Here is a 576,716-nt window from a genome sequence, read left to right on the forward strand (position 1 = left end):
GCGTGTGAATAGTAGTAGTTGTTGTTCTGGTCTTTTCCCAACTACAAACCACCACAGAAACACGCCATAGTGAATAGATCACTCCACATGGAGGATTTGCAATTGCTGATAACAGGTAATTGGGAAAAGGTCAGAAATAATATGATAATAATAAGAAGGAGAAGAAGTTTACAGACATGATCCAAAAAAGATGGGCACGATTTTACGGACACATCAAACGAATGGACGGAAACGGTTAACCTAACAGATCTTTCAGTTGTTTGATTCAAAACCTAAAGCCACGATGCCTTGGTTTAGAAACACCAAGGAAGAACTTCAAGTGCTACAGATCAAACCGAAAGACACCTTTGACAGATGTCTTTTCCGAAAAAAGATAATGACGAACGGGCTAAACCGAGACCAATAACCAAAAGGAAGACCTGGTGTCCTTTGGACATAGGAACGCAAGAAGGCCCACTCAGAAAGAAAGAATGAAGGAATTCTGGGGTCAAAGGAAAGCAAAGTTCACTGCTAAATGTAACAAGACTTAACGCGGTCATCGATGGCCTCAGAGAATAAATAATAATAATACTTGTTCTAAAAAAATGATTGCTGCCCAACCAGGAGAGTCATGAGGTTATCGTGCCTCTCGTACGAGACAGCTCATCAGTTGGTCTCACAAAGCTGAGTGAACTACAATTCAGTCCTCAATCCAGGATAACAATCCCGGGACAAGCCGGGAATCGAATACAGTACCTCTGAGTGAGAGGCAAACACGCTATCCCTGCACCACAGGAATAATAATAATAATAATAATAATAATAATAATAATAATAATAATAATTCTCCTATTCCTAGCCAGCGTTTGGTCTGGATCAACTCATAAGCCCGTACGCTGCTGTGGATGCCAATGGATGTCAGTTCACGATCACAAGCTGATCCAAGTACTACGGTCCATGGCCGTAAATCTAGCATTGTCAAGATTGAGTCTGTGGTTCCTCAAGACATCTATGACTTATTTGGCCCAGATTTCCTTTGGTGCCGTTCGCTAAACTGTCCACTGAGTGGATCTGTTTCACCACAGGATCCTCTAGTCGGGTAACAATATTCGGCATAAATGCCCAAACCAGCGGAGTCGTCTTGTCTGGATAAGCCCCTCGATTGTTGGTTGCTGTTCACATCTCCTGTACTTCGAATGGTCTCATTTCCAATAAAGCCCCGAAGCGAGATTAGCATAATTTGGTGCAGACATCACGTTTGGAACGAGTTTGAACAAATCAGATTTAAGTATGGCCCATGTTTCTGAACCGCAGAGTAGAATAGGAAGGATTAAGGTGAGAAAAGTGGTGAATCTTTAACTCGTTAGAGATTTCGGTTATTTTCCACAGACTACATTTTAGAGAAGCAAATGCTGTGGCTGCTTGACCGATCTCAGCTGAGGGCACAATTCTCCTTTCATGAATCAGTAAACCTAGATATTTTAATTCTTGAACCTGTTCTGTCTGAATACCTTCGAGTTGGACAATAGCTTGTGATCCATCGGATGCCATTACTTTGGTGTTGTCAAAGTTTTTTATTTTTATGTGCAATGCGGTTGATACCGAAGAATGCTCATGGCCTCAGTATCGTTGTTCACCACAATGTCACTGTCATCTGCAAACATCACGTCTGTCAGAAAGCAGTACTCAGCAAACTGAACTCCATCTCTACCCTCAAAGATTTCTCACAGGATATCTTTTAAACTACAATATAAAATAGCAATTGGCGGATGAGCAACAAAACACGCTGCTCACTTCTATAACTAATATTGTTGTACCGTAGCAAAGCAATTATCTTCATTTTATTTCCACAACTTGCCTAGTGCAGTTGAAATTAGTGTCATATACAAACTTTATTGAACCTGTCAGGTTAGTACTTTGTGTTATTGTCGGAATCATCTTAAGTGAGATGTTGTTGCTAACTGGAGACATTATTTTGGCGGTATTTACGTTGCCCTCTAGGAGGCCAGCCGTACTCCTTCAGGGTACGAAATAAAAACGTTTGCAGTTTTTTTTTCTTTATCAACAATCCTTCTTTAAACATTTTTAAAACTCCGCGCTTGATTGCTTGGAGTAGAAATTTCCATTCCCACTTCGGTTCTGCGCGTGTAGAGCATCAATGTCCGTCAAGATATCCTCCGAGATGGACCATATGATGTAGTCTGGTACGATGGACGCTAAGAAACCGGGCTTGAAACAAGTTTACCGTCTTGACTCCGAACAAAAGGAATGAAAATTGTGCTAAGACTGTTTTCTTGTAGGCCTATTCCAGAAGTTGTGATGGAGGATTTTTTAAGTTCATGAACCAAGTTGTGGTAAGTTATGAGATTTACCGATGGCATGGGCATTTGTTCTTTTGCTCATGAATAGTCCAAGACAGAGCCTTATAATATATTATTTCTGCACTTATTTATTTTTTCATTTCAATTTGTATTGAACTGAATGGAGTTCGCTCCCTTGCAATTCTTGTTTACTTGTCCTGTGTCTTAAGTTTCACCCAAACTTCCATGTCGGTTCTGTCGTTTTCTATGATTAAAATTTAGCTCGTTGCAATCGGATTTTAATCACAGCGTAAACAAGGTAGTGATCTGATCCGTAATCAGTACCACGCAATGAACGTACATTTTTAACCGAAGATTTCAACTTGAACCTGACAGTGATCATCGCCGTCTCCTTGCCAGCTGGATTTCAGAACATCGGTCAGTGATTCAGGGGATGCAGAAGTAATTCTTTCCTACAATGAACCTATTTATATAGGCGGAGGCGTAGTCCATCGTCATTTAATTCACCATGACCAAAATGACCCATCGTACTTTCCCTCCCACTTCTGTTCGCGCCAATGTGCGCATTGTAATCACCGACCAATAGGACCACGTAAGTCTGTGGAGTGGAATCAACTGCGTGTTGGAGTTGGTTGTAGAAATCACCTTGACTAGGTTTGAACTTATATCAGTTGGTGCATAAATGGAGGAGAGATGGGCTCTGATGGTACCACTGCCAGACGTTCTGATATGCGCAGGAATACGACAATACTGCCCTGGATTCCTGATACTGACGCATCGGCTGCCCTAGATGTGGTAGCATGATTCATAACATTTGAATCCATTTCAATTTCCCATGCCTTTTTGTACAATCCATCGGCGGGGGATAATCCTCTTCTTTAATCCGGGATTTGGATCGGCAACGGTGGCTACTGGATTACTCAATCCACACAGCGCTCAACAAAAATGGAGTTATTATTATTATTATTATTAATAATAATAATAATAATAATAATAATAATAATAATAATAATAATACACCGCGGGAGTTGGCTACGCGATTCGAAGCGTGTAGCTGCTAGCTTATATGAAGGAGATATTAATGGGTTCAAACCCCACTGTCGGTAGCCCTGTGGATGGTTTTCCGTGGTTTCCCATTTTCACACCTGGCCTGGACCACGGTTGATTACTTTTCAATCCTAGCCCTGTCCTATCCCATCGTTGCCATAAGACCTGTCTACGTCGTAGCGACGTACAATACATAGCAATGAACAACTTACACCATACAACCTCACATCGGAAGTTATATTTCTACAAACCTAAACCTTCCAAAGGTAATTTCTGACAGTTCATAGAGAGACAGATAGATCCTTACTGCATAGTTATACTACACTAGCTATTTTAACCGTCGTTGCCGGAATAGATTTTATAGAATTGCTGCAATACTGCCATCTAATGGAAATGCGTTTCAGCAGAAAGGAAAAAGTACACCTCATCCAACAGTAGTCAGTCAGTGTAATATTACTGTTGAGCAGTTGCTTAGGACAACATAGGTCATCGCAATTTGTCTTCTATGGACTCGGAGATATTACAGCATCTGAGACGTTGGGAGTCTTTTATTCATCCCCTCCGCTTACCTTTCTGTTCTCCCTCATTTCGAGTGACGGTTATTTTACGGTTTCTTTCTCGTATCGATAGTCATCATAACATTATCTTCCTCATCTAACCACGCGAAATTGCAATTATTGTAAGTTACGTCGTTACTATGATGACTGAGTGACATTTTCATGTCAGTGATGCTCGCCAGTGGTGGACTTCGAACAACGTCGATCTAAATTCATGAATATTTCCTTTAACATAGCCTGTACAGTAAACAAAAAAAGTATCTGGTATAAAAGATGGAAAATTGGATTTTATACCTTTTATATTGTGTACACTTTTGAGATAGATCTCATATTTACGGAGATACTTGGACATTTGAGAGAAATTGAGTATTAGTGAATAACTCAGTTACTATACTCCATATGGTAAAAATACCTTTTAAAAACGATCGTAAATTTGTGAGCTATTCTGTGTCATTCGGCAACCTTAAGATGTTCGGTTAGATAATTGAACACACAAGTAAATGTGTAGTTTCTCGATACAGTTAATATTAATGGAAGAATTTGGCATTTCTTACTTTGGCGCTTTAATGTTACTACGTAAGTGTTAATCGGTTAACCCTGAAGTTACAGTAAATACCGAAATCCGAGTGATTCTGTTAATCTGTTTTACCATAGTGTTGTAACAAAGAAACAAACAAATAGACAGAGAGCCAAAAATTAAACTTACTTTTGACTTTCGTATACCTAATCCAAGGTAACGACGAAGTAAGAGGTAATAATATAAAGCGTTCAGATAAAATTATTATTTTATTCATATAGTTGGTATCACTGGACTATTCACCTACACACAGCACATCAGACTATCAACCATCACTGAAACACACATTAGTGAATACTCCGTAAATACCCTTCACATAGGGTTGACGTCAGGAAGAGCAACCGACTGTAAGACTGCGCCAAATTCACACAGATGCTGATCCCAAGAAAACTGGAAAGTAGATCAAGAAGAAAATGAAGAAGAATTTGGTATCAGCGGATTCTAGCGAGCTAATGTTCCTTTTTAAGACTAGAAGTTACGTTCAGAATTAACTAGTTCCTCTGTCCTTTTAACTATGCTGGAGAGAATTGAAAACTTGGAAGAGCGTGACAGTAACGAGATAGCTTTCTACCTTGTTGAAAGCCTTAATACACGACAATGAGAGACAATCTTCTGGCGTTACAGTTGCTCAGATTGGTGGAACAAAAATAATCCCCCTTGCCTCCTCAGCTCCATTATATATAGAGATCTATTTTCTATACGGGAACAAACTTTCAACAAAGAAATGCATGACCGTAAAAAATCTTTTTAAAGAGCTAGTCCCTGGCAACCGACCTGCGGTAGGAAATGGGACTCGGTCTTTAAGTCCCTAAGAAGATTTGCTTTGATGAACTTGAGCAAGAGAAAATGAAACCGTGCTGTTTTGAAGTAGGAGTCTTATACGTTAAGGAATCGTAAATAATGAACAATGTTACTCCGTGAACAACCTAAATCAAAGAAAACACAGAGAATAAATAAATGGAGATGTTTTTAACAAATCAAAATCCCTAAAGGAACAGTAAATATCCACTGTTAGATTAGTTCGGCCTCTAAATCTATTGATTAAGAAATGAGCAATTTTAACAAATTAAATAAACTGATTTTGAAGGATGAGCTGAATGCCCAATTGTTGGAAGATCTAGAGTAAAATTTACTACACGGAAGAGATTCTTACTAATCACCCCTAAACAGACTATGCAAAAACGTCGAATTAATTCAAGGGTAACAACATAGTAAAATTAATTGTAAATAATGATGAATTATTATTATTAGTAGTAGTAGTAGTAGTAGTAGTAGCAGTAGTAGTAGTAGCGAAGTAAAGCCATCTGCATGGAGGCCATGAAAGTCTCTGGAGGAGTGGAATTTAAAGACTTTCACGATCCGTAATTTTATGGGTGGATTGGTTAGCTTAAGAGCCTCCGTGGCTCTGACGGCAGCACGCCAACCTCTCACCGCTAGATTCCGTGGTTCAAATCGTGGTCACCCCATGTGAGATTTGTGTTGGATAAAGCGGAGGTGGGACAGGTTTTTCTCCGTGTATTCCGGGTTTCTCTGCCATCATTCGCCTCAGCAGCACTCTCCAATATCATTGCATGTGTCAGTCATTAACCATTGCCCCAAAGAAGTGCGATAGGCTTCGACAGCTGGCACATTTCTTATCCTCGCCGCTAGATGGAAGCTGACCAGGTCGAATTACTGGAAACAGGTTGTTAACTTTCATTCTTCAGTGGTTAACTCTTGTTTTTAACTTTTCTCTAGTAGATACTTGTGGATGGCTCAGCCACCACTACCACAAACACCGCCCCTGGACGAGGCCTGATACGGTAAGTGACGTCACAGCGCGGTGCGGGCTGCTAGCTAAGAGCACGCTCTTAACCTCACATGACCTTACGCTAGCTACGCGTTCAATCCCGAGTTCAACTCGAGGCCTAAGGGCGATAACCTTACAGACAAAAATTCGATGCTAAAATGTGCAAGCTTACCCTAACAGCCAACGTGATTATGGCTAAGAGGGAAAGCTTAACCTAACAAGCATGACGTGTCGAGATTTAACCTCGCAGATCCCGGGTTCGACCCTAAGCTTAACCTTACAAGGACTTAGCTTTCAAGACTCAAGTTTGATACCCAAGAATATAAGCTTAACCTAGCTGCCAGCGTGATTATGGACAATAGTGCTAGCTTAATCTAACAGTCACGCATCTGACGCCAGGCTTAACCTTAAAAGGGCGTTATAGTCTCAAGTTCGAGATTCGATCCCAGGCTTAACCTAAGTAGACAAGATGAGGCATGATCCACGGTAACTTTAGGGGCTTTTATACTGAGATTGGTGGAAGCCAAACTTGAAACAAGATAGTGGCTACATATGGGACTAGGGGGATGTTGTAAGGTTTAATACATGTGCTTTATTCATAGGGGCGTAATACTAGGAAGCATCTTTAAGGCTCGAAGCTAACCGACTGCGGAGTCCAGTACGCTAGCGTATAAACTGATGCGTAACGTGCTATCATTTTCAGTGTTTGGAACACTGAATTTTTCAATATAAAATTTAGTGCTTATAGATTTGAACTCTAGAGTTTTATAGTAGTTTACAAATATTGTTGACATGCCTTAGAGAACAGGAAAAAATATTTTCCCTAAACATTGAATACTCAACCCGGGGCTCTTCCCTTCGGAGGGCTGAGTATCATGCTAAGTAAATAACTGCGCATTTGAAAGCTTGCGTTTAATTCGAAATGATCAACCGTCGAGCTACAAGAAATTTAAAAAATCACCACCCGACTAGGAATCGAACCCGAGGCTCCTCTACATGGGCAGCAAACAAGCATAACTGTACGTTAAAATCTTGGGCATTTAATTGAAACACCTGGCTTTAGTGCTACAAGAAATTAAAATAACACTGACCGAATTGGGATTCCAAACTGGACTTATTTGGACACAAAACTGAAGTGCTATTGTTTAATTCAAAAGACTTAAAGATTAACTGCGGGAATTTAAAAACCCACCCCGACTAGGATTCGAACCTGGAGCTCGCTTGGACTCAAAACTGAAGTGCTATTCAAATATCCAACTCCGGAAATTGAGAAACATCTAACTCTCAGCAAAGAAAAAATCACTGGTTCGGGGTTTCGAACCAGGAGCTCACTTGGACTCAGAAATATCGAGCTTAAGTGTATAAGAGGAAAAAAATCGATGGCGAACTTTTCTTTCACTGAAGACTAAGTGTGAACTTTTAGTTCAAAGTAAATTAACTGAATACAGAGTGAGAATGCTGCTAAAGTGAAGTCGTGACTGTGTGTGCATTTCAGCACGAGCAAGTTGATTAGTCTTGGAAGTATTTGCTGCGACATGAAATACTAAGTTAATTGTTTAATCATTTAGCCTAGTATGCACATATCAGCAAACAAATTGACTTCACGAGCAAACTGATCGGACTTGGAAGTAACTTATTTCCTAAGACAGGAAAAACAAAGTTCATTGTTTCTACAAGTTCGCGAATTATCATGCACAATCACGCACCCTAATAATAATGTTGAGGATCCAAACTATCTTCGTACTGAATACTCAACATGCATACGCAATGATAAAATATCAGGTGCCGGAATTTAGTCCCGCAGGAGTTCGCGTATTATTAGAATTACCCAATAAACAATAAAGTCCCCGACGCAATCGGGATGCCCTTCCCTACACCCTGGCTAAAAGTGCAGGCATAATCTACTGACTACGCGTTAACCTAACTTAACCTCCCCGGACATGTAGCTGAATTTGTGACAAGATGGTGGCTATAATGCTTAATAAGTATGCTTTATTATTATTATTATTATTATTATTATTATTATTATTATTATTATTATTATTATTATTATTGTACCAGGAGTAAATATTCCCCGGCTATTTGAACTGTGCGCCTTCTACACTATGACCATCTCTGACAATAATTAAGATCTCTTACAACTTTGTAAAATTTGTTTCTCCTATTGTTAGATATCTCTGGCTTCTATTTTCTAGCGATATCTGGTGGGCTAAGCCCTAGTAAATCTAGTGAAAAATTTAGTTTGTTATAGTTGGTAAACCTTTTTCTTGTTATTGATTTTTCGCTGAAGTTGTCAACACAACACCTGGTTCCTCCTCTAATGTAACCTGCCTATCACATGCCGGTAATGAAGTTTTCTGACCAATCAGAACCCACGTTAGCGTAAGAAAATTTAGCCTGTCAGCACCCTGGATTATAATATACCGTAGTCTAGAACTTTCCCTGGGGATCGATTTAATCCGAGTGCATTAGGGCCGTCTTGTCTGATATTCCTCCGGTGATTTTGTGCGCGACTTGACAGAGGTTTGAGCGGGCAGGAGGCATGCGGTGGCGGGCTTGAAGAAGATCCAGGGCTAACAGGTAATGACAAAATAAACCTAAATATGCGATTGTGCCGGCGTGTGTTCTGAGAGGAAGGATATCAGCGGTTTTCTTTATAATATGTAAGCTTTTCATTTTTCGCTGTAATGTAGGACCTTTTGCGCAGTCTTCGGGCTCAATTTATATTCCCTACTGGGAAAATAATTTAATGTAAGGGAGCACGAATTGTTACCCTCGGAACTCACCCCTTCTACTTTTGAGCTGGGTGACGAAAGTTCTTCAACCTCTAAATTTGGAAATTAGTCTCGGCCTTTAAGTGTTCCCTTTTAGTTATCCTTTTTAACATGGGATTTTCCTCTGCATCACTGGGCCTTAAGCCCACTTAGGTTCGTGTCGTTTCCGGAATATTTTTTTTAAGGAGTGCTGGTGTTTCGCCTCCTTGCCTTCTGCTAACGGCCTGTATTTGTTGTAATCTGTAAATGCATTATGGTTTTGCGGGCTAACCGTGTTTACAGTTAGGTTCCTTGTGGAACAGTACTCCAACTGTTTGTGAAATTTTGTAAATGTTAGTCCATCATGGAGCAAACTGTTCATGAACACCATGAAGTCGTGTCACCCAATTGATTACCAGTGTAATGGTAAATGTAGCAAGCGACATATCGCTTTATTTAGGGTAGCCTCTATGTAATTGGCGTTCAGACTCTATAATGTTATACATGTTAGGAGCATTATGCTCTTCCATATGTAGGTTAATAACTGGGAATTTCTTCCCATTAAACTTGCACCTGATGAGGGACTTCTACGTCCGCTGTATTGTTGGAGCTGAAGAACTCTTTGTTATATGTTACTATTATCAAGTAATTTTTCAAATCCTATGTTTTTCTGGTTCTTGTTAATTCATTAAACTAATCTTATTATTATTATTATTATTATTATTATTATTATTATTATTATTATTATTATTATATAAGTGGCTTTACGCCGCAGTGACACAGATAGCTCTTATGGCAACGATGGAATAGCAGTGGAAAGGAAGCGGCCGTGGCCTTAATTAAGGTACAGCCCCAGCTTTTGCCTGGTGTGAAAATGGGAAACCATGGAAAAATATCTTCAGGGCTGCCGACAGTAGGGTTCGAACCCACTATCTCCCGAATGCAAGCTCACAGCTGCGCGCCCCTAATTACACCGCTAACTCGCTCGGTATTAAAGTAACATTTGATTCGATTTCTATACGGTTGGATGATAGCGCTCTTGAAGAGCAGGCATGAAACTGACTTAGCCTATTCCATTTGAAAATACTAAGTGATTTTTTTAAAGTAGTTGTCAATTACTAATCGACCGACCTCAATTTAGTCGGCTAGTCATTGGCCTTCTATTCCCAAGATACTAGTCTCCGTCCGGGCCGAGGTCGTTGTCACTTCAGGGTGTCGTTTGCTTCTGGATATTTCTAGAATGCCCGTGGGTCAAAAACCTGACATTCCAGTGCCTGTTGAGATCGCTAGCAATTACAACTGACGTTGAAATTAACAAAATTATGAATTAAATATCCGGTCTAGAAAGCCAAGAATAACGGCGGAGAGAATTCGTCGTACTGATAGCAGGTCACCTCGTAATCCGCAGCTTAGGGCTGACCAGCGGTCGCTTGATAGGCCATGCCCCTCGATTAAATATATATTGTTAATTTTAGAAACTCTTGTACCATAGTGAACTCTGTTAAATGGCTGCTAACATTGTTATGTAGTTTTTCGTGAAATCCGAACCACATGGATGTGAAATTTTTATTTCAAAAATTCTACGTGCATTGGCAAGGATTCGAACCGTGGCATTCTTGTTGAGAATCCAGTTACAACACCACCCGGTTATCACGTTCCCGATTTAGTCTCTTTCTTAAAAGGATCATGTTAATAGTTTTATTCTCTACCTGTTTGTCTCCTTTTGAATGATTTTAGAAGACTTGGTCCAACTTCGACAGAATTGAGTAGTGATTACTTCGTACACGGATGTGATTTCGGACAATACCAGCACTGCCAATGTATTACGATAGGTTCATAATAGAATTCGAGTTCTATGACGAGACAGCGCACGAACTATTGTTTAATGATAGTGATCTTACACACAAAGAAAAGAAAAGTTATCTCCGTACAGGGCCGGAAAGACGCTGGGGGAGTAGTAATTCTCCTTCATCCATCACCTCACTTCAAACCACTTCACATCTTCTGGATAGAGAGTTAAGTTTTATTACAATTTACTTTACGTCGCAGCGACACTGATATGTCTTATGGCGACAATGGGATAGGAAAGGGCTGAGAGTTGGAAGGAAGCGGTCGTGGTCTTAATCAAGGTAAACCTCCGAAACATATGTCCGTTATGAAAATGGAAAACCACAGAAGACCAACTTCAGGGCTGCCGACAGTGGGGCTTCGAATCCAATATCTCTCTAAGAGGTCCGCTCCACCAGCGAATGGAAGATTTAATTATTGGAGGAATGGAACGTAAAGAAAGGCTTTCACTATTGGCTATATAACCTCGGGATTAAGTGGAATAGCGTAGTGAGCTCTATGCTCGGGTGCCTATAACCGAGGAATTAACTTTGTACCCACTTTTAGTGCAAGCTGGAGGAAATTCAAGACCAAGTACCTCTCCAAAAAATAAGTATATTTTCTAAATTTTTCGGCTTCCTGACTGGGAATCAAATACATGTCCTTCTGGGTGAACCGAGCACCCCCCTGCCTTCACCGCCTCGACAAGTCAACCCCTGGTGATTTTACTCATGTAGAACTTTTATAGTTTAATTACGAATGTGACAAACCTTAAAGTAGAAAGTATCGTACTGTTATATTATAAACAATTCGTACCGGTACATCACAGTCACAAAAAAGTCATCCTTGATATCATACAGGTGAATAAATCAATCTTTATTTGGGGCTTAAATATTTGCGTTTCAGAATGTTTTGTTAGAACGGTTGAGTTCGCAGACTCTTGCAACAAGCAGTTTTCAGGCTCATATTACTGTACAGGAACGAAAGGTGAGACAACAAACAATTAATTACTCATAAGCTGCAGATAACTGGCATGATAATGGTTAGAATGACTGCTTGTACGACAGGTAGAAACAATGGTCGCTCTGATCACTTCCGCTGTAAGCAGGGTATACAGATTTCACACAAACACAGTGTACAAGACTAGCGGCATAAGTTATATCTAGCCCCTAAAATAAGCATACAAATGAAACAGGACACCGGTAGGATCTGAAACCTCAGCTTTTGCAGTAGATGCTCTGCAGACTGAGATACGACGATCTATTTCTGCTCTTTTGCCTAGGATCTTAGCTACAGGTCTAGCACCACTGCCAACCCAACTGTAGAATAGCACAATAATATTTAGGAATGCCAGTAGACTGATGAAGAATAGTTACCTTGAATATTTAGTTTCCATGTCTTTGCTGGCGAGACCTAGTGTTTACAGTGCACTATGCCTCCTGGTATGGACCAGAGCAATTCTATTACTTTCATCGATCTGACTCAGTCTTACTTATCCTTTGGCTTTGACTATATGAAAGTGGCCGAGGTATGAGCGATCCTAGTAATGCCATTCCTTATGCAGCCAGTCTCTGCGTGAAATGAAACGGCGTATGGCTTTTAGTGCCGGGAGTGCCCGAGAATATGTTCAACTCGCCAGGTGCAGGTCTTTTGATTTGACACCCATAGGCAACCTGCGCGTCGTGATGAGGATGAAATGATGATGAAAACGACACATACACCGAGCCCCCGTGCCAGCGAAATCAACCAATGATGGTTAAAATTCCAGACCCTGCCGGGAATCGAACCAGGGATCCCTGTGACCAAAGGCCAGCACGCTAACCATTTAGCCACGGAGCCGGACAGTCTCTGCCATGAATGGTGTGAAAATGTTGCTCATAGGGTCGGTTGGTGCATGCATGCCAGTGGTCTTGACAGACTGATACGTAATGGCAACTTCTGGCTCAGAGAGGAAAGCAACTGGAAACTAGCTCACTCCTCATTTCCCTAATACGCCTCTTCAGTAATGCCTAGGCCATCTATGACGGCTAACGGTGGAGCTGTTGAGCATCCAACCAACCTTCGGGCCGAGGACTGAACATACACAAATTAGGCTTTCAGCAATTAGGTGGTGCCAATTACATATACAGTATAATATGCTAAAACGATGCTATTTACAGAGTTAAAAATTACCAGCTAGACATCAGTAGGAACCGGACCTACAGTATGCAACTTTTTCAGCTGGTGCACTACAAATTGAGCTACATTATCCTAGACTCAGTCGGTTACGATCTTAGAGAGCGGTAGTCACCTGCCGTGGGCTATTCTGATTGAATATTTCGTTTTCACGGCCGAATATGCATCAAATTAGACTTTCGGCTATTAACTGGTGCCGAATAAGTGTATAGTAAGTTGTGTCAAAAGGGAAATATATAGCCTAAAAAGTAAAAATGGTTAAACGTACACCGGTAGGATCTGTAACCCTGCAGACCGAAGTGCGGCAATTTATTTCTGATCTGTTGTCTAGGATCTTAGCTACTGCTAACACAACTGTAAAATGTGCTAACAATACATGGCAAAGGGATGTCAAGAACAGAACAAACGTGGTCAACCTGTGGGACCCAAACCTAAGGATAAGCTGGCAGTAGCACCAGACCGGGAGTTAAGATCCCAATCAACAGAACAAAAATTACAAGGCAACTGTAGCTCAGTCGTTAAAGATTCTGTCGCAAAAGCCAAAGGTATGTACTTCCTAGTACGCGAAACAACCTAACTTAAATCACGGCTGTAATGACGATGACGACTATTCTTGAGATCACGCCGACAAAGGTCCAAAATAGAGAGTTGATTTTTATGTGCTAGAAAGGTGAACATTACCTTTTATGTGTTAAAATATAAAATTATTTCATAAAATATCTGCTTTAAATATCACGTAACAACTCGCGTTCAAGACGTAAATAAGTATCAAGCATTGTTTTAAAATATGCTACCGATATTGAATGTGCTTCTTAAGGCAAATGGATGTCTCTGTATGGGAAAGTGCAGTATGGTGTATTCATATTTGATGTGCCAGAGTAGAAATTACGGTAATTACAGAAAAAGGTCATGTTTTCTTTAAATATGGCCCCAAAAACTCTCATATTTAAAAAGTTTGTACCAGATCGTACTCATCAATCAGACACTGGAATATCAGTTGCTAGAAGTAATCTCCGAATTGCAGTGAACAACAAAGGTCATCTCCAAATTGTGCATCACAAATGCATGCCGATTATCACTAAAGAATGCCTTATACTGCCAAAATGATCGCTTTACATTACAGAACATCCGACGTGCATAGTTAAAAAGAGGAATATCATCAAAACTAACGCCATCAATTTCACCAACATGAGCAGCCTACAATACTTTAGCAACTTCGCACATTTTAACCCCTCTGTTTTTTCAGAACAAATTTTCATATTTGTCCTTTAACAGTCTCTGGACCTAAGAGGCCTAAAGTGAATCTATATATTTTCAACAGCACACACCTCCCTCACTGTTTCGGTCAACAGGTTAGTAGAGTTTTCAATTATGTCTATAGTTTTACACAAGAAATTAAATTTGACTGTTATAAACACCAAATCACATTTCAAAGAGCTATCTTCCGATAATTCTTGAGGAATCTCAATTGACGATGCGCCGTTTTTAACGTAGATTTACGTTCCTCGACAACCGGTACACGGAAAGAAAAATTCCAAGACACTTTTAGTGTTTGGGTAGTACCCATATATAGCTATCATTGCTTTACGTCGCACCGACACAGATAGGTCTTATGGCGACGATGGGATAGATAAAGGCCTAGGATTTGGAAGGAAGCGGCCGTGGCCTTAATTAAGGCACAGCCCCAGCATTTTCCTGGTGTTAAAATGGGAGACCACGGAAAAACACCTTCAGGGCTGCCAACAGTGGGGTTCGAACCCACCATCTTCCGATTATTGAATACCGGTCGCACTTAAGCGACTACAGCTATCGAGCTCGGTGAATATATAGCCAAGAGTTTTTAACTTACAATTATGTTTAATGTCTCAATTGACCGATAAAATATAAGCTAGTTGTTGCAAAAAAAAAAAAAAGAATCTGAAAAGTAGCTTTTATGAAATAGCTCTTCAAAGTAAGGCAAATTTTTTGCTAAATATGTGACGTCACAAAGATACTCTGTTATAAGATGGCACTGTGTTGACTCTCGAACTCAGTTGGAGGTTAGTTCTCGTTGTGAATACAACGTGGTCAGTTGTATGGGACAATAAATTTAATAATGGAAAGGAAAGATTGACATCACATGCATACTCCGCTATAAGCAAAGCCCGATACGGATATACAAAATATTATCCGCATTCGCACTTCCTTCATCCACATCCGCGAATGCTTATACGCGGATACTGTAAATATACAACTACAGTATATTACACCCAAGGTATTGAAACGGATAGATTTGTAAACATAATACAATAGGCCTGATACCTGGCACCAGACCGTGTACAGTCACAGGTTTATGAGGGATTTTCTCTTGCAACAACTTCCGAGGTATTAACCTTTGTTCGTTTCTTTCATTAATTGCGGGCAGGAGCCAGTTAAGCTAAGCTCAGATTTGCGGCTTTAGGGAATCAAGACTCCTTATATATCACCATTCTCCCATACCAGTGTCAAGAGTCGCCTAACCGCAAACATAGACAAGAGCATACCTGAGGGAAAATTAAAAAAAACTTCATTATTTAGAACTTATCAGCAAAATTATCCGCACTGCCATACAGGTTAGCTGACGTTGTGAATACATTGCGATCAGTTGTATAGAATAACAAATTTAATAAGTCTACGAAACCGTCAAAATCCTGCGATCGTTACAATAGTGACAGCCGACCGCCAACTTTTTATCAAGTGCATTCACAACGGATGCGAAACTTTCGAAATTTGCTTCACGTGTTCCCACATTTCTTCTTCCAACTCAGTTTCAACTTGTCTTTCTATTCTTCCGTAAATAATGCGCGTTAAAATTTTGCAGGAATGAGATACTAAACTAAGGGAGCGGTAGTTTTCACACTTGTCAGCACCCCTCAGCATAGCAATAGGTTGAGGAGAAAGCGCAAGACCTGTGGTTTTCTCTTTAAACAGATCGATTCTTGAGGGTGCTTTTACGAAGACTTTTTTTTCCATTAGACACTAATTTATCCACCTTACGATACTGTTCCCGTACAGCTTCAAATAACCTGTGCACAGCATGAACTACGCAAGTTACGCGTATCTTTTCGGAAAGCTTACAGAAAGGCTTTTAGGCGCTTTTTTTTTTCATGCGAGCTGTACTATCACGAATAGAAGCAATACATTGTTGTATTTTACACCTATTAGCCAAACTAAGTGCATGACTGCATTAAACAACCTAACTATAGTGAAATACATAGTTGAAATAAATAACCGAAATAAATTAATAAAAGTAATTGAAATAAATAAAAATAATTAAATCGAAATGTCCGTAGTATGGACTCCAGAGCTCACCAGAATGGATCCCTCAAATTTGAATAAAGCATGATAATTCTCTCTCTCCCAGGGCGTGAACATAAAGCTGCATCCTGGTACATCTGCTTCAGGACTTGCCTAACCTTCTGAAAACGACTAAATAGGTAGGAACTGCACCTAGGTTCATCGACAACTCCACTGAATCTAAAGTAATTAACTATATCCTGAACAATATCCGTGCATGAGCACCTCATCAACTCAACAAAATATACATATAATACACACACAAAATACTGCTGGAAGACTCCATATTTACAACAACAAAAACAACAACAACAAAACAGTGGGAAACCAAAAGTGAGGACCAAGCTACCATTTTCAGTCAGTCCGTTGAACATTAATTACAAATCACATATATGTACATATATACCCTTCAATGTCTCTGTGTTTAATTTAATATTTTAATATAAAAAAATAATTCGTGTGTTCATAAACCTGTATTGTATTATACGAAGACGATACCGTACATAAAGGGGCTTTTCAGCCTCAGTGGCATGTAAATCATCAATAAATTCAAATTAAATTCAAATTCAACACAACTTGCATATTCTCATAATTGGCACTAGTTATATCACACAGATAGTGTATCTATATAATACCGGTACTGTGTTCCCTGATTCTAACACTTGGTTTAAAGATACATTCACTCGAACAACACACGCTTATTGTTCCAGAACATAAATTATGGAAAGTCTGAAATACAGCACCCCATTGTGTTTGAGTCATCAGTCCATAGATCGGTTTGATACAGCCCACCATGTCACCCTACCCTGTGTCAAACTTTTCATTTCTACATAACTACTAAATCCTACATCTGCTCTAATCTGCTCGTCATATTCGTATATTTGTCTACCCCTACCGTTCTTACCACCTTAACTTCCCTCAAGAAACAACTGTACACGTCAGGGTGTCTTAAGATGTGCCCTATCAATCTATCTCCTATTCCAATCAAATTTAGCCAAATCTATCTCCTCTCACCAAATCGATTCAGTATCTCTTCATTCGTGATTCGATCTACCTATCTCACTTTCAGCATTCTTCTGTAACACCCCATTTCGAAAGCTTCTATTCTCTTTCTTTCTGAGCTACATATCGTCCATGTTTCACTTCCATACAATGCCACGCTCCAGACGAAAGTCCTCAAAAACACCTTTCTAATTACCTATATCAATGTTCGAGGTGAACAAATTTCTTTTCTTAAGAAAGGCCTTCCTTGCTTATGCTAGACTGCGTTTTATGTCCTTACTTCTACCTTAATTGAACCGATTATTTCAGAAACCAGTCAAGCGCCAAGTCTGTCATTTTTGGGAAAATGAAAAAAACTCTCTAGCATCAGAAAAAATGTTATGGTAGGGGTTTTAATATTTTAGCTTGAAAGTATTATATCTCTTAATACTTTCTATGTAAGGAAAAATATTTTGTGCTTATTAACTTTGCTGTAAAAAAAATCCGAAAAATTCTCCACTTAACTGGTTTCTGAAATAAACGAGTGTTGCAAACATATTTTTATGGGATAATTCTTGAATTTTGAAAGGATTTTATCATAAACCCCATATTTGTGGAAATAGAAAATATTTTAATAGGTTTAGACTGCATTGCTGATATAAAAGTATGAAATCAGTAGTGCCTGCTCATCATGACAGGAGGTAAACAATCCTCATAAACAAACTCCACAGCACATTCTGTCTCTGTAGTAGGCCATTGTAAAATGCTGTCATAAAAGTGTTCATATTCCATCAGGTAAGGTTTTAAGGCATTTCGGTCACGTGTCTTCTTAATATTGATGGGCATCTAAAACAAAAAATAACAAAGAATAATATAGAGCTCAGACCAGGTACTTCCTTGTCTCAGTAATAAATATAATCTTCTCCTTTTATCCTTGCATACCGAATAATATTACGCATGTGAGTTTGTTTGTATACCACTCCTCGTTTCCTTTTAGATACGGGTTCGTCTTCTGAACTTTCAGACATATCACTACGATTATAAAAAAACACTGCACTAAACAAAAACATTGTTTGAATCATGTTGACAAAACTACGAACATGCGATTCCAGAAACACAACAATGACAACATAAACAGCTGAACAGTTGGCTATTCTGGATTCAGAACAGCAGCGCCAACCGGCAAGGTGCGGCATATCACAAAATATACCAGCAGTTTACTGCAGAAACCAGCCAAGCGGTGTCACTTAACTAGTTTCTGAACTAAATACGAAATTCAGCGTAATGCCTGACCATTATAGGAGCATGTTTCTTGACTGGTTTCAGCACCAAAATGTGCGTACACCCTCTTAGTAACATATTCTGACATTAACTCATTTTTTCACTTTTTGGCACTTGACTGTTTTCTGAAATAATCGATTCATTTAGTTACCGTATTAACCAAGTAACAATATTCATCCACTTCCTTTAAGACTTCATTTCCTAATCTAATATTTCCTGTATCACCTGACTTTATTCAACCGCAATCCATTACTTTTGTTCTGGACTTATTTATTTTCATCTTGTATTCCTTCCCCAAGACTCTGTCCATACCATTCAGGAATTTCTCCAGATCGTTTGCACAGTCACATAAAATAACAATATCATCGGCAAATCTCAGGGTTTTGATTCCTCTCGATGCACTTTGATTCCCTTTCCAAATTCCTCTTTGATTTCCTTTACCGCCTGTTCTATGTAAACATTGAAAAGGAGAGGGGACAAACTGCAGCCTTGCCTCACTCCTTTCTGGATTGCTGCCACTGTTTCAAAGTCCTTGATTCTTATCACTGCAGACTGATTTTTTTTATAAAATGTAGATAATTCTCCTTTTTCGGTATCTGGTCCCGATCACCTTCAGAATCTCAAACAACTTGGTCCAATCAACATTATCGAATGCCTTTTCTAAATCTACAAAGCCATGTATGTGGGCTTGTCTTTCTTAATTCGATCCTCTAAGATCAGACATAAATTCAGGATTGCTTCACGTGTTCCCACATTTCTTCTGAAGCCAATTTATCTTCTTCCACTCAGTTTCAACTTGTCTTTCTATTCTTCTGTAAATAATGCGCGTTAAAATTTTGCAGGAATGAGATACTAAACTAATGGTGAGGCAGTTTTCACACTTGTCAGCACCGGCTTTCTTTGGAATAGGTATAAGAACATCCTGCCGAAAATCGGATGGCACTTCTCCTGTATCATACATCTTACACACTAAATGGAATAACCTCTCCATGCAGGTTTCTCCTAAGGCAGCCAGTAGTTCTGAGGATATGTCATCAATTCCCCGTGCCTTGTTCCTCTTAGGTCTCTAAAGGCTCTATCGAATTCTGACCTCAAAATTGGGTCTCCCATGTCATCAGCATTAACAGTCTCTTCTTGTTCCGGAACCCTATCATCTACTTCTTTACATTGATACTACAGCTGTTGGATATGTTTCTGCCATCTTTCTGACTTGTCTTCCTTCCCTAGAAGTGGTTTTCCATCTGCTTCTAATATTCATACATCTAGTTTTCCTTTCTTCAAAGGTTTCCTTGATTTTTCTGTATGCAGTATCCCCTTTTCCTAGGACCATACAACCTTCAAAACCCTTGCACTTCTCTTTCAGCCATTCTTCCTTAGCTGTCCTGCAGTTTCTATCTACTTCATTATTTATTCGCCTGTAATCTTTCTGCCCTCCTCATTTTTTGCATTCTTGTACTTTCGTCGTTCGTCAATCAAGTCTAGTACCTCTTGAGTTATCCAATGTTTCTTAGTTGATCTTTCCTTTCTTCCTAACTTGTCTTCAGCAGCCTTACTGATCTCATTCTTAATGACTGTCCATTCTTCCTCTACTGTGTCTCCTTCATCCTTTTCATTTAGTCCTTGTGTTACATGTTCCTTGAAACAATCCCTCACACCCTTTTCTTTCAACTTGTCTAGATCCCATCTCCTTGCATTCCTTTCTTTCTTTAATTTCTTCAATTTCAGATGGCATTCCATGACCAACAGGTTGTGGTCAGAGTCCACATCTGCTCCTGGGAAAGTCTTGAAATCCAACACTTCGTTTCTGAATCTCTGCCTAATCATAATTAAGTCTATTTGATACCTTACTGTGTCTCCGGGTCTCGTCCATGTATACAGCCATCGTTTGTGGTGTTTGTAGTGTCATCAAGGACTAAATTTTGATCGGTGCAGAATTCAACCAGCCGGCTTCCTCTTTCATTCCTTTGTCCCAATCCGAATTCTTCTACTATGTTACCTTCTCTTCCTTGGCCTACCACTGCATTCCAGTCTCCCATCACAACTAAATTCTCGTCATCTTTTACATATTGTATTAAATCTTCTATCTCTTCGTATATTACTCCGATTTCTTCATCATCCGCTGAACCAGTAGGCATATAGACCTGCACTATTGTGTCTTGGCTTGATGTCTATCTTGACAACAATAATCCTTTCACTATGCTGTTCGTAGTAGCCTATTGTCTTATTCATTATCAAACCAACTCCTGCATTTCCCCTGTTTAATTTTGAGTTGATAGTTCTGCAGTCGCCTGACCAAAAGTCCCGCTCTTCCTGCCAACGTACTTCATTTATACCACCTACTTCTAACTTTAGTCTATCCATCTCCATTTTCAGATTCTATAACCTACCACAACGATTCAAACTTCTGACTTCCGATTCGCAGAATATCAGTATCCATCTTCCTGATGATTGCCCCCTCTCGTGTAGTCCCCACTCGGAGATCCGAATGGGTGACTATTTTACCTCCGGAACATTTTACCTGGGAGGAAGCCATCATCAGTACATCATTCATACACAGAGAGGTGCATGTCTAAGAGAGTTAGTTACGGCTGTAGTATCCCGTTGCTTTCAGCCGTGTAGCAGTATCAACATAGCTAAGCCATGTTAAGTAATATTACAAGACCATATCGGTCTATCATCTAGACTGCCGCCTTTGCAACTTCCGAAAGGCTGCTACCCCACTTTCGATGAACCATTCGTTAGTCTGGTCTCTCGACAGATATCCATCCGATATGGTTGCACCTACGGCTCAGCTACCTGCTTCAGTGGGACACGCAAGCCTCCTCACCGCGGTAAGGTCATATGATTCACAGGGGAGGCAGCACCCCATAGCTCTCACCAACATATAAGTTACCAAGCCGCCACAAGTGATAAAATACCAAGTGTCTAAGCACTCCATAGTTTGTAGGTCAGTACTGCACTTCACATTCCACACAATTTCACGTCAACCACGTTCCACAAATGTTTTAAGGAAAGTCATGTTTCACCAAAGTTTGAAGTCAAGTCCTCTCCGCCGTTTTCTCACATGCCTAAATAGACCAAAGCTTCCCCCTACTCTCACATGATACGTCTAGATTGGCCCGGCCATCCAGTCACGAGTGAAAGATCCTCTTGCCATACCAAGACCACGCCCCGAAACTCTTCCGGGTCCCAAGACAATAACAACAAGGCCACCTCATCGGACTCTGCGATGTTCCACAAGACTCACAGGAAGTTTCCGAGTTGTTTTCCCATCCGCTTGTACAAAACAAGTTACTCGTATCACATATGGAGACCTTTCAGCTTAAAAGATTAAGAACAAAATATACAAATGAAATAATCTCTTACTTCTGAAAACAGTGCGAGGGTGTGATATATTTACTATCACAATAGTGACATGGTTTGCAGCAGTCATTTCTTTACACTCTTGCCTATAAGGATGTTCACAAGCAGTTATGTCATATTCAACATAACAATTACAACATTTCCTACTTTTCTGCCACTTGAATCAGCGGTTTCGTCAAAGTTCACCCACAGTTTTCCGCCACCATATACTACCCATACTTTCTAAAGTTTCTTCGTAATATTTTGGAAGAGTGTTTTTCCTTAATATGCATCGTCTGAAGGCTCATGTATAAGTAACGTATTTTGTTAAGTAATTTGTCAGTCCCGGATTATTTATATTGCCAAGAGGAATATCGGTGCAAACAAATGCTTTACATGCATCTAAATAATAGTGGGAGTATTTGAATGGGCCTAGATTTGAAGAAGCTGGTTCATCTGTTTGTAATTGTCGCGACCGCACACGCGAAACAGCAGCAATGTGCTTATGTCCAGAAAAATGCTGGGTTGTTTGAGAACGTTGATCTGCGCTTACTATTTTACGACACGATTGGCAAAATAATATTTTTCCACCGGTGATCTTGTACTCGACTTCCCTTTCGGCATTATTTTTCAAGTTAAGACACACGTATTTACAGTGAATCAGTGCTTCAATTTAAAAAAATAGCACCAGACACTGAAGAAAATATTTCTTAGAAATTCAGACCAAATCGCACGACCACGGTAATGATATGTGGACCCGAACCACTAACCTTGCCCTTTAGGAGTGACACAATTCCACCACCTTCTGTTGGAGAATATCATTCCAGTGCGCAGTTTAATCTACCGTATTCCCCGTTACCTTATCTCTCGTTGACATTCTATAAACAAAGACCGAGCGGGATGACTAGTACGAGCGACCTAGAATGCTAGCTATTCATGGAGGGAAAAAATTGTGCAGCAAATCAAATCACTATCTGAAGGTAACGACGAGCTTTACAGATTTCTAGCTTCCCACGAGTGACACTTCCACTTCCAGTTTTGAAATTTGGGGCTGAGCATAAGAACGCAAGTGTAAACATTTCTTTCACCCCGTGGAGGAGAATCTTTTCCAAAGCGATGACCTACAGTTTTCATGGGCTTAGCCGTTTCCTGAAAGTCATCATTTTCACACACACACACACACACACACACACACCCTGCATACAATATGGCGGACTCAATTTGCCAGATGAGGTAGAAAATTGAAATTTGGCAAAATTTTAGTAGTATTACTTGTTTTACGTCGCACCGATACAGATAGGTCTTATGGCAACGACGAATAGGAAAGTGCTAGGAGTGCGAAGGAAGCGGCCGTGGCCTTAATTAAGTACAGCCCCAGCATTTTCCTGGTATGAAAATGGGAAACCACGGAAAGCCATCCTCAGGGCTGCCGACAGTGGGGTTCGAACCCACTATCTTCCGAACACAAACTCACAGCTGCGCGACCCTAACCACACTGTGACAAAATTATAAGTTTCAGTCTGTAACCGAGGGAAAAATTCCAAGTTGTTCAAATGTGTACGGTAACTTTTTTGGCACCGAAAGATATCGAAATCTGGAGGCAATTTTAATGACGATGCATACCTACGTTTCGGAGTAATTGGTGCGTAAACGGTAAGTCGTATCACAATACAGGTAGCACAATGCTCAATTTGGAGCGATCTACTACTTTGGTCCTATGACTTTTTGTCGTATCTCAATCCCTTATAGGTTGGATAGAGCTGCATTTACTTATTTTAGTTCAAGTTTGTCATTTTACACGTATTCTTTATAGTTTGCAAGGAGGCCTGCCATTGTAATCAAAACTCCCACCCTCGATTGTGACTGGCTGTTGACAATTGTGGCTATCATTATAATTAAAACTCCCCAAATCGATTGTACTGGCATTAGGAAATCGGGCCTGTCATTATAATGAACTCTCTCCAACTCGATTTGAATGGCAGTAGGCAAGTGAGCCTTCCGTTATAGTAGAAACTTGATTGTGAATGGCAGCAGAAAACGTGGCCTGCCATTATCATCAATATATATTGAAGAATACCGTCACGAAGTACGAGTGCACTTGCTAGCCATAAAATATGAAAAAGAGCATCATTTTACAATACAGAAGCATTTATTTTATTTCGTAAGAAATATTGACGATTTATGTGCTTATTATGGATTTTCTTAAAATATGCATTTACATAAACTTTTGTGAAAATATGTGTTTTTATGTGTAATAAGGTAAGGTTTCTACGCTTGGTGATGCACGATAGGAATAATAAACTTGTAAATTGTCTTAGAAAATACGCCAAAAAAATTGATCACATAAAAGTCCGCTCCCTAGACCTCACTTTTTTACCGAGCTCGATAGCTGCAGACGCTTAAGTGCGACCAGTATCCAGTATTCGGGAGATAGTAGGTTCGAACCCCACTGTCGGCAGCCCTGAAGGTGGTTTTCCGTGGTTTCCCATTTTCACACCAGGAAAATGCTGGGGCTGTAGTTAATTAAGGCCATGGCCGCTTCCTTCGCACTCCTAGCCCTTCCTTGTCCCATCGTCGCCATAAGACCTATCTGTGTCGGTGCGAAGTAAAGCAAATAGACCTCACTTTATCCCTGATCAATCATTGCTACCACTAACACCATTACTTCTAAATAATTCTAGATAACCGTCATCTCGAGTTAGTTTATCTACTTTCCACCAGGATGTTCTTGTTAGGTGTGAAAATTCAACTTCGTATTTACTCCTGTTTCAAAATCAACAAAACCATTGTTTCAAAATTACTATACCTTTAATAGACTATCACAGATGCCGTAATTTAAAACAGAGTAACTAAAAGAGAACCATCCAGAAAGTACGTCATAGAGGAGAGTTAATAAAATAACTCTCGCAGACAAGAATGTGTATTAATTAGTATATATTCCAGCTACATGTTTGTAACATTGATTATTGTTACATCGTTACTAAACTAAAACATCATGAACGTGGCGAACGATTAAAATATTGATATGTTCGTCGTCAACCGGTCAATACGTGATAAGTTTTCAAGTAAATATTTGGTGGGTGATCAAAGTAAACAAACGTAAAAGTCGTAAATGTACTCGTTCGGTAGTAGTGAACATATGAAGGCAATTATGGAAATAGTTGGCTATGATTGAAGAAACTGAAAATAATAATGATGTTATTTTGAACTTAATAATAGTGTATTTGCTATACCTTCCACGGTTTTCGGAGAGGCCGAGGTACCGGAATCTAGTCCATCACGCATTCTTTTACGTGCCAGTGGCTGACGTATGTTAGCACCTTCAAATACCACCAAGTTGGAGTCAGAAGGCCAGCGCCTCAACCACCTAAGCCATTCAGCCCGGCGAGCCTCAAATTAAAGACAAGAATTCAGTTACACGCCCCGTACCACATAGCCAATTCGCTCGGCAGTTACAAAATAACTAGCAAAATCATGATTTTACAGTATGTTTAGAAATGGATTTTATATCAAGTAGATTTTAATCATTTGTAATTACGGATGAACTGAGCGAGTTGACTGTGCGGTTAGGGGCGCGCAGCTTTGAGCTTATGGCGAGTTTGAACCCCACTGTCGGAAACCCTGTCGCGGTTTCCAATTTTCAGCCAGGCAAATGCTGGAGCTGTGCTTCAATTAAGACCACGGCCGCTTCCTTCCCTATCCTAGCCCTTTCCTGTCCCAGCGTCGCCATAAGACCCATCTGTGTCGGTGAAACGTAAAGCAACTTGTCAGATATATATAGATGAAATTTCAAGTTATCCAGCTTAAACTCATAAACAATAATAATATAATTAACTAATAACGCTGGCGTGGGCTGAGTGAATTATAGGGCAATCTGACTTTTCGGAAGAAGGTTCATTTCTAAATTTCGGACTTCTTGACAAGGAATCGTATCTATATCCTTCCAGGTGGACCGATCATATCCTTACGGCCTTGCTAGGTAGTCCCCTATTATTATTGTAACATGCAAAATGTCCTCCCTGAACTTGAGCAACACCTCTTGCTCCTATCCTACGCACCATCCATCCCTACCATTCCGATCAAGAATATACTGTGATATATTTCATTTTCGGGGTTGGTACCCTTGCCTATGACTCTTACTGACTCTTGTCATCCTTCCTGGTCAGATATCTACACTCATGCTCATAAAAAACCTTGAAAGACTAAAGATAGCAAGTTCATATTCACAGGATATGTTCAATATTATGCTCTGCAGAAACGATTAACATTTCAGTCACCTAAGTTCAGCACGTGTCCTTTTGCCTCCATGGGCACTGATAACTTTTTCCATGCGTGATGTCATCGACGCGTATAAGGCGCGAATGGCGTCCATCTATGCGGCATTCACCTGGTTCCACAGTTCATCTTTGGTGGTTGGCAATGGGTCACAGCGCCGTTACCCGTCGTTTTACCATATCCCATACATTTTCGATTGGCGACAAGTCCAATGATCGGGCGGGTCAGGGCAACAGTCTGACATCCTGTGACAACAAAAAGGCACGTGTTCGTGCAGCAACATGTGGTCTCTTAATGTCTTGTTGAAATATGGCGTACCGAGCTCGATAGCTGCAGTCGCTTAAGTGCGGCCAGTATCCAGTATTCGGGAGATCGTGGGTTCGAACCCCACTGTCGGCAGCCCTGAAGATGGTTTTCCGTGGTTTCCCATTTTCACACCAGGCAAATGCTGGGGCTGTACCTTAATTAAGGCCACGGCCGCTTTCTTCCCACTTCTAGCCCCTTCCTGCCCCATCGTCACCATATCAGTGTCGCTGCGACGTAAAGCAAATAAAAACAATATAAGGCGTCTGGGGTGTCGTGCAGAAAGGGTATGACTACGGGTCGCAGGATGTCATTCACGTAGGTCAAACTGGTCACAGTGCCCTGGACACGCACCAACTGTGATTTCTGGTTGTACCCAACAGCATCTCATACAATAAGGCCCAGAGTTGGCGTTGTATGCCTTGTGCGAATGCAGTAAATGTGATGCCTCTCCCCTTGTCTGCGGAGAACCAAAATGCGGACATCATTTTCAAACAAACAGAGCCTGGATTTGTCTGAAAACACTACCTGCTGCCATTCTTGTCCCCAGTGACGTCTTTCCGTACACCATTGCAGTCAAGCATGTCTATGCACATTAGTCAAAGATAGGCGGAGAAGTGGGCGACGCGCCGGTAACCCAGACCGTAATAAACAGCGACGGACTGTCACTCCTGATAGTGTACGATGTGTTACACTGTTCCACTGATGCGCCAGAGCCGAGGAGGACGCAGATCTGTCCTCCAATGCCATTCGGATGAGGTGTCGATATTCTCGGGGGATGGTCTAGGTGGTGTGACCAGACCCATGTGGTCGTGTTATAGTACGGCCTTCTGTGAACCATTCTGTACACATCCGTTGCACTGCTGACACGCTTCGTCCCACACAAGCAGCAATTTCCCGGATGGATGAATCACGTTCTCCCATGTCAATAATGCGTCCTCGTTCAAACTCACTCATTTGACGGTACGGTTCTCGCGTACATCTGCGAGGCATCCTGCACGTCTGCTCAAGTCACAGTGATCCATTGCCTTCGGTTTATAGTGACAACGAGAGCCGCAGGCACATTTTACCAGTTGGTGGTGGTGCGCCGAGATATCAATGTGGACCTTGAACCTGAGAACCGATATGGTTCAAATGCTAATCATCCCTTCAGAACATACTAATGCGCCTATCCTGTGAATATGAACTTCTTATCTCTAGTCTTTCAAGATGTTCCGGTTTTTATTAGCATGAGTGTATAAATGAGCCGTCCATTTCCTGTATGAGTGTCTTTCTGCATGTGTGATTGGGCTTGTAAACTTGGCATATGGCTCTTCAACGGTGCTTGACTAACAAAATGAAAAGTAGAATAGTACCACCTCCTGGTTGAGGGACATAATTTAAAACTTCAAATTGCTATATAGAAATGGTGTACCTGTTAGGTACAGACCTTCTGTTTTGTCATTAAATTATGCAGGGAAGTTCGGAGTTTTAGTGGACTAATAGGGCAAGTGTTAGTTAGCCTTATTTAATATTGTCATGTGGGGCTAACTTAGAGGGCGTGATTAGCTCAGTGGCTTAGCTTCCCACACGGAAGGTCGAGGTTCAAATCCCGGTCGATCCTGGGTCGAGATTTTCAAATCAAGAATCACATAGTGTCAGGAAGGGCATCCGGCCTTAAACCTCCATCCAAAACCAAAATCAGCCTGGGGGATGCAGTGACCCTGAAAATAAATGGGACAAACTGAAGAAAAACATGTGGGGCTAACTTAAACATCAGACCTAGATCGTAAATGTCACAAAGATGTTCGAGTGTGTTAACCTCGGTATCCTCTTTATTTTTCACTTAGTGTGACTAGATATTTTCAAAATGTGTTGACTATTTAGGCTTCTAGCTGTACTCTCTTAGTCGCAGCGTAGTTTGGGCTGTTTCAATTGGGCAATTGTGCCCCAGTAGGATGTTTTCTGATGTAATTCATTTTTGGGATTTCCAGTGAACTTTAAAACGTTGTCTAAAGAGCTAAAGCAAACTTTTAAAGGTTCCACCTTGTATATATATTACTGTAGTTGTTGATATCTTATTTTTTCCCCTTTATTATGTAGCGGATCCAACCAGCCTTAGGGCTGAAGACTGAACATACATACATTATGTAGCGGATGGATCAGTGTTGTTTTCCATTCCTTGGGGAATTTCCGTTTCCCAGATTGCCCTGAAGATTCGGTAAACAATATCTAAAATTTCCGGGTCTGCTCATTTCAACATTTCGGCCGTTATCGAGTTGTCTCCACTTGCGTTGTTGTTTTTAAGGTTTTTAAGGGTTTCTTTGATGTCTTCCTTAGTTCGTCATCGTCTCGGTTGTCTGGCCTATCCTAAATTGGTAGTTTGGAAGTTGGGGAAGAACAGTTTAAGAGACTGTGGAAGTATCTATCTAACATTTCGCCGTTTTCTTGATTGTTCAGTCTGATTTTACCCTGTTAATGTCTAAAGCTCAAACTTGACGCTTGGTATCCTTTGAGTTTGTTTTTCAAAGACTGATGGAAATCTCTGGAATTGTTCATGACAAAGTTTGTTTGGATTCTTTCCAACTGAGCAGTTCCAGGTGATCGTTTAGTCCTTCAGAATATCCTGGATGTTTCTTTCCTCTGTTGCTTGAATTGTTCCATGTGCATTTCCTTCTCTACTTCCCGGATCTTTTCCTGAGGGCTTCCCCACAGACTCCATTCCACCATATTTCTGTTTTCTTCTTAGTCTCCCCGAGTGTTTTATTTTCAGTTGAAATGATTCCTGTGCATAGTCCTTGCTAGTTGCCTTTCTAATGGTGCGGATTTCTTCCCTGAAGTTGCTAATAATATCTCGAGTGATGTTCATTTGGTTGGTGTTGTATGGAATCATTGTGGGTGAGTCTCTCTTTTGGCCTAATCGAAGAACGCGGATTTTTACTTTGGAGAGATAGTGGTCTAATCACTTTGATGTTCAACACCTTTCATGAGTTTTTCTTGTTATCGCTTATGTGATCCAATATGAATTTCCCTAGTTCGAAATTTTTGGATACCCATGCCTTCGCCTTACTCGAGAGTTACTTGAAGTGTGCTGACATTAGTTTTAACTGAAACACGTTGCAGAGTCCAATTGGCTTTTCCCCGCTCCTATTCGTCCTCCTATGTGCCTACGTTAACTCTGTACATTCTTTCCCTCCCTATCTGCGCCTTGAAATCCCTTAGTCAAATTTTTACGTTGTTCTTAGGTATCTGCGTTATTCTGGTCTCTAAAAGACCCCAGAAGTCATCCACTTTCTCTGGTTTCTTCTTGTTTTCGTTGATCGGGACGTAGCGGTTGATAAGAGTATTCTTATTCTTGCATTTAAATATTAGTAGAGATAAAATTTCAAATTTTGAAGTTAATTCCGTGATAATGTTCGCTATCTTCTTGTTTATGTAGAAGGAGGCTCTGAGCAGAGGCATGTTGGTTGTTCTTATCCCCGGCTTCCCTTTGAATACATCGTACTGGTTGGTGCCCATGATGTTTTCATCCACGAATCTGGTCTCTTGTACAGCTAGGATTTGGATTTGGTTTCTGGTAAGTGAGTTGACATGTATTATCCCAATGAAATAGTTCTTCTTGAATTTGAGTTTGGAAGGTGTTTCAAGATACTCCGACTCATCTTTTTCACAGATAATGGGACTCCCCAGAATTCTTAGGTCCCGGTGCATTGCATAGAGCGATGGTGGGTTTCTCTTCCGAACTACCATCTCGAGTAGTGCTTTCTTTCAGCTGTTTTTTCATTCTGCGAATGAAGTTGTGAGATTATTATTATTATTATTATTATTATTATTATTATTATTATTATTATTATTATTATTCTGTGACGGAGAATTGTAAGTATTCTGCTGCGCAGTATATTCTGACTAGGTAACAATGAAATGATTTACATGGCTTCGAGCCAATATCGAGTGCGCTCGGTGAATGCGACTACAACCACATTAACTCTACTGGACTTCAAACCAAAAGCAATTATTCTGCTTAATTACATGTGTGTTTGTCAGGAGAGAATGGTACGAAATCCACGTTAGGCGATAACATGTGAAACTTTATCTAGTACTGTAGTTTCGTAATAGTTAACTGTCCTCATATTGGCTCTTTTGTGTCGTTGAATTGAGGATCAGTGGAATAATAATGGCATGTCCCGACCCGAGGTCAAAATCGAATTATTGCTAAAAACGTGTGCCTCTAACAACTGTAGCGTATTCTGGAAAGTAAAACTGTGAAGGGATATGTAGGTTCGATGCTATGATTACTTCTGTGTTTGATTTAACATCCGTCGGTGAAGCGCTTCGATAGAAACAACATCATGTCGCACATTCCAGCCTGCTCATTACAACCGCTAAGATGAAATAACAAGCAAACAGTGCTACAGCTGCAAAAATAGTGCTAGAAAAGGTAAAATAGACTTGCCAGAAAATGGAGATGAGATATCCAAATGGCAGTCACACACATCAAGGCGACCACTGTTCAAATCCTGGCCAGACTACGTGAGATTTTGAAAATGTAAAATCGGAGGTCCCATAGCTATGATCACGATATCAACAATGGCGTAAATCCATAAGCAATCTTTCTTTCTTTCTTTCTTTCTTTCTTTCTTTCTTTCTTTCTTTCTTTCTTTCTTTCTTTCTTTCCTTCTTTCTTTCTTTCTTTCTTTCACTCTCTCAGATTCCTGAATCTCCTAGAGATGCACTGGCTTCGTTTGAGCTGGTTGTATATTAGTTTATTCTTATTAATGGCTAGTTGTTGTGTACCCATCTTTTCCAAATTATCACATATAGCTGATTTGACGTAACTAAATATATGTATGTATGTATGTATGTATGTATGTATGTATGTATGTATGTATGTATGTATGTATGTATGTATGTATGTATGTATGTATGTATGTATGTATGTATGTATGTATGTATGTATGTATGTATGTATGTATGTATGTATGTATGTATGTATGTATGTATGTATGTATGTATGTATGTATGTATGTATGTATGTATGTATGTATGTATGTATGTATGTATGTATGTATGTATGTATGTATGTATGTATGTATGTATGTATGTATGTATGTATGTATGTATGTATGTATGTATGTATGTATGTATGTATGTATGTATGTATGTATGTATGTATGTATGTATGTATGTATGTATGTATGTATGTATGTATGTATGTATGTATGTATGTATGTATGTATGTATGTATGTATGTATGTATGTATGTATGTATGTATGTATGTATGTATGTATGTATGTATGTATGTATGTATGTATGTATGTATGTATGTATGTATGTATGTATGTACATGTCATGTGTGCATTCTACGGAAGAAATGATCCGTCTATATAAATATAAAAATGTACCAAAGCTGGCCAACTTCTGAATCTTTGAAGGCATTCATTTCATGGATCTTTCGCCAATAAAACAAGTTTTACTACACGTATAATTATTGTCAACCCCCTTTGACATAAATATTATTGCCAAGTGGGAGTAAGATAGGGCGTGCTGTTTTTTTTACTAACCCTCTCAAAAAGAACTTCCATTTAAATAACTGCCTCTCATGGATTCGTTTATCATGTCTTCTATTATAATAATATTCTATATTAATGTAACAGTGTGACCGAGCATCTTCCTTTGGTTAGGGGAGGTAGAATAACACCCACGAAAACCCCTTATTGTCGTAAGAGGCGACTAAAATGGGCCCCAGGGGCTCTGAACTTGGAGCGTGGGTTGACGACCACTGGGCCCTTAGGTGGGTCTTGGTATTGCTTCCACTTACGTGTGCCATGCTCCTCACTTTCATCTATCCTATCCAAACTCCCTTTGATCAACTCCTGTCCTTTTCCGACCCCGACGGTATTAGAGCATTCGAGGCCTAGGGAGTCTTTCATGTCCGCACTCTTCGTGACCCTTTTCTTTCTTTGGTCAATATCTTCATTTTTAGAAGTGTCGGATACCTTCTACATATTATTTCTCACTGACTAGTGTTAAATACAGGATGGTTGCCTAGTTGTACTTCCTCTTAAAACAATAATCACCACCACCTGTGACCGAGCAGAGAGGCTGCATATATTAACGCGCTACGGCTATGGAGCCAAGCTTTGCATTTGGGAGATGACTGGTTTCGAACCTCTCCATCGGCTGTTCTGAGACTGATTTTCTATGGTTTCTAATTTTCAATTCCAGGCAAATTCTGGGACAGTTCCTAGTCAGAGGCCAAAGGTTATTTCTTCCACCTCCTTATCCAATTTCATTCACCATCATTAATTTCATCTTCATTACGTCCTCAACTGAGGTTGGCATCAGGAAGGGCAATCGGCCGTAAAAACATGCCACATAATTTCACCTGAACGCATTCTCGACTCCGTATCAGGAAATGGGACTAAGGGATAGCCAGTTGGTGGTATCCGTCACTGGGAGAGAAGTGTTTATTCATTCATGCATGCATGAATTCAATAACGAGGGATCTCTTCGCAATTACTGCTTATCCGTGACTGGGAGTGGAAAGTCTTTTCTTTTCATGCATGCATGAATTCTGTACATTCAGTCATTAATTCATTCATTCAGAAGGGAATACTCTCTCCGTAACTGCTGGGGTTCCGTAGCTATAAGCCGCGAGCTTTAGATTCATTCATTCATTCATTCATTCATTCATTCATTCATTCATTGACTCATTCACGCATTCATTCATCGACTTTTTCATTCATTCATTCATTCATTCATTCGTTCATTCAGAAGGGAATATTCTGCCCGTAACTGCTGGGGTTCCGTAGCTATAGGCCGAGAGCTTTCAATTCATTCATTTAATTATTCATTCATTCATTTATTCACTCATTCATTCATTGACTCATTCATGCATTCATTCACCGACTCATTCATTTAGAAATGCTCTGTCCCCAGTTGGCGGTTATCCGTGACTGGGAGAGAAGTGTTTATTCATTCATGCATGCATGAATATAATTCAGTCAGGTAATCATTCATTTATTTATTCATTCATTCATTCATTCATTCATTTATTCACTTCATGCATAGTGTCTGTTGAATGTGGAGGAGAACTTTGTACAGACTTATGAGAAATAAATTGCTGATTAAGGGATAGAAATATATACATTGTAATGGTGTTAGAGAGCTGCAAAATGTATGTGAAGTTCAACGTTGGTTTCATGTTTTGAAGAGTGCAGGTTTCGATTTCGGCCGAGCCGAACTAAATGCACATCCCCTGGGTGGAGAATAGAAGGCATCATAGGCCGATTCACACATCTCCGGGACGTAACGGTGCTTTCCGGTTTCCGTGTCCGTCCTTTCTAACATGAATTTTTCACGTCTGTTCTCAGATTGCAGTTCCACGCAGAAAACTCTGTAATTTAGTGTTCCATGACAAACTGTCAAAGGTACAATATTGTATGAAGAGGAGGAAGAAACGAAGAAACTGTGGGTTCAACTTACATGAAAACACTCAAAATTAAAAGGAGAATTTGAAAAGCTTGATGGAGGACGAAACGAAATAAGCAGAAATATATTCAGTGTGCTGCTAAAGAAATGGAACGTTCAGTTGCAAAGGAGGACACTTTCTGGAGACCTGCGGTTGAGGAGTATGTACAAAAAGTGCTATTTCCACTTCAAAAAATATTAGTATTTCGTCCACATGCATTGCAGTAGTCGAATACTATCAAATGCCATGAGCAATCCAAACCAGAAATACATAATTCCTTAAATGTTGTACCATACCCGATCATGGGTATGTTCCATGTGCTTTTTATTATGTTTCGTTGCGTTTTACCACAAGTTTCTTAGGTGAGGTGGGGGATGGAAATCAGGAATTTTTTGGATAATATTGAAGTAGTCGCCTTGTTACTGAACTGAATTCTACCCAATTCTGCTAAATGCACAAAGATGACCACATCACTGGAAGAAAAGAGAGAAGTGAGAAGAGAGAAATCACGTCCGTGAAAATAAGAAAATAGCATTGGCGAGCGAATACGTTTCACCGGCACGGATCACGGAGAAGCACTGAACGTCACGGCGAATGCCGTCATCGAAAGTGTTGGAACTCATCACTTCGTTTACAAGGAGACGATATTTTATTTTGTCGGAAGATGCCATCCCCTCACGGATGGTGCCTTCACGACCCGGAGATATGAGAATCGACCTTAACATCCCCTGTCGTAAAAGGCAACTAATAAATAGGAAATTCCCTCTCTCCTCATGGTCATCCTGTTGGGAACATCCTCGGGAACACAGTTACGTCTGACATTATTTTCACTTACCTCTGTCAGCCTTCTTAAGTTACTGTGATATTTCCTATCCGACTTAGTCAATTCTTGTTCTCTGGAAGTTCTGGACTTATATGAAGCTGGTATGTGACGTACAGAAAGGTAAACAGAATGTCAGGTCAGACGCTCAGGGGGTTCAAGGGCGTAATTTCAAAGTATAGTGTCTTCTTATTGTTCTTCTTTTTCAAGTGTCATATCCGATCCCCCAGACGTTGGCGATCACCCTGCAGAGAGCACCCCTTGATTTAGTTAACTCGAAGAGTTGTTCGGTGTTGTTGATGCAAGTCCAGTCTTTGACATTTTGGAGCCATGACATCGGTGGTCTGCCAGCTCCTCGCTTGCCTTCTATCTTTCCTTGTAATATGAGGTGTAGAAACCCCTACATTCTACCTCGTAGAACATGGCCTAAATAAGCTGTTTTCTCTGGCTTTGATGATGTTTGCCAGCTCACGAACAGCTGTAGCTCTATTTAACGCTTCATTATTTGTTACAAAATCTGTCTAGGGTATTCTGAGCCCTCTCTTATGTAACTACATTTCAAAGACCTCTGATCTGTTCATGGAGGAATCTTTGACAGTCCAGGTCTCTACTCCATACAGCAGTGTTGACGATACGTAACATCTCAACAGCTTTTGTCTGAGTTTGAGGTTTAGATTACCATCACAATAGAACGATCTCATCTTCTGGAAAGATGATCTGGAAATGTCAACACGGCGTCTGATTTCTTTTTCAGTGTCAAGATTGTCTTTTATGGTGCTCTCAAGGTATGTGAACTGACTCACTCGATCAATGTTCTGATTATTTAATGAAATAGAAACACCTTCATGGTTGCTTCTGCTAAATGCTAAACGCCATGAACTTGGTTATGTGGTATTGTTCTTTAAACCATATCTTAATCCACTGAGATGAATTCTACTGAATAGTCCTTGAAGACCTAAAATGGTGTCGCATATAATTAAGGTGTCTCTGCATATCTAATCTTGTTTATGACGACTCTATTTACTTCCACACTATGCTCAGTATGATGCAAGGCTTCTTTGAAGATGTGATCGGCATAGAAGAATAGGAGCGGTGAAAGTATGCCACCTTGGCGTACTCCTCTTTTCCACAAAAAAGGTCTCCATATCGGCGTACCATCAGTCACCATTGAACGGCATTTAGAACTGTCATCCAACTGGCAGATTCCCTATCAGTTGTTCACCTAATATTTTCCTAAATGATTTTAGAGAAGTTAAAAATTTATCAAACATCTCCCTTAATAAATTATTCGAGACACAAATTCCTCTTCCTAAAATGAATATTTGCCCCTGTTTGTCCTCTTGAATTCCAACTTGATCTTCATTTTGTGATCCTTCCTACGTTAATATCAATTATTCAATCAATTTCCACAGTTCTCTATTTAGGGCTGTCGCCCGAGTGGCAGATTGCAAATCAGTTGTTTACCTTCTCTTTTCATAAATGACTTCAAAGAAGTTGGAAGTATATCGAATATCCCCGTTGGTAAATTATTCCAATCCGTAATTATTTTCCCTATAAATGAAAAAATCCCCGAACTGTCCTCCTGAATTCCAACTTTTATCCTCATGTTAAGAATTGTCTTACTTAAAAAAAAAGTCCAATCAAGCATATTCGTCCCATAATGCCATCCCACGCAATCTCTCTACTGACAGCTCGGAACTACCGATTAGTACAGCAGCTCGTCTCCTCACTCCCAAGTCTTCCCAGCCCGAAGTTTGCAAAATGTTCGTGAAAGTAAATCTGCATCCTCGTTCCTAGACGGTGCAGCCCTTTTCAGGCGCACTCCCATTTGAGGTTGACTACATATACATATCAGCCCTCCTGCCAATTTTAGAATCCTTCCAGAAGAGTGGATGAAGTGTGCGTAGGGCAGAAAAGACGAATTGTGAATGTCATCCACCTTACCCGACGATCGCTCAGGCTGAATATTCTCAACTCTCACATCCAGTTCATTTCTAAGGAATACAGAAAGAGGAAATAAAAGAGTGTTGTGGACAACCGCGCATGCCCATGTTTATCAGCTTATCATTTTGTCCCGTCCAGTGAGGGGCTGTCTGTTCTAGTCAAATGTCTGGCCTCGCTAGGTCAATAGCTTCATTCTCATCTCTTCCTATGAGAAATTGTCTGTCCTAGTCCAAAGTCGCCCCTTCTAGGTCAATAACTTCATTCTCATCTCTTCTAGCGAGAGGTTGTCTATCCTAGTACACAGTCTGACCTCTCTACGTCAACAGCGTCACTTCATTCTCGTCTCTTCTAGCGAGAGGTTGTCTATCCTAGTACACAGTCTGACCTCTCTACGTCAACAGCTTCACTTCATTCTCGTCTCTTCTAGCGAGAGGTTGTCTATCCTAGTACACAGTCTGACCTTTCTACGTCAATAGCTTCAATTCATTCTCGTCTCTTCTAGCGAGAGGTTGTCTATCCTAGTACACAGTCTGACCTCTCTACGTCAACAGCTTCACTTCATTCTCGTCTCTTCTCGTGAATTCACCGTTCATAATTACTTTGACGTTTATCACCTCTTTTGATTTCTTCCTTGTTATCGCTAAGTGATCTAATTGGAATTCCGCTAGTTCGGGATTCGGAGGTATCCATGTCTTTTATTTTTTCAGGAGTTTCTTAAAGTGTGTGGACATTAGTTTCAATGAAAAGCTTTGCAGACTCCAATGAGCATGTACGACGACTCTGTGCTTTCGCTCCTTCCCAATCTATGCGCTGAAGTCTCCCAGCAGAATGTTCACGTTGCTCTTGGGTATCCGGGTGATTACAGTTTCTAGAAGATCCTAGAAGTCATCGACTTTCTGTGGGTTCTTCTTGTCTTCGTTGATCGGGGCGTGACAGTTGATGAGAGTGTACCCATTATTCTTGCATTTAATAGTTAGTAAAGACGATCTTTCAGATGTTGATGTGAAGTCCGTGACATTCTTTACTATCTTCTCGTTTGGGTCGTATGTAGAAGCTGGTTCCCAGCAGAGGCATGTTGGTTGTCGTTATAATCGCCGTCTTTCCTTTGAATATTCTGTAGTGTTCGATATATATGATGTTTTTTCCAGGAAGCTGGCCTCTTTTTCAGCTAGGAGCTGGATTAAGATTCTGTCCAAAAGCTTTTCTAGCTCTTTTTTTTTTTTTTTTTTTTTTGCTTTCCGACTCTGGTGAGTTGACGTTTACTGTTCCGATGAAACAATTCTTGAATTTGAGTTTGGAAGGTGTTTCTAGACGCTCCGACTGGTTTCATCCAGATTTTTGGACTCCCCAGAACCCTAGGTACCGTTGCATTGCATACTGCAATGGTGGATTTCTTTCCCGAGCTGCCACCTGGGGTAGTGCTTTCTTTCAGCGACATTTCCATCTTGCGAATGAAGTTTTGATTTGTGTGGAAAGGAATTAGCTTCCAACGTAAGATCGGATTGTTAGTCCGAAATGATTATTTTTTCGTGGTTTAATGCACGAGGTTCTTCTACTCTCATTGCCGTTGGGAGTTAGAATTACTCTTCCGCCTTTGAGGCCGTTGACCGGGCATTTTATACCTACTACCAGGATTTAAATAGGCCGACCCTAACCTGTGGTACAGACGCCTTCGACAGCCGCCCCTAATATGGGAAACAGACGCTATCTGTTGAATGTATGTTTGGTCTGCGAGAGCTATTTTATTTCGCTCAAGTCCGCCAGCAAACCGGTTAGGACCCCCGTATCCACCACCTGGGACACGCCAGTGGGAGTATCACCTCTCCTGCTACAACAGCGTAGTAGGTTCGTGGATTATTATTATTATTATTATTATTATTATTATTATTATTATTATTATTATTATTATTATTATTATTTCATAAAAAACGACTAACTTTACGAGATCAGGTTTTGCATTTGAGTGCGTATGAGTAAGCACTAAATAATGATTGAATACCAATATTTCTATTTATATATAAAGACTAGCAAATGTACCCGTGCTTTGCTACGGTATTATACCTTATATACGGAGTTCTACGTAAGTTACTGCACACGCTGTGAGTTAGATTATATTCAATTGCATGAAACCTGCAGAAAGGAGTAATTTTCTCCGCCATTTGAAGAGTAAGCGAAATTATGCTCACAACAAAAGTTGTTTAAAATGAAGGGACGTTTAACATGTAGTCTACGGATTTTACAGAAAATCAATAGTATAAGAGAAAATGGAAGCAATCTGTTGTGGTTTCCCTAAAAAATAATTCTATTCAGTGATTCTTAAATCATATGCAATTCTAAACCGTTCCGTGGATGAGTATACTCTATATATGTAGTTTGGTCGAGATCTATCCAGCCGTTTCGCCGTGATGTTGAAACTGACGGACAGACGCGAAAGCTAAAATCCACTGATACGGTCTTGAGTTGGCCAAAATCGAATAAATATCTGAAAAATTGGCAAAACAAACGAAATTACAGAGAAAGCACCATCTAGAACTGTATTTACATAGATACAATGCTTTCCTATAATGCGTATTTTGTTCACTGTCAATAGGTGGTTATTGAAGTGTTTATCATGTACTTGTTCACAAACTTTTACTTCTAACAGTATATCAGCAATACCAGAGCACTTTCGTAAAAGTGATTCGGAATTGCTAATGGCAGTGCTATTATCCTCGGAGGAACTCCCTATAATATTATCGAGTTAAGCTGCTAAAAAATGTTTTATGGATCAATACAATGTTTGAGCATTGGTTACAAATGGATGACCGGAATGGTAACCGTTCTGTTGGGTGTTAGATTCTCTGTTTAATGATACACACATTATGGGCCGGAATTTTCAGTCAAAAGTCAATATGAATAAAATTACGAAATGTTTACATTTTGTCCCCATATAACTTTGTCCCTAAGAGTTGCATGGCAACCGTTGTGGCACAGTACAATCATCTTGGTCTTAGAGAAATATTTCTCCCACATGGGAGGACCGAATTGATATTTAGACGGGCAAATCGCCAATTTTTAAAACTTTGATGTAAATTTTAATTTTATAAACTTTACTTGTATTCGCTGTAACGTACTTCATATTTGTTAGCCTCTCTACTTGTGAAAAAAAGCGAGACCCAGAATCTATTTTAGATCAGTCAACGTGTTCACTCACTATGCCACTACGAAACGCACTTCTTATTCTTCTTTTACCGCTTTTCCCACACCTATGGGGTCGCGGGTGAGAACTTGTTACAATGTGGATTTGGCCCTGTTTTACGGCCGGATCCCCTTCCTGACGCCAACTCTATATGGAGGGATGTAATCACTATTGCGTTTTTCTGTGCTGGTTAGCAGTGTAGTGTGTTATCTGAATACGAAGAGGAAAGTGTTGGTACAAACACCCAGTCCTCGAGCCAGAAGAATTAATCAGCCGCAATTAAAATCCCCGACCCGGCCGGGAATCGAACTCGGGACCCTCTGAACCGAAGGTCTCAACACTAAGAAATGTTCTGAGCACGCATAATCCAGAGCTCAAAAACGAAGCCTCTAAGGCGAGAGGTTGTATAATCGCGCAAAATTTATTACTGTGACATTTATCTGAGGTCTTGAGAGTGCCTGTGATACACAGGCTGATTTTCGTTACGCCAGCTTTCGGTTCATGCTGCGGAGTGAGAGGTTGGCACCTTAAAATATGAATTTGAATTCAGCGGTCTTAATATCTTTGCCATCCAAATAATAACAGGTAGGCTGTGCAAGTAAAAAGTGCACAAGGAGATGAAGTAACCAGGAGTGCTTCTTCTTTCCGACTGGAAAGGGTATGTATAAGGAGAAGAGTGGGTAGACATGGGAGATACTGCATGGCAGAGACTAATGTGAGGGAAAGCGGAGGAGAGAGGCAGAAATTGAGACAGTGTGGTGAAAGAGAAAGATGGAGCGCTTTTTATGAGGAAAGAAAGCTCTCGTGATTTATGTTACTATTTCTTATATACAAAAATAATATTTCCGGTTGGTTTATATCTCGGAAGTGCTAAGCTAGAAAGTGAAGCTTCAAGCACATTTATAAAAGCGTTACTATTAGCCAAGTAGACAGCGAGAAGTGAAGTGAAATATTATGGCCTTTCTTTTTCACGAACTTTTTTTCCTTTCTCAGTAATAGTTATGTCGTTTTCACATGTGACTTTCAAAGCATTCTTCTTTCGTATCGATCATGTGAGGAAGCCGGTTACGAGACCAACACCCAAATTAAGTAGTTAGACCGCCGTAAACCATCCAAACGAATGAAATGGAATGGCGTATGGCTTTTAGTGCCGGGAGTGTCCGAGGACATGTTCGGCTCGCCAGGTGCAGGTCTTTTGATTTGACTCCCGTAGGCGACCTGCGCGTCATGATGAAGATGAAATGATGATGAAAACGACACATACACCCAGCCCCTGTGCCGGAGAAATTAACCAATGATGGTTAAAATTCCCGACCCTGCCGGGAATCGAACCCGGGACCCCTGTGACCAAAGGCCAGCACGCTAACCATTTAGCCATGGAGCCGGACATCCAAACGAATGATCACCCAACAGACCAACCATCCCAGTAATGCAGGCCTACTTCACTTAGCTTACTTAAGATAGGGCATGAATAGGGAAGCAACAAACTGCCGCTCATATTAGCCATCCCTCTGTGGGTGGGGGCGGTGGAAAGTAGGCAATAAAAGAGGTAACCCCAGGATATCTCAAATTAGGAGCGTGGGTCGGTGGCGCATGCTCTCTAGATGAGCTAGATGGTTCCGTTTACTTGTGTCAGGCCTCTCATTTTCATCTTATCAGACCTCTTTTGCTCAACTATTGTTCTCTTCTGTCAAGCTCCATGGCTAAATGGTTTGCGTGCTAGCCTATGGTCACAGGGTTCCGGGTTCGATTCCCGGCAGGGTCGGGATTGTTAACCTTAATTGGTTAATTTCGCGGGCACTGGGGCTGGGTGTATGTATCGTCTTCATCATCATTTCATCCTCATCACGGCGCGCAGATCGCCTATGGGAGTCAAATTAAAAGACCTGACCTGGCGAGCCGAACTTGGCCTCGGACACTCCCGGCACTGAAAGCCATACGCCATTTCATTTTGTTCTCTTCTGACCCTCATGGTATAAGCAGAGTGATTAGGAGAATAGTGTCATCACTCTTTAAGCTTACGCGCGCCACCACTGCATGCGCCAGTGTAGGCTACAACAGCCAGCAGCGGCTAATCATCTCATTGCCAGCTGTTCTTGTATTTAACCAAATGCAATACTATATTAGGATAAAGTTGGGGCAAACGGACACACTAAGCAGATTATTCAAAATAACTGTAAAAATATTCCAATTTCAAATTTTGATTTTGTGTCATTAATACGTTTTCACCTTAAGTTCAAGTAATAAAAGTTGCATTTTTCGTCAAATTTTATATTCTACTCATAAAAAATGAAATAAATGAATGAATGGTGCACTAATGTCCGTTTGCCCCAACTATTGGGGCAAGTGGACACTTCATACGGGGTAAATGGACACTTGACTTCTTAATCATTCTCATCATTACAGCAACCCTGGCAAACAAAGTATGGGTCATTTCCATTCAGAACACAAACAACATGAAACCAAGAAGAACAATTTAGACACTGCACCCAATTTTCCCCATGTCTGTACAGTTTTGTATACACATTGCACTCACCATTTTTTATGGCTAATCACACTTTTTTCACTGCCATCTTCTTGGTTGGCCTGACCTTTTTCACTTTTAGCTGAGTGATAAAAGTAGGATCGGCCAAGATTTGTGATGTTCCCGTCTTCCTTTTGTTCTTGGTAGATCCTGAAGTCGATGGCACAGAGCTCAAGTCCTCGAAACTACTCCCATTCACTTTGTCTTTGGTATTTTCTATCGCTGGCTGTGCCTGCAATTCCTCCACTTGATTATTTTCTGATTCAGTTGACACTTGAGGGCGTGTTGTTTGATCTTCTCGATGTAGTACTCTGGAACTCTTGGGGTCTTCATGTATTGTTGCGTGAGCAAACACATGCTGAGGTAGGCGATTCGGATTAAATGGATGAATCCCACAAGCATTGACGCGATTTACAGCATTTCCGACTGTAGCCTCACGGTTCCATGCCTCAGCAAAAACTGCCTCAAATGCCACTTTATTAATTCCTTTTTCTGGGTTTCTTCTGACGTACATCCTGCAGCCGTCAATGTAAAATGTCTTCAGAGGAGCGAAGAAAGATACATCAAGTGGCTGTAGTATGTACTGTGTGGGGGCAAACGTAACAGATGCACACTGTTTTTACAGCCTTCTGTAGAGTAGGAGGATACGAACGATGTGAGCCATGGCCATCCAAAATGAAAATGACAGGGCCAGGAGGCTTCACATTAATAAAATGGTCAAAGAACTGTTCCCGTTTCATGTAGCCACTCTCTGAAAGGACTACTTGTGTTCCAGAAGGCATGCCTAGTTCATAATTGTCATTATATCGGACTCCTTTCATGACAACCAAAGGAGGAACGTACTGACCTGTTGCAGAAACACACGCCATTACACTCATTGTTTCACCTTTTTTCACAATTAGTTTGGCTAACCATGTCTTTCTTGCCTCGCATAGATATCACTTTTTTGGGCTTGTAACTCAGCTGTAAACCCGTCTCATCATAGTTGTAGACATTTGAAGGTTTTTCCCACAAGTTCAGTTCTGTAAAACACAGAAACGTTTCCCTTCGTCATTTCTTTGGCACGAACATGCGAAAGACCCTCAGAAATTAGTAGACTAAGATTCTTATGCCGACTAAGACAGTCCCGAATCCAGTCAACGCCTGCCATTTGTGTTTCATTATTAAACTGGTGTTTTAACCCATTTGAAAATGTGTGACGATATGCCAAGCTGCGTAGCTCCTTGTATGTTAACCCGTATCCAATAGAGTCTAGTTTCAAAAGATATTCTACCAAATCCAATTCTGTGTCTAGAGAATAAGTTGTATGCTACCGAATTTAGGAATGTGCACATTACTAATCACCCGCCTTCTTAATGAATTGGACGGAATAGAAAAGGTTGCAGCCGCTGTTGCCAGCGGCATGCCGTCTTCCTTAAAAGCCTTCACAGCTAACAGCATATTCTCTTCCGTCCAAGAACATCAATCTTTGGTCCTTTGAGCGATTACGCGCCATTCTGTAATTAAATACAGCATTCATTAACAATAATTAACTTTTACTTTCATTAATACTCAATTAAAGGTATTTTAAGGCCACCATAATTCTATTAGTAAGAAAAATGAATGTAACCGTTTGCCCCCACGAACAAGTGTCCGTCTGCCCCCCATGAGCATTACTGGATTTAGTGTGCCTGAAAATCAACAGATGGCACTACCGTAGCATTCTTGCAACCTGAATCGTGGAGGAGAGAGCGGGCTGCTACCACGCCTTGGTTATAATTTCCCTGAATTCATTGAAATACAAATATTTCTTAAATCTTAGACAATCTTTTCAACAAAGACGTTATCTGAACACCATATATTTCGTACCTGTGTAACTCCAGAAGCCAAATGGAGATTTTAAATAGCAGATTTCAACAGATACTTTTCACAAACACTTGTTTACACAACACTACAGCAGTCTGACTCACAGGAAGCAGTATTGCCAACTTCAGCCAGATGATACCACATATTTTCTTACGAAGTGTCCGTCTTCCCCCATGTCCGTTTGCCCCTATCTTACCCTATACTTGAAACGTTCAAATGCCGAGTTCACAAAATTTCAGAACAAGAAGGCATAATCATTATTTTCCATCACCCCTGTTTTTACTGAAAGCTTCGAAAAAGGAACTGGAAGAAAATAGTTCAAGATATTCTGCCTCAAAATACATTTTATGTTCTTAAGAAGTGTACATTATGAAAATAGATTCTGTTTTAGCAGTATTGGTGTCCAGGATAACCAAAAGTCGGACATGACGTGGTTTAATGAGCTGAATCTGGTGTTTCAGTTGTGGCCTACTACACAAATGTTAAGTCCGGAGAACAAACTTCTCCTTGAGATTGTAAGGTAGAGGTAGATCTGATGGCACAAAACCTTAGTTGCGCACAAAATGAGTTTCGTATGCGGGCGAGTTCACGTCCTGCAACGTGAGTGAGTGGGGAGGAACGTTCACTTCGTTAGTTGATACGGAAGTGTTCACGTCGGCTCCTCCTAATTGTAACTTTATTGCGGGTTAAGATTTCGAGTGAGCAGCACAGCAGTAGTTACCCCCTCCACTGCCTCCCTGTCCCTTCTTTCCCCTCCAAGTTCATCGCTCGGCGTAGGTTTGTGTCATCAAGTACAGTTTCTGCATTTTATGTTTCGACTTGACGTTTGAGTGCTGCAAACTGGTGGAGAAAATGCGAGTTAACGATTGGCAAATAGCAGACAGCCATTAGTTATGTGCAGAGGAGTTCCTTTACCCAGTGTTGCCTGGCTGTCGTCCACTATTGTTTACAGTCACCACGAGCTACCAGCTCTGTTTTTTTTTGGCGGTCTTTGTGCTTTTATTTCACAGTGTTTTTATTATTAGTTATGATATAGCGTGTGTAGTACATTTTAGTGTAGCGTAATATATATTAGGCTCTATTTAAATGCGTAATACGTAGCTTTAGATTCGTATTTATTTCATTGACTTTAGGCTATCTTTAGGGCCCTTCGCGTGCAATTATTTTATCATGTCGATACCCGATGCTAACAGTGCAATTCCCATGCAAAAGTAGGCTTTCGGTCACGGTACTCTTCTCAGGAGCCAATCTTGTGAAATGTTGGGCAATGTGGGTGAATATTTTGAGAGGTAACGAGGCGTCCCTCTAACCTGCTCTCGGAAGTCGTGGACCATGTAAGTGCGGAGGACTGGAAAAAAAATTGTTAACCATAGCAAAAACGTAATTAATGACGCTTGGGAGAAAGAGGGTTTTGTGGAACGATGCGTAAAAAATGTTATCATTTCATTAAACTCAAGTAGGAACGAAGAGGAAGAGGCGCACGGGTATATAAGTGGTGTATTCCCTTTATTAGAGGATTTATTCCGCGCTTGGACTTCAAGGATACGAGTATCAACTCGCGAGAGTTGCTAATGGTGAGGGGATATTTCACCGATATATCATTTACTTATTTGTTTCTATCTCACATTATTACCCAGAGTGCAATGTTTTCACGTTTAGAATTCACCTTTTCATTAACTGAATGTTTTTTTTTAATATTGTACCTTATAATTCTTGTCTTACGTGCACAATTTTACTCAACAGCTGTATCATTCCTGTTTTAATAACGTGCATCTTATTCTCTATGTATTTCATTTCTTAATAACTGTTTTTTTTTTTTTTTTTGTCTCACATTCTCAGTGGAAGTGTGTTTTTATTCGCGATAGCTATATTATTTCGGATTGTATAACATTAACTTTAGTCTGAACGCCGAAACGGTTTAGTGTAGTTCTGTTCGAGCATTTTATTATGCATCAGCTGATCATTCTCGTTAATAACTTGTCGCCACCGCTCCGACTTCCGGTGAATTGTCAAGTCGAATCTGAAAGTGCTCCGTACCACTACCGGATCATAACTGATTCATTCCCGCAGCTTCGGTCATGTTTCCAGGTTGAGTTGTATTTGTATTGTTTACTACTTCTTGCTAACCAATAACAAACACTTACCTTTAGCTGGCTCAGTAACGGAGCTAGTTAGATATTCGCTTCCTCTGCCCATTGTTACGGGATGGAATTAAAGCATAGGTAGTCAGCATTTAAAGATATATAAATCTCATGGAGATAGGTATATTGCCATGTTGAAGAGCCCCTTTCATGGTAAAGCCTCAGCGCTTCTTCCCTATTTATATTTTCAACAGTTAAAATTATCTGAACAGATACCGTTCGGTACCTCTACTGGTTGAACCTTCTGCTACATTTTGTTCAGAAACATCAACATTTGCATTTTTTAAAGTAACTTTGTGCCGGTAACGACCGCAATTGTCCAAGTTTTTAAGCAAACATATTACAAACTTTATACTTTTATTTCCATTCTTAATTTATTTAGGTAAAACGTTTGATGTGACTGTAACTGAATCATTCTCTTTGAATGAAACAACAGTAGGTTTTCGTCGTCTGTCTTTTAACGTTTCTAGCGAGTAATCAGTGAAATTGACCGGGTTTCCTGTTTATAATAATGACAGCATGGGCGCAATTTTCTTGAATATAAAAACCAATATAACGTCAGCAACATTAAACTGTTTACAGAAACTTCCAGTTATAACATATGCTAGATGACTGTCAGTAATTTCAGTTTATGAAATAATCTGATATGATATTAAACAATTGAACATCAACATCTTTAGAATTCCATGGGGGGGCAAGTGCCCCCCCTTGCCACCCCTTGCGGGCGCCCATGAATGACAGTGAAAGTAAGGGAGGAATAATAATAATAATAATAATAATACCCGTGTGGGGACTTACCGGTTACCTCCATCGGGCGCGTCCCATTCGAATTGGGGAAGCTCGCTGGCTCTGCCGCCAGCAGAGTCAGAGGGTAGTAGGGAAATAAAATACCACAGTGAAAAAAACTGGTCCCTTGCCAGGGTTACGGCGAAGACTGGTAAATGACCAGAAGCCAGAAAACATCTTGAGGCAACCTCTAGGGCTAACAACCCTAGTTGTAAAAGGATGGGTACCCGTCCAAAGCAAAGTCAAGTCAAAAAGCATGTTGGCACAACATTTCAAGAAACATACCCCAGGGGGTAAATCTTCGGATAAATCCCTCGTCGTGAACGCCACGGCGCACGAGTCTCATTCGGATTCTGGGGGAGACTCGACGTCATGCAAGAGACGAGTCGGAGCGTCTCGGTATACCCCGAAGAGTCAAAAACTCAGGCCAAAATCTAAAAACTTTCTAGTAACTTTCAACATAAATTCACTTACACAAACTGGCAAGCTGTAAACCCTCACCAAAGCTCTTCACGAAAATCAGATATCCATAATGGCCCTACAGGAAACAAGGTACCCAGATGAAGAGATTTTTGAATCCGAAGGCTACCGATTTTTCAAGAGCAAAGCGCAAAGAGGAATCCTCAATGGAGCTGTGATGCTTGGAACCGCGTTTGCTGTTAGAACCAAGATCCTTAAATCGGTTGCAAATTTCGAACCTGTGAATGACAGATTGTCTATACTCACAATTAAATGCGCGAACAAAACCTACGCCCTAGTTAACGCACATGCTCCTACAAACGATAAGAACAAGTCTGATCCAGACGAAGTTGATAATTTCTGGGACCTACTGCATGAAAAATTAAACAAAATCCCCAAACACCATGTCAAGCTTCTTTTGGGTGACTTCAATCCCCAACTAGGTCGTGAACAGAAGTACAAGAAAGTTATAGGAAATTACCCTGCTCACAAAAGAACCAATCCCAACGGCAAAAGACTGGTGTCAATTTGCGAAAATCACAACCTGCAGGTCATGTCGACCCACTTTCGCCATCTACCCAGAAAGCAAATGACTTGGCGTTCTCCCGTCCAAGCTCCCGGAGAGTCCCAAATTGATCATGTTGCAATCTCCAGGAGTAACAGCCCTGAGATTATGAATGTCATGGTAAAGAAAGGCATCAATGTGGCCTCAGATCATTATATGTCTCTTATCAAATTCAAACCAATTCCCGCAAACACAAGGAAGACAACCAAACAGATCACACGCTTCGACAATGATAAACTTCGGTAAAGGGTCGAGGAGTTCCAGGAGAAGGCTAGACCAAATGATACTGACTTTAACAACGCCAAAAGTCTCCTTGTTGAGGCCGCCAAAGACGTTGCAGAAATCAAGAGAAGCAAAAAGCATGCCTGGTGGAATGGTACCTGCGAATCAGTCCTCCAAGAAAGGCTCAATGCGTGGAAACAGTACTACTCTACGAAATCAGAAAATGATTGGGAACCTACAAAACCCAACGTGCCCAAGCAGCCAGGGTGTTCAGAACTGAGAAACGTAAATACGAAAAATCTCTCATTGAAAAGATAGAACAAAACTTTAGGAAGAATGAAAGTACTACAGAGCCTTCAAACGCAAACTCACTGGCTATAAACCACCATCTCTATGCTTTGAGCGAAAGGACGGCACACTGGCGACGTCAAATGAAGAAAATTGCAGCATTCTGACAGATTACTTCAAGAATTTACTTAATTGCTCTAAACCGCAAAGCACCATTGAGACCAAGGAACCCTTACTCAGGTATCCAGATTCCAGACCACCCGACAGAGATGAAATCAAGCGCCACATTGCCCGTCTCAAAAAATAACAAAGCGCCGGGGGAAGACTCAGTAGTAGCAGAACTATGGAAATATGCCCCAGAGGAATCACTTGATATCTTGCAAAAGCAAACAGAAGAAATTTGGAACAAGGAGACCCTACCCGAAGATTGGAAAATAGCTTTGATCCATCCATTACACAAAAAAGGCAGCATGAAGAACATCAACAACTACAGAGGAATATCTTTGCTACCCGTGACTGACAAAATTCTATCACTTGCCATCCTGGAGCGTTTGGAAGCACAAGTCGAACATCAAATAGGTGAATACCAAGGAGGGTTCAGAAAAGGTCGCTCAACAGCTGAACAGATTCAAAATCTCAAAACGATCATCAGATATTGTACACTAAGGTCCAAGCAGTATGTGTCTGTCTTTGTGGACTTCAAGAAAGCGTACGACTCCATTGACCGGCAAGTCCTGCTAAACATCTTAAATGAATTTGGAGTTCATTTGAAACTGCTGGCATTAATTAGAGCCACCCTGACCGATACAAAATCCAAGGTGAAGTTCCACGGATGTCTCTCGCATTCCTTTGACATCAAAACAGGAGTCCGACAAGGTGATGGGCTATCCCCGATACTCTTCAACTGTGTTCTTGAAAAGGTCATCAGAACCTGGCGGGTGAGATACAGGAAAGCAACTACAGTCCATTGAGATTAGGAACCAAATCCAAGGGGATAGCAACAGACTGCTTAGCATTTGCCGATGATATTGCTGTTCTCTCAAACGACATAGAAACCGCTAGAGCTCAAGTTGAAATTTTAAAGGAAATCGCCGAACAAACTGGTTTGCAGAAATCGTTTGAGAAAACAGAAGTAATGACTAACATCAAAGAGGCTCCACCAAAACTCCATACAAAATACGGGGACATCACCCGAGTAGACAAATTGAAATACCTGGGTGAGATCATCATGAAAAATGGACTGGACAAAGAAGCACTTCAGGAGCGAGTACGCAAACTGGAAATAGCCTACCAAACATCCCGCACAATCTACAACAAAAAATGCCTTTCCCAAAACACCAAGATACGTCACTATGAAACAGTTCTGAAGCCAGTAGTTCTATATGCAGCCGAAACCCTGTCTCTAAATGCCAACAAAGAACTCCTTGAAGAACTGAAGAAAAGAGAACGCAAAATTGTGAGAGGAATCTTGGGATCAAAGTACAGACATGGAATCCATCAAAAGAGATCCAACAAGGAAGTCTACAGCAAAATAGAGAAAATTACCAACACAATCAGAAAAAGACGGGCACGATTTTACGGTCATCTGAAAAGAATGGACGGAAGAAAGTTAACTAAAGAAATCTTTTTTATTCAAACCCCAAAACCACAATTGCCTGGTTTAGAAATACCAAAGAAGACCTGCAAATGCTACATATCTCAGCTGAAGACGCCTTTAACAGAGATCTCTTCCGCAAGAAAATGTTGACGAACGGGCTAAACCGAGACGAGCAACCGAAGAGAAGACACGGTGCCTCTTGGACAGAGGAGCGTAAGCAGGCCCACTCACAAAGAATGAGGGAAATTTGGTCTCTAAAGAAGGCCAAGGTCAGTGTCAAATGCAACAAGACTTAACTTGGTCCTTGATGGCCCCAGTGAATTATATAATAATAATAATATAATAATAATAATAATAATAATAATAATAATAATAATAATAATAATAATAATAATAATAATAATAATAATAATAATTTCGTGTGGCTATTTCTAGCTGAATGCAGCGCTTGTAAGGCAGACCCTCCGATGAAGTGGGCGGCATTTGCCATGTGTAGGTAACTGCGTGTTATTGTGGTGGAGGATAGTGTTATGTGTGAGTTGCAGGGATGTTGGGGACAGCACAAACACCCAGCCCCCAAGCCATTGGAATTAACCAATGAAGGTTAAATTCCCCCGCCCAGCAAGGAATCGAACCCGGGACCCTCTGACCATTCAGCCAGACGAGTAAGGGAGGTGTTATAGTGTTAGTTTTTGTTATATTTCACTATTTCTGGATTGTGAATTTGAATAGATATTACCGAACTGTAAGTGCACATTTAATGAAGCGCTTCAAAAGAAATGTCCTTTTCTTTTAACGAAGAAAGGAGATGAAGTGTACGGTAAATTTTGTGACACTGATCTGTAAATGGGACATAGAGAAACTAGTGCTCTTACAACAAAGTTAACGAACGTCTCTCGAAATAATCAGTGCAGAGAAGAAGAATTAAACTTAGCAGCAAAGGAAGGCATATTCCGTTGCCATGCTATTAAACACAATCACAGCTTCAGATCCCAATCCCAATATTGTACATCAAAAGATGGTTTTCCGTGGTTTCCCATTTTAACACCAGGCAAATGCTGAGATTGTTCTTTAATAAGGCAACGGCCACTTCCCTCCCGTTCCTAGCTCTTTCCTATCCCATCGTCGCCATAAGGTCTGTCTGTGTCAGTGCGACATAGAGCAAACTTTTAACAAGAAAATTGTAGCCTGCATCAAAACATGTAAGTAAATTGTTTGAAACAATATATTTTCTTCTCCATCCACAAAATTGTTACAGATGTCTTTTCTTCAGTTCAAAGTACGGGAGCTACTCGGTAAAACTGAAGGCAGCAGTTTAATCAAATACGGCAAATTTCAAACAACACGTCGATACTTTTAATCATATGTTAAAATACTACTGGGAAGGTCAGTACTCAGAAATTAAATACTGTCACTGGGTACAGATCTGGAAAAAGATATGTAAATGGAATGATTCTGAAAAATATTTCCAAATAATTAGAAATGTTATTAACACTAAGGAAACTTCCATAGATTGTGACCTTTTCGATAACTATAAATGTGTGAAACAATATGTAACAAGTGAGAAGATTCAGGAATGATAGAAAAAATCAGTGTCTGTGATAAATGGTTTGAAGTGTTTAATCATTTTCTATGTCAGAATATTTCATTTCATAATTCGTCAACACTTTTGAATTCATACTTGCAGTTCCTGGAAGTGATGCACCTGTCGAATGATTTTTTTTTTCTGTAATGTATGTCATGATGAGTGTAGAAAAAGCTAGCGTGAAATTAAAAATAATGAAGGGAGTTCTGACATTTAAAGGGATTTTCAGAGAGTCGTGTATAGAAATGTATGAGAAATCGAAGAAAAAAACTTTTTTTAAGAAATCCATTAATCCCCAAACTACAGTTTGTTCCAGCAATCGAATCAGACACTGAGCAGTATGAACTCTCAGCCAGGTCCGTCTTCAACTTCATCTGCGTAATCGTGCTGGTGAATACAAACGGTAAGTCATTAATTTATTTCTGTTAATTGTATTCTATTTGCACCAGTGTGTAATAATTACAGATTCATTTAATAATAATAATTTCCCCCACATGCCGCAACAGCCCTGAAAAGCCTTGGCCTACTAAGCGACCACTGTTCAGCCAGAAGGCCTCCAGATTACAAGTTGTCGTGTAGTCGGCACGACAAATCCTCTCGACCATTATTCTTGGCTTTCTAGACCGAGAATAATAATAATAATCATCAACAACATCATCATGAATCATGTTCCGGTATGAACTTCCAAATTATGCCCACCTTATGTAGAAAAGTAACGAATAAGTAAGAGGAATAGGGTTTGGAGATGATGGACAAACTGTTGATTTAAAAAGTAACGAATCATATGAGGCTGCAAGGGATCACTGTTCATATCAATAAAAAAGTCCACTATTTATGATATCCAGATGCGTATCACAGCACTGTGGTGACAGCTCACGAGTGTACTATGTGATAAAAGGATGCCGGAATAACTCAAAGCGAACACTTATAATCCTGAAGAGCGTCAACGGAGGAGATGTAGCAAAACAGAGGACATTGTATGATGAGACAGGCGCAATGAAATACGAATATGTTCACAGGTAAGTCTAGTAATAATAATAATAATAATAATAATAATAATAATAATAATAATAATAATAATAATACAGGTTTTAAGTCCTACTAATTAGGCTTACGAATTTCGGAGATGCTAGAGTGCTTGATTTTCTCCCACAGGAGTTCGTTTACGTGCTGGTAAATATACCTACACGAGACTGGAGTATTTGAACACCTTCAAAGTCCACTGGATTGAGGCGGGATCGAAACCGTCAACTTGGTTATTGTCTGAGCACCTAGTCGCGGTTTCACAAGTACTAATGTAATATGATTACTGCTACTGCTACTAATAGTACTACTTCTACTACTACTGCTAATAATAATAATAATTGTACCGGTTAGTACACCTATACGCCGCACATTTGAATCTTCCCCCTTAAATTACTCCTCTACTGCTGAAACTCTGAACTTTAAAACTGAATTAATTCAACCGTTTATCTGAAGATGTCACTGTGTTAATTCCGAATTGTTTTTGTTTACTAATTATCAAGAAGTGTGGACATTCTCTCACAGATGTCTCTAACAAAAACTATGACCATGCACCCTGGTGCGAAGTGAAGGAAGTTTTGTTGAAGAAATTTTGTATTTATAAGTTTTGGTCTTTACTAAATTTTGTTCTTTCATTTGTGGGTTGGCAATATTAAGCTTTCTTTCCGCCTGTTTTGAGCTTAGCCAATCAGTAATTTCTGTAATTAATTTTCCACCTATCAGAGGTTTCTTCTTCGAATTTCCATGTGTAACTCTTAGCTACCCAATAAAGTTGAGTGGGTGTGTCTTTATTATTCATGAAAGGTCTCGAATCTTCCACGAGGGTTAAAAAACTGCTGATTTTCTCGGCTCTTCGCCACTTTAACAACATCTAGCTTAGTGTGGATATGTAGCAGGGGGCGGGAAGCGCCTCTTTCTTCAGGCAGCAGTTCTTCAACAAGGTAATGGCCGTTTAACATATTTCTTTTTTCCTTGCTAGCTCAGCAGTTTAACCCGCGGGACAGGTTCGAAACCTTTAATATGTAACCTTTAAACTTAAAACATGTAAATCTTTTTCCATCTTTGTAAAACTTCATATGTCTTTAAATGTAAATCGGGGGATAGAGAGTGCTTTACCCTCTCGAGCTCCCCTTCATTTCGACTTGAGGTGACTATGTTTTCGAAACTGATTTTCTAATCTTTCCTAATGTGTTAAAATTTTCTTATACAAGTCACCTATATAGTGTGGGAATAGCCCCTGTGTATCGGCTTAACACCACTTAGGTTTTAACAAGCTTTCATGTAGGAGTGCAAGTACTCGCCTCCATTCAATTTTGTATTTTGGGCCATTAACTTAACCCGTTTTGTTTTCCTTCCTGCGAAGGCCCCGTAGATTGGGTACTAGATACCCCTGTTTCTTGATAGGTATGCCTTGAGGGCAGTTGATAGTAATGTTGGTTGCTGCCTTTGATAGGCTTCAAAGATTGAGAGCGGTCAGCTCTTTCTGGTATTTTGAAAGGTGCCTCTAGGAGGCTTGATATTACTAGGCGGGAGCAAGTGCTACATGTTATGAGGGGTTTTCTGCCCTTTGGTAATATGTTGGTTGTGAGCTGTGAGCTCAAGGATTGTGAAATCGGGGCTCGTAGCCCAGAATTTGTAAAGACCCCTTAACTTGTGCTTTCGTTTGTAAAGTTGTATTGTACCTGATTTTTCTTTGTTATTTCACCTAGTGAAAATTGTTAAATCTTGTTATCTGTTGAAAATATAACTTTTATTTAAATTTTAAATTCATCTTTCGGACTTGTAGTTAGACCCATTCCAGCCCGCACCTTCTTTCACCTCTGCTGATCCACCAAAACACGGTAACAACAACAACAACAACAACAACAACAACAACAACAACAATAATAATAATAATAATAAATAATAATAATAATAATAATAATAATAACTGCCCCTTAGTCCCATTTCTTGATACGGGATCGTGGATGAGGTGAGGTGAAATTATATGGCATGTTTTACGGCCAGATGCCCTTCCTGATGCCAACTTCAGTTGAAGAGCTAATGAAGGTGAAATCAATTATGGTAAAATGTAACTGGGTAAGGAAGTGGAAGGAATCTACTGTCGCCTCTGAATGTGAACTGTTTCGACATTTTACTGGAAGTGAAAACCATTCTCAGGACAACCAGCTGTAGGATTCGAACCCATTCGTCCCGACTACAGAGCTAAGCTCCAACGAGTGGCCACTCCGCTCGTTAAGTAATAATATGGTACGTTGAGTATTCAGCGCGAATGCTGAATTGATCTTCAACAGATCTACCATCAGCTGTTATAGATGGCCTAGGCTTCACTGAAGAGGCGTTCTAGAAAAATCAGGAATTATGTATTTTCCCATTGCTTTCCTTTCCGAGCCAGAAGTTGCTATTACATATTAGTCCGTCAAGCCACTGAAATGCACGCACCAACCTATCCTGTGCGACATTTTCACACCATCATAATAGGGACTGGCTGCATAAGGAATGGCATTACTAGCGTAGTTCATACCTCAGTCACTTTCATGTCGTCAAAGCCAAGGATGAGACTGTGACAGATCAATGAAAGTAACAAAATTGTTTTAGCCCATACCAGAAGACAAAGTACACTGTGAAAACATTAGGTCTCGGGGCAAATGCACCAGTTTTTTTCGTGTGGCAATTTCTAGCTGGCTGCAGCCCTTGTAAGGTGTAGGTAACTGCATGTTATTGTGGTGGGGGATAGTGTTATGTGTGGTGTGTGAGTTGCAGGGATGTTGGGGACAGCACAAACCCCAGCCCCCAAGCCATTGGAATTAACCAATGAAGGTTAAAATCCCCGACCCGGCCCCGAATCGAACCCGGGACCCTCTGAACCCAAGGGTAATACGCTGACCACTCAGCCAACGAGTCGGACAATGCACCAGCAATAATAACTAATAACTAATAACTAATAATCGTATAGTCTGAGCTACTATCAGAGGCGTAGCCAATGGGGGTTACTTGGGGTTAACCTCCTTCCCAATGGATTTTTTACGAAATAAACAATAAACCAGTGAAAGTCAACTCAATGTGTTGGCTCTTTTGAACATTCACCGACAGATCACTTGAATCTATTTTCTAAGAAGCCTCGAAAGTTGGATTTTAGATTGTAATCTGAACACACCATTCGCCGTAAAACTATTCACCTTGAATATATTTTTCTTATTCTGTATTTTAATATAAGATTTTGTAGTGTACTGGTACTGCAATCAGGATATCATATAGTGGACTTGAAGGAGTGTCCTTATAATGTCAAGTCTTACATGCGCGTACCACACACGTACAAACACCTTCATTATGTTCTATCATCATTTGTAACTATAACCCCCTCCCCCTGTCAGTCGATCCTAGCTAGGCTACTGGCTATGCCAATTGCTGAGCTTTACTTAATTTTGTCGGGAATACACCAACGTGTCACCAGAGATCTGTTACTTGCCGACATCGAAGGAAATTAAGTGCCATATGGAGATTTTCCCGCTTAACAAAAATCCGACGGCCTCAATTGTGTTTGATTCTGTGACACTCGACCACTGCTCCACAGTCCGGCTCCATGGCTAAATGGTTAGCGTGCTGGCCTTTGGCCACAGGGGTCCCGGGTTCGATTCCCGGCAGGGTCGGGAATTTTAACCATAATTGGTCAATTTCTCTGGCACGGGGGCTGGGTGTATGTGTTGTCTTCATCATCATTTCATCCTCATCACGAGTCGCAGATAGCCTACGGGCGTCAAATCAAAAGACCTGCACCTGACGAGTCGAACATGTCCTCGGACACTCCCGGCACTAAAAGCCATACGCCATTTCATATTACTGTTCCACAGAGGGACCTTCACAGGTACTTTCAGTCTGAATTATGAAAGGAATCAACGAGAGATACAATAGAAATGCATGTTATTAGATAGGATTCTCACTCAAATGAACACGGCATCGAAGACCAGAATAGTACCTACTCCCTAAAATAAATTAATCATGAATCAATGAAGAAAAACTCGCCTAAATAAGAGGGTTAGAAGAGATCGAATTAACGGTACAGTACTTATTTTAGTGCATTCCCCTTAATTATTCCTCCAAAATTCCTTCGTTTTGTACCAAATATCATTAAGAAACTGTATTAATTATTAATTAGCCTTCTGACCTTCACTTCGTTTGCTTAATGGAATTCAATTTATTTGTCGGACTCGGAACTTGTCGAGACGTATGCCTTATTACATATAAATAAGTTTGAAAAATGTTAGGTAGCAGAAAACTTTCTTCGGAAGACGTGTCTTTCTAACAAATGGAAATATCATTTTATAGGATGATAAAGAGAGAGAGAAATGATGGGCTGTACGGATTTTGTCCAGCTGGTCGCTCTCTTTGGGGCTTGAAAAATCTCTGCAGAGGAGAGAAGTGTTTTATATATTTTTTGTGTCCCTCCACCCCACTCCCTAGCGCGTGTCATCGTTCACACATTCTTTCAAACAGATATTTTACTCCTTTTCTTTCAGATCCAAGCTGTGTCCAGAAAAATTGAGAGATAAAACAGTTGAAAGACTGAAACGGAAGGCGAGAGCGTAAGGAGGTTAAGTTTAACTTGAGCGTGTAATTTCAAACTTTAAAGGCTCTAGAAACTTGAAGATGTAGGCCTACATAAACAATTAATCATCTTCAGTTCGATCTCATTCTTTCATGGTGGTAAGAATCAGAAAATAGTGTACAGTACAGTCAATGAATACTATATTTCAAAGTTAATAATAATGTTGTTTGTTTTTACGTCTCACTAATTACTTTTACGGTTTTCGGAGACGCCGAGGTGCCGAAATGTAGTCCAGTAGGAGGTCTTTTACGTGCTAGTAAATCTACCGACACGAAGCTGACGTATTTGAGCACTTTCAAATACCACTGGACTGATCCAGGATCGAACCTGCCAAGTAGGGGTCAGAAGGCCAGCGCCTCAACCGTCTGAGCCACTCAGCCCGACATTTCAAAGTTATCCAATTATGATGGTATTGTTCGCCAGGGGCTCATAACTTGTGATGTGTGTAGAAGTCATTGGATTTCAGCTCAGTTTGACGTTATTCCTAATTCCTTGGACCACACTCCTCTCTTTCACCTTTATTGTTCAACTTCCGTTCGTCAACTCTTTCTTTGGGATCCCGATGGCATTTAGCTAAGCGGTCACTAGATAGAATCATATGCATCGAACGGATTGGAAGCAAAATTGAACAAATGTCATGAAATCAGGTGCACTGCCCTTCATTCAATCACACTGCACGCATCGCCTCACGTCAAATACGATATAGATGTTAGATACGTATTAATAATGCTGTTATGCTGTTAAAGAAATAAGATTGTATTATATTTATAACCGAAAAGAATAAAAAATAAAAAGGAAAAGATACTTCAAAAATAAAAATAATAAAAATTAAAGAAAAAGTGAAGGAAAAATTAAAAAAGTAGTAATACTTTTCATACATTTTACTATCAATGGTGGAAAATACCAAGTTTGTTTTCTCACCCACATACAGGCGATCATTATAGACTATCTATTTGGCTTAATAACTCAAGGAAGTAATGATAAGTTAAATTCTAATTCCTTACTAAGCTGTCAAGAAGTAAGTTCATTTCTTGTTCACCTATTGGTCCGTATAGCTATCATTTATATGTTACTCTACTCATATTTACCAGAATTGATATTCAGCAAAAACAATAGTATATCTGGTATATATTAATGCATATACCTGCCACTCTTTTTACTATCTGTGGTTGAAAATACCTATTTTGTTTTCTTATCCATTACAGACGATAGCGAGGGCCATTTGGTTTAATAACTCAGAGGAGACATTTCCTATTAAGCTATCAGATAGCATGTTCATTACAACAATTGTAAAACAATGTAGGCCTATATATCTCAACACTAGTTAGCCAGGACGCCCACAACCCAACCTCCCACTCCTATCACCTCTATTTACCCTCTCCCACATCTAGCACATCACCTTTAACCCCCACAACTCTCTTGGTCAGAGAGTAGGTGTTCCCTACTAGGTGGCCCGCCTCCCCGTTCAGGGGAGGAATGAAAACTTCAGTAGTAGTAGTCGATCAAAAGATGAATGAAGAAAAAGACCTAAATAAGGATGATGGAGGATCATGAGACGTGAGAATTCACCATCCTAGTGAGTATAATACAGTATTTTTACTGTAATAAAGTATCTGTGGTTAAGATGGGGTCGCGGAGCAAGAAGGGATGTGTGTTAATTTGTCTATATGTTGCTGCTATCTGGTGGTCCTACTCCTTGACTGAATGGTCAGCGTTGAGGCCTCAATTCTCGGTCAGGTCGGGGATTTTAATCGCATCTGATTAATTCTTCTAACTCAGGGGCTGAGTGTTCGGTTTGTCCCAATATACTTCTTTTTATATTCATATCAACACGCCACACTACCAACCACCACAGGAACGCGCAATAGTGAATAAATTCCTCCACATAGGGTTGGCGTCAGGAAGGGCATCCCAAGACTAAATCCCAATGTGTGACACAGTCCACACCCGCGACCCCACCCGGATGTAGGAAAAGCGGTAGAAGAAGACGGAGAAGTTGCTGCTATCTATCCGGAAATTATCAGATCTTGAAGAGCAGTTCAAGGTGCTCACTGCCTACAATTTCAGCCAACTTGTAGCTTTTATTGACGTAAGAAGGCCATTTTGTTATACTCACTGTTGTGACCTCTTTGGAAGCCATTTATTTTAAGTTTAAACTTAATGAATAAATATGACCTGTAAGTTTTTCAAGTCTATCAAGACAATAATATTGAGAAAACCCTGAAAAATACATACAAAATAAAACAAATATTTATTTTATTATTATTCCTCTATTCTTAGATATTTTCTCTTATTAATAAAATGTTTTCTTATTTTATCAAAGTTACGAGATTGAGATTATTTATTGAACAGTTTTGCTGTGATGTAGCAATATGATTAACTTCGTTATCCTGGGTTCGATGATAATATTGACGTGTGGCCTGCGGAGAAGCCTAGTGCAGGTCATTTTAGTTCACGTCTTATAGGCGACCTGCGCGTCTGTGAGAAAGGGGTCGTACCTCCGATGTATTCTAATGCTAAAGACGACACACACATCCAGCCCCTGAGCCATCGGTATCAACCAATGAAGGTTAAAATCTTCGGCCAGGCCAGGAATCGAACCCGGAACCTCTTAGACCGAAAGCCTGCACGCTAACCAGTTATCCATGGAGCCGGACCTGGGATCGATGAAAATGCCCGACCACTAACTCATCCGATAGATCGCAAGGGTCTATCCCTAGGCGTTCGGGTATCGCTTTGGGTGATAGAGTGCACGTTCCAGCGCACATAAATAATTCAGGCCTAATAAATAAATTCGAATAGCAAAGCATATTTTACGTTATAAAGGTAAGATGGGTCACTAACAGATAATCATAACAGAACTGATGTTGATGTACTTGGAAGAATTTATCATTCTTTTTCCACCTTTATTACTTAATTCTGATGGAAGTTAATGACAAACTCGAATATGAATATGAATCAGTTGGAAAGAAATAACAACAAACATTAAAATAACTTAATAGGAAAGAATTCCAATACTAATAAACAAAGATAGGTCACAACATTGCACAGTCTCAACCCCTATTGTCAAGGTCTATATACACAGGTCAGGGCACGCCTATAGAGCCGCCATATTGGGACTAACTCTGGGCGTTCCCCACAGTATTTCCGTGTTGGATACAGGCCGAGTTTCGGATTTAAAAATGGATTTAAGAACAAAATAAATGTTAAAATTTTCTTTTGCCTTTGATTACATGTGATTAATAGTTTTACCATAACCTGCGAATTGTGAAATAAGTTAATGCTAATTTATATAGGCCTATTTGTCATCTATAAGCACTCAGTTTTTATATATTGTGAGCAGTTGCAATGGCATTAAGAACATACTATATGACAAAATTATATGCACAAGACATCATCGACATCTCGAAGACGGCCTGAGATATTCCCTGCAAAACTCTTCTTGGTTTTTTCTCGGCCGGGTGGCTAAACATCTCTACTTCTGCTACCTCGCCGACGTAGCAAAGCACATAGGCTAACACCTCGTTGGAAGTTAGCCTCCCCAACACCATGGATAGCTGTGTGATCTTTGACGTTGATCCTTCTCTCCAAGATCACGTCATCCTAACACAACCCCAACGGATAGGCGTCGCAGATGACAGCGTCTCCAAAATTCTGCAAGACAACGTTCCCACACGTCGTGTTCTTGTTCAACTCTACAGTCCAGGCCACCTTCAACGCATCCTCGCCAACGTAGTCTACTTCAACCGCCCGCACCACCGCGTGGAACCAATTCTTCCGTATGTTGACGACGCAGCAACCACATCACCACCACAGCCATCTCTACGACCGTTATTGTTCCCTATCTCCCCTCCTCCCATCACCGCTACCACCATCACAACCACCATCACCACTGCCGTTACAACGACCACCACAACATCCACCCATCTTTCTTCCTATGTTCCAATTACAACTGTTGTCACCTGCCATCCTTCCCCACTCATGAGTTCTTCCCTCCATCTCTCCCCCATTTCTGAACAACCCCCGCATCAATACATACCAGCTGAATCATCAGGGTCTACAAACACAGCACCGCCTTCATCATCTCCACCAGCCGATGAACCAGCAGCCTCCGCACCACCATCGCTGACGCAGCCTTCTTCAACTCATCACACCATGTCCAGCTGTGTGGTCCGCGGTGTGGATCCTGCCCTTTCATAATGGACCATTCTCAGTCACCTCCAAGCTGAAGGCGTCCCAGTTCGTCGCGTCTTCCCAATTAAGAACGCATCCGGCCCAACCTATAAGGTTCATATACAGGTCCCGAGCGCCGCAGATGCCCAACACCTAATTAACAACGGAGTTTTACCTACAACCATCGCCATAAAGTGGAGCCTTCTATCTCCCCACCCCAACCTGTTCGCCATCCCATCAACAATTCTCACCGTCGCACCCGGCCAGCCACTTCTTTTTAACCTCATCAATTCGTCAGTCCACCCCTCCTCCCACCTCTTTACATCCCCTACCCACCTTCGATGCTTGAAATCCTACGATCCTTAACATCTTCCATCCTCAACATCACAACGTCGCTGCACCTCCTAACCCCCCATTTTCATCCTGGTACCCTGCTCTAAAACTGCAGTCAAGAGAACCCCATCTCCCCCCTCATTCAATCTGTCAAATCACTTATCCACCTTTTTAATTTATCGCTTCACCCAGTTATCTTCACCTCTCTTGGCCCGAGAGGGAGCGTAACTCTCTAAGGGGCCCACCCCCGCCCTTCAAGCGGGGAATGAAAACTTACAAAAAAATTATCATCAATTTTTCAGCCAGTAGGCCTAATGTAGGGTACCAAAGCGTAAACAAAGTACTAAAAATTATCAAAGAAGTGTGAACGGTTAAAAAATAGTTACATATAGGCTAAGGCCTAATACAACATTAGGCCTATTATAAATATTAAAGCCAGCAATTTAGGCTACATTTCTAGTAAAAGGAATAAACGCGTATTTTAGAGAACTGCCTTCGTAGTGTAACGGTTTATGTAATTAACTACCATCCTTGGGGTCCAGGTTCGATTCCCGGTACTGCGGAAATTTAACAATGGTATGTGGTCGAAATGGTACATGCAGCTTACATCTATTGCGGGTGTGCCTGAAGAAAAAAAGAGTCGCACCGTCACGGGATGACGACACGAGTTTACTGTTATAATGTAATACATTTTATTACAATTCGCTTTACGTCGCACTGACACAGATAGGTCTTATAGCGGCGATGGGAGAACAAAGAGCTAGGAGTGGGAAGGAAACGACCGTGGCCTTAATTAAGGTACATCCCCAGCTTTGCCTGGTGTTAAAAGGGGGAAACCACGGAAAACCATCCTCAGGGCTGTCGACAGTGTGCTTCGAACCCATGGCCGCTTCCTTCCCACTCCTAGCCCTTTTCTTTCCCCATAAGAACTACGGTGCGACGTAAAGCAAATTAAAAATTAAAGTTTTCACAACCCCTTCCAATGAAAAGTTGTATCCACCCACGGAAATGATTTTGTGGGTACGCCACTGCATCAACTCACCATTTAAGATACAAGGTAAGCCCGAAGAACGGTTGGATACTCAAAATACACCACCACAAATTATGCGGTTATGGTTCAAAAGTACTAAAGAAAGGTAAGGAACGGATCTAGAGTTTTAGGTAGAATCCGAATCAATAGAACGTGACTTTCCATTTTTAAAATGTCTCATGCATCGACTGCGATTCAAGCCTCGGCCGTCTTGATGAGAAGATAGAACCATTGGAACTGAGTTATCAAGGCCGCTAACTACAAAATAGTTACCCGCACTTTTGATGGTATCATTTGAGGTTCCAATCAGTCCCCGGGCATTTGACAAAAGTATACAGGCCTACCTATAGAACTTAGGCATGCATCCGCGATGTGTCTTGCTACTGTTAGAATATATAACGTTTTCATAACTTACCGAGGATGTACAGTACATAGTTTTGGCTTCTTAGTGACAAAACGCTCCATCTTCAAAAAAGTTACTTATATGGCACAAAATGAGGAACTAACGTGCAGCTCACAATCCTGCCACAGTCTTTCCAACGCTGAACATCTCTCAACCACGGTACAACCCGAAGATCCCTAGGACATTGTTTTTTCCTGAAACCGATGTGCAAAAGCTGACACGATGTAGTAAGCTTGCAACTGTTTCTGGTCGTGGCCGCTGTTATCTCGGTGGTCACGTTCCGGTCCCCTACTGAGTAATCCCTTGCTAATTGCCCTTTTCCTCATCTCTTGACGTTTGTCAACACACGGTTACATTCCTAATGCTGAGGCCTCTACCGGGAAATATCCCCGCGCATCACAATTCTTTTTCCTTTCATTCAAGCAGTACTTAATATGGAGAATTATGTATGGCCGTACTGAACCTTGCTAGTAGATTCGTTTTCGCTATGTTAATTTAACATTTCGGCGTAAGTTTTAAGTTGTTCGTACCGTACGTAAAACAACGGCTGATCCTCGCTCTAGTTTTGGGAAACATTTGGAGAAGGGGCGACCCGCTTGCCCCCACCCCCTCACCCCGCCCCTGGCTACGCCAGTGGCCTTTACCTTCCACCCGTCCTAGGGCCTTCATGGCCTGTACCGAGATGACTTTACTTTGCTATTTGTGCTAAAAAGGACTTGAAGTGTGTTTAATTAGATAAAAACTAGCACACACCAATAACACGTCTGTATTCATTCACTGCCCAGTAAGGCAATATCATCTGCAAATTTGAGATTCTTAAATACCCATTGATTACGATGTCACACTGTAGTTAATCAAATCTTTCCAAGAATGCTTCAGGGTATATATTAAATAATAAAGAACACAGTATATCTTGCCGCACTTCTTTTTGAACGTTCAACTCCTTTGATAGTACGTTTTCAAACTGCCCTCTGATCCGGGTAAATTTTGAAGATTTTTGAATATATCCGTCATTAATGCCACTAGATTTTATGACCTCCGTAAGCTATCTATGTTTAACTCTATGAAAGCTTTCACAAAGCAAGCAGCACATCATATCCTTACACCACTGAACCAGAACTTGTAAATTGACTAGGGCTTACCTTGTGCCGAAACCACTTCTCTACCGAGCTCGATAGCTGCAGTCGCTTAAGTGCGGCTAGTATCCAATATTCGGGAGATAGTAGGTTCGAACCCCACTGTCGGCAGCCCTGAAGATGGTTTTCCGTGGTTTCCCATTTTTACACCAGGCAAATGCTGGGGCTGTACCTTAATTAAGGCCACGGCCGCTTCCTTCCCACTCCCAGCCCTTCCCTGTCCCATCGTCGCCGTAAGACCTATCTGTGTCGGTGCGACATAAAGCAACTAGCTAGATAAAAACCACTTCTGAATCTGAATGGTGTACCTCCCGCTAGCTCTTCCAACTTACCGTTAATTCACCTGAGAATTATCTTCAGGAACAATTGTAACTATGTTGAATTGGAATTTGATACTGACGAGTTACGTAATTTGAAGCACGGCCAGAACCTATGAACTACTTTACTCACAGGGGCTATTCTTCAGGAATAGCACTTCCCTGCTCAGTGAGAAAAGCAGGGATTAATTACTTTATTCGTCATATTAATCCACCGGCACTCGCACGGAATCTTTTATCCCACAAGTTTAATGTATTTTTCATTTATTGTATTTCTTTTCATGTTGTTTATACATTGAGGAATTAATTAATATTCAACACTAATACACTTTATTTAACCTTTATTGGTTAATTCCTTTCGCTCGGCGATTAGGTCTTTGCTGTGTTCAACATTACATTTCATCCTAGGTAGGCCCCACCCTAATAGGTGCGCTTGTCTCCTATGGGTGTCAACTCTGAAAACTTACACTAAACAGTAGTAGTAGTAGTAGTAGTAGTAGTAGTAGTAGTAGTAGTAGTAGTAGTAGTAGTAGAATTACCCATTCTTCGCACGATTTTTGACGTAGAAGAACCTTGCTTGGGCCGGTGAGGGTTACAAAAACTGCAAGTTTTTAAATCGAAATAATTTCTAGACAACACGTGCGACGACAGTGTTCAATGTCTCACTTTAAATAGGAAGGACCATAAACCTAATATCAAGAGTCTGACCTCGGTATGGCGTCATTCAATAGCGCCGCCATCTTGAGGTACGGGTACTAAAATCGCCATGCCACGTGCGGCTAACAATTAGCGTAGCTCTGGAGTGCGGCGTGGTAGGTGTCATTTGATACATCTCTACGTGTTCTACAAGGACGCGGCAGAAACTCAAATAGTGAACACTTGAGAAAATTGTGGTGCGAAGTAGTGCAAAAATGTCATTCTTTCGCAAAATGTCACGACATATGGACAATAAATGGCTTCAGAATGATCAAAAAAGCATTTAAGAAGATAGAATGACATGTTCCATAAAGTCCAAAATTCACCAATGCTGAACGTCGAGAGGCTTATCGAGAGTGGCTCAAATTCAAGGTGGCCGAGCGCCGTGAGGCATGTTTCGCGCTACTGGAGCATGAGCTGAGCATATCTACTGCCCCAGAGGTGGGAAATCGGCATTGTCTTAATGATTTGTAAATCTGTTTATAATTCGTGTTGTACTGTCCCGAGCATCGACAGAGTAGGCCTACCAAGTATAAAAATCATGCCTCGAAAATATGTCATGGATTAAGATTTTATGGATGAAAGAACACTGGAGAATCACCCTACACCGTACAACCAATTCAAGCCTCTTGGCAGATGTACACATAATTCAATGTCACTTCCAATTTTACATATTTGAAAAAGATACTAAATTTGAAGACGTGTAGGAGATAGTTTGGTTAACTAGGACTTTAATCCTTCATATTTTCAATACTGGTTTATTGGGAATAGTTTAGCTCAAAAATATCGTATAAAATAACCAAATGACAGCTGAAATATAATTTTTAAAATTATTTTTTTATCTGGTAGTCGAGTTTTGATTTTATCTTTCATTCAGCCTATGACGATAACGACACGTTTATGTTTGTGAGGAAACACAGAAAGAACAGCATAGTTCACTCACTCATCTAAGCACTTCCTGCACACAAGAGCTGAATGTTGAGGATAGAGTTTTCTTCTACATCGTATACAACTTTTCCTCACTGATCTGTCCTACTTCAACCACGTAAATAGAAATACCACTGGCGTACCTTTGGCATGCTCTGGAAGCTGAACTCTCTATTATAAACAAAATACCTTAGGTGGCACGCATTTCTACTTCATCCGCAGGCCTTGGATCTCTCCCACGCCCAAATATATACTTTATCTCAACAATATATATTAGTGGAGGTCGTAACAGTTTTCACAACATTCTCATCTAGAAACAGTTCTGAACATTCCATCTCAGTTCGCACCACCCTAGCTTCGCCTTTGGGCCTGGCAAGTGAAGAATAATCCTAAGAACTCTAATACGAAAATTCTGCTGTGCATTTTACTTCATCTACTTAAATTTATCCTGCCCATGGTAAAATCTACGATCTGCTGAACACTGTTTCAAGCCAGCCCTTTTTCTTTAGGATTAAAAGTATGCTTCCTATAATGTTAATGCAAGACAAGAAACCTGTCACATACACACCGTGCGATTTGGCTCTGCGGTTTGTGCCGCGTACCGTTAGCTGTAAGCTTGCATTCGTGAGATGGTTTTTCGTTGTTACTCATTTTCACACCAGGGAAATGCTAGGGCTGTACCTTAACTAAGGCCACAGCCGCTATCTCATCCCAATCATATCCGTTTCCCATCCTTGTATTACCGAAAATGTACGATGTGTAAGTGCGACGTTAAAATCACTATATAAAACAAAATCACAGCTTGGTTCGTTTGCGGTTTTCAGATACAAACGCCACTTAATGTGTTCAGTTTGGGACAACGAAAATGTGTTAACAAAAACCAAATTAAAAAAACGTGTTTAACCTATCAGTATTGACCAAAAATTAAGTAAATAGGCAATGGAAAGTAAAACCTTCTGTATAAATGACGTCTGTCTTATCAAACAGCATTACGTCTAAACTTTCGGGCGGAATTTCATAAAATTTTGCACAAACCTTCTCAGAGGATCTCTCACATGACTATGCTTTAATTCGAAACAGACCTAAAATTGCAAGATGATTTCCAAAAAATCGCGCAACATCTTACTCCCAGACCAGGTACCACAATTACAGGGGAACAGCAATGCCATTTGTTGATTGATATTGTTACGAATAAAATACCGTTTTATTGATCTAATTTAGGATGGCCCAATCAATGCAAAATTATAGTCAACAATGAATGACAACAGTTCACTAATTAGAGAAATAGTACTCACAACATGTCTCCATCTACCTTGTATTGACATAAAATGGGCGATCCTTTCGATATCTTGATTGACAACTCTTACCTTTCACTTGACATGCACCACCGTTACTTCACACAGCAGCTACATGCATACAGGTTCAGACACTAGTCTGTTGTTGACTATCACGCAGCATAACGACTGTACACTTAGCTGGATTCCAGACAAGGCCGATAGCACACAATACATTCACGTGACTGCCCCACACACTGAACTACTCAACACGAATCACTTGACAATACACAGAACCAATTCAGCTACTCTCCAACAACACTACAGCACACTCAACGACAGTAACTGATCCACCACTTCACCACGACGGCACTCTCGTAACACTCATTGCTCTGTTCCATCAACATTACACTGCCAATCTGTTCGTAGCGAGCCTGCTTTATATGAGTGGTAATAAAGCTCTAGAATCTTCAGGGTGCGTTCGGAGCGAGACCATTCTAGTTTCGCCTTCCAGAAAATCCATGGAGACATCAGACGAAAAGTACAAGTAGAGGCCGGCTGGGAAATCTCTGCCTGACATGCTTATTCCACCCAAGAAATACCGAAAGTGGACGGTTACATGATCAGATAACATTGTCCCTCTTCGGGAACTGATCATCCCGATCAGTTATCTTCTCCAGCTGTTCCTTGGTAAGGCGCCAATCAGTCCAAACATACCATCATCATCTTGGCCTCCATCATATCCCTTAGGCTCTCCTCACCCTTCCCCCGTCTTCTGGAGCTTGGGAACAAGCCCCTCTTCCTTACGGGGTTATACAGCCACACTTGTCGTTCTCATGTTATTCCAGTAGGGTCTGCTCCATGCTTTAATTCAGTCGCTTTCGATGCTCAATCTCGTCCAGATAGCAACATGTACATCCTCCAGTTTCCTTTTCAGAGCCAGCAGTACTGTTTAGGCAGGGCAGGATGATCCTCAGATCAGCCAAACGCTAAATCCACCGGGAGGCGCAGCTCCCTTCCTAACACCATCCTTGCTGATATGCATTCCGTGGCCTCATGCACTGTAGGTCAGTATACAAAGGGAAACATGGGAAGATGACAATCCCAGTCCCTCTGCATTTCCATTCAGGGGTCACAGCAACTCCGCGGTGGCCTTAAAATATTTCAGTGACGACATCATCCTGGTTCTAGTGTATGTTGAGGTAACTTACGCCTTGTTGACCTTTCATGTGTCAGGAAATCCTTTTCAAGGGGGAACATCACACTGTTTATAACAATCATTTCTGAAAATTATTTCAGTTGGTGAGTGCAACTGCCGTCATGTAAGATTGTCTCCTTAACCCCCTTCATTCTCTTTGGAAGATCCTTATCAGAATGTACAGCTGCATCCAGTGGCTCAGTGTATAGCCTACATTCATTACGTCTTTGTCATCCTCTTTCATCACATGTAATACTGCCTCTAAGAAGAGGCTGTCATAGAGGGAAACAAATTACTAATCCACTTATTTTGTATTATACATGTAGTTTATAACCATTAAGGCGCTGAAGTCTAAATGGTCTGACACCGCGGTTAGCCGGTTCGAGTCCCGTTGGTCGAAACAAATTTCACAATCAGAATGTTGGCTGGCAGGGCAGGAGATGTGGTGGTATACAATTTCTAATCACTACATTACGTGACAAAATCTTAATTAAATTCCAAACATCTCCACAGTGCTCATATGGAGTGAGGGCATATGACGCTGTTGAAGGTGATTTGTCCGTCGGATGGAGACGTTAAGTCTTGAGCAGACCCCTTGGTGCTATTTGACAGAAGTAGTATGTGTGCTGGCACCGGGTTTCACCCTCTCCCTTCCTACTAATATATTTCACGTCATTCGTTTCATCTCATTACCTCCTTAACTTTTGACGTCAGGAAGGGCATCCGGTCATAAAAACCTGCCAAGACAAATTCATCACACCTCATACCCGACCCCGTAGAGATACAGGACAAGGGATGGACAAACAAATGTGCAGCTTGAGAATATCTATAAGAATTTTACGTCTTTTTCAATTGGTATTATAGGTTTGCTCATTTGGAACAGATGTTTCCACAGTGCTCGCAAGCTTCAGCGAACACAACGAGCCATGGAGCGACAGATGCTAGGGATCAACCTTAGGGATAAGATCCGTTCAGAGGACATCAGGAGAAGAACTACTGTAACAGACATCCTAGAGAGAGTAGCAAGACTAAAATGGCAATGGGTAGGACACGTAGCTCGACAAGACTACAACAGGTGGACCTTTAGGATTGTTCACTGGAGACCATGGGGACACAAGAGAGGCATTGGAAGACCCCAGAAGAGATGGCTCGACGACATAAAGCTGTTGGCTGGAACACGCTGGTTCCAAGTGGCTCAAGACCGAAGACGATGGAAGCACATGGAAGAGGCCTATATCCAGCAGTGGATTGAAATAGGCTAGAAAAGAAGGAGAAGGAGAAGAAGTAGTAGTTTCAGGTTCCCTATGGGAATCAACATCTATGTTATCTGATGGCCAACCAGGCATCAATTTTTGGTAATGAGACAAAGTCTCTCATAGTTAGGGTTGCCATACGTCCCGGAAAACCAGATTGTCCCGGATTAGAGTGGTATAAATAATGTCCTGTCCGGCTGACTAAAAGTCCCAGATTTTTTAAAAGTAATCCCTTTACTCCTAAAGGAAATACAATTTAAACACCCGTCCAATCTCTTAAAACTTCGAGTAAATTGAATGGTCGAGACTCAAGAAATATCCATTAAATTTTACCTTATCGATCTTATCCATGAAGTAGTCAAAGTAAACTATCAAATTATCGCTTCTTTCTACGTACTTCCGGTGTTACAGATTGTTTTCAATTAGAATACTGGAAAGAATCTTGTTCTATTCTATGTTCGAAGAAGAAGAATCTGTAGGAATCGATTAAATTCAGTGTGATATTCTGACTGAGTGAATATTTAACATTTTTAAACATAATGTCCCGTCCGGCTGACTAAAAGTCCCGGATTTTTAAAAAGTAAACGTTTGCTTTTCATTCAGTACGGCACCATCACTCATACAACTCCACCACGTGTACGAGCAAGTTATTCCCAACTATGTTCAAAAATTGCAAAAACATTTTCCAGTGCAAAGACAAAAACTGAAGCAGTAGGTAGTAAATAATGTAATTTCGCCTTTAATACAAGCGGAAGTGAAAGAAAATATTTCTAAGTGTGATTTTATTAGCATTACAATATTCTTTCAAATGGCTACATGAGCATAGGAACTGTAAATTGAATGAGAGCATTTTGTTTGATGAGGTCATGAAATTAAAGTCTTTTCTGAAAGAAAATAAATCAAATGAAGAATTCAGTGGTTTCTTAGCTAGCAAGAAGTGGGAAAACGAAATTTAAAGATGAATACGCCAAAGATTTTCCTTCAATAAAACGAGATAGAAGTGAATATGAGGTGGAATGTAAACTATGCAAGTAAGTTTCTTTTATTTTTTTTATATAAGAAATAGAACGAATGATTGGTGAAAGAATTTCGATTGCGGTTTACCATTCACCTGAAGTCAGTCTTGGTAATTTAAAAATATTTTTCTTTACAGTTGCTATTTTTCGATTGCACATGGGGGGAAAAGTGACATCAGAGATCACGTAGGTACAGTGAAGCACAGGAATTCCGTAAGTTCTGCGTCCTCCAGTAAGCAACTGACGAATTATTTCAGGAACAATAAGTCAGAAGAAAAGTAGCTGCTGCAGAGGCAACGTTTGCTTTTCATTCATTACGGCACCATCACTCATACAACTCCATCACGTGTATGAACAAGTTATTCCCAACTATGTTCAACAATTCGAAAATTGCAAAAACATTTTCCAGTGCAAAGACAAAAACTGAAGCAGTAGGTAGTAAATAATGTAATTTCGATTTTAATACAAGCAGAAGTGAAAGAAAATATTTCCAAGTGTGATTTTGTTAGCATTATTTCAGATGCTAGCAATCATAAGCACCATAAGATTTTCCTGTAATTGTGCAATATTTTGTCAAAGAGGAAGGTATCCAGTCGAAACTATTAGATCTTGTTGAGTGTTGCAATGAAAATTCTGACACAATTTCTGAATTAATTCATAATGTTATAGGACACAATAACACCAGTGAGAAAATTAGTGCATATGGGGGCGATAATACAAATACAAATTTTGGGGGTCTGGCTAGGAAAGGTGAAAACAATCTTTTCACAAAATTGAAGTCTAAATTAAGTAGACCAATTGTAGGGGTTGGGTGTCCAGCCCATATTTTACATAATGCCCTACAAGTTGGTGCTGACTGTCCCTCTGTAGATGTTCAGGCTTTAATAGTGAAAGTGTACAACTACTTTTCTATAATATACTGTTAGAGTTTCATCACTCATGCAGTTTTGTGAATTTCTTAATGTTACATATCAAGACCTCCAAAGACATATAAAAACAAGACGGTTAAGTTTATTTCCGGCAATTGAAAGATTTTTACGTATGTTTCAGCCATTGAAATTTTATTTCATGTCACAAGACAGATGTCCAGTTCTCCTGAAGTCTTTTTTTCTCAAATGAAGTTGGTGATGCTTATTTCTGGTTTCTCATGGCACAGATGAATCTGTATCGGAAGTCCAGTGCCAGTATTGAAACGAAAGAGATTTTAATAAATGAGGTTAGGGTGGTACTACAGGAAGTATTGACACTTTAACAGAAAGACAGAATGCAGGTTTTGTTAGTTCAAAAGTGAAGGATTTTCTACCTGACCTACCAAAAGCACAATGTCAGATGTTACAAGATGAATGTATGTCATTTTATGAAACAACTATTGAATATCTGTTGAAATGGAGTGAGTCTCTGTCACAATTGCAACATTTTGATTGGTTGCTTCTACAGATGACAATTACATGGGATGAGGTAGAATATTCTTTCAAATGGCTACATGAGCATAGTAACTGTAAATTGAATGAGAGCATTTTGTTTGATGAGGTCATGAAATTAAAGTCTTTTCTGAAAGAAAATAAATCACATGAAGAATTCAGTGGTTTCTTAGCTAGCAAAAAGTGGGTACTGTTCTTTAAAATCTGTATGTCAGAAGAGCAATGCTCCGAATTGCTGAAAATAGTCCAGTTTTACTTCTCTCTTCCTGCACACAATGCTAATGTAGAGAGAGTGTTCTCACTAATGAATGCTAACTCGACTGAAGAAAGAAATAGGTTACGTTTGTTATCAATTAGAGCCATTCTTGACATACAATATAATATGACAAATGCAAGTTGTTCTGAATTCTATACATTAATCACCAGTGTCAAAATGTTGAAATACCTTGACTCTGTACAGTCATCACAAAAGTACAACTGCCATAATAAAACATAACTTGTAATATATTGTATTTGTATATTGTATCTGTATTGTATATATTGTAATATATTGTATTTGAACTTATTTGCTAATATGTATTTGTCCCGGTTTTGTGGCAGACAATTATGGCAACCCTACTCATAGTGCATTGGCATTGCCGGTGGCTCCAAGTAGCCTACGCAGTGGTCTCCACGGTATGCACTAACCATGAGTCTTGGTGGGTGTGCGATGTACCAGCTGATGAGCACAACTTTGGCACACGGGGGCAAAGCGCTGGCAGCCAGGAGCGAGTTGGCTGGAAGATTTATAATGTCCAACCAATAATGGACCATTTGTATTAGGTTTGCTCGTTCGGGACAGGTGTTTCAGGTTTCCTATGGGAGTCAACATCTATATTATCTTTGATAATAAGCCAGAGAAATATGTTCATCTTCTACATGAGAGTCAAGGTAAGTTTCATAACAGATTTAAAAAGACCTTGAGGGTATTCGACAGAAGCTGCAACTGTTCAGTGTACCATTTCAGGTAGAGCCACAGGATGCATCACACAACTTACAGCTAGAAATCATAAATCTTCTGTGATGTAAGGCTATAAGAACAATACAAAGAACACGTGCTTCTTGATTTTTAACTAACAATTGGACCCATCTCATTTCTCGAAAGTCTGAATGTTCATGGGAGAAATAATAGCAATGTTTGGAAGCACTACGTGTGTGATCAGTTTTCAAAATAATTATATTAATAATAATAATGTTATTGATTTTACATCCCATTAACTACTTTTGCAGTTTTCCGAGACACTGAGGTACCAGAATTTAGTCCCACAGCAGTTCTTTAACATGTCAGTAAATCTACAGACATGAGGTTGACTTATTTGTATGTTGGGTATTCAGCCCGAAGGCTGGTTGGATCCTCAACAGGTTCACCATTAGCTGTCATAGATGGCCTAGGTGTCACCGAAGAAGCGTACTAGGGAAATGAAGAGTGAGGTAGTTTCCCGTTGCTTTCCTCACTGAACCAGAAGTTGCTATTGTACATCAGTCTGCCAAGTCCACTGAAATGCATGCACCAACTGACCCTATGAGCAACATTTTCACACCATTCATACCAGGGACTGGCTGCATAAGGAATTGCATTAATAGCGTCACTCATACCTCAGCCACTTTCATATTGTCAAAGCCAAGACTGAGACAGGTCAATGAAAGTAACAATTTTATTCTAGCCCATACCAGAAGACATAGTGCACTGTAAACACTACATCTTGCCAGCAAAAGCCTTGTTGAGCACCTTCAAATATCACCAGACTGAACCAGAATCGAACCTACCATGTTGGTCTCAAAAAGCCCGCGCTCTACAGACCAAGCTCAACCCAGCGTGCAGATCTTTTTTTCTCACAAACTTAACCAAGACTAGGTTCAGAGCCTGATTATCAAACTCTCAGCTATGATCAGTTATTATGAGACTTGCCTGCAATAAGTGTGCCCAGCCAAACAGTAGGTGAATAATTGCTAAAAACAAGTTGTTGTAAGTCGTACATATCATGTAGCATGTGAAATCATACAGCTACATAGGCCATGGCATGAGAATTGACACACCAATTAATTTTGTATTTGTGTACTTTTGTTTCAACATGGTTGCCTGAAGAGATGCTATACGAGGTGTGTTCAAAAAAAGACCGAACTGTGGCTAGAAAAACTTTATTATGTAGCTTACATCATTTCACAGACTGTCCCCTTCAAAATAGTCCCCTGCACTATCAACAGCGTGTTGCCAACGTTTCTTGCACTTTTGAAATGCTTCCTGGAATGCACTTTCTTTGATGGCGCGAAGTTGCCTCGTCGCATTCTCCTTGATCTCTTCAATGTCTTGGAAACGATGTCCTTTCAAGGTGGTTTTCAATTTGGAGAATAAGAAAAAGTCTGCTGGAGCCAAGTCGACCGAGAGAGAGGCATGTGCTGGCGCATTGTCATGGTGCAACATCCCGGATTTGTTTTCCCACAGTTCAGGCCTCTTCCTGCGCACACCATCTCTCAAATGCGTTAAAATATTCTGGTACAGTTCTTTGTTCACTGTCTGGCCTCGGGGTACAAACTCGTGATGGACAATGCCTTTCCAATCAAAAAACACAATCAGCATCACCTTGATGTTTGAACGACTCATTCGTGCTTTTTTCGGTCGAGGAGAACCTTTCCCCACCCACTGTGATGATTGCCTTTTGGTTTCGACATCGTAACCGTACACCCACGTCTCATCTCCAGTGTTTCCACAAACATTTTCCCAACTTTGAAGCAGAACTTCATGCACACGCGTTGTTCCTCAAGCTGTTTCATTATAGAATTCGACGAACATGTGACACACGCAATCACTTCAGAGGCTCTAACTCAACTGATAATGCAGGCAACTGAATGCGGAAAGCAGCGGTCTGTTGTCAGAAGTTGCCGCTAGGCGCCGCCACAGTCACAACTCGCTCAATGTTGCGGTTTGCGCGCAATTTACAAAGTTCGGTCTTTTTTTGAACACACCTCGTATTTACCATAGCCTATTATTTTGTTTGTGTGTGTTTTTAACATGATGTTTTGCTACATAAGCGTAGTATTAGGCATTATTCTGCTTCATAATTGTTCATAGGAGTTTTGACCATGTTAAGCACCGCCTCCCCCCCAAGACTTTTGTTCTTCACTGCTTATGGCAACCTTTACAGTAATTATTTAGATTCCTGCTACATGGTGATTATGAAGCATGTTGCATTTCGTGCATTTTATGTAAACACTGTGTTGAACACATTTAATAATGTGTGTCCTTATATGAAATAACTAGCAATTATCCGCGGCTTCGCTCGCGTGGACTTCGCAATTTGATCAAAGTAATCGTTCCTCGGCATTGTACTAAGACATTATCTCAAAATTCTTCAAGTATAAAAACTCACCCAAAATCTGAGTGTCATTTACCCCAGAAATCTTTGTATACCATGTTAGTCTAAAAAATAAATACATGTTTATTTATTTTTAAAGGAGATTGCAAATACCCATTTCCCCATCTACACATCTTCAGTTTTTGAGATATGCATTAATTATCCCGATAAAAAGAATTCAACCGCTTGGTCAGTGCTTTTCCCACCCCCATCTAAGTGTATTTTCCGAAAACAAAAATACATGTTTCTCTATTTTTAGAAGATATTCCAAATGTCAATTTTCACGTCTGTTACATCTTCAGTTAAAAAATAATTCAACTACTTTTCACCCCCTCCCCCCATTAAGTGCCTTCTCCAAAAACAAAAAGGTACCTACATGGTCCTGTATTTTTAAAGGACTTTCCAAATACCAAGTTTTCTGTCTCTAACATGTTAAGTTTTTGACATATATTGTAGATATACCGGTACTCATTTTAAAAATTCACCTGCTTTTCAAATTCTTTTCGGCCCCTTAACTGGATTTTCCGAAAACAAAAAATACGTGTTTCATTATTTTTAAAGGAGATTCCAAATACCAGTTTTCATGTCTGTACGTCTGTAACACCTTCAGCTTTTGAGATAAATATATACTCATAAGAATAATTCAACTTCTTCTTCTTTTACTTGACTCCTTTCCACCCCTATCCCAACTTAAGTGGACTTTCCAAAAAAAAAAATATATATATATACCTGTTTCTTTATTTTGAAAGGAAATTCAAAATATCAACTTTCACGTCTGTAACAGCTTCAGTTTTTAAAGTATCCTCATAAACATATTTCAACTCTTTATTTACTTATTTTCAACCTCGCAACCCTTACGTCGATTTTAATTTTCACATCTGTAACATCTTCAGTTTTTGGGATATAAGTATCCTCATAAAAGTAATTCAACTCCTTCCCCCCCCCCCCTTCCTATCCGTTAAGTTGATTCCCCCCCCAACGTGCGTGTTTCTTTATTTTTTAAAGGAGATTCCAAATACCAATTTCACTTCTTTAATATCTTTAGTTTTTGAGATATAAGTACCCTCATGAAAAAATCAACTCCTTTTTCTCTCCACCTCCGCCCATTAAGATGGTTTCCCCACCACCCAAAAAATGCGCGTTTCTTTATTTTTAAAGAAGATTCCAAATACCAATTTCCACGTCTGTAACCTTTAGTTTTGAGATATAAGTTTCTCCAGAAAAAGAATTCAATATTTTTACTTCCTTTCACACTCCCCACTCAAGTGAATTTTCTATAAACAAACAGTACCCGTTTCTTTAAAAAGAGCTTCCAAATACCAATTATCACAACTGTAACATCTTCAGTTCTTGAGATATATGTATCCTCGTAAAAGGAATTCATCTCAGTTTTCATCCCCCACCCGCTATCAAGTTGATTCCCCACACCCCAAAAGCATGTCCCTTTATTTTTAAAGGAGATTCCTAATACCAGTTTTCACGTGTGATGTGGATTGCCATAACGGGGTATATATACGATTTTTCACGATTTCACGCTAAGCTTTTAACATTCAAAGACCGAACATTACTGCCTACTGGCCATGGGTACGTACTGCAAGGCGCAAGTACAGCTTGCACGACCATAGGTCAGTAATGTCTTTGACGTTGAGCCAGAGGTACTCCTGAAGCCTGTGGTAATGTGAGGGGAGGGCCCACGTAAAATAAACGGTGGTTGGTACGCGTGGATGTTGACGGGGTGGAAGGAGTACCTTTAGTTGTAGGGCTGTTTTGTCTTATGTAAAAAAAAAAAAAAAAAAAAAAAAAAAAAAAAAAAAAAAAGGCATCACTGGTATATGTCTTTAAATGACTGTACAGTTGAAGGTGTGCCGTAAAACTACCTCTGTCCACAATCTGTATCCATTTATACAGGTGAAATGTGATCACCTCAAGATATGGCAGAGTACATCATTCATTCAGAGGATACCGTATTTCACGGCATAATCGTCGCCACCGCGTAATCGTCGCATCCTTTATTTTCAATACAAAAATCGGACTTTAAACCTTTAATTACATAATCGTCGCAGTCCAAATTTTGTTCACTAATCTGGTTAAAAGGTAAATGGAACTGCAACGTAAGTTGCACATGAATGCGCAATTTAAATACGTGTATGGTTTATGGGCAATTTGGCAACACAGTCACGTTTGCGACATGTTGCACAATGTATAAATAAATAATACCGGTATATGTACGACGCATGGCTTACCGGTAGACTATCGGCAGTTTGACAACGTGGTCGCGAGAGAGTGTACTATTTATTCACCACCTACATATTATGCTTACCGGTAGGCTATCGGCAGTTTGACAACGTGGTCGCGAGACAGTGTACTATTTATTCACCATCTACATATTATGAGTTCCCATTTGAAATACGTAAGGCTGTAAGTTATCGCTTATCGGCAACGTCGCCAGGAAATACCGGCTAGGTAGGTTGAATGGACCTCGAACCAGCCCTCAGATACAGGTAAAATTCCCTGACCCGGCCGTGAATTGAACCCGAGGCCTCCGTGTAAGAGGCAAGCACGCTACCCCTACACCATGGGGCCGGCTCCTGTGTTATTGCACACGAAGTGAAATCCAAGACGATAACGCAGATTTCCACGGAATTATTCAGCTGAATTATTTACGATGTCTCGGTTGTCATCGCTAGACTCTTATCTTACTACTACGTCATACGTGTCCGGGCATGGGATGAAAACTTTTATCCAAGCAGTCAAGATAATTATTATCCAATGCTATTAAAGTTTTATTTTATAAACTCGTCAGTAATGTAATGTAAAATCATCAATAACTGGGAAGAAATATTAACCTAATTACCGTATGTTTAAAAGAAATTGAAAAAAATGAATGTTTGTTACTGACGTCTCGGAATACAGTCAACTATATATACAGTAGATCTACACGCGCTAGCTAGAGCTCCGGTTTGCGAGCTTTGCGCAAGCGCAGTAGTGTGTCGCAACCAACGAGCTAAACTGATAAATTGTTGCATGCTTCCTTGCTGCCTAACAGTATTGGCTGCTCTGGAATGGACAGATCACAGATGCATTTATTTGTTTCAGATTTACGTGATTACTGTAGACATGTGTGCGTGAGAATTTAAGTTTTTAATTTGTGTTTTGGGTGTTTGCAGAAATAATTTGTTTTAATAGTGAACAATTACGGAAAGTCATTTATATCGCAAAACATTAACGTGTGAAGCATTTATAAGCGATTATGGGTAAATATAGAAACTATTCTGCGGGCTTCAAGCTAAGCGTAATTGCCTTCACAGAACAGCACGGGAACAGAGCTGCAGAAAGAAAATTTTCTGTGAGTGAAAAGTTGGTGCGTGATTGGCGGAAAGTAAAAAACAAGCTAAAAAGCACAAACCCTTCTAGACGCGCGTTTAGAGGTCCTAAAACAGGGAAGTTTCCTATAATTGACGAAGAAGTGTTTAGGTACGTCAGTGAAATACGTAACAATGGCTGCAGTGTATCATATGAAATGTTACAAATTAAAGGACAGGAGGTAGCGCGCAAACACAACATACCGGTAACTCAGTTTAAGGCGACTCATGGGTGGATTAAGGGGTTCATGAGACGACACAATCTGTCAGTGCGAAGGAGAACAACACTAAGCCAAAAGTTGCCTGCTGATTACACGGACAAGATTATAAATTTTCACCGATTTGTCATACGTCTGCGCAAGGAAATTTCGTACTTGCTTTCTCAAATCGGTAATGCCAATCAGACTCCAATCTTTTTTGATATGCCTCGCAACAGCACTATTGCGCTAAAAGGATCACGGAGTGTATTAATGAAAACCAGCGGTAGTGAGAAGTTGCGATGCACGGCAATGCTAGCCATTACAGCTGACGGGAGAAAGTTGCCGCCTTACATCATTTTCAAGAGGAAAACGATGCCTAAGAATATACAGTTTCCCCGTGGAATTCATGTACGAGTGCAACCAAAGGGTTGGATGGACGTAGAACTCATGCTGGACTGGGTTAAAACTGTGTGGAATAGAAGACCTGGTGCACTACTAAAACAACCAGCTCTGCTTGTTTTAGATAGTTTCCGAGGTCACCTCGTGAATGAAGTGAAGCAAATTCTCACTACAAATAAGACACGACAGACAGTCATTCCTGGTGGCCTAACATCTGCTTTGCAGCCACTAGACGTATGTGTTAATAAACCCAAGACCACTTACGTCGATTTTACAACGAGTGGATGATGAGCGGCGATCAGCAATTGACGCCCGCCGGAAATATCAGGCGTCCACCCTTGGACTTGTTATGCTCGTGGGTGAAGAAGAGTTGGGATCTTATACCACCTGAACTAGTCTCCAAGAGCTTCAAAAGGACTGGGATTTCGAATGCACTAGACGGTTCCGAAGATGACGCAATGTGGCAGGGAGACGAAGAATCTGATACTGGTATTAACAGAGGCGAGGACGGCGCATCAGATAGTGAAACCTGCGATAGCGACACCTAAGATTTGGAATAAATTGCGTACCGGTAAGTCCGCATTTCACAACAAAGCGATAATTTTTTGCAAGTGTAATATTTTAACTTTAATACTCAAATTAATGACAAATTAACTTAATACGTTCATTTTTATTTTCAGGTTGGAAAAACGTTCGCCGAATTGTTGCGAAAAATTATGAATTTTGTTTTAGACTATTTTAATTATTTTGATGTATAAATGCGAGTATTACGTGCATCTTAAATTTGTATCAAATACAATTTAGTTATAAATACATTTTTTGAGTAATACAATTTTTTTCGAAAATTTTGGTATAAAAAGTGCTACGATTATGCCGTGAAATACGGTAGTTTATATTTTCTCGTGACTGGTTAAATTTCGGCAAGGCTGTTCCCACGTAGTTTTGTAGCGAAGAGGTTATCATTTCTCTACGTGCACTTGAAATACGCTTTCATGATACATATACGGTTAGGGTTAGATTAGGTCAAATACAGTAGACACAATATGCGACACTGAGCGAGATATCGAGGGACAGCTATTGGAACTCTCTCTAGCGAGTAGACCTGAAAACTACTGATTCTGTCATAAGAGCAGTGTATTTTTGAGTGAAGTTTTTGGTGTTATTTATGCGCTTTCAGTGAGTTGACATAATTAAATAGTAGCGTGTGTCATTCCTTGATATATCCTCTCAACATGAGGGAAAAGGTATGTGCTGTGTTTGGCTGCAGTAATTATGAAGTAGAGAAGAATGCGCGATCGTTCTTCAGGTTCCCTCGCGACAAGAAAATGTAATAGACTATTGTGTTTGCATATATATTCTTCCAGTGACACGTTCACATTCTGCATTTCTATGGGGTATGGTGAGAATAGAGAGCATTACTCTAGAATTTTGGTTATACTTAAGAAGGCCATCGGCTCCACGAATTCTTGATATTTGTGCTCAACTGGAATCACTTGCAGCATCTTGATTTGCAACTAAAGTGTCATCTACCTAAAGAGCTGTGAACTGCCTCTGAAGCTCATTCATCACCTCATCTGTAGTTTCATTCTCCTCCTTGCATGATAGGAAACTTTTCCAAGAAAACGAAGTTATAACACAAAAACTCTTAACACTTCATTAAAATATGTCATAACCTTAAAAGGCCAAAACATTCAAAGAAGGCCAACTTCGTGAACAAACACCACTCATGTGGTCAAGGAATATAGGTTAAATCACAACAAGCAAACGGAGCGGAACAAAGAATTTGGGGAGCAGAACCTGTCGACACCTAAGATTCACACGGAAGAACTGTTATCCCGGCTTTAAATTCACTTCCAATAATGACACAAACATCACACAGTTAAAGATACCAATCATATCAAAGAATGAGTTATCGACTATTGTGGACTTGCCTTCGACTCACGCAAACAATCAATTGTACGGAAGTGGAGTGATTATTGAATGTTAACATTTCAAATTTTTGTCCGTGTAGTCGTAAAATGACATTGTCCATCCGTAAAACTGTAAAATGCTGCAATTTCCGTACATTTCACGGATAAACCATAAAAGTTGGCAGGTATAGCCATCATGTCGGGAAAAATCTTATCCAGTGTTTTGATATCTCTGCTGGATAGTTTTTATTTGTGTATTCAGTAGTACGTTTTCTCGCTCAACACATTCTTTTTCCCTGTCCCCTGCAGAAACGTCGTAACGAGGTTCTACTGTATTTTAATACAATAAACCCAGTCTACAAATGCTGAAGAGTGAATGTTCATTACAAAGGGCTCTTCTGAGAGTGTGTCAAGCCAAAAACATCATTTGTACAACTTTTCAAGTCAGATCTTGCCCAAATTAAAACATTTTGTAAAACAACATGTATAATGTAATGAAAACATTGTGAAATTTACAAATGTCGATTAACCAGGCAATAAAGGCTTAGATAAGAAAGCTAACAAGAATATCAATATTTAGGATACATATACTGTAGAAAGCAATGACTTATGAGGGACAGGGGCATAACAAATGTGATACATAAAATGTAAAACATATTCATGCATTATATTGTCAATTTATATAAACTAAGGGATTATTCATTATTGTGAGATATTGTAAGCCTACAAAAAAATATAGAATGTGTGCATGCAGGTATGGAGACGGAAATATACATATTTTAATACAGAAAATAATTCAATTAATTAGTAAATGACATACACTGATGTTTCATGTTATATCTCTCAAGGATGGTTTGTGCTAGTCATATGAATGCAAGTACAACCATATGATTCTCAGGATCTTAAACAAAATGGCAGTGGAATAATTGTCATTTCAACAACTGGAGTTCATTTTGAAATGGTATTTTCACCCTGAAAGTGTGAGCAAACTAAGACTATGACAACTGGAATTTGCAAAAGGAACATCAATATAACCAACTGCAAGTATTTGTGACAAATTTGAGGTTAGTAATACAGTGAGTAATTCTTACAAGCAAAGATCACAAAAGATTTGTACAGATAAAAGCTCTGCTTTCTCAGCAATGATGTTAACACAATTTTCATGTACGACTCAAGTTAGCAGATCAAGTATACAAAGCATTCTTAAGAACATAAAGTGGGATCAAAATTGTCATTTACCAAAAATGAAGACAACCAGGCCAAAAAATTCAATTTTATAAGTGGATTCAAAAGGGGCAAAAGATAAATTTGAGGGGAAAGTGGTTTGGTCTGATGAATTTCAACTCAGAGGAGCATATCCATTTTACTAACTATTTATGTGCCGTCTGGGACCTGCTTTACAAAAGCAAAGCAAGTTTGTAGTTTTAAGTGACTGTTGATGCCATGATCATAGCCATGATACCTCCAGTTTTACAAGGAATCTGTTATTTGCTTTATGTCCTACTAACTACTTTTACGGTTTTCAGAGAAACTGAACTGCCAGAATTTAGTCCTGCAGGAATTCTTTTATGTGCCAGTAAATCTACCAACATGGGGCTAACGTATTTGAGCACTTGCAAATACTTGTAAACTGATCCTTAAGGACATAAATTTTCATTTTTTTAAATCCCACATGCATTGACCAGGATTTGGGTGGCTGCCTGGATGAAAAGCCAGTGATGATGCTTTTTGGCTATCACACTTCTCTTAAGCAGTTTTATTTTTAACATGAAAGTGAAGTACAGGGATCTACCTTGATGAAACTATGCCACATTAATACATGTCAGAGAGCCAGTGTTGAGTATCCCATCACGCTTACATGGGAAACAAACCTCTAGACTTAAGCTTACGAAAGAGCGTAATGGATGTGGTGTATAAGAGAAAACTCTCTATGCTTAGCAGCACTAAAGGAAGAAACTGAAGTGTCTTGTGCAACCAACACAATGGACACCTAGGTTGATGTGTCTTGAACAGTAGTTAAATGGACTGAACAGGCAGACGTGTAGTAATAGTAGTAGTAACAACATATTACAGCCATCCATTGGTGTGTTCATCACTTATGTATGAAAATTTTAAACATTATTTTGTACATTGAAGTATGAGTACCCTGGCCCATTTGTGTTAAAAGCAAGATGGTTCAAAAGAACCACTACTTTAAACAGCCAAAATGGTATCAGAAATGGAAATTAAGAAATTATTCTTCCTTGGCATTTCATTTATAATAGAAACAAGGTATTACATGTACATGAGAAAGGATATGTACAGGAGTAACTGAAGAATAAGTAACAGCCAAACAACATTTGGCTTAACGTCCCTGTGTACTGGAATTATATATTCCATATTTTGATCTTTTCGGTTATAAAAAGTTGAAGTTTTATAACTGTAATTCCTTTTACAAGGTAATATGGCCAAAACATTCTGAAAATGAATATTTTTTCAATAGCACTAATCACCCTTCAGTGAAGATCCAGAATGACAAGAAAAATTAAGAACACCATTGTAAAAGCATACACTCTCCCCATTAAAATACACATCCATTTTATAAAATTAAAAAAAAAAAAAAGGAAATTATTCACAAAACCAGTAAGCATCATAAATGCATCAACAAAGAAAACTACTAACAATTAATGCATTGCAGAAAAAAGACTTTTATTATGTTCTAGACAGCTGTGTAGTTATTTTATTTACTTTAGTGCTGTATGGAGCATAAATTCACAACTTTCTCTCCCTTTTTTTGGTTTCTTTTTTTGTTAATCACTGCATACTATTATGCATACATAATATAAAATTTTTAAGATAGTATTTCTTTCATTATTTCCATTTACACCAAATTTTATTACTCATTGGTCTTGTCGCATCTTGCTCATGGACTATAGTATGAATGAAGATGGGCAATGAAGACAAAAATAAATACATCATTTTAAAAGGATGGTACTTCGATTTTCATTTGGCAGTGCAAAAGCAACCAATGATACCAATATTATCTTTCGCAAGTATCATACACACAGTAATACCAAACATTTTTGTACACGTTTGGAAAATTATATTACTAATCTACATACACTGTATACTACAATTAAAAATGAATTACTGGAGAGATTCTTGCAAAAGATATATTAATCATTTGTGCCTTTTTTTTTTTTTTAATATCTCAACAGAAAATTGGAAGGTACTGATACAATTAAATACAATCACTGGCTACATTAATGTGCTACACTGAGATTGAAACAAATTAACCAAAGGATTGATACAAATTAATTTATCTTTGTCAAATGTTGTCTTTTACAGCACTGTTCTCTCTTTTCTTTTTCTTCTTTTTTTTTTTTTTACATGCAGCAATCGATTGCAGTTATTACAACTTAGAACAAAGAATATCCTCCATTTTCTGTTTTCTGACACTATTCTCTTTATTTTTTTACATTTTACTATTTTTTTGCTATTTTCTTTTTTAAAATAAAAACTCTATAAAGTTCTCTGTTGCTCAGCTGAAATAAGACTTTGACGGGGCATTAAAGATGATATTTAAAAAAAAAATTGTAAGATGACTGGTTCAGAAAAGTGAGTGGCACAGACACAAACACACACTTTTACAAAATTCACTGGCCCCTATTCTTCATTCATCACGATGAGCTGCTATTATCTCCATTGTCATGATAACTATTCCCATTCATGACGAAAGAAGTTCCAAGACCATAGAGGTGACCACAGTATTTCGCATCGTCAATGTTGTCCTCGAAAAACATCTACAAGAAAAGAGACACGAACTGTTATATAAGAGACTGGGGGTTCTGAAGGTAAGTTACAGGACCATAAGCACCTCTTAAGTAACATAAATTAATAAGAGTACAACTTCAACATAACACTGAGATAATGATTCCTGGATGATGCACATTAAATGCTTGTTTAAATTAAGGAAATGGGTTTTGTGATATGGCCCTCTTGAGTTGTTATGCCACATTCCACTCTTTTCAAGTTCAATATTCAGATAATTCAAGTCAAATTTGCACTATATGAACTGAAGATTTATCAGATCACTTACTGTAGCTTCCATAAGAATATAACTAAACATTATAATCTCTTTGTCTCTTACTACCCCCACAGGCATGAGACAAGCTTTGTCAATCAGCATGCTTCGGTGTCTCAGTCATTATAAACTAACATAATTAGCAAAACAATTTAAATCTGTGATGAATTAAAACATGACTTTTTCTTTTAATAACTAGTAAAATTAAGAACATACACTGTAATGATAAATATATCCATTAATGCTTGAAAATGTGAAGTATCAAGCATGTTAAATACCGGTAATGTGAAAATTAAACTACCAATGATAAAATAATGTCTAGTTTAATAAAACTATCAGTAATTCTGCAAAAATAATTATCTATAGAGCTTCTTCTAAATTTGCCTTGGAAAAGGTTAAGGTGTACCTCGCAAGCAACGCGCAGTTTCTTCGGTACTGTGGGAATCATGAAAAATGGGCGACCAGTAGCCAACATCATGAAGGTGGGTATAATGAACCTTATGACCCTGACAGGAAAGGCAGAAGTGGTGGATTTTATGGAGAACAAGCATATAGAAATGATGGGGTTGAGTAAAGTTAAACGGAAGGGGAAAGAAAAGAAGGGAATGAAGAAAGGATATACTACTGGAGTGGTGGCTGAGAGACAAAAAATGGAGTGGGCCTGATAATTTCAAAATAGCTGGAGGATGTGGAAGTGATTATATTGGGAGACTTAAAATCCACAGATGGGAAATAAAAGACAAGGAAAGGAAGAAGTAACCAGACCATATGGATATGGGAAAAGGAATGGAGATAAACTAGTCGCATTTTGTGAGAGGAATGGAATGATTGTGGGCAACATAGTTTCAGAAGAAAAACAGCAAGAAAATTACAAGATATGATTGGGGTGACAAAAACAAAATCAGTAATTGATTACTTTCTGAGAGAAAGGACAAATCGCAGACAGTTGATGGATGTAACAGCTTTACCAGGGGAAGTATTCAATGGAGATCATAGAGTTGTGATAGCAAAAATGAGAGTGGGGGAAAATGGAAACATTAAAGGAGATAAGAGATAATAAAATAAAAGTGTGGAAATTAAAAGATAATGTACAGGAAGAATTTCTGGAGAGACACACAACAAATTCCAGTTACTGATGTAGAAAATGTGGAAGATGAATGGTCCAATTTCAAAAGGGCATTTGTAAGTTGGGCAGAGAGTGCCTGTGGCAGAACAATGAGGAAAGTGAAAGAAACAGAGACTCCATGGTGAAATGAGAAGGCGAGAGAAGCAGTGGAAGGAAAGAAGAAAGTATGGCAAGAATGCTACAGAGATAAAAGAAGAAAGCAAAAGCAAGTATCCTAATAAGAGGAAATGTAAAAAATAGTAAGAAAAGCTGGGAAGAATATACACAATAGATGGAAATGGATGGAGTTGGCAGTAAAAGAATTATAATAAGAGGAAGGTGGAGAGTTGATAACACATCCAGAAGAAATTAAGAGAAGATGGATGGAGTATTTTAATAAACTGTTGAATGTGAGAAATTGTGCACAGGAGAAGGTAGTAATACGGTGTGATGACTCAACAGCAGATGATGATATAACAATTTTAAAGGTGGAATTAGCAGTCCATAAAATGAAAATGGGGAAGGCACCAGGGATGGATGAAAATACAGTAGTGTGGAAATGATAAAGGCTGCTGGACTTGTTGGACTACAATGGGTGTACAGACTGTGAAAATGCATATGGAACCAAAAATGTGTGCCTGAAGACTGGGGAAAGGGAATATTACTAACCAGTCTTGAGGAAGTGGGGGACAAAAATGTGTGTGAAAGCTACAGAGGAATCACACTCTTATCACAAGTGGCAAAAATACTGGAAAAGATATTAGAACAGAGAATGAGCAGAAAGGTAGGAGAGTTACAAGAGGAAAATTATGGCTTTAGAAGTGGAAGTACAAGAACAACTAGATGCACTGAACGAGAAAATTGAAAAGTATGGTATGAAAATAAGTGCAAAGAAAAGCAAGACAATGGTGAATATCATGAGGAGAAAGACAAGGGAAAATCATTGTCAAAATTCAATCAATCACTACTGATCTGCATTCAGGGCAGTCGCCCAGGTGGCAGGTTCCCTATCTGTTGTTTTCCTAGCCTTTTCTTAAATGATTGCAAAGAAATTGGAAATTTTTGAACATCTCCCTTGACAAGTTATTCCAATTCCTAACTCCCCTTTCTATAAACAAATATTTGCCCCAATTTTTCCTCTTGAATTCCAACTTTATCTTCATATTGTGATCTTTCCTACTTTTCATTAATTTTCCTAATTTTCACTCAAAAACAAGGCCATCCCATGAACAGTACTGACAATAATGGTAGTTAAAGTCTTATTTGGTGCTAAGTTCGAATACAAATTTGGAATGGTTTTTCCACATTATTTTACAATGTAAAATACACGCACAGTAAATTACAATTATATGTATTCTGCATTCATTCTCAACATTTGTACATAAATTTTAAACTGTCTTCAATACCAATGTGTTCACTAGTGTAACATTTTTAAATTAAGTTTGATATTTTGTTAATGATAAGATCTTGTAAATGTTTTTTAATGTATTCACTCAGGTAGCATATTTTTATAATTTTCAACCAGATGTCTGGTAGAATTTTGAGGTACAGTATTTGATATGACTGATGATGCCCCACAGAAGGGGCGAAACATGTCTCAACGATTTTTAACAATGTTTAACTAATACGTTAACATCTTGTACTGTATTGAATAGGTTGAGTTAAAATAAATTTCTTATATTATTATAAATTACATACCACTTAGTCGAGCAGCTCGTTCCTTTCTCTCAAGTCTTCCCAGCCCAAAATTTGCAACATTTTCGTAACGCTACTATTTTGTCAGAAATCACCCAGAACAAGTCGAGATGCTTTTCTTTGGATTTTTTCCAGTTCTTGAATCAAGTAATCCTGGGTGAGGGTTCCATACACTGGAACCATACTCTAGTTGGGGTCTTACCAGAGACTTATATGCCCTCTCCTTTCCATCCTTACAACCACCCCTAAATACCCTCAATAACCATGTGCAGAGATCTGTACCCTTTATTTACAATCCCATTTATGTGATTACCCCAATGAAGATCTTTCATATATTTAGACCTAGGTACTTACAATGATCCTCAAAGGGAACTTTCACCCCATCAACGCAGTAATTAAAACTAAGAGGACTCTTCCTATTTGTGAAACTCACAACCAGACTTTTAACCCAGTTTATCATCATACCATTGCGTACTGTCCATCTCACAACATTATCGAGGTCATTTTGCAGTTGCTCACAATCTTGTAACTTATTTATTACTCTGTACAGAATAACATCATCTGCAAGGAGCCAAATCTCTGATTCCACTTCTTTACACATATCACTGATATATATATCACAAAACATAAAAGTCCAATAATACTGCCTTGAGAAATTCCCCTCTTAATTATTACAGGGACAGATAAAGCTTCGCCTACTCCAATTCTCTGAGTTCTATTTTCTAGAAACTTAGCCACCCATTCAGTCACTCTTTTGTCAAGTCCAATTGCACTCATTTTTGCCAGTAGTCTCCAATGATCTACCCTATCAAATGCCTTAGATAGGTCAATTTCAATACAGTCCATTTGACCTAAATCCAGGATATCTGCTATATCTTGCTGGAATCCTACAAGTTGAGCTTCAGAGGAATGACCTTTCCTAAACCCAAACTGCCTTCTATCAAGCCAGTTTAATTTTGCAAATATGCCTAATATAATCAGAAAGAATGCTTTTCCAAAGCTTACATGCAATGCATGTCGAACTGACTGGTCTGTAATTTTCAGGTAGATGTCTATCACCCTTTCTTTTATACACAGGGGCTACTGTAGCAACTCTCCATTCATTTGGTATAGCTCCTTCATGCAAACAATAATCAAATACTTCAGATATGGTGCTATATCCCAACCCACTGTCTTTAGTACATCCCCTGAAACCTTATCAAATTCCAGCTGCTTTTCTAGTTTTCAACTTTTGTAGCTTACTGTAAATGTCATTATTGTCATAGCTAAATTTTAATACTTCTTTAGCATTAGTCACCTCCTCTATCTGGACATTATCCTTGTAACCAACAATTTTTACATACTGCTGAATGAATACGGCTGCCTTTTGAAGATCCTCGCATACACGCTCCCCTTGTTCATTAATGATTCCTGGAATACCCTTCTTGGAACCTGTTTCTGCCTTAAAGTACCTATACATACTCTTCCATTTTTTACTAAAATTTGTATGACCGCCAATTATGCTTGCCATCATGTTATCCTTAGCTGACTTCTTTGCTAGATTCAATTTCCTAGTTACAGTAGTTCCTTCAATTTTCCCCTACTTCCACAGCCATTTCTAACTATTTCTTAACCTGCACCTCCTTTTTAGTCTCTTTACTTCTCTGTTATAATATATTGGATCTTTACCATTCCTTACCACCTTTAAAGATACAAACCCATTTTCACATTCCTCAACAATTGCTTTAAACCCATCCCAGAGTCTGTTTACATTTTTATTTATCGTTTTCCACCAATCATAGTTACTTTTTAACAACTCCCTCATGCCTGTTTTATCAGCCATATGGTACTACCTAATAGTCCTAACTTCAATATCTCCCTTTCTTTCACATTTATTTTAACTACCACAAAAACAGCTTCGTGATCACTAATACCATCTGTTACTTCGGTTTCTCTACAGAGCTGAAATATATATATATATATATACCGTATTTACTCGCGTATTAGACCCCTTTTTTCCCCACTTTTACAGCAAAAATAATGAAGGGGGGTCCAATATGCGATAACGTCAAAATTTTGTGCAGCGAACACATGACTTCTAGGTTATAAAGAGCTATAAATTGTAAACATTCTATACTATTATTTAACAAACTTTAAATGTATTTAAGTTATACTGGCTATTTTCATCGGAAGGCAGTATTTCTAAACATAAAAAGACAAAAAATGGTGAACACGACTTTTAGGCCTACGGTACATATAAAAGTCCGTTTTAGTTACTCATATCACGTCATTCGTTAAATCTCATTAATTTCTCTGGTGAGGTTGACGTCAGGAAGGGCATACGGCCGTAAAAACTCCCTACGAAGATTCGTCTCACTTCATACTCGATCCCATAGAAGAAAGGGATAAGGGTATCGTGTTATCATATAATTAAATATTGATGCAAAAGAACTTGATGGCCAGTCATTTGTCTCTGTCAGTTCAGCAGAAGGCCTACCACACAGTAAACTTGATCACTGCTTTCATTTGAATTATCGCCTTGCGCCGCCAACTTCCCTGCCTTGCTACCGGCGTGTCGGCATTCTAAGTAACGTCATCTTCACTGCTATCTCTCGTCAGTCGCGTCAGCCATGCTTCATTGTTCATTCTCTTTGAGCCATGCACTGCAATCAAGAGCACACGAGGTCCCGTCTTTTTGAACCTTTCAAAAATAATTTCGTTCCCGACTATAGAGTCTAAACAGTGTAAATCTATTCCCAGATGGTCTCTGATATTCGCAGTTGGTGTATATGCAGCAGAAGCCACTCCTTCCGAATAAAGTCGTGCTGTAGAAGGCATGCCAAACCATCAGCTGATAACTAGCGTATGTTATGAATTGTACTTCCGAATGTAATACATAGTAAGTGGAAACATTCTTTTGATAACTGCGGCTGTTGAAACACAGACCCTTATTTTTAAGTATTTTTCATGCTTGTTCTCTACATTTATCACATCAGCATTTGCGTAAACAGCTGTCCATGAGATAAGACAGACCACACTGTTTAGGTTAGGTATCGTATATTATCGCCCTGATAGTGCCAAAAGTTCGATGAAAAAAAAATAACAGGAAAATATGCCGTATTTATGGATATCTACAGGTGTGGCGGTAATGCGTTTTATTATCATAATGTTTAATTTTGTACGTTCGTTGTCTCTTTTTTTATTAACGTATACCCGGGCATGTTTTGTTTGGCGTCTCCGAAAATCGTTTAAAGTACGTGGGGACATAAAATTATTATTATTATTTGTTAGGTACATTGGCGAGTAAAACAATCGTTTTAGTTGAATAGCTTTTATCACGTTTTAAACTTACTTCTCTCCAAATATTTACCTATATTGGCCCGAGTTACGAGATGTTAAACGACCACTTTGTTAATGATCTCGCCTGCTGTATAAATAGCAACAACCGCGAATATTTCTCAACTAAAGTAAACTCGTTTCCTCATCCCGAGGTGGTACAGCTCTTTTTAGACACACCCCCAGTGGAGGGGAGTTACATGTACCGCTTTTACCGCATATCAACCTTCCTGCCATTCGTGAATCTCTGGCAGTACAGTACCGGGAATCGAAGTCAGACCCCGGAAAACAGGAACTTCTTGTGCTAACTATTACGCTGGCGGACATTATTAACTACAAAACACAGACATATAGCATGACTGATGCATGCTCGCAATGTGCGGGTCGGACACGAAGCTAGGCCTATTCACCTATCTGTGCGACGTCATCAGAGCTGCAGTAGACCTACGCTAAAGAGGTGGACATTTCTTAACTACGAAACACAGATGTAACGCATGGATTTGACGCGTTTTTCATTGCGTAGGTCGTACGGACGAAACTATTCACAAATTTGTGCAATGTCATCAGTGCTGCAATAAGACTTGTATCCGCTTTGAAGCGGAATCGTCATCGTTCTCTGACGAATTACGTTGGGGGTCTTATAGGCGACATTTTTTTTTTTCATTTTCTTCGTCTCGAAAAGCCAGGGGGGGTCTAATACGCGAGGGGGTCTAATACACGAGTAAATACGGTATATATATATATATATTTTTAGTGTCTTATGATGTGCCATATATATTTTAATGTGTTTATGTACTCATGTCCATGCTCAATCAATAGGTTTTAGTTTTTTCTAACCATCACTACTTTTAATCAGAGCTATTTTAACGCAACATACTGCAATATATTTTACTTCCATTTTTTATCAGACATCCGGATGCTCTTAAGTAACTTCTTTGTAATTTATCCCATGACTGTAAATTTGTGTGCTAGCTGATGATGGCCAAGATAGGTCGAAACCGGTACTAGTGTAATAATTCATCCACAATAAATGTATTGATCGGTGGAACATTTTCCTTATCTATTACATTGAATCCAATCAATACGGAATACGAAACTTATAAATAATAAAGGTCACTAATATGTTGCTGCTAATTGCCTGAGCTGTGCACGCTATCCCTAACATATGTGAGACCCCATATTTGTGAACACACTATACGAGTTTGTGTCCAACTTAATTACTGGTGCAACTGTTCGTGTCATTTGCCAATGCTGGCAGTGTGTATGTGTTTGTTTGCATGTGTGGGCGCGTGAAAGGAGAGTAAGGATGACGTATCGATCAGTTTATTAAATATTTTAATCTTTTTCTGGACCTCATGCTTGTCGTGGGTACGGCTATTCTTGTTTTGCCTTGGTGTCTGTCCTGGCCGTTTGTTGACTTGGAGGTCGCCATGTTGTTTGTTTTCATCGGGCTATGCGTTTGCCTGTGCTTCTCTTTGATTTTTGAATTTTAATTCTTTGGTCCAGAGATGCTGCTCTCTGTGCTAAGATGTGATCTTGCGTGTTTGTTTATGTTTCTCAGGGGTTTTAATGTTAACTATTCTTTTTTTTTTCTGCTCCTCACTGCGGGGGAATTATGATGCGTAGTAATTGTTGAGATGATGTGAAATAATAATAGACGCGTGGGCTTGGAATTTCATTATGCTCGCTGAAAGAATGATTGAATTAATCTGTGTGGATTGTAATTGCATCAGAGTATTATGCAGCGAGACTGCGGTTGAAATGGTGAGTGCGTTATATTAATAATTTCAGCCTGGTGTCTTAAAAAGAAAAGATATGTGGTCGCACATCAATGATATGACTTCCAGTTGGATGAGTATTGAACGTGTATATATTATCTCCTTTTGATTGCTGGCTTCATTTCCTATTTGTTCTTTTTTGATTTTTATTATTATTTTCTATAAACCCTCATTTGAATTTAATTTGTATTTTTCGGTTAGTAGTCTTAGTGTTTATCCTATACTGCGTTGAAATGAGGGGCATTTCCAGTTCAGGGCTGTGTCATTAGCCTTTCCTAGTCGCGGTCCACGCCTTGATTCTCCCGTTGTGCGTATCATAATATGTCTGATATTATCTAGGAGGGGTTCGGTTCAGAGCTCATCTGGTTTTACCAGCACCACATCCAGAATATTCTTCCCTCTAGTTGGTTCCATCACTTTCTGAATCAGATGCCCTCCCCATATTAACTTATTTGCCATTTGTTGGTCATGCTTTCTGTTGTTCGCATTACCTTTCCAATTGACATTTGGTAAATTGAGATCACCCACTACAATCACATTCCTTTACTTATCGTTTCCCACATAGCTAATTATCTTATCAAATAATTCTGAATCAGCGTCTGCGCTACCCTTTCCCGGTCTGTACACTCCACAGACATCAAGTTGCCTATTATCTTTAGAGATGAGCCTTACCCCTAGAATCTCATGTTTGTCACCTTTAACTTTTTCGTAGCTTACAAATTCTTCTTTCACCAGAATTAATTCTACCATTCCCATCCTATCTCTACGATACACACTCCAGTTCTGAGAGAAAATTTCTGCATCCATTATATCATTTCTTAGCCATGATTCAACTCCTATTACAATATCTGGTGAGTATATATTTATTAAATTACTTAATTCTATTCCTTTCTTTACAATACTTCTACAGTTGAGCACTAACATTTTTATGTCATCCCTACTTGAGTTCCAGTTCCCTGCTCCCTTATCACCGCTCCCTAGGCAACTCCGTTTCCCTGAATGTACCTGCCTATAACCTTTCTAAACCCTTGGTGGTCAAAGCCTTGAAAGTTTTGACAGTTTCAAATACCTAGGGAGTGAATTAATGCAGAATACAAAGCTGGAGATCGAGATTAGCAAAATGGTGCAACAGGGCAATGCAGTCTACCAGAGTGTAAGTAACCTTGTTGGAATAAGGAAGTACCGAGGAAGTGTAGAGAGATAATGTACAAAATGTATTATGCACTGATATTGACTTATGTGGCTGAGATCTGGACAATGGTAAGTAACAAGGAGAGTAGAATTCAAGAATTCAAGCCAACAAAAGGAAATACCTAAGATGTATGAAAGGAAAGACAAGGAAAGGCAGATTGAGAAACAAAGATGTGAGAAAGGTCGGAATGGAAAACCTAAATGAAAGCAATGACAGGAGTAAACTAGGATGGTTCGCACACGTAAAGAGGATGGACGAGAAAAGAATATTAAAACAGATAATGGAGATAACGTCTGAGGGGAAGAGAGTACGAGGGAGACCTAAAACAAGGCAGACCGATTCAACAAAGAGGAGTACAAGAGGAAGAAACCTGGACTAAGACAGAATGATGGAAGAGGAATGGTGGAAGGAGAGAGGAAGGTGAAGAAGTGCCATAACTGACCCGACCCAGAGGGAGCTGGAGTTGGGGAAAGGATAAGGATGATGATGATGATGATGATGAAAGCTAAAGTAATTCCATTTAAAACACACAGATCTATAAATAACAAGACCTAAAATGGGAATATTTGCTTCAAAGTTCTTCAAAGACCAAATAATAGAGAATTCAAACTGACAAACTTTTTGAAACCCTCAGGTGACCTTGTAAGGAAACATCACATAGTTTTTACTAATTCCCTCTAGTGCCATAAAATATAAGAAATTACTATATTTACCTCACGCATCTTGAAAAAAGCCATTCCTGTGAGAAGGGAATCACTACCGGCCTGGTGTTGGGGTCCAATTCTTTCGAGTTCCAGTTGGTCTGCTACTTCCTGAAGTCCACCCTTTAGGTTCTTACAGCTCTTCATAAGATACTGTTAAATCCATAAAACATGAGATTAAACAAAGAAATATACAAATATATGATATAATAAGCACTGATTTGTGATCGATAGCTAACATTTTTATAACGATGCTATACACAAGTAGAAAGTATGTGACTTAATAATGTCATCTATAATAATAAAAGGAAGTGTGTGTGTCTGTGCGATGCCCAGTCACATCTACAGCATGCAGAGTTCTGAAATTTTTAATACAGATGGTAGGTGGATGGAAGTGGGTCCAAATGCACCTCAAAGCTGGATTGTTCATTTTTGAGGTCACTGGTGAATTATGAATGAAAACCAGTGGAAAAGGTGTGTTGGGATATGACACACCAATGTGCTGTCACCAGTATTAAATGTATAGATTCACTGTTGCTAGGCAACGTACCTCATCATCATCATCATCATCCTAAACCATCTCCAGTTTCCCGGGTGTGGTATATGAGCCTCCTCCATCTCATCCTGTCCTGTACCATTCTTCCTCCACCAACTTGTTCCAATCATGACCTCTCAGCAGTACATCGTTCTTAACTAAAACTATCCATTTCCTTCGTGGCCTTCCCACGGGTCGTCTTCCTTCTACTTTTCTGTCAAATTCCTTCCTTGCAGTTCTGTTTACTGGCATCCTCTTCATGTGACCAAACCACTTCAGTCTTGATATCTGAATCTTATTGAGGAGAGAATCATCTATTCCTACTTCTTCTCTAATTTTCTCGTTCCTAATCTTGTCTTTCCTGGTTTTCTGGATCATAGTGCGTAGGTATTTCAGCTGCCTGAAGTTTGGAATTATCTCTATTGGTCAGTGTTGTGGTTTCGAGATTGTATGTCAGAATTGGTGTATAATAGGACTTGTACAATGTCATTTTTGTTTTCATGGGTATTTGCTCATCCCACAACAGGTGTCTTACCTGGTGGTAAAATTGTGTTGCCTTACTGATTCGACTGTTCACCTCATGTTTTGCTAGGTTGTCATTTGATATAACGCTACCCAAGTATTTGAAAACTGGAATGCTGTCCAGTTGGGTTTCATTTAACATGACTATTGGCTCTGCTCTTTCCCCATACACTTTCATCACTACCGTTTTGGTCTTGCTGATGTTTAAACCATATTTCTTAAACTCCTCTTCCAGCTTTGCATTCTCTCTTCCAATTCCTCTTCTGAGTCACTCCAGATCGCAACATCATCTGCAAATGTGAAGGCTTTGATATCTCCATGTTCTTTCCTTTTAATAGATTTCATTACTACATCCATTACAATAATAAATAGAAGTAGTGACAATGGGCTGTCCTGCTGCACTCCTCTCTTTGTTTCAAACCAGTCCGAAAAACGTACCTAAGATATGCAATACAAGTCAAGGAGCCATTTTAACCAAATGAACTCGGATGATGAGGCATGCTTGCTTGCGAGCCACAAAGCCTACAACTCGGATGATGAGGTGGGCTTGCACATTGTCAATGTTCAGGTATCTTCCTATAGTTCACCCAGTTTGTAACAGATAGCTCTTGCATTAAGATTTCCGTGTACTAGGTGGTTGAGGTGAGGGTATGTCGAAGTTTCTCCTTGTTTGTCCTTCACATCACGTGCATAATATGACTCAAAAATATTAAAAATTCATTTCAAGCCAGTAGCCAATATGGCAACTAGCAGCACGCGTGTTTCTGAACACGAGGAGTTAGTGAAGTTAGTTAATAGTGTTTTAGATAGTGATAAGGGGGATAGTGTAAGTGAATAGTGTGTTAAATAGTGATTCGGAGGATAGAAAATGAAGATCTTCAGGAATTAGAACATGACCATTTGTATGAGGAAATGTCGAGTGTAAATGAGACAGAAAATGTAAATATGACTAGTGACTCAGAGAATGATGATGAATGTAACTTTCATGCCAGAACTCCACAACCTAAATGTGCGAAATAGGTTGATTGGGTGTGGATAAGTCATTCACCCCTTCAATACAAACAGTGGTGTTTCTGAGATTTTATTCCAGAAATGCAGCCACAGTTACATCAGAGCTCTCCGTCTTTTTACACTATATGGACCCTTTATTTTCTCTAATTGCTACACAGACAAATAATTATGCTCAGAAGCAACTTATAGATAAGAATAGGAAAAGGCAAAACAATAACATGAAATTGTTTAACACAATGGAGAACGAAATAAAGGCGTACTTTGCTTTGTGTATCCTGATGTCCCAAGTTTGGAAACCATGTTTCCAGTTGTACTGGAGTAGAGATAGGTGCACTGAAACTCCTATCTTTTCAGAAACAAAGAGCAGGGAAAGATTTCTTCTCATTTCTCATTTCCTCCACTTCATTGATGATGTTTGAGGTGATGTTAGTGACAAACCAAGAAAAACCAGGCCTATAATTTTGCACTTCTCAGATACATTTTCTTTCGTAGGTTATGATTTTCATTTCCGTGTTGATGTACAACTAATATGATAGAGTTTGAGGGATGTTCCACCATTCAACACATTGTAAAATATATTAAATTTATTGGGCGAAGACTGGTTTCGACTCCCTTAAAGTCGTCATCAGTTCTTGTTGAATATCAAATCAAGGGGAATCTGATAACTGTAGGGTTGCCTACATACAGCTCGATTGGTTGACATAAGACATCATAATAAAAAAAATCATAATAAAAAATGATATACATAATGGCGATTGCCTGAAAACACATCAATGGGTTGCAAAACATACACCTTGAATTGTAATGTACACATGCTAAGCAATACTTGGAACTCAAAAAGTTCTTAGTTCTTGCTTCAACTGTCGTGTGTTCAATGAACACGGAACACTGGAAACATATGCACTGGTTGGAAATATACACAAATCAATATGAAACACATGGCGCTTTAAGAAAGTTCTTGGACTTGATAATCTTGTTTCTATCTAATTAAACTGGATGAAATATATATACATTGAAATGAAATGCACAAAGATATAAACTACTTGGTACTTAAAAGTTTCTTGGTTTAGGTTTAAGAACTGATGATGACTCCAAAGGAGTCAAAACCGGTCTTTGCCCAATAAATTTAATATATTTTACAATGTGTTGAATGGTGGAACATCCCTCAAACTCTACCATACATTTTCTTTGTTGTTTGAACTGTCAAAAAACATTGCCTTTGTCAAATCCCTCATGAAATTTCATGGTAGGCTGCCATACGTGCAATGTAATCGCAGTAAGAGGGCCAGATTTGGGATAAAGATACATAAAATTTGCGATGCAAATACATGGTACTGCAACAACTTTCGCATATATACAAGAAAAGACATGACTGACCCTTCTTTGACCGCGAGCACCAACGTATGAACCCTTGTTCAACAAGGGTCACACCCTGTACCTTGACAACTGGTACATGTCTCCAGACCTTTGTAAAAGGGTTAATGAAAAGCAAAGAAATACTGTATAAAAACATGCCACCTGATATTTCATCCAAAGTACTGCAAAGAGGTGAATATCAAGCATGGTCATCCAAAAACAAGTCAGCTAGATTTTTCCGCCACCAGTGAAGTGAATTGAGATTTTCCGACTCATCGCGTACTCCTAGGAAACAGATTAGTAAAAGGGCATAGTTTTTGCCTTGGGTCTCTCCACTATTCGACCCCCTCCCCCTCCAAAAAAAAAAAAGACTAAGTGTGTTCACGGATCATGGCTGTCTGCGGCCTGGTCATTCCAGCTCTGGAACTTTGGACTGTTAGATCGGCAAGCGTAGTACTGTTCGTTACAGTGAGAAAATGTGTGATTTTTAATTTGATCAAGTATTTTATGTGAAATTATTGCTTTTACTCGCACTGTTCCTACTGACATCATTGTAATAACCTATGTTCATTTCAGTTGGGTAAACCACTAAGAAAGTCTTTCTGAAGATGTAAAAAGGCAGATGGAGAGTGAGTGCCTGCCATTATAATGCAATTCCCCAACCTGATTGTGACTGATGGTATGCAAGCAGGCATACCATTACAATGAAAATTCCCTAACACAGTCTTCATATGAGAAAAGACGTTTGGTGATTTCTCCGTCGGGTTTCCAGGGTAACGTTAAGAGCTATGCAATTTAATACAGTCTAGCTCACAACGTGTACTCTACCTAACCTACAATTCTGTATAAAATGTAGAATTCTGTAGTGAAGCACGGGTACACAAAAAATACAATGAACCTCTCACAACCATAACTTTTGTACTTTTTAAAAGAAAAATAAGTTTCTATCAGCAAAGTTGTCATCGTGTATTCACCATGGTGACATATACAGAGCATAACTATCAGCATGATGTCTAACTGCATACATCCTCGCTTCTGTGGCCCTCCACAGATACAGTTGAGAGACTTAAGCTGGTACCAGTTATGGATTACAAGAACAATGCAGGAATGTCCATCATACTTGAACAGTTCAGTGAAAAACACTATCTTTCACTGAAATGAATGAATCAATTTGTTCCATTCTGGGATTTATCTGTATCAATAAGCATAAGATAGCGCAGACCACCTGGTGGCATGGTCATTAATGTGTGTAGTCTACATGGTCAGACACCGAGGTTAGCCAGATCGAGTCCTGTTCGTTGAAATATTTTTACCATCAGAATTGGCTGGCAGGGTAGGGGAGGTGGTGTTATAGAATTTCTAATCACTAGAATGCTTGCCAAAAGCCTGGATTAAATTCCAAACTCCGCAGTGCTTATACAGAGCGACGGCACATGACACCGTTGATGGCAATTCTTTTTGGACAGTTGTATGTAGCTTTCTCAAGAGTACGCAGATCCATAGACACCAAAATACAACTCCAAGCTACAACTGCACTCAATATGATTTGTAAGGAAATACTACTACACCAGTTTTGATTCCATTTGAATGGTGCATAAAACCTGGAAAGTGTATCTTTTATAAGATATATTAATTGTCCATTTAGAATTTCCATTTACTTTATATAATAACTAGCAGTTACCTGCGTTTTAACACAACACATTCTGACATTATTTACGGTATGTCAAGAACATGAAATGATATGGGAGGGTCAAATGAACCCCGGTTTGTAATATCCTCTTTACCCAAAACTTATGATAGAGGAAGAAGATCCATATTAGTTTTAGACATATGTTAAGTTAGACAGAATAGGACTGACAAGGTGTTAAAACACCATTAATTTGTTACCCACAGTTATGTTTTGTTCAGATTTTTAAAATTAGGTATTATCCTGGCATGTTAGTCTTAAGAAATTATTAACGTTTGTAAACTATACTATATATGGTTAAAAAGGTCCCAAACCTTGACCTAAAGGTTGTCTACAGGCTGAAGATGCCCAAATAATGGGTGAAACATGTACCTGACCTGATAAGTCTACATAAATTCATGTAGATTCAAACCACATTAAAAGTGAAAAGTGTTGAATAGGTGGTTTTATTATATTATCCTTGAGATTCTATGCCTAGCGCCATCTTCAATACGGAACAATAATGAGAGTTGTTACTTGTAATGTTGAATCAATCAGTCAGTCAGGACATATTATTTTATATACAGTGAAACCTCATTAATGTGTTCCTCATTAACAAGTTTTCCCGCTTAGCATGTCATAAATTCAAAGTCCCGATTCTCATCGTATTAAATCTACATAAAAATACCTCACTTCTAGCGTCACAAATTTTCGCTATTAATGCTTACTACAATCACATTTTTCCTAGATCTGAAAATGTTACTGTATTCGTCATTCCTTCTGAAAGACGTGATTTCCAACTCGGGTAAGAGCCGCCCGCACAGTTGCATGATTAAGGGAAAAAGCCTTCCTGAACTTCAAAGGATCAGTTGCACTTTCGGGGAGCAAGCCGTTAGTCTCAGGAATGTTCAGTTTTGCTTGCTGGTTAGCAGCAAGATTGCTGAAATAGCAGAGTGAGCCTGGTTGTGCTTGTATTTTGCATTCCACTGAGAAGGCAGACATGCATTTTGCGTTGAGTGGTACAGTAAAGTGTAGCTAATATTTGTCACGTAATATGGTAGCCTATATCTGGATGAGGAACATAATCGTGTGAAATTGACTAGCATGGTGCATATATTGATAGCCTAGTTATGGACACGGAAAAGGTGAAATTCCTTATTTACTTGTATGTATGTTCAGTCTTCAGCCCTAAGGCTGGTTGGATCCTCCACAGCTCCGCCATCAGCTGTCATAGATGGCCTAGGCATCACTGAAGAGGCATACTAGGGAAATGAGGAGTGAGGTAGTTTCCCGTTGCTCTCCTCACCGAGCCAGAAGTTGCTATTACATTCAGTCTGCCAAGCCCACTGAAATGCATGCACCAACCGACCCTATGAGCAACATTTTCACACCATTCATAGCAGGGACTGGCTGCAGAAGGAATGGCATTACCAGCATCACTCATACCTTAGTCACTTTCATATTGTCAAAGCCAAGGATAAGACAGAAACAGATCAATGAAAGTAACAAAATTACTCTAGCCTATACCAGAAGACATAGTGCACTGTAAACACCCGAGGACAAAATTAAAATCTGTCAGAAAGTGGACTGGCATACGCGCTCACAGAGCGCGAATGTTGAAACTCGCATGTTTAAGTTTCGACTCAATCACTCAAGTCTGTTGAAGTTTTGTTTGATTCAAAATGGCGGTCAAAGTCATTCCTTGCAGCTGCACATGGCCGAATGTAACCTCTAATTCACTGTCTAAGAGTGTGACCAGAAAATAATGTTTAATCCCACCGCTCTGAAATAAAAGGCTTCCCCTAACGTGTTTTAGAAAGAGTGTGATCCGCAATAATACTTCAATATTTATATTGGCCCCTGTGCACATGTTTTCATATTTGTTGTCAGTTGTTTTTCACACCTTTCAGTGTACTGGTACTTGTTATTTTATAATCACCAGCAGAAAAGGTTTTCATATTTGTTCCCTCGTTTTTTTCACACCTTTTAATACTTTCCACTCATCTTTAGAAATACAAAATGCCCTTATGTCGGAAAAATCATATCTAGTATTTCCATAAACCTGGTGGATAGTTTTTATTCGTATATTCATTAGTATGTTTTCTTGCTTAACATGTTCTTTTTCCTTGTCCCCTGCAGAAATGTCTTAACGAGGTTTCACAGATTTTGACTGTCGGATTCAGGCTTATGTACTAGTTAAGATTCACAATAATAAACAAGGTATGGTAATACATTTATTAGTCAAGGTGCCATTTTAAGTCCATAGCATAGAAAGCCATTTTCAGTCCCTGACATGAGGAGCCATATTCAGTCCATGATATCCAGAAGTATTTGCTTGTGTGTATGTGTGTGATGCCCAGCAAAATCTATGGCACACAGAGATCTGAAATTTTTAACCTACGTGGGCACAGCATTTCACTGATCATGCATGGCTGTGTCAAAAAATAAATCTTGCTCCAAGAAATTAAGCTGCCAACGTCATCAACAAGCAACTTTTAAAGGAATTACCCAGTGCTCTAAAAATTTACAAGTCTAATGACATGACATGTAATATAGATGATGATGCTATAAACTACACGACAGAGCTTTCGAACAATTTGGAGTCACCTGAAGTACCTTTGAACATCTTGGAGTGGACAATTGTGGCACCAATTATCCTTTTCACGAAAATGAATCCTCATTCCCTCTGCAACAACTCTCAGTCAAGAAACTGATGCCGAATATTACTGAACCACTGTCGTGACCGGATATGCCATGGGCAAAGTAGTATTCATTGTTCGGATTCAAATCATCCCATCAGATATACCACTTTTTAAATGTCTGCAGTTCACCATTTGAGTTTTGCTATGTGCATCGACAAGGCACAAGGACAACCCCTTAAAGTTGTAGAACTTGATCTTCAGAAAGGGTCCTTCTCCTATGGTCAAATGTACATGGGTTGCTGAAGAGTTGGCAAGGCAAACACACTATACATCTTAGCTCCAAATGGAAGGACACTTAATATAGTTTATCTAGAAACACCATCAGAAAAAAATACACTGGTGGAATTTTTTTTTTTGCTAGTGGCTTTACGTCGCACCGACACAGATAGATCTTATGGCGATGATGGGATAGGAAAGGGCTAGGAGTGGGAAGGAAGCATCCATGGCCTTAATTAAGGTACAGCCCCAGTATTTGCCTGGTGTAAAAATGGGAAACTACGGACAACCATCATCAGGGCTGCCAACAGTGGGATTCAAACCCACTATCTCCTGGATGCAAGCTCACAGCTGCGAAGGAGTTGTGCTAGATTAACGAATGTTGGTAGGCATATTTATACATCTGAAAGATGATGTTTATTCAAATTTCCCACAAATTGCATTAGTGTAGCGCTAGTAGCAGCCCCATGACATTGCACATCAGGTTTGCTTTAAATACGGGCTGCACTGTGTGAGAGTGACTGTGAGTGGGTCAAGAACGCCTTTACAACAACAAAGAAGCCGGTATCAACAGCTCACTGCGGTTTGCTTTAAATACGGGCTGCACTGTGTGAGAGCGTTAGTTACCTGTGAGATTGGACGGAGTGACTGTGACTGGGTCAAGAATGCCTTTACAACGACAAAGAGGCCAGTATCAACAGCTCACTGCAGTTGAACAAGACCATATAATACGGCTACGTGAAGGTGGAGTTTCCTTCTGCGCTATTGTAGAACGACTTGGCAGGAATGTCTCCACTGTGCATGTGTGCTGGCAGCAGTGTTCATGAAAAGGTACACTCGCAAGAAGATCAGGCTCCGGATGTCTCTGTGGTACCACCGAGAGGGAGGACTGCCGTATATGGCTGTGGCGCAGCGGACTACGTCTGCAGCAGCAATTTGAGTGGCAGTTGGCACCACAGTGATGCAATGAACTGTTCAAAATCAGTTACCTGAAGGACAGCTCTGAGTCAGATGCCTGCGGCGTGCATTCCACTTACGCCAAACCACCACTGTCTGCGACTTCAGAGGTGTCAAGCGAGAGCTCATTGGGGGATGGAGTGGAGGTCTGTTGTGTTTTCCGATGAAAGCCAGTTCTGCTTTGGTGCCAGTGATGGCCGTGTGTTGGTTTGAAGGAGGCCTACATTATACTTGTCTGCGGCATCGACACACTGGACCTACACCGGGAGTTTTGGGGAGCAATACCTATGACAGCAGGAGCACTCTTGTGGTTATCCCATGCACCCTGACTCCAGATGTGTACGTACGTCTGGTGCTGCCATTCATGAACATCATTCCGGGGGCGTTTCCCAACAGGATAAAACATGCCCCCATGTTGCTTTTGCGACCCAACCTGCTCTACAGAGTGTTGACATGTTGCCTTGTCCTGCTTGATCCCCCAATCTGTACCCAATCGAGCATGTATGGGACATCAACTCCAGTGTCATCCACAACCGTCATTAACTGTCCGTGTATTAACCGACCAAGTGCAACAGGCATGGAACTCCATCCCACAAGCTGACATCCGGCACATGTACGACACAAAGCATGCACGTTTGCATGCCTGCATTGAACAGTCAGGCGAATACACCGGTTATTAATGGACCAGCATGGCACATTTGCAATGGCTTTTCTCGTGCAGATATTAACCTGTAGTCTTGTACCTTGAATCAATTAAATATGTTACCTCAACAAATACATTGCCAAAATTTCCGTATTCTACATTCCTTATTTTATGAAGTTTGGATATTTTTTTCTGCCAGTGTATAATATGGTCTTTTATATTGTTTTAACCCAATAAGCAGTACTGCCGTCTTTTTATGGCAGTGTCGCGTGTGGCCCACGGCAGTACTGCTGTCTATTTACATTCTCAAAGTTTGCTCCTGAACAATACTGCCGTCTATTCAAGTTTCATGTTGAATGTTTGAAATTGTTGCCTGACATCGTACTGGCGGGTTTTTAGAACAAAGTTGGGGGATGTTTGACATGTTCAGCAAACTTTATTCCGTGATTTATCATATCTCGTATGTTCTGTGACGAAGTTCTGTCGCAGCATCCATAGTTATGTAACCTAACTTCTTACACGATTATGCTACAAATTGCTTCACCTGGGAACTGTTTTCTACTGTTGTTTCCTGTGAGTGCATTGCATGAATATTCTTTGACAACACGCACTATTTTTCTTTTCCCTCACCTCTGGTTTCCGTAGAAACAAACACGCTTTGGTAGTAAACAAATACACGTGGTAATAGCGGGAACGAATCGAGGATGTGAGCTTGCTCCAGGAGATGTAAGTAATATTTTCACTAACGAGGAGTCTGAAGATGAAATTTATATTTATGATAGTGATTGTATTGTGTCCAACGAGAGTGAAATTGGTTATTCCTCGAAAGACGACAACACAGAAATTGAGGACGAAGTGCAGTGCTCTGCTGTAGCAAAGAAGGCTAAGCTGTCAGCTGTTCAAACCGAAGGAAGAAAGTGGAGTTCTGTAGGCAGGTTTCTTCTTATGCTTTCCGCTCATTTTGATTCATCAAATGAAGGGGTTAGTGACAATCTTCATTTCAATGATAATGGCAATAATTCAAGATTTGAAGTGTTGATTTTCAAAGAAGTTGTTGATCATAATATTATGAACTTAATAGTGTCAGAAATGAACAAACACTACTTATTTGTTATGGAAAATACGGACGTAAAGGAAAGGTCAAAGTTACATAAGTGGCCAGGCATAACCGTACTCTCTCCTTATCTTTTCCTGGCAACTGTTTTGCTGATGGGTCATGTGAAGAAAAAAATGGAAACTACTGGTTAACAAATAAATTGTTCAAAACTCTGATGTTCGGTAGAGTGACCTCTCTCGACAATTTCTCCCTGCTTCTAAGGCTGCTTCACTTTTCTGACAACAATCTACAACACCCAGATGACAGACTTTACAAAATTAGGCCTATAAAAAACTATTTCAGAGAGAAATTCTGATCTATATTCTATCCTTTCCAAAATATCTGTATTCGTGAGTTGCTTGGAAAGGTCACCTAAAATGGAAACAGTACATTCCATCAGAGCGACACAGGTTTGGTATATATATGTTTATATTCTGCGACTGTGAAACTGGGTGTATCCTTGATTTTATTGTTTATACTGGAAAGGATATGGACATTGAACACGAGAAACTCAAATGTCTGCATCAGTACCATACCCTAAAGATATTTTGATAGGTTAAACTGTTGTAAAATCAAGTCGGTGTGTTGTAAAGGTTACAAAATAGATCACAGATAGAAAGTAGACCCAATTATACTTTTGTCAATTTTACTATTCCTTTCTTCTTCTTTTTTTGATCGCATAGGATCACTTTAGTCAGTCCATCGTTCAGGTCTCTTTGAAGGGATTGTTCGGGCTTTGCGGTCCTCCCAGTACTTCTTCAGACGCTCCAATCTTCGTGCCCTTTCCTCAGTTGAAAATATGCATGTTGTTGGCTTGTTTCACGTAAGGGTAAAGCGGAGGTTTGTATTCTTTTTGTATTCAATTTTAACTTATTTGTGGTGTCTTCTGTTGTAAGGCCTATTTCCTTCAGATCCTCTCTTACTTCTCTGATCCATTTACATCCTGTTGGTGGTATTTTTTGAGACACCGGGCGAGTTGGCCTTGCGCGTAGAGGCGCGCGGCTGTGAGCTTGCATCCAGGAGATAGTAGGTTCAAATCCCACTATCGGCAGCCCTGAAGGTGGTTTTCCGTGGTTTCCCATTTTCACACCAGGCAAATGTACCTTAATTAAGGCCACGGCCGCTTCCTTCCAACTCCTAGGCCTTTCCTATCCCATCGTCGCCATAAGACCTATCTGTGTCGGTGCGACGTAAAGCCCCTAGCAAAAAAAAATTGAGACAAGATTGCGTTGTACTAGTTGTTTCAGAAGTCTCATATCCTGCATCCTCATGATATGTCCAAAGAATCCCAGTCTCCTCTTACGCATAGTATCTGTAATGGGTTCTACCTCTTTGTACACTACTTTGTTAGGTATTATCCGCCACTGTCAATCTTTCTGCTATTTTTTGCTGATGCAGGTTCTTCCAATCCTTTCAATTTTCTAAAGTCTTTGATTCTTTATTCAGGTGAAAAAGTGTTTCTGCTGCATATGTAGCTTCTGGTTTTATAACTGTGTTGTAGTGTTTTATTTTTGCATTTATTGATATTTCTTTTTGTAGATATCCCATGTTAATTTTTGTGCTTTAGCTAATCTATTTGTTCTCGTTTGGATTGAGATTTTTTCATTTAGGTTATGTGTTATTACTGTACTTCTCCAAGATATTTCAATTGAGTTACTATTTTGATTTTATTACCATTTATGGTAACTTCTTTTAGTTGTGTAGGTTTTTGGGGCATAATTTCTGTTTTTTCAAATGATATTTTGAGGCCAATTTTATTTGCAATGTTTTGAAGTTCTGATATCTGGGTTTTTGCTTCTTTTATGTCCACTACTAGTAATGCTAAATCGTCAGCGAAACCCAGGCAATTTGTTTTGATTTTTTGGCCAATCTTTATTTTTGGGAGACATTTCCTAAACCATTCCCTCATTACTATTTTTGGAGCACTATTTAATAGTGGTGTGAGCCCATCTCCCTGCCGTAGTCCAGTTTTAATTTCAAATATCTCTGATGTTTCACCCCTAAACTTCACTTTTGATTTGGTGTTAGTGAGAGTCAATTTTATCATGTTTATTAATTTGGCATGTAGTCCAAGGTGTCCTAAAATTTTAAACAGAGATTCTCTATGGATGCAATCATAAGCTTTCTTGAAATCTACAAATGTTATCACCATATCTCTGTTTTGTCTTCTGTTATAGCCACATTATCAACTTAGGACTCATGATCTGATCAGGACAGCTCCTCCAGGGTCTGAAACCTCCTTGATATTCTCCTAGTTCTTTCTCATTATGTTGAGAAAAATATTTTCTATGCCACTGATTTCAATTAAACTGAAGGTATCAGTTATGTACCTAAGTGTAAATTATGTAAATTTATTAACAGAGAAAAGTTAGAATCACAATAACTTAAAATTACAAATTCAAAATTTACAAGAAAAAACCCCACTCCTGGTGGCCTGTGAATGTCACCAAAACTCACTGATCAAAAGGTTCTTATTATTTGTACCTTCCACCACCCCGGTATCTTAAGCTTTGAAAGTAACAATATAATTTAAAATAAAATAATGTAATTCATGCAATTTATCTAAAAAATTGTGTGTTAATAAATAAGATTTTTATTTTGCTTTTAAATAAACAGCTTAGAAATGTCTAATGGTTGATTTAATAACAGCAGGCGAAGCAGCCATGGGTACAAGCTAGTCTTAAATAACTGGGACAGAGTAATTAAATCAAGTATAATACCAGAACATGCTTTACAACAAAATTCATTAACAATGAACGATGCATAAGTCTATAAATATAATGTACTCTCTTTTAATGTAATTATAGGTCTTTGAATGTGGCTATTTAGGGCATTTTTAGCTAAGTTTCTTTGTTTAAAATCTTTTTATAGTACGAATGAAGAATAGTTTTACAAATTAAAAATCTACAACAATTACTTTATTCCGTATGCAATTTTGTATAAGCACAACTCCACAATTCCTATGACTGACACAACAAGATAATCAGGTGCGGATGTCTTTCTGATGTGACAAACAGTAAATCATTGCAGCTTCTTGTTTCACTCACCTTCACATCATACACTGTAGGGAAGTAAAGCCTCAAGAGTTCAAAGAAATCACTTTCTTCTTGAGGTAAATTCTGATCCGTCAAGAGTTTCAGAAGGTACCCGAAGTCGTAACCACTAGAAAAATAAGAATAAAAAAGATGTAAAAATATGGAGGGAAAAACCTCATCACTATAAGTGGTTAGTTTGCTCTGAAAGTAGATCCTCTAAACAAATTAAATCAAGTTTAATACAGTAGAGTCTCGATTATCCGACCTAAACGGGACCTGGAGTACGTCGGATCACCGAAAATGTCGGATAATACAGAATAACTTTGAAAATGAACTAAAACAAACAGGAAGACTATACTGTATTACGTACTATGTTTTGCGGGACTCTATTTATTGTCTTATTAATTCAGTTGTACAGTAGATGCAGTACTCTTTTCTTACTACGCCTGTAGCCAGGTGCAGACGTCTTGGCTTGGGCTGCAAGAGTTTTGATGTCAGCATCTTGAAATTCAGCCCAGTCTCATCACAATTAAAAATCTGATCACCGGTTAATCCTTCAGCAATAATTATTTCTTGAAATTGTCTTTTAAATTTCACAACCTCATCGGATTTAGCTGGCAGTTCTTCTCCACAGATATTAAGCTGCCCAATGCCGTACCGTTTTTCCCACCGATCAAGCCACCCAGCAATAGCAGTAAAATCAGGGTCCCTTTATTAAACTCCTACTGGATATACACCGCCATTTCTTGCAGAATGGGACCAGATATTGACAAGCCCTTTTCCTGGTTTTTAGTGAACCAAAGAAATAGTGCTTCACTTACTTTTATGTACTCACATTTTTCATTGTTTTTTTTCTAATTTTCAGTGCATCACTTGTTGCTCTGGTAGAGCACCACTTTTCAATTTATTCCCTCGTATGTTTCCAGCCTCCCACTGTAACATGTCCAACACCATAATCTGAAGCCATTTTTTTGGAGAGTTTCCCCTTTGTCCAGTCTCTTTAACCCACTCTACTTGTCTTCCACAGAAACACTTTCTTACGTTTACTCGCCATACTCAGAGAGGATATGATAACATCCGCACCCAACCAATACTACATTGCAAAATCCTACCGCATGACTGCTAGTGCTTGTCCCACAGTCGCACCCTCCACACCCCGTGTCCCAGAATTGCATCCACCTAAAGATCAAATTAAGCCTACCAGTGTCGGATAACACGGAGTGTCGGATAAGCGAAGGTCGGTTGAGCGAGACTCTACTGTATCTGTTACAATAATAGATGCATTCTCCTATCACATATGCAGTATGCAAATCAGAACCAGAAATGCAGTAGTTTCACTCTATCCTCAAACCAACAGCACTGACCAGATTCTAGGACACTCTTGAAAAGTTTACTCAATACATTCAGTAAAAGTAGTCATTCTGTTGTGGCCATTCTATGGTAAACGTTAGGACATAAGCAGTAATTAAATAGAATGAATAAACAGGCTATAGTAAAAGCTGCTAATTTTCATTTGGCTTTCAAATCCTAGTTTGGCAAACGCAGGCAACAGCTAAGTTGCCTAAGTGATCATCACAGGCATGATAATCCTTGATATATAATAAAAGTTAGTATTCAAGATATATTTTGGATCATGGCACAATTTACTTTGAGAGGACTATATCGATTGGATCCATCAGATGCAATCTACAACAATAGAAGTAAAATTCATTGCGCTCTCAGTAAGAAAAGGTAATTTGGGGGAGCGGTGGGGGGGAAATGCCTTTAGAAAGTGAAGTGGCACTGTTTATACTTTTTTCTACGGGCTCATATATTGTGAGATGTGTGAGACATTCATGAGACTCAATTTTTGATACTACTTCAACAAAATTACACTGAAACTTCTCCTGCCATTTGTCCAGACCACCTTCCCTTGGTTAATTCTTGCTTTAGGTTATGGAATGTGTGTTGCAAATGAATTAGAAGAGATTACCATGGAGATGCTATATAATGTAATGCTACAAGTGTAATATCGCTTGACTACAATTTTTTTTTACAACTTGCTATATGTCGCACGGACACAAATAGGTCTAATGGCAACGATGGGATAGGAAAGGCCTACCGAGCTGGATAGCTGCTGTCGCTTACATGCGGCCGGTATTCACTATTCGGGAGATAGTGGGTTCGAACCCCACTGTCAGCAGCCCTGAAGACGGTTTTCCGTAGTTTCCCATTTTCACACCAGGCAAATGCTGGGGCAGTACCTTAATTAAGACCACAGCCGCTTCCTTCCCATTCCTAGCCCTTTCCTGTCCCATCGTCGCAATAATTCCTGTGTCGGTGCGACGTAAGCAACCTGCGTTCAAGGAAAGGCCTAAGAGTGAGAAGGAATTGGCCGTGGCCTTAATTAAGATACAGCCCCAGCATTCACCTGGTGTGAAAATGGGAACCACGGAAAACCATCTTGAGGGCTGCCGACAGTGGGGCTCGAACCCACTATCTCCCGGATAGTGCGCGCCCCTAAGTGGATGGGCAACTCGCCCGGTTAACTACTACAGGTCTGAAGGGATGACTGCTAGAATTTTTCTCCTAAAGGGAACACTTTATTATGCATATAAACAAGTTCTCTAATATTAGAGCATTTGTTAGCACCTGCTTTCTTAGGTATAGAAATGACATTCTTTTTAATAATGGAAAACATATCTCCAGTCTCATGTATCTTATATACCATAGCACCATTACTTTAGAACCAAATATATGTAAAACCTTGACACAAAATATTTAATGAAACAAGAAGACAAATTGAAGCCCAATAGGGAGAAGATGAGGTTAGCCACCAAAGAAATTTAGAAACACATAAAGTAAGTTCTGACAGTAAATGCGACCTCAAATAAAGACTGAGCAATCCCACACACATCTGATCTGTAGATCTTGAAAAGGCACAAACTCCTCATATTTTGAAGGCAACTTGAATCCAATACAGAGAAGAAACATCTATACTATAATAAAACTGCAGTGATAAGAACTGAGGGATATGAAAAAAAAAAACATCCAGAAAGGAGTGAATTAGGGCTGCAGTTTGCTCCCCCTCCTTTTTAATGTTTACACACTACAGGTGGTAAAGAAAAAGTAAAATCCGGAAAAGAAATTACCACCAAACGAGAGGAAATCAAAACACATAGTTTTTAAAAAAATATATATTATTTGCTACTGGATTCACGTTGCACCGACACGGATAGGTCTTATGGTGACGATGGGACAGGAAAGGGCTAGAACTGGAAAGGAAGCGGCTGTGGCCTTAATTAAGGTACAGCTCCAGCATTTGCCTGGTGTGAAAATGGGAAACCACGGAAAACCATCTTCAGGGCTGCCGAAAGTGGGGTTCAAACCCACTATCTCCCGAATACTGGATATTAGCCGCACTTAAGTGACTCGAGCTCGGTAGACAATATATTTTAACAGAGCCTGTAGAGGATCTTCAGAAATAGCTGAATGTTATGAGCACAATCTTGGAGAAAGTACATGAAAATAAGCAATTCTATTAATTTCAGTATTAACAGAATGCAGCTGAATGAAGTCAGGTGATGTAGGAAATACCAAATTAGAGAATGAAGTCTTGAAACTAGATGAATACTGCTATTTAAATACTAGCCAAGCAAAGGTCTTTGTTAAGATGATGATGATGATGATGATGATGATGATGATGATGATGATGATGATGATGATGATAAATGTTATTGGTTTAACATCCCACTAAATAACTATGTTGACAATTCACTAGTAAGCTAAAAGCATAAAATGGTTCAACCTTTCAATATTATTAAAATAAGAAATGTAAGTTTATATTCCTATTTAATTAAAATTGGTACTGGTTTTGACCAGTATCTTTGGTCATCATCCTAAAATTATACAGTGCCTCAAGGACTGCAGCTGAACTCTTCAAGAATTTACTGCGTGCTATATTTAGTGGTGGTGGTGGTGATTTTTGTTTTAAAAGGAAGTACAACGAGGTAATCATCCTCTCTGAACAAATAAGTGGAAGAGAATTTTAAAATATAAAAACGAAATTATTTATTCAACAAAGTAATTTGGAAACGCAGTACAAAATAAAACAAAAAGCAATTATAGAATTAGGCCGAAAGGATTACTAACGTATCAAAAGGGGACGTACGTTCCCTGAGTAACAGCACACTTGTAATTTATATACCCTTGATAAGTCCACTGTCGCACATAAAGCGGATGACGAGATCAGCAGTAGTCGAGTCATCGGTTAATATGTGTTCGTGTGTGTCCTGCAGGCCGAGGCTCCGTCTTACGCCAGAGAGATCGGCGCACTCTGTGAGGATATGGGCCACGGTGAAGTCGGCACCACAAGAACACACTGAGGGGTCTTCCCTCTTTAGGAGATAAGAGTGCGTGGATCGTAAATGACCTATCCTCAGCCTGCATAGTACTATGGCCTCTCTCCGTGAAGGTCGGAAAGAGGACCGCCACATGGATAGTTGTCTTCTTAATTGCTCTCAGCTTGTTGGGAGTTCGGATATCTAGCCACTCCGATTCCCAGGATGCCAAGATGGTTCGACGTAGCTGAGAACAAATATCCTTAGCAGGTACACTGACTGGTCTTGGAGGTAAAAGTACAGCTTCCTTTGCAGCTTCATCCGCAAGTTCGTTTCCACGTGAAAGTGATTCTGGTGCCAGCATCCCATAACCTGGCTAGAAGGTCATGTATCTGCTGCACCAGTGGGTGTTGCGAGAAACAGGTTTCAATAGACTGCAGAGAGCTTAACGAATCGGTACACAACAGAAAGTGGCTTCTTTCGTCACGTAGTGCAAACTGCAGAGCCTCTAAGATGGCGTAAAGCTCCGCAGTATACTCACTACATACACTAGGAAGTGAGATCTTCGTGCTCATATTATTGGTAATGACAGAGCAACCAATATTATCTCCAATTTTAGAACCATGCGTGAAGATATGCTTCGCGGCTGGATATTGGTGAACGAAGTCTCGGAAATACCTCCGATGAATGGAGGAATCTTTGTTCACCTTGGGTCCACAGAGTAGATCTAGACGTATATCCGGTCGCGGAATTAACAACGGAGGTACCTCACTGAAAATTAATTCAAGACAACCACCGATATCGATATTCAGATCACAAAACAAGCTATCAATTCGAAACCCAACCGGCCAGGTGTCTTTCAGCCGGTTTTGGTACCTCTGGTGGTATTGGGTACTAAAGATGCATTGATAGCCTGGATGTAGCAGCATTTCACCAATTTTGGCAGCGTATGTGAGCAGCAACTGCTGCCTCCTTATCCGTGAAGGTGGAACTCCCGCTTCAGCGAGTAGGCTGGGAATGGGGCTAGCACGAAAAGCTTCCATTGCCAGCTTAACTCCACTATGGTGAATACTGTCTAAAAGGGTCAGCGTAGAATTTGATGCTGAGCCATAGGCTGCACTTTCATAGTCAATTCGGGAGAGGACCGTTGCAATGTAAAATCGTAGCAGCACCGCACGGTCAGCCCCCCAGGAAGTGCCACTGAGAAACTTAAGCATGTTAGGTCTCTTCATGCAGGCAACCTTCAACTGACGAATGTGGGGCTGCCACGTTAGTCTCTTATCAAAATGGAGACCCAGGAATCTGCAGGTGTCTACCACTGGTAAGACACTGTTTCGCAAGTGGAGCTCTGGTTCAGGGTGTACAACCCGACGTTGACAGAAGTATACAACTGAGGTTTTCACCGCTGAAAATCTAAAACCATGTTGCAGGGTCCATCTGTCGATTCGGTTAATAGCTTGCTGTAGCTGTCTCTCTGCAAACGCCACCCTTCCAGAGCTGTAATGCAGAGCTAAGTCGTCTACATACAGCAATGGAACAACCGCAGGCCCAGCAGCGGCAACTATGCCGTTGATGGCGATTGCGAACAGCGTGACACTCAGTACAGATCCCCGAGGCACTCCATTTTCCTGAACGTAATATTGAGAAAATGCATTCCCTACTCGGACTTGAAAGAGCCAGAGGGACATGAAGTTCTCAATAAACATTGGCAAATTTCCCCAATCCCCACTGGTGTAGAGTGGAGAGAATTCCATATTGCCAGGTAGTATCGTGAGCTTTCTCCAGGTCAAAAAATAAAACGACTAGGTGTTCCTTCCGGAGAAAGGCCTCCTGAATGGTGCTCTCCAGTCTCACCAGATGATCAGTGGCAGACCGATCAGAGCGAAACCCACCCTGGCAGTTAGACAAGAGCCCTTCCGTTTCTATGGCCCACAAAAGACCCCGGTTAACCATCCTTTCAAATAGATTACCAACGCCATTCGTAAGGCATATTGGCCTATAACTATCCAGAAGTTCTGGATCTTTACCTGGCTTGGGAACTGGTATCACAATTCCCTCACGCCATTGAGATGGAAACACTCCCTCACTCCATATTCTGTTGAATAGGGTGAGGATATACTTGAGACATCTGTCACGCAAATGCTTAAGCATTTCATTATGGATTTTGTCCAGTCCAGGAGCCGTATCTCTGCACAGCGCGAGTGCACTCTGCAACTCCCACTCCGTGAAGGGCACACTGTACGGATGCGAAGCAATAGAGGTGAAAGGGAGATGGTGTGCCTCTGCTTCACGCTTAACTGGTAGAAATGCAGGGTCATATCTCCCAGAGCTGGACGTATCTGCAAAATGAGACGCGATGTGGTCTGCAATGACCGAAGGAATCGTAACAATGTCTCCATCAATGGAGATACCGGGGACTGAGGGCACATTCTGTACACCGACAATACGGCGAAATTTTGTCCACATTGTGATGACGGAGTATGTGCCGTCATGAAAGACACATACTTTACCCAGGTAGCTTTCTTACTTTCAAGAATTAAAAAAAAACGGGCTTTCGCATGCAGATGCTTAAATGTGATATGATTGGCCATCGTTGGATTCCGATGATAGTGCTTAAAAGCCTGTCGGTGATCACGTATGGCTGCTGCAATTTCGTCCGTCCACCATGGGATCTGTTTCCAGCGATGAATACTGGACGAGGATGAAATTGTTCTCTCCACAGCAGTCAAAATTCCAGTAGTGGAAGAAACGTGATCGTCAACAGACTCCAACATATCTTCAGCCATCACTGTGCATTTAGAAAATTCTGGCCAATTTGCCCGCCGAAGTAACCAGCACTTGGGTACTTCGGACTGTCTTTGATTCAAGAGACATAGAATTATCGGGAAGTGGTCACTATCACAGAGGTCGTCGTGTACTTGCCACCAAAGCAGGGGAACTAGTGCACAGCTGAACAAAGTGACATCCAGGTGTGAGAGTGTGCCAAGTGCGCTGCTGAAATGTGTCAGTTCCCCTGTATTAAGCATGCATAGATCAAACAGGTTGATCAGTCGCTCGAGCAACCTCCCCTTAGCACAGGAAGACAGAGAACCCCATAGTGCGTTTCGGGTGTTCATGTCTCCCAGCATGAGGAAAGGAGGAGACAACTGAGCGATCAAATCTTGTACTGCAGGCATTTCAAGATCTTAGTCTGGTGGGAAGTACACGTTGCACACCGTTGTCATAACTGGTAAGGAGTGCGAAATGCAACTGCATCTTCGCTGAAGATGTCGAAGCAAACTAGGGTACAAACACCCCCAGCTGCCACGCAATCCACAGCTACTCTGTCTTTGGAATAACGACGATATCCTCTCATAGTCATGTCGTGCCAGGTCTCAAACGAGATTCCTGTAGGCAGACTATGGAGGCCGCATAGACGGATATCAACTGACATAACTCAGCTAAGCAACAGTGATAACTACTGCAGTTCCATTGCAATAGTGCCATTGTGTGGATAGGTAAAGCTTCGAATTCAAAGCAATTTCTTGCCCTTCGTTCGGTTCATTACCTGCCAGGTTCTGCCGTCTTTGTCGATATCTTTTTTGTCATCATCACCATCCACGACAATGAGCGGTTCAGTCGTCATTGTCTCCTCTGGGCATTCCGCGGACGGTGATCTCATGGATCGGGAAGAGTGGGCCTTCTTCCTGGAAGAACTAAGTTCTCCAGAAAGTGATCGAACAAGAGGGCGTTGGGGCCTCTCATTCTTGCCCAATGTTTCTATCTTTTTTGGAGGAAAACCGGCAGATGGCTTCCCCCCCGCCCTGTTGGGGGAGGACTTCCCAGCCGAACGTTCCTGGGAAGGGTCCTTCCCAGGAAACGTCAACAGTAATGCTCTTACATGTGATAATACATGTTATAAATATAATTCTTGATCCGTATTGATGATACTTGAATGGAATAATATCAATAAGTTAATTTATTGCATTTACCACCTAATGAATACAAAATGTCATACTTTAGTTGGTTTACTTTAGCATATTAACTAAAATGGTACATGTTTCACCTTGAATTCAGGCATCATCAGCCATTATCTTAACTTAAAAATAGAAACAGGCATCTGATTTATATATACATGAAATAAAATTAAAAAACCTTGGAGAGACTAAAATTACAATTAACATATAGTAAAAGAATTAAAGTTAAGTTGGTTATAAAGATATTACAATGAGTCAGTAAAATTACAATTGGTGAAAGTAATGGTGATATGACATTAGAAGGTTTCTATTATAATTAAAAAGAAAGAACAAAGCAACAGTTTGTCATAAACGAGTGATAGGATTGCTAAAAATTATGTTGGCCGACCAGTGGTTACAACGAAAATGACAATGATGGTCGTATTTAATAAAAATTTAACATAAAATAATAGTGAAATACGGTCATGCGACCGTCAATACTTGTTGCTAGAGATAAATCGAAAGTCAATGGCATATGGTGATATGGTTCAGTTTAATAAAAATAAAATACGAAGTTGAATAACGATGTTTAAACAGGGCCTTTATGGACCATCTCAATTTGTTGCAAATACTGCAATGTTCTTAAGAATGTGTGGATGATTGACATTAGAGTCGATACAGAAGTGTTACAGTGGAATCTGTAAAAGGAAACAAAAAACGTGGTGTTAATTGAGTGAAAAATCGTAATTAAGTGTTAAAGTGAAGATTGTGTACACTTACCATTAGACTAAGAGAGGGTAGTTTGTTACGTTATTACGTTATTAACTGAACATTATTGTCAACTGTCTGCTTCTTACTGCGAGTGTTGTAACAGTATGTTTGAGTTGGAGGTGGAACTATTTGCGAAGGTGTGGCTATGGGCTTGTTTGTAGTGCTTGGAGGGGAGTTGCTATTGGCGGAAGAGAGAGGGGGAAGTGTGCTGCTGCGGGTGTTGTAACGGTGAGATGCCGTTGGAGGGAGCGAAAATACAGTGGGTGTGGCTAAGGGTCTATTGGTAGCATTTGAATTAGAGGTAATGGCAGTGAGGGGAAGAGGGGGGATTGTGTTAGTTGTAGAGGAGGTAGGGGGGCTTATTGATTTGAGGTTGAAAACTTTTAGGAATATATTGGTGAGGGGAATTGAATCTTGTAATAGACATAAAGTCTGTTCGTACAAGGGGCTTTTTTTTATCAATGATATCGTTTAAGTTCTTATCTTTGTTGAAATGTTGGTCTAGGAAAATGAATAAATTTTCATACTCAGTCATAAGTTTACTTTTGTTGACTCTTTTAAGGATATGAAGGTCTTGTTCTATAGTGGTAAATTTGTGTCCCATGTCCCTCATGTGGTTGGCCATTGCTGAAAATTTGTTATGTCTTTGTGCATTATAATGTTCGGCGTATCTAGTGGAGAAGCTGCGGCCAGTTTGGCCAACATAGGAAAAATTACATGTGGAGCATTTTAGTCTGTATATTCCTGATCCAGAGTGACTATTGTCTGTGATGTTAATAGAGTTATGATTAAAGAATAGATTACGATTAGTGTTTTTTGTTGTATAGGCTATTTTTACATCGTGCTTCATTAGTGAATTGGATATCGGATAAATACCATAGTTATTGAATGTAAATTTAGCGTATTTTGGTTTAACGGGTTTCAATGGGGTTAAATTTGTAGCTAATTTTAATTTGGTTTTATTGATGATTTTATCAATTATATCTGTATGAAATCCATAGAATTTAGCTATTTCTTTAATGAATTGTAATTCTTTCTTTAAATTACTGGGGGACATAGGGATTTTTAATGCCCTATATATTAGACTGTGATAAGTGACTTTTTTATGTGAGTTGGGATGTAAAAAATCATTTTTTATGGTTGTTGGAGAAAAGGTGGGTTTTCTGTATATTTGGAAGTCGAACTTGTTTGATAATCGTGTGATTTTGATGTCTAAGAAATTTAAAGAGCTATTGATTTCATCTTCTTTAGTGAATTTAATGTTATTGTCCAAATTGTTGAGGAAGGATAATTTGTTGTCACTGTTATTGATTTGTTTATCTATGACCGCTATGGTATCATTGACATAACGATGCCAAAGACAGAGTCCGTTGATGTTATTGATAATCTTGCTGTGTTCGAGGTTATCCAAGTATATATCAGCTAATATTCCAGATAACGGGTCTCCCATCGCCAAACCTTCCTGTTTGTAAATTTTCTTAATGAAGGTGAAGTAATTATTGTTTAAAACGAAACTAAGTAATTTTAACCACTCATCAATTTCGCTTTTACTCAATTTGCTATGTTTTGATAGATTGTTCCTTATGATATTAATAGTATTATTGATAGGGATATTTGTTGGTGATATCGAAAGAGCATAAAACGTGGTTTTGTTGTAGATTGAATTTATTTAGGGAATTGCAAAGTTCGATCGAGTTTTTTATGGGGTTGGAGTTGTTGAATTTGAAATGTTTTTTCAGGAATTTGTGTAGGAATTGAGAAGTTTTACAGGTAGGACTATTCATACTATTAATTATAGGTCGAATGGGGACTTCCTTTTTATGAATTTTGGGTAATGATCTTACTGTAGGTAACTTTGGGTTCATTATGGTTAATTTCTGATAATCGTGATCATTTAAAATAAAAGTAGAATTTTTGAGAAGGTTCTTTAAGTCGCGCTGTATTTTGTTTGTTGGATCTTTATTAATTATAGTATAGGTTTTGTCTGATAGAAAGGTTTCTGTTTTATCTATGTAATTTTGTTTATTCATTATTACTATGGTGTTGCCTTCATCTGCTTTGGTTATTACTACATTACTATTATGGATTTTAGATTTCAGATTTAGGATTTGTTTTGAGATGTTGTAGTTGTTGTTGGATGTTATCTCATTAAACAATGTTGGGAGTCTCTTTTTTATTTCATAACGTACGTCATTTTGCTTCTCAATCGGAATTTGTTTATCAATATTAGTTTCGGTTTCAGCGATGGTAGTAATTATGTTGTCTGCTTTTTTGTGATTAGGCCAATTATATTTAATACCCTTATCCAATAGATTCATCTCTTGTTTGGAGAAGGCAGTATTAGAAAGATTGATAGTAGTGGAAATGTTAGTCAAATGGGAAGGGGGCACTTTGTTAGTTGTGTTATGGTCGGAAGTTTTGTGTTTGTTTTCTTGTAAACAAGATAATTTATGGTTTAGGGTTTTCTGTTTCCTGTCTAATATGTAAGATAGTTTACGGTCAGTGTGCCTTAAAAATGAATTCCATTCAAGTGGAGATAGTTTTTGAGAGATGGTCAAATGTGTCCTGTATAACTGTAAATTCAATAGAGATTTCTTCCTGTATAATAGCTTGATTTCATTTTTTAACCATATGCTGTTTACTTTCTTTTGAGTGACATTAGATTTTGAATGGGGATGAACTTTTCGTTGCAAAGATTTGAGAAACTTAGGAACCAACTCTAATTTCAAGCAATCTTTAAGAAACTTAATATCTCTAGAAATCTTGCCTATTTTAATTCTTAGGTTCAAATACTTATTAGGTTTTATCACTGCCTGGTTGGCATTAATATTACATGTGATAAATATCATTCTTGATCCGTATTGATGATACTTGAATGGAATAATATCAATAATTTATTGAATTTACCACCTAATCAATACAAAATGTCATACTTTAGTTGGTTTACTTTAGCATATTAACTAAAATTGTACATGTTTCACCTTGAATTCAGGCATCATCAGCCATTATCTTAACTTAAAAATAGAAACAGGCATCTGATTTATATATACATGAAATAAAATTTAAAAACCTTGGAGAGACTAAAATTACAATTAACATATAGTAAAAGAATTAAAGTTAAGTTGGTTATAAAGATATTACAAGGAATCAGTAAAATTACAATTGGTGAAAGTAATGGCGCTTCACGTATTGAATCTCCAGTTTCTTTAGTTATTACATTTTGTTGCTGGCTTTGACTTTTCGATGCATTTTCAGTACTGGTATTCTGTACAAAACTCTGTGGAGTGATCCGCACATTTGCGACCTTTTCAGAGAAAGAGATGGATAACTCTAGAGCAGCCATGGACTTGAACTTCCTCCGGGCGTCTGGATAAGATAGCTTATCCAGCGTTTTTATCTCCTGGATCTTCTTCTCCTGCTTGAATGTGGGGCACTCCTTGGTGGTGTGCAGTCAACCCCAGCATGCTGGCACTTCCCTTACATTTTGCAGGTCATTATAAGTTGATTGTGAATTTTGCAGGTCGTCGAACCTGTACATCGCAATGAGGTGTGGCCAAACTTTTGACAGTTATAGCACTTCATTGGTGCCAGAATACATGGACGAACAGTCAGACAATACGTTGCCATTTTTATCCGTTCAGGTGCGGTCTCGGTGTCGAAGGTAAGGATGAAAGCACCCATATCAAGTAGCTTATCACTCACACGCCTCTTCACGTCGGTTACACCCCGACATGCTAGGTACCGGATCATCGTATCATCGGAAGACTTAACCAAATCCCTGTGGAATATAACTCTCTTGCAGGAGTTAAGGGTTTGGTGCTTCTCGATTTTCACCTCTACTTTTCCGAATAACTTGGCTTTAAGTAGCCGTCTAGACTGTTCAGCCGTAGATTCTTGATAAGTACGGATCCATCATGGAGCTTGAGCATCTCATCGACTTCACCAGCAACAATTTCTTCGATGGAATTGTTGATCATGAAAGGACATTCATCAAGAAAACTCTTACCATCGACCCTAGAAACAACCAGGAATTGAGGAAGACATTCCGCTGAAACTGGAGTATACTGCTTGTGTTTCTTGCCAATCATAGATGCAGCTTTTTGAAGGGTACCACCCTTTGAAAGAGTTGAAAGAGTTGAAAGAGAAAAGAGACGTTCTGTTTTTTGGTCCCACGAGTATTCCATAAATATGAAGTCGACCTTCGGCAGAGCCAAGGAGTTGAACCAAAGCCAAAGGTATATACTCCAGAGGGTGCCCGGTATCTGTAGGGGATCGCTAAGAACTACTCTCCCAGTAGTCATGCATCACCTCGCCATGACCCGAAACTTGTGAGTGGGGGAGAATAAAACCTCTGTACTAACCTATTCTACCCGAGGCAGAGAGGGTGGCTAGACAGGAAGAGGAATGAAATTTAAGAAGGTGAGAATAGAAGGGTGGAAATAGTGATGAAGAATAAAGAGCACAGACACCTCTCAGGCAACTCGGGGAACACCTTGTTAGTCTGGCTCTACACCGAGGCCAATCCAGCATGGGTAACTCTGAGCTGGCACAGCCCTCGGGATCAAAAAGCACACAAACCCCCACACAGATTTCAAGGTCATGGTGACCCTAGAGGGGGGATAATTTAGAGACTAACAGAATAATAAATAAAATCAATGGACTCCATCTGTGGCTAAGATTTGTAGACAACACGTTTGCCATCATTGGTAAACAACAAAACAATAGTGAAAATGTATTAACGTTCCTTAATGAACTTGATAGCAATATCAAATTCACAAAAGATGAAATCAATGGTTCTCTGAATTTCTTGAACTTAAATATAACAAGAGTAAATAAAAATTTGTATTTCAAATATACAGTAGAGGAAACCTTCTTTTGCTCCCTTGACTGTAAAAAAATGAGTCTTTGCACCCACAATCTCATAAGCGGGCAACCTTTTTTAGTTTAGTTTACAGGGCATTGAATATTCCGCTCTCAATTGATAATCTGAAAAAAAATTAAATTAAAGAGTTAAATTCAATGGCTATAAGCCAGATCCAATAATAAAATTATTAATAAGATCAAAATGAAAACTGCAACAAAGTTAACTTCAGAAAAACCTAAAAAAAAAAAAACTAGATTTGCTGCTTTTACATATATCATATCACCAACCCATACCTGCCAACTTTCGAAAAGAGGAATCCGGAAGATCCTTAAGCGGAATACTTTCAACAACATGTGCATGCGTAACAGTCTTGAGACATAATGAAAACGGACGGCAAGGGAGGGGGGGAATTATAAACAATACTAATACAAGTCAAATACAGTAGAACCTCGATGCATTGTTCCCGGAACTGTCATTTTCCCATATTCATCATTGAATTTATTCGGTCCAAAATTGTTCCATATAAACCAATGTTAAATTTCCCCGCATCCATCGGTCTCAAACTATCGTTTTATCGCATCGATTGCTGAAAAATTATTTGTCCTCGGTCACAACTTTCCCGCAATGATCGATCGTATGTAAGAAAAATATACGCTATATAAACTTATATATATTTAAATTAGAGGGACTGCTCAATACTCTTAGCATATAATAGCGGCAACCTGTTGCGAGAATGTACGAGCGATTCGGAGTTGCTAGTCTTGAACAAGGATCTTGTAAGCTGGAGTGCTGTGCGCAGGTTATTCATGCGCAAGCTCACTACGAGCCTCATGATGCCACCGCTTCTCCTTGACCCACTAACCGACAACTAGCAGTATTCTTATTTACAAGAATTAAAACGTACACAGCGTAAAATTCTAATTTTCCACCATTTTCTGTGTTGGTATAGGCTGGCTAGGGCTGCCATCTTCGTTGTAAAAAAGATAAAATCGCGCAGTACGCCAGATTCGTTTTAATTACTCACAGGGTGATTAATCGCGTCACCTTGTGGAGGGTGTGGGATGCTAGAGGCCTGTTGACCGCTTTGTTGCCCTTTGCCCAATAGTCTTGTTACAAGCCGGACCTAACCAAGCCAGACCAATAATATTTTCTCATAGCCTAGTCTTGTAACTAGTTCCTAAGTTAGCAACTTCGCTCAAGTCGCTGTGACATCATTTGAGATGCGCCGCGTTGAATTTCTAACCTCTGTCACATCGTTTGAGCTGAGGGAGCCGCGCCGTGTTGGGTATCTAACCTACTGTTTGTAAAGGGTCTATGGAATCTTTTCCTAAATACAGGTTATCGCCGTAATATCCATGTATATATTTAATTTGCAATAAAAGAACTGAACTTAAAGAAAAGGGAAACGAAACAGCGTAAAAGTCACGCTTTTTATTTTCACCTGTTAGGCCTATATCATGGTTGTAATATTTTGATAACGTTATGTATAGTATGTGCTAAATGGCTAGCACGTGTTGGCCTTTGGTTCAAGGGGTCTCGATTGGGTCGAGGATTTTAACTTTCCTTGGTTAATTCCAACGGTTCGGGGCTGTCTGTCTGCCGAATGAAACATCAGAATTCATCTTAGGTAGGGCCGCATTTTAATATGCGCGTAGATCGTCTATCGCGACAACTCGAAAGACATGCACCCGGCTCCAGAGGCCACGCAACATTGTTGTTCTTATAGTAATAGTAGTAATAATAATAATGACAATAATAATAATAATAATAATAATAATAATAATAATAATAATAATAATAATAATAATAATAATAATAATAATATATTTACATAACAAAAATGTCCCAATACAGGAACAATATTTTATAATTTTGCTTTCCACCTATTTTTATGTTGCCCGCATTTATAGTTTCCCCACATCCGTCGTCATTTTCACCCTGCCCCCTGAAAAACGACGCATTGAGGTTTTACTGCATATGTTATGATCAACCCTGAAATTAAATACACGAAGTTACATCTTGATGAGTGCTCATCTGTTTTCACTTTACACTGGGAACACTTTCCGTGATCGCATAAAACAAAGGAATTAAGCAGAATATGCCTCACGAGAAGACTGATAATATCGTTTTTTTAGTAACTCATTACAAACACCACTAAAAATTCTAAATCACTTAGAAATTCGTCACACAATTCCACGAGTTTCAGAACTACCGCCAATGTTACACACGTACACAAACAAAGCCTTTCAGCTGCTACAAAGCATGACACAGTTACTAAAGTTGTTTTATAAAAATTAATAGCCTGTTACTTTTCACGAATTTTATTTCTTCAAAATTGCCACCTGCTACTTGTGTGGGAACATCTGATTGAATGAAGTAGCAGTTGCGGTCGAACAGGTGAAAAAAGCACAGTGATAATAGATAATGTGATTATCGATACATTTACTGGTCGAATTTCGAACAATGCATCTCATATTTCCAGCTACAATCGAAAGTCAAACAAATCTGATTTGACCGCAGAAAGTGAAACCAAGCAAAATCCGTACAATAACGTTGTTCGTCCGTACAAACTTAAAACACACTCAAAATCCATACATTTTACGGAAAAACCAGAATACTTGGCAGGTATGCCAACCCTATGAAGAAGCACGATGTCAAAATCGCATTTGCTGGGGCTGTACCTTAATTAAGGCCACGGCTGCTTCCTTCCCACTCCTAGCCCTTTCCTGTCCCATCGTTACCAAAAGACCTATCTGTGTCGGTGCGCCGTAAAGCAAATAGCACAAAAAAAAAAAAAAACCATCGCATTTAGCATTCGTAACACAAATCGAAATATATTTTTCAATTTCAACACCGTAAATTCAACCTATAACAAATTTTCAAATTCCGGAATTTATAGGCTCAAGTGAGCCCAATGTAATTTTTCATACATTGGGCGAACTGGACGTAGTTTCCAAACTAGATATCTTAAGCATTACAAAGCTTCTAAACACAATAAGTATTCCGCAATGAACAATCATATGAAAGAGACGGGGCACAATTTTACCACGATTGATAAAGATCTTCAAATCAAAAATTCCTTAGTAAGCTAAGAACAAACTGATGACCAAATCTGAAAATACTTATATTTTTTTGGACCAGCACTTCAATAATAATCAAAATTGAAACGACGTATTGGCAATAAAATGTCGTAACAGATTTATGTCACCTTATCTCTCCGTGATTGCCTTTCGCTGATATTCTATTAACAAAACCCGAGAAGGCTGACTCATAAAGAGTTGGAATGACATCATGCAAGGGAACATCTTGTGCAGCAAATCAAATCGCTGTCTAAATGTAACGACGTAGCCAGTGACCAGGAAGTTTTAGAACTTATGGATGGGAGTCCATAAATAGCCGAAACATTCAGATACATTATGTTAAATACACTGTTAAAAACAATACCGTAATCTTAAAATGAAAATATGAGCATTATTTTATAACACAGAAGCATTTTCAATTTTATTGATCAACAAATATTGCCGATTTATGTGCTTATTATAGATTTTCTTAAAATATGTATTTACATTTTAAAAATGTGAAAATATGTGTTTTTATGTCAAATAAGATTCAGTTTTTACACTTGGGGATGCACAATAGGAATAATGAACTTCGTAACTGGCATTAAAACTTGCACAAGAAAAATATGTAATTACATAAAAATCTGCTCCCTAATAATATTGTAAATAATGGTCATTAATTCTCCAAAGTGGTGGAGTTATGCTAATTCTAAATTAAGTCATAAAAACTTTAATAAGATAGTTGTTTTGTTGACTTTACATGTGACAGGAATAAATAGGAATAAAAAGTTTTTTACAATGTTAAAAATTATGTAAAGGTTGATTCTATGATTAATGATCAAAATCATAAAAATAGCCTTAATATTTACAATAGTATTTTCCATTGATTACAAATATTGTGTACACCATTAGTTATATGATGTGTGGATTAATTAAAATTTTTCAACATATGAAAATCTCAACCCAGTAATAATTAAGAATGAGAGTCGGGTACATAGTGTTTCGTACCTAGTAGAATAGCTGGTTGAGCGGGGCGAGTATACGTGTTATGAACTGCCTAGTGGCACTTTCTCCAAATGAATCAATTTCTTATATGTTGATGCTATTCTTTTTATTGTATTTAATTTCAGGGTTGATCACAACATATGCAGTAAAACATTGCCCCACCATTAGGTAGTGGAATTTCATTACCCCTAAGACTAAGGTTAGCTGTTCGGGTCCATATATCATTCCCGTGGTCGTGTGATTTTGTATAGATTTATAAGAAATATTTCCTTCAGTGTCCGCTGCTATTCTTTTTATTGAAACAGTGATTCACCGTAAATGCGTGTGTCGTAACCTGCAAAATAATGCCAAAATGTTCAGTAATCGAACAACTTCCTAATTTACTCACTTCTTTTAATATAAATACCAATAATTTCATGGAAAGATTTAATTACAAACTCGCCAACAACACTCCTACGGTAACAGTATCTGCTTCACTGCCACCTCACCGTGCTACATCCCCTCCACAGACCACTAGTGATCTCAAGGTTTTGTCCTCCCCTCCTCCCCTGACTCACTCCCTGCCACTACAGGCACACTCCTACAATACGAGAAGTAGTAACAAAGCGACTGCTAAACCTTCTCATGCAGCCAACGCTGCTAGTCGTCGTCCTACCATTCTATCTTAAGATATTTGCTACAATTAGTTTAATACTTCAAGTTACAGTAACACACTAATTTTCCTTTATATTTCAGACTTCAACACGCGTTATATTGCAGTTCATATTACATACGATTTCTTGTTGAACTCCTGCTTATTGACTTCATCAGAAGATATAGTACAAGTTTACGACATACAATTACAACAAATCCACAAAAGATTTGATTTTTATTGAAACAGTGATTCACCGTAAATGCGTGTGTCGTAACCTGCAAAATAATGCCAAAAGAGAAGTCGAGTACAAGATCGCGTCTTCAACAATATGTAGTGGAATTTAAAAGCATTTTCATTACCGATGGAAAAGTATTATTTTGCCAACCGTGTGGTAAAACAGTACGTGCAGATCAACGTTCTCAAGTAACCCAGCATTTGTCTGGAAATAAGCATACTGCGGCTGCTTCGCGTGTGCATTCGCGACAATTACTAATAGCTGAACCAGCTACTTCAAATGCAGGCCCATCTAAATATTCCCAGTATTATTTAGATGTGTGCAGAGCATTTGTTTGCGCCGACATTCCTCTTGGTAAAATAAATAATCCGGGACTGAGAAATTTCCTAACAAAGTACATTAATTTTGAGCCTCCAGACGAATCCACATTAAGGAAAAACTATCTCCCAAAATGTTACGAAGAAACTTTACACAGAATTCGGGCAGTATGTCATAGCGAAAAACTGTGGGTGAGCATTGATGAAACCAGTGATTCAAGTGGCAGAAAAGTAGGAAATGTTGTAGTTGATGTGTTGAAGAATGATAAAACTGCTTGCGAACATTCTCATTTGCTAGCGTGTAAAGAAATGCTTGCTGCAAACCATGTCACTGTAGCTAGGTTATTCAATGAAGCCATGCACTTACTTTGGCCAAAAGGTATAAAATACGACCATGTACTGCTTTTCCTTACTGACAGTGCAGCTTACATGAAAAAAGCAGCCGAAGGCCTTTCTGTGAGCGTTCCGAAAATGGTACACGTAACTTGCGTTGTTCATGCTCTACACAGGTTATGTGAAACTGTGCGGGCTCAGTATCCTCAAATGGATAAATTAGTGTCTAATGACAAAAAAGTCTTCGTAAAAGCACCCTCAAGAATCGATCTCTTTAAAGAGAAAAACCTAGATCTTGCGCTTCCTCCTCTGCCTATTGTTACGCGGTGGGGTACTTGGCTTAGCGCTGTGGTATACTACGCAGACAATTTAGAAAGTTTTGCTTCCGTTGTGAACGTGCTAGATAAAAACGACGCATCATCAATTGAGATTCTTCAAGAGATACTAAAAGACAGCTCTTTGAAAAATGATTTGGTGTTTATATCTGCCAATCTAAGCTTCTTGTGTAAAACTACAGACATACTTGAAAAATCCACTAACCTGTTGTCCGAAACAGTGAAGAAAGTGCGCGCTGTTGAAAATAAATTAGATTCACTCCCGGCTTTGCAGGTACAGGGACTGTTAAAGGTCAAATATCAAAATTTGTTCAGGAAAAACAAAGGATTTCAAACCATGTGCCAAATTTCTAATGTATTAGAGCAGGGCTGTCCAACGTTCGTTTCTACGCGAGCACATTCACATGATAACTAAGGGTATGCGGGCGCCAGGTACGATTCCACTAATTCGACTACTGTTATCGGTACTACAACGACTATATAATAATAAATCTAGAATTAAAGATTTTATGAAAATATATTTACTCACATAATTAATGTGAAATCTGGCACTGCATGCTCGCTGCAAATTAAGGTAAGTCGGGTGTGTAACTGGAACAGGCTGCTCTTAACGCGTCATCCAGGTGTGAGTCTGTCAGGTAGGATCGGTATTTGTTTTTTGTTATGTTCATAGTCGAAAACGGGACTTCACAAAGATAGGTTGAACCAAAACAAGATTGCATCTTCAGAGCAACACTGCGGGTAATGGGATATTTTTTACCGTCCACCAGAGTCCAGAAATTGCCACATATTGCATAGGAGGATTTCAAAGAAAGGTCTGACTGAAGGCTTAAAATTTCCATTTCTAATTCTTCAGGATTATAATTTTCGAATATTTCACACACCCTCCCTCCAAACTCACAAACGTCAACAGAAGCGAAGGGATTATTGACAAACAGGATCACTGGTTCAAACATTGAAAACTACCAAATTCGGACCCAGGAGTTTCAATATGTTTAGCAAGAGATGAAAAATCACGCTTGCCGCCATTTACTGTATCTGCCATAGTTTTCAAATTTGGAAAATGTGAAAGGGAATTTCTATTTAAACGGACAATCCATACCTTAAGTTTCTTTTCAAATGCATTGAAAATACTTATCATACCTGAAATATTATGATCTTGTCCTTGCAATTAGAGATTTAATTCATTTAATTTTGAGGTGATATCTGCCAAGAATGCTAATTCGATTAGCCAAGATATATCATCAAGTTCATGATAATATTTCCCAGGAGGTGATTTCATAAAGTCTCGTATCTCATCCAACAGGCAGCAAAACTGTTCGAGTATTTTCCCCTACTAAGCCACCTTACGTCTGCATGAAGAATGACGTCACCATACTCCGAATATGACATACTTAAAATATTTCTGAACAATCGATGACGAGTAGATTACGATCTTATATCTGCATGAAGAATGACGTCACCATATTCCGAATATGACATACTTAAAATATTTCTGAACAATCGATGACGAGTAGATTACGATCTTATATAATTCACTACATGAGTTACTATTTTCATGACATGATCGAAACTTAAAACCTTTGCGCATAAAGCTTCTTGGTAAATAATACAATGATAAGAAAGAAATTTTGGAAACGATTCATCCTTAGCGCAAAGAGAAAGAAATCCATTATTTCTACCAGTCACAGAAGGTGCCCCATCTTTTATTATAGCGACAAGCTTTGATAATGGTAAGTTTGTGATAGTACATATATCACACCCCCGAATTATATGTAGAAGTTAGAGATATTATTGTCAGTATTCGATTTGTATTATTATTATTATTATTTCATTTGTATATTTTGCCATTTATATTGGTAAGCTGGAAGATATCCACATATGTAGGTATGAGTAATTTGTTTTGCACGAGTGGGAAAACATTGCTGTAATAACTCTGGTAATTTGAATGAGTCATCTGGCTACCCCAGTGTCTGTTGTGATGTACTTGTGTCAGGAAATTCCATTACTCATGTATATATCCCAGCCTGATGAGATAAGCTTGTTGTTGTACCAGGAAAGTTTGGTGATTCATGAAAACTCCCCAGAGTTTGTTATTGTCTTGGGAGGAAGAAGTAGTTCAGGGCTTGGTCTTGATTTGAGATCACTCATGATTGGCTGGCAAGCACCAATCCAGACGTCTCATCTGAAAGGAGGGGGATGTTGATGTCTATAAAGGTTGGTCATACGGCGGCAACCAGATGATTGTATTAGGACATTGTAAGAGAGATTGTATGAGACATTGTAAGGGTGATTGTGAAGGTGATTGTAAAGGAACGAGAAGGAAGATAACTACAACTACAACTGACGGACTGTACGGGAAGGAAGTGGTGCTGAGACACGGTACTGGATTGACATGGCTGCAATGGACTGGACTTCAAACGTTCGTGGAGCGTAGTCGTGTTATGTTTGTGGAGAGTGCTTGCGCATTAAGTATTGCAGCACTTGTGGCGGCCTAGCATTATATGTTGGTGAAAGCTATCTCAGACTTTCCATAAATTTATATGTTGAGGATCGACAGACGTGTGTATATATCTTTACAAGTGTTAAAATATGTGAACACAGTAGTACAAGGTACAGTATCTGTGTGAAGTGATAACTGCCGATTATGAGAATCGGTAAGTCGAATTGATATAGAGACAGTGAAGGGTATTTATCTTCATACATGTACATTGTTCATCGGACTATCTGCAAATGGTAGCTTAGTTCTCACTTTCGTTTTCCCACGATTTTCATTATTATTGTTGTTGTTGTTGTAAATATGGAGTCTTCCAGCAATATTTTATGTGTGTATTATATGTATAATGTTGTATGTTGATGAGGTGCTCATGCACGGAATTTGTTCAGAATATAGTTAGCTATTTTAGAATCAGTGTTATTGATAAACCTAGGTGCAGTTCCTACCTAATTAGTCGTTTTCAGGAGGTTAGGTAAGGCCTGCAGCAGATGTACCAGTACGCAGCATTATGTACACGCCCTGGGATAGAAAGTTTACCATGCTCTTATCTAAATTCGAGGGATCCATTCTGGTGAACTCTGGCGCCCATACTACGGACATTTCGGTTAATTATGCTTATTAATTTTATTACGTTTTTGAGTAATTTTATTTATATATTTTTATTCATGATTTTATTTATTTATCAGTAGTCATCAAATTATTACAATTGGCTTCCCAACGTGTGGCTGAATGATTGGTACATCTGTTAGGCTTATAAGCGTAGGTGCACTTGTCAGGTGTGGTTGGAATTCTGCAAACTATGTCAGTGAAGTATTTTATATGTACGTGATATGTATGTTGGAGTATGAAGAAATGTTGTAGCGAGTCGAGTATTATAAAGTTGAGAAGTAGAGAGGTTTTGAAAGTTGCTGGTACTAAGAATCAGGATAAGAGAAGTCAAAAGAATTCCACCACATTGAGTTTATCTAATTTAAGTGAGAGTAGCAAAATGGCTGATAGTAGGAAAGATCAATTTGCAACGATCGGTGAGGAATCCAGTAACCCGTCTCAAACTCAGAATGTAGGGGTTGTTAAGGAAACAGTTCAAGGGGAGGTTTTAACTTTTAGTATGATTAAATCACTTTTTAATGAATTGTCCAGTAAGAGTGATGAATTATCCAGTAAAATCGATAATAATAATTTTGAATTGTCCAGTAAAATCGATAATAATAAGGTTGAATTGTCTAGCAAGATTGATAGTCAGAGTAAAGAGTTGAAGAGTGAATTGAGTTTTTTAAGTAATGAAATATACAGTATTAATAGTGAATTAAATTCAGTTAGTACGGAATTGTCCAGTAAGATTGAGAATCAAAGTAAGGAGTTAAATTTAGTGAGTGTTGAATTGTCTAGTAAAATTGATAGTTTAAGTAGTGCTGTGAATGGTAGAATAGATGAATTGAACCAGAAGTTTGACCATCAAAGCAGGGAAATTCAGGAAGTCAGTAATAAGGTAGAAGCTCAAAGCTTGGAATTGACTGAGAAAATTGAATGCCGATTTAATGTAGTTAGGAAAGAATTTGTTGAAAACAGCAAGGAATGTGATAAGAGAATAAAAATAGTGGAAGATAAAGTAGAAGAAATAGATAGAATTAAATCCAATCAGAACGTTTTAGCGAAGCGTATAGATGAGAAGAATGAGAAATTGGAGAAAGACCTTAAGTCGGTAAAAGATGACCTCAAGTCAGTAGAAGGAAATGCCAGAATGGTAGTGGAAGAAGGAATTAAATCATGTCATGTGAAATTAAGGCAGGAGATCAGTCAAATCCAATTAGGTAGCAGCATATGTAATAGGTACGTATCTTGTACGAAGGACTCTGAATTACCCAAGTTTAATGGTCGGCAGTTTAATCCGATGGAATTCTTGAAAACGGTGGAGAAACGGTTTTCCAAGAATCTTGACGATGGTTTGATCGAGTGGAGTATGGTTGATGAGATGTTGGATATTGCATTTGTTGGAGAAGCGAGATCCTGGTTTCAAGTTTATAGACAGGGTATTTCGAGTTTGGAGGAATTTAGGGAGAAATTTAGTTCTAAATTTTGGAGTGAAGCTATTCAGGGAAGGGAAAGAGATCGCGTGCTATTTGGCAAGTATAAACCTCAGGAAGGTGTATCTATGACGGAGTATTTCTTAGCGCATGTTCTGATCAGCCAGAATATTGAAGGTCTAGCATCGGAGAGAGATACAGTCCGCCAGATGTTGAGGCATTTTCCTGAGAAGGTCGGATTAGCTGCATGTATGCAGAATATTGTTACGATTAAAGAATTAGAGCAGCTGTTAGAGAGGTTTGATGCTTTGGAAGGGCAGGGGAGGAATAGGCAAAGTGAAGGTAGGAATTACGGGGATAATGGGAGACAAGGTAATCAGCTAGGAGGAGATAGGAATAATCAGAATTTCAGTCATTCTAGGCAAGGGAATCAGGGTGGTAATTCCGGAAGGGGAAACAGACAGTCTAATCAGGGAGTTAATCACCAGGAATATTTTAGCAGAAGTCCTAATCAAGGGGAATCAGAAAGTAGGGGGCGTACGGATCAAAGACCTCCAGATCAAGTGCAGAGACATGATAATAGTGAACAGTCCATGTCAAATAATTTAAACCGGAATCGGACTTCTTAGTTGGGTCAGATAGGCAGTCCGATACCGAAATTCCTATTCACGCGATGAAACAGGTAAGTTACGAGGTAGACGTGAAAGAGGAATTATTGAATGACCATGTGTTTTGTGATCAGGGAGATTTTGTGTATAGGGGGCGTGATGAAAGTAAGAAAGATGTGTCGGATGTCTTACTTTGTGCTAGTGGTGATGGTAATAGCGGTACTGCGATCGATAATCTTGTAGAAGTTTCTGAAATTGAAAGTGAAGTTTTTTGTGAAGTTGATGAAGGTTGTTTAGTAAGTGAAGAGTGTTTACGGAGTATACATCATGAGGATGTTTTTGTTGATTTAAGTGTAAGTGAGGAGAGTAAAGTTAGGACCATTATGTGTGAAAATGGTGACTTTGAGATTAATGAAACTTCTGATAAGAGAGTCGAAAGTAGCGGTGTTGTTGGCATGAAAGTGGTGCAAGTAGGAGCTGATATGGAAGGTGGTGAAGATGGATTAATTGTTGGGTCATTAAGTAGTAATGACAGCAATTTCGAAGTGTATTATGGTAAGAATTACAATAATAGAGTGAGCGTGTGTGAGAATGGAAGTGTGCGTGAGATGAAAGAAAGTCTTTCCAAGCGGGTGTGTAATGTTTTATTTAATGCTGAGAGTTGTGAGAGTGATTTGAATGACGTGCTGTATGATAGCGATGTGGAATGTGTGAAAAAGTATGTGATCTGTTTACTTGTATTTATTATGGTTTTGTGGAAAAGGAAACATTGTAAGATTCCCGAATATTTCAGAAAGAGGGATTTCTTGGGTATGAATGTTCCGAATGAAAGTTTGTACGATTTTTGTGTGACTGGATGGGATGAATGTTTGTGTGTGAGATAGATTGTATTCGAGATTTGTTCGGATTTTATTACGGTACGCATTCCTCGCTTATCGATGCCAATGTTAAGTTTATGTATAGTTTTTTCATTTATATCAGGGTCCGTATACTGTGGACAGTAGAATAGGCAAGTGTGCTTATAGGCTCCTAACCGCTGAAAATAAGGTTCTTGGGACATTTAATATCTATAGCCTTCGCAGATATAAGAGATAGGATCTGCACCTTGGATGTATATGTTATCAATGTTAATGTATGTGTACAGTAGCAAGAAGGGATTGTGTTCAATGCTATATGAAACAATCAGAGTTGTGTGTATATAGCCATATTATTATTATTATTATTGTTTGGACAAATTGTATTTCGTGTGTGCGAATACAATGCAGTAGACGCAATGTATATATCATTATTACAGTAAATTATGTGTTCAGTTATGCCATTATAAGGTTATGTATGAAGTTCTGTTTTATGGTGAATCATAATATGTGATATCATCGATTCACCAAGGGGGCGTTATGTGATAGTACATATATCACACCCCCGAATTATATGTAGAAGTTAGAGATATTATTGTCAGTATTCGATTTGTATTATTATTATTATTATTTCATTTGTATATTTTGCCATTTATATTGGTAAGCTGGAAGATATCCACATATGTAGGTATGAGTAATTTGTTTTGCACGAGTGGGAAAACATTGCTGTAATAACTCTGGTAATTTGAATGAGTCATCTGGCTACCCCAGTGTCTGTTGTGATGTACTTGTGTCAGGAAATTCCATTACTCATGTATATATCCCAGCCTGATGAGATAAGCTTGTTGTTGTACCAGGAAAGTTTGGTGATTCATGAAAACTCCCCAGAGTTTGTTATTGTCTTGGGAGGAAGAAGTAGTTCAGGGCTTGGTCTTGATTTGAGATCACTCATGATTGGCTGGCAAGCACCAATCCAGACGTCTCATCTGAAAGGAGGGGGATGTTGATGTCTATAAAGGTTGGTCATACGGCGGCAACCAGATGATTGTATTAGGACATTGTAAGAGAGATTGTATGAGACATTGTAAGGGTGATTGTGAAGGTGATTGTAAAGGAACGAGAAGGAAGATAACTACAACTACAACTGACGGACTGTACGGGAAGGAAGTGGTGCTGAGACACGGTACTGGATTGACATGGCTGCAATGGACTGGACTTCAAACGTTCGTGGAGCGTAGTCGTGTTATGTTTGTGGAGAGTGCTTGCGCATTAAGTATTGCAGCACTTGTGGCGGCCTAGCATTATATGTTGGTGAAAGCTATCTCAGACTTTCCATAAATTTATATGTTGAGGATCGACAGACGTGTGTATATATCTTTACAAGTGTTAAAATATGTGAACACAGTAGTACAAGGTACAGTATCTGTGTGAAGTGATAACTGCCGATTATGAGAATCGGTAAGTCGAATTGATATAGAGACAGTGAAGGGTATTTATCTTCATACATGTACATTGTTCATCGGACTATCTGCAAATGGTAGCTTAGTTCTCACTTTCGTTTTCCCACGATTTTCATTATTATTGTTGTTGTTGTTGTAAATATGGAGTCTTCCAGCAATATTTTATGTGTGTATTATATGTATAATGTTGTATGTTGATGAGGTGCTCATGCACGGAATTTGTTCAGAATATAGTTAGCTATTTTAGAATCAGTGTTATTGATAAACCTAGGTGCAGTTCCTACCTAATTAGTCGTTTTCAGGAGGTTAGGTAAGGCCTGCAGCAGATGTACCAGTACGCAGCATTATGTACACGCCCTGGGATAGAAAGTTTACCATGCTCTTATCTAAATTCGAGGGATCCATTCTGGTGAACTCTGGCGCCCATACTACGGACATTTCGGTTAATTATGCTTATTAATTTTATTACGTTTTTGAGTAATTTTATTTATATATTTTTATTCATGATTTTATTTATTTATCAGTAGTCATCAACTTATTACAAGTTACTCTCTTTGGTGAATTTAACGAAAGCATTAAATATGTCTTCTCCCCTAGTACGTCCATGAAGTGGCAATAGCTTGACAAATTCATCCTTTGCTGTAAAATCATTAAAAACCATTTTAGCAAATACACACAACTCAGCAGTGTCAGACATATCAGCACTTTCATCAAACTGGAGTGAAAAATGATCACACGATTTCAAATCCTGATTTAATTGAGATTCCATATTATTAGAAATCCGTTCAACCGCCTAGCAACAGTTTGGTGAGAAAACTGAAGTCCTTTGATTGAAGATATCAATTCAGATTTATCTTTGTGAGATTCGAACAGAGATTCAGCGGCATTTAGCATAGCTTCTTTCACTACTTCCTCATCACTGAAAGCTTTTTTCCTTTTAGCTAGGGCGTAACAAACTTTGAGAGAAGCTATTGTCACGTTACGCGTTTGCTGAACTGGCTTCTTAAACGCACATTGTTGCAATGCTAATTTAGATTTTAGGTAAATCACTTTTTTCTTAGTTCAGAATTAACAGGAAATTCACTGTCAATTTTTTTTGTGATTAGGCAATAAATGTCACTGTACATTACTTCTTTTAGGAACAGACACGATAGCATTACACAATAAACATATAGACTTTCCTTTGTTTTCAATAAAGCAACACTGGTCCTCTCATTCACTGTTAAAGTTATAATTTCTTTGCCTTTTAGCCATGTTAAGAAGAGTTATGTTTAATGAAATATAACTGATTATAAACTGAATAATTTAAAGTTTAAATAGTAATGAAGAAAGCACACAAAACATGTTGAATGTACAACTTATCACAACACAAGGCACTCAAAACGTATTCCATAAGCCCTGCATAAACTCACAAGTAATATTGAATGTTCGCCTGAAAACTAGGAACTGGGAACATTCCAACTGCAAGACTTTCATAAATCGTTTGTTCATTGTTTACGGCACAGCTTTGTTGGGTTTAAAGTTATTTTGTGGGCAAATTGGGTGTCCCATTGTTGTCCTGGTGAAACTCTGTCATGGTAGGCAATTTATGGCATTGCAATCAAGTGAATCATAAGGAAGCGGTTCTATTTGGCGGAATAAATATGCGGCTATATTTGGCTCCGTGAGTAGAGAGGGCCTTATACCTGGCGCTAGCCCCCTCCCCCCCCCACAGTGAGATGTTTGTGGAGGATTTCCCTTTGTCGCAACTAACATGTCGAATAGCTCTCTTTCTGAACTTTTCTTCTATCTCTTCACTAATTGCGGACACGAGTCAGTTAGGCCTAGATCACGTTTATGGCTTACTCAAAGCTCTTTGTGTATTTGGAGGTACGGATATAACAAATTTCCTGACTTTGAGGATGGTATTTTTAAGAGAAAAGTAAGAATATTTATTGAAATGCAAAAGTATTGTTTTCAAATATTAAGTAAAATTTAATTTGGAATTAACTGCGAAGGGCGCCATAAAAGGGCAGCTCGGGCGCCATGGAACCCGCGGGCGCCGCGTTGGACAGGGCTGTATTAGAGGGTGCTCATGTTGGCGAAATTGATGGCGTTATTGTTGGTGACATTCCTCTCTTTAACTATGCTTGTCTGACTTTCTGTGATGTGGAGCGATCGTTTTCGCAGTATAAGGCGTTCTTTAGAGATAATCGGCATGCATTTGTGATGGAAAATTTGGAGATGACCTTTGTTGTTCACTGCAATTCTGAGACTACTTCTAGCAACTAATATTCCAGCGTGTGATGGGTGAGTACGAACTGGTACTATTTTTTCAAAGATAGGTTCCTTTTGCCATATTTAAACAAAACATTACCTTTAAAAAAATAACCATTCATAATATCTACTCTGGCATATCAAAAATTAATATACCATACAGCACGTTTCCATACACAGACACCATTTTGCCTTAAGGAGCACGTTTGTTAGCACCATATTCTAATACAAAACATTATACTTATTTACTTCTTGAGCACAAGTAGTTATGTGATATTTAAAGGAAAATAATTTCAATTTTTTATCACATATTTTAAAAGTTTTTCAGCACATAAAAAATAAATATTTTTCACATTTTTAGCACATAAAAATCCGCTCCCTAATTATTATAAGCTAGGAGATTTTAAGGGATATTCTTATATATAACATCTCATTCAGGGCCCTGACCTAACTTAGAGTATTTAATGGCTGAAGATGCTTGGCATGTCAAGCGAAACATGTCCCATATCAAATGCTATGTAATAATTGCATCCTAATTATAAGGATTGTATTGTATTGAATAGGTGGATATTAATAAACTATTTTGTAACTTTTTAATTTACGAAGCTTCAATACGGTCACAATAATGAGATTCATTACTTGATGTTAGTTACCGGATTTATAAAGAAGCGGATCTAAAAATGCACTGGACCGAAGATCCCGTGTATTCAATGCCTGTATTTTCCAAGACTATGTCCAGGAACAGATTCAAAAGTATCATGATGTTTTTACATTTTAGCAACAGCAGTAACTATGTAAAGAGTGCAGAACGACTCTATAAAATCAGGCCAATATTAGAAAAACTTTCGAATCAGTTTTCAGTGGTTTACAGTCCCAACCGACAGATTGCTTTAGATGAGGGCATGCTTGCTTGGAGAGGCCGGTTGAGTTTTCGAGTTTACAATCCATCTAAAATAACTAGGTATGGCATTATGGTTAGGATGGTGTATGAATAAAAAACTGGGTATATTTGCAAACTGTCTATTTATGACGCAAGTGGAATGGCCATAAATAGTACTGTCCTCGAACTTCTCAGTCCATATTTAGGCCTAGGGTATTCTGTTTACATGGATAATCATTACAACAATGTTGCTCTTCCAAAAATCCTACGTGAACAGAATACTACCGTTTGTGGGACAATCAGGCAAAACAGGGGAGTACCTAAGTATCTTAAGGACCAACTAAATTCCTTGAAACGAAGGGAAATGACATTCAAATGTTATGGGAAAATTCTTCTTGTCTCTTGGATGGATAAGAAAATAATCACAATGATTTCATCCATGCATTTTGCTGAAATGGTTGAAGTGACTTCAAAGTTCAGCATAAAAACAATGAAGCCAGTACCCATTGCAGATTACAATTAGCACATACATGGGACAGACTCAGCTGACCAGTACCTTGCTCTACATCCCTTCACGAGAAAAACTTGTAAATGGCCAAAGGTTTCCCTCTCTTTACTACAGTGCACCCTCTACAATTTGTTCTGTCTCTTCCAGAAGTCCAATACCCAGACAAAAATCACCTATCTACAGTTCTTAATCTGTTTACCTCACCATGGTCGGTTTTTCCCTCAGACTCAGTGCCTCAAGGGCAGTGTCCTGGATTGTGAGACATTGGGCCGCGGGATAAAACTGGGGAAGATGCCCAGTACCTTGCCCAGGCGGCCACATCTGCTATGCTGAACAGGAGTCTTGGTGGGGGATGGAAAGATTGGAAGGGATAGACAAGGAAGAGGGAAGGAAGGGGCCGTGGCCTTAAGTTACCAACCCGGCATTTGCCTGGAGGAGAAGTGGGAAACCACGGAAAACCAATTGCAGGATGGCTGAGGTGGAAATCAAACCCACCTCTACTCAGTTGACCTCCCGAGGCTGAGTGGACCCTGTTCCAGCCCTTGTACCACTTTTCAAATTTCGTGGCAGAGCCGGGAATCGAAACTGGGCCTCCGGGGTTGGCAGCTAATCACACTAACCACTACGCCACAGAGGCGGACCAGTTTCCAGATACTATCTTGTAGGTCATAATCCTCCTGCCAATGTCCCAGTCTCATACCCGACCCGAGTCAGAACAGCCTCTCCAGCTCTCTTCGACATGTCATCACTAGCATCCACCCCACTGCATTCCATTCACCAGGAGTGCCCACGAGGAGCACCAGCTAAACATCCCCCATCACACTGGATGGAAAAGTGAATGAATATGTTCTGCTCAAGTTTCCACCACTGAAAAATGCCCCTTCCCCGACAAGAAGATGTAGAGTTTGCCTCAAGAAGAAAAAAGTATGCGACACAAGGAGTATTTGAATCATCTGTCCAAATCCAGTTAAAAGGTATATCTTCATTCACACACACATCATCTTCCTCACTACCTGTACTTTCATCAAAATCAACAACTCTAGATTCCTCAACATTCACTTCACTATCACTATCACTCAATATTTCATTCACCCAATCTGCAAACTCCTCACATTTCATGAACATTTGAGGCGTATAGTTTCAAACACGACCAAGTCCATCTTTTTCACGTTCTGATGTTTTGACTTCCATGGATTCCTCTTTACAAGATGAATAGAACGGGAACGAAAGTGGGTCTCAAATCCGGCCAGGTCACATTTAAAATTGCAGCAAAGAATGAGGTCCATATCAAAGTCGGCCAAGTCCCTGTTAACCCGCACGGGTCAATAATCCTGCGCTATCCAGTCACGTGTTTTCTTCCGGTAAAATGGCGGCCTGACATTTGTTCGAGTCACATGTGGTGGTTTTGTTTGCGTGTATTTTAATAAATATTTTATAAATAATAAATATATACATAATTAATTGGTCATTTTTAATAGTATTCATATTTGCTGTGCAATAAAATGGAGGAATTTAATAAGCGCCATACCAGAAAGCGGCAACATGATCTTTCCACCTTGAAGCGCACGAGGGAAAGACAGCTGAGATGAGTATAATCAACAACGTGTTGTTAGTGGTGATTCAATCAAGGCTCGGTGATGTGTTTCGAAGGCGCGATGGTATTGAATAGGTATAATATGAAGAATATACATTGAAGTAGCTACATGAATCCATATATTTGCAAAATATACACTATTTAAATGTTAATTAGCCTCTACAATGTTGGGTAATTTTACACAAACGAAAATGAAAAATGAAAACTTACAACCTGTTTTCCAGTCATTGACCGGGTCAGGGATGTGATGAATGAAGCAGATATAGGCTATTAGTACGATGGGGTCGCCACTCCCAAAGTGATATATTAATGACTGATAAATGCTATGAAATGAGAATGGAGAGTGTTGCTGGATTGAAATATGACAGGGAAAACCGGAGTACCCGGAGAAAAACCTGTCCCGCCTCCGCTTTGTCCAGCACAAATCTCACATGGAGTGACCGGGATTTGAACCACGGTATCCAGCGGTGAGAGGCCGACGCGCTGCCGTCTGAGCCACGGAGGCTACAATTTTACACAAACATAATGTTTAAAATAATAATCTTTAAAGATTTTTCACTAAATCTTATATCATTTTTAATCATATTTGTTCTAAATAAAGTCAAGATGAACACAGTTGGAAAATAGGCCTAATCTAGATTTATTTTTTCTTTAGGTATTAGGCCAAATTTTCTAATCTAAGTTTCAAAGATGGCCAAGTCCTCTTACGTAAGTTTCAAAATCGGCCAAGTCCCACAGTTAGTTTCAAACATGGTCAAGTCCAAATTTTAAATACATTTTTCAATTCATGTAGTATATTTAGACTGTAAAAATTGTATGGTAATGAATCAGAAGCCTCTGCTAAGCAACATAAAGATTAAAGTGTCGGAATATATATGAATTAATACCCTAAACGAGTTTTTTGCTTCTCCTGAAAAAAACAGCTCAACGGACTTGGCCATGTTTGAAACTATACGCCTCATTTCATCTTGATTATGCCTGGGTGCTGCCATTGCCATGATGTAAACATAAACAAGACCGCTGCTACCTTTTCAAAAATATGTTCGCAGAAACTAAATGGAACACAATTGATTTCAAACAATGAACATACAAAGACTTCAATTTACTCATAGGAAACAACATAACAGTGCTACCTGTTTACAGAAATAAGAAATATGACGTTCAAAATGCTGGATGGGTGCTGCCCGTCTTTCGACATAATGACAGTGAGAAGTTGTGAACGGGCAGTGCCCGTCTTTTGACTCCAATCGGTCAATGATTAAATCTAATTATATAAAACAAGTCGGTAGAGAGAAGAAAGGAGTGCAGAATTTGAAAATATCAACAGGATAAGTCAATAAAGAGCAGTTTGATATACCCATCTGTGCAAACAAGTTAGTAGTATTATTGAAAGGAGGATAACAGGAAATTTTATCTGCCAAAATATTTAGGAGTCATTTGCAAGAAATATGCTAGTATTCATTACCACTAAATATGACTCTGACTTACTGCAACTATAACATCCCCTTGTCGCATCGATCTTGCAGCAATGTCACAATTCAAATGCAGTCGGTAACAGAAATGGGTACCCTTGCCATGTTTACCTGCATACTGTATGTGCTGTTTATACAACACCCACCTTATAATTTCCAACAATGACAAATCATACCTGTGGAATGAGAGCCACTTGATGTTGTCCATGAGTACAATTCCAGAAGTCATAAGAAGTTCAGCAAAATCCAGAGGATCAATACCATCTTCTTCATGTTTCTTGAATTGGATACCAGAATTCTGCAAGAGGTCTATGCTATCCTGAGCATACATATCCTCCCTGAACAAAAGATATATTGGATAAATACACAAACTCTACTCTAAACAAAATAACATTAAAATACCAATAAACAGAAAAACTGACAGCTATTACGAAGCTACAACCATTTTCTCTTCAATAGAAGAAATACATGAAATTTAATTTGCTTGTTTGGTTTCATATTTTAGTCTTATACAGCTTTTCTTAATCAAAGCCTAAAATAATATCAACAATGACTGAACCTTACTTCTCTTGTTATCTTGGATTGAAACACTTTTGAGGAAAGTTGCACACTGATCATAAATTGTAGGATGGTTTGGGAAGTCAAAAAAAGGATTAAAGAAGATTAGAACAAACCACTCAATAATGGATATCACTGGATAAATCTATATATATAAAATAAGTGTTTTGTCTGTACTTTGTCAGAATTTGAAAAGAATGGTATTTATCGGTCATGTCCATAGTAACAAGGAAATGCACTTTTTACTTTTCCATAATGTCTGTCTGTAAGTATGTATGTACACGCATCACGGGAAAACAGCTAAAGAGAATTTAATGAAAATCGGTATGTGAAGTCGGAGGATGAGCCACTACAATCTAGGCTATAAATCATTTTACTCATGCTGAGTGAAATGGTAGTTTAGGGGAAGGCCTAAAATTGAATTCTCAAATATTTATATTATTAGTGGACCTATCGATAAATACTACATAACTAAAGTTATATAGAATTAAATTTACGATAATTTATGTCATACATTGTTACCGTACCGGCTTTGATAACACAGATATTCATGAATTTGCATTTTTGTTGCCAAGTCCTTATCAACGCCGAGTCACGAGAAAATGGGTTGACAGAATTTAATGAAAGTCAGTATATAGAGTCGGGGAATAAGAAACTACAGTCTAAGTTATAAACAATTTTATTCGCCCTGTATGAAATTGGAGTTTGGGGGAAGGCACCTAAAATTTAATTTTTAAATACCTATGTTATTGGTCCAAGATTACCTGATTCAAGAACTGGAAAAAATCCAAAGAAAAGCAGCTTGATTTGTTCTGGGTGATTTCCGACAAAAGAGTAGCGCTACAAAAATATTGCAAAGTTTAGGCTGGGAAGAATTGGGAGAAAGAAGACGAGCTGCTCGACTAAGAGGTATATGTATTAAGTAACACTAGAATGTTTATATTGTTCTCCCATCTATTCAATGCAATACAATCTTAAAAGTTAGGACTTTGTCCTTATCAAAATATTAACATAAAATTAATACACTGGATGGTTTTACCTATCAATAGTAGGCATCATCAGCAATTTTTTACCTTATTGGGAATGACTTATGAATACTGATAAAAACTATATCTTGTAAAATGGATTGGAGATCGTTAAACAACTAATACAAAATAAAATGTGGTATACTATTACTTAACAATATTGTGTTAATATTTGAGTCTAAAAACATGACAATCATTTAAAGATTACAACAATAATATTAAAAGATATTATAATAAAGATAAAAATCAGAAAGCTCATTCCATTCAATTGTCAAAGGGCTTGTTGTTAAAAACTTGAGGAAAGTTGAGCATTGGTAGTGGTCGTTGGTTCTTGAAGTTAATAAGTATTGATTTCCATTTATATGCTTATAAATTTTGAAGAATTTTCATATGGCCTGGTTCTTTTTAAGATGATAATATTAGTTGGAATGCTGGTGCCGTAGGCTATACTGAAGTTTGTGTAGACGTCATTAGGCCATCTTCCTTGAAGTAATATTTGTGGGAAGAGTTTGTGATAGGTGTAGCTTTTATAGTTGAAAGTGTTGAGGTGAGCGTACTAGTCGAAAGGGAATGAATGTTGTTGTCAATCGGTAAGTGTGTGATAAATTTTATCATATGTAATAAGTGGTATATTCCGAGCTGTCAGCAGAGAGATGGCGTGGAATGACATTAGTAGATAAATAAGTTTGAGTGGCGTCTTTAAAAGTAGGAAAGATCACAATATGAAGATAAAGTTGGAATTCAAAAGGACAAATTGGGGCAAATATTTATTTATAGGAAGGGGAGTTAAGGATTGGAATAACTTACCAAGGGAGATGTTCAATAAATTTCCATTCTTTGAAATCATTTAAGGAAAGGCTAGGAAAACAACAGATAGGGAATCTGCCACCTGGGTGACTGCCCTGAATGCAGATCAGTAGTGATTGATTGAATTTTGACAACGATTTTCCCTTGTCTTTCTCCTCATGATATTCACCATTGTCTTGCTTTTCTTTGCACTTATTATCATACCATACCATTGATTGATATAGAGAATGCAATTTCCGACCATTTATCATTTATTCAATTTTATCGTACCGACAATGATAAGAGTTGAAAGAAAACTAAATAAGAAGGCCTACAATATTGAAAGCGCATAACACTGATCAAAAATAACATTACATTGTCCATTGTTTGTGGTAATGTTCTTTGTCTCTTATGCTGCCGCTCAACTCCGATAGATGGGATTGGTGCTGCGTACCGAGTATAACAGCCCGATTGAAAATTTGCGGGAAATAGCTGGGGAGTTAGAAAACTTTCTTCTTTAGCATGTCATTCCTCTGGTTCATACATTTTCTGATAACGTACTGCTGGTACATAACTCACTGGTTCATCATAGTATTCCAGCTATTTGATCCCTACTCTGACGTGCTGTTTTGAATGAGCAATGTGCACTCTTAAGGCAGAGGCTCACTTATTAGTAGTAGTATGACCTGGTCTAGAATTACAATTTAGGCATATTCCAAATTATAGCACCACAATTCACTAAACAACTCAAAATTCAACCCTGAAAAGAGCCGTTTCTTAAAGAGAGCTTCTTCCTCTTCACTTTTATTAAATTCTACATTCATTTTATTCAAAATTAGCAGCGAAGAGGGGGTTTCTCCTCTGGCTTGGAGGAAAAAATTGCCTCCAAGTCAGATTTTTCTGCCACCAGTGTAGTGAATTGAATTTACTCCTAGGAAACAGATTAGTAAAAGGGCACAGTTTTGCCCTGAGACTCTCCACTATTCCTGTTAGATCGGCAAGCGTAGTACTGTTAGTTAAAAGTGAGAAAATGTGTGGTTTTTCATTTGATCGAGTATTTTATATGAAATCATTGCTTTTACTCGCGCCATTCCAACAGACGTCATTGTAATGAGCTATGTTCATTTCAGTTGGGAAAACCACTAAGACAGTCTTTCTGAGGATGTAAAAAGGCAGGTGGAGAGCGAGTGTCTGCCATTATAATGCAATTCCCCAACTTGATTGTGACTGATGGTATGCAAGCGGGCCTACCATTACAATGAAAATTCCCTAACGCAGTCTTCATATGAGAAAAGACGTTTGGTGATTTCTCCGTCGCGTTTCGAGGGTAACGTTAAGAGCTATGCAATTTAACACAGTCTTGCTCCCAACATGTGCTCTACCTAACCTACAATTCTGTATAAAATGTAAATTCCATAGCGAAGCACGGTTAAATCAGCTAGTCCTGCTATAATAGCAAATACTTTTCACATTAATAAAAGTTATGGAAATATACTGTATGTATCATGTAAGATATCAACAGATGAATTGGGTAATATATACCTGTTAATCCATCAATAGTAGAGGTGCCAACTATTACGGATTGTCCATAATTATTACGGATTTCACCTCATGATTATGGAATTACGGTGAAAAAGATATTATTACGGAAACGCTGACATTATCACAAAAAAATAATTTTTTTCAGAAAAAATGAAAAGAAGGAAAAATGTCCAATCCTTTCGAGCCTTTCTCCTAAATTGTCCTCGCTTCAATGCTTGTGAGTTGGCAACGATACTTATACGATCGTGACTTCCTTTTGCTACCAATAGGCGTTGTAAAATTCATTGTGAATGAAGGAGCTCAGGCGCTGCTCTTCTCCACTATAAATCCGTCAGTAATGCTGTATTTGCTGTGTTAAGTGTACCTAACAGTTGACAGAAAGATTGGGAAAGAAGTCAGGCCTACATTAAGCACATCTGCACTGCAATCGCTTATGGTTCAGAAGACGAAAATGTCATCACAGAGGGAAGGATGCTTCAAGGAAAACTACGCGGAAAAGCAGCTGCTGCATGAGAAACAAGCTACAAGAAATGTTTTATCACAGAACTCGCAGGTTGTGGGCAAGTATTATTGTGTAATATGATATACTTTCAAAACTACAAATCTTAGCAACTCACCAATTGCTATTATAGCATAAATTACAAATCCTCATAAAATTAAAATATAACCGACCAAAAAATCAGACAAGGTGTTAATATAACAGTGGGGTTCCACCTACTGCTGGATCAAGAAATGATGTACAATAAAACCTTGTTAATACACTCTTGCTGTGCCTGTACTTTGTGGTCACTGCATATGAGTGCATGAAAGAAATTTGACCCTTTACCCAAAGAAACTCTCCACCACTTAAAAGAACATATCTTTACGAAGTTTGTGTAAACTTTAGTCTTGAATTCTGTGCAGTACAACAGTGCACAGTGGAATAAGTTATGAAAGTGTGAAATGGCAAAATGGAAATTGTTTTCTATAAGTGAAAATTCTATGCAAAATCAAGAGAATTTTGCAGGACCCATAGGAATTCCTTCAAGTGATCTAAGAACAATAATAAAAATTAGAAATGACTTTACTGATGCAGCAAAGTGAGATGCAGAAAGTACGAGTACGAAGATTTTGGTAACATTTTTACTGAATGGATTCATCAATTCCATGACGTATTAGTTCCATTAAGTGGTCCAATCATTCAAGAAAAAACACAAGAAATGGCAGGCAAACTGGTTCCAATGGTTGGCATGGTAGATTCGTGTAGATCGGTGGTGAGTCAGAGTCAGTCAGTGACAATGATGCAGTAATGTAAATGACTGGCAAAGTGAAGTTCTTCCTACTGCCCAATGTCTTTAATGAGGATGAATGGGGCTTATTCCCTAAAATAAGTTAATGCCCGACAAGTCATATGACCAAGGGTTATGAATTTCATGTTGTTGGTCCGTACTGAACTGAGAATAATATATGAATAGTAACACAGTAAGGTTTCCACCTATTCAGTACTAATATGTATTTACAATGTTATAAATTACATGGGACTAGTTTCGACCCGCCTAGGGGTCATCATCAGCCATATTAAAGCATACATAAGTATTTTGTCGACTCCTAAAAACATGTTATTTTTAACTGTAATAATCGTATGGATTTTATAATTTATAAAGTAAAGTTTGGTAATGAGATGAGAAATGTTAGTATGGTACAGGTGAGTAGTAAATAATAATATATATACAAACAAGTTTGGAACAAAGTACTAGTGGGGTGCTTAGAGTTGTAAAATATAACCTCGTGGATGTCAGTAGTCCTCGTACTAAAGAAACAATGTAAAATAACACATATAAACATATATACAAGTATGTACAAAGTCTGGAGAGTAAAGAGTGATGCTCTTTTAATGTCGAGTTGGCTTGACACTGATCACTTAAGCGGAGAAATTAGGTATTTGGTGTATTAAAGCTGTGTTGGTCAGTTGCGTTGTTGATTGTTGGACGTGATGTTGTTTTTGAATTTCTGGTTGAGAAGAAGGTGGAAACTGCGCGTGGATATATTGATACTCAGTTCTTAGCGGAAACCAAATTGGACCTGTTTAAATGGAGAAAGTCAGTAAAAACAAAAAATGGAGATAGGAAAAGGTTAACATAAAGTGAAAGGACGCTTACCTCGCGCTGCGGTGTGTGTAGTGTAGCTGATGGTGTGCGATTGGTGGCGGGGAGAGAAGTGTGGGCAGAGAGGAGGGCAGGCGCGTGCGGGTTAGGAGGGGGTTAGGAAGAGTGGGGGTGGCTTGGGGTGAGGTGGGGGTGGGGAGCTTTTAAGGCGGGGCTGAAGGATGCGGGAAAAAGGGTAATTGTCTCGGAAAAGTACCTTTGATTAGATTTAGGATTGAGTTTTGGTTGGCTGCATTATTGTTTCTGAGGAAAGTGATGAATAGATCGAAGAGTATGTTGGGTTTCTCTGAGATTTCATTGAGATTGTGACTGGCGTTGAAATATTGGTCTAGGTGTATGTGGTAATTTTCCATTATGTTGAGTAAAGGGCCCTTGTTTGCTAATTCGAGGATGTCCATGTCCTGTTCGATATTGGTGAAATTATGGTTATAATCATGCATGTGTTGGCCGATGGCTGAAAACCTGTTGTATTTTATTGCATTAGTGTGTTCGTGGTATCTGGTATTGAAGTTTCTACCGGTTTGTCCGATGTAGGATTTTTGACAGGTGTTGCATTTGATCCTGTAAACTCTTGGCGCCAAGATTCAGTGCACCCCCAGTCCCACAAACGAGCCACATACAACAACCTAGTTCACCGAGCCTTCAGCATACCTATGTCCAAGAAAGATCTAAAGAACGAACTTAACACAATTCGCGGAATTGCAAAATACAACGGCTTCAGCAATCATTTTATAGAAAGGATAATCAATAAACACAAACATCGCCCTAAAACTACCCTCAAAAAAGAAGTGACTAAACCTCTAACATTTTCCACCTTCACGTTCAACAATGATATCTACAAGTTAACCAATATCTTCAAGAAACAAGGCGTTAAAATAGCCTTCAAAACCAACAATAAGAACACGAACGTCTTACACAATACTTCACACATCAACAAGACCAGCAGTTTTGTAAAATCAGGAGTTTACAGGATCAAATGCAACACCTGTCAAAAATCCTACATCGGACAAACCGGTAGAAACTTCAATACCAGATACCACGAACACACTAATGCAATAAAATACAACAGGTTTTCAGCCATCGGCCAACACATGCATGATTATAACCATAATTTCACCAATATCGAACAGGACATGGACATCCTCGAATTAGCAAACAAGGGCCCTTTACTCAACATAATGGAAAATTACCACATACACCTAGACCAATATTTCAACGCCAGTCACAATCTCAATGAAATCTCAGAGAAACCCAACATACTCTTCGATCTATTCATCACTTTCCTCAGAAACAATAATGCAGCCAACCAAAACTCAATCCTAAATCTAATCAAAGGTACTTTTCCGAGACAATTACCCTTTTTCCCGCATCCTTCAGCCCCGCCTTAAAAGCTCCCCACCCCCACCTCACCCCAAGCCACCCCCACTCTTCCTAACCCCCTCCTAACCCGCACGCGCCTGCCCTCCTCTCTGCCCACACTTCTCTCCCCGCCACCAATCGCACACCATCAGCTACACTACACACACCGCAGCGCGAGGTAAGCGTCCTTTCACTTTATGTTAACCTTTTCCTATCTCCATTTTTTGTTTTTACTGACTTTCTCCATTTAAACAGGTCCAATTTGGTTTCCGCTAAGAACTGAGTATCAATATATCCACGCGCAGTTTCCACCTTCTTCTCAACCAGAAATTCAAAAACAACATCACGTCCAACAATCAACAACGCAACTGACCAACACAGCTTTAATACACCAAATACCTAATTTCTCCGCTTAAGTGATCAGTGTCAAGCCAACTCGACATTAAAAGAGCATCACTCTTTACTCTCCAGACTTTGTACATACTTGTATATATGTTTATATGTGTTATTTTACATTGTTTCTTTAGTACGAGGACTACTGACATCCACGAGGTTATATTTTACAACTCTAAGCACCCCACTAGTACTTTGTTCCAAACTTGTTTGTATATATATTATTATTTACTACTCACCTGTACCATACTAACATTTCTCATCTCATTACCAAACTTTACTTTATAAATTATAAAATCCATACGATTATTACAGTTAAAAATAACATGTTTTTAGGAGTCGACAAAATACTTATGTATGCTTTAATATGGCTGATGATGACCCCTAGGCGGGTCGAAACTAGTCCCATGTAATTTATAACATTGTAAATACATATTAGTACTGAATAGGTGGAAACCTTACTGTGTTACTATTCATATATTAAGTCATATGACTTCAAAGGGGAGAAAAGTCACTATGGCAAATTAAGCAAAGAAAGGGTCACTGTTCTTGTTGCTGCAAATGCAGATGGATCTGGGAAACTGCCGCTTTTCTCCTTCCTCTTGGCATTTTTCCAAATTTCTTGCGGTCAGCACTTTATGTACATTTGGATCAGTTTTACGGTCAAATGCCCTTCCTGACACTACGTATGTATTCACTATTGTGTGTTTCTGTTGTGATATGTAGTGTGGCATGCTGTATGTAGATGAAGAGAAGTGTATTAAAGAATAACACAAATACTCAGTCTCCGACCCACAGGAATTAACCAAGATTCAGTGCACCCCCAGTCCCACAAACGAGCCACATACAACAACCTAGTTCACCGAGCCTTCAGCATACCTATGTCCAAGAAAGATCTAAAGAACGAACTTAACACAATTCGCGGAATTGCAAAATACAACGGCTTCAGCAATCATTTTATAGAAAGGATAATCAATAAACACAAACATCGCCCTAAAACTACCCTCAAAAAAGAAGTGACTAAACCTCTAACATTTTCCACCTTCACGTTCAACAATGATATCTACAAGTTAACCAATATCTTCAAGAAACAAGGCGTTAAAATAGCCTTCAAAACCAACAATAAGAACACGAACGTCTTACACAATACTTCACACATCAACAAGACCAGCAGTTTTGTAAAATCAGGAGTTTACAGGATCAAATGCAACACCTGTCAAAAATCCTACATCGGACAAACCGGTAGAAACTTCAATACCAGATACCACGAACACACTAATGCAATAAAATACAACAGGTTTTCAGCCATCGGCCAACACATGCATGATTATAACCATAATTTCACCAATATCGAACAGGACATGGACATCCTCGAATTAGCAAACAAGGGCCCTTTACTCAACATAATGGAAAATTACCACATACACCTAGACCAATATTTCAACGCCAGTCACAATCTCAATGAAATCTCAGAGAAACCCAACATACTCTTCGATCTATTCATCACTTTCCTCAGAAACAATAATGCAGCCAACCAAAACTCAATCCTAAATCTAATCAAAGGTACTTTTCCGAGACAATTACCCTTTTTCCCGCATCCTTCAGCCCCGCCTTAAAAGCTCCCCACCCCCACCTCACCCCAAGCCACCCCCACTCTTCCTAACCCCCTCCTAACCCGCACGCGCCTGCCCTCCTCTCTGCCCACACTTCTCTCCCCGCCACCAATCGCACACCATCAGCTACACTACACACACCGCAGCGCGAGGTAAGCGTCCTTTCACTTTATGTTAACCTTTTCCTATCTCCATTTTTTGTTTTTACTGACTTTCTCCATTTAAACAGGTCCAATTTGGTTTCCGCTAAGAACTGAGTATCAATATATCCACGCGCAGTTTCCACCTTCTTCTCAACCAGAAATTCAAAAACAACATCACGTCCAACAATCAACAACGCAACTGACCAACACAGCTTTAATACACCAAATACCTAATTTCTCCGCTTAAGTGATCAGTGTCAAGCCAACTCGACATTAAAAGAGCATCACTCTTTACTCTCCAGACTTTGTACATACTTGTATATATGTTTATATGTGTTATTTTACATTGTTTCTTTAGTACGAGGACTACTGACATCCACGAGGTTATATTTTACAACTCTAAGCACCCCACTAGTACTTTGTTCCAAACTTGTTTGTATATATATTATTATTTACTACTCACCTGTACCATACTAACATTTCTCATCTCATTACCAAACTTTACTTTATAAATTATAAAATCCATACGATTATTACAGTTAAAAATAACATGTTTTTAGGAGTCGACAAAATACTTATGTATGCTTTAATATGGCTGATGATGACCCCTAGGCGGGTCGAAACTAGTCCCATGTAATTTATAACATTGTAAATACATATTAGTACTGAATAGGTGGAAACCTTACTGTGTTACTATTCATATATTAAGTCATATGACTTCAAAGGGGAGAAAAGTCACTATGGCAAATTAAGCAAAGAAAGGGTCACTGTTCTTGTTGCTGCAAATGCAGATGGATCTGGGAAACTGCCGCTTTTCTCCTTCCTCTTGGCATTTTTCCAAATTTCTTGCGGTCAGCACTTTATGTACATTTGGATCAGTTTTACGGTCAAATGCCCTTCCTGACACTACGTATGTATTCACTATTGTGTGTTTCTGTTGTGATATGTAGTGTGGCATGCTGTATGTAGATGAAGAGAAGTGTATTAAAGAATAACACAAATACTCAGTCTCCGACCCACAGGAATTAACCATAAGCAGTTAAAATGCCCAGTCCAGCCAGGAATCAAACCCTCGACCCCTCTGAAACAATGGCCAATACACTAACCATTTAGCCAAGGAGGAAATTGCCACCATTAATGGTGTGGAAGTCAGTTAGACCCTGATGTTTTAAAAGCAAGTGCCTGGACGACTAATGACTTGTTTGTCACCTGGATAAAAGACTTGGATAAAAAAATGAAAACGGTGCAAAATTCTGCTTTTCATTGATACTGTTCAGCTCATCCTAAAAATGTGAATTACAAAAATGCAGAACTCGCATTGCTCCCTCCCAGCACAAACAGCAAGCTTTAACCAATTGATTATGGTGCTGAAGCATTTTTATCAAAAGCGTGTTGTTCTGAGATCTGCAAAGCATTGAGATGGGGAGAAAAATCAAAATCTCCTTACTGAATGCTGTGTATTCCATCTCTGGTGCACAGGGAGATACTGACACTCAGATGATCAACTGCTGCTTCAGGAGACCAGGATCTTTAAAGGCAAGATCCTTGATCTTATTAGATTAAGCTGTTATTGACCTCTCTCTCTCTCTAACAGGATGTTAATATATTGTTAAATTTGTTACAATCATGGCAAAACACTGTGTGAAATGAATGCTCCTTTCATAGTGGATGAGACAAGGATTGGAAGGCTGTTAACTTCAGGGATTGTGTATCAGTTAATAATGATCTAATGAGGTCATAACTCACAGTCGATGAAATAACCGTGCATCATGCTGCTGCTACTGCCAAAGATGAAGATGACGAGGAAACTAAATCTGCAGAGCAAAATGTCCCCACACAAAACAAACCCCTCCAGAGCAGTAAATCTGCTTCGAAAATACATCAGCGTTGCTCTTAGCAGTGTATCAAGTGATGCTATTAGTTACCTAAACCATACAGAAAATATTAAAGTAAATTTCCTATGAAAATTGCCTTTCCCCTCTCATAAAATATTTTCCATCTACTGCGCTGCCCTACGTGTTACGTGTTTAGGACATGGTCTCTTGAGGAGTTCCAGCCAGTTAATAATATGCTGTACTTTTCGGACAATAAGATGCACTTTTATAACTAGGAAATACAGTCTGAATCTTTCCTGCATCTTATGGTCGGAAGGTCAATAGATGCTTGTCACTGACTATACAGAAATACACTTGTAATACTACAATGAACTTGGACAAGCTACCTAACTGTAAATAGCAGTAGGGTAGTAATCAGCAAAGAAGGTAGGAGAGAAAGTAATGTTTTGTTGTCTAAGCTATGTTGTTGGATCACAAACATGAACAATGCCACCTGTTAAGAGATATTCGTATAGTGTAGCATTTAGAAATTAAATGAAATCATAATTTACAAAAGAACACGGGAACAGGACAGCGAAAAGACACTCTATGGAAAATATTATTCGGGAATGGCGATAACAATAGAATCAGCTATTAGGTCTAGGGAAAAGTAAAGGTTCTCTTTGCATTCATGTGCCAAAATGGAGGCCTGACTTAAAAGTAGAGGTGACGCAGTGTGTGACAATCACAAAAAACTAAAATGATCATAGACAAGCTGAACCCAACACATATTTCTAGGCAACACTGACTGCATACGAAATTCCAGCTGAATATGAAACAAAAATAGTGGACTTCCAAAATTTTGTACAAATTAATCCAGCTCATACACCAAAAATGAAATAAAATGTTCCAATATAGTATGAATAGTTGAAAAAAGTCGCTGTTTTGGTAGAATAGCTGAGATATTAAGTGTTAAACTGTACATTTGTTTAGGAGAACTCTCTCTTCTACCAGGCTTTACAGTTATTAATGATATCAAACTGCAATTCTAGGGACCATTAATGTTTAAACATTTTAGTATCCAGCCTTGAAGGCTGTTACTTAGTTAACTTACAACCTTAAACCATACTACTGAACTAAAATGTAATCCTAAAGTTGAGAAGCCATTGAATATAACTTTTGTTGAATACAATGAATTTCTGTGCAGTGAGACAGAATATAATTTTAGTTCAGTACATGTGAATAAAAATGCTAAAAGTGTTCAATCATAAGTAGTAAAATAATGATAAAAAATAATTACTATGATGATGATGATGAATTAGTAATTTATTTCAGTCAATGACTGAATAATTAATCATTTTGGGAAGAATCCAAGGAAAGGTGGATGGCCCCTAATGATAAATAAAGGCAGGAATAGTATACAAGATTTTGTAATGTATAATATTATTTATTATGAGGAAATTCTGATTAGTTAACTTGAAACCTTTGAAATAGATTAAGGAAGAAGAACTAATCAACTTTAAAAAAATACACGAAAGTGGCCCAGAAAATAACGCACCACAACTTTTTTTCTTAGCCCCACAATGGTACGAATGCAAAACTTTAGATACGAAGAATACTTTGAAGTTTCCAGAGTGTGTGCACAAAGTTTCCGTTTCTTCCGACAGATAGAGTACTTGCGGGAATGGTTCAACATGGCATCTGTAAGTGATGTATGTTACAAGCAGTATGTCATCACTGAATTTCTCACTGCGGAGCAAGAAACTGTTGGAAACATTCACAAACATTTATGTGCAGTTTATGGAGCATAAGCAGTCGATAGAAGTACGGTTAGTCGCTGGGCACAGAAGGTGAGGCTATCTGAAAGCAGTTCAGCAGAGCTCCAAGACTTGCAGCAGTCGGGGAGGCCACTCGCGGCTGTCGCACCTGACAAGACGCAGTGTGCCAATGTGCTCATTCGCAAGAACCAACACAGAACGACTCAGCAGTTGGCGCAAGAGCCGTCAATTAGCAATAGCAATGACCTAGCTCCCTCTGACTTGAACTTGTTTGGGCCATTGAAGAATGCCATTCATGGGATACAGTTTTAAGATGATGAAGAGGTGATTCCCACAGTGAAGAAATGGCTTTGTGAACAGAACAAGGAGTGGTACCAACAGGGCATACAATCTCTTGTGTCTCGCCGAAGGAAGGCCATAGAATGGGAAGGAGATTACGTGGAAAAATAGGGAGTGTAGAAGAAACACCATTTTTTCTTTGTGTAAGTTTCATTGTGTTCAATAACTAATTGTTGAAGAAGAAAAAAAAAGTGGTGCATTAGTTTCTGGGCTACCCTCGTAGAAGAACAAATTACTCATCTTATGCGATTAATGGAAGAGTACGCTATTAATTTATGCAGGGAACTTTCATTTAAACCTTCTAATAAGCCAACTGAAATAGAAAAAAAAAAAAGTTCCAATGAAAGTATATATTTTAATAACAAATTATAATAATATCAAAGGAGCAACATTTTGTCATGGTATTAGGATATTTTTTTTAAACTAATACTACTGTTCCAGAAAATTAAAAGGGGCAGCTCCCATTTTTTTAATAAAAGCAGAACAGATAAGGACACAAGAAGGCAAATGTGAAAATAATATTATTGCTAAAGGTAATGCTTGAACAAAACACTATTTCACAGCATTATATAAGGCCAGAATTCAGACAGGACGAAGCTAAACACTAAAATAATTGATTCATCAGGCCAATACAATCAAAGTAACAAATCTGCCACCCCCTACTCATCAACATCCCTTATCCAAATGTAGCCAAGATGGGGCAAATATGGTTCTTTTCCACATTACTTTTCTGCCACACTTTGTCATTCATGATGTGCCAGTCCAGGTAGCCATACTGCCCTCAAAAATTACAAATTATTTCATTTGAGAGTCAATAGCTTCCTAGCTGCCCAGTGTTGGTTCCACGTAGGTAACCTTTCTCAGGGAAGCTGAGACCATCTGTATTGTATGGTGATCCTTTCACATTGATGTCCATAGGGAGTTCCAATGCCTGATATATGAACACGTGAGCCTTCATTTGACCATTGTTGACAACAACGCTGTATTGCAGATCCATGATAGACAACATATGGATCAACGGTTCTCAGAGATAATTCACCCTTATACAGAGCAATTATCCAAGCCCTCTTACATACCTAATTTGAAAGGTAACAAAGCAACTGACAAAGTCTTAGAAGTTTACTAAGCATTCCCTGGTCAGACGTAAGTGTCAAATGAAGAACTTTGGGAATGACTGCAACAATTACTGATCGACTAGAAAATCAAGAGAAGGAAATGGCAGCAGAACTGACATACTCTTGGGAAGATCTGACAACAACATTGCCAAACAAGCTCTTCAATGGAATCCACACAAAAAGACAAGAGACATACCTAAGAGGATGTAGAGGAGATGGGTGGAAGAGGGGAGTCAACAAGTGGGTCATTGTTGGACAGTTAAATTGTATGGAGCAGCACAGAACCATGTGGCAAAACCTGGTTTTGGCCTATGATTCTCTTCAGAAGTTCTAGGAAATAAGTCACATCAAGGTCTTGTATTTGGGACAAATATTTCAAGTTCCCTATGGAAATCAACATCTATATCATAGCTGATAGTTGACAACACTGTGCTCTTCACTGTTGCCTGCTTAGTGGCCATGATCATTAAGGAGTCAAGTTTACATGGCCTGCACCGTGGTTAGCCAGTTCAAGTACCGTTGATGAAAAAAAAAGTCAACCATCAAAATGTTGGCCGGCACGGTAAGAGAGTTGGGGGTATACAATACTAAATTCCTCCATTGCGTGTCAAGAGCTTGGATCAAATTTCAAACCTTTCCGCAGTGTTCATGTAGAGTGAGGGCATTTGACGCTGTTGATGGTGATTTGTCCATCAAATGGCGATATTATGCCTTAAGCAGACCCACTGGTGGAACTCGACAGGAGTAGGCTATGTGCTAACACCAGATATATATATCACACACATGCATGTGCACGCGTGGTTGAAAATGTCCTTGAACACTCTCAGAACTAAAAGCCATATTACAAATACTATAAATAACAAATCATCTCTGTCATCAAAACACATCTAATGGGATTACTGCACTCCATAGGTTACATGCCAAATGAGCTGCAGTGAGCACTGGATACTGGAAGTGGTAGGTCTGCACCCAATTAATCTGGGAGTACCATATGAATAATAATTGGCCTTAAACAAGTATTGATTACATAACTTTATGGAACCAACTGATAACTTTCAAAAACAACACAAACAACAAATTCGTTCTTGGTGTTGCATTTCCACGCAGAGTAGTCTATTCAACTGCCTGAGTAGGTTTGTAGCAGACTTTGTGTGCCAAGTTTCCATCTTGGTTCCTAATGACAAGAGCATTCAGAAATGAAAGACATGTGATAGATTTCTATAACATAGCAAACTATTTATGTTGGGATATATGGAAGTAGAATCGAAACAGCAACCCCGCTTGTAGTATTACACAATGTTGCTATCGTGATCGAAGCCATGGCATCTCCAGTTGACATTTTGTCTTATGGCTAAGGGTCATCAGAAAATTTACATTACGGAAGTCAGTGTCACAAAATGTGTGACGGAAGTGTAATCCTAGCAAGTATGCAGCCTGTGATGTAAGATATGGATGGATGGCCAGACAATGTTACCTAGCAACTGAGAAGGCTGTGTCTTATAGGTGGTGGTCATCTGAAATTAGCAGCCATTGATGGATGGCCATGACCAAGAGTCATATTTATGAACATTTGATTTTTGCAAAGGGAAAAGTCGTCGTTGTCTTCTTCTTCTTCTTCTTCTTCTTCTTCTTCTTCTTCTTCTTGCATAGAAAGCAAACTAAAAGTATGTGACTTTTCATCCAATAAATCTCACAATGATTTGTCTGGGATTCAAACCATAACTACATTGGTGACAAGCCAGTGATGATGCCGCTCAGCTAACAGACCTCTTGAACAAAAATCCTTTAAAGTTAGCTCCTTAACTACGTTTCGACTCTCACTTTGTAGTTCATAAATTGCTGATCAATATTAGTAGTCACAAACTGCTACAGAAGAGGAAGAGAATCATTTACTGAAAACACATTTTTGTCCTGGGGACATTTTAAGAAGGCAAAATTTAGTAAGCAATTCAGATCTTTATATTTATACCCTCAAGGTTGGAATTGGGGGACAGCATACACAGTACACATATACAGCATCCCGTGACTGTTGTAAGGAGTGATTAAAAAACACAACTTGGTAGCATGTAGTGGCAATCAAGGGGAAATGAAAAAGTCTGGCATTACTTCCATACACAACTGCCATGCTCCTCAGTCTCATTTTTTCTATCTAACCTCCTTTAGTTTCCTTAGTTTTATTGTGACCAACAGTATTAGATTTACAAGGCCTAAAGAGTCAGCAAGGCTTTATGGCCCTTCCTTTTCCTTCTTCCTTTACACCTTACCTTCTCATTAAAGTTACTGAGGACGATTATCTCATACTTCGACTTGAAAATCACGATCACATGATCATTATAGGCTTTATTTAATTCTAGGTATTATCAACCAACCAATCACAAATAGTCATAGTACTTCACGAATAAGTTTCTAAGGGAAAGTGACGTACAAGGGAAAATCAAGAAGTTACACTTCCAAGTTATGGCCATTTATGAAACCATCTACACATAGGCAAAATGTCTATGACAAGGTACAATGTAAGTTCACTCTTCCACATAGTCCCTAAGATACTGTAAACATTTCTCGGAATGGGCAACCTACTTTTCGATTCCAGATGCATAGAAATCACCTCTAGCGCTATGTAAGCACCTGGAGATAGCTGCTTTCACCTCCGATCATTTCGGAATCGTTGTCCACCGAGATACTTTTTCAGCTTACCGAACACATTATAATCACATGGCGCTAAGTCAGGACTGTATAGATGGTGTTGCCATACCTTCCATTTGAATTGTTGCAGCAGTTCGGACGTTTGATGAACCATGGGAGGTGTTGCGTTATTGCGCAACAAAGCCACACCGGCGCTCAATTTTTCCTGCCGCTTTTCTTTAATTACCTTACACAACTGGTTCAACGTTTGACAATATAAAGCCGAGTTGACTGTCATGCCTTTCGGCATAAATTCCACGTGCACCACACCCTCCATGTCAAAGAACACTGTCGCCATTACCTTTCCTGCTGAAGGTTGGACCTTGGTCTTCTTTCATGGTGGTGATGTGGTGTGCATCCATTCCATCGATGTTCTCTTTGTTTCAGGTGTGAAGTGGTGGATCCACGTTTCATCCCCTGTGATGATTCGCCGTAGAAACTCGTTGCCTTTCATAGAATATCGTTGTAAAAATGCCAGTGACGACTGGAAACTTCATCCCTTAGGAACATTGGTGAGTAGACGTGGGACCCATCTTTGACGCAGTTTACGAAATCCAAGGTACTGGTGAACAATGGAGAACACAGTCATACAAAATGTTTAGCATGCTGGCAATTTCCTGCAGTGTTATGTGCCAATTCTCTCTAATGATCCCATCCACACGGTCAACATTGGCAACGGTACTGGATGTTGCGGGCTTGCCTTCGCGATATTCGTATGTGAAATACGTGCGTCAGCATCAAATTGCTTACACCACTTTACAATACCTGGGTGAGAAATTGCACGCTCACCATATATAGCAATGATTTCACGATGAATGCCCGTGCAATTGAGCCGCTTAGCCCATAGAAATATGATCTTGGCATGCACCTCCTATTTGTAATGAACATCTAGTTGACACGCCATTGAGCCTGGCCCACTCTGCACACAAAACACGATGATATACCACACCAACCTTCCAATCGGATATGTCAGCAGTTACTGTAGCTTTCTCCGCAGTGGCCACGGTCATGACACACAGCGTTTTAATACCAATATAATTGGCCTATTATTGGACATTATAAATTTTCCAGCTAACTCATTCCTGGTTGCCAGCGTTTCGCCCCAGTGTGCTAAGTTGGGCTCATCAGACTCCCTATGGTATTCAACACCTATAACACAGCGTGCTCCAACACCTATAACAAAGCGTGCTCTCGCGGACAGCTAGTGTGACTTACTTTTTGATTCGCCCTCGTACAAATGAAGAAGGGTCACTTTTAACCAGTTTGCTGCTGCAATCAAGTTTATTCGATCCACACTAAGTACTGCAGTCAAGTTTTTAAAATTGCGCAATGCAATCTCAATCTTGCTGACAAATAAATTCTGTTTACTTGAAACGCGCTTGGATGCTGCTGTTATCTGTTGGCTATATTTCCAACTCCTTGTTTCTTTCTACATGAATAGGCAGTGTGGTGGAATAAATATTTATCTTCTGTTACCTGGAAAAAACAGCAACACACTGTGTGCATTTCAATGTGTGACTGTAGTGTGTGCTCCAAGGAAATTCTTTTATCTTTGGAAATTACACTGGATGTAAATTTTGATAGTGCTGAAACTGATACAGGAGATTTTTGGAAAATTTTGGAAAGTGTCAGTAGTCATGAAGTGCCATGATGAAATGAGAGAAATAGTTGGAAAGTAAACATACCTTACTCACAGTCTAACAGCAAGTTTTTGCTTGGAGCTGAACCCATATATGTTGAATACTAATTTGATTCCAAGGCCTCAGAACTCAAGTACTTTGAACTTTTGGTGTAGAATATGTCTATCATTTCAGAACCATACTTGGGACAGAGAATGTTACAAATACATGAAAAGTTTTAAAATCGAAGTCATTTCTAGAAAATATGTGACAGCAGTCTTCCAATATCTCATGTAAAGAGGAATGCCCAATATACCCAGGAACAAGAGTTAGACCCCAGTATGACATCATGTGATACAATAGCACCACCATCTTATAGCAGCTGACTGTCGGACTGGCCCTGACATCGTGTTTTACTCCAGCTGGTCGTATGTCGGGCTGAACACGGTGCCAGTTTTTTATAATCTTATAATCAAGTTTCTGCACTCTAACACTGTTAGAAATAACATCTTCAAGGAGTAGAGGATATTTTATCGATGTATGCCAGTACATTAGGTTGAATTTCAAAAGGAAATAATACAAATTGTAAGCATTCTTTTCATGTCTGTATCAATGCTTATGTTACTGCACAAAGCTAGGAAATGAGGAACAAGACATGGGGTCTTCCACTAGGATCATATATCTAAAACACAAGTTAAGCTAAACATGGATTTTATAAAAAAGTCCTTGTGAATATCTTTATATATAAAATAACTAGTCCTGACTGACTGATTGATTCATCATCGCCGAGCCAAAACTACTGGACATAAAGAAATGAAATTTTTGGAATACATTCATATTACAATGTAGGTGCTCACTAAGAAAGGATTATTGGATATTCTGTCGCTAAGGGGGTGAAAAGGAGGGGTGAATTTTAAAAACAGTGTATCTATATCTCAAAAACTGACCAGTTTAAAGACATGAACATTGGTACTTGGAATCTCCTGTAAAAATTAAGAAACACATATTTTTTTGTTTTTAGAAAATCCTGTTAAGGAGGCTGCAAAAAGGTGAAAAAGGGGTTGAATACCTTTTAAGTGGATACTTATATCTCAAAAGCTGAAGATGTTTACTGGTATTTGGAATCTCCTTTAAAAATAAAGAAACACAGTTTTGTTTTAGGAAAATCAAAATTTGAAGATATTAAAGATGTGAACAAGAGTGACAAAGGGGTGAATTCTTAAAATGAGTATATCTCAAAAACGTTACACGTTACAGAAGTGAAAATTGGTATTTGGAATCTCATGTAAAAGTAAAGGAACACACACAATTTGTTTTCTGAAAATCCACTTAAGGGGAAGTGTTGAAAGGGGTAAATTTTTTAAATGAGCATATATACAGCAGATATCAAAAACTTGAACAAATTACAGACATAAAAATTGGTATTAAAAATAAAAGTAACAGGTATTTGTTTGTTTTCGGGAAGAAAAAAAAACGCTTCACTGGGGGTGGGGTAGGGGGTAAAAAGGTCTGAAAAAGGGGTTGAACTTTTTTTTATGTGGATACTTGTATCTCAAAAACTGAAGATCTTACAGACATGAAAATTGGTATTTGGGATCTCATTTAAAAAATAAAGAAACACATATGTTTTTTGTTTGGAAAATCTACTTAAGGGGTGGTGAACAGCTGCACATACCTTTACTTCTGGAAAAACACTTGAAAGGGGGAGGGGGAGAGGTAAAAAGGACTAAAATAGGGGTTGAATTTTTTTTTTTTTTTTTTTTTTAACGATACTGGTATCTCAAAATTTGAAGATATTAAAGATGTGAAAATTGGTATTTAGAATCTCCTTTAAAAATAAAGAAACATATTTTTTTGTTTTCGTAAAATCCACTTAAGGGGGGGGGGGGGCAAAAAGGAATGAAAAGGGGTTGAATTCTTTTTATGAGGATACAAATAAGAAGTGGATTTAAAACAATACACCCCTAAGGGGTTTTGACTGGGGGATGAGGAATGATGACAAAAATATACGTTTATAAGAAACTGTTTGAATTACGAAGTTAAAATGTCAAGTAACAGAAGGTTTGAAACAAATTTAACCCCTCAGAGAGTTAAAGGGGGGTTAAGGTCGAAAGCAAATCTATTAATTCCTTCCTCCAAGGTGGTTTAACATACAAAGACAAGACAAAATTCCAAATAAGAGTATATACTTTAAATCCTAGGTGTGAAGTACGAAATTTTTTTTTACGTTCCATCGCTAAAGTGCCAAATGAGGGTTAGCTCCGTAAACTAAATTATTCATCCCTCCACAACTGTCTGGCATACAAAGTTGTAATTTTACGAAAAGGGTCTTCTTTTATGTCCTAGGTATAAAATACCGTATATACTTCAAAACATTTCTCCCCTCAGAGGTTTAGATGATAGTTGATTCCCAAAAACAAAAATATCCATTCTTCTAAAACCGTACAGGCACGAACATACCAGATGTTAAATCAGATATGGTTTAAAACATTCAAATTCTTCCGTACAGGGTTCAAGTGAGTGGTAGATTATAAAATAATAATTCCCCAAAACCGTTTGACATCGTACAAATTGAGGACGTATTTTACAGGCTTAGCCGACAGTGGACTCTCCATAATGTAAAACTTCGAATAATAACTTTCATATTAAAGCCGTAGCGAAGCACGGGTATCTTGCTAGTTCACTAATATATAGCTAATTATGAAGAAACCACATGTTCTCAAGGTTACTAATCCCTTTTCATTGAGGTGCAAATAATCCCTCAATATAATGTTAAAATGTCTTACTTTAAGCTTATTAACATCAATAAGGTTATGACTAATCATAGAATACTTCCTCTGTCAACTCAATTTTACACATACATAACATACAAAGGTGTTTTCAAATATGCTCGTAAGAATGTGTAGTCCACTTATGCACACAGAACAAACCTTGTGCGTTAATACTTTCAAATAATTTCTCATTATTCATCTTTCTTTTTGTAGATAGATGATACAGCTTTCTTCACATATTCTACGGTTACAATGTTATAATTTACCTTACAATTTCTGCTGAACTGTTTAGATATTACACGTTTTAATATGTGACTACAATCAAACCTCAAAAATATAGATCTACAGGGATGTGACAGATGTCGAATATGATGTGGGCCTATCTGCTTCTTTTCTACACAGGAATGAAGCCTGCAAGATTCAGGAGACAGTTCTCTTCAAAAACTTGTAAGCCTCGAGTGATAATTTAGCTAGTTGATTTCCTGTCATGCTGTGTGTTAGGTAACTTGTCTTCAATATCGATAAGCATCTCTTTCTGTATCAGTCATGCCAAGAAGCACATCCAAATTCCTGCCAAAGATTAACTTGGATTTTATTGTCATCTCATCCGTGGTCAGAAAACCAGCCTTTTCATTTCTCTGCTGTAAGAATTGATTTTCTTCAATCAGATGAGCTCATGTATATAAGAAGTAATTCCTGTCTCTTCACTGGAATCCGATGTAAGTTCTTAAGGATTTCTGGTGAGGATGGTGCAAAATGCCCAGAGAATCCGCGAGCCTGTACAATGTAGACGATTTATTGGATAAAAATATGGCGATCTTTGTGGTATTATCTCTGAATACACTCTTTTGTTAGCAAAAAAGCTTGGATCTGCTCAGTCAAGAACTTTGCTTTTCAGTTAGTTACCTTTCTTTTAAAATAGTGATGTTAGTTTTTCAACTAACTATATGTGCTTTTTGTTTCCTATAGTTTCTGGTTTCCTCTTCCTTCAGTCTCATGCCTACTTTAGTGCTATATAGTTTCTTTCACCAAAGAAAACATTGTGTATCGATGATTCACCAAAAATTACAGGCATAATATAGACTGTAGTCGTGGTCGGTTCCCTAAGAAGTTCAATTTTCTTACAGGGTTTAGCATCTGTAGCCTTCCTCTTATATATGGGTTTCTTAAATGTGTATGTCTGCACTTTCGAAAATCTTCTAATACAGGTGGATTGACATCAGGAAGTAGAATTATTGTTGCCATGTTGACGCTACAGCCTGAATGTGTGGGTTCACCGAGCAAGATGTCTGTGCAGATCGGGTCACACAGCTGTGAGCTTGTATTCAGGAGATGGTGGGTTCAAACTCCAGTGATGGCAACTCTAGAGATGATTATTTGTGGCTGCCCATTTTTGCACCTCAAGTAAAGCCATGGTCGCTTCCTTCCCAGTCCTAGCCCTGTCCTGTACGAACATAGTCCTTTTTTCTTCTAGTTGCTTTACGTCGCACCGACACAGATAGGTCTAATGGCGATGATGGGACAGGGAAGGCCTAGAAATGGGAAGGAATCGGCCGTGGCCTTAATTAAGGTACAGCTCCAGCATTCGCCTGGTGTCAAAATGGGAAACCACGGAAAACCATCTTCAGGGCTGCCGACAGTGGGGTTCAAACCTACTATCTCCCGGATACGAGCTCACAGCTGCATGCTCCTAACCGCACGGCCAGCTCGCCCGGTCATCATAGTCTTATTGAACTGTCTGAGTCAGAGCGATATAAAATGAATAGCAGAATACCACTTGGATTCCACTAGAGATGGGAGTTACATATCGTAACATGACACTGTATCCTAATCCATAACAGTAAGCTGTTCCAGAAATATTACGTTCCTCCAGAGACCCTAATACTAAAGTAACTGTCTCAGCGAGACTAAGGGAAGGGTATGGAGTTCCTGATTGGCTAACGGGTATTAGGGAGCATAGCAGCACGCTTTAAGCCTGCATTCCTGCGCAGGCGCGAGCGATATATTTGTACCAGTTTAGTGGCAGTACTGACATTCCTATCCTGTTACTTGCTGGTCGGTTACAGATATTCTTTAGTTTTTCTAAGTGCTTTGTATTAGGCTTATTGGTGGTAATACATCAGTAGCTTAGTTCCTCGGAACAGTTAAGCGTGGTCTTCCCACCTTGCATCTCGAGTTTCACTCCGTGTTCTGCACAATGAGCGAGTGGATGTATTACATCCGATATGATTCATGTGGACAAAAACTCAATTACAGGAAAACGGTTCCCTAGAAATGCGTGGAAATAAGGTACCCAATAATAATAATAATAATAATAATAATAATAATAATAATAATAATAATAATAATAATAATAATAATAATAATAATAATTTTAAATTAAAAATTCTACCGGTTAATATAGTTCTGATAATGTACACGGTACTCAAATATTAGGTCCTGAAAAGCTACCGCGAGTTCCATCACGTGAATCTGTCCGTCCTGAAATTTTGTCATCGACTGCAACCTGTGAGGCAGTGCAACAAAACCTACTATCATAATTTTTAACAGAACTAAAGAGGTGTGATCTATATATACAGAGAGAGAGAGAAAAAAAAAAAAAGAATACGCTGGGCAGTCACATACACAGTTGTTTCCCAAATATCCACAACCTTCTGTATATGACGAAAGACTATTTTGGAGCCTTTTATAATGTATTAACAGAGCGAGTTGGCTACATGGTTTGTGTTACGTAGCTATTAGCTTGTATTCAGGAGATGGTGGATTCAAACCCCACTGCCGGCAGTCCTCAAGATAGTTTTTGGTGGTTTCCCATTTCCACATCAAGCAAATGCTGGAAATGTTCTTCAGTTAAGGCCACAGTTGCTTCCGTGCTAGTCCTGTCCTATCCTATCCCATCGTCACCGTAAGATCAGTCTGTGTCGGTGGAACGTAAAAAAACAAATAACAAAAAAGTACTGGATTAAACTCTGCTTACGTCTTGCCTGGTAGGGCTATTTCCTCATGACCCATTCCGGCGGCATCTGAAGTGTATATGACACTCGTTCATTAACATATTTTTTAAAGTCTGGTCCTAATGTCTGTTTAACTACAAATCCTTGGACATCTACGAATGCACATAGCAGCCACGGTGCTTTTTATAAGTTACATGCAGGTTTCGAGGTATTGGTTCTCGGAATGTAAATGGGTCATTGCAAACATTTTTCTAGGAATAGTTAAGAATGTGAGTGACAAGCTGGTGAAAGGGACAGTGGGAGAAAAGGAAGCGAGATGAAGATACAGTATTGCTATTTATAAGTACTTACTAAGGTGCGGTTAGGGGCTACAAGAGACAACAGGTATAAGGAATGTTCCTTCCAAAAGTTGACCTGCAACTTGTATTATGTTACTTTTATATCCTAATACTCCAATCCAATACTACAGTGTAATGGATACACAGGAACATGATACTGGAAAGTAACCATTTGTCCCATCCCTAGATTACACACAGATCCCAGTCTGTTACCTTGATAAAAAATTCCCAAATGCCAGTTGTTCATCGTATTTCAGGAATGTATGAAATGAAACACAACATCCCTTGGCAGCTTTTGATTTGCTGTAAGGAACACAACAGTACACCATTTTTAATTTTCACACTGCATAATGATGCGTCATTAATTTTATTCCCTAATGTACTAATCACCCTCAATAGCCCCTGAAAACTCACAAATCACAAAGAAATACTTCTTGACATGTTCCTGAAAGTGTATACCAACTTCCCTTACAATTCTATGTTTTAAAAGCATATACCTAGCTGCAGAAAGTTGTATTACACAGGCAGAGTGCAAACCAGTTTCACGGTCAATGAGGCCCTCTATTTCTCAGCTTCAGTAATAATGTTAGCTACGGTTTGTACACACAGTAAACAACATGGCATCCCCTAGTGGTTCAAGTTGGAAACTTAGGTATGTTATATCAAGTGATTCAGATATCACTGATGCAGTTGACAATAGAGATAGTGATTTTTTTAATTCACCTGACAATTTGGAGTTCATTGACAGTGATGAAGAAAGTGTGGGGTGATAACAGTTCTGATGTAATCAGTATCACTACTAGTGGGTGGCAAAAAGTTAGCCCTAATGATCCCAGACCCCGCATGACATTCATTTATGGGGAATAATTCTGGTCCCCAAACCAATCGCAGGAGTGACAGTTCTGCAAGTGAGTACAGATACATTTTTAGACAGAATTATGGTTCACAATATCATAGTGGAGATGAATACTTATGCAAACAGAAAGATTAATTAATTAATGTTATTTGCTTTACGTCCCACTAACTACTTTTACGGTCTTCGGAGACGCTGAGGTGCCGGAATTTAGTCCCGCAGGAGTTCTTTTATGTGCCAGTAAATCTACCGACACGAGGCTGTCGTATTTGAGAACCTTCAAATACCACCGGACTGAGCCACGATCGAACCTGCCAAGTTGGGGATAGAAGGCCAGCGCCTTAACAGTCTGAGCCACTCAGCCTGGCAAACAGAAAGATACAAAGCAGGCCACAGTTTCCACGTTCCATTTGGAGAGAGGAGAAAGATGTATCAATAAGAGAATAATGTGTTTTATTGTAATGGTCTTCAATAAAGGTCTAATTTCTCTCCCAAATTTCAAAGACTATTTGAGTCAAAAATGGGTCCATCACATTATATCTCTTTGTGACATTTTTTCTAGGAAAAGATTTATACAAATTTTCTAGATGCTACACACACCACACGTTACTGGACCGTTGAGAAGTGGTGGTGATTATTGTTTTAAGAGGAAGTACAACTAGGCAACGAAGATCTAGAACTGCCTACATTATACAGATGATAAGTTCAAAACACATTTTATTCTTGGGGAAGTACTGCCTGTTGACGGAAGTATGGTGAGTTTCAAAGAATTTCTTTCAAAATTTATAACTCACAGAATGGGGTCAAAAAATTCATGTTTTGGTGATTCTGCTGTGGATTATATTTACTAATTTTTTCCCTCATTATGGTAAAGACACCCGACATTAATCCAATGCCCACCACAATAGTGTAGGCCCATATGCCTACTAGTTCAGCAGATGAAGAAATCAAACAAATATGTGAAGAGAGAGAAGATTTAATAATACAGTATGTAAAAGGTGACAAGAATCTGTGATGGGAGACTAGAACGCAGTGGCCGTGCGGTTAGGAGCGTGCAGCTGTGAGCTCGCATCCGGGAGATAGTGGGTTCGAACCCCACTATCGGCAGCCCTGAAGATGGTTTTCCGTGGTTTCCCATTTTCACACCAGGCAAATGCTGGGGCTGTACCTTAATTAAGGCCACGGCCGCTTCCTTCCAATTCATGACCCTTCCCTATCCCATCGTTGCCATAAGACCTATCTGTGTCGGTGCGACGTAAAGCCCCTAGCAAAAAAAAAAAGTACAAGAATTTACAAATTGAGGAGGGCAGAAAAGTATAAAGGCATTTAAAGAATGAAGTGGATAGAAAGTGCACGACAGCTATGGAAGAATGGCTGAAAAAGAAGTGCAAGGATGTTGAAGGTTATATGGTCCTAGGAAAGGTAGATGCTGCATACAGGAAAATCAAGGAAACCTTTGAAGAAAGGAAAACTAGGTGTATGAATATTATTATTATTATTATTAAAGCGTCTTTATTGTGGCGAAGTTAGGGCTCCCGGCCCTTTCTTACACTTAACCACTTCATGTATATACAATGTATATTTTACATAAAATTTAAACATATGAAATCTTTACAACCTAAAGTATAACTAAAGCAACTTAAGTATCACTAACTAAACTAAGGTGAGTAAAGTATAACTAAATTATATACAGGAACACATTGCAATAAACAACCATATTCACTCTCATTCATGCATCCCATTCACACTCAAGAAAGACTGGAAGTGCTTAAAAGATGACGCTGGCAAAGGATTTTAAATTTTGTCTTAGATTTAGCTTCCCTGATGTCATTGGGGAGTTCATTCCACCAGCTCGTGGCGGTGATAGTGAACGATCTATTGTAGGTTGCGGTTCGATGCACAGGAATTTCTAGCGTACAGCCTGACCGGGTATTGAACAGGTGCAGGGAACTAAGGTAGCGAAATCTGGTGGATAGGTAAGGAGGAGTGTTTTCAGAAAGCACTTGATACACCAAAGTAGTTGCGTGGAGTCTACGTCTGTCATTCAGTCGTAACCAAGATACCTGTGTATAGAATGGGGATACATGGGCATATGGTTGTATGTAGAATGCATACCTGATGCATGCATTTTGGGCACGTTGCAGTCTCATGCTTTGCTCGTTATTGATATCAATAAAAACTGTATCACAGTATTCGAGAATTGGAAACAAGAGTGATTGAATGAGCTTTATTTTCAAGGACCGAGGAAATATATTTTTAAACCGCTTCAGAGGATGCAGGCTTTGATATACCTTTTGGCACACTTTCATCACATGTTGCGACCAGTTCAATGTTTCGCTTATAGCCACACCAAGATTCATAACTGTTTCACAAAATGGAATAATGGTATTGTTTAGTGCTACAGGAGGAATTTCGTATTGTTTTAAGACGTGTAAGTTTTTTGAAGTACCAATGATTATTGCTTGCGTTTTAAGAGGATTAATTTTGAGATTGTTACTCAATGCAAAATTACTTATGAGACTTAAATCAGCATTAACTTTTTCTACAGCACTCTGAATTTTATCAGTTCTTGAGTGGTAGTAGATCTGCAGATCATCAGCATAAAGATGATACTTGCAATGTGTAATCGATTTGGCAACATCGTGTAAGTAAATTGCAAACAGCAATGGTCCAAGTACAGACCCTTGGGGGACACCGAGGGGCTTGTTAAGCCACTCAGATCTGCTATTATTTACTTTGACACACTGACGGCGATTTTTGAGGTACGAACTGAAAAAGTTTATTGCCGTCTTGCTGAAATTTAATGAATCCAATTTTGAAAGTAGCAGTTGAGGAACAACAGTATCAAAAGCACTAGAAAAATCAAGTAGAACCAGTACAGTCACTTGTCGAGTGTCCATTGCCTGTCGGATATCATCAGTTACTTTCAGTAGGGCAGTCGTTGTGCTGTGTCCTTTCTTGAAACCAGATTGGTAAGGGTCAAGCAGTGAGAAGTTAGTCAAGTAAGTGAGGACTTGTTCGTGTACCAAGCGTTCTAGTACTTTGGAAAGGGGTGGGAGAATGGATATAGGGCGATAATCTGATGGTAAACTAGGAGAATTCTTCTTAGGAATAGGAATGACGATACCGTGCTTCCACACAGTTGGGAATACTCCCTGTACAAGGCAATGATTAAATATATGCGTCAGAATAGGTAATATGGCACCAATAATATTTTTTATGAAAGATAATGGTATGTCGTCATTACCGGGAGCATCAGACTTGAGGGAGTAAATTACACGCTTCACATCGTTCGCCCCAACTTTTTTGAAAGTGAATTTTACTTGATTTACTCGGGAATCAGCATTTATGGCGTTAATATCATCATTAGTTAGGTCATCAACTGGTTGATTATTATTATTATTATTATTATTATTATTATTATTATTATTATTATTATTATTATTATTATCATTATTAGGATAGTTAGCATCATAGTCATTATTGTCAGTAACATCATTATTAGTGTATGCTGCTTTCGTAAAATGAGAATTTAGATCATCAAGTGGTATACTGGGTGTCTGCATGGTCAGGCTGCGACCTATACCCATCTGATGCAAATGTTTCCATATTAGTGCTGAATTTCGTCTGTTTGTTATCTCTTGAATATATTTATACTTGCTGTTACGAATTAATTTCTTAACTTGATTTCGGAGAATACGGTAATTTTCGAAATCACTAGTGCTTTCAGTTCGCCTAAATCGCCTATACCAAGCATCACGATTTGCCGGAAAACTACTTCTATAGGGAAAGAAAACAAGGCAGAAATATGGCAGGAACTTTTCCAAAAATTAAATCAAGGTAAAGATGTAGATGATATGGTTCTGGAACAAGAAGAAGCAGGCGATGCTGATGATATAAGAGACCCAACTCTGAGGTCAGAATTCAACAGAGCTTTAAGGGACCTAAATAGGAACAAGGTAACTGGAATCGATGACATTCGCTCTGAATTACTGACTGTGTAAGGAGAAACTAGCACGGTAAGGTTATTCCACTTATTGTGTAAGATATAAGATACAGGAGAATTGCCATTCAATTTTTGGTAGAATGTTGTTATATCTATTCCCAAGAAAGCCGGTGCTGACAAGTATGAAAACTACCGTGCCATTATTTTAGTATCACATACATACATACATACATACATACATACATACATACATACACACATACATACATACATTATATACATACATACACAATAATTATAGACCGTTATGCCTTTCAGCGTTCAGTTTGCAAGCCTCTGTGAATTTACTAAACATCACCACAATCCTCTATTTGCAACTAGTGCTGTGGCCTCATTTAGTTCTATACCTCTTATCTATAAATCGTTAGAAACCGAGTCTAACCTTCGTCTTCTTGGTCTCCCTCTACTTCTCTTACCCTCCATAACAGAGTCCATTATTCTCATAGGTAACCTATCCTCCTCCATTCGCCCCACATGACCCCACCACCGAAGCCGGTTTATGAGTACAGCTTCATCCATCAAGCTCATTCCTAAATTAGCCTTTATCTCCTCATTCCGAGTACCCTCCAGCCATTGTTCCCACCTGTTTGTACCAGCAATCATTCTCGCTAATTTCATGTCTGTTACTTCTAACTTATGAATAAGATATCGTGAGTCCACCCAGCTTTCGTTCCCGTAAAGCAAAGTTGGTCTGAAAACAGACCGATGTTAAGATAATTTCGTCTGGGAGCTGACTTCCTTCTTAGAGAATACTGTTGTTCGCAACTGCGAGCTTTACTACACCTTGATTCAATTTCACTTACTATATTATCAGCCTAAATACTAAATACTTGAAATCATCTACCTGTTCTAGCTTTGCATCACCAATCTGACATTCAATTCTGTTGAATTTCTTATCTATTGACATCAATTTAGTCTTCGAAAGGCTAATTTTCATACCATATTCATTGCACCTATATTCAAGTTCTAAGATATTAAACTGCAGGCTTTCAGCACAATCTACCATTAAGACCAAGTCGTCAGCATAGGCCAGACTGCTTACTACATTTCCACCTAACTAAATCCCTCCCTGCCATTTTATACCTTTCAGCAGATGATCCATGTAAACTATGAACAGCAAATGTGAAAGATTACAGCCTTGTCTAACCCTTGTAAGTACCCTGAACCAAGAACTCATTCTACCATCAATTCTCACTGAAGCCCAATTGTCAACATAAATGCCTTTGATTGATTTTAATAATCTACCTTTAATTCCATAGTCCGCCAGTATGGCGAACATCTTTTCCCTCGGTACCCTGTCATATCCTTTCTCTAGATGCCATGCCTGCAAAATTTTAACCCATATAATCTACAGAAAAATGGAAAAACGAACTGAAACTGAGTTGGGAGAAGATCGATCTGGCTTCAAAAGAAATGTAGGAACACTTCTTTCTTACATAGAATGTCACAATATAAGGACATTAAATGGCAGCAGAATGATCAAATATGCATTTAAGAGGATGGAACAGCTTGTTGTCAGAATTCCAAAAAGTCCAAAATCATCAGAGATGAGCACTAAAAGGCTTATGAGGAGTGCATCAAAGTTAGGGAAGCCGATTGTTGTGAGGCAAGTTCTGTGCTACTGGAAAACAAGCCAAACACATCTACAGCCTCAATAGTGGAAAATGATTTGCAACCAATGGATGTGGACAATGATAACCCAGGTGAAGATGAAGAAGCTTTGGTGCACCCACTGAAGCTCAAACGACTCCGCGTGGTTCAAATACAAATCGCCATAAATATTTATGTCAATTTCTTTCCATACATATGTTACTTCTCATGGGCAAGGCGATTTTAGTTTAACCATTAGCAGTAATTAGGGAATGATTGGTTAAGAATAAAGAAAATGTCAAAAATAAAATTTGTAACCCCTACTGACTAAGTATTACCTTTCAAAAATAACTATCACATGCATATTAAGACATCAAAACTTTAAGCCAATAGCCTGTCACAGGCCTTGTTCAAATTTTTTGTTTAACCCTTTAAGCTGGTATGTTGGAAATGTTCCGACATTACAATTTTCTATTGTGCTCGTATGTCGGAAATGTTCCGATAATGTTTGCACCAAAAATAACATGTTTCAACAGAAGAATTTAAGCAGCTAGTGATTCTCCCGGGAAACATATATCAAGCTTTGTGTTTACAGCTGGAAGGTTCAAAATGCCAAACAAAGTGGGCTGAGCAGTATTGACATTAGCGCAATTAATGATTTGAACTCGAGTGAAGAAGACAACTGTCTTTCAGAACTTGATTAGGGAAGTGAGTATCAGGGTACTTTACCCAGAGAATCTGGAAGAAGGTTCCAGTTCATCAAAAGAAGATGAAACCTCTGACTCGGTAACTTACAAGCCTACCAATGCTGATTTTATGAAGTTCCCATATAATGAAAATGTGTACAAGTGAATACACACAAGGACATATGTAAATCCTGCATGTTCATCGTTTGTGTAGGCATGTTAAGTCTTTTATTCCAGCTTGAGTTTTGCAAAATAAATTGTTTTAGACTTAAGAACATAAAGCAGTATAGTCATAAGTTTCCATGAAAATAAATATGAGTAGTACATGCATGTGACAAGCTGAACAAATCTGAGTGCTAGGAGTTAATATAAGAAAATTGTACTGAATGTTGCATATGAAACCAACATATTTTATACATGGACAATTGAGGGCAAGCCAAAAAGCCAGCACTAAGAGTGCATAGCCACTTGAGAATCCAGCAGTGAAAAGATTTAATAATTAGTACACTTCTTGATAAAAAGCTGAATGAAATATTGTACAGAAGAAACAGCATAAATCTTTGTAAACCTCATCCCATACTATGATTTTCCCTAATAGAATACTTCTTGTCTAACTCATCAATAAACATTTTGACTGTTTAGGATCAGATAAGCATAACCAAAAAAATAAAAAACACTGATTTGAGATATTGCCATTTACAGTTGTCTGCAAGCAAATAAAAACATTTTTTCACATCAACATTTTTTTAAATAATATCACAGTATAAAAATACGCACGCGTGTATGTTTTTGTTTTGTTCATTTGTAAAAAATTTTCAGTAGGATGAAATAAGTTATTCCTGAAATTGCTACATGTAGAAACGTCTCCTTGACTAAATTATTACATGTAGTTTCACTTCCCCAATTCTAAACTAACAGCTAACTTATGATGCGGGCTGGTTAATTGGGTCTCTAATGAATTCTAAAAAGAGAACAACTCAGATTATAGTGGCCAATTGTTTTAATTACCCTGGAAAAGTCTACATAATTGAAAAAAAGAAAATGCAAACAGTTAATTTCATGTTTCCTTCTAGAAATTCTTCTAAGCCTTCACTGCCAAGTTCTATCTCATGAATTCTTTTAAGTCCAAGTGGTGCCTTCTTGGAAAAATACACTTATGGCACAAATCTAGCAGGTACTTCTTTTCTGTTTCACTAATGCACTGAAAACCACAGTTTAGCTCTTGTCTAGGGTTATTTGAATGTTAATGACAAGCTGTGCCTCTTGTTGCTAAAATATGAAATCTGCATGATGTTTGTTGTTTAAAGGGTCCTAAACATCTAGGTCATCGGCCCCTAATGGTACATGATGAAGCGCAATGATATGATTATCAAAATTCTAAAATCCATCCACTGACTATAATTCAAAAAGATGACAGTGAGAAATGAAAAATGGTTATGAACTTTAAACAATCGGTGAACCTGATCCAGAATGCCCCACCTTCCATTAAAATAACTTAAAACAATGATTTAAACTGAACAAGGGACTGCTTTCAAAGCAAAATCATATTTTGATGCTTGTTGCCCAAAGGGGGTTCAAAATCCATGTCACCAGCCCCTCATCATAACAGTACGAATAACTGGTAAAGTGGACTCGTGGTGTTCCTCACATGGTGGTAATAATCCGAGGCAATGTAGACCCGTGGTATGTCTCACATAATAATACTACTCACTACTCCGAGGTAACACAAATCCATGGTGATCCTCATATAATGGTACTATTATTTTTTTATTTTTTTTACAAGTTGTTTTACATCGCACCGACACAGAAAGGTCTTAAGAAGACGGTGGGACAGGAAAGGGCTAGGAGTGGGAAGGAAGCTGCCGTGGCCTTAATTCAGGTACAGCCCCAGCATTTCCCTGGCGTGAAAATGGGAAACCATGGCAATCCATTTTCAGGGCTGCCTACAGTGGGGTTCGAACCCATTATCTCCCGAATATTGTATAATGGCCGCACTTAAGCAACTGCAGCTATTGAGTTTGGTAATTGTGTTACTCATAAGCAATGCAGGCGCATGGTGTTCCTCACATAGTGGTACAAATCACAGGCGCCGGCTAGACCGTTGGTGTTTCTCAAGTAGTGGTACTAATCACAGTCTACGTTATACTCACGGTGTTCCTCACATACCGGTACTTAACCTAGGCGATGTAGACCCACGGTGTAACATTATGGAACCACCCACAGGCAACACAGTCTCATAGTGTTTCTAACGTAATCGAACTACTCACAGGCAATGAAGACCTATGGTGTTCCGCACATAGTGGTAGTAATTTAATTTTTTACAATTTGTTTTACATCGCATTGACACAGATAGACCTTGCGGCGACGATGGGATAGGAAAGGCCTAGGTGTGGGAAGGAAGTGGCTGTGGCCTTAATTATGGTACAGCTCCAGCATTTGCCTGGTGTGAAAATGGGTAATCACAGAAACCATCTTCAGGGCTGCCGACAGTGGGGTTCGAACCCACTATCTCCCGGATGCAAGCTCACAGCTGTGCACCCCTAACCGCACACCCAACTCGCCCAGTAGTGGTACTAATCACAGGTAACATAGACCTGTGGTATTTCTCATATAGTGCTACTACTCATAGGTAACACAATTTAGTGCAGCGCATGGCATGTTCTCCTGCATGGACGTTAGTCTGTGCAGCCGCGCGCCCTATCCCCCACCTTTGTGGCATTCACATGGTAGTACTAATCACAGGCAACGTCCAGACCCATGGTGTTCCTCACATAATGGTAATAATTGCAAGTAATGTCAATCCAAGGTGTTCCTCACGTAATGGTACTATATGACAGGCAGTGGATACCGTGGGTGTATTCTTCATCTGCATCCCCCACCCACAGAGGGTATGAAATTATGGTTCATCATAGGAATACTCCAAAAATCAACGTCAATATTGCTGTGCATTTGTAAGTTATTCGGCATCAGTTTACATGCTCATTTTAAACCACATTCTATCTAGAATTAGAAAGATGTAATAGCACTTACGACAAAGCAATTCATCCTACTATAACAGCAAGCAGCAGCAATCATTTGTCCAATACAAACTTCCTCAAGAAACTTCTGCAGTTCTTATTATGTTAAGAAAGTGACAAGTAGTGTCTAGGGCAATTTGTAGAGAACACTTTTGTTTAAACTCAATCTTAAAGAAAAAAAGTACACCATGTAAATAAACCTCTGTGTATTAGCTAGTGGTAGGTCGTGCTTGTATACAGGGAGATTTCCAGTCTATCAATTTTTGTGACAGTCAGTGTACCAAATATGCTCTAGTTTTGTTTAGAATTATGCTTCCATGACCTGGAATAATAGACATAATATATTAGTTTTCTGGGTATATGCCAAGGAAAGATACTAACTATGTGAAAAGTTTAACTTCCACAAAGATCTTGCTTTATTTCCTCAGAAGAAAACCACAGATGTTCTAACAATATCAAACTGTTTTTATTAAATATCACCATAATACAGTGATGGTTCACTAAATGGATCATGTCACTCACATGCTTAATACACATCTTCCACGGCAAATACATCATTCTCAATTGAAGAATGGACAACACAAACCAGGGAGAACAGTAGAAACGATACAAGGACTTTCCAAGTAGAAATGATACACGGTCATACCAAAATCTAATATGAAGAAGTACCAAATGGACGGATGTAGTGTCTGATCAGCTGATATGGTGATGTGTATTGCCTATGACAGGTTTTAAGTGCCAGCATTGTGACAAGAGCATTTGGTTCTCCTCAGTAATGTGAGAGCCCGTAAACAACAACCTTGATTAAATTTCATTTTAATGTAGTGAGACATATACAAGGAAAGGAAAGTTAAAAAAATACTCAACAGAGAAGTCAGAAGATTCAGCGAGTGGCAGCGAGTGAATCATGACGACGATGATGATACCAAGCCAATCCTAGTCTTAATTCAGGCAACACAAAATTTACCAATATAAATTAGAAAATCAGATATCTGGAGGATAGAAGTTACCCATCCATTCTTGAAAGTAATGGCCATGGTGATATAAATGCATACTAGAAACAGATGGACTTAAGCCATTGTCTTTGATATCTTCAATACTACCTGCCCTGTGCATTGCCTGTTAAGAAATATGTGTAAACGTACGTTACCTCCAGCCTGAATTTAAATCAAAAGGTTCCTGAAACCCCTCAGATAACACTGCATCCTGTAAAATGGTAACTGTTGAGTTCTAAGCAACGGAACAAGAAAGCTTATCTTTTCATAAGACTAAATAATGAGATTATGTCACATGATCTACATAATTACGTGTACTACACACCCACATATACACAAATTTTCATTTAAATTTCATTTTAATGTAGTGACACGTATACAAGGAAGGGAAAGTAAAACATATTACTCAACAGAGAAGTCAGAAGATTCAGGTAAATCTAGAGAGGAAAACAAAAAATGAGTCATCGTCAGCTGCTCCTCATTTCCAAGTATACAAATTCTCTGGCTTACAATCCACTAGCATTCAATGCTGTTAATGCTGTTGGGGTTTGTGATGACGATGATGATGATGATGATGATGCTTGTTGTTTAAAGGGCCCTAACATGTAGGTCATTGGCCCCTAATGGTACAAAATGAAATGACAAATTAAAAGTCCAAAATCCTCCACTGACCAGAATTCAAAACGTGAGGACGAGGAATGAATGGATGGATATGAATTTAAAACAATCAGTGGATCCGACCCGCAATGTCTCACATTCACAGAAACTGACGTGAAACAATAGTATTACTGACCAAGGGACTGCGTCTTTAGCATAATACTGAATCGATGATGCTTTTGGTCTAAAGGGGTCATCGGCCCCTCATAATGGTGCTTATCGCTAGAAAAGTAGAACCATGGTATTTGTCATGTTGCGGTACTAATCAAAAGTAGCGTAGACTCGCGGCATTCCATACAGTATGGAACTACTCACAGGTAATGAAATTCGCACGTGGAATACAGACCTATGATGTTTCGCACATTGCGGCGCCATTTACAGGCAACGCAAACCTATGGTGTTCATCACAAATGTGTACTAACCACAGGGACCCGCACTATCCCGTGGTGTTCCTCATATAGTGGGTACTAATCATAGGCAAGCCAGAACCATGGTGTCGCTCCTAAAGTGGTACTAATCACAGGTACTGTAGAAGCTGGTAACGCACTCTGTTGCTACTAATCACAAACCTGTTTGGTCCCTAACATAGTGGTACTATGCACAAGTAAAAATGACCCATGGTGTTCCCCGCGTGGTGGTAATAATCACAAGTAGTTTCATGGTTCTAACACAACCATCCCTTGGTCGCCCCTTTTAGTCGCCTCTTACGACAGGCAGAGGATACCGTGTGTGTATTCTTCATCTGCGTCCCCCACCCACAAGGGGGTTAGAGTTTGTACGTCTGACTATTGAACAAACCAATTCTACACAGATTGCATTGATGGATGGAGGAAGACGAGGCTGCATCGGACAGATTATGCATAACTGTCATTCAACTAATTCATGCCTGCAACACTCTTATTCAAAGAGTTCAACAGAGGTAGAGGGGGTTTGGCACAAAAGCAAGTGATCCTTAGCAAGTGTGTCCTAGGTTTGGTGGTGTTGGTGTTGGTGTCAGCGGCTGTGGTTGTTTTAAGGGGAAGTACAACTGGGCAACCATCCTCTAAGGCCAATGATACAGGGTTCTACACTGCTCATACATGCTTTCACAAGAACTGTAGGACTGGAGACATGGTTCTCCCATTTGATATTTACGACTGAACAAAGTTTCTCCTCATGAAAATGTTCAGTTTCTTGATGTCATGGCACTACAGGGTCCAGGTTACACATCCATAGAGTAATTGTGTGATGATGACTGCTTTATACACCATGAATATGGTATGAATTGTTAGGTCTTTATTTCTAAAGACCTGCTTGGATAGCCAGCTAAATGCCAAACAAGCAGCATAGTGTTTGTTTTCCACATCCTCTTTAAGGTGCACCGTTTAAGCAAAATGCTCCCAAGGTATGAAAAATGATCCAACTGTTCCAGAATGAAGTCTGAGATAGAGACATCGAACTCTGCAAGGCTAGTCTTGGGGCAGATCGGGCAAGGACCTTGGATTTTCATGCATTGATGGTGAGGTCAAACCGATCACAAGCACTCTTGAAACCCTTGACTGACAGCTGCAGGTTCTCAGGGGTAATAATAGGTGATGCAGTATCATCAGCATACTTCAATTCAGTTATTCTGGTCACATAAGTTAAGCGATGTGAACAATGTTTTGTCAAGTTGAAGAAACTTCCATCAAGGTGATACCTTAAATCAATGCCAGTCATGTTGGTATATGATGAAACAAAGCATAGCAGCTACATACAGAGCAAAGACTGTTGAGGCAAGTACACATCCATACTTCAATCCCTGTGTGATAGGAAAAGCATCAGAAATGTGTTTCTGATGGAGAACCTAACTAGACATACCATCATGAAGTACTCAAACCAGGCCAACAAAGCGTCTAAACACTGCCCGCATAACAGGCCTCAGGACAGAGGTCATTTCCAGACCATAAAACATTAAGTAGAGAGGTTGCTGCTGTTCTCTGCATTTTTCTTGGAGTTGCTCTGCACAGACAATCATGTCAATTGTGCCTCATGAGGCATGGAAACTACACTGAGACGTGGGGAAAAACCTCCTCAAAGAAAACCTGGAGATGGCTAAGTAGAATCCTTGCAAGAAGTTTCTGCTAACTGACAGTAGGGATATACTGCAATAGTTGCCACATACAATGCAATCACCCTTCTTGAATATGGTAATGATAGCAGCATTCTTCAGGTCACCAGGTACTTGCTGAGTTTCTCAGATTAAAAGGATTAATGTAAAGAATGTTGTCTTTAAGGATAAGCCTTTCCCTTGAATCAGCTCCATTGCTATTCATGTAACTGTTGTAATGAAATGAAAAAGTATGTCAAATTGTATCTGAATATGCATGTTGAACTAATCTTATTGCTGCTCTCACTCCTGCCTGCAATGTCCTTTTTAAATATCCCTTTCCATGCTTCCTCTCCCCTCACTGGTCCAATTGAGACTGCCTAGGAGAACATCATTAAGATAAGTCCAAACACTTCAATTATTAGCAAGGCATACACAGAATTTTAACATAAATGTTTACACACTTGTTGATTACATTCATCAATAATAAGAATAATAAAAGTATGACTGGTGGAATCTGATTATGTTCTTTCAAGAACAAAACATCTCATTCTGCTTTTAATTAAATGTTTTAATTTTTCAGGTATTTTTTAATTTTATTTATCTTGCATTAGTTTTGACAAGCTCAAAAACCTCCAGTTACAAGATCATCAAAGATCATGAAGTAGAAGAGAATGCATTAAAAATAGATTTTTAACAGAGAAAACAGTACAAAGCATGCAACATATCTATGCATTTGTACTAGTATCAACAGTAATGTTGTCAAAGTCATGTATTTAAACTGAGAAAAAGAGTCAATAAATGTATTTCAAGAGTAAAACTGAAACAAATTTATCATAATTTACATATTCCTTTCTCTATGTTCTATTATTACAACGGTCAACCTCTGCAGACCGATTCTATCTACTGGACCAGATTACAGCTTACAATTAAGTGAATTACATAATTAATGATTAGAAAGAGATTTTTAAAGACATATTGTTATGTGCCAGCCCTCAGTTTAGCCCCCTTCGGTATTTCCTGGAAGCAACTAGTGAGTCAGTTAGCAGCTCCAAGCCAAATGGCATAGTGACAGCCTCTCTCTTCTATTGTTCCCTTTGTCTGGATTCCCCGTGTGCCTTCTGGAACAAGAAATGAGAATGTTCCATCTCTGGCCAAGCCCCGAATATTCTGGTACTCCATCACCAGGATGTAAAAAGAAGGCTAGCCGCGAAGTCAGTAATTGAGCAATTGGAGTGGGATGGCAGTAGTGCTGGCTGTCGCCTGTGTCCCACTGGAGTCAAGAGTATAATCATGTACTGAGCGGAGTACTGCATGTGTACCAACGTGGAGTCAGTGTGTAGAACAATTGGCGTGAGAAGAATTGGAGCAGTGTTAATTGCCATTGTTTTGAGGACTATTGTAGTGGTCATTAGGACTGCGCGTACTAGTTATGTGACCGCTGGTTTTACTTGTCAGTGTTGAGTAGTTAGTTCACTGTGTAGAGCAGGCACGTGAAATGACCGTGTTGACTGTGTGAGTGGCGGACTTCTCTGGAGTCGTCAAGCGTTGTGGTGGTCAGCAGCCCTGTGTTCAACCTTATCTGTGTGCAGCTGTTGTGTGTGAAGCGACTGAGTATGAGGTGTGTTCAAAAAAAGACCGAACTGTGGCTAGAAAAACTTTATTATGTAGCTTACATCATTTCACAGACTGACCCCTTCAAAATAGTCCCCTGCACTATCAACAGCGTGTTGCCAACGTTTCTTCCACTTTTGGAATGCTTCCTGGAATGCACTTTCTTTGATGGCGCGAAGTTGCCTCGTCACATTCTCCTTGATCTCTTCAATGTCTTGGAAACGATGTCCTTTCAAGGTGGTTTTCAATTTGGGGAATAAGAAAAAGTCTGCTGGAGCCAAGTCGGGAGAATAGGGCGGATGGGGCACAACAGGAATTTGGTGTTTTGCCAGATAACTGCGGACCGAGAGAGAGGCATGTGCTGGCGCATTGTCATGGTGCAACATCCAGGATTTGTCTTCCCACAGTTCAGGCCTCTTCCTGCGCACAGCATCTCTCAAATGCGTTAAAACATTCTGGTACAGTTCTCTCGACATGGCGGTCGTCTGTTGATGTGGAAGGTCGCCCAGGCCTAGGGTCTTCAGTGACAGACGTTCTACCGTCTTTGAAACGTTTAAACCACTCGTAGCATTGTGTACGACTCATGCATTCCTCCCCGTATGCTAGCTTCAACATTTCAAATGTTTCCACAAACGTTTTCCCAACTTTGAAGCAGAACTTCACGCACACGCGTTGTTCCTCAAGCTGTTTCATTAAAGAATTCGACGAACATGTGACACACGCAATCACTTCAGAGGCTCTAACTCAACTGATAATGCAGGCAATGGAATGCGGAAAGCAGCGGTCTGTTGTCAGAAGTTGCCGCTAGGCGCCGCCACAGTCGCAACTCGCTCAATGTTGCGGTTTGCGCGCAATTTACAAAGTTCGGTCTTTTTTTGAACACACTTCGTATGCTGAATGAAAGTGAAAGGTGAAGCCTGTCAACAAAGATTATAGCCTGTTCAATGTAAAGACTGTCCAGCTGGAGTACCGCTGAGAGAGACTAATACACAGACAGGTAGTGGTGGTGGTGAGTTTTGTTTCAAGAGGAAGTACGAGGTAATCATCCTCTCTGAACAAATTAGTGGAAAAGAAATTTAAAATATAAAACAACATTATTTATTCAACAAAGGAATTTGGAAACGCAGTACAAAATAAAACAAAAATTTATTGAATTAGGCCAAAAAATTACTAACGAATCAAAAGGGAACCTGCATTCCCTGAGTAACAGTACACTTGTAATTTATATAGGCCCTACCCTTGATTAGTCCACTGTCACACATAAAGCAGATGACGAGATCAGCAGCAGTCGCGTCATCAGCTAGTATGCGTACGAGTGTTTCCTGCAGGCTGAGGCTCCGTCTTAGGCCAGAGAGATCGGCGCACTCTGTGAGGATGTGGGTCACGGTGAAATCGGCACCACACAAACACACTGGGGAGTCTTCCCTCTTTAGGAGATGAGATAAGAGTGCGTAGATCGTAAATGACCTATCCTCAGCCTACACAATACTATGGCCTCTCTCCGTGAAGGCCGGAAAGAGGACCGCCACGCGGGATTTGTCTTCTTAATTGATCTCAGCTTGTTGGGAGTTTGGATAGCTAGCCATTCCTATTCCCAGGAAGCCAACATGGTTCGACGTAGCCGAGAAGAAATATCTTTAGCAGGTACACTGACAGGTCTTGGAGGTGAAACTACCGCTTCCTTTGCAGCTTCATCCGCAAGTTCATTTCCCGCAATCCCAACTTGGCTTGGAAGCCACGCGAATGTGATTCTGGTGCCAGCATCACTTCACCTGGCTAGGTCATGAATCTGCTGTACCAGTGCGTGTTGCGAGAAACAGGTTTCAATAGACTGCAGAGAGCTTAACGAATTGGTACAGATAAGAAAGTGGCTTCTTTCGTCACCCAGTGCAAACTGCAGAGCTTCTAGGATGGCATCAAGCTCTGCAGTATACATGCTACATACACTAGGAAGCGAGATCTTCGTGCTCATATAATCGGTGATGAAAGAGCAACCAACATTAACTCCGATTTTAGAACCATCCGCGAAGATATGTCTCGCTGCCGGATATTGGTGAACGAAGTCCTCGAAATATCTCCAATAAACGGAGGAATCCGTGTTCAGATTGGGTCCACGGAGTAGATCTAGACGTATATCCGGTCGCGGAACCAACCACAGAAGTACCTCGCTAAAAGTTTGTTCAAGACAACCACCAATATCAATATTCAAATCACGACACAGGCTATCAAGTTACAAGTAACTAATCTCATATTTGTTCCGTATTGAAGATAACAATAAGTAAGATTCTATTATTCTACTAGAATCTTACTTACAGGCTATCAATATGAAACCCAACCGGCTGTGTGACAATTAGTGGACTGCGGTTATTCATGGCTGAATACAGTTGTTAATGTACATATAATAGAACTTATTTAGCCCTGACAAAATCCTAAACTTATTACAGCAAATTATTTTGTTTACACGTCTTTCATTTATACGATTTTGATGCTTATATGATCACATCTTCACTCTCCGACGGCAAAATGCATTGTTTATACGTTTACAATGGTTTCCATCTTTAAAATCACAATAAATATTCTAAGCACAAACTTATGACTCGCACAGTTCTTTTCTTGGAAATCATCCCTCGACACACACAATAGGTGGTGGTGGTGGTGATTATTGTTTTAAGAGTAAGTACAAATAAGCAACAGTAATCAGAGGGTAAACATGCAAAGGATCCGACACTTCGAAAATGAAATTATCGGCCAAAAAAGACAAGGGCCATGAAAGGCGTGAAAATGAAAGACTCCTTAGGCCTCGAGTGCTCTAATACCTTCGGGGTCGGAAAAGAACAAGAGTTGACCAAGGGAGGTTGGATAGGATAGATGAAAGTGAGGAGCCTGGCACAAGTGGAAGCAATGCCAGGGCTCAGCTGAAGGCCCTGTGGTCGCCAACCCATGCTTCCAAGTTAAGAGCCCCTGGGGCCTCTGATAGTCGCCTCTTACAACAGGCAGGGAATACCGTGGGTGGTGTTCTACCACCCCCACCCACAGGGGGATAGCGAAGTGATCTTGACGCTAATTTTGAGCAAAAGTTCCAAAATACCACACCGAACTTGCTTTAGTCCTTTGTGTTCTGTGCTTATGATTAGCATCGTGAGTGATGAACATGGGCAAAAGGAAGAGGAAATCCATTACAATTGCTGAAAAATTACGTATTTTGAATGTAGTAAAGAAAAGAGGCAACATGAAACGAGTTGAAGTTGGTATGAAATTGGGGACTGCTTCATCTACCTTAAATACGATTGTCGTTAAGGCAGCAATAATTGAAGAAAGTTTGCATGTTAGGTGTTATGACAAATAAGCACACCCCACCTTCAGGGTGTAAAATACAAACATCTGGAAGATTATTATATTGGTTCAGACAACAGAAGGCAGAGGCATTCCAATCAGCGGACATAGTACAGAACATTTTAGTACTTCATCGGGTTGAGACTGTGCAAGATTGGAAAGAAAATCACTTGAAGGAACTGACAACTCGACTTGCTCCTACAGATATTTTCAACATGGCCTCATTTCTTATTTAATGCATGGTCGTACAATGGCATTCAAAGGGGAAAACGGACATGAAGGAGTTGCCTCCACTAACAATTGGGAAATTTTCAAAACCGTGTTTTTTTTTAATTTTTTTATGTTCCTACGCTCCGCACAATATACACCAACAACAAGAAATCCTGGGTCACTATAAAATTTTTGAAGACTGGCTTTGAAGCGTGGACATGGAAGCAATGGAATGCAAAATGCAAATGGAAGCAAAAGGTCGTAGGTCCTAAATGTTCGTAAACTGATGTGCAGCACATTACTTCTTATTTGAGGAAAGTGACTGTGGAATTTTTCCCAGCAAATTGTATGAGCTACCTGCAGCCACTCAATCTTGGAATAATACACAACATCAAATTGCATTATCACAAGATGCTGATGCAACATGCAATCAGATGTGTTACTGCCGGAAAAAAGCATGAAATGAAGATCAATATCACAATTAAGATTTCTCATATTTATTTCCTCTTTTTGAATTTTTATTCATGTTTATGTGAAATATTTTTCCTATGACTTGTTGCGGTACCATATATTAAAAGAAATTATTGATTATCTGAGTTATTATAATAATCGTTCGTCTTCAAACAAATTAAAAACAATAAATTATTTTCTACTATTTTATTTTCCTCTGGTAGGCAATGTGTTACATCGTAATGTCATGGCACCACGTTTCCAAACCTTACAGTTCAAAACTGTTTTTGAAAAGCTGGATTTGGGGATAGTTGTGATGATGGTAATAATAATAATGTTATTTGACTTTACATCCCACTATCTACTTTTATGGTTTTTGAAAACGCCGAGGTGCCGGAAATTATTCTCGCAGTTCTTCTACTGATACAAGGCTGATGCATTTGAACACCTTCAAATACCACCAGAATGAACCAGGATCAAACCTGCCAAGCTGGGGGCGAAAGGCCAGCGCCTCAACTGTCTGAGCCACTCAACCCAGCAGTGTAATGATGGTCATTCATCAATGATAATGGCTCTGTTCCTAATGATGACAGTGAATGGAGGAAATTAGAAGAGGAGGCATCATTTGAGGATTACATAAATGGTGATGCTAACCTCGTCACTGCAGAAGCCATGACTACCTCCAAGATAGTTGAAGATGCTAGTTGCTTTAAGTCACACCGACACGGATAGGTCTTATGGCGACGATGGGACAGGGAAGAGCTAGGAGTTGGAAGGAAGCAGCCGTGGCCTTAATTAAGGTACAGCCCCAGCATTTGCCTGGTGTGAAAATGGGAAACCACGGAAAACCATCTTCAGGGCTGCCGACAGTGGGGTTCAAACCTACTATCTTCCGATACTGGATACTGGTCGCACTTAAGCGACTGCAGCTATCGAGCTCGGTCTTTGAAGATGCACAATGGGATATGAGCAAGTAGTGTAATAGTGACGATGATGAGAGCGATGATACCAGGGAGCTGCAACATACTTCAGTGGACTTTAATGATCCTGTCAATACTATATGGACTATCAAACATTTTGTGACGCACCATAATGTTTCTGAGGAAATAACCCAATTGTACAGGTTAGAGAATTCTATTCATGTCAGGGCCATGGCCAACAAAAAACAAGCCACGACAATGGACTACTGTATTTCGTAAAGCGACTCTTTCCCCATTTCTTTGTATTTTTTTCTATCTGGGAGCATTTCTTGTGTGTTTGTATTGTTTCGTATTGCCTTATATATATATTGCCATACGTATAACTCAACTTCATATTTTCAGTATTTCATTTAAGCATGTTTCATACACATAATACTTTTTCCTTTGGTCTCCTGGAAAACGTATAAACAAAGTTTCACTGTATATGTGTGTGTACTAATTGGGCCACCCTGAATTAAATATGATGATGATGATGATGATGATGATGATGATGATGATAATCATTATCATAATAATAATAATAATAATAATAATAATAATAATAATAATAATAATAATAATAATAATAATAATAATAATAGCCACGAAGGGACTCTCAGACTTGGAAAAGAAAGAAAGGAGGTTCCTTAGAAAGATTCTTGGACCCATAAAATCATCAGACAAATTTACGTTTCGCATGAGACCAAACCGAGAACTATACCAACAACTTGAAAACATCACCACCACAATGAAAAAGAGGAGTTTGACGTTCTACGGACATATTAAAAGGATGGGATCGGAGAGACTCGCCAACAGGATCCTCACCTTCCAGGAGAACAGGAAGACACAAGTCCCATGGGTAAAAGAAGTCCACCGAGATTTAGAAAAATGTGGGATCACGGCAGAAGATGTAACAAACAGAAAAGTCTTCAGGCAGAGAGTTGCGGAGGTGAAGGACCTAACTGATGAGAAAACGAGGAAGAATAGAATATTCTCGGCAGAAGAACGAGCACAGGCAAGCCAACGGATGAAGGAATACTGGTGAAAGAGGAAGGAGAAAGAACTTGAGAAAGCAATGAAGTTGCGTAATCGTAGCCCATAGATGGCTGAAACGAAAAGAAAAGGAATAATAATAATAATAATAATAATAATAATAATAATAATAATAATAATAATAATAATAATAAACAGGCAGTGTTTTATTTGTAACAATATGAATATCCAACCCTTGGTCCATTTTGTTATGGGGTATGAAGCAAGATAAACCTTCATAGTGAGTTTTTACAACCAGATGCCCTTCCTGACGCCAACCTCATCAGAGGAGTTAATGAGATGAAATGAATGACGTTATATAATACAGTAGGACGGGAGAGGGTGAAACATGATGCTGGCACATAGCCAACTATCATCGAATAGCACAGAGGGATCTCCTCAAGGTTAACCCTCTTGGTGCCAGGCCAGGGTGTTCACAGTACGCTAAGAGTGCCAGACAGATTTAGAGGATTTTGCAGGTTCTCACTCTCTGGGCTATATAGTTCACAAATATTATCACTATGGCTTGAAATTTTTAATATATGTTAACAAGAAGATACTCTTACTGCTGAACTTAATTATAACACTAAAATGCTCTTGGGTATTTTGAAAAAAAAAAAAAAAAAAAAAAATTCCAAACAATTATACACACAAATTAAAAATCAGAAACAAAACAGAAAATATCAGATAATTCACTGATATATATTGATGAATTCTTTGAAAATCTCCTATTTCAGATGAATAAACATGTAAACTTTCACATTTTTATCTTGAGTAGTTTAAGAGTTATTTACAATATTGTTACACACGACACACAGAAAAAAATATTTACAAAAGGACATGCTTCCTCGTTTGCATGTTCTCTCCCACTAACAACCACAGTTTGCGATGCACAACCCATGGAGTCCTGTACTACAGTTTTGACATGCTGTACGAGATCTTCGGACAGGGCCGCAATCTTATCTACTGCAAACCACACAAAAATTTTCCTTTCGTCCAGGCAGTTTTCGGATTCTTTTCGGTAGAAGGCACAGATACTGATGGTGCGGCTTGACAGGAATTTCCATTTTTCTTCATCAACCACTCTTTTTCAATATCTTTGATTATAGAGGATGTGAACTTAAGACGAGACATCTTGTTACTGGTAGTGTTTTCCCTGAAATGAAATGGCGTATGGCTTTTAGTGCCGGGAGTGTCCGAGGACATGTTCCGCTCGCCAGGTGCAGGTCTTTTGATTAGACTCCCGTAGGCGACCTGCGCGTCGTAATGAGGATGAAATGATGATGAAGACAACACATACGCCCAGCCCCCGTGCCAGCGAAATTAACCAATGATGGTTAAAATTCCCGACACTGCCGGGAATCGAACCCGGGACCCCTGTGACCAAAGGCTAGCACGCTAACAATTTAGCCATGGAGCCGGACAGTGTTTTCCCTATATAACAAATATGCATTCAGGACTATCCATGCAAATATACAAAAAGTAACTTTTTTTTTCCAGTGTTTGAGTGTTCGTCTTTCATCATATCTGATATGTCCACACCCCCATAAAATCATTGTAGTTATGGAGAATGAGTGGTTTAACTTTTTCGTTTTCTTGTCGGTGTCTTGTGATCATTTTTGTTTTATTTGCAGCAACGGCATCAATTGACAACAATAAAACTGGTTTTGTTTCAGATTGCTTTTCCCTGAACCCACTAATCAAAACCTCGTTGCTTCTGTAGTATTTGGCCTCTCCAACTCCGCATTTTTCCCACTAAAGCACTTGGAATGTCTTTCCTGTTCTTACAAAGTGTGCTTGTTATGTAGGTCGACTTTTCGAAAAGATAACGCGCCACTGGTATATTTGTAAAGTATATAGATAGTATCCTTACATCATATAGTTGCCCAAAGTTAGTGATTTTGTCACGACAACATGTCGAAGGCCGTATTTCTTTATATCATCCTTGTCTTCCCTTCTTTTCACTCGTCATTAACAGTAAAAACCTAAACAGTAATGGATTACTGAATCGCACAGCATCCAAAACTTGATTCCCTATTTATGGTGTTTTTTATTAGGCAAATACTGAGTTAGTGCTGAGTGACTTTTGCTGCCAATCAAAGATTGATCTACACTAAGTTGTTGGTGTGGAGTGTAATGGTATCGGAAAACACGATTGGCATGTTCAACAGAGAGATCGAACCTGGCACATGGGGTGTAGTCAGGGTGACCAGGTGGTGAAAGATTATCATTGTTCACAAGATGAAAGAATCTAAAGATTACATGGAATCTGTTTCTTGAGAACATATTTCCAAACCATGGAATATAACAGGAGTTTTTGACCCAATAAGGAAATACACTCGGCCTTCTAGTTGTACCTATTTCCAACAAAACAGCAATGAAAGCCTTCATTTCAGTCAATGTAACGAGGCGCCACTGTGCTCTGGCATGTGGTGACAAGACATGACTTCTCAAAAACTAATTAGCATATCTGTTTGTCTCTGTAGTTATGGGGTTCCATAATTGAGGCGTGAAAAACAAATAAAAATACGCTCTACGCTGAGGCCAGGAGTCTCATAATAACCAGGTGAGGGCTGGTATTTTGCAACTTGACCTACCTGAATTTCACGGAAAACAGAAAATTGTTGCTGTTGGATGTTGTTACAGCCGTCGTCAATATCTGTACTGTTACTCAGATGGTCATTACCACTTTCACTACCACTATCACTGTTTACAGAAAAATCACCAATATCATTCCCAATAACACTTTCAAATTCCTCTTCCTCACTTGTTAGAGGAATGAATTCCTCATTCGAGTCTTCATCCTCTTCTTCACTTATTAAGGTTTACAGCCAGTTCATCATCGTCAACAAAATAATTTCTTCCGCTAGTCGCCATTTTACTCACGCGTCATGGAGATCATACGTTGTAGATGAACATGGACTTCAGAAATTCACTGTATGATAACGAATGAATTTACAAACTATCTAGCGGCATAGTTAAAAAGACCATTCTGCATTGACTGGACATATAAGATGTTGCCATCTGACGGCCCAAGCTGTATTAACCCCTATAGAAAAGCGTGCTATCCAAACAAGGATATATCGTGGTTGTCACTTTACGCGTATATACGAAACAATGCTGTATCATCGCCTGGCTCTCTACGAGTTATGCATCACCATCCGACAGATGAATCACCAATAACAGCGTCATATGCCTTCACTCCATATAAATACTGTAGGGAGGTTTGGAATTAAAACCCAAGCTTGGCACGCATTCTAAAGATTAGAAATTTGATACTGTCACCTCTCCTATCCTCTTACCCTTGGCAGCCAACATGCTATTGCTAAAAAAAATTTTGCCCACCGGAACTTGAACCAGGTAACCACGGTGTCAAACCATATCGACTTGACACCTTAATGAACAAGGCCACCAGGCAGATTCGTAACAGTATGTTTTACATTAAAAATATATTTTTAAATGCTAATTAAGTACATCAAAATAGTAGAAGCTCAGGGAAAACGCACATCAGCCTTAAAAAAAAAGAGAATATATACTATTCTAAATTGAAAACTTACTAAACTAAATGGTATTAGATTTTTTAATGAAAGATTTGCAGTATTTGAATACTGGACCCCATTAGCTTTAAACATACTCCTACCGTCTTACTAATAAACTTTTATAAAAGGTTTATACACCCTTTAATTGAAATTTGTTACTAATAAACCGTGTATAAGCATCCTGTGTATACATCTGTTATAGTTATTCATTGAATTGCTTATACAGATCAGGACCCTTGTATAAGCATTGTATAGGAGCGAGTAGCGGAAAAAGAAACGAGTGAGCAGTATATTTTCATGGTATTTACTGTCTGTAGTAATATAATCGTGGTGAAATATTCGACTTATCCATTAAACATTGAACACACATTGAAAGAATGATAACGATGATCTTCACGATATTTTAAACATAGAAGACATACCGGTACACCAGTTAGAGGTTATGGAGGCTAGACATGACAACAAATAACTATAAAAGAAATTATGGTTGGGCGTATTTCTGTGATAATGTGTTAGTGCTTAATAGACTTTTGAAATTGCAAGTTTATTATACATTATCTGCCTCTACAAATCTTTCTCATATTTGAGGATAAAAAGGGACATAGTCCTTGACTTAAAAAATTGTATAACTTGAAAACTGTACGTAATATGATTTCCATACTTTGCAGTTGAATACGCAGATATATGCTGTATAAATGCCTAATAGAAACTTTTTTGATCAAACCTTTCTTTTAGCTACAAAATAGTTTTACCTTTCTCCTGAAAATATCCCTTTGACAGTCGCATGGCAGCCTTGCGCACCACTTGTATTATAACATCGACCATATAAAGTTCATATCAACCTGGCTGCATAAATGCCTATTAACTGAGGGTATCGGCTTGACAGCTTGGTTTTACATCATTTTATATTATTCTTAATTTCATCCTACTTGAATTTTACAAGGGAGTATTGGATCACCAAGGACACAGTGCCGTCACATCGCAAAAGTGCTCAGTGCACAACATTTTATTCATATAGACATCATCCTACTGTGTTTATATTGAAAAGAAAATATGGAATTTAATTCCATGCCACTATACATCAATTTTTTAGTATGTTATATTGTACTAGTCATAGTTTTAGCTTTCTTAAAGGGGGGCCCCATTTTCATTACCGGTAGGTCTTACTGTAATACACGAATTTTAACAAACTTAGTTGAAGAAGGGAATGTGTATAGGTATTCTCGAAACATGTACTAAATATACCGGTAATGTAAATGTGAAATGTAAATATTAAAAAATTTTAACACATAGTATTGACTATTACTGTGATTAAGTCAATACGGACCCAATACTGGCCATTATGGTCAAGATTATGAATAATCACTTTGTGTTGCCACAGCCTTTTCGATATGCCGCGCTACTGCGCGACTTTCCGGAAAGTTTTGCTCATGACTGCAGAAGCGATCATAAAGGCGGTGAACGTGCGAAATACGTCTGTGAACTGCAGGAAGAGATTCCTACGACTTGGAACGAGTGTATACATGCTGATACAGTAATACAATGCGTTTACCACGTTTATTAGTAAGAAAAATTTAAAACGCTTATACAGGGTTTATTCACTGTATAACTATACAAGTGTATAAACAACTGTATAAGGACTTTTTATTAGTAAGACGGCTAATGTTGAAGTTTCCACTAGAAGGATATGTCAAAACACAGTATCTGAAAATGTATTTCTGCTATCAATTTTACATGCTTTGGTGAAGTTAACACATTGGAACAAAGCATCTGGATGTTGTTTCATTACAAAAAGTGATGTTCTGGAAGTAACAGTCACCAAAAGTGAATTCCAGTGATTCCAGTTAAGTTGATGGATGGATTTCTGAGAGGTTCACAGAAGTACAATTATAAATGACTGCTTGAGATTTAATATAAAAATTTAATAAAAATTTCAGGAAGTTAACATTAAACCAGAAACTTCTAAAATCTTGAAAACAGAAGCTGAACCAGAAAGTTTCCGAGTACAAGCATTATTTTTATGCAGTGCAGGGTATAAATAATTGTGATCTGACAGTAAGTATTGATCAATTGAACACTGAAGATAAGTGAAATTTCAAAGATGAACAATAAAGCATTGACTTGTGTTCACAAGGGAACTGTGAGGATTCAATGTGATCATTTTTATATTTCTGTAAAAAGTATGCCTGCGCAAACAGCTCCGAAAAAAGTTGTCAGAATTTAAAGGATCATGAAATGATTGTAAAACTAAGCACCGATGACCCAATAGCTTACGAGATGAAGTGTCAAAAGATAGTCTCTTGGCTTGTGGAGCTTGCTGGATTTCATCTTCACACCTGCCATCTGTCCAAAGCTGCAACGTAGAGCAAAACCATCTACATAAGAATGGAATAACTGACGATGTAATAGTGGCAACTATGCTACTGAAGGCAATGGTGAACAGGGTCACACTCCATTCTTGTGCACTGACGGATATAGAAATTTAAGCATACTAGTGTCAGACTGAAATATCGTTTAGTACAAAGATACATTACATAAGAGTAGCACTAATGGATGGATTGAAGATAATTATTTCCACTTACCAAGATTCTGGATATTGTAACTGTTGGACAGATTTCCAAAATGTGGCAAATATTAGCCAATCTTAAGAAGTAGTATGTAGTACATTTACCATGAGACTGTCAACAGGAGGAATGCAGTCCTTGCACACCATTGCCATTACAGGCAGAGGTATGAACTCCAACAGCTTCTAAGTACTATGTATCTATCATGACAAGCAGGTTATTCAAGAGGCAAAGGAAAGGAGTATACATTACAAGTACATTACAAGTGTACATTACAAGTATCACGTATTGCAAGGAATCATCCACCCTGTGGTGATTTTTGGTTCAGCACATACTAATTTGAAATTGTTTGAATTATAAACTGTGACTGAATGTGCTGTAGTGCTGTTAGTTACATCAGTAATGTATAAAACTGCTGTTGATAAAAAGAGCATGAGTGAAGACAATACACAGGTGACAAAATAGTATAAATGTAAAAAATAAGGAATGTTGTGAAAAGCCACACAGAAATATCTTATATGTCCCAACCTAATTAAGCAGAGCTGCAAAACACTTCAATATTTTCCATGTCCTAATTTTTTATTTTAATTCTTACATTGTAATTACCTGTCAGCATTGCAAAATCTTTGTCTTGACCCTGAATCATTTAGATGCCCAGAAAATTTGCCAATCCCATCCTAGTATATTCCTTTATACGGAGAATGCACAGAGATGATACTAACCTTAACCTCTTATAACTAGATGAATAGTTTCTTAGCGCCAACCAGCCAGTGGATATTTACTCAGAGCAACAGGCATTTGTGCTACTGTGCACGGTAGCTTGTGGCAGATGTAACTAACCGACAGAGGATGTAATAAGAATTAGTTATTTAAATTACTTTTAAATAATTAATTTTAATATAATTTTTAAAATGAGAAGTGGCAATGTGATTTCATTATAATATGAATAATATTTACTATTATCATCACTGTTTAAAATAAAAACGTCAAAGAGTTATCTGAAATATGTACAAACATCAAGCTCGTATGATAACAGACGGATATGACAGAGAAGGAAATATCTATAAACAAGTGGGGCAGTTTATCTAGTTCAGCTCAAAGATCTTTATCCATCTTGGTAAACCATTCCAGATTCTCCACTGCATCACTATAACTACTGTATCTTCTAATAACCAGTTCACTATTTCATTTTCAGTGATAGAATTCAGTCTCTTTCCAATCCATGTTGATGGTTCTCTGAATAGTTTCTCAGCATCCACTCATATAAAATAGGATGCATGTAAGCACAGACAAGACTATATATACAAGAAACAGCCAACTTCACTAATAATGAAATAATGCAGACACGCACAAAGCTGCAGGATCACCTGGCAAGTTTGCATCATACAGAACATGTGGCTGGCATATTGGTGCATACTATTCACTTGACATGAGTCAGAGAATCTATGAAAAGTAGAGCAATATTCAAACTAAATATAAACAGGAAAGAGTTTCAAAAACATACCCACTGATGGCAGAAGTTAGTAAAAACACCAGACGCCTATCAATAACTAACACAACTTACAAATGCATTTTGAATTTCAAAAACGCCTGAAGGCATCAAACTCAATACGTGTGCAAGTACTGCTGATTAGGCATCAAGTCCAGTAAAGAGGTTAATTCTTGCAGTTCATAAAACTACACGTTTCATTTGTTCATTCACAAGTCTGACAGATATTTTGCATTCTATAGCCTTCATGGCCAACAGTTTCAATCCACTGTCTGTCCTACCACTTCTAACACCTTTTGGAATATTTTCACAATATGGGTTCTAAAGTGTGTGAATGATTAGCAATTGCTGAAAGATATGTATGGAGGTGTAGCCTATTTTGTGTTCAAGTGGATAGGAGTACCCACTCCTGTAGTCCTGTAACTATCAATGTTTAAAGCTGATGACAGTGGAGGCTATTTGTTTTATGGGGCAAAAGAATGGGGATACCAGCCTCTTTAAGCATGTCAAGGTCAAGCATGTTAAGGTCAAATAAGTATCAAATTAAACTTTTATTACTAAATCTGGAAGGACAAAGCCAAACAGGTAGCAAACTGAAATTTTCATTACTAAATTTGGATTTTAAAAAATACTGAAAGAAGAAAATACATCATACGGAATTTAGGTTTCTCAAGTAACTATAGTGACGTGAGAATTTAAATATCTTTTACAAGCCCAATCTCATTCATACAGTGAATACAGTAATCACATTATTGGCCAATATGAGATAGAGCATTTCCAGTAACTGTTTGTCTAACGTCACTGGTATACACAAAGTCAAAAGGCGGGTCACAGTAAAATCAGCTTCCGAGATACATAATGAGGAGGGAGGAAGGAAGAAGGTTCTTCTCTCCATATGAGACACAAATGTACGGACACGACCTATCCTTGACATGAAGACAGCAACGATGTCAACTTCACCATAGTTGTCCTTTTAATTGTCCTCAGCTTGTTAGCAGTTCGGTTAGCTAACCACTAAAATTCCAAGACTGTCAGGATTGCCTGGCATACCAGAGAGCAAATATCCCTAACAGGCAGAGGTGCCAACCTTTGAAATGGGTTACCATTAATCCCATTTTAACTCGCGCACGCACACACCCCTGTCAAAACGTTTACGAGTCAATCCAAAGCACCCCGTCTGCCCTTTCCTACAGCAATCTATTCTAAACTATATCATATTACACAATAAAATTTGCTCATTACCTGTTAGTTCTGTGATAAAGAATTATTTGTAGCTTGTTTTGATTCCAGCAGCTGCTTTTTAGTGTAGGTTTTCTTGAAACATACTTCCCCCAGAGATGACATTTTCGTCTTCAGAACCGTAAGCAATTCCAGTGTAGATGTACTTAATGTAGGCCTGAATTCTGTCTGATTTTTCCTAACAACACTGAAAAGTCATTCTGTGGGAGAGTTACTGTGAGTACACTTAATACTGCAAATACAACAATACTTGAGGTTTTATACTTAATTTGTCCACTTTCATTTTTAAGCTCTGCAATGTTGCCCCAATTCACATCAGGTCCATGTATAAAATATTCAGGGAAATTATGATACTGGTAAACTGCAAATTCCTCTTCAAGTTTGTCATGTTCACTTTCCTTGACCAAATTGGGAATCTTCAAACAAAATATTCAAGAGATTAATAGGAAACCTTCAATCTGAGAGAGATGTCTAAAACTTTGGCATGATGAAGAAATTCATCATCAAGGGAAAATTTCCTGATAATGTAACTGTTTTTTTTTTTTGCTAGGGGCTTTACGTCGCACCGACACAGATAGGTCTTATGGCGACGACAATGTAACTGTAAGCTGCCATATAAAACTCTCTCTTACAGAATTATAAAACATCTCTTCATCACAGTCATTATCTTTCAAGTATGCCCTAGCTTTTGCTCCAATTACCAAGTCCTCACTGGCTTTCTGGTATTTCCTCCTCACACTCAAAAGGGAGGTAGATTCTGACTGAACAGAACATGGCTGAACAAATCTGACCAATAGGTCAGTTAAAAGACCAGTAAGTTTTCTCCTAAGAAGATGTATGGCTGGAGCATTTTGTTGCAGAAATATATTCACTGAGTTAAAAGCAGGAAGTGTACTCTGAAGAAAGTAACAAAATAGTTATGTGTGTGGGTCTTGTATGAAAAGAACTCTATTAATAGACTGAAGAAGCGAGAGCCAACGGGTACTGACATATTTCAAAATTTTGTGACCCTCTGTGCCACAAACAGCCTGATATACGTGTTTTGCCTTTTAGAACTCTTATCATCATCATCATCATCATCATCATCATCTTCCTTTGAAGTATTGGGCCATGTGTCCCGTTACGGTCTTGCATTTTTATTTTTTCCTTTTTGTGCGCAGATGTGTACGAGATGACATGAACAACCCAGAGCATAAACTGAAGAATGCCTGTTCTTCACAAACTTGATAACACCTTTATTTGCCCCATCACTGTGTATGCATTGTCAGATGAAAAAGAAATGCAATTTTCCCATGGAATGGCTAAGAAGACAATTCCTTCACCTATATTGCCAGTACTCTCTAACAATGAAAATAGAATAGTTGATATTTGGCCTCTCTGAGCATTAAAGAAAGAGACAACTATAGGATAAAGTTGAACTGCATTTGAATCCGTACTACCATCAACAGCCAAAGAAAAAGGCGTTATTTGCAAAAGTTCTTATTTCCTTTTTTGCCTCAGATGCCATGTACTGAACAAAAGCACAGGTTTTGGTTCTTGCACAACTATATTTCTGAGATATTTTAGAGTCGGGAAACACTGATCTAAATAAATTTCCAGTGTGGTCTGAAAACTGATAACCGAACATTATGCTCCAAAAGAAATTATGTGAACAGCAATCCGACATTTGTCACCGCAGTTTCATTACTTTTTATGAAGAACGATGAAACAAACTGGTTTTGTAATTTTGATTCACTATATGAGTGATGTGTCTTTGGTTCTATGTGTCTTCTGCAATCATCTCGTCCACCGTGAGCCACACAGAAATCACACGAACACAAACTGCAGAACACGTGGTTTTCACTAACACGTGAAGCAAGTACGCATGGCCATTCCTTTGTGTAACCGTCTCGATATTTCAGTAACACTGCTTTCTTCTTAGAAGAAGATGCATTTGACAAATGCTCCACTTCACTTTACAAAACCACTTCTTTTCGAACCAACGACTAGGATAATTAGAATTGAAACGCGCTAAATATAAGACTCGTTCTACACAAATAACAGAGAGAGAGACGAATGTGCGCACTGGAGAACAGCAAAGCAAGAAGTAGCTAGGCGTAGAGCCTACTTCACGGCCGACTTAATGCATCATTCCAGCTACGAGAGCAGCATATATCTATGTAGCTGGCCGTGATTTCACAATGCTCGCAGAAAACAAAAGGAAGTGACGACCAAATAACTGCCAAATATGATTAGCTGCCAACTTACAAACACTGAAACGAGGAGGGTTGACCAGTAATGCTCTAAGGGATTGAACATTTTTTACTTCTTTCCTTTTTCTCCGTAGAAATTTTTTATCGTGACAATGTTGCTTTTCCGTAATAATTTCCCCTTAGACCGTAATGCCGTAATCGCGAAGTGAAATCCATAATCATTACGGACAATCCGTAGTAGTTGGCACCTCTGCTTATATTCATAGACGTGATAGTGATACCATTTTGACTTATTTTCATACTGTACTTTGTTATCAAAACTGTATCCATTCCATTCAACATCTCTTCCAAATCATCTGCTGATTCAGATGATCACATACATATAAACTTTTTTAAACCAGAAAGACAATATATTTTTACTTGTAAGTGCAATCTCTCTCACTTATGATTTCCACACTGAATCATCAGAACACAGAGAACTTAAGCTGAAAGGTACTGGTGAAGTACATTGTTCAGTTTGTTTTAACATACATACTGTGTTGTAGTGACAGTGTCTTATGTTAAAACACGATGGCAGCTCCATGGAATACTGAAAGGAGGAGGGGATGATGACTATGAGTCACGTTTTAGGAAAGATGATCTTAAATGTGGCTTCTTTCCCTTTATCTTGTAAAACATCACCAACACTTCAGGGACTTCTTATGTACTAGGTTGTATTATTCTGGCAAGTAAGGTAATAAAGATTAAATTCATAATCTGATGAAACTTAAAAGGATGGTGCAGTCCTATGATGAACTGATAATTGGTGATGGTGTCATATCTGGCTGATAATTGCTAAATGAAGAAGGCCATCTCATTTCCCAACATTAAGTAGACATGATGATGAACAGAGAATGCATAAAAACACAATTTATAAACAACAAATTATAACATAGGTGCTGAAGTATAATAATAATAAAAAAAGACATGATGACTCTGCAGATTTCACAGAACATACAAAAGAGGATGTTACTGTACATTAATAAATGTATGATAATAATATTAAACATCTCCTGTATCTCACAGTACAAATAAAAACTTTACTGTATGGGTTTCTGGATAGTTTCACATAATATTTAATGTAGATGAGAAAAGGCCCCTTCAAAGAGAGTAAACAGTTCAGGAAAAACTCTGTTTATGTCATGAAATAATGAAAAATGGAGTAAATCATTTCAAATTCCAATAATGTAAGTTCAAATGTATTTTTCCTTCTTTTAAAAGCTTGGAACATACATATCACATGCACAGGCTGATAATCATTCTTGTGAACAAGTAATGGAAAGGAGCAAAGAAGTCACAAATCAAGTGACCGTTTGAGTCCTGTGTATAGAATTATTAAGAATGGCAACTTTTCCTCTGACAAAATTTGGTTCAATAAATACAAAGCTAAACAGTTTTACTCTTAAAAGACAAAACAGAAAACCAAACAAGCACAAATATAAAAAGTTAAGGTAAAAACACAAGGCATTAAAACCAAGGAGGTAACATTTGGTACATTTTATTGGTTTTGATAAGCAAAACATGCCAAATACTTACGACAGATTGAATTTAAAATTAAACTGCCAGGTTGTGTACGCTCCCCCGGGGGTCTTCCCATTCTCGTCAAGGAAGGTGAGGCCCAACTGGATTATTCTAAGAAGATCCACGTTACAACGAAGAAGTTGGTACTGGTAATCCGCCGTGCTACGGAACTCCCCAATCGGTCGTGCAACTACACCAGGAAACTCTGTATCCTACATATAAGGAAAATGGCACATCAAATTCATATCTTCCAATGATTGACTGATAATTGAATTCTAGGGTACATAAGAAACATATTTAGAAAAATGTACACAAGAACATTATGGCCTTTAAAAGATTGGAATGAAGAGAATCATTGTTTGTTATGTGGAGAAGCAATGGAAGAAGCACCTCTGTTGAGAGTATGTTGGGAGACACTTACTTATGGTTAAATAGCCGGGTAGCTAATTCAAAGCAAAAATACAGGGTCTTTATTTATGCTCGACAAGGACTTTCTCGCTCGACCTTAGCCACCGATGGCAGGCCGCTACCGGCCGCTGGTGCGCGTGATTTCCAGCACTTCCTACAGTTGATGAGAGCTGAGCTCCGAGATAGTAGAGTGTTCAATGAAGCTACTGCGTACTGTATGTCATATTGTATGGTGTTTTATTGTGATTGTGTATAGTGCTGTAATGTATGTGAAATATTCGTTACGCGAACGTGTATATCTGCACAATACTTGCATGCATTAAGTGCAGAAAATCGTGCACTAGGACAAGACAAAAGTTTCGAGCAAAATTTCCAGGGAGACCCATTCCTATCAATCGGACAATAAAACAACTGGCCAAGAGATTCAAACATACAGGTTCAGTAAACAATAAAAATAGACGTAAAGGTCGTTATCTCCTTACTGAAGCGTGTTTGGTACGAGGATCATAAGTAAAAATCTGTGGCCCCCTTGTGGCCCAGATTTAACAGCATGTGATTTTTATTTGTGGGGAATGTTAAAAAATGTAGTTTATGGGAACAACCCAACCCTCACACACTAAACTTAAAGACAATATAAGAGTTGCAATTGAATCCATCAGTGCTGAAGAACTTCGTAGAGTAACCGAAAACTTCATTACGAGATGCCGATTATGTTTGGCAGCGCATGTGGAACATTTTCAGCATAAACTGTAAAAATGGTGAGTAAAATGCATGATAATGATTTTGAGCATAAACTGTAAACATGGTGAGAAAAATGGAATGATAATGATTTTGAGCACTGTATTCTTCCGTTCATACGCATGCGCAGTAGCCGGCAACTGAACCGTCGCTTGCGGTCAAGGTCGAGCGAGAAAGTCCTTGCCAAGCATAAATAAAGACCCTGTAGAAACAGAAAACTGTGAAATTATTAAACAAGGAGCGGACTGCAGCAGGAAGGACAGTAATTTTTTGCATTTAAAAAATGTGAAAAAGAAACTAAGAGAAAATAAATAAAAACTCATTTAACTAATGAAGTATAGGATAGATGTCTGTCCTAGAATACATCACACTATTTAACATCTAGGGGAAAAAAGGTGAAAATTTGGAAAAAAGGTATAAAACTTATTAGCATTAAATTCTGTATAATGTTTAAAATACTAATAGACTAAATAATTGTAATAAGAAAAATCAAATGCATATGAATGAGTATGAGCTCGGAAGAGTGTATAGTGAGGTTAAGAATTACTGGTTCTTGTTACTCTTAATACCTACAGCATAAATCAGGTCATCAGCCCAGAGGCTGGTTGGATCCTCAAATAGCACCACCAAATGCTATGCAGTTATAGGGAAAAACCAATGGCAGAGCCCAAATGAGGCGTACTAGGCAAGATGAGAAGTGAGGTAGTTTGCCACTGCTTTCCTCATTGGGCCAGAATGTGCCACTGCAGCACAACTGACCCTATGAGCAACACCTTTCATAACACTCAGACACTATTTGTGCTCCCAGTGTCATTACTCAGCACCACCCATACCCCAGCAGCTTCCATATTGTCACAGCCATGGATGAGACTGGGACGTCAGTGGAAGCTACACTTTGTAATGTATCTTTGCTCTGGCCTGTGCCAAGAGATGGATTCAAAAGTACTGCATCCATCAAGGAATGGCAATAGGCGGGTTTGGAATGTAAATGTGTAAATTTAAAATTATCCGTATGTCTGTAAATTTTCAAGAGAGTTTATGTAAACATACATGTGTGGGGAAGGAGGCACTTCAGCATACGTGGGGCTTGCCCTTTTTCCATCTATCAGCCCTGGATTGTACATGTACAATTCAAAGAAAATAATAATATATCAAAAACAATTTGGATTGCAATAAATTAATACTATCTCTTCAGTTTCAAGTGATCCAGAACTAGGGGATTTAACATCTATTTCACATCTAGGACAAAAAAAAGTGAAAATCTGGAAAAAGGGTATAAAACTTATTAGCATTAATTTCTGTATAATGTTTAAAATGGTAATAGACAAAATAATTGTAATAAGAAAAATCAAATGCATATGCATGTAAAAAAAACGAAGAAAGAACTCCAAAGCTTCCAAACTACAGCAAGTCTCTCTTCTATACTTTTAATGATCATGGAAGGAAGTAAATATAGGGCATTTATAAAATAGTGAAAACATACAAGATGTTATGAGATTATCACCCAGTTATTTCTAAGGTCGCTGGAGCCACCTAGGCTCATTTTTTGTTTTGGCTGATGGTTTAAGACCAGGTGCCCTTCCTGATGTCACATAATTCTTGAGATTGAAACCTCATACTTCCAGGTGGGAAGCCAGCAGCTAAGCCACTAAGCTAATCAATGCCTGCTCTCCACCAACAACATTAATCTATTGGGCCGATGACCTTCGATGTTAGGCCCCTTTAAACAACAAGCATCATCACCAACATTAATCTATTAGTATAAGAATTTAAAATGTTGTCTCCATGCCAGAGAAAACAAAACTGCAACTGAAATACAACTACTTAACAGTAACTTGTTAAGAGTCTGCTAAAATGAGTGCATACTCTAAAAATACAGAATTCTTTTCTTCCCCTGAATAACTTTAAAGCCATATTTCAATGTGTACATAATAAAGCTCTTTCCTTAAAGTTATCATAATAGAAAAATAGACGGTCCATCAAAATAAATTTAAAATATCACAAAGATAGCTCAATTCACCCTTACTGTTATTGCAGTACTAAGATTCATCAGTATACAATACAATGGTTATACTGAATTTAATGAGTAGCAATTGCTTTAAAATCAGAATCCAACAATATATAGCATAACCAAACATGCACCATTGCAATCTACAGTTTCTATAATATGCTGAGGTATTACACCACCAGTGGCTTAAATTGTGTGAGCACATACAGTATCTACAAAATGGTTGACAATAATGTTAAGGAGCAAATTCCCGCTGCTGAAATTCACTGCAGACTCAGCATCCATATGGAGATGTAGGAGATGTATACATGAGCACTAGCAGTGTTAGGAGAAGGAGAGAAACATTTCAAAAATGGGAACACAACCATCCAAGAGCAGCCTTGTACTGGTCATCCTCAAACTGCCTCTGTTGAAAGCAATATGGAAAGAGTTGACATCATCATTAAATAAGATAAAATTGCAGAAAAACTAGCAGTAGGACACAGTGCAGGAAATTACTGTAAGCTTAAGCTGTCAAAACGTTTTTAACCTCAGGGTCCATGCTGATAGATGGAAGACCAAAATATTCAGAGAAAAACCATCATTCAGGACCTCCTTCAATGATACTGAAATAGAGATTCTTTTAGTGTGTGGTAACTGGTGATGAAAGCTGGTCTCACTGTTATGAACCAAAAACAAAATGGCTTGGCATGAAAAGGACACATCAGAATTTGGAGACCAAAGAAAAAGTAAAAAGACCGTAAAGGCCGTCTGTTGGGAAAGTTATGGACACCATATTTCGAGAAGCAGAGGAGTTGATTTTCTGCTTCTCGCTGATACATCCAAACCTTGACAAGCTGAGTCATTCGTCACGTGATAAATGCCCTTGAAAAAATATCATATGATAATACTTGTCCTAAATCCAGCCAATTCACCAGAGAGGAAAATGGAATAATAGGATGGGAAATTCCACTGCACCCAGCCTACAGCCCTACTATGGCAGTCATGTGTTTGATTTTGTGTAGTAACAGATCCAAGGTCAATGCTACAGGATGACATGACATACACCAAAAGGCAATGAATCAGGGCTTGCAGTCTGCTGAGTTTTGCTGCAAGGGTATTTTGACGCTTGCACAATGGTGGGGAAAAATGTGTATAAAGTAATGGAAAGTCTGTGGATTAAGATAGTTTATATGGGTTTTCAATAACAATAAATCCTAGTTCATTAAAAATGCTTGCTTATTAGTTCCAGTACCATCCTCATACTTAAAGATAATAGGCAACTTGATATATTTGGAGTGTACAGATCGGGAAAGGGTAGCACTGATGCGGATTCGGAATTATTTGATAGGATAGTAAGCTATGTGGGAAACGACATGGAAAGAAATGTGATTGTAGCGGGAGATCTGAATTTGCCAGATGTAAATTGGGAAGGAAATGCGAACGACAGGAAGCATGACCAACAAATGGCAAATAAGTTAATATGGGAAGGACAGCTGATTCAGAAAGTGATGGAACCAACCAGAGGGAAAAATATCCTGGATGTGGTGCTGATAAAACCAGATGAGCTCTATAGGGAAACTGAAGTAATAGATGGTATTAGTGATCATGAAGCTGTTTTTGTGGTAGTTAAAAATAAATGCGATAGAAAGGAAGGTCTTAAAAGTAGGACTGTTAGGCAGTACCATATGGTTGATAAAGCAGGTATGAGGCAGTTTCTAAAAAGTAACTATGATCGGTGGAAAACGGTAAATAAAAATGTAAACAGACTCTGGGATGGGTTTAAAGAAATTGTTGAGGAATGCGAAAACAGGTTTGTACCTTTAAGGGTGGTAAGGAATGGTAAAGACCCACCTTATTCTTCTTCTTCTTCTTCTTATTTTATGACCACATAGGATCACTTTAGTCAGTCCGTCGTTCAGGTCTCTTTGAAGGGATTGTTCGGGCTTTGCGGTCCTCCCAGTACTTCTTATTATAATAGAGAAATAAAGAGACTAAGAAGGAGGTGCAGACTGGAAAGAAATAGAGTTAGAAATGGCTGTGGAAGTAAGGAGAAATTGAAGGAACTTAGTAGAAAATTGAATCTAGCAAAGAAGGCAGCTAAGGATAACATGATGGCAAGCATAATTGGCAGTCATACAAATTTTAGTGAAAAATGGAAGGGTATGTATAGGTATTTTAGGGCAGAAACAGGTTCCAAAAAGGACATTCCAGGAATAATTAATGAACAAGGGGAGTGTGTATGTGAGGATCTTCAAAAGGCAGAAGTATTCAGTCAGCAGTATGTAAAGATTGTTGGTTACAAGGATAATGTCGAGATAGAGGAAGAAACTAAGGCCAAAGAAGTAATAAAATTTACATATGATAACAATGACATTTACAATAAGATACAAAAGTTGAAAACTAGAAAAGCGGCTGGAATTGATCAGATTTCTGGGGATATACTAAAGACAATGGGTTGGAATGTAGTACCATATCTGAAGTACTTATTTGATTATTGTTTGGTCGAAGGAGCTATACCAGATGAATGGAGAGTTGCTATAGTAGCCCCTGTGTATAAAGGAAAGGGTGATAGACATAAAGCTGAAAATTACAGGCCAGTAAGTTTGACATGCATTGTATGTAAGCTTTGGGAAGGCATTCTTTCTGATTATATTAGACATGTTTGTGAAATTAATAACTGGTTCGATAGAAGGCAATTCGGTTTTAGGAAAGGTTATTCCACTGAAGCTCAACTTGTAGGATTCCAGCAAGATATAGCAGATATCTTGGATTCTGGAGGTCAAATGGACTGTATCGCGATTGACATGTCTAAAGCATTTGATAGGGTGGATCATGGGAGACTACTGGCAAAAATGAGTGCAATTGGACTAGACAAAAGAGTGACTGAATGGGTTGCTATATTTCTAGAAAATAGGTCTCAGAGAGTTAGAGTAGGTGAAGCTTTGTCTGACCCTGTAATAGTTGAGAGGGGAGTTCCTCAGGGCAGTGTTATCGGACCTTTATGTTTTCTTATATATATAAATGATGAGTAAAGGAGTGGAATCGGAGGTAAGGCTTTTTGCGGATGATGTTATTCTCTATAGAGTGATAAATAAGTTACAAGATTGTGAGCAACTGCAACGTGACCTCGAAAGTGTTGTGAGATGGACAGCAGGCAATGGTATGTTGATAAACGGGGCTAAAAGTCAGGTTGTGAGTTTCACAAATAGGAAAAGTCCTCTGAGTTTTAATTACTGTGTTGATGGGGTGAAAGTTCCTTTTGGGGATCATTGTAAGTATCTAGGTGTTAATATAAGGAAAGATCTTCACTGGGGTAATCACATAAATGGGATTGTAAATAAAGGGTACCGATCTCTACACATGGTTATGAGGGTGTTTAGGGGTTGTAGTAAGGATGTAAAGGAGAGTGCATATAAGTCTCTGGTAAGACCCCAACTAGAGTATGGTTCCAGTGTATGGGACCCTCACCAGGATTACCTGATTCAAGAACTGGAAAAAATCCAAAGAAAAGCAGCTCGATTTGTTCTGGGTGATTTCCGACAAAAGAGTAGCGTTACAAAAATGTTGCAATGTTTGGGTTGGGAAGAATTGAGAGAAAGAAGAAGAGCTGCTAGACTAAGTGGTATGTTCCGAGCTGTCAGCGGAGAGATGGCGTGGAATGACATTAGTAGACGAATAAGTTTGAATGGCGTTTATAACAGTAGGAAAGATCACGATATGAAGATAAAGTTGGAATTCAAGAGGACAAACTGAGGCAAATATTCATTTATAGGAAGGGGAGTTAGGGATTGGAATAACTTACCAAGGGAGATGTTCAATAAATTTCCAATTTCTTTGAAATCATTTAGGAAAAAGCTAGGAAAGCAACAGATAGGGAATCTGCCACCTGGGCGACTGCCCTAAATACAGATCAGTATTGATTGATATTGATTGTCATTGCCCCCCCCAAAAAATTAGCAATTATTTAATGTTCTAGTAACTGAAAAGTTTGTCATGTCTGGAAAAAAAATCCCCAGAAACCGACTAAGTGGGGACTGCACATACAAGGTGAGTTCCATAAATAATGCGACCAAATTCATAAAAAATCATTTATTGAATATATTCGTACAAATAATCAAAAATCTTCAAAATAGCATCCTCTTGCGTCGATACACTTCTGGAGGCGGTGTTTCCATGCCTGGAAGGCCTTTTCCGGAATGTCCTTTAGAGCCAATGAAACATGCGCCTGGATTCTTTCAATCGTGTCCCAATGTTTTCCTTTTATGACTCCTTTTAACCGAGGAAACAAAAAGTCAGCGGGAGCCAGGTCAGGACTGTAGGGAGGCTGGGGAACCAATGGGGTCTTGGTCCTGGCCAGGAAGTCGTTGACAATGAAGGCGCTGTGACTCGGCGCGTTGTCGTGATGAACTTTCCACGTGTCCTTGATGTCGCTTCGGCAGCGCGAGACCCCCTTTTAAGTCACAATGCGGAAAACGGTTGTTTTTGCCATGTTTAGAGTTTGTGCTATCAATTGAAGGCTCAGCCGCCTGTCAGAATTCAAACAATCGCGCACATGCGTCACATTTTCGTCGACTCGTGAGGTTGATGGCCGTCCACTGCGAGGTTCGTCGGTGATCTCCTCTCAGCCCTCCATGAACGACTTGTGCCATCGGAAAATTTGTGATTTGGACAAGCAATCAGTCCCAAAGGCCTGCTGAAGTAATGGAAACGTTTCGGTGGCGGACTTCCCAAGTTTAACGCGAAATTTGATAGCGTACTGTTGCTCTACAGAACGATCCATTGTGCCGTGTTACATGAACTCAAAACGGGCTTGACGGAAACGCACATCCTAAATCTCCGGCAGCTCGCTGCCGAATGAGACAAAGAGCGTTTGAAGTTAACACCCCCCTCCACCTAGCCCAGCAGGTTAGAACACCCTGCGGTGTACACTTGCGTCAGAAAAAAACTGGTCACATTACTTACGGAACGCACGTTGTACGTAGGTCGCGAACAGGAGACAACATTGAAAATCTGAGATATGCATTCGGAAACATACGGTATGTACTTGGGTATGATGCCACTAGATGGTGTATGTAAACAACAGTGTGGGTCTAAGCATGCCCCCAAGTTCAGTGTGTGAGTGAGAGCATCACAAAATGGAAGTCAACAAGCAGGAGCAACGATCGTATATTAAAATAGCACTTCTCCATCGCAGAAATGCACGCCAATGCCATGCAGAGCTGGAGGAAGCATTAGGTGTGCATGCCATGCCCTAAAGAACAGAGGTGAGGTGGGCGGAGACGTTCAAACGGGGTATAGATTATCAACTGCCAATTTGACTCGCCCAGGCCGTCCAGTGTAAATGGACAAAGATGTACCACTGACAACGCACAGTGGAAACCTTGGGTGATTATTTCGAAGGTCTGTAATCAGTGGAGACCGGTACTTCGTACGTAGTCTAGTGTATTTGCTGTCTATGCCATAATAGAACAACGTTTACCAATGGCCTGTGCTCTGTCACCTTCCTACGAGAATCTCCTGAAGTCAGAATTTGTCTTCAAGCACTATGCATAAGTACATGCCCTATATTTCCAACTTCATATCTTAGATTTTCCGTGTTTTCTCCTGTTCGCGACAAAAAAAATAGTTGCCATGACTTTTGACTCAACCCTTGCAATTGAAACAGCAAATTCAAAGACAGCATTTGTATGTTCATTCATTCATCTGAATCACCCGTTTACAACAAGAATTGTTCTTCATTTATGCCAACAGATGCTTCAGAATATCAATGGTACTGCTGGCTTTCACATCTGCACCAATCGATTCTATAATCACATGGGCCTTCAATACTTGATCACTCATCAATTTCTTCACAAGCATTTTCTCTATAGAAATGGTACTAAGACTGCTGAGTCTTTCATTGTTCATTGTATTATGCAAGGTTGTTTTTATCCTCTTCAGAGTGCTCATACTCCTTTCAGAGGAAGCCGTGGTCACAGGAAATGTTAATATTCAACTAATTAATTATGACACTTCCACATACACTGGTTCGAGATCACTGAAAACAATATAACGTAAAAGTTTTGGGGGAGACATATGTTTTTCTATATCGGAATAAATGTTAATAAATTAAATTTTCCAATCTTTCCCTGTTAAAAACGGGGTAAATGTTCATATAAGTGTTCAGTTTAATAGCAGGGAAGCTCTCTTTGTAAACTATGAAGTAAGTTGGATCCAACAACTCAAACTGGATGCTTTCAAAATCGCCAAACCATATTTCCAGTTGCATAATTAAGGTGTCAAGAACTTCATAAGTTAATATTTTGAGTGTTTGCAACGTCCTGTCATCTACATTTATCTCACTATTTATTTTGCAATATTTTTCAACGCAAAAGGATACTGTATTTTCTGATTGCATGTCCTTTTGCAGTGGTTTTTCTAATTTCAGTATTGCACAGTATTATATCAGCTGTGCTTTTATGTTGCAGTAGGGCAAAGAGATGGTCTGTATAAATAAAAATTTCTCTATAGAGTCAGAGCAAATAAATGAATTGGGCCTTCTTGAGTATGGTAAGCAACCCAACAGCTGAAGCGTACGACTCACTGTCCTATCCCTCATCATTCTCCGCAATGTCTTCAAAAACCTGCCTTAAATCATCATATTGTGAAAATATTTTCTGGACTGCTCTGGAATGAAAGCTCCAACAGGTGGTGTATCCTTGTCTGAATCCTTTGGATTCCAGAAGATAAGCTCTTTTTGAGGAACTACTAAAAAATGAATGAAACACCGTCAGATTATGAATAAAGACCTGACTGATTTTATTGTTTTGGAGCAATGAAGAAGAACGGGGTTTAACTTGTGGGCATAACAGTGTAGAAATATTGCCCTTAGGCAAACTTGTTTAATGTAATGCTGAACACCCCCGTGCCTTCCTGCCATTGTGGAGCACCCGTCGTATGTTTGACATGCGACTTTATCACTCCCCACTTTTGCAGAATATAGACAATTCTGATAAGCCTGATGCAGTCTTATCAAAACATTATAAAAGCTTATGAATCTTTCTGGGGGAGCCTGTTTTGAGGAGAACTGAAATATTATACTAACTTGAGATCTGTTTCATGCATCTAAATTCTCATCTGCCTGAATACCAATGAAATCACAAGAATCTAACTGTTTTGATTGTCTCCTGAATTATGGCGGTTACAGGCTCAATTCATTCATTCTGTATTTCGCTTGATGTGCCTTTAAAGCTCGATGTGTATTGGAAAAGATTCCCATTTGAAAGAAGATATAACAACTCTAGATAATTGCCCCTGGTGATCCAAGTCTTCCCCTTCAAAATGACCTTGAAATCCAAACTCCTGTTTCCAAAGAAAACACTCAATGTCAACAAATATCTCAACAATAAGCTAATTTTGTTTCACGGCTTTGTTATGTTTAACAGATTGAATTCTTGCACCTTCAGATAAAGAATGTTCTATCCTCCCATGCCCCAGTAAACGAAATCTCTCTTCCTTATGAATATATTTATTTGAATTTTGATGCTTCTCTGCTTTTCTAAGAAAGTTTTTTATAACAATTACCCCACTTAAAGTCCATTCCTTTTCACCACCACACAAAACACAAGTATAACAAAAAAGCTTCTTGCTTTCGGAACAGGCTGTTAACCACTAATATCGTGTATACCAAAAAAATGTAAATTTCTTCGCTGCTTTACCGTCATAATACTTAACATCCAAATTAGGCGTTTTGTTTTTGGCTTCACACTTCTCTTCGTTAAGTCCAAGATGAGAATGATTTACATTTTAAAGAGTTCAAAAGACCCTTTAAGTTCCCAAAGGGGCCTACTTCACACATTATTTCAACACCATTTTCAATCGGATGATGTCAGTCTTGTTTTACACAACTAACAGTCTATGTCCGAATTGTCACAAATAAAGCCAATAATGTACTGATTGCCTACTAACTCAAAAGAATAACACACAATTAACAATACCGTGCTTCATTGTCACCTTCGCGTGCAGAGTTTCTACAGTCTCAAATAGCAGAAGCAGCATGCCTCTCTGGGGTCTAGACCTTGCGGAGAGAGGAGCGCAAGCGGTAACCTATTTTTCCTCCACCACCCTGCGCCAATCCCCAAGCTGACGGAAGGGAAACAAAACAAAAAGTCCTGGGTGAGACAAGTTACAGACTGCCTCCCTGTCGGAACAAGTAGTCTACTGTCACCATCTAGAGGGGTGATCAGCGAAGCACATCATCTGCTGTCATCATGTAGCACACATCAAAAAGAGATAATTGTTCATTTAACACAATAACAACAGCAGATAAATTTGTTACGATATTTATGTTTAATCCTATCTCTTGAGGTAGGCATTGCCTCAAATGACTCCAAGTAGTTTCGCCACTGCACTGATCATATGGAAGGAGTGGACATATACGACCACTATACGTCAACATATAATTTTGGGAGGAAATCTTACAAATGGTGGCATAAATATTTCTTCTGGTTGCTGGATGTCTGTGTGGTGAACAGCTTCTTATCACTCAACAAAAAGGATTTTCAAGTACCTTTGGGACAAAAAGGCAACAACTAGCTGGATTCAAGAAGTAAAGAAAGATTTAGAAAGAAACTATGGACAGAGAGATTTTTAGAAAGAGGGTAGTAAGTATGGAAAGATTCCACTGAAGATTGAACAAGAAACATGGTGCGAAGTGGTCCGAGGACAGAAAGAAACAGCATAGTGAAAGGATGAAAGCATACTGGAAGGAACGGAAGAGAAAACAACAAAGTATGAAGAACTGAATTGAAATTGGCACGTGGTCCTTAGCAAGCCTCATCGGAAAGAAGAAGAAGAAGAAGGTGCATTTCTTTACATTTTAAGCTCATATGAATATAATAATCAAGAATTTAGTATTAGTTACACAAGTATTGAATTAGCACAATGAAAATTACAAAATACATTATTAAAAACATCACTGAGGAAGAGTCTGGTCACAATTTAGAACCCACACCGTTTCAACGCAATACAACAATGTTTGTTTGTTTGAATTGTATTACTTGTTATAAACAAAATACCAAATTTTCAACAAGTATGGTCACTCTGTAAACAGCAAAAATGCACGATTACAAACAGAACTTCGGAACAGTTCAGTCTGCATTTTGAGACTACACTCTGTATTTTGTAGTTAACATGAGTGAAATGCCTTAAAGCAAAGAACATGCCAGCCAACATTACACTGTAAGCACTGTTTCCTGGCCACTTTACCACACTGTGCGCACCACAGTTTCTTTGCCGTTGTTTCAAGGCAGTGGGATATTCCAACAAAACGCACTTCTGGCAACACATGTAAAAATACTTTCAAAGTCTTCCGACACTAGAACACACAAGATGGAATATTTGCCCTAATAGTGTATCGTATGAAGCCAAGCAAGAGTCAAGATTTTCTTCTTTGCACTCTCGGGTCAAACCGTGAAGTTACCATGCACTGTTCATGAAGACGTTCCAGAAGGAACACAATTAAAGGCCAGCAGCATTCCTAGTTTTTTTATGTGGATGTGTAACAGAATACATTTTGATCCAATTGGTTGGGTTGCCAGTCATAAGAATAACTTGAAGATGTATATGGCACTGGACTAGCTGCTTCTTCATCAATATTACTCAATTTTCACTTGATACACCACACCATACATGGATTATACCATTTTCAGTCAGTTTTGTACACACAAGACTGCCAGAGAGACTGTTTATATTTCCCACACAATTCACCACTATGTAAAATACACTAACATTTAAGGACGTCTTCCGATTACTCCCGAATACTAATGATCTGCTTGACAGACAAATGGAGAAAAATAAATGAAAACTCCAAATCAGCACTGAGGTAATCCCATTCACGCCCACTATTAATATACGTCAACGTGGAATTTTTGTGCTCTGCTAAAGAAAAGAAACTATAAATACACCACAAATTAATTCAAAATGTGTTAAAGGCATATTAAATTATTACATTTAACACAACAGTTTGATTTTACTAATAGAAGTGACAATATTTTATGTCCAGTCATTTGATAAGGCGTGAAACTGAGTGCCTCATGCTTTCATGTTGTGCAGTAAGTGTCAAACAGTGAATTGTAAACTATGCACCTCAAAAATGTTCTTCCTGTTTACCAATTTAAGATGAACAACATTCAACGTACACATCAAAAAATATTAACAGTGGGCGATGTGGGTTCAGGGTCAGTGCCAGAATTTGTCCAGTGTGAAAAATGTGAAACCATGGAAAATCATCTTAAGGGCTGCTGACAAAGGGATTCAAACACACCATCTCCTAAATGCAAGCACACAGCTATGCGACATGAGCTGCATAGCCAACGTGCTAGGTGCTAAACCATTACAGTGAAATATTCTAACTGGGACAATGTGTAGTATGACCATAATTTTTTTCAGTTTATACCCACAATGTGTTCAGCAGACCTCAGGCAAATGGGAGTGACAAATATCCCACTACCACTTGACAGAGAACAAACTGGAATTTGACAGGGGCTATCAATAGCAACAGCGCTTATGGAAGAAAGACACTAAACCAAGCAGAGTAACCAAAGAGAATGTGTCTAGACATCTTAAGAGTTAATGATGTTTGGGTAACAACGAAAAGGTAAGAGATTACAAGGTGTTCCTAACAGCTGTTAAAAGGGCAAGGCTAGAGCGTGGAGTGAGATAGTTCATTAGCACACAATACAGTTTCCGATAGGGATATAAATGAACTAATGATCTGAACGGACTTGGTGATTACAGGAATTAAGAGAAAAATCGCCTTGGCGTACTCACCACGTGAAAGAGTAGATGAAGATTAAGTAAACCAGTCCTGTCTTGTGAAGCACTGAGTGATGTAGAAAGCAGAGTCAACAGTGAGCATACTTTAGTGTTCAACCATGCCTACTGGCATGTTTATTAATCTGACATTTTTTGTATGTAAATGACCTCATTCAGCCTCAGTGCGAACAACTGATGTGTTTGTATCAACGCACCAGAGAGAGCAGCACTGTCTGCCATTAACATGGAAGATCATTGCTTTACGAAATTAGGAGTTTTATCTCTTTGAAGAGAATCTTTGCTTTGTTCTGGAGAGATGAACTAACAATAGAGGCCACGCAAATGGGAGCAGCTTTCCTGTGTTTCAAATGGCTGTTTAACATATTTAAACTTACCCTATTCTTTTTTTTTTTTTTTTTTTTTGCTAGGGGCTTTACGTCGCACCGACACAGATAGGTCTTATGGCGACGATTTACCCTATTCTAGCTTACTTCTTATTGATTTCATTTTTCATATGCCAGGTACGTTGATTCTTGTTTTATATTGGTTCTACCTTTATCGCCGGGATATTCATTTGATTTAATTATAACTGATTGATACGAGTCTTCCGGCCCACAGCATGAATGGAATGTGTGTCTGTTGTTATTATTATGATTATGCGATGCTGGTAACTGGGTCTCGGGCCGATTTTGATGTGCACTGCGTCGTATGGTATTTTGCCATCCAATGTGTGTAAGCACGCAGTGTCGACTCGAAGCTTTATTCTGGTCGTACGGAGCGCGAGACATGATGGGTTGTGAGCACGGAATATTTATCCGATCCAGTTATTGAATTGTTTGGGCCGTGCACGCTGTTAGCTGTTTGATGCGAGACCCGTTGTTGTGACCAGGTGAGTTGTGCTATGTGGATTGGTGTTGATCTAATAAAATGAAGCTGCCACTCATATTTCTTGCCCATGCCGGCACATGTGTGAATGTGTGAGTGCGTGTCCGTGAGTCAGGGGAATGCGAAGATGACGTATCGGTCAGTTGTATTTTCACTTTTAATCTTGGTTGTGTGTTTTGTGTTTTATCTCGATACTGCATTATTTATTTTTGCCATGTCTTGATCTTGGCCGATGGCTCACCCATGAGGCCGCCATATTTGTTTACTTTATTCTTTGGGTTGTGCGCATGCCCATTAGCGTCTTTGGGATTTTAATCTTTGAGCCTTGGTACAGAGATGTTGGCCTCTGTGGGATGTTATTATCTAACGTTTTGGTTCTTCTTGCTACCTTTATTCTCCTTGATGCGTGGAGGCTTTGGTAAGATGATGCTATTGTTGTGTGAATAATGGCGTGTAAACACGCGAGTACTATGAATTAAAAAGGGATCTCGTGAAAGAATCGACCTTATTGTGCCGTGTAAATTGTGATTTTCTCCCGATGTGGGTATATCTTATCGTGTCTTATTATACTGGTAAGGGAGGGGTGTGGTTCAGTGTTAATGGGTGATATCAATGCAAGAATTAGAAATGGAACTGAAGGGTATCAGAAGGAAATGGGTAAATGTGGAGAATGGTAAGAGGAGTGGGATGCATTTACTGGACATCTGTGCTAGTATGGGAGTAGCAATAGCTAACCCATTCTTCAAGTAATAGCCTATTCACTGCTACACCTAGGAGGCCAAGGGTACCAGATCCATAATACACTAAAAACTGACTTTGAATTAAGGAAATCTAGGATGGATCTAGGGATTCTTCGATGATATAGACCACCATCTGGTTTGCAGTGAACTAAGTATAATTTCTTTACAACTGCACTAATGCTACACATTGAAAAACACACCGACAGGAGGCATAACAATATATACAGTAGTACTGACTGGGTTCATCAATTTAATGTAAATAATAGGAATGTATGTCACTATTCTTTATCTGATAAGTAATTATAAAGTAAAACAAATATTATGAACTAATAATACTGTAAACACCAATTTAACTTTATTTTACTGAAAACATGTAGTTACATAATCTGCAGCCATAAATCTTTCAAGATGATGTTTCAACATGAATTTTGGATGGAGTGTGCAAATCATATTGCAGCAGTTATATTTCTGAAATGCCTCAAATTGTTAGGAAACAAACAATACGTTAATTTCTGTTCAGCTTTATGTAGCAACTGACATTTCAAATTGAACTCAACTGTTGATTCATTAGATTTTAAATTAAATGAACTTTAGCTAGAGAAGGGAATATGCATAGCCATTACAAATGACAGAGCCAAAACTCTAACAGGGCAAGCAAGTGGCTTAATTGAAAACTCTTCTTTTTTGCTAATGCTTTTAATGACACTAACATGTCTACAGTAAGGTTTTCAGTGGTGCAAGATGGGAAAGGTCCAGGATTGGGAAGGTAGCGACTGTGGCCCTAATTAACGTACACCCAAGCATTTGCCTTGTGTGAAAACGGGAAATCACGGAAAACCAACTTCAGGGCTGCCGACGGTGAGATTCAAACCCACTGTCTCCCGAATGCAAGCTCAAAGCTATGCGAACCGCATAACCAGCTTGCTTGGTAATTGAAAATTTAAAATTGGTTTTGTTAAATGCAAAATGGATTCACTATTTCCTACACTAGCAGACACATACAATGCAAAATAAATTTATCCCAGTCTTTAATAATGCTAAAAAAATTGTAGGATGCTATTCATAAACCTTCATTAGACATACCTTAGACTGTACTAAAATTAAATCATACTTAGTTGGAACTAAATACAGACCAAGAAAATGCAATTCATAGACCTGTGTACTACGACAGTCTTTAGATCATCCTTGCACACTGTTGGCAAGAACTGCAGTACAAATGTGAGAATGCCTTAAAAAAAATATTTTAGCATATCTGAGACATCTGCAACAACTCATGTTTATTTTGTATTGACAAAACACTGATACTGGATGGCAATAAAAAGAAAGACATCTGAATCTTCCCTTCCATCGACCAAAACAATGTTCCACAATGTTGTGTGTCTTCCTATGTTTTGTACTGTAGTGTGATCCTGATATATTAAAAGATTCCTTAGTGGTAAATCCACACAATCCCCCAAAAAGATGAAGTGGGCAAATTCTCTACTTTCAAATCTTTAATCCTACTCTTGTTAAATAGTCGAGAATCGTGAGCACTCGACTCTAATGGGCTACAATATCTAACATTCGGCAATCAGCAGCACATTGATCTTAGCGGATAGCTAGCCATTCCGATTCCCAGGACGCCAAGATGGTTCGCCGTAGCTGAGAACAAATATCTTTAGCAGGTACACTAACAGGTCTTGGAGGTAAAAGTACCGCTTCCTTTGCAGCTTGTACAGGACTATATTCAAAAGGTATAATCCAGAGCTATCCTTTCACGTACCTAAGAAGCCAGTATTACAGTGCTGCTGATAAAGCTCCGCTAGAGAATGAATGGAAAGGTAGTAAGGAATGTAAATTAGCCTCCATGAAAATGGAAAAAAAAGACAAATGCAGAGAGATAGAAGATAAATGCATTCCACAGAGGGCAATAACATTTGATCTACAGCTGATATTGTCAGTATCAATTGCAGGTGATGCTCAAATTTATTACAGAAGAAAACTATCAGTGTTTAATTTTACTAAATACGATTATTGCAAATCACAAGGAGGTGATGGACACTGCTACATATCAGACGAGACAAATGGTGGTAAAGGTTCATCAGAAATAGGGACTTGTCTTCTGGACTACCGTTCTAATTTTTCTGAAAGTGTCACACATGTTTTGAGTTTTTCTGACACATGCGGTTGACAAAACCGAAATCAGTTCACTTTTGTAGTTTTACTTTACGTTGTCAACAAGTGTCGACATTTACGGGTGTTTGACATGGAATTCATGGAAAGTGGGCACTCCTACCTAGAAGCAGGTTCAATGCGTGCAACAATAGTACGTACAGGGAAGCACAAAAGTATATACATGGCCCGTAAGAACCCTTCGTCTTACAATGTGAAGCATTTGACATATTCCGACTTCAAAGATTTGCAAAAACTTGCACCTGTAATAATGCTTAACACGAAAACAAACAATGAGAGTGAAAGGGTAAATTGGCTTAAGACCAAGTGGCTGAGGTTTTAGAAGTATCTTCCATTCACTATTCAAGTACGATCTTAACCACCCCATATGTTAGAAAACTAATGTCACACGTAAAAAGGAGAAACGAAAAACGGATTACGTGGGACACCATCAATTTCTTCCCAAAATATTCAAAGAGATTAAGCGTGTCGGAAGTAACGAAGAATGATTTACTCTATTTACTCAACAATGGAGTCATCCCTTATGAATACAGGCACTTCATTGAAGACATCCCTACTGCTAAGAAGTCAAGAGATTTTGTACCCTGGGCGAGTAGTGATGAGGAAGAGGAGAACTGTGACTAATGATGAGGAAGAATAGCACCGTTTTGAAAGATTTGAGACATATTTATAACTGTGAACAGTGATTATTGAACTTTATTTAATTATGTACTTATTATTCATACCTTGTGATGTTATTAACCCCCGGTATTTTCAACCGCACGCATTCTTCTTTTGTTACTCTGTCTACAATTGTTACAGGACAGATTTCTCCCTCCACCATATCTACCCCGCAACCTTCCTCTAATGTTTATATCCAGGTAGCGCTCCCTAATTGCTCTTCTGTTGTCGCTGTGGATGTTCATGTGAGTGTGCGGTGCTTTCGACCGACGGCGACTACTGCCGTTTGTTGAATTTGGTTCTAACCCTGGACACCAACTATTCGTATACATGAACTGCTTGACTGTTTACTTGTGTTGTGAGTGAAAATGAATTCCGGAGAAGTTGACAGGATAAACAAATTGATTGATGGTGTGGAAAGGAAACAGAAAGACGAAGACTTTATGTGCTACCTGCTCTCTGTGCATATGCTGGGAGCACACTGTCTTCACCTGTCAAGCCTGCAGTATGGGAGCAGCAGTATTATTTTAAAGCACTATTTAAATGTAAATAAATAATATTTGTATTTTTAATGATGAAAATATAGCAACATAACAAAAATAAATAACAAACTGAAATACAAGAACGGAATGGAATTCTTGCGCAGTCTTTTCCACCGTACACGACGACTGACGTTACACTGCCTCGTGCGACGTCCCGAGTTAAGAAAATAAAATCATTTAATAATAAATAATGAAAAAAGTATGTTGAAATCAATTCCTTTGAAAAATACATTGTGCCTTGAAGTCCTCTTCCACATTGTTTGTGCCAAATGTTGTATGTCCCAACCGTCCATTAAAATATAGCGAATAATTCCTTTACTGATGCACAAAAATATGATACAGTTGTTGAAATACAACTGCAAAGAAGTAATCTACAGATCAGTAACACTGGCTACAGCCATATTATTTGTCGTAAGTAACTGCAACTTCATAATCTTTCAATTTGAGTTTTCTAAGAATCATGATTTTTAGACATACAATGTTTGTGCACTCAGTCATCAAGTGCCATCGATATTAAGTTATCAACAACAGACATTGACAATGCTGTAACAGCATGAACAGTTTATCATATTTAAGTTGTTAATTTTGTTACCTGAATATTCAAAGACAACAATCCCCATCTGTTAAATTTCTGCATCTTCTCCTAACAGATTGTTAATCAGAATGTATGTCCCATGCATGGCTCTGATGTCCCATGCATGGCTCCAGTGATGCAGAATTAATTTAAAATTATGATTTACAGAATAAGTTACACATGTTATACCAGTATAGGCTATTAATACACACAATAAACTGATACAACTCAGGGAACTTAACATTATCGTGGAGCTTTCTCATTTTAAGTAACCTTCCTTTATTAGGAAACTTAACTGTACATACAGAGACAAAAGTCTAGAGATTGCAACTGAGGCACCATAAAGAATTTGGCTGACTGTGGGCTAAATCCGTGCAAATCTATGTTATCTTTTTGGATTCTCTTCATGTGTAATACATAATAATGCAGGCAATAAGGATTCTGTTCTCTACAGAAACAGGCAGTCTTATTGGAAATAGGCACAGATCAATACCATCATACTTCAAGAAGATAATCGGTCATATTACATACATCTTATCTCTCATATTTCAAGTTCTAATGCAACTTCACATAGGAACGCCACGTTAATGAAGACAGTCCTTTGATAAAGTACATCTGAACCAAGACCAAAGATAGTCTGGACTAAGGATGGATAATCCTTGGACTAACGGGGGAAAAAAGAACGTTATGAATAAGAAAAACATTTGTCTGCTCTTGATCCATACTTGGCACCACCTTAGTTCAGACTAGTCACGACTATGAATGAAATGAAAATCCACTGCCTGTTTCCAGTCATTCGACCAGGTTAGGAATGGAATGAATGAAGCCCCCATCTAGCGGCGAGGATAGGAATTGTGCCGGGTGCCGAAGCCTGTCGCACTCCTCTGGGGCAATGATTAATGAATGACAGATGAAATGATATTGGAAAGTCTTGCTGGAATTAATTATGACAGGGAAAACCGGAGTAACTGCAGAAAAACCTGCCCCCCCTCCGCTTTGTCCAGCACAAATCTCACATGGAGCGACTGGGATTTGAACCACAGAACCTAGCGGTGAGAGGCCAATACACTGCCGCCTGAGCGTCACGACTATGAATAGCACCCATAAATTTTGTTAGATGCTTGCTGTTACAGTGCTGCTTATTCTAACCCATTTCTAGTCATTTTCAATACTGATTATTGTTGATACTCTAAATCATTCTAAAGAAACAAGTTCAATAAAGTTTTATATTTAAAGGAACAGTATTTGTATGAACTAAACCATTATAAGTAGGCTAAAAAAATAATATTAACTTTTTAAAAACTACTATTCTCCTCGGTATGCATCCATAATATGTGAGTGAGTGAGCGTGCGGACTTCTAATATGTTTGTTTACGGAACAAAATTCTATGTTACATTCTCCCGCATAGACATGTTCCGTGGACAACAATCGTCTTTAATGCCATTTTCCTCAATAATATAGATATTTGTTTGCGCATACAACTCATTTCTTCACTTGGCACTCTGTCATATGCCTTCTCTAGATCTACAAAACATAAACATAACTATCTACTCCTCTCATAGCAATTTTCAGTTACCTGGTGCATACTAAAAAATCTGATCCTGACAGCACCTCTGCAGTCTGAAACCACACTGGCTTTCATCCAATGTACTCTAAACCACTGATAGCCTTCTAAAATGCCAGTGCGCACCTTGCCTCATATACGAATCAAGGAAATATCAAGGAAATACCTCAATAGTTGTTTCAATCCTTCCTGTTCCCTCGCTTATAAATAAAGTAAGTGGAATTACTGTTTTTGTCCAATCACTATCGTAACCTTATTACTCTACGAAGCCATTTCATCCCTACCTTCCAACCACATTTCACCATTTAGGTCTAATTTCATCTATTCCTGCCGTTTTATGACAATGGAGTTTATTTACCATCCTTTCAAGAGTAAGTTCACCAACATCACTGTCCTCCTTCCCATGAGCTGGGTTATATACAACACCAGAAAGATTTCCTTTTATGGAGAGAAGATTTTCAAAATGTTCCTTCCACCTGTCCAGTGATTCCCTGGGGTCTACTATCAGTTCACCTAGTTTACCCAAAATACTATTGATTTCATTTTTCCCTCCATGTCTTAGATTCTTTATTACAGTCCAGAAAGGCTTCCCTGCTGCTTGACCTAGCTTTTCCAGGTTATTACCAAAATCTTCCCACGACTTCTTAGATTCAACAATTATTTGTTATGTTCTGTTTCTTTCATCTACGTGCAATTCCCCATCTGTATCAGTCCTCGTTTGGAGCCATTTCTGATACTCCTTCCTTTTATGTTTACAAGATGCCATTCATCATTTCACCAAGATGCTCAATTTTTCCCATCTTTACACACAGCTGTTCCTAGGCATTCCCTTGCTCTTTCTACTACATCATATGCCACCCATTCTCATTCTATATCCTGAACCTGCTTACCGTCCACTTGTTTGGAGCATTTTGCTATGCATACCCATGCATTTCTGTCTAATTTCCTCATCCTGGAGTATTTCTACCGTTATTCATCTGCAGACAGATTTGAATTTATTCTATGCCTAGAGATACTTACCGGTAGTTCACTACAGATCAGATAGCGATCCGTATCATTAAAACATCCCTGGAATACCCACACATTCCTAAAAGATTTCCTGAATTCAAAGTCGGTTATGATATAGTCTATTATGGACCTGGTGCTCGTACCCTCCCATGTGTAGCGGTGAATAATCTTATGCTTCAAGAATGTACTGTGTTCGTAACTGCTAATCCCATACTAGCACACAAGACCAGCTTCTGTATCTTCTCCATATTTACCCATCACCTTTTCATATCCTTCAGTTCTATTTCCACCGAACTCGATAGCTGCAGTCGCTTAAGTGGGGCCAGTATCCAGTAATCGAGAGATAGTGGGTTCAAACCCCACTGTCGGCAGCCCTGAAGATGGTTTTCCGGGGTTTCCCATTTTCACACCAGGCACAGTGAATATACAGACACAATAATTGTTCTAATTACTCCAACAGCCAAATCTACCCATATCAAAAAAACCAAACCCCATGGCACTACAGCCCTTGAAAGGCCTTGGCCTACCAAGCGATCGCTGCCCAGCCTGAAGGCCTGCAGATTACGAGGTGTCGTGTGGTCAACACAACAAATCCTCTCGGCCATTTTCTTGGCTTTCGAGAGCGGAGCCGCTACCTCACCGTCAGATAGTTCCTCAATTCTAATCACATAGGCTGAGTGGACCTTGAACCAGCCCTCAGGTCCAGGTAAAAATCCTTGACCTGGCCGGGAATCGAACCCGGGGCCTCCGGGTAAGAGGCAAGCACGCTACCCCTACATCACGGGGGCAGCAATCTACCCATAACATTCATTCATTTACATGCCTAACTGAAACTATGTTGCGTGCAAGAGTATTCCTGATGAACAGTCCTACCCCTCTGCTCTTGCCTATTTAACACCTGTTAAGAATACATTGACTTAGCAAATGTCATGGGATAGTCACCTAATAGCGTGTGGGGCCTCCTCTGGCCCTGCGAACTGCAGAGAGACGACGTGGAAGTGAGTCAACAAGTCCCTGGTAGTCCTCTAGACGCAGATGACACCAAATCGTTTGCAGAGCGGCCACCAATGCTGGTCTGTTCGTGGGTGCAAGATCCATGGCACGGAGCCTGCGTTCAATGACATCCCAGATATGCTCGATAGGGTTCATATCGGGGCTCCTGGGTGACCATGGCAGTCATTGGACCTCCGCTGCATGTTCCTGGAACCATTCCCGGGCAACGTGGGAGCGATGTGGCGGTGCGTTATCATCTTGAAACACCGCAGAACCATCTGGGCACTGGAAGGCCAAAAATGGGTGGAGATGGTCTCCGAGTAGCTCAACATACTGCATAAGATTCAAAGTCTCTTCCAGAACAACTAGGGGGCCCATTCCATACCAGGAAAATGCACCCCAGACCATAACAGAGACACCAGCGCCCTGGACCACACCTTCAAGGCAGGCAGGATCCATCGCTTCATGTGGTCTGTGCCATACACGGTGCCTCCCATCGGCGGGGTGCAGTTGAAATCATGATTCGTCCGACCATATCATGTTATGCCATTGTTCCAGTGTCCATCCCTGGTGACTGACGACAAATGCGCGTCGTTGTGCCCGATGACGTTGGGTTAACAGTGGCACCTACGTGCGGAGCCGGCTCCCATACCCCATAGAACCCATGTTCCTATGGATTGTCCACTGGGAGACGTGTCTAGCACAGCCTGTATTGAATTGAGCCATGATTTGTTGCACGGTTGCCCGTCTGTCACTATTGACAATCCGTGTCAGATGTCGCCGGTCACGGTCATCGAAGGTGGCTGGACGGCCGGTCGTTAGTCTGTTGTGGACGGTGACACCCGCATTCAACCATTCACAATACACCCTGGACACGGTTCATCGTGTGAAGCCAAATTCCCGCACCACTTCCGAAATCGCACTTCCCATCCGTCGGGCACAGACCACCATACCCCGTTTGAACGGTGTCAACTCACGACGACGTTCCATGTTACACCTGTCACATGCACAGCCACTGCTCACAAGGTCTCCTATACAACTGCCGCTGGCACAGGGGGTGTGTGGTGCGCAGACAACACACCTGCGCATCAGTTATCTGCTATCCCATGACATTTGCTCAGTCAGTCTACTTTAAATCCCCTATCTCTTCCTCGTTATATCTCTTTATCCGAATATCATTAACTCCTAACAATATCCAGCCAGTTCCACCTTCTTTCTTCCCCACTGATATTAATAGCTCCCCATCAAATTTCATTTTGTTCGCCAAGTTGTTTCCAATTCGCCTGTCGAATGGAAGTGGAACTCTGTTACTCCCATAGGTCCGAGATTGCTTAAAATGTTATAAGCTTGCTCGGTGAAAATTCTGTGAAGCTAGATGCTACCGTACTTGCACATAGACCCAGTGAGAATCTCTCCTCTAATGGATTAGGGGCCACTTTTGTATGCAGTAATGGGAAAATTGCAAGAAAAATGTATTTGGGCCGGATTACAGTTACTTGAGAATTATTTTACTCAATTACAATTACGAATTGCTTCTTAAACGAGTAATCAGTAAAATTACAATTACTTCACAGAATGCCAGTCTCAAGGTAGTCACTTTCTTTTGCATGAGTCTGCACTGATAAAATAGCAAGATGCTACCATAATTACACTTAGTCCCAGTGAGAATCTCTAACGGGTTAGGGACAACAGTGAATTATACAGTCCTAGCCATCTGAACACAAGGAGTGCCATGACTCGGAGTATGCCTGAGATGCCCACTCCCATTCCATAGTAACTGGTATCCCGACTCAGGACCACTTACTAGGCCACTCAGCCATTGCCAATAGTTCACAAATCAGGATGCGACTAAAGTAACCCACACTATGAACCATGTTCTATTCAAAATTTTAAAAAAGGAAGAAACAGAACCCTGGGAGTACCTAGTCCTTAATTATAGTGAGGGACTCTCAAGACCTAAAGAACATAACTGGATCACAGTGATTTGGAGACCTTGTTTGTTTCAAAAAAATTCTCCATTTTAAACTGGAACTAAATATAATGCAACACGATCGTGCCGTGAAAGACAGGTTCTGCACATCTCCAAATCTGAGCATTTTATAAGAATTTCTCTCATGAGAGACAATGTTTAAATCTGTCGCTCATAAGTATGTTCAGTAATATGTATGCAGTGATGGGCAAAGTGCAAGAAAAACGTATTTGGACTACAATTACAAATTGCTTTTTCAATGAGTAATCAGTAAAATTACAATTACTTCACAGAATGCCAGTCTTGAGGTAATCACTTTTTTTGCATGGGTCTGGAATGATACAACAGTTTGCACGGAAAAAGGAATTACTTCATTTTGTGGGTTTTTTAAGCAGGCACATCAAGTAGCTATCATCATTAGACAACATGATACCTTGGAACAATCGAAAAGATTTCTCGTCAGTTTTAGTTTAGTAGGTTACTTTTTAGCGCTTCAGATATTCCAAACCTTTCCACAGCATTCATATGGAGTGAGGGCACATGACGCTGTTGATAGTGATTTGTCTATCGGATGGGGATGTTACGCCTTGAGCAGACTCCGTGGTGCTATTAGACAGGAATAGGTTACGTGCCAGTACCAGGTTTCACCCTCTCCCTTCCTACTATCATTATATCACTTCGTTCACTTCATCCTGTGTCAGGAAGGGAATCAAGTCACAAAAACTCGCAACGAAGATTCACCTCACTTCACACCCGACCCCACAGAGAAACAGGAAAAGGGTTTGATGCACATACACACTCTTTCAGCATTTCACATAATTTGCCACTTGCTTTAAAAAAATAATTGGTTCTTCAAATTCTCATCGCTAAACCTCAATGTATTTGGGGGAGTAGTTTATCCTTACTTTTACTGAAAAGACACTTTACAGGTACACTTAATGAAATACCTGTGTTTAATTTTAAGAATATCCTCACTCACAGCTGTGATGGATATTGTAAGATAATATGATGTCACTGGAATCAACAGAGAGGTTAAGACAAAGTGCCTCATGCAGTGCTGGTAAAGCTACTGGTTCTGCAATAGTATAACTGAACAAGTTATCTTCACCATCACTTATTTTTTCCCCGTCTCTGCTTCCGTGCGTTATCGATTACTGAAATGTAGTGATTACAATTTTATTTCAAGAAGTAAATTAAGAGTAAAAATTACATTTTGTAAAAACTAATGATTACAATTAAAAATTAAACAATTTGTTACAAGTACTGCAATTTGATTACTCAATTACATCCCAACTACGCATGTATGTATATAAATTATATTTTCTTCATAAACGATAACAAAGCCCTAACTCACAGTACATCTTACCAAGTCTAACCTAAAAGTAGTATTATGCTCAATATGTTAACATTCTGATCCCCAATATTGAAAATGAAAATCCACAGCCTGTTTCCAGTCATTCGACCGAATCAGGAATGAAATGAATGAAACCCCATCTAGTTAACCCCTATGCACCCATAAGCGGACTGGTACGCGCTTGAGCGGCTGGGCCAGGACTCCACAAGCAGACTGGTATGCCGAGATGCAAGGTCGGATTTTGGAGATATTTGTGACATCTGTTGGCTTTTTTCGGAAACATTTCTCATTGAAATCTGTTCTTGGTGTCTCAAAGTGTCACCAGAGTGCTTTGGTATGCTTCTTTGGCAAAGAGAATTGATTAAAATATCGATCGAGAAATCTGCATTCTATTGTTGACAAGATGGCTGAGAAGGAAGTTGCCTGCTCGCGCGAAATGCTCAGTAATTCACAATTAAGTATTTATTTTCCACCTAGTCGATACAATGATTGCTTAAGGCAATTTTTAATGGTCAAAAGTGGTACATGTTTCGTATATTATCGTATATTATCAACATTATCAACATTATCAACAGGTAAGACCTGTACATTCATCTAGACCAACTTGTAAAGAAAAATGATAACCTTAATGAGGCTGTAGAATATAAGAATCCATTATATTATCAAATTCTAGTATATTTGAAAATGCTTGAGAAGGATCACGAAAAAAGAATTGGAATTTCTCCTCCTACAGATAGCCCTACAACTTATTCCTCCTCAGTTGAAGCTATAGGTGACAGCAAGGAAGTTCTTGACACACCTATATCCCCCGCTCCTCCACCTCCTCAGGTGCAAGAGCAAGGAAGAACGCATCATCAATATTACACCCGGCGCAAAACTGTGAAAGAATGACAGGAGTTACTGTTCCAAAGGAAAGCAGGCTTAATAAGATTTGACAACTAGGAATTAGTTATATCTTCATCTACATTAATAATAAGAGCCGCACTGTGATATCAGGATTTCTTCATTTCGATAATTACTTATAAATTGTATAATTTTTAATTTATAAATTGATCTTTTTTCATGAATTATTAAGAAAAGAATATTTATTAGGACAATTTCTCTATGGAATATTGTACAAGTGTTTCCTTGACGACTGCTTTCTATTGTAGAAATAATTTATATATTTTCTCTTGAGTTATTTGTTTGTTTTAATCTTGTCAATCTTATGTTAATTTTAAGGACACTTCCTCTAAAGCATTACTTTGTCAATTTTATACATTTTTCATCTAAACAGTGTTATGTGGCTGAAGATGTTGATAATATACGAAACATGTACCACTTTTGACCATTAAAAATTGCCTTAAGCAATCATTGTATCGACTAGGTGGAAAATAAATACTTAATTGTGAATCTATTGAAGTGCGATACGGACCATGAAGCTGATTTTATGTAATGCTCAGTAATAGCGAAATTCAAAGCATATTTGATGTTTTAGGCTCTGATTTCAGCACTGTTAGTAAGGAAGAAGTTATTAGTGATCCTGGGCATGAATGAACACGAAATATACCACCAGAGATCTTTCGCGTAGTAATATCTACGATGTGGAATGCCGAATGAACTTTCTCCTGCCCCTCAAGATCCGATTGCGACTGCCGGGTTTGAACCTACGATCTTGGTACCTGGATGTGAACACATTACCACTGATCCTCAGACTAAATCTTAATAATAATAATAATAATAATAATAATAATAATAATAATAATAATAATAATAATAATAATAATAATAATAATAATAATAATAATAATAATAATAATAATATAATAAAAATCTTCCAGGCTATTATGCCGTGGTCCACTCCTCTCGCTTCTCCCAGACGTTTCAACTACTGCTGCGGTAGTCGTCTTTGTGGTGTCGTGTAGATACGCTCTCCTGTATCCCGCTGGCATTAAGGTAGTATTATGCTCAATATGTTAACACTCTGATCCCCAATATTGAAAATGAAAATCCACAGCCTGTTTCCAGTCATTCGACCGAATCAGGAATGAAATGAATGAGGCCCCCATCTAGTTAACCCCTATGCACCCGTAAGCGGACTGGTACGCGCTCGAGCGGCTGGGCCAGGACTCCACAAGCTGGTGTGGAGACTGCAAAACTTGTGGGGATTATTCATACTTTCACTGTCTTCTCATCAAAGGTGCTGGGGAGCCATCAATTTTAATTTCCTCCAAGCATCTGGATAGGACAGCTTATCCAGGGTGGTGGTGACTCATTATCAATCATCATACATCACCAGCATTCCACAATATGACTGCATAAAATGCTTAAAATTTCAATAAAGTAGCAGGGAACCTTCATGCTCAATACCAGATACCAGTATGAACCTGCCTGCTAGAAACATTATGAAGTTCATTGTCATAATTATTATTCTATGTGAAATGATTAGGAGGTTGATTGGTTCGATCCCCTAAATGGGGGCAGCCACCTTTTGTATTTTTCTCTCTCAAATCATGAAAACCTGAGTCTAATCATCACTGTCTTGGTCTCTGTCCGTTTTTCTTACCTTCCGTAGTAGAATCCATTAGTCTACTAGGTAACATATCCTTGTCCATTCTTATGCAACACCGCCAATGAAGCCAGTATTGCCTAGTATGAAAATCAGAAACTATCTTCAGGGATGCCAATGGTGGGGTTCGAATCCGCAAATACCAAGCCAAAAGACCCTTATCGCATAGTCAACTCAATTGGTATGGAATACACTGCAACTGTGATCTTCAGCCAATCCAGCATTATCTATCACCCAGTCAGAGCTTAGATCAATAATTTTTAAAAAATGTTATGAGCGCCCCTTTTTTTAAGGCTACATGTGACAGATGTCAGTGTCTTTCAGATATATTTTAAAAATCATTCCAGGATAGAGAAGGAAATAAAGAACAATGATACATAATTAAGATTAATGAATGAAGAAAGGCAGAATACAGGCAATTTAGTAGGCCCTACAGCTAGCAAAACTAAGGGAGTAGGAGAGAGGAGGGAATGTGTGGGATGTGGTATACAGGTAAATTAGCAATTCTAATATCATCTCTTACTGGACTTTTGTCTCATCTGACTGATGACATCTTTTCTTCAGTCTTACACTAAAACATGCACGTCATTTGCATCTTTGCCAAAATAAGACAACGTTTACCTTTCCTATGCTGAAACTATGAAACCAGATTCTAGATTCTTCACTGTTTTGAATGTTGGTATGACCACCATGCTCAGCTTCTGAAGGCATTGGTGGGATATTTCCATACAATTTTGATGGGTTTTGTATGATTCTGGTCAACATTCCAGTTTATTACTGATGATAATCTTAACTCTGACAGCATGCCCTATACAATGTTGTACAATGATAACAATTACGCTGTCCACTCAACATGACGATGATGTATACTATAAAAATAAAAGCAGAAAATGATAGATCATTGCATATATTGTACCAATACATTAAAAAGAACACAGAAAATAAGTGTTGAAACAATATATCCTAAAATAGTTACATTACCACTGTTTTTGCTAAACATAACCTCTTGAACTTATACGGTAGCTCTCTCTTAATCTCACTCAAAGCCTGTAGTATGTTGTTCAAGAAAGATCTATATCATACAACTGTTTCATATAAGTCGTTAGAGCTACAGGAGTTCATTTCATAGTGTGAAATCTCAGATAGTGTACTGCTAACATTCCAGATTTCAAGTAGATTAGGTAATGATCCTGACAAGGGTTGAATCCAAAATCTCTTCTATAGCCAGTGTGCAAAGCATAAGGCCATCTAGCTTGAATGAACATGCTTAAGCCAATTAGAGAACATCACCATGAATTTCGCAAGTTAATGTGCAATACAATATTTGGTGGTGGTGGTGGTGGTGGTGGTGGTGGTGGTGGTGGTGGTGATTATTTTAAGAGGAAGTATAACTGGGCAACCATTCTCTATTAACACATTGCGGACCGGGTGCCCTTCACCCCATGCACAGCCCTGTTCCCGGCCACTTTCTAACTACCTCCAAACTGGAGTGCATGCATTCAAATAAACTGCCAAAACTTCACTAGCCTTTGAAGGACTACTGTGTTTTATTCTGGAGGCATTCCTGATTAGTAGTTGAAATGCAGTTAGGTAAGTATTTGCTGAAATCTATTTCGGCTCATAGTTTTCCGAAATATATGGTTTTCTATTAGGGGATCGGTTGGCCAGTAATCTTTCAGATATGGTTTCTTAACCTGCCCTATCAATATACACAAAACAATTTTTTAATTTCCCTCCTAGGGACATTAGTCCACTTTGGGTTTTACGGGATACGTTATGAGAATGTGAATTCTGCTCATAGTATAAGTTTATCTGCTCAGCTACATAATGAAAAAGTCCTCTCAAACATAAGTACTGATACTTGTCCTACGTTTCCAGGTTCATTAGGCCATACCTTCATATCAGGAGCATGTTCAAAATCCTCTAGCCTTGGTTTACTGTTGTCCATAACCTAGTTGTCAGAAAACACTATATTATTTACAATATTTAGAATATTTACACCCATAACACAATTATGAGACTCGTCCTGCGCCACGCAAGTTCCACACCTTGAAGATAAGGATATCTACTCGTCATCACTTGAAACATTTCCGTTAGAATGTATTTCATCATCGAACTCTAAATATTCAGCATCACTTCGACATTCTGAGCCTGTATCAGCACATAATACGCGAATAATTTCATCCCTGTCTAAACATGTGCGATCCCTGAGCGCTGCCATCTTGCATGGCTCTTCAAACTTTGTAAACATGTTGTCAGGAAATGCAAGGAAAAGCTATAATATGAAGAATAATCGAAAAAAAATGCGACTATCGATTGTGTAGAACCATACATAAGAGTTCTAGCACCCTTGACCTCCAAATAGTTCCGGTATATATCAAAAGATAGCACTAAACTTCAGTCTCCTGCTAACACGAGATAACTCGGGACCGGTCCGCAACGTTCGGCCAGGCATGCACGAGTTTTCTCGGGACCGGTCCGCAATGTGTTAACATTAATCAGAGGGGAAAAATGGAAGGGGTCCAACACTACAAAACCTGAAAGTATCGGCTAAAGAAAGACAGGGGCAAAGAAGGGCGTGAAAATTAAAGAACCCCTAGGCCCTGACACCTAAAGCCATCAAGGCCAGAGAAGAACAAAAGTTGACCGAGGGAGGTCAGATAGGATAGATGAAAGTGAGGAGCCTGGCACAAGTAAGTGGAAGCAATGCCAGGACTCAGGTAAGGGCCCCGTAGTTACCAACCCAAGCTCACACGTTAAGAGCCTCTTGGGCTCCTTTTAGTGTCCTTTTACAACAGGCACGGGTTACTGTAGGTGTTATTCTACTGTTCCCACACACAGGGGGAAATACTTTTGGTCTGGCTCCTTCGCTGAATGGTCAGCACAATGGCCTTCAGTTCAGAGGACCCCAGGTTCAATTCATGACTGGGCCAAGGTTTTTAATAGTGTATGGTCAATTACTCTGGTTTGGGAACTGGCTGTATGTGTTCATCTTAATACACTTTTCATTTACATAAAACACACCACACTACCCACCACCAGAAACACGTAATAGTAAATAAAATCCTCCACGTAGGATTGAGATCAGGAAGGCCATCCAGCTGTCACACTGGGCGAAATCTACACCAATCGCTGACCCCAATGAATTAGGAAATGGCCAGAAGAAGAAGATGAAGAGTGTGTAATAGAAAGAAGTACAGAGAGAGGGAGAGAAAATATTTTTAATGTGGACTTGACTATCAACTGATACCTGATTACCCTCATTCTTAATATATATTCAGATTTTTTTCTGAATTACAGAATCAAATGTTTCCCATTCAAACCGAATGGCATGAAGCACTAGAGAAATGTCTTGTGTAACATTCATGTAATATATTCACAAAAGTTACAGTTTCTCTCTGTCTATAGGTTCCTAATGTATGACTTTAGACCAATGTTCCTATATACTGATGAGAAAATAACAGGGTTATCAATAAAGACCATTTGAACCACTCTAAAGTATGGACCAACTGATGATTTTCTTACCATAGCAACATAGTGGTATTTCAGCACCACCTGCCGGATAACTTTAAATTCATCCTCCAGATTATGCTTCCATACATCTCGAATGCCACATTCTTCGTTGTTTGGAATGTTGGTATGGCCACCATGCGAGCTACTGCTGTTCGCTACATTAATGAAATGATGGGGGGGAAAAAAAAAAGTGACATATAATAACTCTGACAAACATACACTAATAAACTAATCATGTAAATTACATATGCATATTACATAAAAAATATTTGTAAAATAATATCATACACCATAAAAATATCCATATTATTTCACTGAAAATTCACAGAAAATAAGATGTTTTAGATGAAAGAGAGAGTAGTTCTTTATTTCATAATTTCAAAGAACCATCTTTCCTAAACACCTTGGGAGTATGAGGTTATAATGATGGAATTATTTTGCATAACTATCATTACAAAATTATCAATCCCGAAGCAATGCATACCTTACCCCAAATATAAAACATATCAGGAAGTAACACTTTTCAGCTTCATGTCAACTTTATGAAACTCTGTTTATAGTTACAAAAATAACAGGAAAAAAATAAATAATTTTATCTGTCATAACATTATGAGAGCTCCTGAATTTATCTAGAGAGATTCTGGAGCTTGAATTGTATTTATTTTAACTTTTTCAGAATAACTGCAATATTAGTGGTGATAATACACAGGTATTCCATAACCTACAAAGAGATAAAGCTTTCAGCATGGAAATATACTGTTTTATTTTTGCATTTTTGATCTTTGAATTGCAGTCCCTCAATATGTTGGCCTTTTCTTTTTCTTTTTGTCCTTTTTGTTTTACGTTGCAATGGCACAGATAAGTCTTATGGCGATGACGGGACAGGCAAGGCCTAGGAATGGGAAGGAAGCGGCCATGGCCTTAATTAAGGTACAGTCCCAGCATTTGCCTGGTGTGAAAATGGGAAACAATGGAAAACCATCTTCAGGGCTGCCGACAGTTGGCTTTGTCAGAATAATATGGTTACATCATGTTGTTTGGGGCAGCTGTGGTCAAATAATATTGAAAATGATTCAGAGGGCAATTCTCATAAATTTATATAAAAATAAGTGCATGTATGTGCAAAAATAAATGACAGTGATACCACAAAAATAAATAGTATACTTGTTCTGACAGACAGCAGTTGAGCAGATGATTTAAGCTCCTGATATTCTTATACTAGATTGGTCACTAGAACCATGAGATAAAAATTGGTCATTTTCTCAGGAATTTCAACTGGAACCTTGGATTAAAAAGGTGAAACATAAGAATGAGAAAGAAGAATAGTTTAAACAGATACAAATAAGTAAAAAGCCAAAACAATGAGAGGGGAAGAAAATGAAGTACATACAATTTTTAGTATTTCCAGCAAAAAGATGACAGAGAACATTAATATTTACTTTAATATACTTTAATATGATGGTGTCTTATATATAAAATAAGATAATATGGAAGGAGTGAAATTATACACACGCAAGGTTTGCATGAAATAAAGTCGATTAATGTCTCATTAGAAAGGTAAAATTGATGAAGATGAAACAGGAGAAGTAATACTTCCAAAATTTGATGACACTGGAAGATCAGAACAGATATATGATTTGAGCGGATGATTATCATCTTGTATTTCCTCTTAAAATTATCACCGACAGGAATAAGATATCAAGCATTGATGCAACAAAATTGCTAAGAAGCATTGGGAAGAAGGTCTATCATCTTGTATTTCTCCTTAACATAAACATCAATAGGAATAAGACATCAGGCACTGATCCAACAGAGTTGCCAAGTCCAATACAGTACATAAGGGTGTATCAGATTGGTAAACTTGTATTCTTATTCTTAGAGGGATACAATCATTATAACATTAAAGAAAGAGAGCTGACAGATGTGAAAATAGAATACAATCAATAGACCAATTATATCATCATCATCATCATCATCCTCTTCTGATGCCGGTATGTCTGAAGAACAAACATCTTAGGGTCCACCTATTCAATAACATTAGTTTGTATAGTGTCCTATATAACTGGGACTAGTTTTGACCCCATATATATTGGGTCATCTTCAGCCACGATCTAAATGGAAGACATTCTCACGTATAACCTATTGGGTCGTGACTGAAAATGGTCCAATATATCTGGGGTCAAAATTAGTCCCAGTTATATAGGACACTATACAAACTAATGGTATTGAATAGGTGGACCCTTCACTACCCTTTGAAAGTGATCGACAGTCAACAAAGACTATAATGAAATTCATAACTTATGCCTACTCTTTTGTCGGAAATCACCCAGAACAAAAACTCACTTTTCTTGGATTTTTTCAAGTTCTTGAATCAAGTAATCCTGGTGAGAGTCCCATACATTGGAACCATACTATAGTTAGTGTCTTAACAGAGAATGATATGCCCTCTCCTTACATCCTTACAGCAGCCCCTAAATACCTTTCCCTATAACCCGGTGCAGAGATCTGTACCCTTCAACTGCAATCCAATTTATGCGATTACCCCCATTGAAGATCTTTCCGAACATTAACACCTAGGTACTTACAGTGATTGCCATAAGGAACTCTCCACCCCCCAATCAATGCAGTAATTAAAACCGAGAAGACTTTTCCTATTAGAGGAACTCACAACCTGACTTTTAACCCCGTTTATCATCTCACAACATTGTCGAGTTCTTTTTGCAGTTGCTCACAATCATATTTATTACTATATACAATATGACATCATCTGCAAATAGCCTTATCTCTGATTCCAGTTCTTTTGTGACAGTAAGACAGTCATTGCTGGATGCAATTAGCATGCATTACAAAAGCATTGAAGGGAACGAAACATGTTCCAATTTATAATATGAACTGAGGATTCATCAATACGGGAGAAATGAAACTAATATCATATGAGAAATATGTTTCATCACAATGCTGTTGGAGCTCCACTTAGAAGGACGCGTTTTTTGCAGTTCAAGTGCTCTCACTGCTTCAAATTGCTAATCTTCTGCAACTGACGAGGTAAGCTTGTTAACTCCATTTTAATACACTGTGTATTCATATCTTTGGCAGAATTATAGGTTACACTTAAATAATTGCTTAAAATAGCAGAGATTTTTTTAAAAAAAATTATTTCAAAGAACCCATTCTTCAGAACCAGAAAAATTGCCTGGTATGAGGTGCTTGTCTGGCAACATTATGCAAGAAATTGACTACAAATTCATTTAACACTATTGAAAAATCACCCCATATCTGACAGCAGTTCTCTTATCCCCCCTTCCAAGCATTTATGATTATTAAAAAAGTAATCGAAAGTTTACAAAGCTGTAAAAATTAGCTGGTAAAGAATTATGTATGCCACCAGCAACAGTTGTTTTCCAAGAGACTGTTTAGCATAAGTAGTAGTAGGTAATAAGTAGATGCCAACAAAGTTAGAATGCTTGGATTTTTTAACAAAACTTACAATGCTATTAAGTTACTGCTTCATCATTCATCTGACTTTTTAAACGGTGTCAAATACTCTTTTAACATTTGGTTTTTGGAAAGATGCTTAACTAACTACAGTGAAACCTGTTCAAGACAGAAGTTGTCGGGTTCCAACATTTTTTCCGATTTGGATAGGTTTCTGTATTATTCAGGTAAATGAAATACAGTATTAAATGTGACATTGTTTGTTATACACTGTTTTTATCTGAAAAGTCTTAAAAGTGAAAGGCATACTATATATTGTGTGAAAACTTTCACACTAGGCAACTGTACCTATGTTACAAAGAGCCTCAAATGTCTTAACCATCAGTGAATCTTGATGTAATTACAATTCATGGCACAAATTTTGCAAATACTTAAAACACTAAAAGTTTAATAACCACATTAAATTAAAAATGAACACTCTAAGGCTACTACAAAATTATTTGTCAATACACACAAATATATTTCTTGCTGCTGGAGCTCCAAAAGTCAATTATCTTCACCTGCTTGGTGTTGCGCTAGACTGAACTTTTCTCGACGGATTCTTTAACCCGGTATAAATATTCATATAGTTCAAGCAAACCCCTGACATGTGCGAGAGCTTCAATAAGGTTCACGATTTCTGGGGAGTCATCATCAACTTCTGTCTCCTCTTCCTCGTTACGTTCATCATCACTTTGCCCCGTATTTTCCTTGAGTCTCTCACTAATGATTTCTGTCACTAAATCAGCAGTTTGATACGGCGACACATCACAATTGTTGTTGATGTATTGTGCAGCATCCATGTCAAAGTTTCCAGATGAACACATGGATGATATGGCCTGCATACTGTCTTCCACTTCGTCCAAGAGTTCGTTATCTCCAGTCCAGGGAAGAAAATTAGCCTTCCTGAAGCATTTTGTAACAGTTTCTTGCTTTATTTTCTGTACTGCCATGTGGATCCAGTTTGCAGCAACAAGCCTTTCGTACCTCATGTTTTCAAAGCAAGACTAATTTCCTTGATTAAATCACTGGTTTAAGTACCTCTGAAGAAAACAGCGCTCAATTTATGTGTCAGCGAAGCATACCATATGGTGTTAAATATACTGTGCATTGTAATGGTTGAAATAGACCTCTTGCTTCATTTACCATTTCGATTCACTTAAGACATATATCCTCACTAAGCACATCAAAAGTTAACAACAGAAGGTTAGTACTCAAATACATTCCCCATAACAGTAGAAAAACAAGCTTTGAACACAAGTAAATTATGGTTTATAAACAGAGAGGCCAGACAAGTTATCTTACAAGAGAGTTTAAACACACACAGGACTACGTAACGGAAAGGAACAAATATGTGTTAAATCAAAAGGGACACGTAATAGAACGAACACAATGGCAGATCAGTGTGGGAAGAGGAAGCTACAGAAAGAGGAGACAAGGGCAAACATGAAAACACATAAGGACAAGGACAATCTCCACATCGTCATACAATCCCAGTTTATCTCCATTCATCTCTTCTCAACCCCTGATAAGCTCATTATTTTTTTTTTTTTTTTTTCTGTTAGAAAGAAGCCGAATTTTCCAGCTCATTACTGCTTCTCAGCTTCATCAGAGGGCGGCGTCAACACTCACTGAGGGGCTACCTTGATAGTTCTTCAATCTTGATGTGGGAAGTGTAGGATAAGGAAAAAGCCAGATAAATACATGGGAAGGGAAGAAACATACGATAGAGATTAATACAGGTAAACGATTAGGAACATAGGACAAACACAAAAGAAGAAAAGGATAACAACAGGATAATGTAAGTACTGGAAAGGAACAAACATGTGTCAAATCAAGTCAGAGAGAACGAACCAGAAAAGTAACACATAATAAAACAAATACAATGGCAGAGGGGAGCAGCTGAAAAGAGCTGAAAGCTTTAAATACCTGGGAAGTGTAATTGAAGAAAATGGAGTGAACTGGATGGAAATCAACGGAAGAGGAAGGTAAGCAAATGGATTCTTTAAGAGTGTGGAAGGATTGATATGGAACAGGGATGTACCACAGAGATGTAAAGGAATTATCTAGAGGACATACTTTGTACCAATTTCGATATCTTTCTTCTTCTTCTTCTCCTCCTCCTCCTCTCGGTGCCTATCTGTTTCGGATGTTGGCGATCATGACGGCTATTTTTGTCTTATTTGTGGCAGCGCGGAACAGTTCGGTGATGACATATTGCACCAGCCTCTAAGATCAGAAACATGGGTGATGAAGGAGAGGGACAAAAGCAGAATACAAGCAGTGGAAATGAAGTTTCAAAGGTGTCGAGTAGGTTTAACAAGAATGGACAGAGTAAGAAATGAGAGAGTTCAGCAAATGGTAAATGAGGTACCCCAACAGGAAAAGATAGAAAAATCAAGGCTGCAGTGGTATGGACATGTTAAGAGAATGGTAGAAGAGAAGATACCAAGAAAGATGGAGTTGAAGGGAAGGAGACCTAGGGGAAGACCCCAGGGACAGATGGCTCAAAGGTGTAAAGAAGAGCATTGAGGCAAGAGGAGGGAACTGGATGACAGTGAGAGAAGAGAAGGGGTGGATGGACAGAATACGATGGAAAGGCTCATGTTCCAAGCAGACCCAGCCTGTGGTTGGAAATTGCTTCAGAAGACGATGATGATGATGACAATGGCAGGTCAGTGTGGAAAGAGACAGCAACAGAAAGAAAGAAGAAACAATGACAAACATAAAAACTCCTGAAAACGTATGGCTCTCCTACAATGACCTGCCATTGTGTTAGTTCTTCTTCTGTATTTACCTGGCTTTCTTATCATCCTACACTTCCAACATCAGGACCAAAGATCTGTTAAAGTAGCCCCTCACAGAGTGTTGATGCCTACCCTTCTGATGAAGCTGGGAAGCAGTAACGAGTTTGTTGGGGCCTGAGAAGAGAAGGCTGTAGTACAACTGGGATTGATGAGGAGTGAGCCTTATCTGCTCAAAAATGAAAGTGTATGAAAATGAAGAGATTGTCATTGTCCTTTTTTCATTTTGATCCTTGTCTTCTCTTTTTGTTACTCCCTCTTGCCACTGTATTTGTTCTATTATGTGTTCCTTTTCTTCTTCCTTCTCTCCATGTATGACTTGATAAGAAGTAAGTAATTTCACTGATATGAAACTACTTTGTTTGATATTACACAATCATATCCATTGCTAATATACCATAAATATGGACAGACTTGACACAGAAGTACCACACAAGAAAAACTGCATCAACTCAATCACTGTCCCATGGAAAGTGGACAAGGAAATTTACAACTACACTGTTGCTGTAGGTCAAAGTTATTGTCATGCACACAACCTATCAAAGCATCACCCAAGCTAGGAGCAATGCAATAAGCTGGAGAAGCAGACTTACAGGGCATGGGGGAAGATGTCATTCCAGCCACGAAGTAAGTGACTAAAGCTGAGCACAACGTTTGGGAAAATACCTACGGAAGACACTGAAGATGTGAACAGTCTATAATGTTAGTGAGCCTTACTCAAAACTTAATCACTCAGTGCAAGAATAACTTTCTACCTTCTAATAACTTCTTACTTCATAAAAATTTGTTGAACTTAAGTTGAAGTTATATTTATTTAAAGAATTTATCATGCTGAATAAGGAAAACGGAGAAACAGAGCACAACTTACTAAGGCAAAGATACAAAAGACACGCAGAGAGTGCATTAAAACACAAAAAAAATATTTCAACATTATGTCTTGCCTCTCTACAGCATCACCTTGTATTGAAATTTTCTCCCTTTGATTGATACAGACTTTAAAATCTCTCTTGTCTGTGTCATAGTGAACAAACAATGTACATGTTCATGTGCCTGTCTTTGAAAGTACAGTATCTATTCTTTCTGTATCTGGACTCATTGCCTGTATTCTACCTTTTATTTTGTTAAAACTAACTTGGTATTATATATTTTTAAGTTCATACAGTATTATTACCATTTTTTCCATCAAATATTTTATGCATGTACTGAACTTGACTTATAATATCAATTCTCTCACTCACACAGTCTCAAAAGTTTGAACATGCAAATCAATAATGTAGAATGGATTTCAATTTACATAAATTGTTCAAACCATAAATAACTTAAGAACAAGATTTACAGACAACGAAGTTATGAAAATTTCAGGAAAAACAACAATTCACACTTGAAAAGATTACAATTTATAAATTTCATTGTGTGGTTCCGTATTGGCATTAACTTCAACTTTGTTTTTAAGAGATGATTTCCACCTTCCCATACTTTTTAAGATGGAAATTATCTCTTAAAACAAACTTAAAAAGATTACGAAGTATGGTAGTATGGTACACGCATAGCATTCATTTAACAAGTTTGCTACTCGAAGGAGCATTTTACATAGCCCTTTTCTCCTACCAACAAACATACACTGACTGCACCATCTGAGTCTTGTGTTTCTCCTCCACTCTATCCAGGGCAGTTAACAACCTGTCAAGAAAAGTTTAGATCATGTTTTCCCAACATTTTTCTTATTCCACATTACACTTAATTTAAAACCATATATTTTCAGGGTACTTGTTTAAAGACTGTTATATCAGACCAATAATAGACAGTAATTATTGAAGCCCTGATTTAATTACCATAAAAAAATTCAATTTACTACCTCACTAATAGTGGAAATCATCATGTCAAAAACTGAGGTGACAAAATCAAGTAAAAGCAATCACAAACATTCCTCATGCATTGGCCAAGGTTCAAACTACACTACTGGCAGCTTGAAGAGAGCGACAATGACACTCGCCCTTGAAAAATAAAATGTTTTGTAATCTTCATTTCTATAGCAAATCCCTCAAGACTGCTGAAGCAGAACGTAATTGTAGATACTTCATTAGAGGCAATAGAGTAATAATTGGTCATGATGATGATGATGATACTTGTTGTTTAAAGGGGCCTAACATCTAAGGTCATCGGCCCCAATAATTGGCCAAAGCTAGAGAAGATTTACAGCTGGATTGTGCCTGATACCCATCTACACAAAGTGAACTTCCTGACTGAATGGCTTGCAAACAAATGGGACATGCCATACAAGCTCCTTTGTGCTATATCGAATATTATCATAATTTTGTAAATATAATTATTTTAAGGTTTTTATTTTGTGTTTCATTTACAGTATAATACACTTGAATACATTATTTCTGATATCTTGTGTCTTGAGTGCCAAAATTTGATAATTTTATGTATGTGTTTAGCTCAGGATGAATTTCAGTACCCAATATTAGTATTTTTTTTACTCAAGAATGTTGGCTCAAAATATAAAAAATTTTATGCATGTGTTCAGCTCAAAATGAATATTGCAGTGCTCAATAACTTGTCCTTTTTACTCAAGAATTATACAAATTTTATTTATAAAATTTTACCATTCAATGATTTCTAAGTATTACAAAATTCATTGGTCCACTATATTCATAGGAACTTTGAATTTGAAGAGGTATATTATGCAAATTTTAAATGTTATTTACTATCAGAGAGTTAACAAAAGAGAAACAAGATTATGGTTGATTTAAGAGAAATCCAGTTGTGGCTACCATGAGGACCAAATCTTACACTGTGTCACTTTAACTTGTGAATACATATTAAAGACAAAAGTGTTAAATAGCCACCCCACACATTAGAAGCTGGCACAACATTAAAGGGCTATCACACCGATGAGCTCAAACACACATTCAAGAATGTGTTTAAATGCTGTGAGCTTTGTTAGGAAGAATAAGACTGCTCCATCCTGTATCATCTGCAGGCTACGTTTTACCACTTACTTACAGTATCATAGCATGGAAATATATATACAGTCGAACCTGCCCTAACGGACACCCTTATTCAGCGGACACCTCCCTATACGGACAATTTTCCTCGGAACCGATTTTATTTTACATAAGACAAGTGTTAAATTAGCCTCATTTAAGCGGACACCTCGAAATCCGGACAGCGGACATCGCCATTTGTCCCGTCCACTTGACTTAAGCGGACACTTTACACGTTGCAGGACAATTTATTACGCCGGACCACGTGTCATCCTTTTTTTTTAAACCATTCTTCAGACATAAGGATATCCCTTTTGAATGTTTGTACTATTTTGAGTGCGAGGGAAGAGAGTGTACATCGGAATACAGTTCCACCTAGTGGTGTATAGGCCTATTCCGAGAATTCTAATTGCCCAGAAATGCTGCCAGACTGTTGACTCACAGGTTACCTGGGGATTTTCATCCCTTCTTGCATCATTCTATTCATAACTCGGATTGTCGCTGATAAGGTCGAGCTCAGGTTGTCAACTTGAGAAGGAAACGACAGTACAGGCGCTAATTAGTGAGACAGAAATACCGTAGCATTTGAGTTGTCTGTTAAACATGAGTAACAAGGGATGATCATGTTTAGATCTCGAGGCAAGAAGAAATGTGATTATGAAAAGTGACAAGGGACTTTCAGTGTGAAAGCTCGCCGAAAAATTCAACTGCGGGAAAACTAAAAATAAACGCTATTGTGAAGAATAGAACTGAAATTTTAAAGGAGTGGGTGGAAAATAGAACACTATGGAACCATTTAACAGACTTTATTCCGTTTTCAAGAATACCGCAGTTAAGAAAACATGTGCTAAATTAAATTAAATGTTTGTAAATGATGTAATGATAAATGATAAAGCGTATGGCTTTTAGTGCCGGGAGTGTCCGAGGACAAGTTCGGCTCGCCAGATGCAGGTCTTTTTATTTGACTCCCGTAGGCGACCTGCGCGTCGTGATGAGGATGAAATAATGATGAAGACGATACATACACCCAGCCCCCGTGTCAGAGAAATTAACCAATTAAGGTTAAAATTCCCGAGCCCACCAGGAATCGAACCCGGGTCTCCTGTAACCAAAGGCCAGCACGCTAACCATTTAGCCATGGAGCCGGACTGTAAATGATGTAAACTCACTTATAACTCTCTATGTAATACTAACACAGAAATGACTTAGAATAATAAATATAAAGATATGTATGCTTATGTATGTATGTATGCTTATATTTAAGGTGGATGTCCTCTGCCGTTAAAATGTTCGATTATTTTTACAACTTGTTTTAGCGGACACCTCTCGTAACGGACATTTTTCCTCCAATGGTGTCCGCAGAAGGGAGGTTCGACTGTATATAAAGAAACTTGTCCTGACCGACTGATTCATCATCGCCGAGCCAAAACTACTGGACATAAAGAAATTAAATTTTGGGGATACATTCGTATTAACTTGTAAGTGCTCACTAAGAGAGAATTTTTGGATATTCCATCGTTAAGGGGGTGAAATTTTAAAATGAGTGTATCTATATCTCAAAACTTTAAAAATTTGCAGATGTAAAACTAGGTATTTAGAATCTTCTTTAAAAATAAGGAAACACGTATTTTTTTGTTTTCGGAAAATCCCAATAGGAGGGGTGAAAAAGGGTGAAAAAGGGGTTGAATATCTTTAATGAGGATACTTATATCTCAGAAACTGAAGACATTAGAGACATAAAAATTGGTATTTATTTGGGATTTCCTTTAAAAATAAAGAAACATGTATTTTTTTGTTTTTGGAAAATCCAATTAATGGGAGGTGAAAAGGGGGGGAGGTGAATTTTTAAAATGAGTGTATCTGTATCTCAAAACTTTGAAAGTTTACAGATGTAAAAATTATATTTAGAATCTCCTTTAAAAATAAAGAAACAGGTATTTTTTGTTTTCGGAAAATCCCAGTAGGAGGGGTGAAAAAGGGGTTCAATGCCTTTAATGAGGATACTTATATCTCAGAAACTGAACATATTACAAACCTGAAAATTGGTATCTGGGATCTCCTTTAAAAATGATGATATTTTATTTTTTGGAAAATCCAATTAGTGGGGTTAAACAAGAGTATACAGTATATCTCATAAACGTAAAATATTACAGACGTAAAAATTGGTACTTGGAATCTTCTGTAAAAGTAAAGAACCATAGGTGATTTATTTCTGGAAAATCCACTTAAGGGGAACTAAAAAGGGGGTGAAATTTTAAAATGAGAATTTCTACAGTATATCTCAAAAACTTAACATGTTACAGAAATTAAAAATGGGGTTGAATTTTTTTAATTAGGATGCTGATATCTCAAAAACTGAAGATGTTACAGATGTGAAATTTGGTATTTGGAATCTGCTTTAAAAGCCAAGAAACGTATTCTTGGAAAATCCAATGAAAGGGAAGGGGGGGGAGGTGAAAGAATGGAAACATTAATTGAATTAATTGTATGAGGATACTTACATCTAATAAAAACTAAAGTTGCTACAGACGTGAATATTGGCATTTGGATCTCCTTAAAAAACAAAGAAAAACGCGTTTTGGTGCGGGGGGGGGGGGGGGCGAAATCATTTTGGGGGCGGGAGTGAGAAGGAGTTGAATTTCTTTTATGAGGTCACGTATCTCAAAAATTTGAAGATGCTAGAGTCGTTATAATTGGTATTTAGTAGATCCTTTAATATTAAAGAAACAAGAGTTTAATGCCGAAAAATTCACTTTGAGGGTGGGGGATTGTGAAAAGAAGTGGAAAAAGTGAATTATTTACTGAAGGTAACAGACGTGAACATTGGTATTCGGAATCTCCTTTAAACATAAAAAAACACGCTTTACTTTTTTGGTTGGGGGGGAGGGATAAATCACCTTACCAGCGGTGGGGTGAAAAAGGAGTTGAGACCAACTGATTTTATTGTTCATAATGTACTTAATAGGAGCCTCTGTGGCTCAGGCGGCAGCACACCGGCCTCTTGCCGCTGGAAACAGGCTGTGGATTTTCAATGTACTTATTCTGCTCACAAACCGAATATTTTTAATCATCCGTGGGTTCGTTTTCAAGAGCCATCTTTTGCTTAGGAGAACGTTCCTAGATTACAGTAGATTCTCCTGGCATATAAATAACAATTTAAACACATTTGAAATAAACAATAGGAATGATACTGATGGTGCAATTGTTCACCTCTATAATAAGGTCAATAATGCATGGAAGTATATCATTCGTATCGCCAGAAATCCTGTGCAATTGCATATGCGCGACAATGGTTGGCAATGGCAGCCGATGTACGGTAATTTACTGCCAAGTAGCGGTCTTGCATCTTGCTGTGGGGTCCTGAACAATAATAATAATAATAATAATAATAATAATAATAATAATAATAATAATAATAATAATAACAATAATATTGTTCTGGACTGTCCTCAAAATATGCGGACCGCGCTGCAAACAGGTCCTGGCCGGGTAATGACTACGAATACAGTCCGGCCACGGGTTTAGTACCGCCAAGGCACCCAAGACGACAATACGCCGGATCTCCTCAAGGATTTGATCCATATTAAAAATGCTTATCGGAAAAGATGGCAAAGATTTAGGGACCCAACTGACCGGGTGGAAAACTTGGACCTAGGCTGGGAAGTACGAAATCGATTGCTGGAAAGAAAGATTGAAAAATGGGAGGAACTTTGCTTTATCTCTCAGAGAAAGAGTCAGATCGCGAATTTGGCGGATTCGCTCAGAAAATGAGTCAGATCGCTAATTTCGGCGGATTATATACAAAACGTTAAGCATTCAGTTATAAATTTCAGTATAATACCATAGCGAAGCACGGGTATCTTGCTAGTAATTTATATCACAACAGCTGCTTGCTGCAGTGACGTAAAGGAAAGCTCACTAGAGAAGTCCCAGTGGTTGGCAAACTTGCTGTAGATTATAATATCAACCTGTGGAATTACATATTGTTGTCCATAGACTGGATTGATGCAGCTCTCCATGCTGCCCTATCCTATGTTAACATTTTTGCATAACTGCTACATCTACTCTAATCTGTTTGTCATATTCATACCTTGGTCAACTCCTGCTGCTTTTAATGCCTATACTTCCATCAAAAACTAACTGAATAAGTCCTGGGTGTCTCACGGTGTGTCCTACTAATCTATCTCTTCTTCTGGTCAAATTTTGCAAAATCGTTCTCCTCTCACCAATTTGATTCAGTATCCTTCGTTCGTGATTCAATCTGCCCATTTCACCTTCAGCATTCTTCTGTAACACCACATTTCAAAAGTTTCTGTTCTCTTTCTTTCTGAGCTAGTTATCATGCATGTTTTACTTCCATACCATGCCATGCTCAAGACAAAAGTCTTTAAAAATGTCTTTCTAATTCCTGTATCAATGTTCGAAGTGAGCAAATTTCTTTTCTTAACAAAGGCCTTCCTCGCTTGTACTGGTCTGCATTTTCTGCCCTCCTTAATTCTGCCATCATTAGTTATTCTACTACCCTATTAACAATATTTATCTACTTATTTTACTTCATTTCCTAATCCAACATTTTCTGTATCACATGATTTCATTTGATTGCACTCAATTACAGTAGAGTCTCGTCAATCCAAACTAATTGGGACCGGAGACTGTTCGGATTATGAAATTTTTGGATTAACCGGAAAATATTTTCTAATGATAATGTTTTTACGTCCCGCTAACTACTTTTACGGTTACCGGAGACGCCTAGGTGCCAGGATTTTCTCCCGCAATATTCTTTTACGTGCCAGTAAATCTACTTACACGAGGCTTACGTATATGACCACCTTCAAATACCACCGGACTGAGTCAGGATCGAACCTGCGAAATTGGAGTCAGAAGGCCAGTGCCTCAACTGTCTGAGGAAAATAGTTTCTACAATACAGTACAGTACATACTGTAATTTGAAATGTCCATTCTTTAGCAGTTACATTAACAAAATAGTGTATACAATTACAGTAGGGCACTTAAGAACCCGTAGAGGAAAAAAACGACAATGAAAATGACATTAGGGAGTGGATGGAAGCTGACTGTCATCAATTACAAACAGACCAAGTAATTGTAGCTATGGTGGAGAAAGAATCTGGAGTTGATGAGGAACAGACTGACGACGAAGAAGACCACAATGAACAACTAGTGTCACATTCAGATGCCACGGCCGTCTTAGAACTTGCCGTACGCTATGTCGAGCAACACTCCGCTGCTACGCCCACTGATGTGATGTTTATGAGACACTGGTTTAACACTGCATCAATCCAATCACTACGGCAAAAGAAACTAACAGACTTTGTAAAGATAAACAACCAGTGATTGATGGTTTATGATGTGTAATTATTTTTACGTTAAGTTATTCTACTAAAATATGACTAATATAATGCAAATAAATATCATTCTATGATATGTTCTTTCATTTAAACACGGAGAATTAAAAAAAAATTAATGTTTCAGTTCGGATTAACAGAACTTTCAGATTAACGGGACTCTAGTGTAATTAATTTATTTTTATCTTGTACTCCTTCTCCAAGATGGTGTCCATACCATTCAGGAATTTCTCCAGATTTCCTGCTGTCTCAGATATGAGGGGGGATCAAATATAAATGGGATTTTATTTTTTATTTAAATTCATCTATTGAAAAACACAAGGCAATTACAATTTATTTTTCCACATAGTTACCTGCATTGGAAATGCATTTGTCCCAGCGTATGGGCAGCTTTTCGATGCCCTTATCGTAAAAAGAACAGGGTCGTGTCACCAGCGAGTTGCGCAAGAAGTCGTCCACACTCTTGGCATCTTCAAATCGTTGCCCTCCTAGAGCTTCTTTAAAGCCGCCCAAACAAATAGAAATCGCAGGGTGATAAGTCCGGACTGTAAGGAGGATGATCAAGTGTAGTCCAGTGCATTTCCTGTGGCTTGGAGACAGTTAGAGCTGCAGTATGGGGTCGTGCATTGTTGTGAAGGATGATGACTTGTCGAATCGGGTGGTCTCATCTTTTGCGGCGATATGCAACCCTCGCCTTTTGCAACAGCTCGCAGTAGTAAGCAGCATTGATTGTGCATCGCTCATGCAAAACATCAAACAGCAATGATGTCTTTAACCGCACGAATGTTTTCGTCTTTAATGCTGGTCCGAAGACGGCGATCGTGTTACTGATTCCCTCTCCTTGGATTGTGATTGCCTTTCCAAATTCCTCTTCGATTACCTTTAATGCCTGTTTTAACATCGAAAAGCAGAGGGGCAAATTGCAGCCTTGTCCCACTCCTTTCTGGATTGCTGCTTCTCTTTCGAAGTCCTCGATTCCTATCACTGCAGGCTGATTTTTATGCAGATTATAGATAATACTTCTTTCCCGGTATCTGACTCCGATCACTTTCAACATCTCAAATAGCTTGGTCCAATCAATATTATGGAATGCCTTTTCTAGATCTATGAATGCCATGTACGTGGGCTTGTCCTTAAATCGATCCTCTAAAATCAGACGTAAAGTCGCTACATTTCTTCTGAAGCCAAACTGATGTTCTCCCAACTGAGTTTCAACATGTCTTTCCATTCTTCTATAAATAACACATGTTAAAATTTTGGAGGCAATAACGGAGCGGTAGTTTCCATACTTTACATGTTACAAACTTCATATTTGGTCCGTATTGAAAATGTACATCAATTTAAGATTATTAAAATTTTATTAGTCAACCTATTCATTTGTACTGAATAGGTTGACTAATAAAATTTTAATAATCTTAAATTGAGTTTCCATACTTGTCAATAGGAATATGTATAACAACATTTTGCCAAAAAATCGGATGGCACTTCTCCTGTATCATACTTCTTGCACACTAAATGGAATATTCTCCCCATGTTGGTTTAAGGTGGTCAGTAATTCAGAGGGGATGTCATCATCAATTCCAGGGGCCTTGTTCTTATTTAGATCTCTCAAAGCTCTGTTGAATTCTGACCTCAAAATTTGGTCTCTCATTTCTATCAGCATCAACAGCCTCTTCCTGTTCCAGAACCTTATCATCTAATTCGTTCCCTCGATGCAACTGTTTAATATGTTCCTGCCATCTTTCTGCCTTGCCTTCTTTCCCTAGAAGTGGTGTTCCATCAAGTTTTCCTTTCCCCAACGGTTTCCTTGATTTTCCCGTATGCAGCATCAACATTTCCTAAAATGATACAACTTTAAACATCCTTATGCTTCTCTTTCAGCCATTCTTCCTTAGATGACCTGCACTTTGTATCTACTTCATTCTTTAACTGCCTGTTTTCCTTTCTGCCCTCCTCATTTTTTGCATTTATTTGCACAGTTCATTAATCAGGTTTAATATCTCCCGAGTTATCCATCTGCAATCTTTCTGCCTTGACTTCTCTCCTTAAAAGTGGTGTTCCATCTGAGCTCTTAATATTCATACATCAAGTTTTCCTTTCCCCAATGGTTTCCTTGATTTTCCTGTATGCAGCATCAACATTTCCCACAATGATACAACTTTCAACATCCTTATACAGGGAGAATAATTTAAGAGTTCAGACTTCTGCTCGTATGCTGTGGGAATTCCCAAGCGAGCACCATAAGGCTTGTGTCAACACTGGCGAGATAAGAAGTGTTCACTGCCAGCGCGCAGCTGTTTAGCACTCTGTCCCTCAGTTTGCTAGAACTATTGGATTTTTAAGATGTATTGTGAGGTTATGAGGTCCACTCAGCCTACGTGATTAGAATTGAGGAGCTATCTGATGGTGAGACAGCTGCCCCGGTCTAGAAAGCCAAGAACAACGGCCGAGAGGATTCGTCGTGCTGACCACACGACACCTCGTAATCTGCAGGCCTTCAGGCTGAGCAGCAGTTGCTTGGTAGGCCAAGACCCTTCAAGGGCTGTAGTGCCATGGGGTTTGGGAGGTTATTATCACGATGGTTAAATACACTACAGAGCAAAGAATATTTTTGGTCGAGTGTTATTTGCAGAAGAAGAAGAAACAAGTTAAAAGGTGCCTTCAAAAATTCCGTAGACAATTGCCCGCTGCGACAGTGCCACCAAAACGTTACGTGCATCAGCTCGTTTACAAGTGGTGTAGTACTGGTTCTATAATCAATAAGAAAAAGAAGCAAAGGAGAATAGCTCTCACACAGGAGAGGTTAGAAGATATACAGGCAAGACTCCTGGTCAGTCCACATAAGTCGCTTCGGAGAGTAGCTCAGGAAAGTGGAATTTCAACTTCTTCAGCACGTAATGCAACAAAATTGTTAAATTTACGATCTTATCGGACTCATTCAGTCCGTAACATACTACCTACAGATTTCAATGCAAGAATACAATTTTACAATTGGATAATGAATAGTGTCCACGACGGTACTGTGGATCCGAACTTTCTTTTATGAGCGACGAAGCCTGGTTTCATTTGAGTGGATATGTCAATTCACAGAACAATAGAATCTGGGATACAGACAACCCGCACATTTTACAGCTGAGACCTCTGCACGATGTGAAGGTGGGTGTGTGGTGCGCTATCAGTGCCCGACGAATTATCGTTCCGATATTTTTTCAGGACACGATTACTTCTGACCATTATATTCACAACATTCTGGAACCATGTTTTGCTGAACTGACTGAAGAAGAGAAAAGGTACGGCTATTTCCAACAGGACAGTGCAACGGCCCATACGGTGCGTAGCTCTATGCGACGGTTACGGAAAGTGATCGATGATGATCAGATCTTCAGTAAAGGCTTATGGCCCCCTCGTTCACCTAATTTAAGCACATGTGATTTTTATCTATGGGGAAATCTTAAAGGAAAAGTTTACAGGAATAATCCTCGAACTGCAGAAGAATTAAAAATTGAAATTAGGAACATTGTGCGTTCTATCGGTGTCCATGAACTACAAAGTGTGTTTCGAAATCTCATTACAAGATGTGAAGCTTGCATTGCAGCTGAAAGATATCACTTTCAGCATCATCTTTAAATACTTGCGAGTTCAGTTTAATTTCCCAGTTGATTTATTTATTTGTTTATTCGTTTATTTATTTGTTCAGAGCATCTATGTAGCCAGCGAGTTCAGTTTTATTTAGTTTCTACAGGCGTAATCATGCCGCTTTTTTGAGCCGACTATGCCTACTTGTCATTGCGGGCACTGCGCTCACTGTCTCCGCTTCCCAGCGCGCCTAATCCTCGGCACTCCGCTCTGAACCTTTAAATTATTCACCCTGTACTTCTCTTTCAACCATTCTTCCTTAGCTGACCTGCACTTTCTATCTACTTCATTCTTTAAATGCCTATATTCCTTTCTGCCCTCCTCATTTTTTGCATTCTTTTTTCACAGTTCATTAATCAGGTCTAATATCTCGCAAGTTATTCACTGATTCTTACTTGTTTTTATCTTTTTTCTTTAGCTTCCTTCAGCAATCCTACTGATCTCATTCTTCACAATTGTTTGCTCTTGATCTATAGTGTTTCCTTCAGCATTATTTAGTCCTTGTGCAACATGTTCCTTGAAACTATCCTTCACACTCTTTTCTATCAACTTATCTAGATCCCATCTTCATGCATTCTTCTTTTTCTTCAATTTCTTCAACTTCAGATGACATTTTATGAACACTAAGTTGTGGTCAGAGTCCACGTCTACTCCTGGGAATGTCTTGCAATCCAACACCTAGTTGCTGAATCTCTGTCTAATCGTAAGTCTATTTGATACCTTATAGCACCGCGAAGTGCTGCGTGAAATGAAATTAAAAACTTGTGTGTCCAATGCCCAAGTATGGCCCACTGACTCATTTCTTGTGTTTTACATTTGCCTATATCCCAACTCTCAGGTTTGAGTTTCCATGGAAATGTTCACCGATCCTTTATCCATGATGCAGTTGTTCTGTGTTGCCATTTATCAAACAGTAGTAGAATTCTTAGAAGAAAAAAAAAAAATACAAAACTCAGCATTGCTCGAAAAGATGAACCCCTTACCCCATATAGTCAGTAGTTGCGGGGTATTACCACAGTTCTTGTTTATTTTGGCTTGTTCTTGTACATCAACAGCAAATAGATTTCATTCTGATTAACCAAAGGTACAGAAATCAAATGAGTCATATGCGCGAACAAACGTCTATGTTACATTCCCTATATATTGAGAAAAACGGCAATAAAGATAATTGTTGATCGCGGGACATGGCTACGCGAGAGAATGTAACATAGACTTATGTTCCGTAAACCAACAGGTTATAAGTGCACGCGCTCACTCATTCGTACATAATGTATGCATGCAGAGGAGAATAGTGTTATTTTAAAGTTTTAGCCTAATTATAATGATTTGGTGCGTACATCTTTCCACTCACTAGGGTCACGTTTCCTTTTCCTGCATTTGTTTTTCGTCAACTTGTGTATACTGCTTGGCTACAACAGTACATTACGATCACTACTATCGTCTGATTGCATGATTATGGTTTCGATGAGTAACTAAATAAACTCAATAATATAAGAATTAACAAACCAGAACAATCTCCGGATTAGAATATGTTCATTACATTGCATTCAATTCGTGACATTGTCGAGCGCTCGCGCGGGAAACGATGTAACATAGACTTTTGTTCCATTATTTTTCAAGTGCATTTCTCTTGACAATTTCCGGAATACTATAGCCATCTGTTGAGATATGCTCAAACTACCTACAAATACATATCCAGGACACATCATAGATGTTTGTTCCGTGAATATCTCAAATGCCACAAAAATGTAACATAGACGTTTGTTCGCGCATCCGACTCAAATCATCCTGGTGCAGATGATAATACAGATCACAATATATATATATATAATAACATGTCCTGACTGACAGATTCATCATCGCCGAGCCAAAACTACTCGACATAAAGAAATGAAATTTTGGGGATACATGTATATTAGAGTGTAGGTGCTCACTAAGGGAGGATGTTTGGATATTCCGTCGCTAAGTAGGTAAGAGGTAGGGGGGGGGGGGGGGTGTGAATTGTTAAAATGAGTATTTGGAATCTCCTTTAAAAATAAGGAAACACGTATTTTTTGCTTTTGAAAAATTCCATTAAGAGGGGTGAAAAATGTGAAAAAGGGGTTGAATAACTTTTATGAGGATACTCATTTCTCAAGAACAGAATATGTTAGGCATGAAAATCGGTATTTGGAATCTCCTTTAAAAATAAAGAAATATGAATTTTTTTGTTTTTGGAAAATCCAATTAATAGGGGGAGAACAGGAGTGACAAAGGGGGTGAATTTTTAGAAAACTATATCCAGAGTATACCTCAGAAACTTAAAATGTTACAGACGTGAAAACTGGCATTTGAATTCTCCTGTAAAAGTAAAGAAACGCAGATAAATTGTTTCCGGAAAACCCACTTAACGGGAACTAAAAAGGGGGATGAATTTTTAAAATGAGCATATCTACAATATATCTCAAAAACCTGTCGTGATGTGAAAATTGGTAATTTTAATCTCTTAAAAATAAAGAAACATGTACTGATTTGTTTTTGGAAAAAACACTTAGGAAGGGGGGTTGTAAGAAGTACTGAAAAGGGGGTTGATTTTTTTTATTAGGATACTGATATCTCAAAAACTGAAGATGTTACAGACGTGAAAATTGGTATTTCGAATCTTCTTTAAAAGAATACGTATTTTTTGTTTTTGGAAAATCCATTTAAGGGGGGCTTAAAGATTTGAAAAATTAACTGAATTACTTGTATGAGAATACTTATATCTCAAAAACTAAAGGTGCTGCAGACGTAAAAATTGGTATCTGAAATCTCCATTCAAAATTTAAAAAACACGCATTTTTGTGGGAAAATCAACAGGGAGGGGGTGGGGTAAAAAATAGTTGAATTCATTTCATGAGGACACATACATCTCAAACTGAAGATGTTACTGCCTTGATAATTGATATTTGGAAGCTTCTTTATAAATAAAGAAACAAGTATCTTTTTTTGTTTTTTGAAAAATTCACTTAAGGGGAGGGTGAATGAATTGAAAAATTAAGTTGAATTCTTTGTATAAGGATACTTGTATCTCAAAAACTAAAGATGTTACCGGCGTGAAAATTGGTATTTGGAATCTCCTTTAAAGAAACACTTCTTTTGTTTTCGAAAAATCCGATTAAGGGGGTGAAAGAATTAAAAAATTAGTTGAATTATTTGTATGAGGATACTTATATCTATAAAAGCTAAAGATGTTACAGACGTGTAATTTAGCATTGGAATATCCTTTAAAAATAAAGAAGAACATATTTTTTTTCATTTTTGGAAAATCGACTTGGGGCCCTGTGTGTGAAGGTAAGTGAAGAAGAAATTGAAATTCTGTTTAAGAGGATGACAAGATCAAACAAGTCCAAACATTTACCTATCTCAGCCAGAAAATAACTGGGATCGAAGGAGTATGGCACAGATAAAGAGCCCTATTACTCCAGCTAAGATCGCTTTTATGCAGAATAGAAAGTTAACCTACAGTATTAGGATCCCACATACAGTTGTTTGGACTGCTCTATTGCATGCCTCAGAAATGGGGACAATAAACAGAAGTAGTGAGAAATATCTTGAGGCCTTTGAAATGGGATGTTTCTCTAGGATCATTGAAGTTTCGTGGATAGAAAAGGTGACAAACACCAAGGAAATTTACAAAATAAGTCAGAAGAGATCTCCAACAGAACTGATTCACAAAAGACATCTTTCTTGGTGAAGCAAACCTTACACCATTCTCAGCTGATGACAATTACTGTAGAAGGATTCATTAATGGAAAGCGACATCGATGAAGACCAAGATATACATATTCCGAGTAAATTCAGGGAGTACTAACTTACTGGGATGTACAGCCCTTTGCAATAACATCATCACAAGCTGGTACTTTTTCCAGCAACAAAACAAGTCCATCCTTTCCTCTTCTACTTCAGTTTCACACACAAGTACATGGTTGAAATGTCCACCTTCATGATCCAACAGAATTTTCCAAGATCTTAAAATTGGAATCTCTTTCCATGCTTTGGAAACCCACCTTATGACATCTAGCATGTATTTCAGAGTGGTTACATAGTCTTTTTTATTCTCGATCGCTGATATCAACAAACTGAGAGGATGCCGGTGGTACTTCATCTTTAGCATTTCAAGAACAGTCTGGTCCATCAGCTGACAAACAGGCATCACATCGGCTAGTAAAAATAAATCTTTGATGTCTCCATCTGTGAGTTCGCCAGTGACCGGATGCAAAGGTGCATTGTTAAAAATTAACACACCTCTTCTTAGCAAGCTGTCTTTCAAATGTTTTTCTACAGTCGGTATGAATTCAGGTTTTAGAGATTTCTGAATTCATCCACGCTTTGTGTGCAATATAAAGGCAGTGATTCAAGATTTTTCAGTTTTTTAAAACCTCTAGGTTTCTTTGATTTTCCTATTAAATTCAATCTAAGCTTGTGGTTGCTGGCTGCATTGTTACAAGCCAAGTGGGTGATTTGTTCCTTGCTTTTAATGTGTTCTGGTGTAGCAGCTTCTGTTTTCGATACAAGTGCTTTTGTAGGGAGCATCTAATAATTTAAACCAGTCTCACTCCAGTTGTCCAACTGTTCCCAGAAATTCCATCCACTTCAAATAAGCTTAAAAAGGTAGTCCTTCAATAAAGGTACAGCCTCTTTTATCAGCAGATAAAGCCTCCCCACTTAAGGTAATCTGGTGAATACCGGATAGTTTTTTTCCAACATTCTAACTATCCATCACTACCAGTAAATTTTGAATCTTCTCCTTCTACTATTTGTCCTTTAAAATGCAATGCTTTTTACTGCAATATCAGCTCAATAACAGGCAAGCCTTTTCCTTATAAGTATTCATGTCACAAAAATAAGGCTTCCTCAACTTCTTTATATTTACCATTCAGCATGGTTTTACGTACTTTCATTCCACTTCCATTAGCTTGGACAGCCCACTACTTTTCAATTTCTGTTCAATTTTTCTCCCAGTCACAAACCGTACTTTTCCCAACTCCTAACTCTGAAGCTATAGTTATTGCTGTTACCTACGAGTGGAGTCACTCCTCCATAGTCATTTCAACCTTTTTTCTTTTATCATCCATTTCGTAATCTTCAATAAAAAACAACAAAGCACACCGAAAAAACTTATAAACGTAACCAGAAACAGTTGCAAATGTACACTGTTGAAATCCGGTACACAATTGACAAGACAAAGAGCAGGTAGCAGGGTGGGGGATATTAAAGTTTTTCATTTTGCAAATTATATTTTGCACAGCACATAGGAGGATCGTCGCAGACTTTGGGAAAGTAAATTATTCCTCATTTCACTTCGGAGATTTTTTTGGAACTAGGCCGCATAGTTGCGAGCCAGTTAGTCAGGAAACTACTGTATTTTAAAATACATTTAGGAAATACAAATATTGGTGTTGACACTTAATTTGTACCTTCTGAAATATCCTTCATGCTCATCCTTTCAGAATATTGCAACAGTTTTTAAATATGTTACAAAAAGCATGTAAAAAATTATTTGAATTATTCCTAAAGAGTGCAAGAGTTTGGACTCAAGAGTCCAAATGCTGGGCACGATATGTTGAGAAAACTTGGGACAATGGGACCTGGACAACAACAATGGATGAGAGTTTATGGATGATTTATAGATGATTTTTTATCCAACAAGTGAGGAGTAAAATGGATAGAAACTGTTTGCTCCAACTTTGCTGGATATGTGTTAGATGATTTATAGACTATTTTATACGTTAACAAGGAGTAAAATGGAAAGAAACTATATTAGCTCCAACTTTGTTAGATATGGGAAAATGATGATGATGGATTGTAATGAAATGAAATGAAATGGCGTATGGCTTTTAGTGCCGGGAGATCCCAGGACAGGTTCGGCTCGCCGGGTACAGGTCTTTTGATTTGACTCCCGTAGGCGACCTGCGCGTCGTGATGAGGATGAAATGATGATGAAGACAACACATACACCCAGCCCCCATGCCAGGGAAATTAACCAATGATGGTTAAAATTCCCAATCCTGCCAGGAATCGAACCCGGGACCCCTATGACTAAAGGCCAGCATGCTAACCATTTAGCCATGGAGCCGGACATGGATTGTAATAAACAAAGCCAATAAGAATAAAAACACAGTACCAATTTTCACAAACTTGATGCAAAAAATAAAGTGCAGTTTCTGACTTTTTGTTCATCAATATTTATGACCACATTAGGCCTGTAAACACATTTCAAATTTCAATGAATTTGTCTCACAAGACTTTTCTTAGCAATTTATTTAAATAGATGGATCAAATCCAATTAATGGAGGAACACTTACCAGTAGCTGTGGGCATGGCAGAACCTCCCCCCAATTTCTCCAACAGGTGAGTGGCCCAGTTCACATTTGTTGTTGCCCGAGCCAGGCTTCTGCCCTTCTCGTCTACACTTTTATCGAACAACACGAACTGAAAAAAAAAAATTTAAATAATTCTTTAAGCAGAATCATTCAGATATTAAATACAGAAGAATTAACATCAACAAAATAAGTTCTACAATGAAACCAAGAGTATGAGTTACACATCATTCATTTTGGAGATAATATCCAGAAGCCTGTATTCCAAACGTTACTGGGTTATAAATAACACCCAGTATAGTATTTTCTAATGGAGGTTGTATTCTTATGAATTTTGTTAATTCAGATATCTTCCTTTTTCAGTTACAAGTTCTTCAGCCCCAGATTAATCACTTCAGTAGTCAGTGAGTTTTCAGCTGGCAAGCATCACATCAAAGCAATGTGAATATTTAGTACAAAACATATGACCCGAGAATGGGACTCACCCAAACAAATTCACCTGTATGAACAAGTAGCGAGTCTTAAGCCAGCTTGAGTCTGTTTGAGCCATTACTGAGCCAGGTTCACTGGGTGGGTAGGCAAGATGAGCTGCACTGAGCCTAAGTAAGTGAACTGAGTTTCTTAAACGCTTGTTTATGGTTGTGATTCACAGTTGAGAATGAAACTCAAATAGCCTACACAGTGGTGTCAAATCAAGTCATTCACTTTGTGCACATTAGCAAGTTCTCAGTGAGCTATGGAAACAGCTGTCAAGGTAAATTCCAGCAACATTGTCTATTTGACTTCACAAAGAATTTTGATTTTCCGGGAAGAGTGAAATATACTTTATAACAAAATAATCAGTCATTTAAAATAGCAGTACGAGACTAGAGTTTTCCTTCTTTAAAACTTTTCTTTACAAATTAAGGTGGCTTTTTTTCACTTTTGGTTTAAAAATTTTCAATGACTCAAGACAAGCTCTATTACCTTTTTAACAAATAGGTTGTGAATATTACTTTGAAAAGTAACACACACATTTCTCAATTTATCATTATAAAGAAGTGTTCCATAATTTTTACTTTCTTTTGAGAAATATGAACAGGAGAAATATTTATGAACAAAAAAACATTTCTGTAGGAACCTCCGTGGCTCAGGCAGCAGAGCACCGGCCTCTCACCACTCGGTTCTGTGGTTCAAATCCCGGTCACTCCATGTGAGATTTGTGCTGGACAAAATGGAGGTGGAACAGGCTTTCCTCCGGACAATCCAGTTTTCCCTGCCATTTTTCATTCCAGCATCACTCTCCGGTTTTCCCTCTCATCTTTCATTCCAGTAACACTCGAATATCATTTCAACTGTCAGTCATTAATCATTGCCCCAGAGGAGTGCGACAGGCTTCGGCAGGAGGCACAATTCCTATCATTACAAGATATCCTATCCTCGCTGCTAGATGGAGGCTTCATTCATTATACTCCTGACCTGGTCAAATGACCGGAAACAGGCTGTGGATTATCATTTCAAAACACTTTTGTATTTTTCAAATCTGGTATTTTATAGAGATAGAGAAAATACTTCCTTTTTATTGTAAACGAGGACAGGTAAAATTAAATATTCAATTAATATGAATTTAATCACTAAGTCTGACTCCTTGACTGAATGGTCAACGTACCATACTGGCCTTAGGTTCAGAGAGCCCCAGGTTCAATTCCCGGTCAGGCTAAGGATTTCAACTGCTTACGGTTAATTCCTTGGGTGTGGAGACTGGTTTGTGTTCGTCTTAAGTTCCAAGAAGGACATTTCAGGAATCATTAATGAACAAGGGGAGTGCATATGCGAGGATCTACAGAAGGCAGAAGAATTCAGTCAGCAGTATGCAAAGGTTGTTGGTTTCAAGGATGTCAAGATAGAGTATTGAAATTTACCTCAGACAACAAACACATTTACATTAAGATACAATAGTTCAAAACTAGAAAAATAGCTGGAATTGATACGATTTCTGGGGATATACTAAAGACAATGGGTTGGGATATAGTACCATAGCTGAAGCACTTATTTGATTCCAGTTCGCATGAAGGGGCTGTACCAAATTAATGGAGTGTTGCTATAGTAGCACCTGTGTATAAAGGAAAGGGGGATAGACATAAAGCCAATAAATACAGGCCAGTCAGTTGACGTATTGCATGTAAGCTTTTGGAAAGCATTCTCTGTGATAATATTATACATGTTTAAAAATAATAATAACTGATTCATTAGAAGGCAGTTTGGGTTTAGAAATGTTATTCTGAAGCTCATCTTGTAGGATTCCAGCAAGGTGTAACAGATATCTTGGATTCAGGGGGTCAAATGGACTCTATAATGACTAACCTATCTAAGGCATTTGATAGGGTATATCATGAGAAACTACTGGTAAATATGAGTGCAACTGGACTAGACAAAAGAGTGATTGAATGGGTGGCTATATTTCTAGAAAACAGAACTCAAGAAAATTGGAGGAATTCATCAAAGCAGTATGACTGGACCTTTATGTGGCACCAAGAATGATAAGGCAATTATTTTGCGTAGTAAAACAAGAGTTACCGTAGTGTGTTGACAAATATATTTAGTTAATTATTCTGTAATATATTCGTGTAGCAGCATTATTATTTTCTTTTTAGTGGATATTCTTGTATTATGGAACGGACAGGACATTATTCAGGGCCGCAAGCACCGTGGAGTCTCTCGTCTTGTCTGAAGAACGGATTGAAAATCAACCACCTGAACAACGAAACCCATGTGGCCCAAAGGTCTGGTACATTACTGCAACGGTTGTTGCAAGTCATTCAAACTTTCTGTTAGATGATATGTAACTTACTGATTACGACCGGTGTAATGTGGCAGTATTTGACATCTAAGCCAGAAGGAACGAGCGAACGTACTTGAACGGCACTCAAGTCCGCGACTTCCAAGATCTAAAATTCATCTGCAACGCATAGAATCAGAATGTTTAAAATCCTATATGATTTAAAATCTAGGACATGGAAATGACCAACATATGTAATTTTGACTTTGTACTGTAAGTGCAATATAGCAAAGAAAATGTGGGTTGCTGTCGAAATGGGAATACTGCAAGTGGCTACCGATTATGGAGCAGCTGCACTTCATCAAATATGAGCCTGGACCTGGAGAATCACCCTCATTTGACACAAGTATTCAAAAACTGGCCGAGGTAAAAGTTGAACCTGATCGTGGACCAAAAGAAGAACATCTAGCTGAGATTCGAAAATGTTGCCATGCAAAACAAAGGAACTTCTGAAGAAATACTACAAACTGACGAGAGGATGCAGAATTGCACAAAATGCACTCGGGTACATTGCTACACAGTGTGCAGTACCCTAAAAACACATATGTATACACACTCTCAAGAAAAATCGCACCTGTGTACGGAATGTTCTAAACCCTTCTCTCAAAGCGTTCAACTGAAAACACACCTCCTAATGCACTCAGGCGAAAGGTCATACTCTTGTAAAGAATGCGGTAAAACCTTTTCTGTGTATGCTAAATGGAAAATACACATGTTAACTCATTCTGGCGAAAGACCATACCATTGTAACAAATGCGGTAGTAGCTTTTCACACAAAGGTAACCTAACGGCACACAAACTCACTCACTCGAGTTGCATACCGCACTCCTGTACAGTATGCAGTAAAACCTTTTTAGGACATTGCAAGCTCAGAATACATATGTTAACTCATTCCGGGGAAAGGCCGCATCGCTGCACCGAATGTAGCAAGTCCTTCTATGAAGCCCCCCACCTGAAAAGGCATAACCCTGCGTGAGACATTCAACCCCGACACGGCGCGTCCTAGTGACTGATAGGAAACGTCCTGTAGATATGCAGGACAGGTGCGAATAAAGCATGGTCAAATAAGCACCCGCGGACCAAATGAGGCTAAAAAGAAAATGGTCAACGGTCTCTAAGGCGGAAGAGGAGATCTCCCAACGGCTTGGAGGGCGGAAGAACTAGCCAAGTTGGTATTATTCTTGGATAAAAGATATGGACCGAATACCCCCCGGGATAAGGGGGCCCCCTTTACCAAGTGCCAACGGCCTCCAAGGAGGGCGGATGAGCGGGTATAGGGTAGGGCACTCTCTTGCCCTTGGAGTGGGAAACTGCTCCTAAAGGCGGATGAACCAATAGGGTCAACGGCATAGGATGGAGAAGGCCAGAGGGAAACCACTCCATTAAAGATCCACTGGATATCCCTTGCTATGCAGCAATGATGGTGGGCTTTGGAAGTAAATGTAATTCCGGAGGTAAAATAGTCCCCAATTCGGATTTCCGGCTGGGGCCAGGAACAAAGCGTGGAAGAAACACAAGAAATATTATTTTAGGAACTTGGAATGTACGATCTCTCAAAATCTGTGGTAAGCTAGAGAACTTAAAAAAGGAGATGGCTAAACATGACATAGACATATTAGGACTAAGTGAAATAAAGTGGCCTGAGAAGGGGGACTTTTGGAGTGATAACTTTAGAATTATATACTCTGGAGCCAAAGGAAGCCATGCAGGTGTAGGAATAGTATTAAGTAAAAACGTAGGTGTACGAGTTCAGAGCTATGTACAATACAGTGATAGAATAATTATGGTGAGAATAGAAAATGAACCAGTTGACATGATAATAATACAGGTGTACATGCCAACAACGAATCATACAGATGAAAAAGTGGATCAGGTATATGATCAGTTAGAGGAGTTGATGGATACAATTAAGGACAACGAGAACCTCATTCTTCTTGGAGACTGGAACGCCTCTGTTGGTGAAGGAAAAGATGGGAAGGCTGTAGGTCAGTATGGTCTCGGAATAAGAAATGACAGAGGACAACAACTAATAGACTTTTGTAAAGCAAAAGGACTAATAATTACAAACACCTTGTTCAAACAGCACAAGAGAAGAAGGTACACCTGGACTGCACCTGGAGATAAAGCGAGATACCAAATAGATTATATTATGGTAAAGGAAAGATACCGTAACCAAGTCAAACAATGCAAAAGCTATCCAGGGGCTGATGTAGCGAGTGACCACAACCTAGTATTGTTAAAATCTGATTTAAGACTAAGAAAGAAGAGAAAAGACGCGAAAAAATATTACAGATATAATGTGAGGAAACTAAAACAAGACAGAATCAAGGAAAACTACCAAACACTGGTAAAACAGAACGTCGCAGAAATACCCAATGGCACAATAAATGAGAAATGGACGGGCCTTAAACACTCTATCATAGAAGCTGCACATCAGGCAATAGGGAAAACGACGAAACAAGCACGAGAACCATGGGTTACAGATTATGTACTTGAACTCATAGAGGAAAGGAGGAAATTTAAAAACTCAAAGTGTGAAGAAGGAATCGCAAACTATAAAAGACTCCGAAACCTAGTCAACAGAGAAGCAAAGAAGGCTAAGGAAGAATATATAATGAGACAATGCAAAGAAATAGAAGAAAGAATGGAGAAAGGAAACATGGAAACTGCTTATGAACTGATTAAGAAACAATTCAGGACAGTCAATGGCCGTAGTAACAGCATATTAGCTGAAAATGGGAAACTGTTGTCTGAGAGCAAAGAAGTGGGAGAAAGATGGAAGCGATACATAGAAACATTATATGAAGATCCTACTGACATAAATGAACTTGAAAATGAAGACAACATAACAAGTGACCAAATGGGACCCTCTTTAACAAAAGCAGAATACCTCAAGGCTGTGAAAGAATTGAAACCTAATAAAGCGCCAGGATGCGATGAAATAACTGGAGAAATGATACAGAGACTAGATGATGAAACACACGGCTATATTTTTAAACTGATCACGGAAATATATGAAACCGGAGAAATTCCAGAAGATTTTAAAAAGTCTCTCATTATCCCTATACCAAAGAAACCTGGAACTCTAAAATGTGAAGAACATCGCACCTTGAGTCTGTTGTCGCACATGTCAAAAATATTGACAAGAATAATATATAACCGAATAAGCAATAAAATTGAACCACACTTGGCTGAAGATCAGTTTGGATTTAGGCGGAATAGAGGCACACGAGAAGCTATTCTAACACTACGACAGGTTATAGACAAAATGCTAGACGTAAGGAAACCTTTGTTTATTGCATTCGTGGATTTAGAAAAAGCTTTTGATAATGTGAACTGGAATATGTTAATGAAGATTATGACTAGTGTTGGTTTAGATTTTAGAGATAGACGAATAGTATACGAACTCTATAACAACCAAAGAGGCATCATAAACATAAATGGTGAAGTACGGGAAGCTTATATAAAGAAAGGAGTACGACAGGGATGTAATTTGTCACCAGTGCTGTTCAACCTGTATATTGAGAAAGGAATTGAAGAATGCAAAGAGGAAATGGAAGGGATAAAGATAAATGGAGTAGAAATCAAAATGATACGATTTGCTGATGACATAGCTGTCATAGAGGAGAACGAAGAGAAACTACAAAGTGCATTAATAAGAATGAATACGATATTGAGAGATAAGTATAACATGAAAATTAATACAAAAAAGACCGAAATTATGGTATGCAACCGCCAGCATATTGCAGTCGACATCAGAATTAGTGATATACCACTAAGGCAAGTAAATGCTTTTACCTACTTAGGAAGTAAAATCACTCCAGATGGAAAAAGTTCAGTTGACATAAAGAGCAGAATTTCCCAAGCAAAAATTGCTTTTTACAAGAAAAGGATACTACTTACATCAAGGAATTTAAATGTGGAGACCAAGAAGAGTTTTATTAAGTGCTATGTCTGGAGTGTGGCCTTGTATGGTTCAGAAACGTGGACTATTAGTGCACGTGATAAGAAACGTTTGGAAGCATTTGAGATGTGGTGCTGGAGGAGGATGGAAAAGATCTCATGGACAGAAAAACTCACCAATGAAGAAGTTCTTCGACGAATAAGTGAAAAAAGAACCTTTTTAGCAACAATAAGAAAAAGAAGAGACCAGTTAATTGGCCATCTCTATAGGCACAATGGATTTATAGTTAATGTCATAGAAGGAAAGATTCAAGGTAAAAGAGGAAGAGGAAGACCCAGACTGCAATATGCAAGACAGATCAGAGATGACGTAGGAACAGGCTCATATGTGGAAATGAAGAGATTAGCGGATTACAGAGAAGAGTGGAGAAGACGAATTGCTGCCAACCAATCTTAGGATTGAGAATTAAGAGATATGTAACATGATATTAGTAAAGAACTGCATTCAGAGATAAGGCTTTCTGCAGATGATGTTATACTGTATAGAGTAATAAATAAGTTACAAGGTCGTGAGCAACAGTAAAAATACCTCAATAATGTTGTGAGATGGACAGGTAGCAATGGTATGATGATAAACGGGTTTAGAAGTCGGCTTGCGATTTTCACTAATTAGAAAAGTCCTTTCAGTTTTAATTATTATGTTGATGAGGGAAAAGTTCCTTATGGGGATTACTGTGAGTATCTAGGTGTTAATATACGATTTTCATTTGGGTAAACACATAAGGAGGATTGTAAATAAAGGATACAGATCTCCGCACACGGTTAAAAGGGTTTTTAATGATTGTAGTAAGGATGTAAAGGAGAGGGTATATAAGTCTCTGGTAAGACCCTAACTAGAGTATGGTTCCAGTGTATGGTATCCTCTCCAGGAATACTTGATTTGAGAACTAAAAAATATCCAAAGAAAGCAGTTTGATTTCTTCTGGGCGATTTCCGACAAAAGAGTAGCACTATGAAAATGCTGCAAAGTTTAGGCTGGGAAGACTTGGGAAATGATAATCCACAGCATGTTTCCAGTCATTTCACCAGGTCAGGAATGTAAAGAATGAAGCCCCCATCTAGCAGCGAGGACAGGAATTATGCCTGCTGCCAAGCTGCTCAACTAAGTGGTATGTACCAATATAATAGGTCTGTTATTGGACATTATAAATTTTCCCACTAACTCATTCATGTGTGCCAATTTGGGCTCATCAGTTGGAAACTAGCACACCTATCAAGACGCATGGCTAGTGCATACCATGGAGACCACTGCATAGGCTACTTGGGGCCACTGGCAGTGCCAATGCACTACAAGAAACTTTGTCTCTTTTTCAAAAACTGATGCTTGGAAAATGTATCATGTCCAATAATGGACCAATTATATTTGTATTACAAATTTACTCATTTGGGACAAATCTTTTAGGTTCCCTACGGGAGTTCAATTTCTGTAACATAAGTGGTATGTTCCAAGCTGTTAGTGGAGAGATAGTGTGGAATGACATTAGTAGATGAACAAGTTTGAGTGGTATTTTTAAAAAATGGAAAGACCACAATATGAAGATAAAAATTGGAATTCAAGAGGACTAATTGGGGCAAAAATTAATTTATACAAAAGAGACTTAGGGATTGGAATAATTACCAAGGGAGATGTTCAATAAATTTCCAAATTTTTAACAATTATTTAAGAAAAGACTACCGGTAGGTAAACAACAGATAGGTAATCTGCCATCTGGATGACTGTCCTAAATGCGGATCAGTGGTTTCTGATTGATTGACTTCTCTTTATCAACATACAACACAACACACTACCAACTACTACAGTAACACAAGAGTGAATTCATTCCTCCACAAAGGGTTGACGTCTGGAAGAGGATCTGACCAAAAAACAGGCCAAATCCACATCAAGTGCCGACATCTATAAACCGGGAAAAGGGTCGACAGGAAGAAGAGCGTATTTAATAAAAATCAGGTAACAAAAATATGTTTTCCTTGAATATAATATGTATACTAGTTATTTACATGTATACATGAAATTAAAAGTGTTTAAAAAAATCAAAATCAAAACCGAAAGTTGATCCCTGTGAAAATAAAATAAAAACTTATGTTTACATAACATCTACATATTTGATGTAGATATGCACGGTATGCACTAACCATATATCTTGGTAGGAATGCTAGTTACCAACTGATGAGCCCAAATTGGCACACTGGGGCAAAACGCTGGCAACCAAGAATGCGTCAGCTAGGAAATTTATAATGTCCAATAATGGACCAATTATATTGGAATTATGAATTTACTCAATCAGCTGATGGCCTAGCAGGCATCAATTTTTGTAAATGAGACAAAGTCTCTCATACAGCACTGACAATGCTAGTGGCTCCAATTAGCCTACACAGTGGTCTCCATGGTATGCACTAGCCATGTGTCCTAGTAGGTGTGCTAGCTCCCAACTGATAAGCCCAAATTGGCACTCAGAGGCGAAACGCTGGCAAGCAAGAATAAGTTAGCTGGAAATTTATAATGTCCAATAATGGACCAATTATATTGGAATTACAGTATCTTCATATTTGTTAATATAACGATCATCCATGTGTGCAGGAGAAATAGTCTACATCCTAATTGATACTAAACACCCTACAGCACTTAAATCACATTCAATAGCAGAGCTTGTGCAGGTAAACAAAAGGAATTTTCATCAAGAAGCTTCCGCGGTCCAGCTCACCATTTCAATGGGACACTGTTATCACAGTTTTAAATGCTTAAGAAATCTTATCTCTTGAGTTAAGCAGCTCAGATTGTTCCCACACATCAAACAATAATCTATGCTTGGATGGTGGGGATGGTAGCAGAGGATGAGGGGTGGAGTTAGAAGGTCTGACTGCGAGTCAGAAAGACAACGTGGAAACATACCAAGTGGAACAGAAAGTGTGAGCTCTTAAGTTGTTCACTGCTGGCTACTGTAGGGACTGTGATGATTTGTCTGCTAGAAGCAGCACCAGTACTATGTGAGGGTTGGTATCTGCAGTTGTAATATGTTTATGTTCGGTAGTGTTGTTCTGTGAAGACAAGAACTTAAGTGCCGTGCATTATTGTTAAGCGAAAATAAAGAGCATGTGATTTGGTGATGGTATCATTTAGTTGTTGTAAACATAGTTTTGGGCTTATAAAACTTAAAACATACCACAGAAGAAAAACTGCCTACTTGCTTTGTTCCACACTGTATGTCTGGCTACAAAACTTTGAAAAGTAAATACTTCCTCAAAACACCTAAAGACAAAGTAGAATTTTCAAAATGGGAAAAGTGAAAACCAAAACAGACAAAAATCTTTCTAATATACATTATGTGCACAATCCACATTTTTCTGATTAATTTATATTTAAATCATATGCATTTGAAATACAAGGCAAACAAACAGAAATTCCTAGAGATAGATGAACACTGAAAACTGGCACTGTCCGTCATAAATTCCCCCAATTTACCACATCATCTCACGAAACAATTAAAGAAACGAAAATCACTCCATAGAAGACAGTCTCCAAAGATGGAGGAAAGTTCAAAAAACAAATCATACAGACCTCATCACGAATTAAATTTCAATGCTTGTTCGGAAAGTGCTAAAAGAAATTAAGTAGGTTCAGATAGAGATAAAAAGACACTAAGTTCAACTACGAAAAAACTAGAGAGACAGGAACATAATGTAATGACTATCTGTAATAAATTGAGAACAGTTAATGCTAAGAATTTGTTGCTGGGTGGCCCGATGACCTTCAATGTTAGGCCCCTTTAAACAACAAAAATCATCATCATCATTGTTGCTGGAAAAGCAACTAAGATTCCAAATTACAATCAAATTAATTAAGTGAGCCGACATTAAGTAGAAACCAAAATGTAAATGACACCATGCTCTAAAAATCCTTTTTTTTTTTTTTTGCTTTACGTCGCACAGACACAGATAGGTCTTATGGCGATGATGGGACAGGAAAGGCCTAGGAATGGGAAGGAAGCGGCCATGGCCTTAATTAAGGTATAGCCCCGGCATTTGCCTGGTGTGAAAATGGAAAACCATCTTCAGGGCTGCCAACAGTGGGATTCGAACCCACTATCTCCATGATGCGCGCTCCTAACCGCACGGCCAACTCGCCCGGTCTCTAAAAATATCAGCTAAGAAATAAGAAAGGGTTGAGACGTGACAATAAATTCCTTTTAGACAGTCTCTCATTTAAAATGAAATCACCTAAGGGCGTATCAGATGTAAGGCTTTTCAGGCGTTTGCTCTATTAACCAGCGTTTCGTCTTAGGTCTGACACTAGACTCGTCAGAGTGGGATGTGTCAGACCCTACCCACTGACGCTGGGTGTATGCAGGTGAGCTTATCAGAAGCCTATATATGAGGCACAGTCTGATAACTGCATACGGGAGATAAATCTCCACAATGGGATTATTGCCCGCCAAGCAATTCCGAATGGAAAATTCTAAATTCCCATGGAGGGAATTAGATATATGTTTTTGACGAATACATTCTTCAAGCATAAGGCTATTCACACTACACATGGGAGGCTAGGGGTACCAGATCCATAATAGACTATATCTTAACAGACTCTGAATTCAGGAAATCTTTTAGGAATGTACGAGTTTTTCGGGGATTTTTTCGATGATACAGACCATTATCTGATCTGTAGTGAACTAAGTATCTCTAGGCCTAGGGTAGAGAAAGTGAAATCTGTCTGCAAACGAATAAGGGTAGAAAATCTCCAGGACGAGGAAATTAGACAGAAGTACATGGATATGATTAGTGAGAAGTTTCGAACAGTAGACAGTAAGCAGGTTCAGGATATAGAAAGTGAATGGGTGGCATACAGGGATGCTGTAGTAGAAACAGCAAGGGAATGCCTAATATCTAAAGGAACAAATGTCATTCACATAGACAGCATACAACTGTAAAAATTCACTTATCCCGGATGCACACAGACTGAATTATGTAACGAACAGCCGGAATTTTAAGAATTTTATATCACACCAATTGTATCATAATTTTATCGTATTTCATGTATCACCACATTAATTGTATGTTATTTTATAATGTGTTAAAATGTGTTTTAGATGTTTTAGGAATATATATCTTGTTTTAATTTGTACTCAAGGCTGATGATGGCACATAGATGCCGAAACTAGTACCATTTGACTATTTGACGTGATTAAATCACAATAAAACGTCATTGTATTGAATAGGTGGACCTTGAAAGAATTTAATTTTGTTGTAATCCCACTTCAATACGGAACCAATGAAATTCATAACTATAAAATAGTATAATTACGTGATCAAATGTAGCAATCTTGGTTACAACGACGTTTTCACTAACATTGTGGTCTGTTCGTTGTTACAGTTCATAAATCAACGGTTCAGGCCAGAAGCATGGTTTCAGACAAGAAGTTTGTGATGATGGATTGTAATGTATGGAACCCATAAGCAGCATGTGTATATAAGTTCTCATTAACAGATCAAAAGCAGTCATATTATGTTGAAGTTGTATATAAGTGAATAGTTTTTTTTTTTTTTTTTTTTGCATGTCCAGGCTGATGTTTTATTGATAAATGTTATTATTATTTTGTCCTGATTTTCATTATGCTGGGTCATCTGTCCAATCATCTATAGCCCTGCAAATATAAATTTTGTAAGGTCTGTCCCGAAGTAGTCAAGACAGCCCTGCGAACGTTCCACCCGTTGGGGTTCTCGCTCCGCCGGCTGAGCGACCCCGGAAAAGGGGACAATATAGACACAAGCCTGGAATGAAACATCTGGCGATGAGGAACGTACGAATTTGGAAAACACCGAGACGAAATAACAATAGTGAAGGGACAGGGAAGGGAACTACCTACGTAAATTCTTAATGGCTGGCAACCAGGTACGACTTAATTGAAATTGTTAGGATTTCTACGTATTTCCACAGCTTCCCGTATAATCCTGGACCTGTAGTCTGGTAAGAGCTCGAGCATCTTCGAACATGACATCATGACCCGACGATAGAGCATGCTCAGCTATTGCCGATTTGTCTGGTTGGTTGAGACGTATATTATGTTCATGACGAATTTGTGAGCCATCACATATCCAGATGGAGATGGACACGCTCAAAGTTGCGTTCAAAGGTAATGTTTACAGCGATTTGATTCATAGAGCCCTACATCCCAGTGAAACGACCAAGCAAAGCTCACAGAAGGAAGAAATGGACGGAACTGCCTACTTGCCTTACATTCACAACACCACAGATCAAATTGCAAAGGTCCTCCGCAAACACAATATAAAAACCGTGTTTGGCACTGCCACTAAAATTGCTCACAGTCTGAGTAAAACCAAGGACAAATTGTCCCCCCCCCCCCCTTTTACATCCTGGGATATACGAAATTCCCTGTACATGCGGTAAGGTATACATGGGCTAAACATGCCGGTCCATTGGTACCCGTATCAAAGAACATGAACGTAATATTCAAGTCATTGTTTAAGAAGCCTTTCTCGTGGTCAGTCGAGATTTCTTCTGAGGATGCAGAGCACAGTTTTCTGCGAAATGTTAAGAATTTCACCTTATTTTCTTGACACGGCATAAGCCCAAGAGCCTATACAGTATCATATCTGTAAGTACGGGCCGTGAAAGCATTAATGGCAACATCATTTCACTTCATCTCTCAGTAATTAATCATTGCCCCAGAGGAGTGCGACATAGCAATTGTGAGCCCAAATTTGAATTGAAATTATTTATCAATGAAACGAGATCACTCATTGAGAATACAGAAGTAAATAAGACTGTAGTAGAAAAGCACAGAATAAAATATGGCAAGCACAAGACTTTACTAAGAACATGGATGACCTCTTATCAGACTGGGAGAACAATTCAGGCCTACTTAATACTGACAGTCACAGTCTTGCTAAGGAGTGTTTGATTTATTAACTAGAAAGATATGTACAACGCAACACATCTAAGATCACATAATGTCATTAATGTGCCAGACTGCTTCATGGAAATCATACAGAACAAACACTTAACGCACTCACATTTATTAGGGACTATAGCAATAAATACAGCATTGACAGCACTTTCCTGACCCATCCTTCAAGAGCAGTTTATAAGTGTTCATGCAAGTTGAAAGTGTAGCAGAACAAAAATTCTCCTGTGAACATAATCTATGGCGCAATATATTTTACAAGTGTTTGAAGAGTTTAAACAGTGACACTATTGCCATTGATGCTTTCACGGCCCGTTCTTCTGATGGTTCTGTCAGCATCCGCTTCGAACGCTAGCGCTGTACCGCGTCCGAGAGCCATCTGGTGACGAATGAACGTACCATTTCCACTTCTATTATAACGTCTAAATTCAAAAGTTCATTGTTCAAGAAGCCTTTCTCGTGGACAGTTGAGATTTTCTTCTGATGACACAGAGCAGAGTTCCCTGCGAAACGTAAAGAATTTCACCTTATTTTCTTGACATGGCATAAGCCCATAAAGCCTATATCATGTCTAGTATCATTATTAATTCAAAAGAATTAGGGTGCTGTGATGACCCATGTTGCGGACATTATCCTAAAACTTGTGTTACATTATATGAAGTGTCAATTTTGTAACAAGACAGATGAGAAAGGAACTGAAACCTTCTAAGACCACAAAGTCTACTTGGAAGTTAGAAATCTAAACTATCTGACAACTGACTTCTGGAATGGTAAGCAAAAGGACAATGGTGGTCTTTTTTTGCATGGAATAATTATCTTTTATTCATATGCTGATCTGTAACTCAACCTCACTTACTGGTGGAAGAGCCTATCCTTCCACACGCTATGCTGGAAATACTATGTATGTTAAACTGGCATGTAAATTTGGAAGTGTTTGATTGTAAACAATGGTCACATTCACTTGAAATCACAGTAAATGATTTGTTTCACCCCTTATGTGCAAGAGGATTTTCTTTTCTTTTTACATCACACTGACACAGATAGGTTTTATGGCGACGATGGCACGGGAAAGGACTAGGAGTAGGAAGGAAGTGGCCATGGCCTTAATTAAGGTTCAGGCCCAGCATTTGCCTGGTGTGAAAATGGAAAACCATCTTCAGGACTGCTGACAGTGGGGTTTGAAACTACTCTCTCTCGAATGCAAGCTCACAGCTGCACGCCCCTAACTGCACGACCAAACTCGCTCGGTGTGTGCTAGAGGGAAGTTCACATTTGGACACTCCGTTCGATATACTGCACATGGCATTTCTCTTTTTCTTGGGGTATGTAACAAGGTAAAGAAATGAAAATTACAACCATGTCCCCATTGCGTGGATATCTTCAATTATAAATTTAAAATTGAGATACATATACACTGTATATTTTCTGGAGTTAAATTTCCTAAAACGGTAACAGGTCTTTTTATATCCTTTTTCTTCCCAAGTTTCGAATTTAAATAAAACGTACAATTATTAAATTATGTTCTGCTGCCATCTTGGAAAGGAGTGCTCGTCCAAGTGAAAAGCCTAAAGAGCATGACCGGTGCAAAACACTAAAAATATGCATGGTCTGATAAGACTGTGTTCAAATTCCCATACCGGTTCTTTTATATTATTATTGGTTTTACACCCCATTATCTTTTACTAGTTGTTTTGGCATCAAAATCAACATCACTCATAATTCATCCAACATTATTAAGGATATAACATGATGTGACATACCTTACTGTAATTAGCAGTTAGGCCTGATGATCTTTTAATCTGTGGAGCTACAAGAGGACCAAAACAAATGGATCGTTGATTCATTTTCAGCTTCCAACAGGTCACTAGCTTGAACAGAAGGAGAAATTTGATCATTTTCAACGATATTATCTTTGTAACTGCCAAGCTTCTTGCTTGCTCCGTGAAATTATTAATTATCTGCTCGTTTACGGACAGTAGAATCAAATGCTTGCTGTTCCACCTGATATCTGCGTCCATGAGAACCACTTTCCGTAATTTGCTTACGCGGCTGAAAATTTTGGAAATCCCATAATGGATCTAACAGCAAGCAGTGACGCTCATATTTTAGGCTGGTTCAATTTTTAAAACACGTAATCAAGATATGGAGGAAAACAATGCAGATGTCACGGGCGCTCAAGAGCATTAATTTATATCAGAGGCAATTGGAAACATCTTATGTCTCCGGTCTGTGACAAAAGTAATACTACTTATGGCTCCCTTACACCTCTAACCTTTCTTTCTCATTTAGAATATTTTCACCAGTTTTCGGGCTGCTGGCGAACTTTTAGGTTATCACTATATTGTTCTTCAGTTTCTAATCACCTCTAATATGATGTAACGTACTAGCAATATAATTTCTCAGAGAAACCTGGCGCAGGTGTTTCTAGCTGACACCGATGGGGAACCTGCATGTCTGGGTAACTGATGATGTACAGAGAGGGTGAAACCTGGTGTGGGCACATAGTCTACTCCTATCGAATTACACCATCCAACAGACACATCACCAACAACAGAGTCATATGTCCTCACTCCTTATGAACACTGTGGAGAGGTTTAGAAATGAACCCACACTTTTGGCGTGCATTCTACTGATTCGAAATTGTACAGGCCTACCATCACCTCTCCTACCGTGCCAACCAACATTTTGAAGGTGAAACTTTTCTCCACCAATAGGATTCAAACAGGCTAACCACACTATCAGACCATGAAGACTCCGAAGCTACCATGCAGGCTAATTACACAGCAATATTAGCTAAAAGAAATTAGTCATCTTTTTCATCCTGAACGTATTTAACAAACCTTCAACTGAAATGACTTAAACTTGGATATTGAGAAGGAGGTAATGTACCTAGGAGACAACCACTTGGTACATGAAGTTATTCTCTGTTGTATAGGCTTTTTAATTAATGTATGTTAATGGTATCACATTCCACTAACATCTGTTATGGCTACTGAAGATACCGAGATGCCAGAATTGTATCCCACAGGAGTATCGATACATGCTGATAAATCTACCAAAAAGAGGCTGACATATTTGAGAATTTTCAAATACCACCAATTTGGGCTCAGTGTAACATACCATACTGCACGCATGACAATTTATGTATATCTATACTAATATATAAAGAGGTAAAGTTTGTTTGTATGCAATGGCTAATCTCAGGAACTACTAGACCGATTCTAAAAATTATTTTACTAATGTAAATAATCATTATACCTGAGGGACATGGGCTGTATTTTACTTTCAAAACAATTCGAGGGGGGAGATATAAAAATATAGGCAAAATATCGAATTTGTTGTACAAGGATTAGATAAAGCTTAATTTAAGCCCCTTGATGCAAAGAACAAAACTCGTTAAGCCCGAAAACCATGCTTTAAGGCCCTAAGACCAACAGTTATTGAGATATTGGCACCACACTACCCCTGCTCTAGGAATCGGATAAATAAATCAACCATGGCAACGTCAGCTCCAGTATTCTTACAGCAGCGAGATTATCTACAATATATCACAAAAACCTAACATGTTACAGGTTAAAAATGGTACTTAAAAAATCGACTTAAGGGGGTGAAATAATAAAAAAAGCAGGTGAATTTTTAAAACGAGTTTCTTCTTCTCCTGCTTTTCTCACACCTGTGGGGGCATGTGTGCGACGAGCGTAGCACATGTGGATTTGACACTGTTTCACGGCTGGATGCCCTTCCTGACGCCAACCCCATGTGTAGGGATGTAATTACTATTGTGTGTTCTTGTTGTGGTTGGTAATGTGGTGTGTTAAGTGAATATGAAGAGGAGAGTGTTGGGACAAACAAAAACATACTGTCCTCGAGCCAGGTGAATTACTCACACGTGATTAAAATCCCTGACCCAGCCCGGAACCCTGCGAACTGAAGGCCTCTATGCTGACCATTGAGCCAAGGAGTGGGGCAGTTTTTAAGTCTATCTACAGTATAACTCATAAAATTAACATGTTACAGACGTGAAAATTGGTATTTGTAATCCCCTTTAAAAATAAAGAAACATGTACTTTTGGTTTTTGAAAAATCAACTTAAGCTAGAGATCGAAAATAAGTGAAGAATGAGTTAATTCTCTTTATAAAGATACTTATATCTCAAAACTAAGATGTTACAGATGTGGAAATAGGTATTTGGAATCTCCTTTAGAAATATGGAAACCTCTTTTTTTCTTCGACTTAAAAGAGGACTATTTCTCACATGTAGAATTCCATGTCGCATACTCCAGATTTAGCTCTGCCAGTAGCCTGGTCATCTTAGCCCCAAAAGACAATGCCACAAGCGTGGTTTACAAAGAGGTTCTGGGGTAAATGAAATGCAATTTTTCAGTGAGTTTTTATATATTAGGGATTTTCAGGTAATGTCTTAGTGCAGTACAGAGGAAAACTTATGTTTATCCACATACCACATCCTCACGAGCGAAGCCATGGGTAACAGCTACTTATATATTACATTTCATGTGAAATAATTCATTATATGACAAAATAGAGGCATGTATATCATTATGTTATTAATTTCTGCTATCATGATGTATAAGGCATTTTTTTGTATTTAAATGTTAAAACTCAGTACATACGTGATAAAAATCAGACAGCCATTTTCTGGGACTTTGCAAGGTGGTGGTGACAACTAGGTAATCAACCTCTCTGAACAAATTAGTGGAATGGAAATTTAAAATAAAAGAAAATTATTTATTCAACAAAGGAATTTGGAATTAGGCCAAACAAGTACGCTAATAATTTACATACCTTGTTTATTCCACTGTCGCACATACAGCGGATGACGAGATCAGCCATAGTCGCGTCATTGGCTAGTATGTGTTCGAGTGTTTCCTGCAGGTCGATGCTCCATCTTAGGCCAGAGAGATCGGAGCGCTCTGTGAGGATGTGGGCCACAGTGCAGTCGGCACCACAAGAACACACTGGGGGATCTTCCCTCTTTAAGAGTGCATAGAACGTCCATGACCTATCCTCAGCCTACACAATACTATGGCCTCTCTCCGTGAAATCCGGAAAGAGAACCGCCTTCTTATCAGTAAAGATGGAACTCCCGCTTCAGCGAGTAGGCTGGGAATGGGGCTAGTACGGAAAGCTCCCGTTGCCAGCCTAACTCTGCTATGGTGAATATTGTCTAAAAGGCTCAGCATAGATTATGATGCTGAACCATAAGCCGCACTTCCATAGTCAACTTGGGAGAGGACTGTTGCCATGTAAAAATGTAGCAGCACTGCACGGTCAGCCCCCCATGAACAGCCGCTGAGAAACTTAAGCATGTTAAGTCTCTTCATACAGGCAACCTTCAACTGATGGACGTGGGGCTGCCACGTTAGTCTCTTATCAAAATGGAGACCCAGGAATCTGCAGGTATCTACCACTAGCAAGACACTGTTTCGCAAGCAGAGCTCTGGTTCATGATGCACAAGCAGACGTTGAAAGAAGTGTACAACTGAGGTTTTCACCGCCGAAAATCAAAAACCATATTGCAGGGCCCATCTGTCAACTCGGTAATACCTTGCTGTAGCTGTCTCTCAGCAAACGCCACCCTTCCGGAGCTGTGATGTAGAGCTAAATCGTCTACATACAGCGATGGAACAAATGCGGGTCCAGCAGCAGCAGCAATGCCCTTGACAGCGATTGCGAACAGCAAGACACTCAGTACCGATCCCCGAGGCACTCAATTTTCCTGAACATAATACTGAGAAAAAGTATTCCTTATTCGGACCCAAACGAGCCGGAGGGACATGATGTTCTTAATAAACGTCGGCAAATTTCCCCGAAATCCCCAATGGTGTAGTGTGGAGAGAATCCCATATCGCCAGGTAGTATTGTAAGTTTCCTCCAGGTCATAAAACACGGCGACTAGGTGTTCCTTCCGGATGGTGGTGGTGGTGGTGATTTTTGTTTCAAGAGGAAGTACAACAAAGTAATCATCCTCTCTGAACAAATTAGTGGAAAAGAAATTTAAAATATAAAACAAAATTATTTATTCAACAAAGGAATTTTGAAATGCAATACAAAATAAAACAAAAACAATTATAGAATTAGGCCGAAAAAATTACTAACAAATCAAAAGGGAACGTACTAGTAACAGTACACTTGTAATTTATATACCCTTCATAAGTCCACTGCCGCACATAAAGCGGATAATGAGATCAGCAGTAGTCGCATCATCAGCTAGTATGCGTTCGAGTTTTTCCTGCAGGCCGAGGCTCCGTCTTAGGCCTGAGAGATCGGCGCACTCTGTGAGGATGTGGGCCACGGTGAAGTCGGCACCACAAGAACACACTGGGGAGTCTTCCCTCTTTAGGAGATAAGAGTGCGTGGATCGTAAATGAACTATCCTCAGCCTGCACAATACGATGACCTCTCTCCGTGAAGGTCGAAAAGAGGACCGACACAGAGTAGTTGTCTTCTTAATTGCTCTCAGCTTGCTGGGAGTTCGGATAGCTAGCCACTCCGATTCCCAGGACGCCAAGATGGTTCGACGTAGCTGAGAACAAATATCCTTAGCAGGAACATTGACTGGTCTTGGAGGTAAAAGTACAGCTTCCTTTACACCTTCATCTGCAAGTTCCTTTCCCGCAACCTTCAACTGACGGATTTGGGGCTGCCATGTAAGTCTCTTATCAAAATGGAGACCCAGGAATTTGCAGGTGTCAACCACAGGTAAGACACCGTTTCGCAAGCGGAGCTCTGGTTTGGGATGCACAGGCCGACGTCGATAGAAGTGTACAACTGAGGTTTTCGCTGCTGAAAATTGAAAATCATGTTGCAGGGCCCATCTGTCGACTCGGTTAATAGCTTGCTGTAACTGTCTCTCAGCAAACGCCACCCTTCTGGAGCTGTAACGTAGAGCTAAGTCGTCTACATACAGCGATGGAACGACTGCGGGCCCAGCAGCGGCAACTATGACGTTAATGGCGATTGTGAACAGTGTGACACTCAGTACCGATCCCTGAGGTACTCCATTTTCCTGAACGTAAAATTGAGAAAATGCATTTTCTACTCGGACTCAAAAGGGACGGAAGGACATGAAGTTCTCAATAAACGTTGGCAAATTTCCCGAAATCCCCACTGGTGTAGAGTGGAGAGAATCCCATATCGCCAGGTAGTGTCATAAGCTTTCTCCAGGTCAAAAAAACACTGCGACTAGGTGTTCCTTCCGGAAAAAGGCCTCCTGAATGGCGCTCTCCAGTCTGACCAGATGATCAGTGGCAGACTGACGAGAACGAAAACCACACTGGTAGTTAGACAGGAGACACTCCTTTTCCATGGCCCACAAAAGATGCCAGTTAACCAACCTTTCAAATAGCTTACAAAGGCCATTTGTAAGGCATATTGGTGGTGATTATTTTAAAGAGGAAGTACAACGAGGTGATCATCCTCTATGAACAAATTAGTGGAAAAGAAATTGAAAAAATATAAACAAAATTATTTATTCAATAAAGGAATTTGAAAACGCAGTACAAAATAAAACAAAAACAATTATAGAATTAGGCCGAAAAAATTACTAACGAATCAAAAGGGAACTTGTGTTCCCTGAGTAACAGTACACTTGTAATTTATATACCCTTGATAAGTCCACTGTCGCACATAAAGCGGATGACGAGACCAGCAGTAGTTGCATCATCAGCTAGTATGGGTTCAAGTGTTTCCTGCAGGCCGAGGCTCCGTCTTAGGCCAGAGAGATCGGCATGTGAGGATGTGGGCCACAGTGAAGTCGGCACCACAAGAAAAGAACACACTGCGGGGTCTTCCCTCTTTAGGAGATAAGAGTGCATGGATTGTAAATGACCTATCCTCAGCCTGCACAATACTACGGTCTCTCTCCGTGAAGGTCGGAAAGAGGACCGCCACATGGTAGTTGTCTTCTTAATTGCTTTCAGCTTCTTGGGAGTTTGGATAGCTAGCCACTCCGATTCCCAGGACGCCAAGATGATTCGACATAGCTGAGAACAAATATCCGTAGCAGGTACATTGACAGGTCTTGGAGGTAAATGTACAGCTTCCTTTGCAGCTTCATCCGCAAGTTCGTTTCCCGCAATCCCAATGTGGCTTGGAAGCCACGCGAAAGTGATTCTGGTGCCAGCATCCTTTAACCTGGCTAGAAGGTCATGTATCTGCTGTAATAGTGGGCGTTGCAAGAAACAAGTTTCAATAGACTGCAGAGAGCTTAACGAATCGGTACACATAAGAAAGTGGCTTCTTTCGTCACACAATGCAAACTGCAGAGCCTCTAAGACGGTGTAAAGCTCTGCAGTATACACGCTACATACTCTAGGAGATCTTTGTGCTTTTATCATCAATGACAAAAGAACAACCGACATTATCTCCGGTTTTAGAACCATTCATGAAGATATGTCTCGCAGCCGGATATTGGCCTATAACTATCCAGAAGGTTTGGATCTTTACCTCGCGTGAGAATTGGTATCACAATTCCCTCATGCCCTTGAGATGGAAACACACCCTCTGTTGAATAGGGTGAGAATATCCTTGAGACATCCCTCACTCAAATGCTGAAGCATTTGATTGTGGTTTTTGTCTGGTCTAGGAGCCATGTCTCTGCATAGCGCGAGTGCACTCCGCAACTCCTACTCCGTGAAAGGCAGGTTGTAGTGATGCGAAGCACTAGATGCGAAAGAGAGATGGTGTGCCTCTGCTTTCCACTTAATTGGAAGAAATGCAAAGTCATATCTCCCTGAGCTGGACGTATCTGCGAAATGTGACGCTATGTGGTCTGCAATGACTGAAGGAATCGTAATTATATCTCCATGAATGGAGATTCCGGGGACTGAGGGCTCATTTTGTACTCCGACAATACGGCGCAGTTTCAGCCACACTTGTGATGACAGAGTATGTACCGTCACGGAAAACACATACTTTTCCCACGTAGCTTTCTTACTTTCTTGAATCAAAAGGCGGGCCTTAGCTTAAATGAGATATGATTGGCCATCATAAGATTCCAACGATAATGCTTAATAGCTCATCAGCAATCACGTATGGCTGCTGCAATTTCGTTGGTCCACCATGGGACCTGTTTCCGGCGAGGAATACCGGACAAGGAAGGAACTGTTTCTTCTGCAGCAGCCAAAATTCCAGTGCAATGGAAGAAACATTGTTGTCAACAGACTCCAGCATGTCATCACTGCGTATCTGGAAAATTCTGGCCAATTTGCCTGCCGAAGTAACCAGCGCTTGGGTACTTTGGACTGTTTTTGATTTACGAGAGTTAGAATTAGCGGGAAGTGGTCACTATCACACAGGTCATCGTGTACTAGCCACCATAACAGGGTAACTAATGCATGGCTGCACATAGTGACATCCAGGTGAGAGAATGTGCCATATTCGCTGCTGAAATGAGTCGGTTCCCCTGTGTTAAGCTAAAAAGATCAAACCGGTTGATCAATTGCTCAAGCATCCTCCCCATAGCACAAGAAGACGGAGAACTCCAGAGTGTGTTATGGGCGTTCGCATCTCCCAGCATGAGAAAAAGAGGAGGTAACTGAGCAGTCAGACCTTGTAGTGCATGCATTGCAACTCAGCTTACTTGTGTACCAAAGGGAGACAGTGATCCTGGATATGGTCAGGAATATCCTGGGAAGTACACTCAAGTGCACTCATATACAGAATCCACAGCCTGTTTCCAGACATTCGACTGGGTGAGGAATGTAATGAATGAAGCACCCATCTAGCGGCGAGAAAGGGAATTATGCCGGTTACCGAAGCCGCACTTCTCTGGGGCAATGATTAATGACTGACAGATGAAATGAAATATTGCAACGTGTTACTGAAATGAAAGATGACGGGGAAAACTGGAGTACACGGAGAAAAACCTGTGCCAGCTCCACTTTGTCCAGCACAAAACTCGCATGGAGTGACAGGGACTTGAACCACAAAACCCAGCAGTGAGAGGCTAGTGCGCTGCTGCCTGAGTCACAGAGGCTAACTCATGTGAAAAATTATTACAAAACGTGAGGAGAAATTGGCACAGAGATGTTATGAGCCTCGGTATGTACAATCCTATAGCAAGACATGGTTTCACATAGAACGGAGATAACTAAAGTTGAAATCAATTTGAAAATGAGATAAAATGTATATGTGCCAGGATATATAAACCAAGGAAATGTTATTCAGACAACGATAATAATAATAATAATTATTATTATTGTACAATCTTCCTACAACAGAGTACCTGAATAACAATAATAGATAAAGATGAATGGATTAGCCCTACAAGAGATAGTACAAAGTTACATAACAGTAGGCAAAAGAGTGAGGCAGATCAAACATTTAGTGTGCAAGATATATGAAACAGGGCAAGTGCCATCCGATTTTCAGAAGAATGCTGTTATAGCTATTCCCAAGAAAGCCGATGCTGACAAGTGTGAAAATTACCGCACCATTAGTTTAGTATCTCACGCCTGCAAAATTTTAACCTATATTATTTACAGACGAATGGAAAGACAAGTTGAAACTAAGACAGGAGAAAATAAAATTGGCTTCAGAAGAAATGTAGGAACACGGGAAACAATCCTGACTTCATGTCTGATCTTAGAGGATCGAATTAAGAAGGAAAAGCCCATGTACATGCCATCCGTAGATCTAGAAAAGTCATCCGATAATAATGATTGGACCAAGCTATTCGAGATTCTGAAGGAGATCAGGATCAGATACGAAGAGCAAAGAATTATCTACAATCTGTATAAAAATCAGATAAAAATGCAGTGATAATTATCGAAGGCTATGAAAAGGAACGAGCAATCCAAAAAGGAGTGAGGCAAGGCTGCAGTTTCTCCCCTCTTCTTTTCAATGTTTATATAGAACAGGCAGTCAAGGAAAGCAAAGAGGAATTTGGAAAGGGAATTACAATCCAGGGAGAGGAAATCAAAACCCTGAGATTTGCTGATGATATTGTTATTTTATCTGAGACTTCAGAAAATCTGGAGAAATTGCTAAATGGTTTGGATGGAGTCTTGAGTAATAAGTACAAGATGAAAATGATTAAGTCCAAAACACAAGTAATGGATTGCAGTCAAATGTAGCCAGGTCATTCAGATTAACATTAGATTAGGAAATGAAGACTTAAGGAGGTAGATAAACATTATTACTTGGGTAGCAAAACAACTAACGATGGCAGGAGTAAGGGGGGGCATAAAATGTGGACTAGCACATGCAAGGAAGGCCTTTCTTAAGAAAAGAAATTTGCTCCCTTTGAACATTGATATAAAATTAGAAAGATGTTTTTGATGACTTTTGCCTGAAGCATGGCATTGAATGGAAGTGAAACATGGATGATAACTAGTTCAGAAAGAAAGAGAATAGAAGCTTTTGAAATGTGGTGTTACTCAAGAATGCTGAAGGTGAGGTGGATAGAAAAAATCATGAATGAAGAGATACAGAATCGAATTGGTGAGAAGAAATTGATTTGGCTAAATTTGACAAGAAGAAGAGAGAGAATGATAGGACACATCTTAAGACATCAAGAACTTATTCAGTTGGTATCTGAGGGAAGTGTAGGGGGTAAGAACGGTAGGGGTATACCACGGTATATAACAAGCAGATTAGAGCACATGTAGGACACAGCAGTTACATAGAAATTATAAGGTTAGCACAGGATAAGATTATAGGATGGCTATAATGAGCCACACCATTATAATACTAGAAGTAGAAAGCTCAGTCAAGCTAGCGTTGCTGGAACAGCCTGACGTACTTAATACGCACCGTACAAAAAAAACTCGATCATTTCTTCCAACAAATGTTTCAACGGGGTTATAACACCAACTTGACCATCTTTTGGATCCAATTGACTACCAACATAATTACTGACATCCGCTAGCTTTGACATATGTTTTATCATTAGCAACGCCTCCACAAGAGGTTCCATTTTCTTTTCTACTTTCAGATATATCAACCGTATACATTTTAACATGTTTATTACGTTCACATTTCTGTTTTAAATAACTGACAGTGATTTTACCATCTTGGATTCATACTATGGGAATTGAAGAAGCATCCCCCTTTGATGATTGTGTTTACACTCAAGGCCGTCACTGTCTTAATGATATATAACAAAAGGATCCATTTTAGTTTTAAACTCTCAAATATTCATGTTTAACCACGTTTTAATCTTCAAAAACTGTTAATTTATTCTTTTTTTTTAACATACTTTGGTGCATTATCGTTGTTTTAGTTATTGTATAATATTTTACGAAATCATTGTTCAACATTTTACCCTATAATTCATAAGATTAGAAAGACCCCATATGTATTACTTTTAAGATTGATATAGGCTGATGATGCCTGTAAAGGAGGGTGAAACATGTACCATTGACTTTTATGTATTATGTATAAAATTTTAACCATATGAAATAGTGGATTATATTGTATTGAACAGGTGGACTTAAAAAAATATTGTAATAATATTTGAGACATACGTCAACTTCAATACGGAACCAAAATGAGAATAGTTACTTGTAAAATACGTTACGTGTAAAATATGAGAAAAAATTTCAAACTGAACAGCATTCAAAAACAACTTCACATCTCAGATCAAAAGAACAGAGTAAGAATACGCAACACTACTTTTAACCGACGTGGACACACAGTGTGAAGATAGTACATTTTATGCTGATATTTGTACAACATTCGTATGAGGGTTGAATAATCCACACCTACACTCGTTTCTTGAAAAGTATTGTGCTAATCAAAGGATACCAGATGAATCTATCCTTAGGAAGAACTATTCATTTTCAACGCACGCTTCTGTCATGGATTCGATACAGTCTGATATAGGAGAGAACTGTGTCTAGATATCGGTAGATGAAACAACCGATTTGTGTGGTTGATACATCGCGAACTTCATAGTGAGTAAATTATGTCCAAAAGAATCCAGCAAACCTCATTTACTTTCATGCAAAGTGCTAGAAAAATCCAACCACGCTACAGTTGCAAGATTTGTTAACGTTTCCCTGCGACTTCTGTGGCCTAGTGAATCAGAGAGCGATTGTTACAAAGTGCGCCTTTTAGTCACAGATCCAGCTTCATATATGATGAAAGCTGGTCAGTCTCTTCAAGAATTTTTTTCCAAATTGCATCAATGTCACATGTTTAGCCATGGATGGCATCGTATTGCAGGAAAGATATGTACTCTCTTTCCACCTGTCAACAAAGTATTTTCAAGTGAGAAAAAATCTGTTCCTAAAACCACCAGCTCGTGTACAGTTGTACAAAACTCATCTGCCTCAGGTTCCTCTTCCGCCGGAACCTGTTCTAACAAGATGGGGAACTTGGTTATCGGCGATATCATTCTACCAAGAGAAAATCAAGTGAATGGTGTAGTTAAAAGTATTGATAATAGTCATACTGCATGTGTTCGGGAAGCAAAGTGCGCATTTGAATCTGAAACTGTACATAAAGATATCAGTTTCGTCCATGTGCATGATTTGTCACTTTCGAAGGCGATTAAGGGCCTAGAAACTCGCTGTGCATCCCTACACGAATCCCTTCAGTTAATTCAAAACACCCATTAGTTCTTTAAATGGTGTCCATGGTGAAACTGTAGAAAAAGTTAAAAGGAAACTCAGTGCAGTGTTGGACTCAAACCCAGCACTAAAGAAGATTCAATCCATAAGCAACTACATAAGTGGAATCAGGCAGTCTCTGCCAGAAGAATATTTCAAGCAGTCGTTGCCAGTGTACAAGTATTGCCCAGTTACGTCCGTCAACGTAGAACAATCATTTTTTGGTGTATAAATTAATTCTGTCCGACAACAGAAAGTCATTGATCCCTGAAAACACTGAAAAAACTGTAGATAACCTACTGCCATACATCATTTACAAGGAATGAAACATGTTTATCAATTTAACACTGAGTTGAAATTAAATAATGCATTTCGTAAGTGTATTTTGTTTTAGTTTTAGTGCATATTTTTGTGCATAGTTTCAACATTTTTAGTGCATATGTGCATGCATATTTTTGGAGATTTTAGTGCATATGAATCCAGGCCCTAATGATAACGCAGGCCAATCTTTATTTGGGAATGCATGATTTGTTTTGGGAGGCATGTTTCTGGCATACGAACAATATGTCCAGACCAGCGTAGCCGACTCCTTATTTTCTTTGCCTTCATGGTTGTAGTGTTGGATTCCTCGAGGATACCGACATTCATGCCATTTAATTTGCAATATCCTCCGCAAACATCATTGACAGTACTCTCCAGGCACTTTAGATGTCTTCTGTAAGTAGTCCAAGTCTTGCAACCATAGATAAGTTAATGTTATTGACTTTATGTCCCACTATCTACCTTTATGGTTTTAGGAGACACCGAGGTTCCAGAAGTTAGTACCACAGGAGTTCTGAATGCTTTCTCCCCAGTTGTGGCTATCCATGATTGGATCGCGCATGCATGAATATAATCCAGGTAATTCATTCATTTATTCGTTCAGCAATTCAATCATTCACACAGTCATTCAGTTAAATAATCATCGTGTATATCATGTATATTGCAAGCTAAGGATAACTCTGTTCTCACTCATAACAAGGGTAAGATACATGTTGTCTAGACTACATAACACTATTAATTGTAAAATTTACAAAATCATGCATGGATAAAAAATAATTTGGATTGCAATAAATGATTACTCTCTCCTGGCGATCTGGAACTAGGGGATAAGAAAAATGACATTCTGCAGAGTTTGATCAATGAACGTGATATTGGGAGTATTCTTACAAGGATTTGATGCAGGCTGGTAAAGGATCTGAGTCTTGAATAACATTAAACTGAGTGAGGGAGAGAGTGTGCTTGTGTTTCTTTCCTTAATTCCTCAGTGAGCTTGAAAATTAACTTGATTATGAATATCATGATTTATTTTGTATGGTAATATGAAAGGCGCTGCCACATCTTAACTTTTATGAACTATTTACTTGGGTAAGAGGACCTACAGTTACCAATGCTTACATTGAGATTAGTTTGTTGTTATGGTTATGTTTAGTGATTTTAATGCCTAACTAGTCAGGTTGGAAGCAGTGGTGAGCCATAAAAAAAGAAAACAGGGCAACCATATTTGCTTTTAAGTAACTACCTCTAATTGCTTCATAGTATAATTATGGACATTATAAGTTAGCCTTCAGAATAGTTACCCATTCAAAAAAATAAAAATATATAAGTTTACTCTAGTGGTTATGCACTAAAGGAAGTAGGTCACTAGCAACTACTCTCTCGTATCACTTTGTTGGAACAACAAAGTTGTGATTGCCATTGGTGACACACACACACACAAGGGATGGTAAAAATTTTTTCCCTTGAAGTAACAATCAACAACCCCCTAACACATGCTTATTTAAACATAAGCCCCTGGCAATACTGGCTTGTATCTTTAGCAGGTGACTTATTTCTCAAATGTTTTATTCACTAACTAAAGTCATACACAACAGACCTTATGATAATGCACTAATGGATGGGAATAATGGTAAAAAGTTACTCTTAACAAAGAGATAAATGCCAGATCTAAGAAATAAATGGACTCATGATAAATAAGAACATGATTATTAAACTCAGTATATGATTTCAAAAAAAATAAAAATCACACAGGTACTAACTTCAAACAAAAGCTAAAGTTGCTTGCAGACTGAATCATACAAGAAAGACTAAAATGAAAACATATATTCATCAAAAAAAAGTTTTGCACCAAACCTATGGCCACTGGCTGCAATAAACGTATTATTATTATTATTATTATTATTATTATTATTATTATTATTATTATTATTATTAGTACTGTCAATATATCAATGATATGTGTAAAGAAGTGGAATCAGAGATAAGGCTTTTCACAGATTATGTTATTCTGTACAGAGTAATAAATAAGTTACAAGATTGTGAGCAATTGCTGCAAAATGACCTCGATAATGTTGTGAGATGGACGGTAGGCAATGGTATGATGATAAACGGGGATAAAAGTCAGGTTGTGAGTTTCACAAATAGGAAAAGTCCTCTAGTTTTAATTACTGCGTTGATGGGGTGAAAGTTCCCTTTGGGGATCATTGTAAATACCTAGGTATAAATATAAGGAAAGATCTTCATTGGGGAAATCACATAAATATGATTGTAAATAAAGAGTACAGATCTCTGCACATGGTTATGAGAGTATTTAGGGGTTGTAGTAAGGATGTAAAGGGGAGAGCATATTTGTCTCTGGTGAGACCTCAAATTGAGTATGGTTCCAGTGTATGAGACCCTTACCAGGATTACTTGATTCAGGAACGGGAAAAAATCCAAAGAAAAGCAGCTCAATTTGTTCTGGGCGATTTCCGACAAAAGAGTAGCGTTACAAAAATGTTGCAAAGTTTGGGCTGGGAAGACTTGGGAGAAAGGAGACGAGCTGCTCGACTAAGTGGTATTTACAAGTTACAACCAAACCTTGACCTAAAGGTTGTTTACAGGCTGAAGATGCCCAAAATAATGGGTGAAACATGTACCTGACCAAATAAGTCTACATAAAATCATGTAGATAATAACCACATTAAACGTGGAAAGTATTGAATAGGTGGTTTTTTATTAAATTATCCTTGATATCTATGCCTAAGTGGTATTTTCTGAGCTGTCAGTGGAGAGATGGCGTGGGAGGATATCAGTAGACGAATAAGTTTGGATGGTGTCTTTAAAAGTAGGAAAGATCACAATATGAAGATAAAGTTGGAATTCAAGAGGACAAATTGGGGCAAATATTCATTTATAGGAAGGGGAGTTAGGGAATGGAATAACTTACCAAGGGAGATGTTCAATAAATTTCAAATTTCTTTGCAATCATTTAAGAAAAGGCTAGGAAAACAACAGATAGGGAATCTGCCACCTGGACGACTGCCCTAAATGCAGATCAGTAGTGATTGTTGTCAATGTGTTGTCTGTCACCTTCAATCTTCATATGCACACCGGAAAGTCAACCCTTAAGTTGTTTGCAAACATAAACTCATCTGGTTGCAGCCAGCACTATCTTTACACAGAACATAAAATCACAATGGTAGGCAAAATTTTAGTTGATGTTCTAGCACCAATATGGAGAGCATTAGAGCTGTATTGCAAACAATATAGAAAAACATTCATGATGGCAAGAAAGGGTAATGTCAACACTGAATCAGGCTTGTCAAGAAGAGTAATATTCAATGAGTGCAGTGAATCAAAGAGGTTTGGTCAAGAAACTGTTTTCAAATGACAAGATGCATTAAGAACTAATGTAAGCCCTCTATTATTTACAACTGCAGCTGAATGCTTCAGGACTCAATGTGATGCTTGTGTGGCCACATCACTTATTTATTGTTCCAATCAAATCATTAGGAACAAGATACATGACGCCAAACTGCATTCCTGACAGCTATGGCAATATTTACTCCTTACACCTTGATATCATGAAGCCTGTATCACAGGAGCAGGAAATCATATGAAATGGGCTCCAAATAATTGGCATAGGAGTTTACCGACAAATGCGACATGTCTGAACCCAGACGATCACACGTCTCAGACGCTGTGTCGGGCATGTGCAGGAAGGTGATAACTTACAGATGATCTGGTGGATGGCATCATATGTGATCATCACACAAATCCTGAGGCTGTTCAGGACATATTAAATACTCCAATGTACGGGTACAATATTTTTCAACTTATAGTGGAATTGTACGGCCTCTATTTTGGAAAAGATTTTGTCTTAATGGACCATAACTCACGTATTTATTATGCTGTTATTATCACTTTCCTCTGTTGTGCAGATATCATCATAATAAAATGGTTTCTCTGTACGAACATCACTGAACATGTCTAAGATTAACTGAAATAAGTAGAATGTCCGTAATGAATAGGAAATATTGGGCCAAGGACCATCTGAGGACCTTTCGGAGTGCATGCCAACAAAGATTTAAGTAAGTATTTGTGGTTAAGATTGATGCAAAACACTCCAAATGAAAAACTAATGATGCCATCTTAATTTAACTATATTCATAGGAGATGCAAAACTTTTTGTTGATGTATGAAAGTATATAATGTCCAGGTCTGAAATATTTTCTCTGAATGCAAAATACTGTATGGTGTATTAAGAGTAGTTACCGAGATATTTAGTACAGAGATATAACTAATTCCTTTCATCCCATTACCTGATACGAGTTGTCATGATTTTGAGAAAAAGCTATTTTGAATCCTGACTGACCTTTAATTTCCATGATAGTCTTCAATCATTTCATACGTAGAGATGTCCCTCTAGTGAAATGGATTTTGAACTGATTTATATCAATACAGGTAGAAGACATATTTTTGCATTCCAAAGATCCATTTGCCTCAAAAATTATCAGTTGCTGAACTTCTGAACTTAACCAATGAAGTGATGATCACCATGATTTAACAATGTATTTAAGTTATCTTCTCCTAGCCTGGAAAATAAGGTAAGAACACAAGTATCATTGAATTTTGATACAGAGGCTCGACAATTTTAAAAGATGTAAGCTGAGAGTAATCAATCATTAAACGGCTTACTTATTGACTTCTCTGATCAGTGGTTCAATTCCACATAGATTTATGACAGGTAAGTCCATACTGAGGATAAGGTAAAGAACTGACAATTGTATTACAGGTAGAATTAAGCCCGTTCTAATATGCCAGTTCATATAACCTTGAATTTTATAATCTACAACCCAAATTGTGCCATAAATCTAGCAACTTTTTTGTATACTGTTCAAATGACATTCTGAAAATGTTGTCAATGTTATAGAAAGTGTCATTCTCTATTCCTACACATTGTGAACAGTTTGGAAATTAAGGCATTACTGAGAGAAGCAAGGAGTGACAACTCGCATAAGGTAAGTTGCTTTACTTCCCTCCCTAAAAATCAAAATGCGTGCTAAATTAACACCAGATGTAGCTGTAGAGAGGAAAGGCCTCTTACATGATTTACATGATTTCAAATTGCTTTCAAATAATATTTCAATGTTCATTAATATTATACCATACAGTTAGGTATGACTCCTACTATATCCTTACTTTGAAACTATACTTGCAGGAAGGTAACATTTCTGTAGTCGTAAGGAATGTTCCACATGGGTTACATAATTGCACTTTGGCACAGAAGCTTTAAAATTAATTCTCAAACACACACATGCAATAACAGTTACTTTCAATTGGTGAAGTTGAAGGAAGGTGATCGGGGATCTCACAGATAACCTCACTGGATGTCACTTCTGTTTCCAGCTTAACTAGTCTTCTAAGAACAAATCTAACATAGCACCAAAGACTCCATGGAAGAGAGTTATGACATCTCCCATACTTCAAGAAATTGGATAGCAGAGACTCTTATCATGTCCCCTCCACCTTTGTTGATTTTAAATGTTCTTTAAAAACAAGATTAAACCAAACAAATTATTTTAATTGTTCTTTTTATCAGAAAATGTTAGATATGAATGCATAATCAGCATTGTACTCATACTCATACTCAAATCATTCCAGCAGGATCAAGATATTCAATAGGAATTAACTCTGTTGTGTACTGAGAAAATGCAATCATTATATCCATAAAGCAATGAATTCGAATACAATGCATCGAGAATGTTTCCTCCTAAGAGTGAGGTTCAATCAATAGTTGATAACCATCATAAATATCTTCATTACTTCAAACCAGAACTTCACATAAATGAAGAATGCATGGTAATATACTGCAGGAGACATGGCTATAACCAACTTATCAGGGTGAAACCAATTAGCTTTGGCTACAAAATGACATCTGCATCAATGTGCTTTTTGACATTCCACACCAAAGGAAAAGAACAGTAAGTGACTAACAACCTAAAGTGAAAGTACTCAAAATAAAAAGAACAGTAAGTGACTAACAACCTAAAGTGAAAGTACTCAAAATAAATCATAACTACTTTGCAAGAGCTATTTATAAAGACCAATTGGAACAAAAATATAACTGTTAACAACTTCCTATACTGGGTGTCACAACTTAAGCAGTTTGTCATCGATACTCTTCCCAGCATTCACAAATCAGAAGTCTGCTGCATTGGAGAACTAAGCCTTGTTGTGAGGCATAGTTATGAATACCATCCCGGCCCAGACCGATTAATGATATAACAAGAAGAATGTGTAGCTACAATCAGAGAGAACAGTTTTAGGAGAGGACAGGTCAAATCCTTGTATTTTACCATCGTAGTTCCTGACTCATAGCCCGTTTAATATTAAGAGATAACTCTACATGAAGATTAAAAGTTCATAACACACACATGATATGTTTCTCCCAACAGCACTCTGAAATTTATAAATAAACTGTGTTAATATCATACACCCTCATCTTCTAATGTAATTATTAGATAACTTTACTTACGGTAACACCGGGCGAGTTGGCCGTGCGCGTAGAGGCGCGGCTGTGAGCTTGCATCCGGGAGATAGTAGGTTCGAATCCCACTATCGGCAGCCCTGAAAATGGTTTTCCGTGGTTTCCCATTTTCACACCAGGCAAATGCTGGGGCTGTACCTTAATTAAGGCCACGGCCGCTTCCTTCCAACTCCTAGGCCTTTCCCATCCCATCGTCGCCATAAGACCTATCTGTGTCGGTGCGACGTAAAGCCCCTAGCAAAAAAAAAACTTACGGTAACAGAATACCGGTCCTTAAGCTATGTCTATTCCTTTATCCATCTCAGGGGAGGGAGGAAGAAGAGGAGCAATACTGCTCTTAGCCGTATAATATAATTTTCTTGAAAGTGTGTGTTTTGTGTGCATCATAAACGTGGTGCTAAATAAATCAAGTAAAACACCTCTAACACAGGTGAAAGAGGGAAAGTGATGTTATATAGTCGGTTTCAAAACATAACATTCGAGTGAAAATTTTAAAAATATGCTTCATGGAAGAATAAAGAACAAAACTTTTCCTATAAAAGTCAAATTCTCACATTTAAAGTGTGTGGTGTCAATATGTTCACCATGTCATGTACATACGTCAGGGGACCAAGAAGTTAAGTTTGCCAGATACTCCATCTTTGTGTGACACCCAAGACATAAATTAATTTTCTAAGAAGTATCACACACATGATTTTAGCTAAGATACTGATCACAGGACTGTCTTTGAATTTCATGACTGGGGATAATTTCAACTGTTCATTTTCTGCAGCACTGAGGGAAAAAAGATTAAGATATGGGCATAGAACAAGCAAAATGGGGAAACACAGGGAGTCGAATACTCACATGAATACAATTGAGTTGTTTGACTTATCAAACTGGATCTCATGAAATTTTGCACTACTGCAACAGAAGTATCATGAAAACTGATACCATTATATTCAATCATTACCAGACAGTGGTAATTAAAACCTGAGATAAAATGGTCATATCAGAAAAAAGAGATGCTTACAAGAAATTTCTGTCAACTGGTAAAATAGAAGATAAACTAAAATACAATTATAAGAAAGCAGTAGCTAAATGAGAAGTTAGACAAAAACATGGAGAAAGTTAGGAAAATTTTGTATCTACATTGGAAACAGACTTAACAAGACCAAAACCACAAACTTACAAAATTCAGAAGAAATTAAACAGGGAAGTTAAGGAAGAGGTAAAACTTGAAATAATACCACCAAATGACTTACTTAATTTTTTCAAACACTCTGGACAAGTTCAAAAAATGAAGTGTTAACTTTGCCAATATCTAACAATACATTGGTATCTATAATATTAGAAAAGCTAGACCAAACTTTGAAGAAACGAAAGCCTGGTAAAGCACCTGGAAAGGATGCAATACATGCTGAACTGTTCAAATATTCAAGTAAAACTTTCAAAGATTCCTCAGCGTTTTAAATCAAATTTGTAATGGAGACAATCCACCAGAAAGTTGGCAGAAAGCAACACTTATACCTCTTCATAAAAAAGGTAACATAAAAAAACATGAAAATTACAGAGGAATTAGCACTGTTAACTCAGGTTATAAAATATATGCAAATACCATTAAAGATATGTTGCAGCATCATTATGAAGGTAAACTGGGGAATTTTTTTTTTTTTTGCTATTTGCTTTACGTCGCACCGACACAGATAGGTCTTGTGGTGGTGATTGTTGTTTTAAGAGGAAGTACAACGAGGTAATCATCCTCCCTGAACAAAGAGTGGAAAGAAATTTAAAATATAAAACAAAATTATTTATTCAACAAAGGAATTTGGAAACGCAGTACAAAATAAAACAAAAAACAACTATAGAATTAGGCCGAAAGGATTACTAACGTATCAAAAGGGAACGTACGTTCCCTGAGTAACAGTAGACTTGTAATTTATATACCCTTGATAAGTCCACTGTCGCACATAAAGCGGATGACGAGATCAGCAGTAGTCGCGTCATCGGCTAGTATGCGTTCAAGTGTTTCCTGCAAGCCGAGGCTCCGTCTTAGGCCAGAGAGATCGGCGCACTCTGTGAGGATGTGGGCCACAGAGAAGTCGGCACCATGAGAACACACTGGGGGGTCTTCCCTCTTTAGGAGATAAGAGTGCGTGGATCGTAAATGACCTATCCTCAGCCTGCACAGTACTATGGCCTCTCTCCATGAAGGTCGGAAAGAGGACCGCCACACGGTAGTTGTCTTCTTAATTGCTCTCAGCTTGTTGGGAGTTCGGATATCTAGCCACTCCGATTCCCAGGATGCCAAGATGGTTCGATGTAGCTGAGAACAAATATCCTTAGCAGGTACACTGACTGGTCTTGGAGGTAAAAGTACAGCTTCCTTTGCAGCTTCATCCGCAAGTTCGTTTCCCGCAATCCCAACATGGCTTGGAGGCCACGCAAAGGTGATTCTGGTGTTAGCATCCCTTAACCTGGCTAGAAGGTCATGCATCAGCTGCACCAGTGGGTGTTGCGAGAAACAGGTTTCAATAGACTGCAGAGAGCTTAACGAATCTGTACACATAAGAAAGTGGCTTGTTTCATCACGCAGTGCAAACTGCAGAGCCTCTAAGATGGCGTAAAGCTCCGCAGTATACACGCTACATACTTTAGGAAGTGAGATCTTCGTACTCATATCATCAATGATGAAAGAGCAACCAACATTATCTCCGATTTTAGAACCATCCGTGAAGATAAGTCTCGCAGCCAGGTATTGGTGAACGAAGTCCTGGAAATAACTCCCATAAACGGAGGAATCCATGTTCACCTTGGGTCCACGCAGCAGATCTAGACGTATATCCGGTCACGGAACCAACCACGGAGGTACCTCGCTAAGAGTTCGTTCAAGACAACCAAGGTCTTGTGGTGACGATGGGATAGTAAAGGCCTAGGAATGGGAAGGAAGCGGCCGTAGCCTTAATTAAGGTACAGCCCCAGCATTTGCCTGGGTGTAAAAATGGGAAACAATCTTCAGGGCTGCCGACAGTGGGGTTCGAACCCACTATCTCCCGATTACTGGATACTGGCCGCACTCAAGCGACTGCAGCTATCAAGCTCGGTAAACTGGGGTATGAACAGCAAGATAAAGGGCTATCCTGCATTGATGCATATTTCACTATGTAGATATTAATAGATAAACGTAGGGAATTCAATTTGGAAACACACATTGCATTTGTGGACTTTAAAAAGGCCTTTCACCGAGTAAACAGAAACAAACTGCTTGAAATTCTACAACAAGACAATGTCTCTCAACAGATTATTAACAATATCTACAACACCTACAAATCCAATCTCATTTCTGTAAAACTGAACAAGAACCAGACCGAGTGGAAATCAATAAATGATGGTATAAGACAAGGCTGCGGACTCTCCCCTCTACTTTTTAGAATATATATGAATGTAATAATAGAAACTTGGAAACAAGGACGCCATTGATCAATATCAATAAATAGACGCCTCGAACACCTAGACGCCATATGCTGATGATGTTGCATTGCTGGCTACGACGGAAGATGGCATACAAAGATCAGTTTATAATCTAAAAAAAATGTTTCCTCAGCTTTTAATATGATTATTTCAACAGAAAAGACAAAAATAATGGCAATCAAGGGAAGAGAACCAATTCCTAGTAAAATATAACTGTTTAGATAATACAACATTGGAAAGAGTAAATGTGTTCAATTATCTCGGGTACAACTTATCATACGAATCAGAATTAGATATACAAGCAAAAATTAATAAATTCACAAAAACTACAGGAATAATAAACATCATGAAACCATCACTTGTTCAGAAACATACTCGACTGCACCTTTATAATACCCAAACTAAACCAACACTTTGCTATGACGTTAAGATCTCAAAACTTTTCTCGAATTACAGCATGAGAAATGACATTAATGCGTCATTTAGCAGGGTATACAAAATGGGACCATAAAAGGAATGAAGAGGTGCTAAAAGAACTGAAAGTACAACCGACAACTGACTATATCTACAGTTATCAGGAAAGCCGGAAACGTCATATACAAAGGATGGAACCTGGCAGATTGCCAAAAGAGATTCTTCGATGCCAACCCAGAGGAAAAAGATTTATAGGACGTCCGATGAAGAGATGGAGGAAAAATGCAAGACCATAACGGGACACATGGTCCAATACTTGGAAGGAGGATGATGATGATGATCAACAAGACCAGCTTCTACCCCCAAGAATTATGTAGGTTTTTGAAATGGAAAAACAGGTTGTTTACTGCTGTGTCATATCAGGTTTAATTCTTCAGTTTGATGGTGAAAATTATGGTTGTAATGACTTGTGTTTATGCATCAAAGAAGCCTGAAAGCAGTTTTTTCTACATAACAGAAGCGAATTTTCTTCGATTCCCATTGGGTATTCTGTTTTCCTCAAAGAAACTTATGTAAATAGGCCCTATGTACCGGCAGTTGATTATAGAAAACATTACTACCAGGAACATCAGTGCCAACAAGCAGGTTACACTAAATTTCCTTGCTTTTTGAGTCATTGAAACAGTAGAAGTAGAGATAAACACTGGATAACAAAAGAATGGCCTAAGAGGGTAAGTTCAATTCCTGGAGGAGAAATGTAATTTGTGCTAGTCTGGAAGGTCCTTAAAAAAATAAACTACTTCCCTCCTTTGCATACTGAACTTGGGATCATTAAGCAATTTTTAAAGCACTGGACAAAAGTGGTATGTGCTTTGAGTATTTAAACCAAAGGTTTCCACTCTTGTCAGAAGCTAAGATAAAAAAGGGAGTTAATCTCTTAAAATTATGCTGCAGAGTTTAATGTCATATGAAGTTAACACTGTGTGTGCTCTGTAGTTTGGTTCCGAAAAATAAACGTGCATATGATGAACTTGGTTAGAAGTGGGAATTAAATCTTTGGACCAAGAACCCTTTTGCTCACAAGGCAAGTCTGAGATGCCGCTTCACTGCGCATATGCTCTGCAAACAGACCAATCATCTTGTAACTCACCAGACCAAACCAAATCAGACCAATGGTCTTTACTTAATGGTCCGACATTAGCAAGCCTTTTTAGTGCATTGTGATGTCATCCAAGCAGCGCCATATTGGAACTATAACCTATCTTTTGCAATACGGGTAAAGAAGCTTTATAGTTTCCTCTACCCTCCTGAAACAGTGTCCTCTATACTTCAAATCTAGAGTATTTTTCAAAAGCAAGCATGCAGGTTCATTATGACTGTCTAGAACATGGTCATAGCCACAGGACCTCCAGTTTTAAATGGAAGCCAAACAACAGGGATGTGATATTTCACATAAAAAAATCCCATGTGCATTGAATGGGACTTGAAAAGCAATTACTGAGATAAAAAGCCAGCGACTATGCCACTCGGCGATCAAGCACTCTCTTCCCAGTTTTCAGGGCCAGAACATTCACTTAGTTCATGAATTCCACCATATTCAAATTTACATAAATTCGAAAGAGAACAGTAGAGGTGAGAGAATGTGTAAAATACAAAAATACAAAGGTTTAATGCATCCTAGCCAAATTTTATTGGTTTTATTCTAACTTCCCCATACATTAAGCACCAGTGTCACAGTTTAAGCTTAAGTCAAAGCTTTAGAAAAACATGGATGCCGCTTAAGGCTTCTGCTTTGGCTTAAACCCAGCAAGTAGCGCCTCCAACATTCAGCTTTACTGAGCTGAATATCTCCACATACATGGACTATTGGCAATGCTTGTGCACGCGCAGTGATTCAATCCTAGTCATTTATTTATGTCCATACTGTGCCGTACTGTTACTGGAGTAGACTTTTATATGCTACCCAGAAACATGAACAGTGAAAACAAATGAAAAGTGAGAGTCAAAATATGCTGTACTGCAAACTTCAGTTCGCAAGAAAGTAACATTTTGTTAGAGATTGTAGTAAGACAATAAAAACTTATAACAGACTGTAAATAGTCATACAAAATGGTATACAGTAAGAAAGAAATTTGTTTAAGGTCCAGTGTGGTGTAATATATAGCAATAGTACTGTAATTTTAATATTAGTAGTAAAATTCACTCTTTACCACAGCCATCCTTATATACATGCAAACTCAGAACTTAAAATTTTAGAATCCAAGGTTAGATTTTTAAGCGTGCCAGTTGATTGTGCATATTGGTGTACCCGTTCTGTAGCTATTAACCGATTCACCATTGGCGTTTTAAATATCCTGCAACAGGGCGAGTTGGCTGTACGGTCAGGGGCACGCAGCTGTTAGCTTGCATCCAGGAGATAGTGGGTTTGAATCCCACTGTCGGCAGCCCTAAAGATGGTTTTCCATGGTTTCCCATTTTCACACAATGCAAATGCTAGGACTGTACATTAATTAAGGCCACGGACGCTTCCTTCTAACTCCTAGGCCTTTCCTATCCCGTCGTCACCATAAGATCTGCATCGGTGCGACGTTAAACAACTAGCAAGAAGAAGAAGAAATATCCTGCTGGCGCTAGCACATTGCCCAATAAGCCTTGCAATTTCACTTTGTGCATTTAATTGGAAAAAATTCATATCTTTTATCATTTTTTGTAATATTTCTATGAAACTAATACTACAGTGACACCAACAGACTGAGCCAGTATGGAACCTGCCAAGTTGGGGCCAGAAGACCAGTGCCTCAACCGTCTGAGTCACCCAGTTACAAGATATTAGAATCATTCCGTATTGACGGTTTTCAATTTACAAAGGTGAAAAATGAGAGTATCGTCCTAATTCAATACATCATATATTCCATCATTAGACGGAGTAAACAAATTCAAACATGTTTCGGCTCGTTTGAGCCATCTACAGTGAAAAATGAGGGGGTTGAAATAATTTACATAATTTAAGTTAAAAATACCAAAAAAAAACATAATTCAGGAGCAAATGAAAAAACAAACAAAAGAGAGCCTAGACGGAAACAAAATTAGCACAAATATACAATATTTACATCATATGCGGAACAAAAAACAACTCACTGCGACAAAATTCAGTGAAACAGGTGTTAATTTTAAAATAATAATTGAAACTAAAAACTTTGTTAACTTAAGAAACAAAGGAATGAAAAAAAATGATACAGACAGAAATGAGAAATAGTAGCATATGGTGAGGTTGTGGAAATCATAGTTAGTTTTGTAACAATAACAAAACAGGTTGAAATGACTGTCGAAAATTATCCTTGTAGAAACCCATCACATCAAATTGTTTAGGAGGGGAGCGGGAGCAAAAATTTTGAGAAACCAAGCCTGATACAACGTGCAGGCGAAAAGCCTGTGACAAGGAAAGACACCGATGAAATTTACACACCCATTCCACACTTTCTACTTATCAGCCCACATTTCTCACACCACCTCATTTTTTCCATTACAGATTAGAACTTTATTGACGGTTTCCACTAGGTCACTCACAGTTTACCATGCATCTGTCGTCTACCTAACACAGCTTCTTAATTTTATGTCGTGGCCCCTCCGACCCTTTATAATAAGGCAAACCAACCAGCCAACATTATGAAACAATAATCAATAAAGTGACCGCTAGATTGAAAAGATATTGAGAATGCTGCTGTCTCTAAAGCTTTAAATTTCATCCGTGTCTTTCCTTGTCACAGGCTTTTCGCTTGCACGTTATATCAGGCTTGGTTTCTCAAATTTTTTGCTCCCGCTCCCCTACTAACCAATTTGATGTGATGGGTTTCTACAAGGATGATTTTCGACAGTCATTTCAACCTGTTTTGTTACTGTTACAAAACCAATATTTTGTAAACTATGAGGTCCACAACTTCACCATGTGCCACTATTGTTCATTTCCGTCTGTATCATTTGTTTTTCATTCCTTTGTTTCTTAGGTTAACACACTTTTTAGTTTCAATTATTATTTTAAAATTAACACCTGTTTCACTGAATTTTGTCGCAGTGAGTTGTTTTTTGCTCCACATATGATGTAAATATTGTATATTTGTGCTGATTTTGTTTCCGTCTAGGCTCTCTTTTGTTTGGTTTTCATTTGCTCCTTCATTATGTTTTTTTTTTGGTATTTTTAACTTATATTATGTAAATTATTTCAACCCCTCATTTTTCACTGAAGATGGCTCAAATGAGCCGAAACGTTTGAATTTGTTTACTCCGTCTAATGATGGAATATATGATGTATTGAATTAGGAGGATACTCTCATTTTTCACCTTTGTAAAGCGAGTCACCCAGCCCGGTGAGATTAACAGATAGGCCTATCCTCCTGTAGGGTTGTTCCTTCACATGTTGGACATAAATACTTGCATCAGCATGATCATTTGGAAAGCCCTAAAAGTGGGTAAAAGAATGACACCTCTTGATTTACGTCTCATGGTAGCATGCAGCCTGACAAAACACCACAACGTGCCATGCCCCATACACACAGTGGGCAAAAAATCAACGAAGCCCCCACTCTTTACACTAAAAGAAAAGACTTTTCATCACAAAAACTCCTCCCGCAGACAAGAAAAGATATGCTAGCCAGCAATGAGTGCTGTGTCAGAAGAAAGGCGTTAGGAAAGATGTTTGAATGATATGCACTGCATGCTGAAATGTACCCTTGTAATTTAACCAGTTTCGAGGCATACCGGACTAAACTCAACATGTAACGTTAAGATACAAAAACATTTTATTAGTATTTCAAGAAAAGTATCTTTTTCTCAAAATATTCCACGAAATACAAGGAAAATAACTGGCAATAAATCTGCGTCCATAACGTGTGATGGGCATATTCTGCTCGACAATGTCCATAACAGAGAACGGATAATCTGAGCACAACATAACTGTAAAGCCAATGGTGGCACTGAATGTATTTGAACAGAAAAGTAACAATTAAACATAATGTTAACTTTATTTGCTTTACATCCCACTAACTACGTTTACAGTTTTTGGAGACACCGAGGTGCCAGAATTTAGTCCCAAAGGAGTTTTTTTTACGTGCCAGTAAATCTATCGACATGAAGCTGACGTATCTGAGCACCTTCAAATACTACCGGACTGAGCCAGGATCGAACGTGCCAAGTTGTGGTCAGCAGGCCAGCGCCTCAACCGTTTGGGCCACTCAGCCCGGCAATTAATTAATTAATTAATTAAACATAATGCATACCTAGTGAAGTAACTTAGTATGTGTGCAAACTAAAGCTCCAAGAACAAGCGGAAATTTAGCTGTTTAAATAAAAATGTTCCTTCATTTTAACCCTTTCATACTATTACTCTGGTACTGACTGAAGATTTAAGGGACAAATCAAAGATATTGTTTGCCCAATAAAGTAACTATAAAAGAAAGACAAAGACATCTAACTCTTTGAGGAATGAGGATATTGGCATGAAAACGACACAAAATCTGGATCTCACAAACCTAATGTAGCCTATTGCAAATACTTGTTGATTGATCCTGGAAAAAAAGAATGCTGTGACAGTGAGCCAATTCTGTCATGAAGACAGAAGAATATGGAGCCTCCCTGAGTAGATAGAATTTAGATGAGACAATTTCCTTCAAGGTATAATACTGGTTTTATGTCCCACCAAATACTTTACTGTAATCAGAGATGTTGGGATGCTTATTTTGTCTGAACTACTCAGCCTGGCATGTGAAGATGACAGATGAGGCATTTAAGGAGATACGGCATGAAGTCAGAAGCTCCACAACAAACTACTGAACTTTCTGCAACATTTTTTTGAACCACTGGTTTGTAATTTGTCTTCAAATTAAACTCATGCACAAAGTAATCAGTTTAACATTAAATGATTATTCACAAATACCTTGATAATTGCAAGCTATCTACAGGAAGATTCTTTTATCCATGCAGGGGATTGTCAGTCGCCCAGTTGCCAACGCTGCGAGCTTGCACCTTAAGTTCCCCGCATTTGCAGTCTGCCGAGAGCTTTACAAGCATAAGGTACAGTTTAATCACGTGTTCATGTGTTTAGTGCTCAGTGTGTTATTCCAATGCCATTTTCATTATGTGTATGTATATACAGAATATGTTCACACAGTACATGAAATCTTGTGCAAAAACACTCTATGACACAGTGGCGGGTGAGCGCTGGCCACATTATGGCAAAGCACTTGGCAACAGACAGACTCGCAGCGCAGGTGAGTGACAATCTCCCGCATAGGTAAAAGTACGTCCCTGTATCTCAAAAAAAGAAAAAAAGCAGTATGGCAGAGAGTATGTAGGCCCTACTGCATTGGAGAATGCTTAATGGAGGAAGATGGCAATGTACCATCAATATAACATATATCAGTAAAACAACAATGGACTAAACCAGAACAATTGAAGGCTCAAGCAACTTTAAGAGGAAGTCGTTGAACATTCTAATTGTGCCATGTATAACTCTATATGGATGTCCTTTGCTACATTCGATGATAATGCCAAATAGGCAAGAAACATTGCCATTATGCATTCCTGTTTGCAGAGTACAGCACCTTGATATCTAACAATATACTGGTAATAATAATGTTATTGACTTTACAACCCACAAATATTTTTATGGTTTTCGGAGACACAGAGGTCCCAGAATTTTGTCCTAGAGAAGTTCTTTTATGTGCAGATAAATCTACCAACGCAAGGCTGATATATTTGAACCCCTGCGAATACCACACTGAGCCTGGATTGAGCCCATCAACATGTGCTCAGAACGGCACTGCAGTGAATGAGGCATCATTTCCATTCCTCTTTCATTTCTATGTGACTTTTAAAGAAAAGAATTATCAAAGTTATGATAAATGCTGGATGGATGCAAAGGAGGTAAGTAACGGGAGTGCTCTGTGATAAGAGAATGCAAATACGCCTGAAGTTAAAAATATACTGTACGGTTGTTCACAAAGTTGCTGTCTATGGAGCTGAGAATTGACCAGTTACGAGATGAGTAGAACACCAACTTCACATTATGGAGATGTGAATATTGCATTGGTTGATAGGAGTCTCTCACCCGAACCACATAACAGATGACGCTTATTCAACGGTAGTGGGATCGCCCCAATACTTGACAAAATGTGTGAGACATATAGCTAATGGTATGGCCACATCCTGCACGCAACACCTAATACTGTCGCCACCTTAAAGTCAGCGGAACTCAAATAATTGAAAAACTAAAACAATGGCAGAATGCCATCAATGCCGACATAAGAGCTTTTCACCTGCAGTGAAATGATGTTTTCGAACGTACGAAATGGTGTTCCATGATCCGTCAAGCATACCCTACACCAGTTAGCAATGGATTGACTGCTTACAGGAACATATGAGAACTATACGAGTGTCACTCAAAGTGCAGAATAGAGAAAATGTAGGGTGAGAAGCACAAAGACGGACTTGGCATACTGGCAGAATAATCTTCAGAAAGGAGAAACTTTAATTACATAAATACATTTACTGATCATTGAAAATCTGTTATGGTCGGATTCAGGTCTGTGACAGATGATAACTACCGTAACATTGCAAACAGAATGTTATGACCAGAGAGCAAAAGCAAGAGAGACCACAAGTATCATACAGATCAAATAACTGTGTTGGACCAATATTCTCAGCAGGTTCCCATCCTCTGAGAGTTACATGTCTGGCACATGTAAATGGAAGCTGACGAACATGGTGGTACACTGCACAAATACAATGCACGTGAGGGGCAGGGGTAGCCACTGACATGCAGGTAGGACAATGAGGTAGATGTTCAGCATGATGAGGTAGAGGTTCACACACTAGCCTGTGATATTCAAAGCCACTGGATAATGTGTGGTTAATTCCGAGACTTTTTGTTAACTAGAATTAAACCTATTTCTGATCCTACAAAGCATGTTTGATGATGATGATGATGATGATGCTTGTTGTTTAAAGGGGCCTAACATCTGGGTCATCAGCCCCTAATGGTACGAAATGTAATGATAATTTAAAAGTCCACAATCCTCCACTGACCAGAATTCAAAACGTGAGAACAAAGAATGAATGGATGGATATGAATTTAAAACAATCAGTGGACCCAACCTGCAATGCCTCACATTCGCAGAAACTAGCGTTAAACAATAGTATTACTGACCAAGGGACTGCTTCTAAAGCACAATACTGAATTGATGATGCGTGTAGTCTAACAGGGTCTAAATCCAGGTCATCGTCCCTGGTACTTATCGCTAGTAAAGCAGAACCATGGCATTTGTCATGTTACGGCACTAATCAAAAGTAGCGTAGACTCATCGTATTACACACATTATGATACTACTCACAGGTAATGTAATATGCACACGTAACACAGACCTATGGTTCTCACATTGCGGCGCCATTTACAGACAACGCAGTGTTCCTCACGAGTCTACTAACCACAGGGACTCGTACTATCCCGTGATGTTCCTCACGTAGTGGGTACTAATCATAGACAAGGCAGAACCATGGTGTCGCTCATATAGTTGTACTAAAAACAGGTACTGTACAACCCAGCCGGAAGCACACACTGTCAATACTAATCACAAAACTATTGTGTACCTAACATAGTGGTACTACGCGCAATTAAAAGCGACCCATAGTGTTCCCCGGGTGATGGTACTGATTGCAAGTAATCTCATGGTTCTAATTCGATCATCCCTTGGTTGCCCCTTTTAGTCGCCACTTATGACAGGCAGGGGATACCGTAGGTGCATTCTTCGTCTGCGTCCCCCACCCACAGGGGGTTGTGTGTTTGGTCTGCAAGAGCTATTTTATTTCGTTCAAGTCCGCCGGCAAGCCAGTTAGGGCTCCCTATCCGCCACCTGGGACGCGCCACGTGGGAGTACCACCTCGCCCCTGCTACGCCAGCGTAGTAGGTTCGTGGCATATTTTATGAAGGATCAAACAAATCGTCATTCTGATGATACTCAAACTTGTAACCACCTAGTTATTGATCATCTTTAATGTTGAGATAATGAATTCTACAGTAGCAGGCCAACTAAATTGAAAACAGACAAAATTCTGTTGTTATATTCCCTTGCAAAATCCTGTAAACAAAGATCCCAAACACAGCCTATGCTTTTCACCTTCTAAGAAGTAATCTTTCCCTTGCATTCAGCAAAATTTATCCCAAACAGATAGACAAAGATGGGCAAGGACAAAAATTTATGAACATAAACTTCATAAGCCAGACTGTGTGGCGCTGGCCTTCTGACCCAAACTTGGCAGGTTCGATCCTGGCTCAGTCTGGTGGTATTTGAAGGCGCTTAAATATGTAAGCCTCATGTCGGTAGTTACTGGCACATAAAAGAAGGCCTGCGGGACTAAATTCCGGTAACTCACCGAACACCGTAAAGGTAGTTAGTGGGACGTAAAAACAAATAACATTATTATACAAACTTCATAACTCTACACACTATAACCTTGTAGTAAAATTTCACCCAACCAAGCTAAGACTAATGTTGATAACCATTCAGGCAACATCACAGATAGTTTTCAATATGACTTGGCAGAAAGATCATTTAAATATACAGCACATGTAATGTACTACAATGATCAGCAGACCATGTCAACGTACCATAGCGCTACCAAAACGATATATGGACCAATATGTAACGAAGTAAACACTTCCCTTGTAAGCAACAGAAGCTAAATCACTGCACATTAAAAATGACAGAGCACAAGCAGCACGAACCACACATAAACACCTTCTTCTGGTGAAAAACTCCAACATGCCGAACTTTGGAAAGATCAGCTTTACACACCTACAGATAACTAAATTATGATGATCAAAGATAACTAGGAGCTACACCACTTTTTTCAACCAAAAAAAAAAAGGATCACCTTCTCTTTCCCAGTGTTCGTTTTTAAATGCTTGTTTTCAGCTTTCGGTGTTTGCACTGCACTATTCACATCACTTCCGTAGACCACTTTCATTGGACTCTGCACAGGTCTGAAATACAGAAACAGGGCAATTTAGTATAAATACTGAATTTAAGTGTCATGTTTTTTAATCTGTTACTAATCTAGACCACAGAATTAACTACCATCTAGCATTACTCCAATTCAAAACCTTATGAAAACTCAAAATTAATTCGCATCTGAATAAAAAGTCCATGTCATGATGCACCTGAGAATGTGAGAACACTATGTAACCTATGACATACATATACAATCTAAACATTTGTTGATGATCAGATGACAAATAACTTCTCCATTTTATGAAATGTTAAGGCTTCTACATAACATTATCCTTCATAAATCCGTTTAAACTCCCACAGTACACTGAGAAGATCAAATTTCAGAGTAAAATGAGCATGTACTCCTTACATACAAGGAAAGGTGGTCATCTGTTGAGACACAAAATTCTACATGTCTGCACAACCCAAACTCTAACAAAAACCAATTTCTGCACTGCAACACTTCCGAAAGAAATAACTCATCATTCTACACAAACTTCCACTTACGTATTCGATTTCTCGCCAATTTAAATAACAAACACTTGTTCCTATTACTGTACTGTCATAGTCAATCGATGAAACCTAATAAAGAATGTAAACAATAAATCTAACCTCAAAATCCATATTCACTTGAATGAATATCAGAAACAAGTAACATTTACGTACACTAAACCACAGCAGTATTAAGCCATCAAAACAAAAATACAACACGAAGAACATTCAAAAGAAATTAGACTACACAGGACCTCAAATAATATTGGCTTCCGTACCAGAAACTTTAAGACTTGAATATATCTTCTCTTCTTGTCTAATGTGAAGCGAACACTGCACTACGATTACCAATAATTAAAATGCGAATCATTTCAAGTATTTAGGTTATATTACTCTGTTTTTGAGGATCAGATGGTGAACACGGATATCTATCTAGCAGGTGAGGAGAAGCACGACTATATCGATGCGATTGTGCATATGGAGTTCGATTGCAATTGAACTATCGATAGCTAAACCAACCCTGTAAGCAAGACGTTGCCACCTCGTAGACAAACGCAAAGAATAATGAAACCTAGGTGATGCTCAACGAGCTAGAAAGAAGTCCTTTTTTCTAGCTCGTTAGTGATGCTATCATTACGTTTGAAGAGACGATGAATAATGCATTGATTCAGTACTGCCACATTTTTACGAAGAGAGAAAGCTCTTTCACCGGAATGGACAATGTGAAAAGACAAAGCAGTTTAGAATGAAATATATCCCATATCCGTAATAGAAAAAGTCGCTAACGGACGCGAAAAATGCTATTTGGATATGATATTATCGTAATCCTACAGAATTCACATTTTGGGAACGCTGACTACTTCGCGATATATCGCGCTACAGTGACAATAGCCAACACCTCCTAGATATTATCTAGGACGTGTTGCAATAGCACCCCAAACAATTTTACATTCTTCCTCACTCCGGAAACCAGGCTATCGATGTACATATTCTTCGTCTTGCTACAGCTACTCTTGGAACTTACTTGCATTTATTTTGTAATACGGCCTTACATATTTCCTGTATTATTCTACCCGTTGCCATGATAACCAGTAAAATAGGATTGTGCGCAACCAAACAGAGGAAAATGTACATCCATTTGTGTTTTTGAATTAATTCTATCTATAATAAGGCCCACGAGAGTTGAAGTCTGACGTAGGTGCCACCAGCGAGAAAAAGATGACTATCGCTCGAAAATGGTCTGTTGCTATGGCAACGATAACAGAGATGCCACATTTAAGAATGGTATCGCCACGTGGTTGGCTTGCTCTCAGTCGCTTTTGTTATATTATTCGGAGGGCACTGTGCTAGATGTGTTCATTGTTGCTGGTTTATGTAATAATTTAAGTGTTTGTTTGCCGAATACTATTTTCGTTGTTAGTTTATTTGTTTGTAAGTTAATCAGTGGGTAGTTGTACAGTTCTATTCTCTATTTAACATGTGTGTTTGTTGAGGTTATTGTCAGTTTAGTGAATATGAAATCTCATATTTATCGGCAATGGCGTGTTCTGTCTTAAATGCCGGAATTATTAGCACGAGCTTAGGAACGGGTCAAAGCTAATTGAATTGCATTAGGCCAACATAGTTGATGAAATATTTAGCCTTATGAAAGGGTGATAAGCCGCAGTTTGAGGTAACTATGACAACGCAGCTTACTTCGTAGTTACTGCTTTCGCCGCTCAAATGCCAGACTTCAGCTCTCGTGGGCCCAACTATAACTACAGTGCTTCTTTAACATTTCTTAAGTTTTTCATTGGTAAATCAATGAAAATTCACAGCCTGTTTCCAGTCATTCGACCGGGTTAGGAATGGAATGAATGAAGCCCCCCCATCTAGCGGCGAGGATATGCTGGGCCACGTAGGCTCTGTTGGTAAATCAATATATGAATAAAATTATAATTTTGTCTGTACAGTTCGAATTTTTGCCCCCATACTTTGTTTTTAACTTGGAGTAGGTAGGCTACTAAATTCGAAAATGGATATCCGTTCAATTTTTGTCTGTCTGCCTGTATTTCTGTTTGTGTGTTTGTTTGTGTGTTTGTTTGTGTGTTTGTGTGTTTGTTTGTTTGTTTGTTTGTTTGTGTGTTTGTTTGTTTGTTTGTTTGTTTGTTTGTTTGTTTGTTTGTTTGTTTGTTTGTTTGTTTGTTTGTTTGTTTGTTTGTTTGTTTGTTTGTTTGTTTGTTTGTTTGTTTGTTTGTTTGTTTGTTTGTTTGTTTGTTTGTTTGTTTGTTTGTTTGTTTGTTTGTTTGTTTGTTTGTTTGTTTGTTTGTCTCGACATCAAGAGGTGAGGAGCTTAACAAAACGTCTCGAAACTTGGTACGATAGGAGAGCCAGGGTGTGCGCCAGGCTACTATTTGATTAATATAGACGAGAGGCAGTATAAAAGGAGACCAAGGCAACATATGTCAAATTCCGTATTTCTCAACGTTAACTTTGTGTAGATTAAGAATATTCCTTTCGGCAGTATGAATACTCCACCTCTTATCTATCCTAACCTATCTCTCCAATAAACACTCCAGGACCGTGAGAACATTTCCGCATCCATAATATTACTTCTCAGCGTTGATAAAAATAAAATCAAAATACTTTATTTGTAAATCAGGTGTCTGCCTCGGTGGAAAATGATACGCAAAAATACATTGTTCTGGACAAGTAAACTTTAAATTAAAAAGAAAAGAAGACATTTTCCAAAAATATAGTATGTTATAATTTACATTAACAATTTTTCTATTAAACATACAGCTCATCCTTAATAAATGTACGTTATTTACAAAATTCTACTCATAATATCTTCTGTACTTACACACATAATCAACTCATATAGAGTATGTGGAATAACTTCAAAAAATACTGTACAACTATTATAAGATTTAAATTTACAGTACATTGCTTTCTTAACGCATTTATTTATTTATTTATTTATTTATTTATTTATTTATTTATTTATTTATTTATTTATTTATTTATTTATTTATTTATTTATTTATTTACAATAACCTACGAAGATCGAATGCCCTCTAACATTTCTTTTCTCAGTTGCTGTTTATTGTTTTCTTGAATATCTGTACAGATTTTGGAAAAGGATCAAACACTTTCCCAGATAAACTGTTCCACTCCTTCACGCCCTTCCCAATGAATGAAAATTTACCCCAATCGTTTCTGCTAAAATCCCGTCTACTTGTATACTTGTGGTCAGTCCTGCCGATATAATTATTTTCCAACTGAATCCTCCCACGAATCTCCACTCCCCTATGCTTCCTCCCCTGTATATGCTCTATATAATCCTATACGTCTAATTTTCTCCCTTCTCTTACTTAAAGCTCCCCACCCAAGTTTCTCTAAAATTTCTGATACACTATTTTTCCTCCTAATATCCCCTGTTACAAATCTTGCTGCTTTTCTGTGCACACCACCTATTTCTTTCATTAGGTACTCCTGATGAGGATCCCAAACATTGTTTGCATATTATAATAATGGACGAACCATACTTAAGTAACTTTTATATTTAATTCTTTGTTGCATCCTTTAAGTAGCCTCATTATAACATGTAAAGATGTGTATGCTTAGCCAACAATTTAATCAAAATGACCCTTCCAGTGCAGATTACTTTCAATGCTCACATCTAAGTATTTGCACTTGCAATCTTTTGGGACAATTACCTCATGCAAAGTATAATTAAACTCAGTGTTTGAGCTCCTGTTTGCAAATGTTATGACAACTGATTTGCCTCCGTTAATCTTCATATTATTCTCTTCAACCCATTGTTGGATACTGTCAAGGTCCCTTTGTATATATAAAGAAACGTAATGGGCCGATTATACTACCCTGTGGAATTCCCTTCAAAACTTTCTCTTCCTGTGGTACATGATTTCCTATTTTGACTTTTTGAACCCTTGAATTTAGAAAAGTTCTTATCTAACATATCACCCTTAGGTCCAATCCTATTCCCTCCAGTTTCTTTAATAATATTCCATGTTCCACTTTATCAAATGATTCAATTTCTATTCCAATATCTGGTAAATATACATACGTATATTAAATTACTTAATTGTATTCCTTTCCTTACAATACTTCTACAGTTTTACACTAACAATTGTATGTCCTCTCTACATGCATTCCTGCTTTCTATATTTTCATCACTGCTCCCTAGCCCACCCCGTTTCCCTGAATGTAATTCAATATAACTCTCCTAAACAAACCCTCAGATTTATGTGTACCATTCCAGTTAAAGTGAAGGCCATGTGGACGTAGATCCTGTCTCTTACACAATCATTAGGATCAGTAGCAGCGATTAGGGTGGGCGAGGGGAGGGGGAAGTTGCCCATCACTTTGTGGAGAGAATACTACATTTTTATACCACTTCAGTCGCCTGAAAATGGGAATTATTTTTAAAAAGCAATTTGTACAAATTCTGGCTGTTCAGTTAATTCTTTAATTTAATTTCCTTAAATATTAACAAAAATACGCACAAAATGTAGTTCGTCGCGGCTAACCGAATTGTACAGCGGCACAGCAAGTAGTGGAAACCCGCGGAGCAATGTGTAGCATGTTCTGTGAAGAAAGATAGCAGGGGTATATTTTTGTCTAGGTCACCCGTTTGCCGTGTACGTTCGTCAATCTGGTAGTCTCACTCAGTCAATGTGTCTGTTCAGTTCTATCTAGCGCCTGTTACCTTGTTAGTGTGTAGTCAAATATTAAATGACTTTTTAATTGTGTAATCACGCCGTACATCTATTTAAGTGTAATACATGCGCAATTATTGTTTATTTGGTGAAAGTCTTTTTGTATAGTATTATCATTACCGCACATAAGTTGCTAGAATGTCAACCCTCTATCAAAATTCGATCAGAGATGATCATAAACTTACCATTTTATACCTACCAATTTCTTTCAGTCTTGATGTATACCCCCTCCGCAATATCCCCTTGATCCGTCTATAAATTTTGCGCTCCTCCCCCAACTTCTAATTCCCAATCGCCGCTACTAATTAGTATCTACAAATCTCACATCCAAATTACCACATAACCACTGCAAAGTGTCATTTAAAACCCAACTTCCTCCAGTCAGTATATCACTGATAATCTCTGCTTCGTTAAACTTCTCCCGTGCTACCGTAACCAAATCCTACACATCTCCAAACATGTTACGAACTATTCCTGCTTGCCTTACGTTGCTGGTACCAATGCGGAAAATTACCTCCTTCTCCATAACTTCCTCCATCCCTTTCATTTTCCTCAATATCTGTCTTAACCTAATTCCTGGATAACATTCATCCCTGGTTCCCTTTCCTACGCACACTTTCCCCCACATTCCTGACAGTTGTGTCTCCCATAACCAGACACTCAACCGCACCCACCTCTTTAGATCCCTTCCTCTCCTGGTTTCTCATAATTTCCTTGACGCCTGCTGAACCTACTCCCTCCTCCCTTCTCTCCCTCATACTGACCTGTTCCACCTCCCTCGTCCTGTCCTCTACTCTACGTTTCCGTTTCCCACCGTTGTCTTTTCTCTAGTCTCAACCCTCCTCTGTAACACTTCCCTGCTCACGATCTTTCCTCTGCTATTGTTCCTTTAGTGACTCAAACAATTTTTCACCGTAACCTCACTTGGTCTCACTGACCGAGAACTAAAGGGTTCACAATTCACAATCCATGATTTTTCAGGAGAAGATGGTGGTGGTGGTGGTGATTATTGTTTAAAGAAGAAGTAAAACTAGGCAACCATCATCTATATAACCAGAGAAAAATGTAAGGGATCCGACACTTCGAAAAATGAAGGTATCGGCCAAAGAAAGACAAGGGCCAAGAAGGGTGTGAAAATGAAATACTCCATAGCCCTCTGGAACCTAATAGCGTCAGGGTTGTAAAAACACAAGAGTTGACCAAGGAAGGTCGGATAGGCTAGATGAAAGTGAGGAGCCTGACACAAGTAAGTTGAAGAAAAGCCAAGACTCAGCTAAGGGCCCCGTGGTCGCCAACCCACGCTCCAAAGTCTAGAGCCTTTGGGGACCCTTTTAGTCGCCTCTTATGATAGGAAATACCGTGGGCAAAAATACACTTGTTTTTGTGAAAATTGGTGTGTACTTCCTAACACCATTTATTCTAATCTGGAAAAGAGTAGCAACTAAAAATGTAACCTTTTCGAATTAAGCAAAGTGACTAATGTCAGAATATTGAAAACCGTTAGAAGTGCTTCCTGACATGAGCACATTCGATTTTGTATTGTCATAATTTTGGAGGTTGTAGAGTTCAAAATAAGCTATACATTGATGGAAAATTCCCAAAAATGCATTTTTCACTTGTAACCCTTTCGTTCTCAGCCATCGAATTAAGTAATTCTTCTGGCTTGGGGACTGGGAGTATGTGCCGTCTTCAACATTAGAATTCATCATACAGGGCCCCATTCTCACAGGCACGCAGGTAGCCAATAGGCATCAGTTCTAAACACCTGCACCAGGCCTATCTGGGGGCACATCCCATTGTTATTATTAATAATAATTTTAATATGCCCAAACAGAAAAGGCAAGCAAGCCACCATATAATGAAAATAACTACAGTACAATTCTAAACTGCACTTAAGACTATCCTAATTACAACAGGTTAGCTGGAACAGCACAATTCCAGTAAGAGTTAAATTTATAGGGAAACTTTCCCCTTCTACACAAATTTTATGAAATAATAAAGTACGCACGATTATTACTAATAAAATAACTGCACTCCCATAATCTAAACTGCGTTTGGACGTATCCTAATTACAATAGATTGTCTGAAACAACAGAAATGTAGTTAAAGCTCAATCCTAATCCCACTTGTTACGGTACTGAAGTTTTCGTTTTATTCCTATGAGGTAACAGAAATGAAAACTGCCCTTAAATTCTGAAAGATCGCGGGTGCGAAGTAGAAAGTACGCCGATGACTTGAACAACTCAGAACTACAAATATGTTATCCGAATACAGAAATTAGCTCAATGTCATTTGTTTTCTCCACTACGCTAAATTGGTACCCTTTGCTGTCAATCACATGACAACAATGCTATATTTGAATACGAAAAGCGGCCAAAATCGATAACAATAGAAACAACTTATAACTATTCCGCTAGTGAAATATCGTATATTCTCTTGTATTTCTTTCTTTAAACAAAATTTAGAAGTATCGTGTTATTTAATTGAATAAATTTTTACCTTCGTGGTAGGTGGAACCGACGGATTTACTCTGGAATTGCCACGTATACGAAATACCGTGTATATTGCCTGCACGAATATAAAAGTTACGGAGGTTAAAAATCCTTATAATATCCAGTCTTTGTAAGTATTCTATCAATAAACCTGCCGGTATTTAAACATAAATGTGAATAAAATTACTTCTTTCCCAATCCAAAATCTAAACAGAATAAACCTACCCTACGTAATCCAGAATACGTAATCTACCGAACAACAACTGAACTAACTAATAAAATGTAAATAAATATAATTAATCATAATTACTAGCAACAAACACTAAACAATAGTTATAGTACTGAATGGAACACACGCGAACAAAATTAACCAATTTCAATAAGTATTAACTACCTTATCGCTACGATAATGCAGAGCACTTGGAGGAGCCAACCACTCACTAGCTCGTTCAACAATGCCACAACAATTCCCAAACATTCCCGGAAGTACCTATTAATTCTAACTAAAATATGCCAACGTCATCATCATCATCATCATCCTTCAGAGTATTGGGCCGCCAAGTGTCCCGTTACGGTCGTGCATTTTCTCGCCACCACTGCATAAATCTTTTATCCCCTGGTTGGTAGCGTACGATCTACTTGCCGAAACCCAACTATGCACAGTGACCAATGTCGGTCCCTTAGTTCAATGCTAGTTCCGGGGTTCCTGTAATTCACCCGAATGCTGATTAACGGGCTCACTGCTCACTGCATTTTTCAACCCTGCGGGCTAACTGAGAGAAGTTGTTTTTCAAGCGTTTAGTGCAAGGAAGCATAAATCCTGTGTGTGTAAATAGTAATATTTTATGTATAAACATAGCTGGAAGTGTGTTTGTTGTGTAACTAGGCCTTGAGAATTGTGTATAATTTTCAGTGTACTTAATGTGTATACATAATGTGTATAGATTCATGAAAAATGACTCCTCCCACTGGATTAATACGCGCTATTCAAAAGAAAGCAACTGAATCAAAGAGTTTGTCGGAAAAGTGCGTGCGGTATGTAATAGGAGGCGAAAAAATTGAAAGGGGTGAGTGGATTCATTTTCAACGCCTGGAAAGAGAAGACCGAAATCTGTCAAGAACTGTGAATGGGATGATTTTGATAAATGCATGGTCTCGATGCCAAAGACGAGAGATCAACGCTGGAAAAGATCCGTAGGGAAATGGTTGAGGATATAAAGTTTAAAGCTGCTGTAAGAACTTTAATCAAGATAATTCGAGGTCTAGGTTTTCGATGGAAGAAGACAGAAGACATGGGTGGAACACTTACGGAGAAGCCTGACATTATGCCGTGCGTGTACAGTATATGCAGAGCATAATGCTTCTTCATTCACTGAAGTCACCTATCTCGAAAGGGCAAAGATTAATAGTGGTACATGCCGATTCAGATGCACGTTTCGTTCCTTAAGCTTTATTCTTCTTCAAATCCAACCATACAACACGGGATTATCACGATGATATGAACTGTAGGAACTGAAAATTTTCTGAGAGAGAAATTAATTCCTAATTTAACACCCAACCCTGTAGTCGTGATTGATAATGTTTCATACCATAATTTCCAAAGTGAGTGCGCACCCACATCATCTTCCCGAAAAACAGTTATGCAGGATTGGTTGACTGATAAGGGTATTCCGTTTTCTACAGAGATGATCTCAACTGTATGCTTTGATTAAATCCCATACACCACCCTATAAGACGTATAAAATCGACAGACTACTTGCTTCCTATGGACATACTATTTTGCGCCCACCAAAGTACCATCCAGCCTTGAACCCAATCGAAATGATTTGGGATCATGTTAAAAATTACGTGGCACAAAAGAATGTTACTTTCAGACTTGATGGTATGAGAGCATTGCTAATGGAAAAAATTGCGTCAACTAGAGCAAAGAATGATCGAATGTTTGTAGGCACGTAATCGACAATGAGGAAAAGTACGTTGAGAGCGATCACGTAATGGACGAAGTATCAGGCCGCATAATTATTAATCTTGGGGACGATAGTGACAGTGACAGAGAGAGTGTTAGTGACACAAGAATCAATTGCACAAATGACAGTGAAAGCGATATGAGCGGCTTTCAAACTCTTTCAGAAGATGCGGACTAGAAAAAGACCATTAGGTAAGTTATTGCTATTTTCCGATTACATAATTCTCAATCTCTTTGTTAATGCATACAATGTTTTCCGCTGCTGGATCTCTAACAATATAATTATGCTATTGGTTACTGTGTCCAAGCTCTGGTTATAACTATTATGGAATTACATATATGCGCTGAGATCTCACTCGAACCGTGGTGACAGTTCAGCTTGCAAGGTCGCCTGTGCAGACGGTTCATTAGGAACTACTGGCAGCAAGCTGATTTGGCGAAGTGGGAGGGGCGTGTAGTGCCTTTACCGAGCCCACTCGAACTCTGCCGAAGTTATGCACAACTTTCTTTGGCAAGCTTTTCTTGAGCGATTTCTTCCAGATTCCATCCTTTGCACCTGACATTTCCAGTTTCTTTGGTAATTTATTTAATTCGTTTCACATTCGATTTTTTAAGCACATCTTCATTTCTTTTATGATCCCATTTTGTATAACCTGCTGTTCAAACATGGACATCATTTCAAATGCTGTAATTCTGGAAATTTCCTGGGTTCTTACCTTGTATGCGTTAAGGACGTAAGTAAGTGTGTTTTCGGACAAAAGAAGACTTCATGATTTGTAATTACATATGTTCGGTTAGATGCAGAAGTAGCGCCTTGCACATGGAGCGTGCAATCCGCCCAGGTGCGAGATGCTACATAGTAGATTTAGTAGAACATTAGTTACAATGGCGATGTATTATACGTTGTTAAGGTATTAGTATAAATGGAAATTCCATGAATGTTAAGTGATAGGATTGAATAAGCGAGATGGTGGAGTGTATGATGTAAGATGAGAAAGGGAGAGATATGCCTGACCTATCTCAAGGAAGTGCTCATTCAGTACGTCTGCACGTGTAGAGAGAGTAGGTGAGAGGAAGTAAGATGTCAATGTGACAGTGAAATAATAGCCGAGTTATGGTATCCATCTTGGCAGGAGAAGAGAGCTGTGGAAGACCAAACGTGTAGAGCTGGTATCCGCTCACATGCGGCCTGTTACATAAAGGATTGTTGAAGAAATATCAGTAACAGCGTAAGGGGTCTGTGAGGATTTGGTTTCCGGGCTCACGAGACATGGCTGGCCATGGCATCCCAGGGAAGGTTGGCATTTGTTCCTCACCAGTGGGTTATGCCGTGACCAGTCAGATTTAGAATAGAATTAGTATAGATTTAGTGTAGAGGCTAGTTAGTTTAGTTAGATGTGGAGATGGCTATCTGCTCATGTGTGAGATGTTACATAGTAGATTTAGTAGAAAAGTAGTAATAGATTTAGTGCAGTTAAATAGGTGATCCTCGTGAACTTCTTTATTACCTTATGCCGATGGTGTGTGTACTATAGTCGCAATAAAGATATTATGTAATGTAATTACTGATGTTCTAGTATATTTGGTTATTTTTGCAGATATGTTCATTTCTTCCACGTAATATGAATTGAATCCCCAATATTACTATCTATACATATTTTACTGGGGATATGATCCTGTCCCTTGAAGACCATTATTTTGGGATTTTCAGGAGATACTATCATGTTGAATTTTGAAGTTAAAAGAAGATAAAAGATAGAAAGATAAAAGAACTAGCCCCTGAAGATCATTTTTTAACTATTCTACCGGTGCAACATCACCAGCGAAAAGTAGGCCATCCAGATGTGTAATATACCTGATGAATAGTATTGATCCGTGTATTTAATGCCTCCACTCCTGTATTATTGTGGTCATATAGATTATGAAAACAATGGAGAGAATCCAAAACATTGTCTCACAGCCCTGCTGATCAGTACCCAATCGTTCTGATGCTTTCCTAACTTTACTGCAATTAGTTTTTCACTGTACTGGTTGTATTTGTTATGTATTCCTTGTTGTGGATCATTATCTTTTGCTAATATATTGAGAATTCTGTTTCTGTCAACTCGGACAAGGGCTTCCTTAAAATAACTAAGCTTACGAGCTTCCATGTTGAATTCCCTGCGTTTTTGTATTACAATTTTAGTGGTAAAGTGCGCATCAGCACCTGAGCGCCTTTTTTCGAAATCCTTGTTCTTCACTTCCAATTGCATTTTTTAAAATTCTTGATTATTTTTTATTTGACAAAATTAGCATACATGTTGTATCCTGAATTGCGTGTACTTATACCTATATAATTTCTGCAGTATTTCCCATTTCCCTTCTTATGAAGAATAACTATTGTTTCTTGTCAATTTTCTGTGGCTCTCCTTCCATTCTAAACTAAATTTACACATCTGAGAAACCTTTGCTTGAAGATGTCACTGGAGTATTTGAATCTGAATTTATTGAATTCTACCCAGATACTATTCGATTTCTAAGTTTTATGAGAACTATCTCCTGTTCTTCGAGTGTAGTGGTTTTGGAAGACATGTTGAGATATGTTGGTAGAATGAATGGCTTAACATTTGACCTCCTCCAAATGCTCCGAAAATAAATGAGCCTCTCCTTTAGAGGTATTGCATTAATAACATAACCGTTACATAGAGTACAGAGGAAATACTGTATTGCGGCCAGTCCATGGGCTGCGAGATGGCACACGACCAATGTCTTACTTCATTCAGGATAGCAACCCGTCGGAAGAACACAACATAATGCTTTTAAATCTTGAAAAAGAAAGAGAATACGGACGTATTATAAAGATGTAATAAAGGTGTACCTAACAGAAATATAGAAACTCCAATTTCCAGTCTTCTAAGGCATGTCAGATCCATTTTTACGTTAAGGGCTACAATAATGCAAACACCTATTCATGAATTTCATTTTATTGCTAAGCAAATCAACGACAAGTATCACTAACATCGAAATATTCAATTTTTCTGGTAACGAATTAACTGACGATAATTGTCGTGATTTTCTTAATAAGCTGCAAAAACGCGCAGTCGTTAGCTCCTATTGATCAGAAAGTAATGATGACCAGTGAAATGAAAAAGAAAACGTTAAGAAACACTCCAAGAATGAGGGGAAACTATTTATAAAAGGGAATAAGGATGAGGTGGAAAGCCTAGGTTTTGAATGCCCTAATATAGCAGAACCGGAAGAAAAATATGATGGCCTACTGTGTTTTAAGCCTCTAAATCTTATCAAATATATCATTACACTGACTAGTGTTATTTGAGGCGTGTCCTGCATTTTCCGCTATTACTGTACCCAAACAGATAACATTTCCGGTGCACTTATAGAAAATAACCCATCAACGACGGGTACACAACAAGTAGTCTTGAAATAAAAATAGCTTAAGGTGTTGAAATACTGAATAATTAATGTGGAGAATATATCAAGCATATCACAGTTTTTAAAACGCCTGTTAGGCTTCTACGCTATCGCCCGATCAGTCATCATTCCTTTTGTTGTTGCCCTTGTTTTATGCAAAATACTTGAGTCATCTCGATAATCATCAACGCATACTTCATGTGCTCAAGATTGTCTCAATCTGTGCCCATGTGGTGTCTCTTTTGGGTGTGTATTTGAATTAACAGCAGGAAAGATTTTTAGGAAAGTGCTCTAGGTTTGTATATTCGGTACCGTGTCGCATTACACTAGAGATAGATTGGATATTTTCTAGAAAACTGCGAACATAGTTACTCAAAAAAGGATGATGGCATTTTTCAAATCCGTCGTATTATCTGAGGCTTAGTGCTATGAGTCCAAGTCACTCAAACCGGTCAGAAATTCGTCGGAATCTAATTCAAACAATTGGATGGAAAGCTATTGTATTAATGTCTATACCACAGTTGAACCATGATAGCCAACGTCACGCTAAGATTGGAATCTAGGGTATATATATGGTGCAGATTATCAGGTCTTCCTCCCTGCCGTCTGAAATTGCACGCTTGAAGCATTATAAATTCATTGCATGGTAAGAGAAAACCTAGTCTGTAAATGGCAATGTTCAAAGAGGTTCAGCATAAGCGTTTGATTAACAGAAATAGGTGAACCAATGTCTCCACACGTATTTCTCTTTGATGATTACACACTGTAGGCCCTACTGTACTCACCACAGGAGCCCTGTTGTGGTTGGCTTTGCTTATATTTACCTGAACCCAGCTCCCCCTATCTTTATCAGGCAACCTTTTCTATTCACCTGTTATTCTATTAAACGTTCAGCGGAATCAGTTTTACAAGACCCAGGATATTATCTCATGTGAATATTCCACAATCACATAGAGGGGCGAAACTGTAGCTGAATATACAATATACAGTTCAGTACAATACAATACATATTGTATTGCCATTAGACAACATACAGTCGCAGTAGAAAAAGTCAAATTCGATATATTTTCTAAGTTACAGTTTAAAATATATAAATAGATCTATCATTAAACAGAGCACTACATATAAATGTTTACATACACTGAAATGAAAGCGTATAATGACACTTTCAGCTATTAGTTTATTGAATAACCCTTGATCTGATCATAATGTATCAATGTTACCTATCTATTAGGAAAGTGCTGACTTTCATATTCTCTCCTTGACAACTGTTTAATATCAGCCATTTTTAGATATCTTTTGTAATTACTAAAAGTCATATCTGTCCACTGTGTAGGTAGCTTATTGAATAATTCATTCCCATTATATCTATAACTTTCTGGGACCTTTTTTTAATCTAACATGTGGTCGATCTAAATCATTCCTTCTCAGTGTATCGTATGAATGTACAATTCTGCGAGATGTCAGATCATCGAGACTTTCTTTGATACTAAGGATACAATGAAATATGTAAAGTGATGGGAAAGTCATAATAGCAAGTTATAAAACTGCATGACTCCCTATTGGCCTGGCCTTTTATACATCTTATTGCCTTTTTTGCCACATAAAGCCATCTTGTGCGTCTGACGATTTCCCCCATAATATGGTGCCGTACGGTAAATGTGAATGGAAGAAAGCATAGTATGCACACAACATCTGATTACTACTAACGGACTCCTTCAGCCTTCGAAGTAAAATGACCCTCTAGACAGTCTTTTACATAACATTTATGTGTGATTATAACAGATTAACTAAGAATCCAAATGTATTCCCAATAATTTGACAAAACTGTGTTCATTCTCATCTAAAGATGATTTAATTAAGTGAAAAAGTAACTTCTGACTTGTTATTAAACATAGTTTAATAGAATGCAACCAATTGGATGATTCGTGTAGAATCTGTAACCTTTTGTTCCACATCCTGGCCACCTTTATCTTTATCTGGCTCGCTTTTCGGACGAACTGTTTGCACTCTGTTACTTATGTGGACTCATTGACTTCGGTATCATGGCCGACCCATTGACTTATATTGTACACGCAAACTTAGCCCAAGGAGATCACAGATGTCGCCTTTGTCGTCCTGTGACTTTACATTTTTTTCCCGATCTTTGTCTATGAATTTTTTCCATGGCTCTTCTAGTAAGTTTTTTATCCTGGTGAAAGGTTATGGCGAGCGACACAATGTTTATACTGGCTTGTTTTTACAAGTGTTCCTATAAACGTTTTAAGACATAATGCATTTTGTCTTGGGGGCTTCCAACATGCCTTTTTCACATACATGCTTGGCTTGATTAAAGTAATGTAACTACCATTTATTTTTCAATTTCTTTCTCTTATTTGAAGTCGGCCTCGTGGATCATATTTGTTTTATTTCGCCAAGCGGCATTGTGGCTGGCCACTATTTCTTGCTCTCCGTGGGTATTTATTTATTTATTTATTTATTTGGTGGCCCGTCTTGTTCTTTCTGTTGTTGCCCATGTAACGTTATTGATATCAGCTATGTTTTTCTTTGTGTCAAAACTCGGTACATTGATTTGCGTCTTACTGTAATTGAGTGTATTGCGTGAATGAGCTCTATTGCACCTTGGATATGTGTTACGACTATTTTACTCTACGGTTCATGTGTGGAAGTCTCTTTGTTATCATTCATGTACCAAACTGCTCTTCGATGTCGCCACTATGTTGTTGTGTATCGGAAGGGCCTGAACATAAATAGCGTGTGCTGTTTTGGCATTTGAATGGTATATGAGACGTATTGATGATGTGATTTGGGCCTCCTATCTTGTGGGGTTTGGCCCCGAATATCCGCGTGAGACGTTATTTGTGAACCGCGCTTCTACATTTTTGGGGTCCTTCCGACCATTGTTATCTTTTATGCGTTCCCTGTTTCTTAGTCCCCTCTTTTTAACTATTGCGCGAGTGTTTTCCATGGCTCTTCTTGTAAGCTTTTTATCCTGGTGAAAGGTTATGGCGAGCGACACAATGTTAATACACGCTTGTTTTACAAGCGTTCTTTTAAATCTTTAAAGACATAATGCATTTTGTCTCGGAAGTTTCCACTCTTGTTATTTACGAAATATTGCCTGGTTGTGTCGTTTGTTCTTACTTTTGCTTGTTTTGGAATATGGCAATTTTTTGGGTGTGTATATGTCCCCTTAGCAACGCCTTGTTTATCCCTGATCCCGGGCGCCATGCTTGCGCGTGTATTCCTTTCCTTGATCTTTGGTTCGGCCATATTTTTGTCTTTCGTCTATTTTTTGAGTTCGTTGGAAACCATTGTTGTGTGGCATTCGTTGAATGGCTGTGAATCGCGTCCTATAAAGTCTCGCCCTGTTGATACGGATATCTAATTATTTATTATTTTGGGCTGAGCTCTGCGTCACAGATTCATTCTATTTTGTTCCTAGGTAACACTTTCTTTTGTTATTTTCTGAATTATTTTATTTTATTCATGGTTGAACCTGTTGGCTGAATCACGTTATGGGTAGGTGCGATTCTATGCCGATAGTGAGTAGTTTATTAAGCTTATGTATTGTTTCCATCTGGGCGTGGTTTCCTTTTTCTATTAATAGTCTTGAGTTCAGTTCATGACTTCGTCTCTCGTCCTTTTCGACTTGGTCCACGTGAAAATGATAGGTATTTATGTATCGCCCCGTTATCTCTGGTTGATTGGAGATTCCACTTATTATTATTTTTTTCATTTTTGGTTATCTTTCTGCCTGTATATGTGTCGTGTGCTCCGGCTATTTATTCCTCGGTGCTCATCGTACCCAGACCTGCCGTGGGCATGCGAGAAGAATAACATAGGGCTGTTCTAACAGCAATATATCGTATTCTTCAATTAATCAATCAATACTGATCTGCATTTAGGACAGTCGCCCAGGTGGCAGATTCTCCATCTGTTGCTTTCCTAGCCTTTTCCGAAATGATTTCAAAGAAATTGGAAATTTATTGAACATCTCCCTTGGTAAGTTATTCAAATCCCTAACTCCCTTTCCTATAAATGAATATTTGCCCCAGTTTGTCCTCTTGAATTCCAACTTTATCTTCATATCGTGATCTTTCCTACTTTTATAAACGCCATTCAAACCTATTCGTCTACTAATGTCATTCCACGCCATCTCTCCGCTGACAGCTCGGAACATACTACTTAGTCGAGCAGCTCTTCTTCTTTCTCTCAATTCTTCCCAACCCAAACATTGCAACATTTTTGTAACGCTACTCTTTTGTCGGAAATCACCCAGAACAAATCGAGCTGCTTTTCTTTGGATTTTTTCCAGTTCTTGAATCAGGTAATCCTGGTGAGGGTCCCATACACTGGAACCATACTCTAGTTGGGGTCTTACCAGAGACTTATATGCACTCTCCTTTACATCCTTACTACAACCCCTAAACACCCTCATAACCATGTGTAGAGATCGGTACCCTTTATTTACAATCCCATTTATGTGATTACCCCAGTGAAGATCTTTCCTTATATTAACACCTAGATACTTGCAATGATCCCCAAAAGGAACTTTCACCCCATCAACGCAGTAATTAAAACTGAGAGGACTTTTCCTATTTGTGAAATTCACAACCTGACTTTTAGCCCCGTTTATCAACATACCATTGCCTGCTGTCCATCTCACAACATTTTCGAGGTCACGTTGCAGTTGCTCACAATCTTGTAACTTATTTATCACTCTATAGAGAATAACATCATCCGCAAAAAGCCTTACCTCCGATTCCACTCCTTTACTCATATCATTTATATATATCAGAAAACATAAAGGTCCGATAACACTGCCCTGAGGAACTCCCCTCTCAACTATTACAGGGTCAACTCTCTGAGATCTATTTTCTAGAAATATAGCAACCCATTCAGTCACTCTTTTGTCTAGTCCAATTACACTCATTTTTGCCAGTAGTCTCCCATGATCCACCCTATCAAATGCTTTAGACATGTCAATCGCGATACAGTCCATTTGACCTCCAGAATCCAAGATATCTGCAATATCTTGCTGGAATCCTACAAGTTGAGCTTCAGTGGAATAACCTTTCCTAAAACCGACTTGCCTTCTATCGAACCAGTTATTAATTTCACAAACACGTCTAACATAATCAGAAAGAATGCCTTCCCAAAGCTTACATACAATGCATGTCAAACTTACTGGCCTGTAATTTTCAGCTTTATGTCTATCACCCTTTCCTTTATACACAGGGGCTACTATAGCAACTCTCCATTCATCTGGTATAGCTCCTTCGACCAAACAATAATCAAATAAGTACTTCAGATATGGTACTACATTCCAACCCATTGTCTTTAGTATATCCCCAGAAATCTGATCAATTCCAGCCGCTTTTCTAGTTTTCAACTTTTGTATCTTATTGTAAATGTCATTGTTATCATATGTAAATTTTATTACTTCTTTGGCCATAGTCTCTTCCTCTATCTAGACATTATCCTTGTAACCAACAATCTTTACATACTGCTGACTGAATACTTCTGCCTTTTGAAGATCCTCACATACACACTCCCCTTGTTCATTAATTATTCCTGGAATGTCCTTCTTGGAACCTGTTTCTGCCTTAAAATACCTATACATACCCTTCCATTTTTCACTAAAATTTGTATGACTGCCAATTATGCTTGCCATCATGTTATCCTTAGCTGCCTTCTTTGCTAGATTCAATTTTATAGTAAGTTCCTTCAATTTCTCCTTACTTCCACAGCCATTTCTAACTCTATTTCTTTCCAGTCTGCACCTCCTTCTTAGTCTCTTTATTTCTCTATTATAATAAGGTGGGTCTTTACCATTCCTTACCACCCTTAAAGGTACAAACCTGTTTTCGCATTCCTCAACAATTTCTTTAAACCCATCCCAGAGTCTGTTTACATTTTTATTTACCGTTTTCCACCGATCATAGTTACTTTTTAGAAACTGCCTCGTAGCTGCTTTATCAGCCATATGGTACTGCCTAACAGTCCTACTTTTAAGACCTTCCTTTCTATCGCATTTATTTTTAACTACCACAGAAACAGCTTCATGATCACTAATACCATCGATTACTTCAGTTTCCCTATAGAGCTCATCTGGTTTTATCAGCACCACATCCAGGATATTTTTCCCTCTGGTTGGTTCCATCACTTTCTGAATCAGCTGTCCTTCCCATAATAACTTATTTTCCATTTGTTGGTCATGCTTCCTGTCGTTCGCATTTCCTTCCCAATTTACATCTGGCAAATTCAGATCTCCCGCTACAATCACATTTCTTTCCATGTCGTTTCCCACATAGCTGACTATCCTATCAAATAATTCCGAATCCGCATCAGTGCTACCCTTTCCCGATCTGTACACTCCAAATATATCAAGTTGCCTATTATCTTTAGAAATGAGCCTTACACCTAGAATTTCATGTGTCTCATCTTTAACTTTTTCGTAGCTTACAAATTATTCTTTCACCAGAATGAAAACTCCCCCTCCCACCTTTCCTATCCTATCTCTACGATACACACTCCAGTGCCGTGAGAAAACTTCTGCATCCATTATATCATTTCTCAGCCATGATTCAACTCCTATTACAATATCTGGTAAATATATATATTAAATTACTTAATTCTATCCCTTTCTTTACAATACTTCTACAGTTCAGCACTAACAATTTTATGTCATCCCTACTTGATTTCCAGTTCCCTGTTCCCTTATCACCGCTCCCTAGGCCATCCCGTTTCCCTGAATGTACCTCCCTATTACCCTTCCAAACAAATTTCCTAACTTATACGTACCACTGCGGTTTAAATGAAGGCCATCCGAGCGCAGATCCCTATCTCCTAGGAAACTACAGGATCACATAGCGTCTGTGCACTTTTATCTTCCACATTTGTGAAATCCTTACCACTTGTGGTGGATTTAGCACTTCTGAAAACAAACTGTGCGGTATTCAATGAATTGAACTTTTCAAAATATGCCTGTAACTGCTCCTTTGTACAGTGTTGTATTATTTTAGATATAATTGGGACAACTGGAATGGCTCGATACTTACCTGGATCCAATCCCTCACCATTCTTAAAAACAGGTATTGTGTCTAAATTTCAAACGATCTGGAAAAATTTCTTTAGTCAGTATCCAGTTGATTAGCTGAGTTAAAGGAACTAATATCATTTCAATAATTTCTTTTAGGATATAGTTATTTAAGCCATAATAATCTGCGCAATTTTAGGAATTTATTTTTAATGCTATTTTAAGGACTTTTTTCGGGCTTCATCTCTTGCCGCCTAAATGGTGGTATAGAAGTTTAAGGAATTCCATTATTTTAACGTGCTATTGTACATTGTTTCATTATCACGAGAGGAGTTACTGTGCTTCATATATCTGATACTATTTACAAAATATTCATTCAATATATCAGCTTCTATTGGCACTGACACTTTATCCTCTGTGGTACCAATTTCATCATTTTCAACTGACATAGGTGCCTTACATTTATTTTTAATTTGTTGATAAAATATCATTAACTTGCCTTTTCGGTGCTTTAAATTACTCATGATAACATAATAAAGACGTAATTTTCTTTACCATCAGAAGTACCCTCCTTTTTTGTTTTACTGTAATAAATCATCATTAGATTCCCTGTCCTGCTCCATGGCTAATTGGTTAGCGTACTGGCCTTTGGTCACAGAGGTCCCGGGTTCGATTCCCGGCAGGGTAGGGAATTTTAACCATCATTGGTTAATTTCTCTGGCACGGGGACTGGGTGTATGTGTCGTCTTCATCAACATTTCATCCTCATCACGAAGCGCAGGTCACCTACGGGAGTCAAATCGAAAGGCCTGTACCTGGCGAGCCGAACATGCCTTCGGACACTCCCGGCACTAAAAGCCATACGCCATTTCATTTCATTAGATTCCCTAATACCTGCAAGGTGTGGAGTGTACCATTTCCCTTTCTGTTTACCTTTTTATTTACCTTCTGTTTCAATTATCTTTGTTGTTCTAGAACAACCTTTTCAAAACATTTTCAGATGCTTCTGAAACATTAGTGGAGTTTGCCATCATGATTTTAAAATTGATGTATTGTAATTCATTTCTCAGCTTTAAAATATTATTATTTCCTAACATCCAAAAGTGTTTAAATTATCTGGGGTTACCGTATTTTTCCAAGATACTTTTGAATTTTAACCAGAGACAGCCACTCATCAGGCGAAATAGGCTCTATGGTACCACATGTAAAATCACTTTTGTGAACATTAGTAATGATATTGCCCAAATAGGATTTTATTCTAGTGGGTTTGTCATTGGCACGATAGAAGTTTTAAGACCTTAGAAGATCCCAAAATGGATTCTGGGTGATGATTGAACTAAAAAATCAGGATGTCCATGGATGACTTCTGAACTCCTCAGCCTCGTAAAATATAAAAAAAATATATGGGAAAGAGACAGAATTATGGGAAGGGTATGGCAGTATGTCTCAGAATATCTAGAATATGAATATAAAATTGTAATATCTGAGAGGTGAAGCTTCCACGACGTGTAGAATTAGTTTTTTTCCGGGTTGAACCGTGTTGTTGTTTTCTGTACATTACGTACAGTTTGCCGACGTTTCGGATACATTGCATTATTCTTTGTCCAGGCGATTGAAATACCCTACTCGATCCCAGGAAATCAGTCTCCCAGGCAGCAATCACACTACAAAGAGTGGTTCCTGACCTTGGTCTACTGTATATATCCTAGCCTTTCTGGCTGACCTAAGCCCCCTGGCTGCCTTTTGAGAATTCTGAACGGTATGTGTCACAGCCGGGTAGTGGGGCTTGCCCGCACCGTTATGTAATAGGAGGTTCGACCTGCGTGTTTATATTGTGTTCCATATGTTTTAATCTATGTACGATAGGCATCCAGGAACTACTGATTTTATATCCTTCTTCTCAATTCATGTTGTTCGGATGTTTCTTGATTTCGATAACCTCGCGGATTTTCCTTTCAAGATTCCAAGGGATAGCAGCTAGGATCTTGGTCTTGTCAAATGATATTCCGTGTCTTGTTTCGTAGGAATGCTTGGCTACCGCTGAAATATCTGTGTTTTGATTCTTGGTGTTACGGATATGTAATTTTAGGCGGATGGAGATCAGACGTTTTGTTTCACCAACATAGCACTTTCCGCAGCTACATTCAATGTGGTATACTCCAGGAGCCTGTTGATCTATTGTGTCCTTTAATGGTAGTAGATAACGGGCTAGGTTCCGGTGTGGTTACAGATGGTTTTTATGTCGTATTTGTCCAGTATCTTGCTGATCCTGTCTGTAGTGTTTTTAACGTATGGAAGTATCGCTGTTTTCTGGCGAGTCAGTTCTCGTTTCCCGTTATTTTCTCCTACGGCAGCCTTTTCTTTGCTTACGTCTGATTTTCTAAAGCCTCGTTGGATGTTATTGAACAAGTAGCCATTTCTCCTGACGGTTCTCGTTAGGTGTTCTTTCTCTTCTTCGAGGTGTTCTGCGTCTGATATTGCTATGGCCCTGTTAACCAGTGATGTTAGAACAGCTTGCTTTTGTGATAGATATTGATGAGAAGAGGCGTCCAGGTACCTGTCTGTGTGCGTGGGTTTCCTGCATACTGCCTGACTCAGAGTCCTATTGATGTTGCGTTTTACTAGGACATCCAGAAACGGCAGTTTTCCGTTTATTTCGATTTCCATGGTGATATGAATATTTACATAAATAGAGTTGAGATGGTCGAGAAATAGCTGCAGGTTGTTGCTCCCGTGAGGCCAGATCACGAACGTGTCATCCACATAACGGAGAAAACATTTCGGTTTCAGGGTAGATGTGGTTAAGGCTTTCTGTTCTAAGTGTTCTATATACATGTTTCCTATTACTGGAGAGAGCGGCGACCCCATCGCGGCCCCTTCTGTCTGTTCGTAGAACTCCCCGTTGAAGTAGAAATAAGTGGCTAGTGTTGGCAGGTCTTCTGAAAGTTTCTGGTCCAATATCAGAAATACACCTGTTAGCGGCACCTTGGTGAAAAATAAGGTGACGTCAAAACTTACTAATAAGTCCGTACTTTATTGATTAGTCCTTAAGAAGCTAGATGAAATATCGGGAGCCTTTCACGTAGGTTTCAGTGTGTCCTGGATGTGGCTGAAGTAGTCCGGCTAGGTAAAGGGAGATATCGTGCGTCTGAGATCATATAGCGCTCACGATAGGTCGCAGAGGCATGTCTTTTTATAGATATTAGGCAGGCCATACAATTTAGGAGGTATCGGGTCCGAGGAGATAAGCTTCTTCTGATTTGGGCTGGGATACTGGAATTTTTATTACTAGTCTGTGGAGTGTGTTCTTAACGCGGTTGGTCAGGTTTCTTATTTTACTTTATGTAGAATCGGTGAGTAATTGTTCCATTTTTCGTGTGTAGTCGGTGAGTGCCATTATCACCGTAGCGTTGCCTTTATCTGTGGTAGGATTATTGTTTCCGTAACTTGACGTAGTGTTTTGAGGGAATGAATTTCTTCGTTGGTCAAATTGGATAGCAGCGGCTTTGTGGTTCTCAGTAGGCATTCAGGTTGGCTTCGTTATCATTTTTGTGATGTAAATTTTGATTGCTTCGTTAATATTCAAATACTTACTTTTGTTCTTGATCTGCAAGATTTTAGATCTGTGTTGATGTCTGTGAAATGGAGTGAACTGTCATATATGTTCTTTCAAAGGCTCAACGTTGATTGTATATGGTCGCGTTTTTGTGTTCTTTGTATCTTGAGTAGAAATTATGTCTTGTTTCGCCTCTAAATGCGGCATTGCAGATAGGTTCTTCGCCCTTCTCCAGAAGAGTTAACCAGCAGTAGGTATAATAGTAGAAAAAGATGAGGGAAAGAAGATTTTTTACAATTTGCTTTACGTCGCACTGATACAGATAGGTCTTACGGCGACGATGGAACAGGGAAGGGTGTTGGGAATACACTTAAAACGATAAAACACGGGTACAATTCCTCAATAATGGAAGACATTTATTTTAATACACGCACATGGAAGACACCTTGTGAACAACAGCAAAACACTCGAATGAAAGAAATTATACACACACGCACAACACAGTTGAAAATAATCGATATTATTCAAGTCTAAGGCTTATTTCTATATCTTCCCCCACCTAAGTTAACGGTGGTCTGTCCAACGATAACTTACACAACACAATCAAAGCTTCAGTTTTACAGGCTTACTAACCGTCATTCCAGATCTTGTTTCCACCAATTCACCCGATTTCTCTTTGGTGATGGTTATGGGGTAGTTCGGCAACTACCTCTCGAAGTCTTCTGCCGATGACTGCTCTTTCACTATGTTGGACAGGTTCCAGTTCCAACATGTAGATTCTCTGCATTGGTCTCAGAAGCAAGCCGCTTGAGGTCTTCACTCTGACCAGTCTTGTATCACCAGCAATTCCATTTATGAGTTCAACAACACTTGTCAACGGCCACTCTACACATTTTGTGTTGTCATTTTCCACCAACATTATTTCACCAACTGAAATCGGGCTATGTTGCAGTTTATTGGCCAACAACATCAACTGTCCCAAGTATTCAAAACGAAATCTCCATCGAAGGTTTTCTCGCAGATTTTGCCGGTAGCGAAGTCTCTTATTTAGATCAGTGGGTTCAACTAAATACAAATTTGGAACACCTATCTTTTCAAGTTCCTGTAGAAACACACTGGGTGTTAGAGGAGCCAAATCACAAGGATTTTGAGACACATAAGTTAGGGGACGAACATTGATGACGGACCCACAGTCGAACAAAATTGTCTGCATCTCCTCGTAGTCAACTGATGTTCGTCCTAGGACACGACGCACTAGTCTCTTCATAATTCAGATAAGCCGCTCCCACAAACCACCCCACCAGGATGCAGTTGGAGGATTACATTTCCATTTAATTCTTCTGGCAGTGCTGCAAAGGTTAATAGCAACCCAGTCCAATTCCATACATGCATTATCAGTGCCAGAAAAGTTAGTCACTATAGACAAGAGATTGCTGACCTCTTCTGCTAATGAATCTCCTAAAACTCTGAATGAAGCTGTCAGTTGAGAGGGAAGATATAAGCTCCAAATATACTGCTCGATACACTTCCACAAGTATATAAACACACCCATGCCTTTTTATTACTGCCCTTCTCCATCTTGAGGTATATAGGACCTGCTAAATCGACACCAGTAACTTCAAATAGCAGATCTAGACGTATATCTCGTCGCAGAACTAACCACCAACCGATATCGATATTCAAATCACGGCATAAGTTATCAATTTGAAACCCAAATGGCCGTGTGACATTCGGCCGGTCTTGGTACCTCTGGTGGTATTGGGTAATAAAGATGCATTGATAGCTTGGATGTAGCGGCATTTCACGAATTTTGGTAGCGTACGTGAGGAGTAACTGCTGCCTCCTTATCCGTAATGGTGGAACTCCCGCTTCAGCGAGTAGGCTGGAAATGGGGCTAGTACGGAAAGCTCCCGTTACCAGCCTAACTCCACTATGGTGAATACTGTCTACAAGGCTCAGCGTAGATTTTGATGCTGAGCCATAAGCCACACTTCCATAGTAAATTCGGGATAGGACCGTCGCCGTGTAAAGTCGTAGCAGCACCGCACGGTCAGCCCCCCGTGAAGTGCCGCTGAGAAAGTTAAGCATGTTAAGTCTCTTCATGCAGGCTACCTTCAACTGACGGATGTGGAGCTGCCACGTTACTTTCTTATCAAAACGGAGACCCAGGAATCTGAAGGTGTCTACCACTGTTAACACATCGCAAGCGGAGCTCTGGTTCAGGATGCACAAGCCGACGTCGACAGAAGTGTACAACTGAGGTTTTCGCCGCTGAAAACCATGTTGCAGTGCCCATCCGTCGACTCGGTTAATAGCTTGCTGTAGCTGTCTCTCAGCAAACGCCACCATTCCGGAGCATGGAGGAAAGAACGCATTTCTTCTTGCCGCGGGTAATCTCTTCTTCATCAAACTGTACGTCTATCAGGGGCCATGTACTTTGTTTGTTCTCGTAGTCAGGTAGGTCCCTCGCACCATCTTGATTCTGACAACTTCTTAGCAGTAGCGCCACGGGAAGGCAGAGCTGCGCGATTTATGGTGCCTGGAACGTGCCTCCATTCCTGTCCTTCAGTCAGTTCCCTGATTTCTTTAAATCTTTTGGATATGAACACATCCCACTGATCTTCTTTTTGAATCCATGCTAAGGCCGTAGTTGCGTCACTTCAAAATATTGTCTTAGGGATGTTAAAGTTGTGAACAATGTTAGAGTACATCCCAGAAGCTATTGTTGCAGCTAACAACTCCAAACTCGGGATTGTCATTTTCTTGTTAAGCTTACTGATTGGAGAATCTCTTGCTTTAGCGAGGTTGCGCTAGACATGATTTGATCCTGATGTTGAACACGATAGTAAGCCATAGCTGCATACGAGAGTTGACTTGCATCGCAGAAGACATGAAGTGTCCAGTTTTCTTGCGAAACTGACCCTGGTAGCCATCTGGGAATTTTGATATTTTACATTTATGGCAAATCCCTCATCCAGGTCAAGAATTGTAATTTAAGGTCCTCATTCACTTCCTGATCCCAACCTATACCTGATTCCCATGTCTGCTGCAAGAGAAGTTTGGGAAGCAAGGTGACACTATATGCTACTCCAATGGGGTCAAAACTCCGAAGTGCTGCTGAGAGAAAAATCTTGGTGATTTTCTCCAGGCGAAGGGAATTTACCTTTTCTATAATTATGTTTAGGGTATCTTCTGACTTATCCCATAACAACCCTAAGATACTGGAAGGCTTTGCTGATAGCAAAGAAGGGCTTGCGAACTCCCACTCTCGAAGCTCGAAATTTCTCTCACTCATGATGGAAGTTGCTTCGTCATTGAACCGCTGCAACTGGTTTATATCATCTACACTGGTCAAACAATTGTCAACGTAAAAACTCTGGGCTAAAAGTTCTACCAAATCTTGAGTATAAAATTATGTCCCCTTCTACACTGGTCTAGTACAGTCTGCAGGTGGTATTTGAAAACTGCTCCACGAAGATATGTGCTACATGTCACTCCAAACACTACACGACAGTGTTGATAGATCTTCAAGGTACCCCGACGGTCGGTCCGCAAGAATCTCAAAAATAGCCGGTCCCCTTTAGAGATGCTGATCTGCAGGAAAGCATACCGGATGTCGGTGGATGGCCCCAATTCTTTTCAACCGGAAACAAGCCAATACTTAGGGAAGTAGTTCTATGAGATTCGATCACTTTTCAACACAACTGTTAAGACTGGGATTCATGTTTTCACATGCCGATGCATCAAACACAGGACGGACAGGCGTGGTATTATTCTGTTTCCCGACGTGACGAAACGACAAATAATGACAGGGAGAATCCATCGTTTCTTCAGGTACCTCTTCTATTACATCTTCTCGTACCCACTTGTCCAGTACAGACTGATATGCATCATAGTAGCCTTCAGATTTTAATCTTTTAACTGTGTAATGGACTCTCTTTTCAGCCATATTGTAGTTGGTAGGTAGTGGAGGATGATTTTCTATCCAGGGTAGGCTGCACTCAAATCTATCATCCTCATTGATCCTTACTTTATCCAAGAAATGTTGATGAGCAATCTCTTGAAGTTCCAATTTACGTTCCTCTTCTTCTCAGCAGGGTCCATTACGCCAATGGCATCCAGAGTCCACAAATCTGATACACGGGCTCCTGTTGTTAGCATAGCGATCACCACCATAGCCATACCTTCCTCTTTACTATGTTCTGAAGGCACTTAACCCATTAAAATCCATCCCAAAAAAAATTCCATGGCCACTAGTCCAACTTAGTAACTTGTGACCTCCTGTAAACAATTTTCCTATAACATCAGCTCCAATTAATATTTCTATTGGTCCATAAGATTCGATGTCACTCAAAACAATGTCCTGACTACTTAGTTCCTCAATGTCCTTGATATACTGAAGGTATGGCACCACAAATTCTTGTTTGGTCTAATGCTTCAAAGTGACTGTTGTAGCTACCATCCACACTAGAGAGATAATTAGTGTACACACAATGATGGTATACTCCAGTGGTTGTATCACCAAATAGCGAGTGTTGGATATTTTCGTGTCTGCCAGTTTGATATCCCATTTTTGTGCCTGCCGCTGTAGGAATGTTCTCATTCGGATTAGTGGTGTAACTTAAGCTCTTGTCCTTCTTCTTTAGACCTCCCTTGACAGCTACCGAAGGCAAAACACCAAAACCTGACATAGCCAAATCAATCTTCTGTTGCTGTTCTACTTCACAGCTAAGAAGTTGCATCAAGCTGTCTAAAAGATTCTTGGAATTCACACTCTGGTCACTGACACCAGCGCCCCCTGGTTCAGCAGCTGAACCACTTGAAGAAGATTGACCAATGACTGCGACTAAAGAAGATCTCTCCCAAGTTCTTAGAATAACCTCGGGCAATCATGACTCTACTAGCATGGAATTACACTCGTCCGTTGTGACACCTAAGGTTCCTAGGGCTGCTATGTGGCTCTGAAGCTCATCGTACAGGGATGATAAACACACCTTATTATGGCTAATAGCATTCTGTAAGATTAAACTTAACAACTCCCTAACGTACACTCGTCCAAGCAAATCATCCTTCCCACAGCGTGCTTTGAGACTCGCTATTGCTTTACAATAATTTTCCCCGGTAGCAGGAAAGCTCTCAACTAAATCTCTTGGTCTAGATCCAAAAATGGTGGCCTGTATGACGTACTGGAATTTATCACTAGGGTCTGAAAGAGGATCCAAATCAATTTTCTTACATTGCGACCAAAAAGGAAGGCAATCTTTTAGTTCACCTCTGAACTTTTTGAATTCCAACAAAGCCAGTTTTTATGAACGCTTAACTTGGAGTGACGAGTTAGAATTAACTAATACTACAGTTGCTTCCGAGTTCCGATCTTCATTCAGTAATTTCGTAACAGCAGTCTTAACCTTATAAAATTCAGCAGCTGAACGACTTGAAGAAGATAGGCCAATGAGTGCAATTGAAGAAGTTCTCTCCCAAGTTCTTAGAATATACTCGGGTAAACATGACTGCTAGCGGCAAAAGCATGGAATTACACTTATCCGTTGTGACACCTAAGGTTCCTAGGGCTCCTATGTGGCTCTGAAGCTTATTATAGAGTGATGATAAACATACCTTAATATGGCTCACAGCATTCTGTAAGATTGAACTTAACAAGTCCCTAATGTGCACTTCTACAAACAAATCCTCGTTCTCATAGCGTGCTTTGAGACTTATGTTGCTTTACAACCATTTTCTCCAGTAGCAGGAAAGCTCTCAACTAAATATCTTGTTCTGGACCGAGAAATGGTGGTCTGTATGAGGTACTGGAATTTATCGCTAGGGTCTAAAAGGGGGTCCTCGTCAATTTTATAAAATTGCGACCAGAAAGGCAGGCATCCGTTTAGCTTATCTCCGAACTACTTCTTCAATTCCAACAAAGGCTGTTTGTATGAACGCTTAACTTGGAGTGGCGAGTTATAATTAACTGATACGGCAGTTGCTTCTGAGTTCCGATCTTCATTTAATAATTTCGTAACAACAGTCTTAACCTTATAAAATATGAACTCATACTTGTCAGCCATACTGACTTCTTTGGCTAACTCGTCATCCCTAATCTCCACGTTCTCAATCATATTAGTGAAGATAAAGAGTATCCATACCTGTTAACTCATGGTATTTCGTTTCTAATAGATCCCAGCTTAAATTTTTATCTATTATTAGGCCCAAATATTTAAAGTGATCGACCTAGCCTATTTCTGTGTTGTTAATATGCATCTTCGAATGATTAATATTTTTATACTCGGTTTAGTTATTATCATATATTTAGTTTTATTGACGTTCATAGTTAATTTATTGATACTGAGCCACTTTTTTATTGCGATTATGTCTTCTTGCATACTATTGATTGTAGGGTCCGCTTTGTCACTTGTGTAGAATGCATTTGTAAAGCATAATTTTACCTTTTAAATTTAGAGTATTTTTTATCATTTATGTATATCAGAAATAATCTAGGTCCCAGAACAGACCCTTGTAGAACCCACAATTCACCTCTTTGCCCGTGCTATGATAACCATTGACGGAAACAAGTTGCTTTCTTCCACTAAGGTGGCTGTGGAACCACTCTAATGCAACACCACAAATTCCAGAATCTTCTAATTTAGACAACTGAATTTCGTCATTTACCGTGTCGAAAGCTTTAGCGAGATCAATAATCAATCCGGCCGCAATCTGGTTTCTGTCAAGGTTTCCTTGAAGCATCGACCAAGATCAGTAACTGCGAGTTCTATGCTGGAATTCTACCTGAAATCATACTGGGCTGGATGAAAGAATCTGTTTCTTTGAAGAAAAGCCATTAGTCTTACTTTTATAATGCTTTCTAATATTTTGGAAATGATGGGTAGTATGGATATAGGTCTATTTTCCCCCGCGTCACTAGCGTTCCCTCCTTTGAAAATCGGGATGACTTTAGCAATTTTTAGAGCCTGCGGTACGATCCCAGTTGCCATGGACTCGTCAATTCATATGACAAGCTTAGTAATTAGCTGTTCATCAAACCTTCTGACGATAGTAGCTGTAATCCCATCTACTCCACAACATTTTTTACTTTTTAAATTCATAATTATACATTTGACTTGAAATTAAATGTATTGTTAGGGAAGATATTATATACCCACAGAAGGTGATGATCTAATTCGAGTGCTGCGCAAACTTCCGAAGTTAAAACTAATGATGCCTATCCTAGCATTTGCTCAATCAGCCAAAGAAAATTAAATCAGTCCCGGAAAGATCCGGAAAATTGTGACCAAGATTTATGATTTAGAGACTGAATTAATCTTAAACGGTGGTGCAAGAATGATGTATTTAATTTTCTACGTTTTACAATGAACGTGCGTAAACTAAACCTAACCCCAATTCCCGTTAGTGAACATGAGGATTATGTTCTTTTTTAATATAAAATGCAATTGTGCCGTCAATTCTGGTGAGTTTTAAGGTGACGAGTGTATTAGATGGTCAAGTGTATGATACAAATATCGCTTGTACCTTCTCAGCAATACAGGTGGATTTTGGAGGGTTGAAATTTTGTTGGAAAAATTTGTTTGCGTGTTTAAACATAATGGGCTGTGGTTAATGGTGGTGTTGCATAGTATTTTATGTAAGGTTAATAATGTTCTTTGTGGACATCTACATATCTTATTTGTTGACCGGAGTTTCATATGTGAAATATTTTTATACTCTGTGTCTGTTTCAACCTGACGTTGATACACTAATTCTCCCTTCGTTATTTTCCCCTCTGAAATTATATTTAGACTTACAATACGCGATAACGCTACTTTTGGTGATCAATTATTCATATTTTGAGTGCTGGGCATAGAGTTGATGAAGTACTTACTACCCGCATTATCGGTATGGTATATAAGTTTATATAAAAATTGGAATTAACATTCGATCAATAGGGATGTATAGAACTAGCACCAATAGAGCGCACTGCTGTTGTACTGGGTAAGCGCAATGCGCCTTTCATTTGTCTCCTGTGTTCTCATCGTTGCCTACGCTATAATACAAGGCCTGGAAATAGAGCCAGTGAAACGCTATAGAAGTGGTCGCACTGCAGTTCATTGGCGGGCCGCTAGGATCGCTACCTTGCCCCCTGTTTACCAGGTTCGCGCCTTTAAACGTGTGTATTGAGTTGGTTGTGAATGTGTGTAATCTTGTGATAATAAGCACTCGCAGGTTCAATCATGGTTTATTGCTGTGTTCCTTATTGTCATTCACGACAAATTAAAGGTAGTGGAATTTCATTTCACAAGTTTCCAGTGAATAGTGCTTTAAAAGAACGGTGGCTTGTTGCTATATCTCGCAGAGGAGACAAGCCGGGATCTCTCTGGGTTCCTACAGAAAAATCGAGGGTGTGCAGTAAACACTTCAGAGAAGAAGACTTTAGTATAAGTACATCTAAAAAGACGCTCCTGCCTAATAAAGTCCCTTCAGTTTTTACAGAGTTCCCCAAACACAAACAAGTCACTTTAAAATGTAGGAAAGCTCCTAAGAAAAGACAGCTTGAAAAAATGGACACTGAAAATGAGTATATAAGAAATAAGAGAAAATGTGTGGAACAATCGGATTCTCCTGTGCTTGATAATACTGGAGAATCTGACCTGATAAATGTAGGCACCACAACAGTAGGTACACAGTTTTCTCCCGTCCTAAAATCAACAGTACCAAAATACATTACCAGGAAATTAAGGAAGGAGATCAAAAGAAATAGAAAGCACGTGACAATTATTAAGAGGTTGCGCGTAAAAATTCGTGACTTGGAAGCAGAACTTAGTAAGGTAAAGAAGGATCCCGGAAATCTTGCAAGTCGAGTTTCTAAAATTCAGAAGGAAGCTGAGGGAGGTAATATGAAAGCAAACTTTTTGTTAGAACAACTTCAGAGCTTTGGAAAAAAGAAATGTAAATACCAGGAGACTACAGTTAAAATTTGTGTACTATTATCTTCAAGGTCGCCAACTGGTTATCGCCTTCTCAGAACACTCGATATTTTGCATCTTCCTCATCCAAGAACGTTGAAATCGTATGTTGGATACTCAAAAGGGGAGACCGGCATAACTTCGCTAACTAAAGCCCGATTACTGGTAGAAAAACTGTCGTTAGTGAACGATAACGAAAAGGTTGGTTCCCTTATAATAGATGAAATGTCCATAAAGCCGAAACTTATGTATGCCAGGAAATTAGATAAGTTTATTGGACTGAATGACATTGACATTGACGCTCTTGGAATCGAAGATAGGTTGGCCAATAAACTACTCTGCATTTTGTTCAAGGGACTCTCTACATATTACAGAATACCGGTGTCTTTCTATTTCACTTCATCCATTACGGGCTCACAACTTGCAAAATTAACCTTGGATGCGTTAAATGCTGTTGAAGAGTGTGGTTTGAGAGTGATCAGAATTGTGACCGACAATTCTCAGGTAAATGTTTCGATGTTCGAAGCATTATGTGGAGGAAGCATTACGCATGAGATACAACATCCAGCTGATAAAACTAGGCCTCTGTTCCTAAGTTTCGATCCCAGTCACGTCATAAAAAACGTGCGATCCCAACATTTGTCACGAGACTTTTTTGTAAACAATGCTATCGTGACAGGCGATCATTTGAGAGTGCTTTTCAAACTCCAGAAATCTTCAATTATGAAGCCGGTGAGGAAACTAACCAGAAAAGTAGTTTACCCTACAAATTTGGAGAAAATGAATGTAGCAAGAGCCAAAATTGTATTTTCCCCTGAAACAATCGCTGGTTTGAAGGGTATGGAGGTGGTTTGTACCGAGAGCATTAAAGACAAGAACAGTTTAAAAGAAACAATTTCTTTCATGGAGCATTTTATGAAGTGGTTCGATGCCCATGATGTCTGCAACACCTCGTATGGGACATATTCCAGGAATTAGAACAAACTGGCATTTTTCAGCATTGAAGATGAACGCCTCAGTTGGTTAATAAATGATTTCCTGTCATATATCAAGAACATTCAAATGCATCTAGAGAAAGAGAAAAGATTCACGAGGGAAACGTATCAGGCGTTGGTCTTGACTACCCGATCCACTGTGGCCTGCGTAAAATACCTCATAAGTATAAATTTTCATTATGTCTTGACGAGGAATCTAACAAGCGATGATATCGAGCTTTTCTTTAGCCACCTACGACGCAAAGCGGGATACAATGACACAATGGACGCAAGGTCATGCCTTAACGCAATCGAAACAACGCTCCATACAGGAATTATTGCGGCATTAAAAAAAACATGGCAATGTTGAGCTGAGGGATGAAAATAAGATCCGCAATGTACGAACCAGTTTACTACAACCAAGAATGTGCCAGATGGATGAAAGATATAGAAGGAATGAAAGTCGCGATGATGTGCAAATTCCGCAGCTTCCTGAACACGTAATGTCTATCATTACAAAACCCTTGCAAGGTAAATTACATCATATCTGTGTGAACAATACTTTTTTTATTTAAGTGTTCGCTAGTGCATAAATATGATTAATTTGTTTCAGATTCAACAGCTACAATACCTGGTATTTCTCTAGCTATGGTAGCAGGATACTTAGTGCGTGTGGCAGAAGAACAAACAGACTGTGAAGGCTGTTTAGAACATATCACTTCTCCAGCTAGTGAAAGTCCAACATTGTGTCTTATTCGCTTTCAAGATCGAGGAGCCCTCAGATACCCGAAATCATCGTTTGTGGCTCTTCTGCAGCGCATGACGGAATTTGTTACCTCTGCTGTGCAGTATTTACCTCGACGACAGTTACTAAAAATGTGTACGTTTTTTCTGAAAACCAGGTTCATCAGTGAAATTAAGTGTAGAGTGTGTAAAGACGACAAACTACCTCTTTTTCTACTCCAAAAATTTCTGAGACCTCTATTAGACAACGTTGCTTCGAGCCACTCAAGTAGAAGTGAGAAAGTTTTGAAACTCGATAAGAAGCCCCTGAGTAGGAAAGTTTTAAAACTGTAGACACTTACAACATTCAGCTCTCTTTATTTAGGATATAATTTACTTATAGACATACACGGCCATGCGAACACAAGGGGGCAACAGCGCGATCCTAGTGGCTGAACGGTGAACTAAGGTGGCACCCGTTTTCATTAGTGCATTTCAAGGCCTTGTATTATAGCGTAGGCAACGGTTCTCATCGTTGCCTGCGCTATAATAATAGGCCTGGAAATAGAGCCCGTAAAACGCTATAGAAGTGGTCACACTGCAGTTCATTGGCGGGCCGCTAGGATCGCTACCTTGCCCCCTGTTTACCAGGTTCGCGCCTTTAAACGTGTGTATTGAGTTGGTTATGAATGTGTGTATTCTTGTGATAATAAGCACTCGCAGGTTCAATCATGGTTTATTGCTGTGTTCCTTATTGTCATTCACAACAAATTAAAGGTAGTGGAATTTCATTTCACAAGTTTCCAGTGAATAGTGCTTTAAAAGAACGGTGGCTTATGGCTATATCTCGCAGAGGAGACAAACCGGGATCTCTTTGGGTTCCTACAGAAAAATCGAGGGTGCGCAGTAAACACTTCAGAGAAGAAGACTTTAGTATAAGTACATCTAAAAAGACACTCCTGCCTAATAAAGTCCCTTCAGTTTTTACAGAGTTCCCCAAACACAAACAAGTCACTTTAAAATGTAGGAAAGCTCCTAAGAAAAGACAGCTTGAAAAAACGGACAGTGAAAATGAGTATATAAGAAATAGGAGAAAATGTGTGGAACAATCGGATTCTCCTGTGCCTGATAATACTGGAGAATCTGACCTGATAAATGTAGGCACCACAACAGTAGGTACACAGTTTTCTCCCGTCCTAAAATCAACAGTACCAAAATACATTACCAGGAAATTAAGGAAGGAGATCAGAAGAAATAGAAAGCACATGACAATTATTAAGAAGTTGCGCGTAAAAATTCGTGATTTGGAAGCAGAACTTAGTAAGGTAAAGAAGGATCCCGGAAATCTTGCAAGTCGAGTTTCTAAAATTCAGAAGGAAGCTGAGGGAGGTAATATGAAAGCAGACTTTTTTTAGAACAACTTCAGAGCTTTGGAAAAAAGAAATGTAAATACCAGGAGACTACAGTTAAAATTTGTGTGCTATTATCTTCATGGTCGCCAACTGGTTATCGGCTTCTCAGAACACTCGATATTTTGCATCTTCCTCATCCAAAAACGTTGAAATCGTATGTTGGATACTCAAAAGGGGAAACGGGCATAACTTCGCTAACTAAAGCCCGATTACTGGCAGAAAAACTGTCGTTAGTGAACGATAACGAAAAGGTTGGTTCCCTTATAATAGATGAAATGTCCATAAAGCCGAAACTTATGTATGACAGGAAATTAGATATGTTTATTGGACTGAATGACATTGACATTGACGCTCTTGGAATCGAAGATAGGTTGGCCAATAAACTACTCTGCATTTTGTTCAAGGGACTCTCTACATATTACAGAATACCGGTGTCTTTCTATTTCACTTCATCCGTTACGGGCTCACAACTTGCAAAATTAACCTTGGATGCGTTAAATGCTGTTGAAGAGTGTGGTTTCGGAGTGATCAGAATTGTGACCAACAATTCTCAGGTAAATGTTTCGATGTTAGAAACATTATGGAGAAAGCATTACGCATGAGATACGACATCCAGCTGATAAAACTAGGCCTCTGTTCCTAAGTTTCGATCCCAGTCACGTCATAAAAAACGTGCGATCCCGACATTTGTCACGAGACTTTTTTTGTAAACAATGCTATCGTGACCGGCGATCATTTGAGAGGTCTTTTCAAACTCCAGAAATCTTCAATTATGAAGCCGGTGAGGAAACTAACCAGAAAAGTAGTTTACCCTACAAATTTGGAGAAAATGAATGTAGCAAGAGCCAAAATTGTATTTTCCCCTGAAACAATCGCTGGTTTGAAGAGTATGGAGGTGGTTTGTCCCGAGAGCATTAAAGACAGGAACAGTTTAAAAGAAACAATTTCTTTCATGGAGCATTTTATGAAGTGTTTCGATGCCCATGATGTCTGCAACACCTCGTATGGGACATATTCCAGGAATGAGAACAAACTGGCATTTTTCAGCATTGAAGATGAACGCCTCAGTTGGTTAATAAATGATTTCCTGTCATATATCTAGAACATTCAAATGCATCCAGAGAAAGAGAAAAGATTCACGAGGGAAACGTATCAGGCGTTGGTCTTGACTACCCAATCCACTGTGGCCTGCGTAAAATACCTCATAAGTATAAATTTTCATTATGTCTTGACGAGGAATCTAACAAGCGATGATATCGAGGTTTTCTTTAGCCACCTACGACGCAAGGCGGGATACAATGACACAATGGACGCAAGGTCATGCCTTAACGCAATCGAAACAACGCTCCATACAGGAATTATTGCGGCATTAAAAAAAACATGGCAATGTTGAGCTGAGGGATGAAAATAAGATCTGCAATGTATGAACCAGTTTACTACAACCAAGAATATGCCAGATGGATGAAAGATATAGAAGGAATGAAAGTCGCGATGATGTGCAAATTCCGCAGCTTCCTGAACACGTAATGTCTATCATTGCAAAACCCTTGCAAGGTAAATTACATCAGATCTGTGTGAACAATACTTTTTCATTTAAGTGTTCGCTAGTACATAAATATGATTAATTTGTTTCAGATTCAACAGCTACAATACCTGGTATTTCTCTAAATATGGTAGCAGGATACTTAGTGCGTGTGGCAGAAGAACAAACAGACTGTGAAGGCTGTTTAGAACATATCACTTCTCCAGCTAGTGAAAGTCCAACATTGTGTCTTATTCGCTTTCAAGATCGAGGAGCCCTCAGATACCCGAAATCATCGTTTGTGGCTCTTCTGCAGCGCATGACGGAATTTGTTACCTCTGCTGTGCAGTATTTACCCCGACGACAGTTACTAAAAATGTGTACGTTTTTTCTGAAAGCCAGGTTCATCAGTGAAATTAAGTGTAGAGAGTGTAAAGACGACAAACTACCTTTTTCTACTCCAAAAATTTCTGAGACCTCTATAAGACAACATTGCTTCGAGCCACTCAAGTAGAAGTGAGAAGTTTTGAAACTCGATAAGAAGCCCCTGAGTAGGAAAGTTTTAAAACTGTAGACACCTACAACATTCAGCTCTCTTTATTTAGGATATAATTTACTTATAGACATACACGGCAATGCGAACACAAGGGGGCAACAGCGCGATCCTAGTGGCTGAATGGTGAACTAAGATGGCACCCGTTTTCATTAGTGCATTTCAAGGCCTTGTATTATAGCGTACACAACGGTTCTCATGCCGCTAAATATCCACGAATTTAAGTTGGTTAAATTGTTATTTTCGTGACTATGCCGAGCTATTGCGGTGTTCCTCTTTGAAAAAAAATCAGGGAAGCCCATTTTCATTTCACCAGTTTCCACAAAATAAAGAAATGAGGAAGAAATGGTTACATGCTATTAGAAGGAAAAATTTCGGTGAGAAGAATCTTGACCGAAAATATTAAAGTGCGTTCCCATTATTTTCAACCCGGTGACTTCACGAAAACTTTGTTGGGTAGGTGCGATTTTCGAAGGCAAATAATTCATATTTTCTAACTATAAACTGATTAGGCATTTTGATAACAACCACCGAATTTATGCGTTTGGATTTAAAGGTGAGATAGCAAGATTAAAACCGGGCGCTGTTCCATCGCTTTTTCCATGGACCACGAACACAACAAAAACAAGGAAGAGGTCATACACCAGAAAATTGCCGAATTACCACGATAAGCCTACAATATCGGAATATGCAGAAATCACCTTCTTTGAAGTACGGGAAGAAATCGTGAATATACCCGAAGAAGTAAATGTTACATTTGTGACTCCCATTTTCAAAGACATCAGCACTCAAAAAATACTACAAGTAATTTGGTTGTTGAGCAAACAATGCGTAATCCTGATGCCATATTGCTTTATACAGGGTTTGTAGACGTCCAACATTGTAATTTGGTGTTTGCTGTTCTGGGAGAAAACAGATGCAATTTACAGATATTCCCTCTTGAACCCGCACTGTGTTTCTTCTTGACAGTTATGAAGCTAAGCTGACAAAAAAACTAGGCATTAACTTCGGAATCCATAAAACTACCGCTGTACTAATTCTTTCTTCCTCCCACTAGTGTTAGGGTTTCTGGTCCGTAGCTCATATTGGAGCTGTTTAAGGCTTAAACGCCGAAAATCGTTCGTAATATACTAGGGGATATACCTATACAATTAATTAATATAGTCTTGGAGTAAGAGAAGATACAATCGGCTTTAGCTCAGAAAACTCAGTCACATTCTATACATTACTCGCAGTTGACTAGGAGAAACATAAGACGATCGCCTTGCGCTTACCCAGTAGTACACGAGCGCTATCTGGCGCGAACTTTCTCTGCCTACATCCCTATTGATACAAAGCAAAAAGACAACAATGCTGTAATAATTCAAGACTTGAGAACTGTACCGTCACATCCCCATACAAAACTTCCCGAGAAACAGTTTGAATTTAGTCCATCCAAGAACATTTTATCACATGCACCCAAGTTAACAATCGGAGATTGCAGTAGCGAAAGCACGTAATTGTATATGCAAGCACCAGTACAGATGGAATGAAAATTGAGGAATTTGTCTAAGGGAGCAACCTGTCTTTCATCCTACATGATGTAAAATTTCCAAACTCATTCAATAACAGGGCATGGCGATGAGGTTGCTATCCTAACATGTTATTCACAAGCCTCACCATAAAGTTTAATTTGGTAAAAAATCCTGTTCCCATGTCACAGTATCGGCCAATCAGCGTTTGAGTTCATTCATCTTTGAAAGCAACATATGTTACTTCCAGAAGGAGATTTAACTTCCAGAAAGCGAACTGGAAAGTTTAGAAGACCTGTAAGCAACACCAGCATTTTTACGATACGTACGTTTAGCTACATAAAGTATTTCCTGTAAGTACATCCCAAGGGGCTATAGACAATACAGTAGTAAAGAAATGCAGCAAAATCCTTGAGATGTTGAACATAACCCATAGTAGCAAAATTGCATGGAACCTAATGAAAATTAAAGTCTGCAGCCTATTTCAAGTCATTCGAACGGGTCAGGAATGGATTGAATGTAGCTCGGATCTAGCGGTGAGGGTAGGAATTGTGCCGTCATTCACACACAAATACTGATCATTTTGGTGTCTGTACTGTACTATCGATATGTAGGAGATTGATGTGTGTGTTGTAAGATCAGGAAGAAGAGAATTGTTTTTTATGCGTTGGATGTAATGGCGACTGTCAATAAAGAGATTGTTTATTTCGTTTAAATCGCTAATTATTCAGTACATTGGCGCAGTCGGTAAAATCCGTTGATTAAATCCGTAAACTAAACCTTCAGGAGATATTAAAATAGAAAGAAACAGCACTAGCCCTATACCAATTTTCGATGTAAATGGAGATGTCACCAGCCTTGCTTCTAGATGGAAAAAATGGAAACGTTCGATCGAATTGTATATTGCCGCAAAAGGAATAACAGATTCTGCTAGAAAACAGGCAATTTACCTACATTCTGGAGGAGAATGCTTGCAAGACATATTTTATTCTATCCCTGAACACAACACTATTCCTACAGGTAAAGCTGTGCATGAATGTACTTTAGAATTGTTAGATAAAAATGTTTTACCGAAAAGCAATCCGCTATTTGAGCGGAATATTATAAAGTCTATGAAACAGGATGTTAGTGAAACATCTGACGCCTTATAATCTCGGTTGCGTCAACAAGTTGTCAAATGTGATTTTTTAAAAACCACAATAAAAAAAGAATTGGAGGACATGTTTATTTGTGACCAGTTCGTAGAGGGTTGCAAATCAGCTGAAGTCAGAAAGAGAATATTGGAAAAATCCTCTGTCAACTATACGATTTGGTTGACATTGAACGGGCTCACGAAATGATAAACATATAGACATCATATTTTAGTAAGGACGACGGTTCTGAGCAAGAGGTGTATAATATGTTGAATAGGAAGAAATATGGGATTTCACAAAGAACTATTTCCAATAGTGGCAAAAACACTGGTGCTCCACCGAAAACTAGTTATAATAGTTATCAAAATAGAGGAGAAAGAAATGTTATCGCTGCGGGGAAACAAATCACTTAGCAAGTGACCCCCAGTGCCCTGCAGGAAACAAAGTTTGCCAGGCTTGTAATTTAACGGAGCACTATCGGAAGTGTTGTAGAACAAAAAGGACATATACGTTAGAATCGGGGGGAGTCAACTGTTGATGACGAAGTTTCATACGCGGGCAACGTCAAATATGAAGTCGGTCCTGGATGTAGTAGTTATTTAGACTTCACCTTTCTTACAAATGACGAAGAAACGGGAGAAACGGGAAAGACCACTTGTCTATTGTCAGGGGTACCCTTTGTTTTTATTATTAACTCGGGATCTACTTGCGATGTTATTGACCAAGAAACTTGGAAGGAATTTAAAAGGAAGCAGGTAGCCGGTAAAGTAAAATTACTAAATAGTTCATAAAAGCCTTTTCACTTATGGTAGAACCAATCCGTTGGATATTTTAGGAGAATTTTAGGTGGACATAACGCATTCCAGTAGAAAAAATAGTACCACTGTTGTAGTTATTAAAGGTAGGGGACCACCTATTTTGGGACGTTCCTCAGCTACAAAACTAGGATTACTACAAATTTCTGAGCAGGTTAACCAGACGGTGGTTTCTGACACATCGAAGGTAGGCAAAATAAGGAATTTTCAGCTTAAATTACCAATCGACCCGAAAGTCCCACCAGTTATTCAACCTCTGCGGAGGGTTCCATTGGCATTGAAACAAAAAATTGCACAACGTATCCTTGAGCTGGAGCAAAATGACATTATTGAAAAGGTTGAAGGACCGTCAAGATGGGTTTATCCTCTTGTACCAATTCCAAAAGGTGACAGCGTTAGATTGTGTGTCGATATGCGAATGGCAAATAAAGCTGTACTAAAGACTAGTCATCCCTTACCAACCATGGAAGACCTACACCCTGAAATTAGTGAAAGCAAATACTTTTCAAAGTTGAATATTAGGTCAGCTTTTCACCATGTGGAGTTGCATCCAGACTCACGGGAGATTACCACATTTAGCACACATTTAGGCTTACATAGGTTCAAGCGGCTAATGTTTGGTTTGAATCGGGCAGCTCCTGAGTTCCAAAAGATAATAGAAACAAGTTTCCTACAGGAGAGCTCCTGAGTTCCAAAAGATAATAGAAACAAGATTTCTACAGGAGTTTACGTATTTATTGATGACATTCTGGTGTATGGGGAAACTAAAGAAATACATGATTCAAGATTAAAAACGGTTCTTCAAGTTTTTCGCGAGCACGGTATTGAACTGAATGAGGAAACGTGTGAATATGATAAAACTTCAATTAAGTTCTTGGGTCACATAATATCAGCTAATTGCATTAGGCCTACCCAGGACAGAGTGGCGGCTCTGAAGAATTGCAGAAGACTAAAAAATGTGTCTAAGCTGAGAGGTTTTCTTGGCCTACTGAACTACGTAAGTAGATTTTCCAAACATATCAACCATGACAGAACCACTGCGACAGCTTACAGAATAATCTGCACAGTTTGTATGGAAACAAGTACACCAAGAGGCTTTCAATAAAATAAAAGAAGCACTTACATCTAGTTCAGTTTTAGGATATTTCAACCCCAAAGACGAAACGATAGTGATGGCAGACGCTGGCCCAAAAGACTTGGTGCGGTGCTTATACAACGGAACAATGAAGGGATCCCACGCATAATTTGCTACGTTAGTCGCAGCCTGTCGGATGTTGAACAAATGTACTCTCAGACGTAGAAAGAAGCACTTGGGATTGTCTGGGCGCGTGAGCGTCTAAGGGTTTTCCTGACGGGTAAGCAGTTTTGCCTGTATACGGACCATAAACCACTAGAGGTAATTTTGGGCCTAGATCAAAACCCTCCGCGAGAATTGAAGGTTGGCTTCTGAGACTCCAATCTTTTGACTTCCAAGTGAAGTATGTAAAGGGGAAAAATGACATAGCAGATCCTTTATCACGCTTAAGTGAGCATTCAATCGGTGAAGCAAAGAAGGACAATTATCTGATACACTTGGCTACGTATTTGGCACCGGTTGCGTTATCTTTGGAGGAAATAGATGACGCTTCAAAAATTGATCCCACTCTAAAAAAAGGTCCGGTCCCATTTACAAACAGGGTGTTGGGATCGTAAAGACGTTGACCTCCTTCCATTTCGGGCGATGATGTCGCAATTATGCGTCATGAACAATATATATTACTGAAAGAAACTAAGTTGGTAATTCCGAAAAGTTTACAAACTAGGGTCCTTAGTTCGGCACACGAGGGTCATCCGGGAATTTTGGAAATGAAAAACAGGCTCAGATCTAAAGTATGGTGACCTGGAATGGACAAAGCAGCGGAACGGACAGTGAGAACATGTTTGGATTGTCAGATTACCAGTAAACCCGAGAAGCCCGAAAATATCTCCGATAGTAATTCCTAAAAAGCCTTGGGAACGAATAGCTGCTGGTATTCTGGGTCCTTTCCCTAATGGGGTACAACTATTGATTGTGATATATTATTTTAGCCGTTTCATGAAAGTAACAAAGCTAAGTACGGTAATACTGACTCTAAAAGCATAATAAAGGCCCTAGATGGTATTTTTTGCAAGATACGGGTATACTGAGTTTCTCTCAACAGATAACGGTACTAACTTCGTCAGCGCAGAGACGGAAAATTACCCGCAGCAGTGTGGAATTCATCACCACAGAGTACGCCGTTACACCCACAAGCAAATGGCACAATGGAAAGACTGAACCCAGGGATAACTCAAAGACTACAGACTGCCAATGCCATGAAGTTATATTGGGAGTTCGAACTAAACAAGTACCTACTGATGTACCGGAACCATGAGCACCAGACTACAGGGGTTAGTCCAGAGGAGTTATTTTTAACAGAAAATTGAGGGACAAAATTCCCGGCCTGGACCCATACAAACCAGAAGAAAATATTAGAAGAAGTGGTGGAATGAGACTTTATTCAAATTTTAAAAGGGAGAATACGTGGATATTAGACGTGGGGCCCGAGAAAATAAATTATCAGAGGGCGACAAGGTTTTGATGCGTAACCCCAAAGTAAAAAAATTTTCAACCACATTTGGACCCAACCTTTATAAGTCGTCAAGAAGAATGGCAACGCTGTGACAGTAGAGACTTCGGGTGGTAGACATGCAACTCGCAACTCTACCTTCTTCCGGCCTTTTCATGAGCTGTTGTCGGAGGGCGAGTCGCACAGTGTGAAAGAGCAACCAGAAGAACCAGAAGAAGAAGAAGATCAACCAGAGAAGAAAGAAGAAGAAGGGAGCCAAGAATCGGGACCGAGACGAAGTCAACGGGAGAGGAAAGCCCCGTGATTTTTGTCAGACTATGATTTAAAATTAAAAATTAAAAATTAAAAAGTAGTGATGTACTGTACTATCGATATGTAGGAGATCGATATGTGTGTTGTAAGATCATGGAGAAGAGAATTGTTGTTTATGCTTTGGATGTAATGGCGACTGTCAATAAAGAGACTGTTTATTTCGTTTAAATCGTTAATTATTCAGTACAGTGTTCCATTTTCCTTAACGGAGCTCAACAAAGGCCTTCGAAAATATAAAAGGCAAAAGTTGCTTTAGATGATGTGGGCACATAACATATCAAACACTTCAAAAATGTAGTTAAGCAGGGGTTTTAGGACTATTCAACACCTACCTCAACACCAGCAACTTCCCTAAATTGTGGAGAAAAGAGAAAATTGCTGTCCTTCTAAATCCAAGGAAAGATGCAGGTATTTCAAATAAACACGGCCTACATACTTCCTAAGCCATAATACAAAAATTTATGCGAGACTGATACTCGAAAGAATCCAGCTCCATGTTGAATCTCAGCTCGTAGCAGGCACGTTTTGTTCAAGCCAGCACAATGAGGAAGGCAATTTAGAAGAAACTAGTCACTGCTATCGCTCCAGTAGATTTGTCAGCCACCTAAGACCAGTAGCAAGGCCATCTACATTAGTATCAGACCTTAATTTAAAATCAACATGCCGACGCATCGGTTGAATGTAAACAAGCCTTTGATTCATGAACACAACCTTCTGATTATCGTATTGAATTTCTAAGGTGTAAATAATAACATACAGAATACTTTAATTTTGGTAACAGAACCAATGCCACCTAGAAATAACCTATATTTAGGTAAACAATACGTGGAACTAGTTTGGTCAGGATATAGGTAAGATAGGATTGTTCTAAAATATCGGATGCGTTTCAAAGAGTAGCAGTTTCAATCAATCAATCAATCAATCAATCAATCAATCAATCAATCAATCAATCAATCAATCAATCAATCAATCAATCAATCAATCAATCAATCAATCAATCAATCAATCAATCAATCAATCAATCAATCAATCAATCAATCAATCAATCAATCAATCAATCAATCAATCAATCAATCAATCAATCAACAATGATCCGAATTTAGGGCTGTCGTTCAAGTGGCAGATTACATCAATCGTTTACCTAGTTTTTTCGTATACGATTTCAAAGGAATTGGACGTTTATCGAACTGGTGTAGATTTAGTAGTATGCTCCCTTAGTAGATTATTCCAGTCCCTAATTCTTCTTCCTATAAATTAATACTTGATTTAGAAATAGATTTATTTGAGTGACCTTTCTATTACCATGCGCTTTTAAATATAATAGTCTATCTCGTTCAAGACATTTGTTAGAAACATTACCCTGTCACGAATTTCGGTTTCGGTTTTCCGTGGTTTCCCATTTTCATACCAATCAAATGCTGATGCTGTACCTTAATTAAGGCCACGGCCGCTTACTTCCCACCTCGTAGCCCTTTCCTCTCCCATCGTCGCCATAAGACCTCTCTGTGTCAGTGCGATGTAAAGCAAATTCTAAAAAAAAAGTTAAAAAAGGGATTTTGGTTCTCTCATAACAAGGATTCTGATAATGATTCATTAGTCTTGCAGTGTCTCCCTACAAGCATGCAGAATTAGACAGGAGTGAAATACCATCCTCTATTATCTATATAGTTAAGTCAGAAGTATGAGGTCAGGAAGTATAATATATGCCTACGATGAGTAACACATAGTTGTTGGAATCAAAATCCGTGATCATGGGTCGGACACCACCACTGATCTACCGAGGAAGATAACAAACCAGTGAACGACGGGTAGAAGCGATTGTAATGCTGTAAACATTTACATTTTAATCTTATTACAATAAAAGTAATAATAATGCATTTCCTCTGGAAAGACGCCATAAACAAGCAGTCCCTGTGCCAGGAAAATTAAGAGAGCGAGGAGGTTGATTCGGAGGAACATGTGCGGAAGACTTACCATTTTAAAATATCAGCAATTTATCTGCATTCTTTAGTTGTGAGAGTAGTTTATCCAGTACCTGCTTTACACGGTTCAGCGATTTTACATAAGTAACCCCACACAGTCAGTTACATTATACAAATAAACTAAAATTGTTCTGAGAACAGTAATACCACTGAAATACACGAATAACTTTCTTAAATATAAACAATAAGATATCTTGTACATGCAACAGCAAACAAGTGACACCGTAGTGTACCGGTTACGAGCTGTTCATGCCGTATTTCTTGACGATCAATTATATTTAATCTTCACGCAAGACATTCATTACGAACTTGGTTTGTTTACGCTCGGCGAGGCAAGCCGGGTTGAGCCAAACGCAGCTGAGTGAGTGACGTAGCTGCAGGAACAAGATAGGCCAACCGCCTGACGCGTCACATGTAGCATGCCTGGTCTGGTGTGTTCCAGAAAGAACCAGAACGTCACCCCTTCGCGAATATTCTATGTGAAAATTTTAACAATAATCGCAACAACTCGAGAGATACGTCATTTTTAAGAGGATCACATAAACGTCTCCAATTGTGAATCTCAAGCAAATCCGTCGAGGGATTTTCGAGATAATCAACTTCAAAGATATCACTCTATCTGATGACGTAGGAGCCCAAACAGAATATAAGGCGAGCTCACTTGACCCAGATCAGTCAGTCACAGCTGGGAGTCCAGTCTGGCTCTTCACGCTGCATCATTACTGTTCGTCGAAGTGCTGACCAAGTCTATCTTCACAATTATTCAAAGTCCTCGCAGTGGACTTAAACGCTGACAGTCGAGTTGAACTTAGAATCTGTGCGCATGTAGAAACTCCTCGATGTAACCTACTTTTATGATTGTGGAACTTAGTTTATTACCGCGTTGCCATAGTGGAACTTAGTCTCTGAACAAGTATTCTTAATTTCAATGTGACACTACTGCAATATGTTACTAACTGTGATATTCTTTTAAAATCTCAGCCAGCACAATTTCATTATTAAATAAGAGTGTTCATGAAAGTGTTCACTTTCCCACTAATAAAAATGCAAGTAATTACCTAATGTAAAAGGTATACTTGTGTGCTTCTACACAAATGGTTCATTCTGAATGATAGTCAATTCAAACTGTGTTAAGGTACAGCGGTACCTGCCAACTTTCATATTTCTCAATTTATCAGTTGAAGTGAATGCTATTCGATTGAAACTGAACTACCTTCTGAACTGTGCATTATTTCTTCTATGAAGTGTTTAATTATTTGTGCGTTACTGACAGCAGTGTCTTTGATAAACCCTTGAGCAGTCGCATATTTTATTTTATGTCAAGTGCCCATCTTTCAGTGCTCGATAATTACTATTTTCTTCATCAATGTGTTTAGTATTAGTGCATGACTGACATCAGTGCATTTGATAAACTCTTGAGCAGTCATGCATTTATTAAAATGACAAGTGCGACCTTATTCAGTGGAAAGCCACCACGAACTGTGCCTAGTGCGTGAACAGTGTTCAGTTTCATATTTCTATTCATAAACTGTGCTTTATTTCTTTCTAAATTCGATGCTATCCGCATCTTCATCTTTAATTTATAAATTCTGTCTACAAGGGATTAGTAGAGTTCAACTGAATATCACGACAATATTAAATTAAACAATGCTGTTAATGTGAAGCTTCCACGGTGTGAAGAATTATTTAACTTAATTTCCGGGTTGAACCGTGTTATACTTGTCTGCACATCACGTACAGTTTGCCGACGTTTCGAATACATTGCAGTATTCTTTGTCAAGGCGATTGAAATACCGCTACTCGTTCCGAGGTAATCAGTCTCCCAGGCAGAAATTACACTACTAGAGTGGCCCTGATTTTGGCCTTTTATATCCTAGCCTTTCTGACTGACGTAAGCCCTGGCTGTCTCGTGAATATACTACGTTACGGGCGCTCACTTCTCCCAGCATGAGGAAAGGAGGAGGCAACTGAGTGATCAAATCTTGTAGTGCACGAATTTCAAGGTCGTAATGCGGTGGAATGTACACGTTGCAAACCGTTGTCATTACTGGCAACGGAATGCGATCTGCAACTGCATCTAGCTGAGTACGGAGTGGTACTTCTTCGCTTAAAATATCGGAGCGAACTAGGGTACAAATGCCTCCAGTTGCCGCGCCATCCACAGCTAATCTGTCTTTGGAATAAAGACGATATCCTCTCATAGTCGTGTCGTGTCCAGGTCTCAAACGAGATTCCTGTAGACAGACTATGGAGGCCTCATAGACGGATATCAATTGACGTAACTCAGCTAGGCGACAGTGATAACTACTGCAGTTCCACTGCAATAGTGCCATAGTGTGGATAGGTAAAGCCTCGAATTCGGAGCTTTTTCTTGCCCTTCGTTCGGTCCATTACCTGCCAGGTTCCGCCGTCTTTGTCGGTATCGTTATTGTCACAATCACCATCCACGACAATGAGTGGTTCAGTCTCCATTGTCTCCTCAGAAGAAGGAGGCACGGTGACTGGACCCTCCGTGGACGGCGATCTCATTGTTCGGGAACAGTGGGCCTTCTTCCTGGGAGAACTAGGTTCTCCAGAAAGTGATCGAACAAGAGGGCGTCGGGGCCTCTCGCACTTGCCCACCGTTTCTCTCTTTTTTGGAGGAGAGCCGGCAGATGGCTTGCCAGAATTCTTCGGGGATCCAGTGGACCCCGACTGAGTTGGAGAAGGCTTCTTCTCCAATTTTTTAAAGGAACTCTGTGGCTTCACCTTCTCCTCCTTTATGATCTGGGTATTGGAAGGAGGGCTGGACTTTCCAGCCCTATTTGGGGAAGTCTTTCCCCACGACCTATTGGGGGAGGATTTCCCAGCCGAACGTTCCTGGGAAGGGCCCTTCCCAAGCAATATCGATACTAACGCTCTTTTCGGGATTCACAATTTGAATCTCCAGTTTCTTTACTTATTGAATTTTGTTGCTGGCTTTGACTTATCGTAGCATTTTCAGTGCTGGTGTTCTGTACAAAACTCTGTGGAGTGATCCCCACGTTTGCGACCTTTTCAGCGAAGGAGATGGAGAACTCCGGAGCAGCCATGGACTTGAACTTCCTCCGGGCGTCTGGATACGATAGCTTATCCAGCGTTTTTATCTCCTGGATCTTCTTCTCCCTCTTGAATGTGGGGCACTCCTTGGAGATTGGAGCATGTGTACCCGGGCAATTGACGTACACAGGTGTTGGTGTGCATTCAAACCCAGCATGCTCGCACTTCCCACACATTTTGCAGGTCGTCGAATCTGTACATCGCAATGAGGTGTGGGCAAACTTTTGACAGTTATAGCACCTCATTGGTGCCGGAATATATGGACGAACAGTCAGACGATACATTGCCACTTTTATCCGTTCAGGTACGGTCTCGGCGTCGAAGGAAAGGATGAAAGCACCCGTATCGAGTAGCTTATCACCCACACGCCTCTTCATCCTCTTCACGTCGGTTACACCCGACGTGATAGGTTCTGGATCATCATATCATCGGAAGACTTAATCAAATCCCTGTGGAATATAACTCCCTTGCAGGAGTTAAGTGTTTGGTGCTTCTCGATTTTCACCTCTACCTTTCCGAATAACTTGGCTTTAAGTAGCCGTGTGAACTGTTCAGCCGTAGATGTCTTGATAAGTACGGATCCATCGCAGAGCTTGCGCATCTCGTCGACTTCACCAGCAACAATTTCTTCGATGGAATTGCTGATCATGAAAGGACATTCATCAAGAAAACTCTTACCATCGACCCTGGAAGCAACCAGGAATCGAGGAAGACGTTCGTCACTTACATAATCCACTGGAACTGGAGTATACCGCTTTCGTTTCTTAGCAATATTAGACGCTGTTTTTGAAAGGTGCCACCCTTTGGAACAGAAGAATTAGAAGAGAGAGGTTCCGTTTTTGTCCCACGAGTACTCCGGAAATATGAGGTCCACCTTCGGCAGAGCCAAGGAGATGTACCGAAGGCAAGGCTATATACTCCAGAGGGCGCCCGGTATCTGGAGGGGGTCGCTAGGAACTACTCACCCAGTAGCCATGCATCACCTCGCCACGACCCGAAACTTGTGATTGGGGGAGGATAAAACCTCCATACTAACCTAATCAACCCGAGGCAGAGAAGGTGGCCAGATAGGGAGAGGAATGAAATTTAAGAAGGTGAGAATAGAAGGGTAGAAATAGTGATGAAGAATAAAGAGCACAGACACCTCTCAAGCAACTCGGGGGACACCTTGTTAGTCTGGCCCTACACCGAGGCCTATCCCTGAGCTGACACAGCCCTCGGGATCAACAAGCACACAAGCCCCCACACCGACGTTAAGGTCATGGTGTCCCTAGAGGGTTGCCCATTCCCAGAAACACCCCTCTCTCCGACCAAGCATCTGTAGATTCCCTCAACACGTACATCCTTTCCACGATTTTCTCTGCTTTGGATTCCAACCTTCCTAGTATTCACTCACCATCCCAACCCAGACCCCCCCCCCCATCGCTTCGTCCAACACCGGAATTTTCATTCATTCATTCATGTTTTCCCGTAATTCCTACATCCTCCACCTGTATCGTCAAGCACTTCGCACTATCCGAAACTACCACACAGCCCACTTCGTAATACCTGGGCCCAAACCTGTACCAACCTCAACTCCCTCGACGTCTCACCCACTAAATTCTGGTGCAAGTGTAACAGACTCCTAGGTACCAAATCCACTCCTTGCTACCCAATATCTACCGTGGCATTGCCTCAGCAAATGCAATTGAAATACTCCATATTTTCATCCAACATTTTCACCATCGTTTCAAAAACCATAGAGACCCTCACTTGAACCACTCCGATATCACACTTTACCTTATACTGGCTTCCTCCTCCTCCATTTCACCCTCCACCACACACATCCTTTCAACCCATTCCCTTGACGGACCTATCACCGAATTCAAGATCCAGTCTGTCATTTCCAATTCACGTAACATAGTTTCTGGACCCGATAAAACCCATTACCTCTACATCCGGCAGGGTCCACCAGACCTGCTGACCACATTGACCACCTTCTATACCTTTATCCTTCGAAACAACTTCTATCCTGCTTCCAGAGACACATTACCATGCTCCTGTTTCCCAAATCCGGTAAGCCTACATCTGACCTAGACTCCTACCACCCCATAATTCTCATCACTGTCCTAGCCAAAATACTCGTCCATCGCTTTCACCCCTTCCTGAAATCTAACCACTTACATACACCCTCAGAGTTTGGTTTCCGTCCAGGCCTTTCCACACCTGACCAACTCATCTGCCTTGTCCAAACCATGTCCAAGAATTACAATCGAGCTCGCCCCACACTCCTAATCCCCTTCGACTTCAACCTAGCTTTCGATTCTGTCTGGCATCTCGTACTCCTCTTCAAACTTGGCTTCTTTGCCCTTCCACTTTCCTATAACCGGCTCATCTCGTCCCATCTTTCTAATAGCACAGCCCAGATCTCCATTAACTATCAACTCTCCCTTCCCTATCACTTTTGGTGTTCCTCAAGGCTCCCTTTTTCCCCGCTTCTTTTCATTTTATTTGTGACAGATATTCCTCAACCCCCTCATAACATACAACTATTACAGTTTTCCAATGACACCGCCATACTTGCTCCTCTCCACTTCATACAGACCATCAACTGCACTATCCAATCCTTCCTAGACTTCTTCACCTCCTGGTGTGACTGCTGGCACCTTAAGCTAAACCCCAGCAAGACCCAATGTATAATTTCAGCCGTAAACACTGTAAATTCAGCATCACATGTGATCCCTCCCAACTCCACCTCCGTATTTGTAACACCCCCATCTGCAGCCTATCCACCTTGAAATACCTGGGCATTAACCTTGATCAACACCTGACCTTCCTTTCCCACTTACTACACCTAGCATCCAAGACTGCCAACCGTGCCTGACTAGTCCGCCACCTATTTGGCACTTCCTATCCCTTACCTACAAGAACTTCGTACATCCTTCCTTTACCTATGGCTGTAGCGCATTCCAATCCTAACATTTACCATCCACTCCTATCCTTTGAATGACGCACCGTGCGCCATAGCCTCCGCCTTCCATTCATCTTTCCAAAAACTCTATTACCTGTACTACGTTCTCATCCATTTTCAATGCGCCAACCTCAGTGCCCTCACATGGGACCATCTCTCCCTCTCTCAGCTCCTCTTACCTCTCCCCACTTAATCCAAACCCCTTTCACCTCTACCGCTTATACTCCTACGTTACGATGGTGACCGACTCCGAACTGTACCCTCCGTACTGAGTTCTAAATGTGCCATCCCTGTACTGTGCATGTGTCGGCGTCGCCGTGTTTCTCCACTTCATTATAATGTCATGGAAAGAAGCACCTCCAAACATCTAACTTTCATGTTCAGTAATTCATTGTTGGTGTGTTCACTGTCTTGTCATGTACCATAGGCCTAGTCTCAGACCTATCAACCCAATTCACTGTCCTCTGTTCACATTTTATATCGAATCTGTATATAGAAAGGCAAAATTATATAATATAATTGGTGTTTACTTTCTGTAATGTATTATTCCTTTCTCCTCTCTGTATAGTAATTGTATCTGTTCTTGGTATTCAGATCAGTGTAACCTTTTCATATAACTCATCATCCTGACTCTAGTTATATATATTTATATATCTGTATGCTAAAAGTGTTATATCTAGGGGATCAATTGTATAGCAATTCTACAGTAGGTAGGCCTATATATTTTCTGTAAATATGAGTTTAAAATTTATTTTTTATTTTCCTTTAGTGCACAAGAAAAAAGTTATGACTATGTGTGTGACCATTTCTTCTATATCCAACCGTGTGTGTGTGCCATCTACATATCTTTACTACAAATAGGATTGTAAAACAATTATATTTCATTGCAAATGCTGCAGTACCAAATATATATTGTACCACAAAAATAAAATATTAAAACAATAAAAAAAAGAAAACGGCAAAAGAGATCGAACCTCTACTCCTCCTTCTTCTACTTAAATTGCTCCGTTTACCCATCTCCCAAATCCTCCACTCCCTCTTCAATCCACGCAACTCTCCTTGCCAAGGAGTAGACATAACCTACCCGATGGCCTGCCCATTCCCTTCAGGGAAGGCAATGAACACTTTTTGATAACGATGATGACGGTGGTGAGAAATGTAATGTCGGCGGATACAGAGTGGGTCTCAGTCCACAAGTGGCCACGGCTATTCTATGGTCTGACAGCTCTGCACTCCGACTGACCAAACGAGCAGAGGAGGGCTGACCACGGCACTACGCCTCTGTATTCGGGAGATGGAGAGGGGCTTGTCTCCATCGTCAGCTGTCCTGAGAATGGTTTTTCGTAGATTTCAATTCTCCTGCACAACGGCGAATGCCGGGTCATTTCCTAATATAGGCCAAGGCCCTATCACCTTCTCTGCATATCTCCTTCTCTGATACAAATTTAGTAGTAGTAGACAAAATGAAATAAAAATGTGGGGCTAGGATAGGGAACTAAGTCCCGTAATTAAATGTCTATTTTGCTCACCAAGTCCGTAGATGAAATCCCTGGTGTTGGAAAAAAGAGTAGCGGTACAATAGATGAAGTGGAGCCCTCCAACCACGTGGAGTTGAGAGTGGACTGCTTGAGCGGTGGGTTGGTAGGGTTTATATAGCACAGTTCAGAGAAACACACTAGAAGAAAATGAAGTCTTCTAAGTCTTCTAGAAGTTAGTGATGTGAGCTGTGACGTACGTGACGACCCACAGAGCAGGTCAGCGCTCAGTGTGTGTGCGTGGACAGTGAACAGTGGTTGACCCAGGAAGGAAGAGATTGCAGCGGCGAAGGCAGCATCAAAGTAGGAAAGGTAGAGTTGCAATAAGTTCATATAGGCAATCGTTACACCCTTAACATCTGACAAGTGCAGAGACTCCTAGATCCAAGACCGCAGACACAACAGTGGTAAAAAGGGAGATGTTACTAAGGTGTTAGCAGGTAACTTTCGACAGACGCTTTCGGTAATTCCCCGCAAAACCAGAGTAGAATTAGGGAACTATTGTCATCCATCCTCAAATATAATTTGTGTGTAGCCTACTAATTGGCTCATCCTACATTAAATTCGACAATCAATCAATCAATCAATCAATCAATCAATCAATACATTGATCTGCATTTGGGGCAGTCGCACAGATGGCAGATGTCCTATCTGTTGTTTTCCTAGCTATTTCTTCAATGATTGCAAAGAATTTGGAAATTTATTGGACATCTCCCTTCGTAAATTAATCCAATCCCTAACTCCCCTACATATAAACAAATATTTGCTCCAATTTGTCCTCTTGAATTCCAACTTTGTGACCTTTCCTATTTTTAAAAACACCACTCAAACTTATTCATCTACTAATGACATTCCACGCCATCTCTCCACTAACAGGTAGGAACAACCACTTAGTCAAGCAGCTCGTCTCCTTTCTCCCAAATCTTCCTAGCCCAAACTGTGCAACATTTTCATGATGCTACTCCTTTGTCGGAAATCTCTCAGACAAATCGAGCTCCTTTTCTTTGAATTTTTTCCAGTTCTCGAGTCAAATAATCCTGGTGAGGGTCCCATACACTGGAACCATACTCTAGTTGGGGCCTTACCAGGCACACATATGTGACATCTTCTTTACATCCTTACTACAACCCCTAAATATCCTTATAATCATGTGCAGAGATCTGTATCCTTTATTTACAATCCCATTTATGTGATTACCTCAGTGGAGATCTTTCCTGATATTAACGCCTAGGTACTTACAGTGATCCCTGTACTAGGGTAGACGTTCCCCGGCTACTTAAACTGCGCGCCTTCTCTATGGCCAACTATGCCAGAGGATATGAACTTTTAAAAACTTCCATAAACTTTCTTCCTTGATGGTGAGATGGCTCTGTCATCTATTTTCTAATATCTGGTGGACTGAAAACAAACTAACTGCCAGAGAAATTTTGTAGTGGGAGTTGCTAAACCTTTTTTTAAGGATTGTTTTTTTAAAGTACCGAAGTTGTCAACACTTCATCTGGTTCCTCCTCTATTTGAATCTACCTATCACCTGCTTGTAACTATGTTCTCTAGCCAATCAAACCCGGGGATGTGTATGGAAATTCAGCCTATCAGCATACTGTATTGTCCCCGTCAAATTTGGCGATCTCGAGAATATTTCCAACAAATGAATGTTAAAAGTTTTATTGTTTGCCGGGAGCTGTAATTTGTCATTTGGGAATGTTCAATAATTTTCCAATTTCTTTGCGATCATAGAAGAAAAGGCTAGGAAAACAACAGATAGGGAATCTGCCACCTGGGCGACTGCCCTAAATGTAGATAAGTAGTGATTGATATGAAGTAGTCAGTGAGCTCCAAACCAGTTTTTTTTCTCCATTCAGAGGGGCGATGTATTGATCCAGCTTCGACAAGCCCAAGGTAAATCATGTGACGAGCCCATGTGCTGTCCTGCCACGCGCGAACGACTGACAGCCGGCTTCTCGAACAGTCAGAGCCAATTACAAGAGACCTGACAACTAATTACCATCTTCGTAGAGTACACGCCTCCCAAGCCAAGGATATAAAAAGCCTTGTTCCGAGTAAATCACTCTCTTGGATGTTCAATTCTCTGCTGGATAACTCTCTGCTGTGCGACGCTACGTGACTCGACCACGTGGGAAAATAACTTTGCAGTACCGTATGAGCAGACGCCCGTTCTGACACAATTTAGTGGAATAGTTAACTAACTCCTATGGAGTAAAATTCAACTTAAAAAGCAAATTAAGTGTGACTATCCAGGAGAATATTCAGAATTCTGCGTGTGTTTGTGCCTATCTTAACATTTGCCATCTCAGTTACAGCTTTCACGTCTGGAACGCAACAGAAGTCAACCTGAAGATCGCAGCACATCAAGATGGATAATTCTTCAAGAATCTACACCTCAACTTCATTGTGGGACGTCTACTGCCGTGTTTCCATGGATTTCTACTACTGAATGTTGACGTGACCATGCTTAAAACTTATAAGGACTCGATGTAAATAATGTATATAAAAATACATGTTTCCCAGTATGAATGTGGTGTGTGTGTGTGTGTGTGTGTGTGTGTGTGTGTGTAAATATGAGTATTTTCCTTGTATCTTGATTGTTCCATTTGATTTAATCTGGTCGTGTACTTGTGGCGACGCAGATTACGTTTATCGTTGTGTGCCACCTTGAGAAGTTATTTTTGCGCCCTTAAGGGAAAATTTAATAAGTTTAAGTCGAGGGAGACTAGAAAGGGATTTTATTTTGTTCATTAGTGTGATTTAAAAGGAAAGATCATCTCGTTATTTTCGCAAAGGCAAACGATTTGTAAAGTAAATTATTATTTAATTAGCTCACACGTGGATAACAAAATTTTCCAACACATTTATATTTAAATTTTGAAACTTTTTAAATTAATTTGAAATGTGAATGCCATGCAAATGTCAGAATTAAATGTTCACCAACGGCATGGTTATCTTGAATTCTGGTGATAATGAATCACAATAATTAATTGGAGAATAATTATTTAAAATGTAAATGATAATTGCCATGTTGATAATGCAGTGAGATACATTAATTAGAAACACGATCGTGTGATGGTAAAGAACATGTTAATCAAATAAGGATAGAGATTAATAATAATAATAACAATCAATTAATTATGAAATTTTGAAATTAATTTTGATTTTTATTAAAGCTTATACTGGTGTAATTGACAAATGTCATATACTTTAAACGTTAAAATTTATTAGAATTCAGCTTAAACCACGTGTTGAGACTGCTGTAAATTCATGAAACCTTTGACTACTTTTGTTATGAAAACATCAGCGAGACAGCTGTCTAATTATTTTGTAAAAACCCTTTGTTAAAGTTTTAAGTTCTTTCAGCCAAATATTTTAATTTTAAAATGTGGTAGAGGCCTAATTTTTCTTTGATTTTCATTCCAGAACAGTAAGGCTGGAGGTCGAGAAATACGTGCGATACTCAAACACTGCGGAAGAATAAAATATTATGAAAGTTCATTGTAACAAAAACCATCAAGGATACTTTTTTTTTTGTCAATAAATGTCAGAGTGTTGTTTTAAAATTTATTATCTTTGCCTGGTCATCAACCCCTTTTCCCTTAAATGCCTCTAGAAAACGATAGCCATGAACGAACGGTCCAGCTCGGGATCTCTCGCTCACTGGCTGGGCTTAGCTAGGCAATATTGGGGGCAGTATTTTAAATTAGTCTGGAACTTTCCCCTACGGAACTACTGTATTTAAGGAGGGAACTTTAGGGCCATCTTGTCTGAATTGGTCCAGTTCTTAAGTGTGCGACTTGATGGAGGCCAGAAAGGGCTAGGAGACAGGGGCACTGCCAGCTTGAAGAAGATCCAGCCCTATAAGGTAATGGCAGAATTTACCTAAACATGTGATCGTACTTGTGGGTAGTTCGAGGGGAAGGTTTCAGCTGTTTTCTTAATATCTTATATATAATCTGCCTTTTTGGTGGTTGAAATGTAGACCTTCTGTGTATTCTTCGGACTCTATTTCTATTCCCTACTGGAGAAATACACAATTCAAGAAAATGAGGGGAACATGTTTTGTAAAGTCTGGTATGTGAACATTAATTTGGTATATGGTGTTCCAATGGTCGTGCAGCATACCTTGAGACCTTAGCTACTCAGTGTATATCAAATTGAAGTTATACTCCATTTGTAGGCATAACCATGCCTTAAACTGTCAGGTGACCCCACAAAACAAAGTGAATAGCGGTGTGTCCATGTGTCGTTGTGAGGAACACAGACTACTGCTGTCATTTGAGCATTTTGTACATAAATAAGCACATCCCATGAGACATCTTAATGAGGTTCAAGTTGCAAGGGCCATCACTTTGATCAAGGAAGGATGGACTTTATGTTGTGTTGCTGTGGATCTCAATATCTCTACGTCAGTTAATCAACGCTTGTGAAATCGCTACAGTGAGACAGGCCAGTTCACAAGGAGGGTTGGACAAGGTCATGGACACATGACAACCCCAGAGGATGACCGATATCTGACCATCTGTGCGTTGTGGCGTCGTTCAGCAACTGCCAGAGAACTGCAACAAGACCTCATGAGGGTCGCTGGAGTCACGGTGTCTGACCAGACAGTAAGGAACAGGTTAAGAGAAGTGTCCTTACAATCTAGACGTCCTGTTTGAGTGCCCCGTTTAATGCAGCAAGATTGCGCAGCTTGCCTTCTGTTTGCCCGTACCCACGTCAACTGGCAACTTCGCCAATGGAGAACTGTGTTGTTCATGGACGAGTCCAGATTTCCCCTGACACAGCGTGATGGACGTCAACGTGTATGGAGACGCCGTGGTGAGCAGTACATGCCAAATGTTGTCCAGGAACGTGTTCGATTCAGACAAGGTTCTGTGATGTGTCGGGTGGCATCAGTATTAATGGCTGTACGGATCTTGGCTTCGTCCGTGGTAATCTTACCGCTGCGGGATACATTGAGCAGATACTGCTACGGCATGTGTTGCTTGCTGCATATGTTGGCCCTGAATTCGTACTCATGCACGACAATGCCAGGGTTCATGTAGCACTCATCACCAGAGCTGTTTTTCGAGAACTGGACATTCAAGAGATGGAATGGCCAACAGTGAGTCCCAACCTTAATCCCATCGAGCATGTGTGTTATAGGCTTTGACAGAAGTGTTCATGGGCGTCCTGTTGCACCACAGACTCTCCAAGACCTCAAACAGGCTCTCATTCAAGAAAGGGATCTGATACCATAATGTGACCTCCATCGACTTATACAGAGCATGCCACATAGGTGTCAAGCTGTGATAAATGCTCATGGAGGACATACACCATACTGAAACTCTCCGACTGTGATAAAGTGTTATCACTTTGTTTTTGCCCCTATTTGGACATTCCGTTTGTGTTCTGAAAATGAACGTGAATTCATTGATGTTCTTTTGTATACTTCAACAGTAAAGAATAAAGGTTTAGTTGGAAATATACCTGGGTGTGAGGTATTAATTTGTGGAGCATGGCATACATTCAAAAACATGTTCCCCTAATTTTTTTGAACTGTGTATTTAATGCAATGGAGCTGGAGTGGTGACCCTCAGTTGCCTTCCCTTCAACTTTGAGTTGGGTGACTAAGGTTTTCAACGTCTAAATTTTGGATATCTTGTCTCGGCTTTTAAAGTCTCCCCCTTTAGTCCCCCTTTTTAGTATTGGATTAGCCCCTCTGTCATTGGGTCTTAAGCCCACTTAGTTTCTTGTCTTTCCAGAATGTTCTTTAAGAAGAGCTGGGTGTTTTGTCTCCTTGCCTTCTTAATAGCCTGTTATGTGTAACATTTTATTTTTATTTTTAAGGCCTTGCAGTAAGGGTAATTATGCCCCTGTTTATTCTGTATAATTCTTAGGGTAATTATGCCTGCATTTTGGTTCTGTTTGGGAACAGTACGGTATATAAGAAAACATAAACCCTGCCTTGAGGAATTCCCCTTTTAATGATTGCAGGATTAGATAAAGCTTCCCCTACTCTAATTCTGTGAGTTCTATTTTCTTGAAATATAGCCAGCCATTCAATCATACTTTTGCCAGTAGTCTCCCATGATCTACCCTATTAAATGCTTTAGATAGGTCCATCGCGATACAGTCCAGTTGACCTCCTGAATATCTGCTATATCTTGCTGGAATCCTACAAGTTGAGCTTCAGTGGAATAACTTTTCCTAAACCCGAACTACCTTCTATCAAACCAGTTATTAATTTTGGAAACATGTTTAATATAATCAGTATAATCAGAAAGAATGCTTTCCCAAAGCTTACATGCAATGCATGTCAAACTGACTGGCCGTGTAATTTTCAGCTTTATGTCTATTGCCCTTTCCTATAACAATTCTCCATTCATTTGGTACAGCTTCTTCATGCAAACAATAGTCAAATAAGTACTTTGGATATGGTACTATATCTCCACCCATTGTCTTTAGTATATCCCCAGGAATCTACAATTCCAGCTGCTTTTCTAGTTTTCAACTTTTGTATCTTATTGTAAATGTCATTTTTATCATAGGTAAACTTCTATACTTCATTAGTATTAGTCACCTGCTCTATCTGGACATCATCCTTGCAACCAACAACAATCTCTACATACTGCTGACTGAATACTTCAGACAGTGTTTTATTTGTAACAAGTGGTGTCAGACATTGAACAGATTCCATTTGTTAAACATCATTATTGGCATGCACCAGTGGACTGGATACTGCAAGTTTTGACCACTGCAGAAAGCATTGCAGAACATCTGTGTATGGTGACCCCTTCCCACACACCTGTTGGTTTCTCTCTTGTAATAGAACTGGAAATGGCATATGGCTTTTAGTGCCGGGAGCGTCCGAGGACAAGTTTGGCTTGCCGGACGCAGGTCTTTTGATTTGACTCCCGTAGGTGACCTGCGCGTCGTGATGAGGATGAAATGATGATGAAGACGACACATACACCCAGTCCCTGTGCCAGGGGAATTAACCAATTATGGTTAAAATACCCGATCCTGACAAGAATCGAACCCAGGACCCCTGTGACCAAAGGCCAGCACGCTAACCATTTAACTATGCAGCCGGACTCTTGTGATAAATTACTTTTCACATGAAACTGGAGGTTCACCTAAATGCATTCTTTGACAAGATGATAAAGATATGATGATAGCAGAAAGCGGAGAGGATGATAATGGAGATGGAAGACAGCCGGGTAAAGATGGAAGATCTCAAGAAGTTGGAGTATGGCTGGAGAAGATGGAAGATGGCCAGAAGAAGATGGACGATGACCAGAAGAAGTCCAGAAGGAGATGCAGATGAAGACTGAAGCTCAGAAGAAGGTGGAAGATGGACAGAAAAAGATCGAGGCTGTGCACGAGATAAAGCATGTTCCGCAGGTTGATGGTTTATCCCGGAAACTATGTCAAGAAGACTGCAATTTCTGCTCCAAACGGGAGTGCAAACATGTAGTTTCCTGTTGAAGGACCTCCATGGAATTCGAATGAACCTGGAGCCACGATCCCTGGACGGAAGCGCAGAGGAAATAAGGTCATCATCTTCCTCAATTCCTCTCGGCATATCAGTTTACAATGCACGCGGCCACCTGCAAGGACGCAGTGTGCAGAAGAGCTGTGCCTTCTGGTGGATTTAGCATTCGACCGGCCTGAGGGGAACTTGCTCTAACCAACTACTACTACCTGAATCTGGCAGGGAAACTGTAGGATGTAAACGCTGCTGTCCGGAATAGTTTGAGAATAGAGAGCAGCTGACTGAACGCATGAAACAATCACTATATCATGAAGATGACCTAGGCCAGGGATGGCGAACCTATGCCACGCATACCATTAGGTGACACGCGAACACGATTTCGGTGGCACACCATATGCACATATTAAAACTGTTATGTACGTTTGACTACACATATCTCGTGAATCGTATAGTCATAGTGTTTCAGGTTTAAGAAATAAATACTAAAATCTAAATTCTAGTTCCATTCGAATGTGCATTATGGCAACACTACAACACTGATAGGTCCGGAAGTCAAGTGAAATAAATGTCAGATGCGGCCGACGAGCTGTTCGCTCATCCACATCAGTGAATTAGTGAAGTTCGGCTTGTGTGTGGTTGTACCAGCATCGCGTAATTATTCTTAGTGAGTAACTGTTTATTGTTGTGAATTTTGTAAGATAAATAGTTGCCAAGAAATAATCCCAGTTTCGAGATTTGGAGAAACTATCGCACTTTAGGTATTTCAAACCTCAAATTGCACAAATGAGTCTTTTTTTTCTTGAGTGGTTAGATATTGACAGTTTAGAAATGGAGTTGACTGAATTTTAAAAAGCATGTATGGGTGAAAAAGTTTGTACAACTTGAATGAAGCATTAGTGAAAATCAAGTGTGCTGTTGATGGTGAATGCTCTCTCCAGAAGCCGGAGAACTTAATACTTGAACATTGGAACAGCCTGCCACAAAACGTTTCGGTGATGAAGAAATTTGCTACAGTGCTACTTACTTTGTTTGGGTCATCATATGCCTGCAAGCAGCTATTTTCTACAATGAACGATGTGAAGACAAGTTATGAACCTAACATAAATGATATAGCTACTAAGTATTTTTGTGGTATATTTTAGAATATATATATAATAAAATACTATAAAACATACTTTGGATTAAGGATGGAAGTCAGTGGTGGCAGTGGTGAGTGGGGGCGGGGGTTGTATCCATTACAAACGAAAATATCAAGTGGCACAGTAGACAGTTGAGAAAAATAATCCAGACCTAAAATGGCACACTAGTTGGAAAAGGTTCGCCATCCCTGACCTAGGTGGTGTAATCCCAATAGGAAGAGAATTTTTTTTTTTACAATCTGCTTTACATCACTCCGACACAGATAGGTCTTATGGCAATGATGGGATAGGAAAGGGCTGGGAGCAGGAAGGAAGCAACCATGGCCTTAATTAAGGTACAGCCCCAGCATTTCCCTGGTGTGAAAATGGGAAATCATAGAAAACCATCATCAGGGCTGCCAACAGTGGGGTTCGAACCCACTATCTCCCGAATGCAAGCTGATAGTTACGTGATACAAACCGCAAAGCCACTTACTTGGCGGAAGAGACATTTGTCTCCCAAGCCTCGGAAAATGTGGCAAAGACATTACTTCGTGCTGAAGATTACACTCAAAGGTAACGAAGGTCCACATATTCAATACACTTAAGATTAGAAATGATGTCATCTATGGCGTGCAACGGAGCCCAAGATGCAAAATGAACGTGGAGCATATGAACCGATTGGAGCAATGCTGAGGAACAGCTGAGAGGATAACTGATCGGGATGATCAGCTCTCGAAGATGGGGAGATAATGTTATGTTCCAGTCCTCTGTCTGTAGCCTCCTTCGGTATGTCCTGGAGGGAGAGTGAGTCAGTGGGGAGCTCCCAGCCGGAGGGCTTAGTAATAGCCTTTCCCCTCTGTTGTTCTGCAGAAGGTGAAATTTCAGTGACACAATGTTTTGTTTTCTGCAGTCATTAGTCTCACATATAACCTGTCTTGTACTGGTACCAGTTTCGAACATAGAACGAGTTAATGAATATTGAATTTTCACGACCGCATTGTAATCGAATAGAACGAGTTACTTTCTATCAAAAAAATTAGGCCTACTCCAAAACTTGAAAAAATACATTTTTTTGTTGCTAGTGGCTTTACGTCACACCGACACAGATAGGTCTTATGACGATAATGGGATAGGAAAGGCCTAGGAGTTGGAATGAAGTGGCTGTGGCCTTAACTAAGGTACAGCCCCAGCATTTGCCTGGTGTGAAAATGGGAAACCATGGAAAACCGTCTTCAGGGCTGCTGATGATGGGATTCGAACCCACTATCTCCCAGATGCAAGCTCACAGCCGCGCACCCCTAACTGCACCGCCAACTTGCCCAGTAAATACCTGCTACTCTCTGGTATATTAATATACATTTAAAACCAAACTTTAGAATTAATTAACCGATATTACAGAATCAATCAATGTCACTACTGATCTGCATTTAGGGCAGTCATCCAGGTGGCAGATTCCCTATCTGTTGTTTTCCTAGCCTTTTCTTAAATAATTGCAATGAAATTGGAAATTTATTGAACATCTCCCTTGGTAAGTTATTTCAATCCCTAACTCCCTTTCCTATAAACGAATATTTGCCCCAATTTGTCCACTTGAATTCCAACTTTATCTTCATATTGTGATCTTCCCTACTTTTAAAGACACCATCCAAACTTATTCGTCTACTGATATCCTCCCACGCCATCCTCCACTGACAGCTTGGAACATACCACTTAGTCGAGCAGCTCGTCTACTTTCACCCAAGTCTTCCCAGCCCATACTTTGCAACATTTTTGTAACGCTACTCTTTTGTCGAAATCACCCAGAACAAATCGAGCTGCTTTTCTTTGGATTTTTTCCAGTTCATGAATCAGGTAATCCTGGTGAGGGTCCCATACACTGGAACCATACTCTAGTTGGGGTCTTACCAGGGACTTATACGCACTCTCCTTTACATCCTTACTACAACCCCTAAATACACTCATAACCATGTGCAGAGATCTGTACCCTTTATTTACAATCATATTCATGTGATTAACCCAGTGAAGATCTTTCCTTATATCAAGACCTAGGTACTTACAATGATCTCCAAAGGGAACTTTCCCTCCATCAATGCAGTAATTAAAACTGAGAGGACTTTTCCTATTTGTGAAACTCACAACCTGACTTTTAACCCCGTTTATCATCATAACATTGCCTACTGTCCATCTGTCTGCAACATGCCTGTTTGCCAGTGGTGTTGGTAATTATTGTTTTAAGAGGAAGTACAACTAGGTAACCATCCTCTATGTTTGCCAGTCTGATTGATAATTACAGTTATATTGGTATGGTTTCTACATATGAAGAACTATTTGAACCATATGAAGAAATTATATTAAGAAGAATTTTTATGATAGACATGAACTATTTTTTACATGTAATATAAGATAATAATAATAATAACAATAATAATAATAATAATAATAATAATAATAATAATAATAATAATAATAATAATAATAATAATAATAATAATAATAATAATAATAATAATAATAATAATAATAATAATAATAATAATAATAATAAAAACTCCGGGTAGCATAAAACTGAAGTGTTACCTAGAATTTGGTTACCAGTAATGGAAGATACATTTGTGTACAAATAATTTCCTGAATAATTGACAACAATAGACAGACACAAGTCCTAATTTAACATAAATCTTAAAATAAGGCTCCGGCCTTCTGACCCTAACTTGGCAGGTTCAATCCTGACTCAGTCCAGTGAATAATGAATAAAATGAAAATGGCTTACCATCTGACTAAAAATGTCTATAACAAAAGATCTATATCTCTGAATGCAAAAATCAAACACTATTGCACTGTTATCCGGCCAGAGGCTCTATATGCTGCGGAATGTCTCGCCATGAACAAAAAAGGCATGATGGAGAAATTGGAGGCCAAGGAAAGAAAGATTTTGAGAAAAATCTTAGGTCCAGTCAAAGACAACGGCGAGTTTAGGAGACGGCACAACCAGGAGTTGTACTCGCATGTGGAGAAAATAACTGATGTGATGCAAAAAAGGAGGATTACTTTTTATGGACACATGGCCCGAATGAATTCAACACGGTTAACCAACCACATTTTCACTATCCTCCAAGAGAAAAAGGCAAAGGGGGCATGGTTCAGTGAGGTACAGAAAGATCTGCTGGAGATTGGGATCTCATTTGAAGATATCCAGGAGCGCGTCCCACTTAAGAAAAAACTCCAAGAACATCAGAGTTTCCTACCAAAGCCAAAGATGAAAACTGGAAAGGCATGGACGGAAGAACGAAAGGAGCAACACCGTATACGAATGAAGGAGTACTGGACCAACATTAAAGCTCAAGGGAAACAGTTGAAATGACGTGGTCCTTAGTTGGCCGAAACGAAACAAGAAGAAGAAGAAGAAGTTACAGCTTTTACGTCCCACTAACTACTTATTGATGGTTTCCAGAGTCTCCAAGTTGCCAGAATTTTGTCTTGCAGGAGTTCTTTTACATGCTAGTAAATCTACTGGCACGAGGTTGATGTACTTGAGCACCTTCAAATATCACTGGACTGAGTCAGGATTGAACCTGCCAAGTTAGGGTCAGAAGGCCGGAGCCTTATTTTAAGATTTATGTTAAATTAGGACTTGTGTCTGTCTATTGTTGTCAATTATTCAGGAAATTATTTGTACACAAATGTATCTTCCATTACCAGTAACCAAATTCTAGGTAACACTTCAGTTTTATGCTACCCGGAGTTTTTAGACTGTTTTGGGCAACTTGGTAGGGATATACAAATCAACTATCTGCAGTGTGCTCGTCGTAAATGTCATAAACCTTCCCACTACTAACAGAGAACATCTAGAAACACAAAGAGAGTTTTTTTCTGCCATGTCAGTGTTTCCAAGAGTGATTGGTTGTGTAGACTGTATTCACATTCCCATCACCATATCACCAGGTAGAAATGATGCAGAACTGTATTGTAAAAGAAAAGTTTTTTTCAATTAATGTACAGGCAGTCTGTGGACTAGCGTTTAGGTTCTGGAATGTTGTAGCTCGTTGGCAGGGATCTACGTATGATAGCACTATATTTTTAACGTGTACACTGCATGCTCTGTTTGCCAATAGGAAAATTGACAATGGAGTCCTTTTAGGTGATGAGAGGTTACTCATGCTCAAACTTTTTGTCGACACCCTTAGCAAATCCCAGGACTGAACCGGAGATGGTGTGTAATTCAACTCACATCCACACTCGGAACTGCATCGAGAGGGCCTTTGGATGGTCAGTGTTCCTTTAATACAGACTGGAAAGGCAAAGATCTGTTATGCTAGGATGCATTACTGCATGTTTTGCCCTGCACAATGTATTATTCGAGAGATAAAAAAAATGACCGTCACCTACAGATGAAGATGTAATTGCAAAATTCTACCCAGAGGCAGATGAGGATGAAGTACGGTACCTCTAGGAGGAAGAGGAAATGGAAGGAATACAGTTCGAACTGCACTTATAAATACACATTTTATGGAAGTGGCAGGAAGTTAAATTAAGTTTTAGTACATTCTTTCATTGAAATGGAAACTATTTATTTCCTTTATTCAAAATTGCCTTCTTAACCTATAGTTCCAATTCTGCCACCTACCATCTTGTTTTTAACATTTCTATTTCCAACTCATGTTTCTCCATTAAAAGACGTCTCAGACCATCATAATCTGTTTGGCTGACTGTGTGATTTGCCAGCCTGTTCCTCTTTCGGGGCCTTACTGACTCTGGAGATACATTTGACCTGAACTTGGATACTCCACTTCTGTCACCGCTCAAAATCTAGGGCAGTGCATGTTGATGCTGAACTGCTGACTGTGATTCTTTATTTGCAGGGAACAAGTACGACAGAATAGGTGAAACCTCACTTTATGCATGAACCGCAGAATCACCACAACCAGAAATTGAAGGGAGATGTGTGAACACGGGGACAAAAATCGGAGGGTTTCCTGTGTATCCTGTAATTAAGAAATACATTGAATTAATTCCATGTTATGTCACTTTTAGCAGATTAGTTTATTGCATTATCTGAAATAATAGATTGGAAATCAATTTAAGGTAAAAATTAAAATCTGCATTTTTCTCTTTTTCACTTCTCCATTCTCCTCCTTGATATTACTTCTCCATATGTCAGGCTGTCTTCCAAATCCTCAGTGCTATGCTGGCTTCCTATCTATGCTATGCAGATACTGTGGGTTTCCTATAGCATGTGATGCATACTAATTTTTTCAACCTCAAACAGGTTGGGATTCTAAGGGCTAAACTACCTTTCATTTTTAAAAACTGTCAAACAGGATTAAGTTATGGATCCTCTAGGTCAAACCACATTTCATTGTGTAATGATATATCTGAACTTCATCATTCAGTTTACCAGTCCATGTCATTGGAATATCTGTAACTTTGTTTCATTTGTCAACTTTTTTATCTATCCACATACCACACTGTACCATAACACTTTGTTGTACATTTTGCAAATAAATACCAATTTCAGATAATATATTTTTATGTACAAACTCTTTCTTTCTTTCTTGGGTTACTTATTCTCTTTTAGGCTATCCCCACCATCACTTTCATATCCTATTAGGTAGTAAGAACCTATTATAAAAGGAAAGACCATTCTTCAAAGCCAGAAATATTCATAAATAGTTTACATGTTAAATTCAAATAGCACAGAAGAGAGAAGGTCATGTCTACTGACTTTGAACTGCAGTGGAGAAGATGCAAGACACAACAATGATGTTATAATAGTTGTTTTAGGCTTGAGAACAGATTAAATATTATTACTTTGAATTAACATACAGAGAAATTAGTTTGGATGATCAGTAAGAGGCTCTTTATCCTGAAGGGTGGTTAAATTTGTCCTATCAGCACTGCAAAAATGGTATATTTCCCCATAGCATATGGCACAGAGTAATGAAGTAATACTTCCCAGCAGAATTTTTATAAAATATTAATATTTCAGAAATAGGCATGCAAACAGGTATTGAGCCATTTACAGATTATGACCATGCCTTAGCACATTGGGTGTACACCTTCAAAACAATTTCCAATGTTGCAAAACTCAGATACCGTAAACTGGGGTGAATAGAGACAACTTTTTCAGTTTTTCCTATATATCTTAGCAATGAATAACTTAGTATTGAAAGTTATATTTTTATATTTTGTAATGTCCCGTAGGTTGTTCATAACATATAACATAAATCTGCTTCTCCTTTCCCCTGAACATATATATTTACATATATTCATGTCCCTATTCACCCCAAGCTCGGGGTGAAAAGGGACAGGTGTTTATTTTTATTGAAACCCTATTCAGCCACACAAAGGGTGAATAGGGACATCATTTAACTCTTTAACAATAAATTGTTATCATTTATTACAAAATTAAAAACACAAATATTAATTTTAAACCTTTTGCTATCATTTTAATGGCACAAAGACACACATTGCAAATTCTAAAAGGACGGCTGACCTAAAATTTAAAAAATTAATTTTCCAAATAAAGCAGTCGCTTTGAAAGTAGGTTTGGCTAGAAGGTGTAATGTTCTCTTCGCACAGTTCGTGGCTTTCAAAAAGCAAGTTCATCAGCTTTTGAGAATTCGTATTCATCACGCACATCAGGGAACACAAAGACATCTGAACATTTGGTTGAGTGGCGAAGAAAAGTTGCAATGTATTTGTCCTTTTACTTTTCAAGTTCTTCTAGAAGTATTCCATTGAATATCTTCACACCCTTATCATAAAAACATTGGACCTCGACCTAGTGTCCTTCCTTCAGATCGTTTATTCCTTTACTTGCCTTCTCACCTTCACTTGCTTTCTCCACTTCACCATCTTATTCTACCGAGCTCGATAGCTGCAGTCGTTTAAGTGCGGTCAGTGTCCAGTATTCGGGAGATAGTAGGTTCGAACCCCACTGTCAGCAGCCCTGAAAATGGTTTTCCGTTGTTTCCTATTTTCACACCAGGCAAATGCTGGGGCTGTACCTTAATTAAGGCCATGGCCGCTTCCTTCCCACTCCTAGCCCTTCCCTGTCCCATCGTCGCCATAAGACCTATTTGTGTCAGTGCGACGTAAAACTACTAGCAAAAAAACCATCTTGTTCTTCTTCCTCACTCGAGTTTACTTCATTTTGAACAGATTCTTGCTGTTCTGGAACATCTTCATTAGCTTCCTCAAAATCACCTAGAGTCACGATCAATTTTTCAGATAAACGTGTTTATTTTGTACATTTTTCATCTTGTCCCTATTCACCCCAATTTAATGGAAAAAATATGCCTCCAACAAAAAAAATAAACAGCTGATTTCAAAATAAAGGTAGCCTACATTAACATCTATTATGTGAAAATACTCACCAAAACACACCCAAATGAGAATAGTATTGCAGTAACACATCAGTCTAGCCACAAGTTGATATCAGACAACATTTTACACAGTATGGAAATTCTAAGAAAATTAACATCCCATTAGCAGGTCTGCCAACACAAGAAATGGAATATTACAATTTTGGTGCCAAAACATTTGTAAACAACAGATTATCCATCTTAAGTGCACCGGTACCATCACCATAGACCAAAACACAAGCGAGCTGCTTAATTCAATTTAATTTTCCCAGTTTTTGTCCCTATTCACCCCGTGTCCCTATTCACCCCAGTTTACAATATACATTACCGTACCGGTACTACAAAACTAGACTTGCTTGCATTGGTAGGTCTCAAGCTTAGACTTTTCGAAAATAAACCTAGCTATATGGGTATAAAAATATTTAATGCCTTACCAGATTTTAGAGGATTGATTTAAGAAGGACAAGCCCATGTAAATGGCATTCGTAGATCTAAAAGAGGCACTTGATAATGCTGAATGGACCGGGCTATTTGAGATTCTAGAGCTGATCAAGATCAGATACTGTGAAAGAAGGATTATCTACAATCCGTACAAAAATCAGTCTGCAGAAATAAGAATCAAGGGCTATGAAAAAGAAGCAGCAATCCAGAAAGGACTGAGGCAAAGCTGAAGTTTATCCACCCTCCTTTTCAGTGTTTTTATGGAACAGGCAGTAAAGGAAACAAAAGAAGAATATGGAAAGGGAATCACAATCCATGGAGTGGAAATCAAAACTCTGAGATTTGCTGATGATATTGTTATTTTATCTGAGTCTGCAGAAGATCTGGAGAAATTGCTGAATGGTATGAATGGTCTGGAGAATGAGTACAAGATGAAAATAAGTAAGTCCAAAAAAATTAATGGAGTGCAGTTGAATGAAGCCAGGTAATGCAGGTAATATTACATTAGAAAATTAAGAGTTAGTAGAATTTTACAATATGCTACGCAAACTTAATAATATTATATGGGAGTTGAAATGATGGAAATCTTATGTGGAATTCCTTTAACAGGAGAGATGTGTTCATTATACGGTAAAATGAAATGGCGTATGGCTTTTAGTGCCGGGAGTGTCCGAAGACATGTTTGGCTTGCCAGGTGCAGGTCTTTTTATTTGACTCCTGTATGCGACCTGCGCATTGTGATGAGGATGAATTGATGAGGAAGACAACACATACACCCAGCCCCTGTGCCAGCGAAATTAACCCATGAGGTTATATTTCCCGACCCTGCCGGGAATCGAACCCGGGAACCCTGTGACCAAAGGCCAGCATGCCAACCATTTAGCCATGGAGCCGGACCATTATATGGGAATAGCCAGGGACTCACTAGCCCACCCCCAGAATTATATTTCCTTTTATAACCTAATTAAATATAGCATGCGCCATTCTCCATTACTTTAGCAGTTTCTAGCATTGCCACTGGCTGACATACAATCAGATAAGACATCATTCCCAGCAATCAAGAGAGAAATACATTCTGCTACCAACCTGTGCAAACAGAAACCAGACCAATCACTTTGTCACTATCCAGCATACTTAATTCAGCTTTAGACCACCCATCGAGGATCGCCCTACAGAATGCTTGAGGCCTAGTGGTCCTTTGTTTGACCCCAGCCAAATTGCTTTGTCACTAGTCAGACCTAAGCAATCCAGACCAATGGTTTTTGTCACTAGCTGCACCTAACACTGGTAGATCAATTGTCTTGTCCCTAGTTGCTAAGTTGGCAACCATATGCACTGTAGTATCATTTCATCTGCGAGAAGCAAACAAACAATAGTCTTACTGCGCCTAGATACCTGCGCTGCAAGTGGTGACTACTTGTACTAATGTTGCATAGCGCAAGGTAAAATTTGCCAAAGTCTTAAAGAAGTAAATCATATTGGTGATATAACGAGGGGCAGAATAAAAAAGGGGAACTAGAAGATGGTCAAACACAGAAGGGCATGTCACAGAATCTCCAAGTGCCATGAAGTATTGTCTCATGATTCCACCAGACAGGAAATAAAGTATTGAATAGGTGTATTAATGAACATCTTTATTATTTTTGAACTGTAAATAATGGGGTTTATAACATGCAACATACCACTTAGTCGAGCAGCTCGTCTACTTTCACCCAAGTCTTCCCAGCCCAAACTTTGCAACATTTTCGTAACGCTACTCTTTTGTTGAAATCACCCAGAACAAATCTGGCTGCTTTTCTTTGGATTTTTTCCAGTTCTTGAATGAAGTAATCCTGGTGAGGGTCCCATACACTGGGACCATACTCTAGTTGGGGTCTTACCAGAGACTTATATGCCCTCTCCTTTACATCCTTACTACAATCCCTAAATACCCTTATAACCATGTGCAGAGATCTGTACCATTTATTTATAATCCCATTTATGCGATTACCCCAAATGAAGATCTTTCCTTATATTAACACCTAGATACTTACAATGATCCCCATAAGGAACTTTCACCCCATCAATGCAGTGATTAAAATTGAGAGAATTTTTCCTATTTGTGAATTTCACAATCTGACTTTTAACCCCATTTATCATTACATCATTGCCTAACTGTCCATCTCACAACATTATTGAGGTCATTTTGCAGCAATTGCTCACAATCTTGTAACTTATTTATTACTCTATACAGAATAACATAATTCACAAAAAGCCTTATCTCTGATTCTACTTCTTTCCTCATATCATTTATATATATAAGTAAACATAACAGTCCAATAATACTGCCTTGATGAATTCTTCTCTTAATTATTACAGGGTCAGATAAAGCTTTGCTTACTCTAATTCTCTGAGTTCTATTTTCAAGAAATATAGCCACCCATTCAGTCACTCTTTTGTCTAGTCCAGTTGCACTCAGTTTTACCAGTAGTCTCACATGATCCATCCTATCAAATGCCTTAGACAGGTCAACCGTGACCTACTTTTAAGTGAAGGCCATCTGAGTGCAGATCCCTAACTCCTACAGTTTCTGGCCAGTGAAAAATCATTAGTCTAACATCGGTTTCTTGTCAGCCAATGGCCCACATCATTTAGGATGTTTTATTATTAGTCTACGTATGTACTGGATAGTAACAAAAAATCATTGATATAACATGTCAGTATTTTCAGCAATTCACTCAAAGGGAGTGAGTGGCTCTGGTTCATATAATATAAAGGACTTTTTACTGTACAGTTCTTGGAAATGAAATATGTATCCCTATTTGTGGGAAGATTTCAATTACCATACTTTCCTTTTCCTGTGGGGGTCTTATTAACCCTCTACCCCACTTCCTTTTTCAGTCTTCTTACCTATATTAACAAGTAGGCTTAGGCTAATATAGATACATATACGGTATTTTAAAATCTAAATTATGCAAAGTTTATTTATACTTGCCTCAAGATTAGAAGTATCCTCAATCTGTTTTTCAAACACTTGAGACTGATCATCACTATTACATTTTAACAGAGCAAAATGGGAGTTTAGCTTGTAGATACCAAGCCTGATCCCATCTGCATCCAACCACGTCATTTTCATAGAGTTAGCCTGGAAAGATGAAAAATGATTGGAGAGTTGGTGAAGTAATATTTCAGTTGAATATTTTCTTGTTCCTCTGTATAGTATTTCATTAAAATTTTCCTTAAATACGTAAATGAAACTCTGATTATACATTGCAGTGATGGCACAGAGCACAATATCTTCAAGCTCATGTACAAGCTGCAATTATATTATGAGTTACTTAATATTCTTTTACCCAGAGAGTCATCTTCTATCGGTTTTGGACATAGAACGAATTCATTTCTATCAATCAAATTATCCCAAATTAAATTCCTTGAAATAAGTACCGGTATTTATCTCTGGCGTGTACACCCAAAACTTAAGAATTAATTAACCAACAACATGATAAAACTTAAACCTACCTTATCGTCTGCAGCCTGTCTTTTATGCTCTTCAATTGAAATTTTCGCAGGCAATTTTCAGCTGCTATGGAGTCCTAGTAGATTTGCAACTAGCTTCAATGAAGTCACAAGCAATTTCTTTCCATGTTGCCTCTTTTTGTTTTACCTACACAGGCTTTTCCTTTTCTTTTCTTTTCTGTGTTCAATAATATGAATGTAGCTCTCTATTATATTAAGAGTACTCTGTTATTAAATTTAAAAAATCAGCCCTCTCACTTTCTTAGTGAGTATATAACTTATTTAGTTGAAAACCAAATCAAAACTGCTATTATTCAGTAGGTAAAAGTTTTCATTCCGTTCCCAGACAGAGTATACTCGGCCTCCTGTAAAGTAGTGATGGATGGGCAAATGGTACCTGTCTTTGAGCGGGATCGAGCCGACCCGAAACGCGAGGTTTAAGCCTGTTTGAACAAGACCGACTCCAATCCTCAGACCTTACTTCTACTCTTGAATTGTTCCAAGATGGTGAATCGAGTACAGGTAGCTGGGCATGTTGGAAACAAGGGTTTGTTGTTTTCGTATGCAGTCTGTGTAATTTCATGGAAGTTGGCGATAAATATAAGTTTCTTTCTACAATATAATTGTGTGAGTGTTTTAATATAAGGCAGTGGTCACTAAGGATCTGTAATTATGTGCAGTAATGTGAAAAAGTGTTTGTTTTGATTGCATCATCATGGTGGTGGTGGTGATTATTGTTTTAAAAGGAAGTAAAACTAGCCAACTGTCCTCTATATAACACTAATCAGAGAGAAAAAAATGGAAGGGATCCTTGATACTCCCTTGATATTCGCAAATCTAAAACCATCAGGGTTGGAAAAGAATAAGAGTTGACCAAAGAAGGTTGGATAGGATTGATGAAACTGAGGAGCCTAGCACAAGTAGGCTAAGTTAAACTGCAGTAATGCCTCTCCTACAAGTATTCTTAAGCTTTCTAAGGAATAAAATATTAAGAGAGAAGTGGATTAGGAATATATATCTTGACTATTGTGAAGTTGATGATAAAAGAGTAATGTGCATACATCATTTTGATCTTCTGATTCATACTGTGGTTAACTGTTATCAAGTAGACTGCTTGAATTGAAGCTCATCCATATAGGTCAAAGACATCAATGGTTAGAGTCAATAGAGGTTTTTACATTCATGTCCCTCAATGAGTAAAGATCTATTATATCTTTAATGTCTGAATGTTTCATTACTAAGTTTACCATCACTGTGTGAGCTGTTGCTGTGCCATATGTCAACATATGTTTTAAGGGGCTCCAAAAAGGAAAGCTTAGCATTGCCAGGCCTGTTAATTAGGTTAATATCATCATTTCGGGTGTACTTTTCTTTCATTAGGTGTCAAACATTGGAAATTGTCCAGCACATTGAAACTAAGGCAACACGTTATGTTTCATAGTTCTCATAAGAGGAATGAATTGAGGAATTTCACACCTTAATTTATTTTTTAGCATTCAAAATGGTGTTATAAATATTATTTTAATGGCTTTATCATGCATTTCAATCTATCAAGTGACGTGAAATCCAAGAAGAAATGTTGTTTTAGTACCTAAGTATTGGTATGTAGGCCTATGTTTAAACTTTCCCCTTATCCCATTTCTCTACAGGGTCAGGTGTGAAGTAAGATGAATCTTCATAGCTAGTGTTTACGACCGGAGGCCCTTCCTGATGTGAACTTCATCAAAGGAGATAATGAGATGAAATGAATGACATTATATGATAGTAGAAAGGGAGAGGGTGAAACTCGATGCCAGCACATAGCCTAATCCTGTCAAATAGCAATAAGGGGTCCGCTCAAGGCTTTAAGTCTCCATCCGACAGACGAATCACCATCAACAGTGTCATATTCCCTCACTCCATTTGAACACTGTGGAGAGGTTTGGAATTAAATCCACACTTTTGCCATGCAATCTAGTCATTATAACTTTTTTTTTTTTTGACCAACGGGTTTTGAACCAACTAACCACAGTGTCAGACCATAGACTGAACGATCATGGCCACAAGGTCATTTGCCTAAGTGAAATTTCTAAAATCAGCTTATTGTTCTCTTTTACTGTGGGGATGTACGTTTATTTTAGCAGAATATATGTGATTCTAGTTCACTGTATGTGATGGGTACGGTAGTTGCTGGTGAAGCGTTTTCATACGTGCAACACTGATTTTCCTTACGCTGTTACATTTATCATGTAAAATTATAGCCGATGATATAATTTATACGTGATATTTTCATGTTCGCCAATACCAGAAATCCGGCTACTTCGGCCGCCATGTTTTTTTAAATGTTATGGTCTGAGTATTGGAGTCGGTCTTGGTTCGAAGCAGCTCGAACAGTCACGTGACCGAAGGTGAAGTCTGGCTTGGGCTACAACGCGAACTTGCAGATAAGTAGGCCTACGCAACATATTAAGTGAAGCATCGCTCACGCAGGTGTGTTTAAGATACTGATAACGATAACGGAGGTAGGTGCTGTCATATAGGCTATTACTACGTACATTCAGTCAATCGCCTATATCTTTTGGGGAATAAAGGCTGTTCATAAAATTAGAAGGGTTAGATTATAATAATATGTTATGAAAAGGACAAGACGCATCCGTAATATTTCTCGCGTGTTAAGAAGTATTTCCTCTCAAGGCAGTACTGTGTATCTTGTAACAACCGTACGTTTGACGCAACATTATGAATAGGGTGATAATATTCTTACGTTGGCATGCTTTGGGTGGCAACAGGGAGTAAAGAATACAGGGAGCTGCCCGCTACACAACTCTCTGTGGCTATCGCTTGAAGCCAACGGCCACGCCCCCCATGGTTACCAAAACATGGCAGTTCTTATGTTGTGGATATATACAAACTAAGACATTTTCTCGGGAGTAGGGAAACTTCGAATCGCTCAATTAAGTAGAATCGTTTCAAAATAACACGGCGATTAACTGTAACAAAATTTTCTGGCAAACAGACCTATTAACGCTTTTTTTACTAAGCTCTAAGAAAGCGTTTCATGACCCGCAGCCTTAAATCTACCCTCTCGCTAGTTGAATATCGGTACTAAAAACCCAGTATATTAAAAACAGTAGATGCAAATCTTCACCACATATCAGGAACGATAAGGAATAGGCTATTAATAATGACATACCGCAATCTGAATGCTTTAGGGGAATGTGCAATAAATCACCAAACTGGGCTTAGCAACATTGCTTACGGTACTACATATTTTGGAGTGGTGGTGGTAGTGATTGTTTTAATAGGAAGTAAAACCATCAAGTAAACCGTCCTCTGACACAAGTGGAAACAATGCAGGACTCAGCTAAGGGCCCCTTGGACGCCAACCCACACTCCGAAGTTAAGAGACCCTTAGGCCCTTAATCGCCTTTTACGACACGTGATGGTGATTATTGTTTTATGAGGGAATACAACTAGGCAACCATCCACTATTAACACTAATCAGAGAGAAATGAAGATATCGGCCAAAGAAAGACAAGGGCCATGAAGGCCGAGAAAATGAGACTCCCTAGCCCTCGAATCCTCTTATAGCCTCGGGGTCGAAAAAGAGCAAGAGTTGATCATCGGAGGTTGGATATGATGGACTAAAATTAGCCTGGCAAAAGTAAGTGGAAGGAATTCCAGGACTCAGCTAACGGCCCCGTGGTTGCCAACCCATGCTCCCAATCTGAGAGCTCCTGGGGTCCCTTTCAGTCACCTCTTACGAAAAGCAGGGGATACCGTGGGTGTTGTCCCACTAACCCCACTACCCCAGGGACTTTTACGACAGGCAGGGGATACCGTGGGCCTTATTCTACGGTACAGGATGTGCAACTGGGCAACCATCCTCTATTAACACTAATTAGGAGGAAAAATAGAAGGGATCCGACACTTCGATAAATGAAGGTATCGGGCAAAGGAAGACAAGGGCCACGAAGGGCGTGAAAATGAAAAACTCCCTAGGCCTCGAGTGTACTAATTCTGTAGGTAAGAAGGGTTCGCTTTAAAAATAGTAGGTACTGCATTCACCTTCAAAACAACTTTCTTTATGCACCGATCAAATAATTCCGGTTTGAAATGTGCTGAATATATCCTGGTGTAAGGGGAAGGTATCCAATTTTCCCTTCTAATGGCTTTAATCCACTCCGCTCTCCTTTCTTCATGAACAGGAAATCTCAAGAAAATTGACGATAAACAACAAGTCTAACCTAAAAATTCTTACAAAAAGTGGGCGGTGCTTCTGAGACTCCGAAACACAATGGAGGTAAATGTACTGAACTACATACTGTACTTAGAATATTAACTGTGAAATGTTATTCCAGGAATATTTTTGGATTTCGGATTCTTGCAACCGTATGCACAACACGACATTGTAAAAGCTACATCAACTAAATATTAGTATCTCTTTTACCTTTTAGCGTGTCGTACAGTGTTAGCATCTGAAAATTCCCGCAGTTACAATTAGCGTACACCGTATTCACTTCAATGAGCTGTGATAGATTTGATTATCAAAAAAGAGCATGCGTTCTCGCACCTATTTACGCCCACGCCCCCTATGTAGACCACTGTCAACGGGCTTCACTCTCAGAGCTCCAAGGCATCTCCCTGTATTCTTTACTCCCTGGGTGGCAAAGACAGCTCACAGCTGTGTAACGCGGCAGGTGTCCGACTCGTTGGCTGAATGGTCAGCGTACTGGCCTTCGGTTCAGGGGTCTCGGGTTCGATTCCCGGTCGGGTCGGGGATTTTACCTTCATTGGTTACTTCCAGTGGCCCGTGGGCTGGGTGTTTGTGCTGTCCCCAACATCCCTAACACGCATTTACCTACACATGGCAGATGCCGCCCACCCTCATCGTTGGGTCTGCCTTACAAGGGCTGCGGCTAGAAATAGCCACACGAAATTATTACAACGCGGCAGGTGAGGTGCTCCTTCTTTCCTCAATATTAGGGGGTTTGAATCCCCTCTTTGGAAAAGAATTACACTTTTTGCTCGTATAGACGAACTTGAGCAAGAAAGGAATAATATATCATTAATTGCGTACACAAATAAATGCATAAATATTATTATGCAGCAATGTTAACTATCTGATTGCGTGAAATATATCAAAATCCGGAACAAACAAAACAGACACCATCTCATTTTTAGTAATATAGATGACCCGCATGAATTAATGACAAATGTGTCAACAACTGAAGACAAAATATCATAAATTTTTAATCATACAACTAGTGGCAATTATTCCATATAGGATGGGAGGATCATACTACACTCCACAATTTATCTGTACAAACTGCTATTAACATTCACTGCCTCTTGAAAACTAAATGACAGGTGGTGGTGGTGATGGTGGTGGTGGTGTTACATAATCTATGAAATATTCTTCGTAAACGTCAGCAACAAAATAAGGAACACATTATTGCTTACCCTACCTATTTAATTTTTTAAAGTCTAACTACTAATGCTTCATCCTACACATCTATAAACGCAAGATTCGCTTCTGCTTATAACCATTCAAATATGTCAATATTTCGACACTTGGAATGTTAAGACAATATACTACCGAGCTCGATAGCTGCAGTCGCTTAAATGCGGCCAGTATCCAGTAATCGGGAGATTGTGGGTTCGAGCCCCACTGTCGGCAGCCCTGAAGATGGTTTTCCGTGGTTTCCCATTTTCACACCAGGCAAATGCCGGGGCTGTACCTTAATTAAGGTCAAGGCCGCTTCCTTCCACTTCCTAGGCCTTTCCCATCCCATCGTCGCTATAAGACCTATCTGTGTCGGTGCGACGTAAAGCTAATACAAAAAAAAAAAAGACAATATACTTTGTTTTCCTTTTTCTGTATTTATACCGCGCAAGCTACAAATTTTAGTAGATAATTCGTTTCTTCTGAGACAGTGGCGTGCACTGAATCCCAGCTACCCCAGCGCTGCTTGGATAAATAATTTTGTATTTACATTTTCGTATTGTTCCTTAGAACGTTTCTTTATCAATTTAAAAAACTGCAAACAACTACGTCAACGCAAGTACAGCTGTTTTGATAACCCGTTCGCTCTAGGTTTCTTTGCTGGCGGAAAAGAATGATACCCCAGCAAAATTCAAGTCGCTTGGTTGATGCATGAGCTTTAAGCCTCCTACTGTATAGGTGGCGGGCGGGCTGATAGCTGTTGGCCTCATTCGAGATTAACAGCATCTTACGGCGGCAGAGCAGCTAGCTTGGGTGCATGTTAGTCAACACTCGAAGTGTTCAGCGCCACACACCAGAGGCTACAAGAAGAAACACAGAAACAGTATAGCCACTTGCAGATAGTCATGCTAAAAAATAGCCATTTTATGAAATCAATTGTAATCAAAGTATTTATTTTAATTTTGGATTTCGGCATATATGAAGTTTTTGGTAGCGATTCATTGATGGCAAATGTATAGTACAGGGGCGGCTTTTCAGGTGAAGTAGGTGAAGTGCCACTTCACCACTTATTTTTACCATAATGAATTACTTAAATTTATTTTTCTTATGACATTTGTTGGTTTTACGGAAAGAAAATGTTTTATTGTACGGCGTTTGGAGCACCTCATCACCTGATGAGAACCAGGAGAACTCACGAAAGCGCCGGCTGTCGGCCACAGTACGGCGCGTGAGACTGGGTGAAGACGAGAGATTCCGCAACTGCCTCTACCTCCCAAGTGCTCCTTCCTAGCGCTTGGCCTTGGCGGTTGCCACGACAACCGTGAAGTCACCCGCGTACTTTGCACATAGCGGAATGTGCTAGTGAAGTTCTCGGAAGAACGGAATGTTTCGTCTTCCTTGCGTCATCCTGTGTGAAGTACGAGTACTTACGCATCGTGGTTCATTCGTAGTGTTGTGCTGTTTTATTTAAATATGTATCCTATTTATGACATAGTGTGCATTTTATTATAAACACCATTTTCACGCTGGAGAAACGAAGATCAGAATGAAGTTCTACGTTTTGATCGCCCTACTGAATCACTTCAAATTTGCGCTACAAAAGAAGTGAAACATTCCGGTAAATCTTACAGTCTTAGTTTCAAACGATCGTGGTTTAAGGAATTTCCATGGTTGTGCTCCTCTCCAGCTCTACAGAAGTTGTTTTGTTGGGCCTGCTTGCTTTTTATCAATAAAAATAACGTTTGGAATAAAGAAGGATTTTCAGCCCTTTTGAACATAACACGGTCTTTACATAAGCACTCAGACTTTGCAGAACATAAAATACGGCAGCTAGATTTCAAGACATTGGAAACAAACCAAAATACGATCTCGCATGTCCTGAAGGAAAATGCCAGACTGTATATTGTAATTGTACAGTTCAGTGAAAATGTACATTTAAATAGGCTTTTCCTTCAGTTGGTAATTGATGCAGTGCTCTATTTAAGTAAGCAAGAACTAGCTTTTCGTGGTCATGACGAAACATTAAATTCAATAAATCGTGGTCACGTGCTGGACCCTCCGCCAGTCACAGGTACGAGGTACGAGTACAAAACAACCAAAAACAACACGTAGTTCCTAAATCTTGTCCTCCTCTACGGTGTAGTGGTTAGTGTGATTAGCTGCCACCCCGGAGGCCTGGCTTCGATTCCCGGCTCTGCCACGAAATTTGAAAAGTGAAACGGGGTCCACTCAGCCTCGGGAGATCAACTGAGTAGAGGTGGGCTCGATTCCCACCTCAGCCATCCTGGAAGTGGTTTTCCGTGGTTTCCCACTTCTCCTCCAGGCAAATGCCGGAATGGTACCTAACTTAACCTAACTTAAAGCCACGGCCGCTTCCTTCCCTCTTCCTTGTCTATTCCTTCCAATCTTCCTATCCCCCACCAAGGCCCCTGTTCAGCATAGCAGGTGAGGCCGCCTGGGCGAGGTACTGGTCATACTCCCCAGTTGTATCCCCCGACCCAGAGTCTGAAGCTCCAGGACACTGTCCTTGAGGCGGTAGAGGTGGAATCCCTCGCTGAGTCCGAGGGAAAAACCATCCCTGGAGAGCAAGCAGATTAAGAAAGAAAGAAAGAAAGAAAGAAAGAAAGAAAGAAAGAAAGAAAGAAAGGAAGAAGTTCCTAAATCTGTCGCTCGAAACCGAACGGGTAATAGCTCTTCACAATACTTTACAGCCACGAGCCGCCACTGGTATAGTACTTTTTTCGATGTACGCGGAAAAATATTTAGGTTGCCCAGCCTGAACACGGAGTCAAGCGTGAAGTAAAATAACTTTGTATTTGGTTCTCTGTACGAGTGGGTTTGCCTGTAATGGTGGTATTTTGTGAAGTTTTGTAGTGTTTATCTTGGATTATAGGTGAAGTATTCGCGAGTTCTCTGGCATTCTTCGTGAATAAAACAGTGGTTCGTCATGAAGAGTATTTCCCCTTGTTTTGCTCATTCACTTTAGATTAGGCTTTTTAAATTAAAGGCTAAGAAGTTAGTCCCCGTATATTTCTGTGAAAGCCATGACTGTACTATTACCAAGTGTCAGTGGGTGAAACTGTAAGTACAATTTTAAAAATCTGCCGTGACTTAAATTGCGATGGTACCGTCACTGTCATGAATACCAATGTGGATTTTTTTCTATTTGCTTTACGTCGCACCGACACAGATAGGTCTTATGGCGACGATGAGATAGGAAAGGCTTAGGAATGGGAAGGAAGCGGCCGTGGCCTTAATTAAGGTACAGCCCCAGCATTTGCCTGGTGTGAAAATGGGAAACCACGGAAAACCATCTTCAGGGCTGCCGACAGTGGGGTTCGAACCCACTATCTCCCGATTACTGGATACTGGCCGCACTTAAGGGACTGCAGCTATCGAGCTCGGTAATTTGGAAATATGTGCGAGTATGTGGTTGAAAATATTGTTATTCAAGTGAGTATGATAAATAAGCTCTTTAATATTTCATTTATTTTGTATCTGTTTATTTGATCTGTTTGCTTGTTATATTTCCACTTGGTTATCGAGTGAGTTAATAAAACAGTAATGTTGGCTTTAGAGATTGCTTTTTTTCATTGCAGCTTGGGTAACGAATGTATGCACCGCACACCACTGTTCTGAGACATTTGTAACGAATCATCGCACAAACACAAATTCTGACTGTCTTCGAAATACAGATACGGGTCGAAGTGATATTATGTACAAAAGACACGGTAGTGACAGTAAACAGTGGACGAACCGGTACTGTCCATGAGGAAGTTCACCTAGAAGAGAAATATTTTAACGTACCAGTAAATCCACTAACAGGGATCCATCTTAATTAAGACCCCTTCATTTCCAACAAGCTATGTCGAGATTAGGTCCCACAAGTTTTTGGTACAGGAGGCAACTAACTGGCTAGTTGCTTCACACAGTCTGCTTTGTGATTTCTTCAGCTTATTTCTTATGACTTATAACACTAATTTTGGACCAACAGGTGTCACAGGCATTTGGCTCGTTGACAGCTGGCTGCTTTTGGGTAAAGTTTGAGTGTTGTGCGCAAAACATCATGGATTATACCATCTTTAACGTCAATTCACTAGATCAAAAAGATCGTTACTTTCTCAGATAGAATAGGCCTTCTATTTTCCATACGAGACTGAGCCTTAAATTTGAGACAGTAGCAGCAATGGAATCTGGCGTTTACCGGACAGCAACTTGCTATTCTTAATACTTAGTCCAGGAAGATAGTCTAACCTATAAAATAAACCTAACTTCTCATTGTAGGTATATTCAGAAAATATAAGAAAATTAATCAAAGCGAAATAACCTCTGTACATGTTATGAAGTCCCTTGGAGAAGTGGTGCTTTGTTCAGTCAGAGAAAATTTCAGCTTCTTGCATCTAAGCATGGTATCTGTCGCACTGCCGATGACACTACATACATACATACATACATACATACATACATACATACATACATACATACATACATACATACATACATACATACATACATACATACATACATACATACATACATACATACATAATACACGTACACTGTGAATCCGGTACCTACATAATACTTCTTGAATTGACAAAGAGAACCTTTTAAAATATTCTTGAAAATTTGATCCTGTATGTTATTTAACTTACACATTTAACCAAATTTACAGAGTTGTTCTACTTAATACACGATGTTTCAGTCAGTCGAAAGATTATCTCATTTTTTATGGTACCGGTACGAGAGTAACAGTGAACCATCTTCGTTCAACGAATACAATGGAAGTGTGGCTGTTTTCTTCTTTTCTTTAAGACGAGTTTTCAAATGAACAACGCATTTTGAAAATTCGTATTAGGAAAACAGCAATTTAAGAGTAGGGCCTAGAGAAAATCTATAATTCCGAATTAAATTTTACTGTAGGCCTAAACTTTGTCAATCCAATGTTGAGAAAAGCAGTATAACATTTATCGAAAGTAATAATATATGTATATATATGTATATACTGTATATTATAAATAGTAACTTAAGTCAGACGAAACCTAACCTTTAACATATCCGTAGTAGACAACAGTTTTAAGAGATCAATGCTTAACGCAAGTGCTTTTCTATGTCAATTCGCTGCCTTGCCGGGTACAAACTAGTCACTATCAAATTCACATTTCTATAATGAAGTATTTGGTGAATATTCGAATATGAGCAATGTTCTCTATTTCACTTAACTTTTTTCGTCAAGCACGTTCAAGTTCATGGTAATGCTTTAAGTGAGATTTTCTTTTTTCATATGCTATGCCTTTCACGTACGGTATTATTCACGAAGCACAAGCAAACACTGAGCGAATTCCATTGTACTGTGAACAGACTGATTAAAAACTTCCGTAATAAAATAATAAAATCAATAAAATAAATAAAATATAGCAAACATAACAAAAGATAACAAGATTAGGTGCACAGCCTACTAATAACAACTGTCCGAATCGAAAACCATGATAAAGTCCATGTTCAATACTGAAGATTATACGAAAGGAAAAAGAAGCAATATAGAATTTGTATGCTACCTCTGATCCTTGCTAAGTGGTGCAGACAATCTATAACATGCGTAAACGCCTGTTTTGTGAAGAAACAACTTATCTCCACATAAATTTTGAACGGAAAAGTATTATTACCAATAAAACTGAGTTGGTCACGCACACAGTTTATATCTATTTTTGTTCAATTTCAATATTACCGGTAGTACAGTAGTAGACTAGAAATCAGACAGAAATCAGTCTCAGTACTTAATCGATTTTATGCCCTTATATCAGTTTATCATGTTACTAAGTTATAGAACTTCACGATCAAATTACATGCGAATTTTGGGCGTACATTTGAGAAATATGAGTGGTATGGGATACGTGGTATTTAATGCACCGTACTGTACTCACTTTAATGCACATGATGTTGAAGTTCTCAGAAGAACTACGAACATGTAGTAAGATATTTGGTGTAGTTCTACTCCTTCACTATCCGCAATGCTAATCATTTCCATAGTTTTTAGAATTTTTATATTTGTTGCACACAAGAGTGTCTTCGTCATTTTGCGTTACATTACATTTCATTTTTATTAAACAATGCTGCCAAACAAATTACATAAGATTTCACAGCTGACAAACAAGAGAAAAAGAATGGCTAAATTTCAGTGCTATAATCTTCTTGTGTTCTCTTCTTGCTCTATATTCTCTGATAACAGAGAACGAAAATTTGGAAGACATTTCACCTCTTCAGTGTGAAAAACAAATGACAAGAGTATTCGCTTAGCATCCCATAGCCCGCTGTGATGTCCTTTTTAAGCCTTAGCAGTCCGCGAGATCGTACGGGACCTAGCGAACGAGTTGTTCTGCTATTTGTCGCTAGGAGCTCTGATAGCCCGGCCCTCCTAGAAGCGCGCTTCAGTGCATTACGGTACGGTGCGTTTTACTGTAATGTGCGGGTGTCTGAGGAACAGTATTACTGACACTGTTCTAAAACGTGTGCATTTGCTTCTAAGAAGTCCGGATGTGATGAACTGCATTTGAAAGAAAGCTAAATAACAACGATAATTTTTTCAGTAGAAATCTAAATCGTTCGTATTCATTTGTACACACAGCTATACTATCTGCGCACTTTTTAGTGATAGATTTACACCCTAGTGCTGAAGTGGTCGACTTCGGTTATCTTCGAGATTCGTATTGACAACCTTTGAAACACAAACTAAGAATTGCTTATCATCGCTGTGCGACATCTGGCGTACACTTTAAGTACTCGTACTGTTGTTATCACGGCCGACTTGATGCGTCGCTCTAGCTAGCTCCTTACCGGCCTTGACAATCGGGTCCACGCACTGTAATCGGAGTAGTTACACGGCTCGACACGGGGCGCTGGCGGCCGACCTATTTGCGGTAGAACTGCATACTTCTTTATTGAAAATATATTAACTTTGATTGCCGATTTATCGTAATTTAGATTTATGGAGAATGTTACATTGACTAATATTGTTAAAATGATTAATCCTAAAGGCTACATTCATTGATATGTGCCAAAATAATGTCGTGAAATGAAACTGTAGTCCAACTGACGTTCTTTAACTGTGAGGAATAACAGCAATCGTTTTCATTATCATGGCATTTAGATACATAGCAGAACTTACCACAATACGCTTGTCTGCTGATGTTAATATTGAGATTAAGAGTCATTGTTTAATTAGAGTTTTAAAATTTTTTAAGCGCTGCTCTCAGGAACGGCGTTGGACAAAACATAAAAGTCTTACTTTTTCCATATTCGTTGTAGGCCTATGCATAACATAAATATTTTGACTCAAACATGTTTAAATTTAAATTTCAATATATATAGTTTCAGAGTACATTTCATTCATACCTTTCACTAGAATATTAAATACCGGGCAAGTTGGCCGTGCTAAATTCAGACAATAATTTTTACTTGAAATGCAGTAGGGTGGAACAAGTTGGCCGAGCGGCGTGCAGCTGTGAGTTGTGAGCTTGCATCCGGGAGATAGTGGGTTCGACCCCCACTGTCGGCAGCCCTGGAGATGGTTTTCCGTGGTTTCCCATTTTCACATCAGGTTGTACCTTAATTAAGACCACGGCTGGTTCCTTCCCACTGCTAGCCCTTTCCTATTCCACCGGTGTCATAAGACCTATCTGTGTCTGTGCGACGTAAAACAAATAGCGAAAAAAGAATAAGAATAAGAAGAAGCAGGAAAATTTTAAATAAAAATTCAGTGAGAGAAAAGTATTTTGAGTAAATAAATTGTAAACTGTTCTCTGCTCGTTGATGATTATGCTAGTTGTCTAAAGGGGCCTAACATCTAGGTCATCGGCCCCATTGCTCAGGTAACAACACTTCATACGTTGGCCTTACCGTGACAGCAGTAGTGATTCTTACTTGCCAAGTTCAGATTATCTTGGATAAAAATGTGTTGTGTTGCAAATACGACACAGCCTAATGTATTATTCTATTAAAGAACATTCATGGGTAAAAATACCTGATTAGCGTGATTAGCTGCCACTCCCAGAGGCCCGGGTTCGATTCCTCGCCCTGTCACGAAATTTCAAAATTGGTACGAAGGCTGGACCGGGGTCCACTCAGCCTTGGGAGGTCAACTGTGTAGAGGGTGGTATCGATTCCCACCTCAGACATCCTCGAAGTGGTTTTCCATAGTTTCCCCATTTCTCTTCCAAGCAAATGCCGGGATTGTAACTAACTAACTTAAGGCCACGGCTGCTTCCTTCCCTCTTCCTTGTCTATGCCTTCCAATCTTCCCATCCCCAACACAAGGCCCCTGTTCAGCATAGAAGTTGCGGCCGCTTGGGCGAGGTACTGGTCATCCTTCCCAGTTGTATACCCCGACCCGCAGTCTCACGCTCCAGGACACTACCCTTGAGGTGGTAGAGGTGGGATCCCTCACTGAGTCCGAAAGAAAAGCCAACCCTGGAGGGGTAAACAGAATAAGAAAGAAAGAAAGTATGAAGGTAAATACCCGAAACAGCAACGGAAAACCAAGATGAGGGTGCTACCTGCTTTTAGCCACTCCGTAGTTTTGTCCTGGTCTACAGAGAATTCGTGAAATGATAGTGTCCCTTTGCTTTTTTTTTCCCTGTTCGGAATACAAGAAAGGCACACAGCAATATATATTCGAATATTTCCTAACACAGTTAAAGAAAAGCAAATCACCACACCATTAAAAAACGATTTAGCGCATAAATCCTCGTTTAGGACGAAGTTACAGCGAGAAATCACTTTGTTCTTGTTTCCATAAAATTTCTGCTCGAAGTACGAAAAGGTGCACAAGAATGTCACAAATTCCAAGATTTGTAAACACAATTTAAAAAATATAATCACCACACTACACAATAAAAAATAAACTCACTAGCGCATATCAAGCCAACAAACACCTCATTGCGAACACATTGCCAACATTTAGGACAGCAAAACCATATAAATAAAACTGGAAATGCGGCAATTTGCGGTATATGGCTTCCTGTCAGTAGGTAGTAGGCCAGCGCTCCAGCGGCATTACGGTGAAACTTTCCAATTACAGCTTTATTCTGGGCTTCACAAGCGATTGTCAAGGCCGGTATAAGGAGCGCAGCGAGGGATCCAGTCGGCCGTGGTTGTTATTTACACAGCAAAGCCAAACTATAGAATTCATGCTAGGAACACGTTTCGCAACGGGAAATGTTATATAGTATTATATATTGTGTGTGTGACACAGTTGTTTGATTAAAATAATAAAGGTTTATAAAATTCATATCGATCGATCATATTATCGATTCAATTCAGATTTCATTTCCATTCAGTTGGCAGTATTTACGGAACCCTTCTTACTTCTCCAACGAGTACAAAAATCTATCACTAAAAAGTGCGCATACTATACTCATATTGGCGACCGTACTTGATAATTGCTACTGTTACAATGAAGATACACGATCTAATTCTTTTCAGACGGTGTACTGTTGCGTGCCATTCTGTAGTGAAAACAAAAAGAGCAAAAACTAACGGTTCGGTATCGGTTACCGCGAATTTCTTGTGTACCCAGAATTAAAAAGGAAGTGGGTAAAGGTGATTTTGCGCGGCAAGTTTGAGCCAAATACTAACTCTTCTGTACCTAACAAGTTTGTAGCGAACATATTTTCAGAAAATGATTACAAATGAAATCTTCAAATTCGAGTATGGAAACAAGGTAGTGTGGCATGCATTTGTTAATAATAATGTTATTTGCTTTACGTCCCACTAACTACTTTTACGGTCTTCGGAGACGCCGAGGTGCCGGAATTTAGTCCCGCAGGAGTTCTTTTACGTGCCAGTAAATCTACCGACACGAGGCTGTCGTATTTGAGCACCTTCAAATACCACCGGACTGAGCGAGGATGGAACCTGCCAAGTTGGGGTAAGAAGGCCAGCGCCTTAACCGTCTGAGCCACTCAGCCCGGCGGCATGCATTTGACCAAATTGTCGACGTCTAAAATTACTGCAACGGTACGACAGGGTGTAATATTAAACAAGACGAAAAACGAAAGTGTAAACCAAACCAGGAACAGTATAATTATAGGTCTGCTTCTTGGTCTAAATAATGATTCAATTCTGCAAGGGAATGGCTGACCTAACTCTAATTTAGTTGCTGAGCAGGAAGGATTTTTTATTTCTGCTACAGAAATTTGAAAGGGAAAGCAGTGTTCTACAGTGGCGGGCTAATAACAACCTCAGGGACATTTTAAGAGAGCATGAGGAATCTGTTAAGAAGGTGAAGTGTTTCGAAGAGAATGAATATCACACAGCTGTCGAGCTCTTGATTTCAGTTTTCTTCGCCGAAGGGACAGTACCGTATTCGTAAGATATCATATAATTAAATTCCCAGATAGAATAAAACTGTTTAGTTTCGAAAATGTCCATCTTGAAACCGGAGTTACGCCTCTCAATAAGGCCGAATTATTTTATACACTGGTTATTGATCAAAAATGTAGATCAATAATCAAGGTATGAAGTGAAAATCAGGAAAGGGTTACATAAGGATCGAAACATAAGAAGCGATTATAGTTCCGACCGCATCAGCAGTCAGCTATGTATGATACCTCTTTTTAACAAGGGAATCCAAGACTGAATAGTTCCATGGTTGTTCACTGAACCGAGAAGAATGTTAGAAGCAAACAACATGCTGCACTGCAGATCTGCTACTTCTAGAATAAATACAATTATGAAAACAAGTATCTTGTTTCTATCCTCTTCCACAAACATGTCTTTGACAGCTTATGGTGGTGCTGTTTGGGATCTAGCCTCCCACCGGATTGAGATCTGAATGTGACGTTACTTACAATGGACATCCTACATCAGACATAAAACAAAAACGGTGGTGCTGACTTATTACTTATTTACTTCCTACAAGTTTGGGCCGTGAAAACCCTCCGTGGCTCAGGCGGCAGCGCGCCGGCCTCTCACAGCTGGGTTCCGTGGTTCAAATCCCGGTCACTCCATGTGAGATTTGTGTTGGACAAAGCGGAGGCGGGACAGGTTTTTCTCCGGGTACTCCGGTTTACCCTGTCATCATTTAATTCCAGCAACACTCTCCAATATCATTTCATTTCATCTGTCATTCATTAATCGTTGCCCAAGAGGAGTGCGACAGGCTTCGACAGCCGGCACAATTCCTGTCCTCGCCGCTAGAAGGGAGCTTCATTCATTCCATCCCTGACTGGAAACAGGCTGTGGATTTTCATTTCAAGTATGGGCCGTGGCATTGGACAAATTGTAATGTTTACATATATAATGTAAGTGAAAATGTAGCATCAAAATTTGTGGCTTCCCCTCTCGGAGAACAATCATCGAACGAGAAATGCAACCAAGCAAGCTAAGGGCGCCAATCTTTAAGTTGAGGACTTAAAGATAAAAATTTATAATCAAGCTTGGACGGACTCTTATCACAGGGGTGGGGTGATAGTACACTAATCATTAAGCAGGAGAATTAATAATCAAAAGGCTAATTAAGGCAGATTGATTAAAATGAACTAGAAAAATACTATTTATTATATTTAATATAAATGACGACGGTTTAACGAGAACTGAATTTAAAATAGAAAATGAATTTAACAAAAAATTGAATGACTCTACTTCGCGAAAACTTGCAATATCTTTAACTCGCTTGCTCACCATGTAGTCTTGTTCTGCTGGTCCTGGGAAAGCTTCCATCCTTGTAGCGGGAACATCATCGGTCGTCTTTGAGATCTCTTCATCTGCAGCTAAGTACCATTCCTGCCTTGCCAATTGCACCCACCACTAATTGGAAGATGACTTCAAAACTAACACTCCCTATTATGCTTTATCCCATATATTGGAGATAAGCCCTAAGTCATAGTTAGAAGAACCACCTTGGGTTATATGGAGAGGATACTCAATTAAGAATCCTTCCGACTTTACTGAAAATGTGCTCTGAAGTTTCATTTCTATCTAGTTTAATACTATCTATTGACTTAGACTGGTTCAAACCGGTCTTGTAGCCGTGCTGTACGTACTTCCTGATGAGAGTTTCTATACACCCCTCATTCAGAATTTCTAAGTATCGAGACGAAGAATCAAGTAGAAAATCAATAAGAGAATCACGTAGCAGAAGATGTAGAATAATATCGATCAGAATAATGTAGAATATCAGTAAGAGAATCACGCCAAGAGCTCCAACACGCCCTTTTATAACCTTCTCTCGCGCTAATTACAGGTCGCTACACGTGGTCCAATCAGATGACACGTCTCTCCCCACTCCATATATTAGAGTTGACGGGTCTTAATCATGATGTCAACTGTTCTTCTATTAGTCCTTTCACTCAGTATCCATGGCAACATGACGCTCCTTTGAAAATATAGGCGGTGAACAGTTTGAATAATTCTGGTCGAAATACGGTAGCTTACGTTAGAACGCTTGAACACGTGCTCGCTTTTCCCAGAACTTGGTGTCTAAATTTGTCCTTCCTTCTTCCTCGGTGATGTGGCAAGATAGAGGAAATCTACTGCAAGTTAATTTTAAACGAATGTCGCAAGAATCTAAGTGAATATTAGGATATTCAGCCCTCGTTTACAAGTCGTAGTTACAAAGTAATGAAATGATAGTGAGCAAATGATTAAACATGAATTATAATACAATTACATACCAAGATAAATATTATGACGTTAAATTCCTGAATTAATTACACATAATAAAATTAACATAATTACACTGTAACGTCTGGAACGTTACATACGCCCCCATGAGTTCTTAACAAATATCACATGAGTTGAGAACTCACACACTTACTCCCACATTGACTTGAAATACTTCTATTACCTGCCCATTACGAGCGACAGTATTTTCATACAATTAATTATATCTCACTGTTTCCATATCTCTCTTAGACTGCTTACCATTGCGAATGTCTGTTATTTCAGTTCATCTTGAGGTTTAGATGCTAAATTATGCCCAACACAAGCAACTTTCCATTTTTGTAAAAAAACAAGATTATCCTAGAGAATATAACATAATATATACAATTCAGATTACAAACTCTGCCGAGTGTCTATTTGTCCTTTTACTCCCCATCTTTCCGACATTCTTTGCTAGATAGCAGTAACACGTTCTCTTCCAATCTTTTACATTAAAACCATGGAAAACAAATGATACAAACAAGTTACACTTTTATCACTCTTTCGATTGTTTCAACCTTATCTTGAAGCAGGATGTAATACACTTCACACAAATACACACGTGATTTAAGCTCACGGTAAAATTATTGCAAGTTAGAAATGCACATATGGGAAAATTAATTATTTGCCGTCGTCAGCTTTAATTAGCCTTCTGTAACATCTCAGAAAACAAATAATCTATACAATTTCATGGCCTCACATACGGAAAACAGATTATCTATCGTCAATGAACGAGCGTAAATCTACCGCCACACAAACACCTCCCTTGTTTACAAACACAACTAGGAAATACCACCACAATTGAGACGTAGTCTGACATAACAAGTAGCAACTTCCCCGAGTTACTGACCTATATCTCACAATCCGGTTCAGCCACCTCACACGACAGGTATCTCCGTAAACTACTAATGTTATATGAACCATTTATTACGCTCTCGCCATCCGCTAACTTGTAAGCACAGGGTCCTAGTTTTCTATGTACTTTATAAGGGCCTTGATATAAAAGAAAAAATTTCTTTGTTACCTTATCCTCACTATTTGACAACATAGGAACTCTCACCAAAACCATATCACCTACCTCAAAGTTATCCAGTACCTTACGTTTCTGCTGCCTTTTACGTTTATCTCCAGATTTAATCAGGTTCTCCCGTGCCAGTCGGACGTAAAATTCAGCATTACGAGGTGGTTCCTCAGGCAAACCTAACACTCTCACTAGTTCATTCTGAGGCTTACGACCAAAATGAACTTGTGACGGCGTCAATCTAGTGCTTTCATGTTGAACTGCATTGATCCATGTCTCTATGCGGGATAAATGAGCCACCCAGGCTGTATGCTTATCGAACACTAAGCATCTGAACATGCGAGATAACTCTTTCATAACGCGTTCACACATATTGCCCTGAGGGTATCTAATAGATGAATGAACCTGTGTAATACCTAGCTCTCTAATTATGGACTTCCATTTTCTCGAAATAAATTGCGGTCCACTGTCTGATAATATTCTAAGAGGAGTACCTAATTCAGGGATATACTTCTCTTTGATTATACGACTACAAGATTTTCCAGTGGCTTTTCTCATACCGTATAATCTGACCAACTTCGAGAAAGCATCAATAATGACTAAAATATATTGGAAGCCGAACTGTCCCTTAACCACAGGTCCAAATAAATCGGTACACACCAAGTCACCAGGTCTTTCTGAGATTACTGCCTGACGAGGTCCTTCTAAATAGCGGTTAGGAACTTTGCTACGCTGACACAGATCGCAAGTGGAAAGAATTTTTCTTATATCTCTTCCCATCTTGTCCCATATAAAATTCTGTCGGATCTCATACAGAACTTTATTAGCTCCAAAATGTCCTAATTCCTTGTGGATAAACCAAATCAATTCCACACGTAGCGCTTTGGGTACACAAATTCCCCAGAGATCCTCGCCACATTTCCTGGCTAGAAACCCGTTAACCAGTTTGTACGTGTGAATACCATGCGACACAGTGAGCTGCTCTCCTCCCTGAAGTACAGACAAAGGTTCCCGACATTCTTCGTCTACCGACTGTTCAACCAATAGGTTACGTAGTCTATTTAGAGCAGTTTCATTTTCCTTAGACAGACATGTACATATAATAATGCCCTCACGTGGCTCTAGAAGGCTACCTTCTTCGCACAACTTCGGATCACGTGACAATAAATCAGCAAGGACATTATTCTTTCCCTTAATGTGAGTTACCTTAAAATCATACTCTTGTAGGGCGAGTATCCATCTACTAACTCTGTTAGATGATAATTTACACTTGGATACAAAAGAAAGAGCATGATGATCCGTCCTAATTTCAAATTCGGTACCTAAAACATACATCCTAAATTTACTGAGGGAGTATACGATAGCTAGGAATTCAAGTTCCGTTATAGTATAACGCTTTTCAGCAGCACTTAAACCTCTGGAAGCTAAAGACACAATCCCTAAATTACCATCATCATCTACTTGACATAGTGCACCAGCGATACCACAGTGAGATGCGTCCGTCAGCAACACATACTTCCTATCGGGCATGGGGTATCTCAAAACAACCGCCTGCCTGAATCCTTCTTTTAATTTTAGGAAAGCTCTATCATGATCTTGTGTCCATTCCCACTTACTGCCAGCTTTCAATAGTTCTCTAAATGGCTCTAGTAAGTTACCAAATCTCACTACAAATCGTCTGAAAAAATTACATACACCAATATACGATCTGAGCTCCTTAATATTTCTAGGTGTCGTAGTATTCAATATTTTTTCAATTCTTGTGCTCTCAGGCGTCACTCCCATTGCCGATACACGGTGCCCCAAAAAAGTCACCTCTCGTCTACTGAAAACACATTTGTCAAGTTTCAGAGTAAAACCAGCATACTCTAATTTAGAAAAAACCCTCTCCAAGTGGTCCAAGTGCTCTTCAAAGGTACTAGATCCTATAACCAAGTCATCGATATAAATAGTAGCATAATCTCCAGTATCATCTCCCAAGGCAATACTTAGTGCGCGAATAAGAGCTGCCGAACTCGTACGGGTCCCAAAAGGAACACGCCTAAATTGGTACAAACTATGCTTATAGCTGAAAGCAGTAAGAGGCCTGTCTTCTGATCTCAAAGGTATCTGCCAAAAACTACTCCTAAGATCTAACGTAGAAAACCAACTCTTACCCTGAAAATTCTGTATCAACTCTTCAATGGTTTGTGATCTCAACTGATCAGCACCAATACGTCTGTTCATCTCCCTGCCATCAATACACAAACGTATTGATCCATCAGACTTAGGCACGACAATTAAGGGATTAACGTATTGACTGTTTGATAATTCAATCACATCGTCTGCTAACATAGCTTGAATTTGATCCTCTACGGCTTTGGCATATTTGTGTGGTATCGGATACCGCGGTCCGCTGAATGGAGTCTTATCCAGCACAGAAAAAGAATGTTCATACAGATGGGTAACACCAGGTTTCTCGGAGAAAATCTCCACGTGTTCACATAACACTTCAAATAACTTGTCCTTCTGGATTTCATTCAACTCATTTCTATTTACGGCTTCTTTCAAGCCACATATTTTATCCTCATTAATCCACAACTGGCACAACTTCAGGCCCTCACTAGCCTCTTCATTTACTTTAGAAACCTCTCTCATTCTCCACACTGTACTAACTTCCGTTTTCCTCTGAATTTCCTCCTCAAACTTGACCTTGATATCCTCATTATTCCACCTCAAATTTAGCACTAGATCATTGTAATTTAACTGAGCCAATTTTAACGTTAACCAGTCAGATCCCAAGATAAGATCAAATATCAAATGCGGAATTACCAAACATATCTGAACGCTAATAAAATTATTAATGCAGATCGGGACAGCTACTTGTTTACAAATTTGCTTAGACCTCTTTCCAACAGCCGTAATGATGAAAGTAGACTTAACAGGCATTTCCTCCAACTGAATACCCTGTTTCACTAATGACTCATACCACTGAGAACTAATACATGATATTTGGCTACCAGAATCAATCAAAACTTTAACCCACGCCCCCCAAACTTTCAATTTAACAACGGGATTGACTACTTTATTACTTGAATCTCCATTATTCTGCTCGGGTTCATACAACAAATCGTCTCTAACATCTAGGTCATATGGTAACACTTTCATGGCAAGACACTTCGCTACCTTCGTACTAGGCTGGAATTCTGACCTAACATTACAGCCTCTAGTTAGTTTAAAGGTTCCCTTTGTGTATTGACGTTGGACTCATTAGTACATTGCTCTGGCCTCCGTTGGGAATTTCCTGTCCTATATTCAGGTGCTCCGCTCCTGCTGTTCTGCTGAGGTCTGAACTGATTGCGAGCTTCGTGATTCTGTGTTCTACCGTTATGTCTCATTCCGTTGTGATGACTAAAGTTCTGAATATTCTCCGTTCTACTCCTAAGGTTACCTAACGCATCAAAACTGCCTAGTAGGTTCTCCATCTCCTGAATAGTTCCAACTTTTTGCATGCAGGCCGCTTCTCTCACCCTGTCCGGAAAATGTCTCAAAAGTAGTCTTACTACATCAGACCCCTCGGTTATACCATCTAAGTTCTGACAAATCATGACATGTGCCAGGAAGTACTCGGTCATAGTAACTCCTTCATGCTGTTTGTACCTCCCAAATACCACCCTTTCTCTCTCCCGAGCTTGTATCGCTTCATTCCAGAATTTCTCTCTAAACTTATTTCTGAATTCTTTCAGGTTCGTCATCGTCTGCCTATATACCATGAACCAAGACCGAGTTTCTCCTACAAAAGCATGGTCAATATTTTCCATAACGTCTTCCCAGTCCATAGACCCTTCCTCTAGACGCTTTTCAAATCGTTTTTCTATCATCTTAAGGAAATCTAGCGGGTTCGTTTGTTTCCCATTAAATTTAGGTAGTTCAATTTCCCTAATGTAGCTATTTCCTAGACATTGCCTTCCCGTGAAAACCTGTTTATCCTTTGCCACCTGTTTTAACTTATTTTCTGCTTTCTCCATCCGGCATTCTACATCTCTGTCTCTCCTATCAATTTCTCTCTCCAAATTAACCTGCTTCTCTTTCAATGTCCTAATTTCAATCTTATTCTCTTCAGCTATCGCAAACCTTTCTTCACTTGCCCGGGTCTCATCTTCTATTCTAAGCTTTACCGTGTCAATCTCTTGTTGGACGTGGTCTTTAAATATCCGTATTTCCCCTCTTTGAGTCTCAACTCTCTTATCAATACTAGTGACCTGCCTCATTACTTCCTCCCTAGTAGAGTTGTTTTCCTTCCCCATTAATTCCAGGAATTCACTTCTCTGCTCCGCAAACTTTTCTTCTACCTCTTTCCCTTGCCGTACATATTCATTTTTCTGGTCCTCTAATCGCTTATTAAAATGTTCATTTTTTACCACCAGATCGCGTAACTGCCTACTGTGTTCGTCCATTCTCCGATTCGCTTCCTCCTTATTTTCCCTCATCTCCCTGCTTAATTCAGCTTTAGTTTGTTCTAACTGTTCTTTCAGTTCAGATTTAGTTTGTTCTAATTCACCTTTAAGCTCAGATTTAGTTTGTTCTAATTCACCTTTAAGCTCAGATTTAGTTTGTTCTAATTCACCTTTAAGCTCAGATTTAGTTTGTTCTACATCTGTTTTAATTTGTTCCAATTCACTTTTTATTTCAGTTTTACTGTCCTCTATCTTACTTAACATTAACTGCATCATTCCCATTAACTGATCATTATTATTACTTTTATTGTTAGTGTTTACTTCCGCTTCGCCCCCCATCCTACTATCATCTGACTCCATACTGACTTCTTTCTGCTTGCCTTCACTCTCCATACTACTTACACTTCTATCTTCAATTTCCTCTACTAGACTACACAACTCTTCCTCTGAACTCAATACATTATTGCCTTTTATCGCCCGTCCACTGCGCAACATCCTCTCCTCTTTCGTCTGATCAGCCATGACCCTTCCCACAATCAAACACTCCTAATGCAACGTGGATATCCAAATTTTGCCCATAATACGAATTCTGATATCGTTACTGTCATTAACTGCTCCGTACTTAATGATTTTCTCGCCACACGTTGGAGCGGCATTTATGTGGCTTCCCCTCTCGGAGAACAATCATCGAACGAAAAATGCAACCAAGCAAGCTAAGGGCGCCAATCTTTAAGTTGAGGACTTAGAGATAAAAATTTATAATCAAGCTTGGACGGACTCTTATCACAGGGGTGGGGTGATAGTACACTAATCATTAAGCAGGAGAATTAATAATCAAAAGGCTAATTAAGGCAGATTGATTAAAATGAACTAGAAAAATACTATTTATTATATTTAATATAAATGACGACGGTTTAACGAGAACTGAATTTAAAATAGAAAATGAATTTAACAAAAAATTGAATGACTCTACTTCGCGAAAACTTGCAATATCTTTAACTCGCTTGCTCACCATGTAGTCTTGTTCTGCTGGTCCTGGGAAAGCTTCCATCCTTGTAGCGGGAACATCATCGGTCGTCTTTGAGATCTCTTCATCTGCAGCTAAGTACCATTCCTGCCTTGCCAATTGCACCCACCACTAATTGGAAGATGACTTCAAAACTAACACTCCCTATTATGCTTTATCCCATATATTGGAGATAAGCCCTAAGTCATAGTTAGAAGAACCACCTTGGGTTATATGGAGAGGATACTCAATTAAGAATCCTTCCGACTTTACTGAAAATGTGCTCTGAAGTTTCATTTCTATCTAGTTTAATACTATCTATTGACTTAGACTGGTTCAAACCGGTCTTGTAGCCGTGCTGTACGTACTTCCTGATGAGAGTGGCTATACACCCCTCATTCAGAATTTCTAAGTATCGAGACGAAGAATCAAGTAGAAAATCAATAAGAGAATCACGTAGCAGAAGATGTAGAATAATATCGATCAGAATAATGTAGAATATCAGTAAGAGAATCACGCCAAGAGCTCCAACACGCCCTTTTATAACCTTCTCTCGCGCTAATTACAGGTCGCTACACGTGGTCCAATCAGATGACACGTCTCTCCCCACTCCATATATTAGAGTTGACGGGTCTTAATCATGATGTCAACTGTTCTTCTATTAGTCCTTTCACTCAGTATCCATGGCAACATGACGCTCCTTTGAAAATATAGGCGGTGAACAGTTTGAATAATTCTGGTCGAAATACGGTAGCTTACGTTAGAACGCTTGAACACGTGCTCGCTTTTCCCAGAACTTGGTGTCTAAATTTGTCCTTCCTTCTTCCTCGGTGATGTGGCAAGATAGAGGAAATCTACTGCAAGTTAATTTTAAACGAATGTCGCAAGAATCTAAGTGAATATTAGGATATTCAGCCCTCGTTTATAAGTCGTAGTTACAAAGTAATGAAATGATAGTGAGCAAATGATTAAACATGAATTATAATACAATTACATACCAAGATAAATATTATGACGTTAAATTCCTGAATTAATTACACATAATAAAATTAACATAATTACACTGTAACGTCTGGAACGTTACAAATTTATGATCCACAAATCAGACCTTTTAGCCTCTTAAGTCCCGAACCTGTTTTCGCATTCAATATGTTATATTTTGCTAAAATAAATTTAAAATGTTCAAACAAAGAAAATTAAATTTTGCTAATTTTTAATGACTTGTAGCATATATGATTCATCAGGACTTAAGAGTTGATTTTTCTACCATTATTAATCTCTTGCTTATATTTTATTGTATTATTGCAAGTAATTAAAATACATGTAGAGTTTATGCTACGTACGGACTGAGGAGGTTAGCAAACGTAGCTAAAGCTGCAGAAAGTGTCACGTTTATATCCAGCAATGGAGGTTTGCTGGTCGCTCAACATGGTGTCGCCTCTTGTGGCTTGCAATGGCAGAAGCGGGCAGAAGTCATTGTTGATGTAGGTAGTGTCCGAGTATTGCATTAGATCCTTAAGGCCTGTATGGGATACTTGAAGTTGAATTTTTCGAGGTAATAAGGGGTGGTCGGATTGTATACTCTCTTTTTCTCTTCATCCATTTTCATACGTTGGTTGGCGTGAGATTCGAATCCGTTCGTTGGATCGATAATGAATGCAGATCCGTGAACGTCTTTGTATGCATTGCTGTATATACCGCGTGTGCTTCCTTCAGACAGACCTTGGACTTCCTCGTGAAAGGTATAGCCAACGTTCTTTAAGACCTGTTGCAATCAATGAACAGATTCTATGATGTCTACTGTTCCGCAGAGGTTCGCCGTATGAGAAATATCCCAAGACATGTGAAAGTGTTTGAATTCATAGAGGCAACGCCTACGCAGCAATGCTTACCCTCCGCACCCCTTACCCCGCATGCACACGATTTCTTGTCAGACGACCATAGTAGTGATGCCGTTCATAGTAAATAAGACTTGTTCAGCCTCCCTGCATTACTGACTGAACTTCGTACACCAATTTCATTATAACATCGTGCATGAGTTGTGATCCGGTTGCATTGTATTTACTAAAGATTAAACTGTACTTTGCCTAATTACATTTTGTTAGCTGTGTCTGTAATATCTCGTACTACGGAAAGACGGGGAGGCAGAACTCTTTATTGACAATTCCTATCGCTTTATTTTCCACATCCTTTATAAGCAAATGTAAGGATGCCACTTTATATTATGGGTCACCTATTTCACTCATACACTGAAATAACTACAGTTGAAGGGTCAGGGGAATACAGGTAAGTCAACTTCCTTCAGAACTCAGAAGGAACAAAATTTTAATTTCAAAACGTTACAAGATAAGGAAATAATTTTTTTTAAATCACATGCATTGATTGAATAACTGAAGTTAGAATTTTAGTAAACTGAATTAAGCTTGGTCCGATGCCCAGTACGTCACCGATAATTCGATCACAAAAAAAAGTTGACTTAAGGCACGCTACCATCTAGTGGAATGGAATGGAATTGAATCGAACAGAATTTATTTTTAACATGTGTTTAAATGGGAGATAGAGATGGCGATCGCCACGAGTCGAATCGAATCGAACCGAATGGAACAGGATTCTCTGCCAAGAATATTTTTCGACTGGCGGAGCGGAATCGAACAGAATGATCAAGATTCGTGCAACTTCGTAGACGGTCGGTTCGAGTCGAGACCTTTAGGATGACCATTTGGCGGCAAGCCGGCAAATGTGTATCAGCTTCAGCTGGAGAGTCAGCTGTTTCTTGGATACGGTCGGGAATGTTCTGTTTTGTGATCGTTTGTCTAACTTATTAATACTAGACACGGAAACACTTATTAGTTTAGTTCAAAAATATAATTTCCTCTACTACAAGACCCACGAGCATTACTGCAACAACGTAAATAATGCCTGGGAAGATATAAGCAAGGCTATGGAAAACCAAACTTATTAGAATATTCAATTTTGTGGTAGGTTACTGTAGTCTGTATACAATTTATTTCATAATTTTTGTTGACTTCATCACAAAATCATGTTATGTTGGAGTCCACATACAGTATATCAGTACGATAATTGACATCACATCTCACATAGGATGTATCTTTAAGTGTTTATTATATTTTCAGTGAACGATTTCGTAAGTGGCATTCCCTAGGTTTCAAACTGTCGTATGCGTGCTGTGCGGTTAGGGTTGCGTAGGTGTGAGTTTTCATTCGGGAGATAGTGAGTTCGAAACCCACTGTCGGCAGCCCTGAAGATGGTTTTCCGTGGTTTACTCATTTTCACACCAGGCAAATGCTGGGTCTGTACCTTAAAGGACACGGTCCTAGCCCTTTCCTATCCCATCGTCGCCATAAGACGGTCGGTGGACGTAAAGTAAATTGTAAAAAAATAATAACAAGGAATGTTGAGGCTACCTTGATTAATGATTTCATCCTCCCACGGGACGGAATCTACTGCATTAAAGTAGTTTTAAAAATGATCACGGCCTCCCATTGCATCTGATGTAGCATTTCCTCCTGTAAAATTGAACTTTTCTGGTAAATTCTACTATCTGAAATAGTTGTTGAAATTGCAATACAGTTACTCTGAAGTAGGCGTACCGTCGAAATTTAGTTAGCTTCATCGCGCATTCAACATTCAAATAAGTTTGAATACTCTCCTTTTGGTTGTCTTGTTAATTTCATGCACTCAGAAACTTCTCCGATCTCTCGTAATTTTCTACCTCCTCACACCTTCCATCAGACCGTCCACTGCAAGCCTGTGAAGTTTCCCGTAGAATCCCGTTCGATTCTGTTCCGCTAGATGTGAGCGGTCGAGTGGAAATTTCGGCTGTTCGGTTCGATTCGATTCCACTAGGTGGGAGCGAGCCTTTACTTGTTGTTTCCCCTGACCCTTCAGTTATACACGCTACCAGAGGCTGCCTGGCCAAGCTTATAAACGAAATTTCCTCTTATGGACGAGTCACGTTTTGAAGCCGAATCCTCTCGATTTTCACTTTGCTTTTCCGGTCTGCCAAGCCCACTGAAATGCCACATCAACCAACGCTATGGGCCTTCATGGGCTGTACAGATATGGCTTTCCTTTAGTTTTGCATATATACCGCCACAATAAGCCAGAGTATCACTTTCTGGTCATTCAAATAGTCGTACATGAGATGACTTAAGATGGCATAAAGAATCCTACTTGTCCCTATACCGGGCGAGTTGGCCGTGCGCGTAGAGGCGCGCGGCTGTGAGCTTGCATCCGGGAGATAGTAGGTTCGAATCCCACTATCGGCAGCCCTGAAGATGGTTTTCCGTGGTTTCCCATTTTCACACCAGGCAAATGCTGGGGCTGTACCTTAATTAAGGCCACGGCCGCTTCCTTCCAACTCCTAGGCCTTTCCCATCCCAACGTCGCCATAAGACCTATCTGTGTCGGTGCGACGTAAAGCCCCTAGCAAAAAAAAAAAAAAAAACTTGTCCCTATCATGCTATGACGATCGTTGCACACTGAACATTGTTGATAGTATCCGAGAAGAGTACTTACTTGAAGACGTCCAAATCTGGAGATTTGAGGCCCAGGAAACGAAAATAATTAGATCCATCGCGGTTTAATGCACGACGGGGGGCAGAATGTTTTGTTCATTCATCGAACGGTCCACAGTGTTTAATATGTCAAAACGTTATATCACTCGTAAAAGGAAATTGTAAGGAGCGCCACTTTGTAGTTCATCATCAATGCAAAAATCTCACAGGTTAAGAGAAAAAAAGGAAAGGGGTGAACTAAAACTTGCCACAGAAACGTTATGAAATGTAAGATGATCTGAAGGCACTGTTTTTCCGCACATTGTCCTTCGGTGCTTACATGTGACAAACAATTTATACTTGCTTTTCTTCCTGACTCTAGAAAAAAATGGCGTATGGCTTTTAGTGCCGAGAGTGTCCGAGGACAAGTTCGGCTCACCAGATACAGGTCTTTTGATTTGACTCCCGTAGGCGACCTGCGCGTCGTGATGAGGATGAAATGATGACGAAGACGACACATACACCCAGTCCCCGTGCCAGCGAAATTAACCAATTATGGTTAAAATTCTCGACCCTGCCGGGAATCGAACCCGGGACCCCTTTGTCCAAAGGCTAGCACGCTAACCATTTAGCCATGGAGTCGGACCCTGATTTTGGAAGGTTTTAATGTACTGATTTCCGAAGCTATTAAGAATGCTTCCATTGTATGAAATGTACATGACATCTTATTTATTGTGTTATCGCTTCTTTGTACAGGAGAAAGCAGAATACCGTGGAAGTGAGACTTTATGCAAGGTCAGTTATCACATAGTGTTAAAACAGGAGACATACCGTATGTGCACCCGTCATGGAGAGATTATAAGGGTGTAAACGGCATCAAGAATTTTATGTTCTTCGGAAACGCCTAAGTTCGGAGCTATTTCCCTTTCAGGACCCACTATTGCCCGGCGCATCAAAGAATGCGGAGGAGCAATTAATTTAGATTGTGAAACATTTTGTTTTCTACTCTGTAGTTCTGGACGAGAGCACATACGCATTTTTTCGTGGTGCCAGTTCACAACTGTACATAACTGAAGAGCTGCTTGATTTGGTTCCTCTGCACGGCAGCAACCCAAGTGTGTACTTAGAAGAAGTGATCGAAAACAGGGGGCTTCAAAGGGAAAAGTTAGCATCCCTTGCAACAGATGCTAAAGCACGAGGAGTCGTACGGCTGCGGGAAAGAGTAAAAGTGTAAGTGTAGAAGAAGAAATTGTTGCAATGCATTGTCTTCTGCACGGAGAAAATCTTCGCGCGAAAACTGTTAAATTGAGCAGCATGATGGAAATATTCGTAAAGACTGCTAACTTCATGAAATCATACGGACTGAATCACCCTCAGTTCTCAAGGATATGGAAAGTACTATGGTGACGAAACTTATTTTACTGAAGCACGTTGCTTTTGCGCGGTAGAGTGTTGCAACGCTCTTTCTTTGCATCTGACAAAAAATAAATTCCTTCATTCTGTTGAAAGGAAAACCTGTAAAGGATCTTGACAAAGCCCAATGGATACAGGACCTTGCTTTCCTGGTGACTTAATTAATCATTTTAAATGTTTTGAACACTTTTCAAGGGAGAAATAAACTTATTAGCGATCTTTGCGATCGTGTTGTAGCATCTAAAGCAAAATTATTACTGTGGGAACAGCAACATGCACAAATTTACTGTGTACACTTCCCAAACCTTATATCAGTTGTGGTAGAACGTGGAGAAGACAAGGATGGCGAAGGGTTTGTTGTGTAGATTTCAGTGCTGCGTGACCTGAAAATTACTTTTGAACAGCGATTAAGTGGTCTGGATCGAATGGATTGTGAATTTAACATATTTGGTACTCTGCTCTCTGTTGTAACCGTCCAGGCTTCTCCAGCCCTACTAATTTAATATGATATCATTTTATGCGATATAATTTGATATCAAGTTTATCCGCCATCGGCAATTATTCGTAATAACATATTTATTCAACGTCAATCATTTGTAATCATATTGTATATATGATAACATCGTTTTATTATTTAAATTAAATAGGTCAATATGTTGAGACATAGTTGTTTTCATTTCATCTCATATTTGTGTATACGGAAAGTTATTCTTAAAGTTGGGATTTTGCGTGACTCATGGGTTTGGCGAAGGCAGTAAACAGCTACCCGCGCGCGAGGCTTGCATACCAGCAGAGTACATCATCATCACGCCTACTGGACTCAACAAGAAAGAAGAGAAGGGGAGATGATAATGCGATCTACGAATCAGATGTTTCGTTATATCGAGATCTGAGATTAAGCTGTTACCTAGAGTGGGGGAGCCCGGTGATATTATCAAGTGCGGAGCGATATACTTACAGATACTCCATCACTACTACTTCTACTGTGAACATATACTTTGAACGACGTTATTTGATTTTTGAAACAGTGTGACGTTGATCAAGCCCCCTACAACTCGAGCTCATTGCTTTTCAGAATGATCGTAATTCGAGACAAGTTCCACACAGCTGAACACCAGTAGTCATTTTATAAAACATTTGCTCGTGAACGGTATCCAGAACTGTTCAGAATTTCCGCTCGATTAATGAGTATATTTAGTACCACATATTTGTGTGAAATTGTTCTTTCCCATAATGAAATTAATGAAGTTCCGGCTTCGAGGGAGTCTCAAAGCGAATGCGTGAAATCACATACCAGTCTTTGGGATCACGTCTTCCAAGCACACATATTCAACTAAGATGTCCACCTCAAATAACTCGTTAATCATTAAAGATATCGACATTCTGTTTCCACTTTCTGTGATGTTACTAAAGGGCTCATAATCGGACTTGCTGTACGTTTTCATGGTTTCAATATATTCTGAAATAATGGTATTTAGTATTTTTTAAGTGGAACTACGCTGTTTTCTACACCGAGCCTTACCAGGCGAACTGGCCGTGCGGTTAGGAGCGCGCAGCTGTGAGCTAGCATCCGGGAGATAGTGGGTTCGAAGCCCACTGTCGGCAGCCCTAAAGATGGTTTTCCGCGGTTTCCCATTTTCACACCAGGTAATGCTGAGGCTGTACCTTAATTAAGGCCACGGCCACCTCCTTCCCATTCCCAGGCCTTTCCTGTCCTATTGTCGTCATAAGACCTATCTGTGTCGGTGCGACTTAAAGCAACTAGCAAAAAAAAAAAAAACACCTAGCCTTAAACGAATAAACATTACAACTTCAGCGCCGTGATTGCTTTGAAAATCGGACAAGAAAATGTAATATATTAAAACGCGCTGCATTTGTCAATCGGGGGATACATGAGCTAGCTGTTGACATACTGTACAGCAGAAATCCTTCACCTTCTTCTGACACCTGGGTATTCGCTCTACTGTGCCCATAACTACACTATGATAAAATGTATGATTTAACATCCTCAATACCGCTGTAGGTAACAGGTAAACGAAAAGCAGATAGTAGGCTACGTCTTCACCTGTTGTGGTACCGTGTGGAGGAATCAAATCGAGCAGCTGATCAGTAGAGCTCGGATTATATGCAATATAAAAATGAGAAATATGTACATAAATATGTAGCTAAAATTGACAAAATATGTAGTTAAATATGTAATAAATAAAAAATATGTAACTTAATATCTAAGCTTTATTTGATGTATTCTTGTACACAGAAAAGGAAACGAAAGTGGAAAAACTTAAACGTGTAGATGTTATACAACCTCTAATTTTTATTTGGAGGTGCAATTAATAACTGAATATTTTTCCGAATGTTCTGCGGTCATTGAATGCCTTCTGTCTGTTAGGACGTTTTTATATATAGAAAAAGACCTTTCGACTTCACATGAAGTCACTGGCGCGTATTTCAAATTGCCCGGCAAAGAAATATTTAATTATAGACTTGCTCAAGCAAGGAAGGTCCTTATTAAGAGGAAAGAAATTTGACCTTATGAAAAACAGATATGCTTGTTAGAAAAATGTTTCTGAAGACTTTTGTATGGAGTGTAGCTCTTTGTGGAAGTGAAGCATAGGCAATAACCGAAGAAGAAAGAAAGAAATAAATAAAGAGAGAGAAAAGGCGCTTTTGACATGTGACATTAAACCGAGGACTGGCGAAGGGATAATAAAAGAAAAGTCACTAAATCTGAGAGGAGAACAATGTGACAGAGTTTGTGCAAGGGAAGATTGATAGACACAGCTCGAGATACCCAAGACTTGCACCGTCAACGTAGCTAAGGGATGCGATTCTTTGACAGAATACCTCACTTTAAATTATTACATTATCTTTAAAGGTTAGAGACGTACAAGCTTTTAAACTATTTTCAAATGTTTAATTAAAAAACTTAAATCGATGTAAAATTAGTGAAAAAGGAATTGCTTTTTCTTTCAAATGTGCAATATCCTTCAAAATGTTTAAAATGTGTAATATTTATCAAAAGATTTATTATGCATCGAAATATGTAAAAATATGTAACTTTAAACTCTTGTAATAATTGGTCCTTTTAGTATGATTCGCCGACATTTTAGCTTTTCTTGTAGCTACATATATATGGGAGCAGAATATGTAATTACATATAATCCGAGGTCTACTCATCAGTTATGTTATGTTCAGTTGTGAATCGGCTCCACGAACAAATACTGTTAACTGGACAGTATCACCGACATCTGTGCTCTCGTCTAGAGCCACACATTACGAAACAAAATGTTTCACAATCCCCGTTTTGGTAAAAATTATACCCTTTGGTGTGACAGGGATAGTCGTATGGCCTCAGGTATCGAGTTGCAGACCTCCTGAAGTGGTGTCATTTAGGCAGCCTGTCTACAAATTTCGACAATCCTACTGCGTTGCAATCTGGCAATGAATGCTAAATTCTATTAGACGGATACTGTGGCTGAGGTATTTTAATTTTGTCACAGCGCCAACAACCATAACATGCAGTGCTAAGGTTTTTGATTATCCTTCAAAAATAAATTACCTCATACGGGACAAACCTGCGAATTTGGGATCGTAAGTCGGACATTCTACCACTGATCTACCGAGGAAGTTAGTGTCACTAATATTATCTTTACTATGAAATATTATTTTGACATTGTTCCCAAACCTTAAATACTGTGCAGATTAATTGAAGAGAGTCTGAATTCTACTCACCCCTTGGCACTACAACCCCGATTGGTCTTGGCCTACCAAATAACCGCTGCTTAGCCCGAAGGCCTGCAGATTTCGAGGTGAAGCGTGGTCAACGAAACGAATCTTCTCGGCCGTTATTCTTCACTTTCTAGACCTGGGATGGTTTCTCGCCGTCAGACAATTTCTCAGTTTTGTTAACGTAAGGTAAATGTACCTCGAATCAGCCCTCAGATCCAGGTCAAAATTCCTGACCCAGCCAGGAATTCAATCCGGAGCCTCCCAGCAAGAGGAAGGATTTCTACCCCTAGACCGTGGGGCCGGCCAGGGAAATAACTATATAACGAAATCTAAAATTAGTGCAATCTCTCTGGAAAAAATATTAAAGTGTAACTCCCTAAAAACAAACACAATAATTATGCTGCCCCTTTTATTAATATGCAGCCCCTACTACCCAACGTGGAAAATTTAAACTTTTTAGGAAAGTTTTGTGTATAGTATAGGCATAGGTAACCTCTATAGAAATATACTCGTATTTCTTTCTTTCTTTCTTTCTTAATCCGTTTTCCATCCAGTGTTATCTTTTCCCTCGGACTCAGCGAGGGAATCCACCTCTACCGCCTTAAGGGTAGTGTCCTGGAGCGCGAGACTTTAGGTCGTGGATAAAACTGGGAAGGAGGACCAATACCTCCCCCAGGTGGCCTCACCAGCTATGCTGAACAGGGACCTTGCGGAGGGATGAGAAGATTGGAAGGGATAGACATGAAAGAGGGAAGGAAGCAGCCGTGGCCTTAAGTTAGGTGCTTAGGTACCATCCCAGTATGTACCTGGAGGAGAAGTGGGAAACCACGGAAAACCCATTCGAGGATGGTTGAGGTGAGAATCGAGCCCTTCTACTCAATTGACCTCCCGAGGCTGAGTGGACCCCGTTCCAGTACTCGTACCAAGTTTCACAGTTTTTTTGGCAGAGCCGGGAATCGAATCCGGGCCTCCGGGGGTGGCAGCTAATCACACTAACCACTACACTATAGAGGCGGACAAGAAATATACTTGAACCTCAAATCTGAAGGGATGAACGGGGGTGAACTATTGACAGAGGGAGGATCAGCTCAAAAGAATTTGACCGAGCTCGATAGCTGCAGTCGCTTAAGTGCGGCCAGTACCCAGTATTCGGGAGATAGTAGGTTCGAACCCCACTGTCGGCAGCCCTGAAAATGATTTTCCGTGGTTTCCAATTTTCACACCAGGCAAATGCTGGGGCTGTACCTTAATTAAGGCCACGGCCGCTTCCTTCCCACTCCTAGCCCTTTCCTGTCCCATCGTCGCCGTAAGACCTATCTGTGTCGGTGCGACGTAAAACAAATAGCAAAAAAAAAAAAAAAATAATAATAATTTGAAAACGATTGAAAATTGGTTACGCATTACGGATTCATTGTGTTACTTTGTGGGACCTCTGGAGTGAGTGGGGAATAACTATAAGGGAGTAAACGACACATGTCCACTTGTGTAGAAGCCTATTGTTGTTAACCTCATATGGAGAATCAGCCATGGAACAGACCACGGATTTCCGCTCTCCGCTCTGTTAGTTAAGGTCCAGCGGTACCAGTCGAGGAGTACAGACATTTCAAAAGTGGAGTTGTCTACTGTTTCTTATTGAGAGCCTCCGTGGCTCAGGCAGCAGCACGCCGACCTCTCACAGCTGGGTTCCGTGGTTCAAATCCCGGTCACTCCATATGAGATTTGTGCTGGCCAAAGAGGAGGCGGGACAGGTTTTTCTCCGGGTACTTCGGTTTTCCCTGTCATCTTTCATTCCAGCAACACTTTCCAATATCATTTCATTTCATCTGTCAGTCATTAATCATTGCCCCAGAGGAGTGGGACAGGCTTCGGCAGCCGGCACAATTCCTAACCTCGCCGCTAGATGGGGGCTTAATTCATTACATTCCTGACTCGGTCGAATGACTGGAAACAGGCTGTGGATTTCATTTTCACTATTTCTTATTGAATTGTAATATCCCTTATAACACTATTCCAAACCAATCAAAATTAACGAAGTAACTTTACATAATTTTGATAGGTATATCACGAAAGATTGATAGTTGGCATGACAAAGAAAGATGAATGGCAACCCATGTTCGCGTTGCATTTAACTGAACTTGTCTTCTATTGATGTTGCTTCAATTATGTCACTACCATCGTGACTTTTATAAGTGTCCGCGATATTATACAAAGTGTTTAAGTTACTTAAGTTTCCTACCAATAAATTTACGAAGACTATAGTTGGGCCCACGAGAGTTGGAGTCTGACATTTGAGTGGCGAAAGCAATAACTTCGAAGTACGCTGCGTTGTCACAGTTACCTCCACCTGCGGCATATCACCCTTTTATACAAGTTGAGTGTTTAATAAAACATGTAGGCCTAATGCAATTCAATAAACTTTGACCCGTTCCTAAGCTCGTGCTAAATATTCCACCCATCATTTAAGACAGAGCACGTCAATGCCGATAAATATCATATTTCACAATCACCAAAATCATCAGTTTCTGACAATAATCTCAACAAATACACACATTACAGTGCTATTAAAACAATGTGCGTGTTCTGACAGCTCTCAGCGTGGTAGTAGGAGGTGGCAGTTACTATGGCAACCAGTACACGCCTCCCGTTTCAGCCAATCCCAGCTCGGCATGCACTCTCCCTTTTCCTACCCCCGCTGTCAGAAAGCTTCCTGAGGCGGTCGGTCCGAGTTCCACGTTGCCAATATAGTATACCGTAGCACATGTGGCTGGGCTAACAATGTCTACTTTGAGAGATTTCATTGTCTGTATAGTGTGTTTTTTAAATCAACTAAATATTATAGTGCTATTGTGTTCGTGTTAATAAGTGTATCATTATCGAGGCTGGCATTCTAGTGTAGTGTAAATTATAGTATTGTGTAGTATAGTGTAATTTTAACACCGTCTCATTTACTGAATTCAAAATGTTGCAACCCGTTCAGAGCGCCGCTAAACAACGAGGGCGACCTAGAATTCATTCGCCTAGAAAAAAGGCGATGGGGAGGCATGGCTTCGCTATTCGTGGTCAAGCTCGCGATATGGTATGTGCCTTACGGGAATATTTTGAGGCTGAAGGGAAAAATGGAGGCCCACTGATAGACGTTAACAAAGTTGTAGAAAGAACAGCAGCAGCTTTAAAATTTCTCAAGCTACAGTAATTAGAATAGGGAAAGAAAAAGAAAAGAAAGAAAAGGAGCCTTGGGAAGAAGGTGAAGGGGAAAGAGAGGGAGTGGATGTAATTGGACCATCACATGACAGGTTATCAACACCGGGCAAAACCCGACTGATTAAAGCCTATGAGGAAGGGGAATGAGGAGTTTGTCTTACGATATTTGAGCTGATAAAATTACTGCTGAGCCACCTTGGAATAATAGCAACGATATTTAACGTTTTTCTAACGTTTTCATGATCGCCGTTAATGGATATTATTTTCCGCAGAGCCTAGCGCAGAACGAGAGATGTTAACTGTGATGTAGTAACTCCTGCCGGATCATGTGGCAACACAGCGCTCCCACTCCTTTGTTCGGCGCCACGTGCTGCGAACTGTCAGAACACGCACATTGTTTTAATAGCACTATAAATACAAAATAGAACTGTACAATTAGCCACTGATTAACTCACAAGACACTAACAACGGAAATAACATTCAGAAAACAAACACGAAAATGCATAAAGCAGCAACAACTAACACAGTGCCACTCCGAATAATATCACAAAAGCGACTGAGAGCAAGCCAACCCAGTTGGCGATAGCTTCTTTGAATGTGGCATCGCTGTTATCGTTGCCATAGCAATAGACCATTTTCGAGCAGCGTTAGTCAACTTTTTCTCACCGGTGGCTCTGAACGCCAGACTCCAACTTTCGTAGGCCTTAGTATATAAAAGTTTTAGATATGTTGTAGCGGCATAGATAGTAGCGCTGTGGACACTATGATGTACTACGGTGTGTTGAAAGTGTGATGTTCAGTTGCTTTCTATATGAGAAATCATGCGAGTAATCGACAGTGTTTTTTATTTACGGCGACAAAACGCGTTCAGTCATCTCATAACATCTATGTCCGACTCGTTGGCTTCGGTTCAGAGAGTCCTGGGTTCGATTCCCGGCCGGGTCGGGGATTTTAACCTTCTCGGGGGCTGGATGTTTGTGCTGTCCCCAACATCCCTGCAACTCACACACCACACATAATACTATCCTCCACCATAATAACACGCAGTTACCTACACATGGCAGATGCCGCCTACTCTCATCGGAGGGTCTGCATTACAAGGGCTGCACCCGGCTAGAAATAGCCACACGAAATTATTATAACATATATGCAAAATTCTCAAGTAATAAAGGAAGATCACATGACTAATACAGTCTATAATACTCTGTGAGATGTTAAGAGTATTGTGAACACAGAAGCGGGCATTTATTGTACTTCTGTCCCTTTCGGTGTGTGAATTATTAGGCTGCCTGTTGCCTGCTACCTGTCAAGTTGACTGGTTAAGTAACGAGGTACTTCGAATAATTATTATCAAGACTCTATGGCACAGAAGAGGGTAATCAGATCATACACTAAAATGGTTTGACTACATACAACCAAATATAGCCTTTCATTTTCAAATAGACTATCCTTTGTAGTGGTATTAGTTTCAGTTGTTTTAGTAGAAAACGAGTATAATTCGTTTAACGATGTGTAGTAATATACAGCATTTACCCACGGTTTCACATGCGTGGAATTATTTCCAGTTTCATATGAATTTCAACCAATAGAACCACGCACGACTATTTCCCCCGTGATGTAATGGCAGTGCTTCAGCGTTCCATGCGAACATATGTGGAGCTTGACAGTATGAGCGTAGCTGGCGGGTGACATGTACGGCAGCCCCTCGACCGAACTGAAAGAAATTCTAGAAAGTCTGACGATAGCGTGTGTGGGTTACTTTTCCCCTCTTTTTGCCTTAGTCACTATGCAAGAAGGAGGGGTGATCCTTCTGTCTCACTTCGTCTCCTTACCGCTGTCCGGCTCCATGGCTAAATGGTTAGCGTGCTGGCCTTTGGTCACAGGGGCCCCGGGTTCGATTCCCGGCAGGGTCGGGAATTATAACCTTAATTGGTTAATTTCGCTGGCACGGGGACTGGGTATATGTGTCATTTTCATCATCATTTCATCCTCATCACGACACGCATGTCGCCTACGGGAGTCAAATCAAAAGACGTGCATCTGGCGAGCCGAACTTGTCCTCGGACACTCCCGGCACTAAAAGCCATACGCCATTTTTTTTTTTTCTTCAACGCTTGCAAGTGACCTCAATCTGCCGTAGAAGAGGCGTGTGTGATTGCTTAAACACTTCCTAAAGCGATTCTACTTATCGAAACGTCTGCCTCCGTAGCGTAACGGTTAGCACTCTTAGCTGCCGTCCTTGGAGGCCCGGGCTGGATTCCCGGTACTGCAAGAGATTTTAAAAATGGCAGGAGGGCTCGTATGCGGCTGAAATGGTACATGTACTGTAGCTCACCTGTATTGTAGGTGGACCTGAAAAGAGCTTTTTCTGCCAGTGGCTTTACGTCGCACCGACACAGATAGGCCTTATGGCGACGATGGGATAGGAAAGGCCTAGGAGTTGGAAGGAAGCGGCCGTGGCCTTAATTAAGGTACAGCCCCAACATTTGCCTGGTGTGAAAATGGGAAACCACTGAAAACCATCTTTAGGGCTTCCAACATTGGGATTCGAACCCACTATCTCCCAGATGCAAGCTCACAGTCGCGCGCCTGTAACCGCACGGCCAACTCGCCCAGTCTGAAGAGAGCTGCACCACCTCGAGACAAGGACACGAGTCGAAAATACGTATCGTAACATATATTAGGTAAATTCAACTCCTTACTGTCTAGCTCAGTTTCAGAAGATTATTACAACAAGGGCGATGTATTTTACCTAGTTTTTCTGACCCCACGCTAGATGTGTGAGTACCCTCAGCCGCATATTTTTCAAAGGATCTTTTAACAAAATCGCATTTTCTGGTAAATCAGAGTTACGAAGAAAAAACACGCGATCATTTATGTAGTCAACGCAATTCTAAATCCGGCGTTTATACTCCTTTTGTATATAAGACTAACCGTTTACCGTCTACTTTTTTTAAATTTTCGTCGAATAAAGCAAGCCCCAAAACACAAAAATTTCATTTCTTTCCTGGAAAACTGTCAGAGTTGGGAACAAAATACATAATAATTTATTTATAGGAAATTAACTTCTAAGTATCCTGTATTTGGTAGGACCCATTGTTAAATAGAACTAATCGTTTAGGTCCCGGGCGTACATTCTGCTCCGGCTTACCTAACCTTTTTCGCTGAATGACTCCTATGGAAATAAAACAGCGTTAACCGAAGGTATCAGCTATAAGCTTGCCAAATTTGAGCTTAATCGGTCGAGTAGTTTCCAGATGAAAGAAAGAACGAACGAACGAAAGAAAGAAAGAAAAAAGAAGACAGACAGACAGACAGACAGACAGACAGACAGACAGACAGACAGACAGACAAACCAAATTCCAGATTTTTATAATAATAAGGATTACTCCTTAGTGTGCTACAAGAGTCCATGTACGGATACATTATTTTTATTTTTCCGTTATACAATAATTCTTGCAGTGAAGTTCTTGGCTGGTTATAAGTATTTGATAGTTAATGTTTCACAAAGAATAGATATACTCTATATATTAGTAAAGTGCCATAATTCGTTTCTCATTTGCTTACCGCGATGTTTGGCCATGAGGAAGGATGTGCGATCGGTAACGGCCGTGGGACCTCGAAGTCAGGCACCGTCTAGGCATTTACCTGCAATGAAAATAAGTAGCCTTTTCTAGTATGGCTAAATGTGGGATCATGCCATTACTATCCTGTACCAACTAACGGTTGAAAATGACACTTGATTCTCTTAAGTATGTACTGTTTGAAGATACGTACTTGCCATCCAGCGAGGGATAATTTGAGTTACATAAAGTCAACTTCGTGTGACGGCTACCAATGTCCGACCTGTTTTCATCCACTTATATTAAAATCGTGCTATGAATGAGAGAGTGTTTATCATTACGAAGGAATGGTAAGTTGAAGCGTTAATTAAACCAGAGAACAAAATATTTTCTGAGGTTTAGATTTGAAAATCGATTAAAAAGTTCCAGGCAATACGTACGCAAAATTATTATTAGTAGATGTGAATTTAGATATTCATAGTACACGGAGCATAATACCGGTTCTCAGAAATGAGCTAGCAAACGCATGTCTGCGAAACAATGTATATTAATAAACATTAACACTTCGACCGTCATGCGTACAGGTGTATTTTGATTCTGGCTACATGCATCACATGCAATCACGCACAATACATACGGAGGGTTGGGAATCTTATGCGATCACGCTGCATACACCGATGAGCCATTTCAGTATCACCACCTATCTAATATGGTGTAGGGCCAGCTTTAGCCCGCAGAAACACAGCCATTCAGCGAGATATCTACTGTAATTAACGAGATGGCAAAAGGTATTCTGGAGTATCTCATACCGTGAGAACAACAGAGCAGGTCTTCCCGACGGCGTACACTGCGGGTCTGTAATGAAGCAACACAAACCCGCTTCTCCGCGTTGAACCAATGGCAGTGTGACGGTGTGTTGTCCTGTTGGAAGTGGCCATCACGAGCAGGAAACACTTTTGACATGAGTAGATAAACGTGGTACCCTATAAACGAGTGTGCTCAAAATATCCCCATGTGATGAGCTCCCAGAATTGGAATTTCCCAAATTAAAAAGAGCGAATTTATTATGTTGGTTAATAGCCTTCAATTAAAAGACTAACGATTATGCTACCTTTACACGGTCGAAATATCTCGGCCCTTTAATTCTCATCAAGGGGTAGGCCTAAAAATTGACCATAAAATAGTCCTGGTAGATCTACGGAGGTCGAGTCGTAAGTCATGGCAACTATTTTTTTTTTCTCGCGAACAGGAGACAACACGGGAAATCTAAGATATGCATTTGGAATCGTACGGAGTATGACATAACCGGCGTAGTCCTTGTATAGTCCTTGTTCTGTCTACCAATGAATAATATTTGTTAAGTCTAGATAGATATGAAATTTTACGTTTAAAAATCCTTTTCCCAGTTATAAGTAACGGATAGGAATATATTCCTACAGGAAGCAACGACATGTTCTGTTGCAGCGAATGCGGGCGACAGGTCCCAACGTCTACTGCAGAGGAACAATTTCCAATCCTACCACTAATCATTAATGCGAAAATTAACTAGCTTCGATATCAGAGTGCAATTTTGGCTGTATGTTTACGATGGTTCCCAGCTTCCCACACACCAGGATGTCAGAGCCAAATCCTGCTGCACACATGAAATGAGACATGCAGAGTTGAACACTGAGACAGCAACGGACCGCCGTAGAATTAAATATAGTTGAGATGCGTCTGGTTGAGTTCGTCTGGTGTGATATCCTCCGCTTCCACGACCGTTGGGAACTGAATAGTGAACGTTTCCCCTCCGCCCGTTTTGCCGTTGGGCCAAAAAGCTTGACGGCTTCCAGTGCCATTTTCTCCACTGAGGGTGCCAACACCCCACCTCATCCACCCGAAGCCGCTGGCTCCCTTAAGGAATCAAGTTATTTACCGCCACACAACACTCAGTATTGAATCGCTGGCAGTCTGGTCTACTCCTTTACCATAGCGGGGTGGGGGTGGGGGTGGGGGTGGGGGGAGGGCCACTCATACCGAAAACCGTAAACGTAGTCAACGGGACGTAGAACGTTATTATTATTATTATTATTATTATTATTATTATTATTATTATTATTATTATTATTATTATTATTATTATTATACCGGGAGGTACACCACTATGCCGCACATTTAAATCTTGCGCCTAAAAAAACTCCTCTACTGGAGGAACCGTGAACTTGAAACTAGACCTACTTAAACCGTTACTCAGAAGATGTCACTACAGAAATCTGATGAAATTTTGTTATTTTGAAATTTCCTGTACTGTGTGAATTTCTACTTGTTTTGTTTGCCCTTCATCAAGAAGTTTGGACTTTCTTCAACAGATGTCACTACTAATAAACTATGATCATGCACCCTGGTGCGAAGTGGAAGAACTTTTGATTTGAAGAAGTTTTGTATTCATAAGTTTTTTTTTTTACTAATTGATGTTCCTTATTTTTGGGTTGGCAATATTTATATTTTCTTTCCGCCAGTTTTGAAATTAGCCAATCACGAATTTCTGTAATTAATTTTCAAGAAGTTTGGACTTTCTTCAACTGATGTCACTACTAATAAACTATGATCATGCACCCTGGTGCGAAGTGGAAGAACTTTTGATTTGAAGAAGTTTTGTATTCATAAGTTTTTTTTACTAATTGATGTTCCTTATTTTTGGGTTGGCAATATTTATATTTTCTTTCCGCCAGTTTTGAAATTAGCCAATCACGAATTTCTGTAATTAATTTTCCGCCTATCACAGGCTTCTTCCTCGATTTTGAGTGTTACTTTTGAATTTAACCAATGAAGTGAGAGGGTGTGGCTGGTTTATTCATGAAAGATCTCGAACTTTCCTCGAGGGTTTATAAACTGCGGATTTTCACGTCTTTTGGCCATTTGATCGTCATCTAAGTGTGTGTGTCAAGCAGGAGGCGGGAGGCGCCTCTTTCATCAGGCAGCAGTTCTTCAGCAAGGTAATGGCCATCTAACATCTATTCTTTTTGCTACCTCTGCAGTTTAACCCGAGGGAAAGGTCCGAATCATTAACTATGTAACCTTCTTTTCTAAAAATGTAATTCTCTGCCGGCTTATGTAAGTAATTCATAAAATCCTTAACTGTAAGTCGAGGATAGAGAGTGATTGACCCTCTCGAGCTCCTCTTCATCTTGGTTTGAGATGCCACGCTTTCGTTTCTGCAATGTGTTAAAATTATTTCCATGCGTGCAACCTCAGTAGTTTGGAAATAGCCCCTGTTTCATCGGCCTGGTGCCCTTTAGGTTTTAAGTATTCATATCTAGGAGTGCAAGTACACGCCTCCATTCAACTTGTGTTTCGGGCCATTTACTTAACCTGTTTCTTTCCGCAACGGCCCAATAGATTGGGTACGGGATACCCCTGTTTCATATTGGTAAATAGTGCCTTGTAAGGCCAGTGATTAGTAGATTTTCTGGTAATGTTGCCTTGAGTAGGCTTGGGAGAACTGAGAGCACGTTCGCGATTTTCTAGTGTTGTAAAAGTGCCTCTGGGAGGCTTGATATTGTGTGTTGGGAGCAAGCGCTCCACGTACGGAGGGATTTCTGCCCTTGTGTAAATTTTGTTTTGGTAAATTTGAGCTAGGAGCTCGAAAAATTGTAAAACTAGGGGCTTGTAGCCCAAGAGAGTTAAAGTACTGTAATCTTGGATTTTTCTATTTTTGTCATTGTTATCTCGCTAAGTGAGAATTTGTTAACTTGTTGCTTTTCAAAAATATAACCTTCCATTTCAGTTTTAAATTCTTTCTTGACATTGTAATTAGACCCATTCAACCCGGCACCTTCTTTCACCTCTGCGTTCCACGGGTAACCCCGTAACAATTATTATTATTATTATTATTATTATTATTATTATATAATTCGCTGGGGCCATCAAGGACCACGTTAAGTCTTGTTGCATTTGACACTGAACTTGGCCTTCTTTAGAGCCCAAATTACCTTCATTCTTTGTGAGTGGGCCTGCTTACGCTCCTCTGTCCAAGGGGCACCGTGTCTTCTCTTCGGTTGCTCGTTTCGGTTTAGCCCGTTCGTCAATATTTTCTTGCGGAAGAGATCTCTGTTAAGGGCGTCTTCAGCTGAGATATGTAGCATTTGCAGGTCTTCTTTGGTATTTCTAAACCAGGGAATTGTGGTTTTAGGGTTTGAATAAAAAAAGTGAAAGATTCCTTTAGTTAACTTTCTTCCGTCCATTCTATTCAGATGACCGTAAAATCGAGCGCGTCTTTTTCTGATTGTGTCGGTAATTTTCTCTATTTTGCTGTAGACTTCCTCGTTGGATCTCTTTTTATGGATTCCATTTCTGTACTGCGATCCCAAGATTCCTCTCACACTTGTGCGTTCTTTTTTCTCCAGTTCTTCAAGGAGTCCTTTGTTGGCATTTAGAGACAGGGTTTCGGCTGCATATAGAACTACTGGCTTCAGAACTGTTTCATAGTGACGTATCTTGGTGTTCTGGGAAATGCATTTTTTGTTGTAGATTGTGCGGGATGTTTGGTAGGCTATTTCCAGTTTGCGTACTCGCTCCTGAAGTGCTTCTTTGTCCAGACCATTTTTCATGATGATCACACCCAGGTATTTGAATTTGTCTACTCGGGTGATGTCCCCGTATTTTGTATGGAGTTTTGGTGGAGCCTCTTTGATGTTGGTCATTACTTCTGTTTTCTCAAACGATATCTGCAGACCAGTTTCTTCGGCAATTTCCTTTAAAATTTCAACTTGAGCTCTAGCGGTTTCTATGTCGGTTGAGAGAACAGCAATATCATCGGCAAATGCTAAGCAGTCTGTTGCGTTCCCCTTGGATTCGGTCCTATTCTTAATGGTCTGTAGTTGGTTTCCTGTAATCTCACCCGCCAGGTTCTGATTACCTTTTCAAGAACACAGTTGAAGAGTATCGGGTATAGCCCATCTGCAGTCGTTTAAGTGCGGCCAGTATCCAGTATTCGGGAGATAGTAGGTTCGAACCCCACTGTCGGCAGCCCTGAAATGGTTTTCCGTGGTTTCCCATTTTCACACCAGGCAAATGCTGGGGCTGTACCTTAATTAAGGTCACGGCTGCTTCCTTCCCACTCCTAGCACTTTTCTGTCCCATCCTCGCCATAAGACCTATCTGTGTCGGTGCGACGTAAAGCAACTAGCAAAAAAAAAAAAAAAAAAGGGGGATAGCCCATCACCCTGTCGGACTCCTGTTTTGATGTCAAAAGAATGCGAGACACATCCATGGAACTTCACCTTGGATTTTGTATCGGTCAGGGTGGCTCTAATTAATGCCAGCAGTTTCAAATCAACTCCAAATTCATTTAAGATGTTTAGCAGGACTTCCCGGTCAATGAAGTCGTATGCATTCATGTAGTCCACAAAGACAGACACATGCTGCTTGGACCTTAGTGTACAATATCTGATGATCGATTTGAGATTTTGGATCTGTTCGGCTGTTGAGCGACCTTTTGTGAACCCTCCTTGGTATTCACCTATTTGATGTTCGACTTGTGCTTCCAAACGCTCCAGGATGGCAAGTGATAGAATTTTGTAAGTCACGGGTAGCAAAGATATTCCTCTGTAGTTGTTGATGTTCTTCATGGTGCCTTTTTTGTGTATTGGATGAATCAAAGCTATTTTCCAATCTTCGGGTAGGGTCTCCTTGTTCCAAATTTCTTCTACTTGCTTTTGCAAGATATCAAGTGTTTCCTCTGGGGTATATTTCCATAGTTCTGCTACTACTGAGTCTTCCCCCGGCGCTTTGTTATTTTTGAGACGGGCAATGTGGCGCTTGATTTCATCTCTGGCGTATTTACGTTTCTCAGTTCTGAACACCCTAGCTGCTTGGGCACGCTGGGTTTTGTATGTTTCCCAATCATTTTCTGATTTCGTAGAGTAGTACTGTTTCCACGCATTGAGTCTTTCTTTGAGGACTGATTCGCAAGTATCATTCCACCAGGCATGCTTTTTGCTTCTGCAACGTCTTTGGCGGCCTCAACAAGGAGACTTTTGGTGTTGTTAAAGTCACAGTCATTTGGTCTAGCCTTCTCCTGGAACTCCTCGACCCTTTGCCGAAGTTTATCATTGTCGAAGCGTGTGATCTGTTTGGTTGTCTTCCTTGTGTTAGTGGGAACTGGTTTGAATTTGATAAGAAACATATAGTGATCTGAGGCCACATTGATGCCTTACTTTACCTTGACATTCATAATCTCAGGGCTCTTTCTCCTGGAGATTGCAACATGATCTATTTGGAACTCTCCGAGAGTTTGGACGGGAGAACGCCAAGTCATTTGCTTTCTGGGTAGATGGCGAAAGTGGGTCGACATGACCTGCAGGTTGTGATTTTCGCAAATGGACACCAGTCTTTTACCGTTGGGATTGGTTCGTTTGTGAGCAGGGTAATTTCCTATAACTTTCTTGTACTTCTGTTCACGACCTAGTTGGGCATTGAAGTCACCCAAAAGAAACTTGGCATGGTGTTTGGGGATTTTGTTTAATTTTTCATCCAGTAGGTCCCAGAAATTATCAACTTCGTCTGGATCAGACTTGTTCTTATCGTTTGTAGGAGCATGTGCGTTAACTAGGGCGTAGGTTTTGTTCGAGCATTTAATTGTGAGTATAGACAATCTGTCATTCACAGGTTCGAAATTTGCAACCGATTTAAGGATCTTGGTTCTTACAGCAAACGCGGTTCCAAGCATCACAGCTCCATTGAGGATTCCTCTTTGCGCTTTACTCTTGAAAAATCGGTAGCCTTCGGATTAAACAACCTCTTCATCTGGGTACCTTATTTCCTGTAGGGCCATTATGGATATCTGATTTTCGTGAAGAGCTTTGGTGAGGGTTTTCAGCTTGCCAGTTTGTGTAAGTGAATTTATGTTGAAAGTTACTAGAAAGGTTTTAGATTTTGGCCTGAGTTTTTGACTCTTCGGGGTACACCGAGACGCTCCGACTCGTCTCTTGCATGACGTCGAGTCTCCCCCAGAATCCGAACGAGACTCGTGCTCCGTGGCGTTCACGACGAGGGATTTATCCGAAGATTTAACCCCTGGGGCATGTTTCTTGAAATGTTGTGCCATCATGCTTTTTGACTTGACTTTGCTTTGGACGGGTACCCATCCTTTTACAACTAGGGTTGTTAGCCCTAGAGGTTGCCTCAAGATGTTTTCTGGCTTCTGGTCATTTACCATTCTTCGCCGTAACCCTGGCAAGGGACCAGTTTCTTTTTCACGGTGGTATTTTATTTCCCTACTACCCTCTGACTCTCCTGGCGGCAGAGCCAGCGAGCTTTCCCAATTCCAATTGGACGCGCCCGATGGAGGTAACCGGTAAGTCCCCACACGGGTATTATATATATATATAATTCGCTGGGGCCATCAAGGACCACGTTAAGTCTTGTTGCATTTTACACTGAACTTGGCCTTCTTTAGAGCCCAAATTTCCCTTATTCTTTGTGAGTGGGCCTGCTTGCGCTCTTCTGTCCAAGGGGCACCGTGTCTTCTCTTCGGTTGCTCGTCTCGGTTTAGCCCGTTCGTCAATATTTTCTTGCGGAAGAGATCTCCGTTAAAGGCGTCTTCAGCTGAGATATGCAGCATTTGCAGGTCTTCTTTGGTATTTCTAAACCAGGGAATTGTGGTTTTGGGGTTTGAATCAAAAAAGTGAAAGATTTCTTTATTTAACTTGCTTCTGTCCATTCTTTTCAGATGACCGTAAAATCGTGCCCGTCTTTTTCTGATTGTGTCGGTAATTTTCTCTATTTTGCTGTAGACTTCCTTGTGGATCTCTTTTGATGGATTCCATTTCTGTACTTTGATCCCAAGATTCCTCTCACAATTTTGCGTTCTCTTTTCTCCAGTTCTTCAAGGAGTCCTTTGTTGGCATTTAGAGACAGGGTTTCGGCTGCATATAGAACTACTGGCTTCAGAACTGTTTCATAGTGACGAATCTTGGTGTTTTGGGAAATGCATTTTTTGTTGTAGATTGTGCGGGATGTTTGGTAGGCTATTTCCAGTTTGCGTACTCGCTCCTGAAGTGCTTCTTTGTCTAGTCCAGTTTTCATTATGATCTCACCCAGGTATTTGAATTTGTCTACTCGGGTGATGTCCCCGTATTTTGTATGGAGTTTTGGTGGAGCCTCTTTGATGTTAGTCATTACTTCTGTTTTCTCAAACGATATCTACAAACCAGTTTTTTCGGCAATTTTCTTTAAAATTTCAACTTGAGCTCTAGCGGTTTCTATGTCGATTGAGAGAACAGCAATATCATCGGCAAATGCTAAGCAGTCTGTTGCGATCCCCTTGGATTTGGTTCCTATTCTCAATGGACTGTTGTTGGTTTCCTGTAATCTCACCCGCCAGGTTCTGATGATCTTTTCAAGAACACAGTTGAAGAGTATCGGGGATAGCCCATCACCTTGTCGGACTCCTGTTTTGATGTCAAAAGAATGCGAGAGACATCCGTGGAACTTCACCTTGGATTTTGTATTGGTCAGGGTGGCTCTAATTAATGCCAGCAGTTTCAAATCAACTCCAAATTCATTTAAGATGTTTAGCAGGACTTCCCGGTCAATGGAGTCGTACGCTTTCTTAAAGCCCACAAAGACAGACACATACTGCTTGGACCTTAGTGTACAATATCTGATGATCGTTTTGAGATTTTGGATCTGTTCAGCTGTTGAGCGTCCTTTTGTGAACCCTCCTTGGTATTCACCTATTTGATGTTCGACTTGTGCTTCCAAACGCTCCAGGATGGCAGGTGATAGAATTTTGTAAGTCACGGGTAGCAAAGATATTCCTCTGTAGTTGTTGATGTTCTTCATGCTGCCTTTTTTGTGTAATGGATGGATCAAAGCTATTTTCCAATCTTCGGGTAGGGTCTCCTTGTCCCAAATTTCTTCTATTTGCTTTTGCAAGATATCAAGTGATTCTTCTGGGGCATATTTCCATAGTTCTGCTACTACTGAGTCTTCCCCCGGCGCTTTGTTATTTTTGAGACGGGCAATGTGGCGCTTGATTTCATCTCTGTCGGGTGGTCTGAAATCTGGGTACCTGAGTAAGGGTTCCTTGGTCTCAATGGCGCTTTGCGGTTTAGAGCAATTAAGTAAATTCTTGAAGTAATCTGCCAGAATGCTGCAATTTTCTTCATTTGACGTCGCCAGTGTGCCATCCGTTCGCTCAAAGCATAGAGATGGTGGTTTATATCCAGTGAGTTTGCGTTTGAAGGCTCTGTAGTACTCTCTGCTTTCATTCTTCCTAATGTTTTGTTCTATCTTTTCAATGAGAGATTTTTCGTATTTACGTTTCTCAGTTCTGAACACCCTAGCTGCTTGGGCACGTTGGGTTTTGTAGGTTTCCCAATCATTTTCTGATTTCGTAGAGTTGTACTGTTTCCACGCATTGAGTCTTTCTTGAAGGACTGATTCGCCGGTACTATTCCACCAGGCATGATTTTTGCTTCTCTTGATTTCTGCAACGTCTTTGGCGGCCTCAACAAGGAGACGTTTGGCGTTGTTAAACTCACAGTCATTTGGTCTAGCCTTCTCCTGGAACTCCTCGACCCTTTGCCGAAGTTTATCATTGTCGAAGCGTGTGATCTGTTTGGTTGTCTTCCTTGTGTTTGCGGGAATTGGTTTGAATTTGATAAGAGACATATAATGATCTGAGACCACATTGATGCCTTTCTTTACCTTGACATTCATAATCTCAGGGCTGTTTCTCCTGGAGATCGCAACATGATCAATTTGGAACTCTCCGAGAGCTTGGACGGGAGAACGCCAAGTCATTTGCTTTCTGGGTAGATGGCGAAAGTGGGTCGACATGACCTGCAGGTTGTGATTTTCGCAAATGGTCACCAGTCTTTTGCCGTTGGGATTGGTTCTTTTGTGAGCAGGGTAATTTCCTATAACTTTCTTGTACTTCTGCTCACGACCTAGTTGGGCATTGAAGTCACCCAAAAGAAGCCTGACATGGTGTTTGGGGATTTTGTTCAATTTTTCATCCAGTAGGTCCCAGAAATTATCAACTTCGTCTGGATCAGACTTGTTCTTATCGTTTGTAGGAGCATGTGCGTTAACTAGGGCGTAGGTTTTGTTCGCGCATTTAATTGTGAGTATAGACAATCTGTCATTTACAGGTTCGAAATTTGCAACCGATTTAAGGATCTTGGTTCTAACAGCAAACGCGGTTCCAAGCATCACAGCTCCATTGAAGATTCCTCTTTGCGCTTTGCTCTTGAAAAAATCGGTAGCCTTCAGATTCAAAAATCTCTTCATCTGGGTACCGTGTTTCCTGTAGGGCCACTATGGATATCTGATTTTCGTGAAGAGCTTTGGTGATGGTTTTCAGCTTGCCAGTTTGTGTAAGTGAATTTATGTTGTAAGTTGCTAGAAAGGTTTTAGATTTTGACCTGAGTTTTTGACTCTTCGGGGTACACCGAGACGCTCCGACTCGTCTCTTGCATGATGTCGAGTCTCCCCCAGAATCCGAGCGAGACTCGTGCGCCGTGGCGTTCACGACGAGGGATTTATCCGAAGATTTACCCCCTGGGGTATGTTTCTTGTAATGTTGTGCCATCATGCTTTTTGACTTGACTTTGCTTTGGACGGGTACCCATCCTTTTACAACTAGGGTTGTTAGCCCTAGAGGTTGCCTCAAGATGTTTTCTGGCTTCTGGTCATTTACCAGTCTTCGCCGTAACCCTGGCAAGGGACCAGTTTTTTTTTTCACGGTGGTATTTTATTTCCCTACTACCCTCTGACTCTGCTGGCGGCAGAGCCAGCGAGCTTCCCCAATTCCAATGGGACGCGCCCGATGGAGATAACCGGTAAATCCCCACACGGGTATTATTATTATTATTATTATTATTATTATTATTATTATTATTATTGTTATTATTATTATCGGTAGTCACACTTTTTGCCTGGCTGGTGACCGCACCCAAATTTCTTTCTTTCTTTCTTTCTTAATCCGTTTACCTTCCAGGGCTAGTTTTTCCGTCGGACTCAGTGAGGGATCCCACCTTTATCACCTCAAGGGCAGTGTCCTGGAGCGTGAGACTTTGGGTCGAGGGATATAACCGGAAAGAAGGACCAGTACCTCGCCCAGGTGGCCTCGCCTGCTATGCTGAACAGGGTCCTTGTGGCGGGATGGGGAGATTAGAATGGATAGAGAAGGAAGGGGAAGGAAGCGGCCGTGGTCTTAAGTTAGGTACCATCCCGGTATTTGCCTAGACGAGAAGTGGGAAATCACAGGAAACCACTTCGAGGATGGCTGAGATGGGAATCGAACCCCCCTTACTCAGCTGACCTCCCGAGGCTGAGTGGACCCCTTTACAGCCCTTATACCACTTTTCAAATTTCGTGGCTGAGCCGGGAGTTAGTGTGATTAGCTGTCACCTCCGAAGGCCCGGGTACGATTCCCTCCTGTCAGTATTTTTCTACTTTAGCCACCGAGTGTTTATATGATTTGTTACTTTGTTATCGTTTATATTATTATTAATTCATTAATTAATATGGATTAATTGTTTGTCCAACACGTGTCCCGTTTCTCTAGGATCGGGTATCAGGTGAGATGAATCTGTCATGGCGGGTTTTTTAATGATCGGATGCGTTTCCTGACGTAAATCTCATCAGAGGAGTTTCTGAGATGAAATGAATGTGACGTGATATATGATAAGAGGAAGGGAGAGGGTGACCCAGTGCTGGCACATAGCCTACTCCTGTCGAATAGCACCAAGGAGTCTGCTCAAGGCTTAACGACCCCACCCGACGGACGAATCACCATCAACAGCGTCATATGCCGTCACTCCTTATGAAGTCCGGCTCCATGGCTAAATGGTTAGCGTGCTGGCCTTTGGTTACAGGGATTCCGAGTTCGATTCCCGGCAGGGTCTGGAATTCTAACCATCATTGGTTAACTCCGCTGGCCCGGGAGCTGGGTGTATGCGTCGTCTTCATCATCATCATCATCATCATCATCATCATCATCATCTCATTATGACACGCAGGTCGCCTACGAGTGTCAAATCAGAAGACCTGCACCTGGCACCTCGGACACTCCCGGCACTAAAAGCCATACGCCATTTCACTTTTTTTACTCCATACGAGCACTACCAGGAGGTTTAGAATTTAATCCAGGCTTTTGGCACGTCATCTAGTCATTTGTATACCACCACCTTCCCTACCCTACCGGCCAATATTCCGATGGTGGAAGTTTTTTCGACCAACGAAACTCGAACCGGCTAACCACGGTGTCAGACGGCTTAGACTTCAACGCCTTAACGATCATGGCCACTAGGTGGGCTCAATTAATGTTAATTAATTAAATAGAGAAAATTGAATATGCAGGAAATTAAAGCTATCATTGGAACGGATTTCTCCCGGAATGGGAGTGCCGGACTAACTTAGAGGGGGAAAGTAGAATGTCCGAAGGATCAAAGTACTTCTATCAAGTGTGGAATCTAATCTGAGACAAGGCATTTCCTTTAAGAGTAAAACAGACAATGTTCAAATCATACCTCCTGCCAATCATGACATACATCTTGGAAAGCTGTGTATTAAATACACGAGATATTAGTAAACAACAAGCATATGAAATTAAGTTTATAAAATCTATTATAAAGCGAATGTAGCAGACATAGATTCTCAGGGAGTATAGTTCTTAGAGAGGATGATGCTTGGAACTGTATACCAGCCGGGCGGCCCAGAAGGAAGTGGTTGGGCCAAATTAACGAAGATATAACCAAAAAAAAAAAAAAGGTTCGTACACCACTGTCGGCTGCCCTGAAAATGGGTTTCCGTGGTTTCCCATTTTCACACCAGGCTAATGCCGGGGCTGTATCTTAATTAAGGCCACGGCCGCTTCCTTCCGACTCCTAGCCCTTTCCTGTCCCATCGTCGCCATAAGACCTACCTGTGTCGGTGCGCCGTAAAGCAACTAGCAACAAACAAAAAAGGTGTAATGCAAGTAGTTTACAAAGACTGAAACATATGGAGGCATATGGTTCACACAAATCCTGCCTAGGCCATTGGAAGAATCCACAGATGATGTTAATGATGTCAATTTTGTATATAATACCTTCACCTAAACCACTTATCTTCTTCTTCTTCTAACACTTTTTTTCCACATATGTGGGGTCGCGGTGAGAACTATGTCGCATATGTGGATTTGGCCCTGTTTTACGGCCGAATGCCCTTCCTGACGCCAGCTCTTCGTGGAGGAATGTAATTACTATTGCGGGTTTCTGTAATATTTGGTAGTGCGTTGTCTGAATATGAAGAGGAACGTGTTGGCACACACACAAATGCCCAGTCCCCGAGCCAGAAGAATTAATAATATGCGATTGAAATTAAAATTCCCGACCCGGCCGGGAATCGAACCCGGTACCCTTCCAACCGAAGGCCCCAACGCCATTCAGCCAATGAGTCGGACACCTGAATCACTTATATAATGTAGCATAGTCTACTTGTGGAGGTGAAACCAAACATTCCATCCCTAAATCGTATCACAATTTTATAATAATAATAATAATAATAATAATAATAATAATAATAATAATAATAATAATAATAATAATAATAAAGCATTAAAAGCAAACAGAATATGTAAAAAATTTCATGAATATAAGTTTGTTATAATTACTTTAGATGATCATAGCTAGACAGTGGTGTCTTTTGATTGCTAAGTCCATTGGAGATAGTTGATTATGAATTTCATGGTAAATTAATCAGGGAAAGAGTTACAATTTTGCTGTGGAGCCTTGAGTTTTAATTAGGAGGGCGCATGGTTAAGTCAGTCCACGCAAGCGCGCGAGTGTCGCGCTCACGCAAGCCGGCAGTCACTTGGACCTGGCACCTCGCCGGCTATGGTGCCTCAGTTGGGCCTCGGCGCGGCAACACGCTGGTCTGTTCTATTTTCTCTCGCTGGTCAAAGTTACGCGGCCAAGTCGAACGAGTCTCGTCTCGTCCCGTCCTGTCGTAACGCGTCTAGACATACCAACAGCGAAGTTCAATTTATTCGTTTCTTTTACTTAATCTAACTGTGAAAAATTGCATTCTTTCTTAATAATTTTCGAATATTCAGTGAATATTTACGAGTATGTGACATTTTCTGGTGAACTTATGTCTAACAAGAAATGTTGAGGAAGGTAAGGAATAATTTCTCAATTTTCTTAGATAGATAGTTTGCCATGTCCCCATTAGACAGCTAAAATACCAAGTTGCTGGAAAGAAACAAACTAAAGTATATCCTATTCGATATTTTTCGGCCTAAACTTACATGACCTTGAATTTCCAGCTCATGTAAAACAACAGATTTTTTTGCGATAATCAAATGGTATAAATCCCTAAACAACTCCGCAGTAAACGCCAAATTTTCTGCTATTCGTGCCAAGAGAAATGTTTGCCAACATTAGACACTCAAGGACGGGAAGGAACTTCCTATTTCTCTATTGCCGCTAATGCAGTATAAATAAAACGAGGAAGGTAGAAATTAAACTAGGTTTTAAGTAAGAAATCTTAAAACTGTCTTAATAACTGACATCAATGAATCGAACTATGTACGTTTTCGTAGCTAGATATTCTTGTTGCAGTACATAACCTACAGTAGACTACACGTAAACAAACTATGTTTGGGAGGACTCTGAAGCCAGTTTTGAGCGGTTCGAATCCAGGTAACTAACTTTCAGCATTCTTCTCGACTGTTCGCTCTCCTCGATCTTTTCCTCAATCTTTTGAAGAATTCGAACAACAGGGATGAGAGACTCGATTTCGAAAATCATTTGTATGGGTCACGACTCGGACCTGACGTGACGATCCCACTTAATTATCTCGCCCGATAATTTCATACATCGGAACATGTGGTTTTTAAGTCCATTCGATGTTTTATATCTCTAGTAACTGAAGGAGGACAGCCAAGCTGAGTAACTCAGACGGTTGAGGCGCTGGCCTTCTGACCCCAACTTGGCAGGTTCGATTCTGGCTTAGTCCGGGGCTATTTGAAGGTGCCCAAATAAGTCAGCCTCGTGTGTATAGATTTACTCACACGTAAAAGAACTCCCACAGGACTAAATTCCGGCACCTCGACGTCTCCGAAAACTGTAAAAAGGTAGTTAGTGGGACATGAAGCAAGAAACATTAAGAACTCCTGTGAGATGAAATTCTTGCACCTTGGCGTCTCAGAAAACAGTAAAAGTAGTTAGTGGGACGTAAAACCAATAACTTTATTAATATTATTATTATACAGTCTTTTAACTGGGAAGACATGGGAATAAGGGGACAAGTTGCTCGTCTAAGTGGTATGTTGCGAGCTATCAGTGGAGAGATGGCGTTGATTGACATTATTAGACGAATAAGCTTGAGTGTGATTTTTTTTGTAATGGCTTAACGTCGCACTAACACATCGGCGACGCCAGAAAGGGAAAGGGCTGGGATTGGTGTGGCAGTTTCCATGACCTTAATTTATTAAGACACAGCCCCAGCATTTGCTCGGTGCGAAAATGTAAAACCACGGAAAACCATCTTTAGGGCTGCCGACAGCGGGATTCGAACTTACTATCTCCCGAATGCAAGCTCACACCTGCGCAACCCTAACTGCACGGCTAACTGGTTCGGTATTAATAATAATAATAATAATAATAATAATAATAATAATAATAATTGGTGTGGCTATTGATAGCCTCGTGCAGTCCCTTGTAAGCCAGACCCTCCGACTGTATCTGCCGTTTGTGGGTATAGTGGGACGGCACAAACACCCAGTGCCCGAGTCAAGGGAATTAACCCTTTAAGACTGAAATCCCTTTACTCGACTGAGAATCGCTCTCGAGGCCCTTATGTTTTAAGACCAAGACGCTGACCATTCAGTAAAAGGGCCGAATAGGCAGGGGATGTATTCTACCATCCCTCCTCCTCACCTGCAGGGAGACTGTAAAATAGATATGCATGAATCTTTTCTGTCGCAAAGTGCCCATCAGTTATGTGTCTGATTGTTGTTACCATACTAGACGGCGCGTCTTATTCTCACCATCATTATCACATTGCAGTGTAAATTTACATTACAGAACGTCAACGCCGAGCACTGCTACTGTGTTGTCTTCAGTCAAGGTCATCTCCCCACTTCAGCTGATGGTGCAGGATCCCAGTAAACCTGCTCTGATTCACAGTTGAATGGTCATTCGATATTTTCGTTTCTTCACATAACTTACACCCACCTGCAAAGCCGAGCGGTTAAGTCGCGCTTGACGTTAGAAATGGCCTCGCTGTGCATACGAGGATGGAGCGGGTGCGATCTATCGACCATATGTGGATAGGGCCTTATTTTACAACCAGATGCCCTTCCTGACACAACCCTCAATGAAGGAATTTCATTATTGTGTGTATTTATGGTGTTTGGTATGAGCAGCATATTTAGGAGTGGTGGTGTTAACGGGGGGGCGGAAGGGTGGTCTACCGGGTTCAAGCCTTCACCAAAATTGGGAGAGTCTTCTCTGTAACAACAAACTGCACTATCATAATAAATACCCATAATATAATAAAATGGAAGCCTCCATGGCTCAGGCGGCAGTGCGCCGGCCTCTCACCGCTGGTTCCGTGGTTCAAATCCTGGTCCTTCCATGTGACATATTTGTTGGACAATGCTGAGGCGGGAACGATTTTTCTCCAGGTAGTCCAGGTTTCCTTGTCATCTTTCATTCCAGCAACACACTCCATTAATCATTAATCATTGCCCCAGAAGAGTGCGACAGGCTTCGGTAGCCGGCACAGTTCCTATCCTCGCCGCTAGATGGAGGCTTCATTCATTCCATTCCTGACCCGTTCGAAACTGGAAACAAGCTGTGAATTTTTATGTTCAGTATACAAACATGAGGGGGTAACGTCAGTCTAGTTTACTATGCAAACAAATGAGCTGTAAGTAGACGCACATACATTGGCCACACACGATAGCCTACTTGGCAGGAAAGGTAAGTTGTTCTGACATGATAGTTCATCGGAAAGAAAGTGCTGACGTTCAAAAATAAATGATTTGGTGAAGCAAAGTAACCGACGTCTTTACGTTTTTCTATAAATTTCTGGTAAATCTTTTAATTACATGTGTTGTTTCTATTTCATAATGTATCTGTTAATACAAAGAAAACCCTTCTGGTGGCCATGATAGTTAAGACGTCAAATCTATGTCTAACACAGAGGTTAACTGGTAGAATACCACACACTGTACCCCCTACCACTTTTACGTAATACCGATTTTAAAATCATTTTCTTCAAAGAAAATCTCCTGACTATATTAGATTTTTTTCCTTTCCCTGAAAGCCGGGCGGGGGGGGTTGGTTGGTTGGTTGGTTGGTTGGTGATTATTGTTTTAAGAGGAAGTACAACTAGGCAACCATCCTCTATTTAGCACTAATCAGAGGAAAATAATGGAAGGGATCCGACACTTCGAAGAATGAAGATATCGGCCAAAGGAAGACAAGGGCCACGAAGGGCGTGAAAATGAAAAAACTCCCTAGTCCTCGCAAACCTAATAGCGTCGGGGTCAGAAAAGAACAAGAGTTGACCAAGAGAGGTCAGATAGGATAGATCAAAGTGAGGAGCCTGGCACAAGTAAGTGGAAGCAATGCCAGAACTCAGCTCAGGGCCCCGTGGTCGCCAACCCACGCTCCAAAGTTCAGAGCCCCTGAGGCCCCTTTTAGTCGCCTCTTATGACAGGCAGGGGATACCGTGGGTGTTATTCTACCGCCCCCACCCACAGGGAGAGGGGGCGCCCCCATCTTGCCCCCGGGTTTGGGCGACCATGTCCCCATAAAGACCTATCTGTATCCGTGCGACGTAAAGCCACTAGCGTAGAATGTTGGCTGGGAAGTTAGGAAAAAAAAAAGAACACCACCTGTATGTGGAAGCAATATGAAACTCAATAATAATAATAATAATAATAATAATAATAATAATAATAATAATAATAATAATAATAACAACAACAACTTTACGTCCCACTAACTACTTTTACGGTTTTCGGAGACGCCGAGGTGCCGGAATTTTGTCCCGCAGGAATTCCTTTACGTGCCAGTAAATCTACCTACACGAGGCTGACTTACTTGAGTACCTTCAAATACCACTGGACTGAGCTAGGATCGAACCTGCCATGTTTGGGTCAGAAGGCCAGAACCTCGACCGTCTGAGCTACTTAGCTCGGCACTCAGCTAAGAGTCCCGTGTGCTTTCTAACGGGCCTCTCACCTCGATAATAATAATAATAATAATAATAATAATAATAATAATAATAATAATAATAATAATAATAATAATAATAATAATAATAATACGATATTAAACATACGAAATACCTGATTAGTGTAATCAATCTGTTGATAATACGAGAGTTTCAGAAAAAAATGTGTCTTTCTCAATGGATTTTGTGTGTGTGGTATTCCTTTTCAGTCGGTTTTTGTGTCTGTTTAAGAAAATTGACGTGGAAACGAACGTCTGTGTTCTTCTTAATCTGTTTATTCTCCAGGGTTGGCTTTTCCCTCGGACTCAGCGAGGGATCCCACCTCTACCGCCTCAAGGGCGGTGTCCTGGAGCGTGAGACATTGGGTCGAAGGATACAACTGGGGAGAATGACCAGTACCTCGCCTAGGCGGCCTCACCTGCTACGCTGAACAGAGGGATAGACAAGGAAGAGGGAAGGAAGCGGACGTGGCCTTAAGTTAGGTACCATCCCGGCATTTGCCTGGAGGAGAAGTGGAAAACCACGGAAAACCACTTCCAGGATGGCTGAGGTGGGAATCGAACCCACCTCTACTCAGTTGACCTCCCGAGGCTGAGTGGACCCCGTTCCACCCCTCATACCACTTTTCAAATTTCGTGGCAGAGCCGGGAATCGAACCCGGGCCTCCGGGGTTGGCAGCTAATCACACTAACCACTACACCACAGAGGCAGATACGTATGTGTTATGAATTGTAAACGGAGGTCTAGTGGACCAGGTCACTCTCTAACCGACGATTATTTCCTTGAAAATCCTTGGTAATCTTCCTGCAGGAATACCTATTGTTTTATATGAAGGTAGGGGCGGGAGTATCGTTCAGTCGCAGATAAAGACACTACAGATAATTGGCATTACGTAAGGGGTCAACAGGACCCAGTGCTTATGGAATACGTAAGATTGTGTGTGAACATCTGCTGATTTGCTCATGTGATGAAAATGTGGTTTATAATACGATTTCAATGAATTATTATTATTATTATTATTATTATTATTATTATTATTATTATTATTATTATTATTATTATACTTTTATGATTATTCTTTCTTTCCTTCTTAATCTCTTTACCCTCCAGGGTTGATTTTTCCCTCGGACTCAGTGAGGGATCCAACCTCAACCACATCAGGGCAGTATCCTGGAGCGTGAGACTTTGGGTCGCGGGATACCACTGGGGAGGAGGAACAGTACCTCGCCCTCCCAGATGGCCTCGTCTGATATGATGAACAGGGTCCTTATGCGGGGAGGGGATGTTTGGAAGGGATAGACAAGGAAGAGGAAGGAAGCGGCCATGGCCTTCATTAGGTACATCCCGACATTTGCTTGGAGGAGAAGTGGGAAACCACAGAAAACCACTTCTAGGATGGATGAGAAGGGAATCCAACCCCATCTGCTCACTTGACCTCTTGAGGCTGAGTGGACCCCGTTCCAGACCTCGTACCACTTTTCAAATTTCGTAGCAGTGCCGCGAATAGAAACCGGGCCTCCGGGGGTGGCAGCTAATCACTGTATCTACTGCACCAAAGAGGCGGATTATTATTATTATTATTATTATTATTATTATTATTATTATTATTATTATTATTATTATTATTATTATTATTATTATTATTATTATTATTATTATTATTATTATTATTATTATTATTATTATTATTATTATTATTATTATTATTATTATTATTTTATGGCCTCATTGTACCACTTCAATCATTTTCTGGCCATCTTCTTCGAGAAGTTTTCTTTCCTAATTTCCCAGTAGCTTTTTATTCATCCTGATCTTTTTTTGTCGTTCCTCATCTGTAACTACCCTTTTTAAAATCATCCAGAGTTATTTCTAGTTCCTCCATATCCTCTCTAATTTCCTTAATCCATCCTACTTGTTGCTTCAGATTTCAGAATCTCTTTATAATTTCTTTTGGTAATTTGGTTTTTGGTGTCATAATGTGACCCCCCCCCAAAAGAGAGTGCATCTGGGAGATAGTGGGCTCGAACCCCACTGTCGGCAGCCCTGAATATTGCTTTCCGTGGTGTCCCATTTTCTTCCTCTTCTTCTACTTTATCTGTTTACCCTCCAGGATCGGTTTTTCCCTCGGACTCAGTGAGTGATCCCACCTCTAACTCCTGAAGGGCAGTGTCCTGGAGCTTCAGGCTCTGGGCTGGGGATACAACTGGGAAAGATGACCAGTACCTCGCCCAGGTGGCCTCACCTGCTGTGCTGAACAGTCGCCTTGCGGGAGGATGGGAAGATTGGAAGGGATAGGCAAGGAAGAGGGAAGGAAGCGGCCGTGGCCTTAAGTTAGGTACCATCCCGGCATTTGCCTGGAGGAGAAGTGGGAAACCGCGGAAAACCACTTCCAGGATGGCTGAGGTGGGAATCGAACCCACCTCTACTCATCTGACCTCCCGAGGCTGAGTGGACCACGTTCCAGTCCTCGTACCACTTTTCAAATTTCGTGGCAGAGACGGGAATCGAACCCCGGCCTCCGAGGGTGGCAGCTCACATTAAAGACTACACCACAGAAGCGGACGGTTTCCCATTTTCACACCAGGCAAATGCTGGGGCTGTACCTTAATTAAGGCCACGGCCGCTTCCTTCCCACTCCTAGGCCCTTCCTATCCCATCGTTTCCATAAGACCTATCTGTGTCGGTGCGACGTAAAGAAACTAGAAAAAAAAAGCCTCCTCTTCTTCCGTATAGTATCTGTGATGGGATCCATTTATTATTATTATTATTATTATTATTATTATTATTATTATTATTATTATTATTATTATTATTACGTCTTTATTTTACGCAAAGAATTTAGAGGATGATTTCAGATTTCTCCAAGATTTTTAAAGTGTCTGGTTAAGAAAGGGATATTGCATATAAGGCGGTGAAGTAGATAACACACAAACGACGCTACTTATGAACTAAGATGAATAACCACGTAATATCTCAAGCAGATTTAGGATGGATCATGAAAGATCGAACAGACTAGGGCTAGGGTAAACTGCTTTTTTTTTCTTCAAGCAGCTTTAACTAGTCCTGCTTCATCCGCGAAGCAGCTTCATGAAGCAGTCTCGTTACCTCGTTGGTACACCAGTTGAGACTCTTTGCTTGAGGTTGTGTCTGCTTCTGTTTTCTGCCATTTGTGAACTGATAGTAACAGAGTATTGTGACTGCTGCGTAATTACGATTGTTTAATTTCCATCGTGTTTATTAAATGCTCAATGCTACTTTATCCGGTAAGATACACGATTCGATATATACTGAACAAAAACTTACAACGTGTACTTTTTGTATGAAAATTAGGATTATTGAATAATCTGGGTGATCCCTGTACAGAATCGACACTAATTATACAATGCTTGTGAAAAGTGCTACTTTTTTGTAGGGAAGTAAAAAACGAGAAACGAGGTTAGGAGTGAACTTACATCCTTAGAAACCATGTCCGCGTTTTCCGGGCTTGTAGGCTGTCAAGCCCAGAAACGCTGACATGATTTGTATCGCCGGCCGTGAAAGCCTCAATTGTTACATCTTTAGGTTCCCTCAAGAACACAGAAAAAACAGTAAAAGTGTATTTTTTATATTTGTACATACAAAAATGAAACAGAAAACACTAACAGGGAAAGTTGTGAAAGATGTTGCTAGAAATAAAACTTATGAAGAGCAACATTTATTTTCCTTCTAAAAATACCATAAACGTACATTGTGATATAAAATTAGGATGTTTCTATACGTGGTAAAAGTGGGATAGCAATTTTCAGTCCATACAAAGAAATAAGCTCTTGATTATAATGCCAGATTATACAAAAATACCATATACTCGTATGTTTTATGTTATCTAGTCCAACTGTGAGAATACGATAAGTATAATGGCCCCTTTTATAAGTAACGGTGATATTGCAGGTAGATTAAGCTTGTCATAGCAATTACTTTCTCCTCCGCCTTATTATTGCCATGTATTTTATACAACTCGTATACTCTTGTTTAATCGGTAGTACTAATAATATAGGCTACTTTCTGACCGCATTTATAATTATTATGAAAGGTGTTATTCATAAAGATTGAGGTTAGGTATATAACTTATTCAATTCCTGTTGACAGAGAGGTGGTGGTGGTGATTATTGTTTTAAGAGGAAGTACAACTAGGCAACCATCCTCTATATAACACTAATCAGAGAGAAAGAATGGAAGGGGTCCGACACTTCGAAAAATGAAGGTATCGGCCAAAGGAAGACAAGGGCCACGGAGGGCATGAAAATGAAAGACTCCCTAGCCCTCGCAAACCTAATAGCGTCGGGGTCAGAAAAGAACAAGAGTTGACCAAGGGAGGTCGGATAGGATGGATGAAAGTGAGGAGCCTGGCACAAGTAAGTGGAAGCAATGCCAGGACTCAGCTAAGGGCCCCACGGTCGCCAACCCACGCTCCAAAGTTCAGACCCACTGGGGCTGTTGACAGAGAGAAAATATCCATGTAAGGTCAATCTGCGGTATTAAAACGTGTAGAATCTGAAAGCTATTGCCAATTACCAGGTATGTTCAATTGCCAATCCATTACATTCCCAAAATTAAAGAAGTGATCCCCTTCGTACAATCACATTTCGCACCTTCCAAATTGAGTTCAATTGTCGCATAGATCACAAGTTCTGGTTCCATGTTTTCGATGGGAATTGAGCGATTGATTGATCACGACCATACCAAGGCTATCAACTTGCGGGATTGCTTTGCAGTGAAAAGTTTCACAACGGCAAAACAGATAAGCAGTAGTATTCGGAGCAGATTCAGCAGAAGCTGTTTTATGCTCTGGTTTATGCCGTGCTTCACAAGTTTCTTTGTGCTCCATAGAACGAAACTGTTGCGTCTGAAGCAGTTAAAACAGGGTGTTTTATGAGGCTACATTTTTTGAAGCAGCTTCTAGATAGAAACTGTTTAGAAGTAACAGCTCTTTTCTTTTCGCACCTCTACTGCAGAAACAGCTCTGCTGCGATTCTGGTAACAGGTGCATCAAAGTATGCGAGTAAAATGGCGCGTCATCTAGAAACGTACTCCAAAGTTGAAGAACGCGGGATAGTACGATTCGTATGGGCAAAGCGTCTAAATTGCACAGAAATTCACCGTGAAATTCTGGTGGTATATGGACCAAATGCAATGTTGCGTCCAGCTATAGTGAAATGGTGCCAACAATTTGACCAAGCCGCACAGACGTGGGTGATGCTAATTGGGAAGGAAGGCCGTCAACATCAACCACAGACGACAATGTCCAGGTAATCTAGAAAATGATTCGTAGCAGTCGCAGAGTGACTATCACGGACATTGCTCAGCAGATGCGCATCTCAACAGGCAGTGCTTTTTCCATCGTCCGAGATCGTCTGCAGTATCGGCAATTGTTCACGCTGGATTCCGAGATCACTGGCACCTGCACAGAAATACGCAAAATTTATTGCGTCTCTGAACTTCCTTCAGCTTTACTTCATGGAACGCAACGATTTTCTAAGCCGCACCATTACGGACGATGAGACGTGTGCATCATTTCATACCTCAAACAAAGATAGCGCGTCTGTGGGAATGGAGAGAAAGCTCCTCGCCTACGTGGAAGAAATGCAAAGTTGAGCCATCAGCAGTGAAGTTCATGGCTACCGTTTTCTTCGACTATAAAGGAGTTGTGTGCACAGAGTTTATAGCAAAGGGCATAGCCACAAGCCACAAGAGGTGTGCAAAATTACGCAAGGGCATTGTTCTCCCGCACGGCAATGCAAGACTCCACACGGCGCGCACGACACAAAGTTTTCGATGGGAACTGAACGACTGGTAGAACGTTCAGACCGTTCTTTGCAGAGACTCGGTGACTATGTTGAAAAATAGTATCTGTGTCTCTTTGTACAGTAGTGTAGTGCAGCATTCAATTTAAGTTACTCGTCTGTCATAATAATGGAGGCATGTAACTTACTTTTTGAAGTCCTCTCGTAAACTTATATACAAATGAGAGAAGCTGCCACCCCCTCCCTAGATTGTTCTGTGGCCGACTTCTTGTTAAGTGTGGAGATCTTTCATCATAGACGAAATCGGCCTGAAATGCTCGATCGATCATATTTGCTGCTGATGTTGTTATTCGCTTTAAGTATGACTGAAGACGAATAAGACGTCTATATTTAAGAATGCTTTTACTCAAAGAGCGTCGATTCCCTTTTAATGCCCATATTGTATTTCGATCGATAGGTTCTAATGCGTACTTTTGAAAGTTATCTTTAGTCTTAATTTATTTTTGTACAATTTTCTTAACGTCGTATCCACACCGATAGGTCTTGTGGCGACGATGGGATGGGGAACGGCTAGGAGTGGGAAAGAAGCGACCATGGCCGAAATTAAGATACAGCCCCATCATTTGCTTTTTCTTATAAACATTCGAGGATTTCTTTTCCCCGAAAAACAATCACCACCACTGTCATGTCGAGTCCACTGAATGATGGAGCCTATGGTAGTGAACGTGAGGAAACTGGTGACTTTATCGAGCTCACATAGGGGTCTAGAAAGAACATGAGATAGCCAATTATAGTAGAGTACTTCGTTACAACAATAAACGGAAGCTGACTCACACACATCATATGTCACACAACTTGTCTAAAAAAAAGTGTCAGATTCTGATAGCTAAGGTACACCTCTGGCAACTAACAAAACTTGGCAATGTCTTCCACAACAAAATATGCTGTTAATAGTGTGTATGGTTACCAATAACGGCCACACATGCATCACTGCGACGTGGCATGCGCTCTATCGGTCCAAGAGCTCTTGTGGCAGTCGATCCCAAAGGGCTATGCCAAGGTCTTGGAGGGTCGTTGATGTAGGCTGACGAGGTGAAATTGCCTCCCCAATACATCCCAGGCATGTTCTATAGGATTCCGATTCGCACATCTCGCTGTCCAGTCCATGCGATGAATGTCTCCCCCAACCAAAAATTCATCCACCACAGCAGCGCGGTGCGTTCGTGCATTATCGTCCATTCAGAGGAAGTCTGGACCAACCGAACCTCTGAAGAGTCAAACATGTGGTCTCAGTACCTCATCCCTGTATCTCCGAGCGTTAACATTCTCGGAGCACTCATGAAGATGTGCAGGTCCGTACGGCCATTCAGCATGATGCCGTTCCACACCATGATGCCACCACCACAGTACTGGTCCCGTTCAACGATGTTCCTGTGGTTGTATCGGCTACCCGGTTCCCTCAGAGTAATGTGCGACGGGAATCGTTCTGCAAACTGAAGCGGGATTCATGTGTGAAGAGCACATACCTCCATTCATTCATGGTCCAGTTTCGATGTTGACGGCTCCACAGTAAACGGACCCGTCTCTGTGCTGGAATGAGAGGGACGCACACCGCTGGATGTCGGGCAAACAGCCCTGCTGTTCTGAGCCTCCGGTATACAGTTTGCCGGGAAACAGCAACCGCTGAGACGGTTACAATTTCCGTCGACAATTGTCTTGCAGGTGCACTCCGATTTCGTCGAGCGGTTAAGGCCAGATATCGGTCCTGCTGTTGGGTGGTTATCCTTGGTCGACCTGGTACTGGCCTACGACTAACATCTCCTGTGTCTCAAAATCGTCTCCAAAGCCTGGAAAAGACACTTTGTGGTTCATTTAAGGATACGGCGACTTCGGTCTGTGTCTGGCCCTGCGAAACGGGGTCCAAATGGCGTCGTTGTGCCATCATGTCACGTTCACCACGAGGCTACACTCCGCACACTATAACAGGTCAAATACGACTGAGGGAATATGGGGCGCAAGCACTGGCTGTGTTTACCTTGCGCTTACGCCACTAGTCAAAGCAGGGAACACTTCTTTCCTATACAGAGCGAACACGTAAGGTTGGTAGGTGCATGTGTCGTGCAATTTGCGATCTATTTCCTGTTGCCCTGCTTACTAGTAACTTATGCTTAACTTTTGGACAGTAGTGTAGGTTCTCACATCTTGAAAGCGTAGAGCTTTGACCACAGGACTCCAGCTGGGTCTGAAATAACATGTACTTACTTGTGACCGCCTCCTTTCTTTTCGCTTTCCTGTCAGACTTATTCATTTTTAACCGATCGGTAATGTCTTTGCGAGATATAGGGAGACAGATTTTTGCACTCTTTGGACTTTCCTCTTTTTATCTGATACCTTTATTCCTCGAACGTTTGAACCTTTTTCTATTTTACCTCTGGTAGGTGTTAACCGGGGATTTTAATCCTGCTGTTTTGAACTTTTAGACCACCACCACTGCCCCTACTCTTCACCAAAATGCATTTACTAAAAGATCTCCCTGATCATTCAAATGCAAATTATTTTTGCACGTATGTGGATGCGAGTATGAATACTACTGAACTACAAAATCATCAAGAATTGAAAATCCTCGTAACTGTTATTGACGCCTTAGATAAAATAGAACCAATGTTATAGTGCTAAATTAAGATTGATTTGCGAAATTCATCATAATTTCTAACAGTTTTCTAAAAGTTTCCTGTCAGACTTATTCATTTCTAACCGGACGGTATTGCCTTTGCGAGATCTAGGGAGACAGATTTTTGCCCCTTTTTCCGTCGCTGTAAAGATTTTTTTTGTTCCGCAATAATTTCCTATTTAAAATTCTGCTTCTTACAAGTTAAATGTCCAGTCTTATAGTTCCTGAGAATAGATTCCTTAGTCTTCCACTGGGCCATATTTTCTTTCAGCCAGGCTTGGTAGCTCAGGCGGTAGAGCGCTGGCCTTTCTGAGCCCAACTTAGCAGGTTCGATCCTGGCTCAGTCCAGTGGTATTTGAAGGTGCTCAAATACATCAGCCTCTTGTCGGTAGATTTACTGACACGTAAAATAATTCCTATGGGACAGAATTACGGCACCTTGGCGTCTCCGAAAACCATAAAAATATAGTTAGTGGGACGTAAAACATTATTTTTATAATAGAGTGAGATGACCGCGTGGTTTGGGTCACGTAGTTATGAGCTTGCATTCAGGAGATGGTGGGCTCGAACTCCACCGTCGGCAACCTTTCCGTCGTTTCTCTATCTCTTCTGTATTATAGTATTTCCTAGTTCGTCATTCCTAGTGGTCATTATCGTCATAACCGGGCGAGTTGGCCGTGCGGTTAGGGGCGCGCGGCTGTAAGCTTGCATCCGGGAGATAGTGGGTTCGAATCCCACTGTCGGCAGCCCTGAAGATGGTTTTCCGTGACTTCCCATTTTCACACCAGGTAAATGCTAGGGCTGTACCTTAATTAAGGCCACGGCCAATTCCTTCCAACTCCTAAACCTTTCCTATCCGATCGTCGCCATAAGACCTATCCGTGTCGGCGCGACGTAAAGCCACTAGCTAAAAAAAAAAAAAAAAAGAAATTATCATCACTCGTCCATACTGCTGAAGTGTGCGTTTTACAACATAATCAGCAATGATTTTCCAATACCATGTTTTGTTTTGAAAGCGATTAAATACAATACTGGCTCTTGCTAAACCTGTTATAGCACTAGCAGAGCCCTGGTAGCCGTTATTATTCCGGATTCCTGTGGGGCCTTCACAGCTGTCGTAGTGGTCCTTTGGTAAGGTAGTGGTGGTGAAAGTTTTAAGAGGAAGTACAACTGGGCAACCATCCTCTGTTAACACTAACTGGAAGGAAAATTGAAGAGGTTCGATATTCCTTATAATGAAGGTATCGCCCAGAGAATGAAAGTCTCCCTAGGCCTTGCAAACCCAATACCGGCTAGGGCGGAAGAGAACAAGAGTTGACTAAAGGAGGTCAGATTGGAAAGGTGAAGGCGAGGGGTGGAAGTTATGCCAGATTCAGCTAGGGGAACCGTGGCCGCCAACCCACGCTTCAAAATTCAGAGCGCTGGCCCCCCTATTGCTCGCCTTTTACGACAGGTAGGGGATTCTATCGACCCCCCCCCCCCACTCCAACACTGGAGGTCCTGTGAACCAATTCGTCACCATACATTACAGCAAATTCTCAATTTTTAGACTTTAATATCAGACCTCTGTCACTCAACTCCAATTCTCTTCCAACCCCGAAGGTATTCGCTGTCTTTTCTTTAGCCAATACCTTTATGCGTTCTGATACCTAGAAAGTCACCGACGGAAATATTCAGGAAGAAATATAAAAAATATTGACGATCGAACAGTCTTTTTTCCTTCTTATTTTTTTTCACTACTGCTTTAACATCGCTCCAACACATCCGATGTTTTCGGCGACGCAAGGATAGGAAAGGGCTAGGTTTGGGAAGGTAGCAGCCATGGTATTAAGAGACAGCCCCAGCATATTCATGGTGTGAAAGTGGGAAAACACGGAAATCATCTTCAGGGCTGCCGATAGTGGGGTACTTCGAACCCACTATCTCCCGATTGCAAGCTCACAGCTACGCGATCCTAACCTCACGGCCAACTTGCTCTGTTCGAACACTTCTACTACATATTAGGAGACTTATAATTGAAGGTGAAACATAGAGAAAGAAGCCAAAACCTTGCTGGATAAAGTGTATTAACAACCAATATTGTTGTATGACTTGGATATGAATGAGGAGAGTTGTAAGCAGACTGCAGGGAGATGAGATTCTTGAAGGACATACAAAGAGTAACAAAGAGTAACAAGGAAATTCAAGATCAGGAATGAGAGAAGTTGAGAGTTCAAAGTTTAGGCATTAGACAAAACACTGCTGAAGTAAATTATTCAGTAACGAGGGAATATGATGAGAACAGAACAGCAGAGCAGAACACCAAATATTGCACTAGTGAATAAGCAGAAAGAGATCAAAAGACTTAGTGGTGGTGGCGAAGGTGGTTTATGTTTTAAGGACAAGTGCGATTAAGCAACATTTTTTGAAAACTCCATTCAGAAGAGACGAACCCATTCAACCCTTTTAATAGTAAAAATATCGGTAAAAAAAAAAGAGATGGACCATAAGGATATGAACATTTCTCGCTAGGCTTAGTGAACCTAATACTCTATCGCCGGGGTAGGAATTAAACAAGTGTTGAACCAAGGGAGGCTGGGTTTAAAAGGCGAAAGCAGTCTGCTTTCGTGAGCGCACCGGGTAGGTCGTGCCAGCTGAGCTCCCGCAAGTGGTTACGTATTTGACTCGGGCGGACGGAACACAGTGTAGCAAGCGTCTTGCTTGTTTGTGCTACGAATCTAGTACTACAGTGTCTTATACTTAAGTGAAACGTGTTTTACTGATTGACGGTGGAACATACGGGGAGGGAGGCTGAACACTGGCATACAGGATATTCCCATGCCTTCTTTACAATCTACAGTGAAAGCAGCTCTCCTCACACTCAATGAAGACCGGCATTACGACGTAGAAATGGAGCTTCGAAGCAATACAGTCCAGAAGCGTCCAATGGATCACCAGCCACACAACGAAGAAAAAAAGTTCGCGACAACCACTTCTGAATTACACGGTAAACGTATATCTGTGTTGTCATCAGAAAAACTTCCGAGTACAGTTAACACGCGCCCTCCCCCTATGCGAGCAACAAAAACAATAGATACAAGGACGACTCTCCTGGCCAATTCTATATTTACGCAGATGGTATGGCAGGCAATACTAGAAAATTTCATCCCATGGAATAAGGTAAATTGCTTTACAGTAGTATGCCAACAATTAGGTCTAGCATTTTGAACACTAGCCCCATCGGACGGAACAGAATCAAGATTGACTAAAAAACAGCTCGAGCTGCTAACCTACTTGTAGAGTCTCCCCTGTTTGCTGAGAAACAATTGCAAGCTTATGTTCCATTTCATGTACTTACTCACCAAGGAGTTACCCGTAACGTTGATGTCAGTCTAGGTGACGAAGATCTCCTACAAAACTTTTGTTCCCGCATTAGCAGTCCGGCTCCATGGCTAAATGGTTAGAGTGCTGGCCTTAGGTCACAGGTCTCCCGGGTTCGATTCCCGGCAGGGTCGGGAATTTTAACCATCATTGGTTAATTTCGCTGGCACGGGGGCTGGGTGTATGTGTCGTCTTCATCATCATTTCATCCTCATCACGATGCACAGGTCGCCTACGGGAGTAAAGTCAAAAGATCTTCACCTGGCGAGCCGAACATGTCCTCGGACACTCCCGGTACTATGAGCCATACGCCTTTTTTATTTCATTTTTCCCCATTGGCATTCTCAGGGTACGTCGTATGATGAAGAAAATCCATCACAATGGAACACAAGAGAGTATCCCTCTTCAAAACTTGTGTAGTACAATTCTATTCCCAATTTTTACCGTCCAGTGTGTCTGTTTACGGTATACGGTGTGAGGTCATCCCATACCTTGCTCCTGTACGCCAGTGTTTCAAGTGTTTACGGTTTGGCCATACTCAGCTATACTGTCGTTCAACGGAAAGCTGCCCTAAATATGGTAATCAGCACCCTTTAGCACAGTGCTCATTCTTGTAATTAGTGTGTGTACATTGTAATGGTTCACATATTGTCACAAGTAAAGATTGTCCAGAATACTCTAAACAGCAGAAGGTGAACGAAATATCAGCTACTAGGAATATTCCTTTCAAGGAAGCAATCACATTTTGGAACCGCGACCCTACGCTGAGGTAGTGGGATCAACCCTTCCCATCGAAGATGAACGGACCTTCCCCTTGCTCCCAACGCAGCGCTGGAATAGATTCACTGCCTTCAAAAAACCGCGCCTAGCCCCACCAACTGTCTCCCGTGCTTATCAGCAAGCACCTCTGTTTTATTCCCGTCGTGAACTTCTACAAGGCCCCATCAGGCAAAACCCCTACACACCTCAACCACATCGTATTCCCTCCCAAATGAACGTGGATAACTCTGTTTCAAAGATTATTTCTCCTTTCTTGATGGTTGCCTTGGTATCCAATGTTCACAACCTTATTTTACAAATTGTACAAGGAATAACCTCACCTTCGACAGGCCCTCCAACGTCTGAAGAATTACGTGAAACGATTTCTCGGTGCAAAAACAATGACAATTTAACTTTTTCGTTTTAAATGACCCCCTGTGGGTGGGGGACGCAGACGAAGAATACACCCACGGTACCCTCTGCCTGTCGTAAGAGGCGACTAAAAGGGGCGACCAAGGGATTATTGCATTAGAACCATGAAACTACTTGTGATTAGTACTACCACGCGGGGAGCACCATGGGTCGCTTTTACTTGCGCGTATTACCACTATGTTAGGTACCAAATTGGTTTGTGGTTAGTAGCAACGGGGTGCATTGCTGGCTTCTACAGTACCTGTGATTAGTACCACTTCAGGAGCGACACCATTGTTCTGGCTTGCCTATTAGCTCCCACCATAGGTTTGCGTTGCCTGTTAACGGCGCCGCAATATGAGAAACACCATAGGTCTGTATTCCATGTGTGAATTCCATTACCTGTGAGTAGTACCATACTGTGTGGAATGCCGCGAGTCTACGCTACTTTTGATTAGTACCGCAACATGACATGAGGCATTGCAGGTCGGATCCACTGATTGTTTTAAATTCAAATCCATCCATTCATTCGCTCTCACGTTTTGAATTCTGGTCAGTGGAGGATTTTGGACTTCTAATTTGTCATCCATTTCTACTAATTTCTTACCATTAGGGGCCGATGACCTAAATGTTAGGCCCCTTTAAACAACAAGCATCATCATCATTTTAAATGATGGATCTCAAACTCTCATCCCTCGACTTGGACAGCGTCCTTTTGCTGTTGATATTACATTGTGCCCTTCTACTCTATTGAACAGTGTCCTGGAAAACTTTGCCGTATGTCATAGGTTCGGATCATGCGATTGAAATTTTTTTGCATACTCTTTATATCTCACCATGCACTACCCATCCACCAAGTGGAATACAAAACTTGCAGACTGGTACGCCTACACTTCTAAAATCGACAACGATCTCCAGTTATTGTGGACTCCGTTAACCCCGTTAGAAGACGATACTGCTTTCCTGAAAATAATAAATTCTACTGCCCACCTTTCAATACCTGAAAAGCACCCATAAACTCTTAAAAGAAGACCTCCAAACCCCTTCGTGGGACCGAGGATGTTCATTGATAATTGCAAAGCGTAAGCAAGCTTTTAACCAGCATCGACACCAACCTACTTGGAATAGTTATGTGTTGTTCCAACAGACGAATGGCAAAGTGGAACGTTACTTTTTTTTTTTTTTTTTTGCTAGGGGCTTTACGTCGCACCGACACAGATAGGTCTTATGGCGACGATGGGACAGGAAAGGCCTAGGAGTTGGAAGGAAGCGGCCGTGGCCTTAATTAAGGCACAGCCCCAGCATTTGCCTGGTGTGAAAATGGGAAACCACGGAAAACCATTTTCAGGGCTGCCGATAGTGGGATTCGAACCTACTATCTCCCGGATGCAAGCTCACAGCCGCGCGCCTCTACGCGCACGGCCAACTCGCCCGGTGGAACGTTACTTGAAACAACGAAAATGTCAAAGCTGGAGGAGTTTTTGTGAACGTATTAATAAAGATACCCCTCTAACTACAATATGGTCGCAAATCAGAGGCCCCCGAACTGATAGCCACACTATATCTTTTCCGTCCAACATTGCAGAGCCGGGAGAACAGTTTGTTGACATTATTGCACCTCCGTTCGTGCCTCAACCCATAGATACAATGGATGACGTCTGCGACGATCCCAAATCATTTCCTCACACGACATTGCATGAGTTTCAGCGGGCTCTCAAGGACTGTAACCATACTGCTCCGGGAAAGGACAGCATACAATACTCCATGCTTAGTAAATTGCTTCTCTCTGCTCAAATTCTCCTTGTCCAGATTGTTGATTCTATAGGGACACATGGCCCACTACCGAAAGACTGGACTACTCAAACAGTGGTACCCATATTAAAGACCGGTAAAGATTATCAAGATGCAACATCTTATAGACCAATAGTTTTATCCAGAGGATGGTTGCCTAGTTGTACTTCCTCTTAAAACAATAATCACTACCACCACCCACCAATAGTTTTATTCTCTTGCATGGTTAAAACACTAGAACGGATGGTTAAAAACAGATTAGAGTGGTTCTTGGAACACTACAGATTACTGTCTGTATCTCAAGATGGATTTCGAAGGGGTCGTCGTGGAACCATTGATTATCTCAGCATACTCACCACTGACATCGAGCGTACTTTCCAATTTCGGGGTTATCTGGCCGCACTATGCTTGGACATTGGTTCTGCTTACGACAATGTGGGCGTATTTCTACTGCTGCGTACGTTAGTAGCATTGAAACTTCCAAGAACTCTTATCTTCGGGATCGTGACTTCGATTAAAGAACGCACCATATACGTTCGGAACGGACCTACTTTTATTGGACAGCGTACAGTCTCTAAATGCCTCCCACAGGGATGACTTGGATGCGATATTTAGTCCCGCCATCCGTGTCTTGCAATATGCTGATGCCGTCTGCATTTATACATCTTCAGTATGACAGTTACTTTTCAGCGTCTGCACACAGCGTCACAAGTCTTTTTTTTTTTTTTTTTGCTAGTGGATTTTCATCGCACCGACACAGATAGGTCTTGTGGCGACGATCGGATAGGAAAGGTCTAGGTGTTGGAAGGAATTGGTACAGCCCCAGCATTTGCCTGATATGAAAATGGTAAACCACGGAAAACCATCTTCAGGGCTGCCGACAGTGGGATTCGAACCCTCTATCTCCCGGATGCAAGTTCACAGCCGCGCACCCTTAACCGCACGGCCAACTCGCCCGGTTTACAATGTCTTCAAGAATGGACTACACAGAGTAGATTTGCACTTTCTCTTTCAAAATCATCAGTAACTATATTTACCAAAAATAAACTGGTTATTCAGTCTCCTACAATTCAACTTGGACCAAATTCTTTTCCTGTGAAGTCTACTGTCCGCCTCTTGGGGATGCATTTGGATAGCAAACTAACTTGGAGTGGACATACTTCTTACATACACGGGCACTGCGTGCGCTGAACGTCTTTCGTTTCTTAACCCGCACTTGTTGGGGCGCAGCTCCCGCCTCTGTTAATTCTTTACCGCTCCTTGATACGGACCGTTATTGACTACGGCAGTATGTTGTACAGCAACGCTTCGAAGTATGTTGCCGGGCTGAGTGGCTCAGACGGATAAGGCGCTGGCCTTCTAACCCCAACTTGGCAGGTTCGATCCTGGCTCAGTCCGGTGGTATTTGAAGATGCTCAAATACGACAGCCTCGTGTCGGTAGATTTACTAGCACGTAAAAGAACTCATGCGGGACTAAATTCCGGCACCTCGGCGTCTCCGAAGACCTTAAAAAGTAGTTAGTGGGACGTAAAAAATTACATTATTATTATTATTATTATTATTATTATTATTATTATTATTATTATTATTCGAAGTATGTTCTGGAGTGATTAAATGTACTGCAATTTCGTGCTCTCAGAGTATGTCTTGGTGCTATGTCGTCAACGCCTACAAATGCTCTACAGGTCGAAGCTCATGAACTACCCCTGGACTTGAGAAGGAAACTACTACTGGCAACAAAATTTCTACTTCAGCGTTCTACTCTAGAGGATCATCCGTTATTCAAGAGCTTACAGCTTCTGCATAATTAGTATGGAGAACATCATGGAAAACATCCACCTCTAGAATGTTTCAGAGAACTGAAGTTCTGCATACCCTTGACTTTGAAGTCCCATACAATTCCGGCATTCCAGTTTAACTTCGCATGCTCGATATCTTGAGCTTCCACATATTATGTCCCGAGGTACCTACCAGAAAAACCTGCTCCAAATAAACACCTAATTGATTTTAGTGAATCTACCTGATCAGACTAGATCCACATTTATACTGACGGTGCGAAGTTTACAGATTCAGTTTGTTTTGCATATTTTGCGTGCAAACACAGGAATATAGTCATTTTTCTATTGCCGTTAAAACATCCATCTACACTGTTGAACTTGTCCCATCCGGGAGGCACTGCATTACTCACAATCAAGAAATGTTCATAAGATACTTATAATTTCAGATTCTCAAAGTGCTGTTAGTAAATTGGGACATCCTCGAAGAAACATACGAACACACTCCTACATCTATGAAATATTAGAATTATCGTGTCATGAAATCGTGCGGGGAAATGTGTGTCATTTTTATGGATGGAAGGATACTCAGGACTTACATACAATGATCTGGTTGACAGTCTGGCCAAACGAGGCGTACGCTCTGGCTTATTTCTTTCATTACGCCTCCCCTGTACTGAATTTTATGTAACTAGCAGAAGGAAAACGTATGTTGAATGGACAGCTCTGTGGAACAGGACTACTCAACACAAAATATGATATTATGCCTGCATTCAGCCAGCTATCTCACGCAAACCATGGTATCAAGACGTCAGATGGGCCAGAGTCCAAGTAACTACCATCTTTCGGATGAGATTTAACCATGCTTCATTCCCCGCTCACCTCAACAGGATTGGAGTCCTCCAATCAGCACAATGTCCGAGCAGCGCAAGAAACACAGGAGATGTGAACCACATCATCTACGAGTGCAGTAAACTGTATTGTTTCGCAGAGAATTGTTCGCTACCCTTGTGCACCTTCGGGTTCCTTTACCCCCACACATAGCTATTACTGGCAACTGGAGACTACGTGTGTGCAGTGCAATTGTAACATACTTGACAAAAACTGGTGTAAATATCTAAAGAAACAAGTATCTTTATTTCAAGTTTGTTTTGCTTTATTTTTGCTCTGTTCTAGGTCCTTTCTGTTATTTTATGTCTTTTAACTTGTAGTCCCTCTTTTCCGTTCTATTTTCTGTAACATTGTTATTATTGTACATTGTTGATGGCCAAATGTCCCATGGACGAAGGTCATAACAAAGAGAGAGAGAAAAAAGGCGAAAGTGAGTAGTTAGGTACTAGCATGTTGAAGCAATCTGAGACTCAGCTGTACAGGGTGTATCCGTGATGATATCAACTTTCAGGGATGATGGAGGACGGCAAATGGATCAATTTGAGATAAGGAGCCATATTCCGGAAACGATCGAGTCAAAAGTTAAGCAAAATTGCACTCATTTAATTCCGTTTACCTGCACAAATTTCACAAGCTGTTCCATTTACAACAAACGTTCAAAATGGCGTTCCCCTGCGTCAATGCAGGCATGGTGTCGTCTGAACAGCGTCGCAGGTAGCGAGAATTCTTGCCAAGAGATCCTCTTCAGTCTCGACAGGTGTCTCATACACAAGGTTTTTCACGTGGTCCCACAAGAATAAATCAAGTGGGGTGAGATCAAGTGAACGAGCGGGCCACGAAACAGGATCTCCTCTTCCTATTCACTTTCCAGGCAATGTCTGATGCAGGTGTTCACGAGCCCTCAGTCCAAAGTGAGGTGGGATTCCATTATGTTGGAACCACATCCGTTGACGAAGGGTAAGTGGAATGTGTTCCAGGAACGTCGGTAGTATATCTCTGAGCAACATTGTGTACACTGCTGCATTTAGGAGGGGTGGAAGAAGAAACGGGCCTTCTACGTAATTATTGACTATGCCTACTCTCACGTTGACCTGAAAGTTTATGCTGATGGCTCTTCACACCTGTAGCATGGGGATTCTCATCGGCCCAAACATAACTCTTGTGAGTATTTAGCATTCCATGTCTGGTGAAACAGGCTTCATCTGTGAAAAGTACATACGCAGAAAAGTGAGGATCGACTGCAAGGCGCTGCAAGATCCATTGGCTGAACACGACTCGAGGTACGAAGTCAACAGGACTTAAAACCTGCACTTTCTGTTGATGGTAGGAGTGTAGCTGTATTTCACGTAATACTCGCCACACGGTCATATGCGAAACATTCATTTCACGTGCAATTGCTCGAGTGCTGATTGCAGGCGCTTCATCCACGTGAGCAAGCACTGCATCTTCTAAGTCGGAAGTCCGTGTAATTCATCATCTTCCTCGGTCATTGTGCTGTGGTACCAATTGCCCTGTTTCACTTAATCGTTGGAACAGTCGTGGAAACATGGTGTGAGCCGGATGTCTCCTACTTGGATATTTGGTCCTGTGGAACCGTTCGGCTTCTCTGCTGCTTCCATTTGCTTGCCCATACACGAACACTACAGTATATCTGCAAGTTTCGTAACCAGGTACAGCTCCATCTGGATAGGGGTGATCAACGTAACACTTCAACCCGTAAACACAGACTGAAGCCTACAGTACACACATCAAACACTTATCACGTCAGTGCCCAGAACGCCACCTGCATTGGAGTCGTTGAGTTATTATCCTAGCCTCTTCTGCTCGTCGGGATTGTCTCCCCTATTATACTCTTAGCACATGTAGTGTACAGTACGATCGGAGGTATCGGACAGATTTTTGCTTTAACTTTGGGCTGCCGGCCACAGTGGTGTAGTAGATACAGTGTTGGTCTACTAATCCCAAGTTAACGGGTTCAAACCCGACTGAGGTCGGTAGTTTTTAAGGATCTTTAAAGGTGTCGTTGGCTTCACGTTAAAGAATTACTGCGGGACGAAATTTCAACACCCCGGCGTCTTTTAAGAACGGACGGACGTTAAACAACTTGGATTATTAATAACTTTAGACTCGAACATTTCCGGACTACGGTTCCTTATCTCAAATTGATCCATTTGTCGTCTCCATCATCCCTGAAAGTTTGCAACATCACGGATACACCCTGTAGAACTTGCAAGACGTCACTACTCCACGCTCCGATGAAGGAATTCCGGTAATGAGCGATAATTAGTCTGATTCTGGGTGAAATTTAATTCTTCAATTATTATTATTATTATTATTATTATTATTATTATTATTATTATTATTATTATTAAATCACGGAAGAAGTTGACTTATTACAAGAAGTAAGCTGCAGTTCATACGAAAATAATCCACAGAGATTAACATATGAACTCAGTCGTTTTTCTCTTCAGTAGGTGCAATGTCATCAATGGCCAGAAATAATTAGAGCACTGCGCACTGTGAACAGAATTACCATTGGGTGAGGAGGTACTCTTACAAGACTCGCGGTTGGTGTTCAGGCGTGCATGATTTATAGACATGCAGAAAATGTCAGCAAGCTCGACGAAGCATTGTTCTATGTTAGCGAGACAAATTTGCGTCTACTTGTACAACCGTAACATTGATATTTAACGATCTAGTGGGAACATGTGTCACTGCCTGGAAATATCAACAGTGGTATCCATCTTCTGCAACACTAAAAGCATCTCCGTATCTTGGAAATAAATCTAAACAAGAAAGATGGGTAATTTATGGTGTTACACGGCTAATGTATTTTATACAATTATACGCGTGATATCCGAATAGCTACGGTGGCCTTGATTCGAGTCAATGGAAGTTTTCGAAATGAAAAGTCACGTCCAAATGATTCGAATTACGCATAAAACCGTTGGTCACGTGGCTTATGAACTAAGATTCATAACCACTTAAGATCTAAAGCTAGTTCACTTTTACTTTATAAACTTCGAGTACTTGTACCTTTCTAGAACTCTCGGATTATTGAAGAATTACGTATTTATTGAATATTTTCAACTTTTTGTAACTCTTAGTAATTATTTATTTTTCGTTACACATAGGTGGTGGTGGTGGTGGTGGTGGTGGTGGTGGTGGTAGTAGTTATTGTTTTAAGTGGAAGTACAACTGGGCAACCATCCTCTATATAGCACTAATCAGAGAAAAAAACAGAAGAGATCCGACACTTAGAAAAATGAAGGTATCGACCGAAGGAAGACAAGGGTCAGGAAGGGCGTGAAAATGAACGACTCCCTAGGCCTCCATACGTAATACCGTCGGGAGTTGGCCAAGGGAGGTTGCATAGGGTAGATGAAAGTGAGAAGCCTGGCGCAACTAAGGGGAAAGCAATGTCAAGACTCAGCTCAGGGCCCTGTGGTCGCTAATCCAAGCTCCCATGTTGAGAGCCCCTGGTGCCCCTTTTAGTCGCCTCTTACGACAAGCAGTGGATACCGTGGGTGTTATTCTACCGCCCCCACCCACAGGGGTGCTTTACACATAGGCTTGGCGACATTAGATAATAAAAATAATCGTTTGGCCTCAGCTACTGTGTACAGACATTTCGAATTGATGCAATTTATGTTGCCTGCGTGCAATGTTCACGTTCCGTTTTCCCTCTAATATGACAGAGATGGGTCTCTGCTGAGTGATCTACGGCTGACTATTTAGTTCACTTTGTCAGATAAATACCAAATATCCTCTATATACGAAATCGCGTAGAATGCCAAATACACTTTTTTTCCGCCCTTCCTCTGCCGGGTTTGAACTCACGGTCTTTGGACCCGGAGGACAATATTCTACCACTGGTCCACAGAGGGACCTGTGACGTTATACACGATACTGATTTAGTTTAACGAAAATTAATATTTCAGACTTCCTACCTGATGATGAAGAAAAATATAGACAGTGAGCAAAGAAAAATACTTGACAGAATGCGAGATGATTAAGAATATTGTAGGCTTCAAAATATCTTTAGCCGTCTGAGCCGGATAGAAAAGGAAGTTGACAAAAAGGATGACAGAAAGGAGCTTGGCATAAGTGTGAACAATACCTGCCTTAGACGGGATCCATTACTGCAGTCCAACTTACTCAAGGTGGGAATCCTTGGGTTGGAGGACGGTGTTTGTATTGTGTATCACCTTAGAAGGAAGGATCAATTTCCACGTTCCATTTTCCCTCTAATATGACAGAGATGGGTCTCTGCTGAGCGATCTACGGCTGAGTATTTAGTTAACTTTGACAGGTAAATACCAAATATCCTCTGTCTTGGCTATCCTATTACCGGGTTTTGAGAAGAGACGTATTTATCAAGAGAATTTTGGAAGAGAAGTGTATGAATAACGAAACACTGTCTCATCCAGCTCAGCGATGCGTGTGTGTTAATTACGTCTATTGTGAACTGCGTGGAGATCCTACATAAAATAGACTTTGCAAAGTCACTGATTGATATTTAGGGCAACCCAAAGTCCTGGGATAACTGTTTGTTACTTCGAAGGGTTCCTTCTAACCGAGAGAAGTACAGCAACTCGATGGATGATGGATTTCACAAGTTGACGGAATACATTCGCGGATATTTTAACGTGGGCTGTTTGCACAGCTTCTCCAAAATTCTCTAGTGTTTGTAAGTGAAGGATTTTGTGTGTGTGTGTGTGTGTGTGTGTGTGTGTGTGTGTGTGTGTCGCCATGCCTTATAAACACTGCTGGGTTCATGTAAGGCGAACATGGTGACCACGTTATAACTGTAACTCTGAATGCTTTTTGAACCAGTCCTGGACAATCTCGGTCTGATGTTACGTGTATTATCCTCCCTAAATATCCCCTTGTTAAAAAAATGAATTACTTGGCAACGATCCTGTAGCATGCCACATGTTTATAGTCCTCAAGGGTCTAATGATCGACTTTAAGAACAGGTCAAGCACAGTGCTCGGAATAGCTAGTACTACTCGTAGGTGCAATCTAGAGGGTTTGTGTCCCATATCCTATAAAAATTAAGAACGCAGTACTGATATGTGTATGGTGTCCCTCTCATTGAATGTAAACGTGATTTGAGTCATTCATATCCAAATTTAATCTAAACGTGATTTGAGTGACTCTTGTTGCTCTGTTACCAAGGACAATTCTAGCCAAACACCGTGGGCCACCATCATTAAGCAACCTTGTTTGGCCACAATGCTGTCTAAGGTGGATTGCAAAGTCTTTAATTAAATGTTCTCGGAAAACGTATGGCCCCAAGGAACGAATAGTATTGAATGTCTCCACAGCTGTAGAAACTGAATGTCCCATCCATCTGATACCTACAATCGCATACCGTTTGGTATTACCAAGGAAAGCTGGCCGTTGTTCAACTTGAATTATATAGTCAGCTCCTCACAACTGGAATAGATTTGGTAACACACTGCTGTCCCATAATTTCTTACACGTCAGTACGTCTGCAGCCATGTTCATTGTATTAGCACAGTAGGTTCCTACCTGGCTGACCTAAGTTTGAAGGCCGAGATCACAGTACACTCAGCCTCGAGAACAGAACTGAATATCTCAGCCTTGTTCATTTTAGTGGTTCTTACATGGTTTCTACCCTTCATCTCCGTGTCAGAATTTACTTTCCACTCCCCGGTTAATTACAAAAATTTACACTCGCGTTAGTACAGACACCTCACTCACACAGGTTATTAAGCGAACTCCACACACTTGAAACGAACAATCTTGTAGCCCCCTAGCCCCCTCTCCCCCCCCCCTTTACAACAACGATCATTATCACCACAGACCTCCAAAGATTTAAGTTCACGGGACTATGGAATTCAGTCACAATTCCACTTCAGAACCTTTATCGATACCACTCACACGTCTGGACGTCTAACGAACAAGTACTTACGGACTGTCATTTGTGGAACAAAAATCTGCTTGAAATTCAACAACAAAAGTATATTGTGAAGAGCTGATTTGCATGGTTGGTAAAGTATTTTCGGGACTTATTATAATCATCATAATTTCCCATTATTCAGATACAAGTGCGTAGTTAGTTTTGACATTCTTACTTTAATCATACACTCAATATTTCCAAATTATCTCGGTCTATTTTTCGCCCTTCCACTACTCATCATTTCCACATTTAATTATTTCCGCACGTCTTCGTTCCTCACCTTATCTCTTCATGTCTTGCGTAAAACACTTCTCTGAAAATTCATTTCTGCTTCCTGGATTACATTTTCTTTCGTCATGTCGTAGTAGGATACGCCTTGTACATTATTTCATTGGATTTGTTCCGTAGAGATTCAAATATTCTGGAAGATTTTTTATAGACGAATAGTAGTTAACATGGAACAGGTGCTGATCATCTTCGAACTGTGTAGATGGTACCTATGACTAATCAGGTAATAATAATAATAATAATAATAATAATAATAATAATAATAATAATAATAATAATAATAATAATAATAATAATTTCGTGTGGTACTTCAAGCCGGGTGCAGCCCTTGTAAGGCAGACCCTCCGATGAGGGTGGGTGGCATCTGCCATGTGTAGGTAACTACATGTTATTGTGGTGGAGGATAGTGTTGTGTGTGGTGTGTGAGTTGCAGGGATGTTGGGGACAGCACAAACACCCAGTCCTCGAGCCAAGGGGACACCATTTAAGGTTAAAGTTTCCGACCGTACCGGGAATCGAACCCGGGGCCTCTGAACCGAAGAGCACTACGCTGACCATTCAGCCAAGGAGCCGAACACTAATCTATATATATAAAATAAGAGTTTTGTCTGTACATTGCTCAGAATTTGAAAATAATGGTATTTCTGTATCGGTCATGTCCATAGTAACAAGAAAATGCACTTTTTACTTTTCTGTAATTTCTGTCTGTCTGTCTGTCTGTCTGTCTGTCTGTCTGTCTGTCTGTCTGTCTGTCTGTCTGTCTGTCTGTCTGTACACGCATCACGAGAAAACGGTTGAAAATAATTTAATGAAAATCGGTATGTGAAGTCGGGGGATGAGCCTCTACAATCTAGGCTATAAATCATTTTACTCACGCTGAGTGAAATGGTAGTTTAGGGGAAGGCCTAAAATTGAATTCTCAACTATTTATGTTAGTGGTCTAATGAAAATCGGTATGTGAAGTCGGGGGATGAGCCGCTACAATCTAGGCTATAAATCATTTTACTCACGCTGAGTGAAATGGTAGTTTAGGGGAAGGCCTAAAATTGAATTCTCAACTATTTATGTTATTAGTGGTCGTATTTTAAAGAAAATGGGTATGCAAAGTTGGGGAATAAATTGCTACAATCTAGGCTGTCAATAATTGTATTCACGCTGAGAAAAATGGTAGTTTAGGGGAAGGCCTAAAATTTAATTCTCAAATATTGTTGTTATTAGTAGTCCTATCTTGATGAAAATCGGTATGCAAAGTCAGGAAATAGGTCGCTATAGTCTAGGCTGTAAATTATTTTATTCACGCTGAGTGAAATGGTAGTTTAGGGGAAGGCCTAAAATGTAATTCTCAAATATTTCTTATTAGAAATGTAGTCGATGAATGCTAGATAACTAAGGTTATATAGTATTAAATTTCCTGTTATTCATGTCTTATACATTGTTACCGTACTGGCTATGATCACCAAGATATTCATGAATTTGAATTTTTGTTACTAAGTCCATATCAGCGCCGAGTAACGAGAAAATGGGTAAACAGTATTTAATGACAATCGGTATGTAAAGTCGGAGAATAAGAAACTACAGTTTACGGTATAAAATATTTTACAAATCACAGAGTCGAAAGAAAACTAAATGTGTAGGCCTACAATATAGTAAGCTCATAACACTGATCAACAATAACATTACATTGACCATTGTTTGTCGTGATGTGCTTTGTGTCTTCTGTTGCCCCTCATCTCCGGTAGATAGGATTGCTGCTGCGTACAGAGTATTTGATTTCCGTCGCACCGACATAGATGGGTTTTATGGCGACGATGGGATAGGAAAGGGCTAGGAGTGCCTTAGGCCTTAATTAAGGTACAGGCCCAACATTTGACTGGTGTGAAAGTGGGAAACCACGGAATACCATCATCAGCGCTGCCGACAATGGGGTTCGAATCCACTATCTCTCGGATGCAAGCTCAGCTGTGCACCGCTAACCACACGGTCAACTCGCCCAGTCGGACAGAGTGTAACAGCCTGCCTGAATATTGATGGGAAGTAGCTGGTGAGTTAAATAACTTTCTTCTTTAGCATGCCATTCCCCTGGTTTATAAATTTTCTGATACTACTGGTACATACACACTGGATCATCATAGCATTCGGGCTATTCAATCCCTACTCTGAGGTACTGATTGGAATGAACAGTGTGCATATTTAGCGGAATAATAACAGATGAGTGTTCGTGGTAATCTGCGGCCTGGTCATCCCAGCTCTGGAACTTTGGACTATTAGATTGGCACCGCAATCTAACCGCAGCACTGTTCGTTAAAAGTGATAAAACGCGCGGCTTTCCATTTGATCGAGTATTTTATATGATAGCATTGCTTTTAATCGCTACATTCATACTTACGTTTTTGTAATAACCTATGTTGACTTCAGTTAGGAAAACCACAAAGTCAGTCTTTCTGAGAATCCCGTAGCGAAGCACGGGTACATCAGCTAGTCAAATAATATAAACGATTAACTACTTAACGTTCAGCAGACATAGCACATATTTGAAATGGTACAATTGAGGCCATGTTCTATGACTCTGTCCACATATTTATAGTGAAATACACTGTTCAGGGTGTCCGTCTCCGTAGCGTAAAGGTTAGCGCTATTAGCCACCGTTCTCGGAAGCTTCGGTTCGATTTTCGGTACTGCCAAAGATTTATGAATAACAGGAGGGCCGGTAAGTGGTTAAAATAGTACAAATAATGTTATTGGCTTTATGTCCCACTAACTACTTTTACGGTTTTCGGAGACTCCGAGGAGCCGGAATTTTGTCCCGCAGGAGTTCGTGCCAGTAAATCTACCGACACGGGGCTGACTTGTGAGCACCTTCAAATACCACCGGACTGAGCCAGGATAGAACCTGCCAAGTTGAGGTCAAGAGACCAGCGCCTCAACCGTCTGAGCCACTCAGCCCGGCAAAAAGTAGTACATGCAGCTCGCATGGATTGGGGGTGTGCCGGAAATGAGCTGTACCACCTCGGGATGAGGACACGAGCTTACTTTGTTTTACAAAGTGTTCAGGGTGAAATTTTTCTTCTGGTATGGGCTAGAACAAATTCGTTACATTCATTTCTCTATTTCAGTCTTATCCTTGACATTTATAGTACATAAGTGAGCGAGGTATGAGCGATGTTAGTAACGCCATTCATTGTGCAGTCAGTTACTGTGATTAACGGTGTGAAAGTGTTGCTCATATAATCAGTAAATGTATGCATTTTCAGTGGGCTCGGTAGCCTGATAAGTAATTACGGTTCTAGCTCAGTGAGGAAAGCAACAGGGAACTACCTTACTCAGTATTTCCCTAGTACGCCACTTCAGAGACTTGTAGACTATGTACAACAGTGGATTTGTTGAGGATCCAACCACCTTCGACGGAGGGCTTAACATAAATGACTTCGAATGAGGATTTAATATAAATACGATCTATGACTACAAGTTTTAATTTCAAGACTTTTTTTTAGATTTGCTTTACGTCGCACCGTCACAGATACGTCTTATGGCAACGATGGGATAGGAAAGCGCTAGGGGTGGGAAGGAAGCGGCCCTGCCCTTAATTAAGGTACACTCCCAGCATTTGCCTGGTGTGAAAACGGGAAACCATAGAAAATCATTTTCAGGGCTGCTGACAGTGGGGTTTGAATCCATTATCTCCCGAATGAAAGCTCACAGCTACACGCCCCTAACCGCATGGCCAAGTCTCTCGGCCAAGACACACTTTGAAATTACATCTCGAAAATTAAGAACTAGAAATAACCTCACTCAAAAACTCCGCAGCACCAACTGGGGAGCAACAGCAGATACGTTTCGAACTTACATGATTTCTGGCGTTCTCAACGACCGAATAGTGTGCTCCGGTGTGGATGAATAGCCCTCACATAAAGAAGATAGACACTCAGCTCAATATAGCAATTAGAACCAGTTATGGACGCATAAAAACGACTTCACTATATTGGTTCCCAACAACCAGACATATAGCCATATGTGTTAAGAAGACAAGGTGCACTGCTAAGAGAATACTTGAGAATAATGGCAATTCCGAATTTCCGATTCATGATGACATTTGACAATAAACCGGCTTCGTTCCAGAAATCAATCCCTACGATTAGCCCAATAGCTTGCTGATAGTAACATTGATGCTAAAAGGCATGACTTCTGGACTGAAAGTGCTTCATCCGAAATAACCTCACCTTACCAGCCCTATACAAAAACCCAAGGGCTTTGAAGTTTAAACTTCCGAGAAATACGTAGAAAGTATCGATCGCTTACGAACAGGACATGGAGTGTGTGTGTGTGTGTGTGTGTGTGTGTATGTGTGTGTAAGTTTATAACCTACACAAATACGGTAAGGAGTCAACCCCAACTTGTAATTGTGAACCACCGTACCAAACCGTTCGGCACGTCGTCGAAGAGTGCAATTTGAGAACCTGCATGGATGATACCTCGCTGTCAGAAGAAGGTGAAGGAATTCTGAATTTCAAAAGTTAGCTCTTGTTTTATAACTTACGTAGCGCAAATAGAACAGGGTATGCCCCGGCTAGCAAATGAAGCACATTTGAATAGGCCTACATTACATTTTCTAGAGAAGACCGATTTTCAAGATAATCACGGCACTAAATTCATATTAATAAATTCAAGTCTAGTTTTAGAAAGCCAGCGTAGTTCTATATGAAAAAATGAAGTTAGTACCATTATCGCAGCAGATTATGACATACTGGCAAAATACTGCAAGTGCAATTATGATGCCCTTGGTATCATTTTTAAAAGTGAAAACAGACTGTCCAAATCTAGAGCCCTGATCGGATATAACAATATCCGCACCCGCTCCGCATCCGCATTTCCTTCATCCGCATCCGCGGATGGTTATCCACGGATATTGCAACTACATAATACAGTAGGTCTGATACCTTGGCCCCAGCCTCCCTACAGGGGCAGGTTTATGAGGGATTGCAACAACTACTGGCATATTGACCGGTTTCTTTCGGAACCTTTGTTCCTTCCTTCCACTAATTGCGGGCCGGAGCAAGTTCACCCACACCAATGTCAAAGGTTGCCTCACAAGCAAAAATAAATACATGAAATACATGAAAGAATACCTGTCGAGATTTATAGAGTATGCCGGAGTGAAAATCAATAAACATCATTATTTCGAAATTATCAGCAAAATTACCCGCATTGCCATACAGTTTGCATACGCCAAGACACTAACTTAGCGGATAACTGCATCTTCAACGATTCAAGACTTACTTGGGGTGGGCATCTTAGCTGAATAACCCAGTATAATATTATTGTTCTTTAGTAATACATTTTTCTTCCTTGTGTAATGTCATAAATAAATAAATAAATAAATAAATAAATAAATAAATAAATGTGACTAATTAGTCTTAAAGAATCTGCGAGGTAGGTCGTCGGATGATTGATATTAAAAAACGAGTGAGAGGAAATTCCTTTTGCAGCCTATTTGGCGTTGTTTACGCATAACATAAAATTATATCTGGGACACATCGTTGCCAATTAATGAAAAACATCAATTGCAACTTATGTCCAATTTTCATCCTGTGAAAAAGCGACATCGATTATTTCCATCAACTCGCTAATTTCATTTTATGATTTGGTTTGTTATCACATGATGGTCCACTACAACTGTTCATAATAGCAACTTCCCTGGATAGGTTCAAATTTCCACTTTAAGTAAAAGCAAAGTCACCTCCGTACAGGCCATGAAGGCCCTTGGAGGACTGGAAGGTAAATGCTTCCACCATTGTTAACCTCGGCACGTGATGGGGTAGAGTGGTTGGCTCTACGCCCGGCCACCTTTGCCCCCAGGAATTAATCTGGTACTCATTTTTGGTGTAGGTTGGGTGAACCTCAGGGCCATATGCACCTCCGGAAGTGGAAATCTCGTTTCTTAAATTTTACTTCCTGACGGGGATTCGAACCCACGTTCTTCCCGGCGAACCGAGCACGCCTTTACCGCCTCGGCCAGGCAGCCCCTCTTCTACGTTAAGTGATAAAGATAATATCGATAAGACCAACGGTTCGGGTAAAGCCTCCAAATTTTATTGTTGTCGATTCGTATTACGAGTTTGAGATTTCTTTAGTCATCAGCCCAATGTGCACAATATTTCTATGGTATCTGAAAATAATATGCACGTTATTGTAATTATGGTACGGTACCAACACAGAAACATGCTATAGTAAATACACCCCTCCACGCAGAGTTGTCGAGGAAGGGCATCCGGCCATAAAACTTGGACATATCCACACCAATCGCTGACCGCAATAAATTGAAAGAAAAAAGGCCAGGAAGAAGAAGATTGTAAGTATGCTACTATTCCGTTATTTGCATGGAGTGCTTGTAAGAAAAGCATAATGAAAACTATTGATTCAAAATAACGAGCTCTACTGTAGAGTCAGCATTTGATTCAGCTATGGAGGTGGATAACTGGCTGTTTGCCCGGGGAGACGGATGATGATGATAGTAATAATTTCACCGAGCTCGCTAGCTGCAGTCGCTTAAGTGTGGCCAGTATCCAATATTCGGGAGATAGTGGCTTCGAACCCCACTGTCGGCAGCCCTGAAGATGGTTTTCCGTGGTTTTGCATTTTCCCACCTGGCAAATGCTGGGACTGTACCTTAATTAAGGCTACGGGCGCTTCCTTCCCACTCCTAGGCCTTTCCTGTCCCATCGTCTCCATAAGACCTATCAGTGTCGGTGCGACGTTAAGGCAATTGTGTAATAATAATAATAATAATAATAATAATAATAATAATAATAATAATAATAATAATAATAATAATTTTAATTACAGTATAATAATTTGCATATATCCTGTGTGACACAGGTCAGAGAAAAATGGAGCTTTCAGTGAAGTCTGTCTCGTTAGTGCTTGTGACAGCATGGAAACTGCTGAGGTATGGGGTGGTGCTGATTAATGACCTCTGGACCTCTGTTTGTTACGAAAGACACTGCTCATAGGGCTGGCCATGTTGCAGTAACACTTTCTGGCCCAATGTGGAAAGCAGTGGCAAACTACCGCTCTCCTATCATATCTTGTACGCCTAACTGTAGCGCTACTATCGATTTTTGGTGGTTTCCCTATAACAGTGTGTAACATTTGATGGTGCTTTTCGAGGATTCAAACAGCCTACGGACTGACATAATATCGAATTGCTTCTATCCTCAGCTACCGCCATCTGGGTGATTTGTACGAGAATTTCGATGTAGTTAAGTTCGGTCAAAGCTCGTAGTGGTGAAAGTCTATGCTGATGCACTAAAATATTGAGAGAGTTTTATCAAGTAGGTCACATTGCGTTCACTAGGGTCCATTTACATGGCATCAGAAGGGGAAAGAAAAAAGACAGATAGACAGACAGAAAGGAGGAAAATGTAACATTTTTACGCCTACTGGTGATGCAACTTCAGTGAGAATGGTGATGAGTGAAAAACCAGAATAAAATATCGCTCCTGCTGTCTTACAAACGAACACGTTACGTAAAGTGAAGAGGGTGTAATTGCAGACTTCAATTCGATTCAGCTTCTCATTAAGACGGCTGCAGTTTGAATCCTGGCCAATGTCTGCAGTTTTTTCGAAATGGAAAGTTCGCATTCTACGTAAAACTGGAGGTCCCGTAGATAGGATCACGGAATTAACCGTTATGAAAAACTACAAGCTTACCTTTCCAATCCACTTCTACTGCTGTCATTGGAATATAGTTTCTTTTCTTGAGGTACACTGAGTATTTGTTTCTTCTGTACTCACACTAACGGAAAAGGTAGCGAAAAGTGGGAAGGGCGTAATTACAGACTTTAACACCTTACCGAAATTTCATAAACATAGCTTAATGGCTGAATGCAACAGGGTGAATATAATACATTGGACATAGAGACTAATTCAAAGAACAGGAAACAAGCCGTATGGTTTCGAGATAATGATGATAATCATTAACACTGATGCTTTCTTTCACGGCTCGTACTTGGGCTTATGCCGTGTCAAGAAAACAAGGTGAAACTCTTTACGTTTCACAGAGAACTTCGCTCCACGGAGATGACAGTTGTTGTTTTAAGAGGGCTTAACTTCAAGGTCATTGACCCTATTTTTTCAGCAAATAGGTCTATGTTATGAAATATTAACTGTTGCTGGTGATGGTGATGGTGGTAGTGGTCGTGACTTTTATTTTAAGAGGAAGTACAACGAGGCAATCATCCTCTATGAACAGATTAAGTGGAAAAAATTAAAACAAAACAAAATTATTTATTCAAGGAAGGAATTTCGAAATGAATCGCAAAATTAAACAAACAAAAAAATATTACGCCGAAAAGGTCACACACGGATCAAAAGGGATCGTAAGTTTCCTGAATAACAGAGCACTTGAAATTTATATACCCTTGATTAATCCACTCTCACACATAAAGCGAATGACGAGATCAGTAGTCGCGTCATCGGCTAGGATGAGTTCGTGTATATCCTGCAGGCCGAGGTTCCGTCTTAGGCCAGAGAGACAGGCGCACTGTGCTGAAAATTAATTGATTTTTCTTTAACTTTGATTCTTACATACTTAGGACGACGATGATGACTATACTTTTGTTACTGATATTGATGGTGATGATGATCACATTCCCATTAATGTAGGTAACATCATTGCCCTACAAACATAAATTGCGAGCAGAAGTGGTCGTTATTAGATAGAAAAAGATTACACACTCTGCTTCAAAAGTAGGAAGCAAATGCACACGAGTTATGGTGGAGTTTTATGTTCATGATTAAGATAATCGTAGACGAGAACGGAGTAATTGTTTAGCACGATAAGGTTATCGACTATTCATTTATTGACCAGCAAATGTCATGGCAACGCTTTTAACTAACTCCATTACTGGAAATTAATACACCATAATTCTACTAATCCAATCCGTTTACGGCACACCCTGGAAATGCTTTGTTTTAATTCACAAGGTTTACATCTCTTTTAGGTTATACCTAGAAGCCAGTGTTACATATTATGCTTTGTATTTAACGAAATTTCACCTCTCTCCTTAAATACTCAGTAAGTCTACAAAAAATACATTACGAACCTATTATTATGAGTTCTTCGAAGGAAATACATCAGACTTAATCTTCGTTTAGGTAAGATCATCACTTCATTAAATCTATATTATTGCTGTATCCTAACAACAGACCACACAGGAAACATTCCAATCGGAAGTGACTAACTACAGGCCTGAGTAGAGAATATCATGAAGTACGCATTTCAACACATAAAGGACTTGTCAGGTTAAAGAAACAAGTAGAAACAATGATGCTGTATATCACAGTTCATCAACACAACTGGATATTTCCCAGAGTGAATGAATGCTTAGTCTCCGTACACAGAAGTAGAAATTCAGAATACTGCGGATAATTCCAAAAATACAGATTGATGTGCAAGAGCTTCTCTTACCTTTGTACCATTTCTTTTGTAGCCGTTACGCTTATTGATCACTCTCATTCCTCATCGATGCACTCAAAAGGTGATACGGGAGATTCTGATGATGGTCTAGAACATTCTATGCACTTTCCATCTTGTCTTAATCCAAGATAAGAAGGAAATCGAGTAGGCAGAGAGCCCTTGTACTTCTTCTTCATTCTTCCACTCCACTCCACTTTCGTATGCCTTCAGGATCGACCTTTTCTGTGACGTAGAGTATGTCATAGCAATGAATTTTATGACGTAGAGCATAATGACATACAATGTTATACTATTCTGATTGCAATTTGCATAATTCAATGGAAATAAGTCTTAATGATTTTGAGTGTCCTAGACGACTTGATTGATAATCGACACATAATCTGAGGATACTGTTGTTCTTTCCCATATTATTGGTATTTTATAGATGTGAATATAACCTAAAACTTATTATAGCTTGAAGGATCTGTGTTGTTATACGTGACTTTTGACATGTTTTGTACAGGTTATAATCTAAGCAAACTGGCTCTAAGATTTACAAATGAAGACGAAAGTTCAGTATTTCTTTTCAGTTATTTTAGGCCGAGCAATGGTTTTCACTGCGATCTGACATCTGAGTCCTAGAAGTTCTTAGACTGTTCCACCAAAACCATTGTTGCGCTACGTGCTGTCAGAGTGCACGGTTCCATTTATACAATATTATTTACTCTCACGACTCAGGAAAGCAACATATTTCACCTTTTTCATAATATATGCTATAGGTACTCTTTCAGAACGTAATGTATATTTTGACCACAGTTGGTGACTAATATTTTGTAGAGCCACAGTCTTCTGAAACTCTGCCGCCTTTTAGAGGACCATGGCTCTCCAGCCCTAAAAATACTAATTCTTTAACCTAGTTGTTTTGTTCCTTAACGTATCAGTGGTGGCCCCTAATGTTTAGAACATTATGTAAGCTCACAGAGAATCCTTTACAACTGATGGACTTTATCAACTTGAAAGAGTAGTTGTTTCCCTACGATATACAGTTGGAGAGTTCGATTCATATTCAGTCCGATGGTATTTGAAGATGCTAAAATAACGACAGTCTTGTGTCGACAGATTTACCGGCACGTAAAAGAACTCCTGCATGAGAGCACCCATAAAAATTATACACGCGAACTTTTTCTTGAGCCCGATTTTTACGGGGTGAGGAGTAAGGAGGGAGCGCTGCCGGTTCCGGTTATACTGCCAACTGGATGGAAATGAAATCTGAATTGAATCGATAATATGATCGATCGATATGAATTTTCTAAACATTTATTACCTTACGTCAACAACTGTGTCACACATACATTATTTAACATTATATAACATTTCTCGATGCGAATCTTGTTACTAGCATGAATGATATAGTTTGGCTTTGCTCTGTAAACAACAAGAGTACTAGTTCGTAAAGTGTACGCCAGATGTCGCAAAGCGATGAATAAGCGATTCATAGTTTGTGTTCCAAAGGTTGCCAATATGGATGTCGAAGATAACCGAGGTCTACCGATTCAGCACTAGGTAGCTCAGTGCTTACTTTGTCTACTGTTCTTGATCCCCCTGTGGGTGGGGGCAGTAGAACAACACTCATGACATCCCCTGCCTGTCGTAAGATACTAATAGGGGCCTCAGGGGATCTAAACTTTGAAGCGTGGATTGGTGGCTATGGGGCCCTTAGCTGAGTCCTGGCATTGCTTCCACTTACTTGTGCCAGGCTCCTCACTTTCACTTATCCTCTCTGACCTCCTTTGGTCAACTCTTGTTCTTTCCTGACCCCAGCGCTATTAGGTATCGAGGGCTAGGGAGTCTTTAATTTTCACGCCCTTCGTGGCCCTTGTCTTTCTTTGGTCGATATCTTCAATTTTCGAAGTGTCGGATCCCTTCCATATTTTCTCTCTTATTAGTGTTAATAGAGGATGTTTGCCTAGTTGTATTCCCTCTTATAACAATAATCACCACCACTACGGTTCTTGAAGTTTCACAGATCAGATTTCAAATATTCTTTAAAAAATCATAATCAGAAACAGGATAGCGTCGAATTGCAAAGATATAAAACTATGTGTCACAAAGCTTTCAAGTAAAATTATCTTTCATTTAATAAAACATCCACGGTAGCCCCTGCCTGTAAGAGGCGGCTGAAAGGGGCCCCAGTGGCTCTTAACATGGAAGCATGGGTTATCGACTACGGGGCCCTTACTTGAGTCCTGTTATTGTTTCCACTTACTTATGCTAGACTTCTCACTTTCATCTATCCTATCCGAAGTCCGTTGATCAACTCTTGTTCTTTTCCGAGCCTACGGTATTACGTATGGAGGTCTATGGAGTCTTTCATTCTTACACCATTCGAGGCCTCTGTTTTTCTTTGGCAGATACTTTCATTTTTCGTAGTGTCTGATCCCTTCTAATTTTTTTCTCTGATCAGTGTTAATAGGAGATGGTTGTATAGTTGTAATTTCTCTTAAAACAATAATCACCACCACCACCATTCATATCATAGGGTACCTCGTATTACTGATTTTGCATCTCACTAATTCCTTTTACGGTTTTCGAGATGCCGAAGGTACAGTAAATAGAGACATAAACTCTTTGTGTAAGGTATATCTATGAAAATTTAACCTTTTAGGACATGTAGGCCTATTGTTTTATTCACCTATTACAAACAAGGTAAATAAATGCGTAAATAAATGGTCGATATTTGATGAAGATTAGGATCAAGTATTAATATAGAGAAACAACGAATGTGGTAACCATATATCATGAGTGGTGTAGTGTAATAATATGTAAGCTTATTTCAATGTCTCTCCCGTACGTTGATAAACTACCCACATTCCCATCATATTACGAAACTAATTTTTCGAATACATACAAAACAACTACTGTATGATCAGTTTAAAAATATATTTGCATATTTATGTATTAGTATTTATTGCTGAACATAACAGGCTTCCGTCCAATACATGTTCTTATGTACTAGTACGCAAACAAATAATCTTATATGAACTCCGCAGGGCGCTTATAGCAATACGTTGTAGGCTATAGTGCATATGTAAGCTGCGCCTGAATGTTTGAAAGAAAAACTGCAGCAGTTGCCTTTGCCCACCGAGCTTCATACATACGGCAGTCTGCCATGTACGCAGGGCAATCGTCTAGTCATAGTGAATGTTTCATCACAATTAGTGTTTTCACTTGGTAGTATGGTGATGGTGGTAATTATCAATTATTATTAATAATAATAATAATAATAATAATAATAAATAATATTATTACAGGGTTTACGTCGTCCCACTAACTACTTTCTCATTTTCGGAGACGCCGAGGTGTCGGAGTTTAGTCATGCAGAAGTTCTTTTACGTGCCAGTGCCGGGCTGAGTGGCTCAGACGGTTGAGGCGCTGGCCTTCTGACCCTAACTTGGCAGGTTCGACCCTGGCTCAGTCCGGTGGTATTTGAAGGTATTCAAATACGTCAACCTCATGTCGGTAGATTTACTAGCACATAAAAGAATTCCTGAGGGACTAAATTCCGGTACCTCGGCGTCTCCGAAAACCGTAAAATATTAGTTAGTGGAATGTACTACCAATGTAATTATTTTAAAAAAAGTAAATCTACCGACACAAGGCTGACGCATTTGAGCACCTTCAAATACCACCGGACTGAGCCAGAGTGGAATCTGCCAAGTTGGGGTCAGAAGGGCAGCGCCTCAACCGTCTGAGCTACTCAGCCCGGCATTATCATTTAAGGAAAAATGGTGGTGGTGATTATTGTTTTAGGAGGAAGTACAACTAGACAATCATCCGCTCTTAAAGCTAGTCGGAAGAGAAAAGGGAAGAATTCTTTACCTTTGAACAATGAAGTTATCTGCAAAAGAAAGGGAGCGGCTGCGAAGGGCGTGAAATCGGACTCCCTAGGTCTGGATGCCAATCAAATTCCAACCTTGTTTCATAATACTGGTGGTGCTGGTAATTGTTGTTTTAAGGAAAATAGCACGAGCTTATTATCACTTTCCATAATGCTATTCAGTTGAGAATATAGTGTAGATATAACACGTACCATTCTCCGCACACATGCCATCGGTGAAGAAATTGCTGTGTGGGTTCAAGTCTAGGATTGTCTCGAAAACACAATCATTCACGCAGTACACAGCTCTGAGTATAAACATAGTCGGCAATACATTATAGCTTTTAGACTTTCTGAAGATTGTTACAACGATATGAATATAACGATGTATGTGTGAGTTGTTTGAACATGATGAGACGCACGCAGTTACGTACTTGAAAATTCACATCATAAACATTGGCACATATATTTTTTAAAGACGCCATAATACTTCGTGAATGTTTCGAATGGATCATATTAGAAGCCTAGGTGTATCCTGCACCTGGAGGACAGAGTTATGTTTTTATTCATATGCTCGTAACTTAATGGTGTGCTCGGTTTCTTGGATTTATTAATCATTGTAGTGATTGTTATGTTTTTGGTTTCTGATACCATGGATATTCCTAAAGATTGTAACACCAATCTTCGTCAAACTAATAACACTTACACACAAGTAAACAAGGAAATATTACGTACACCACACCAGTGTTAGAACAAATGAATCGTAGCTAAAATTTTAAAGCTTATATTCTCTTTCTATGAGTTACAGCTATGCGGTAACGTATCTGTGTGTACACGTTATTTACTACAGCTGTTGCATGGAAACATTGTAGGCCTGTCCGGCTCCATGGCTAAATAGTTAGCGTGCTGGCCTTTGGTCACAGGGGTCACGGGATCGATTCCCGACAGGGTCGGGAATTTTAACCTTAATTGGTTAATTTCGCCGGCACGGGGGATGGGTGTATGTGTCATCTTCATCATCATTTCATCCTCATCACGATGCGCAGGTCGCCTACGGGAGTAACATCAAAAGACCTGCATCCGGCGAGCCGAACTTGTCCTCGGACACTCCCGGCACTACAAGCCATACGCCATTTCATTTAATTGTAGAATTCACATTTTTCGGAACTCCTAGACTCAATCCAATGCTTCTTCCGGTGAGGAGCATGCGAATTTATTTACACCGTCAGACATTTCACTTTTTCCTGTCCCATCAATGCCAACGAACCTGTCTGATTTGGGGCAACGTTAAACTACCAGTAATAAAAATGAAGAATTTTTTTTGAATGACAAATTTTAACCAAATTTGAATTGAAGTTGTCATAATACTACTATAAATAATTTTAATATTTATCTCGAGTCATTGAGCCTCCGCGGCTCAGACGGCAGCGCGCCGGCCTCTCACCGCTGGATTCCGTGGTTCAAATCCCGGTCACTCCATGTGAGATTTGTGCTGGACAAAGCGGAGGCGGGACAGGTTTTTCTCCGGGTACTCCGGTTTTCCCTGTCATAATTCATTCCAGCAACACTCTCCATTATCATTTCATTATTCATCTGTCATTCATTAATCATTGCCCCAGAGGAGTGCGACAGGCTTCGGCAGCCGGCACGATTCCTATCCTCGCCGCTAGATGGGGGCTTCATTCATTCTATTCCTGACCCGGTCGAATGACTGGAAACAGGCTGTGGATTTTCTTTATCTCGAGTCATTAGTCGCCTGACCATGCTAAAATTATGTGATGGTTGCCTAGTTGTACTTCCTCTTAAAACAATAATCACCACCACCACCTGACAGCCCCTCATTGGTTACAGATTATCGACTGTATGAATGGCAAACGCTGGCTACGTTTCCACTTCGTTCTTCTATAACCTCTATTGGCAACACTTGTTCCCTTGCAAGACATACAGTACATCATGAACTCCTGCCCCTATTCAACACAGAAAGGAAACCTATCAGAGAAGGGTTCGAAAGGTTCATAGGCCCAGATTTACTTACATATTCACCGGGCGAGTTGGCCGTGCGGTTATGGGTGCGTAGCTGTGAGCTTGAATCCAGAAGATAGTGGGTTTGAACCCCACTGTCGGCATTCCTGAAGATTGTTTCTCGTGATTTCCCATTTTTCACACCAGGCAAATACTGGGGCTGTACCTTAAGGTCACGGGCGCTTCCTTCCCACTCTTAGGCCTTTCCTATCCCATCGTCGGCATAAAACCTATCTCTGTCGGTGCGACGTAAAGCAAATAAAAAAAAAAAAAAAACTTACACATTCATTGCGATATTGAGGTCGGTTTCAAAACATTTACATATTAAAACTTAAGATATCCGATGGTCGTCTGGTGCCTTGGTAGAATGGTCAACGTTCAAACTTCGGTTCAGAGGACCGTGGTTTCGACTCGCAGCCGAGTCGGAGATTTTCACTTGTATTGTTAATTTATCTAGCTTGAGGACTGGAGTTTGTGTTCGTCTTAATACACATTTCATCTACAGATAAGTCAAAGAAACACGCAATAGTGATTAAGTCCCTCCACGTAGGGTTCCCGTTAGGAGGAGCATTCAGACGTAAATGGTGCTGATATTTATTGTTTTAAGGGGAAATAGAACTAGACAACCATCCTCTATACAACACTAATCAGAGGGAAAAAATGGAAGAGATCCGTCACTTCGAAAAATGAAAGTATCGGCCAAAGAAAGACAAACGTCACGAAGTTCGTGTAAATGAAAAGTTGCTAAGGGCTTTACGTCGCACCGACACAGATAGGTCTTATGGTGCCGATGGGATAGGAAAGGGCTAGGTGTTGGAAGGAAGCAGCCGTGCCATTAATTAAGGTACAACCCCAGCATTTGCCTGGTGTGAAAATGGGGAACCACGGAAAACCATCTTCAGTGCTGCCGACAGTGGGATTCGAACCTTCTATCTCCCGGATGCAAGCTCACAGCTGCGCACCCCTAACCGCACGGCCAACTCGCCCGGTATAAATGAAATACCTAACAAATTTGAGGAAACGGCCAGGAAGAAGAAGAATACGTAGAATACATCCATCATATCCCTTATCTGTTTTAAGAGGCGACTAAAAGGGATGGCTCCCTCAGGGGCTTTAAACAGGGATCGCAGTCTGATGCTTCGGGGTCCCGGATGATTATAGCTTTGTTTCGATTTACTTATATCCGGCTCCTTACTTTCCCTGTGGATGAGGGCGATAGGAAACACCCACGGTTTATTTGCAGGTTGCTTTACGTCACACCAACACAGATAGGTCTTATGGTGACGATGGGATAGGAAGGGCTAGGAGTGGGAAAGGAGGTGGCCGTGGCCTAAATTAAGGTACAGCTCCAGCATTTGTCTGGTGTGAAAATGGGAAACCATGGAAAACCATGTTCAAGGTTGCCGACAGTGGGGGTTCGAACCCACTATATTCCATTTTAACGCCCTTCCCTTACTTTTTGTCGATATTTTCATTCTTCGAAATGTCATATTTCTTCCATCTTCTCTCTGATTCGTGTTAAGAGAGAATGGTCTCCCAGTTGTACTTCCTCTTAAAACAATAATCACCACCATCTTCACTTTCATCTTTCCTATCTGACGTCCTTCGATCCTTTTTTTTTTTCTCATTAGTGTCAGGAGGTGATAGTTCGTACTGTTTTCTTCCATCTGAAGCCATAATTACCACCAAGTTTTGTTCTCTTCTCAATCAAAAGTTCGTATTCACCGCTTACCAACAGCCTTGCCCTTAATAGTCTCGTAACTTTAAATTTTAACAAACTTTAAATTTTAGCAAACAACAGTTGAGTTTTTGAACTACTTTTCCCACTAGAAATTTCTGAGATTTTGACCGTTATATGTATTAATATACGTGTACCAAATTTCATTCCGGTTGGTCAAATAGTCTTCAAGATAATATAGGCCTGATGTACATAAACGGATTTTGCAAAATAAGCGCTCCGCTAGGCTCCTACTCCTAAATTGGGAAGGTGATCGGGAAAAATCGTCTGTTATCACCTTCCTATGCTCAGCTGGTGGTCATAATCTGTATGGCCTGAAAGCGAGGTTAGCTGATTCGAGTCCCGTTGGTGGAAAACAAATCACTATCAGAATGTTGTTGTTGTTGTTGTTGTTGTGGTGGTGGTGGTGGTGGTGGTGGTGGTGGTGGTGGTGGTGGTGGTGATTTTAATTTTAAGAAATACCACCAGGTATCCATCCTTTCATCAGAATGTTGGCCAGCAGACTAGGAGAGGTGGTGGTATATAATTCCATACAATTCCATACAATTTCTAAACACTAGATTGCGTCAAGGGCACCCATACCCGGGGGCAAGGGGGGCCGCGGCCCCCCTCTAGCTCTCAGGGAAAGGGAGAAATCTAATGTAGTCAGGTGTTTTTCTTTCAATAAAATGATTTAAAAGTCGGTATTACGTAGAGGTGATAGGGGATAACGTGGGTGTTATTCTACTGCGGAATACAAGTCACCATTCATCTTCCAAAATATTAAAAATACTACACACTCCCAGGTCTAGGCCCCTCCCTACAAACTGTCATATGGGCGCCCATGGATTGCGTGCCAAAAGCCTGGATTGCAGTAAGTTCGAAACCTCTCCGCAATGTTCGTATGGAGTGAGAGCATCTGACGCCATTTTTTCGATCGGATGGAGACGTTAAGTCTTGAGCAGACCCCTTCGTACTATTCGGCATCAGGTTTCACCCTCTCTCTTCCTCAATATCCCACACTCAGACGCGCAGGCTGCGCCTAGGCGTCAACTAGAAAGACCTACACCAGGTGAGACGAACACGTCTTTGGACACTCCCGGCACTAAGTCATAGATTAATAAAATAATAAACCTTCCTGTAAGCTCAAAGAATAATTCAACGATAAAAAAATCAAATTTCTAAGTGTTCAAAGAGTTTTTGTTCGGTCCCAGTGAGTGTCCCTTAAGAAACTCACAGTAAGTGATGAGCAAACACGAGACTTTCATACGCTGTAAAATTCCGAAATATGCTCCTGTTCATGTCAGTCAATGTTTTTCTAGGCAGAATGACCTCTCTACATCACAAGAAGTTCTGGGTGCAAACTTATATGAACATATTTGTCGCAGTGTCAAATTATTCATTCATGTTCTCCCCACAAAGAAACATCTTCACCGAACAAAAGAATACGTAGTTCGGATTCGCGTTTACGACCTTAGCCACTTTGTTCTTTGCCGCTACACCTACTTTCCCACAATGACATTTCTCAACAATTGACACTGAGTCTATCAGTGGTAGACATGTGGCTTCTAATCTGGTTAATGTACAGAGTAGTTTATAGAAGTGTGTTTTAATGTAAATTAAATCCTGCTATACACATTTTTAAATTCAAACGCTACTCGTGCATCTCTGCAACACGCTGCATCGTCTGGCACTACCTGAAACAAAAAAAGGTATTTCGTTTGGCATGAAATAAGAATGATATTAACTTCAATCATTACAATTAGGTACGGTAAGTAAGTGTCAGTTTCAGTTCATACCGATTTAATGACATCGAAATTGTCAGAACAAAACATTGCTGCTTTCAACAAAGCACCCCATCTAGTATGGATGGGCTGAGGGGGTAATTGTGAATCAGGTAGACTCTCTTTATAAACAAGCTACACGTGCAGGGTCTATAAAAAAACACCTGTATTGAACAAAACCTTATTTTGAAAGGATTCATCTTTGCCACAATTACTTTTGCAGCTTTGGGACCATTAAAACTTACATAGCCTAAATATTACACGTACAGAAATATCAAATTACCAGGCACGTAGCCTTTGTTTCAAACGTCCGGATGGAACTCTAGAAACAAATAATGAGGAAAATTGTAAAGTGTTAGCAAACTAAAACTTTTAAACTGTGAATCTCCTGGAGAACAATTCACCTTTTGAAAAACCCACACCAAATCCAGATTCAGAACCACGTACATTAGAAGAAATCAAACAAATTATCAGTGAACTGAAAATAACAAATCTCTAGGTGAGGACGGTATAATTGCCGAAATGTGGAAAATTGGTGGCAAAAGTCTTGCCTCGAAACTTTATGCTATTCTCAGCTATATCTGGATCACGGAAAAGATTCCCAAGGGCCGGAAATGTGCACTAATTCACCCAATGCACAAAAAAGGTGATAAAACTGATATCAACAACTATAGAGGTATCTCCTTATTATCAGTTACCTACAAAACTTTCTCCGAAGTTCTACTGAGAAGACTTGAAAGACAAACAAATCACCTCATTGGAGAGTACCAGACAGGTTTCTGAAAGGGCAGAACATACACAGAACAAATATTCAATCTCAAAACTACCATACAAATGCGCAAAGCTAGACAAACAATGATCACCTTCGTAGACTATAGAAAAGCATATGACTCCATAGACCGACGGACACTTTTCAAAGTATTCGAAGAATTTAAAATAGATATAAAAACAAGAGAATTGATCAGACAAACATTAACTGACACTACTTCCAAAGGTGAAATATCTGAACCCTTTGATGTCAACACAAGGGTTCGACAAGGAGATGGATTGTCACCTCTCTTATTCAATCTTGCTCTAGAAAAAATAATCAAAACCCGGCAAAAATAAGTTAAAGGAATAACTTTCGGTAGACAACTGAAAAACAGAATTCACGTGTGGTGTCTAGCTTTTGCTGACGACCTGGCATTTCTTTCTAATAAAAGGCAAGAAGCAATCCACTCCCTCAAAAACCTACATGAACTGCAGCCAAAAGAGGACTTCAAATATCATACGAAAAACCTAGTACATGGAAGGAGCCTCTCGGTTTATAGATGGGCAAGTTATGCTGACTAAATTTGGACAAATTTTTCAAGTAAATAAATTCAAAAACCTTGGAGAAATCATTCAACCTTATGGATTAAACCGTGAAGCAAATAAGGAGAGAATTACTAAATTACAGAAAGCATATCGAATTAACTGGAACACATATAACAAAAAAATCATTTATCTCGGAAAAACTAAGACATTATTATAAAGTAATAAAACCTGAAGTATTATACGCATCGGAAACCTTAATCATTGGCGGTAGATCACTGATAAAAGATATAGAAAAACAAGAAAGAAAAATTTTACGGAAGATTTTCGGACCAGTCTGCACAGAGGGAGTATGGATGGAAAAGGAAATCTCATGAAATTTATTGTCATACTGAGAAAATCTCAGACACTATCAGGAAAATGAGGTTAAAATTCTATGGTCACATTCTCAGAATGAACAATGATAGACTGACCAAAATAATTCTAAATCTTGCCCCCACACTGAAAGTCAAGAACAACTGGCTAAATGAAATAGAATCAGATCTTCAGGAAATCAACATCAAACAGGAAACTGTGAAGAGCCGATCTGCTTTCAGGACAATGATTAATAACCATTGTTTCACGGAGTCTAAAGCTAGAACTAATAAATCCCGGATAGAAGAACGCAAGAAGAATTTCAGTTACAGGATGAAGAGATTTCGGGAAGAGAAGGCAAAATCATCAGCTAAACAAGTTCAAGCGTGCTCCTCATTTGGGCATAACGATGTGATAATAATAATAATAATAATAATAATAATAATAATAATAATATATAAACCTGATAGAAAAGTACAGCATGCAGAGTATGGTTCCCGGGAAAAATATGAGCCTAATTAACGGGGTGAGTCTGAATGTATATGAAAAGGGAGTCTGGTACTTAATCAAAATTGAAGGCATCATACATTGAGGGACTTGTACTTTATTTTCACCTTTCCTTTTCGTCTTTTCTTAGTCTACTCTTATTCTCTACTATCCCCGACGGTTTGAGATTACCGAGTCCTAGGAGTTATTCATTTTCACGTCCTTCGTCGCCCTCACACTTCTTTTTATCGATATCTTCATTCTTAGAAGAATCGGACTTCTTACTTTCACTCTTCTGAGCAAAGAGAGAATGGCTCCTCAGTTGTACTTTCTCTTGAAACAATCTTCACCACCAGCCACAAACTCCCTTTGTCAGGGGAGATGGAGTGACCATGGTTTCCCAGTGGAGTCTGATATAGCTTCTAGTCTCATCCCTTCTGTCCTTCCTTCCAATCCGACCCCCCTTTTATTCTTTTTATTCATTGACCTTCGTTTGAGCAACATTTGGTCATCATCTATGTACTACTGACACGAAATGCAATAACAGATTTATAAATATAATTATGAGTTTGCAGCACAAAGAACTTAAACTCCTATGTTCAACAAGTATAATTTGATTTTAGAGAAGAGGGAGCACAAACCACCACTGATAACAATGCAATGAACAGAACGCCAGATTCTCAAATCAGCAGTCTTCAAAACATTAATCGCAGCATTAAGTACTAAATTGTTTTATCCTTGCAATGCTAATGTAAAGTACTCGGCACGTAAGCCTATCCACTAAGAAGCAGAATATCACCGCCCTATTCTCCTATTTTTAATTGCTCATCACTGCTGCCAACTTGAATACTTACATATTGGTATCGCCAGACATAACCATAACACACTATAACCACAATGTAAGCATCAGTGATGGAGGTTCCCTTACACAAATGAGAAATCAAGATGTTAATAATTTAGTCGGTTTTCAAGATCAATGAGGAATTCAGAAAATAAACACACTCTTTATCCATCACTCAAGTTAGTTTTACATTCATGATTTTATGTTGATATACGCAGGCGTTTGTTTGGTGTAAATAATTCAGCTCCCTTATTGAAATTCGCTATTATTTGTCTGATTGAAGCGAAACCACGTTGTAATAATACACACAAGCAAATATACAGGGTGTTTCAAAAATGGGGGCATAATTTCAGGTATGTATTTGTTATATGCAGACAATCAAAATAGTTCATTACAGCACGTGTCCGGAAATGCTTCATTTCCGAGTTATGGCGTTCACAACACTGAACTTCACCGGAACGTTTTCCTTTCGCAGGTCATTTTCATTGCAGAAGATGTTCAATATGTCCACCTCCTGCTTGAATACAGACCTCACATCGATGTCTCATTGACTTGGTTCGAATGTTTCCTGATCGATGGATAGGTGGAGGTGGCCAGATTGCTTGGTCTCCACGCTCACCTAATCCGAACCCTCTCGTTTTCTACTTGTAGGGCCATTTAAAATCATCGGTGTATTCGTCTCCGGTGCCTGATGTGGAAACTCATCGGAATCGAATTGTGGCATCGTGTGAGGACATACGCAATACTCCTGGAGTTTGGGATCGTGTTCGCAGGTCAATGAGACATCGATGTGAGGTCTGTATTCAAGCAGGAGGTGGATATTTTTAACTTCTTCTGTAACGACAATGACCTGCGGAAGAAAAACGTTCCGGTGAAGTACAGTGTTGTGAAATCCATAACTCGGAAATGAAGCATTTCTGGACACATGTTGTAATGCACTCTTTTGATTGTCTACATATTACAAATACATACCTGAAATTATGCCCCCTATTTTTTGAAACACTCTGTATGACATACACCTAGGTTGTAAGTCAATACGAATACACAAATGCTAAGTTTGCGAACCGTACCAAAGTCAACACACGGTTAGGTTAGATTGATAAGCCGATGAGAGGAGAACTATTTGGCAAAATTTGACCAGAATATATTGATAGAGCCTCTTAAGACACATGGACCTTGTGCAGTTTTGAAGGAAGTGTACGTGGTATCATTGTGGTGTACTAAAGCACGAATATGACAAACAATTAAGAGTAGATGTAGGATGTGGTAATTACGGAGATATGAAAAGGTTAGCGTAGGGAGGGCTGCATCAACCCAATCTATGGACATGCTGATTACGTAACTTCAACTACACTCAGTAATACGAGTTACCAGAGTGCTGGAATTTCACTGAGAGTAGTGGTACTTTATTGTGTCTGTGTAAATCGACCGCCGCAGGTGTCTCGCAATTAAGCATTCTTAAACACTAACCTTGTGTGCTGGAATTTCATTACACAAGAGGTGAGTGTCCAGCAGCTTGTGCAACCCAACCAGTCTCGAGTATTTAACACGTAATACAAAACATATAGAAGAGAAAAGGTGGATTTCAAGGCCATAAGCATTTATTAAGGTCAGATTCGAGATTATAAATTATGAAATGTATGAAATAGGAAAGCGATAATATTGCGTGTGCTTAAATGACCTCGTGAATGAAGTAACAGCCTGATGTGTTCCGTATCTATAAAACAGAAGGATTGGAGGAAATAGGGATTACAGCCAGGTGGACAAATTGATAAGATACGCAAGAAATGGAGATGGCAGAATTCTAATTATCACAAACCCAGTTCTACGAGATGTTATATTTGAGATTACTGGAGATAGTAGAAAGACAGATAAGGTTGCTAGGAAGGTTGAATTAACCCGGACATTAAGGGAATCTGTGTTGGTATCCGAGAAAAGTACAAAGGAGACATCGTTTCTGCGACTGTCAGCAAGTTTTAACAAATTACTGTCCGAAGTTTACCCCTGTGGGTGGGGACGGTAGAATAACACCCGCGGTATACCCTGCTTGTCGTAAGTGGCGACTAGAATGGGCCGCAGGGGCTGTTGACTTGGTGACCACGGGGCTCTTTGCTGAGTCCTGGCATTGGTTCCACTTATTTGTGTCAGACTCTTTACTTTCATCTATCCTATCCGACCTCCCTCATTTCAGACTCAGTAGGTCAAGAAGCCTAGGGAGTCTTTAATTTTCACGCCCTTCGTAACCCTTGTCTTCCTTTGGTTGAAGTCTTCCCTTGGTCGATACCTTCTGTTTTGGAAGTATCGGACCCCTTCCAATTTTTCCTCTGATTAATGTTAATAGGGGATGATTGTCCAGTTGTACTTCCTCTTAAAAAACAATAATCATAACCATCATCATCCCAAGTTCATCATATGTCAAAAGAAGGGGTGTTTGGTCATATCCTCTCCAAAGGCTCACCTTGACGCGTATGTGGTCATTGGGGACCCCAGCAAAGTCTGGTATTGCTTTCACATGCTCCTGCTAAGCTCCTTACTTACTCTTTCATATCTGTTCTATCTTGGTCAGCTTGATCAGCTCTTCATCTTCTCTGACCCTAAGGACGTTAGGTTTGCGATTATAGGAAGTTCATTTTCACGACCTTCGGATTCTTCCCATTCTTTTGCCAATGCTCTCTTTCTTCGGACCATCGATATAATCACGATATCAATAGTCACGTAAATCTAAGAGTTTGATGAAATAATAATAATAATAATAATAATAATAATAATAATAATAATAATAATAATAATAATAATAATAATAATAATGATTTAACGTCCCAGTAACTACTTGTACGGTTATGGAACGCTCCGAGGTGCCAGAAATGTAGCTCCATAGTAGTTATTTAACGTGTTGATAAATCTACCGACAGAGGACTAGCGTATTCGAGCACCTTCAATTAATACCGAACTGAGCTGGCATCGAACCCGTCATCTTGAACTTAGAAAGTGAGCACTACCGTCTGAGCCATTCCGCCCGGCAGTAAGTATTAAGAGGAAATGGATATATCCTTTCCCTTAAGACTGTAATCACTACCACAGCAACATTTAATTTTAATTCTGAAGTCAGGGTTTTAATTTCGACTTTGAATTTGCATTTAATTCACATTGCAGAGAAAGAGCAACAGAAATAAGTTTTATTAGTCGGATCATCAAAGAATAAGGGAGTCTTGAAAGTTTTAAAGAGACACCCTAATACATACAACATAGACTGTAGTGGAGAGAATATAGACAGGAGAACTGAAGTCAGGAGCCTAAATAAATTTCCTATTATGCTCCAAATGGCTGAACATTAATGGGAGGATCGACATAAGAGCTTGCGAGATATAACATACACAAGTTGAAAAGCGTGGAAGTGAATGCTTTTATCCCGAAAGAGAAGCCAATAACTTCGTGGCATGAGCTTTCATATTATTGTCTCAATGGCTAAATGGTTAGCGAGCTAACTTTTGGTCCATGAGATCTCGGGTTCGATTCCACGCCGGGACGGTGGGGGGCAGGTTAGTATGTGCCGTCTTCAGCATTAGAATTTATCATACCGAGCTCGATAGCTGCAGTCGCTTAAGTGCGGCCAGTATCCAGTATTCGCGAGAGAGTAGGTTCGAACCCCACTGTCGGCAGCCCTGAAAATAGTTTTCCGTGGTTTCCCATTTTCACACCAGGCAAATGCTGGGGCTGTACCTTAATTAAGGCCACGGCCGCTTCCTTCCCACTCCTAGCCCTTTCCTGTCCCATCGTCGCCGTAAGACCTATCTGTATCGGTGTGACGTAAAAAAAACAACTAGCAAAAACACCAACAAAAGAATTCATCATAGATAGAACCCTATTCTCGCAGACGCGCAGGTCGCCTAAAAGGCGTCAACTCAAAAGACCTGTACCAGGCCCCTCCGGAGGTCACAAACCCTTATTACTATATGAGGAAGTAAATTAGTGTATACTGCTGCTATTACATAGTATAACAATATGTATTTCTGTTATAGTGGCTCATGTTCACATTTTCCTATTGTAATAAATCTTCAACGAACTTATTTTTGAAGGTGAAATCGTACGTAGTGTTCCATTACAAATATCTCGCTTTTGGGTGAATGGGGGAATAATCGCCTTTTATTTGAAATAAATTCTATTTGTAATGCGAATTTCAATACTATTTTACATTTACGGTCTAATGTAAGAGTGAAAACGTATTCAATGCTTCAGTGCTTCATACCTTGTAATTTACCGATACTAATTACTATTTAAACAGTAATTGTGATAAAAATGTATTGCTATCCGGAATTATTCATCCGAACTCCTTCACCATTATGGAATGTTCTTACATCAAACATCACATACATAAGTGATCAGTTTAGTATTAAGGTAGTTCATTTATGTGTGAAATCATCACTTAGGGGCCAATACTAACTGTTGAGAAAAGGTTTTCTTCAGAATTTATGTAGAACTGTCGACATTAAGGGAAAATTTTCGGATTACTTACGTTACTTCGTCAAGACGAATTGAGTCAGTTCTTTTGTGCACCGCGTTGGGTTAATTGACTGAAAAATAAGGAAAGAATTAAGTCGTGTTACTTGCACAACTATAGTTATGAGTTAAGACTAATGGCAGTTTATTCAAATTTATTAATTTTGTAATTTTTGTATTGATTTTAATACAATAATTCGGTTTGCTGTTTTTGAAAAGAAGACTACTTTTCCATGTTGTGTAGGTACCAAGCCGAAGAATTAATTCTGATTTATATAGTTTCAGTTGCACGATTTATGATTAATAATTTATTTATTGTTAGATATTACTAACCACAATTTGAATATGACCCAAACACAAATTTGGGCTCGACTTTTACAAAATATTATGCCACAGAAATGATCAGTGCTTTCGTGCTTAAAATGACTTTAAAATAAAATAAGCTACTTCGTTCTAAAATATGTTAATAATAAAACATTATGATTCCTGTCCCGAAATGAAAAAAGTTTCTTATATCTTTCCTTTAAAATGAAACATATTTGTTTTAATAATATCTAATAAATAATATACAAATAAAATGAGAGCAATGTTTGTCCGTAGCTTTGTTTTATCGTAATTCACAAAAGTCTAGAGATATTTCAATGATAAATTTCAGTTAGTGATTTTGATGCATTTTAAAACGAATACTGCGTTATATAATATAAATATACTATAATGGCGCATGCTGTAAAATAAAATGTAGAAGTTGGTAAAACCATTCTTGACCTTGACTCTTAAAAGTGTTGGAATTCTGGTCAAAAATTGATGATAAAAATTGGTTTAATGGGTTCCTTCTTAACACTTACAAAACAGTGAGATGTTCGTATTATATTGTCGGAAACCTGAGACACTTCATGAAAATAACCTATCTTAGAGACGGGCAAATTTAATGATGATGGAATGTCTTTCTAGTGAATATTTTTTGGAAATAATCTCTCCAGAAACAGTTTGTAAATAAGTCGTCTAACAACCAGCAGGCGGATCGGCGGAGCGTGTTCATTTCATGAACAAGAGCCCATGTTCGAAAGGCTAGTGCGCAGTTCCTATTCATTCGAAGGAGTAACTTATCTGCGGTGAGGTTCTTCTTCTTTTTCTTCTTCTTTGTCGTTTAGGCCTACTGAGGACCACGGGGCTCGTTTCTACTTTTCGGTAAAGTTGTTGCTTTCTTCTTCTTCCAATACTCCTTCATTTGCTGACCATGAGCCAGCTTTCTCTCCTCTGTCCACTTAGTTGCTGTAGTCTTCTTACTTGTAAGGGACGATGGTAAAACTCCTTGTCGGATGGCTTGACGGAACAGTAGTCGGTCATGAGTTTGTCCCAGCGGGATATCTAGTTGTTCCATATCCGACTTAACTGACGTGATCCATTTGATCTTAGAAGTCTTGCCTCTTCCTGTTACTGTGAATATCCTTTTGGTGAGTCTTTATGAATCCAGATGGGCCAAGTGTCCATAAAAGGTCAGGCGCCTTTTCCTCATAGACGTGACGATGTCCTCCTGGTGTTCATACAGTTCATCATTATGGCGGATTCTGCAAGTGCCTCCTTCCTCTCTGATTGGCCCTAATATCCTCCTCAGGATCTTCCTCTCTTTTAACCCGCCATCGGTATCGTTGTTAGGTGGCCCCTAACAAAAACATTCCTTATTAAGAAAAGTTTTTTGGTTTAAGACTCAAACTTTTCAAACTCCAGGTATTCTCAAATGAGTATATGAGTCACATGTTTTCGTTCGTTACGCGATGATTCACGCACACGTGTCACGTGGAGGAGTGGGGGAAGTGCGTTCTGTGTGGAGTGTTAGTCCGCGCCTCGCTACGATACCGGTCGCGTCACAGGCAGTGTTAGGCGCATTCTAGCCTCGATACCTTAGGCGTCACAGTTTTTGCGCATTCCGTGCTGGTGTAATGTTTTAGTGAAAAGTGTCACAGTGAAATTATAATAGCTAATAGGCCTAGTGAATCTCTTATTTTGAGCTGGATTGAAGGAGAGGACGACGTATTTATTGATGGTGACGAAGAAGGCTTTGCTTCTGACTGTCTAAGTGATGCTCCTACTGAACATTCCTCGCATCAAACTGATACAGAGCAAAGTGATATTGATACAGAACTAACTGACACCCAAATTCTTCAGCCTATACCCTCCACATCTTCAATGCAGTCACCTGGGATTTTTGCACCCGAAAGAACCATAGTGCAGCCCTCAAGACAACGGAAAAACTTGAAACGTCCATCCGCTACAGCTATAACGCATCCCTCTGGACTTCAGTACATTGGAAAGGATAAATATACGAAATGGCACGTACACAAACAAACAAATAAGAAAGGAAAAACTATAAGCCAAAATATAGTTAGTAAATTACCAGGTGTCAAATGTAATGCAAAACATTGTAAAACAGTTGTAGATTGTTGGAATTTTTTATTTTTTTTTGATGAAACAATCAGTGACATTGTTTCATTCACAAATATCCAGCTTTCTGAAATGGCCAATTCTTATAAAAATGGTGAAAAGGACTGTCCACAAACCAATGTTGATGAATTATTAGCCCTGTTTGGCGTTTTATATATGTTGTGTGTGAAGAAAGGCAATCATCTAAACACATCAGAAATGTGGGAAACTGATGGTACAGCTCCCGAGTTTTTCAGAGGAGTCATGTGTGAAAAAAGATTTCACCAGTTGTACAGAGCTATTCGGTTTGACGACAAACGTACTCGAAATGCTCGTACAATAATTGACAACCTGGCCCCTATTAGACAAATTTTTGATAGTTTCGTCAGTAGTTGTATTTCAAGCTATACACCTGGTGAATACGTAACTATTGATGAAATGCTTGAAGGTTTCCGAGGAAGATGTAAATTCCGTCAGTATATTAGTAACAAACCAGACAAATACGGAATTAAAATCTATGCCTTGGTTGATGCCAGGACCTTTTTTACTGTAAATATGGAAATTTATCCCGGTAAACAACCAGCTAGAAGTCCTTACGCTACAGACAATTCTGCATCCGCTGTTGTGAAGAGGCTAATTCAACCAATTGACAAGTCAAGAAGAAACATCACTATGGACAATTAATATACATCTGTTCCACTTGCCAATGACCTGTGTACTCACCATACAACGACAATAGTTAGCACAGTAAGAAAAAAAAAACCTCAATTGCCACCAGACTTTCTGAATGTCAAGAACAGACCCGTTGGAAGTAGCATGTTTGCATTCGGCAAAGAACCTAATAGTACGCTTTTAGTTTCATACGTTCCCAAGAAAAAGAAAAATGTTCTTATGCTGTCCACTTTACATAATGGTGACACCATCGACCCAGCGACCGGAGATGTCAACAAGCCAGAGTTCAATACATTTTACAACTTTACGAAAGGAGGAGTTGATGTTGTTGACAGGAAGAAAAAGGACTACAGTGTGAAGAGGGTAAACAACAGATGGCCTTTAACAGTCTTCTGCGTACTTTTGGATCTGGCTACTGTCAATGCCCAGATTATTTATTTCTCTAATACAGGAGATTCGATTCCACGATGAAAATTCATCACAAATCTTGACCTGGAAATCGTAAAGCCACATCTGTTGAGACGTGCTTCAGTCGATGTTCTGTCAATTGGCCTCTGAAATTCCATCAAAAATATCCTTGGACAAGAACTTCCCGTCAGAAATGCGACACCAGCAGCCCCAGGTAATTTTTGCTAACAGTTTTCACTTCTCCATTTTTACAAGTATCTAATTGAACACTTTGTAAAACTTGTTTATAATCATTACCAAAGAAACTATGGTATTTACTGTATATATTTTCAGACGTTCCCGGGCGGAAACCAAGATGTGCCTACTGCCCAGTCCGAAAAAACCGATTTACGTCAGTTCGCTGTGATGCGTGCAAACGCTCAATATGCAAATAGCACACTGGACTAACAAAAGTATTATGCAGTGAATGTTTTTCGCAAGAAGTTGAAGGAAATGAGTGAACAGGACTATGATACAAATTAATGAGGTTTACAAATCATTATAACATTTGTTTTGTACTGTAATATGTATTTGTAATGCCAAGGACTTTTGTTACTTTTCATAATATTTAGTAATAGTTAAGTAGATTTATATAAATGGTTAACATAAAACCAGTCTGATAAAACAAAATTATAATTACCTTCTAAAAGAACGAAAACAGTGTAGGAGTCGAAATTGTAGTAACAAATATTTAGGTAATAAACAATTGTGGATATATACAAATATGTAAGTATATGTATATATATAACCGAATACTAGTATAATTTATTCAAACTGCCGAGAAAAGCCCGTATAAGAACAAAATCATACACCAAGCCGATGTTAGGGAGCCCCTATACACGCTACCTCTCGCGTAAGAGCGGACAACGATACCGATGGCGGGTTAACTCCAGCTTTCTGAGTGAGCCCTTCCTAGCCATTACAAGGCACTCGGAAGCATACAGAACAGATGGTTTGACGACCGAGTTGTAGTGTCTGAGTTTGAGGTTCTTGGAGAGGCACTTAGATGAATTGATCTACGACACGAGTGATAAGCCCATTCAAACTTGGTACATCTGGCATCTATGGCTAGGTTGTCACTCTGATTCGCAGAGATCCATTCTCCCAAGTACTTAACTGCAGGTACTTTTCGTATGGTAGCGTCTGTGAGAGGAATTGTAGAAGAGATCTCCTTGATATTGGTCATAAATTCAGTCTTCTGGATGCTGATCTTCAGACCAGTTTTAACCGCTACACTATAAAGACCCTGTAAGTTGTAGGTAGCCTCCTCTATATTGTTGGCCAGTAGAATGAGGTCATCGGCAAAGGCTAGGCACGGGACAATGAGGTTGTCTCTCTTGTACCCAAACTTCAGTCCAGCTCCCGGTGGTAGCATCGTTCTCCATTCCCTAATGATCTTTTCCAGGACACAGTTGAAGAGAATCCAGGAGAGACCATCACCCTGTCTAACTCCTGTTCTGATTTGAAAACTTTCGGATAATTCACCTCTGAACCTGACCTTGGACGTCGTGTTCCTCAGAGTGGCTTGAACCAATCGTAGGGTCTTCCCATCCAGACCAAGTTCCCATAGTAAGGAGAAGGTGTCTCTGTCCATAGAGTCATAAGCTTTCTGAAAATCTACTAGGACCACCACCCAGGGATGTCCACCTCGGCTGTTGTAATTGAGAACTGTTTTAAGATTGTGTATCTATTCTGGACAAGATCTAGTCTTACGGAAACCAGCTTGGTATTCACCTAACTGTGAGTCTAGCTGTGTGGTGACTCTATTGAGCAGGGCTACAGAGAGGATCTTGTAGGTAATTTGTAACAAGGAAATACCTCTATAATTGTTGAAGTCTGTCTTACTTCCCTTCTTGAGGAGGGGATGTATCACGACAGACGTCCGTCCTTCGGGTAGGGACTCTGTTGTCCATATGTCCTATATGATTTGATGGATGCTCTGCAAAGACTGGTCATCTGCATGTTTCCACATCTCGGCAACTATGCCGTCTTCACCTGAAGCCTTGTTGTTCTTGAGACCACCGATGATGTCCTTTATTTCTTATCTCGTAGGTGGTTGAGAATCAGGGTTCCTGTGTGAAGGTTCATGAAAAATAAGCTTTTCTTTAGGTTCCTCTGCGTTTAGTAGCTGCTGGAAATAATCTGCAAGAGTTTTGGTGCAGTCTTTATTGTTCAGTTGAAGTTTTCCATCTGGCCCGTGGAGGATGAGGGTAGGAGCTGTGTACTGGGTCGTTTGCTTCTTAAGTCCTTTGTACAGGTCTCTTGAGTTGTTTCCCTGAAAATTATTTTCAGCCTGTTGCATTAGGCTCCTGAGGTAATTTCTCTTGGCACTGCGGATGGTGTTAGCTGTAGCTTTTCTTTGCATGAGGAAGGCTACATAATTGGCTTCAATTTTATTTTGGTTCCATCTAGTCCAGGCTTTACGCCTTTATTCTATAACCTCATCACACTTTGAACTCCACCATGGGTGTTTGGCTTTGGTTGATGAGGCAGGGATAGTTTCTTGAGCGGCACCCAGCAAGACCTTTTGTAAGGCAGGCCATCCTTCTTTCTCTGTATTCTTCCTGAGGGTATCCTGATAATCACAGTCCTCATCGCGCAGTCGCAGAGTGTTTAACCTGGGCATCTTATGACTACTTTGGAGAGTTAGTGTTTTTCTAAAGGGTTGCGTATTAATCTTGAAAAGTGAAAGGTAGTGATCAGAATCTATGTTGGATCCTCGTAATTCCTTGACGTTCTGTATGTCCGTATGATGTTGCCGTGCTATAGCAACATGGTCTAATTGGAATTCACCAAGCATAGGATTTGGACTCTTCCAGGTTTTGGCCTTTCTAGGTAGACATTTGGAGGCTGTTTATTTCAGGACTAAGTTGTACTTGTCACAGAGTTCAATGAGACGTTCTCCATTTCTGTTTGTTCTCTTATGGGCTGGATAATGGCCTACTATCTTCCGGTACTTCCACTCCTTACGTATTTCCTGAAAATACGCAATAATATTTCGCAAAACAATGCGCCTAAGTTAAATACAACGTATTATCTATCTCATCTCTAGGTGGCACAATTTACCTTGTATATTTTCTCTTTTACATTTATAGAAATACGGAATTTTTGTCGTACTTAATTTACACCTCTGTGATTAAGTTTTCTCCTTTACTTCACGATTTAATAATACCACAAGGAAGCCATCCCAAACGATTTCGCTAATATTCAGCTTTGTAAAGCTGATCAAACATACTTCCATTTCATATTTTCATTAACTTGGCAAGTGTTCTAATCTGCGCGAAGTCTTTCGTACAGTCCGTTTGTTTCTTCCATGACAAACTTTATAAAATTCAGAGGTCATTATGGACGGACAAGTACTGTACTTTAAAGGCAGCCTTATGATCATCCGTGTTCAGTGTTAGACCAGTAAATGGATATTTGAGATAATCTCTCATCAGTCATTTCGTTTTAGTCCGAAACATTCTGAGAACTTGTCCATTCGCATATTTGCGGTGATTGTAATAAAATACCGTATGTTAGGTTATGCTGCTGTGAAGATCATTTTTGAATGGTAGCCTATATTTACTCCTTTGTTACAAATGGCGCTAAATTTGAATTGGCCTCTATCGTAACCCAGGAGCTTACATTTGACAGCTCAAGATATTGTCACGGGTTCGGTTCTCTGCTCAGTTATGGAAGATTTATATCCTGGAATGAAATTTGGGACAGGAAGAAATTTCACTTTCAGAACAAATATTGAAGAAAGACATAGCTGTAGGCCCCGATTTTGAAACTCTTAGTAATGGCGCTCATCTTATGAACGTAGAATGGTGATCACGGGGCTCCACACTGTGTTGGGCATTACTTTCTCTTAGTTTTAGGATTGTATTCTTCGTAAACTGCTTGAACTATTTGGATACATTTTTTTCCCGCGAGTTATCAACTTGAGAATCTGGTTTGGTGATCAAGGGCCCCTAGCTGATTCTGGTATTGCTTCCACATATTTGTGCCAAATCTCCATTTTAATATCTAACTTATTTACCTTGCTTTGGACTCGTTAGGAGCACTTTAGTTTTACTATGTTGGGATGTTCTTACCACGTTACCATGGATTATATTGTTTTATAAATGTTATGTCTTTTGTACAACACTAAATATTAGCTACTTCTTAAATGTAGTATACTGTTCCTGGGATAGATATTTATTTTATTACTACATCTATGGAGATAGCTGAATTATTATACACACATCAACAAATTATTCGTCACCCGCCAAACAAAAGTTCTAAGGCATTCTGTACAAAGTTGAAGTGGTACTTCAGAAGTAATGCATCTTCCAGTTTATTGACAAGAAAAACCAAACAAATCACTTCGACTGTAAGCTAACAGAAACACACATCACTTTTCTTGAGGTAAGCCCATTGTGTAACAACCTAATTCAATACATAGTAATGTCCCCTTGCTTTAATGTAAGCCTGCACCCTACGTGGCATGCTGCCCACGAGTTCATTTAATGCTGGTCTAGTTTATCCCATTCTTCAGCGGCAATCCTGCGTAACTCTCGTCAATTTCCTGGTGGGGAAGGACGTGTTCACACACCTCTTTTCAATCGATCCCAAGCATGTTCCATGGGATTCATATCGGGGGTACACGAAGGCCAATCCAGTCGGACAATACCGGCACGATTGATGAAATCATTGATGATGCCTGCAGAATGGACGCCAGAGTTGTCATCCATAAACTTGGATTCTTCCCGGAAATGCTGATGAAACGGTTCAACGATGGTTTGAAGAATGTTATTCCTGTATTGGGGAGCGTCGAGTGTGCCGTGGATGCACAACAATAGCGTCTGACTCCCAAACATGATGCCACTCCAGAACATCACTGATCCGCCACCTTGCGGTACTCGATGGACGGCATGTCTCTGGCGTGCAGCATTACCAGGTGCCTTCCACACATGTTATCGACGGTCATCGGGTATCAGACATATATGGCATTCATCTGTGAAATGAACTTTGCGCCAAGTTTTCATAGTCCATTTTTGGTGATTTTGTGCCCTTCTGTACCGTTCAGCATTGTGTCTGGGTTTAAGGGCCGGGCCTCTCCATGACCGTCTAGACTACAGAAAGGAGTTGTGGAGTCTGTTTCACACAGTTTGGTAGGCTGCGTGCTTCCCAGTGGCCCCCATAAAGCCATTGTTAATCATGGTGGCAGTGTGGTCGGGGTTCCTGCGGGTTAATAGTCGCAGATCATCTACCGCAGTTGTTGCTCTACGACGACCAGTACAGTCCTTGTTGACATAAAGCAACAATCCGTGTGCGATCAAACCTTGATATCCGTCGTCTTGCCACCGCAGAAGAACGTCCATACCCTGATTACAAAAGCCATCCACTGTTTTCTGAACGAAGGCACACATGTGACTGCCTCACCGACGTTCAACGAAATGAGTATGCTAGCGTTAGATGGGGCTATACGCAGGTTTGTTTACATCAGAGATGCTCAGCTGGGCGCTGGTTGAGGCTGCAAATTGCGACCGGGCTGGTCTTACGTAAATGCGGGCAGCTTACGTATCAAGAGTACGGCACAGTAAAGCAAGAGAGCCAACACATTTGCGGGGAAGTGGAGCAGCGACGTTCGATTATGACTACGAAGCTGTCCTCCACTACTCAGCGAAATATTGGTTGGGGTACAGTATAAAATAAAATAAAAAACAAAAACGCTATAATCGCAAGAAAACCGATCTTTACAAGATATTTCGGTTTGATTTATTATGCGCTCCATATTAACAGTTTTATTTTATTATATTTATGCATTCAATGAAAGCAGGCACGTTATAACTTTTGTGTTACAATTTACGAAGATACAGACAGGATTTAAGCGTACAAGCTACGATTTACATTTCCTTGGGTGGGAATGGCAGTATTTCCATGAAAAAAGTAAAATTCCTATTAGTAATTCAGCAAAACGTAATATATTTACATAATTCAGCAAGTCTACTGCTTGATTTTGCACAGTGTTGTTGGATTATGTGACTTTCCCTGTTTATTGACTATCTAATAATAGTAAAGTAGGTATTTATAACTTACCAGGCATCCGATGATAACAGCTAGCCTGTAAATGGCGCGGGAGTTTCATCACGAGTGAGGACGTAGATATTTATTATCCAAGATTAAAGTAAAACCACTGCCTACTCGATATGCACCCGATGGCAGCCATTGGATGCAGGTCGAGCAGGCAGTGAGTAAAACAATGTATTTTGTAAATCAATCTACCAAATAGATATACAGCATGTCTTTAAATAAATAACCTAACTTATGTCATTCCCGGTAAGCATGGTTGGATTGTTGGTGAGTTTATCAAACAATATATACCCAGATAACCACAAGCCACAACTCCGTATTATGGTAAAAATGTAGCCCGGTTGTCATGTTATTTGTAATGTTATATTAAATGGGAAATAATGAAATCTTACTTGGAGAGCATCTCAGAGGAGAATGTGATCATTGCGAACCCACCATCCCGCCCGAAGAAGTATATTTACTTTTATAACCTAATGAAAACTGTTACACGCCATTTTCATTTCTGAAGTAGCTATTTGCATCCATATTGGCTAATGTGAAGTGCAACGTGATGTCTTTGCAGTCAAGAAAAAGTGCGCGTATAGTATGTTAATCATAATCCGTTACCAACCCCAGCACAATAAAAGCACAAGAAAATGTCTTGTTCAGATCCTATTCTTTACTGTCCGCACGGCAAGAACTTTCTTGAGGTCCAGGGCTAGCACCGATGAATAAGAGTGCTATGTCTGTGAATTATTATTATCTTTGTGAATATGACTAGCGCGGGCAGTTAAAACAGCAAAATAGCATGATCACTGGACCAATAAATATATTACTTTTGAGGTCCGGGGCTAGCACCGACGAATAGGAGTGCTATGTCTGTGAATTCTTATTATCTTTGTCAATATGACTAGTTCCTAAGTACAGAGGTTGTCACCACTGAGCACCATTTGACAACATCCTTCCCTAGAAGGCCACGAGCGTGTAAACAAAGGACAATCGTTACGCGGGTGTGAATGTCAAACGACAATCGTTGTGCGGGTGTGAAAATCTTGACAGCCGGGCTAAAGTATTAATCGTATTATATTAGAAATGTTTTTAAAGCGTCTCTTAAAATATAGAAGTGAAAATTGTAATTCATTACGTACAATATAAAAATATTTGAGGTTGTAGGCCTAACTCTTTATTGTATCCGGTAAAATACTTAAACTACAGTGAACAGAAATAACTTATTTCTTATAACGTAAATTGAAAATGACGTGAATTTCTGCCCTCTTTCTTTCATTATTTTCTGCCTCCATTTCAAACTCCGGTATCGCCGCAGTGATCGAGAGTGTCTGGGAGGACTTCGCCCAAAGGTGACGTAACCACAGCGTCACTATGGCTGAATAGCATAAGATCATCGCCTCCCTGTCCGACTCGTTGGCTGAACGGTCAGCGTACTGGCCTTCGGTTCAGACGGTCCAGAGTTCGATTCCCGGCCGGGTCGGGGATTTTAACCTTAATTGGTTAATTCCTACGGCACGGGGGGTTGGGTGTATGTGTTGTCTTCATCCTCATCACGACGCGCAGGTCGCCTAAGGGTGTCAAATAGAATGACCTGCACCTGGCGAGCCGAACCCGTCCTGGGATATCCTGACACTAAAAGCTATACGACATTTCATTTCACCCACCCGCTTACAGTGCTGTGCGCCCGCGGGACGAAATGCCCAGCGTGAGCACCTCTGGTTTACATGTTTAGACAGTTCAAAGGACGAGGTGTTTCGCATCATGTCCACGTACGTCGAGGAGGAATGCGTTTATGGCACACCTAGGTAATGCATAACATTTTTAGATATGTGTACATCATTAATGGAATGAACCTAGTAGAGGAATTGTGTTCGAATGCCTGCCTATATATGTAAATGTCTTCATAATTAATTAAGTAGCACTCATCATTTTAAGGTTGGCTTGGTGTCTATCTGCGTTTCTTAACGTAGAAAACGGCTGGGCACATTTTAACCAAACTCCGTATTTGGGTTGTGTTATCAGGTTCACGAACCGTCAAGGTTGTTTTATGGAGAAGGGGTTTGTAGGAATTTTAAACCTATTACTCTTAAACATTAAAACTTAATAACGGGAGTTGTAGGAATTGCAATTTACGACCGTCTATGGCATATAACTATTTATTGTAGGCTGGATAATAATGTAGATAATTATAAAAATATGATTCTTAGTCAGTCTAATGGGACTACAGTATATAAATGAGAAGCTGAAGCAATTTCGCACAAATTTAGACGATAAACTGTACCGCAGGCTTACTGTAGGTGACATTCGAAAATAGTCTCCATTCTCTCTGTTTGGTTCAGCTTGATCGTATTTCACATTACTGCCACATGACCCCGGAGAAAAGAAATATCGGTTTAACGCCGTAATTAACGAGTGAATTGAGCCACGGAACTTCGTATAAATTCATGGAGAGAACATATATTCCGTTATTATTATTAGACCCTATTATTATTATTATTATTATTATTATTATTATTATTATTATTATTATTATTATTATTATAATAGCTGGCTGTTTGGATCAGTTGTAGTGTTGGCCTCCGGATCCCAAGATAGCTGGTTCAAACCCGACAGAGATAGTCGGATTTTTGAAGGGCGGAAGAAAGTCCATTATTTGACGCTCCATGTCGTACGATGCGGCATGTAAAAGATCTCTGGCGACACATTTGGTGTTTACCCGAAAATATTAATTCATTCTCAGCCATAGTAGCCCAAGAGAGTTTCGGTTTACTCTGACATCTAGTAGGCCTAGAGTAAAACGGAACGTCGAAATTGAGTAGCAGACAGCCAGATGGCGTCAAATTAAAATGTCTGCACGCGGTAGCTGAGGCCATACGATTAAAAAAACTATCAATAGCCCACCTGCTGGCCATGATCGCTAAGGCCTCAAATCTGTATCGACTGACACCGTGGTTAGCCGGTTCGAGTCCCGCTGGTCGAAAGAACGTTCACGATCAGAATGTTGGCCCGCATGGTAAGAGGTGGTGGTATACAATTTCTAATCACTAGATTGCGTGCCAAAAGTCTGGATTCAGTTCCGAACCTCTCCTCAGTGTTCATAATGTGTAAGTGCGTATGACGCTGTTGATGGTGATTCTTCCGTCGGATAGGGACGTTAACCCATGAGCTGACCCCTTTTTGCTATTAGACATGAATAGACTAATTGCCGGCACCAGGTTTTACCCTTCCCCTTCCTACTATCATATATCACACCAGTCATTTTATTTCATCAACTCCTTTGATGAAGTTGACATCAGGAAAGGCATGTTGCCGTAAAAGTCTCCGTGTAGATTCATCTCACTTCATGCCCTACCCCGTAGAGAAATTGGACTAGGGTTGGATTAAATAATAATAATAATAATAATAATAATAATAATAATAATAATAATAATAATAATAATAATAATAATAATAATCGTATAGCCTTAGCTACTGTGTGCAGGAATTTTAATTTAACACTTCGTCAATTTAGACGTTCCCTTTTACTCCACTAGATGGCTGAGCAAAAAAGATCTCTTGTCGGGATTCTGTGGCTGAGATTTTAATTCATTTTGTCGGATTAACACCAGGTGTGTCACCAGAGATATTTTACATGCAGACATTGTACGACATGGAGTGTGGAATGGTCTTCCGCCCTTCAAATTTCGACTACCTCTGTCGGGTTTGAACCTCCGATCTTGTGATCCGGAGGCCTACGCTCTACTACCGATCCATAGTATGCTAGTATCTAATATGTTTGCCAGAATGCAATGACTTTCAAATTATTTACTATTCTATAATACAAGGTGACGATATCTCTTAAACAATGGCTATGAAGGAATCAAAGATTAAATCACAGGTTAATATAAAACTTGACATAATACTGTCTATGTTCACTGATTTTCTTGATTCAGTGGTTTGACACTGCATTGTGCAAACAGGTGATATTTCTGATTAATGCCTGTATTAAATAAAAAAGTCTGGAAGTAGTCTGCCTGGACTGTCACATTTAAAGCGTAAGATGCCTTCAGACGATATTGATCGGGGGGGGGGGAGGGGGTGCTCTTTAATCGCTATTAATATCTTCGTTTTTTTTCTCCCTGCACCATACGAAGCAATTTGTGCTGGAGGAAGGGGAAGGATCTACGCATTAATAATTACAGGGAATACTTTCCATCAAACTTCAATAATTATATTTCTTTATTTTTATCTAAATTTCGGAATTTAAAATGAAATATGGATGGTTGACAGTTACACGGGGTGATCAGCATTCAGTATGCATTCAGTATGCGAATGTGTGTATGTACGTCCCTTGTAACATTGAAATTAATCCGACCATTAAAACGTAATAAGAATCTGAATAGTACAACTCATGTGGACGAGGTGATAAAACATGTCCACGGTACCCCCTTTCTGTCACTAGTCACCTAAGGGGTACCTCTCCAGAGGCCCTAAACTTGAAGGCATGGGTTGCTGACCAGAAGGGTTCTAAGTGTGGCAATGCTTACTCTTGTGTCTGTGCAAGGAAGTGGATTCTTTGCCAGATTCACAAATTCACTCCTCGAAGTTGAGAGCAATTGATTAAGTGTTACTTGCCATGGCACCAAACTTGGTGAAAACTTTTCCGTCGAGATGTGAAACATATTACGTTTATCTGAAATACTTACTGCTTCAGCAGTTTAGCTTAATTAATCGGCAATACCTCGATACCATTTTGTGCACTTTTAAATAGTTTTTCATATGGTGACAGAGTTTGGTCGTCGACTAAACGAGTCATCTACCAAGCTTTCATGATCAACTTTACACGTGGATGAATGTAAATGATGTCTCAATATATTTATGTATACTTTAAATGCTGTGAGAGCAATGGCATGGATGATATATTTGCTGATTCCGAGTCTATTGCTGAAATCGACAAAGACGTAATTGTACGTCTGACTCAAACCGTAAGTCCCTCGACTTCAGTGTTCTTGAGGTGATATTTAGTTAGTAGGCCCTTCTACTGGTTGTGTCACATCAGACTACAACAAGATGGTTGAATCTGTTATATAACGTTTTTTGTAGGCGAGATGTCTAGTCAACGAGCGCTGCCAGTAGTGGAGATTCCGTGAACTTCATGAACATCCATGTCGTTAATTTCAAGCTGCTAGTGAGATTATAGTGGTTTCAAAATCATTCATTAATTTGTATAGGCTATTCCTTGAAAATAAGCAGTCATTATTACCGTACGATGTTCAATGTTTCGCGATTTTCTCGACACACGTTAACTAGCTACTAGGTTTACTGATCCAAGTAACATTGCACAGACGTGTTTGCTGGAAATGTTGGGTTTTGAAAAGACTATTTAACACCTGTTTGCACTTTATTGAACATTGGATGTTGCAACAGCGCACACAACACCCACAGAAGGTAAATGTATGAGCAGGTTTGCTTTGTAATAACACATTAGGACAATTTTTCATAGAAGGAAACTTAAATTGACATTTATTTTCACCTATTGCAGACTAGTATCATTCCAGCTTGTCAAAATTTGTCCGGGCGAGAACGACATGCTCCAGCAAGAAATCTGTTATCAACAAGATTGTGCCCCAGCACGCTTTGAAAGATGTGTGACCGAATTCTCAGATGCAACGTTTCGTGGTAGATGGATTGGGAGCAGAGGGCTTATTGAGTGGCCACCTAGATCTCCAGACCTCAGTCCATTGGATTATTATTTGTGGAGCTACTTGAAATCCAGAGCGTACCGCAATAATTTATTAGATCTAAATCAGTCGGGCTGAGTGGATCAGACGGTTGAGGCGCTGGCCATCTGACCCCAACTTGGCAGGTTCGATCCTGGCTCAGTCTGGTGGTATTTGAAGGTGCTCAAATACTTCAGCCTTGTGTCAGTAGACTTACTGGCCCGTAGAGCAACTCCTGCGGGACGAAATCCCGGCACCTCGGTGTCTCCGAAAACCAACAAATGTAGTTAGTGGGACGTAAAAACCAATAACATCATTATAAAGGATCAGAGACGAGACGCTTCAGATAAGTCTAAATAATATGCGAAGGGCAACAACCAATTTTCGTAAAAGACTGTGCCGTTGTTTGGCAGTGATTGGTGCTCACTCTGAACATCTGTTGTAAAACTAAGGATATCAGTAGGTAATTAATTTCTACATTATGACTTTCAGTGGTTATCTAACGAAAACATTAATACAGCAGCCAGATGAGCAACATGCTGAATAATGCGAAATAGTTGTGCTAAAATGTAAAGAAAAAATGCATACACAGAATTGTGAGTAGATAAAAAAAATGTAACAATAAACATGCATTCGTATTTGGAAAAAAATGTTTATTGTATCACTCTGTACTTGTGATTTTTTTCATTAATAATTTTGATGTTTAAAATTTTTATAAAAACTAAACCTTTAAAAGTTATAAATAATACTCCATAATTATTGTACACTCTGTATATTACGCACATAGAATATTATGTTTTTCTGTCTTAACAGGTAATGCAGAAAATTCAAACTACAACAAAAATGAGATAGCAGAGCGAGATGAGTTCCGCTGTAGAGTCCAAAGAAATCGACCGTACCGAAGGATAAATGAGGAAGAAGTGAACAAAATATTGGACCAAAACATGTATTCCTTAGTTACAGCTTCTCTTTTACAAAACCTTAATAAATCATGTATGTTGTGAAGTTACTTTCTTCTTCCGCCGCTTTGGCTGAATGATCAGAGTACTAGCTTTCGATTCTTTCGGATCAGTGAGTCCCGGGTACAAATTCCGGCTGAGCCAGGGATTTTAATCGCGTCTGTTAATTCCTGTAGCTTGGGGACTTCGTCTTAATACACATCTTCAAATACCTACAACTTATCATACGACAAACCACTACAGAAATACGCAATAGTAAATACATTCCTTCATATAATTTTCGCGTCAGGAAGGGCATCCGGCCGTAAAACTAAACTAAGTCCTTTTAAACTACCTACTCCAGGTAGCTAGGAAAAGTCCAGAAAGAGAAGAAGAAGAAGAACAGGAGAGAGAAGTTGTTACGTATTCCGCCTGAGGCTGGATGGATCCTCAAACGAATTCCGCTTTTACTTTTTGACACACCGAAAGGCACGGCTAGCATAATGCTCGTTTGGTGGTTTATGAAGAAGGTATTACATATTTTAAAATTTCATTCTTAATTATTTTGATTGTTCAATTATTTTCACAAATATTTCCAGTGAGTAGAGATCCATTTTCTCAACTGGAGAGAAGACAAGTATGCAGTTCCCGGGCTTGCCACATTGTATCATAGATGTCACCGCCGTCGCTGTTCGCACTCCACTGGATGGGTTTTGCATACAGCTGTTCGGTCTAGCTAACGAGGGACTGCAGTAAAATGAAGTAGTCCAACAATTAATTATCATTCTACCGTCAATTTTAAGTAAAACATATATCATCTCACCCAAGTTTCATTGAAATGTATACGGTCCAACCCAAATTCCCTTGCCAGTTGTATAATGTCAGATGTTTCCCAAAGACCTGTAATACCTTTCGGTCTTTTATCAATCTTCCTTCTCTGTTATTCTGTGTGGTTCTAAGGTACATATGCGGACGAATATGCCTTTATTCGACCATTACTGTAAAGAGAATAACTTATGCATTTCAGTTGATCAACATTTTAAATTAAAAGTTCTCTATTGCTGTGGTGGATCTTGACATAAATTTAAATACACTAACCTTATACAATAATATAAGAAAATGCCTATCCTTCTGTCTGTCTGTCGGTGCGCGATGATCAGTCAAATCTACGGCACGCAGAGATCTGAAATTGTTAACATACGTGGGCACAGCATTTCAGCGATCACGCATGGTTGTCTCCAAGAAATGAAGCTGTCTATGCCATCAACAACAATCTTTACAAGAATTACCCGGTGTTCTACATATTTACAAGTCTATCGACACGACGACTGTCATCTATACGATAGAGCTTTTGAACAACTTGGAGTCACCTGGAGTACGCTCGAACATCTTGGAGCTGAATATTGTGGTACCGATTATCCTTCTCAAGAATATGAAACCTCCTCCCTCCGCAATAGAACACGACTCCCAAACAAAAAACTGATGCCGAATAATATTGAATCCACCATCATGGCTGGATATGCCGCGGGCGAAGTAGTATTTATTCTTCGGATTCAAATCATCCCTTCGTATATACAATTTCAATTTAGACGTTGATCTGTTTTTTAGTTGTCGCTATGTGCATCAGCAAGGCACAAGGACAATCGCTTAAAGTTGTAGGGATCTGTCTTCGGAAATGGTGCTTCTCCCATGTCACCGGTAAGTGGGTTGTTCAAGAGTTGGAAAGGCAAACGCTCTATACAATAAATATCTTATCTCCAAATGGAAGGACACTTAATATAGTTTATCCGGAAGCTTATATTGTTTTCATATAATATGATATTTTATATTGCTTTAATATTATTTGTCCCAACCGCCAACCCTGTATCTTAAGCATTGAAAGTAAGAATGTTATTAAAAATAAAATAATGTATTTCATGCACCTTATGTAAAAACGATATGTGTTAGTATTTTTAATGTTATTATTATTTATTATTATTTAGCGTATGGCATACAAATACATTATTACAAATGAACAAAAGTACAAACAAATATCTAGATCTTGTATGTACTCAATACATTTTGGGGTTGCCATCAAGAAGTCTTCATATGGCCCTCCACATGCTCTGATGCTGCATTCCTCCCTGATGTGTTTAATAGTTGTCTCGGTGCACCACAGTCGCATAGCGATGAGGAGAGCATTTGCCATTTAAAAAGTGAATCCCCACATCTTCCATGTCCCGTCCTGAGTCGGTTGAGCATTGACCATACTTCGCGAGGTTGATCAAACCCTGGAACTGTCTTATCGATGCATGGCATTTTCAGACATTTAGCTGGAGCATTTTGCATCCATTCTTCCCTCCAGGAATCGGTGATGTTGAACCCGATGTGATTGATCTCGGCTGCAAGAGGTGGATATCTCGAACGAAGTCGTTGGATTTTGAGGTCTGAGATATCAGAGTGTACCGGTAGTCCATGGTTTGCTAGGATCTTGTATTCATTTTTAATGTTGAAGACATTTATTAGGAGGCAACGTAGTCGTTCCCACACTACAAAAACCGTAAAATTAAGCAATTTCCTAAATTGTCCCGAAAGTTGAAGGGCTAAAGGGCCCGGAAAGGTTTCAAATTATAAGTCTTCGATAGCTCTATCAAACTTTTAAAAAAATTGAAAATAACTTCCAGCCTAAATGCAGTTCCGGAAAAACTCTTGTTTCTTTACTCATTTTCTTTTTAATAATAATGTTATTTTCTTTACATCCCACTAACTACTTTTACGGTTTTCGGAGAAGCCGAGGTGTCCTTTTACGTGCCAGTAAATCTACCGATACGAGGCTAACGTATTTGAGCACTTTCAAATACCACCGGACTGAGCCAGGATTGAACCTGCCAAGTTGGGTTCAGAAGGCTACCGCCACTCAGCCTAGCATTTTTAAAAATTCAAATCCTAGCTAAATTGACTTATTTACACAATTCTTTCTGTAATGTGTTCCTTGGTTCAATACCCTCGGGTGTTTTTTGATTTGTTGAAAAATATCCACACCGAATGTAGTTATAAAGGCTTAAGCGAGACAATGCATTGACTCGCATTAGCGCTCGTAGTGCTAGGAAAAGGCAAACTGCAAATCTAATCGACCGGATAACGTTGATTAAGAAAAGGATTGTAATTTTTTAGGAATAAATAAATAATATATTTTCATACTTTATTATACTTTATTTACCTAAAATTCGTATCTCTTATCCCTAGGATGTTTTCAACATTGAGTTACTTGCCTAAAGTGCCATAACTTTGGATTTTTATTTTAATTTTAAACTAGCTGATGTACCCGTGCTTCGCTACGGGACTCTCAGAAAGACTGACTTGGTGATTTTCCTAACTGAATTCAACATAGGTCATTACAAAAACGTCAGTAGGAATGTAGCGATTGAAAGCAATGTTATCATATAAAATACTCGATCAAATGAAAAACCGCACACTTTCTCACTTTCAACGAACAGTACTACGGTGCCGATCTAAGAGTCCAAAGTTCCAGAGCTGGAATAACCAGGTCGCAGACTGCCGTGAACACTCCTCTGTTATTATTCCGTTAAATATGCACACTACTCATTCCAATCAGTGCCTCAGAGTAGGGATTGAATAGCTCGAATACTATGATGAACCAGTGTGTTACGTACCAGATATATCTGAAAATGTATGAACCAGAGGAATGGCATGCTAAAGAAGAAAGTTATCTTACTCCCCAGCTACTTCCCGCCAATATACAGGCAGGCTGTTACAGTCGGTACGACCAGGTGAGTTGCCCGTGTGATTAGGGGCGCGCGGCTGTGAGCTTGCATCCGGGAGATAGTAGATTCGAACCCCACTGCCAGTAACCCTGAAGATGGAATTCCGTGGTTTCCCATTTTCACACCAGTCACACCAGGCTGTACCTTCACACCACTATTCATTTCCTATCCCATCGTCGCCATAAGACCTACCTGTGTCGGTGCGACGTCAAGCAAATTAAAAAAAAAAAAACCTCGGTACGCTGCAGTAATCGTATCTATCGGGGATGAGAGGAAACGGAAGACAAAAAGCACATCACAACAAACAATGGTCAATGTAATGTTATTGTTGATAAAGTTTATGAGCTTTCTATATTGCAGGCCTTCACATTAGTTTTCTTTCGACTCTCTGATATTAGGGTGTCTTACAAAATTATTTATATCGTAGACTGTAGTTTCTTATTCTCACAACTGACATGCCGATTTTCACTAAATTCTGTTTACCCATTTTCTCGTGACTCGGCGCTGATATGGACTTAGTAACAAAAATCCAAATTGATGAATATCTCTGATTATATGCTGTACAGTAACAATGTATAAGACATAAGTGATCGGAAATGTAATAACTTCTTACATAACTACTGCTAACTTACGACATAACTAAAGTTATGTTAGTTATGTAGTATTTATCGATGCGACCACTAATAACATAAATAACTTATTTGAGAATTACATTTCAGGCCTTCCCCTAAACTACCATTTCACTCCACGTGAATAAAATGATTTGTAGCCTAGATTGCAGTGGTTCATCACCCAACATTACATACCGATTTTCATTAAATTCTCTTCAGCCGTTTTCTATTGATGCGTGTACAGACAGACAGACAGACAGACAGACAGACAGACAGACAGACAGACAGACAGACAGACAGACAGACAGACAGACAGACAGACAGACAGACAGACAGACATTACGGAAAAGTAAAAAATGCATTTTCTTATTACTGTGGACATGACCGATACAGAAATACCATTCTTTTCAAATTCTGAACAATGTACAGAAAAAAACTCTTATTTTATATATATAGATGAATGGTTTTAAAACACCTAACGGTTGAATTAATAAACGCTGGTACATACTAGTTAAATATGAGCTTGAATGAGATCTTGTTTAATTAACCAACAGAAACCAAACAAGAAAAGAAATAAACAAGTTCGGGCCGTGTAGCTGTTAGCTTGGATTCGGGAGATGCTGGGTCAAACCCCACTGTCGGCAGCTCTGAAGATGGTTTCACGTTTCTTCCATTTTCACACGAGGTAGATGCTCGGGATGTTCTTTCATTAAGGTCAAGATCACTTCCTTCCCACTCCCAGCCTTATTCTATTCGTCTTCGCCACAAGACTTGTCTGATTCAGTGCGACGTAAAACCAAGAGCAAAGAAAGAAAATATTGAACGTTTGAAAATGAAGAGTATGTGTTTAAAAAAATGTGCAATACAATATATAGGCGTACATACAAATTTGAAGCAATTATGTGAGGTGACGTTAATTATTTCCTTCCGCGAACCTACTACGCTGGCGTAGCTGGGGGAGAGGTGATACTCCCACGTGGCGCGTCCCAGGTGGCGGATAGGGGGTTCCTAACCGGCTTGCCGGCGGACTTGAGGGAAATAAAATACCTCTCGCGGACCAAACACACAACTTGTCAATTAATTGATATGTACAACTGTTTACAATACATTCAAATGTATCAAGCGACCACTGCTCATCTCGAAGGCCGATGTGGTACGTGGTCAATGCGACGAATCCTCCCGGTCATTATTCTTGGCTTTCTATACTGGGGCCGCTATCTCACCGTCGGATAGATCTTCAACTTTTTTTACGTAGGCTGATTGGACCTCGAACCATTCCTCACATCCAGGTAAAAATCACTGACCTGGCTGGGAATAGAACCTGTTACCTCCCAGTGTGAACTAGACTTTCTAACTCAATACCGCAGCGCAGGTGTAAAATAATAATAATAGTATATATTATAATATTATTAATATAATTTTATTATTATTATTATTATTATTATTATTATTATTATTATTATTATTATTATTATTATTAGTACAACCATTGCAGATTTCCACGAGACGCTGGAGTATCATCATGTCCTGAAAAGTTACTTGCAGGGAAAACAAATCGAAAGACGCAGGTGTTTAACATTTAAGCGCTCTTAAATGGCAACAAACCATGCCAGAATGATTCGAATGTATGTTTTGAAAGTAATTAAGAGAATGATTAAAGTGCCAGCTTTATAGGGATTAAGAGAGCTTTGCCTGAGATTCCATTATCTTCTTTCTTTCTATTCAACTGAGAAGGGACTTTTGCTACAAATCAGGTGTGATAGCCGAGTGGCATAGCATGGATTTCTCACCAAGGCAGCAGCGGTTCGAATCCCGGCCAGGACTTAGGGGAGTTCTGAAATGAAAAATTACGTCCGTGTAGTTCACATTTCACGTAAAACTGGAGGTCCCGTTGCTATGATCACTATATCAAGAGTTTGCTCGCTTATTTACAAATAAAAATAAACTGTAGGCCTACGTTAATTTCAGAATATGTTCATTTTGTTGAAAGTAAGTAGAAAAAGATGATGAATTAAAGGAAGTGTAAGCTACGATCTTGTACACGTAAATAAACTAAGACTTAAATAAACATATTGCACCCATAAGCGAATTTACCTAATTAATTTACAAATTAAAAGTTGAATATTTCGCATATGGGACACTGCAGTAGGCTGGGAAACTAGCAGTCACAAAGGAACTTTCTGGCGCCAGTGTGACGGCGAGTAGAATCCTCGAAACTCTTCTTAGAGCACGACCAACTTGTAAACCGCCCTGAGTACTCCTTCCAATAAATTTTATGATACCGCCTAGGAGTGGCGACTTTCTGTTGGTTCTCACGAGAAAATCACGCGTTGAGGCCTGACCTACTTAGCTAGGACAAAGGGACAACGACAATACCCGCCAACTCTTGGGAGGAAATGGAAGCATCCACGCTACGAAGAGCGCGAAGGTCTCAGCCAATCACAAAATTCTAAATTTGAATGAACTGTCATAGCGGGAATCTACAGTCAGTATTTCGCTATCTGAAGCCCGGTGTGGTGGTGAAAAAAGAGTGTCCTGATTTCTTTATAATATTTGGAAATTTATCAGTGTGAATCTGTGGTTAATTAGTGCCTAATTAATAAAATTTAACTCCACACGGAGGGGTAGTAGTCTCCAGGAGAATGAAGTGTCATGGCGGGATGGAGCCATTCGCTGGAAGAAAATAACACCAGTGACGCGCGCCGTCGTGTGGATTACCCTGTGATCATTTCCCACGACGCAATATTACATGTAAGTCAGACAAAAATTAGGAAGTTTTGCACATAAATTTTGAAAACTTTAACCTACGGATGTACGATAAAGCGCTCCCGAGGGCTAGATCACTACGCCACATCCCTTCCACAGAACTATTTTCAAGGTGGGGGGAGAACTCTTTACAAAACCCAGCGATCAGGGGGTTGAATTCTCAGTGTGATTCTTCAGTCTCCTCAGTGTTTCTTCAGATTCTCAGTGATCCTTTAGTAGTCGCAGTGATTCTTCAGTATTCTCAGTGAAACTTCAGATTGACAGTGTGAATCAGAGCGACAGTGTGACAGAGTGTGACAGCTAATTCAGTTAGTCAGCTTTACTTTTGGCTGGTAAGAAAGCGAGTAGAGACACTTGTAGGCATTTTTGAGAAAGCCTTGTATTATTTTACTTGGGAGAGTAACATTTCAGAAAATGAACACTTTAACGAACTTTTACTATTTATGCAGGCAAGAGCTACACTTTCAACACTTGGCTTAAATGAACTCACATCACGAGTCGAGAGGAACAAGTCCGTGTTTTCAGCATAATTACATGAAACCTCTCTAACCCACGGGTAGTTTCACATTTATCAGCATAAACTTCTCCACAACATTTGAAACTTTATTTTAGCTTGCTTTTACCACTTAATAAACTGTTTGGCAAGCGAGATGTTTACGGGGAGAGACTTGTAAAGGCAGACAGGGAGGAGAATGACTTTTCTTTAATGAAGGCCGCAGTGGTAGACCTTGAGCAAACAGTGATGTCCCGTTGGGGTTAATGTACGGTAAGCTCTATGTAAACAAAAGCTGAGAGACCGGAGCGCAGACCAACAGGTGATTTTCAGGTAGATAGCGGAGACGACCGGCCAACTTCACGACAGGAGTCTGCAGTGGTATCGTCTAACCTTCACTGGAGTGCGAGAAATGCGAGTGTTTTATGTTAATATAAGCGTGTGTTACGGCATGACAAAAATGTGTCAAATTTGCGTGTGTGAAAATTTGGAATACCACAGCAGCATCAAGATGGTATTCTAATTCACCATGACCGAGTCCGGAGGGTGAGCCAGCATGCCTCCATCACCCAGGTATGAGCATCAATAAATAATGTAAATAAATATGTAGGACCGTGACTAATCGATGATCAAATGTAGCTTAGAGTATTAGGTAGGATTGTAAATAATTCACAGTTTTATAATACTACTATAATAATAATAATAATAATAATAATAATAATAATAATAATAACAATAATAATGCCGCACTTTCATCTTGGGTTATTTGTGCACTTCTTTTAGGTAGATGTTGTTTGCGTGTTGTCATTGGATTATTTCTGTAGTATGTCACTTTGACAGTTTAGGAAGCTATGTTATTTTGATCTATGAGTGTAATGCCGATTTATAATATAATTATTTTTCATCACGTTATTATATTTTGTTGGAATTTTGATCTTGTAGACCCCGCCTCGTTGTTTTTAATGTTTATTTTTGCTTTTATGCGCATTCAGTTTGTTTATGTTGTGGGATCATCTTTCAGGTGACCGTTTCTGATAGTACGTATCCCGTGTATTTTTGCAACGATATTTTTTGTTGGTAGACGCGAGTATCTATTTCTGTGTAGTTGCGGTTACACATCTTTCAACATCTGTGTTTTGAGAGGCAATCTCGTCATTTTTTTAAAGAAACAATGAGTGCCAGGAAGCCATTGATGAGTCAGCTCTGATATTTTGTGATATGTGAAGCAGAGAATGATCGAGAGATCGAGCTAGATGAATAATATCCCTGATGATCTACGTTGATAATGGAAATGTGAGATTTGGACCATGTCATGAACTGTCGTAAGAAATCGTAATATGCACGACAGATATTTCGCCCGCCGGATACGAGCGAGGCCGTATTGTGAGAATAATGAATAATGATGACGTCGAGAATGAATGAGTAAATAGAATTGCGAAATGAATAATTTAACCAAGAGTGTTAAATGTGTTACGACATGGGTTATGATTGTAGGCAGAAGCCTGTATTTGTTTAAATAATTCCAGGGAAAGTAGATGCTCGGCAATTATGCTAGCCATTGTACAATGTGAGCAGAGCGACGAGTCAATGTGTTTTTCGATAGTCATGTAAAGTCATGGATGACATGAAATAACAGTAATTATTGTCCATAAAGGTTAAATAGAATCATGTCCAGACATTTATCGTCTGAGGTTAGAGATTGCCGTCAAATTCACAATATTTATGTTTTGCTACTTGCAGCAGGGTATATTTTTCTGGAGACTCTGATTTTATTTTGCGCATTCCATCCTTATTAATTTCCAGTAGGTCGCGATGGTGGGATCTAGTTTTGCTTATTTGTTTTTCTTTCTGAGTGTACTTTATTACCGTTGTTTGTAGGACGTAGTCGTATGTGAATTATTTATATTTGATCTGATGTAAATAGATAGGTGTAGATAGGCTAGTTTTGATTTCTGTATTTTCTTTGTCGGAGCAGTGTTTCTCCGTTAACAGATTTAATGATGTAAATAAGATTTCAGATGTTAGGTTAATGGATCATCGATTAAGTCACAGTCGAAACCATAGTAGTGGTATGCTCATACCAGATTTCAGTAATTACCAAACCTTTTAAAATCCACTACATTTTATTTAGAAAATGAAGCGATCTTTAATAAACCAATTGTATAAAACTGCCGCAATGAATGAGATAAACAAGATGGCATCTGCCTCCATCTAGTGGTGGTACCACGAATAATGAGTTGATAATGGAATGCAGTTAGCGGCAGATTCAATAGAAATTTTAATGTACAAGGATCGCTGTCATTTGAAATGTTAACGTAAGGCACTTGGCCTAATCTTTTGGATTATTTTTTAAGAAGTCCAGTCTATCACAGGCAAGCAAGTGAAGTTTAAAAATTAGATGAGTGGTTGTAACACTCAGATTTGTGTTTCAATAATTTATTTTGTTTAATCATGAGGTGTTTGAATAAGACAGTGGTTATGGGGTAAATGAAGTGTGATGTTCATGGCTGTTTTCTTCGAATTATTCCTTATGTGATACACTTGGTTAGTGCAGTCCATGATTATTTTAAAGTTGGGTGTTTTCCCAAATGAGCCACATGTGTTAATATTTGATAACTCCTCTGAGTCAGTGGATTTGATGACGTAACTAATTACTTTATTATGATTCAACTACTTTAAATTTATCTGAGAGATATTTTTCTACGTAATATAATTCTGAAGTTCAAGAAGGTGGTCTTTCTGACCAGAGTTTAAATTGATTCACGTTATCAACTTGGAGACAGTGTCAACATAGTCTGGAATATTTTAATTAATGTGATTGACCTTCAGTCAGTTTATTAGGCAGGTAATGGTGTTATTGTAAGGCAGATCCTCAATCTTAATTTTTCTTAATCTCATTTTTTTTCATTTTGTTTACATTTTGCACTAGTTCACTTTACGTTCTTTATTTTTGGCACTTTGCATTTTACTCAATAAATCAGTCTTTTATTTAAATTTTAATTCAGTCTTTGGGTACCGTCATTTATAGTTAGTTTACCCCATCTTTTCATTTCCTCACTCCTTGATCGACGGGTGGCCTCTCTTCGGGGATAGCGGACGGTCACGACTGAGGAAGAAGAGTCTACATGCAGCGGTGAGTATCATTTACATGTCATTTATTACAGGAGCAGCCGGCGCACAGAAGAAGGAAGAGTTCACCGCAGTTGTTGCCTTGAAAAGGGCACAATATCTGGTGTCATGCGAACGTCACTACTGAGGCCTGGGTACTTTTGTTCTGCTGGTCTGAATTTTATGGGATGATTTTACAAGTTATAGTAAATTTTACGACACTGCTTTTATAGACTACTTTTAAACTAAGCTAAGTATTGGACGTTTTGCAATTAACATCTCTGTGTTATGAAAATATCTAATTAAAAATAATTAAATAAATATAAAAAAAGCAAACAAATGTCTCAGTGAAGCAGACTTACGTAGTTTTCACCTAAGAACAATTCGGAAAGATACTGTATATTCATTTTTTGTTTCAAAAGAACGAGCTACGGATTTCGACATATAGTTCATTCATTTCGAGTCATATTCTTTCTTGTAGTAATCAATGTATCTTCTGCTAGAACTTAGGATCCATTTACATGTAAAGACTATCTGTTGCTTTCATTGACGCTTCGTCCTCGCTCGATATGCTTTTGTAGTCCGGCTAATTTGTTTTGTGCTAAAATGTCAGAGACTGTCGTAACAGTGAGTTGGAGGCGTCAAATAAGACTGACAGCGACATCGTGTAACTGCTATTGTAGATAAGATGTGGTTTATTAACACGGGTATTATTTGATTAAAGTTTGACATGTATTAGATCTGACGTGCTATAATGTGATGGGTAAAGTTTTCTGTAATAAATGTTGGCGTGTCGTTGCCTCTCAGAAATGCTTAGCACGATGAGGAGATAACCATTGCACCCAACACCCACGAAACCCGGCGACAGATTTCAAGATACCATCGACCATTGCTAGAATTTATTTCCATGGTTTTCAGTGTCGTCTCGGTACATTTCTCGATAGGCCTACTATCTTCTTAATTACTAGTGTACATTAAGTTTACTTAGATTATCAGACTCCTTGGCTGAATGGTCAGCGTTGAGGCGTTCTGTTTAGAGGGTTCGATTTCCGGCCAGGTTAGGGATTTTAATCGCGTGTGATTATTTCTTCTGGCTCGCGGACTAGTGTATTGTGTTTGTCCAAACAGTCTCCTCTTTATATTCAGACAACACACTACACTACCAACCACCACAGAAACACGTAATAGTGATTACACCCCTCCACGTAGGGTTGGCGTCAGGAAGGGCACCCGGACGTAAAACAGGGCCAAATTCACATGAGCGACACAGGTCACACCCGCGACCCCGCACGGTATGGGAAAGGCAGTAGAAGATTAAGTTTACGGGATTGATGTTCACGAGGTCTCAAGTTCATAATATTAATCGATAGCTGTTTACAGGAAGGAATGTACAACATTTGCCTGAAGTGAGAGGTGACTGAAATGAAGATGCAGTTTAGGTAGATTTAACTCTGGGATTATCGGGCACGTTGGCCGTGCGGTTAGGGGATCGCAGCTGTGAGCTCGCATCCGAGAAATATTGGGTTCGAACCCCCACTATCGGCAGCCCTGAAGGTGGTTTTCCGTGGTTTCCCATTTTCACACCAGAAAAATGCTGGGTTGTACCTCAATTAAGGCCACGGCCATTTCCTTCCCATTCTTAGGCCTTTCCTTTCCCACCGTCGCCATAAGACCTATCTGTGTCGGTGTGACGTAAAGCAAATAGCTAATTCTGGGATTTGGTAACACACTACGAATTACCGTGACTGACTACGTAGCGTAGTTAGTTGAGACGATCGCTTTCCATGTTCAAGACTGCAAGGTTGAATTTTGAGTGTTTAAATACTAAGAGACCCATTCCAGATTTATAGCACGTTAAGAAACACGTTTCCCCACTGTCGGCAGCCCTGAAGATGGTTTCCCATGGTTTCCCATTTTCACACTAGTGAAATAATGGAGTTGTGCCTTAATGAAGACTACGGCCACTACCTTTCCACTCCTAGCACTTTCCTATGCCATCGTCGCCATAATACAACAACAACAACAACATAAATAAACACGTTTTCAGGATAAATTATTCGACACTCCGGCTTTATTAAACTGTACCAATTAAACGGACATAAAAACACAACTCTTCGAAGCACCTTCGCGTTGTATTTGTGGATAGAGTTCTGTTCATTGCTCTGTGGTAGAAGTTTTAAATCCAAATGTGAGACTGGAGCAGTATACACCAAGCTCCATGAGGAAAACTGAGCAGAAACTTGGAGTCGAATCTCAGTTTTGGTCATCCCCGCTTTAAATCGTGAAAATCGAAATGGTACTTAACCATAGTTCATTATAAATACAGTCAAACTTCGATATCTCGAATCTCCATTACTCGAATTTTCAGTATCTCGAAGTAACTTAAATTTCCTGGCTGTTTGTCCTATTCTTCACGTGTATCTATTTCTCTATTACTCGAAGTTTGGTTATACGAATTTCTCGATTTCTCGAAGCGAACATTTCCTCCCGTGAAGAAAGAAATACACTGAAACTCGAATTTTGTACAACATTAACTGTGTAACACGGCATTTGTGGTTTGTGAGGAACAGTTAAAAAAAAAAAGGCTTATAGTGATGCTTGGAGCTAATATGACGGGGACCGAAAATCTCAAACTTTTAGTGGTCGGAAAATCGGCGAAGCCTCACTGTTCCTCGTGTGTGAATTCATTACCGATCACGTAAGAAAGCAACCCCCGAAGTCGCGGATGACAAGCTCCATTTATGAATATCGGCTGCGTGGTACTGACGAGAAGTTTCAACGTGAAGGGAGGAAAATCCTCCTTTTCGTAGACAACTGCCTTGCTCATTCCAAGGTGCTCCTTCAGGAGTAAAAGACAGTGCGCGCGGACTTCTTGCCACCGAACTTAACATACAAACTACAGCCCATGGACCAAGGTATGATTAAAAAATTGAAGCATTTCTGTAGAAAGAGGGCTGTTCAAAGAATTCTGAGAGGAATTGAATCCAAGGAGTCATTAACGGACATTAATCTACTACAGTCGATAACAATGCTGAGTAAATCATGGGCTGATGTAAAGCAAGAAACAATTGTAGACTGCTTCCGCAAAGCAGGATTTTTGGAAAGTGACTCTGGAGCTTCAGAACACGATGAGAAGGAAGTCACTTTTGAAGAGGTGGAGTATCAACTGTTTATTAACTCGAAGCTGATTTTCAGGCTTCCATAAATGTGGACTCTGACGTTATAGTTCCCGAGCTTCATAAAGACACAGTGAACGCTGAAGAAAAAGGAGGAGGAGGAGGAAGAGAAGGAGAAGGAAAGGCGGAGGAGTTGTCTTCTCCTGTACGGTCAGCAGACCAGGCGTTAGGTGCAGTGGCTATTCTTCGATCCTACATACAGCGTCAGTCAAAGGTAAATGACAGTATTTTCACAGCAATAAATGTTGTTGAATAGTGTGTGGAAGAAAAGAAGGTTAACATCATAAAACAGAAGAGATTAAACGACTTTTTCCAAAGGTTTAACGGACGTATGTTTCTTGTTTCACTACTGTATCCTGTCTTCTAAAAGTTACTATAATAAGGGTTATAATTAAAGTGATGCCGTAAAGCAGTTTGTTTGTATACAAATATGTTTAAATACAGCACTGTTAAAAATAATGTATTCAATATAAGCTCGTAGATACATACGATTCACTTATGTGCTATACATGCTCAAAATCGATATTCTCTATATCTCGAAATTTCGATAACTCGAAATAAAATTTAACTCCCGAGATGATTAGAGATATCGAGGTTCCAATGTACACTTCTAGACATAAAAATTAAGCGGACTCTTGCATGGAAGAGTCGGTGTCAATCTTTATACTTTGTGCCATGATCTGATCTGTCGTAACGAAATGTTTCTTATCTTCTTCCTCAATATGCGTACTGTTCACTATACTCTTTCAACGAGCTTACCAGTTCTATTATTTTAGGAAAATGACAAGCAGCGTTTGTGGCAACTGATATCGGTTTGATTATTTGAACTCTTTCTGAAAGCATAGAAGTGCACTCTTTATTGGAGAGCTTAGAGAAATAACAATAATAATAGTAATAATAATGCCCCAGCTACCGTGTGCTGGCATTTTACTTCGACGCTATCCGGCTGCCAGCGAGTCATTTTCACCGTTCCGTTTTACGTTAGGCCTACTAGACGGCAGAGTAAACCGCATCTCTCTTGGGCTTCTATGGCTGAGATTTTAATGAATTGTGTCGGGTAAACGCCAAATGTGTGACCAGAAATCTTTTACATGCCGACATCGTACGATATAGAGTGTTGGATTGACTTTTTTCCGCCCTTCAAAAATCCGACTATCTCTGCCGGGTTTGAACCCGGCTATTTCGGTAACCGGAGGCCAACACTGTACCTCTAATCCACAGAGGCAACTCTGTCATATCCTGGCCATCTCTATCTTTATCTGGTTCGCTTTTCAGACGAACTGCTTGCCCTCTATTACTTAAGTGTACTCATTGACTTCGGTATCATGCCCGACTTTGACTTTTATTGTGCACGCAAACTTAGCCCAAGGAGATCACAGATGTTGCCTTTGTAGTCCTGTGATTTTACGACGTTTGTTCCCGATCTTGTCTATCTAGTTTCTCCATGGCTCTTCTAAGCTTTATATCTTGGTGAAGGGTTATGGCGAGCGACACAGTGTTTCCACACGCTTGTTTTTACAAGCGTTATTTTAAACGTTTTAAGACGTAAATGCATTTTGTCTCGAAGGTTTCCAAAGTGATTTATTGCACATATATGTATGGCTTGATTAAGGTAATGCAACTACTATTTTTTATTATTTTTTCGATTTCTTTCTGTCATTTGAGGTGGGCCTCGAGAATCATGTTGTTTGTTTTATATCGCCACATGGCATTGTGGTTGGCCACTATTTCTTGCTCTCCGTGGGTATTTATTTATTTATTTATTTATTTATTTATTTATTTATTTATTTATTTATTTATTTATTTGGTGGCCCGTCTTGTTCTTTCTGTTGTTGCCCTTGTAACGCTATTTATATCAGCTATGTTTTTCGTTGTGTCACAACTCGGTACATTGACTTGTGTCTTACTGTAATTGAGTGTCTGTATTGCGTGAATGAGAGCTGTCGCACCTTGGATGCATGTTACGTCGATTTTATTCTACGGTTCATGTTGTGTAAGTAACTTTGTTATTATCCATGTAGCAAATTGCTCTCTGATGTCCCCGCTATATTGTTGTGTGTCGGAAGGGCCTGTACATAGATGGTTTGTGCTGTTTTGGCATTTGAATTGTATGTGAGAGACGTGTTGATGATGTGATTTAGGCCTATCTTGTGTGGGTTTGGCTTCGAATATCCGCGTGAGACGTTGTTTATGAACCGTGCTTCTACATTTTTGGGGTTCTTTTGACCATTGTTGTCTTTTATGCGTTCCCTGTTTCTTGGACCCCTTTTTTAACTTATTGTGTGAGTGTTCGAGTGTGAGATATGTAGGGCGCACATCATGTTGCCTAGTTGTGTCGTTTGTTCTTATTTTTGCATTTTTTTTGGGCACTGGCATTTTTCGGGTGTCTGTATATGTTTCCTTAGCACGCTTTGTTTCTCCCTGATTACGGGCGCTATGCTTGCGTGTGCCTCCCTTTCATTGATTTTTGGTTTGCCATATTTTATCTTTCGTCTTTTTTGAGTTCGTTGGTAAATTGTTGTGTGGCATCTCATTGAATGGCCGTGTGTCGTGATCTGTAAAGACTTGTCCTGTTGATATGGATATCAAATAATTTATTACCTTGGGCTGAGCTCTGCGTCACGGATTTATTCTATTTTGTTCCTAAGGTAACAATTTCTTTCGTTATTTTCTGATTAATTGTATTTTATGTATGGCTGAACCTGTTGGTTGGATCATATTAAGGATAAGCATGATGCTATGGCGTTATGTATTGTTTCCATCAGGACCTGTTTTCTTTTTTGTTATTTTATATCTACCTGCATTTCGTGTGGCCATATTCAATTATTCAATATACTCTTTGTTTTCTACTCGGCGTTATTATTGTAAGAGTAGGAGGGGTAGCCTTTCAAATTTTATCTTTATTTAATAGGCTCGAGTTCAGTTCATGACTTCGTCTCTGGTTATTTTCGGGTCCGCGCGAATATGATAGGAAAGCTTTTATTTGTCACCCCTTTACCTCTGGTTGATTTGAGCTTCCACTGATTTTTTTAATCTTTTGTTTTCATTTTTCGTTATCTTTCTGACCGCGTGTATAATGTGTTTTCCGGCTATTTATTCCTCGGAGTTCATCGCGCCCAGACCTGCCGTGGACATGCGAGAAGAATAACATGGGGCTGGTCTAACACAACAACATACCGGTACCGTATTCATCGTAGGAAACTACAGGATCTCAAGGGGGTGCACAACTTAGAGCTTATTAGGCCTACCTATTTCTGGAATCTCTATTATAACGACCACCTTCCTCCGGCTGTGCTTGTCTTTGGAGAATTTCTTAACGACCACTTTTCATATTGGGATGTGTGCTTACACCAGCTCCTTGGCTGGTCAGTCAGTATCGTGGCGTCCTATTCAGAGAGTCTCAGATTCAATTCCCATCCGGATAAGGTATTTTAGGAACGTTTGGCTAATTCCTCTGCCTTGGAGACTGGATGCTTGTATTTATCTTAATGCCACTCCGGTGATCCAAGGTTAGCGACCCTGTCACTTACCCGGAGGCACTGTGTTCGATTCCTGGCTAGGTCAGGAAATTTTGACTTTGATTTGAGGGCTGGTTCGAGGTCCACTTAGCCTTAAGATAGTAACGCCGGTCTCGAAACCCAAGAATTTCTTTCGACCCTGACAATATTAGATTTGCAATAACTGAAATAATTTAATCAGTTTTCCACCTTTCAAGAATCTCCTTCTTTCAAGGACTGAGATTCTTTGTTTGTCACGAGGTTTAGATTGCTTTTCCCTGGAACATAGTAGCACTGCAGTACTTCCACTGAAACTACCTAGGGCATAATTTATTGCAAAAGATACTGACGAGTAATGCAAAATTTAGTTTACATTATACACGCCAAACTGAGCAGCTTATATTCTACTGAACATACCATCCATCAGCCCCTCAAGCGACTGTTGGTCTAATTAGTCCCACTCCTCAACGGTGATTCTTCGTGGGTCAAGGTATTCGAAATGATTCGGTATGATTGATTTGATTGATGTGTGGCCTTCTGAGACGCCTGGTGAAGGTCTTTCTAGTTGACTCCCATGGGCGGCCTGTCCGTCTGTATGGGTGTGTGTGTGTGTGTGTGTGTGTGTGTGTGTGTGTGTGTGTGTGTGTGTGTGATGGCGATGATAATGAGGTAATGGGCGGGCGAAACCTGTGGATATATTTTGAATTGAATTTGGGCTTAGGCACGCAATGCAGGAGCATACACCAACAATATCCCCTGCCTATCACAGGTGTCTAAACGGGCTTGCTAGGGGCTGTTAACTTGGCAGCGTGAGTTGGCGACAACGGGTCTTCTTGCTGACTCTGGCATTCCTTCCAGTTATTTGAGTCAGCCTCCACAGTTTCATATTTCCTACCTGACCATCCTTGCTTAAATCGTGTTCTCTTCCGACTCCGATGGCAGTCTGTTAGGTTTGTGAGGCTTACGGAGTCATTCGTTTTCATGCCCTTCGAGGTTCTCTTAGAAAGATCCGATATCTTCCATTTTTTCTTCTGATTTGTGTTGAGAGAGGATGATTGCCGAATTGTACTTCTTCTTGAAACAACAATCATTACTATCACTTTAAGCCATTGTTCGCCAAATTAACACAAGTCTTTAGTGGAATTCTTACAGGTTAAGTCCTCCTGTGCCACGGTATACACTTCCTGTCGTAAGAGGAGACTAAAAGAGGGCTAGAGGGGATCTCAAATTTAGAGTGTGGGTCGGCAGCCATGGGGCTCCTAGCTGAGTCCGGGATTGCTTTAATGTGCTGCCCAGCTCCTCACTTTCATATTTCCTGTCCAACGTTCCCTGGTAAACTCTTGTCCTCTTCTAACTGATGGCGTTAGATTTGCGAGTCCATCATTTTCATGTTCTTCGTGGTCCTTCCCGAAATTCTTCCACTTTTCCTTGGTGTTAAGAGAGGACGGTTACTTAATTGCACTTTCTCTTAAAACAAACATCACCACTTAATGGACCAAGGTGTCCGTAACAAGTTTCCTGTAATCGATTCGATTCGTTACGATTTTGAAAGAACTTTTCTGGAGAGCAAGAGCACCGTTTTAGTCGAGTGATATTGACGTTTTGAAGAATGGCATCGACGACGCTTGTATGGTAGGCGCGCGAATCGCCCCTGAAGATACAATTTTCGTATGAAGAAGCCTTGACAGTTAGTTTACCGAGCGATATGGTCGTGCGTTAAGGGGCGTTCAGCTGTTAGCTTGCATTCAGGAGATAGTGGGCTCGAACGCCACCGTCGGCAGCTCTGAAGAGGGTATTTCCGTGGTTTCCCACTTTTACACTAGGTAAAAGCCGGGGATGTACCTTAAGGCCACGGTTAAGGCGATGGCCGCTTCTTTCCCACTCCTAGCCTTTTCTTGTCCAATCGTCGCCTTAAGACATATCTGTGTCGGTGCAACGTAAAACCAATTGTAAAAAAGAAAAAAAGAAAAAAGATTTAGTTTCAAGAGTTTTTTATGTTGTATCGACTCAGTTAGGTCTTTTGGCGAAAACTATAGGTAAGGGCTATTCGGGGAAGGTAGCCACCATGGTCTTAATGTACAGCTCCAGCATTTGCCTATTACGAGCAAGGTAACAACGGCAAATAATCTTCACGGCTGCCCCATCAGTGGGATTCAAATACACCTTCTTCCGAATGCGAGCTCACAGCTACGTGACCCGCAACGGATCTTCAGGTTGCTAAGAATGATTCAGAGAGGCGTACGATGACCTAACAAGTGGATGCTGTCCGAAACATTCGGCATTTCCGAAGTATCTATAAACGCGTTGGTGACGTTTGTGTGACATTTATTGCCAATGCTCAACAGCCCATTCTATATAAAGTCATGATGATCTATAACATTCTTCATGATGTCGAGGTTTGAGAGCTACACTGTGCGAAAATGTAGATCACCATCACGCTCTCTGTTTCTTACAGGAGCCGGGCTGAGTGGCTCAGACGGTTAAGGCGCTGGCCTTCTGACCCCAACTTGGCAGGTTCGATCCTGGCTCAGTCCGATGGTATTTGAAGGTGCTCAAATACGTCAGCCTCGTGTCAGTAGATTTACTGGCACGTAAAAGAACTCCCGCGGGACTAAATTCCGGCACCTCGGCGTCTCCGAAAACCGTAAAAGAGTAGTTAGTGGGACGTAAAACAAATAACATTATTTCTTACAGGTTGGAGTAGATACAACACGTCTTTAGACTGCCAAGAAATCCATATTCAGCATTGTTCAATTTGAGTATTGTTCCCAGCCAAAATGTGCAAATAACGCAGCGCGAGGGCGATTAGCGAGATTGAAGGCCCCCAACAGTACCCACATTCATTTATTCCATGTACAAGAAATATAATTCATTCTTACACGTCTGGAAACTTTCGCGTTGAAAATCCTCCCTAACGTAAAATGCCTGTAAGAACATAATAATCGAATTTCAATTCTGGTCATCTTATCGTATAAACATTTATCCACCCTATTCTCATTCCGGTGGTATTTGAAGGTGTTCAAATACGTCAGCCTCGTGTCAGTAGATTTACTGGCACGTGAAAGAATTCCTGCGGGACTAAATTCCGACACCTGAGCGTCCTCGAAAGCCGTAAAAGTAGTTAGTGGGACGTAAAAACTAATAACATATATACCTGTATATATAAAATAAGAGTTTTGTCTGTACATTGCTCAGAATTTAAAAAGTGGTATTTCTGTATCGGTCATGCCCATAGCAACAAGGAAGTGTACTTTTTACATTTCCGTAATTTCTGTCTGTCTGTCTGTCTGTCTGTCTGTCTGTCTTATGTATGTATGTATACGCATCACGAGAAAACGGCTGAAGAGAATTTAATGAAAATCGGTATGTGAAGTCGGGGGATGGGCCACCACAATCTAGCCTATAAATCATTTTACTCACACTGAGTGAAATGGTAGTTTAGGGGAAGGCCTAAGATTTAATTCTAAAATATTTATATTATTAGTGGCCCTATCGATAAATACTACATAAATAAAGTTGTAAAGAATGACATTTTCGATCATTTCTATCATACATTGTTACCATACCGGCTTTGATAACGCAGATATTCATGAATTTGTATTTTTGTTGCCAACTCCATATCAACGCCGAGCCACGAGAAAAATGGGGTAACAGAATTTAATAAAAATCGGTATATAGAGACGGCGAATAAGAAACTACAGTCTAAGCTATAAACAATTTTATTCAAACTGGATTAAATTGTAGTTTAGGGGAAGGCGCCTAAAATTTAATTTTAAAATACCTATTTTATTGGTCCTATCGAAAAGTACTACATAACAAATGTTACAGAGAATACAATTTCCGACCATGTATATTTTATTCTGTTTTACCGTACCGACTATGATAGGAGTGGTAGTTCAGAGTCGGAAGAAAACTAAATGTGAAGGCCTAAAATACTGAAAGCGCATAACATTGATCAATAATAACATTACATTGACCATTGTTTGTTGTGACGTTCTTTGTCTCTTATGCTGCCGCTCAACTCCGATAGATGGGATTACTGCTCCGTACAGAGTATAACAGCCTGACTGAATATTGGTGAGAAATCGCTGGGGAGTTGGAAAACTTTCTTCTTTAGCATGTCATTCCTCTGGTTCATACATTCCCTGATACCGTACTGCTGGTACGTAACTCACTGGTTCATCATAGTATTCCAGCCAACGAGCTAGAATAACATAGAGGGGCTGTATACCTGACATCAGCGCTCCCTGCTTGAAGCAAGTTGATAAGGGGCAGCCATGTTAACGGTTGTCAAAACAAAGCGAATTGGCGCGAGAGCATATGTTGAGGTGACAGGGAGATCGTGCATGCCAATTTAATTCCCTAAGTTTTAAGAAGTGAAAAGATAGATTCTCGCTTTCAAGAATGCCAGCCGTAAGCTCAGCGTATGGTTGTACTAATCGGAGTAATAAAACCAAGGATATATCGTACTTTAAGTAAATATTACTGAATTATAGCCGAGATTCCTTTTTGTAATTTCTGTTTGTAATTAAATCCATTTTATTGTTTACTTAGCGAAAGTACAGATAGCCACGGTAATTATTTGTCGAATTTTGTTTCAGATTTCGTTTAAAGAACAAGGAATTAACTGAACAATGCGTTGTGAGGGCGAAAAGAGATCACTCAATTCAGTTGCTTATGCTCTGTACATTTCCAGCCCTATTTAATTTTCATTCACATTTACAAATAAAGGAAATGGAACGCCCACCACCAAGAAAACGTAACCACAAAAAATAACTTATTTCGTTCAAACGTACACCAAGTATGATAAATACAGCATTTTACTGCTATTTTTGAAATGTATACAGCCTTTATTGTAGATGTCTGTTGCCTTGGTTTTTAAAACTACGCCACACTTCATAATGGACAACTTTCAAGCTAGTAATAATAAATAATTACACTAAACGATTATTGTGGTAAAGTATTCATGGGCCGCCTCTGTGGTGCACTGGTTAGCGTGAGCAGCTGCCACCCCTGGAAGCCCGGATTCGATTCCCAGCTCCGCCACCAAATTTGAAAAGGGGCACGAGGGCTGTGACGGGATGCTATCAGCCTGGGGAGGTCAACTGAGTAGAAGTGGGTTCGACTCTCACCTCAGCCATCCTCGAAGTGATTTTCCGTGGTGTCCCACTTCTCCTCCAGGCAAATGCCGGGATGGTACCTAACTTAAGGCCACGGGCGCTTCCTTCTCCCCCCCCCCAGAAGGCCCCTGTTCAGCATAGCAGGTGCAGCCCTCCCTCACAGTTGTATCCTCCGACCCAATGTCTCACATTCCAGAATACTGTCCTTGAGGTGGTAGAGGTGGGATCCGTCGCTGAGTCCGTGGGGAAAAACCAACCCGGGAGGGTAAACAGATTAAGAAAGGAACACAGTACTCATGAGGATGCAATAATTTTAAAAATATTAACAGAATGAGGTTGTAACCTATTATAGGTCCCTATGATTTTAAGGTTTCCTGTCATAAATATTTATGTCCATCGTTTTTATTCTAATTTACGCTTAACCACAACAGCCAAGCAGGGTAACGCTCTTGTTCCGATTTCGAGGCCTATCCGTATGTCACTGTGCGATGATTTCGAACTACCCTACAATCAACTGATCGTGATGTTGGCCTCGTGCCGCAATATGATGAAGTGGCGGTATTCGCTTTCATGCTTCAAGCTTTCGGCAACGGACTTTAATTCTCCCCCAGCGATTCTAAAATGCGCATTTTCTACATTTTTCGTCATTTAAAGGCCATGCCCCCTTGCTTGTGTGACAACAGGAAACATGGCGGGCGTTCGTTCTATTAGGTTCACCCAGGCAGCGCTTCCGCCTCTCTATGTTATTCTAGCTCGTTGATTCCAGCTATTCGATCCCTACTCTGACGTGCTGTTTTGAATGAGCAGTGTGCGCTCTTAAGGCAGAGGCTCACTTGGTGGTAGTAGTAGTAGTAGTAGTAGTAGTAGTAGTAGTATGGCCTGGTCTATAATTACGATTTAGGCATATTCCAAATTAAAGCACAGCAATTCACTAAATAACTCGAAGTTCAACCCTGAAAAGAGCCGTTTCGTAAAAAGTTTCTTTCTCTTCACTTTTTATTAAATTCTAGATTCATTTTATTAAACATTAGCAGTGAAGAGGGGTTTCTCCTCTGGCTTGGAGGAAAAAATTGCCTCCAAGTCAGATTTTTCCGCCGCCAGTGTAGTGAACTGAGATTTTACGACTCATCGGGTACTCCTAAGAAACAGATCAGTAAAAGGAGATAGCTTTTGCTCTGGGACTCTCCACTATTCGACATCCCCTCCCCCCCCGAAAAAACTGTGTTCACGGATCACGGCTGTCTGTGGCCTGGTCATTCCAGCTCTGGAACTTTGGACTGATAAATCGGCAGCGTAGTACTCTTCGTTAAAAGTGAGAAAATGTGCGGTTTTTCATTTGATCGAGTATTTCATGTGAAATCATTGCTTTTACTCGCGCCATTCCTACTGACGTCATTGTAATGACCTATGTTCATTTCAGTTGGGAAAACCACTAGGACAGTCTTTCTGAGGATGTAAAAAGGCAGCTGGAGAGTGAGTGTCTGCCATTATAATGCAATTCCCCAATCTGATTGTGACTGATGGTAGGCAAGCGGGCCTACCATTACAATGAAAATTCCCTAACGCAGACTTCATATGAGAAAAGACGTTTGCTGACTTCTCCGTCGCGTTTCTATGGTAACGTTAAGAGCTATGCAATTTAATACAGTCTTTTTCACAACGTGTACTGTACTCTACCTAACTTAAAATTCTGTATACAATGTAGAATTCCGTAGCGAAGCACGGGTACATCAGCTAGTTATTAATAAAATAATGTTGTATTCCTGGCGGTAAAACTTCTACTGTGCTTTCCGTTCTGTGGGATGGAATGTAGGGCTTTGTGCAGGTTTGGTGCGGTTTGAGAGACCGCTCTAGTGATGTAATGTATATTGCCCATTTAACATCAGACTTTACTGACAAAACCACTTCTTCATTTTTTCCGATTTATCCGGGTTGGTAGTTTGTAATAGATTTAGCCCAGTTTCACGGCCGGTTGCCCTTCCTGACGTAAACTCTATGTGAAGGGTTCTATTCATTATTGCATGTTTCTGTGATAGTTTGAGGTGTGATGTGTTGTATGTAAATGAAATATGTGTATTAAAGAGGACACAAACACTCTCCCCCAAGCTCAAGGAATTACTCCGGCCGAGAATCGAACTCGGGGCCGTCTGAACCGAAGGCCACTACGCTGATCCCCTTGTGGGTGGGGGTGGTAGAATAACATCCACGGTATCCTCTGCCTAGTGTTAGATGCGACTAAAAGGGGCCCCAGGGGCTCTTAACTTGGGAGCTTGGGTTGTGATCATGGGGCCCTTTGCTGATTTCTGGCATTGCTTCAACTTACTTATGCCCGCACGTATTAGGTTTTGAGACCTGGGGAGTCTTTCATTTTCTCGCCCTTTGTGGCCCTTGTCTTTATTTTGCCGATACTTTCGTCCTTTGAAGTGTTACACCTCTTCCGTTTTCTCTCCGATTAGTGTTAAGAGGATGGTTGCCTAGTTGTACTTTGTCTTAAAACAATAACCACCACCACTATCACCACCACTATGCTGACCATTCAGCCAAGGAGACGGACTGATGAGATTTATAGAGGTGAAAGAAGCCTTTATCATAAGAGTGTGCATAAGGATTTCTTGGGTGTTCTGGGTAAGGACGGTTGGAATAATGAGATAATATATTTTCCGCAAATGGCCTTGCTATCCAGCGTTCGAGCGTTGTGGGATAGTTCGTACTGGATTATCTATTTAAGTATTCCGAGGCTTCAAACATGGGAGTGTTGATCATAAACGTTTGAATGCATGCTCTGAAATATATGTTGATAGTATTTGGTACCGAGAATACCACAACGCATGCTATTCCTTTTGAATCGTAAACTCCAGATGAACTTTCCCATCTAAACCTGTGGGTAGGGATATAAAATGCATATGCTGTCGTACGAAGTGACCCTCGGACTGTCAATTTGAGAGTAACGGTAGGCGACAATGCAGTTCCTAGCTGAGTCTGGGATTTCTTCCACGTACTTATACCAGGAACCTCATTTTTATTTTTTATTAAGAAAGGAATTGATATAAATGAAAGGCATCTAGAAAATCATACGTTTCTTCAGTAAGTGGGCGAGCGGTCAAATGTAAGAAGTTCGTAGTTTCTAAAGAGTGTCGTCCGAATAAATGTTTCGCCAAAGTGGACGCTTATTATCAGGAAGAACTTTACAAATTTTGGGTTATTGGTAAGAAGTACAATAAAGATACAATGATTTTAGGTCTTATAGATCAAAGACGTGTGTCAAGAAAGACAAGTGAACCGAAGTCAGGTAAAAACAAAAGTTATGCTTATGTATATTACGTGAAAGTGGATGGAAATGGATTACGTGTTTGTAACTCGTCTCTATTACAAGTTCTCCAGATTAGCGAAGGTCGATAAAACTATTTTAAAAGTGGTAAATTCAGGAGAGCTTCATGTTGAGGACAAAAGAGGGCAACATCAAAATCGGCCCCATAAAATTAACACTAATATTTGGACTATGGTAAAAACACATTGGGATTTGTTTCCTTCCTAAAGTTTGCATTCGGGAGATAGTAGGTTCGAATCCCACTATCGGCAGCCCTGAAGATGGTTTTCCGTGGTTTCCCATTTTCACACCAGGCAAATGCTGGGGCTGTACCTTAATTAAGGCCACGGCCGCTTCCTTCCAACTCCTAGGCCTTTCCCATCCCATCGTCGCCATAAGACCTATCTGTGTCGGTGCGACGTAAAGCCCCTAGCAAAAAAAAAAAAAAGTTTGCGTTATGGGCAGAAGAAATCTGAGCGAAAGTACTTTGACAACCCTGATCTTAGTGTTGTTAAGTTATACAGATGATTTCAGCATTATTATTTTGAAGAACGAGGGAAATGTCTCAAGATGAAGTATGTGACCTACCATCTTTTCTTCAGAGAGAATAGCCCTATTGCTTTCCGTAAACCCAGTACTGACACGTGAAGCAAACACTATCTTAAGTGTCAATGCAAATGATCAACACGAAGTTCCCTTTGAGCTTCATTAATGGAGAGTAATGAGGTACAGCATGATGAAAGAGGAGCACCTGAACTCTGCAAAGGCGATAGATAGTGATAGACTTGTCGTGGAGTTTGACTATGCACAAAATCTTCCTCCGCTTCGACTGATTATTACTGCCTAGTTCTACAAGCGACTTTTGTGGCTTTACGTTTTCAATGTTCAATGCCATAATTTAGACAGCAGTACATTTTATTGCTTTTATGAAACAGAGGGAAGAAAAGACCCCAATTCTGTTTGTTCGTTTCTACATGATTTTCTATGTGAGAAACTGCAGAAAATGACTAGGTTCAAGAAGATAGTACTACTATCCGATTCATGCGGAAAGGGGAATGAGAACATGACAGTTCTAAAATTTTGTTCATGGTTCGCAAAAGCAAATGCCACGATATAACACATGTTCCCTGTAAGAGGCCACTCGTACAACCAGTGCGACCGAAATTTTGGACTTTACGGTAATGTCCTGAAGAACATTGAGAATATTGAATTTCCCTAACAGTATTTCAACATCGTTAGAATTTGTAAAAGAACTCCCATGTCTTTCCAAGTGTTACAAGCAGTGCACCTAATGAAGATGGTCTTACCGAACTCGATAGCTGCAGTCGCTTAAGTGCGGCTAGTATCCAGTATTCGGGATATAGTAGGTTCGAACCCCACTGTCGGCAGCCCTGAAGATGGTTTTCCGTGGTTTCCCACTTCACACCAGCCAAATGCTGGGGCTGTACCTTAATTAAGGCCACGGCCGCTTCCTTCCCACTCCTAGCCCTTTCCTGTCCCGTCGTCGCCATAAGACCTATCTGTGTCGGTGCGACGTAAAACAACTAGCAAAAAATAAAATGATTGTTGTTACGACTTGGCATATTTTTAGTTCTTACATTTCCCTTCAGTTAGCTGCCACCCCTGGAGGCCCGGGTTCGATTCCCGGCTCTGCCACGAAATTTGGAAAGTGGTACGAGGGCTGGAACAGAGTCCACTCAGTCTTGGGAGGTCAACAGAGTTGAGGTGGGTTCTATTCCCACCTCAGCCGTCCTGGAAGTGGTTTTCTGTAGTTTCCCACTTCTCCTCGAGGCAAATGCCGGGATGGTACCTAACTTAAGACCACGGCCGCCTCCTCCCCTCTTCCTTCTCTATCCCTTCCATTCTTCCCATCCCCCTTCAAGGCCCCTGTTTAGCATAGCAGGTGAGGCCGCCTGGGTGAGGTACTGGTCATTCTCCTCAGTTGTATCCCCCGACCGCAAGTATCACGCTCCAGGATACTGTCCTTGAGGCGGTAGAGGTGGGATTCCTCGCTGAGTCCGAGGGAAAAGCCAACTCTGGAGGGTAAACATGAAGAAAGAAAGACATTTTACTTCAATATAATTCCATTATGTACATTCATGCTTTAATGATCATCAAACATCATAATGTAATGTTTCTTACTAAGGAACAATGTCACTGACTGTTTCAAGAAAACTGTTAAGTATGAGTTTTTGTCATTTTGTATATTTGATTTTTAAACTTTTGATTCAATGTGTATTTCAATAGGATACATGTGTTCACCATAATGATGGTTTTAAGGATCTCAATAATAATGATTCATTGTTAACATATTAGCTGGCAAGATATTTAAGTGCAACCATAATACTTATGTTATTGATAATGGGCATATTTTGGTCACAGATAATTATATTATATTATATTATATTATATTATATTATATTATATTATATTATATTATATTATATTATATTATATTATATTATATTATACTTCAGTCTGTTTCTCTTACCAAATGAGTTATAATATTCTTCATCTGATGGTAGCTGTATGGAATAATAACTTAAGAAAGACGTTTGATTTAAATATTATAACGCACAGAATATGAAGTTCTGTGCGATTCCTTTTGTCACGTATGCAACATAAATATCATCCACATTGATATTTTCAGAATCTGGTATTCCTGCATGATAAGAAAGTTGAAAAGTAAAGAAGAACTTTCAATCTCAATATCTCAGAACCATGCTTTTGCAGTTAAGTCGTTATTTCACCCAATTCTCTGGAATCAATTTGATAAGAAGCCTCAAAACTTGGATTTTAGATAGTAATCCGAACATATCATTCGCCGTAAAACTATTCACCTTGATCATATTGTTTATGATCTGTATTTTGGTGTAAGATTTTGAAGTGAACCGGTACTGCAGTCTGAATATGAACGTAACTTACTTGTATCAGTGTCCTTATAATGACACTCATGCATGCGCGCACCACACACGCACACGCACTTTCATTATGTTCCATCATAATTTTGTGACCTTAACCCCCTCCCCTTCCCCCATCGGTCGATCTTGGCTGCGCTGCTGACAATATTAGTAGCTTAACAAACAAAGATTACTGGGATTTGAAGAGATATGAACAAAGACTTTAATATTACTTATCTAGACTCACAGAGCGCGCTGATGCTATGCGGAATATTGAACACTTTCGCGCATCGCCATGTTGCGGGCGCTTCAGCTTCGAATCATGGCTAGCCCGTGGTAATGTTTACAGACCCTTGCATGTTTTCGATTTGATATGAATCATGCCTGTTAGTGGATCTGTTTTAGTATTATATGTGACGGAGTGATAATATATTGTCAAATATTTTCAAGGAATGTGGGAGCTGATACATTACGGTAGCTTCGGCAATATTAGGCCTAAAGTTAGGCCTTAGGCCTACCTGTAAAATGGAAAGATATTCACGAGGGTGAATTCGTGTGTAGCCTTCATTTGTACAGGTTGCTATCGGAAGGGATCTGGTATTTCTTTTCACATGTGAGTAGAAATAGAACTGTTATAAAATAACTTTAATTTACCATAGGGCCTAATCGAGAACTAAACAGGTTATAGGGTGGTTGATTCAGAGAACGTATGGACATGAAATTTAGAATATTTAGGCTTCTTTTTTGTTTGCCTTTTTCCAATACATCGGAGATAATTGTTTAGAACTAAACAGCTGTTCTAAAAAAGGCTGCACATTCACACAAACTGTGTTGCGGTATTACAAATTTGATAAACCTAGGCATAGAATTCGTAAGATATGATTAATACAACTTGATAAAACCTTTTAATATTAGGGTAAGATATTTCTTCAAATTATCAATTATCTGAAAAATTATTTATTAGTATCGTGTCTTCATTTCTCCAATTTTTCCCATTTGCTTTATAATAAAAGAATGCAATTGTTAATACGCTATTCCAGAAAGATCTTACAATATAAAATCTAAATAAAGCTCATTACAATCTTGTCAATCCCAGTCTGATTAAGAAACGCTAATCAAAATAACTGTCCACTATGATATAATTATTTTTGTTTGCAAGTGCTTTACTTTCAGTTTCATCTATTTTCATTCTTGTGTAAGTCATGGTGCTCATATTAGGGAAAAATTAGAACGCACTTTCAATTTTTATGTGCTCAGATAATGTTAATTCAGAATGAGTTTGTAAAAGCAGTAATATTCAAGAAGATAATATTACGAGGAGGGTTTTACATCTTAAATAATACCATTCTTACTTAAGCCTAACAGGTCGAGTTGCCCGTGCGGTTAGGACCGCGCAGCTGTGAGCTTGCATTCGGGATATAGTGGGTTCGAACCCCACTGTCGGCAGCCCTGAAGATGGTTTTCCGTGGTTTCCCATTTTTACACCAGGCAAATGCTGGGGCTGACTTTAATTAAGGCCACGGGCTCTTCCTTCTCATTCATAGGCCTTTCCTATCCCATCGTCGCGATAACCTATCTGTGTCGGTGGGACGTAAAGCAAATTGGTAAAAATAAAACTTAAGCCTAAACTACGCAGAGAAACTCAAATTAACCCTAGACATTCATTTCATTATAAGAAATACACAATAGAAGACTACCACTAGTGTAACAAATGTCAGGCAGCATTTACCTAAATCCAAATCACACAATAATAACTTCTGCTCATCCAGTCACGTTATTTCATATCCAAACCAAATCCCATGGCACAACAAGCCCGAAAGGCCATGGCCTACCAAGGGACCGCTGCTCAGCCTGAAGGCCTGCAGATTACGAGGTGTCATGTGGTCAGCATGGTGAATCCTTTCGGCCGTTATCTCACCGTCAATTGTAACCACGTACGCTGAGCGTATCTTGAACCAGCACTCAGATCCAGGTACAAATATCTGACCTGGCCGGGGATTGAAACCGGAGCCTCCGGGTAAGAAGTAGACACGCTACCCCTACACCGCAGAGCCGGCATTTCATATTCAGAAAATGATAAAGCATGTATCTGATTGTTTTAGAATGATTTCTGCAGTCATGTACTTTTTAAACAATGTGTTCAAAGAATTGAGTAAAATTTGCTGTAGGCCTAATGACTTATCAGAGAGGAATCGTACGCTATGTACCTTTCATAGAAATATTTTATTTCACAGGTTTCCTTTTTTGTTGATATTGAAGATTATTGTTATCGGTGCAGGAGTTTGTAAATATTTATGTGTTTTGCAGTCTGCTGAGAGACAGGCAATTTTTATCTCACGATATGTTTTTTTTTTTTGCTATGGGCTTTACGTCGCACCGACACAGATAGGTCTTATGGCGACGATGGGATAGGAAAGGCCTAGGAGTTGGAAGGAAGCGGCCGTGGCCTTAATTAAGGTACAGCCCCAGCATTTGCCTGGTGTGAAAATGGGAAACCACGGAAAACCATCTCACGATATGTAATCATACTTAAGTTGTAGACTGCTTTTTGGACATGTCTTTTTATTTTCAATAAAGCTAAATTGTAGTGTCTAGGTTTCTCAAGAGACAGATTGTCACGTGATCCTCGTCCTTTAAGTCTGGCCTTCTTGCGATACGTACAATGTTCGAACAAATTAGTTACAAACATGACTCTTATACAGTATTAAAGTGAGCGACGTGATAATTTTCGAGGCAGTGCTAGTGTATTTTTGTAGTAGTGTATTTTTCAGTCTTCTTATTGTCTGCTAAAGTGTTTTTTTTTTTTTTTTTTTAGGTGCGCCACCTATGGGCTATCCAAAGGATTTGTGTAGATTGTTCAGTTTTTATACAGAAATATATTTTAATATTACCACAGTCTTCATACTACGTATATTTATTGCGTGTGTACACGGTAGTCGGTGTAGGCTGTCATTAATTTTGTAGGGTGGATGTTTTCATGTGTGCGAATTTTCAGTTAAAGCACTATTCCATACGGTCTCCGCGTCAAGCTGAGGAGCGCCCGCAACATGGCGGTACGCGCATTGACATGTCTTCCCCAGTCACACGCTACTGCGCAGCCAGCGGTGTGGGGCCTTGGATATGAAAGAGATATGTAAGTTTTCAATGTTTCTGTACTTGAAATACAGTAATGTGAGCAAACCATTCATTCAGAGTTATGAAAGCTGTCTCGAATCCAGAATTTCTGAAGAACACTCTCTCTGTCAGATACAATAAGTGCTAGTATGACGTCAACGACAGGGAGGTAAGGTATCAAAACATCGCCCATCAGACACACTCACTTTTGTTGTCACCTGCCTGCTGGTCTGTTGATGTGCTGGTGCCCAGTCGATATTCTATTAGCTCGCGTCACCACTAAAGGGAAGTGATACGCGTGAGTGAGAAGTAAGAGAGTCCACCTACCACATCGCAATAACCTAAAACTTACAGTATATGTAACTCAAGGGAAGGCAGTCAAGAGTTTGAAAGGCTCTCCTTCCATAGCCATGATTGCTAAGACATTGAACTTTGATAGGAACAAGGAGCTCCTTGACATGACCCTAGACTACGGTTATTTTCACTGACTGTCGTTAGTGTGACATAGAGCATTCGCACGATGAAAATTCACATAGGTCGTTATTCCAACTCAAATCAAACTAACAGTTACAAATACTTCGAAAACTACGGGCATAACAACACAGGCTATCAAATGATATTAACACCGAAAATAGTAAAGAGAAAGACTGAAACGTTTCTAGTCCCTAATATTTTATGAATTAAAACAAACCGGGAGAGTTGGCCGTGCCGTTAGGGGCACGAAGCTGTGAGCTTGCATCCGGGAGATAGTGGGTTCGAATCCTACTGTCGGCAGCCCTGAAGATGGCTTTCCGTGCTTTCCCCATTTTCATGCTAGGCAAATGCTGGGGCTGTACCTTAATTAAGGCCACAGACGCTTCCTTCCAAATCCTAGGCCTTTCCTGTCCCATCGTCGCCAATATAGCCACTAGCAAAAAAAAGTGGTTTAACACAATAGATACATAGATTCTTTAAAAAAAAAACCGTTTAGCCTCCAAGGTTGTTTTTTTCCCCTCGGACTCAGCGAGGGATCCCACCTCTACCGCTTTAAGGGCAATGTCCTGGAGCGTGAGACTTTGGGTCGGGGTTACAACTGGGGAGGTGGACCAGTACCTCGTCCAGACCGCCTCACCTACTATGCTCAACAGGGGCCTTGTGGGGGGGGGGGGGAAGATTGGAAGGGATAGACAAGGAAGAGGGAAGGAAGCGGCTGTGGCGTTAAGTTAGGTAGCATCCCGGCATTTGCCCGGAGAAGTGGGAAACCACGGAAAATCCCTTCGAGGATGGCTGAGGTGAGAATCGAACTCCCCTTCAACGCAGTTGACCGAGCTCGATAACTGCAGTCGCTTAAGTGCGGCCAGTATCCAGTATTCGGGAGATAGTGGGTTCGAAACCCACTGTCGGCAGCCTTGAAAATGGTTTTCCGTGGTTTCCCATTTTCACACCAGACAAATGCTTACCTAAGCCCACGGCCACTTCCTTCCCAGTCCTAGCCCTTCCCTGTCCCATCGTCGCCATAAGACCTACCTCTGTCGGTGCGACGTAAAGCCACTAGTTAAACAAAAATCAACTCAGTTGACCTACCAAGGCGGAGTGGACCCGGTTCCAGCCCTCGTAACACGAACCCGGGCCTCTCGGAGTAGCAGCTAATCACACTAACCATTACATCACAGAGGCGGACTTTATATCATGTAGATCCAACAAGTATTATTATTACTATTATTATTATTATTATTATTATTATTATTATTATTATTATTATTATTAGGGATAAGAGCCTCCATGGCTCAGACGGAAGCGCGTCGGCCTCTCACCGCTGGATACCGTGGTTCAAATCCCGGTCACTCCATGTGAGATTTGTGCTGGACAAAGCGGAGGCGGGACAGGTTTTTCTCCGGGTACTCCGGTTTTTCCTGTAATCTTTCATTCCATCAACACTCTCCGCTATCATTTCATAGCATCTATCACTTTGGGAGTGGCGACCCCATCGTACTAAGAGCCTATAGGCCTATATGATTCATTCATTACATGCCTGACCCGGTCAAAGACTGGAAAACAGGTTGTAGGTTTTCATTTTCAGTATTAGGGATAACGTTGAGAAAGATTTCTCCTGCAGTCACAAATAGTACTAGACCTATCTGTAAATAAAATTAATGCCAAACTCCCTGGGATAAACAACGCTGAGATTTATATCTTCAGCAGTGGACCTTAACCTAAGTCGTCCTGAAATTACAGTTCATAAGCGGTGGTGTGGTTGTTGATTTAAGGGGCCGAATTTGCGGATTATTCGTTTTGAAGTCTATCGAATAGTAGACTTATTATTATTTGTCTGAAAAGTATCTGCGAAGATGAGCAAGGAAAACTTTGGGAAAATTTTTTCTTAAAAATACTGCATAACTCTAGCGTAGGAGACAGAAGGGCATCTGAGCAAGTAAAAAGAACTCTGGCAGAAATGTTGTAGATTGTAAAAAAATGGTATAGAAGGAAGATGATATCTGTTCAAAAAGGTTATCGGATCCCACATTATATGGAGGCAAAAATAGCATGTTCCCACTTATGTTTTAATGATTTTCATCTACTTACTGGCACTCATCAAGATTGTTGCAGCCGGGCTGAATGGCTCACACGGTTGAGGCGCTGGCCTTCTCACCCAAACAGTAACGTGTTATTTGAAGGTGCTCAAATACGACAGCCTCGTGTCGGTAGATTTATTGGCACGTAAAAGGAACTTCTGTGGGACTAAATTCTGGTACCTAGGCGTCTCCGAACACCGTAAAAGTTGTTAGTGGGACGTAAAGTCAATGACATTTATTATTATTATTATTATTATTATTATTATTATTATTATTATTATTATTATTATAGGGCACGAAACATGGACTACTTTATATTCGTCGATGTTAAATGAGTTGGGTGAGGTGGATTGCTAAACAGGTAAAATTTCAGAACACCTAACATTAAAGAAGAGTGCCTTATGCCCGTTGTACTTCTTTTTCGATAATAGTGGTTGACCGGGCGAGTTGACCGTGTTATTGGGGCGCGCAGCTATGAGCTTGCATCCGGGAGATAGTGGGTTCGAACTCCACTGTCGTTAGCCCCGAAGATGTTTCTCCGTTGTTTCCCATTTTCACACCATGCAAATGCTGGATCTGTACCTAAATTCAGGCCACGACCGCTTCCTTCCCACTCATAAGCCTTTTCCATCCCATTGTCTCCACGAGATATATCTGTGTCAGTGCGACGTAAAAAAATAGTGGTTACACCTATGGGAAACAGGTCACAGCACTCGCAACAGTGCGACTGTCATGTCCTATCGACCACCGGGGTTGGCGTGATGTAGCAAGCAACAAGTGATATTGCTCCACAACGTTAATGCCGAAGGCATGGCGATCACAAATATTTCTATTTGAATCGCTGGTGTAAAGTTTCGAACTTTCTTAACTATGAACATATTCAAAACCACAAGAATGTTAAGAAAAGAACACACCGAGCTCGGTACCTGCAGTACCTAAATTGCGGCCAGTATCCAGTATTCGGTTGATAGTGGGTTCGAATCTCACTGTTGGCAGTCCTGAAGATGGTTTTCGGTGGTTTCCCATTTTCACACCAGGCAAATGCTGGGGCTGTACCTTAATTAAGGCCATGGCCACTTCCTTCCCACCGAGCTCGATAGCTGCAGTCGCTTAAGTGCGGCCAGTATCCAGTATTCGGGAGATAGTAGGTTCGAACCCCACTGTCGGCAGCCCTGAAAATGGTTTTCCATGGTTTCCCATTTTCACTCCAGGCAAATGCTGGGGCTGTACCTTAATTAAGGCCACGGCCGCTTCCTTCCCACTCCTAGCCCTTCCCTGTCCCATCGTCGCCATAAGACCTGTCTGTGTCGGTGCGACGTAAAGCAAATAGCAAAAAAAAAACTTCCTTCCCAGTCCTAGCCCTTTCCTACCCTGTCGTCGCCATAAGACCTATCTGTGTCGGTGCGACGTAAAGCAGATCGTTAGAAAAAGTAAAGAACAATGACATTTTGTAATGAGAATGTATAACGTGCACATGAAGGTCAGACGAGGTCTTTCCCTCTGGGAGGGGTAGTAGAATACATCTACGGTATCCCCTGTTTGTTGTAAGGGTTGGTTAAAATAGGGACCTCCATAGGTTCTCGACTTGGGAGAGTAGGTTCGCAATGAGTTTGATATCGTTTCCATGTAGTTGTAAAAGTCTACCTAGGGAATTAGCTACGTGGTTCGGTCCAACCGGCAGGTTGAAGATGGGTTTTCCTTGGTTTTCTCTTTCCACACCAGGCAAATGCTGGTGCTGTGCTTCAGTTAAGGCCACGGCCGCTTCCTTCCAACTCCTAGGCCTTTCCTCTCCCATCGTCGCCATAAGACCTATCTGTGTCGGTGCGACGTAAAGCCGCTAGCAAAAAAAAAAAAACACTAGCGAAAAACAAAAAGAAACCGTGTATCAATAACGAAAAAGGGCTGGAATTTGTATCTACATTTAAAGAAGCTAAGACACATCCTCAACAGTAGGATTATGTACCTAAGGTTCAAGATAACCACATTAACTACGAGTACATTCAATTTAATAATTTCAGTGTTATTTTTCATGTTAATTTAAACTTCAATACAATTACATTATATGTCATTTAGTTTATACACGTGTAATTACATGGTTTGGCATAATAGCAGGCTTCATAGCCTGATACCCACCATCTACAGAATAATAATAATAATAATAATAATAATAATAATAATAATAATAATAATAATAATAATAATAATAATAATAATCACGTCAACTTTCCTACATGATCTCTCTTGATTAACTCTTTTTCTCTTCAAATTCCTTGGTAGGTTTGATCCTGGCTCAGTCCGGTGGTATTTGAAGGTGGTCAAATACGTCAGCCTCGTATCGGTAGATTTACTGGCAAGTTAAATAAATGTTTATATAGGCCTAAATAAATATTAGTAAACAAATATATAAATCAATATTTGTATTTACATGTAACAAGTTAAATATCTCATGCGGGACAAAGTTCCGGCACCTCGGCGTCTCTGAAAACCATACAAATAGTTAGTGGGACATTAAGCCAATATTTAGTTACAATAATTTACAAAATGAGTTTGTAGCTTCAAAGTTACACTATTTTCAAAGAGCACCTTTGCTCCACTCAATTTGCACTCCAGGAGACTGAGCTCCAACTTACTACAACCTAGCCTCTCCAAGGCACAATTTTCTTATCCAAACACTAGGTAAATCTTGAAAACAGAGTTCACTGTCATTTCAGCTCGACAGTCTATTACATATTCATCCATAATTAATGACACTTTAAACAGGGGCAATAAGTGCCCATTCTACATAGTCTTAGTGGTCAAAAGAAAAAAGGTGTTAAGATATCGGCCGTCAACAAAATGCTCGGAGGCGAAACTCTTGCACTCCTTTGGAAATACACTTGGAAACACTTAAAATCCTGTATGGGCTTATGACCCTAAGGTTTCGAAGAAATGTATTTTTAGAAAATCAGTACCTCCATACCAAGCTGAATGGGAAGTAAAAGAGGGTGAACACTCTTCATTCCTTAAGTTACATCTTTCCCAGCCTGGATTTGAATAGAGTCCTTAGATTTGCTTGAAAACTACATTTAAACGGTGATGATAAACTTTAGAAATTTACATTAAGAATGAATTTTGAAACCTTCCTCTCAATTCAGCTTTCTGGAGCTATCACATATTTTAAAAAGATGTCTGCAATTACCTTTAGTTGGTGGGCCTTCCGACGGCGGGCAAGGCTTTCCCCTGCCTCCACTAACGTATGCACTCTAGACTGGAGCGAAGAAGACAATATGACGCAAAAGCCCCCAGCTTTCATAGCAGAGTGGAAAGTTCCAGAACTCTCTAGGCCGAATGCCTGTACACACCGTCAATTTTGATTAGTTACAAAAATATATACCAACATTTCTGATTGGCATATAACATAAGGAAGAATGAAACCATGTAGTGCTGACAACTTCAGCACAAAAATTTACAAACTCTTCAGGTTAACAAACATCCAGAATAGAATTTTCCCATGAAAATTAATTGCCCATCCTCCCACCAGAGGGGGCACATACGTCGACAGTAGATACATCTGAAGAATAAAGTTCCAAACTTCTTCCAATACATAGTTTCAGATTGATAACACAGATGGCCTTGTAAAAGGCGCTCAGTTCCAATGTACGGAGAAGGCGTACCTCCGGTACAATTATTATTATTATTATTATTGTTACGGAGATATCCGTGGTAGGTAGAGGTGAAAGAAGGTGCGGGTGTGAATGGGTTTCAAGCTACGAAATTAACGTGCAATGTAAAATTAATTTAAAATTTAACTAGGTTATATTTTCTTTTCAAAAACAAGAGATAACAATCATAACAGGTACAGAGTAGCAAAAAAGTAGGTACAATATTACTGGATTCGGGCTCAGTGCCCTTACTTCATAACTCTTGGGCAATCAGCCCCGCCTTACTCCAAAAAAAAAATTAGCCAAGGGGCAGAAAACCCCATTCATGCCCAGGAGCACTGGCTCCAAACATTACACATAAAGCCTGCACGAGGCATACAGAAACAAATTTCAAAGAGCGATCCGCTCTCAAAATTGTAAGCCTATCACAAGGCCACACCAAACTCTACCTTCAAGCTGTCCTCTAAGGACGTATTCACAGGGGTAAAATACCCAACCTACGGAGGTCTATTACATGAAAAGAAGGTTGATTACATGACCTCTAAAATAACAATTTGAGAGGAGGCGATCTTGCACTCCTAATACACTTTGTTTTTAAAACCTAATCTGGCTCTGGGCCGCTAACGCAAGGGCTAATCCCATACTACAGAGGTGACTTAGAGAAGAACACTTTACATTACATAAACGAAGAATAGTTTGAGAAAATAAGTTCACCTCAAAATAAATGTGAGTGGGAGCTCGAGAGGGTTAGCACTCTCTATCCCAATATGTAGCTTTACAAGAAAAAGATGAAAAGAGTAATTACATTTTAGGAAAAGGTTACATGATGGAAATGCTTCGAACCCGCCGCGAGTGTTAAACTGCCGACCTAGCAAGAAAAGAAGTTATTAATAGGCCATTACCTGGTGTTGAACGGCTGAAGAAGAAAGAGGCGCTTCCCGCCTCCTGCTATGTACTTAATACACTGAAAGATGGAACAGAAGTGGCCCGGAGACCCCAAAATCAGCAGTTTAAATACTCTCGCGGAAGTTTCTAGGCGTTAGGGGAATGAAAACACCCGCCCACAATGTTTTTATTGGATAGGACCCCGCAACAGATACAAGTTGGGGGAAGATACACCAGATTGGTCAGAAATTACTAAAAGAAATTCGGGATTGGATAAATCTAAAACAAGGGGAAAAAGAGGGGTATACAGCCAACTTAAACAATAACAGAAAGAAATTTAACAAGAAACAAACTTTTGAAATAAAAATTTCTCCAACAAAATAGTTCTTTGACTCCGCACTAGGATGCGCTATTGTTGATCTTCAGTAGTGTCCTCTAGAAGAGAAAGTTCACACTTCTTACTTCAAGCGAAACAAAAACACATCAAAAGTGACACAGTTCAAAAACTCAAAATTTTCCACGTGGTGACATCTTCTGAGAAAGTAGAGAATTAATAGAATAGATAAAGTTCAACCTTCCTCCAGAAGAGGAGTTTCAACTGGCGCAACTTTTAAATAAACGGTGTAGAGGTGTACCGCCCGGTACAGACCTCCCCCCCCCCCCCAAAAGTTCCTCCAGGGGTGACACATGAAATCAGTTTGAAACAAAGTCCAAGTAATGATGTTGATACGAAGATAGATAGCAGAAGCATTTACAAGATTTCTTAATTCAGTTTCAAAATGTTGTTGTTGCAGGTGAATGAAAGTCTTTATGTTTGTAGAATTTGAATTTCTGAAGATAAACTTTTAATACTTAAAGGTGAAGAAACATTTTGCAATGTCCACCAAATATTGTTGTTGAATTCCCAAGTGTAGTTATTGCTTATGGTGACTGTCCATGTAGTTGATGTAGATTGAGTCGGATGGCCAGACCGGCCGTTGCAGCTTGCGTCCAACGGAGGCCGCTCGGACCCCTCAAGTACCCTGAGATACCGCTCGCCCGCACTATGAGGGGAGCAGAGGTGTTGAAGTACGCCGCGCCCGCGGTGAACAGATACAGGCTGCGGGCATGTAGCAGGTCGTGCGCCACACATCAGCCTTGGCCGGGAGGAGAGCTCCGGCTCGCCGTGCACATGTCGTCCTCGCTGGAGAGGAGGGGGCCCATCCCCCTCCCCAGTCGCTGCACGGCGCTGCGCGGCTGCGGGGGCGCTGAAACATTAAAGCTAGGCGGCAGAATTGTGTTGGACAATCATCTTCTTTGAGGGTACAGGCTTGTGGAGAGGTTGAGGGGCCAGCGGCGTGTAGATATCCATGGCATTTACTATTATGAAGCCACAGTGTAAGGTGGAGCAGGAGACGGGAGCGTGGTAATGGCCGTGGCAAGAACAGGATGGCAGTTTAACGGGTCGGGGCAGGTTTTACACAAGGCTTACATCTAAAACCAAAATATTACAGAAGGGGCAGAATGCCTTAAAAGTGAAACTCAAAAAAAAAATATAACCTTCATATCCTTTCAAAATAATATGAAGCAAGTTAACACAGAAATTACACCGGTTTCACCTGGGACAGGTGAACTCTAAATATCCTCTCGGTGGCTGGATTACTTAGCAATAAGGTAACCGGCGTAAGAAAATCGAGAATGATACAAGGGCCATGAAATCTGGGGGCAAGCTTGCCCGCGGGAACAAAATTTTTGACCATAACCTGGTCACCTACCTTCAAAGTGGTGGGTCTCCGTCCACGATCATACCTTTCCCTAACCTTTTCATGAGACACTTTAAGATTGGCTTTAGCCTTCTTCCAAAGATCTTTAATGTTGTCCGGATCTATTGTCTCGGGCAGAATGTCATTCAGAGACCAGAGGTTAGAGAGCGGCGTGTTGGGAACGAACTTAAATATCAAAGAAGCTGGAGTAAATTTGTGTGATTCATGAACCGCCGAATTCAAAGCAAAAGCTATCCAATGCAGGGACGTGTCCCACCTGGAAGGATCTTCATGATGATAGGCAATGAGTGCGGACCTGAGATTACGGTTAACCCGTTCAGCCAGAGATGGTTGAGGGTAATAAGCAGAAGTAGTTACATGAGAGATGGACAAGTCAAAACAGAATTTACGAAATAAATTTGATGTGAACGCCTTAGCATTATCAGATACAATATATTGACACGGACCAAAAGAAGCAAAAATAGAATTTAGGCAAGTAATGGTGGACTGAGCGGTAGCCAGCTTAGTCGGAAATAACCAAGAAAATCTAGTAAAGCCATCTACGCACACAAAGATGAACTTGTTAGCATTACCCTTTGACTGGGGGAAGGGTCCTACATAATCGATATACAGGCGTTCCATGGGGCGCGACGCTTGATGCGAAGACAAAAGGCCTACCTTGGTGGACATGGTGGGTTTACTAAGCAAACAAGATTTACAAGCTTTTACAAGTTCACGGATTTCACCGTCCATACCTTTCCAAATGAACATTTCACGAATTTTTTCACGGGTTTTAAAGATTCCAAGATGCCCCCCCAATGGGGTCTCATGATAGTATTTGAAGATCATAGGTACAAGAACCGCTGGAACAACAACTTTCATCAACTTATCATGCCTCGAAGGGCAACATAGAACACCATTCCTCAGAACATAAGGGACGACATGTTCCCCAGAAGAAAGGGTTTCCATTATCGGACCCAGCGTCGGATCTTCACGTTGGTATTTCTCGATATCCCTAAAGAGCATGGGAGCATCTGTTAGGATGGCATTAACCTCAGATAGTATGGACTCGGAAGGTGATGAACTGTCGACAGGTTCATGGGTCTCGACGTCGTTAGAAAACATACGGCTGAGTCCATCAGCAACAACATTTTCAGTACCTCTGATATGTCGTACATCGAATTGGAAGGCAGAAATACGGATGGCCCAACGGGCTATACGACCAGTACGACGCGGCCTACCTAAGACCCAGCTTAAGGCTTGATTATCTGTCTCCAAGTCGAATTTGACATGTTCCAGATAGAGACGGAACTTTTCTAAGGCAAATAAAACTGCCAAACCTTCAAGCTCATATATGGAGTACTTTGCTTCTTGAGCCGAGAGAGTCCTAGATGCATAGGCGATGGGGCGCCTCCCTAGTTCAGTCTCTTGAAGAAGGACTGCAGCTACCGCCGACGACGACGCGTCGGTCTGGACGATGAATTTCTTCGAGAAATCAGGCATAGCAAGTACAGGGGCATTACAGAGAGCTAATTTAAGGTCTTCAAAAGCGGCTTGTTGAGACGGTCCCCACTCGAATTTGATGCCTTTCCTACGGAGAAGGTTTAAGGGCGCCGCTCTATTAGCAAAATTAGGAATGAACTTCCTGAAGAAATTCACCATGCCAATGAACCTGGCGATACCTTTAATGTCCTTGGGAGGTTTAAAATCACGGATGGCCTGTGTTCTAGAATGATCGACTGCTACACCATCAGGTGACACAATATGCCCTAGGAATGACATAGAGGGCTTAGCAAAGGCAACCTTGGACAACTTAACAGTTAACCCAGCCTTACGAAGGCGATTGAGAACTTCTCGCAAATGATCTAGATGTTCTTCAAAGGTTTCGGAAAATACGACGACATCATCCAAGTAGTGATATAAGTACTCAAATTTGATGTCGGAAAAGACCCTATCTAGTAGCCTAGTGAGCACAGCTGCCCCCGTGGGGAGCCCGAAAGGCACGCGGTTGTATTCATATAAATTCCAGTCCGTGGCAAACGCTGTAAGATGTTTAGACTCTTCGGCAAGGGGAATTTGATTATAGGCCTGATTCAAGTCCAAGATGGTGAAGAACTTGGCCTTACGAAACCATGAAAAGCAAGAATGAAGGTCGGGAAGGGGCACAGATTGCAACACCACCTTCCGATTGAGAGCCCTGTAATCAATGACAGGCCTGAAGCCTCCTTGGGGTTTCGGGACTAGAAAAATAGGCGAAGAATACGCTGACTTAGAGGGCCTAATAATACCATCCTTCAACATCTGATCGATGATTTCTTTCAGAGCCTTCATTTTAGGTGGAGATAGCCTATACGGTGGAAAACGGACAGGAATCGAATCCGTGACCTCAATTTTGTATTCAATAAGGTCAGTAACACCAAGACTATCAGAGAACACCTCGGGAAACGACTGACACAGTTTCCGAATACTATCAGCCTGCTCCTCAGGTACAATTGGACACAAATTTGAATGTGCACGACCTACTCTGGAGATCGAGCACAAGACCAGTGTGAGAAATGAAGTCCGCTCCCAATATGATGGGGCAAGACAAACGCTTGGCCACAAACAATTTGATCTTCCATGTAAATTTAAAAATACGAATTTTGACCAGTACGGAACCTAGAATTTCTAATGGCGATGAATTAGCCGAAACATATTGAATAAGAGCTGAGACATAGTCAGGTAGTTTACAAACAGATTTCAATTTAGAATACCATTCAGCCGAAATAATCGAACAAACACTGCCTGAATCTAAGAGAGCTGTTATAGGCTCGTTATTTAACTCAATCTTAAGAAAAGGAACAGGTGCGGGGGTATCCGCCGCAATCCTAAGACATTCTTTAGGGCATTCAAAAGATGAATTTGAAGGCTGATTGTTCTCTGCATTTACAACCTGTTTACTAGGAGCTGAGTCTCGGGAAGATGGATTAGTCGACTCAGCCGATGCCACTAGTCACTTTTTATTATTGGCATAGGTGGAATTTGCACCAGAAGTTGAGCAGGAGGGGGTGCTATTTGAGTTTGGGCAATTTTTGGCGATATGTGAGAAGGCCCCACACTTAAAACAGCCTTGTGATGACCCTGCTCCATTCCTTGTCCCACTTGACTTGATCAGAGGACACTTATTCCGCAGATGGTCAGGCGACCCGCAAGCATAACATTTACGGGGATTGACTGGTCGGCGAGGTGGAGGCCGAGTGTTACTAAAGGAAGGCGGGGGTTCTTTCGCGACACGCAAAGAATCGGCGTATCTAACTCCTTCCGCTGAGACGGCCAATGCTTCAAGTTCAGAGAAGGTTTGCGGACACGCCGCGAAACACAAATATGACCTGTAGGATGGCGAAATACCTTCTACAATAGCCTGCACAATCTGATCTTCAGGAAAGTGCAGAGCAAACACCCTAGTGTAGAATTTGATATCTTGAATGAAATCAGCCAAGTTTTCATCCAAGCGCTGTACACGGTAATAGTACTTCTGAATCAGGGAGGACCTGGCCCTAGCCGGGATGAAGTTAGCTAGCAAATGGGCATGGAAATCCTCAATAGATGATTGCTCGGCAATGGCTCTTACGATTTTATCAGAGAGAATACCAATAGCATACGGATAGATAATTTGCAAAATTTGACATGGCGAAAGAGAAAAAACAAGAGCATGATCCTGAAATTCCACTAGAAATCTTAAAAATGAAATTACATCACTGGTGGTGTTGACGGAAAACTTAGAGATACCTCTAAGCAACATTGCCAATGGATGAGGCAAGCTACTGAACCCAGGTGACATAGTCGTTAAAGGTTTCAATGGCAAAGAAGTTAATTCAGAGCGGATGTTACCCAATGACGCACGGCGTTCAGATTCGTTGTTCGATGGGGCAGAGATAGTTTGAGCAGCAACGGTTATCCTATTGACTTCTCCCTGAGGAGGCTCTTCCTCGTTACCTACATTCACCGTGGCGGGTTGATCAGTTTTGGGAGGAACTTCGCCGGTTAGCAATTGAGTGACCTTATTAGACAATTCAGAAATAGTTTCAAGGAGCGTATTAGCGTCCTTCCTCTGAACGTCATTCACCTTTAGAGACAACAGATCATTAACTCTATTTGCAAAGTGATACAGCCTGCCTTGCACACGCTTAATTTGATTAGGAGACGGATCGTTTTCATCAAAGAAGCTGACTACAGATGCTAGCCCAGTAATATTCTCGACGATCGTGGAAAGAGAGTCATCAATTTCTTTCTCTCCCAAATTGGGGATGGAAATGGGCAAATCAAGGGACTCTCTAAGCTTGTTGGTGTCGATTGCAACCGTGCCTCCAGATTGCACATTTCTGATAGTTAACTCGTATATCAACTCCTCTTTGCGCAAGTAGTTAAGGAGGAGAACATCGCGAGGGCCGGGCATGATGACAGAACAATTTTGAAAAACTCAAAAAATTCCAGCAACTGAGAAAATTATTAGAGTTCGAATCAAAGCAATGTTTAGCCGTCAAAAGGGGCTAAATTGAGACCCATTCAACCACGCTCTGCTACCACTTGTTACGGAGATATCCGTGGTAGGTAGAGGTGAAAGAAGGTGCGGGTGTGAATGGGTTTCAAGCTACGAAATTAACGTGCAATGTAAAATTAATTTAAAATTTAACTAGGTTATATTTTCTTTTCAAAAACAAGAGATAACAATCATAACAGGTACAGAGTAGCAAAAAAGTAGGTACAATATTACTGGATTCGGGCTCAGTGCCCTTACTTCATAACTCTTGGGCAATCAGCCCCGCCTTACTCCAAAAAAAAATTAGCCAAGGGGCAGAAAACCCCATTCATGCCCAGGAGCACTGGCTCCAAACATTACACATAAAGCCTGCACGAGGCATACAGAAACAAATTTCAAAGAGCGATCCGCTCTCAAAATTGTAAGCCTATCACAAGGCCACACCAAACTCTACCTTCAAGCTGTCCTCTAAGGACGTATTCACAGGGGTAAAATACCCAACCTACGGAGGTCTATTACATGAAAAGAAGGTTGATTACATGACCTCTAAAATAACAATTTGAGAGGAGGCGATCTTGCACTCCTAATACACTTTGTTTTTAAAACCTAATCTGGCTCTGGGCCGCTAACGCAAGGGCTAATCCCATACTACAGAGGTGACTTAGAGAAGAACACTTTACATTACATAAACGAAGAATAGTTTGAGAAAATAAGTTCACCTCAAAATAAATGTGAGTGGGAGCTCGAGAGGGTTAGCACTCTCTATCCCAATATGTAGCTTTACAAGAAAAAGATGAAAAGAGTAATTACATTTTAGGAAAAGGTTACATGATGGAAATGCTTCGAACCCGCCGCGAGTGTTAAACTGCCGACCTAGCAAGAAAAGAAGTTATTAATAGGCCATTACCTGGTGTTGAACGGCTGAAGAAGAAAGAGGCGCTTCCCGCCTCCTGCTATGTACTTAATACACTGAAAGATGGAACAGAAGTGGCCCGGAGACCCCAAAATCAGCAGTTTAAATACTCTCGCGGAAGTTTCTAGGCGTTAGGGGAATGAAAACACCCGCCCACAATGTTTTTATTGGATAGGACCCCGCAACAGATACAAGTTGGGGGAAGATACACCAGATTGGTCAGAAATTACTAAAAGAAATTCGGGATTGGATAAATCTAAAACAAGGGGAAAAAGAGGGGTATACAGCCAACTTAAACAATAACAGAAAGAAATTTAACAAGAAACAAACTTTTGAAATAGAAATTTCTCCAACAAAATAGTTCTTTGACTCCGCACTAGGATGCGCTATTGTTGATCTTCAGTAGTGTCCTCTAGAAGAGAAAGTTCACACTTCTTACTTCAAGCGAAACAAAAACACATCAAAAGTGACACAGTTCAAAAACTCAAAATTTTCCACGTGGTGACATCTTCTGAGAAAGTAGAGAATTAATAGAATAGATAAAGTTCAACCTTCCTCCAGAAGAGGAGTTTCAACTGGCGCAACTTTTAAATAAACGGTGTAGAGGTGTACCGCCCGGTACAATTATTATTATTATTATTATTATTATTATTATTATTATTAATGATGATAATATGTTTAATTTATCTTTGTTTAAAACCGTACTCGGTACTACCGCATTCAGATGCTGTAATGTCTGATTTCATATACCGCATACCTTTTTTCACTGTTTGCCATTTTGCCACTATGTCTCTCATTTTTCAGTCTTGAATGGGTAATTCATTTTTAGTCAGTGTTTTATAACATTTTAATTCTGTCTATGAACTGTGTTTTCGTTTGATGTCTGATTGCTACGATACTCGGTATTGAAGTACACCATAAGCATCATTGTGCAGTTTGAATGGTTGTATGCATAATACTAGTTCTCTGCAATATGTAATCGATACAGCTGGTGACTCCTATGTAAATAGCACCCTACTATAGACCACCCAAATGATTAAAATTGTGTTATATTCATTTCTATTTCAAATAACTTGTTTAAAGGCATATTTTAATCGTAAAACGTAATTAAACAAGCAATGAGTGGATAACTAACATAATGAGACAAAGCCCAGCTCTGTGGTTTAGTGACAGTACTAATTATGTTACAGGTTTAAAGGCTAGTACACACCTAGCGACAAAGTCGCGGGACATTGCATGTGGACAGTTGCGAGACACTGTCCCTAGACTGTTGCGATACAATGTCCCGCGTCCACATCTATAGAGCCAGTTGCACCACAGGAATCGGCGCGAAATGGCGCAAGAAATTGCTTTATGTGCTTTTAATGTTGTGAATCTTTTTCTCCATCTCGTGAATGGACATAGTGAACTTTTTAGCCAGAGACTCCAATGCTTCCCTCCTTTTGTCTTTGTTTTTATACTCGGTAGACATAACATCCCAAGACAAGGGAGGGTGTGGACATCCTCAATGATTTTTAGAGTAGTTTCCATCGCAAAACAACAAAACACGAAACACAACACCAACACGTGGCGGCTATCTGCACACTGGCATCGGCGTGTCCCGGTACTTTGTCTCGCGACATGTCCAGACTACATCATGTTGCGCAATATTTGTATCATGTATCCCATTTTGAATGGGAGACCTGGACATGCAACTTTTGTATCGCGACGGTCCCAAACACGGAAAAAATATCGCAGGACATCCCTGGAACTTGTCCCGATACACGTGTTCCGCAACTTTGTCGCTTGGAGTGTACTAGCCTTTAGGGGCCTACGTCCCACTAACTACTTATATGGTTTACGGAGACGCCAAGGTGCCGGAATTATGTTCCACAGGAGTTCTTACACGTGTCGGTAAATATAGACATGAGGCTGACGCCATTGAGCACCTTCAAATAGCATCGGATTGAGCCAGGATCGAACCCACCAACTTGGACTGAGATGGCTTACATTTCTACCGCATTGAGTCACTCAGCCTGGCACTGAATGAAAGTGCCGACCATGTGGTTCCTAAATGAATCTGGAACTGCTTCCACTTACTTCTTCTTACTTGTTGCTTTCTTTCTTTACTGTTTGATCCCTCGTGGTCAACGATATTCCCTTACCACCTTGACGGTATTAGGTTTACGAGGCCTAGGGATTTTTTGATTTTCACATACTTCCAGGCTTTTCTCTTTATTTTTATCTTTGTACTTGTTTTTAAAAAACTGATGAAATAAGGCCTATTTGTGAATCGCAGTAATGTGACTTACCATGCTGAAATCAATCTATGTATAGCGGTTGTTACAGGAACGCAATTCTCGTTAAAATATGATGAATACTGGAGGGTAATGGTCTCTCTATCACTAGCGTGTTCAGGGCCGAAGAAGGTCTCATAGCAAATTCCTAATGTTTAGTAATAATAACAGTAAGAATAGTATTTTTTTGCAATTTGCTTTCTGCCGCACCGACACAGGTTTTATGACGACGATAGAATAAGAAAGGGCTAGTAGTGGGAAAGAAGCAACTGTGGCCTTCATTAAGGTACAGCCCCAGCATTTGCCTGGTGTGAAACTGGGAAACTACGGAAAACCATCTTCAGGGCTGCCGACAGTGCGGTTCAAACCCAGTACCTTCCGAACCGCGCAGCTACTTGCTCGACCAAAAATAATATTTTCATTGATTTTGAAATACCAAATAATTTCATTGTGGATGTGAAGGTGATATTCATAGAGGCTCTTTAGCTGAATAGTCTTAGTGGCCTTCGGTTCAGAGGGTTCTGGGTTTGATTCCTGGCAGGGTCGGGGATTTTAAGGACGTATTCATCTGGTTCGAGGACTGGGTGTTTGTGTTCTTCTTAGTACACTTCTTTTCGCCTATGTATAACACACCACACCACACTCACAAACAACAAATAAACAGCCGTACTCATACGGTTCAAATACTGCCCTTCTGAGCCCAAACTCAGCTCAGTCCGGTGGTATTTGAAGGTCTCAAATACACCAGCCTCGTGTCGGTAGAATAACTGGCACGTTAAAGAATTTCTGCGGGTCTGAATTCCGGCCCTTGCCGTCTCCGAAACCGTTAAAGTAGTTCGTGTTTCGTAAACCCAATAACATAATACAGTATTACCAACGATGATAATAATAACAATAATAATAATAGTACCGGAGATACACCCGCCCCGCGTATTTAAATTAAGCGCCTTGGATAAGGCAAGTATTTGATAAGGCCATCTGCAACATAAACTTTGAAACTACTAGTACAAGAAGTTTGGGCATATCTCAACGTATGTTGCTACAATCAACTTATGTTGCGCCCTCTAGGGCGAAGATGAACTATTCATATTCAAGATAAATTTTGTGTGTTAAGGTTTCCTAAACTGGAATGTTTAGTGTTTGTTTTTGATGTTCAAAAGTTATTAAAACTTCCATCTCTTCCCCCCAACTTAAGGCGTTGGCCATTCAAACATTTTGTACATTTATTTATTCACCAATGATGAAATTTTGATATTTATCTGATTATCCAATGAGAATTGGGATGTGTCAGGGCCTTGGCCGAGAGTTTTCTGGAACCTTCCCCTCTGCTATAAAAGCTGGCACATTTCGGACGAGGTTGTCTTAGTGATCGATCAAGTCTAGAGTGTACGTAACGGAGTCAGGGGGAAAGGCTCCCTCGTCCATCTTGGGGAGGTCCACCCGCTCAAGGTAATGGCAGATTCCGATTAGCATGTGATAGTCTTTCAAAGCTAGCTTGAGAGGAAGGTTTCAAATCTTTAGTAATGTAACTTTTATATTTCTCAAATGTAAATTTAAAACTTTAAATGTAAATTTCAAACAAGTCAAAAGAACTTAATCAAAATTGGGGAGTAGAGAGTGAGATAGGGGAGAGTCCTACAGTACCGGCCTGCTTGCAGTACCGGCCATTGCTGGTTCTCGTTTTAGGTGCTGTATGGCAGTAGCTTACAGGTGGCATATGAAGGATGCTACATTCCCGCGTGTCATACTTTGGGGGTTTCGTTTAGCGTTAAGTCTTGTGTGAGATGTGAGTGTTGTACATTGGCCGGCTTACGATCGCGCGCGAAAAGTTATTTTCAAGCCCCAGGTACTCCATTTCCAGGTAACCTGTTGATTTTGTTTTTACTTATATATTATATACATTCCTTGAAGACGCTATAGCTGGTAAAAGTTTCACGACATCGTCTCTTAAACAATATCCAGCTGAGGAAGTTCCTTCACGTGAATGTCGTACAGTACCGGCCAACCATACGTCTTCCAGTACCGGCCAATAGGGCTTTTAAAGAAATAAAATGATATCCACTTCTTATCACTTTCCATGGTAAACTGACAGAGAAATGGGGTAAAATACAATGAAAGTGGATCGAGGACGGGATGAAGATGGCACTGAACTAAATTATTTCTAACAAAATGACTGCAGGGCAAGCTGCTGAGGCTTTTTGTGCGCTAAGAAGTACGTTAGAAGTTCATCTGAGAGCACTTAGAGTGGGTGTGGCTGTGGATCTAACTCCTCAGATGGGAAGAATTAAAAAAATCCTTTTATTGCGATATGTAAACTCAGTTGGTTACTTATATGAAGGATCTAGAAAATCTTCATAGGTCCTATCTCTGGTCAGGAAAAAAATGTACAATTTGCATTCGCTTTGGCCGAGCATTCAAAATTACCTCACCAGTTCAACAAAGAAAACAAAACTGCCGGAAAGCAGCTTTATTATGATTATTGTGTAAATACTAAGGAAATGGAAGAAGACACATCATGCATTATTTGTTGTGACTCATTGGATCAAGAATGGGTGCAGTGTACCAAATGGAAAGACTGGGCGCATGTTGGATGTGTAGACCACGGAGATATTTTGTATTTTATTTGTAATTATTGCAAAAAATAAACCAAACTTGAATTTAGTGGATGCCAATTCCTATAATTATGTGTTGTCGAAATCTTTCTGCATTTGTTTGATATTAGTAATGTATTAGACACATATATCTTAGAAAATAGTACCTGGCCGGTACTGGAAGAAGGTTTTTGTAGTCCTTGGAAATTAAGCTTTGTTGTATTTTTAAATATTTTTAACTTTTGGTAAGATTTTATGGAAATCACACCCTTACATTGAAAAAGCATTTAGTAAAGTACAAGATTATTGTATGAAAATATCATATCGTAGAGCATTTTATATTTTATAAGGGAAAAAGTTAAGGTGGCCGGTACTGTAGGACTCTCCCCTACCCTCTTGTATTCCCTCTCAACTTGATATTGAGGTGACTATGATTTTGTAACCTTTAAAATCTTTCTAATAATTTCTGTAACTTAAACACTTTTCTCCACCTAGTCACCTCTGTAGTATAGGCTTAGCCTCTGTAACGTCGGGCCAAATAGGGTTTTTATGTATTTCATGTAAATTTCAAGGAGTAAAAGTGTTCTCCTCCTTACCATTTTAGCTTTCGGCCAGTAATTTGAACCTTTTGTTTTTACCAAAGGCCATGTAGAATGGGTACTTGTTGCCCCTGTTAAACTGTATTTCATTAATTTCATGTTAAGGATATCAGACTGTTGAGCAGTTAAGACAGTGAGTACTGTTTAATAAATGAAGGTTGTGCTAGTGATAGGCCTGGAAAGTGTGAATTTTAGAAAACAGACTCCTAAAGTGTAAATTTGTAGAGCAATGATGCTCTTCCTTCTGATGTAAAAATTGGGAGATCCGTCTCCTTGATGTTTATTTAAGGGAGCCGCAGCGCTCATGTAAAATATGTAATTAGGGAGCTTCAAGCTCAAGGTTGCTAATTGGTTGTTAGTTGATTGTTCTGATTTTCTAAAGTTGTGTTACCCTAGCTTGTGAGCTAATTTTTTGTAACTGAATTGTAAAGTCTATCTTTTGAAAAGAAACCCAAAAGATATAAGGAAGAAATATAGCTCCCATTTTAAAGTTTTAAATTAATCTCTTGACTTCTCCATATCCACCCATTCATGCCCGCGACTTCTTTCACCTCTGCGTTCCACAGAATGCCCGGAACGATAATAATAATGTGAACGTAATATTCAAAACAAGAGTAACATATTAATTTTACTACTTCCCACCTACACGCTTCCCCATAACAAAACTAGCGTTATAATGTCATTTTTCTACACTTTGACATGGCTCAGTTTTTACGGTTGGTGGGAATGCCAGACACAGGCCGCACAAGAAGATACATTCATTGTTACGGCATTCAATCTTTGGAAGCTGTTCTAGATTTGAACAGTTCCTGTTCATTTCTGTATTTATATTTTGCGGTATTCAGAACTGAAATTTAGAAGCGTCTATATGCCTACTTTCTAAGGTTTCGATTTGCATTATACATTGGCATACAAAACTTGAACACATAAGCGTTATCAATAATGCGTCGGTCAGAAATACGTGACTGTCTACATAGGATGTATCAAATCACGTTAATGTTAATTCTACAAAAGTAACTCATAACTTAGCACAGAAGCAGACCCGGCCAACAGCTGGAAACTGCAGATGATGATGATGATGATGATGATGATGATGATGATGATTATGATGATGACATTGATGACTTAGCACAGAAATAATACGTTTAATAGTAGCTTTCGTTCAACCGGAGTTTGGAAACTATAATCGAAAACGAAATATTTTCAAATTCAAAGTTCTTTCCTCATAGAATTTTCATAAATTTATTTGCTTCTTTTTATTTGGGTTGTATTTTAACCGAATCATTTTGAGCACTGGAAATTTGTTAAATTTTTCTGTGTATGAAAAAATAAAGAGAATGGAGTCCTTTAGAAGCGGGTTGGTTTCATCGTTTGAAAGCTTATTTACACTGTTCATCGACCGTATCGTTTTGAATAGAATTCAGGGGCGTAGCCAGAGGTGTGTGTGTGTTTCTGGTGGTTAGAACCCCCATGGAATTCTTACAAAAAGAAAATGAACAGAAACTGACAAACAATGAACTAAACAAACATTCAGGGACATAATTGTAAAAACAACAGATCTGTTGAATCTATTTTCTAAGGAGCCTCGAAAATTATATTTTTGTTTTTAAATTAAACATACAATTCGTTGTAAACCTATTGACCTTGATCGTATTGTTCTTGTTCTGCATTTTAATGTAAAATTTTGTAGTGTACTGCAAGCTGAATGTTAGCATAATTCACTTGTATCAGTGTCCTTATAATGACAAGTCATGCATGCGCGCACCACATACGCATATCTTCATTATGTTCCATCAGCATTTTGCAACTACAGTATATACACCCTCACCCCACCATCGGCCGATCCTGGCTACGCTACTGATGGAATTACAAAACGTTAGTCTGTTTTTGAAATGTACATTCTGCATAAGTTTATGTAAATCACATACTGTATGCTGGACTGGGCGACGACGGCTGTGCTCCAATTGTGTTGTCTCCGACCGTTTGAAAATCGATTCATCACTCGACACAGCTGGCGCACAGCTCGGTATGTGTGAATTAGAAACAAGCTACTACTTACTGGTCGTTCAGCAGTATTCGGAAGTTTTCGTTACATCCTATCTTCGGAGTGCAGCAGGTACTGTTATAATTGCAGGATTCTGTGGCCGTGTTTGAGAGGTCATACCACTACCTGCAAGGAGAGAGGGGCAGTCTAATTGCTTGCGACAGCGTGACTACGTGTGGAGTATGGCCAGGCGTTCCGTGTATTACTAGTGATGTGCTTGAGCCTGGCTCGAGCTGCTCTAACAGATGCCGTTCGAGTCCGAACTAGTTCGAGCTTTGCTCGAGCGTTTGTGCGCGCCGCAACCTAGTGGCTTGCTATTCCTAACACCTAGAAACCTTGAAGGATGTGTCAGAGTATTATGCTGGACAGTACGGGTTCGTCCTCTGTTTACTGTTACTCCCGTGTCTTTTGTTCATAATATAATTTCGACCCATATCTATATATTGGAGACAGTCAGAATTTGTGTTTGTGCGATGATTCGTTACAAATGCCTCCATCAGATTAGGTTAACCAATTGTCTACTAAAATGTGTTGTTTGGGCCATATCAATACAGAAAAAGGCAAACAAAGTATATTGTCTTAACATTACATGTGTCGAAATAGTTACATATTTGAATGGTCATAAGACTAAAAAATATAATATTTTGTCTTCATTTGTTGACCCATTTTTCAACAGTTCAAGCTAATCATCTATACTATTACTGAAAATTAGATGGTGTCTGTTTTATTTGTTCCGGATAGGCTCGAAAACTACTGGACCGATTGACCTGAAATTTAAGGATGCATCGAATTCGTCTATACGAGCAAAAAGTGTAATTCTTTCCCAAGGATGGGATTCAGACCCCCCCCCCCCAACACTGAGGACAGAAGGAGCACCTCGCCCGCCGCACTACACAGCTGTCTTAGCCACAAAGCATGACAACGTAAGAGTAATATTGCCGATAATAATATTACGTCAAACGTACGGTTGTTACAAGATACACAGCGCTACCTTGGGATGAAATACTTACGTTAATGCGCAGGGAATATTACTGATACGTGGTTTGTCCCTTACATAGCATATTATCATAATCAAAGCCTTCTAATTTTATGGGCAGTCTTTATTTTCCACAAGATATACGCCAATGACTGAATGTAGTAATATATGACAGCACGCAACTTAGTCATCAAAATCATACACACACCTGCGTGAACGGTGCTTCTCTTCATATGCTATTTGCTTATCTGCACGTTCGCGATGTAGCCCGAGCCAGACTAAGCCTTCGGTCACGTGACTGCTCGAGTTTGCTTCGAATAGGCTCGAACCTCGGTGCGTATCGGATCGGCTCGATCCTACTCGAGCACGGGTATCGTTTCCTCATCACTATGTATTACTTATAAACACTCAAGGCAATGTTTTCCGTATGGCCAGTACCACGCTCTCATTATAGCGTCAGTACAGCACGGCGTGTTCGTAACTAGTTGTTTACCTTTCCACACTTCCAAAGATCCCAGCAACTAACAGCTCATTGCGAAAGATAAATTCTTATCAAAGTGTTTTCAACAGATTTTAACTTGTTCATACGAAAATACGTGAAAAAATTATCCTGATCATCCTTAAGGCGAGAATATATCGTCTTGGTTTCTGTAACGGATGAATCCAAACCTTTCTTTCTGTCCTTTCTTCTTGAAATATAATGAATGGACCGCATGCAGCAATCACATCTTTAATGAATATTGAATTTTCACGACCTCATTGTAATCGAAACATACTTTCAACGTATTAGGTCGTGTTACGTACATGTAGTACGTGTTGAAGAGATGTTAAGTACAGAACAAAAATGGCCAGCCGGACACCAGTGGGATCCGAACCCACAACCTCCCGATTTCGTGTCGGTTGCTCTACCAATTGAGCTATGGTGGCCTAAGCCATCTTTGTTCTGTTTGAAAGGATCTGAACTACAGGTCTGACACTGCTGCTAGCACACGTAGAGTGCGTTTAAGTCGCCCGTTGTGGGGCATGTCTGTACTTAACATCTCTTCAACACGTACTACATGTACATAACACGACCTAATACGTTGCAAGTCTGTTTCGATTACAATGCGGTCGTGAAAATTCAATATTCATTGACATGCCCCACAACGGGCGACTTAAACGCACTCTACAGTGTGCTAGCAGCAGTGCCAGACCTGTAGCTCAGATCCTTTCAAACGGAACAAAGATGGCCTAGGCCACCATAGCTCAATTGGTAGAGCAACCGACGCGAAATCGGGAGGTTGTGGGTTCGGATCCCACTGGTGTCCGGCTGGCCATTTTTGTTCTGTACTTAACATCTCTTCAACACGTACTACATGTACGTAACACGACCTAATACGTTGAAAGTCTGTTTCAATCACATCTTTGTTCTGATCAATCTCTACGAATGCACAAATCAGCTAAAACACAGTCGACCAGTCCACTAAATGTGTATTGAGGCAGCAGAGTACAGAATGCACGCCCTCCGCGCACTTTCAGTGCACACAGTGCTGTATGTGATTAAGCCTTAAAACGGCGCCGAGCGTGTTCACCATTTGTTGACAATGAACTATAAACGATTCAATGAACATCATTAATGCTGCCCAATTAACACTTAATTTACATTTCAAAGCCTTGCTCCTATTAACACCCACGTTAGTAGGTATGTGGGTCAGAACTACTAGCGACTCGTGAAGTTTCGTATAGGAGGGGCTCGTTACGATTTAAATGCAGACATTGATAATATACTGTAAGTCTAAAATACCAACACATGCAAGTATAAACAACAAAAGACAATATGCCATAACACACCTAAATTTGATGATTTAATTTTTTTAATTTCGTGTGGCTATTTTTTAGCCGAGTGCAGCCCTTGTAAGGCAGACCCTCCGATGAGGGTGGGCGGCATCGGCCATGTGTAGGTAACTGCGCGTTATTGTGGTGGAGGATAGTGTTAGGTGTGGTGTGTGAGTTGCAGGGATGTTGGGGACAGCACAAACATCCAGCCCCCGGGCCACTGGAATTAACCAATGAAGGTTAAAATCCCCGACCTGGCCGGGAATCGAATCCGGGACCCTCTGAACCGAAGGCCAGTACGCTGACCATTCAGCCAACGAGTCGGACAAATTTGATGATGATGATGGTGCTTGTTGTTTTAAGGCGCCTAACATCGAAGGTCATGGACCCACACCTAAATTTACTTTACCATTTGTCTTTCAACTGTAGTCATAGGTATGGTTGTAGTATTATTTTCAACAATAGCACATTCCAAAATACAATTTAATGAACTGCGTTCGAGAGAAAATGGGTTCGAACCCTACTGTCGACAGCCCTGAAGATGGTTTTCCGTGGTTTAACACCAGGCAAATGCCGGGACTTTCTTCCCACTCCTAGCCCTTTCTTATTCCACCGTCATCGTAAAACCTATCCGAAGTATAAAAATAAAATAAAAATACGTCTTTACAAAAGTGTGGTGGCTGTAATTTTTATTTTTTCATAAAACTACCTGCTACCCTTTTCGGTCACTTTTGGCATGTGACCAAAGCTCTCTCATTACAGCAGGCCTCTTCCCCAAGAAACACAGCCAGCGGCAACGTTTGGAGACCACGTCTCCTCTACGGTCACATGGGGGTTGTGTCCGGAAGCTGATATATACAACTTTACGCTCTATCCTCAAGCCGGATTTCGCAGTTTAGGAGTAATAATAGCCTTCCTTATGAGTTTAAAACCTGTATCCTCCTGTATATAATGTACTGAGAATAAACATTTAATGTTTATTGTAGGGCAAGAGACCCGATGACCTTATGCGCCAGCCGTCACTGGTCAGAACAGAGAAGAGTTATCGTACTCGTTGTCGTATTCTGGACGTATCGAGCAAGTGGCTGCGCGGTTTGTGCCACATATCTATCAGCTTGCATTCGGGAGACAGTGGGTTCGAACCCTACTGTCGACAGCGCTCAAGATGGTTTTCCGTGGTTTCCAATTTTCACACCAGGCAAATGCCGGGGCTTCCTTCCAACTCCTAATACTTTCCTATTCCATCGTGCTTTCAACCTCAAAAATAGAGAGGCATCAAGGAAATTACATGTCTCCTGGAATGGAACCCTCTTGGAACATTCTTTCACCCCCAAAGTACCTAGGGGTAACGCTGGACCGCTTTCTCACTTTCAGAAAACACTGTTCCAACATCAAACACAAAGTCAGTGCCAGAAACAACATCCTGAAGAAGCTGAGAGGTACAAACTGGGGTGCAAAGACACAAGTTCTTAGAAACACTGCATTGGCTCTGTGTTACTCTGCTGCAGAATACGCATCCCCTGTGTGGTATATATCATCCCATGCCAAGACTGTGGACCCTGCCCTGAATGAAGCTTGTAGATTAATCACAGGATGCCTGAAACCTACCCCTGTTGAGAAGCTATACTGTCTTGCTGGCGTTGCACCTCCAAGTATTCGTCGAGAAATCGCTGCTGATCAAGAACGACTGAAGGTTGAGAACGTTGAAGCTCACCCGCTGTTTGGTCATCATCAGTCTCAATCTAGACTGAAATCCAGGAAAAGTTTCCTCCAGACATCAAAGCCCTTTCAAAGGACCTCCAGATAAGGCAAGACTTTCCTTGTGGAAATCTAAGCAGCAAGAATGGATGGAGCCGCGTGAACATCTTCCGGCTGGCTACAATGAAGACTGGAGTGTTTGGAGGTCCCTTAACCGATTAAGATCTGGTGTCGGCAGGGCTAAGTCCTCACTTAAGTTATAGGGCTTTACATCAGAGGACAGCAAGTGCGACTGCGGTGAAGAACAAACAGTGAACCACATGTATAAATGTCCTCTCTGCCCATTTTCATGCTCAGAGCAAGATTTAATGCTTGCTGATGACAATGCCATAGGTGTGGCTCAGTTTTGGAAAAACACCATCTAGATGTATAGTAAATTTGGTCAATTTGCCTTTGTTTGTTCATTGTTGTAAGTTTTGTAAATAGTCTAATTATCACTTTATTTTAACTGTATGATTAAGTATGCTTCTGACACGAGTAAATAAATAAGTCGCCATAAGACCTATCTGTCGCTTAAGTGCGGCCAGTATCCAGTAATCGGGAGATAGTGGGTTCGAGCCCCACTGTCGGCAGCCCTGAAGATGGTTTTCCGTGGTTTCCCATTTTCACACCAGGCAAATGCCTGTACCTTAATGGCTGTACCTTAAGGCCATGGCCGCTTCCTTCCAATTCATAGGCCTTTCTATCCCATCGTCGCCGTAAGACATATCTGTGTCGGTGTGACGTAAAAAAAAAACAACATTTCTCGGCATGGCTCTCAAGCCCGACCAAGCCACACATTTAGCAACACCGCCTCATAAAACCCATTTGAATTCGCCCGCGAAGCGATCTGATTGGCTAACTTCAGCAGCCGATAAAATAACAACGGCGCGAGATATCGACATTTTTTTTCAAATTACTCATCAGTATGACAAACGCTCTAACGTTCATATAGGCTTACTCGGTTCACGTTGTTTCCGACCATCCTGCATATATACAGGTTTATTATTGAAAAAAAAAAAAAAAAAAAAAAAAAAAACTAATACCAACCTCCTGTATTAACAGGCTGCCACGAATACAAGGTAATAAGGGCCACATGCGATGGAGACTTTACGAAGAAATAAATACATAAATAACATAATTTTCGAAGTTCTTGTTAGTAACGACATTATGCGCTGAATATGTTGTGCCTTAGGGGCTTAATGGAACTTTGGAGAGCTATTGTAACTATTTCATGTAGGATTTCCATGGTTCCGCCTCTGTGGTGTAGTGGTTAGTGTGATTAGCTGCCACCCCCGGAGGCCCGGGTTCGATTCCCGGCTCTGCCACGAAATTTGTAAAGCGGTACGAGGGCTGGAATGGGGTCCACTCAGCCTCGGGAAGTCAACTGAGTAGAGGTGGGTTCGATTCCCACCTCAGCCATCCTGGAAGTGGTTTTCCGTGGTTTCCTACTTCCCCTCCACGAAAATGCCGGAATGGTACCTAAATGAAGGCCACGGCCGCTTCCTTCCCTCTTCCTTATCTATCCCTTCCAAACTTCCCATCCCCCGACAAGGCCCCTGTTCAACATAGCAGGTGAGGCCGCCTGGGCGAGGTACTGGTCATTTTCCCCAGTAGTATCCCGCGACCCAAAGTCTCACGCTCCAGGACACTGCCATTGAGGCGGTAGAGGTGGGATCCCTCGCTGAGTCCGAGGGAAAACCAACCCTGGAGGGTAAAGAGATTAAGAAAGAAATAAATCTCCATGGTTAGCTGGAAACGCTTCAATGTATCAGAAAAGTGTCGAGGTATGGAGCCGCGTGCTCCGACTATTAGTCCTATTACTAGCGGATTGTGGGTTCGTAAATCTCTTTTTGTCTTTACGGTTACCTCTTCCGGTTGGCCTTTATACAGGAGACACACCAAGCCACCTTTGGAAAAATATCCACTCCCACCATTGGAAACTACTCGGAATTAAACATATTCCACTACGAAGCCGGTCTTTTGTGAACAGATCTCTAATTAGCTTCACTACCGGCGCTCCGAGTGCTGTGTGCAAATTACTAGGACACCTTCATTAGTAGGACGAACACGCTGCTATCACAATGTAAACCTGTTACTCAAGAGACTCCCATTATATCATACTCGCATGTTCCTGACAATAGACAGTCTTCTAAGTTGTATTTATTTAAGACATGAATATTTATCATTGCCTATAATCTGTCTAATGTAAATGATATTCAAATAAGAAATATTGTTAAGAACTCATGTTTTCTTGTGCGCTGTTTACTGTAATAATGGCTTGTGGCTTCCGAAGAGTCCTGGTGCAGGTCTTTTGAGTTGACTCCGAACGGGCGACTTGCGCGTCTGTGAGGATGGGGCCCTACCTACAGTATGTTAAATTCTAATGATGAAGGCGGACACATACCCATCACCGAGCCATCAGAATTAACTAATGAATCCCGTACCCGGCCGGGAATCGAACTCGGGACCCCTTGGACCAAAGGCCGGCACGCTAACCATTTAGCCATGGAGCCGGACGCTGTTTACAGTGAAAGCTTGAATATCTGCTTTGCTTATCCGTGCATGTTCATGTATGCTTACTAGGTTTTAGCCATCAGTACCAGTTTGTTTTCCCTAAAGTTGCAACTACGGCACGAATGCGAAGCTGCTGCGTTGTGAACAAGCGTCCAAGTTAATTATTCTCGGAGCAGCCTGTAGAAATGCGCTAGGCCATAGCCACGGTTTTTATTTCACACATCTCGCTTCTCATTGGATTTTCGATAAGATAATACAGTATACTGATAGTTTTATTTGGGAGTTCGCGTTTGTTACTAACCTTCCTGCAGAGCATAAGCAGGAAACTAATTTTGGAAAACAGAAATACAGGGTGTAAGGGAAAGATGTACCGAAAATGTGAGGGGTAGAGTTTGAGTGGAGTTTTTAAAGATAGAAGAGATACGAAGATAAGTTGAAAGACAAATCGGGGCATTTATAGGAAGAGGGATTGCGGACTGGAATAACTTACTAAGGGAAATTTACTATCGGTATACTGTATTATCTTATCGAAAATCTAATGAGAAGCGAGATGTTTGAAATAAAAAAAACCCATGAAGTTGCATAACCAGTTGCTTGTTGTAATTCTCTACTACTCCGATCTTCGTCCAGGTGTGTTGTGTTTGTCACAACAGGTCGCTTTCCCTTACGACTGCAGTGACTCCGAACATACAGAAGCAAGCCACGGTAGTGCTGCGCGTGTTCTTGCCTATTGTATTAACTTTCATAAAAGTATTGCATTTACCAAAGAACCATCACCTATCGTATGTCTGAAAAATAAAAACGAATTTCACATCTGTCTTGTAAATAACATTCTCTGCTATTCCGTGTAATTGCGGTATAACACTCTCTTTCATCCTGTTAAATGGAGAAATAACCAATTTAACATGGAAGCAGTAACAAATGTTAATACATGAACATTAAGACACCGAATAGTATTCTAGTACTCGATATAAAGCAATATTTAGGCCTCTTCTGTTTATGAAGGCCTAAGCTTACTGTTAGATAAATTGGGTGATGTTTTACAGATCATCAGTTGTTGAAAAATTATAATTGTGAACTGTAAATAATAATAATAATAATAATAATAATAATAATAATAATAATAATAATAATAATAATAATAATAATAATACATTTAACTTCGGTAATCACGAACTGTTGATATAGATAATTCAGTTACTATTATATACACTACCAACAATCCTAGAAGGTCTCAATTTGGGAGTCTGAGAAGGTGATCACAGGGCTCCTGTCGTTGTCGTCGTCGTCGTCGTCGTCGTCGTCGTCGTCGTCGTCGTTGATGATGATGATGAATATTAGAAACCTGAGGTACCATTTTTTGATATGGTCGAAGTGGGAATGGTTTCAGTTGGAAATATGCGGTAATTATCCATTCTTAGCAATAGTAATGGGATAAAGAGGAAGAGGTCGGAACGTTTGAAGAATAAAGTCACTGTCAAAGGAAAGGTGTGATATTTAAAGGACTCCCCGTCTAATATGATTAGTCGGTAGTGAAGAAGTGTTGAACGAAGCAAGTTGGATAAGAACGATGAAAGTGAGGAGACTGTCAGAAGTAAGCTTGCTCATTATTAGACTTAAGATCAGGAATAACAGTCGGGGAAGAGAGAGAATAAGGCAATTCGAAATATAGATCTCGCAGCATAGAAATGTGAATAATAATGGTTATTTTCATAATCAATTTGTAGACTAGTTCGATGCAACATCAACGCCATCCTATCCAGTCTCAACTTTTACATATCTACGGAACTACTGTTGCCTGAATGAATCCCTACCCTTCCGTCGGCTACTATTCTTACCACACATGAACGTTCCATTAAATGTAAATTTATAAGTCTTAGATTTCACAAGACATTTCTGTTACTTTGTTCAAATTTCATCAATTTTGCCTTCTCTCCGACCCTTAATAGACAGCCCGTGATGACCTACCTGTTTGGACAAATGACCGACAAGCGAGTACTAGCGCAGGGACATAGCCTAGTACAAGAGTACAGAATAACTTGAGGTGCAAAGGCTAGTCTTCTGCCAGCTACTTCCACCCCTCCGTAAAGGAGAAGTTATGAGAAACCTCCCTAAACCCACCAGGCAATCCCATATCTCCTTTCGGCACTGGTTACCCTGTCGCGGTCATACCAAGACATCCCCGGTGCTAGACCACTGCCGCTCAAGAGCCACTGTCACCCCCGGTTCATGGCCGCCTGCAAGGCTTTCAAGGTAGAAAATGGAGATAATAATAAAATAAAAAATCTGACGCGCGGTCGAGGGAGAATAAATATAAAAAAAGTAGTCTTGCAAACGACCATGCGGATGGCCAGTAATGCGAAAGCTCTTCCCAAAGGAGCTACTTCGCATACCCCCTTCAAATTAGGATATTATTGCACCTACCACTTACAACATTAAGGACGGACCGCATAGAGAATGTGGTGCCGCACCATTGTTGTCGCAGCGCTGGTGGTGGTGCTGAATATTGTTTTAAGAGGACGTACAACTGGACAATCATCCTCCGATAACACTAATCAGGGTGAAGGGGGGGGGGGGTAGAGGGGATCCGACAATTAAAAAATGAAGGTATCGGCCAAAGAAAGGCAAAGTCCATCACGGGCATGAAAATGAAAGACTCCCTAGGCCTCGTGACCTAATACTGTACCGTCGAGGTCTGAAATGAGCAATAGTTGATCAACTGAGGTCGGGTAGGACAGATGAAAGTGAGGAGCCTGGTACAAGCAATGCCAGGGCTCAGCTAAAGACCCCGGGGTCGCCAACCCACTCTCCCAAGTTAAGAGTCCCTGGAGCCCCTTTTAGTCGCCTCTTACGACAGGCAGGAGATATCGTGGGTGTTATTCTACTGCCCCCACCCACAAGGCAAGTTGAAGTATATTAAAGCTCTTGTCAAGAAAGATTACAGATTTCTCCACACGGTTATGAGGGAATTTAGGGGGTGTAGTGAGGATGCAAAACGAGAGGGCGTGTAAGTCTCTGGTAAGACCCCAGTGTATGGAATCCTCACCAGGACTACTTGGTACGGGAACTGGAAATAATTCAAAGGAAAGCAGCACGATTTATTCTGGGTGTTTTCCGACAAAGGTGTAGTGTTACGAAAATGTTACAAACTGTGGGTTGGGAAGACTTGGGAGTAAGGAGACGAGATGCTCGACTATGTGGTATGTTTCGAGCTGTCAGTGGTGAGTTCGCGTGGAGTGATATAAGTAGACGAATAAGATTGAGTGGTGGTTTAAAAGCAGGAAAGAAGTATGAAGATAAAGTTGGAATTCAAAGGGAAATTGGGGCAAATATTCGTTTATAGGAGGAGGAGTTAGGGATTGGAATAATTTACCAAGGGAGAAGTTCAATATATTTCCAAATTATTTGCAGTTATTGAAGAAAAGACTAGGGAATGTGCCACCTGGACGACTACCATAAATGCAGATCAGTGGTGATTGATTGATTGATCGATTGACAGGCAGGAGATATCGTGGGTGTTATTCTACTGCACCCACCCAGGAGATCGATCAATTGATTGATTGAATGATCAGTGGCTTATGCTGGGATCAAGACGTGGGCTAATAGTAGAGTTAGGTTACCCCTTTTTGATGGTAGGTTTACTGAATGTCAAGCCTTCAGCGTTTTGAGCTGCAGCCAATAGCCAACGGAGAAGCCTGTTGTGAAATGTGCTTCACAAGCTACTGCCCTGGCCTCTGCTGCTGCCAATGCTCAACCCCTGATCAGTGGAGATGGTAGCCGAAGGTTCTGCAAATTAAAATCCGGCTTTGTGGCTAAATGGATATAATGCTTGCCTTCGGTCCGATGGCCCCAGATCAATTTTCAAAATTAACCCCCTCATACTGTTAATTCCTCTGGCTTGGGGACTGGGTGTTTATGACGTCTTCGCCATTCATTTTATCCTCATATGGACACCACCAACCCTACACAGATGCCATGCCCCATTGTTATTATTATTATTATTATTATTATTATTATTATTATTATTAAATACAAATGCTGAATTTTACAGCGGTCGTACCCATCGTTCACTGGTTTATTAGCTTCCTCGGGAGATCAGTGGTGGTGTCTGACCCATGATCACGGGTTCGATTCCAACCAACAAAAGAGAACCTGAAAGATTGCATTTAATTTTAGCAGTTATACAGTACCTATAAAAATAAAACTATATTGCTCCTATAGCAGCAGCCCTGTAGTGTCTTCCTACAAGGATGTAGAAGGAAACGCGAGTGAAATACCAGCACTCTGTTATCTATATGATTAAGTCAGAAGTATGAGTATCTGAGTAACGCATGGTTGATAGTAAGTAGTGGCGATCTGACGGACCGAAGCCTAGCATACCTATTCCCCCGGTCCCCGCTCCTATCCGATATACAGCAGCAAGCCGCTACGGGTAAGTAGAGGGGAGAGGGACGAGAGTCTGGGCTGTGATATCAGTCTCCGATGCTTACCTCTCAGAAATACGTGCGACGTTTCTTTTCTCGCTGCTTTCAAGTTTTGAAAATGGAACAATGTGTCTGATGCTTACATTATAATGTGCTTTAGACTTTCATCGTTCTGAATTGAGGTTTGGGCTTCACCGATAGCCTAGGTAGCCCTCAGTATACGCCACTGGTGCTGGGAGCAGTGGTCACGAGAAGGTACGCTCGCAAGAAGACCGGACTCAGGACGTCCCCGTGGTACCTCCGAGAGGGAGGACCGCCGTATTCATTGTATGGCTGTGGCGCAGCGGACTGCGTCTGCAACAGCAATTCGAGCTGCAGTTGGCACCACAGTGACGCAACGAACTTTTCGAAATGGGTTACTTGAAGGACAGCTCAGAGCCAGACGCCTGCGCCGTGCATTCCACTTACTCGAAACCATCGCCATCGAAACCTTGTGGTGTGGTGTCCAACGAGATCTCATTGGAGGATGGAATGAAAGTCCGTAGTGTTTTTAGATGAAAGTCGGTTCTGCCTTGGTGCCAGTGATGGCCGTGTATTGGTTAGGAGGCCAGGTGAGTGCCTGGATTCCACCTGTCTGCGGCGTCGATATACTGGACCTACACCGGGAGGTCTGGGGAGCAATTTCCTATGACAGCAGGAGCACTCTCGTGGTTATTCCACGCACCCTGACTGCATATGTGTACGTCCGTCTGGGGATTCGACCTGTTGTAGTGCCATTCATGATCAGCATTCCCGAGGGTGTTTTCCGATAGGATAATACACGCCCCATGCTGATATTGTAACCCAGCGTGCTCTACAGAGTGTCGACATGTTGTCTTGGCCTGCTCGATCTTCCGATCTGTGTCCGTCTCTAATCGAGTACGTATGGGGCATTATTGGACGACAACTCCAGTGTCATCCACAACCGGCATTAACCGTCCCTGTATTGACCGACCAAGTGCAACAGGCATGGAACTCCATCCCACAATCTGACATCCGGCATCTGTACGACACAATGCATGCACGTTTGCATGCCTGCGTTCAACAGTTAGCCGATTTCACTGGTTATTAATGGGCCAGCAAGGCATATTTGCGATGCCTTTTCTCGCGCGGATATTAACCTGTAGTCTTGCACCTTTAATCATTTAAATACGTTACCTAGACAAATATATTGCCAAAATTTCCGTATTCTATATTCCTTATTTCTCGATGTTTGGATATTTATTTCCGCCAGTGTATTTACATTCCAATTAGCGCCCAACAGTAGAGCGGATGTTTTAAGTAGATTACAAGGTTTCCATTCGTCTCCTTTCTGCATAGTTCACATTTCATATTTCACTTCAGTAGAATGCCTCGATTTTTTATGTCTTTTCTTTAAAATTTAATATTCGAAATTGATATTTCCTGCTTCACGTATCTTCACTTTACTGTATTCTATAACCTTAGTGGTCGTCTTGTGACTGGTTGAACTATTAAGTTGATCAGGAATTCACCTCTTGTGCTCGAGATCGTGAATTCGAACCCTAGTACAGTCTCTTTATAGTGATTAAAGCGATAGATCTCTCTCAGTAAATTTACTAGCACCTTAAGGATCTTCTTTTCAGGACAAAATGTTGGCAATTAAGCGTCTATTTAGACGGGTATATTCCAACAATCGTGAAGCTAATAATAATAATAATAATAATAATAATAATAATAATAATAATAATAGAAATAAAATGCAGTTGACGCCATAGATTATTATTTGAAACGCGAATGCATTGACCATGTCACCAACGAGGAGTTACTCGGTCGTGCCGAGGAATCGTGTGCTTAATCCTCCCAACACGAAGGAAACCAGCCTACTTTGGTTACATCTTCTGAACTGACAAATGCAGCCTGATTACAAAAGGGAAGACTGAAGGGAAAGGTGGACGTGGCCGGTGAAGGTTTTCTTGAGCGCGAAACATTCTACAGTAGTTCGCTATTTACGATATGGCATCAGGAAACACAAAATAGGAAAAAACACTTCATGATGGTCGATAACCTTCTGCGAGGATACGAAAGAAGATTATTATCAGCTTTTTTCAAGACTGTGTCTATACCATCAAGAATTCCACCAAACACTCTGCCGACGTTACCTATAAATACTCAGGGATCTAGTGTTCTAAAGACTATCTCACAAATAAACGAGAGAGAGAGAGAGAGAGAGAGAGAGAGAAAGGGAGCAAGTTTCTGCCATTCCCTCAGGACTCCATCTTCTCGTCCTTTAATAGTGGTGCTCACTTATGTTGTAAGATGTTAGCCGCTCCATAATCGCTTCGAACTTTGGCTTTTTGCCTCGCTGTGTCATTTCCTTTGTCGATGTTGCTCTCCTTCAGAGGGATTTTATGTTATGTTTGTTGCTGACTTCACGTCTCCCTGAATGACTCTCCTTTGAATTACCGAGAGATGTTGAAACTGTTTCCTGTGCCGCAGCAATGTGAAGCGCTTTCATTTTCTAATGGGAACACTTTATGCCGTTTTTAATTTTCATGTGTCTATTTAGTGCGGATGCATTGGAAATGTGGTATATTCACGGAATGAAAGTGGGACTAATGTAATTAAGCTGCCTGCAGATATTACCTCTCCACTTCTAAACACACATTTATTAAAAGTTTAATCATCAGAGATCGTGGCTTGCAGTAGTTAAAATTATCGTTTCTCATTTATTCCAGAGTTATTAAGATTTGAGTCAGTTAAAGATGTCATTTCATAAAATGGGTTACAAAGGAAATAAGACACTGGCTCTCGGTCCATTCCTTTGTTGAATGTAAGTGTATAAACGACGAAAAAAAAAAATTGCGTTATGAGATGAAATGCAGTATCCAGTATTCGGGAGATAGTGGGTTCGAACCCCACTGTCGGCAACCCTGAAGACGGTTTTCCGTGGTTTCCAATTTTCAGATCAAGCAAATGTTGGGGCTGTACCTTAATTAAGGCCACGGGCGCTTCCTTCCCACTCCTAGCCCTTTCCTGTCCCATCGTCGCCATAAGACCTATCTGTGTCGGTGTGACGTAAGGCAACTTGCAAAAGAAAAGTTTACGAATTTTGACTGGATACAATAGAGTTAAGCTACAACCTCAAATATCTTTATAATGTACGTAATAATTACAATTTCCATTATTCCATTTTACGAGATGCTTTAGAAACATTTCTAATATAATATGGACCGGGCAAGTTAGCCATGCGGTTAGGGTCGCGCAGCTGTGAGCTTGCATCCGGGAGATAGTGGGTTCGAACCCCACTGTTGGCAGCCCTGAAGATGGTTTTCCGTGGTATCCCATTTTCACACCAGGCAAATGCTGGGACTGTGCCTTAAGTAAGGCCACGACTGCTTCCTTCCCACTCCTAGCCCTTTCCAATCCCATCGTCGCCGTAAGAACTATCTCTGTCGGTGCGACGTAAGATGGATAAGATATGGCTTGTGGTTGTTTGGGTTTAAATTATCTGATAAACTCACCAACAATCCGTTCGTACTTGCCGGAAATATCAGTTAGGTTATTTATTTGAAGACATACTGTACATCTATCTGGTAGATACATTCACATTTTTCTTTTATTTTAATATTGGATAGTAAATATCTATGTCCTCACTCATGGTGAAACTCCCTCTCGCCATTTAGAGGTTAGCTATTATCATCAGAAGCCTTTTGAATTTTAAATACTGTTCTCAAAATTTCAGTGAACAGGGGAAAGTCACCGACACTACAGCACTGTGCAAATCAAGCAATAAACTTCTTGAATTATGTAGTTACGTTTTGCTTAATGAATAACAGGATTTTTACTTTTTTAATGGAAATACTGGCATGTCCATCCAAGAACTTGTAAATCATAGCTTGTACGCTTAAAAACTGTACCTTTTTATATTGTAACAAAAATTATTACGTGTCAGTTTTCTTTGAATTAATAAATATACAAAAATAAAACTGACTGTTTATATCGAGCGCAGTATAAATCAAACCGGAATATCTGAAAAGGTCAGTTTTTTGCGATTATAGCGTTTTATTTTAAATACTATACCCCAATCAGCATTTCGTTGAGTAATGGAGGACAACTTCGTAATCACAATCGAACATCAATGATCCCTCCCTATCTTCCAAAGTGTGTTCGCTCTCTAGCTTCACTGTGACGTATGCTTGCTACGTAAGCTGTCCGCATTTACGTCACACTAACCCCGCCGCATTAGGCTAGCCTCAACGGGTGCCTAGCTGATCACCTCTGTTCTAGACCCTCAGATAGCTCCTCAATTATTATCACGTCCGCCTTCGTACAGTAACGGTTAGCATTATTAGCTGCCGTCCTCGGTGGCCCGAGTTCGATTCCCGGTACTGCCAGAAATTTAATAACGGCAGTAGGGCTGGTATGTGGTTAAAATGGAACATGCAGCTCGCCTCCAATAGGGACGCACCACCTCGCGATTAGGACACGAGTTTAATTGTAATCGCGAAGGCTGTTCCCTCAGATTCAGATAAAAATATCCCTATTTTGGTCTGTAATCGAACCCGGGGGCTGTGGGTAAGATGCAGGCACGCTGCTTCTGGAATGTAGGTCCAGCTAGTTAAATAAATAGGTATTTAATTTCTGTGAACATATCAGATCATATGGTCGGTGATGGTAAATGTTTGAAGTTGTCACACGTTTCACCTCGTCTACAATCGTTCCATACTAGCTCAATCACAATTATAATGGTAACTTATGGCGTATGGCTTTTAGTGCCGGGATGTGTCCGAGGACTTCGGCTCACCAGGTACAGTTTTTTTGATTTGACTCCCGCAGGCGACCTGCGCGTCATGATCAGGATGAAATTATGATGAAGACGAACATATACCCAGTCACCGTGCCA

At 39.7% G+C, this 576,716-nt stretch overlaps 2 protein-coding genes across 4 annotated transcripts in view; one reads left to right on the forward strand and one right to left on the reverse strand.

Moving 5' to 3' along the window:
• Positions 1-84,662: 84,662 nt before the first annotated feature.
• Positions 84,663-308,631, reverse strand: Pop2 (CCR4-NOT transcription complex subunit Pop2). 3 transcript variants are annotated; one of them, XM_067136670.2, is made up of 9 exons: positions 308,542-308,631; positions 307,541-307,649; positions 259,616-259,742; positions 235,035-235,177; positions 202,585-202,781; positions 143,720-143,881; positions 109,596-109,710; positions 95,857-95,997; positions 84,663-85,777 (listed from the first exon to the last, which is right to left on the reverse strand). In XM_067136670.2, the coding sequence occupies exons 2-9, from the start codon at positions 307,631-307,633 to the stop codon at positions 85,655-85,657; spliced, it is 1,101 nt and encodes a 366-aa protein (XP_066992771.1). In that variant the 5' UTR covers positions 307,634-307,649; positions 308,542-308,631; the 3' UTR covers positions 84,663-85,654. The 3 variants fall into 3 exon arrangements, with proteins under 3 accessions (XP_066992771.1, XP_066992770.1, XP_066992772.1); XM_067136669.2 differs by having other exon boundaries at positions 308,427-308,611; XM_067136671.2 differs by lacking the exon at positions 308,542-308,631 and adding an exon at positions 291,578-291,797.
• Positions 308,632-436,217: 127,586 nt separating this feature from the next.
• Positions 436,218-576,716, forward strand: part of rdgC (retinal degeneration C) — a 1,179,561-nt gene continuing 1,039,062 nt past the window's right edge. The window contains exon 1 of the mRNA XM_067148666.2: positions 436,218-436,448. The gene's annotated coding sequence lies outside the window, so the exon portion shown is untranslated. The remainder of the gene's footprint in view (positions 436,449-576,716) is intronic.

The sequence above is a fragment of the Anabrus simplex genome, chromosome 1 (assembly GCF_040414725.1).
Source record: "Anabrus simplex isolate iqAnaSimp1 chromosome 1, ASM4041472v1, whole genome shotgun sequence".
Lineage (NCBI taxonomy): Eukaryota > Metazoa > Arthropoda > Insecta > Orthoptera > Tettigoniidae > Anabrus > Anabrus simplex.

What these genes read in the sequence shown, in the direction of transcription:
- Pop2 (XM_067136670.2), bottom strand. Translation starts at nt 307,633, where the DNA reads ATGAAAGTGGTCTACGGAAGTGATGTGAATAGTGCAGTGCAAACACCG. An exon ending in CGAACACTGGGAAAGAGAAG is followed by an intron (nt 259,743 to 307,540) that starts GTGATCCTTTTT and finishes TTTTTTTTTCAG; the next exon opens with TTCGTGTTGTTCGATAAAAG. An exon ending in CTACAGTGTATGATGTGAAG is followed by an intron (nt 95,998 to 109,595) that starts GTGAGTGAAACA and finishes TGGATTTAACAG; the next exon opens with TATCTTATGAAGAGCTGTAA.